This window comes from Oryctolagus cuniculus, chromosome 3, assembly GCF_051225735.1.
Source record: "Oryctolagus cuniculus isolate XC-2025 breed Fujian yellow rabbit chromosome 3, ASM5122573v1, whole genome shotgun sequence".
Lineage (NCBI taxonomy): Eukaryota > Metazoa > Chordata > Mammalia > Lagomorpha > Leporidae > Oryctolagus > Oryctolagus cuniculus.
This window is the reverse complement of record NC_142869.1, coordinates 115,518,439-116,095,154: the sequence shown is the minus strand read 5'-3', so window position 1 is coordinate 116,095,154 and position 576,716 is coordinate 115,518,439. Positions and strand designations below refer to the sequence as shown.

Genomic DNA, 576,716 nt, shown 5'->3' with positions numbered 1-576,716 from the left:
TCAACATATATTTTTAAGTCAGTTATTGCCCACTAAGCCAAGAGTTCAGTTCAAAGCCTACCATCATCATGAAAATATCACCACTGCAAACCATGACTGTTGCACTTTCCTTAAGTGGACACTGCTTTGTGAACTCGTATGTACACATGAGCTCATCCTGCATGTCTAAGGAAATGACCCCATCACTGTTGTGTATAACCCACAATTTCATGGTTATTGTGCCCTACTCTTGCAGCATTTCCTCCTAAGGCCTCACTGGAATCAGTGAGCACAGTGTAAGGGGAAGTCATTCCCGAAGTCAGTTGCTGGGGATGGAGTGAAAGGGAGAGGCAGACATCCAGGAGTGAATTCTTGAAACTGAGGCTAGACTGGATAGGTTGTTTCTCCTGCAAAAATGTCCAGAATTGGTGGGAGCAAAGGTTACCCAAGAAGTTGAAGCCACCAGGCTACCCATGCAGAGGGAGTGAAACTGGATACAAGCAAGAGACACAAAGGATCAGACATTGGCAGAAGGATAATGGAATTGAGCATTAGGATAAGAACATTGTTGGCATACAGTGTTGATTTCAGCTCTATAAGTCAAGCTGAAATAATTTCTTAGATCAAGTTTCTGAGAAACACTCTGAGAACACAATTTGCAGGCAGGAAATTTATTAGGGAGTGAGGGAAGCAGTGTTGGTCAAAGGAGGAGTGGAACTTCCATACAATCCCAACAGAGCTCTCATGGGGAGCTCTGAAGCTTAGACACCCCTTCAGACTTGATCCTCTTTAAGGCAAGGGACCCAAGTCTTTAGGACTTCTGCAGTACACCACTCACTGGATGCTGGCTGCCCCAAGGAAGACAATGACACTGGATGCTGCTTATGCTCCCAGCAGCTTAGAAAGAAGCACCATCATCCTAAATGGGAGCGTGGGTGGCCCACTACAGCATGAGGGCCATATCTGCAGTCCAATACAATTGGTCATAATTGGTCATGAGTATAAGCATACTTGAAAATCTTCATGGAAAATGTAATTAAAAGATAATCTTATTTTGGTGCAAAAAAAAATTGAAATGTACGCATCTGAGAGGTCTGTAAAAAGTTCATGGAAAATATATTATGAAATAACTATGCACAGATTTTAAGAATTTCACCACTTGTTTCAGGGCAGGTGGCTGTGGAACAGTGGGTTAATGCCCTGCCCTGAAGCACCGGCATCCATATGAGCACTGGTTCGAGACCCAGCTGCTCCACTTCTGATCCCACTCTCTGCTATGGCCTGGGAAAGCAGTAGAAAATGGCCCAAGTTCTTGATACTTCCCAAGCACCAAGAATACTGCCTGACACACAGTGGGCATTCATTTCCTATTTGTTAATGCACAAAGTAAACCCTGCATGTATTTGGCCATGCTTGGGATCTACCAAGCCTGGGTTTGCTCTCAGCCCCATCTCCTTGGCTCTGAAAGACACCGTTTATCTCATTTTCTCTAGCCATCTTCATGGCAGATGGCTCTGGATACCCCAGGCTTGCAGCCCACAACACATTGTTAAGACAGCCTAGTGCGGCTCTCAGGAGCCTGGGCCATCCAACAATGTCTTGTTCTCTCACTGCCATAGTCTCCCCATACCAAACTTAAAGTACACAACTCAACCACATTAAGGTTTGAAAGGGAGGCTGGTCCCCTTGTGGGTTGCAGCAGGGACACTGATGCCTTCCACATGTCTTGTCGTGATTACTTCTCTAGCATCCTCATTTTTGATCAGTTAAAGCTACCATACCTGCTTGTTCTTATCCGTGAAACAAGATGCTGCTCAGCTCCCTCTTGCTCAGGGATCAGTCTATCTTCTCAGATAGCCCAGGGGCAATATGAATCCCTTCTTCATTAAGTGTCTCCATATGGGACCATCCAGTCTGTACTTGAGGAAAAGAACATTCAACAGCATCCCATACCACCTGGTAAACTTTGGAAAGAAAACACCTGGTAGCAAACCAAGCCAGGTTGCAATAGGCGTCACATTGTGGACATGACAGCTAGCAGCAAGCCCCACTTCTCAGAAATCTATGTGGAAAACCGTTCAAATGGTGACACTCCAGTTGTCTCTGACCTAGGATGTTTTCATGTGTAATTTTTTTTTTAACTTTCCAGGGTGAAAAAGCTGTATGAATTAGGTAGAAGCCCTACTTAGAATTTTGATCTTTTCCCATGTTAGTGCTATTGATCTTGTGGACACTGGGCAGTGGCAGCCTGCCAGTCTCACAATTATGAGGGGAAACAACCAACTCCCTACAGCGTGCTGTGTTGTAAAGCCAAGATGTTGGTAAGTTGCGTGTATTCATGCATTTTCAATTTAAAATATTTTCAGCTTTAGGTGGATTTATTGGGATATAACCCATTGCAAGGATGGTAGTCCTTGTAGTTTAAACAATGAATATTTTCCTCTCCTTCCCTCCCTCCCTCCCCAATCCTTTCCTCTCTCCCTTCTTTCCTTCCTATCTACTTTCCTTCCTACTTCATCTGTGTCTCTGAAAGAAAAAATGTTCTACAGTTGCAATAAAGAATGGCTTGTTGAAGTCCATTGTACTTTGTATTTGTGTGTGTATATTCAGCTGTTTAAGAGTGAAAAATGTGTCCCTTTCATAAAAGGTTGCCCCTTCTTCTTTTCTTGACTCAGCAGACCAATCCAGTCCAAGTGGGAAGAGAATCTCTCCCACTCCCCAAGACCCGGCATTGCAGAGAGAATAATGTTTCAGCCATAATTTGAATCACAAGGTATTTCAAGGCATGGAAAAATTATTTGTGAATTTGCAATTACACTGGAGTTTACAATTTTACAACAAAAGACAAACATTTGTTTAAGTCAGCCTGTATGCTTAGGGTAGAGATATACATATGGGAAAATGTTGACAATACAAACAAGGCCAAGAGGTGTGAAATTTAAGCACATTATTACTCACTGTCAGATGCTAATGACTCTCATCAAGGTAGAAGAGATTGGTTTAAACACAAAAATGATTATCCTTGGCAATAGAAGCACAAGTGAGACCTTAGCCAATTATTTGGGCTCTTGTTTTTCCTGACAATACTCCTCATTAGTTTTTGGCTGTGATGGCCATACAAGAATGGAGATTCATGTGCCCCATAGGGATGAATGCAGCTCAAACAATATTGCTACCCAGAGCAGTCACATTTCCAAGAACACTTGAACACAAGCACCACGGGAAGAGGTACATTTTGTGAACGTCTGGGCTCTACACAAATGGAGAAGTCCAAACACTGACCAAGAGTTAGAAAGAGGAAGGATACATTTATGAAATATCTCCTGGAAATCTCTCATTTATAAAATCATATTCCATTTGAACAGCCAAAAGAACCAGATGGGAAGTGGGGACTTTAACTCTATTGCTTAAAGTCCACTCGTTTTCTTAAAAAAAAAAAAAAAAAGATAAAGAAGGTTTAACTAATTTACTCCTCATATTTATCACCTATGGAGTCCTTCTGATAATGAGTACAATGAAATTGAATGCACTGTCATCTTTATTGGGATGAAGGTTACATTCATAAGCTTTGCTTGTTTTAATGGGTTTATTGTACAGTTGTAGACATGTGCTATTGTACTGGGATGGATATGCTTTGAATATTTTTATAATTGTGGCTAGTATAAAAGTCATTTTCTGTTAGATTGCACAAATCCATTACATTAGGAGAAGGATACATTATTGTAACAGGATTAATGTGCAACACATAAACATAATCAGTAATATTCTGTTTGATAAATTATCTCATTTTAATCGGAATGTAAAGAGATTTCAGGATAGTTCTTCCTTTGATTTGCATAATTGTATTACAGACAGGCAAATTGCATTATATTCTTCATTAACAATAGATGGCTTGTATAACTATTGTATTTTTGAAGGCACTGCTCTTACATTCATCCTGCAATTTGTCATTTTCTGACATTGCTGGGAAGTTCACTTGGGAGAGAATAGAACCTAAAAAAGATTACTTGATTTTCGCTGAGTCCAGTAATATCTTGGCATCCAATTGCACTGTGGTTATGCTATTGTTTGTTTTAACAAATTGCAACCCAGTGGCAAAGAACTTCTTTTAAAAATCTTCTAATGTGAGGACAATTCAGCCCTTATAGATTTCCACAGCAAAATGCCAGTCCTTCTAACGAACTACATGTATAAAAACGTGAATTAAAATTAAATTAGAACCATACGATTGATTTTATGTTTTTCCTCTGGCAAACGCTCTGAGGGAGCTTCCCTTCGCCTCTCTCCAGCCCTGACAAAAGCTAACAAGTTCCCTGATTCTCCAGATACTCTTCTGGGACCCACCATGCTTACAGTCGCTCAGTGGTGATTATCGGAGCTCTTTTCCTAATGCTCAGCTAATGATGGCTGTCAGCAGCCCTTTCAAAGCCCTGTGCAGTCCTCTGCACATTCCATCGGGTTTGAAATTCTAGGCTTTGTGCCTGAACAGACTCCCTTTCTATGAATCCCATTTGGGCTGGGGGCCCTCTGTCCTCTGCAGTGCCCAGGAGACTTGTGCTGGCCCAGACACCTGGTATACCCCTCCTGCTGCCTGATCACACGTAGCCCAGGGCCTATGACTCAGCATGGGCAACACGCATGTGTTGCATCAATGAATGAATAAATGGATGGATGGATGGATGGAGATTTAGACCTCATAAAAATTTCTGAAAAAGGAAAAGCGTTCACCCTGAAGCAAATTGTACTCCCTACCACTTCCTCTTAATTAAATTGAAAATATGAGGATATATCAGAGCCCCTTCATAATATCCTTACCTGTGCTGGGCACTTGAAAGCTCCCAGAATGCCTTAATCTTTCTTCATTTGAATCTCAAAGCAGCTCCATGGCACAGGTGGAACCACAGAGCCCTCACTAAAAGGGCTGCTTCCAGAAGTCACAGGGAAGGGTTACCAAGGCTTCTTTCTCATTGCCTCTCTCTGGGGGCTGTGATCTGCCCTCAGTGCCTCTTCCACCCCAGGCTGCACCTGCCATCCCTCCCAGCTCCCACCCTGCCTGGGACCTACCCCTCCGCCTACCCCTTGGCAGGAGCAGGGCCTTTAGGCCATCCCTGTATTCCACACAATTAGTTTGGACTCCTCCCACATGCCTAATTGTTTGAGTCTCTTGATGCTCCACCTTTATTGGCTTATTTATTTTACTTCATAGACCTTTTGTTCCTGTGTATAACAACTTTCACCAAGTTCATGAGCCAGGCCTCCAGGGATCCAGGAACCAGTTCTCCCCTCTAGTCTTCAGACACTGAGGCTCAGGAACTTCTGAGTTAGACCCATCCTCGTCCTCCTCCATGGGGGCCTCTAATCTAAAACCCTGCAGTCGGCCCTGGAGTTTAGCACAGGTTGTGTTCTCATTTCCTCTCTTCTAACATGGACTGACTGTTCTAGTTACTTCCAGAGGGTTCCCAAGCCCGATGGAATTAATTCAGCAGGTGCAATGATGCTGGAAACTGGAGCTTGCTTTTTTACAAGCTCAGTGTTTGGTACTTGCTTCAACTTCGGCCCTTTCATTCCTCAAATCTCATTGTCAAATATTCAGTTTCTACAGAAACTTGCCTGGGAGCTTTTCCATGCCATCATTTCACTAAACTTGCTGATCCGAGAGCTCTCAGCTGCAGTGCAAGCTGGGTTTTACAGAGGAGACATCAATAGGCCTGCTTGGGGAGCTGGAAGGATGCTACAGAGAAACCAGTCTATGTGTAAAGGCACTCCTGGAAGGGATGGGGAAGGAGAGAGACTGCAACAGTGGTGCCCATTTCCTGACCAGTCATGTGGGTGGAAGAGTGAGAGAAGATGGTAACGATGTTCTTATCACAGCAAGACTTTGGACCCTGTTTGGTGCATAGCAAGGCATACAGCAGGATCCTTAACATTGACCACCGGAGCATTGCAGCACTGGGAACTGGAGAGACCAAAGAAAGCTTCTGGCACCTTTGGGGTTTCACAGCTTAGAAGCCCCAGGAAATAACAACAGCCTAGGCAGGAGATCAATGTTTTCATAAGGGCCTCCAATATCAGTACCAGAGGTAGGAATCCATCCTCGGGAAGATATTCAGGCACTGGGACCCTGGGGAGCTATGAGAGAGGTTCATCAGCAAATATTCATGGCTGCCTGGAGATACCCAAAAGCAGTGAAAGGGGAGGAGGTGTCGGCCTGCTTCATGCGAGAGCAGAGTTTGGACCGACAGTAATGCAGCACACTTGAGGAGCAGAGGGCCTGATCACGTCATCGAATTAGCACTGGTACATGCTTCATTCCGTACACTTGGACCTTCTTGGCCAGTTCTGGCCCTCCAAAGTCTCAAGCCTATGGAAATATTTTCTAGCAGGTTCTACTCAAAGAACAGCCTCCTCACAGGTAGGTGAAACTAAAAGCAAGGCCAAGAGCTCTGCCAGTACCCATGGAACGAATTTTTGACATGTCCATTTTTTTCCCCCAATGATTGCATAATTGACTTGAGCCCTCAAGTGGCTCAAGCAAACAGGGAAAAATGGCTCATGAGACCATCAGAGAATGGAGCAAAGGCAAATATATGCAAGTGTCAAATTACGTAGTGATCGCAGCTGAAACAGAGAAGATGTTTCTCTGATAGGCTGCACTCTCCACGTTGCCCATTTTACAGATGCGCAAACACAAGAATAGAGAAGCATGGAGACTTCAGCTGGGAGCTGGAAGAATTGAGATTTGGATCTAGTGAGTCTGCTCAGAGCCTTTGCTCTTAGGAAGGCTTCCAAGAGGCCTGGGGCTGGATAGCAAAAAGGAACAAACCAGGAAAGAAGCTACCCCCAGCCAAGCCCCTTCTCTGTTCCCAGCTGTCCTCTGTCATGGCACTTAATGGGCTGCACTCACACTGGAGTTACTATTCATCTGCCACATGTTCTAGGACCCCTTCTGGAACTCAAGTCCTGGTATAGGACCTAGAACTGAGCAGGAGCTAGACAACACATCCCAACAGAAGCAAGGAGGAAGAAATCAGCTCAGCATCTCCTCTCACATGGGGTGGGGAGAACAGAGGTAGAAAACCGTGCAATGGATTGTGGTGGGCTGAATACCACAAGGATACCCAGGTTCTGGTTCCTGAAACCTGTGAGGGTTATGCCCTATGGTGACAGAGACTTTGTAGATGTGATTTGGCAAACATTTCAAGATGTGGAGATGATCCTGGATTATCCAAGTAAATACAGAGAGACATTGGGACAGAACAGGAAGAAGGAGATACAATGATGGAAGCTATAAGGGAGATGGGGGAAGGCCAGGAGCCCCAGAATGAGAACAGCCACAAGAAGCTGGGAAGTCCAGGAAGTAGCTTGTCTCTTTGAGCCTCCGTGGGAAGCACAGCCCTGCTAACATCTTGACTTTGGCCCATAGAAATCCGCTTCAGACTTTTGGCCCCCAATATTGCAAGGGAACAACTGTGTTGCCATAAGCCACCAGTTTTGTGTTAATTTGCTACAGCAGCAATGAGAAGTGAATAGAATAATTTTAAATGTCACCTTCTGCATAATCAGCTCTGGGATCCCCTGCATTCATGCTGTTCTCACTCCTACACCTGGCATCCTACAACTGGGAACCAGATCTTGTCCTCTCCCTTGCACAGGCACCTTCTTGTGGTTCACTCTTGGGTGCCTCTGGCAGATTCAAATCCGGCCTTCCAACCTTGGCCTGTGAGTCCTTAAGGAGTGAATGCAGGAGCGGGGGTGTCACCTCCCAAGTGCAGGTCTGGCACCTGAGAAGCAGACGAAGGCTCTTTGAGCTTTCTGGGAGACATTTCTACATGGAGCACAAGCTGTAGTCAACAGCCAATGAAAAACGGAGAAGTTATTTCATCAGAGGACTAGCTCTATACAACACCCAGTAGGGGAGGTCATATTAAGGCCTACAGAAAACCTTACTGTGTCTATCTCTCTATCCTATCAACCTCTCACTGTGCCTGAAAGTACTCAGCAGAGTGCAAAGTAAGGAGAGGCTGATTTTGACCATAGTGCAGGGGACATTTAAGGGAGATTAAAGGGTGAATGAATGGAGCTTTCAAGGTAAAAGACAAAGATGCAAATTCCTGGAGGGGAAGAGACAAGAGGGCATGGTGTATTCTAGAGAGGCCCCGTGGTTTCACGTTGCAGCAATTACAAAGCTGAGGGGTGAAGAGGTGTGAGAGGAGAAAGTAAACCATACTGAAAGCCCTCGATGACATGGGTACAATTCCCAGCCCTGCTGCTTACTAGTGATCTATCTCTGGGCATTTTCTTAATCTTTCTGTGCTTCCATTTCCTCCTTTATTAATGACCCATGATAACACCATCCCCAACACATGGTATGGTGAGGCTAATGGGCTTAATACAAGTATAAGGGCTTAGAGTAGTAAACAGTCTTTAAGCATTGGTTAAAAGTCCTGTACATGACAAAAATGACTGTGTCTGATTCCTAACTTTGTGATGCACTCTGCTGGCTTCTCACAGATGATATCTCATTTCATCTTCATTACGATGCTAAGAGGTTGGTGTTGTAGGGGAGCAAATTAAAGATAAGAGAGATCAGAGGACTAGGCCAAGGTCACACAGAGCTTACCTGGAAAAAGTTCCTCTGGCCCCGTGAATATGCTTATGTTTGTGATGCACAAAGGACTTTGTACTGGACATGGGTGTTGGAGACCAAAAGGGACTTTGTATGCAGGAAAGCAAACTTTCAGACTTGCTTCTTTAGAGTACCATCAAGTAGCAAATACAAAAACTACTCAGATTCACTGATAATCAAAGGAACAAGATGCTATTTTAAAAATAAAAATACTTGGTGCTGGTAGCGGCACGTGACAATAGGCCATTTCATGACTAGCACATGGAAAAGAGAATCAGTACAAGCCATTTGCAGCATAGTTTGTGCTGTGTTCCAAAAGCCTTTAAAATACAGTTTAAACCTAAAATGTTATAGCTGAGACATAACCCTTGGTAAACAATACAGACTTTGGGAGAGCTTTACAGGAGGAAGTTGTATATAACAGTAATAGCCGAGTAAGATAGCTAAGTAAATTATAATACATTAATCACAGATGTTTTTGACATCCTCTTAAGGAAAAACATAATCCTGGGGGCAGATGTTCGGTGTAGAGGGCTAAGCTGCAGCCTGCGACACTGGCATCCCGTATCAGTCACTTCTGATCCAGCTCATTGCTAATCTGCCTGGGAAAACTATGGAAGGTGGCCCAACTATTTGGGCCCCTGCCACCTATGTTGAAGACCTGGATAGAGTTCTGGGCTTTTGGCTTCAGCCTGGCCCAGCCCCAGATGTTTAACCATTTGGGAAGTGAACCAGCAGATGAAGACCTCTCCATTCCTCTGTCACTCTGCCTTTCAAATAACTAAATAAATCTTTATTTTAAGCATCATGGAAAACAGCAAGTCACGCAAAGGCAGTATCAACTGAAGCACAGAAAAAATATGTACAGGGGAGTTCCTGGGCAGGAAAGTTTGCCCTACACATCTCTTCTATTTGATTGTTCCTGAGGTGTGTAATTTATAGTACACTGGTATATACAGGAGAATTCAAAAAGGTTGTAGAAAAATAGACTTAAAGGCCGGCGCCACAGCTCAATAGGCTAATCCTCCAGCTGTGGTGCCGGCACACCGGGTTCTAGTCCTGGTCGGGGTGCCAGATTCTTTCCCAGTTGCTCCTCTTCCAGTCCAGCTCTCTGCTGTGGCCAGGGAGTGCAGTGGAGGATGGCCCAAGTGCTTGGGCCCTGCACCCGCATAGGAAACCAGGAAAGGCACCTGCTCCTGGCTTCAGATCAGCACGGTGCATTGGAGGGTGAACCAACGGAAAAGGAAGACCTTTCTCTCTGTCTCTCTCTCTCTCTCTCACTGTCCACTCTGCCTGTCAAAAATAAATAAATAAATAAAATAAAAAAAGAAAAATAGACTTAAAATATTATTTTATTTTGGTGTGATAAATTTTGAAACCCATGCAAAGTTCTTTCTTTTTTTTTTTTAGGTTTCTTTTTTTTTTGCTTTTTTTGTTTTCTTTATTTATTTATTTAAATTTTTTTAACTTTTATTTAATGAATATAAATTTCCAAAGTACAGCTTATGGATTACAATGGCTTCCCCCCCATAACGTCCCTCCCACCCGCAACCCTCCCCTTTCCCACTCCCTCTCCCCTTCCATTCACATGAGGATTCATTTTCGATTCTCTTTATATACAGAAGATCAGTTTAGCATGCATTAAGTAAAGATTTCAACAGTGTGCTTTCATAATATACACTTTCAATAAAGTTTTTCAAGACTCTTCATACACATGGATTTCAATTTTTTGGCACCAAAATAAACTTATCTCTTAATTTCATCTTTTATGAACTTTCTGAAATACCCTTATGTGTGTAACAGAGAAAGGCCAAAAACAAATACCTAATAACATGAACAGCAGTAACCTTGAGTGATTGGATTCTTTTCTTCCTATTTTTGTGTTTTCAAAACGTCCACATCATACGTGTATTCTATTTGTAATCAGAAACAATAACTACTTTTCAAAATGGAGAGCACTTTCATTACAGACATTTACATATGTGGGCAAAAGAAATGACTTCAAAATATTTTAACAAAATCATCTGCAGGTTGGAAAGCAAATAAAAGGAAAGAAATTCTGGATCAATTAGGTGTTGGAATTCTCCAAAGTTTCGTTCCTGCACCCAGCCATGTCTGCAGAAGTCACAAGCATCCTAGGGCATAATAAAAAACCAGAGGTAGTCCAGCATTGTGGCAGAGCAGGTAAAGCTACTGCCTACAATGCCAGCATCCCTACGGGCACTGGTTCATGTCCCAGATGCTCCACTTCCAATCCAGCTCCCTGATAATGCGCTGGGAAAAGCAGTGGAAGATGATGACCCAATTGTTTGGGCCCCTGACTCCACATGGGAAACCTGGATGAAGCTACTTGCTCCTGGTTTCAGCCTGGCCCAGTGCTGGCTGTTGCTGTCATCTGGGGAATAAACCAGTGGGTACGAGATTCTCTCTCTCTCTGACTTTCAAATAAATAAATAAATCTTTTAAAAAATGAAAAAGCCAGGGGTGAAGGTAGGCACCCCATTTTGCAGCTGGCCCAAGTCCCCTCTGGGATGGCCCAGCTGTCTATTCCTACCTCTGGAGTCTTTGTCTGAAATGAATCAGTTCCTGGAGATGAGCAGCCTCTGGAGCTTTGGGCTTTCCCCAGAAAGAGCCACTTGGGAAGTCTGCAGAAATCACCCTGCCAGCCCCACCCACCATTGGGACCCTCAGAGTCAGACGCTGAACGTGCTTGTACAAGTAAGGACCCTAAACTCACTAGGTGCAACCCCAGGGAACTCAGTGCGCTGTCAACCACAAGACCGGACCCATAAATGCCATCTTCTACAAGCTTCTGACCCTTGAGAACTGGCTTTTGGTAATATCCCAAGATTCAGTTCAGCAGGGCTTTTGCGAAAACCTTAATTTTATCTAAATACAATTGTGCATTTGCTCAGTGATGTCAGGAACGGGTTGCACAAGAATCTCTTGCTTGATGACACCGTAGCCAGTTCAGTTCATGTCCCTATGCTCTACGATGTTCGCACAACCACGAAATTGCCTGAGGATGCCTTTGTCAGAACAGGTTCCCTGTTGAGCAAGGCGTGACTATAGCTGTTGGGAGAGCTTCCCTGCCCTTTCTTTTTCACTCCATTCTGTCACCAATTGATTCCTACTCTTTTTTTCTCTTTAAATGTGAGGGGAAGCTTTTTCACTATGGGATGCTACTTAGCTGGTAAGGGGCAAAATAAGATCATGGCTATTTAAACCACCACTTACCTCATTTTCCAGTAAATGCTTTTTGAAAGAGAATGAGTCAATATAACAGTCTCTTCAGCCGTGGTGTTTCCACAGCTAGCCACACACAGTGGGTGCTCAGCCTGGTGAATTGTCTATCAGTTCTGGGAGTTACATGTTTAAATCCAAGTAAACATATTTGACTCAGAATCAGATGAAAAAAGTCACTCTGAAGCTTTTTCTCTTCCTTTCTATTTTTCTGCAAGAACAAGTCCCCCCTCCCCATACACACACACAGGCACCCACTGAATGCAGAACTGCCAATTCCCTCATGGGTGGGGAACGTCCAACATAAGGCCCATAGAATAATTTGCTTTGGCCCTGCCGAGGCAACTGCAGGCGAGACTTGAAATTTCATATATCTATAGCAGGTTAATTTTTAAGTTGATAAATTTGCATGACCAATGAATGATGCTATAAATATCAAATGGCCTTTGGCAGAAAAAATGTTCCCCGCCATTGTGATATGAATTTCATTTCAAAGACCTGACATAAATAAACATAAATGGAAGTACCGACTTTGAGGCAAGTGGAGAGTTAGAAAACATTTGGCCAGTTTGGGGTTTGTAGATGCCTGCAGAGAGGGGCGTGATGACCCCCAAATCCACTAGCTTTGCTCTGACCCAAAGGGTTACCCTAAAGCCAGGCTGTCTTTTCCAGTTAACATTATGGTAGCTCCCTGGTACCAATGCACGCAGAGCAAACCCGTCCTCAGGACAAGAGTCAAAAATCACATCTTTCTTGGGAGGCCTGACTAACAAAAACAATGGTGTATTTGGAATAGAATACACATTTTCTTCCTGTCAACTACCAGATGGATGGTCTGAAGGATCACCTGCCTTCCTTAAATGTCGCCCGCCCCTCCCTCCTGACGCTCTTTCCTAAAGAGCCTTCAGGAATTTCCCATGACTTATACAAGGATACATGAAAAAGTTCATAGAAAAAGTAGAATTTAAAAATAGATTATTTGGAGGGACGATGCTGTGGCATAGTAGGTTCAGCTGCCGCCTGCAACGCCAGCATCCCATGTGTGTGTCTGTTCCCAGCTGCTCCTGCTTATGTGCCTGGGAAGGCAGTGGAAGATGGCTCAAGTGCTTGGGCCCGTGCACCCACATGGGAGACCAGGAAGAAGCACCTGGCTCCTAGATTCTGCCTGGCTCAGCCCCAGCCGTTGCGGCCATTTGGGGAGTAAACCAGCAGATGGAAGATTTCTCTCTCTGTCTCTGCCTCTCCTTCTCTGTAACTCTGACTTTCAAATAAAGAATTGATCTTTTTTAAAAATAGTTTATTCTGATGTCAGGTTTTTTTTGGAAATCCATGCATAGTTTTCCATTATACACATTATCCACAAACTTTTTGAAGACTCCACGTATGGTCAGTCTTAGCCTTTAATTTGAGCCTTTGGTTGATAATAAACTTTATTATTGTAATAAAAGTAGCTGATATTTACTGAAGTATAATTCATGCACCAGTATGAATGTCAGTTTATGGAATGCTATCCACATAGATCCCCAGATAGAAGGTTTTATGATATCAGTTTTATCCAGGAAGAACCAAGCTTACCATGGTAACTAACCTAACCTCTGGTGAGAGGTGGGACAGAGCTCAAGCCCACATAACTCTTCCTCCAGAATCTTCTCTCTTACCCTCCTGACTATTGAGCCTGAGCTTGCAGAGGGGGCCAGTTCAGGCAAAGGGAGCAAGAGTGAGAACCAGGATATGCCCTTCATCCCCATCAGTGCTGAGAGAGAACAATGCAAGTGAAATGTAGTCTTTCATTTTATCATGCAGTGAGCATAATTAGGAAACAATGAGGAATGACAACTAATAATGAACCTCTTTTCTTCCTAATTAAATTTTAACGACTGTATTTCTTCCATTATTGCCTAGAGCAGCAGTGTACAGTGCGTGTTAACAAGACCAGCTCTCAAACAACAGGGTCTGACTACACATGTGGCTCTGCCCAGCTCTTCCCAAGCTTGCCAAGAACCTGTTTGCTTTACAGTGGCTGCTGTGTTGTCCTTATCACACAGTAGCACCGAGCAAAATAAATGTGGATAAGTGGGATAGTTTTTCACAATATGCATTTTTCATGAGCTTTTAAATTTTTTTTACTATGAAAGGCAGAGTTACAGAAAGAGGAAAGACACAGAGAGATCTTCCATCTGCTAGTTCACTCCCCATAATGGTTGCAACAGTGGCAGTTGGACCAAATTGAAGCCAGGAGCCTGGAATTCAATCCAGGTCTCCCACATAGGTGGCAGAGGATCAAGCACTTGGACCATTTTCTATTGCTCTCCCAGACACATTAGCAGGGAGCTTACTCAGAAGTGGAGCAGTGGGGAGGCAAACTCACAAACTGGCGCCCATATTGGATACCAATGTTGCAGGTGATGGCTTAACCTGCTGTATGCCACGATGCTGGCCCCTCCATGAATTTTTTTGAAAACTGAACAAGTATCACTACATGTTTAAACTGGCTAGAGTGGGGGCCAGTGCTGTGGTGCAGTGAGTTAGTCATGGCCTGAAGTGTCAGCATCCCACACTGGTACCAGTTCAAGTCCCTGCTGCTCTATTTCCAATCCAGCTTCCAGCTAATAGTCTGAGAAAATGGTGGAGAATGGCCCAAGCCTCTGGGAGCCTGCACCCACACAGGAGACCTGGAAGAAGTTTCTGGCTCCTGGCTTTGATTTGGCCCAGCTCTGGTCATTGTGGCCATTTGGGGAATGACCTAGTGGACGGAAGTTCTCTTTCTCTCTGTCTCTCATCTCTCTGTGTAACTTGGCCTTTCAAATAAATAGATAAATCTTTAAACTGGCCAGAGTGGATTTTGTTATCTGCAACTTAGAGCCCTGACTCATAGAGGGAGGTTGCATCAAGTTTGTGGGCAGAGGTCGGAGAACATGCTGCCAAGAGGCTGGGTTGACCATCCACACAGGAGGCACAACACCAGGAAACTCCAACAAATATTGCTTCCTAGGGCATCTACTATGTATATGTCTCCTGAACTGCCCTTTTTTCTCCATCTGAATGTCTCATCTTGATCTGCAACCTTTTCCTGTCTCTCCTTCCTACCCATTTCTCCCCTAGACACAGAACCCTTAATCCACACTTCATTTCTGGAAGGTCTTCCTCTGCCCACACCCCTCAGCCTTGGAAGATGCCCAGCCAGTATCTGTGCCTTCCCACTCCACACCTTTTGTCTCTAATAAACTCCAGTGTGCTTCCTTGGGGAGCCCTTGCCTGTGGCCGGGGCTATATGGGCAGTGCTCGTGTTACATCTGCACACTGAGGGATGTGCTTATCTTTCAGCATGCATTGAGCTCTCAGCACCCCTGAGTTTAGAAGGAGACATTGACTCATGTGGTGGGTTCAGAGCTAAAATGGCTTAGACACAGATGGACCTTATTCATGCCCTTGCTTGGTCCATGGCCTGCTGAATACGCATGTTGAATTGATATGATTTAAGCCAAGAATAAACTCTGACTACATCATATATCATATTATATACTACAGTATTACATAATATGTACTATATTATATATAATAATATATAGTGTCTACTATCCTACAATATATTAAAATACAGAGACGGTGGGCAGCCAGCTTCACCCTAATACGCAGTCCGGCTAGGCCACTGCAGAGAACAAGCAGTGTGGCCTCTCCACTGCTGAATCCCTAGCACTCAGCTCTTTTTTCTGAGCTACTGTAAAAGGCCCCATAGCAGTTGTCATACAAATGGCAGAGAAAGACATTAACAGGCCAAGCAGACTGTCGTTGGGAGATCAGGTCCGGGCACAGCCAAACCAAGTTCAATACCAGGAGGGTTTAGGAACAGAATAGGGCATCCTTTAGTGGGGTCCACCAAACACTCTTAGAGGGCAGCCCTGTTGACGCATGGAAATACAGGACCAGAGAGAGAACGCATTATCTCGGTTTCTGTGAGGCACTACTCACATGTCAAAGTCTCATTTCTTTCTCCCAACATGAATTTCACATCCAAACAGAGTTCCTGGTGTGATCCTCCCGAGAGAGGAAAACAGTGCACATATTTTTCTCTCCATCATAAATACCTGAGTGACTTGATGGCTCAATTGGAAGCACTGAGGTGTAGGGACAATTTCCTCTTTCACTGCCTGTGTAGACCAATGTGTATGTGTATATTTATAGAATGCATACATGTGTGTAGAATGAAGCTCGGCTCAGTAAAGAAACCAATCTCAAATATACAATGTGGTCACATTTCCTGGTAGGGGCAAAAAAAAGTTTTTCTCAGGATTGTAAAATTTTAAATCTGGAAAGGAACTTGGGGGCTATCCTGTTTAAAATCCTCATTTTTCAGTGAGAGAAACTGAGACCAGAATAGCTAAGAGACTTACTCTGGGCCCAACAGTTAGTTGCTTGGCAACTGTTGGAAAAGATCTACGGCAAAGGCACTGGGAATAGCAGGGCAAACTGAGGGTTACCTCCAGACTCCCACTCCAGTGCCCTTCCTATTTTCTTGTAGCATAAATTGCATCTGTAGACCAGGAAATATTCATAAGATAACATCGGGGCCTATGCTGTGGCTAGTGGGCTAAGCATCCCCTATAGGCACTGGTTTTTGTCCCAGCTGCTCCTCTTCTAATCTAGCTCTCTGCTATGGCCTGAGAAAGCAGTGGAAATGGCCCAAATGCTTGGGCTTCTATGGCCCAAAAGCTCCTGGCTTCAAATCAGCTCAGCTCTGGCTGTTGCAGCCATCTGGGGAGTGAACCAGCAGACGAAAAACCTCTCTCTCTCTCTCTCTCCCCACACATACCCCTATAACTCTGCCCTTCTGATAAATAAATAGAATATTAAAAAAATAAAAAAAAATCAGGATTCTTTCACCTGATGCCCAGAACAGTAGACTTTAAAGGATAGCTTGTGAGTACTTCAGGACCTGGCTGAGTAAGGATATGTCCCTCAGCATTGGCAGGACATCCAGAATCACCTGGTTTTGACTTTAGTCCCACATTCCCAGTGCCTTTGGTGTAGATCTTTTTCAAGAGTCCACCTAAATCTAGCTCAGAAGCTGTGCTAAGGACTTTCCATGAGTTACTGCACACAGCCCAACTACAACACCATGAAGTGAGTGTGTGTTGCCTGATTCTAAAGGCAAGACTTCTGAGGCTCAGAGGGGCTAAGAAACTTATTCAGCATCACCCAGTCAAGGTGACAGAATTGGAATATGAACGCTGATCTGTCAGGGCCCAGGACCCATATAGCCACCTTGCCACACTGACAGCATCTTTCCAACAGAGGAATTAAAAAGAAAATGAGATAGTAAGGACAGACACAAAGGTCATTCAGGACATGCCAAATCTTGGGTGTGATCAACTCATATGGTATCACAGCACATTAGACACTTCCTCACTCCACTCCCATGGTCTCTGTCCTGCCTGCTTGCCCTTCCCCAAACCTGGTGAGATTGTACCATTTACAAATCCACTACTCGAGGCTAGCCACAAAGTCCATCGTGTTCCCATATGGGATGCAGAAACTGAGAATTTCACATGGAGTTTATGCTCGGGAAATTTCCCTGGAAACCACTTGAACATGTGTACCTTCTCCCAAATTCCCCCTTTGTATCCTTCATGCTACCTGAATGTGAAACAGGGCTGAACTCATTTTAACTTCTTGCTGCAGAACACATGGCGCAGTGCCTAGGGAAGGGAGAGGAATGGAATATACATAAACGACTGTCCCTTGGTGCCTATAAGGGAGAGGTTCCAGGACACCCGTAACACCAAAATACTTATATAAAATGGTGTAGTATTTGCATACAACATACACACATCCTCTCATCTCTGGATTACTTATAGTCCTCAATATCTACAAAAACTTTTCCTAAAATGTCCATGCTCTTTCCCATCATGATTTCTTGCCCCACCAGCAGCACATGCTTGAGTTAATTAACAGCTTTGTCTTCTCCAAACATCCTAAGTTTGTCATCCTGGAAGTGTTTGTCTCCTGGGTGAGATCCCTTCTGTGGGCTCTCAATATAGCTGATACCTTTGGGGTGGGCAATCTCTTCATTCAAGCTTCCACACTCCCAGCTGATTCAACATTTTAAATTTCCTACATTTTTTTTTATGAGTGATGTTTGCATCTTCCAGAACTAGAATTTTGGCAGGCATCCAAATAGCTTTCAGAGATCACAAGGTTGCAAAGCTATCATTTAACCAGTAAACTGTTCATAGAGCTAGCTATGTTTCCCGGAGCTCTCTCCACCCATTTGTCTTCCATCCTCTACCCATTCTTATCTCTTCTCTTGTCTACCTCACTAGACCCGATGACACTCAGGATTGGCCTGAAAATGACTGTTGTCCTGCATGAATATAAAGAGTACATACACATGTGAGCAAACATGCACACAAACATCCATACAAATACACAAGCGCACAAACATGCAAACACACCACATGCACACACACACACACACACACACACTGATTTCCAGGCTAACTCAGACAGGTGGACAAGAACCTTCACCACATTCATTTCTGTCCAGCTTCCAGTGGCCTTGCCCTTATTCTTTTTTCAGATGCAGTAAAAAAAGGCTGGTGAAGGACAGGAAGTTTTTGTGACAACAGTCAAGATTTTGCGAATTTCATAGTTGTGTTTTTCACTGTGAGGACATGTGTTAGGATTCTCCGAAGGTTGACTGGAGGAAGGAATTGAAAGATCAAGTAGAAATCAGCTGACATACACAGGTGGTACATAAATGCTGGCTGCTCTAACTATGTCACAGGAGCATCACAGGTGTAACTTGTCCAAAAGGACACAAACAGGGCAACCCAGAAGGAAATCAGGGCCTCAAGTGTGAAAATATGCTGTCAGTCACTCAGGGGGTTGAAGGCAGATTCCACACAAGATTAGGGAACCTGGCACTCTGTCCCTTGCTCTCTCCACCACAAAGATGTTAAGAAAGGCAGATACACAGGGCAAGGAGAGACAGAGAGCTCCCACCTGGTAGTTCACTCTCCAAATGCCCGCAACAGCCAGGGTTGGGCCAGGCCAGAGTCAGGAGCCAGAAAGCAATCCAGGTCTCCCACATGGGAAAAGGAGACCAGTCACAACTGCTTCCCAGAGTATGAATTACCAGGAATCAGAAGCCAGAGTTGAGTATCAAACCCGTATTGTAATATGAGATATGGACATCTCAACCAACATCTTAACCAACAGGCCAACATCCCATCCCTACCTCTGGTTTTAATATGGACTGAGGTCTTCTGGCAACCATGAGCTCAAATGAACTCTGAGGGCAGAGAGTGGACCTCTTGACTACAGCACAGCCCACTAGGGAAATCTCAGGGGAGTCCAGGGCAGGCTAGATACAGCTATGCTCAAGAAACAAACAAACAAAAAAAATCCAGACACTCTCCTCACATTGCAAATGTCATATCATGTTGGCGCCTAATCAACACTTTGAAGCATTAGCATTGTTTTAATCATTCTCCTATTGGAGAACAAATGTTGCATGTATAATTACACTGCTGTATTGTACTGTACAAATAACCATGTAATGACATCGTTGGAATTTCTTGGTTCTTCATGGTAATGCCAAGTATAATTACCATGTAATCTGCTGAGAGCAAACAAGGTTGTAATTATTCTGTAATCCAATCTAATTATGGGGCAACTGGATTGTTATTTGTGTTTAGGAAGAAAATATACATGCAAAGAGAAGAAAAAGAAGTGCCCTCTTCCTAACTAAGAGTATGACAAGTCAGGGGCTGTGGAGACAGTCCTCAGTAACTCTATCACCAGCTTAGATGTTGGAGCACACACTCACTGGATGGCCAAGGTTTAGGGCTATTCATTTTCACTGCTGATTCTAGTTTCCAAGGGTGAAAGACAGCGAGGACAAGTAAGAAGTGGGGACAGAGGAGACTAATGCGAGCAGAGCCTCTGGAGGCAGCTCCCTGTGCAATGAAACCCAGAGAACAGAGACACCAGCCTTCATAAAAGTATATATTCCATCAGCCTTCCCTGTGACTCTGAAACACACCTGGGACAGCAACACACAGATCACAATGAATGTGTTCCCACTCAGTTCAGCTGTACAAACCCACTACGCATTGTCTCCTAAACTGGGCCTTTTATGGAGGATGCAAGACAGGCTCAGGGCTTGCAGAAGAGCGAGGCCAAGAAGACAGAGAAATATGGGGTGAAGGAAAATGAGAGCAGGTATTGGCAGGAAGTGTGCTATGTGCAGTCTGGCAGGGAACTTTATGAGTCTCCTAAGCCAGCTGTGAAAAGAACCATACCTTAGGCGGCTTAGAACAGAAAGTTATCACACGCTTATGGAAGCTCAAGGTCCGAAATCAAGGTGTTCACAGAGCCACTCTCCCTCTGAAGGATCCAGTGAAGGACACTTTCTTGCCTCTCCAGCTTCTGGCAGTAGCTGCAGGCTTGCTGCTGCATAGCTCCCATCTCTCCCTCGTCTTCATGTATTGTTCTCCTTATGTGTCTGTCTCTTCGTGTGCAGTTCTTTTCTGAAGACATCAGTCATATTGGATTGAGGACCCTCCATAGTCTAGTAAGATCTCATTACCTAATTGCATCTGCAGCATTGCTAAGTACCAAGGATAAGAGTGTCAACAAATCTTTGGGGGTAACAAAATTCAACCCATAACAGGAATCATTTATTTATAGAAATACTTGGCATATGTTTGTTAAGCATGGTATGAGGTCATTGCCCGCTTAATATGTTATCACATACACTATCTCATTTAACTCTGTCATAATTGTAAACAGTATTATCATCATCTTTATTTTACATATGAGTAGACTGAGGCTTAGACAGGTCAATTGACTCAAGATTGAACTGGGTTCCAAGCCCAGGTAGTCAGAATCCAAGGCCTATGAGCTGAGCTTCACACAAAGCCTTGCCAAGTCCAGCATGATATTGGGACATAGAGGGACAGGAGCCAGAGGGCCTGAAAAAGTCCTTGCATCAGGGTCATAGGAAGGCCCCCATCCCAGATCAGCCCAAACAGGGGCTCGGGAGGAAGCACTGTACTGTGGACAAGGAAGTATCTAGAAATAGGCTCCTAGGAAGGGAGTTAGAATTGGAAGATGAAGAGTGTGGCTAAGTTTTAGGACAGAGGGACAAGGACAGGCATGGTTACACCATGAGGGAGTCCATCAGGCCCCATCAAATGCTTCCAGGATCAGCCAGGACACTTTGTTGCATCAGTCTGTGGATGATGGCTTTCCCCCAGTGCCATCTTGCCAGGACTCCTCTGTCAGTGGGCCTCACACTTCCGTTCTCTCCATGTGGTGTTCAACCAATGCCCCCTTCTTGTGGCACCAGGGAGAAGGCCTACCCATTGCCCTGCCTTCCCCTTCTCCCCTCAAGGCCCGCCTGTGAGCCATATGGTCCTCCAGCCTTGGAAACTGGCTTCCTTTCTCAAGGTACTGAAAGCTTTCGGGGGAAGTTACAGTTACACAGTCTTAAAACAGATTGTAAATTCTTTATTTAGGGACTAATCTTGTCAGGCTGGTCGACCCTGGTGTTGACTGCTTTCCTAACCTGACATCAGTTAATCCCCCCTGCTCAGAAGTTAATCCCTTGGAGAACAAGATGAAAAGTGGTTGTGTGAAGCAATATTTAAAGGCCTACAAACAATAACACATCCTCTGTCCCTGCTGCTGCAATTTCTATTTCTGGAAAGGGTTCAAAAAGCTGTTTGTGTGAATGGATGTGAAGAACTTTTTATGGCTGATCTTGCGAGATGATACTTTTGACGAATAATATAGCAGTGTTTACACTTAAAGGCAGGAGGCACGTGGCGTAAGGATGTGTGTTTATCAAATGCAGCACAGACAGAGGACAGACTGTAGTTAGTAGGGGAATTTCAAAGGCTTCAGAAATGTTGGAAGAGATCTTCCAATTGTGAAATGTCAAAGGCAGGAAGGGAAGCCTTCTTGAGAGTCTTCAAGAACAACTGATACTTGTTACCAGCTACTACACTCTGGGCACTGGACTCATTTGCACTACACTGAAGGATTCGAAGATAAATGTATGCCCTCATTGTCTTTATCCTCCTCATTGTCATCACCTTCCACCATGGAATTAATAGTGCTATCTTACAGAAAAGGAAACCAAGGATCAGGGAGGTGATATAACTTACTATAAGTCACACAGTTTCTAAACAGTAGAGGCAGAGATGCAAAACATCCTGTCATTCTCAAACCCAGGCTCTTTCACCACACTCTGGAAGCCACACACCTAAGAACAGAGACAAGCACTATATGCTCCATGTTGGAATGATGGTCTTCCTTTTTGTTGCTAAGGGGCCTGTGTCCTTTTTACACCTCCTGTTGGAGGTCATCTCAGAACTTTCCATTTGCAGGAAAGTTTACTGGACTAGGTTTGGAGAATTAAAATGTCACAGCTCAGGCAAATCCCATAGCTCATTTTGTTCACCAGTTTCAACTGTGATTTGAGGAGTCCTAGGGGATCAACTTTGTGTGCTCAGGAGCCAGGGGGAGAGAGAGTTGTAAGGGTGAAGATGTACCCAGGGAGTGGGGATTCAAAGCTAACACAATGCTATCTTCAGCACTTTATGTGGTAGTAGTTACATATTCACACTTCATGTTAGGCTTCTTTCTTAAAATTTAATTTGAAGAAGGGTTCTGTAGCTAAGCAGCAAATAATAATAATGAATATGTGTTGGCTTTTGAAATGTTCCATTACGTAATATTCTCTTTTAATAGATAGGGAAGTGGAAATGCAGAGGGAGTAAGTTCCATGTTCAGGCTCACAGAGGCAAATAGAGGTAGAACTAAAATTGGAAATTAGGTCTCTGAGTACCAATCCCATGTTCTTGCTAAGTCTTTCTTCCTCTCATGTCCCACTGGTTCCTGACTCTTCACAACATAACCAGATATATGCAGAACTATATAGAGAGATTACATGAAAAAGGCACACATAGGTCATGGAATTGCATATATTCAACTTGGTCCTGGAATGGGACCATGCGTCCATTGAGGACTTGAACCCCATCATTTCCAGAGCTTCCATCTCATGGCATGTAGTACCCTAGCTGTTCCAGAACAAGAACCTCTTGGGCAAATCTTTATATTCCTAATGCCTAGCTGAATGCCTAACATTTAATAAAGACTTAAAATAAACAACTCTGATGGCCAGTTGCTAACGCTCTGCTGAAGTACTTCCAGTGACAGCAATTCTATCACTGGTGAAATAATCCCTGATGTCCTTGGGTAGCTCCAGGTGGTGCACTAAAGTCAAAATTTGTCTCCTGTATTTTCAACACTGGTTGGGAATGGTCTACCTCTTTGGATCTAAGTTGAACCCCTTTACACTGAGAAAAATACCTTGTCATATATATATATATATATATATATATATTTTGAAATATATATCAGGAAACTTCCATGCTGAATATTTTCTCATATACACAAATGCACACACATACATACACATACATAGGAGATGTGTATGTGTGTGTGGTCTACATATCTCTTATTTGTTCTTCTTGGTTGTTCTTAGTGTGGCCATTAATGTAATAGCTAAGTATTTTGGCTGCAGAGTCAAAATGTCTGGACCCAAAGCCCAAATGTATTATACATGTGTACACACACACACACACACACCCTCTATTCCTATTCCCCTCCCCTGGTGAATTCTGCAATTTACCCAGCCCTAGGCTCTGTCTTTTTTAAATCTCCTGTTAAATCCCTCATTCATGAACATTCCAATAAGCCCTAAAAGAAACATCATTTCCCCTAATCAGTGACTACTTCAGAAATAAAATGTGGAAACATAGAGTTATAGCTTCAATTAAAAAGATATGAGAAAATTATCTACTAGTTTATGCCAATATGTTTGAAAAAAATAGATGAAATGTACATATTTCTAGCAAAATAGAATGCCCCAAATCTAACATATTTTAAGACTGTATATTGTCTGGTAATAAGTATAAAGATCAAAGTGATAGCCTACTGCTTCACACGCAATCTTTTAAATTTATTTTTTATTTATTCTCCCAAAGAAACCTTTTATTTAAGGAATACAGACTTCATGCATTTCATAAATACAACTTTAGGAATACAATGATTCTTCCCACCATACCTGCCCTCCCACCCACTCTCACATTCCCAGTCCCATTCTCCATTAAGATCCATTTTCAATTAACTTTACACACAGAAGACCAACTCTATACCAAGTAAAGAGTTCAACAATTTGCATGGTAAAAAAAGAACACAAAACACAAAAACCAAACCAAAGCAAAACAAAAAAACTGTTTCTCAACAGTTGAGACAAGGGCTGTTCAAAGTCATTGCATCTTAAAGTTAATTTCATTTCTTCTTGTTTTTATTTTTAGAAGCTTAATTAACTTTAACAAAGCACCCAAAAATGATACATCTTTTGGGAGCACTTAGACATAGTTACAATAAAACTCTTTGGGGTCAGAAGTCTTGCATGGGAAGTTAGTGCACAGTGACTCTTGTTAACTTAACAATTAACACTCTTATGTATGACATCAGTGATCACGCAAAGTTCTTGACATGAGTTGCCTAGGCTATGAAAGCCTTTTGAATTCACAAACTCTATCAGTATTTAGACAAGGCCATAAGCAAAGTTGAAGTTCTCTCCTCCCTTCCGAGAAAAGTACCGCTTTCTTTGATGACCTCTTCTTTCCACTGGGGTCTCACCCACCGAGATCCTTCATGTAGGACATTTTTGCCTCAGTGCCTTGGCTTTCCATGCCTGAAATGCTCTCATGGGCTTTTTAGCCAGAGCAGAATGCCATAAGGGCTGATTCTGAGGTCAGAGTGCAATTTAAAGCAATTGTCATTCTGAGTCTGCTGTTCACACACAATTTTTCACACATAAAATACCAAAATGTTTTACCACTAGTCACCACACAAATCCCAAGAAGCATGTTCATTACTATCATATGCAAGCTCTCCAAGACAACTTCCCAATTTTTTTTATTAGAACTTTGTGGCTTTGATATAAAAAGAGGATATTATCAGGAAGAAACGTTATAGGCTCAATTTATAATTATAGATACAAATATTTTAAACTATAAACATCAAATCAAATGCAGAATAAAGATGATAGTACACTATGATCAAATTGTATTTGTCCTTGAAATGCATTGTTGGTTTAATGTTTTTAAAATAAATAATATAATTCATTTCATTAATAGACTAACGGGAAAAGAAGCCATACTGTCAACCCCTGGTATAAAAATTTTAGGTGTCAGTTTTACTGGATTAAGGAACACCTAGAAGCCTGGTAAAGCATGACTTTGAGTGTGTCTAAGAAATATGTACAGAGATTAGCAAAGGAGTAGGTGGATTAGAGGAGAAAGATTGGCTCTCACTGTGCACAGGCAGCATACAATCAGCTGGGGGCCCAGAGAGGACAAATATGGAAGATGAATTGGTCCCTTCTCTGACAGGTGATGCAGAATTGTAGACCTTTTTTTTTCTGCTGCCTTAGACATCAGAACCCTCAGCTCATCCACCTTTGGCTCCAGGATTTAGACTAGCTGTCCTTGGGTTCTCAGGCTTTCAGTCATGCTGCTGGTGTTCCATGGCTCCAATTCCAGTAACAACTGGAATCCTCAGCCACCAGATTTGTGTGAGTCAACTCCCCTAACAAATCCTTTCCTTTGCACCTCTACACATACCTTGTTGGTCTGTCTCTCTGGAGATCACTGACTAATATACCCTAATATTCTAAAGCATCATCTAATGTGGGAAATCATTACAGATATCTACTCTAAAATCAGGAACAATATAAGGCACTCATAAATCTATCCAATTTTGTTGTAAGATAAAGACATAGAATATCATAGGACATGAAAACATTAAAATTGTAAAGAAAGCTGAAATACTGCCTTTACTTGAAGGCATAATTTTATAGAAAATCCTAAGGAATCTATGAAAAATCTAGAATTAACTAGTTAACAAAGTTATGGATTATAAAGCACAAAAAACAATTATATTTTTATACAAACAATAAAATTCAGAAAATAAAATTTTAAGAGCAATACCATTTAAATGGCATAAAACATACCCCCAAAAAATTGCAAAGTGTGTAAGTTTACTCCTCTAAAATTCATAAAGTATTGATGAGAAATAAAACAATATATATGTATATATGTGTGTATATATATGTATATACGTATGTTCATGAATTTAAGCTTCAGAGGGGATAATGAGTCAGTTCTCCCTCAGTTGATCTATAATTCACATCAAATCAGAATCTCAATAGACTTTAAAAAGAAAACAGTAAGCTAATTGTCTTCATTCATTTTCTGTTGCTATAACAAAATGCCTGAGACCAAGGAATTTATAAACACTAGCAGTTTATTGGCTCAAGGTTCTGGAAGCTGGGAAGTACAATAGCATGGTGCTGGCATGTGGTGAGAACCTTCACACTGGGTCATCATCACATGGAAAGGGCATCCCATAGTGAGATAGCAAGCTTGTATCAGCTCTGATCTCTCTTACAAAGCTACTGGTCCCATTATGGGGTTCCCACCCTACGACATTATCTACTGCTAAATTACCTCACAAAGGCCCTATACCCAAATACTCTCAACATATTGATCTTGGGGATTAAGTTTCTAACATGCACAATTTGAAGAAATATTCAAATCAAGCACTGATTCTAAAATTTGTGTAACAACACAAAGGATATAGATATACCTAAAATTTTGGACATTCTAATTTTTGAAAAATTATTAAGATATTTGAACAGCCATCCAAAAAAAGAATATATACAAATGGCCACTGAGTACATTAGAAGGTAGTCAGCAACATTGGTCATCCAGGAAATGAAGTAAAACCCTAATTAAATATCATTTCACATTCACCAGAATGTGAAAGAAGATAGAGGCAAAACTAATTGTAGTGATAGGAAGCAAATTAGTAACTGCTTAGGGTTAAGGTGGACAGGATTGACTGCAAAGGGGGCGTGTAACAACCTGGGGAATGATGAAAATGCTTCATGTATTGATTAATTATAGTGGTGATTTCACATTTGTGAAATTCAAACTATACACTGTCAGGAATAAGGCATCTTTTTTCTGCCAAGGGCCATTTGGATATTCATAATACCAATTTTGAGCCATAAAAAACTATCAGCTTAAATATTAGCCTGCTACAGATTTATTGAATTTTGAATCCTCACTGCAGTTGCCTTGGCATGGCCAGACCCAGTGATTTTGCAAGCTTTGTACAACCTATGGGTCAGATGTTCTCCACTCCTGTTAGCTGCATTTTACTATATGTAAACCACACTGCATTAAAGTTGATTTAAAAAACTGACCATACTAAGTGTTGAAGATGATGTAGAATAACTGAAACATTCATACACTACTGGTGGAGGTACAAAAGGCACGACAGCTTTGAAAAATTATTTTGTTTGTCTTCTATAAACCTAAACCAAAAACTTACTGTGATTCAGCAATGTAAAAAAATTCCCAAGTATTTTTCCACAAGAGTTGAAGATAGATATCCTCGAAAACTCTTGCTCCAAATTAGAAACAACCCAAAAGTTCACTAATAGATGAATAGGTAAGCAAATAGCGACATGACCAGTAATGCAATGGGACACCATTCTAAAATAAAATGCACAAACAGCAGATTTAATCTCATAGTATGATGATGTTAAGTTGAAAGAAGCCAAATCCAAACAAGTACATATTACACAATTCATTTCTATGAAGTTTTAGAACTGGCAAAAGATTTATGGTGACAGAAATCAGATTAGGGGCTGCTTGGAGCAAAAGCAATGCCTATCAAATGCAAATGAACATGAGACATTTTGGGGTGATAGAAATGTTCTATTTGGTGATTGGAGTGATGATTACACAGGTGTCTTCACTTGTAGAAACTAAATGCTTCAAACACTTTTTTATATTATGTGAATTATACCTCAAAGAAAGTTGAATAAAAAAATGTATTGGAAGAGGGTGTTTGGCACAATGGAAAAGATGCAAGTTGGACACTCAGATCCCATATCAGAGTGCCTGGGTTCAAGCTTTAGCTCTGACTCCTGACTCCAGCTTCCTGCTAATGCAGACAATGGGAGGCAGCAGGTGATGGCCCAAGTACTTGGGTCCCAGCCTCCCATGTAGGAGACCAAGAATGAGTTCCTAGCTCCTGGCTTTGGGCTGCCCTCGCCTGTGCTATTGTGGGCACTTAGGGAGTGAACCAGTGGATGGAAGGACTCTCTATCTCCCTGCTTGCCTCCCTCCTTCTCTCCCTCTCTCTCTCCTCCCCCTCTCTCTGTCATCCTGCCTTTCAGAGACAGAGAGAGATTTTCCTTCCCTGGTTCACTCACTGAATATTCACAAAAGCTGAGGCTGGGACAGGAACCTGGAATTCAATCCAGATCTTCCATGTGGGTAGCAGGGACCCAAGTAGCTGAATTATCACCAATTACCTCTCAGGTAATCAACAGGAAGCTGGAATTGAAAGTGGAGCCAGGACTCAAACCCAGCACTCCAACGTGGGATGCAGGCATCCAGAGAAGTGTCTTCATCACCATGCCAAACACTTCCCTAGAATATACAATTTTTTGGTTTTGATTTTTTAAAATATCTTTTATGACAGCAATAAGACCTTTGAAATATCTGGAAATGATCCTAAAAATGTTTAAAACTTGTACACAGAATTCTTAAAGTTTACAGCAAGGGGGCTGGCACAGCGGTGCAGTAGATTAATTCTCTGTCTGCAGCACTGGCATCCCATAGGGGGCCGGTTCAAGTCCCAGCTGTTCCTCTTCTGATCTAGCTCTCTGCTGTGGCCTGGGAAAGCAGTAGAAGATGGCCCAAGTGCCTGGGCCCCTGCACCCGCATGAGAGGCCCAGAAGAAGCTCTTGGCTTCCTGGCCTCAGATCAGCCAAGCTCCAGCTATTGCAGCCATTTGGGGAGTAAACCAGTGAATGGAAGATCTTTCTCTCTGTCTCTCCCTCTCACTGTCTGTAACTGTACCTCTCAAATAAATAAATAAAAATCTTAAAAAAAAGTGTACACAGGAGACTCATAGAATGGCAGATGTTCTAAACAGCACTCTGGCCTCAGAATCAGCCCTTAAGGCATTCAGATCTGGCTGAAGAACCCATGAGAGTATTTTAGGCATGGAAAACCAAGACACTCTAGCAAAAAAAAAGAGAGAGAGAGAGAGAGAGAGGACCTAAATGAAAGATCTCTGTGAGTGAGATCCCAGTGGAAAGAACGGGCCATCAAAGAAGGAGGTACCTTTCTCTGAAGGGAGGAGAGAACTTCCACTTTGACTATGACCTTGTCTAAATAAGATTGGAGGTGGTAAACTCAAAAGGCTTCCATAGCCTTGGCAGCTCATACCAAGAGTCTAGGGAGATTACTGATGCCATAAATAAGAGTGTCAAATTGTTAAGTCAACAACAGGAGTCACTGTGTACTTACTCCTCATGTAGGATCTCTGTCCTTAATGTGTTGTCCAATGTGAAGTAATGCTATAACTAGTACTGAAACAGTATTTTTACACTTTGTGTTTCTGTGTGGGTGCAAACTGATGAAATCTTTACTTAATATATACTAAATCAATCTTCTGTATATAAAGATAACTGAAAATGAATCTTGATGTGAATGGAAAGGGAGAGGGAACGGGAAATGGGAGGGTTGTGGGTAGGAGAGAAGTTATGGGGGGAAAAGCCATTGTAATCCATAAACTGTACTTTGGAAATTTGTATTTACTAAATAAAAGCTTAAAAAAAAAGTGTACAAAAGCTCAAGTTTCTAAACTAGAGGTAGATTACCTGGGATATGTTCTAACTCCAGGAAAGTATGCTCTTTCAGTCAAGGGAAGAAAAAACTATTCTATATTTAAAAGGCATCTAAGGATATTTCTGGGAATGGCAGAATTCTGTAGAATTTGGATTCTATGATTTGGATTCCAAGCTTTTGTATTTGCTTTAAAAAGGCCCTGATGCAGACACTCTACTGGACAGAGTAGCTACAAGAGTTGTTCCAAAGAATTAAGGAGCTTCTAACAGAAGCTCCAACATTGGGAATTGCTGATGACAGGATTTTATGGAACATGAATTCCAGAATTTGGATTCTAAGCCTTTGTATTTGCTTAAAAAGCCCCTGACACAAACACACTGAGCTGGACAGGGGAGCTACAGAAGGTGTTCCAAGCAATTACAGAGCTTTTAACAAAAGCTCCAGCATTAGGAATTCCTGAGTGAGCTATTCATAGAACGATCTTCAGATCAGTTGCAGTTTAAGTGGCAGGGACCTTACCAGGTGCTACTGAGCATGACTACCTCAATGAAATTAGGATTGAACTTCTACCTCTTCAGTCTTCACAGAACACAGAAGACACACCTGACTATTCCTGTAAGCCAATCAGAGACCTTAAGTACCTCTTCAAAGCCAAAAGGATAAGTGAAGCCTTTGCTTTCCTCACATCAAGACTGCTGCCCCTTAAGGAAGACATGCTGTACCTGCCTCTTTTGATTCTCTCTGGAAACTGTTATTGACAATAAAACTCCTAATGGGTTCTTCTAGTATAGTTCTCTATGCTCAAGCTAAATGGGTTTTATAATCTACATAAGGGTAACCTTTCATCTTAAGGGGCACTCCACTTGCAATTGGTTTTATTCTAATTTTGCTCATGTTGATTGACAAATCAACATGTTTCAGAACTCAACTTCTGAAAATAACTGACCATGCTGGGGACACAGATATTGGCAGTGACCAAGACTTCTCCAGCTCACAAAGTGAATTTGTTAGATGAGATAGACAGAGACTTCCAGACCCAGGACAGGCAGGGCCTGCACTATGCTCCTCATAAGCAGGAAGCAGCTATAGGAGATATGATGATTATATGCCCTTCAAAATCCCTTAGGATTAAGAAAATGGAATCTCTGAGGGGGGAATGTTGTAGGCAGCATATAGGATAAAATTGATCAGGTTTGTGAGCTGGAAGACCATGCCTTCACCACACCCCCTATGTGACCTCATCCCCCTACCTGACCACACCTGTGTGCCAACCTGCCAATCAGACTAATTAGCCCCTCCCCATTGGAAGTGGATTAAAGGCCTGGATCCCCTTGCTGCCCCTGTACCTTTGGGACAATGGCCTTTGGGCCACCCACCCCATGCATCCTGCCTGCATGCTCTTCCACATGGCTGGCTCCTGGTGCTCGGTATGAATCTAGATTTCCCTCTCTCTTTCAGATAGGGCCCTCACTCTCCTATGCATTTCTCTCATTGAATAAAAAGCTGAAAAACTTACAAAAAGTTTACAGCAAGGGAGAATTAAAGAAGGTATAAATAAACAGAGCACAGTCCCATGCTTCTCAATAGGAAGACTTAGCACTGTCATGGATAAATAAATTATATGTTCACACAATTGTATATGACACAATAAGAGAAATGAATGAACTATAGCTACATGCAACAATATGGATGAATATTTTTCATCAATGTTGAGTGATAAAATTATGAAAATACTAGACTAAGTATTCTACTCTTCTTACAAACTGCAAAAATAAGCATAATCAAGCAATTTTTTCTTGGCAAATATATACATATGAGGTACATATAGATACACATTTGCATGTGCATATGTATATATATGGATATATACTTATGCTTTTAGATGTATGTGGTAAAGCTACATAAAAAGAATGATAAAATATTCAGACCAACGGTTACTCTATTTGGAGACAGGATGTTGGCAAAGAGGATGAGCATATGTGCTATATTCTGAGGTCGAATGGTTGTGGTAGGCAGAAAACAAACCTTCGCGAAGATGCCCATGTGCTAACACCCAGAACCCATTACCTCAAATGGCCAAAAGGGGTTTCCAGATTGGTGAAGCTGAGGATGTCACAGGTGCCAGAGAGTGAGTCATGATTTGGGATACAATTTTCAGAGCTGTCTACAGGGCTATGATGAGGGTGGTCATCTGCCCCTGGGGCAGGGCTGATGCCCTTGGTAGTGTCCTCTCATCACTATTGTCTGGTAGCAGCTGTTGGAAATGTCAGAATCCATGGTGCCTGGGAAACTTGTCTCTGTGCTGTGTGCCCCCAAGCCCCAAATTTATTAAAACATGCTTTTCACCTCTTACAGAAACTGAGCTTCTTGCTGGCTATAGCACCTGCCACAACAAATGGCTTGCTGCCTGGATCATCCACTTTCTAAAGATAAGCATGGTTCTAGAGAATGTTTTCTGAGGCTCAGGCCCTCCTGTCTGGGGGTTGTTAGGGGCTGCAATGTGTCCCCCAAGAGGAGGGTATGCAGGCATACAAAGAAGCCCCAGGGTGGTGCTGCACAGAGGAAGGACAACATGAGGACAAAGCAAAAAAGGTGGCCACCGGAAAGGCAAGGAGAGAGGCCTCAAGGGAAACCTCACTTGCCCCATCTCCCAACCTCCAGAACTGTGAGAAAATCAGTATCTGTTTCTTGAGGTTCCAGTCTGTGATATTTGTTATGGCAATTTAGCAGGTAAACAGAGGAATCATGGTGAATTTGCAGAGGGTCCTCCTTGCCCCTCCCATCCCACCTGTAAGGTAGAATCAAATCAACATAATCACAGTCAGCCTGTGGTCAAGGCTAGGGCTTTAGCATGTGGCAGCATCTGAAGCCCCTCTGGCCCTTGATTTCCCTCTCATTCTGGTCTTTCGCCTCTGAGTCCCTGAGCATTTTCATCGCCTTGGTCTCCTTGCTCTCTTCCCTCCCCACCCTTCCTTCAAGGCATACAAAATTGAAATGTTAGACAAACCTACACTTCCTGTTTGGGACCGGGCAGTGTCCTGCTTCCAATATCAGCCTCAAGCACCAGCCTTGCTCAGCATGGCCATCTGAGCGGCTGAGCAGCCACTGTTGTGCTCAAATCATTGCCAACTTACAACCCTGAAGCCGTCCACAAAGAGGGATTGGAGGCTGCAAGACAGGAGGTGGCCAAGAGGAGGTCAGACAGACCCTCAACTGTCCCCTTGATGGGTAAGCACCCCCTGCTTTCCGAAAGCCAGAATCATGGCAGATGCTTGTTCTCCGCCTGCAGCCACATGCTTACCAAATAGCGGGCAGAAAGCACAGGGTGAGAATCAGAGCCTTGTTTTATACTCTGATGATAAGGACCTGTCCTCCCTCAGCTTGCCCTGCTCCCTGTGCCTGTTGGGTTTTGAGGTTAGAGGGTTCTGTTGCCTCTGACCTCTGAGCTAAACCCCCCACAACTGAAAACTGCAGCACAAAGAGAAAAGGCAGAGAGGAGAGGGAGGGCAGCCGGGGGTTGCCTCTTTCTCTTGATCTGAGTTGCTTTTCAGGCCCCCATGCTGCGATTACTCTTTTGTTTTTTGAGCCTTCAGGTTTGAATGGAGCTCTCTCCCACCTCTCACTAGGGACTGGAGAGGGAAGAATGAAGCAAACGTCAATGGTAGGGTTGATAATCCCACACCCATTGACTTGAGCCGACCAAGGGGACCACGTCTGCCTAATCTACTGTGTCAATGCATATTATTAGCAGCCCTTAATTGATGGATTATTGACAAAGTAGGGGTGCGTGCTGGGAGTCTGTGCTGTGACAGCCGATTTGAGATTTAATTGGCAAATGATGGACAGGTGAAATGCCATAGCTGCCCCAAGGCCCATATCTGGCACTGGATCAGGGCCAGAAGAACCAGCCCCAGATAGATGGCCCCAAGCCCCCCGCTTTCCCCTTGCCTGTTGAGCCTCTCCTTTCAAAGCTGGGCATGGTCATGCTTTTCCCAGAACCATCCTCAGCCAATGCCTCTTTCAAGCCTGCAGCCCAAACAGTGGCTCTCAACCTTTTATATCCTCAATTCTACCATAATTAGAAGAGGGAGGAGGAAGAGGTAGTACACAGGAAATCTAACCACTAGTATTATTGTTAATCTGCTGAGGACCAAAAATGGGTCCCCCAACAAGGGTGAGGGGGCAATGAACACGACATTTACATGGCTTGACTCTGGGAACCCAGGAAGAGCAAGGAAAAGGGGAGGACAGGCTCTGAAGGAAGACACTACCCAGGCCCTCGCTTAGCAAGGGGAAGGAGGATGTGCCTCAGACAACCTCAGGCTGCTGGTCTTGGATAGAATTTCCATTTGCCAGAGGATCTGGGCACTAAGGGAGAGTAAATTCTATGTAAGTTCTTGAACAGCACCCAGTTCAGGCTTTGTTCTGTCTGAACAATGTTGTTCTTCTCCATTGTTTAGACCTTCAAATATCCTGTCCCTACCTAAATGGCAAGTGACACTTCTGTGACCCTCTGATCAAAGCTTGTTAGGGTCTGAGCCCATAGAAGTGGTTCTGTTTCATGAAGGACTTAATAAGTCATAGGCATCAGCAAAGCAAAGCAATTTCCCTCTCCTCCAGCATGAAGAATCTTCACACAAAGAGGGATGGACCATAAATAAGCTGGGGAGCCAGCTGCCCAACATCATGAGACCAAGCCAGGAAAAAGTTAGAAGGGTTGGAGTCAAGAAAGGTAGCAAAGTTGTCAGAGCTGACAGTGGGACAGGAAGGACAGCGTTATCCCTATGGTACAGTTCTCAAGTGTCTTTTGCAGCCAATCAAGGAAGGAAGAGCCATCAGAAGGTCCCCTGCAGCTATAACCACAGAATGGTTAAGTGAGCCTGGGTCTCTTGGGCTGTCTTGGGCTTTCTCCCTGGATTTTTCACCTAACAGTCAGCAGGTCTTCATGTGTAGAGCAGAATGATGGGGTAGGCAAGAGTATCTCAGTCCCTAAATAAGAACAGGCCCTTTATTCAGTCTCTAGGCACCCCGGGAAGCTAGATCACAGTCAGAGATCAGACATCCCCTGCTGGGATTTCTGGGAATGAACTGAAGAGGCAGGGTTGGGATCTCCACAAGACACAGAGGTGATCATGCATTTAAGGAGTTAGGGCATCTCAGTGAGTAAATAACACATCAATCTTTTCAAAATGCATGGCTAAACCCACTTCCATTTCAAACAGCATTAGCACCTGAAGTTATTCTATTCTACTATCTGACTTTGTGTTAGGCAATGTAGGAATCACAAGCCTTAATTACCTTGAGATGATAATGTGGTGCAGTGGCCAGAGACGATGCTTACTTGGAAGGCCAGGGATGAGGGTTGCTCCAGCTATGTGCCCCTGGGGAGTGATAGTTTACTAGGAGATCTTCTTTGAGCCATGTGACTCTCTTGAGATCCACAGTGGGGCACCGCTTTGCCAGGCTTTGTTCTAGAACAAGCTAATTTTCCACTTCAAGAGAAAGTCCTCTGAGAGTTGGGGGCTGAGAACTAAGTACTGTATAATTTAGGTGACACTTAACTTCACTGGATTTCTCTACAATAAATCAGGCAGTAGACTGCTTTCATAGGGTTGTCAATAGGGCAGTTCATCTAGGCTGACAAGTTGCAAAGTGTTTTAGACATAGTAAAGACATTTCTCACAGTGAAACCTCGGAATTCTAATACATACACATAAGAAAAGGAAAGAACGGTGGAGGCTCTTTGAAGGCAGGTGCCACTTCTGATGTTCTCCAACTGTACATCTAGTATCTGTTACAGAGAAGGCATATGATAAAAAAATTTGTGGAATAATAAGTCCAACAGAGGAAGCAATGGGCCCCCAGGATGGTAGCCACCTCTCATTTTCTACTTTTAATATCAGATGTTTTGATTTCCTTCCCCTCAACCATTAAGGCTACTTTCAGTCCCTGTAGGTAGGCCTTCTGCAAGGATCCTTTGGAAATTTTTCATTCAAATAAATGGTTTCTTTTGATACCACTATTTTTCTGGAAAAGACAGGAGACAAGCTCAGAAGGTTGGTCTTTGTCAGGAACAAATGTACTTCTCCTCCATGAAAGGTAGTAGAGTTTGGTGACAACCACCTTGGCTGGGCCAGGGGTGCTAAAATCCCTGCTGTAGCCTTCCTCGCTGTCTGCTGTATGAACCCTGGGGGAACCCCCACCTCAATCTCACCACGTACCTTGACCATTTCATTGGAACCGTTTCACTGACCAATGAAATGGTCAAGGTACACGTACAAGGATGGATAGATCTGGCTTCTTCTGCTTACAGCCCAGAGTCAGGAATGTAAAATCTACCCCTTTAATTACTTTCCAAATAACCAAGTGACGCCTGGTCTCTATTCAGTCTTGACACCTGGCGATCAAAAGAAGGTTATGTTCCTACTACGGACATTCTCAAAGCAGATAGCAAGTTGCCAGTCTGTGGTACCTAGGGGCAAAAGTTCTAAGAAAAACCAGTAGATATTCTCAGAAAAGCCAAATGGAAGTTCTAAGGTTGAGGCAGAGAGAGTGTGGGACCCAAAGTGACAGTTTAAAAAATTAGGAATATTTGGGATTAAAGAAAGGTTTGAGAGGTAGGGGATCAAAGAAGAAAAGTGCTGCATTCAGTCACCTGGGAAAAGATGGACTGCGTACAAAAGGCTTCCCCCACAGCAAGAGTCCATCAATCAAAGTAAGCTACATGAAGTTATGAAAATAGCTCTAACTCAGGAGTCACAGTTATTGGTTCTGGCCAATTCTAAAATCAAATGATTACCTGACTTTAAGCCAATCTTGCTTCTCATGGGAAAAATTAAGGAAGAAAATTAGGTGACCTCAATAGTACCTTAAACATCTATTATTTACACAAAAGGCAATTAGATAATGGGATTAAGTTTCACATGATACAGAACAGGAAATTAATGTCCACCTTGTACCCATGTTTTTGCTAGGGCTGTGCTGGGGTTTCCATTACCCCACTGTCATACAGAGTTTAACTCTGTAAAAACTCTAATATATGGGCACCATTCTTCCCATTTCACAGATTAGATAACAGAGTTTTAAATAAGTCAAGCAATTTGTCCACTGCTACAGAGCTGGAGGATGATAGGAAAAAGATTCAGATTCCAGACTGCTTCCAAAATCACCCATGCCTCCGTGCCCCTGTGCTCCATCACAAGTCATGCAAAGTGCGTGCTGCAGTGTGGATAGTTGTTTGGTTGTTGAATGTCCCCAAAGTCCCCAGTGTTATAAGACTTCAATCCCACAGTGCTGCTTTTGGGAGGTGGTGAATCTTACGGAGGTGGAGTATAGAGGAGGTCCTTAGGTCATAGCAGGTATGGCTTTGCAAAGTGATTCTCACAAAAGGGCTGTTACAAAAACCCGAGTTCAGGCCCAACTAATCTCTGTTTCCTGGCTTGCCAGAGGATCTTTCCTCTCCCTGTGCTCTGCCATCCATCATGGGGCCTTTGCCAAAGCCTACCATGTGCTGTTTGGACTTTGGGCCTCCACAGCTGTGAGCTACATAACTCTCTTCTCTTGGTAAGTAGGCTGCCTCGGGGGTTTCATTGTAGTCATGAGGATGCTGTCTGATGGAGCACATGAGTGTCATTTGTATGCAGCCACACTGTGTCATTCCCCAGCAGAAAGCACTGGACTAAGCAACACTGCTTGCATACCAAGCACCGAGCACGACACACAAGGGAGGTCAAGAAGGGTAATGTGTGCCAGCTGGGGTGACGGGCCAGTCATATCATGGAAAATGGCACCTACTGACAGTGACGGTTGCAATACAAGTGATGGGTCACTCTGACATTTCCCATGTCCCATTTTCCCTTCTTAACAGGCCCATCTTCAGCCAGAACACTTCAGGGCTTTGTTTTACACCATTAAAATATGTGTGGCACTGTCCCAACCCTCTCATTTCATCATCCCTTCTCTTTCATCCCAGTAAATTCAATTCTGGCCAGGAGTTGGGGGTGGGGGTGGAATGAAAACCTTTCCATATTCCCATGTTGAAGGCCCAGGCAGAAATAATTAAATCTCCCAGGTATCTTCTATCTCCAATCCCAATCCATTGTTCTGAGAATGATTTGAATGGTGTGCCTTCCTCCACCTCCACTCTTGCCACTCCCCCACCCCCACACCTCCCGGCCACCATGTAATTTAAAATTGCGTTCACACTCAGCTAAGTTTTCACTATTAGGAATGTTTCTGGGGCATGCATTTCAGCCTCCTCACAGGCACAGTGGTAATTTGGAGCTCAGAGAGGGAGGTATTGCAGGAATGTCAGCTGAGTTGCTGGTTTAATGGCTGCATGGTGGCTGAGCAATTGCAGATGGAAGGGCTTCAGTACCAGAAACAGTGCTAAGACACCAAAGCCCCAAAGCCCTGGAGCTTCAAAGTGGGAAAATGTAAACACAATGGTGACATAGGATTTCTTTTTTGATGCCACTTTTGGGGGTCAAAACCACTCCTTGACGCACAATATGGGAGCTCTAATGAATCTACTCAATCTAATCTTCATAATCATGGCATCTCCAAGGTAGAAAATTAATTGGATGAAGTTAAATATCCCCTTTTCATGTCAACAAAATTGGTTTTTCCAGGGATTAAGGGATTAACGTGGTGTTAAGTCCCTAAAGAGGTTAAAATACTTTATTATTCATTACAAAACACAAAGATTGGGCTGTTATTTTTTTTCTTATGTCACTGCCACTCATTCCATGAAAGTGGAGGACCGGGAAGGACTGTTAATGGCAATTTCAGAGACTCTTAATGCTCTTCATATTGTGGGCTTTCCCTGCTTACCAACTCTGTCTGGATAAAATAGCCTGAAATAGATTGTACTGGAGGCTTTTTGCAGCCTCTTCTCAGAGCCAAAGGAACAGCATGCAGGGACGAGCTTCCAGATGGGTCATCAAAGCTTTAAAACATGGCATTTCATAGTGATGTTCTCCCAGACTTCCACCGAAAGAGCACAATTTCCAGGCAACAGCCGAGAAGATAGTTCCCATCTAAGTCAAAGGACAGAGAAAGCTGGGCTGTGCCATGGACACCACGGGGACAGCCTCCTTTCGAATTAGACTGGACAACCTCTTCCTACCCCACACAAAAATGAGGGACCACAGCTCTGTTTACATCACAATTTGTATGAGTTTGAGATGGAACAAAAATCCATTAATCTTTGATAGCTGGGGAAACCAAGGTCCAAGTCTCTGATGGGGCTCAACAGGAAATGACAGGGTGGCACAGGAGCCCCTGTTTTCCTAAGTCTGAGTTATCTTTTCTCCTTGTTTTGTGGCTCATCACACCACCCCCTCCTCTGCATTCTCCTACGGATGATGGCTTTGTGAATAAGGGCCCACACTTCAAAGCTGGGGTTTGGGAATAGGGACCTAGAGAGAGACCAGGCCAAGGTTGCTGGGTTGTACAACGACATTCATGACCTCACATTGAGTAGGTCCAGGTTCTGAACTAACTGCTCCCCCTTTTAATCAGGCTGGGCAAGCCTGGTTCTGCCTTTCATTCAAACCCACCCCAGGTGGCTCTTGGTCCTCTCTGGGGGCACATTAAGGCAAAGCAATGAGTTCAACACCATCAGGACAGTCTTCTGAAGCTCTCTGTACTGGGAAATGAATAATGAGTAAAATGCAGGGGTGAGGGTGTTGGGATAAAAATGTAGAGCAACAATAATCACAGCAGAGTGAGACAAGGCCTAGCACCACAAGAGGTAACATACAAAATACCATCAGGAGTCAGAAGAAGGCACTCTCTTCAGTTGTCAGAATCCAGAAATGAGTCATGGCTCAGGAGGCGGCATTTGAATGAATCTTGAAGGAAACATACGGGTAGTGGTCTATTTGGGAGGCAGTAAATGCTGATTTTCAAGACCAACAGATACGTCTTCCCCTCCAGGAAGCCTTCTCTGATTGCCCTGGGCTGGCTAATTACTCCCTATACCCCTACAACCCTAGGTGTACCCCACCATGACACTTGGCTCAGAATACTGCCATTACATACTCTATTCACTCCACTAGACTCCCAAACACTGGAAGGCACAAGATGAAGAAAATTTAGGCTATTTTTAAACTTGTTTTCTATGTGACCCTAGCACACGACCCTCTCTGTGGGGCTGGGAAGCTTAATTCCTGGCATGGAAGCTTGTACCTTATTTGGCGTGTCATGAGGAGTCAGGGAAGCTTCTGGAGCAAGAACAGACATACCAAAACCTGCAATTTAAGAGGAGTTGGCCAGGGGCCAGTGCTGTGGCGTATCGGGTTAAGCTGCCACCTGCAGTGCCAGCATCCCATGTGGGTGCCAGTTCAAGTCCCAGCTGCTCCACTTTCAATCCAGCTCTCTGCTATGGCCTGGGAAAGCAGTACAAGATGGCCCAAGCCCTTGGGCCCCTGTACCCACATGGGAGACCCAGAAGAAGCTCCTGGCTCCTGGCTTCAGAATGGCACAGCTCCGGCCATTGCAGCCAATTGGGGAGTGAACCAGCGGATGGAAGACCTTTATCTCTCTCTCTCTCTCTCTCTCTCTCTCTCTGTGTGTGTGTGTGTGTGTGTGTGTAATTCTGACTTTCAAGTAAAATAAATAAATCTTTAAAAAATAAAAAAGAAGAGTTGGCTGGGGAGGGAAGGGTGGCTGTGAACAGGGAGACTCAGAATCAGGGTAGTAAGTTAGGAGAGCCACAAGGACAGTAGTGTAGGCAGAAGCCATGGGACTTGGGCTAGAGCAGGAGAAGGGACCACGGCAGGGACCATTGAGCACAGGAGTTGCAAGGAAAGATGTTTTGTTTTATTTTAACCCATATCTCTTTGTTCTATAGTAGGCAAAGAATGGGAGTGCTGCTTTCTAATATTTATTTCTTATAAAGGTAGTATGTGACATACATCTACCTGTGGGAACTTATTGTTCAGGTGCACCGACTCTCAGAAGGGAAAGGTATGTCACTTCCTGATCCTTCAGAGATCAAGTGAAGACACATAAAGATGGGGGGTAGTCCCAGAGAGACTCAGGGAATCCAACTCACAGCAAAAATATTGAAGAATTTCTGTTAATACAAAAATCTCTTTGAGACATCACCCATCTTCATAAGCATGGATGTGTACACGTGCGTGCACACAGACACACACACCTCAATTCTCCTTTCTTGAACCAACATCCAATTCTTTTGTCACCAACTAGTAGCAGTACCACTGCCAAGCTATTGCTATGGAAAATCATAATCTGTTGTTACAGAGTTGGAAGAGTCAGTGGGAAAGCAGTAAAGAACATAGCTAAAAGAAAAAGATGGTGGCTTTACAACTAACCTGCTGAATGGCTTTGGCAAATTATGCAAACCACTCTGAACTTCTGTTTCCTCATCAGCAAAAAATGGAAGCAATAAACAGTGTCTACTTCAATGAGTTTTTATAAGAATCAAATAAGAAATTAGGTATTAATATATTTTAGTACTATGATATTTATTATGCATACTGATACATATATAGGAAAGGTAGTATGTATATATACAGCATAAAATACAGTGTAGAATATTACATGATATATATTTTATTTCATACTTTTATTTTAACCAATATGTGAGTATTTGAATACTAATGTTGAGTGTAAAAGGGAGTATCTTGTATACTGAACTGAAAAGGAGAGCTGAGTGGAGCTGAAATCAATAGACTTTCTCTGAAAGGCAGCTGCAGGGGGCTGGGCAATATTGGTGAGTCAAGGGAGTAGAAGGACAGAGCTGTGGCCTCCAAAATATACCAAAGCAGTAGGCACCCATCTGGAGAGAAGGTCAGGGGTCAGATGACCTGTCTGCTTCAGCTGAGGGGTCACAGACTGTGCACACAAGTCTGGAAAAGCACAAAATGAAGACAATGGAAGACAGAACTTGACTGATAGGACCTGTGGAGGAGGAAACAAAACAACCCTGGCTCCATTTGGAGTGAACTTCTACCATGTGCCTGATATTATTGATCCCGGGTAACTCTGGACACCAAAGCAGGTTAATTTTACAGGTCACATTGCAAAATCAGTAATAACTGTGGTAGCAATCATAGCAACTTGCATTTCTCTGTAGTCCTTTTTCACTTTCCCAAAGCATTTGCACACTGGGGCCTTTTCTTTTTCACTCTCCACAAGCCAGTAACATTGCAGATTTGTTACTTTTCTCACTTTGTAAAGAGAAGAAACCTGAGAGCAGAGGGTTCCATGATGTGTCCAAAACTACAAGTGCAGCCCCAGGCACACTCATGGCCCTGGTGGCCATGGTCCAGGTAGTCTTTTGGTGAGCTGAATCATTTATATGGTACCAGCCCTCCTGTAGGGCTTCTGTGTGATCTTTAATGTCCAGACCCGTCTCTTATTTTTTCTGCATCATTCATGTTCCTTCTCCTCCCAATTCTGTCTTCAAAAAACATCTGAGTACTTCGACATGCTTTAGTCAGCAGGTGCTCCTTAAATCATTATGGAATGATAGTCTGAAAAGCCTTCATGTCAAGGGCACTGGCAATGACCACTCACAATCTCATGTGGCCTTCAGGGTTGACCTCAAGTTCCCAGGGGTTTTCCCTGGGCATGTTGACAGTGGATCAGCTAACCAGAATGAGGCAGACACCAACTTCATAACTGGTCATCTCTGGACCAGTTCCATTGAGGATAAGCTGCCAGTGGTGGGAACACCAGCCAGTCCTGGAAACTAGAACTGTGCTGTTCAGTTCACCCAGGGGCTCACAAGTCATTCTGTAGCCAAGGGATGCAAGCACAAACCCAAGGCACTTTTTTGACATAGTGTTTCAGCTCCTTGCTTTTAGATAGGACAGAAGTCATGTGGCCAAGGGTGCATCTGTGACTCCGCAACAAAGCAAGTTCCGAGTTGATGAAAATGTGTTTTAGAGATGGAGGGGCCATCTTAGTCTGCAAAGTAAGGTTCTGAACCCAGGGCTCTCTGATAACACATGAAACATAAAGGGTAAAGGCCGAAAGCAGCTACCTCACCCTTCTTCCCAGTTCTCTGGGCTCGTGCCTTGTTCTGAGTCTGATCAGAATTTAATGTAGCTGAGTTTACCACAGAATATCCTGCCCTGAAACAAGATTTAATGTTATGCCCTTAGCCTTTATAGAAGGTCGACAGGAGAAACACTTGAGAAGCACTTCTCAGCCTTTGTAGAACCACAGGGAAAGGCCACGTCCATTATGTTGCCTAGTGTCCTCACATGGTCCTGACACAATAAATCTTCTTTTGCCCACAATAGCAGGGAAAGTCCATCTGTCCCAACTTGTATGACTTCTCTCATCAGATATTACAGGTTCCACGACCCACTATGAATTCTTTGTTTTTTTCTTAGTTTCTAATAAACTCAGCAATAAATACAATGCTCATCTGCAATAACTGGTTATTGCAATAATCAATAATGATTATTTAGTCCCTATCATTGCCAGGATGTTTCTCTCCACTTTTTTTTTAGCTGCTTTTATCTTTTAATTGGCATTGTATGCTTGGCTAGTTTTGTCCTCCTCCATTTAATGAAAGAAGAAACAATAGAGGGTTGATACATAAAAATAGATAAACAGTTTGTAAGTAGACAGAGGAAAGTATCTTTGCTGTTGGTGAATGAGTGGGTGGCTGAATAGGTTGGCCTGAGTTTCATTATTTCATCTATCTAATTAGCCCCACTTTGAATCAGGAGTCCAGAATCAGCCCTGTTGTTGACCCAAGATTTCTATTCAATCAAATTTATACTGGATTTAAATATATTGAATATCTATAACTTGAATATAAATTTATCCAGAATACAGTTCATGCTTTATTTCATATTTATATATAGTACAATGTTGCCATAAAGTAGGTGTTTATGAAATATTTTAAGCAAATTAATTTAGTCAAACTAAAAATGTACTTGCTATGTGCAAGACACAATGCTCAGACCCACTATCTCCATAGGGGAATATAATTCAGACCTGAGTAGGTAGCAATGACCGGAAATCAATCCACCCCCTAGACCATTCAGGCTGATCTTCTCAGACCATGCTCACTCTCACTACAAGCCTTTCTCATGCCATTTCCCCATTTACAATGTCCCTACCCCATCCTTTTAACCAGCTTCTACCAGCCTTTGACACGTAAATCAAGTCTCACCACCATAAAACTTGTTTCCAATTTCAGCCAGCCCACATTGATTTCCCCTTCCCTCATCATCCATGGCACATGAGGCTTCTTAGGTATCTCCAAATGCCTGTGACTCAACCACCCAAACATTCCACAGGCACCTCAATTACAGCCTGTCCAGAGACAACTGCCCCCTCCACACAGCCAGGTAATACGATTTGTAATGTGGGCAGGTTTTGTGATTAAACCCCTGAGGTCAGATCCTTGCTGTACCACTGTATGGGCATCAGAATCAGTCAGGATTCAATCAGAGAAGCAGAATGACTAGGGAAGATAGAAAGATGTTAGATGACATAGATAGATAATAGATAATAGATAATAGATAGGGATAAACATTTGGATACTTCAAAAGATTTGTGGAAAATGCAATTCAAAGGCATTTATTTTGGTGCAAAAAATTTTGCAATCAATGTATAGATCGTCATAATACAAATTTCCCATGAACTTTTTGAAGACCCCTTGTCTGTATGATTGATTTCACAAATTTTTATCCCAAAATAAACTTACCTTTTTATTGCCATTTTCCATGAACTTTTTAAAATGCCCTTATGTATATGTGTGCATATATATATATATATATATATGTAACTCACGGATGCAAGGATAAATGTAGATAAAGATTGGATTTTTTTTTCAAACAGGGATTTGACATTACAAAATTGTGGGAGCTGGTCTCTATAAGACATGTCTTTGCGTGTGATATTGGAGCTTGAAGTCTGCCAAGTGACCATTTGGGACGGGAAGATTGGGGAAAAGGACTAGTTAGGATCCCCCAAGTACAACTGAAAATCATGACCCTCATGAGGTGGGTGTCCTGCAACAGCTAGTCTTCATTACAGAGCTAAACACACATCTGGTCCAGGAGTCAAGGAGACTGAGGCAGTCTCTCCCCTTTACCCAAACAAGCCCAGGGAAGGGCTTGCAAGTCCAACTTCTGCCTCACACTGAGCCAACAGGCAGCTGGCCCAGCACAGCAGTGTCCACATGAGTGAGCCAATTTCCCTCTACCCTTTAAATCAACACAAGACTCTTGTGGCCCACCTTAATGGAAAACATACAAGAAAGGGAATTTTGAAAAATCCAGTTAGCCTGCTCAGGGTGACATATCTCAAAGCCACCAAAACCAAGTATAATTTTTATGATCTTGGACAACAGGCTTTACTTTTAGAGACTCAGTTTTCTCTTCTGTAAGATGGTAAGAAAAGCAATGCATTCTTATGAATTATGCCTGTTTGAGTTCTTAGCACTCAACTATATGCTTGGCATATGGTTAAAAGCTCAACAAATGTTAGCTATTATGATCAATCAGGCCTTTCCTCTTCTAGCTCATTGGGTGGCCTTAGAATCTACTCCTTTGTCCAAACTGGCAATCTTGGAGTTAACTTCTCATACTCCATCACTTACAAGGTTCTGCCAATAATCTTACTATTTATATCTGAAATCAGCCTCAGTGCTTAGATCTCTACTATCAATGTACTGGTTTAGAGCCTGCATCATCCCTTACAGCCTGCCACAAAAACTTCCAGCTTCAGGCTTGTTTCTTCAATGGCACCTAAATTTACATGAGATCACAATGATCTAGCTGAAAAAAAAAAAAAAAAAAAAAAAAGGAAAAGGCAAATTTAACATGTCACTCCTGAGATTACAATTGGCTTTTCAGCTTCTTTGAAGGTCATGTTCCTTCCTGATCAAGACTCTGTCCCGGGGCGGTGCTGTGGTGCAGTGGGTTAACGCCCTGGCCTGAAGTACCAGCATCCCATATGGGCTCCAGTTCTAGTCCCGGCTGCTCCTCTTCAAATCCAACTCTCTACTACGGCCTGGGAAAGCAGCAGAAGATGGCCCTAGTCCTTGGGCCCCTGAGCCCATGTAGGAAACCTGGAAGAAGCTCCTGGCTCCTGGCTGCTGATCAGCGCAGCTCCAGCCAGATGGATGGTTCTCTCTGCCTCTCTTCTCTTTGTATAACTCTGACTTTCAAATAAATAAATAAATCTAAAAAAAAAAAAAAAAAGACTCTGTCCCATGTCTGGTCTCAGTGCACAGAACTAGATTAATCATGATCCTTGGTTCATGTCACAGTCTCAGCACTAGTCTTTGTATGACTTCTTTCTAGTTTTTTTACTCATTTACTTACTTGAGAGACAAAAAGACAGGCAGACAGAGCTCCCGTCTATTGGCTCACTGCCCAAATGCCTACACTAGCTGGGTCTGGGCCAGAGTTAGAGCCTAGAGCAGGGAACTTAATCCAGTCTCTCCCATGGGTAGCAGGAACCCAAATACCTCAGCCTTCATACGCCTCCTGGGGATTGCATTAGCAGGAAGCTGGAGTCAGGAACTAGAGCCAGGGATTGAACCCAGACACTCTGGTATGGGTTACAGTTATCTTAACTGCTATGCTAAACATCCACTCTTATTTATTTATTTTTAGTTTTAAAAAATTATCTATATAAAGAAATAGATTTCAAATGTACAGTTTTAAAGAACATAATAAGGGGCCGGCAACATGGCGTAGTGGGCTAAGCCTCCACCTGAGGCACAAGCATCCCATGTGGGTGCTGGTTCATGTTCCAGCTGCTCCTCTTCTGATCCGTACTCTGCTCATGGCCTGGGAAAGTAGAGGAAGATGGCCCAAGTGGCTGGCCCCCTGTAACCATGTGGGAGACCTGGAAGAAGCTCCTGGCTCCTAGCTTTGGATCAGATCAGGCCATTGTGGCCATTCGAGGAGTGAACCAGCAGACAGAAGACCTTTCCTCTGTCTCTCCCTCTGTCTGTAACTCTACCTCTCAGATAAATAAATAAATATTTTTAAAAAAGAGTATGATAATAATTTATCTCCCTTGCAGGAATAAACACTGACAATACTGTCCCTTTATGCTCCTGGCCATTACATCCTCCTGCCTCCCCCAACAATGGGTGACCACCATAAAGCCACTTGGAAAACACGGCTCTGGACCTTTGCTCAACCTGTCTCTGACCTCCTGCTCATCCCATCGGATGAGAGCTTGGAACAGCAGAAGATGCACATACAGACACACACACGCACATGCGCACAAACACATCCACCTAGAACTGTTGCCTCAAACTACACAGAATGAAGAGAGAGGAAGCCAAACTTGTGTTGCTTCTAGCCTTTGAATACACAAGAAATGTAGATCAGTTAGTGTCCTCCTTAATCAAATAGCTCATTCCTATCCCATGGACTAGAGTGAGAGGCCAAGACCGTGACTTTAGTCTTTGCTCATGGGAGTAGTCATTGGAAACTGCTCTACTGTTGGATATTGGGTGGATAGACCCTCTATCATTTCATGCAAGCTTATGTGTAAATGTTCCTTTTTGGAGAAAAGATCCGAAGCTTTCATCAAATTCTCAAGAGGATTCATGATCCCAGCATATTTTAGAATTACCCCATCTAAAACTCTGAGGGGGTGGGAAAACAATGGGACCCTGACTTTTGCCCAAGAGTTTAGGGGAAGGGATGTTGAGAATGAAAAGCTAGAGAGCCCATCTCTACCTCTGGAACCTACAGATTAGACAAGCAGTGTGGCTGACAGCCAGGGTCACGTGAGCCCACGAAGCGTCTTTGGGCACCCCTGCTACTGTATACAACTCCGCAAAAGGGTCATGATTTAGTTTATAGCTTCTGATACACGTTCAGCAGACACTGTGTGCAATGAACTGCCTACTCCATTCTACACACCAGCCCTGGGAAGCTGCAGCTCGATTTCCAACCTCAACAGAGAACACATCTTCTCCTCTTCCAGATGTGCTCTCAGACATGCCAGCCTCTGCATTCCTCATTACTCATGCTCTGCCATGTGGCACATCATGTACTTCTGTCTTCTACGACAGACAAGTCTTCTAATGGATGTCACTATTTGTGTCTGTGTTCCTTTAGAGGGAAGGCATCTAGTATTTTTCTATCTTGTGCCCTAAAGTGGCTAACATACCAGGTGTGTTGAGTATATGTGTGTTAAGTGGTTATGTGGCTGGAGCTTCTGTACCTTCATGCAGAAACAACATACTTCTGAATATGCAAGACACACCTGGGTGGGACCCCCCAGTGTGTTCTTCCCAGCAGCAACCCTGTTAACTGGACAGAATCAGAGCGCCCATCTCTCTCTACCTCTCCCCTACCTCCCAACTCCTCTTCCCTGGCCTCATGCTTTTCTCGTTCACAAAACAATCAGACCTTCAGTGGAGAGTGTGGAGCTGAGAAAGTTAATAAGAAAGAGTGTTTTGAATAATGGGGTAAGAGGAAAGAGAGGAATTTATTGAGGAAAGGATGCAACACAAGTACTGGTGACTGCGGGTAAGTTCTATAAGGGGCTAATCACCTGAGCAGTGGACCAAGGACCCAAAATGCTGCTCTCTGGGGACTCTGGACATTCAATGTGCTGAATACTTTGCTCCTGACTATGGATAAAATTCAGTCCTGACCTTGTGAAGTTTATCATCTTGGCTCACAATGCCTAAGAGACTTGCTCTAGATTATGAGATTAAGATGACACAGGCCAGACGCAAGTTCTGGTCTCCATTTCTTTTCAGCAACAGCAACTGTAGAACATGTTCTAAAACTTAACCAGGGTGGGTGTTTGGCACAGTGGTTAAGATGCTGCTTGGGGTGCAGTATCTGAATTTGAATCCTGGCTCTGCTTTTGATTTCAGGCTCCTTCTATTATGCTTGGAGACTGAAGGTGATTGTTCAAGTACTTGGGTCTCTGCCACCCACATGGGAGACCCAGACGGAGTTCTAGGTTCCTATCCTTGGTCTGGCCCAGCCTCAGTTTCTGTGAGTACTTGGGGAGTGGAACAGCAATAGAAGATCTCTATCTCTGTTTCTGCATCCCTAATAAATAACAATAAACTTTTTTTAAGAAAAGAAAGATGTGTTCTTTTCAAACAAAAGCAAAGACTAAACCTAACCAACCTCTCCATGGCTGCAGGAACCACATCACCCTGGCCACTCATTACCTTCTTACAGTCCCACATAGCTGTCAGCTTCATTACTCTCTCAGATTCACTCCTCCACTTGAGTTCTCAGTCCAGTAGGATGTAGTATGGTACGTAAAAGACTTCTTTCTTGAGTTAGGTTGGATTCCTATGATGCCTACAGCTATTCTGATAAATGTCTGGTCCCCACAGGAAGGCAACCATTAAGCAATTTCATGAATATTTCTCCAGGAAGAAAATGTGCAGGATCATTTTCAATTTGACCTGTCAGGTTGAGGACACGGTGACTCCTGAGCACGTTTAGACCAGATGCCTTTCCCACCTTCACAAGCATCACATCTGTAGAGTGATGAATCTGGATCATTCTGGAATGGGACTGAGTCTGGACAGAGCTGCAGGCAGAGCTCTACCTGGGTGTAGGAGCTGGGGTCCAATCAGACTCCAGCAGACACTGAGTGTCCCTTTGCATGTGTGTACCCTAACCTAAAAGGGTTCAATAATATCAGCAGTGATGAAACTCTTCTTAGAGCCCTAGAACACTTTCTTCAAAAGAAAAACAATCTCAAGAGGGATAAACAGAAAAAACCAAATAGCAGGCAAGATCCTCTGGTTGCAAAAGCACTTGAGCTTTGAAAGAAGTCTAAAATTCTCCCCTGTTCAGCCAGATAATCCTGATGGACTCCCTAAGACTACACACAGCAGAGCTTAGACAAGGTTGGGCAAGGCCATCGAGGGTATTTCTTTCCTCCTTGACATTCTACATTCAGAATGCAAAGCCCTTATCTGTTATTAAGTCTTGTGGTTACTAATCGCTCTTACCACCTGTCAAAAACTCTTCCTTGAATTGAAATTTTTGCTGAAATTTGCCAAATATGACCCATTTTAGTAATGGGATGAGCTTGTTAAGATCATATTCTCTAAAAAATATCAAAATAAAATTTGGAACTCACTACTCATCTTGCAAACACAAATAATTACAAGAGCCAGGCAGATTCAAAACAAATGAACAAACAACAATGAAACTAAAACAGGTGACTGAGCCCTGTCCCTTTGAGCACACTCTGTGTCAATAGGTTGGGGTAGGCTCTGATAGCTGTACCTTTCATAAGCTCCCAGAGTGATTATAATATGTGCTGAGATATGGGAGTCACAATCCGTCAATATAAGAGCACCTTAGGAAACTCTTCCTTAAAGGGAGTCTCTTTGGCTAACCTCCACCCACCCTCACCTGAGTCCCCCTTCATGGGCTCTATCCATCATCTGTTTAACTCCATCTCAGGACAGATCACTGTGCTGTAATTATGGATCCACATGTCTCCTTGCTTTCCCTCCAGGAAAGCCAGAAGCTCCTGGAGGATAAAAATGTGCCATTCATTTCTGTATCTTCAATGCCATAGCCTCTGCATTTAAAGTGCTAAGATCCCCTCAAAGAGTTTGCAACATCGGAATTCAAACCTAAGGAGGTTTAAATAAGGGTACAAAACTGAGAATTAGGGGCCAGCACCACGGCACAGCAGGTTAACGCCCTGGCCTGAAGTACTGGCATCCCATATGGGCACCGATTCCAGACCCGGCAGCTCCACTTCCAATCCAGCTCTCTGCTATGGCCTGGTAAGGCAGTAAAAGATGGCCCAAGTCCTTGGGCCACTGTACCCACGTGGGAGACCCAGAAGGAGCTCCTGGCTCCTGGCTTCGGATCAGTGCAGCTCTAGCTGTTGCTGCCAATTGGGGAGTGAACCACCAGATGGAAGACCTCTCTCTTGCTCTTGCTCTTGCTCTCACTCTCTCTCTGCCTCTCCTCTCTCTCTCTATAACTCTGACTTTTAAATAAATCTTTAAAAAAAAAAAAAAACTCTGAGAATCAGGGGACCTACGCTGTGGCGCAGTAGGTTAATTCTCCGCCTGTGGTGCTTGCATCCCAAATGAGTGCCAGTTCTAGTCCAGGCTGCTCATGTTCCAATCCAGCTCTTCGCTGTGGCCTGGGAAAGCAATAAGATGGCCCAACTGCTTAGGACCCTGCACCCATGTGGGAGACCCGGAAGAAGCTCCTGGCTTTGGATCAGCACAGTTCTAGCCATTGCAGCCATCTAGGGAGTGAACCAGAGGATGGAAGACCTTTCTCTCTGTCTCTTCCTCTCACTATCTGTATCTTTACCTCTCAAATAATTAAATAAAATCTTTTTTAAAAAATTGAGAATCATCCTATCATAGGAGTACCATGTTGATAGTATGGGAGTAATAGCTAACATTTATTGAGCACATAAAGTTAAGTAAACTTGACCAAGGTCACACAGCTAATAGGTAACAGAGTATGGGGCCAGTGTTGTGGCTCCACAGATTAAGTTGCCACTTACAATGCTGGCATCCCATATCGGAGGGCTGGTTCAAGTACCAGCTGCTCAATTCTCATTCAGCTTCCTGCTAATGTGCCAGGGAAGACAGTGCAATGAACAATGATCCAACTAATTGGGCCCCTGCCACCCATGTGGGAGACCAGGATGGAGTTCCTGGCTCCCGGTTTCTGCCTGGCCCAGACCTGGCTGTCATGGCATTTGGGGAGTAAATCAGTGGGCGAGATCTCTCTCTCTCTCTCTCTCTTTCCCCCTACCCTTCAAATAAATAGATAAATCTTGTTTTTTTTTTTTTAAAAAAAATCAATGGAGTCTGAATATGAAACTAGGCATCTGTCCAAAAGCTAGGGCTCCTAATGCTGACTTTTCTCTATATTAAGAGATTAGAGGGTGAGGGGATGGTGCCATGGCTCACTTGGTTAATCTTGTGCCTGCGGCACTGGCATCCCATATGGGCACCGGGTTCTAGTCCCAGTTGCTCCTCTTCCAGTCCAGTTCTCTGCTGTGGCCTGGGAAGGCAGCAGAGGATGGCCCAAGTGCTTGGGCCTCTGCACCTGCATGGGAGACCAGGAAGAAACACCTGGCTCCTGGCTTCAGATCAGTGCAGCGCCGGCCATGGTGGCCATTTGAGGAGTGAACCAACAGAGAGAAGACCTTTCTCTATGTCTCTCTCTCTCTCTCACTGTCTATAACTCTACCTATCAAATAAAAAAAATTTAAAAAAAGAGATTAGAGGGTGAAGAGACCCCGAGGGGCTGACAAACTACTGAAAGGAAGAAGTGGAGTTGTGTCAGGAATGATGACTTAGAGAAAGTGGAGGTGTGGAAGAAAGAATGTGGTCTCGTGCAAAGAATATCTGGTCTTGTCCCCAGCTACTGGGTGGTACGCTCTAAACTCTTGGAATGTCCCAAGAAAGGAGCATCTTTGTTCTTCATCATGGATACCTGAGACCACACCTGGTCATTTACACTAATGAGGTGGCTTATGGTGGGCACCTCAAGCCACATGACATCAGCCCCAACTCTGGGGAAGGGAGGCTGAAGACTGAGCTCAAGCACATGGAAAAATAATCAATCATGCCTACATAATGACACCTCAACGAAAACTCTGAACCCTGAGGCTGCTGTTGTGGTGCAGTGGGTTAAGCTGCTGCTTGCTACACCAGCATCCCATATCCAAGTGCCAGTTGAAGTCCTGACTGCTCCACTTAAAAAAAAAAAAAGATTTATTTATTTGAAAGAGTTAAGAGAGAAGGAGAGACATAGCTAGAGATCTTCCATCTGCTAATTCACTCCTCAGATCGCTGCAATGGCCACGGCTGGGTCAGGCAGAAGCCAGAGGCAGGAACTTCTTCCAGATTGCCCATGTTGGTGCAGGAACCCAAGGCTTGAGGCATCTTCTGCTGCTTTTCCCAGGCCATTAGCAGGGAGCTGGATAGGAACTGGAGAAGCCAAGACATGAACCAGCACCCATATAGGATGCTAGCATTGCAGGTGGCGGCTTTACATTCTGTGCCACAAAGCTGGCTGGCTGCTCTACTTTCCATCCAACCTCTAACTAACATGCCCAGGAAAACAACAGAAGGTGGTCCAAGTACTTAGCTCCCTTTCACCCCCTTGGGAGATCTGAATTAAATTTCCAGTTTCTGACTTCAGCTGGGCTGGGACTCAGATGGCTTTTCCTTATGTCTCGTCTCCTACCTGGAGTTAGGCAGCCTGCAAAAACAAGGCACTGTTCTCCAAACCGTGAAGTGTGACCATGATTTCTGACCCTAACTTCAAGGATACAGTTTAAAATGTAGAGGGAAGATGCCATGGAAGAGCACTCATTTCTGACATCATCTGCAAGTTCAGGGTTTTTCCAAAGCCTCCTTAGGTTTGATTTTATACCCAGACTCACAGCACTTACTGAAAACGATCACACTTCCAGTTATAGTTTACTATAGATTAGAACTAGCCATGGGCCATGTAGGGCAGAGACCAGGAGGGGCTTGGAGGTGAAGCGGCTGTGTTTTCAGGATGTAAGACTCTCCTGGCATCTGTGTGTGGCCATGTGTGCATAGCATTATTTATTTGAAAGGCAAAGCAACAGAAAGAGAAAGAAATGGAGAGATAGAGAGAGAGCTCTTCCATTTGCTGGTTCACTCCACAAATGGCCACAACAGCCAGGACTGGGATAAGCTGTGGACAGAAGAGGCTGCCTCACCCACTAAGGTCTCCATTAGCTCCATCTGGGAGAGTTCTCCTGCTTGGACGCTGGGGCTCACAGTTGGTGTATATGATACACTATGAGACTGTTATTTGTATGTTTCCTTTCACAGCACAGTTGTCACATTATTGAAATAACACTTTGTGTTCATTCCATCCTTCCTAGTTCTCAGATATCCTCTCAACTGTGGCTCTTTTCCTCACAACATGACTAGGAAAGGAGAGACAGGCTTCTTAGGTGATTGATTGTTCAGATGAGAGGCATGCTGCAACTTGCTCAGGAGCCATAAAGTGACAGCCAGAACTGGACCCCAAACTCTCAACCCAGGATTCCTTTGAAGTCTTCTAGCAGCCAAGAAGAAAGCCTGAAATTCTTCATTCTCTTTCTCCATAGGCATGCTTAAGGCCTCCTATGACTCTCAGAACTGCTTCAAAGGAATGAAACATTGATAGAGTAAGAGCAAAACTGAGAGAATGTCAAACCAACTCCATGTTTGCAGTAACTATCATGTACGCTCTAATGACCCAAGAAGCTTCCTTCCCCCTCTGAAGTGGGCACTGTCAACACTCTTCTAAGATCCTTTGAGACCCCTTTCTCTGCAAGACCCTCCCTTGAGCTTCAGCATACTCCTCTAACAGCTTGTCGATAGGGCTCTTGCCCAGAGTATTATCCCGGTTTCAGAGCCGCGCCACCGGGCTGGAAGCGTCCCCCAGGTAGGGCAGCCCTGAGCCAGTGATAGATGGATACAGAGAATGAAAGCCCACCACCTTGGCCTCTGTTTGGGTGGACTCTGGGGTATAACATGCTACAGGGATCCCCCTGCAGGACCAGGCTGCAGCTGCACTTTACAGAACTTACTCTGGCTTAAATATCTTCCCCTTGCCCAACTCCCCTTCCTCAATAAACGACTCACACACAGATCTCAGCATCTGCCTACTGAAACACAACCCAAGACACTTCCTAATTCCTGCCTGATGCGTAGTTAGGGTCACAGGTTACTGGAGTCACAGAATGCTGAAGTCAGTCCCTCTGGGGAAAGGTCCCATGAAACACCAAAAGGTCTGATGGGAAAAAGACCTCTGAGCTGCGAGATCTGGGTATTTAGACCATTTAGGCCATCTCGACCGTCCCATCTACAATGAGTATGGGGCAAGAGAAGGACAGGGTGGAAACAGTCACGTCATCCTGGCACGTTCATTGTGAGCTCAGAGTAGGAACAGCATGGGAAAGGGCATGGCACACAGTCAGGGCTGATGCGCAATGGGAGCCTCACAAATGATAGTAGGTAAACACAACCTGCTCAAGTCAGTGCATTTCTCTTACACATGTGTGAGAGAATCACACGCCATATATTACTTTGTAATGCACGTGTGTGTGTGTGTGTGTTTCCTGTTTCCTGTAAGTCTCTTTTTTTAACTTTTATTTAATAAATATAAATTTCCAAAGTACACCTTATGGATTACAATGGCTTTTTCTCCCTACAACCTCCCCCCCGCCACCCGCACCTTTCCCATCTCCCACTCCCTCTCCCATTCCATTCACATCAAGATTCACTTTCAATTATCTTTATATACAGAGGATCAATTTAGTATAAATTAAGTAAAGATTTCAACAGATTGCACCCACACAGAAACACAAAGTGTAAAATACTGTTTGAGTACTAGTTATAGCATTAATTCACATTGTAAAACACATTAAGGACAGAGATCCTACATGAGGAGTAAGTGCACAGTGACTCCTGTTGTTGACTTAGCAAATTGACACTCTTGTTTATGGCATCAGTAATCACCCTAGGCTCTTGTCATGAGTTGCCAAGGCTATGGAAGCATTTTGAGTTTGCTGACTCCGATCTTATTTAGACAAGGTCATAGTCAAAGTGGAAGTTCTCTCCTCCCTTCAGAGAAATGTACCTCCTTCTTTGATGGCCTGTTCTTTCCACTGGGATCTCACAGAGATCTTTCATTTAGGTCATTTTTTTTTTTTTTTGCCAGAGTGTCTTGGTTCTCCATGCCTAAAATACTCTCATGTAAGTCTCTTAAGGGCAGCAAATTTACACTTCTTCATCTTCATATCCACAGTGCCTACCATAATACTCACCCCATGATAAATGTTTCTAGAATGAAGCATACCATTTGGGGGCCAGAGTTGTGGCACAGTAGGTAAAGCTGCTGCTTGCAACAACAGCAACCCATATCAGAGTGCTGGTTCAATTCAGTTTGCTGCTAATGTACCTGGGAACGTAGCAGATGATGGTCCAAGTGCTTGGGTCCCTACCATCCATGTAGGAGGCTAGGATGGAACTCAGAGATCCTGCCTTTGGCCTGGCCCACTCCCAGTTGTTGTGGTCATTTGAAGAATGAATAGAAGGACGATATCTCTATCTATCTATCTATCTATCTATCTATCTATCTATCTTCATCATAATCATCATCATCAATCTCTGTCTCTATCTCTCTGCCTCTCTACCCCTCAAATAAATAATTTTCTTTTTACTTCATAACCATGTAAAAAGCTAAACAAGGCAGGCCTGAGACAGCCATCCTTAGAAAGTCTGCTTTGAGGTTGGTCTTCAGCTGGTAAGAAGTTCCTTTCATAGATACAAAACCCTCTCTAATTGTTCATAGTGGTTCACATAGCCTACACAGTGAGAATAATATGGTATATGCTGGATACCTGCTTTCTCCAGGGAGAGTGGAATTTTAATACATGCCAGGCAGAATGTGCAACCTCCAGTAAATCTTGGGCAAGAAATCTCTACTGAATTTCCCTGGGCAGAAACATCACACACAGGTCTCTGTTTTATTTGCTCAGCAAAGAGGAGGCTCTAGCAATGGTCCTCAAAAAGTTCATGGAAAAAACTTATTATTTTAAAAACTATGCATGGATTTAAAAAATATTTTCTACCAAAATAGTTTAAGTTAATTTAATTTAATTGGTAGGCAGAGAAACAGACACACAGAGAGAAAGATGGAGGAATCTCACCTGCAGGTTAACTCCCCAAATGTCTACAACAGCCGAGGCTAGACCAGGCAAAAGCTGGGAGCCAGGAGCCCAATCCAGATCTCCCACATGGGTGACCATGGCACAAGTAACTGAGCCACTATCTTCTTCTCTTGCGATGTGTATTAGCAGGAAACTGGAATGAGCAGAGCTAGGACTCACTCTCAGGTACTCTGATATGGGATGTAGGCATCCCAACCAGCGTCTTCACCACTGTACCAAACACCCACCCCTAAATTTATCTTTTAATCTTAGTTTTTTCTCCTTTTTGAAGTGCCTTCATATGTGACCCCTCAGTGGCGGGAGAGAGAGAGAGCATTAGGAAGCCTGGGCAAAGATTCCCTCCCCGTCAAATCCACCTGTGCCTTTTCCCTTATGATTCTCCATGTATCCTGCCAATCTTATTGTGGTTAAACTCAGCCATGCCTATAACTATATGCCAAGTCCTATGAGTAGTTTTAGGAAATTTCCAAACATGGGGGGGAGGGTGGTCTTGTCAACCCCAACAGAGTTACCAACCTTTTAAAATAAGGAAATTTTACATAAAAATATGAATTTCTGATTTCTCATGGAAAAGCAAGAGTTCTGGCACACCCACATCTTTACTGTCATTGCACATGGCCTCTCCAGTTCCACAGCCCCCATTCAGGTTGCTCAACTCTCCATTATCTGCTTGGCTCCTACAAGCATCTGAGTTTTAGAGCCTTGAGCAGGAGGAGGGTCGTCTTGACAGGTACTTCAGAAATGCAGAAAATTCCTGAGGCTGTGTTCATTAACAGAAATCAATCCACAGTTCATTAAAAGTCTCCAGGGATGTCAAGTCCAACAGATTCAGCAAATATTTACCAAGAATGCAGGTTTATCAAGCCTTATACTAATGATATGAATAACCATACTACTACTTACAGCACACCTGCTCTTGCCAGGCTTTGTGTAATCTGAATCTCAATAACACCTATGAGGCAGACCTCATGATTGCTGGTCCCCAAGGGCTTTATCTGTGATGACTGGGTGCCTATAGCATGTGCATGAACAATGCTAGGTAGTAGAAACAGAAGGAAAAATAAAGCAAAGTCCCTGCTTGTGTAGCTTGACTTTTTTTAATCAAAGGCAACAAACCAATCAACAAATGCACAAACTTTATGTATGTAAGGCAATGATAAATACTGTGAAGTGTAATCAAGCCAGCAGGGGGTGCCAGAGAGGGAGGGAACCTTGGGCTGTGTGGCCAGGAAGGAACCTCACTGAGGAAGTGACATTTGAGCAGGGACGTGAATACGGTAAGAGTGGGAGCCAATCAAAAGTCTAAAGAAACAGCTTCCAGGTTAGAAAAGGCATGGGAAAATGTCCTGAGGTAGAAATGGGCTTGCTCAGCAAGAGGTCAGAGAGATCTGCAGGAGCCAGATCATGAGGGTCCTACAGACCATGGAAGGGACTTTTGGATCTTGTTCGGGGAGAGAAGGAAAAATGCCAGAGGGTTTTGAGCAGGATGTAAAAGCACAGGGGGAAACTGAGGATCAGAGGCAGTACTTAACCTTGTCCATAAGCACCAGCATCAGAATTCAGCCCCATGTCTACCTGACTCCAAGGGGAGTCCCCTGTCCATGCCACTAAGAATTTCCCAAATTCTTGGTCTCCCTTTACCCTGAGACCCACTCTCATAATATCACAAGGAGCTCCCTAGCCTGAAAATGGGACATCTATTACATTCAGCTCTTTGCTCAGACCTCAATGAGCATGAAAAATCAGTGTTGCAGGTAGGTGCCTGTACCACATAAACTCATTTGTGATAACTTGGACATAAATGCAGTTTTTGTCCAGTTAATCATTTGAAGACCACACATATGCCTGTGATTTAAAAGAATGCAAATGCTGGCACCGTGGCTCACTTGGCTAATCCTCCACCTGCGGTGCCAGCATCCCGAGTTCTAGTCCCAGTTGGGGCACCGGATTCTGTCCTGGTTGCTCCTCTTCCAGTCCAGCTTTCTGTTGCGGCCCGGGAAGACAGTGGAGGATGGCCCAAGTGCTTGGGCCCTGCACCCACATGGGAGACCAGGAGGAAGCGCCTGGCTCCTGGCTTCGGATCAGCGCAGTGCGCCGGCCGTAGCAGCCATTTAGGGGATGAACCAACGGAAAGGAAGACCTTTCTCTCTGTCTCTCTGTCTCTCTCTCCGTCTCTCTCTCTCTCTCTCACTGTCTAACTCTGACTGTCAAAAAAAAAATGTAAAAAGAAATCCTTATTTAAGGGAAAGAAAATCTTGTCATACAAAGAATTCCTTTTTTCCTCCAGAATTATGGTTTCTATACATCACGTTTTCTCAAAGCAGTGAGTTCCTGAATGACCACTGTCAACATCATTGCAATATTATCACCATCAAGATATATAATGTTAACTAGAGTCAAATGTTCCCTGAACCTACAACCATGAATGGAACTGGCCCGTGAAGTCTCAGAGTTAACGCAATCTCTTTAGAATTGCAATTCTCTCCATATTGCCGTATTACAACAGTCCCCTGAGACACTGAGACCCCGGGACACTGGATTTTTTTCATCCTCTATCTGAATTTTATTTGGCCAAACAGAGCCAGCCTCAAGTTCCCAGAGGACTCCCACAGGAAGCAAATGTAGGTGTGTTCTGAGCGAGCTGATGATCAAAGAGAGGAGCCAACTTTTGTGCCAGCAACTCTTGATTATTCAGGGGCCGATGATCCAATTTGTGGATTAGCTGGGCCTCTTGGCCTTTCCTGATTTCACTGATCATTAGCCCATGGCCCCCTCGGGCCAAGAAGATAAAAGGAACACCAGGCAATGCGGTCCAGTGACTTCTTGGCCGATCTGGTAAAAGGGGGCAGGGCTGGAGGCAGTCGTTTGCAATGGGGAAAATGAGGTTTGGGGATTATCCGGATTTCAATGAGCGGGCTTCTCCATAGCTTCCTCACTGCCCACCCCCCCCGCCCCCAGCCTGAGCCCCTAACACTGAGGAACAGACAGTTCACCTTGGATGGAGTGGGCCATAGAAACAGATCAGCAGATTTCAAATGGGAAATTTCAAGTACCTGCAGGGTCGAGGAATGAAGCCACAGAGTTGGAGATGCTCAGACATCAGGCCTGCAGCACTTCTGCAGGGAGCATCAGGCTGAGCATGAGAACAGGGGAGGCTGTGAGGTTTTATGCAGACCAGTTTTACACCCTCCAGTTGCAGCAACAATTCTCTCTCTCTCTCTCTCTTTTTTAAGATTTATTTATTTATTTGAAAGTCAGAGTTAGAGAGAGAGGAGAGGCAGGGGGGATGGGGGGGGGCCTTCTATCTGATGGTTCACTCCCCAATTGGCTGCAATAGCCAGAGCTGCACCGATCCAAAGCCAGGAGCCAGGAGCTTCCTCTAGGTCTCCCAAGCTGGTGCAGGAGCCCAAGGACTTGGGCTATCTTCTGCTGCTATCCCAGGCCATAGCAGAGAGCTGGATTGGAAGTGAGCAGCTGGATCTCGAACCGGCACCCATATGGGATGCTGGCGCTTGAGGCCAGTGCGTTACCCCACTGTGCCACAGTGCCGGCCCCAGCAACACTTCTAGCCCTAGGAAGGGCCCATCCTCTTGCACTGCACTTTCCAGGATTCCTAGTTGTGAAGGGGAAGAGGCTACAAGGAGAAGATAGGAAAGAGAGGGTGCAGGAGGAAGAGAAGAAAGATAAGACAAAGAAAGCAAGAGAGAGGGTGCACCTGCTTTCATTTCAAAAGACAAATCTAGAACAGTGCTTCCTGATGGCAGGATCAGACTGGTAAACCAGTGCCATGGCAATCAGAAACTCAGCTCCCCAGCAAGGTCAAGCCATCAGGAAAGCGAAGCAGAGAGGCGGGTCTGCCACTTGGCCACTGCAGCTTTGGGCGAGTTACTCTCCAGTCTTCCATTCCCTCACAGGAGCAGTCAGGATAACAAGTCTGAAAATTGCTTCTGACGGCCAAGGGAGAGAACAGAGACTCCCAACTCCAGGACCCAGCCCAGTACAGGCCCACAGAAAGCACTGGGCAGGGGGGATGGACAGAGTCTGGGACAGGCAGGCGAGCCTTAGCCACAGCCACCCGCTCCATCAGTCCTGGTGTTTTCAGTCCTTCTCAGCAGGAAGGCACAAGGACACCTCTGGACTCGCTGATGAACTTTCCTAGACCCACAGTCAAGTCACAGGAGTCTGGTTCTGGGGATTTTGTCACCCAGGTCCTGGACTACCCTGGCTCGTCCCTTAACCACGTTGCTTTTCTGTAAAGGGAGCAAGAGCTCCTCCTTCACCCACAGGGAGCTGAACATTGAAAAGTCCCATAAGGGAAAGTAGAAAGTGTAAGGGAGAAATTTTTTTTTTAGTTACTCAGAAAGACTTCCTAATTTTCAAAATTTTAGCAAATATTTCTCTCTGGGAGTTCTGTTTCTAGACACGATGCTAACAATGGAGTCAGATACCCAGAATAGGAGGGGGTACAGCCAGACAGGAACCCTTCCTTGTCCTCAAGTGTAAGGAAGGACAAGTAGTCCTTACTGGGCACTCACTGCCCATCACCCCGCATGCAGCTGTGGCAGGGCTGGAATCCGGGGTGCACAGGTGAAGTCCACATGTTCCCCACCCCAAGACACAAGGGTCTGGAGTTTCAATTCTGATATTTTGGTCTCGGAATCCCTGTACACTTTGGAATTATTAGATGGGTTATGTCTAGTTCTATTATCACATCAGAAATCCAAACAAAAATTGTAAACACAAGAACATGCAAACACAGGGCCATTCACCCATCAGAGGGATTTCATCTTCACAGGTCATGCAGCCTCCGGAAGATTCCCCCACATCCTCATGGGAGAATGAAAGTGAAAAAAGAAATATAATCTTGGCATCAGCATAGCCATAGTTCTGACCTCACAGACCCCCTGAAAAAGTCTTAGGGACCTCCAGAATTCCCCACAACTTCATTTTAAGAACAACTGCTCTGGAATTGTTGTGTGCCAACAACTGAATATGCCTACAACCCCAGGAACTGTGTTACATGCAGAGACTCTGAGTCAGCGAATCTGAGGAGGGGACCAAGACTGCCTTGATGACTGAGCTCCAGGTGAGACTGATGCACTTTGTGTAGCAGGGCCACAGAGATCAGAGGGAGAGAAACTCACTTTTGGCTACAGTGATTTATAAAAGAGAACTTTGCAAGGTGGGCAATTTAATGTCACATACTGGACATAGGCAGAACATTCCAAATGGAAGAGATGGCATAAGCAAAGGAAAACATAAGTTGGGCCAAAGTATAGGTCCATAAACTGCACCCCCACCCCCCGCAAGTGGCACCATGGCTCAACCTTAAGACTATAGGAATGTGTGTGGCTTCTGGACCAGACAGAGGAGGCAGTGGCTTAGCATCTCAGGCCAAGGGATAGTACATCCGTACTCACTCACCGCTGTCATCAAGAAGCATCTATCAAGCACCCGCAAGAAACAAAGGAATCCTGTTGATGTTGGCTAGCCTCGCATTCCCATCATTCATTCTCACTTCAGTTTTCCCTTGGGAATCAGTATTACTTTCCCACACTCAGTCTCAGCAATTTCCTTTGGGTGGGATTGACCCAGGGGAGTGTATGTTCCAGCTCTGGCTAATCACAGCACAACTTGCCTCTGGCCATAGTGATTGGTTCAAGACTGGTCACAAGTCCCAGCAAGCCAATGAGGGCTGTCCCAGGATTCCTCCTGGTTTTAGAGAGACAACATGGGGAGACCTCCTAGACAGAGAGGCCTGAGGAGTCCCAGATATTAGGTTCTTTCTAGCCTAGGCTCCAAAAACATGAAAGAAGCTTCCTAGAGAACCCCAGCCCAAAGCCCTCTGCCCACAATTGACTAAGGAATCCAAAGCAAAAATGTCTAGCCAAGCCCAGTTAAGTCTCCAAGTGAAAATCAGCACAAATGAGCATTGCTGTAAGCCACTGTTTGGGGGTGGCTTATTAAGCAGCAGTAGATAACCAGGACTGGGTGTGTTTGCCTCACCTACGAATACCAGGACTGAAATACCAGGAAATGAATAAAAATGCAAGACAAGGGAGTCATTGGACACAAATTTCCAAGTGTCTTTACCTGGAACCAACACATTATTTGTAGGTTTTGTCAACAGACTGTCACTGTGTGGCTGTCTCTGGTAACTGTCACGTTCCCGAGTGTCTGCCACAAGACCAGCCATCCTGTCAGACACATCAATGGCGTATCTTACATATGTACAGAAACACATCATTACCAGATGAGAAAACTGCATAGCTGGCAAATGAGGGAGCCAGGTCTTGTGTCACAGGGAGAAAGAACAGAGTGGTGAGGTCAGAAAACTTGATGAAAATTCTGGCTATGGGGCGGGCACTTTGCCTAGCGGTTAAGATACCTGTGTCCCACATCGGAGAGCCTGAATTTCATACCTGGCTCTACTCCTAACTACAGCTTCCTTCTTTTGTAGATCGTGGGAAGCAGAAGTGACAGCTCAAGTAATTGGGTCCCTGGCACTCACGTGGAAGACCTAGATTGAGCTCCTGGCTCTCAGCCGCCACCCCAGCCCAGCCAGGTTACTGCAGTCATTAGGGGAGTGAACTGGCAGATGGGAGCAGTAGCTCTTTCTGTCTGTCTTTTTAAAAATACTGACTGCCATTTGCCAGCTATGAACCTTGGAAAGGGCTTGAAACATGCTCAATGTTATCAATAGTCTCATCCCTGTAAGAGAATAAGAGACTCCTCCCTACTGCCCCCCAAGACAGTCAGGCCCTATGGGGCATGGTAGCCTACAGGGAGCACTGGGAGCATCCCCTGAAGTTTCATTAATGAACTCTCCACAACGATGCAGAAACACTCTGTCCCCCCCCCACCCCACCCCCAGTTCAGTTGCTTGTGAAATCCTTATGGAGAGAGACATTTCTAGAAGTTTCCTCAGGGTCCCACAGCCCATGATGGCAGAGTGTTACATCCACCTCAGGTGTTTGATAAACGTTAGTCAACAGCTTGTCCCATTTCAGTCGGGACCTGCTGTCTCCCAAGGGGAGCCTATGGAAGGTCACAAAGGCCAACAGTTTCCTTTGATGACACAGACAGTAAAAATACATGAGAATGATTGACAGGAAAGGGAGACTGTTGCCAACCTTGCATGATTTCCCTTGGCCTTCAAGAGCATGGGACTTGAGTTGATAGACCTGAATTCAAATTTTGAGCCAGACCTCTAGGAACTTGAGGCTTTCAACCTCTGTAAGTCTCAGCTTTCTTACCTGGAAAGTGGGGATAACAATACCTACAAGTTTGTGGTGATGGAATGAGACATTTTCTGCAAAGCATATTTGGGGCAGGCTCTCCACAAGTAGAAATTATCATTGTGATCATGAACTATGTATTTGGGCATAAAATTTCTGGCTTACTCACTTTCCATGGCCATTTTGTGGATTGAGTGAGGAGGGATGGAACGATGCTTTTGAAATATTGATAAAGTTCAATGCAAAGAAAGTTTTTGGAAACTAGAATAAAGTCTAAATCACATGCTGCAAGTATTCTTTTTGTTTGCTTATGCAAAACAGAAGGCAGAATATAAGAAGAAATCATTGGGACTTTTGAAAAAAGAGATACATCAATAATCCAACTCACCTGGAGGCAGAAAGAATCCTAGAGATTCTCTGATTCACTTCCTTTTTCAGGAGAGAAAAACCACAGCCTGGGTAAGGTCATAGAATCCAATGTGCAGAAACAGAAAGGGAACTCTGGACCTGAATGCCTGCTCTAGTGTCCTTTCTTCTACCTTCCAAAATTCTGGCCTACTCCTCAGTGCATGATGATCCAGGTATCTGCCTTCCAGAACATATTTTTTAAAAGGAATTTTATTTTATTTTATTTATTTATTTGAAAGGTAAAGTGACAGACAGGAGAGACAGAGAGAGAGATCTCCCATGTACTGTTTCATTCCCCAAATGACTACAATGGCCAAGTCAAAGTCCAAAGGCTAGAACTCCAAACTGGCCTCCCACATGGGTGGCAGGTCCCCAAGTACTTGGGCCATCTTCCTCTGCTTTCCCAGGCACATTAGCAGGAAGTTGGATTGAAAGTGGAGCATCTGGGACTCAAAATGGTGCTCACAAGGGATGCTGGCATTGCAGTTTGAAGCTTAATCTGCTGTGGCACAACACTTGCCCCTTCCAGAACATTCTTAAGCACACAATGGACTTAACTGAAAAGTAAATAAATGCCAGATTCATTTTAATTCTTAAGCATTTCTTCACTGCCTGGAGTAGCAGACAAAAATGCCTCTGGGATGTCTTCCTCTAAATTGAAATGAGTGCTCTGGATGAGTAATGTGTCTTGGGGACACTCTGGTTCCTGAATGCTGGCTCTCTGTCCACCCCAGTCCAGAAGCACTGAGCTCTGAGAGCCTGCCTTGGTGACTCCAGTTGAGGCTCAGCCATGAGGCGGAACATCCTGCTCGACAAAGAAAGTGCTTGGACATTGGGAGTAGGCTCATCAGAGTGGCTGGCTGCCACCTCTGTTATGAAGGCTTCGATGTTTTAAACACTCTGCATGTACTGCTAGACTTGAATGTTTTTTCATCTTTCCCAAATAACAAGGCTGTCTTTTAGTCCCTGGTTACCCAGTCACCTCTGACCTGCCTTTTGGCTTTGCACTCTCTGCCCCACTGCCATCAGTTCTTGCCAAATCATTCTTTGCCTCTGTTTCTCTGCCACTGGACTGCGTACCTCATGCCCACCACAGCCTCACTACTGGGATCTCAGAATCCAGCATTCTGCACAAACCTGAGCCCCACCTGGCCATCAGCCCAGATTCACCCTCCACGAATACCCCTCCAAGCTCTATTATTTTGGGGTGCTCCTTGTTCACAGCATGATGTCTTGGCTTGACATCAGTTGTCTCCTCCACCCTGCCTCATCTCCCTCCATCTTCCAAGAAGGGCATTTGCTGTTCCCTTATGATTACAAACTGTTCTTTGCATTTTCAGCACCCATATCCCACATCCACTTATCCAAATCCCAGCCAATTTTCAACTCCTAGGCAAAGGCTACCACTTCTTCCATGAAGTCTCCAGTCCTTACTCCGTGTGGCCCTGTGAGGCCTCCTTTTATTAACCTCAGCCCAAGCTACCTACCGCAGTATACATAGGCCTGCTTTCTGAGGTCTTTGCCCGTGCTTGTCCCCAATGCCCTTCCCAGATGATATGGGCAAGGATCATGTTTCTTTCCCTTCCCACAGCAACACAAAAATATTTTGTCATCTACATCCTAGACGCTCATTAATTATCTGTTGATTGAGCTTAAAAAATCTGTTGATTTTGAAGCAAGTGCCTTCCAAGGCACCCAGCAGAATTCAGTGGGCTGAGGATTGGATTCCTCAACTCTGAGTCTTCCCTAGATACCCATTTGAAAGTTCACTGACTGTCCCTGTGGCCTCAAAATCCCTGTCTGTGACCCTACAACAAGGCATCCGCCTAACCTGTTTTCATAGGCTCCTTGTGTCATCCTTGCATTGGGTGGTGTTTTAACTTGCTGAATACACAGAGACCTGGAGGGCCCTTCCTGTTTGGAAGAGAAAGACCCTGGGCCTGTTCCTCCGAGTTCACTGCCAGCCACAGGAGAGGGGCAGGTTCCCTCACCAACCAAAGAGGAAACAGCTGTGGTGACAGATGTTGGTAGTGTGATTATTCTAGGGCTGTTTGCATTCAGATTTCCCAGGCAGTCTTGGTGTTTTGAAGTCAGTCTTGTTTGACGGGTTTTCCCAGGTCTTGGGAGTGAAAAGAAACCATCCCTCTTGCCCCCTGCATTTCATTTATTCCCCTTCTGCACAGGGCAAACAGACCCAGAAAGGACACCCGCCCACCAGCACATGCTCAGCCCACACCCACGTGACCTCCCCTTCCCTTTTGCACATAGATGGGGGGCTTCCTCAAGTTGCTTTGTGCTTCTGTAGGTGTGTGTGTCTTGTTGGGGCTAGGGGCAGACCTGGCTAAATCACATCCAAGGTCAGCTTCCCCAAAAGATGGGCAAACTCTTGAATCCCACTGGGGACTTGCACTGAATACCAAAAAGGGGTGTCTTTGTTCCCTCTAAACGGAGTGTTTACTTTGAGCCAGGGAAAATGAATTAAGGAACGGAAATGACACCTTCCGCTTCTGGGGGAGAGGTGTGAAGTGAAATCAGAAGAAAAATGCCTCCTCCCCAACACCCCAAATAAAGGGAAGGGGGGCGGATGAGGATGGAGGATGGGGGAGGGGCGGGGAGGCTCCTGTAGGGTTTTCTAAAATAGACCCTGCTAAACACCAGGCTGCTCTTTCCTGGGATTAAACATTGCCTCATAATACTGTAAGGCCCATGTATATGCAAGCAGTTGGGAATTATTACGGGCCTAAAATAGGAAACCGTTCGCTTGATCTTTTGCTTCAATCCTATTAGGGGCCCCCTGGAGCTCGAGAGAGATACCAGCCTGTCATGTCCCTGTTGCTGTGACGACCCCGTCTTTATAGAACAAGAAAGAGAAGTGGTAGTGATTGGCAGACCTTGCTTGCCCCGGCCCGTAACACAAAGGGCGACAAAACGAAGAGGAAGTGGGGCCCTTCTGCAGGCCTGACGCTTCTTAACCCTACACCACCTTCCACCTGGTCCAGGTCGCCCCCGGCCCGGCCTCCTCCTGCGGGAAGGCCTGCGCCTCTGGCCCATGAGCGAGGCCCAAGGAGCCCTAATTACTTTCTTTTGTCAAATTGCGAGCCGGTTTTTTTTTTAAGTCCGCCCTCCATCAACTTCGTCTGGAGGAAGAAGAGTGTGGGAGGGGGTTGGGGGCGAGCGCGGCCCGCGGGCCGGGCCAGCGACCTTGTCCGCCCGGCCGCGCTTTGCCCGACGTTGCGGGGCCGGCGCGGCCTGATCACTCGCACCATATGGCGCCCGACTCCCGCTCGCTGGCCGTACATAACGGCCTCGCTTTCGCGTCTTCTCGCTGGCTTCTTCCGATGCCCGCGACAGCGGCGGAAAAAGTGCCAAACAGGCTGTGGGCGCGCAGATAAGGGCGGCCACACAGCGTCCCCGACAGAGGCCGTGCAACCCGGGCCCCTTGGCCTGCACCAGGACGCGCCCTCCACCGATCGCCCGCTCCCACCAGGGTCCGTTCGATGCAAAAAGATATCCAAGTGATCGCGGCAGCCGCGAAGGCACTTTGTCTCCGTCTGTTCCTTTTTAGAAGCCGGTGACCCGGCGGCCTCGAGCGCCCCAAGCGCACGAGTCTACCCGGGACGGTCGCCTCCCTTCGGCTTAGCGTGGACCGGGCCCAGCTCGGACGCCCACGGCAGCCGAAAAGCAGTGGCGCAGCCTTCCCAAGCCAAATTCTACCCGAACCCGGGCCAAGGCCCCGGACTGCCCAGCTGAGTCCACTCCTTGGGAGCTCAGCGCGCGTCCAGAGGTTTAGCGGGGGCCTCTTGGTACCAGCACTTTTCCGCCTAACTCTTTGCGAGGAGGGGAGAGGGGAGAGAAAAAGAAAAGTTTCTTTCGGAGGAGGCAGTGAGATAGGAAGTGCAGCTCCGCTCTGTAGTTCAGCTGAAAGAAGCCGCTCTCTGCTCCAGACACGTAGCGCATTCCAAATAAAACTCTTTTATCTTTCTGCGCGCCGAGCCCCCCAAACGCTGTCCCGGCGCCTACCGGGGAAAGGCATTGGAAAACGCGAGTTTGTTGCACTGTGGGTTTTAAAGCGAAGCCAGACAAAGCGGGTGCCGCGAGGGGACCTCCCAGGTGAGCGGGAGGCTACGCACGGCTCTCCTCGGGTCCCCGAAAGCGGACCGCACCCGGCCTCCGCGCCAGCCCCAGGGGCCCTTCCAAGACCCTGTCCCTCTCCCACAGGAAGGGCAGGCGGCCCTGTCCCTCCGCCCCGCGCCCTCGGCGGCCCTTGAAGCCCTGGAGATTTGCAAAAAGGATGGCGAGGTTTGGGTATGGGGCGAGCGAGGCGTGGGACGCGCGGCCGCCCTGCGCGCTGCGTGGCCGGCTCTCTCCCTGCCAGCCGTGATCAAGCAAAAATATTTTAACTGTAACCTACAAGCTTGTGCGCGCGTGTGTGTGTTTCTTCTTTTATTTTCTTTCCACATTTTTTTCCCTTCTAAGAAACAGATCTGGAAAAACTAATTACAAGGCATAGCACCGAAGTGAAATGAAAATGTAATCCAGCCGTACGGGAGCAAATTAATTTTTTAAAAGATAGATTTTAGTTAGAAACAAAAATAGATTGTTCTCCGTGGCAGCGTTTGTTAAAACGGTGCTTGATTTCTTGCTGGAAAACAGCGCTAACCCAGAACCCTAGGATCATTCTCTGGGTTTCTTTCTTTTTACTAATTTTTTTTTCCTTAAGAAATTCTAATTGGAAAATGTTTAAGCCTTCTTCCGGGTCTTTGTTTTGTTTTCCATATAGGAAATTTTAGTGGTTTTGTTTGTTTGTTTGTTTTGATTTTATTAAAACATTTCTTGTTACATCGAGTGATCTTCAAAACTGGAAGAATTCAAGGGAGGATTTTTGTTTGTTTTGGATAGTGTGTCCCAGTTGGTACTTTACTGAAATAATCAATTAGAAAAAAAAAAAAGACCTCCCTTCCAAGTGGTTGTCCCATTTCCAAAAGGGGTTTTGACTATTAGGAAAGTGGTCTGTAGGTAGAGGAGTTTTTCTAAACCAAGGCTTCCTTTTAAAGCTGCTCCTCTCCAACAAATCAGGAGGCTGGTGTTGTTTCGGTGGTTGTTAATGATGAGGTTTTGATTTGTTTTGTTTTTGTTTGTTTTCTAAGCACTTTTGTTGACCGTTCTACCTCCTATGTTGCTGTCCTGGGGAAAGGCTTAATTTCCATTTCGAAGATGTGTGGACTGCCCCACAGAAGGACAGTCTTTGGGCTTCATCCTACAGATATTTTTTAAATGCTCAAACATTAAAATGGGAAGATGAACAAACGTGAAATGTATGTATGATGAACCCCTACTTTATTTGTTAGAATCTCCAAAACAGACCATTTCCTTAATGTAGCATTTGGCCAAAGCCTGATGTACCCTGTCCTGTTCATTTGCTTACGTTAAGATATTCCACGTTATTTTCCTCTAATCTTCGTACTATGCTCTTTATCAGATTCTCAGCAACTGAGTCCTGAGAGAAGTTAACAAACGTGATACAACTTGAGGAGGAATTGTTTTTTAAAAGACGCAGTCTTCCTGTTAATTTATTTTCAAAGATAGGACGGATTTCTCTCTGTGTGTCTCTGCCTCCTCCGCCCCCCTCTGTCCCTGACTCTCTCTGTCTCTCTTTTCCTTTCTGTTTTACTGTACTTGACCAGGGCAGAGCTCCAGAAAAGAAAGCCATGTCCCCCTCCACTGTATCAGCAGTGAGTTTGCGCCACCTTCTGGTGATCCAGAGAATGACGAAAACACCGGCTACTTCCCTGAAAGATTCTTAGATTGACCCTGTTCCATTGTCCTAGCTCTGTCTGAACTCAGAGCACCACTTCACTTCTCTGAGAACCCAGCGGATCTCCCACAGCCGGAATTAATAAAGATCCTGTGAACCTGGAAACCTTTTTTTTTAATCACAGTCTTGAAAAGCACTCACAAATTCCAAACCAGCCCCTGCATGTTAACGCACAAACTGGCAGGATGGCTGTGGAACGTTCCTCTCCTATTCTGTTTTGGCTCTCCTCTGGTGAGAGCATGAGAACAAACCAGCGGCCAGGACCACAGCAGCAGAGGAACAAACGCTTCTCCTTGGGTTCCTGAGACCCTCATTACCCACAATTAATCATAATGACATGCTGTATTCAGGCTCCTTGCTGGGGTCTGTGAGGAGCACACAGATGTGGCTTTCTGTAGACTTCAATCCCTTCTGCAATATGGATTTCGGGATGCAAAGCTCATTAGCACACACTGCCAGCCCTTGGGTCTGCTGTTTCTCCCAAGGCATTGGTTAGCACTCTGGTGCTAAGGCGTCTTCCAGCCTGCAGGTGGGGAGTATTTCTTCCTGGCCTTCCTGCCAGGAGATAAAGCTCACTGGGCCCAAAGATGAGTACTTTTTCATCAAAGCCACACTGGATTTTTAAAATTAGAATATATCTACAATAAAATGCATGTACATTGTGTGTGTGTGTGTGTGTGTGTGTGTGTGAACACCCAACTTCTTATGCAAAGTTCTCTTCTTCAAGGAGCAAACTTGGTGATGTGCTTTGAAGAGGATGTGGAAAATTAAGACCATGAGCCAGTAAAGGAGGGCCCCAAATGCCTTGCCTGGAAAACTGATTCACAGAAAGCTACTCAATTGGGTTAAATTAGTGAAATCATTTGCTGAATTATTCATCTTATGTTAACCAACTGAGCCCCTGATAGGTGCCAGATCTGGGAAGCTGACACAGCCGTGCTGGCTGTCACGGGCCAGTTGCACAGCAGATAAAATTGTCTACACCTGAATTAGCAGGGGCTTTCCAGCTGAATGGTGTCAGAGGCATCTGTCCAGACACGGCGTCTGGTTCACTTGCATGACGTTACAACCATCCCAGCAAGAGAGACCGGCCATTAGTTTGTCATCAACATAATCTAAGATCTTTATTACAACCTGAAGAAGATCGTGAAGAATGTAGTTGGAGAAAATTACAAACTTTCTTGAAGAATATTCCAAAGTAAGACTCACTGATGGAGAAAAACGCGAGGTTCTGACATTCAAAGACTGATGTTAGGAGGCTTTAAATTCTCAAATTTGTGTATAAATGAAACCAGTAGCCTAGGGGGGAGTGGAGTAGATAGGTTAGAAGGGAAATTGACAGAGCAATTCTGAAGTGCGTTTGTGAGAATAACGCAATGATAACAGCCAAAACATTTTTGGGAGGGAAAAGAATAAAATTTGACCTAATGGCATGTTTCATAAAGCTATAATTTGGACAGGATAGTATGAATACAAAAATCAGACCAAACACTAAAACCAAATAAAGGACATGAGAAGGATTTCATGTATTTATCAAAATTCAATGGACGATAAAGCTGATAACAATGCTGTTGGGGAAAATGTACTAGCCATTGGTGGAAAGGAATATGCATCTTAAAATAAACTTTATATTGCTAAAGATTTACATGCAAAAATTAAATTTTAAAGAGAAAATGAGCAAGACACAACAGGCATCTCACAGCAGAGAAAACACATAAGCCAATAAATATAGGAACAAATTGGAGACTTCCTAACCAAACACATAGGGAAATACAATTTAAATCCAATACCTATATGCATACTAGTTGCCATAAAAACTGTCAATCGACAAAAAATTTAAAGAGTTCACCAACACCAACTGTTGGAAAAGATGTGGTCCCACAGGATCTCTTAAACTAAACTTTGGGAAGGGAGAAGTACGTAATCACCATGAGAAATAGTTTGTTCAGTACCATGTAACAATACCCCAGCAATTCTTCTCCCAGTGTATGTCCAACAGAAATTATGCACCTCTACACCAGAAAGGAATACATAAGTGCATTCAGAACAGCAGCAAGCATAAGAGTGGGTCAGTTGTCCACAAATGGGAAGTGGTAGATATGGACACAACTGTGTATATCCAGCAGTCAAAAATAAAGCAACATGAGGCACAGGGGTGCTGATTAATCTGAGCAGAACATTACATGTAAGTGGGAGGAGAAAGCTAGTTCTAGAAGATTACATGCAACATGTAATTCATAGGAATAAAAACAGTTTAAATAAGATATACACTTCTGAGGGATGAAAAGTTCTGTGTATATCTGTTAGATCCATTTGGGCTATAGTGTCGTTTAAATCTACTGTCTCCTTGTTGATCTTCTGTCCTGTTGATCTGTCTATTTCTGAGAGTGGAGTATTGAAGTCCCCCAGTACTATTGTATTGGGGTTTAAGTCTCCCTTTAAGTCCCTTAACAAATCTTTTAAATAAACCGGTGCCCTGTAATTAGGTGCATATACATTGATAATCGTTTTATCTTCCTGTTGAATTGATCCCTTAATCATTATATAGTGCCCCTCTTTGTCTCTCCTAACAGTTTTTGTGGTAAAGTTTATGTTGTCTGATATTAAGATGGCTACGCCTGCTCTTTCTTCGTTTCTGTTGGCATGGTATATCTTTTTCCAGCCTTTCACTTTCAGTCTGTATGTATCTTTGTTGGAAAGATGTGTTTCTTGTAAGCAGCAAATAGATGGGTTTTGTTCCTTAACCCAATCAGCCAATATGTGTCTTTTAACTGGACAGTTCAGGCCATTAACGTTCAATGTGACTAATGATAAGTGGTAACTTTGCCCTGCCATTTGCCAAAAATATTTTCTAATATATGTTTTGAGCTTCCTGTGATCTTTTGCTGTGAGTTTTCCTTCCTTTACCTTCTTTCATATTGATGACCGTGTTTCTGTGTTTCTGAGTGTAGCACATCTTTAAGCATCTTTTGCAGGGCTGGACGAGTGGCCACAAATTCTTTCAATTTCTGTTTGCTGTGAAAGGTCTTTATTTCACCTTCATTCACAAATGAGAGCTTTGAAGGATATAATATTCTGGGCTGGCAGTTTTTCTCTCTTAGTACCTGGGCTATCTTTCACCCTTCCCTCCTAGCTTGTAGGGTTTCTGATGAGAAGTCAGCTGTGAGTCTGATTGGAGATCCTCTGAGAGTAATCTGACGTTTCTCTCTTGCACATTTTAGGATCTTTTCTTTATGTTTCACTGTGTTGAGTTTAATTACAACGTGTCGTGGTGAGGATCTCTTTTGGTCATGTTTATTAGGGGTTCTATGAGCTTCCTGTACTAGGATTTCTCTGTCCTTCTCCAAACCTGGGAAATTTTCTGCTAGTATCTCACTAAAAAGGCCTTCTAATCCTTTCTCTCTCTCCATGCCTTCAGGAACTCCTAGAACCCGAATGTTGGGTTTTTTAATAGTATCCTGTAGATTCCCGACAATATTTTTTAGATTTCTAATTTCCTCTTCTTTTCTTTGGTTTAACTGTATACTTTCCTGTTCTCTGTCTTCTAAGTTCGATATTCTCTCTTCTGCTTCACCCATTCTGTTTTTAAGGCTCTCTAATGTGTTTGTCATTTGATCTATTGAATTCTTCATTTCATTATGATTTCTCATCACTATCACAGTTTCATGTTCTACTAGTTGTTTCATTTCATTTTGATTCCTCCTTAATATTTCAAAAGCATAGATATTTGATGAGATTGTCTAAAGGAAAAACAGCAACCCCAGAATTCTGAATGTCTTTCTCAAACAGAAGGAGGAAGAAGAGTAGACTCCATGCTGGTCACATGGAGGGATGTGAATCACTGCAAGACCCTGGCCATGTTGGGTGCTTACCATTGCTTAAAATCATAGGAACAGATGCCTATAAGAAGACCAGGCACGCACCAATGATGAGAGCACATGATGACCAAGCAGTTTCTGGCACCCCAAATTCAATTAAAATTAAATAAAATAAGACAGGGAAGAAAAGGTGTTCAATTTTCTGATGTGGAACATTCATATTTTCAGTTTTATTTATTTGCAAGGCAAAGAGAGAGGGAGACAGAGAGAAAGAGAGGTCTTCTATCCACTAGTTCACTCCCCAAAATGACCACATCAGCCAAAGTTGGGACAGGTCAAGGCCCTTCATATGGGTGTCAGGAACCCAAGTACTTGGGTCATCATCTGCTCATTATCAGGGAGCTAAATCAGAAACAGAGGAGCTTGGACTTGAAGCATGCATTGGCAGTGTTGCAAACAGCATCTTAACCTGCTATGCCACAATGCCCATCCAAAATGAGAAACATTCTTTTTTTAATTTTCTATTTTTTAAATTTTTTTAATTTGAAAGGTAGAGTTATAGACAGTGAGAGAGAGACATACAGAAAGGTCTTCCTTTTTCTGTTGGTTTACTCCCCAAATGGCTGCTATGGCCGGCACTGCCCTGATCCAAAGCCAGGAGCCAGGTGCTTCTTCCTGGTTTCCCATGCAGTGCAGGGGCCCAAGCACTTGCACCATCCTCCACTGCCTTCCCAGGCCACAGCAGAGAGCTGGACTGGAAGAGGAACAACCGGGACTAGAACCTGGCGCCCATATGGGATGCCGGCGCCGCAGGCAGAGGATTAACCAAGTAAGCCACGGCGCCGGCCCGAGAAACATTCTTAAAGAAAAAAACATCCATAACAAAAACTATAAATAAATGAGTGGCAAATATGTCTATCTAAAACTGTTTAAACTTTTTCTGTCAACAAACTTAATTTAAGGAGTTAAAATCTGAACATGGCTAATAAAATTTTTTCCTCTAAATAGGCAAAAGACTATGTATGTGTATGTACATATACTTATATGTACATGTACCATATGACTTCATTGTATAAAAGTTCCTTCAAGGCAATGAAGATACATTCTTGTCGCTCCCCATCTTCGTGGAGGAACGACACAGGACCCTGCGCTGTTCTTTTGTCTGCTCGGCCCTCCCCGGGTTTGCTGCTGGTTCTTCCCGGGTTGGCTACCGTCCCTTCCACCTCCATGGAAGGGGCGGTTCCCCCTGCCACTTTCCCCACTTCCGCGGGGGAGTGGCACACCGCCGGCCGGCTCTCTCGGGGGCTGCACAGGTGTTCCCTTAAGATAGATGTTCCTGGTGCATGTTGTCTCTCTCCTCCTTTATAGTCCTCTTCCACCAATCCCAACTCTGCTACCCACACGCCGAGTACGCTGCTCTCCTCCAATCAGGAGCAGGTCCTGCTGTTTATTGGTTGAACTGGAGGCAGCTGTGTAGAAGCTGTTTCCTCCTCTCCCAGCGCCATATTGTGGGAGAGCAGATGCATAGAATAAGTCTTAATTCCAGTAACAGTCTAGTCCGAGTTGCTCCCAGTTGCTCCCCACACATTCTAACTGAGAAATTAATAAGGAATATAAACAGGCAAGGAATGAAAGTATATATATTAGGGGCCAGTGTTGTGGCATAACAGGTTAAGCTGTAGCTTGGGACACTGGCATCCCATGTGGGTGCTAGTACAAATCCAACTCCCTGCTAATATGCCTGGGAAAAGCAGTGGAAGATGGCCCAAGGACTTGGGCCCCTACACCCATGTGGGACTCAGATGTAGCTCCTGGCTCTTGGCTTCAGCCTGGCCCAGCCTGGCCATTGCAGCCATTTGCAGTGAGTGAACCATGTCCCCATCTCTCTCTCTCTCTCTCTCTCTCTCTCTCCCCCTCTCTTTCCCTCTCCTCCCCTTCTCTCTGTAACTCTGCCTTTCAAAGAAATCAATCTTTTTAAAAAGAGAATATATGTATATAAATAGCCAATATATGAAAAATGTGTTCCAATTCATTAGTAATCTAAGAGACAAATTAGAATAACAGTGAAACAAGGAGAAGGATGGAAATGGTTGATAAAGCGTGGTGCTGACAAGAACGTGAGGCTATGGGGGCTTCTTCCTGCAAGCTGGTATCAATCGCTGCACTATTTCTGGATTCCAATAATAATCATAACCACAATGGGAGCTAACGTCTATTGAGCCTTTGCAATGTGCCAATCACTTTTCCAAGCCTTTTCCCTGTGTTTAATCCCCCACAATAACCCTAGAAGGTAGAGACAAATATTATCTACATCTTTCAAGTGAAAAAGCTTTGAAATGTGTATTAAAAGCCTTTAATACATGCTTAGTGTGCTACATTGGCAATCCCTTATGCCTAAATTGTTCAAGAAAAGTTCAGAGGGGGCTGACGTGTTTCAGAATTTTTCACCCTGTTCATATCTTGAGTGTTTCTGTCATCTCAGTGCTTCCACATTTTGAATCTTGGATTCCAGGGGCCCCAAAGCACTGAAAAATATGTAAACAGTTTCATTTCTTTGGATACATGAGTATAAAAAGAAAAGGAGGATGGGTGCCAGCATTTAGTGTAATGAGTATTCATTACTGTGCCTTATGCAATAAGAAAATTATAACAACCCAATGACCAAACAGTAAGAAATTTAATAAATGGCAGTATATTTATAAGATGCAATTTTCCGCAATTCTTTTACTTAGCCTATCAACTTTGCTTTTAAATTTTTTTTGTTTATTTAATTTGAGACGGGCAAGGTGTGTAGCAGCTGGAAGCTGGAATCAGAAGCAGAGTCGGGAATTGAACCCAGTCACCCCAATATGGGATGAGGGCATCTCAAACAGTGGCTTAACTCTTTGCCAAATGCCAGCCCCCAAATTGTTTTGTAATTAAACTTTTTATTTTCAAATGATTATCATAAATGGTTCTAAGAAATAATACCAAGAGAGCCCATGTACTCAACTAGGTTTTCTCAATGGTAACATCTTACAAAACTACAGAACAACAATGTCACAAGATACCGATTATTCCCAGCATCACAAAGGAGTTGCCTTTTTCAGGCACACCACTTCCTTCTCCTCTGTAACTGCTGGCAGCCACAAATCTCTTTCTCCATTTCTATAATTTTGTCATCTCAAGAATGTCCTTTAAGTGGACATACACAGCATGCAATCTTTGGAGACTGGTTTTTCTCACTCAGCATAATTCTCTGGAGACTCATCAAGGTAATGTGTATCCAGAGTTTGTTCCTTTTTATTGTTGAATAGTATCCAATGATATGGATGCACTGTAGTTTATTTAACCATTCACCAGTTGAAGTAACCAGTTGGGGGGGATGTTACAAATAAAATGACTATAATCATTCCTCTGCAAGATTTTGTCTACACATAGGTCTTAATTTTTCTGGGATAAAAGCCCAGGAGTGAATCACCAGATTATATGGTAGTTTCAAATTTGATTTTTTTGTTGTTGTTGTTAAGAAATGCCAGACTGTCTCCAGCGAGGCTGTACCATTTCACATTCCCACCAGCAATGTATAAATGACCCATTTTATCTGCATCCTCATCAGAATTCTGTGTTGTCAGTAATTCTTATTTTAGCCATTCTGATGGGTGACTGACACTACGTCATTGTGGTTTTAATTTGCATTCTCTAATGGCTACTGATGTTGAACATCTTTGATGTGCTTATTTGCCATCTGTATATCTTCTCATCTTCTCCTTATGTAAAATTTCTCTTTATGTCTTTTGTATTGTCCAGTCGGGTTGTTTGTCTTTTTACTGTTGAGTTTTGAGAGTTCTTTATGCATTCTACCTACTAGTCTTTTGTTGCATATGTGGTTCATTCACTAGGTGGCTTGTCTTTTCATCTTTAACAGAATTTTTCTCAGAATGACAGTTTTTAATTTTGATAAAGTACAAGGTTCATGGAAAATTGAATTAAAATATGAGTTTATTTTGGTGCAAAAAATGTTTTGAAATTCATACATATGAGGAATCTTCCAAAAAATTCACTGAAAATGCATACTATGGGAAAATTACACATGGATTTCAAAATATTTTTGCACTAAAATAAAGTTACCTTTTAATTATATTTCCCATGGACTTGTACAGTTTATTCTTTTATAAATCATGTTTTTGATGTCAAGTCTGAGAACGCTTTGCCTAGCCTAGACCCAGAAGGGTCAGTCCTGTTTTTCAAATGACAGTTTGATAGTATTGTTTTATATGTGAGTCTATGTTCAGTTTTGGCTTACTTTTTGTATCAGATGGGAGACACAGGTCAAGGATCATTTTGTGCTAGTTGTTTCAGCACCTTTTATTAAAGTAGTGATCTTTCCTTTATTGAAGCATCTTTGTGTCTTTCTCAAATTTTAGTTGAGCATATGGGTCTCTTTATGAGTTGTCTGCTAATACACACAGGCTTAATTTCTGCAGCTATATAATACCTGATAGACTGATTTCTCTCACTTTATTCTGCCTTTCCAAAATTATCTTAGCTATACTAGTTTCTTTGCCTTTCTTCATTCTCTTAAAAATGATAATTGGCTGCATCTTACAAAGAAATACCACTAGAATTTTTATAGGAATTGCATTAAAAATGCATATCAATTTCAGGAGAATTGACACTTTTCCCATGATGTGTCTTCTAGTCCATGAACTTGTATGTCTCTTCATTTATTTGTATCTTCTTTCTTTCCATATCACTGTAGCTTTCAGCATAAAAATTATATGCATGTTTTGTTAGATTTACATGTAAGTTTTAAACTTTTGAGTGATTTGTTTATTTGTTTCCACATTTTATTGCTAATTTATAGAAATGCAATTGATTTTCGTGTGCTGATCTTGAATCCTGTGCTGATCTTAATTCTGAACTCCCTAATTAGTTCTAAGAGATTTGATTTGTTTTGTTTGCATACTTCTTAGGATTTTCTGCAGAGAAAATTATGTCATCTGCAAACAGGAGCAGCTTTATTTCTTTCTTTCCAATATGTATGTCTTTATTTTCTTTTCTTACCTCATTGCAATGGTTACAAACTTCCAGCACTATCTTGATTAAGAGTAGTGAGAGTTGCCATCCTTATCCTACTCCCAATCTTAGGAGCCAAGCATTAAGTCTTTCAAAACTAAGCATAATGTTTACTATAGGGTTATTTAAATAAATGCTCATTATCATCAAGCTGAGAAGTTTCATTTATATATACTTTATTAAGAGCTTTGTCATGAATGGATGTTAAATTGGGTCAAATGATTTTCTGCAACAATTCATATGATTATATTATTTCCTTTTTTAGACTGTTAATGGTGGATGGCATTGACTAATTTTTGAATACTGAACCATCCCTGCACACTTGAAACAAAGCCCAGTTGACCATTGTGTATAATTCTTTTTATGTGTTGCTGAATTCTATTTCCTAATATTTTGCTGAGAATTTTTGCACCTATAATTAAGAGAGATATTAGTCTGCAATCTTCATTTTATTTTGGAAGTACTGTAATAGAAGCCAAATAAATTGGAAAGTGTTTCTTCCTCTTCTAATTTTTGAAAAGAATTATATAAAGTTTGTACTAAGTTTTCTTTAAATGTATGATAACATTCTTCAGTGACACTAAATGGGCCTGGAAATGTCTTTCATGGGGGTTTTAAAATTATGAGTTCAGTTTCCTTAATAGTTATAGAGCCATTGAAATTATCTATTTTATATTGGATATGCTGTGATAGTTTATATTTTAAAGGAAGTGTTTCACTTTATCTTATTTGGAAAATGTATGTGTGTAGGGCTATTCATAATATTCTCTTATTAGATTTGACTATCTACAAAGTTTGTGTGGTAGAACCTTTTTCATTCCTGATATTAGTAACATGTCTTTTTTTCTCTTTTTTTATTATAGGTTTATCAATTTTATTGATTGTTTCAAAGAGCCAACTCTATTTTTACTGACTTTTCCCTATTATTATGTTTTGTTTTGTTTTGTTTTGTTTTGTTGTTTTTGTTTGTTTGTTTGTTTTTTGTTTTTTTTTTTTTTGGACAGGCAGAGTTAGACAGTGAGAGAGAGAGACATAGAGAAAGGTCTTCCTTCCATTGGTTCACCCTCAAAATGGCCGCTACGGCAGGCGTGCTGCGCTGATCTGAAGCCAAGAGCCAGGTGCTTCCTTCTGGTCTTCCATGCAGGTGCAGGGTGCAAGCACTTGGGCCATCCTCCACTGCCTTCCTGGGCCACAGCAGAGAGCTGGACTGGAAGAGGAGCAACCGGGACAGAATCTGGCACCCCAACCAGGACTAGAACCCCGGGGTACCGTTGCCACAGGCAGAGGATTAGCCTAGTGAGCCCGGGCACCAGCCTGTTTTCTATTTTCTTATATTCTTATTATTAGTTCCTTTCTTTTGCTTGTTTTGTGTTTAAGTTTGTTCCTTTTTTATTTGTTTGTTTTAGCTTCTTAAGGTGAGAACTTGTACTGTTGATTGGAAACTTTTCTTCTTTTGTAATGAATGCATATATAAATTTCCCTTTCCACACTGGTTCATCTGTATCCCACAAATTTTGATATATTCTCACTTTTATTCAGCTCAATGTATTATTTATTACACTTGAGACTTTGCCTTTGATTTGTGGATTATTTAGAATTGTGAGATTTTCCTGTTATCTTCATACTATTGATTTCTGGTTTCATTTCATAATGGTTGGAGAACATATTTTGCAAGATTTCAATTATCTTAAAATTTTTATAGCCCAGAGTATGATTTTCTTGGTGTACATTCCATGTGTGTTTTCAAAAGGGTGCATATTCTGCTATCATTGAGTAGTGTGGATCAGTAATTTGATTTAATCACTTTTGATAATGGTGTTGTTCAGTCTTCTATATCCATGCTAATTTTCTAACTACTTGGTCCATCAACAGTTAAGAGAGAGGTGCTCAAGTCTCTACTTATTATTATTGATTTTTTTATTTCTCCTTTCTTTTATGTTTGACTCCATGTAGTTGCAGCATTTTTGTTGAATATAAATTTAAAAGTGTTATGTTTTCTTTTTGAGTCACCCGTCCATCTTTGTATTATATCTCTTCTGCCTCACAATTTTCTTTCTTCTGAAAATTCTTTATCTGATATTAATACAGGCTCTTCTGCTTTCCTTTGATTGATGTTTGCAAGATATATTTCTTTTACCTTTTTACTTCCAACTTGTCTATATAATATATATTTCAAATCAGTTTTTTAGAGATTTATTTATTTATTTGAAATGCAGAGTTACAGACAGAGAGAGGGAGAGACAGAAGGAGATCTTCCATCCTCTGGTTCACTCCCCAAATGGCTGAAATAGCTGGAGCTGGGCCAGTCCTAAACCAGGACTCGGCAGCTTCTTCTGGGTCTCCCACAGGGTGCAGAGGCCTAAGCATTTGAACCATCCTCTAATACTTTCCTAGGTACATCAGCAGGGAGCTGGATTAGAAATAGAAAGGCTGCAACTCAAACCATGCCCATAGTGGGCTTTACCCACTATGCCACAATACCAGCCCCTGAAGTTAATATATTTTAGATAGTAGATACATAGGCCATGATTCCTGAGCCACTATATCAATTTCTGCCTTTTAATTGATGTTGTAAAACCTTTTTCATTGAATTTATATATTAATATGTTAGGACTCAAGCCTACCATTTTTGTTTTTGTTTTTGTTTTTGCTTGTTCTATTTAGTTTTCATTTCTTTGGGTTTGTTTTTCTGTCTTCCTGCATTTTACTTGAATATTTAATAGAATTCCACTTTGATTTATGTGTTTTAGGCTGTATCACATTGTATAGACATTTTACTTAGGTATTACAGTATATATACATAACTTATCACAGCCTACTGCCTCCCAGATGCATTAACAGGAAGCTGGATTGGAGCAGAGTAGGTGGCACTCAAGTGTGGGATACAAGTTTCCCAAGTGGCAGCATAACTCATTGTGCCACAATGCCCACTCCTATTGTTAAAATTGGGGGGGGGGGCATGGGAAGCAGGATACACAACAGACTCATAGAATGGCAGATCCCAAACAGCACTCTGGCCTCAGAATCAGCCCTTAAGGCATTCAGATCTGGATGAAGAGCCCATGAGAATATTTTAGGCATGGAAAGCCAAGATACTCTGGCAAAAAAAAAAAAAAAAAAAAAAAAAAAAAAAAAAAAACACACACACCTAAATGAAAGATCTCTGTGAGTGAGATCCCAATGGAAAGAATGGGCCATCAAAGAAGGAGGTACCTTTCTCTGAAGGGAGGAGAGAACTTCCACTTTGATTATGGCCTTGTCTAAATAAGATTGGAGGTGGCGAACTCAAAAGGCTTCCATAGCCTTGGCAACTCATGACTAGAGCCTCAGGTGATTACTGACGCCATAAACAAGAGTGTCAATTGTTAAGTCAACAACAGGAGTCACTGTGACTTACTTCCCATGTAGGATCTCTGTCCTTAATGTGTTGTACAATGTGAATTAATGCTATAACTAGTACTGAAACAGTTTGTGTTTCTGTGTGGGTGCAAACTGGTGAAATCTTTACTTAATATATACTAAATTGATCTTCTGTAAATAAAGAGAATTGAAAATGAATCTTGATGTGAATGGAATGGGAGAGGGAGTGGGAGATGGGAGGGTTGCGGGTGGGAGGGAAGTTATGGGGGGGCACTTTAATCCAATAGCTGTACTTTGGAAATTTATATTTATTAAGTGAAAGTTAAAAAAATTGTTGGGGCTGATATTGTGTCACAGCTAGTTAGGCCGCTGCCTGTAATTCTGGCGTCCCATATGCATGCTGGATCAAGTCCCTTCGGCCATACCTTGAATCCAGCTCTCTGCTAATGTGTCTGGGAAAGCAGTAGAAAGTAGCCCAAGTGCTTGGACCTATACACCCATGTGGGAGAGATGGAATTCTAGCTTCTGGTTTGGGCCTGGCCCAGCCCCAACTATGGCAGAAATGTAGGGAGTGAATCAATAAGTGGAAGATCTGTCTCTCTCTGTCTCTCTGTCTCTTCCTCTCTCTGTAATTCTGCCTTTTAATAAATAAATAAGTCTTTTAAAAAATATGGCAGGATGCAAGGTCCTGATTCTGGTCCTGGTCCCCATGACGTCACTGTGTTGGGGCAGAAGGAGGATTTGTTACCGGCTGACCGGGATGAAAGTTCTTATGCCTGATCTGGCCTTCTGTGGCATCATACCACCATGTGGTTGCCGGAGAGCCTCATGATAGCCTGCTGAGAGTTGGTCTAGGCTCTGCATCTTGCCTTAGGCAGTGTACGTGGAGGCAGAACACGTTTTTCTGCGATGTTTGGTTGGACTGCAGTGGTTACTGCCTAAACATATACTGTCTTCCCAGGCTGGCTCTTTCCTGGCCCTTTATCTTGAGAGAGCAGTTTTAATGAGGTCTTTCATCTACACCCTCTGCTGTTTCCAGGCTGCCAGGGTATTCTGCCCCAATTCTAATATCTACAAGGTTAACAAGAACAGGAAAAGCATTACTGAGTCATTCTTTGGGTCCTGGTATATCTGTCTAGTTTGCCTTCTCCCTCCTCAGCTCAGAATCCCTTTACATAGGCAGACGCCTCTCTGTATCCACAAGCAATTGGCTCCATAATCCCACTCAGACAGCAAAATCCATGGATGCTCAAGTCATTTGTGTAGTATGTGATGGGGTTTACATATGACCCACACACATCTTCCCATGCACTTTAAGTCATCTCCATGTTACTCGTGTTACCTAATGCAACATAAAAACCAAGTAAATAGTTGTTCTTCCATGTTGTTGAAGGAATAACAGCAAGGAAAAAAAGTCTCTACATGTTCATCACAGAAACAAATTTTTTTAGGTTTTGGATCCACCATTGAATCCGCAGATGTAGAATCTGCAGATATGAAAGCGAACTTACAAGAATATGTTTTCCATATAATGTTGAGGATTTTTCAGCCATTCTTAGGGAAAGTAATAGGAAAAATTCACCTACTCTGACTTCTTAGGTACAAAAGAGCTCCACAGTGCTTTTACATGATGTAAAATTATAATTACTGATGTAGAAATTTTCTCATAATATGTTGCTGAGACAATTTAAAAATAAGTTGCAAAACCCTATAATTATATTTTTATAGGTAAGAAATATATATGAAAGTCTGGAAGAGTGTCTGGAATTTGTGCCACTGATTAACCTTCTAACTTGGGGCTCACAAATGATTTTATTTTATTTTTATTGATCAATAATTTCTGCGATCTTGACCTCAAAATTACTTGAATAATTTAATCAATCATTGGAAAATCTGAGAGTGAATTTTAGGATATTGTGATGTATTAGAAATACTAACTATAATATAGTTACCATCTATTGAGCAATAGCTATTTTGTCTCACATGAAACCTTGAATGCATTATATGCATTATCTCATTTAATATACTCTTCTTTTTTAAAGAGTTATTTATTTATTTGAAAGGCAAAGTTACAGAGAGAGGAAGAGACAGAGAGCAAGATCTTCCATCTGCTGGTTCACTCCCCAAATGGCCACAGTGGCTGGAGCTGGGCTAGGTTGACATCAGGAGCCAGGAACTCCATCTAGATCTCCCAAGTAGGTACAAGGGCTCATGCACTTGAGCCATCTTATGCTGCTTTCCCAGGAACATTAGCAGGGTGTTAGATTGGAAGTAGAACAGCTAGGACTTGAACCAGTGCCCATATGTGATGCCAGCTTCACAGGCAGAGACTTAACCCATTGCACCACAACATTGGCCCCATACTCACTTGTAAGAGTAGGCTTTATTTGTCTCTATTTTACAGGTGAAGTGACATGCCCAGAGATGTTAAGTTGCTTGACTCTGTTTACAGAGCTAGTAAGAGTTGAGATGCAACTCGGGCTTACTGGCTTCCTGCTGATTGCGAAAATGCTGATCTTTATTTGGGAGGACTAGGGTGGGACCTGGGATTCTGCATCTCTAGCAAGCTTCAGCATGGTGCTGATGCTGTTGGGCCTGGAATGCATTTTGAGTAACAGGGCTTAGAGAACCTGCTCTGACCTTGGGGCCACGACCTTGGGGCTCTGACCCAGAAGGAAGCCATGTTCCCTGCCTTGACTATGCTTTTGGTAGGACCCTGAGATTACCTCCTTAAATGACTGCAAGCTCCCACTTGGGACCTGCATGGGCTTCTTATGCGCATCATCCTCCCAAGGTTAGGACACTATTCAAGTGCTTGTCCTTAACTGAGCCTCAGCCAGGGTATATGGGAAGTACAGAAGCCTCCTTGTACTCTGGCTCCAGCCACCTGTTGACTAAGTCCTACAGTGATTCTCTTGTGGTGGACAACAATTGCTCCAGATAAAGCAGGAGCTGAGTTAAATACAAGTTGCTTGGAAATCCTCCCAAATCATCTGAGATCGATAACCCATGAACTGTGCCAACCCTCTTCCTCTGGCAACATGGTGAGGAAGCTTTCCCTTTCATTCCCTTTAGCTTTTGAGTTTGGACTAGACAGGTTGTGTTTTAGTCTGTTTCATGTTGCTATAACAAAATATCTGAGGCTGGAAAAATTATAAAGTGGAGAGGTTTTCTCTTTGTTTTTGGTTTGTGGTTCTGGTGCTGTGGAGGATATGACAAAGCAAGGGCTTAAAGCCCTTAAAGCAGGGGCTCCTGGCCTTATCACAACTTGGCAGAGGAGCAGAGAGGGACCTGGCTGTATGTAGAAGGGGCATGCATGCAAGCAGTGAAGCCGGAGACTGGGGAGGGGTTAGACTCAGTCGTCTCTGTAACAACCCTCTGTCATGCGAGCTGATCTACTAGACCTGACTCACTCTTGTGAGTCCTCATTAATCCATCCCTGACATGGACCCTCTCCCCACTCTTGGCCATGATCTAATCCCCTTCACTAGGTCCCACCTCCTAAAGTCCCACCACCTTAGCCCTGCCACAAATGGGGGCCAAGGTTCCAGTACACGAACCTAGGGGAGGAACCACAGCAGTTTCCATCCAAACCATTGCATCTTTCCTCTCTGGCTTCCTGAGGTTTTAGTTGCAAAATTGGAGTCAGACTGTCAATTGTGACATGATGGCCAAACTTCCTATGTATCTATAAGTGGGTAGATCTGAACACATCTCCCTCATAAGCCATAATATGTCTTCAGGTTCATTTATTTACATTGAAGTTTTGCTAATTCGAGTTATAAATTCTTCCCTTGCCTGATCCGACTCCTGCAGCAAATGAGAGCCACAGGGCTGTTTGTGGGTCACTCCACAGCAGTGTGTCATGCATCGGAATGGCTCCAGGGGTCTTGTCAAAATGCAGAATCTGAATCAGGAGCCCTGGGTTGGACCTCAGAATCTGCATTTAGAGCAAGCACCTGAGTTATGCTACATTGCTGATTTGGGGAACACACTTGGATAGCACGTCTCCACACCATGTTTGATCACATTGCTTTTTTCTGAAGATCTGGAATCAGTGTTAGAGGGAACTGGTGCTGTATGTGGGCAGGGAATTCAGGGAGAACCAATTGTTAGCAAGTTCCACAAAAGCACACCCTTTGTTCATGAGGTAATGTCATCGGGAACCCCTCCCCCCATCATAAGAGGCAACAGTGGGTACTGTGATCAAGTGAAGAAAACAGGCCTTATCAATAGAGGTAGGCCCTATCCAGCTCTAGCCTTAGGGTGCCACGCAGCAATGTAATCCAACAGTGCCAGCTTTTACAACTTTTCAAGAGAACACAGAAACTGGGTTGTCTGAAGTCTTTTGGTTTTTACATAAAACATATTGTAGATTAATTCACATTACACCCACTGACCAAAAGACCAATTGTCTAACTGCACCCATTAGGAGTCTAACAAAACACATATGATAAGCAAATGGGCTATGAGCGGACAAGGGCACAATGAGGAAAGAAGTCTCATGTGGGCCCTGGAAGTGGAGGTGAGAGACAGGGAGAAGACAATCAGCAGTCTGCATGAGTGTAGTCAGTACCCAGGATGAGACAAGAAGGCGAGTGAAAACAAGACATGGGAGGACTGGGAAGAGCATCATGGCTGCTTCCAAGGATGTGACTGCTTACTCTGTCTCTTCCTCTCAGGGATGATGAAGAATTTCTTACCCTGGAGTTTGAGATAGAAGGAAATGAAGAAGCAAGTCATGCTGAACTTGGATCATGGGTGATATGTTTTTGCTCAAGGGCAGGGAAGGGACCAAGGCTCCCTCTTCCTCCAAGTAGCACTTCTTCTGTCCACTGGCCTCTGGGGGGTTATTTTCTGCCACTACCTGCTAAATTGGCTCTTCTCCATCAGGGGAGGCTGAGTGGACACAGGATGAGCAGGTGCTTCTCCATAGCCTTTTGGCATCCTCTGAGGGACAAACTGGAATGGAGAGGGGCCAGTGCCATAGCTCACTTGGTTAATCCTCTGCCTGCAGCGCCAGCATCCCATATGGGTGCCAATTCTAGTCCCGGTTGCCCCTCTTCCAGTCTAGCTCTCTGCTGTGGCCTGGCAAGGCAGTGGAAGATGGCCCAAGTGCTTGGGCCCCTGCACCCGCATGGGAGACTAGGAGGAAGTTCTTGGCTCCTGGCTTCAGATTGGCGCAGCACTGTCCATAGCAGCCATTTGGGGAGTGAACCAACAAAAGGAAGACCTTTCTCTCTGTCTCTCTTACTGTCTATAACTCTACCTGTCAAATAAATAAATAAATAAGAATTTGCTGACTTAAAAAATTGAAAACTGGAAACAGAAAATTAACCAAACCAGAAATTCATTCTTTGAAGAGATTTTTTAAAAAATTGAAATGGAGAGACATCATCTAGTCCAAATTCTCACCTTGTGAAAATTAACATTTCATTAAAGGTACAAACTAACACCAAATTCTGACAGTGTCAATGCCCTTTCTAACATCACTTCCAGTCATTAGGAGAACTAAATGTGAACACATTTGAAAATGCTTTACAGGGCCAGCACTGTGACAGAGCAGGTGCCGTCATCCCCTTATGGGCGCCGGTTCAAGTCCCGGCTGCTCCACTTCTGATCCAGCTCTCTGCTATGGCCTAGGAAAGCAGTGGAAGCTGGCCCAAGCCCTTGGGCCCCTGTACCCACATGGAAGACCTGGAAGAAGCTCCTGGCTTCTGATTGGCGCAGCTCCGGCCATTGTGGCCAATTGGGGAGTGAACCAGCAGATGGAAGATTTCTCTCTCTGCCTCTCTTTCTCTCTCTGTGTAACTCTGACTTTTGAGTAAAATAAATAAATCTTTTTAAAAAAGAAAGAAAATGCTTTATAGACAACAAAGCACTGCAAATATGCCAGTGATTGTTGGTAGTGTAATCAGCTGTGGCCTCAGCCCAGGGCCAGGCAAAGGCCCTCTTACCTGTGTCTGAGGGCAGTACTGACTGTGCAGAACAAGCAGGATGCTTTAACTCATCTTTGGGCGCCATATAGGATCTGCTATCCAGTCAGCAAGTAATTAAGATCTGTCAAACTTGACCAAGTTAATTGCAGAGTACTTCAAAATGTTTCTTCTTTCATTTGAATTTATTCTCACAAATGATTATGTCACAAGAAAAAAGTCATGAATGTAGCATAACAGAAGGAAATTATTTGATATTATAACAGTCTTAGATCAAGATAGGGCTCTTGAAGGTGGAGAGGTAGACAATCAAACTGCTGTTGGCACAAGACCATTCCACTTACAGAACTGACCATGTGGTTCATCATACAGGAGCTCTAGACATGAAAATACTGAAGCGGACAACCTATGAATTCAATCCAGTCTAGTTTCACTAGTGTTAAAACTGGCAAGGTCCACATTCTCTTGAAAAGCTAGAATAATCCAGAACTTCTGAATCTGTGTTCCCAAACGTCCACAACTGGCTGGAACTCAGGATTATTCCCTGCTAGAATAAGTCAGATGAGCATACTCCAGCTCCTAGGGACCCACTCCTCCACCTTATCCACTGATGTGTTTTGCTATGCTGCTGGCACTTGTGGATAAGTATTTAGCCTTCTCTGCTACAGAAAACCCCAACATTACTGCAAAATCTAGAAAGAATATGCAAATCCAAACAAAAGCAGGTATTTGAGTACTTGCTTTAAGAACATGATAGGTTCTGCTATCAGTGGGGACTTAGCCTAGACATTTGAAGTCCTCTTCTGGGTGACTCATCAATGGGAGCCCCAGCTATAGGGAAACCCACAGTGCCAGGTGAGATGTCTGCCTTCCTATATAGACATTTGCCAAGAGATGCACCAACAGGTTGCATCTTCATCTCCTTCATCAAATGGATCTAAGAGTAAAAACAACAAAGGAGAATAAGGGCCATCCCTGTGTCCAGAGCACAGCAGTGGACTCTCACTGGAATGGACCCTTCCTGCTTGCACCACTGTATTTTGAGTCCTGGAAAGCCAGTATCATTAAATCCCACTTTATATGGTGATTAAACCCATGGAATACATTTTCTGAAAAGGTCATATAGGAAGACACATCCATGAGTAGATTCATATGTATAGCCATATGTGTATTTACATGTGTATTTACATATGTGTATATGTACAGATTTAGAGATGTGTGTGTATATAGAGTCTTATCTATCTATCCAAAGAAATTGGTGGAGCCAGCCATGTCAGTTTCCTAAATAAATTAATTGCAGCATGTCCAGAACCAGCATTGGGAAGGACACATTCCCTCCTGAAACATCCGGGGACACATCAGGCCACGTGTGCCTCAGGACACTGACTGACTTTTTTTTTTTTTTTCACAAGCAGAGTGGATAGTGAGAGAGAGAGACAGAGAGAAAGGTCTTCCTTTGCCGTTGGTTCACCCTCCAATGGCCGCCGCGATGGCAGGAGCCAGGTACTTATCCTGGTCTCCCATGGGGTGCAGGGCCCAAGTACTTGGGCCATCCTCCACTGCACTCCCTGGTCACAGCAGAGAGCTGGCCTGGAAGAGGGGCAACCGGGACAGAATCCGGTGCCCCGACCAGGACTGGAACCCGGTGTGCGGGTGCCACAAGGCAGAGGATTAGCCTAGTGAGCTGCGGCGCCGGCCCACTGACTGACTTTTCACATCTTCCCTGCTGTGTTGTTCTCAACCTAGTTAATAAATATGTTTTTTCAGATACTGGTTAAATGTATAAGTAAGAGCTTACACTTATGCAGAACTGAAAGGATCTGAACATAAGGATTATAACCTTCTTTGGATTTACTGAACTGCGTGATTACACCTGGTGCGGGATATCTATGGAGTACTTGAGAGGTAGTTTGAACAGAAAGTAAGACATGAATAATTAATGAGATTGAGAGTATTTTAAGGTGCCCCTGTTAACTCACTGAGCTTTATAAAAAAAAAAAACCTTAAGAACATAAGGATGCAATATCTCTATGAAAAGTAACACCAGATTTTCATGTATTAGTTCAACTCCAAAAGTTCCACAATAACTGACAGCACGCCTGAGTTCTAGGATGAAAAACACAAGTGCTGAGCTATTGGCTGGCATTTCAAGATTCTGCTGTTGAGGATGTGCTGCAGAAAAGCATACCAAAGCCTCAGACTACCTCAGAGAAGCAGCAGAGACCTAGAATGTGATCCTGGAACAGGACTCGCACTGGCAGGAGACCCGGGCAAGTCCTCTCCCCTCTGCAGTCTTGACTTTGCACCAGAGATGCAGGTTCCTCTGAGAACCAACCTTCCCTCCCACTCTGCTGAGTCATGGAAGGACTGTCTGCATGAGGATCCCTGAAGGAATCCCAGTCCTAATCCCAGAGCCTGTGAGTCTTACCTTACCCAGCACAGAGGATTTGAAGATATGAGTAAGGACATGGAGGTGGGAGATTATTTGGAGTCACCTGAGTGGTCCTGCTACAGTTTAAACATGGTTTGTCCCCTCTGAAACTCATCTTGAAATTTCATAACGGGTTATTTTGAGGGTGGGTCTGCCATAGAAACCAGTTCCGTGCACTCCCTGTCTCCTGCCAACCGATGCCCTGTGCCACCTCAGGACTCTGCCAGCAAAGAAAGCCATCTCCCGATGTGGGTCTGGAGTTGGGTCCAGAAGTGTGGGAGAAAATAAGTTCTTTCCCTATAACTTAGCCAGTCTCTGATATGAAATTACTAGGGGCAAAAAAATTAAAAAGACATTCATTGTAACCATGAGGATCTTTATGAGGACAGGACAGAGACATTTGACCCAAAGAGAAGAGGAAGGGTGACTGCAGCCACCGGAGGCTGAAAGAGCTTAAGAGGATCCCTTAGAAGAAACCAGCCCTGCTGACACCCTGGGGTTAGCCCTGGGAGACTCAGCTCACACCTGCGGTATCCAGATCCAATAAGAGAAGAAGCTTCTGTTGTTTTATGGCAGGAAGTGGGCAGGAACTTGTCACAGCTGCACCAGGAGAGACTCACAGAAAATGGCCTCCCAGAGTGTGCACTTCATGGACATTAAGCCCATGTCCCCTGCATTTGGTTCCCGAGAGCATCTGAGTTGCAGCTCCGGTAACTCCTTACAGCACAGGGCTCTGCTGCTACCCTCTCCCCTCATTTACCCACTCATTCATTTATTCGGCCAATGCTCATTGTATAACCTGCAAGCCAGGCACTCCCCAAGTACTGAGGATGTAACAATGGGAAACACACTTCCCTCCCCGCCTCACCGCCGTGGGTGGCAAGCCTATGTTAGTGGGAGGGGTGACCCGGGATGCGTGGAGAGGAGGGGCGGCGGCATGTTATTCACCACGAGGGGGCAGCAGGAAGGGCCCAGGTGCCTGACAGCCCTCCAGAGTGAGAGGCATGAATCTGCCAGGGTATTTCCACTGTTGTTAAGGCCGTGAGAGGGGCACGATCCTAACTCCAGGCCCAGCCACCTCCTCACTACTCCAGAGTCCATCCACTTCTTCCCACACCTATCCAATGATAGAACTCTGAGCTTAATTCCCTGACCAATACTTGTTCAAAATCCTGCCTCTTGGTGGTTCCATTAGTCTTTTTCAAACTGAAAGCTGTGATTCATGCATGGATCATGAAACCAGTTCATCAGGCCAAGATCAGCATTTTACAAACATTATGGAATTGAATAGAAAATATTAGTGTGATGCATGCTGTTAGTGGAGATACTGCTTTGGAGAAGTTTATTTTCAGAAACATATATATATATATATATATACATACACACACATGTATACACACACAGTATACAGAAATTTGATATAAAATGTATTAATCAACCCAGATGTCCATCAACTGTTGACTGGATAAAGAAATTATGGTATATATACACTATGGAATACTACTTGGCTGTAAAAAAAAATGGAATCCTGTCTTTTGCAACAAGATGGACACAACTGGAAACCATTATACTTAGTGAAATAAGCCAGTCACAAAAAGACAGATATCATGTTTCCACTGATGTAACTAATAGAGTACTAAAATGTATTGGAGTGAAATGGATGTTTTGAGATTTGATGATTGTTTACAGCTCTTGTCTCTTCTATTGAGGAACAGTGTTTTTTTTTTCTTCATACTATTTGTTGAACTCTTTTACTTAGCGTAGAGTTAACTGTAAACTGAAAATAGCTCTTTGTAAAAATTAAGAGTGAGAATGTCAGAGGGAGGAGGAAAAAGTTTGGAGCATTGGTGGAAGGGAGGGTGGGGAAGAAATATCATTGTTTCTAAATCTGTATATATTAAATACATGAAACTTGTATAACTTATATAAAATCTTAAAAAATAAAAAAAAAAAAAACGGGAACGGGAACCGGTGCTGTGGCATAGGAGGTAAAGCCACCAACTGCCGTGCCGGCATCTCATATGGATGCCAGTTCAAGTCCCCGCTGCTCCACTTCTGATCCAGCTCTCTGCTATGGCTTGGGAAAGCAGTGGAGAATGGCTCAAGTCCTCGGGCCCCTGCACCGACACTGGAGTCCCAGAAGAAGATCCTGGTTCCTGGTTTCAGATAGGCTCAGCTATGGACATTGTAGCCATTTTGAAGTGAACCAGCGAATGGAAGACTCTCTCTCTCTCTCTCTCCCCCCCCCTCCTCTTTCTCTCTCTGCCTCTGCCTCTATGTAACTCTACCTTTCAAATAAAATAAATAAATCTTTAAAAAATTTAAAAATGTATTATTTACCATAGGTCTTAAATGAAACAGTTTAAGAGCCACTGGTTTAACTGATTCAAAATGAGATAAGCTGCGTTAATTCCTTCTGAGAAAAGTTGAGTGCATGGTGGTGAACAAATACCTAAAATAACTAGACACAAGAATAACTGAGATTACAACAGCAATCTTCAACCCAGGAAGCAGGAGGTATATACCTTACCATGCATGAACCACTATCCCAGGCAGACAAGAAACACACACACAAACAAGTCCCTGTATTCATACTTTTAGCTCTCAGAAAAGCAAAGACATTCACACATTTAACACTGATTCCGGGCAAAATCCAGTACAAATGCTGAAAACCTCCAAGCTCAAAAGCTATCTATATCATCAAGGAGCATTTGATCCTGTCCTTAAACTCAGGCCCGTGTTTTTATTTGTTTCTGTGTGTGTGTGTGTGTGTGTGTGTGTGTGTGTGGAGAGAGAGAGAGAGAGAGAGAGAATCATCTATCCAATGGTTCATTCCTTAAGTGTCCACAACAGGAGAGGTGGGCTGGGTTGAAGACTGAAACCAGAACTCCACCTGGGTCTCCCACATAGATGGCAAGGAGCCAAGTACTTGAGCCATCACCTGTTGCCTTCCAGGGTGACATTAGCAGAAAGCTAGAATCAGCAATGCAGTGAGGCTCGAACCCAGATACTCGGCTATGGGATGTGAATGTCTTAACTGGTATCTTAATAATTAGCCTAAACACTTGCCCCTGAGTTAGGTTTTAATTAACTTGTGGAAAGGGGATTCAGGCAGCAGGTACAGCATGGGGAAAGGCTGGGGGACAGGACAGTTCAGAGGCTGAGAAGCAGGCATCATTTTATTTCACTGGAGCAAGTTATGAGGAAGGGCAGGCTTCCTGTAGAAGAGATCACTTCTAAGTCATCAGTGTCTTCTGCTACCCACTGACCTCTGTGGCCGTCAGATTCTTGTCTACCCAGTACTTGCTCTACTCAACTCTCTGGCTGGAGGTGATTAGGGAAAAAAGGAGAGGAAATGAGAAAGGGCATTGAAGACTGTTGCCCAATCCTCCAATTCACATGACAGACATTCCTGAGCCCCTGCTCGGAGGTCAGGCTGACCCCGAGTATCTCAGTGGAGGAGCAGCAGCCAGCCCGTGATGACCCAGGGACTCAGGGGACAGATGTTGTGCTCTGCCTTGGAAGGCCCAACATTGTCACATATGCAGGGCAAGTGGGCTGTCTGGAGACATGAGTTAGAATTTGCAAACAGAGAAGCAGGTCCTCAAGGTTGGGTCTCAGAGGCCTGGACAAGGCTGCCTGAATGACTGTGCAGATTATGCCCTACCCAAGGGTGCCCTGATGAATGACCCAGGCAGAACCCAAGTTCACTGAATTCCCAGGCTGACCTAGCCCTGCGCCCTGACTTTGCCAGTCACACAGAGGCGCCATCTGCTGGCCAGCTAGTGTGTACCTATCTATAGGACCAGGTCAGAGCAGATGGAGCACATTTTTCCAACTTGCACAATATTCTCTACATTAGAGTCTTCTTCCTACTCTCAAACTTGGCTCCCCATTGAGATTAGCTATAGCTCCCATACTTAACCTCATATCTTCTCAGACCTCTCCTTCAGCTGTGTTCTGTTCCCATGCTTCTTCCCAGATTTCTCCTTCAGTACTTATTGCTACCTTCCTTACACTGGTTCTGTTCCTGCCCCAGGTAGATCTGTGCTTATGAAAGTGTCCTGCATGCATCTCTGCTTTTCAATCCCTTGTGGTTCTCATGTCTGCCCAGCTCATGCCTCCCATGGACACATCTACAGATCAGGAACCACACAGTCTGCCCTTTTACAATTCCCAACAGCTGCCAGTGGCCCACATTGTTCAATAAGGAATTAAGTCTAGATTAGAAATCACAGGGCAGATGCCAAGGAGTTCTGTATAGAAAAGCTCTCGCCAGGGAGGATTTTCAGTTGCACAGGAGAATGTTGCATCCCCTCACTCGTATTCCAGTCTACCTTCATCAGATATTGTCATGGAGAAAACAGCCTTCCAGTGCCTAATCAGAGACCACACCAAGTAAGTGAAACCCTCTGACTTCTATTGACTTTGGGGATCAAAAAATATATGTCTTTGGGACCAGTGCTGTGGCATAGCCTGCAGTGCCGGCATCCCATATGGGCACCGGGTCAGGTCCCAGCTGCTCCACTTTTGATCCAGCTCCCCGCTAGTGTGCCTGGGAAAGTATAGAGGATAGCCCAAGTGCCTGGTCTCCTGAACCCACATGGGAGATTTGAAAGAAGCTCCTGGCATCTGGCTTCGGATTGGCCCAGCTCCAGCCATTGCGGCCATTTGGGGAGTGAACCAGCGGATGGAGGATCTCTCTGTCTCTCCCTGTCTCTCTCTGTGGCTCTGCCCTTCAAGTAAATATATATTAAATATATATATATGTATATATATATATATATATATATATGTCTTTTTTCCCAAGAGCACATTCAGATACAGGCCAGGGAGTATGAGGAGATGAAGTGCTTGAGAGGAGAAGGAGGCAGACACCAATGATGAAATCTAAAAAGACTACAAGGGCTAGAAGAGCTCTTCCCAGCCACTGTCCCTCCACCAGGGAGCCTCATCTTTTTTCCTAATATCAGTCACTCCTGCCAGCTAACCTCCTTGCTTTCCATAAACAGCTTTAGACTTTGGCTGGGTGAGAAGGAGTTTCTGGGAAAAGACAGAGTGGAAATGAGTTGCTTCAGGATTCAGAAAGAAGCCTGGGAGCAGAGGTTGACCTGCTGTGATGAAGCCTAACACACAGGTTGACTCGCTGAACCAAGGGCAGAGGTAGCCATAACAGAGGGAGCAAAGTCCTGTGGTGCAGCTGAAGTCTGACTTTCTACTTCATGTTGCTGTCATTTCTGGGGGAATGTCTAGGCAGAAAGACACACACACACACACACACACACACACACACACAGAGAGAGAAACAGTCAGCACTGCACAAAATTTCTTGGAAGCCTGGCATTGCTGTGAACACAGGAGCTACAAAAATGAATGAGAGCAGATCTACATTTGAGAATATATTAAATAAGCATAGCCCTTGCCCTAAAAAGCTCACAGAGAAGGTAGATAGAATGCACAGCCAATCACAGTTCAAAGCAGATGATAGGACAGAGCTATCAATAATGGAATGCGGGAATATGAAGAAGAGCTGGATGAATTTGGGCCAGAGTGTGTAGATGTTTGAATGGCAAAGTCAGCAAGGCTTGTGGTCTGAGCAGATAATGTGATCCATGTGTATTGAAGAAAGCTCTGTCATTTAAGCTACAATGTAGGACAGAGATCAGAGCTCCAGGACTAGAAGGGAGAAATTTCACTTAAAAAGTGATAGTCCCTAACTTTCAGTGAGCACTTTCTTTGTCTGACCTTCTTCTAAGTGCTTTATCTACAGACATTTCCTGTTTTGGAATGTTTTTATCTTATGATGGTACAAAAATGGTGCATATTCAGCAGAATCAGCAATGCATATTTAAAATGCTAATCTCTGACTGGGAAAGCTGTGCAGCAACAGCTCCCAATCAGCCGTGTGCTCATAAGAGAAACAATCAACACTCTACAGTGTGTTGTGTTCCCACATATTTGGGATATATGTTTTCAATAAGTTACATGAGATACTCAACTTTATTTAAAAATGGGATTTGTATCAGATGATTTTGCCCAAATTTTAGCTTATATAAGTGTTCTAAGCATGTTTAAGGTGGGTTAGTCTCAGCTATGATGGTCAGTAGCTTAGATGTGCTAAACACATTTCCAACTTGCAGAATTTTCAACTTACTCTGGATTTATCAAGATGTAGCCATAATGTAAGTATAGTAGCATCCCACACACAGCACATTTGTGTCCACAAGCATGTGCAGTGTTAGAAATGGCATTGAGAAATTCATACATTAAGTCCTAACAGGGCTGGTGCTGTGGCACAGTGGGTTAAAGCCCTGGCGTGAAGCACCGGCATCCCATATGGGTGCCGGTTTGAGACCCAGCTGCTCCGCTTCCGATACAGCTCTCTGCTATGGCCTGGGAAAGCAGTAGAAGATGGCCCAATTCCTTGGGCCCCTGCACCCATATGGGAGACCCGGAAGAAGCTCCTAGCTCCTGGCTTCGGATTGGCGCAGCTTCTGCTGTTGCGGCCATTTGGGGAGTGAACCATTGAATGGAACACTCTCTCTCTTTCTCTCTCTCTCTCTCTCTGCCTGTCTTCTCTGTGTAACTCTGACTTTCAAATAGATAAATAAATCTTTAAAAAAAAAGAAGTCTTAACCCCCAGTATCTTAGGATATGCACATATTTGGGGGCCAGTGCCATGGCATAGCTAGTAAAGCTACCGCCTGCAGTGTCGGCATCCCATACGGGTGCCAGTTCAAGTCCCGGCTGCTCCACTTCCAACCCAGCTCTTTGTTATGGCCTGGGAAAGCAGTAGAAGATGGCCCAATTCCTTGGGCCCCTGCACCTGTGTGGGAGACCCGGAAGAAGCTCCTGAATCCTGGCTTTGGGTGGGCGCAGCTCTGGCCATTGCGGCCATTTGGCGAATGAACCAGCAGATGGAAGACCTCTCTCTCTTTCTCTGTAACTCTGCCTTTCAATAAATAAATCAATCTTTTTTAAAAAAGTGTGCACTTATTCAAAATAGGGTCTCTGAAGATGTAATTAGTTAATGTAAGGTCATTCTTGAGTAGAGAAGACTTGTTTTCAATCTAACTGATGTGCTTACAGAAAAGGGAAATGAGAAAGACACACACACAATGAGAACTCTTGGTGAAGATAAAGGCAGAGATCAGGGCATTGTATCTAGAAGGCAAAGAACACCAAAGATCACTAGGGAACCGCCTCCTGCTTCCATCCTATTTGCCAGGACCAAGTCGCATTCAGCTACAAGGGAACCTGGGAAATGTAGTTTTACTTAATAAATAAAAATTTCCAAAGTACACCTTATGGATTACAATGGCTCCCCACCCCCCATAATTTCCCTCCCACCCGCAACCCTCCCCTCTTCCATTCCCTCTCCCATTCCATTCACATCAAGATTCATTTTCAATTCTCTTTATTTACAGAAGATCAATTTAGCATATATTAAGTAAAGATTTCAACAGTTTACACCCACACAGAAACACAAAGTGTAAAATACTGTTTGAGTACTAGTTATAGCATTAATTCACATTGAACAACACATTAAGGACAGACATCCTACATAAGGAGTAAGTGCACAGTGTCTCCTTTTGTTGACTTAACAAATTGACACTCCTGTTTATGGCGTCAGTAATCACCGAGGCTCTAGTCATGAGTTGCCAAAGCTATGGAAGCTTTTTGAGTTCACCAACTCCGATCTTATATAGACAAGGTCATAGTCAAAGTGGAAGTTCTCTCCTCCCTTCAGAGAAAGGTACCTCCTTCTTTGATGGCCCGTTCTTTCTACTGGGATCTTTGATCATGAACTTGTACCCTCTGGAACTTTGAGGTGATAAATGTCTATTGTTTTAGTCCCTTGGTTTGTGGTACTTTGTTTCTTTTTTTTAAAGATTTATTTTATTTATTAGAAAGACAGAGTTTCAGAGGTAGAGACAGAGAAGAAAGAAGCGTATTCCTGAGGACTTAACAAAGAGGAACTTCCAGACCTAGTCTTAGTTTCAGTCTTAAATTGCACACCTATGGATTTTGAAGCTGGAGAGAATAACTACTATCTAAGCACAAGTACTTAGGGTCTCAGTTACTCACAAAAAAACCAATACAACTGTCATATATAAATATATGTATATATATAATATATATGTTATTCATATGTTTGCTTATTTTCCCAACCATTCTTCTCTTTCTGCATCCTGGCCGACATTGCTAATCAATCATCATATGCTTTCCCACAAGGCCCCAGTGGAGCATCTGATCTCCCTATACAGCACTAAGGCTGTTACTGCCAACCAAGTGGAGTTTACTTCTTATACTAAAGTATCTTGTCCATTATTGTTTTTTGAGATCAGAGACTCTGTGTTTCCAACACTTAATATAAGACTTTGCAGGTCCTTTAGATGCATTTGAGAAGGAAACGAAGAGGATAGAGCAGGAGGAGCCATGAAAAGAGCTAGATTACAGGGAACCCAGTTGTTTATGGTAGAGGTCAGATTCCAGCCCTCATCAGACTCGGGATCTAGGGCTCATTTCCATTCCCCTTTCTTCAGTTAGCTTCATAATATAACTATCACCAAGAAGACTGAGGTTTTTTTTATAAGATTTTTATTTATTTATTTGACAGGTAGAGTTACAGACAGTGAGAGAGAGAGACAGAGAGAAAGGTCTTCCTTCCGTTGGTTCACTCTCCAAATGGCCACAATGGCAGGAGCTGCGTCGATCCAAAGCCAGGAGCCAGGAGCTTCCTCCCAGTCTCCCACGCGGGTGCAGGGGCCCAAGCACTTGGGCCATCCTCTACTGCTATCTCAGGCCATAGTAGAGAGCTGGACTGGAAGAGGAGCAACCAGGACTAGAACTGGCACCCATATGGGATGCTGGCACTGCAGGCAGAGGATTAACCTAGTGCATCATGGCACCAGCCCCGAGGACTGAGTTTTTTACATGCTTGATTTTATTTTTTACTGTCTTTATTTTTTAGAACAGTTTTAGGTTCATAGCGTCCAAAACATGCATAGTCTCTCCCACCATTAACATCCTGCACCAGAGTGGTACATTTGTTAGAATTAATGAGCCTGTGTTGACATATTAATATCACCTAGAGCCTACAGTTTGTACCAGTGTTCACTATTGATATTACACAATCTGGATAAATGTGTAATGCCAGGTATCCACCATTACAGTATCATACAATTTTCACTTCCCTGAAATTCTTCTCCTCTAACCATTGACAATCGCTGATCCTTCTACTATCTCTGTAGTTTTGCCTTAATGTAATACATTTGGAATTATACAATGTATAGCATTTTCAGATTGGTTTCTTTCATTTAGTAATATGCATTTCAGCTTCCAACATTTTTGTGGCTTGATATTCCATTCTCTTTAGCACTAATATCCCATTATCAGGATATAACCAGTTTATTTATCCATTCACCTACTTAAGGACATCTTAGTTACTTCCAAGTTTTTGGCAATTATGTATAAAGCTACTATAAACATCCACATGCAGATTTTCATGCTCCTTTGGGAAAATACCAAGGAGTCTGATTGCTGGATCACATGATAAGAATATGATTAGTTTTGTAAGAAACTACCAAACTTGTATACAAAGTGGCTATTCCTTTTGCATTCCCATTAATGATGAATGAGAGTTTCTGTTATTCCACATTCTTGCCAGGCTTCGGTGTTAGTGTTCTGAATTTTGGCTGCTCTGAAATGTGTGTAGTGGTAGCTAGCTCTTTCAGTTTACATTTCCTTGATGACATATGATGTTAAGCATATTTTCATATGCATATACGCCATCTTTCTACCTGGTAAGGATTATTGGCCCATCTTTTTTAATTGAGTTGACTGTGTTCTTATTATTGAGTTTGAAGAGTTATCTTTATATTTTGGATAATAAATGTAGTCCTTTATTATATATGTCTGCAAATATTTTCTCCCACTGTGTAGCTTGTCTTTTCATTCCCTTGATAGTGTCTTTTGCAAAACAGAATTTTTAATTGTAACAAAGTCCAGATTCTCAATTCTTTCTTGCAGCTTTTGTGTTGTAACTACAATATCATCACCAAGTCCAAGGTTGTCTAGATTTTCTGTTATGTAATCTCCCAGGAGTTATAGAATTTTGAAGTTTACATTTAGGTCTGTGATACCTTTTGAGTTAATGTTTGTGAAGGGCCTAAGGTCTGCTGTCATATTGTTGCATGTGGACACTACTGCTGAGGTAGAAAGAGCACTAGCTCATGAGCCAGAAGACCGAGGTTCTGTCCCAGCACAACTTATTAACCAGCTAGGTGACCTTGACCAAGGACATGGCCTTCTCACTATGTACAGAATTAAGTACCCTGTGCCAAAAGGCTATTGTTGATCATTCTTCCTCACATCTATAGGGTCCCCTATTTTTGTTCCAGTGTAACGGTAAGGCACTCCTGCCCTCACACTCATGTTCCTACCTTCACAGCATCTCTCCAGCAAAGCCTGTCATGGATCTCTCGGCCTGTGGAGGGCCCCTTCACAATGGTCTGCCCCGGAAAGAGCCTGAGCCTGCATTTAGCTTAAGTTGATGGTGATCTGTCTTCCATGGAATGTACTCTCTCCAACTAACTGGGACATTTTTGAGATCTGATGATGCTTTGTATTTCATCAGCGTATATCACAAGAATAAAAACAGCTCAGGATAACACAATAATAATAACAATACAATGATCATTGCACCCTTTCCTGAGCATCTCACATACATGGGCTCATCTAATTCAGAAGCCACTTGAGAAGTATGATCTCCCTTGTTTTGCTAATGTGGGAGCTGAGGCACAAATGGCTTATGGAACTTGCCCAAGGTACATCAGGAAGAAGAGTTTAGCTCAGAAACCCTGGACTGCAGCCATAACTACTAACTAGTACTACTACCTAACTACCATGACTGACTAACCACTACCACTGTAGATGTTTTGCAAGGTGCTGAGCACTGATCCCTGCTCACACACATGACATCTGTGTACTTGGCTATTCAAATAGCTTCAGTTGTGGCACATGTTTATTCTGTCTGGTTTACTTCTGATTTCCCAGCACATGGCATGATACTAAATATATGAATGCCTGAATGACTAGAGATGTTTTAAAAGGGAAGCCACACATCCCCAAATCCTAGGCCTTGCCAGTCATTCCCTGGCCCGATACCTTTTACTCTCTATGCCGCAGTGCCAGCCCCGGCCCAATACCTTTTATCCATCCATACCTCACCCACCCCCAGCACATTACATATCCCTAAGTTTATTAGAACAAGTCAAGGAAGATTCCACTCACTTCAAATTATCTCCTCAGCATCCTTTTGGAACACATCCCTGAATAAGTAATTCATCTTTCATATTCTCTTATAGTACATTTAGGACTACTTAATAAACTCTGAGCTGCTAACTAATTTACATATCTGATGGCCCAACATGCACATTTACACAGCAGCTTCTAGAGGGAACTTGCCAAAAAAAAAATCTTCCATTTCTCCCCATTTTCAGTGGATTCAGAGACTTAGACAGGATTCAGTCTTCCTCTTCTCTCTCCAATGCCACTGCCACATTTTTTCAGTCCTAAGCTTTTCAAGAATCTGCAGCACAGTATGGACACAAATTACCCAGCATCTTTATAAAAGGCAGATGCTGATTGGCTGGTCTAAAGTGGGAGCAGAGAGTTTGCATTTTTCAAAAGCTCCTTGGCAATGCAGATGCCAGTAGGCCCTGAGTCACATTTTAAGAATCAATTCTCTAACTACCTCCCAGCTTCAGCAGAACCCCTTAGTCTCACACATCCATCACTATATGCCCAGTGATGGAACAGGCACAACTAATCACACCACTCATCCTCTAGGAACTCCTGGGATCCTGTCCATGCTTCTAGGCCTGTCTCTGGCCACAGTGATCATCTAGCTCTGCTTTATCTCCCTCCACCCCCCACCATACCACTTCCTATTCACTGCCATGCTCCAGGTACTACTTCTTCCCCTGTGAACTTGATCACCTGTTTTTCTCTGTTGCTCCACAAAGTCTTCCCTGCCTCACTTTTCCTTCTCTGTTGTTCCTCAAGCCTACTGAGAAGCTGTCTCTCCTCTGCCTCTACAACACCTTCTGCCCACCTCTACCACGATGCAGGTGTAAAGACCCATGTTGGTCTCCCCACTACACTGAGATTTCTTGAGGGAGGGTATCAACCATGTCTTCATACCCTCTGTGAATACACAAAACTTGGGGAATGGACAGAGGAGAACCTCTTAAGTATTCTTGCACACAATGAAGGAAGACAGTTAAATGAATGTCAAAAGGAGCAATAGCTACTGTGTTCTTAAGAGTACAAATTGTGTAATCTAACTTTTTAAGGCTAAGTAGATATTTGCCTATATTAATGTATTTGACTATGTCATTTGCTTTGCAAAGCGCAAATGTTTAAATGTTGGCTGGCATTTACAAACTTCACCATCCAAGGGTGAAGTGAGCAAATTAAATGCATTTAGTCTGCAGTTTGCACAGGAGATAAAGCTCCTTCAAGTGCCTGCAGCACGACTGCTGCTCAGGGTTGAAGTCATTGTTTTGTGAATAATCTCTTATGAGATTATAGCGGAAACCACCAGGAATACTTGAAAGTATGGAGCTTGACAGAAGGGTGCAAGGACAGATGGATGGATGGATTGGTGGATGGATGGAAAAGAAAGGAAGGAAGGAAGGAGGAGAGAGAGAGAGAGAGAGCCTTCACACATTAAGAGCAAAAATGTCAGCCACATAATAGCTACAGCTTATTGGCAGTTACTCTATAACAGACACAGGGCTAATTCTTTATATCCATGATCTCATGTAACCCTCTAAGCAACTCTGGCAGATAGTCACCATTATCCCCACTGTATAAATGGAAATACTGATGCTCAGATTGGTTCAGGCCTCATAAATACCCACTAAGCGAAAGAGGCAGGGTTAAGGTTGGGTTTCACTGCTTATAATGACTAAGCAAATATTCATAGTGGCCATGTATAGTCAAAAGACAAGTGCATCAAGTGGCCACATGGCATGAAATTTTTTAAAAGTGTTTTCTGTTCTCTGTGAGTAGAAGCCACTTGAAGGTGACATCCTACAGACAGGTGCAACATGCAGGCAGTCACATTAATGGCAGAGGTACAAAGAAATACAAATTCTCTGTGGAACCCCACACCTCAGTATGAGTCAAACCACTCTACATTAAAGGTAATAATTAAGAATAGAATTACTCACAGTTGCATGGAGTTAAACCAACAAATGTTGCATAGGAGCAGCCTAAGTGAGGATCCAGATGGTAGAATCCTGGGAGGAAAAAAAAAAGTTCTAGGGAGAATTCAACATGGACCAAATATTGCTTCACTTGTTTGATTTCATTCATTCCTCAAATGTCCTTGTAAAGTTCTCATCGTTAACACCATTTTACAAATGCTAAAAACAAAACTCAGAGAGATCAGGAATTGGCTCAGATGTGCCAAGACAGTCTTAATGGGTGGGTCTGTTATGTGTTTCCTAGGTTGATTTGTAGAACATGGTCATGTCTTCCCCACATCCCTGAGTCCCCACAATGTTGCCGTTCTTAATGGGTTTTTTATGTAATCTAAGAAATCACTTGCCAGCAAACCAACAGCCTGGAGCTGTGGCAGACACCAGCTCTCAGCAGAGGAGTGAGCCTAAAATTTCAGGAAATCACTGAACAATTAGTAACTTGGATGCACTATGACTCATTGAAAGGTCAGGAGACAGAAAGTGAAACCAAAACACTTCATTTTAATATTAGAATCTTGAAGAGATGAAAATATGCCTTCTCACGTCTAAAAAGTGACAAAGGGTTTCACATTCCTACAAGTCATATTAGCAGAAGTATCTCCAAATGGGTGTGGCTCCCCAGGAGCTAAAAGTTTCAATTTCTCTGTTGTTGCTCTTCTTTGGCAGGGAGCAAAGTGATGCATTTCCAGCATGTGGTTTTGATATGGCTCAGGGTCTGACAAAACAAAGCTGTGCCAGCTCCCAAAGCTATCTCCCACCCAACTTAGAGATGTGCCTTCCCATCGAACTGCTGGGTCCTTCCAAGAGGCCTGGCAGCTCCTAACTAGAATCTTTAAGCGATCAGACTGTCCAAAGCTTGAGCTCAATCCTTGGGGAAAAGGAGACACATAGTGCTGGAGACCTCTCCCAGCTTTTCTTCCCTGCCTCAAGTTGCATTTCTGTGAAATGGAGAGACTTTCCCTACTTCATGGAGATTTATGGGGAACAAAAACCACCACACAGTGCCTCAGATGTAGTGAGCATCTGAGAAAAGAAGCCATGCAGATCAGCCTTTTTACCCATAATCATTTCAAGGGAAATAGAACAGCAGAAAGGTCAGACAAAGATGTTGCCCTGTCTTAGACGCTGCTTCAGAGTGTGGCATGTTGGGGGACGGTGGTGACCACTGTCAAAGGACTATGTGTCTTTTTTTTTAAAGATAGAAAAATTCATACACATACACAGAGATGTTCCCTCCACTTGTTTACTCCCCATATGACCATGACAGCCAGGGCTTGGACAGGCTGAACTCAGTCCAGGTTTCCCTCAGGGGTGGCAGGGACCCAAGGACTTGAACCATCATGTGCTACCTTCCAGGATGTACGTTAGCAGAAAGCTGGAATCAAAAGTAGGCCTGCAACTGAAACCCAGACACTCTGACATGGGATACAGGTGTCCCAGTGGCATCTTAACTCTGCACCAAATGCCTGTCCCAAAGGACTGCATGTCTATGGAGGTGCAGCAGTGCTCATGTATCGCTGAGGTGCTATGGGAAAGAGCTACAGGAGCACAGAGCAACTTGACAACAGGGGCCTCTTTAAAGCAGAAGCCTGGTCCACCTCAAAGGCAATGGGAGTCGGACCAGTGCCCAAGCAGCCCACATCTGCATTTGTGGCTAGTTTCAGTGTCTAACTCATACTGCTGTGCAGCGTGCCCTACATGAGGCACTAGGCCAAGGAGGCAAATGAGACCTGAAACCCAGCCCATGCTCCATTGGGAAAGTCAGGGCTGGAGGAAGGCACCTTTGCTGAATTCATATGAAGGTGTGTAGGTGCTAGTGGTTCCCACATGCCTCTCTGGAGTTCTTCAGACTGACCTTGAATCAAGTCCTTCCCTCCTTCCTTGCTTCCACCATCCTTTATTTGCTAGCTCACTAAGCTGTCCCAGCAAGGGGCCCAGAGCCTGAAGTGGGGGACAGACTTGGAAGTCAATGACCACAAAACAGGGCAACATAGCTGGGAGAAGTACTCCTGGAGAGAGAGGGAGGGAGGGACAGAGGGGCACTTGCCAGATCATACAACTAAGGGGCAGGGCCCAGATGCAGAACCTCCCTAAGAAGGACGAGGAAATGCAACCAAATGAACAGGGGGAATTCCAGACAGAGGAAAGAAATGCAGGAAGAATAGGAGGAGGAAGGGAATTAAAGGAATATTTTTAAAAGGCGAGATAAAAGTGAAAGAACAAAGAGGAGCCTGGGTGCTTACATCCAAGAGACACATAGGATTGGGTTCTCTCTAACTGTAGTGATGAGACAGTTACTTTATATATTTTATCTCACTGAATCGTGGCAATCTTGTAAAGTGATCTTCATTATTCCCATGTTATGGATAGGGAGCTTGGAGCACAGAGACAGAACCCCAAAAGACCCAGCTGATACATAATGGAGAACTTGCTGCCTCCAGTGCACCACAGGAGAGGCAGAGCTGTCCCACTCTGGCCACCAAATCAGGCCTCTACTGCCCCTCTTTGTCTTCCCCCTGTGGCAGGCTCAAGGCAGCAGCCCTCAGGGTCCAGAAGCCCTGGCCTCCCCAACACAGTGAGGATTTTCAGTGCCATCTCAGTGTTAGGGTGAGGCTGCTGGCGCGGAATCAGGGCTGCCACCAGCACAGTGCCCAGAGAACATCCGGGGGTTCCAGGTACTTGAGGCTTCCCAGTGATGTCAATCACCAAATCTAATCATGGAACTGAACTGACCCAGGTGATGGGCAAACTACTCAGCTCAAGTTATTGGTGATTGCCAAACAATTTGATTAAAACAGAGCTGAGCCTACCATGCTTCATAACTGGGGACAAGGGTAGGGGCTTAGGGGAAGCTAAGAAAGGAAATAATATTTTAATATCTTATTAGTTCAATCTCCCTCTGAATCAGTGCCAGGGAGGGTCTAGAACAAATCTAGAAAAAAATCAAATGGAAACCAGACATAAGCCTCTTCCTCATTTTTACGTCTTCCTAAGACTCTGGTTAGGGCGGGGAAACAGGGACATGCAGACAGATATGTGTGTCATTTACAGAGTCAGGGGCCAGGCCTCCTGCAGAGGCAAAAGGTCAGGTGTGGCCTGGGCTCATCAACAAGGAACAAATGGAATCTTAGAACCAAACCAAAGCCACTTGAGAGAATGGGAGACTCAGGAGGATAATGGAGACACACAAATTTGAGAAGGTAAATCTTCTATCAAGTTTGTTATAAGGAGCTTTTGTTTTAGCACAAAGAAACAGCACACAGAAAATGATGCAGTAAGGGGGAGGATTTACTTTTTATTTCATCCTTCTATTTTAAATCAATTGAGATGGGCATTGTGGCCCAGTGGGTTAAGCTGCCAGTTGGGACACCTCATCCCATATCAGACTGAGTGCCTGGATTCAAGTCCCACCTCCACTTTCAATCTAGTGTCCAGTAGATTCCAAAATGCACACCCTGGAGGGCAGCAGATGATGGCCCAAGTACTTGGGTTCCTGCCATGCACATGGGAGACCTGGATGGATTTCCAGGCTCCTGGGTTAGACCTGGTCCAGCCTTGGCTGTTTCAGGCATGTGGGGAGTGAACTATCAAATGGAAGATCCCTCTCCCATTCTGTCACTCTGCCTTTCGAACAAATAAAAATAAACTTTAAAAAAATCACTGAGCACCTGTATGTTCCAGGTTACATAAATGAATATAAAGATACTTCAAAAGACTCCTGCAGAATATGAATTACCATATGCATGAGCCTTCTACCTACAAGACCCCAGCAATAGGAGTTCAATAATTCTTAAAGCGACACATTTCATACTTACCATCAAATTAGTAAGGCTTGGGGCTGATGTTGTGACACAGCAGGTAAAGCCACCACCTAAGACACCTGCATCCCATACCAGCCCTGGTCTGTGTCCCAGCTGCTGCACTTCTGATCCGGCTCCTTGATAATGGCCTGGGAAAAGCAGCAGAAGATGGCTCAAGTATGTGGGTCCCTGCTACCTACGTGGGAGACCTGAGAGAAATTCCTGGCTCCTGGCTTCAATGGGGCTCAGTCCTGGTCATTGTGCATCTGGGGAGTGAACCAGCAGATGGAAGATCTGTCTCTCCGTCCCTCTCTCTCTGCAACTCTGGCTTTCAAGTAACGAAATAAATCTTTTTTAAAAATAGTAAGCCTTTATCTTTATGCACCAAAATAAACTCACTTGTTAGTTCAATGTTCCACAAACTTTTTGAAGTTCCCACAAATGCTAGGGTCTGACGCAGAGTGAATCTTACAGGCCCCGAGAGGTGGAGCAGTGTCAGTTTTCCCTCCTGTTATATCTCAATACTTAAGTTACTATTCAACGCAGGACATGCTTGATACATATACGTCCATAGTGAATGAGCTAGCCACAGCCATAAGTCTGAACAGGCGAGGAAGGCAGGCCAAAGCAGGTGCCATGGAATGGAGACCCACTCCACACTCCGGGGGCATGGCCCCAAGGGCAACCGCCTCAGGCTACCGGGCTCAGGGCCAGCAGGGCCTCAGCGTGCCCCACAGAGCCGCTCCGTGCCCAGGCCAGCCATGAGGGACGCAAGGCAGGCAGGACGCCGCAACGCTGGGGCTTGCTTCAAGACGGGAGAATGCGCTGCCCAGGCACCCGAATATTAAAGCCGCGAGCTCAAGAGTGCATGGCTAGGGCACAAGGGTCAGGCACCGAGAGTGACCGGCGGTGCCTGTGACAGGCGGGCAAGCGGACAGAGCCGTCGCGGAGGGTGAGTGGGCGCATGCGCAGGCGCGCCGACGCCGCCGACAAAGGCGAGCGCACGGAGCAGCTCCGGGCTGGCCGGACCCGGGGCTACTCGTGGGGCCGAATGCGACACAAACTCTGGCTGCCACGCCTCTGTGCGGTGACGTGAACGAAGGGGTAAAGTCGGGGCAGGCAAATCTCGAGTTTCTGGCCGCTGGACGTTTTATGAGAACGTCCTTAGCCCCTGCTCGCTCTCCCCGGAGGAAAATAAATCCTTGGCTCCTTGGCTGACGGACACTGGACGACCTGCCAGGAAGGTCTCCAGACGGTACGGTCGCCCCGGAAGTGCCCGCCGCCGCCTGCTTGGCCGCGGACGGTGCGGAGGCGGACCGCGGCGGGACGCCTGGGTGGTGCTCCTCAGCCTTTCATGCCTGCCCGCCCGCCCTGGGCGTAATTCGGGGTCCACCCGCAGCCTCCTCGCCACCCCCGGCTGAGCGTCACTTTGTCTCACCTTTCTTTAAATTACAGCACCACAGGCAAGGCCCTAGTGCAGTTAGCCTTAGAGGCGGCGGCCTCGGGCCGCTGAGACCTGTTTGGGAAGATGGCGTTTGAATTCGCGCACTCCAGCAGCCATGAACCTGGGATCTTGCCCCGCCTCGCTTCCCCCTCCTCGTGCCCTCTCCCAACCTGCCTGCCCACCCCCATCTATGTAAAAAAGCCATAAAGCCTCTCTCCAATCGCCTTCTCGGAGTTTATGCAACCCCCAGAACACAGGTTGATTGCAAAGGTCTCTCTCCTGGATAACAACAATTCAATGTGCCTTGACATTTTAATAGCCTGCCGTCCTGGCGAACACAATCGAGCAAGGCAGTGAAGCAAAAATCATTAGGTAAGCAAGATAATCTAAGCGGGATCTGCTGCCTGCACGCTCACATCTGGGGGCAGGTTGCGCAGCTGGGTGGCCCAGGAAGCCGGCCTCGGCCAGTCCTGCAGCGCCATTCCAGGTGAGGACCAACACCCCACCACCACCACCACCACCACACACACACACACACACACACACTTGTTTCGTTCGGTGCTCACGGCCTTGGGAAAACAAACACGCTCAGGTGAGGGCTGACCTGCTGGAGCCCCCATATGAAATCGAAAGCACACACGTTGATGATAAATCAGAATGTCTGCCACCCCACCCAAATAAACTGACCTTCAAAGTGCAGGAACAAGGCAAATATTTGTTAGGGCTCCTAATACATTATGTGTTCCTTGCATATATATGTATTTGTTTTTGTGGGGATTTTGAGTATCATGCCATAACTAATTTAAACACAAATATGTAATATAGAGCAGCTATACTTATCTATGCAAAGCAATGTTATAAATATTTCCCGTCTCCAAACCCACTGAACCCTCAAAACCTAGGAACTGTTATCATGCCCATTTCACAGGTGAGGTAAGTGAGGCACACAGAGTTGAAGCAACTTGGGCAAGGTCATCCTGTAATAAGTGGTGGGGCCAGGACTACAGTCTAAGCAGTCTGATCCTAGAGCCCCAACTGCTGCCCACTATGCTGTGCTGTCTTATAAAAAGTGAATCACACACACACAAATATAAAATGTGATGCATGTCTTTATGAGGCCAGTGCATTCCTTTATGGTGGTATGTATTTATACGGTATTATGCATACTCATGTGCATACTTATACTCACAGTAATCCTGTGAGTACTCAAAAGGTACAAAGCAGTATGACTGATTGCAACAAAACTCCTGCTTACACTTTCGCCTTCAGCCGTATTCCTGGCTTGAGGACTCTGTGAGTCCCTACACCATGTCCCTTCCTACTGGGAATACAATAACATATTGTATTCCCAGGCAGATGCTTGCCTTTGCAGATAGGAGGTCAGAGGCTGACCCAGAGCTGCAGAGGCTGGGAGGACTCCCACCCCCCTTCGCTGAACCCTCAACCCCACCTGCCTAGCACACCCTCCTCCCAGAGTTGTCTTAGGAAGCCACTTCCTTACTCCCATGAGCTTGCCATCACAGCAAACCTGGAGAGCTCCTTTGGGGACTGCCTTTCAGATCATTTTATAAGCAGCCCAAGAAAATGAGCTTTGTTCCTTGATAATTATAAGTACACACACACACACTCACACGCTCACACGCTTCTCTTAGGAGGGAGGCAGGAATGACATCACAGAAGCCAGGGACCAACGGATGACAGACAACTCCGCTGTTGGAGTGCAAGCCTCCCTCTCTCCCAGCACACGAGTCCCTGGGCACAGATCTGTTTCCCCGGATGCTGACTTGGCAAGCTCTTCACTTTATGAATATGACCCTCAGAGGGGAGAGCCCCTCTCACCAGCCCCCGAACTATGTTATCACCCTTATTAAGGAGCCTAAAGAGGAGCTGGGAGGACGAGACACCGCTGGAATTGCAGCCTGATTGTGATTGATGGGTTCCTATTAGCGCCCCAGTGTTATCTCTCTGGATGGCAAGAACAGCCAGTGGCTTGTAACACAACAGATTACCTGAGTCCTCAGCCTTAGAAGGATGTTTAAATAAAATATAGTCCCTCTTAGCAAGAGGCTCATTTTCTCCATGAGGCTCCCAGACTATTTCATGTCAGCTCTGATTCGCTGCGACTCTCCTCAGTAAACATGTCTTATCATTAATAATTCTTTACAAGCACAATCTCCGAGAGTCCTCTCTCTCTCTCTCTCTCTCTCTCTCTCTCTCTTTCTCTCTCTCTCTCTCTCTCTCTCTCTCTCTCTCCCCCTCTGCCTTTCTCTAGGTGGCTGGACTCAGACATATCACGCTCCAGTTTGGGTTCCAAGGTGCTTCTCCCTGGATTTTCACCTGCCTTGCCAAAAATGATTGATTACGCCGGGCCAACTGGGTGTCCAGCAATACCCAACAAATGACTTTGGCCCCTAACAGCAGGCCTTGGCCAGATAGAAATCAATATTTCACCATTAAAATCTATCAAAGAAGAGTTAAGGCACCATCTGTCCCTGCCGCCTCTCTATGGTGTGTGAACATTAAATCCGACACTTGTACTACATGGGTAATCAATATATAGTGGTTCACAGATCATTTGTGGTCCCCTTTTAGCAGTGATGGATGTCTGGAATCGTTGTGATTCATTTTGTCAGACCATTAAACAAGATTCTGTCCAGTTCCTTCCTGATTTCATTTAGAGGATCATTCTTCACAGTTCATAAGAGGGAAACGGTTTTACCAATCTGCTTCTATTTCAATAAGTCACTTTATAGAGATTTTGTGTCCTCCAGACTGTAAAAATTCTGGAGAGATAGTACAAACAGACCTCTAAAACTATTCACTGCATGACATATGCATAAAGTGTGAAGAGAGGAATGTAAATATGTTTACCTCTTTATCTGCAAATGTTGGTTTTAACCCCCTCCTGGCTGGAGAGCCAGCCTACAGGAATAGTGCCTGCTGCAGCAGGAGGAAGATGGAGTTTAGTGATTGGGGGCTCATCTACAGAGGAAGAGGGGGACCCCCCTGAGACTTCGGGGGGTTATGGTTATCAGAAAATGGGAATGGCTGCAACAGAGGCTGCATTTCAGAGATTTTCCTTTCTACAATCGAGGTGATCTGGCTCCTCTCCCAAGTGATGGGCGAATGCCTCTTTGTGCTCCAGTGCCAACCCAGGAGAAGACAGTGACCACGTCTTTGAGGGCAGGCATGAATGACCATGAAGGACCTGCCTGACGATGCAAGACCATTTGTAGAGCAGCAACCTGTGTCAGGCCCCGTGAATGTGTGATTCTTGTTCTTAACACCATCACAGGATAGGCACTTCAAGGGGACTTCAAAAAGTTTGTCGAGAATGTTATCATGAAAAAGATAGATGTGGAATTCAATTTTGTTTCTTGCACCCAAATAAATATATCTTTAAATTCCATTTTCTATGTACTTTCTGAAGCACCCTCATGATATCCCCACATTCCAGTGAAGGACTTGAAAGTCAGAGCAGTTAAATAACCTGCTAGTGGATGTGAGAGTCAGAAGCCACACCTGGGTGTGTCTGATGCCAGAGCCCATGTGAGTGGTGGCCAGCTCTTGGCTGGTGGCCATTACTCTACAGGTGATTGTATTTCGACCTAAGGGAATTTTCTTCAATGCTTCTTGACTTCTTACTAGGAAATAAAATTCATTTCATTATTATTTTAGGTACTTCTACTTCAAGACTATTAAATAATGCACTCCAAACCAATCAATGTATACTAAACTGTTTTCTGTCTTTGGATTATTGGACAATTAGATCACTGCCACTACTATTAATGTCAGTAAGTATCTATTAATTTAAATATTAGCACAAATATATATATACATATATATGCAGACATACATACATGTGTGATTTCCATAAACTTATTTTATACATTGCCTAATAAATATATATAACTTGCAAGACCTTAGAGATAATTTAGCTTTTCTTTCTTTGTCTAAACTAAGGCAACTGAGGTTCAGAAAGATTAAAAATTAATCCCAGGACAGGATTCTTGCTTTCTGACTTCCAGGTCAAAATACTGCACCAAAAAATTATAAATAATCAAGTGTTACTTTTTAGAGACATATGTTGAGGGGATGGTTGGGAAAGAGTTATATTCATTTTGCAGTTTATCAAAAGAAGAAAGTGGCAAACACCCTCTAACTTGCACTCCAACTCACAAACCATTATGCCATCCTGCCCAGGAGTGAGCATTGCTTTAGGTAACTACAAAACATATGGTAGGTCATGCCACTTCAGATCCAAGGGCAACAGATAAGAGCTGTGTTGGACAATGCACCCAGGAAAATCCAGGTTCAGGCACTCGGGAGCTGTGTGGCATGGCAGGACATCTGCCTGTGCTCTTACCTAACCATGTTGTTTCAGACAAGCCATTGCACCTCTCTGAGCATGCCTCTTCAGCTGTGAGATTTAATCTAATCACACCCACCTCACAGGGCGATGGCCAGGATTAAACTAGACAATCAAAGTTTCAGTCCAGGTCATCTCAGCACAGTGCAGCCTTCTTATTCCCTTCCTTCTTCCTTGACTTTGTCCCGCACATGTGTATTTCATCATATTTCACTCTCCAGTAACAACCTGTAATAGGATCTGCCACATCAGAATTTATCTAAGTCCTTCTTGATTTTAGAAACATAAAACCTAGGAATTAAGAATCAAGAATTGAAAGGTCTTTGGTTTAACTTTGACCCACTGCAGGAGTTATTTTCACCACCTGCCCAGCATGTCCTTTGCAATGTCCAGGAGCCCAGGATGTCTCATGGAGGGCTGCCTCATCCCTGGGCAATCTTTTAGTGATGAATTTCTTGCTACGTCTTCCTCCAGGTAAATGCCAGCCATTAGTCCCAGTAGTAATTCCAATCCATAACCACCTCATGTTCTGTGTAAAAATTTAATAGGATTAAAAGAAATGTTCCTTTTTATTGTGTTAAAACTACCTTCTTGGAGCTTTTAGATTGTTGGACTAGAATCCAAGAGGTTGTGACTGTGCCCAGGCTGGCAATATGCACATCTTTCTACGCTAGCTTTGAGCACATCCAAGCTCGTATTGAGTCACAAAGGGTTTTGGAGTTTGCTTCTTTTTTTTTTTTCTTTTTTTCAAATGAACCTCATCTTGGTCCATGTTGCTATCTAGGCTTTCTCTGTTTCTGCAGTTCTGCTTTTGAGTGTAAATCACACAGAATGCCTCCCCTTCAGTCATCCATCCATTTCTTCCTTTCCTTTTGCTTCTTTGTTACTGCTGCCCATTTATCCTCCAACTACCTTTCCATCCATTCTTCCATCTCAAATATGCCAAAAAGAGCAGAAACGCCAGTTTATAGCTCCAGTCTCTTCATTGCCCACTCATGATTAGAATAAAATATGTCCAACCCTTATAGCAATGGTAGTCACAGAAGCTGTTGAAGCAGCTGTTGCCACCTTCACTGATGATCTTCATATGGGCAGACAGGTATTCATTCCACAATCTCAGGGCATACTCTGGTCTCTCAACTGTTCCACTATTCACACACACTCCAAAATCATAGCTACATTCCACAACTGTACTAAGCACTTGTAAGAAAGCCATGCTGAGCTCCCCAAGTCTGTGCAGGTAGTTCAAGGCAGAACAGCCATCTACTCGAGCTTGTTCTGCCTGGTTCCCCAGTTCTGTAATTACCTATATGGGACTGAGGTTCATCTTAGGGGTACCACTAAGGTCCTATCCTGCAAATCCCACTCTTTGCTGATGGATCATGTCCCAAATGTTAACCTAGTTTTAGTATCTGTTATCTAAATGAAGATTACAGATTTCGTTTAATTTTAGAATATTGTCATATACATAATAAGATATCCTATGTTTGTCTTGGGTGTGTCTAAACATACCAAGTTCAGAGGCTGGCTTTGTGACATATCAGGTTAAGCTGCTATGTGGAAGCTGGCATCCTAAATGAGCACTGGTTCAAGACCTGGTTGCTCTACTTCCGATCCAGCTCCCTAGTACTGTGCCTTGGAAAGCAGCAGAAAATAGCCAAAGTGTATGGACCCTACTGCCCACATGAGAGACCTGGATAGAGTTTTAGGATCCTGGTTTTGACCCCATTTCAACCCTGGTCATTGCAAGCCATTTGGGGAGTGAACCAATAAATGGAAGATTTTTCTCTCTCTGTATGTGTCTCTCTCCCTCTCTGTTGCTCTGCCTCTCAAATAAATAAATGGTTAAAAACACACAACAAGTTTAATATATGTTGTGTAGCTTGGGCATAGCCTGAGTATGACTCTTCATGATATTTTTACCACATCTGGCTTTTGACTGTGACCTGTCACATGAGATCACTTGTGAGATTTTCCACTTTGAACATTGCGTCAACAGCCCCCCCCACCAAAAAAAACCTCTAGATTTTTTAAGATTTCAATTGTGAATTTTTTTTTTTGGACAGGCAGAGTGGACAGTGAGAGAGAGAGACAGAGAGAAAGGTCTTACTTTTCCATTGGTTCACCCCACAATGGCCGCTATGGCCAGTGCGCTGCGCTGATCCAAAGCCAGGAGCCAAGTGCTTCTCCTGGTCTCCCATGCGTGTGCAGGGCCCAAGGACTTGGCCCATCCTCCACTGCACTCCCAGGCCACAGCAGAGAGCTGGCCTGGAAGAGGAGCAACCGGGACAGAATCCGGCGCCCCAACCGGGACTAGAACCCGGTGTGCTGGCGCTGCAGGCAGAGGATTAGCCTATTGAGCCGCGGTGCCGGCCCAATTGTGAATCTTTTGATTAGGGATGCTGAACCCATATTTCAAAAGGCTGATTTTTGCTGCCAGTTTCCTTGTCTGTATGCTGGCTTCTGAATCTAGTGTCACTGGCCAAACCTGGACATATACAAGTTCCTTCCTGTAAGCATAGCCTCATGAGGAAGCATGACTTCAGCACTGGCCCTTTTCAAAACGCAAGGTCTGGGGGCTGGTGTCGTGGCTCACTTGGTTAATCCTCTGCCTGTGGCACCAGTATCCCATGTGGGCACTGGGTTCTAGTCCCGGTTGCTCCTCTTCCAGTCCAGTTCTCTGCTGTGGCCCAGGAAGGCAGTAGAGGATGGCCCAAGTGCTGGGGCCCTGCACCTGCATGGGAGACCAGGAGGAGGCACCTGGCTCCTGGCTTCGGATCAGCACAGGGCACTGGCCATAGCGGTCATCTGGGGGGTGAACCAACTGAAGGAAGACCTTTCTCTGTGTGTGTCTCACTCTCTCAATGTCTAACTCTATATGTCAAATAAAAAAAAAAAACACGCAAGGTCTATCCATGTCCACTCAGGTACACAAGCTCATCATCTCATCATCGTGCTGAGCCAACTCAATTTTATGCCAACCAAGACACAAGCCCACCTGCCAGGTACAGGGCTGCCCCATCAGACATGCCTCTGCAAGTGAATGTACAGCCATCACACCCCAGTAAAATAAATCACATCCAGTCTGAGTGCAGAAAGCCACTAACCTAACCTCTGTCTGCTCAGCCCTAAGCACAACTATCTCTGATGGAATAAGTCAAACATTCATGAAGATTTTCAGGAATTCTGGAAATTCATTCACCTTTGTCCTAGGGTAAAATAACATATGCCCTCAAGATGTCTTCAGGGCTAACTTTGGTCCATCCTACTGTAAGCAAAATATCTATAGATGTTTGACTCTTAAGAAATGGTTTTCCTTTCTAATAATAGTACTCTGAATTGCACACCTATCATGTACCAGAAATCATATTGGTTGTTTTGTTTTATTCTCACTGCATGCCTCTGCAAGGTAGGTTTTATTTCAGATGAGAAACTGAGCCTGTAAGAGGCTTAGCCATTTACATAATACCTAACAGCTAAATGATAGGAGAACTCAACCTCGGGCAGGATTCACAGGCAGCACTACTAAACAATCAGTTATATTCTTATCAGAAAAATATATATTTTATACGTTCATTCACCTTGCAATGGTAAGACTAACATCACTTACATATAGAGTTCTAAAAAGCAAGATCTAGAGCTGATTAGAAACTTCTGTAGTTATGAATTGTATCTACTTGACATATCACTACCCCTACCCCAAATCATGTCCTGTTACCCAAACATAAACAACATATTTTCTAAATTCACATGAGGCTTCTGCTTCTAGCTGGCTTATGGACATTGTGCAAAGGGGCAAAAGACTTAAATCTCTCCTTTCAACTCAGAGCCACATGAGAATAGAGGATCAGATGAGAGACTGGGGCATGGCCTGTATGTGCCAGGTGAGGATCAGGAAGACCTGCTCACATCCACCACCCCATGGGTGACTTGTCCTGTCTTCAAGGTTTGCACATGGGCAGGGGATGACTGCTATGCAGCAGGGCCTTGCTAACAAGAGACCTCCTTCTTAGACCTTCAAAAGAGAGGGAAGCCTGACTTATATCCCTCTCACACTCTTGGGAAATGGCTGCAAGGCATCAGTGAGGAATATTAGAACTGAGGAATTTGGCCAGTGGCAATCAATGAGGTGTGGGTGGGAGCGTGGGCTTTCCCTGGGGACACTCAGAAGTATGACAGTGAGTTGTTGCAATGACTGAGGGTGCTATGGCTAATTAGTGGGCAGGGCAAGTTTTGCTTAATGTGTGAGACAGTCCCACGCAATGACAAATTGGCCATTCGAAATGCCAGTGGTTCTCCAACGACTGAGTCCAATTTTATAATTTAACAGATGAAGAAGGATTTAAATGACTTCCCCAAAAGTGACTTAGAGAATTTTTTTTTCTGCCCAGTGCTATCAGTACAAATTCAGCTTCCCCAGGAAAAAATATGAAGATTTTTGCTTTCCCTTAAACCCATTGATAGTCCCCAAAAATGGAAAGGGAAATAATATCCACTGAAAGTGCAAAATCCTGTATTAAGCGCAATTTTTAACAGCTGGGGAGGAAGGAGAATACTGTGAATGAAGTGGCACTGGGGGAAAGGAAACTCAGACTCAAAGCAACTAAGTAATCTGACGGAGGTCACACAGCTCACCCATCACAGAGGCAAAAGCTTCAGCTCAGCTCTCTTGTGCAGCAAAGCACACAGTCTTCCATGGATTCATACTAGAGCACCCAACACCCACCAGGCACCCCAAAACACATCCAGGATCTTCTAAAGGCTCTGCCTACATGGAGCAAAATCAAGAGAGGCAAAGCTCATCCTACAGCCTTCTCTCCTTTGGTTCCTTCAACTTCATCATTCCTCACCAGACTTAACCAATAGAATCTGGTTATGTATTACTGTTACTAAAAGTGCTTTTTATGAGAGTAGCTATGTAGGCTGACCATTCCTAATCCCCAAATTAAAAATTCGTAATGTTCCAAAACTTCCTCAACACCAACATAACTCCACAAATAGAAAATTCCATGCTGATTTCATGTGATAGGTTAAAGTCTTATCACAAATACACTAAGAATTACCTTCAGAATATACGTATAAGGCTTATATAAAACATAAATAAATTTTTGCATCAACTTTGGCCTCACTCCCAAGATATCTCATTATGTAGGTGCAAATATTCTAAACGAAAAAAAAAAAAAACTCCAAAATCCAAAACACTCTGGTGTTAAGCATTTCAGATAAGGGGTACTCAACCCATGCTACATGAAAAAGAAAAATTATAAGAAAGCAAGCTCCCATCATAGAATTGGAATGGGGAAGAGTCTCACCATTGAGAAGAAGCAAAATGTCTATCCAGAGCTATTACTTTTCCACAGCTTTTTCTTACACAAACCAGTCCTTTGCACCTGTTGAGAAAATAAGCAAGCTTCTGCTTGGTGCTTCTGAACAACTCTGAATGCTTACGTTTTCTCTCTAATTGACCTTGAGCCATTTAATACATGGAGGAGGAGAAATAATGGTGAAGAGAGACCCAGGACAGAAAAGAGAGATGGTGCTTCAATCTAGGCTGTAACACCCACAGCAAAACCGGAGAATGGAAAAGAACAATGGTGCCCACCTTGGCAATTTTTGAAATCCTTATGTATTTATTCAGAATGTGGCCAGATAGGAATCCCCCCTCTACTGCTTCCTAACTTGTAGTGTTGGGACTCTGCCTTAATGTTGCTGAACCTTGGTTTAATCATTTTTAAAAACAGAGTAGTGATTTCCATCTCACAGTGTTTTCATGAAGAAGGAATGTAGGAAGTGTGCATTTGGCACAGCCATTAAGATGGCCCTTGGCATGGAAAGCCAAGACACTCAGGCAAAAAAAAAAAAAAAACCTAAATGAAAGATCTCTGTGAGTGAGATCCCAGTGGAAAGAACAGGTCTTCAAAGAAGGAGGTACCTTTCTCTGAAGGGAGGAGAGAACTTCCACTTTGACTATGACCTTGTCTAAACAAGATAAGAGTCGGAGAACTCAAGGGGCTTCCATAGCCTTGGAAACTCATGACTGGAGCATGGGGAGATTACTGAGGCCATAAACAAGAGTGTCAATTGGTAAAGTCAACAACAGGAGTCACTGTGCACTTACTCCTCATGTAGGATCTCTGTCCTTAGCGTGCTGTACATTGAGACTTAATGCTATAATGAGTACTCAAACAGTATATTTCACTTTGTGTTTCTATGGGGGTGCAAACTGTTGAAAGCTTTACTTAATGTATACTAAACTGATCTTCTGTAAAAAAAAAAAAAGAAGAAGAAGAAGAAGAAATTATCAATTATCAATTCCCAACTTGACTCTCACTGGGATTAAACATGACAATAGGTCTGATCTGATTTCATCATCATTTAAAAAATCATCTATTATTTTTCACTTTATGTTTCTGTGTGGGAGCAAACTGTTGAAATCTTTACTTAATGTATGCTAAACTGATCTTCTGTAGATAAAGAGAATCGAAAATGAATTTTGATGTGAATGGAAGGGGAGAGGGAGTGGGAAAGGGGAGGGTTGCGGGTGGGAGGGACGTTATGGGGGGGAAGCCATTGTAATCCATAAGCTGTACTTTGGAAATTTATATTCATTAAATAAAAGTTAAAAAAAAAAAAGATGGCCCTTGGGATGCCCACATCCCATATCTGAGTGCCTGGGTTCCAGTCCCAGCTCTAATTCTGATTCTAGCTTCCTGCAGATGCACACCTTAGGAGACAGCAGATGATGGTTTAAGTACTTGAGTCCCTACACTCACATGGGAGACCTGAATTGAGTCCTGAACTCCTAGTTTCAACTTGGTACAGCCCCTGCTGGGAAGTTAACCAGCAGATGGGAGGTTTCTGTCTGTCTCTCTCTGCCTTTCGAATACTATTTTTAAAAAGAAGGTACATGGAGATAAGGCACCTAACACATAGTCGGCACTATGGAAATAGAGTGCATGGTGTGGGTTTGGATGGGAGAGATGGGTACAGATGCCAAAGATTTCATCATCTCTAAAGCTCTGACCATCACTGCCAATCTCTTCTTCCCCTAAAGAGTGTGTGTGTTGGGAGGGAGGGGTGAGCAGAGGGAGAACACGGAGGGGAGTTTTCAGGGTAACAGGACTAATCAGGATTTCACCATCAAAGCAAATATATCCAATTAACAGCTATTAAAGAAGCATTTTCTGGCACTGTGCACAATGAAGGCCATTCTATCTGGTGGAAATTAATCTTAATTATTGGTACCTGCATACATACATGCAAAGGGAAGCAACTCACATTAATCTACATTAAACTTAATAGCAGTCCGTGTATTATCTATTCTGAGTCAAAATTGACTGCCGGCCCCTGCATAGATATCTGCAGTGCTAACTCAAGTAATTACAGTGCAGTGGGTCTCAAAGACACAATTTGTTCCCAATATAATAAATCAGCAGCTAGAAGCATTTTATAATTAAAAACCAAAAGAAAAAAATAGAACTGTATAGGTAAATGTCACTTTCTTCTAAGGGAAATTAGAGGAAAGTGTTGTCCTGTTCTTGACTCATTTAAAAGAATGAAACACTCATCTCCGAAGGATTCCTAAACACAGAGAGAAATGCAATGTTAGATTTTCGAAACTATGGGGAACTATGTTTGTAAAATTTCAGATTTAAGGTTTCAGGGATGATGTTGTAGCATGGCTGGTTAAACTGCCACCTGTGATGCTGGCATCCCATATGAGTGCCAGTTTTTGCTTGCTCCATTTCAATCCAGTTCCCGGATAATGTGCCTAGTAAAGCCATGGGAGATGGCCCGAATCTTTGAGCCTGTGCACCCATGTGGGAGATCTGGATGCAGTAACTGGCTTCTGGAGATGTGAATGGAATTCCTGGTTCCTGGTGTCAACCTGGCCCAGCCCCTGCCCTTGAAGCCTTTTGAGGAGTGAACCAGTGGGTGGGCACTATCTCTCTTCCTCTATCTCTAACTCTGCCTTCCAAATAAATAATCTTTAAAAATCAAGGTTTCCAAGAGGAATTTGATTTCATTTCTAAGGAGACTGATAATCTATCTAGGAGTAATACATTATATTAACTAGAATTTTAATAATACAGGTCAGGGTGGGAGGCCAAGTTGATTTTATTTGATTCTACTTAGTGGGATCCCATTCTGTGAACCATGAGAAAAGGGAAAAGGAAAATGATGACTGTGTTTACTTCCTCTCTGCCATCCACAGCCCATCCTATCATGTATATATTTAATAAATCAACTTTTAGAGGTCACCTTGTCTTCCAAGGATCTCTCATTTATGGCATCTCTATCTACAGAGACCACTTCAACCACTCCAGTGAGTTAGGGCTTTTCCCAGCTGCCCAGGATCACACTGGTATATCCAGGATCACACACCTACACCACACACCACACCACACCTCCATCTGAGGCTATCTAGTCCCACCTCCACTGACGCCAGTGTTTGCTAAGGCATGACCTACTTGCCATCCCTGGAGTGAAGGTGATTACACAGTGTGCGGATAACACACTGACTTCATTGCGGGTGCTGGCCATGCTCCCCATCAGGAAGACAGCCTGCACATCAGCTGCAGCTGGGAAATAGCATCACCCAAGTCAAATTTCCCAGGCAGCTATCTGTCCTCTGCTCCCCCATCTACTAGGCTCAGTCCACCCCCATTTCAGGGCCCTTCCTAGTTCCACCCTGCTCATCCTCAACTTTCTTCTCCAGATGCTTTCTAATGGAGCATGCCTGCCCTCAACCTACTCAACACCCGCCCCTGAGTCCCAGCCAGAGGCACTGAACACAGGGAACCAGTTTGTGCATATAATTTGAAGGTAGAGGGTGCCTCCTGGGATTGTGCAACTAGTGTGTCCCTGAAAACCCCTTGGCACTGGTCACCAACATCTTGCCTCAAGCTTGGGTCCCTGTCCTGTGGCTTCTCCAGCCACCCCAGCCCTTATGCTCAAGTACTACTCTACTCCCAGCTCCCAGAACTCCTCCAGCCAAAGCTCATGACTAGCCCACCCCTTACTGAGAAATCTAAGTCACTCTCTGATTCCCCTAGCATCCTTTCCTCCTGATCCCTGATCCTGCCTTTTTCCATCAGGCCCAAACTCCCTTCCAAATCATAAACCCCAGTGTCTTCCCTCCTCCCAGGCATGATAATTTCCCATCTCTCCTATGTGTGTAGCTCTGGAGCCTTCTTCTATCTCTTAGACCTGTAGGCTTTATTCTCCATCTCTGATAGGTCATTTAATTCAATTTTTAAGTTAAAGAAAAGCATATGTTCCCTATAGAAATTTTAGGAAACATAAAAACAAGGAAAGGCAAGAGTTTACTACTCAATTCTTTCTTTGGATATATGCTATACTATCTAATGTATAAGGTATGCATGCAATTGATACTGATTTTTTAAATTATTTTCAATCTTTTTTTTTTGGAATAAGTAACATGTGCCCCAGTCTGTCAGCAATTTGTCTCTGAGGCAATCAGGATTACAAGTTTATTTTATACTTTCTAGGGAAAAAGGTAGATCTGCACTAGCTTCCTGTTTTAAATCCATCTATTTAATGAAAACAGGGCATAGCAGTAACAAAGTTACGGTGAGGAAAGACTGAGACAGGAAGACAAGTTAGGAGTCTGTTGCAGGAACCCACATAAAGGAAAGATTATAGGGGACTGAGGAAGACAGAGATGTTGAGAGTGTTACTCACAGCACTCATGAAAAATGTGAGTACAAGTGAAGAGAGGAAGAAGTCAGGGGTAGTCCCCAGGCATCTGGCTCAGGCATAATGTAAGAGGTGGTACCTCTGTTTGATAGGAAGTTGTGAGGAAAAGTGCTGGATTTAGTTCTGGATATGTCAACACTGAGACTCCTGGGAGGTTTCCAAGTGGGGTTGTCCAAGAACAGATGAATATATGAACGTCATGTCAGGAAAATGCTAGAAGTTTGAGAGTACATGGGTGATGAATGGCCACAGAGCTATTGTGATTTCCTATGGATTAGGGTGAAGAGGAAGAGAGGGGGGCCCACAGATGACCCTCTAAGAGGGCAGAAAAAGGGGACTCAGTACAAGAGCTCAAAAGTCAGCTGGGAAGGTGGGAGGAAGTCCCACAGAGAGCTGTGCAACAGAGGCAAGAAAAGCAATGATGTCACCAGGGTGGAACAAGTCACTTGTGAGGAGGAGGCAACAGCAAGTACAGGCAGAGTTTCCCAACAACTTACAATGAAAGTGATGATAGATAGGGAAATACCTGGAAATAGATGAGTGTAATGAAGGATTGAGGAATGCTTTATTTTCAGATGGCAAGGATCTGAGTATGTATTACTGTTAAGCAGAAAAAGACCAATAGAAAGAAAAGATTAAAAAGTATAGGAGAGAAAAACAAAGAAACAATGGAGTGGAATCTTGGGGGTTAGGGCGATGGATGGAGAGATGATCTAGGAGTTGTTTCACTGGGACAAAAGGCAAGAAGATATTGTGTATGTTGGAAACTCTCCAGGTAATGGCTTTTTGACATAGCAGTTAAGTTGCTGCTTGGGGCATAGAAAGCCAAGACACTGTGGCAAAAAAAAAAAAAAAAAAAAATGACCTAAATGAAAGATCTCTGTGAGTGAGATCCCAGAGGAAAGAATGGGCCAACAAAGAAGGAGGTACCTTTTTCTGAAAGGAAGAGAGAACTTCCACTTGATTATGATCTTGTCTAAATAAGGTCAGAGTTTGTGAACTCAAGAGGCTTCCATTGCCTTGGCAGTTCATGACAAGAGCCTCAGGTGATTACTGACGTCATAAGTAAGAGTGTCAATTGTTAAATCAACAAGAGTCACTGTGGACTTGCTCCCCATGTAGGATCTCTGTCCTTAATGTGTTGTACTAGGTGAATTAATGGTAAAACTAGTACTCAAACAGTACTTTATACTTTGTGTTTCTGTGTGGGTGTAGTTTGTTGAAATCTTTACTTAGTATATACTAAGTTGATCTTCTGTATATAGAGATAATTAAAAATGAATCATGATGAAGAATGGGATGAGAGAGGGAGTAGGAGATGGGATGGTTTTCAGGTGGGAGGGAGCTTATGGGGGGAAAACCACTATAATCCAAAAGCTGTACTTTCAAAATTTATATTTATTAAATAAAAGTTTTAAAAAAAAAAGAGAACAAAGGGGGCCTGGGCAGGGTCTGGTGCCATCAGGGAGAGCTTGATAACAAAAATGGACTGAAGCCAAACTCCTGGCTGCCTACCATGGGTCAAGGCAAGAGTGTGAAACAATTTGATCCAAACTAAATCTTATAGGCTCTGCAAAAAAAAAAAAAAAAAGTTGCTGCTTGGGATGCCCCTGTTCCATACCAGAATGTCTGGGTTCAAGTCCCAGCTCTGCTCCCTATTCCACTTTCTTTCTAATTCATAGCCTGAGAGGCAGAAGGGATGCTCAACTAACTGAGTCCCTGCCACCATGTGGGAAATCGAGAGTTCCCAACTACCAGTTTCAGCCTGGCCCACTATTTTGGACATAGAAAAAATCTCTTTCTTCCTCTGTGTGTGTGTGTGTGTGTGTGTCTGCCTTTCAATAAATTCATAGAAAAATTTAAAGCAGAAACACAGTTCATGTAACAGTAAAGTAGGTTTTTTGCTGCCATTAGTTAAGCACTTTTTTTTTTCTGGAAAGGCTCAGAATTATCAATCCTGTGATTTGCCTCAACTTTGCCTTATGGTTGCAAGATGGCTGCTGTAGCTCTAAACACCACATTTTTACTTGGCTAACTCATAATCAGAAAGCATCTGTGGCATAAGGCAGTGTTTACCTTCATGCACTTCTCTGTTAGAAGAAAGAAAAGCACTTTCCAGAAGAACCCTACAAGACTTTTGGATATATCACATTACCTAAAATTGGGGTTTTGTCACCCCTAATCTGGGTTTGGACCTACTTTTCTTTTTAAAAATTTTTTAAAGATTTACTTATTTATTTGAAAAGTCACAGTTACACAGAGAGAAAAGGAGTGGCTTGGAGAGAGAGAGAGAGCGAGAGGTCTTCCATCCTCTGGTTCACTCCCCAGTTGGCCACAACGGCCAAAGCTGTGCCAATCCATAGCCAGGAGCCAGGAGCTTCTTTCGGGTCTCCCGCGTGGGTGCAGGGGCCCAAGGACTTGGGCCATCTTCTACTGTTTTCCTAAGCCATAGCAGAGAGCTGGATAGGAAGTGGGGCAGCCAAGATTTGAACCGGCGCCTATATGGGATGCTGCGCTGCAGGCAGCGGCTTTACCCGCTACGCCACAGCATTGGTCCCAGGCCTACTTCTCTAAGACAAAGATAGCTTTACCCGGCACCCAAACAAAATCAGAGCTTCAATGGCAAAGATTAAAGGGATGTCTTAGAGAGTTGGAACCAGCCTTGTCTGCCTTAGAGGTACACATGAGCTAAGTCAGTGGGTTTGGAGGTGGAAATGAAATGAATTCTCACCCGTTGTCTATTTTCTCTGTAATCTTGTTATCTGCTCGAGTTAAAGCAAAGGGGAGGTATGAAATGAGATTTGAATAAGTGAAGAAGTCTAAAACAAACACAGTGGAGAAGGGGAGAGTGAACTAACCCAGGAAATATAGAAAGCGCCAAGATCCTTGGTTGGGAAAATGTTTAAGAAAGAAATGGTAGATCAAAGGACAGAGGAGAGAGAAGGGCCAGGCTATGTCTCAAACAGTCATGTATACCAAGGGCTCCCAGCCTTGCACTATTGGCACTCGGGACTGATTAATTCTTCATATGGAACTGTCCCATGCATTATAGGATGTCAAGTAGTATCTCTCTTTCTACCTTCTAGGCCAGCAGCAAACTCCTCTCCCAGTCCTGACCATTGGTAATGCCTTCAGGCATTGTCCAAAGTTCCCTTGGGTTCAAAAGCACCCCAGTTAAGGACCACAGACACACACTACATTATTTGGTCCCACAGAGCAGGGGCTGGGGTTCCACATTCAGTGATAACATTGAATACCCAAGGACACAAACCTAAGAAGAGATGGAACCAGAATTCAAACTGACTCTGCTACAGACCTTCCTCTTAGCTCCACCATGGAGCTCACAGTCTAAAATGCACCACCAGCACCAGCAGCAAGGGGAAACTCAACACTGTTGGCCTTGACCTCCCCATTTTCTTGCTGGGTCTACACTCCACAGAAACTTTGTGGAGTGATCTGTTTTTCCAGAAAGAATTAGGTCTCATAAAAGTTAAATGTTTACAAGCACTCTGTATGCTCTTTTCAACGAAGTCAATTATTTGGTTTACAAAAAAATGTGGCTACATTTTCCCAAGGACTTGGAGGAGGAAACCACCATCCAAGAAAGGAAAATGTTTCAAATTGGAATGTGCTCTAGGCTGCCTGTCTGAATGAAAAAAAGTTATATGCCTGGGAAACATTATCTATGCCAGAGCAATATGAGGGTCTCGCTGTAATAATGATAGCATCAACTCCGTGCTGTCTTTCATCCCTGAAACTCCACGAAGAGCCTTAAAAATGAAATTTTATACAAGTGCTCACCAAAACACACAATATTTGGAAAATTCACACATATATCACTTTGTCCACCTCTCTAATGAAGGTGGAATGCAGTGGCAGATGTTTCCCAGCTGCCCAGCAGCCACCCCCCAACAGTTTGGGACAGGAAGCTGAGGACACCCGATCCAAGAGGAATTGCTGGGAGGTAAAGTCTAATCCTAAATATTGGGATTCAGCCAAATGCTTGAGGTACCCTCCCTCCACACAATAGCCTCATCCCTTAGTCTAAGAGATGGAATGAAGCAAAGTGACAGGGATCCATCCATATTACAGACAATGGCTTCCCCAGAGTTGGAGCTAGAAAGGATCCCTATCTCTTGAGATATGTGTGCTGTACATAGTCTGCTACCCAGCCCAGTACAGCCAAGGTTATAGCTTTGGTCCCTAAGTTATATAGCTTTACTCTGTATAATAGCCATAGACTGCATTACTATTGCAGAGATGGCTGCCAGACCCTTTACAGAATAAATACTTTCATAAATAATGCCTCCCTGATATATTGGTGGGGCAAGTAGCAGAGGGAAAAGGAACCAAGGGTAGTGTCCTAGCTAGATCAGGAAGTGCATTTATAACTACAAAGTGAGGCTAAAGAAACTAATGTAGATGTTTCTCTACTTCTGATAAATGGTACGATGGTACAGATGGTTCAACTTGGGATTTTTCAAGTTTAGGCTGTTGAAAAGTGAAACATATTCAATAGATGCTGTACTTTGAATTTTGAATTCTGACCTTTTCCCTGGCTATTGATATGTGTTCTGATGTTCTGTGATGCTGAGCAGTGAATACAGCAGCTGTAACTCCCAGCCAGCCCCATGATCATAAGGGAAAACAACACATACTCTATGCTGTCTTGTATTCAGTCAAATACAAAGATCTTCAACACTTCATTATAAATTAATATTTTCACTAGAAGATTTTGCACAACTTTGCTAATTTAAATGTTTTAGAAAAGTTTAAGGTAGGATAGGCTAAGTGATGATGATGCCATCTTATGCTTGTTAAATGTATTTTCAACTTATGATATTTTAGACTTAGCAATGATTTTATCAGAATGGAACCCCATCATAAGTTGGGGAACATCTGAATCTGTGGGACCTCTAGTTCATATAAAGTCCTAGCCCAGGAGTTTTACCTGTATCATCTCATTAATATTTACTAGGACTGATCTGAGCATTGCAAATAAAGAAATCAAGAGTTGCAGGGTTAAATATGTTAGGTTCCTGTCCCAGTGAGGCAGAATTCAAGCTCAGGTTTGTCAACTTCAAAGTGATCATATCCAAGTTACCACCACAACAGAACATGGACCGCTAGTGCCACAGTCATCTCCCTGTGCTCCCTCAGTCATTACCCTCCTCCAGGGAGCCACTATTGTTCCATCCATTGCTAAATATTAGATTCTGCCTGCTTTTGAACAACACACAAATAGAATCATACATCATGTATTCTTTGGTGTCCAACTTTTTGTACTCAATAATTTAAGAGATTCATTCATAATTTTGTGCATTACCGTTGCCCCCAGAATCTCCTTTTTTAAAAAAAGACTATGGCCGGTACCGCAGCTCAATAGGCTAATTCTCCACCTGCTGCGTTGGCACACCCGGTTCTAGTCCCGGTTGGGGCACCGGATTCTTTCCCGGTTGATCCTCTTCCAGGCCAGCTCTCTGCTGTGGCCAGGGAGTGCAGTGGAGGATGGCCCAAGTCCTTGGGCCCTGCACCCCATGGGAGACCAGGAGAAGCACCTGGCTCCTGCCTTCGGATCAGCACGGTGTGCCGGCCGCAGCGTGCCAGCCACAGCGGCCATTGGAGGGTGAACCAACGGAAAAGGAAGACCTTTCTCTCTGTCTCTCTCTCTCTCTCACTGTCCACTCTGCCTGTCAAAAAAAAAAAAAAGACTAAATATTACACTATATACACCACATTTTCTTTATCCATTCATCTGTTCATGATATTTATGTTATTTCTACATCTTGGCTATTATGAATTTTGTTGCAATGAACATGGAAAGGCTAACATCATTTAGAGACCCCGAGTCCAATTCTTTTGGAAAATGTCCAGAATTGGAATTGCTGGACCACATGGTAGTTCTAGTTTTAATGTTTTAAGGAATTTTCATACTGTTTTCAATAGTGGTTACACAATTTCACATTGCTACCAATCTTGTGGGCTTTGATTTTTTTGCTAATCTGAGATATATATATATATATGAGATATATATATTTATATTTTACCATCTGAGATATATATCTTCATATCATTTTGATTTGCATTTCACTGATGATTATTTACTTTCTTTTTTGCATATCTGTTGGCCACTTGTATGTCTTCCTTGGAGAAATGTCTATGCAATTCCTTGGTCTTTTTTTTTTTTTTTTTGACAGGTAGAGTTATAGACAGTGAGAGAGGCAGAGAGAAAGGTCTTCCTTCCATCGGTTCACTCCCCAAATGGCCACCACAGCCAGCATTGCGCCGATCCGAAGCCAGGAGCCAGGTGCTTCTTCTGGGTCTCCCATGCAGTGCAGGTGCCCAAGCACTTGGGCCATCCTCCACTGCCTTCCCAGGCCACAGCAGAGAGCTGGACTGGAAGAGGAGCAACTGGGACTAGAAACCAGTGCCCATATGGGATGCTGGCGCCGCAGGCAGAGAATTAACAAAGTGAGTCACGGCGCCAGCCTCTGGTCTATTATTTTTTTATCAGGTTATTCAGTTTTTACCATATATTTTGGATATTAACCCCTTGTCAGTTGTATGCTTTGCAAGTATTTTCTCTCATTCCAAATCTTACATTTTCACTCTTACTTATTTCCATTGCTATACATAAAGTTTTTAGTTGGATATAGCCTCACTTGTTTATTTTGTTGTCACACAATGAAACCATTGCCAAGACCAATGCCATGAATCTTTCCCCTTATGTGGTCTTCTAAGAGTTTTATAATTCTAGGTCTTATAATCAAGTCTTTAAATCATTCTGAGTTGTTTTTGTGCAAAGAGTAAGATAAAAGTCCAATTTTTATTTTTATATGTGGATATTGAGTTCCCACTACTACTGGTTGAAGAGATTAACTTTTCCCCAGTGTGTCTTCTTGCCACCCTTTTTGAAGCTCAGTTGACCATATATAGGTGTGTTAAGCAGGAAGTTAGAAATTAGCCTATGTGTGTAAGAAGAGCCTAAGGAAACTGACAGCTACAGCAATCCAACATCTGTATCCAGCATTGGCGTTTCAAAGTCCTGCCCCTTCTACCTGGCCTCATAAACATCTTTCCTCTAAGCAGGCACCCTAGAGAGAAGTGCCTTGGCTAACAGTAAGGCTTCCCCCTTCTGACAACCTCAGTGGTAAACTTGGAAAATAATTTTTCATATTTTCACCCAACAAACCCTTCTGCCAGGGCTCCCCATCCTTTGTCTCAGAGGAGAGGAAGGCAGTAAAGAGACTCCCTTAAAAACTGGGAATCTAAAGACTGCGTGCTCAGCCCTCTGCTCTCGGCTGAGCCACCCACCTGGCCTGCCCAGGTGTATTCTCTCCATTCAACCATGTAACCTCGCTCTCCACCAGTGTGAGTGACTGGGCACTATCTGTCCCTTCCATCCTGATGGATGCCCTATCCACCAGTGTGAGTGACTGGGCACTATCTGTCCCTTCCATTCTGATGGATGCCCTATCTCCAATAAAACCTTATCACTTCACTCTCTGTCTCATTCTTGAATTCTTTCTTGTGTGAAGACAAGAACTTCAGGGCTTCCACGACTCTTTTCTCCAGTGACAGGTGGATTTATTTCTAGGCTCTCTATTCTGTTCCATTGATCTATGCCTTTTTAAGCTAGTATCATATTGTTTTGATCACTATAGATTTGTAACATATCTTTTTTTATTATTATTATTATTTGACAGATAGAGTTAGACAGTGAGAGAGAGAGAGAGAGAGAGACAGAGAGAAAGGTCTTCCTTCCGTTGGTTCACCCCTCAAATGACTGCCATGGCCAGAGCTACGCCGATCCGAAGCCAGGAGCCAGGTACTTCTTCCTGGTCTCCGATGCGGGTGCAGGCGCCCAAGCACTTGAGCCATCCTCCACTGCCTTCCTGGGCCACAGCAGAGAGCTGGACTGGAAGAGGAGCAACCAGGACTAGAACCTGGCGCCCATATGGGATTCTGGCCCCGCAGGTGGAGGATTAACCAAGTGAGCCACGGCGCCAGCCCAGTGTAACATATCTTAAAATCAGGAAATATGATGCTTGCTTTGTCCTTTTTCAAGATTGATTTGGCTACTTATGGTCTTGTGGATCCATATTAATTTAAGAATGTTTTTCTATTTCAATAAAAATAATACTAGGATATTAACTGGAATTGCATTAAATCTGTACATTGTTTTGAGAAATATAGACATTTTAACAATATTAATTATTAAATATTGTCTTTCAATACATGAGCACAGATATGTCTCTTTATCTGTGTCTTATTTAATTTCTTTAATCTATATGTTACAGTTTTCAGTATACAAATGTTTCACTTTCTTAGTTAAGTTTATTCTTTTAGTTGATAATGTAAATACATTGTTTTGCTAACTTCCTTTTCAGATAGTTGACTGTTAGTGTTTAGAAGTATAAATGATTTTTGGTGTTGATTTTGTATCCTGTAGCTTTACTGTATATATTCATGGTTTTCAATAATTTTTATGAAGTCTTTGGGGTTTCCTGGAAATAAGATCACGTCATCTGCAAGCAGGGATAACTTTAGTTCTTCTTTCTGACTTACAAGTGCTTTGGTTCTTTTCCTTCTTCCCATCCCCTCTCCCTCTTCCTTCCTTTCTTTTTCTTTTCTGCCTGATTGCTCTGGCAGGGACTTCCAGTACTATGTTGAATACAAGCAGTGCTTTGTTCCTTATCATAAAGAAAAAGCTTTTAGTTTTTCACCTTTGAATATTATGTTGGCTATGAGTTTTTTATATATGGCCTTTATTATGTTGAGAAATTTTCCATCCATTCCTAGTTTGTTGAGAGTTTTTATCAGAAAGGGTATTGAATTTTGCCAACTGCTTTTTCTGCCTCTATTGAAATGATCATGTGATTCTTATCCTTTCTTCTATTAATGTAGTGTATCATATAAATTGATTTTTGTACACTTGCATCTAAGGATAAATCCCACTTGGTTATGGTGTGTGATCCTTTTAATGTGCTGTTGAAGTCAGTTTGCTAATATTTTGCAGAGATTTTTGCATCTACTTTCATCAGAGATATTGGCCTATCATTTTCTTTTCTTGTGATATCGTTCTGTGGCTTTGGTACCAGCATAATGCTGTCCTCATTAAAGGAGTTTGAAAGTGTTACTTCTTCAGTTTTTTGAAGGAATTTAAAAAGGATTGGCAGTAATTCTTTCTTAAAATTTTCATAGAGCCCATCATTGAAGACTTCTGGTCCTGGGCCTTTCTTTATTGGTAAGTTTTTGATGACTGATTCAAACATCCTAGTATGTATTGGCCTGTTTATACTTTATCTTTCTTCATTAGTCTTGGTAGGTTGTATGTAGAAATTTATTCATGTCTTCTAAGTTATACAGTTTGTTGATAAATAGGTGATCATAGTAGTTTCTTGTGATCCTTTTAATTCCTACAGTATCAAGTATAAGTCTATTATTTCATTTTTACTTATTTGAATTTTCTCTTTTTTCTTTTTAGTCAAACCAATTCTTAGTTTTACTGATTTTTTTTCATTTGTTTTTGCATTTTGTTTGTTTCTGCTCTGATCTTTCTTTAAATTTTGTATTTTTATTTATTTTTTCCCAAAAACCTTTTATTTGTTGTATACAAACTTCACGCATTTCTTTTTCTTTCTTTCTTTCTTTTTTTTTTTGACAGGCAGAGTGGACAGTGAGAGAGAGAGAGAAAGGTCTTCCTTTTGCCGTTGGTTCACCCTCCAATGGCCGCCACGGCCGGTGTGCTACGGCCAGCACACCGCGCTGATCCGATGGCAGGAGCCAGGTACTTATTCTGGTCTCCCATGGGGTGCAGGGCCCAAGCACTTGGGCCATCCTCCACTGCACTCCCTGGCCACAGCAGAGAGCTGGCCTGGAAGAGGGGCAACCGGGACAGAATCCGGCGCCCCAACCGGGACTAGAACCCGGTGTGCCGGCACCACAAGGCAGAGGATTAGCCTAGTGAGCCGCGGCGCCGGCCCAAACTTTAAGCATTTCATAAATACAACTTTAGGAACATCGTGCTTCTTCTCACCATACCCACCCTCCCATCCACATTCCCGCTCTTCTTCCTCCTCCTTCTCCTATTCCCATTCTTATTTTTTACTAAGATCTATTTTCAATTAACTTTATACATATATCATTAATTCTATACTAAGTAAAGAGTTCAGCAAATAGTATGAAAAAATAAACTCTTCCTCAACAATCAAGACAAGGACTGTTCAAAGTCATCTCATCTCAAAGTGTCAATTTCACTTCTATAATTACCTGTTAGGTGCTCTTAGTTACTATGGAATAGGGAGAACATATGGTTTTTGTCCTTTTGGGACTGGCTTATTTTACTAAGTATGATGTTTTACAGTTTCATCCATTCTGTTGCAAATGAAAAGATTTCATTTTTTATCACTGTGTAGTATTCCATGATGTACATATCCCATAGTTTCTTTCTTTAGTTTTCAGTTGATGGACATTTGGGTTGTCTTAGCTATTGTGAACTGAGCTACAATAAACATGGGGGTACAGATAACTCTTTCATATGCTAATTTCATTTCCCTCACGTTAATTCCCAGGAGTGGAATGGCTGGGTCATATGGTAGATCTGTATGCAGATTTCTGAATTATCTCTATACTGTCTTCCACAGTAGCTTTACCAGTTTACATTCCCACCAAAAGTGTATAAGGGTACCTTTTCCCTCCACATCCTCATCAGCATTTGTTGTTTGTTGATTTCTGTATGAGAGCCATTCTAACAGGAGTGAGATAAAACCTCATTGAGGTTCTGATTTGCATTTCCCTGAGGCTAGTGATCCTGAGCATTTTTTCATGTGTAAGTGTTGGTCATTTGGATTTCCTCTTTCAGAAAATGCCTACTTAAGCACTCTGTCCATTTCTTAAACGGGTTGTGTGTGTTTTGTTGTTGTTGAGTATCTTGTACTCTTTATATATTCTGATTATTAATCCATTATCAGTTGGGTGGTTTGCAAATAATTTCTTCCATTCTGTTGTTTGCTTCTTCCTTTGCTGAGTGTTTCTTTTGCAGTTCTGCGCTGATCTTCATTACCTCCTTCCTTTTGCTAACTTTAGGTTTAGCTTGTTCTTTTTATATTTTCTTGAAGTATAAAGTTTTTTATTTGAGTTTTTAAAAAGGATTTATTTATTTATTTAAAGGGCAGAGTTATAGAGAGAGGGGGAGAAGCAGGGGCAGAGACAGAAAGAGAGAGATAGAGCTCTTCTTTTTAAAAAAAAAAACTTTTACTTAATAAATATAAATTTCTAAAGTACAACTTTTACATTATAGAGGCTTTTCCCCCCATAACCTCCCTCCCACCTGAAACCATCCCATCTCCCACTCACTCTCCCATCCCATTCTTCATCAAGATTCATTTTCTTGGGCTGGCGCTGCGGCTTACTAGACTAATCCTCCGCCTTGCAGCGCCGGCACACCAGGTTCTAGTCCCGGTCGGGGCACCAGATTCTGTCCCGGTTGCCCCTCTTCCAGGCCAGCTCTCTGCTGTGGCCAGGGAGTGCAGTGGAGGATGGCCCAAGTCCTTGGGCCCTGCACCCCATGGGAGACCAGGATAAGTACCTGGCTCCTGCCATCGGATCAGTGCAGTGCGCTGGCCGCAGCGCGACGGCTGCGGTGGCCATTGGAGGGTGACACAATGGCAAAGGAAGACCTTTCTCTCTGTCTCTCTCACTGTCCACTCTGCCTGTCAAAAATAAAAAAGATTCATTTTCTTTTTTAAAAATTTTTTTATTTTTATTTTTTTTAGGCAGAGTTAGAGAGAGAGAGACAGAGAGAAAGATCCTCTTTTTCTGTTGGTTCACCCCCAAGATGGCCACTACAGCCGGCATGCTGTGGCCAGCGCGCTGCACCGATCTGAAGCCAGGAGCCAGGTACTTCCTCCTGGTCTCCCATGCAAGTGCGGGGCCCAAGCACCTGGGCCATCCTCCATTGCCTTCCTTGGCCACAGCAGAGAGCTGGACTGGAAGAGGAGCAACTGGGACAGAATCCAGTGCCCCAACCGGGACTAGAACCTGGGGTGCCAGCGCCACAGGCGGAGGATTAGCCAAGTGAGCCGCAGCGCTGGCCCAAGATTCATTTTTAATTATCTTTATATACGGAAGATCAACTTAGTATATACTAAGTAAAGATTTCAACACTTTGCACCCACACAGAAACACAAAGTAAAAAGTATTGTTTGAGTACTAGTTTTACCATTAATTCGCCTAGTACAACACATTAAGGACAGAGATCCTACATGGGGAGCAAGTCCACAGTGACTCTTGTTGATTTAACAATTGACACTCTTACTTATGACATCAGTAATCACCTGAGGCTCTTGTCCTGAGCTGCCAAGGCAATGGAAGCCTCTTGAGTTCACAAACTCTGACCTTATTTAGACAAGGTCATAATCAAAGTGGAAGTTCTCTCCTCTCTTCAGAGAAAGGTACCTCCTTCTTTGATGGCCCGTTCTTTCCACTGGTATCTCACTCACAGAGATCTTTGATTTAGGTCATTTTTTTTCCCACCACAATGTCTTGGCTTTCCATGCCTAAGAAACTCTATGGGCTTTTTAGCTGGATTCAAATGCCTTAAGGGCTGATTCTGAGGCCAGAGTGCTATTTAGGACATCTGCCATTCTATGGGTCTGCTGTGTATCCCGATTCCCATGTTGGATCATTCTCTCCTTCTTAATTCTATCAGATAGTATTAGCAGACACTAGTCTTAAGTGATCCCTTTGTCACTTAATCCTATCTTTATGATTAATTATGAACTTAAACTGATTATTTTGACTAATAAGATGGCATTGGTACATGCCACCTTGATGGGATTGATTTGGAATCCCCTGGCACGTTTCTAGCTCTACCATTAGGGGTAAGTCTGAGTGAGCATGTGCCGAATTGTACATCTCCTCCCTCTCTTATTCCCACTGTTATATTTAACAGGAATCATTTTTCAGTTAAATTTAAATACCTTTCGCCGGCGCCGCAGCTCACTAGGCTAATCCTTTGCCTTGCGGCACCGGCACACCGGGTTCTAGTCCTGGTCGGGGCACCAGATTCTGTCCTGGTTGCCCCTCTTCCAGGCCAGCTCTCTGCTGTGGCCAGGGAGTGCAGTGGAGGATGGCCCAAGTGCTTGGGCCCTGCACCCCATGGGAGACCAGGATAAGTACCTGGCTCCTGCCATCGGATCAGCGTGGTGCGCTGGCCGCAGCACGCCAGCCACGGCGGCCATTGGAGGGTGAACCAATGGCAAAAAGGAAGACCTTTCTCTCTCTCTCTCCCCCTCACTGTCCACTCTGCCTGTCATAAAAAAATTTAAAATACCTAAGAATACTTGTGTGTTAATTCAAGAGTTCGACCAATAGTATTAAGTAGAACAACAACAACAAAAAACAACACTAAAAGGAATAAAATAGTAAGTTGTTCCTCTACAGTCAGGTCAAGGGCTGATCAAGTCATTGGTTCTCATAGTGTCCATTTCACTTCAACAGGTTTCCTTTTAGGTGCTCAGTTAGTTGTCACAGATCACGGAGAACATGATATTTGTCCCTTTGGGACTGGCTTATTTCACTCAGCATAATGTTTTTCCATATTCCTCCAGTTTTTTGCCAGTGACCGGATTTCATTGTTTTTTACTGCTGTATAGTATTCTATAGAGAACATATTCCATAATTTCTTTATCCAGTCTACTTTGATGGCCATTTAGGTTGATTCCATGTCTTAGTTATTGTAAATTGAGCATTGAGCTCTTTTATTTGCCAATTTAATTTCCCTTGGGTGAATTTCAAGGAGTGGGATGGCTGGGTCACGTGGTAGGGCTATATTCCGGTTTCTGAGAAATCTCCAAACTGTCTTCTATAGTGGCTTTACCAATTTGCATTCCCACCAACAGTGAGTTTTTGTGCCTTTTTCCCCACATCCTCGCCAGCATCTGGTTTTAGTTGATTTCTGTATGTAAGCCATTCTAACCGGGGTGAGGTGAAACCTCATTGTGGTTTTGATTTGTGTTTCCCTGGTAGCTAGTGATCCTGAACATTTTTGCATGTATCTGTTGGCTGTTTGGATTTCCTCTTTTGAAAAATGTCTATTTAGGTCCTTGGCCCAGAGAGATAGAGATCTTCTATCAGCTGGTTCACTCAACAAATGGAAGAGACAGCCAGGGCTGAGCCAAGCCAAAGCCAGGAGCCAGGTGCTTCATCCCGGTCTCCCACAAGGATGGCAGAGACGCAAATACCTGGGACATTTCCCTCTGCTTTCCCAGGCATTAGCAGGGAGCTGTATTGAAAATGGAGTAGCCAGAACACAAGCCAGCACCCACATGGGATGTTGGCATCATAGGCAGCAGCTTAACCTACTATACTACACCATTGGCTGCCATTTGAGCCTTCTTTAAGGTTTATTTTATTTATTTGAAAAGCAGAGTTACAGAAAGAGAGACAAGAGAGAGATCTGCCATCTGCTGGCTCACTCCCCAGCCAGGACTGGGCCAAGCCTAAGCCAGGAGCCATGCGCCAGTAGCTACATCTGGGTCTCCCACATGGGTGCAAGGACCCAAGTGCTTGGGCCATCCTCTGCTGCTTTCCCAGGAGCATTAGCAGGGATCTGGATCAGAAATGGAGCAGCTTGGGGCCGGCGCCGTGGCTCAATAGGCTAATCCTCCACCTTGCGGCTCCGGCACACCGGGTTCTAGTCCCGGTCGGGGCGCCGGATTCTGTCCCGGTTGCCCCTCTTCCAGGCCAGCTCTCTGCTGTGGCCAGGGAGTGCAGTGGAGGATGGCCCAGGTGCTTGGGCCCTGCACCCCATGGGAGACCAGGAAAAGCACCTGGATCCTGGCTCCTGCCATCGGATCAGCGCGGTGCGCCGGCTGCAGCGGCAGCCATTGGAGGGTGAACCAACGGCAAAGGAAGACCTTTCTCTCTGTCTCTCTCTCTCACTGTCCACTCTGCCTGTCAAAAAAAAAAAAAAAAAAAAAAAAGAAATGGAGCAGCTTGGACTTAAACCAGAACCTACGTTGGATTTTGGCATTGTAGGTGGAGGCTTATCCCACAATACCACAACATCAGTCCCTGAGCTTTTTTAATGTAGGTATTTGAACTTCCTCTGTTTACTGATTTTACCACATTACACCAGTTTTGGTATGTTGTATTTTACTTCCATTTCTCTTGATGTATTTCCTAATTCTCTTTTTGATTTCTTCTTTTATCCATTGGATGTTAAAAAGTGTGCTGTTTAATTGCCACATATTAGTGAATGTTCGAGTTTTCCATATGCTTTTGATTTTCTAGTTTTATTCCACTTGGTAAGGAAATATACTTGGTATGATTGCCAAAATGCCTCAGTGGCCAGGGCTGTGAAGAGTCTGATGCTGGGAGCCTTGAATTCAATCCAGGTTTCCCATGTATATGGCAAGAACACAATTATTTGAGCCACTGTTGCTGCCTCCCAGAGTCTGCATTAGCAGAAAGCTGGGGTCAAGAGCCAGAGGCAATCACCAAACCCAGACACTCTGATAGGAGATGTAGGCATCTTAATTGTTGTTTCAACCATCAGATCAAATATCCACCCATCTCCATTTTTAATGCAGATTTTCTGGACATAGTATTCCTGTTCAGTGTTTATTTTTTTTTCTTTGATCCTTCTCCCTTCTGTCCTGCAGGGCTTCTGCTGAAAAATATGCCGATATACTTGAGGAGGCTCCCTTGTGTGTAAGAAGTGATTTATCTTATTGTTTTCAAAATCCTTTCTTTGCTTTTGCCTTTTGACAATTTGATTATAATGTGTCTCAGCATGGATTTCTTTGTATTCATTTTAATTTGTGTCGCTTGTGATGCTTACATCTGGTTATCTATTTCCCTACACAGATTTGGAAAACTTTCAACCATTACTTCCTTGAATGAGCTTTCCTACTATTCTCATGTTCTCTCTCTAGGACTCCTGTAAAGTGTATATTGGTCCAATTGATGATATTCCATGAGTTCCTGAAACTCTCTTCATTTTTTCATTTCTTTTTTGCTCTTCTAACATGATTATTTCTAATGACCTGTCTTTAGGTTCACTAACCCTTTCTTTTGTTGAATCTAGACTTTCTCAAACTCTTGTAGTGAGTTTTCAGTTCAGTTGTTTTATACTGTAGCTTCGTGATTTCCACTTGGTACTATTTTATATTTTCTTTTTTAAAAAAAAACTCTCACCTTGTTCATGCATAATTTTATTGACTTCAGTAAACAACATTATGACAGTCTTTTTAGTTCTTAATTATAATTACTTTAATGAAGTCAAATTTATCAATCTTTTATTATAATTTTGTATCCTATTTAAAAATTACTCCCCCCAAGGTATTAAAGATATTTTATTATTCTCTAGAATACTTACTGTTTATCTTCCACACTTGAGTCAATAATACACAAGAAAACGTTTTTTCATATGATGTAAGGTAGGAGTTCATTTTCTTCTCCAAATGCATGTTCTGTTCATCTACAGCCAGTTTGTGACAAGACAATTGCTTCTTTTCACAATTCAAGTTATTATACATATATCGGTTGTTATGAATTCTTCATTTTGTTTCATTGACTAACTTGTCAATCCTTGTACCAATACCACTTAACTTATTTATTATGATTTATAATGAGTACCACCATAGTACAAATCTTCCAGCTTTGTCCCTCCATATGTCTTAGCTATTCTTACCCCTAAATCGTATTATGTACATATTAGAATCAACCTGTCACTTTAATAAAACCATAGGATTTTTTTTAATAAAAGTACCAGGATAAGCACCTGGCTCCTGCCATCGGATCAGCGCGGTGCGCCAGCTGCAGCACGCCAGCCGCGGGGGCCATTGGAGGGTGAACCAACGGCAAAGGAAGACCTTTCTCTCTGTCTCTCTCTCACTGTCCACTCTGCCTGTCAAAAAAAAAAAAAGTACATTGACACCATCCTTGATTTATTAGGATCTACTGTAAATTGATATTTGATTTATTAGGACCTACTATAAAAAAGATACTTCTACTATTTCTTAGATATTGCAACAATCTTGCACTCAAACCTTATTAACTCTCATTTCTACCTTCATGATATAATTTTCAGTCATTTTAAAGTTCTACATCCTTTTAAACCCTAAAGACATTACTTTGTTATTGTTTTAATACACGATGAATATTAACTTAATTCATACATGCATTAACCATTTGCTCTGCTCTTTATTTCCTCTGGCACTTAGTTTATCTTAGTATTTACTTTAGTGTGCCATTTGGTAGCAAATTCTCTCAACTTTTGTTTGTCTAGATATATTGTCATTTTGCATTCATCTCCGCAGGATATTGTTACTGGCTATAGAATTCTAAAATGAGAAATATTTTCTTTCAACGTGTTAAACATGCCTTTCCATTGTACTTTCAGCTTGCAATATTTCTGTTGAGAATTTAATTGTCAGTCTTGTTGCTACTCCCTTGAGGTTTATGTGTCTTTTAATATGATCTGTTTAGAGATTGTTTTTCTTTGTCTTTAAGCAATTTAATTAAAATGTTGCTTGGTTTGGTTTTATTTAAATTTATTCTCTTGATGTTCACAATGTTTATTGAATTTGTGACTAGATGATTTTCAGCAGTACTAGAAAATTCTCATAGAATTTTTCTTCAAATATTGCTTGTAACATCATCCCCTTTCTATTTCTTAGTTTATCCTTACAGGTATGTTAGAACTTTTCACTATGTCCCATATATCTCTTATGCTGTTTTGTGTTTTCCAAAATTCTGTCTCTTTGTGCTTCATTGTGATATATCTAACTGGCCTTCATCCAAGTTATCCTATCATTTCTTCTGGTACATGTTAAGTTCATCTATTACTTATTCAGTTATTGTATTTTTTAGCTACAGAAATTCCATTTAATTTTTGTCTATAGATTACTGCTCTCTGGTGAAATTCTTTATCTTGTCATCACTTTTTGCACATACTAGTCATGGTTAAAGATTGTGTCAAATAATTTTAATATCTGAATTACTTATAGATCTGCTCTGTTGTCTGTTTCTTTTCTTCTTGGCATTCCTAATGGTTTTTAACTGAGTGATGGACTTACATGTAATAAATTGTAGAAACTTTGTATGAAGTTATCTGAGGAATTTTAACTTTCTATTGGCTGGTAGCTAAGAGAAAAGATCATTTTCTCCAAGGAATGACTGAGATTACTCAAGACTTAATGCTGGTTTTTGTGAAGGTTTGCCCTTAATCTCAGGGTATATAATTCAGAGGCTTAACTGAAAGTTTCAGTATTTTAATAGGATCCCTTTTATTTCTTGTATCCCTTATATTAATAATTAGCTTCCAGAACCATGAAACTGCAGAAAGTTCTGTATTGCTTTATAATCTCTTCATGTTTCTCTGTGCAACTTAGAAATTAATAAATGTCTCAAAATGAAGGCAAGACAGAATAGTGGACTTACCTCTCTGAGGTTTACTTTTCTATGAGATCTTCATCTTCCAAATTTCATCTGCTTTAGTAACCCTGAACTTGAAATTCTGTCATCTCGATTCCACAATATTAGTTCTTTCTCAGTCTCTCAGACTCATTTTGCCTCTGAATCAGCAAATGCATCAAGAATGAAAGCATCAGAAAATATTGAACTTGATTTTTCTCCAGGATCTTGGACCCTTGAATCCTGGCTGTTTTAGTTGTTCTCCAATGTTTTCAAGGAGCTATTTTCTTTCTTCCTTTTATATACCTTTTATAGATATCCTCTCTGGGAAATATATTCTCACAGTGTGGCCAGAAGTGGAAGTTTGTTGGCTGTTTTTAAATTCTCAGTTGACTCTCTAATATTTGGTCATGGTTAAGAACCACTACCCTAACTTATCACACTCTCTCACGCACATGCAATTTCTTCTGCCAGGAACATTGTTTCACATCCTTTGCCTGAATAACCTCTAGAGAAAGCCTCTTCTTACCTAAGGACAGATGAGGTTAGCGGCCATTCTATATCTGCCCATAAAACATTATGTCTGCACTCTTTTAGCACTGATCACACTGTATTTAAATCCGTGTGCTTTCTCATTTATCTCCCACATCAGACTGGGAGTTCCTTGTGGACAGGAGCCATCTCATTTATTGCTGCATCTTGTAAGTATTTGAATAAGTGATTTTGAATATCCTACTGCTCTTTAGCCAGCATTCTCAGCCCTACAATTGAGCTATCCTCACTGTTCCCAAGCAGCAGTGCTCTCTCCCTCTCCAATCCCATGAAATAGCTTTTGGATGCATCCCAACACATCTGGCCTTTTGATCCTCTGAGGCCAATTTAACTTCTCACCTTCCTTGGCATAATCAGTACAAAGCATTACTAATCTTGCTACCAACCTTGAATATCCTTCATGCTTTCCCTTCCATTTCCATATATGCATAGCATTCCCTTTCTGTTACGTAAACTTGTGTGCCTTTGGGGGAGAAATTAATTCAAAGAGTAAGTAAAAACAGATTGAGCTACTAATATCTTTAGAGATGGTGACGGAAGGTGTGGCTAATTTCATGATTCAAAATTTAGCCTCAAAGTCATCACCTTTAGAAAATTTCTTTCTAGGTGCACTATTCTTCTGTGCGCTGGTATTCCTCTTCCCCAGAGTTCATGACCTGGTAAGAAAAGCTAAATGACTTCATCCTTCCACTCATAAAAGTGATGGAAAATGTTTCCTGCATTACCCTAAGCTGTTTTGCTAATGCTGAAATAGTGATATCATGTTGGAATTTTTCTAGATATATGCTGGGAGAATGAAGGAAAAAATCAAAACTTGTTGACAGCCCAAAGAAAAATATCTTCCCACCAGAGCAGCTGTTGCTAAGTTTAGTGAATGTGTGTCCTGTCAGTGAGAAAATAGGAACCTTCTCTTAGATGTCTTCTTTTTGTTGTTTGATTGCTTACCTGTAGGAACAATGATTAGCTTGTTTTACAATTACATAGTTTGCAAGCTAGCTGTGTGCTTCTGTGTGTGCACTGAGGATGAGAGGGACCATGGAAGGAAACTCTTTCTCATGGTTGTGACTTCAACTACAACTTCCTTACTACATTTTATGCACTGGTATTGGAGTTACTCCATGGACAGTAATGAAATGGATTGTAGAGAGCATCTAGACACCTGTCTTCCTATCTTTCATGCAACATGTTTTTTATCATTCCCTAAAGAAGAAAATGTGAATCCTGAGACTACTCTATTACAGTCTCTCAAAGATCAGACTTAGGGGTGGGCATTTGGCCTAAAAGTTAAGATACTGCCTGAGAAATCTGCATCCCCTATCTGAGAGCCTGGGTTTAAGTCCCAGCTCCTCTCTCAGTTCTAGCTTTCTGCTAATGCATTCCCTGGGAAGTATGATGACCCAAGTAGTTAGGTCTCTGCTACCCATATGGGAGACACGGATTGTTTTCCCAGCTCCTGCCTTTGGACTGGCCCAGCTCCAGGTGTTATAGGTGTTTGGAGAGTGAATCAGCAATGGGGATTCTGTGTGTGTGTGTGTGTGTGTGTGTCCTTTCTCAGTGTTTCCATCTGGTTGTTTCTGTGTCTATTTCTCTGTATCTGCTTCTCAAATAAAAAAAAAAGATTTTTTAAAAAGACTAAACTGAGAGTCACATCTAAATAAAAATATATTATTTCAAAATTAAGGCTCCAAGTAAGTAGTTGTATAAGGGCCTGTCAGAATTTTTGTAGAATTAAAATTTTTGAGGTTCATGCATACAAGGAGTCTTCAAAAAAGTCATAGAAAATTTACGCTATGAGAAATCCATGCATGGATTTAAAAAATGTGTTTAACTGTGATAAACTTATTTTTAAATTCCATTTTCCATGAACTTTTTGAAGTACCCTCATATTTCTTTTTTGAGAGAACAAGGAACACATCTTATTTATCATTGTATTTCCTACAACAACTTCAGTGATTGTCCCTCAAAATAATTGGGAATTAATCCAAATAATCATAAAGAACAAGCTAGACTGTTTTCTGTCTCAGATGGATAAGGTTACACCCTGGACAGAAGTAGGAGAAAATATAACATGAACTCTCTGGGTAATTTCAGATCTTGGGGGCTGGCATGGTGGCATAGCAGGTAAAGCCGCCACCTGCAGTGCCGGCATCCCATATGGGCGCCAGTTCAAGTCCTGGCTGCTCCACTTCCGAACCAGCTCTCTGCTATGGCCTGGGAAAGCAGTAGAAGATGGCTCAAGTCCTTGGGCTCCTGCACCCACATGAGAGACCCATAGGAGGCTCCCGGCTCCTGGCTTCAGATCCGCACAGCTCTGGCCATTGTGGCCAACTGGGGAGTAAACCAGCGGATGGAAGACCTCTCTCTCTTTCTCTTTCTCTCTCTGCCTCTCCTACTCTTTCTGTGTAACTCTGGCCTTCAAGTAAATAAATAAATCTTTTAAAAAAATTTCATATCTGTGATTGACAAGTGAGTCACCCAGATTCTCTTGCAGAATTTGCCTATCTTTTCCCTTCCTAATTTTGTGTATAATTCTCTATAGATTGATACCAGCAATCATATTCCAGACTAATGGTTACCAGTGGTTACAAGTGTAAGACACCTTTTCAATGACAAAAAAATAATCTTGCCCATATATAAGTTGCACTTTTAGAAATCTACAGATAGAGAAAATCAACCAAGTAAATCATTAACATTCCTTTTAGAAGATATTAAATCAGAATGACATCTGCACAAATTTAGAAATTAGCATAAATGTGTGTATGACATTATATGTTAAATATATACACAATATTTGCATATGAGTTTGCAGACCTCTTGAAGTAATTTCCATCCTGCTTTCCCTACCCTATCCTCTCATCCTCTCTGCTCATGCCTTCTTTATCCTGGGACCTTCCTGCTCTTGAATTTGCACCAGATTCCCTCTTGCCTTTATAAAATATTGTGTCCCTTTTTTTCCTCTTGTCTGGCTTGCCTTCCTACCATTTACAAGAGTCCTCGGTTAGCCAGCCCTCCCTCTGAAGCCAAATTGTGTCCTGTTGAAGGCCTTTCAGACTCCACTGGCTTTGTGCAACATTGGCCACACACCTGGCCATCAACATCAATCCCTCACCGTGAGTCAAGTGAGCATTGTGAGAGGTCTCCCTACACTGTCTTCCTTGTTAGATGATTTGCCACGCTTAGGTCCATGTTACAAATGCCAGTGTTGAGAATTCATCAGTGATGGTGTGGAGACTTCCGGTTGTGACCATGTCTCTCCTTTATAAAGAACTCCAATATGGGTCCCACAGCCCAAAAGGGGCCCACAAGTATTTACTGGGAAGAATGACATTATGAATTAGGTGACATTTATATTCTCAAGCGTTCTCTGTTTACAGAATGTAACTCATCTATGCAAATTAGATGAGATCAGTGTGGCCTTTGAGGAACACTGCCCCAGCTTTATTGCCTGGGTCAACCCCGGGCTGAGGCAGACTGAAGGCTTGATGACAAAAGGCTGAACTTCACCACCCTCTGATCCCCATTCCTTTTGCATCATTAACCCCGTAGAATAAGCCTGTTTCCTCTTTTAGATGATGTCCCCCACAAATTAGATGATTATTTTCTGTTCCTTCATTGACTTCTCCCTGTAGGTTAAACAACTGGTTCTTCTCACTGTTCCTCTTCATAGCTTGGTCACTCCTCTCTGACTATACCCTCATTCATGACATCCTTCTTAAACTGCAGTACCCAGAAGGGAGCATACACTTCAAGACACAAAGAGGTGATGTTGAGCACAAGGAATGATTCTGTCCCTTGCTCTGATCACTGTGGCCTAAATCCACACCTCAGTTGAATAGGCAATGTTGATACAGGGTGTCACAGACCTGCCATTTAAAGTTACCTGCTAGGTGTGTGTTTGTAGGGAAATTTCAGCTTCTCTGAGGCACAGATTTCCAATCAATAAATATACCCAATGCCTTTTGTCATCAAGAAAGTACAAATTTAAATTTGTGGTGCAACACACTATACCCACCAGAAAGGTTATAATGACAGAGATGATGCCGAGCTATGGGGAAAAGCAGCCAGAATTCACACTTATGACTGGGGAGAGTGGATTTGTACAACTGCTTTTGGAAACTGTTTGACAGCATCTACTATAACTGACCCAATAATTTCATTCTTAGAGATATACTCAAGAGATCTGAGTGTGTAGGTTCAAAAGATGTGTCCAAGAATTTCTGAGAAGCATTATTCATAATACTTCTCAATTGGAAACAACCCAAATACCCATTAACAACAGAACCAATACAGTGTTAAAGTCATACAATGCAAAACTACATGTAGGGAGAATAAATGAACTCCAAATACAGGCCACAGTATGGTTGCTACACACACACACACACACACACACAATGCTAAATGAAAGGAACCAAACACAAAAGGTTATGTAGTATTTGGTTTTATTTACATTCAGTTCAAAATCAGACAAATCTGATTTCTGATATTACAATACAGTGGCTATTTATAAGATAGGAACAGGGAAAAGGACAGAGCAAAAGGGGACTCTTACGTTGCTGGAATTGTTCTGCTCTTAATTTGGGTGTTGATTACACAAGTATGTTCAAGTTGTGAACATTTGTTAAGCTTATGACTATGAATTTTGTATGCTGTATTTTGACAAAAAATTAAAATAAAGCACGATAATAACAATAGCAACATATCAGGACATCCAAAACCTTCAAACTTCCTGACATTGAAGCAGAAAAAATAGCAAGTTCAAGTCCTCTCCATTTTTTTCTCAAAGAGTTATGACCCAACCAGAGCTATATGCAAATAGATCATTTCCTTCTTGCCCTGTTGCACCAGCAGTCTGGCCACATTTGCCCCTGCCCTGTGGATTCAGGTCCTCTCAGACTTATGGATTCCCTGCCTTTGAAGGGAGTATATTAGAAGTTAGAAAACCCAATTTCTACATTCTACTAGCATTGACTGTGTACTACATACTGTGCCAAATGACTTATTTTGCACAATTTTATTGTACCATCCCAACAACTCCATAAAATATGTAATCATCACTTTACTAGTGAGGAAAGTAACATAAGGGGTCTTCAAAAAGCTCATAGATAGAGCCAGCCCTGTGGCACAGTGGGTTAAGCCAATGCCCGTGGCGCCAGCATCCCATATGGGTACAGGTTTGAGTCCCAGCTGCTCCTCTTCCTATCGAGCTCCCTGCTAATGTGCATGAGAAAGCAGTAGAGGATGGCCAAGTCCTTGGGCCCCTGCACTTATGTGGGAGGCCCAGAAGAAGCTCTTGGCTCCTGGCTCCAGATTGGTTCAGCTCTGGGCATTGTGGCTATTCGGAGAGTAAACCAGCAGATAGAAGACCTCTCTCTCACACACATACACTTTCTCTCTCTCTTTGTCTCTACCTCTCTCTGTAACTCTGTCTTTCAAATAAATAAATTTTAAAAATATTTTAAAAAAAGAACTATGCCTAGATTCCAAAATATTTTGGGTATCAAAATAAACACATCTTTGATTTCATTTCACTGTAGGAAGCTCCTCATATTTAGAAAGACTCAGCAATTTACCCAAATACACAGATACTGGATTCAAATCCAGATTAGAAACATGACTGAGGGGCAGGCATTTGGCAAAGTGGTTTAGATGCCTTGAGATTCCCACATCCCATATCAGAGTGCTTGAGTTCAAGTCCCAGCTCTACTTCCGATTCAAGTTACCTGCTAATCTGCACCTTGTGAGGCAGCAGCAGATACTTGGTTAGAATATTTCTCTGTGTTTGTGTCTGTATCTGTCTCTCCCCCTGCTGTGCCTTTCAAATAAAGTTAATTAATGAATTAAAAAAAAAAAAAAGAAATGAGAAGTAAAACTGACACCAGGCTCCTACTGGCTAAAAGATTTTGTCCCCAAGTCGTGTTCCAAGCATGGTTTGGATGGTGTTTGACCTAACTTGCATGCCTTCCAGGATCTCTGAACAATGACTTGCTTTTGTCCATTTGTCTGCTGACCACTGACAGACAAGTGCACTGCCCATCTAGTTCCTGATACCCTGCCTATTCCTGGCCTCCAGCAATGGCAAAGCTGCTGGCTGCATGACCAGGGTGACCACGCTGAGTCTGCTAGCACTCATCTGGTGGCTCCTGTTCACAGATCTGGCATCTATATCATGTCAGGAAAGAAACTGGATAAAAACAAAATGTCGTACTCCAAAAGAATGTCTTTGGATCCTACAGGAAATCTGCAATTCTCAGTGGGGTTCTCATCCTCCACGGCTGAGTCCGAAGAAGAAAGAATTGGCTAAGAACTGGAGACCACCCCTTGACAGAATATTTTTTCTAAAAAGTTCTCAAGTGTTTTTGGCTTTTAGCTGCATGGTATTTCAGAGATTTCTTGCTCTTCTTAAAATCTGTTAGCAATCCTCAAATCTACAAACAGGCTTTAGAAGATGGAAATGGGGAGGGCAGCGAGAAAGACTGTTTCAGGAGCAATCCCTCTGTAAGGAAAAGCCGAAACCTAAATTAGATACAGCTGAAAATATCTCAATCCTGTAAGATTAGTCTTGACACAAGCCCTGCAGCAGAAGCATTCTGTGTGCTAAAGGAATTACTCTAAAGGTTTTTCCTTTCTTATTGCCCACTTATTTCTCTGAAAAGCCTTCTTCTGAAACCTTGTGTTTTACACGAATGCAAAGCCTTTCTGGGTTATCATCCTAAAATAGATTCCAACAGGAGACATTTTTCCTGGGGGTTATGATTAAACAGACTGCATAGAATTTAGCCCGAGCTGAGCCAGAGTGAAGCATCAACAGTGTGAGAAGACCCAGCCTCAGCCAAGGGGCTCTGAGCAACAACAAGATGAAAACTCACCAAAATAAAATTGGACAAAACCATGCAAATCTCTGGTTTTCCTTCCAGGGAGTAGTCCTGATTTCCTGTTTCACCTCTTTGGGCCCATAATGATTTAATATTCAACCCCACACCGCTTCCTCTTTGAAGTTCTTCCAAATTTCAGAGTCTTGCAGACAGGGATGTTTGCTGGGTTCTGGTGCAAGACAGTGGAATGATTTGTCCGTTCACATTGCTCAGCAAGCTCTTTTCTCACCGCTGGGTGAATTTCAGTTTCCAATATTTGCAAAATAACAGAAGCAAGCTAAAATGGGTTCTACTGGAGAGAAATGGAACTTCAGTTGATCTGAAGGTTTGCTTATATTATAAGGAAGGCCTGGGTTATACCAGATGCCTTAAAGCCAAGTGGACCACAGGACATCAACAAACGAAGGGGTAGTGTTTAGGAATCTAGCAAAACTCCCATCCTTCCACAGGACTTGGTACCCCCAAATGCTTCCACATGCAAAAAAAATTCAATTTGCAAAATCAGCCATATCTAATCTGAGCTCTCCTGTTTGTTGCAGCTATCTATAGTGATTGTACCCTGCCAACAGCACTCTTCCTCAGGCACATTCTTCAGCAGAGTCATATAATCTATTGGCATAATGGTCCTTTTTCAGGAGAAGTATTTCATTTTAATGAAAATGTGTATCACCATATTTAATCAATCAGGCTGATTGACAACAGCAATAGTTGAGTCTTGCAGCAGATGCTCTGCTACCTCATTCTTATTCCAGTTTCATTTCTCAATCAAATCCATGTGTAAAAAACATAATGTGCTGCCAACACAATGTAATAAAACCTCAACTGAAACGCACACCAGCACGACAGAAACTGATAACTCCAAGTATGGAAAAAGTTAACTTCAGAAAAATCACTTATGACACCCACGTATTCAAGTTTTATGGACAAGGGATACATGTCTCACTGTAGCTAACATGAATGGGCCAAAGTTATAGATTTGTCCTGAAATAGAAAAAATAATAATCTCTAAACCAACATTTTCCAAAAGTTGGCAGAAGCAACCTTTTTAAACAGCACAGAAATCATCCTTAAAATTGGCTGAGTTTGTTTGAGATGCACCATTTGTGTCACAGAGCAATAAATTAGGACCTGAGCCCTGAGCAGTGTTTTTTTCCTTTCTTTTTTTTAATAGTGGCGCAGACTGGTTAAAGATGATATATCACTGGTTGTCACAGATAGAAACAGCAGTTTTCAAAGTTAATGATTCATACAGGAATAAAAGTAACGTAATTATAGCAGTACCAGGGACAGAACTCAGTTACTACACTCAAATTCTGAACGTCTCCAGATTTCAGATGGAGAGAATTGTGTGCATTTCTGCAAGACTCTATTTTTGCAAAATTCTGAGTTTGAGAACAGAGGCATACATTCCTATAAAAGGCAATAAGTCCATTTTCCAGAAATCTGTAAATGAACTTGATTGAGTAGCATAACCCCCCAAATTCATGTCCATGCAGACAGTGTGTGACCTTATTTGAAAATAGAATGTTCACAGATGTAATCAGTTAAGATGAGATCATACTGGAGTAGGATGGACCCCTACATCCAATGACTGCTGTCTTATAAGAAGGCCATTTGAAAACACAGACACACAAAGAGAAGACAGGCATGTGAACACAGGAAGAATTGGAAATGATGCAGTTACAAGCCAAGGAATGCCAAGGATTGCTGTCAACCATCAGAAGCCAGAAAAAGGCAAGCAAGGACCTTTTCCTAGCCTTCAGAGAGCATAGCCTTGAAGACACTTTTATTTTGTATTTATGGCCTCTGGAACTTGTCCTTGTAAGCCACCCAGTTGTGGTCCTGTGTTATAACAACTGTAGGAAACATAGAAGTTGCTTGAGTATGTCCCTCAAAGGTTTCTGTGCTGGTGGCTTGGTCCTCAGGGTGGTGATGTTGGGAGGTGGTGAGGCCTTTAAGAGGTGAGGCCTAGTGCAAGGTGATTAAGTCACTGGAGATACTGCCCTCAGAAGCCATTAAGGGACCCTGGTTAGTTCTCTTTTAAGTGTGTCCTTTTTTTATTTTTAAAGATTTATTTATTTATTTAAAGGCTGAGTTACAGAGAGGCAAAGGCAGAGAGAGGTCTTCCACCTGCTGATTCACTCCCCAGGTGGCCACAATGGCCAGAGCTACACCAATCAGAAGCCAGGAGCCAGGAACTTCTTCCTGGTCTCCCACGTAGGTGCAGAGGTCCAAGGACTTGGGCCATCTTCCACTGCTTTCCCAGGCCACACAGAGAACTGGATCAGAAGTGGAGCAGCAGGGACTTGAACAAGCACCCATATGGGATGCCAGCACTGCAGGCAGTAGCTTTACCTGTTATGCCACAGCACTGTTCTTATAAAACAAGGCCACCCCACATGCATTTGGCCCCATCTGCACAGGTCATTTCCCATTCACTTCAACACCATGTTGTGATGCAGCTGGTGTAGAGTTTCAGTGACTCATCTGTTTAGCTTCCTCCTCTGGTCTCAACAGATGGGACCCTCTGATTCTTCAGTCTCCAAAACCATGAGTTAAGTAAATCTCTTTCCCTTATAAAGTACCCAGCCTTGGGTATGTAATAATGGTAACACAATTGGACTAATACAGAAACTAATACAGTAAGCAAAGTCTCAGACCAAGAGAGAAGGCAAGAGACAGCCAAAGAGATAAGGTTGCCTGTCAAGAATAAGAAATGGAAGAAGTAGAGTTCCAGAGATGACTTTCATCATGTTGTTTCCTCACATAAAAACATTTCATGGTCCCACAAACTTTGTAATTCTCCACTTAAAATTCAAATCTAGGGGCAGGTATTTAGTCTAGTAATTACACACTTGGTTACAATGTCCACATCCCACATTGGAGTACCAAGGTTCAATAGCCAGCTCCAGCTGCAGCTCCTGACTCCAGCTCCCTGTTAAGGCAAATCCTAGATGGCAGCAGTGAAGCCCAAGTGATTGGATACCTGCCACCTATATAGCAGAGCTGGATTGAGTTCTTGGCTCAGTCCCCAGCCTGGTCCAGGGCTGTTGCATGCATTTGGGGGCTGAAGCAGCAGACAGAAGCATGGGGTACTCTCCTTTCCCTTCCTCTCCCCTCTCCCTCGTCTCCCTTTCCTTTCTCTGTGTCTCATTCATCTTTATCTCTATTTTCCCTCTGTCTCTCAAATAAAAAAACTGAAATCTTCCACAAAGCAAGATCTCAACTCTCATGCTTCAACATGATAATAGATCATAATAAAATATAATAATGTCAGTATTTGAACAACACATATAGCTCAGATAAGCCAACTTTTCTGGAAAAATGAAGAAAAACTGAGAATATTTGTAGAGCAAGGGAGTGGGGATTGAGTCTCTGGAAAAGAGGATGGATTCATTAGGGAAAACTATAAATCCACAACCTATCCTCATGTCCTTCATACACTATCTGATTGCACAGAAAGCCATAGATATATTTAAGCATATATATAGATTTATATTCTCCCACCTCCAAGAAAAGTTTATGGTGCAAGAAACCCCAGCTGAACACCTGGACAGGCAATGGATAGAATGTGCTCAGGTATTTGACAGTGCTAATTGGCTTCAGTCGCTTTCTATGCCAGCACTATTCCTGGTGTTCAGAAGAGGCATCTGGCAGCCAAAGACAGACTCATCTCTCTTCTGGAACCAGTGGTAAACAGCAGGATAAGTCTGCAAAGAGCCTAGAGTTCTCCAGGGATCTGAGATACATTTGGTTGTCCTGTGCCCAAAGTTGAGATGTCACACCCTCTGGTAATAATGTCAAGCAGTAGCCAGGGCATCCTGCTTCCATTTTCCAGGACTCTGGTTTCTTCTACATATAGGCATGAGTTTTACGAGGACCTTTGGTTAGCATTTATTTTCTAGTCTTGGTCACTGGGTTCTCTGACGATTACAGCTACCAGCATCCTGACATACATGCAGGTATATGCACGCATGCACACACACACACACACACACACACACAAACACACACACACACCCAATTCTGATATGCCTGGGCCTGAGATCATTTTTATGGACCTCTGATACTCTCTCTTTTCAGTTATATCCTCTTAGGTGTCATCTTATCCCCAACCTTTCAGGCACTGCTTTAGCCACCATCCTTGATTGTCAATGCATGTCTAGTTGGAGAATATTCTGCCTCCACACCCCACTTACCTAAAGTTTTGGCAACCCCCTAGGAAAGCCAGAATCTCCAGAAAGAGGAAAAATTCAAGAGATTTTGTCCCAACTGGCCTAACTCAGTAGCCAAAATGATAAAATCTAGTCAGAGGGTTAAAGAGCTCCAGCAAGAACAGAATCAAGGAACATAAGCACAAAATAAAGACCAAGACACTAGAAAACCAAGGGCTTCCTGAACAAACATGGCCTTGGAGCTCCACTCATCCCTGCTTCCTGCAGGGAAATAAGGCATAGGCACATAGACAATGGCAACTTCATCCAAGCCATGTGTGAGCATTGTACCCTGCCACAAGGCAGATGGACAGACCACACAATAACTATAAAAGCCTGCATTGACCTAGGATGATTTTGCTAAATGAGAAGGAAGCTGGCCAAGTGACTTAGGCTTGACAGGTCCTCATACATAACCTTGACAGGTTCCTCACATAGAAAAGTAACTCTTGTCCAGGAAGAACTATGAGATGGGAAGGGTTCACACTGGGGTTTGATAATCCTGATATTGCACTTTACTTCTGTCATGTCCTAGCTTAATATATGGGGCATTTATTTAATTTCTGAGCTAAAGTTTTCTCATCTGTGAAAATGGAGATAATCCCCAAACACAATAAACCCTATGAATAAATTTTCTGGCTTCACCTTGTAGGTAGTTATTGATAATGGCTATCATTATTATCTTTCTCACAATGATGATTATCATAAACAACAAAAACAATCAAGCGTGGTGGGAGACTACAAAGCAATGAGGCTCAGTTTGCTGGTCTACGTGAGTGCTGTCTGCTTTAGAGTGGACCCTGTGGGAAACTATACACTTACACGATGCTGGCTTTTCTTACCAAAAAAGGAGGGGGATCCCTTGTGGTTTTTATTCACAAACAGTTTAAAACCCCCTTTGAGACTTTCCTTATTGCATGCTTTTGACCACAAAAATAACATATCATTCGTTCTGATTATAATAAAGAATGTTTTCAAATGAGTGTTTGACTATTTTAAAAACTTGAACATCCATTATAAAGACTAAAGATTTGCCCCCTTCTGAGGAAACAAACAAACAAAAAAATACTGCACAGGGTCCAAAGAGAAAGTCAAAATGAAACTTCTCCCGAAATGTTCACTGTGCTGATAAGTGTGCTCATAACTATTTTAAAAAAAGTCAGGACTGGTGCTGTGGCATAGTGGGTAAAGCAGTGTTGACATCTCATATGGGTGCTGGTTCAAGTCCTGGCTGCTCCACTTCTGATCCAGCTCTCTTCTACGGTCTGAGAAAGCAACAGAATATGACCCAATTCCTTGGGCCCCTGCACCCACATGGGAGACCCTGAAGAAGCTCCTGGCTCCAGTCTTTGTGGTCAATTGGAGAGTGAACCAGAGAATGGAAGATCTCTCTCTCTCTCTCTCTACCTTTCCTTCTCTGTGTAACTCTGACTTTCAAATAAATAAATAATTTTTTTTTAAAAATTCAACATTGCTTAAACACACATTTATTTATATTCACATTTTCTTATTTTTTAAAGATTTATTTACTTTGACAGGCAAAGTGTTAGAGAGAAGAGACAAAAAAAAAAAAAAAGAGAGGGAGAGAGAAAGATCTTCTATCTGCTGGTTCAACCCCCAAATGACTGCAATAGTCAGATCTGGTTTAGGCTGAACTAGGAGCCTGGAACTTTGTCTGTGTCTCACATGTGGTTTGTGGTGGGGGCCCAGGCACATGGGCCATCTTCCACTATTTTATCAGGTATGGTAATAGGGAACTGTATTGGAAGCAGAGCAGCCGGGACTTGAACCAGGGCCCCAATATGGGATGCCAGTGCCACAAGAAGAGGCTTAAACCACTGTGACATAATGCTAGTCCCACATTCATTTTAAACATCAACTGTCTTACATTAATATGCACTTCCCTAAGAGAAATGTATAAAAAAATAGAATGTACAAATGTAAAAACCATCTCCCTTATTCTGACTGAACTGTATACATATTGTTTGCTTACTAATACTGTTTTTCTGGAATTGGTAGTTTAGCTATTCACTTTTGTTTCTTCTGTTTTCTGTTAAAAGATCTAGTTATTTGAAAGTCAGAGTTACACACACACTCACAGAGAGAGAGAGAGAGAGAGAAATATCTTCCATCCACTGGTTGACTCCTCAAATGGCTGCAACTGCCAGGGTTGGGCCAGGGTTGTGCCAGGCTGAAGCCAGGAGCCAAGAGCTTCATCCATGTCTCCCATGTGGGTGTCAGGGGCCCAAATATTTGGACCATTTTCTGCTGCTTTTCCCAGGCCATAAACAGGGAGCTGGATTGGAAGTAGAGCATACAAGACTAAAACTGGGGTTCATATGGGGTGCTGGGGTACTGCAGGCAGTGGCTTAACCCACTGTGCCATAGCACCAGTCCCTCACTTTTTAAATTAATTCATACCTTTATCCTTTCAACAGATAGTGTTAAGTATTAAAGTGATCATATAAATAGGATCAAGTGTCTGGTAATAATAATAAATAGATGGGAAACAGTCCACACAGCAGACTCATAGAATAACAATCACTTTGAGTAACACTCTGACCTTAGAATCAGCCCTTAAGTTTCCTGCTCTGTCTGAAAAGCCCATGAGAGCATTTCAGACATGAAAAGCCAAAACATTGTGGCAAAAAATGTTCTATATGAATGATCTCTGTGAGTGAGACCCCAGCAGAAAAAAAGTGGCCATCAAAGAAGGATGTACTTTTCTCTAAAGGGAGGAGAGAACTTCCACTTTGCTTATGGCCTTGTCTAACTACTGATAGAGTTTGTGGACTCAAAAGGCTTCTATAACCATGGCAGCTCATGTCAAGAGCCTCGGGTGGTCACTGATGTCATACATAAGAGTGTTAATTGTTAAATTAACCACAGGAGTCACTGCATACTAACTCACCATTCAGGACCTCTGTCCTCAATTACTTGTATTATGAGAATTAACTTTAAAACTAGTCCTGTTTTTTAGTGTGTGTGCATGTGTGTGAAAATTGTTTAAATCTTTACTTAGTATAGAGTTGGTCTTCTGTGTACAAAGTTAATTGAAAGTGAATCGTAATGGAGAATGGGACTGGAAATGGGAGAGGGACGAGGAGGAGGGGAGGGAGTATGGGTGGGAGGGAAAGTATGCTGAGAAGAATAGTTATGTTGCTGAAGTTGTACTTATGAAATTTGTATTCCTTAAAATATAAATTTTTTAAAACATTTTAAACAGTTTGAAAAAAATTAATTGGATTCTTTCTGCCACTTATGTGGGAGACCTGATTGAGCTCCCAGCTTCCAGCTGGCCAAGCCTGGGGACATTGTGAGCATTTGGGAAGTGAACCAGCAGGTGGGATCTCTCCATCTCTTTAGCTTGCTCTCTCTCTTGCAAATAAATAAATTTTGAAAGGCCAGGATAATGTTTTTGGGATTCTAGGGGAGAAAAAAGAGAAATTTTATTCAAATGGGATCACACTTATCATCAGCAATAAGGAATCTCAGAAGACACTGTATGGAGGTGACATTATTTTGGACATAGAATTCCATATCAGCTTAAGAATAAGAAAAAGGCATCATCATCTTCAGATGTTTTGCTCAAGGGTTTGAAATATTGGCCTCATTCAAACATTTTCTAAAGAATTTGGTTGAGGATTCATTTCCAGCAATGGGGTTAAGGAGGGGAAGAGTTAGACAAACCAGGAAAGAGAGAACTATGGGATGTAGAAAATTCTAAACCTAACCAGGATGCCAATGAAAAGAAGTCTCTGGGTAGTAAGAGTGCCACAGGTCTCAAAAGCAATGACAAAAAGTCTTTGAATTTCAAGGAAGATTGTCTGAAGAAGGAAAATGAAAAGAATTCTAAGAAATTAGTAAAATGACTATAGAGCTAGATAGTCAGAAAATACATTTTTCTCCATTCAAGCAAAAAAAATTCTAAACTTATTAAAATAAAATTTGAATAAGAGAGTTATGGTCTTTTAAAATATTTATTTTATTTATTTTTTGTAAAGGTTTATTTATTTATTTGAAAGGCAGAGTTACAGAGAGGCAGAGGCAGAGAGAGAGAGAGAGAGAGAGAGCTGTTCCATCTGCTGGTTCACTCCCAAGGTGGCCGCAATGGCTGGAGATGCACTGATCCAAAGCCAGGAGCCAGAAGCCAGGAGCTTCTTCTGGATCTCCCATGTGGGTGCAAGGGCCCAAGCACTTGGGCCATCTTCTACTGTTTTCCCAGGCCACAGCAAAGAGCTGGATCAGAAGCAGAGCAGCTGGGACTTGAACCGGCACCCATGTGAGTAGGATGCTGGCACTGTAGACTGCAGCTTTATCCACTAAATCACAGGACCATCCCCTATTTTATTTGAGAGAGAAAGAAAGGGAGAGAGAAGAGGGACAGACTAAGAAAGAGAGATCTTCCATCTGTTGATTCACTTCCCCAATGAGCACAACGGCCTGTCTGCTCTGGGTAAGGCCAAAGGCAGGAGCCAGGAACTCCCTCCAGGTCTCCCACATAGTCAGCAGGAGCCCAGGCACTTGGGCCATCTTCTGCTGTGTTCCCAGAACATTAGCAGGGAGCTGGATTGGAGGCACAGTAGCCAGAATTCAAACTAGCATTCATATGGGATGCCAGAGTCACAGGCAGTGAGTGGCCTCACCCACTGCACCACAATGTAAACCTGTAGTCAAGGTCTAAATAAAAAGCAAATCAGGCCTGCACCGCAGCTCACTAGGCTAATCCTCCACATGCAGCGCTGGTACCCCAGGTTCTAGTCCCGGTTGGGGCACCAGATTCTGTCCCGGTTGCTCCTCTTCCAGTCCAGCTCTCTGCTGTGGCCCTGGAGTGCAGTGGAGGATGGCCCAGGTCCTTGGGCCCTGCACCCGCATAGGAGACCAGGAGGAAGCACCTGGCTCCTGACTTTGGATTGGCACAGAGTGCCAGCCACAACGCGCCGGCCGTAGCGGTCACTTTGGGGGGTGAACCAACGGAAAAAGGAAGACCTTTCTCTCCCTCTCTCTCTCTCTCACTGTCTAACTCTGCCTCTCAAGAAAAAAAAAAAAAGGCAAACAAAAACATGGCCTAGTTTCAAGCAATTAGTGGAGTTGAGGGAGGGAGGAGTACATTTGACCCTAATGCTAGGAATGTTCCCTTTTGTGTAGCAAAGGTACTGTGGTGTTGGACCTGAAGAAAAAGGAAATGAAGGCTACTTATTTCTATACTAAACAATATCAACGCCATGCAATGCTGGTGGCTGGCTTTTCATTTTCAGAAACATTCACAGACAAAGTGAGGAAACCTAAACAGTTACAAAGCAGAGCATATATATTATCCATCATAACGTAAACCAGAAATGTTTAGAAACGGACAGAAACAGGAAAGTGAAAGAGAAAAAGAGGAAAGGGTTGAGAGAGTAGTATCTTCATTTTGCAAATTGGGAGGTTAATGCATGCATTTGAAAACAAAAGAACAAGAAGCAGCAACTGTTTTTTTTTTTTTTTTTTAATAGCTCTGGAGTAAGCAGCTGAGGAAGTTACAAATGTTAAAACAACTGTCAAAAACCAACAGGAGAGAGGAAGTGAGCCAAGTCCTCATCTAACCCATCAGGAGGAATAGGTGATGTCTCTGGTCAACCTAGTACAGATAATTCGCCTGTCATTTTAGAGGTACGGAGGTGACCATTAAAGCCCAGAAAGAGTTTAAAGGTACTTGCCTCTGGGTATTCACAAAGGGTGTTTGGGGAAGAGGAAGAGAGGTTGTTGATGCTTATAGTAAGTCATTCTGACTTTTTTTCACTCTTGCTACCTGAGATGTTTTCCAAATTAAAAACAACAAGCTGCATTTCAGTGCTTCAGGCAGGGTCTTGCCAGGAAAGAGATGCACACTCAACCTCAGTTTAGTTTCAAAAAGCCCTGAGTTTCAAAAAGGTAGACTGGTTGCCTCTACTTCTGGTCAGCCTGGGTGTGTTGGGGGGTCTGCTGACCATGATTGAAACTGGGTATGTGCCAAGAGCTGAGGTTTTGGATGGAAGACACGTCGGCCCTGATGATCACACAGGGGAATGAATAACCCTCTCTACTTTCCTTCTAATTTCTAATCTTCTGCCAGTGCCTATTGCCAATCCTAACATGAAGGCAGAACCACACTGTCCAGTAAGGGACTCACTAGCTAACGTTAACTATTTTAAGTTCATTATACTTTAGTAAGGGGTGGGAATTGTGGCACAGCGGCTAAGCCACTGCTTGGGACGCCTGCAACCCCTATCAGAGCACATGGTTCCAGTCCTAGTTAGTCTGCTTCCAATCCAGCTTCCTGCTAATGCATCCTGTGAGGCATCAGATGATGGCTCAAGTACTTTAGTTCCTGCCACCTATGCCTCCTGGCTTCCACTTGGCCCAACCCTGGCTATTGAAGGCATTTGGGGAGTGACTCAGCAGATGGAAGGTTCTCTCTCTCTCTCTCTCTCTCTCTCTCTTTCTCTCTCTCTCTCTTATCACTCTGCCTTTAAATAGATACTTTTTTTAAAGACTTATTTTATTTATTTGAAAGGCAGAGTTACAGAGGCAGAGGCAGAGAGACAGAGAAAGGTCTTCCATCTGCTGGTTCACTCCCCAGATGGCCACAACAGCCAGAGCTGGGCTGATCCAAAGCCAGGAGCCAGGAGCTTCTTCCAGGTCTCCCACATGGGTGCAGGGGCCCAAGGACTTGGGCCATCATCTACTGCTTTCCCAGGCCATAGCAGAAAGATGGATTGGAAGTGGAGCAGCTGGGACTTGAATCAACACCCAAATGGGATGCCTGCAATGCAGGTGGTGACTTTACCTGCTATGCCACAGTGCCAGCCCCAAGAATAGATATTTTTAAAAAATTAAATAGTATTAAAAATTTAGCTCCTTGGTTATATTCCCATTTCAAGTGCTCAATAGCCATATGGGGACTGTGGCTCCCACACCTGACAGTGCAGATTTAGAGAATTTCCTTCATCACCAAAAGTTCTATTGGACAAGGCTGATAAAGGATGAGAGAAGGCCATGACCTGTCTCATGAAGGTCATCCTATTGGGCACAAAGTAGACAGAGAAGCAGATCTGCAGATGTGTAAATGTTCAGCATTTCCAAATGTGTAAGATATGTCACAAAAATTTACAATAAGGGCCAGTGCTGTGGCACAGCAGGTTAAAGCCCTGGTCTTCAACGCTGGCATCCAATATGGGCATCGGTTAAAGTCCCGGCTGCTCTACTTCCTATCCAGCTTCCTGCTAATGTACCTAGAAAAGCAGAGGAGGATGGCCCAAGTCCTTGGGTCCCTGTACCCATGTAGGAGACTCAGAAGAAGCTCCTGGCTTTGGCCTGGCCCAGCCCCAGTTGTTGTAGCCATTTGGGGAGTAACCAGCGAATGGAAGACTGCTTTCTCTCTCTCTAACTCTGCCTTTCAAATGAAAAAAAAAATGCTTAAGTTAAAAATGAAATTCAAGGGGCCAGCGCCGTGGCTTACTTGGCTAATCCTCTGCCTGCAGCGCCGGCATCCCGTGTGGGTGCCGGGTTCTAGTCCTGGCTGCTCCTCTTCTAGTCCAGCTCTCTGCTGTGGCCCAGGAAGGCAGTAGAGGATGGCCCAAGTGCTTCGGCCCCTGCACCTCATGGGAGACCAGGAGGAAGGACCTGACTCCTGGCTTTGGATTGGCATAGTTCCGGCCGTAGCGGTCATTTTGGGGGGTAAAGCAATGGAAGGAAGACCTTTCTCTCTCTCTCTCTCTCTCTCTCTCACTGTCTAACTCTGTCTGTCAAATTAAAAAAAATGAAATTCAAGCATTCTCCCATCTGGGGTGGGGGATCCCAAGAGAGATACATGACTCCGGAGAGCCCTTCAGATTCCCCCAACCATGCTACAGCCAGGAAAAAGCACCACTCAGATCTCCTGTCTTGAGGCGCATAATTGACTGACAGCTCCAGCCATCACCCTTCTGATCCATGGTCAAGTTCGTGCCACCCTTCCCCCGGCTGCTCCCAGTTGAAGATTGAGCATGGCAGGGGCATCCATGGAAGCCCATTGCTGTAGATGTGGAACCCCTCTACAGACACCTTTGGCTTGAGGACCCTCATCTGCCTGGCTGAGGGCTTCTCAGTACTGCCCTGCACCCTAATGTTCTGCCTTCTCAGGCCCTACTCCTCCTGCTATCATTTCCCTGGGGTTAGACCTGGATTTTTGTTGAAGGCTCTCCCTGCCCCTTTGGTCCCTCCCCTTTCTCCTTCACAAGCATTCCCCCAGTAACTCTCTTGTATGTCTTGGAGTCTGCTTTTGGGAGGATTGTTAGCAACACAATTCAAGATCTGAATATTGCATAGTGTTACAAAGATGAGAAACACCTAGAAATAATTCAAGGCAGAGTCCAACCTCATGGAGGGCTCTTGGGTGTACTTTGTGTGGCAGAACCAATGTTTGTTGTGATTTGTTTCAACTGAATTTGAGTGCCTTTTAATATGTGTTTCTATCTCAATCCCCACCATTTTCTCTTATCTTATATCCAGATCAAATCAGTTGTTTACCTGACCTGCCTGGCTCACACAGGATTTTGAACTTGGAATCTCTAATATAATGTGTACCTTTGTGTAGGCAGTGAGAAAGCATGCCAGATTTCTCACAGCTTTCTAAATCCTAGTCCAGTGACCCACGACTCTTACCCTCTGCTCCACTATTTTATCATGATTTACTGGCCATTTTGTTCCAAGTGACTTAATACTCTCGTTCTCTTTTGTTGTCTTCACTGGAGCTAACTTTCAGCTATTTTACCATGTTGGAGATTCTCTTAAGATACCCCTAAGTGTTCCCCGCCTCTCAGAATCTGATTCTGCAGTATGTGATGTGACTCTCTGGTCTACAAACTCCAGATACATCAACCCTGTGCATCTTCCCTCTCCTCTTTCCAGCAAACCCCAACAGTGCCTCCAGGGCCACATTTGGTCAATGTTTGCCCCCTGCTGATGAGCCTTACCTCATCATGGCTGTCTCATATGCCTAAACCCTTAGCCTGAGTCCCAGCAGCCTGTCCATGTTTATTTTTTTTAAATATTTATTTATTATTTTTGAAAGTGAGAGAGACAGAGATCTTCCATCCACTCATTCACTCCCCAGATGGCTGCAAAGGCTGGCACAGGCCCAGGGCCAGGGTCAGGAGCCAGGAGCTTTATTTGGGTCTCCTACATAGGTGGCAGGAACCCAAGCACTTGGGCCATTTTCTGCTGCCCTCCCAGGTGCATCAGCAGGACACTGTAAGGGAAGTGGACCAGATGGGACTTGAACCTGCACTCTAATATGGAATGCCAGAGTCACAAATGGTGGCTTAACCCACTGAATCACAGTGCTGGCCCCTTTTACGACTTTTTAAGATGGCCTTTTACTAGTGGTATAACTGAGGTAGAGCTTGGTCATAACATTAAACAACATTGGATCCTATAGTGGGAAAAAATTATTTTTTCAACTCTGATTTTATCAATGAGATATACTTGGTTTGGTGTTTTATGGTTAGAACATTATCCAAAATATTTTTTTTTTTTTTGAGAGGCAGAGTGGACAGTGAGAGAGAGAGACAGAGAGAAAGGTCTTCCTTTTCCGTTGGTTCACCCCACAATGGCAACTGCAGCCGGCACACCGCGTTGATCCGAAGCCAGGAGCCAGGTGCTTCTCCTGGTCTCCCATGCGGGTGCAGGCCCCAAGGACTTGGGCCATCCTCCACTGTACTCCCAGGCCACAGCAGAGAGCTGGACTGGAAGAGGAGCAACCTGGACAGAATCTGATGCCGCAACCGGGACTAGAACCCAGGGTGCCGGTGCCGCAAGCAGAGGATTAGCCTATTGAGCCACGGCACCGGCCCCAAAATATTTTTAATTTCCTTTTTCAATACAAAACAAGCTAGCCTCAGACACAAAGGTTTGGATCAACAGCATAAATGAAATTTTGGTCACTTTTATTGTACTTATTTTTGGTATTATCTCCTTACGATTTTCCTTTATAGTAGTAATATAATATCTCCTTTGAGAAGGGAGCATTTGGCACAGGAGTGATACCACATTTGAGATGCCCGCATTCCATATCACAGTGCCTTGATGTGAGTCCGGGCTCTGCTCTCTATTTCAGTTTCCTGCTAATGGACAGCCTAGGAGATAGCAGATGATGGCTCAAGCGGTTGGGTCTCTGTGACCCAGATTGAGTTCCCAGCTCCTATATTTGGTATGGCCCAGTCTGGGCTGCTGCAGGCATTTGGGGAGTAAATCCATAGATGAAAGTTCTTTCTGTCTGTGTCTGTCTCTTTCTCTGTCTCCCTGCCTTTCAAATGAATAAATAAAAATTTAAAAATAAAATATCCTATTAAACTAGATTTATTTAAGGAAAACAATGACTCACTTCAAAGAAAGTATTAATAATACCACTAACGGTATTAAACTGTGGCAAAAATCCTGAAGAGGGTAGATAACTGGGAGAAATACTGCCTTAATCCACCTGTATATTCACAATCCTGTGCCTCATTGCATTCTGTCTGGTTGCACCAAGCTCTTAATTAATGACGCCTATTTGAGTTGGGTTTTCTGCAGCTTTCAATGAGTTCTCAGTGAGTTCCAAAAGAACATCAGTTAGAGTGTCTCTGCTCTCAGTGAGTGAACAGTCACGTTGGGAAGCCTGCACAGAGACGAGGCTTATTTTCTGCTGTAATCCCAATGCCTCTCATGATGCACCAGGCACAGGCGAGGTGTTCAATAATCATTAGTCAAAGCAATAAATGCAAATGCAAGGTGGAATGAACAACAGAGGACCTCAGACCTGCCACATGGTAAAATATGATTAACTGGGAGAGACCCTGTGTGCTGCGACTTCACAGGAGGGAAAGATGAGCTTGCACTAAGGAAGTAAAGGCAGGCCTGGGCAGGGAAGAAAGGCAAAGGGAAATAGCTCGAATAGCTCGTCGCTGTGACTATGTGCCATGCGCTGTGCTGGGGACCTGCTCGCACAGTTAGCAGTCAAGACAACTCAATGAGCTAAGTCCTTTTCACCCCTATGAAAAGAAGGTATTAGAGATTCAGAGAGTTTAAGTTATTTGATTAAGGTCACTCAGCAGCTGCCTGACCCAGACATATACTCAGGATAATTGATGACCAAGCTCATTGAATGAGGCAGCTAAAATTGAAATCAGTGGTAAAGCGGAATAAGAGCACTGAAGTGAATATGGTTTACAGATTTTTAAGAACAAAAGCAGCATTGTGCAAACAAAGGCTGGACCCAGGCAGGATTCCCCTCAAAACAATACTTCCCCCAAACTTCAAAGGAAGACAGTAGCTGCATCTGAATGATGAATCTAAAGCTGCACTTGCTAGAAACTAATAGTCAAGGAATTCCCAATGATTTCTCACAAATAAAAAGTGAGATATGTGACATGTGTCTGTTGTACAAGAGAAGTATTTGACCCCTAATTTTCACAGTTAACCTTGACATTTAACACTGATTATGTAATGGTCCTCCCAATACAAATAGCAAGGGGAGAAGGGGAAGAGGTGGCCAAAAATAACAGTCCTGATGAGCTGCCCAGAGAATTGATTGATACTCTTTCCCACATGCCTTCTTTTTATCACCACCTGTCACCTAGGGAAACCTCTGTAATCACAAAACTTATCCTCCAGTTGGACTCTATATTGGCAAGATCTCATACCAAAAGAAGCCAGACCTAGAAACACACTTATGGTGATCTGATCATAAGGCCCTGAGAGCTTTCTGGACCACTCACGCCTAACCAGCCTAACCAATCCACTCCCTTCATCCTCCCCTGGTATTGGCTTATCAGGCAGCTTTCATTGTGTAACAGATTATCATAAAACCTCAGAAGATCAAACAATTGAAGTCTGTTTCTCACATATCTGTAGGGCCCAGCTCTCCCTCACTGGGCCTGAATGGACAGCTCCACTGATCTCAGCTGGGAGCACTGAGACCTCCAGGGTTGACTAGGGGGCTGAGGGATTCAGGCTGGCCTTGGCTGAAGAGACTGGGCTCTGTTCCATGTGTCTCTCATCCTGTGCTAGAATCAGCAGGCTAGCTCAGGCATGTCACATCATAACGATGGAAGCAGAACAGTAGTCCTCCCTTCTGCAGTTTCAGTTACCCATGGCCGAGCATGGTCTGAAAATATTAAATGGAAAATTTCAGAAATAATTCACAAGTGTTAAATTGTGTGCACTTCTGAGTGATGAAATCTTGCATGGCCCTTCTCTGTCCATTTGAGATGTGAGTCATCCCTTTTCCCAATGTAGCCACCCAGTGGATATCCACCCAGTAGCCTCTTAATAGCCATTCCCTTATCAAATCAACTGTCATGATGTTGACACGTTTCTATCTAGAGTTCAACGTTATCCGCAGTTTTAAGCATCTCCTGGGGGTCTTGGAGTGTATCCTCCATGTGTCAGTGGGGACTACAATATGACAGGGAAAGTGAAACATGCAGGAGCTCTCAAGGCCTTATCTCAGAACTGACTCCTCACATCTTCCATCTTGTTCCATGAGCCAAAAGTAAGTCAGAAAGTAGAGGCCAGAGCCAGAGTGAGAAAGCACTACACAGATGGCACAGCAAGGGGCATGGACAGTGGCAGCACATAATGGGGACACAAGCTATCCCTGGTCCCAGTCACATCTCATTTGTCAAGAGTTGGCTCACTGGTTTGGCTAGAAAGAGGTCCCCTAAGGACAGTGGTCATAACCACTTATTTCATTTTATCTTTACAATGACTCTGGAAAATAATATTATGGCCTCTCTTGTATAAAAGAGGTTTCCAAGACTCAAAAAATGGTAACAGATAAATTTCAAATCAACTTAAAAATCATCTGTCCTATTACATTGAATTGCCCTTGAAATTGAATGCATCGCACCAGCATCAATTACTAAAGTCCCCTGACCATTTCAGGAAGAACCAGTATCTTGTTAGTGGTCCAGATCTTAGCCAGGCATTACCCTTGTGACTGTAGAGAATGGGCAGCTGTGGGGTGAGGCGGCTGAGACTTGTATTTGGTGGAGTGTTAGGCTCTAAGGAGGAGAAAGCAATATTTTGAATTTAAGATGTCGCTTTTGTCTTATGTCAACTGTGTGAAAGAAAATGAAGTAATGAACATGAAAAACTTTCTAAAGTGGATCTGAGATTGCGAAAGGATTGCATATGCACCTGTTAAAGGTGAACCACAAAATGTTCCAATGAACTTGGGTAAACAATCAACTGAAGTCAGTATCCAGCAGCCTGAGGGCACCCTTATTAACTACCCAGGCAGAATGGGTTTGTGATTTAGGATTTCTACCCAAAGAACTATCCTTGAAAACAACTCCTGTAGAAATCCCCTATAAAAGAAAAAAAATCTTCCTGTGCTTGTCTACATAGGAGGAAACTTCCAAACGTTTGTTAAAAATGCTTGTCTATGGGGACACTATTCAGGGCAGCTCTAACTCAGTGCACCTGAATTACAATTCTTGGTTTCCAAGATAAACGCTATTTGCCTTAATCTCTGTGTCCATGTTTTTGTTGGTGGTATTTTTTTTTTAGATCATAACAGTGGGACATATATATTCTGAGAAGGCTCAAAGAGGAGTCAGGAAAACAAGTTTTCCTTTTTCTTTTCCTCTCTTTTGGAAGCTTGGGGTTCAACAGCTGCATTGACAGCCACTTTTGCCTCCCTCCTGTGAAGCTGCCTCGGAGACTTGGTTGGTCTTTCTATATAGATGGAGGTCAGGATGGATTTTAGGAGGTGGGAGGAGAGGGTTGGGCCTACCACTCCAGCAGGCGTGTTGTTATGGCCTGCCTGGAGGAAGGAACCTCATAGTAGGACCAGACAGGAGGGAGGGGTCCAGGCAGCCTCACCTCTGTCTCTGACCCACATCGTGCTGAAGGAATCAGGTTTCAGTTCAGTTTGGCTTCCACACCATCACCTGCCAGCTAAGCATGGGAGATACTGAGCTGAATCATAAGTGGACCTTGCCTGTCAAGAACTTGTAGAGAGAGACCATCAGGAAAAGAGAGAAATGCTATTGTGTGGCACAAACAGAATTATCGAGGCAGTTCAGGGGTATTTCAAGCAGTTTGTGGAAAATGGAATTAAAAGATAAGTTTATTTTGGTGCAAAAGTATTTGAAATTCATGCAGTTTTCTTTTCCATAAAATGCACTTTCCACAAATATTTGGAAGTTTCTTCCTATGTCAGGCTCCCCTGGAACTGTGATGACTTTGAAGGTAGGGATTGATGAACAACGGGAACTTGTGAAAATCTGGAAATGACGCTTCCAGACAAAAGGAAAATTCTGACCCTTATCTTGGCAGTTAAAATCACCTAATTCCTAGAATTAAGAAGGAGAGAACGATCCAACATGGGAAGTGGGATACACAGCAGACTCATAAAATGGCAGATGTCCCAAACAGCACTCTGGCCTCAGAATCAGCCCTTAAGGCATTCAGATCTGGCTGAAGAACCCATGAGAGTATTTTAGGCATGGAAAGCCAAGACACTGTGGCAAAAAAAAAAAAGAGAGAGAGAGAGAGAGAGAGGACCTAAATGAAAGATCTCTGTGAGTGAGATTCCAGTGGGAAGAACGGGCCATCAAAGAAGGAGGTACCTTTCTCTGAAGGGAGGAGAGAACTTCCACTTTGACTAACACCTTGTCTAAATAAGGTCAGAGTTTGTGAACTCAAAAGGCTTCCATAGCCTTGGCAACTCATGACAAGAGCCTGGGGTGATTACTGATGCCTTAAACAAGAGTGTCAATTTGTTAAGTCAACAACAGGAGTCACTGTGCACTTACTCCTCCTGTAGGATCTCTGTCCTTAATGTATTGTATGATGTGAATTAATGGTATGACTAGTACTCAAAGAGTATTTTACACTTTGTGTTTCAGTGTGGGTGCAAACTGTTGAAATCTTTACTTAACATATACTAAATCGATCTTCTGTATATAAAGATAATTGAAAATGAATCTTGATGTGAATGGAATGGGAGAGGGAGCAGGAGATGGGAGGGGTGTGGGTGAGGGGAAGATATAGGGGGCGGGGAAGCCATTGTAATCCATAAGGTGTACTTTGGAAATTTATATTTATCAAATGAAAGTTTAAAAAATCACCTAATTCCAACAGCATGAGCACTGGAGTCAGAATGGTGGGCTTGAATCCTATTTCTGTTTACACCTCCAACAAATTGGACTAATCCAGTACTCTCTGAGCCTTAGTTTTATCACCTGTGAAATGGGAATAATCCTAGACACCCAAGAGCAGTATAAAGAAGACCAAGTGAGACACAGTATATGGAAACATTTTATAGGCTACCTCCACAGAAGTTCATTGATCTTAGCATCAGTGCTAGTGCCATTATCATTAATTGTAGAGGCAGGGGCTCAGTTGGAAACTGAGGACCTGGTTATGAATAAAACAGATCACCCTGCCTCAGGATGACCACTATCTAGTAACAGTCACACTCCTGCAAAGCTCAGTGCTCGCCTGATGGCGGCACTCTGCAGGTGTCAGCTCATTGCATCCACACAACCAACTAGGAAGGAGGTGCCATGATCTACCCTCCTTCTGAAACTCAAAGGAGTTAAGCCACTCATGCAGCCCCCACAGCTGGTGGGTAGCAGTGCCCAAATGTGCACCTGGGCAGGGTTACTGCAGAGTACTCGCTCCTCACCACCAGCCACCCTGACATGCTGTCATAAGTGCTGTGAGTGTGCTGTGACACAGTCAGTATCCTCCCTGTCCTGGGACAGTAATGGGGTCTGGCTGAAGAGGTGGGCAAGCCAGGTCTTGAATGGTTTGGGCACCATGTTAGGAGCCTTGACCGTCTGAGGGCAGCAGAGACAGGGGATTAGAAGGCTCACTCTGACTGCAGTGTGGATGACACATCGGGAGAGGGGAGGATGGGCAAGAACTGAAGGCAGGGACATAGCTGGGCATCTGCCACAAAAATCCCACTGCTGGTACTGGTAATTGAAAGGAGAGTGTGGCAGAGGGGATGAAAAAATTTGAGAATGACTAAGATTGAGGAAAGAGAAGGAAGAGAAATCGAGAGTGACTGCTGAGGCCCTGGCCTGGGTGATCAGGTGGGCTAGGGTGGGATGCACCAGGTATGAGGATGAAGACCTGGAAAGCACTGACATTTAAAGGAGGGTGGAGGAAACTGTCAGATAGTGAGTGGAAGGAAGGAGGAAAGCAAGCCTCTTCCCAAGAATCCAAAGGACATTAAAGGTGAAGGATTTAGGGACTAGTGGCCGTCACCCCTGACACCGGCAACCCAGGTGGGCACCATATTACACCCCAGCTGCTGTTCTTCCAATGCAGCTCCCTGCTAGTGGGCTGGGATAAGCAGTGAAAAAATGGTTATAGTGCTTGGGGCTGTGCATCCAAATAGGACACCTGGATGAAGCCCCTGGCTCCTGGCTCCTGGCTTTGGGCTGACTCAGCCCCAATATTTGTGGCCATTTGGAGAGTGAACCAGTGGATGAAGATCTGTGTGTGTGTGTGTGTGTGTCTTTGTAAGTCTTTCAAATAATAAACAATAAATATCTTTAAAAAGTGAAGGAATTAGGTTAGACACAAAGAATCTGCTGCCAACAAAGAGTTCTGAGCCTCTAAACGTAGGCTTAGCTCTACTGAAGAGAGCTCCTTGTGATTTAAAAGTCCTTGTTTTCCATCTTATTTTTTCTGTCTTCATTTTCTAAGCCTTCACATTTCATTGCCCCATTCATTTAGTGCTGTTTGTCTACTCATTACTGCTCTCTGCACACACAGACATAATGGGATGCCGGAGGAGGTTCTGTTGATTGGTATTTGCAATGTGCTAAGACTGATGAATGAACCTCTAAACACACCATCGCCATTACCAATAATTATAGCAACCAACTCAGCTCCCATTTATTGAGCATCTATTATGTAGCAGTGTCCTGAGTTTTTGAAAGCATGACCAACTAACATAGTAGATACCACATTTCTTTTTTACAAGGGGAGAAACTAAGCCTTGGGGAGCAGCTGAAGAACACACAGCAAATAATAAATATCAATGGGATATAGGTGAAGAGCTTTTTAACAACCCAGGGTGGAGCCTTCAGGAAGCTACCTAAAATTCTTGCCTAGGGGCCAGTATGGTGGCACAGAGAGTTAAACTGCCACTTGGGACACAGCATCCTATACTCCAGTGCTGGATAAAGTGCTTGGATGAATTGCTTTCAATCCAGCTCCATGCTAATGCACTTGGAAATGCAATGGAAGATGACACAAGTACTTGGGCCCCTGTCACCCACATGGGATACCCGGATGGAGTTCCTGGCTCCTAGAAACTACCTAGCCCAGTGCCAGCTGTTATAGCCATTTGGGGAGTGAAATGGTGGATGGAAGATCTCTTTTACTCTGCCTTTCAAAATAAATAAAATAAATCAGTGCTTAAAATTTTCACCTAAAGATTTCCTTGATAATATCGCTATAAATTGTGGGGAGAGGAGGAAGATTTATGACAATGGAAAGAGGGGTAAGAAAATCAGGTCAGGAACTACTGTTCCCAAGCCCAGTATTCTGGATCATTCGCTATGCCCTCACATATTCAGCCACACAGGCTGTTTTATCAGAAAAGGATGAGCACCTGAACAGCTTTCCATGATTGCTGTAGGACAAACTGAACACAGTGATGCTCCTGATCAGCTTTCCTTCAAGAACACAATACATGAATCATTCATCCATTCAACACACATTTCTCAAGCACCTTCTGTATTCTAAACATTGAGTTGGCTCCTGAGGACGCAATGGAAAGCAATAAACAATCAACCATCAGGTGAGAGAGAAAGAAAAGATGTGCTCTTTAGGAGGAATCACCTGGAGGGCAGCTGCCCTCACCCCAGGCTTCATCACTCTGATCTGCCTCTTTGTCTTCCCAACTCCAACTCATCCCTGAAAACCCTGGGAAGTCTCCTAAGACCTGAGCTGCCGTGGTTTCCTGTGGTGTTCTTCAGCACTCTGTTCACAGCTCCATAGTAGCAAGTGTCAGCAGGTGTCCCAGCCTATCTGCCTGCCCCTGTCATCTGAGCTCTTTGGAGAAGGGCCAGGTGTCATTTAACTTTGGGTCCACAGTGCTAACACAGAGTAGGTCCCTGATAAACATGGCAGAATTGCTGCAGTCCACTAGGCTAGATGTCTGAGGACACATCAGGACCTTTTAGGCAACAATGTCCACTCAACCACTTTGCAGTTCTTTTTGAGGAATGCAATGGAAAGACTGGCAGGCTGGGCTCTACCAGAAGGACATGAGGGGCTGGCGCTGTGGCATAGTGGGTAAAGCTGCTGCCTACAGTGTTGGCATCCCTTGTGGGCGCTGGTTCAAGTCCCAGTTGCTCCACTTCAGTTCCAGCTCTCTGCTATGGCCTGGGAAAGCAATAGAAGATGGCCCAAGTCCCTGGGCCCCTGCACCCCTTTGGGAGACCCAGAAGAAGCTCCTGGCTCCTGGCTTTGGTTTGGCGCAGCTCGCCATTGCAGCCATTTGGGGAGTGAACCAGTGTATGGAAGACTTCTCTCTCTCTCTCCCCGCCTCTGCTTCTCTGTAACTCTGCCTTTCAAATAAACAAATCAATCTTTAAAACAAAATAAAGGACATGAGCAAACTGCTTAAGATTTATTCAGTGACAGAGTTAGACTAGCATTGTGTGCCTGGTATAACAGGTGGGCATTTCAAAACATTTGTGAAAAATACAATTAAAAGATAAATTTATCTATCCTTCTTGAGTTTTTTAATGCAAATACCAGCATCTTCAGTATCTATCGAGACAATGAAGTAATTTTTTTCCTTTTAGGTCTATTCCAATTGAACTATCCTTGCATTCTTGGATGAGGCTACACTTGGTCATGATGCATTATGATCTAGGTATGCCAAAACATTCTATTACTAATATTTTATTTAGGATTGATGTATCCATATTCTTGGGTGTGGATCAATTTTCAAAGGCACAATCTTTGTTATAAATGTTATCCTAGCTTTACAAAAAGAATTAGGGAGATTTTCTTCTTTGTTATGCTTTGCAACAGTTTAAATACAACCGGAATTATCCATCTTTGAGGTTCTGGTTAAATTTGCCTGAGAAACTTCTGGCCCTAGTGCTTTCAAATGCTAGCTCCTTCATAATTTTCTCTCTGGCATTTTCTGTGGAAATCAGTCTAGTTAGATATTCTGAGGTTGGTTTCAGGAAACCATATTTTCCTAGAGAATTATTCATTTCCTTCAGATTTGCAAATTTATATACATAAATATATGCAAAATAGTTTTCAAAATTCCTTGGAATTTCCAGTTTCTTTTTATTATTTCTAATTTTTTGCAGTTATTCGTCCTTGCATTTACTCTTTTTGAAAAGACTTATCTATTTTACTGTTTTCCCCATGACCCAATAATTCACTTGTTATTTTAGTTTCCCTCTATTATATAATTACTTAGTGGCCTTTGTCTTTATTCTACCATTCTGCTTTCATTTGACTTATTTTATCCTTCTTCTAATTTTGGGATTGATTATTTTTTTAATTTATTTAAGAGACAGAGTGACACACAAAGAGAGAAACAGAAAGGGATCTTCCATCCACTAGTTCACTCCCTACATCACTGCAACAGCCAGGGCTGGGCCAGACAAAAGCCAGCAGAAGCCCAGAACTTTATGCTATTCTCCTGCACAGGTGCAGCAGGGGCTCAAGCTCTGGGGCCATCTCTGCTGCCTTCCCAAGAACATTAGCAGGAAGCTGGATTAGAACTGGACTTAGCCAAGACTCTAAAACTATGCTTCAATATGGGCTTTCAGCATTGTAGGTAGAACTTAACCACATGTGCTGCAATGCTGGCCTTTGGAGGGATTCTTAATTCCTTAAATTTCATTCCTTTTCGATTATTTTAGCTTATGATATTTCCTATAAGTACTGCTTTGGATCTATCCTCTAGATTCAGAATGCAATATGTAGCACATTCATTATCTTTGTTTTATAGAAATCTGCAACTGGGGTCTATACTTTTCCTTTGATTTTTTAAAAAATATATATTTATTTTTTAAGATTTAAGAATTTTGAGGGGCAGGCGCTGTGGCGCAGTGAGTTAACGCCATGGCCTGAAGCACTGGCATCCCATATGGGTGTCAGTTCAAGACCCAGCTGCTCCAAATCTAATCCAGCTCTCTGCTGTGGCCTGGGAAAGCATCAGAGGGTGGCCCCTGTACCCACATGGGAGACCCGGAGGAAGCTCCTGGCTCCTGGCTTCAGATTGGCACAGCTCTGGCTGTTGCGGCCAACTGGGGAGTGAACCATCAGATGGAAGACTTCTCTCTCTTTCTGCTTCTCCTCTCTCTGTGTAACTCTGACTTGCAAATAAATAAATCTTTTCTTTAAAAAAAACAATTTTTAACATTTTGCCATATTTATTTCATATGTAGATATTATTAACATATACATACATTTATGCAAAAGTTGTTTAAAACAGATTTCTTAAATTTCTCCCTTTTTGTATTCATTCTTAAATTTCATTACATTGTGAATAGACAGTGATCTACATTTTCTAAACTGGGATTTTTCTTTGTGGTGATCAATGATTTGGTCAATGATTATGGCTATTCCATGAGTACATGACATGAAAATATATTTCCTACCATCTGACCATATAGTTTGGTGTGTATCCATTATATCTGCATTTAGAATTATGTTGCTTAGGTATTTATATATTATTTTTTTTCTTTTTTAACTTTTATTTAATAAATATAAATTTCCAAAGTACACCTTATGGATTACAATGGCTTTTTTCCCCTGCATAACTTCCCTCCCACCCACAACCCTCCCATCTCCCACTTCCTCTTCCATTCCATTCGCATCAAGATTCATTTTCAATTATCTTTATATATAGAAGATCAACTTAGTAAACTGAAGTAAACTTAGTAAACTTAAGTAAAGATTTTTCAACAGTTTGCACCCACACTGAAACACAAAGTGTAAAATACTCTTTGAGTACTAGTTATACCATTAATTCACATGGTGCAACACATTAAGGACAGAGATCCTACATGGGGAATAAGTGCACAGTGACTCCTGTTGTTGACTTAACAATTGACACTCCTGTTTATGGTGTCAGTAATCACCCTAGGCTCTTGTCATGAGTTGCCAAGGCTATGGAAGCCTTTTGAGTTCGCCAACTCTGATCATATTCAGAAAGGTCATAGTCAAAGTAGAAGTTCTCCCTTTAGAGAAAGGTACCTCCTTCTTTGATGACCTGTTCTTTCCACTGGGATCTCACTCACAGAGATTTTTCATTTAGGTTTTTTTTTTTTTTTTTTTTTTTTTTTTTTTTTTTTTTTTTTTTTTTGCCAGAGTGTCTTGGCTTTCCATGCCTAAAATATTCTCATGGGCTTTTTAGCCAGATCTGAATGCCTTAAGGGCTGATTCTGAGGCCAGAGTGCTGTTTGGGATCTGCCATTCTATGAGTTTGCTGTGTATCCTGCTTCCCATGTTAGATCGTTCTCTCCCTTTTTTATTCTATCAGTCAGTATTTGCAGACACTAGTCTTGTTTATGTGATCCCTTTGACTCTTAATCCTATCATTATGATCAATTATGAACTGAAACTGATCACTTGGACTAGTGAGATGGCATTGGTACACGCCACCTTGATGGGATTGAATTGGAATGCCCTGGTGCGTTTTTAACTCTACCTTTTGGGGCAAGTCTGAGCATGTGCTGAACTGTACACCTTCTCCCTCTCTTATTCCCACTCTTATATTTAACAGGGATCACTTTTCAGTTAAATTTAAACACCTAAGAATAACTGTGTATTAGTTAAAGAGTTCAACCAATAGTTTTAAGTAGAACAAAAAAAAAAAAATACTAAAAGGGATAAAGTATTAAGTTGTTCCTCTACAGTCAGGACAAGGACTGATCAAGTCATTGTTTCTCATAGTGTCCATTTCACTTCAACAGGTTTCCTTTTTGGTGCTCAGTTAGTTATCACTGATCAGGAAGAACATATGATATTTGTCCCTTTGGAACTGGCTTAATTCACTCAGCATGATGTTTTCCAGATTCCTCCTTTTTGTTGCAAATGACCGGATTTCATTTTTTTTACTGCTGTATAGTATTCTATAGAGTACATATCCCATAATTTCTTTATCCAGTCCACTGTTGATGGGCATTTAGGTTGATTCCAGGTCTTAGCTATTGTAAATATTAATTTTATTTTTAATGTTTTTATTTACTTGAAAAGTAGAGTAACAGGGAAGGGAAGAGAGAATGAGAGAGAGAGAGAGAGAGATCTGCTGTTTCATTCCCCAAATGCTTGCAATGCTGGATCTGGGGCAGGTTGAAGCCAGCAGCCAGGAATTCCATCTGGGTCTTCCATGGTGGGGGCAGGAATCCAACTACTGGAGCCATTACCTGCCGCCTCCTAGGGTGAGCATTATCAGGAAGATGGATTAAAAGTGGAGGCAGGACTTGAACTCAGGCACTCTGATATGAGATGCAGGTGTTCTTAGTAGCAGCTTAACCACTGTGCTACAATGCCTTCCCTTATTTATTCTTTTTCAGTCTAAGTGATCTTAGAGGATTACTTATGATTTCCTGATATGTGGAAAGGCACAGACAAAGCCAGTTCCTTGGGGCAAGTGGAGTGCAAAAAACTCCAAGGTCTGTTGACGTATGCAGATTATCTCCAGCCAAAAATCACTATGGTCATAAAGAAAATATCCCACCACCAAATTCAGCAAGGTCTGTTTTTCTTTCATTGGGATTCTTTAAAGGAGAAAAAAAATCAATCTTTCACTTATTGGGTCTCGGAGAATGAATAAGCTCCAAATATGGCATATTTTGATACGATGAACAATTTGATCTAAAGGAAGTTTAAAAAGCCTTAAAAGAAGGCTCAAAATCCAGGAATCTCTAAACTTGTCTACGCCAACCCCAAGTGCAAGGAAAGCCTTCCTGCAAAGTTCCTTTTTTGCCTAAACTCTGGAGCTGCCAAAGAAGGAACAAGTGCCTCTGGCCCCTTCTTGAGCTTTCATTAACTACACTCAAATTACAGGAAGAAAGGCTGAAGTTTGTCAACACACCTGGGCACACTTTCGCCCACAACATTGTCTTCCATTTCTGTCTCACAGAGAATCACTTAGAATCCACTCTTTGTTCTGCAGGCACAACAGATTTTGCCCCCAGGTCACTACTTTAAAAATCTCATGGAAAATGGATTAAAAGATAAATTTATGTAATGCAAAAAAATCTGAAAGCTGTGCATAGCTTTTTCAAAGTAAGCCACTTTCATGTACTTTTTCAAGATCCCTAGTATGCAGGGATTTCAAAATTATTTTGTTCTCTGAAAACAAACACACACACACAAAAAGAATCAAGAGGAGAAACTTATGGGAATTTTGAGACAAAAGATGGGCAAATATCCAAGCTACTGAGGATCAAGAGGGACATAAAAAAATGACAAAGGGGTAGAAAATTATTCAAAGCGATGATAATAGAAAACTCCCCAAATCCAGAGGAAGATACAACTATCCAGCTACCTGAAGGTCAGAGGTCACTAGTCAAATTCAACTCAACTAAATCAATCCCAAGACATAGCTAAGATCTCCAAGGTTAAACATAAAGAATTCTCAAAGCTGAAAGAGCAAAGAAACACACAATACATGATAGTGTTGCAATTAGCCTGCTGTGGACTTGTTGGCAGAAACCTTGCAAGGCAGAAGGCAGTGGGAAGAGACTTAGCCAGTCCTAAAGAAAAGAAACTGCCAACCAAGAATACTCTGCCCAGCAAAGCTATCATTACGATATGAGAGAATCTCATGAAGTCATTCCCAGAGAAACAAAACCTGGGAGAATTGATCCCTTCAGACCTTTCTTAGAAGAAGTGCTAATGGAAATCCTTCAAAATAAAAGGGGATGCCACTGAGTGGGAAAAAATATCAGAAGGTAGAACTCATTGATATATGAATAACTGTACAGAAAAATTCAGAATGTTCTAGTGTTATAAACATGGTACATTAACTGTTCATTTATTTAGTAATGAAAACTAAAAAATAAAAGCCTTAAAATAATAAATATATTAATGTTAGGCAATATAGAAATATTTGTACAATGAGACATCAAAAATTCTATATATAAGGAAAGAATGGAATGCAAGTATACAGAGATCCTTATTATTATTTTCTAATCTTCCTTTTTTGTTTCTTTTTCTACATTTATAATCAATGTTAATTTGCTACCAAAATAGCTTGTTATAACTAAAAGATTTTTTTGTAAGCTTCATGGTAAACACAAAGCAAAAACCTTTAATATATTTATCAAAAATATTAGCAGAAAACACTTCTAGAGAAAATCATTTAACTGCAAAGAAATACTGTAAGAAAGGAAGAAAGAATGAAAAGAAATACAACTGGAAAATAAGTACCAAAGTGGCAGTAGTAAGCCCTTACATATTAATAATTACCTTAAGTGTAAATGGATTAAAATCTCCAGTTAAAAGACAGAGTGACTAAAAGGATGAAAAAACAAGACCCAGCTATATGCTGCTAACAAGAAATGCATTTCACTTCTAAGAATATACATAGACTGAAAGGGAAAAGTTGTAGTAAGATATTCCAGGCAAATGGAACCCAAAAGGAATCAGGAATAACCTTACTTATATTAGGTAGAGTAGATTTTAAATCAAAAGCAGAAAAAAGATACAAGAAAGATCACTACATAATGATAAAAGTTCCAATTCAGCAGGAGGAAATAGCAATTGTAAATATATGCACCCAATATTGGAGCTCCCAAATACATAGAGCAAATATGAATAGACCTAAAGGGAGAGACAGACTCCAATAAAACAATAGCAGGGGACTTTAACACCCCACTTTCATAAATGGGCAGACCATACAGACCAAAAATCAGCAAAGAAACACCAGAGTTAAAGAGTAGGTCTATTGGAGCTAACAAATACCTACAGAATATTCAAACCAACAGCTGCAGAATACACGTCCCAAACATCACAAGGGACATTCTCCAGGATAGATTATATAATAGGTCACAAAATAAATCTCAGCAAATTTTAATACAAGAAATCACATTCAGAGTCCTTTTTTGACTACAGTCCAATGAGACAAGAAATCAGTAGCAAGGATGTTCTGGTAACTACACAGATACATGGAAATTAAACAACTTACTCCTGGATAAAAGAAGAAATTAGGAAACTGAAAATTTTCTTGATGGAAGGGTGTTTGGTACAACAACTAAAGATGGTGCTTAGGATGTTGTATCCTATATTGGAGCACCTGGATTGAGCCCCAGCTCCACTTCTGATTCCAGCTTCCTGTTCATGTGCACTCAGGGGAACAGCAGGTGATGACTCAAACACTTGTATCCCTGTCATACACAGAGGAGAATTGTAATGAGCTCTAGTGTCCTGGCTTTGGCCTGGCCCAGACCAGCAGTTGGGAGCATTTGGGGGAGTGAATCAGAAAATGGAAGTTCTCTCTCCCTCTCTCTCTTTGTGTGTGTGCGTGTGTGTATCTGTCCTTTAAATAAGATAATCATAAATGCATTTTAAAAAATTATTGAAACAAATCAAAATGGAAACTCAATATATCAAAATCTATGGGATACAACGAAAGCTGTATCAAGAGGGAAGTTTGGGGAGACCATTTGGTGCTACAATTGTATTTCCACTTGAGATGCCCACATTCCATGTCTTAGTACTTGGTTTGAGTCCTGGCCACTCTGCATCCTTTTCAGCTAATGGACCCCTTGGGAGGTAGCAGATGTTCAAGCACTTGAGACTCTGCCACTTATGTGGAAGAACTGAATTGAGTTACAGGATCCTGGCTTTGGCCTGGGCCAGTTTTGGCTGTTGCAGGCACTTGGGAGAGTAAACCAGTAGGTGGAATGCCAGTCTCTCTCTCCCCCCCTCCAAATAAAATGAAAATAAATAAACAAATAGTTTTTTAAAAAGGCAAATGGGATTCATCCCAGGTATGATGGTTCGACAGACACAAATCAACAATATGACACACGACACACTACATCAGTGAAAAATAAAAATCATATAATCAACTTAATAAATGCAGAAGAGGCATTTGATAAAATTTAACATCCCTTTATCATAAAATTTCTGAACAAACTAGGAATAGATGTCATATTCTTCAATATAATAAAAGCCATGTATAACAAATAGCTATCATCATACTTAATAGGGAAAAGCTGAAAGTTCTAAGATGTAGAATAAGATAAAGATGCACAGTTTCACTTTTATTCAATATAGGATTGAAAGTTCTAGCCAAAGCAATTAAGGAAGAGAAAGAAATAAAGGGTATCCAAATTGAAAAGGAGAAAGTCAAATCATCACTGTTTGCCGGTGATATAATTCTATATGTAGAAAAGCTCAAAGACACCACCCAAAAAACTATATGAATTCAACCAAGTTGTAGGATACAATATCAATATATAAAAATTAGCAGATTACCAATAGTGAATTATTTGACAATCAAGAGAGCAGTCCCATTACCAATAGCTATTAAAAAATAAAATATCTAGGGATAAATTTAAACAGATGAAATATATCTTTAATGAAAACTATAAGATATTTATAAAATAAATTGAAGAACATACAAATAAATGAAAATATATACCATGTAAATGAAATAGAAGAATAAATATCATTAAAATGGCCATATTATTCAAAGCCATTTACAGATTCAGTGCAATCCCTATCAAAATACCAATGACATTTTTCACAGAGCTAGAAAAAACTACTAAAACTAATATGGAATTACAAAAGTTCCCCAGCAGTCAAAGCAATCCTGAGCAAAAAGGACAAAACAGAAGGCATTCATTACACCTTCTGACTTAAAAATATATTACAAAGCTACAATAATAAAAACAATATAATACTGACATTTAAAAAGTCATATGGACCAACTGAACAGAATAGAAAGCCTAGAAGGCAACCTGCACATCTATAATCAACTGATCTTTGATAAGGTGCTAAGAACACACATGGGAAAAAGAAAAATCTTTTCAATAAGTGATGCTGGCAAATCTATTCATATGTAGATATTACACCCCTAACTATCACCATGTAGAAAGATCAACTGAAAATGAGCTAAAGGCTTCCATGTAAGATATGAAACTATGAAACTGCTAAAAGAAATCATGGGGAAAATGTTTCAGGACATTGGAATGGGCAAGAATTTTTTTTTTACCAGACCCCAAAAGCTTATGAAACAAAATTTAAAAAAAAATAGACAAATGGAATTTAAGCAAACTAAAGAACCTCTGCACAGCAAAGAAAACAATCAACAGAACAAAGACACAAACTACAGTATGGGAGAAAATATTTACAATCTGTATCTCTGACAAGGGGTTAATAACCAGAATATACAAGGAACTCAAACAATTCACTTACAAAAGCAAACAAACCAAATAATCCAGTTAACCAATGGACAGCAGATCTAAACAGATACTTTCCAAAGGAAGACATACAAATGGCCAACAGGATACTCGAAAAAATTCTCAGCATCAGTTATCTTCAAAGAAATGCAAATCAAAACCACTATGACATATCAACTCACTCCAGTTAAACTGTCTATTATCCAAAACACAATCAATAACAAGTGTTGATGAGGATATGGAGAAAAGGGAACACTTGCAAAATGTTGGTAGTAATATAGATTAGTACAGTTGCTATAGAAAACAGAATGGAGATTCCTCAAAAAATAAATCCCATAACTACCATATGATACAGCAACTCCACTACTGGTTATATGTTCAAAAGAAATGATCTCTGAAAAAGAGTCATCTGCACTTCCATGTTTATTGCAGCACAATTCACAGCAGCCAAGAAATGGAAACAATCCAAGTGTCTACCCACTGATTTTCTTTATTTGAATAAAGAAAGTGTAGTACAAAGAGGTAACAAATACACTGGCAACAATGTGGATGGAACCGGAGGTCATTATGTTAAGGGAATTATACCAAGCACAGAAAGACAAGATCACATGATCTTACTCAAATGTAGGAATCTAAAACCATTGGTCTCCTAGAAGTTGAGAGTATAATAGTGGTTACCAGAGACCACTAGGGAGACTCAAGGGGAGGGATGAGAAAAGGTTATATAATAGGTATGAAGTTATAGTTAGGGGTTCAGAAGTTCTCACGTTCTATTGCATAGCAGGATGACTGTAGATAATTAGAATGTACTGCATATTTCTCTTTTAAAAAGCCAGAAGAAAAGATTTTGAATGCTTTTACTACAAAGAACTGTTTAATGTTTGAGGAAATAGATATATTTACCCTGACTGGGCATTACACAATGTATAAATATATCAAAACATCACAGACATTCATAGTGACAATTTTTATGTATCAATGAAAGTTTTTTCTAATTGCCTACCTTCTCCATTATACCTCTCCCTCATGGAAAAAGGGGTATATGTTTCTGAATCATGTTGGGTTAGTAGGTGGTCACACTTCTATGATTTTGCCCTTGCTGTGACTCTTTTTTCTTCTTTTGAATGTTAATAAAATCAAGTGCTTTTTCTCCTACTTAATCTACTTTCAGTACAATCCAGCAAACTTTTAGAGGGAAGATGGGAAATTTCCCTCCATCCCTTTATGTTTAATCAGGTAATTTTATATTATGCTCTAATTTTCTCATGCATAAGACTTGGCCTTCTAAATCAAGTTAGAAAATTCAGTTTTCTGGGGCCAGCATTGTAGCTCAGCTGGTTAAGCAGCTGGTCGCAACAGCAACATCCCATATGAGTGCCAGTTCAAGTCCCAGATGCTCTGCTTTTGATCCAGTTCCCTGCCAATGCTCTTGGGAAAGCAATGGAAGATGGACTGAGTGCCAGGGCCCCTGCCACCTGTGTGGGATACTCTTATGGAGCTCCAGGCTCCTCGTTTCGGCTTGGCCCAGCTCTAGCTATTGCAGCCATTTGGGGAGTGAAACAGCAGATGGAAGATTCTCCCTATACATGCCTTTCCAATAAATAAATAGATAATATTTAAAAAACAAAAATTGTTTTCTTTTATATCCATGTACCAGTAGGACAAGGTCCTATTGATAGCTTGGAGGGAATTTAGATGGTGCTGCTGTGAGTGCTAACATTTGAGCACTCACAATGAACCCAGCTCTCTTCTATGTACTGGTATGCTTTAGGTTATTTAATCTTCATATGAACTTACAATGTCCCCATTTTATTTAATTTTTAAAGATTTATTTATTTATTTATTTATTTGAAAGAGTTACACACAGAGAGGAGAGGCAGAGAGAGAGAGAGAGAGAGAGAGAGAGGTCGTCCATCTGATGGTTCATTCCCCAATTGGCCGCAATGGCCGGAGCTGCACCGAAGCCAGTAGCCAGGAGCTTTTTCCAGGTCTCCCACGCAGGTGCAGGGGCCCAAGGACTTGGGCCATCCTCTACTGCTCTCCCAGGCCATAGCAGAGAGCTGGATGGGAAGTGCAGCAGCCAGGGCTAGAATCAACACCCACATGGGATGCCAGCACTGCAGGAGGTGGCTTTACCTGCTACACCACAGTGCTGGACCCAGATTGGATAAGATTTTAACAAAATAGATTTACTTTGGCTCATAGTTCAGATCCACAGCCAATGGCCCACATCTGGTATGGTCTTGTTGCTGGCAGAGTTCTGAGGCAGTGCATGGAATCACATGGTGAGAGACAAGGATCTCACATGTATGAGTCTTCTATGCTCTCTCCCTCTTCACATAAAGCTATCAATCACTGTGGGTTTAATCCTGATGACTTTATCTGATCCCAATTACTGCACAAAGCTCACATTTCTAAACATCATATTCGGATTAAATTTATACCCTCTTAAAACCTAGCAATGGGGATTAATAGCAACACATGAACCCTGAGGGGACACACTGAAACCATAGCAAAACCAGAGCATGGACTAATCATATAGCAACCTCTGCCCATTTCACTTCACAGGGCTGCAGGACAAACATCATAGTAGACACAAAGATGAGTCAATCAAATGCTACCTAAATAATGCATACTTTTTGAATCCTTAAGAGATCATTCAGCTATAGAATACCTATTAACATTACTGGGACAAATAAAATAAATCAGGATTAAGATCTGTATGTAAAAAACCTGAAATTCTACTTGGATAAATCTTTATAGTAGGGGAGAATTGTTTATGGATTCTTTGTTTATGGATTGTGGGTGTCATCCCTGCAGAGACACTTTCCCAGGACAAGTAAGAAATAAAGTTAACCAATAGAAAAGAATGCTAGTTACTCTCAGGGGAGAGCATGGTCATTAAAAACCAGTACATAAAGGGGGTAAGCTTGTATTTATCTCCAAGTCCAGCTCCCAGAGCCTTTCTCTGTTGCCAAAAGTGATCTAACATCTCCCTGCATAGCTTGGCTTCAGATGGTGAGTTGATTTTTTTCCCTCCATTCCATACTCATTCCAGTAATTATGAAAAAAGAAAGGAGTTTATTACATTTGGGGGGTGACTGACCCAATATATCAACTTTACTAAGAAAGGACATAATGGTTTTGGCAAGATAAGAGAATTTCATTCTGAAATTCTAAAGACATACTGTCCCCGTGGAATTAAATGACTTGCCAAAAATCAGAGACTGAAATAGTTAGCTGTGGTTCAACTCAGATCCAGGAGAATTGTTTCAATGGTATCTCTAGCCCCACTGGCCTAAATATTCTCATTTGCAAAAGAAGATCCTGTTTAAAAGGAAGGGTGGCCAGTTCATGCTTAACCACATAGGAATCACCAAGTGAGAAAGTCAGGTTGAGTGGGAGAAGTATTGAAAAAAGTTAAGCTTTGCATGAAACTGAGTGTAAGACCTTGTCTGAAGAAAACAGAACCTCAAGTTCCATGGGCCTCCAGGATCATTCAGTTCAAGTACTGCAGCTAATCGCTCTGATAATCTTTGGGTGATCTGTTTAGCCGCTTTTCCTTCCATTCTGGGATACAAGCTATTTTTAGAGCATCTATAACTTACATGGATTGCTGGAATCCAGCCTTTTTGGTGAAGAGAACACTAGTGGATTATCTTACTTATGATCATTTGATTACAAAGAACAGAAAATCTCCCAGTTTATATTATTTGAAGGGTTTACTAGAAGGAAAGCATAGGTTTCTTGGGAAGTAGAAAGACATCAGATGATCTCTCCACCCTCACCACCACTTTTGGATTTTTGTCTACTGCTGTTTCTGTGTAGCTCCTTTTTCTTGTTTTTGCACCTTCCACTTCATTATGACTCCTTTGGCTCTGAGATAAGATAAGACACCTGTGTTATTTTTACACTTACCCTTATTTTTTTCTCATCTGTCTCCCAGTGAAGAACAAATCATGGGAACTGGCTTTCAAGAAGATGAGACTTTTGCTTAGGCTTCCAAGAAATGGGATGTGAATGAGAGACCACTAGCTAAGAAATGCCAAAGCCATCTGTAGGTGCTCGTGTCACGGTGCAGCAGGTGAAGCCTGTGATGTTGTCATCACATATGAGCACCGGTTCAAGTCCTGGCTACTCTACTTCTTATCCAACTAACTGCCAATGCACCTGGGAAAGCAGTGGAGGATGGCCCAAGTTCTTGAGCCCCTGCACCCATGTGGGAGACATGGATAGAGTTCTTGACTCCTGGCTTCAACTTGGCCCAATTCCAGCAGTTGTGGCCATTTAGGGAGTGAACCAGTGGTTAGAAGATCTTTGTCTGTCTCTGTGTCTCTCCCTGTAATTCTGTATTTCAAATAAATAATAAATAAATAAATCTTTTTCTAAAAAAGAGGATTTGGGTCTTGTTATAAAAAAAAGTCACCTGTTTTAAGCCAGCCTTTCATTACTACCAGAAAAAAAAAAAAAAGAGAGAGAGAGAGAAAAGAAAAAAAAAAAAAAAACTAAGGCTACTTACAGAGGAAGAAGGTTAATTTTGGCTCATGGTTTTGGAGATTTGCAGTTCATGATCAGGTGGCCCCAGGGTTCTGCATCTGGTGATGGTGTTCTTGCTGGCATAGTCCCAAAGCAGTTCAGTGTATCACTTGACAAGAGACGGTACACACCTGTCGATGGCTTTCTTTATAAAGCCACCATGATTTAATGAGGAGGGCTCCACCCTAATGACCTAGTCCAATCACTTCTCAAAGGCCCCACCACTAAACACTTTCCATTCTTAATATCATCAACATAAAACTCTGGAAACCAAACCATTAACACATGAGCCGTTGGTAGACACTCAAACTAATACCCAAACCATAGCAGCACCCTATCTCCGTGAAGCCCAACACAAACATAGGAGAGAGAGTAAAGGTATAGAAAGAAGTCCTGGCAACTTTTAAAACCTGCATCTCGATTATATGTGAAACAGTCTTGCTTTTAGTTTGACAAACCAGTAACTTTCTTGTTTAAGTCATTTTGAATTGAGTATTCTGTCACGCATGATCCTAACAGTCCCAAGTGATGCAGCTATCCGCACTGGATTACCACTGAGATGATCCCATTCCTTCAGATGACCTTGCAGCTCTAGTTTCCCAAGTGGCCTGGTTAGGAAGGGTGTGCTCAAGGGGAGTGGGGTTTAATGTGGTATGGAGGACTACCCTTTCCAGAGCTATCAGTGGTGCAGAGAGAGAACAGTTAACCTCTTTCATGCATATTCATTAGTTATCGTCCTTGATCTGACAATCAGCCTAATCATATTTTTTTTCTGTCCTTTCATTAAGGTCATGACTGTCAAAATAAAAGGGATCAAATACTCAGAAACACTTCAAACTTCATAAATTATGCTTGCAATGTTTCTTCACGTACAAGTCTGATTAAAATTTAGAAAATGAATCATCTGCTCCATAGTTATTCTTTTGAATAGTCACCAATTTAGATTTTTTTAGTATGCCAAACTTAAAATTGAAGACAATAGAGTGGCTTAGAGATTCAAACATAAGCCATAAATTAAAATGCAGTTGGTAGGGTATACTTTGTGTCCCATTTCTTCATTATGAAGTCATTTTGTCCAATTCCTTGACTTAAGAAATATTTCCACTTTAGTTTAAAATCATGATGAAAATAATCTTTCCCCACATCTCTTGTTTTAAGACATCCAACTTACTACAACACAGGACAGTAAATCTCAGGCCCAGAATTCATTTCTTTCACAAACATTATAGTAGTGAAGTTTTTCATTGCTCCAATTAAAGTTTAAGTTTTTATAAAAATGGCAAGGGAATGACTTCCTATATATGTTTAAGTTCTTTATCTAACATCTATAGGAATAAACAAATTCTAACAAATTCTGATGTTGACCCACGGTCAACATGAGTGTTTGGATTCCATCCCCAGCTGCATATTTCAGGTGTGTGACTGGCAGGTTACATATAACCTCTCTAATACTGTTTCCTTACGCATACAGTATTGACTTTATAGATATTTTTATCATAGCTTTATTGTATTAGTTAAATGAGGTGGTATATGTAAAGCGTATAATACACAATGTTATTTTCCAGCTATTACTTCAGGTAACAATTAATCACTCTTCCTAATAGAAACATTCATAATTCATGAATGTGCATTTCTATCGATTGTCAACATTCACGCTACATTGCCATGGATCTTACATAGTTAAAATTAAGTCTCCCTCTTTTATAAATGGAAATGTTAATGCCCTGTGAAAGGTACTGAATGGTCTGATTCTGCCATTTAGTGGGGGTGTGACTTGGCACAAGCACTTTACCAATGTGTGTCTTTGCTTCTATGTTTCTAAAATGACCAGATGGGACTGTCCTAGATGAATTTTCAGGTCCCTTTCAGCTTTCCTGTTCTTTACTGCGATTTGTATATGTCGGCTAAGTGGTTGTGTGATATATACGCATCATCATGAGATAATCACATCTTGTTTTTAAAGGAATCCATATTCCTCTCAGGAGAAAAGCTGCTGCCATCTAAAACCAGTTTCCCAAATAAATATCAGCTTCAGGAAAAAAAAGGAAAGAGGGAGAGTGAGCAGGAAGGGGAGTGTTGGAGTAACTCATATGCTCAGTTTGTGTACCTCTGGAATTCTCTAAAAATTATTTCTCAAGATTTTTAGATGAAATGGAATTTGGGAGCAGAGGGAGAAGATAGAGGGAAGGGTGTTACAGAGCATTTATTCATTAGATTTGTAGTCTAAAACTCCATATAAAGCTCCCAACCCAAGTTGCCTTAGTTATTGGAACCCTTAATGACCAATAGATGAGTACTTCTATTCTTCTGGAAATGCAAAGCAGACTTGTGTAATTAACCATTCCTTTGGTATTTATTTTGAAACCAACTGTGCATTTCTTGGCCTCTACATGTACAAATAATGCCAACTGCTAGGCAATTCCACAGAATTCTTACACAGTTCTCACTTGCTCTGCCCAATTTTTCTTGCCCTCCCCTCCATTACCTCATAAACAGTGAATATTTTAGAAATAACGATCCCATTAGAAGGAGGTCTCTACATGTTCATCTATTAGGCACTGGAGGAAACACTCAAAAGGTCCCTTCATCCAAAAGTGGAGGAAAGGAGCATAAATTACGTTCCTAATGGACATAGCAACATAAGAAAGTGCTGTGCATGATGAGCCCAGATTCGCTCTGCCAGATGGCACGCCGCATGGAGTTCTGGGCTTGCTCCATTGCAAATACAGAAACAATAAAAACGCTTATTGATTTTAAAGAGATTTGTAATTAAGTATGACATTGTAACTGATAGAGGTTTACCAAGGCAGAACAACCAATCTGAGGGGTCCTAAAGTGGGACACTTTGTTTAAATGTCATTCCTAGGATGGTAAAAGTCGAAAAATTCCAACTCGTGTGCACAATTGGACCTAAAGTTTTAGGTGGTACATGCCCATTTGAAACTTTCTTGGAGCTTAGAAAAGCAAAGGTTGCCTTGGGCAAGCAAGGAAATATCTGTCAAGACCCAGGTCTCACTGTTACGGCTAGAGTTGAGAAATGCCCTCCAAATGCCTTCAAGTCAACATTAGCTCTGACAGAAGCAAGACTATTATTTAACAGTAGCAGCAAATGTCAAAAACAAACTGTACCTGGCGTTTTGACAAGACGCTATTGAAAGAGAACCACTTTTTCAGCACTTGTGTAACCGTGGGGGAGAACTCGACAATTAATATCCTGAGGTCTGGTAATAGGATTTCCAGGCTGCTTGGTGGATTCCTTGATACACATGAAAGGAGTAGGCAAGTGGCAGACGGGCAAAAATAATCCGAAAACGATGAGGCCTGGCGAAAAGGACTGAATGTCAGAAACCAAGCACCTTGTGGCTAATTAAAATGTAACTCCTTCAGGAACCTGTACTCTCACAGTGGTGACACTATAAAGTATAAGGACAGCCATCATCCCTAGGCAAAAATGAGATGCTGACAGAACCTATCTCCTATCCCCACCTCCTCCTTCCTGCTGGTGGTCGAGTGCCCTGCTGCGTCCCACCTGAACTTCCCTCCAGGCACAGCAGGCCCAGTCTGACCTGGCCAAACCTCTAGCCTTGCTGTCCATTGATTAATCCATATAATAACAACTAGCCAGTTTTCTGCCCTACTTCCTTAGGAACCTGCTTCCTCCTAACTAACCAGACAGGAGAAGCAGTGGCAGGAAGGCCACTATGCATAGTCGATCTGTGCATTTTGTGTCCTTTTCTTTCGATGGAAGCATTAGAGAGGCATCCTAATCCAAGGGGAATGCTAATACGCTGGCTCAATACACCTGCTTTGCCCTGATTAAGGAGAGAGGAAAAGGAGAAAAACTAATATTTAATTGGAGGGCCCTTAAGAAATAAGCCTTTTAAATGATCATATTTAATGTTAACCCTCAAAGGAAGCTAACATTTTATCTACCTCCATCTTCTGGGAGAAAGTTGTGTGAGGCTTGCACAGCCGAGGCACTTGGCCTAGGGTTTCAGTCTGTGAGTAGGTCACCCAGAGTTCAAGTCTGGATTTGTCTGACTCCCACGGATGACTCTACCCTGGCTCTCTACCACATCTCAGCAACACAGCTTGATTAGCCTCAGACTGGTTTGCTTGTTTGTTTCCAGTCAAAGGTCTGACATGACACTGCTTAGTAATGGGAGCACTATGCATTGTGGTAAACAGGAAGTGTGACTTGCAGGTGTCCTAACCGGAACACCCAAGGGCACCTTTGGACCCTGATGGAGCAGAAGCAGGCCCTGCTTCTAGATTTTATGGGGGCCACTTAAATCCCCCAAGAGAAGCCAATCATTGTTTTAAATCCTTTGCCTGCTTCTCCTACCTGCAATCCCCACTACTACCAGACTTTCACTTCTTCAGAGAATTTTCCTGCATCTCTACACGGGCCCTCACCTCCCCTTCCTGCAAACCACATGAGTACCTGAATCCCCAGCTTGTGGGGCCCTTTCCTGGCCAGAAAATCCATGCTCTGTTCCCCTTTACAGGACATGCCATTTTCACAGCTCCCACATGGCTGGTATTTAGGTAGGTAAGAGTCACATCCAAAACCACCCCACCTAACCCAGCACAATCATTCACACACACCTCTCTTAGACAACCTTTCTAAAGGTTCAGAAGTATGAAGTTGTTTATAAATCTCTCAATTAGTCTGTCAGATTTCCACAAGGAGCCGGGCCTGTGGAGGCCACAGTGGAGCATCTGCTGTGGAAGGAGGCTTGCACATCGGGGGAAGTACACGAGGTTTTGCAGGAATGCATATATAAACTTGTAATGAAACCCAGACTCCAGAGCACAGGAAAACACAAGGCAAATGTCTACAAAGTCTTTCAGTTTGCTCTTAAAAAACTGAGATTGAAGGGGCTGGCGTTGTAGTGTACCATGTTAAGCTGTCGGTTGCAGTGCCAGCATCCCATATGGGTGCTGGTTTCAAGTCCCGACTGCTCCACTTCCTATTCAGCTCCTTGCTAATGCGCCTGGGAAAGCAGTGGAATATGGCGCAAGTTCTTGGGCCCCTGCACCCACGTGGGAGACCCAAAAGAAACTCCTGGCTTTGGATTGGCCCAGCTCCAGCCGTTGCAACCATCTGGAGAGTGTACCAGCAGATGGAAGACCTCTCTCTCTGTCTCTCTTCTCTCTGTAATTCTGCCTCTCAGATAAATAAATCTTTAAAAAACAAAAACAAAAAACTGAGATTGCATTTGTGTCAGCAGTATCTATGGTGCAGGGTCACTAATTCTAAGGGACATTATTAGAAATCTATTGGAGATGCACTTGTGACACAAGTCACAAGCAGCAAAAGGACCTGAAGGGACAGTAGTCCACATGATGACAAGGCGAGCCCTTGGTCACTGGAGTGAAATCAGACCAGGGTTTGAGGCTTTGTTCTACCCTTCAGAAAAACGTGGACCTTGACAGCCATAAAATGGGGTCACAACCCACAGGTCTGAGTTAGGACATTTACAGGGTACACAAAGAAAATGTAGGACTCCTTCCTTTTCCTCATTTCTCCATTTAGATGATAGACAAAAGTGAACCATTTACTTTTTTCCCTCACCATTCCAGGGCTAATATACAAAGTTTGTTTTAAAGACTATAATTTTATTGTTTCAAATTTTACCACTAAAAATATGTTCTTGTAATCATGTTCACTATGAACCATTAAGGGAAGAAAAATATTTTTTTAAGATTTATTTCCTATTTATTTGAAAGAAAGTCAAGGTCATAGGCTTGGTTCCGGTCAATGTGTTAAACACAAGTGCAGCACATTACTTTTGGGATCAAGTAGAGATGAATACATATGAGGGCCCTGTGTCTTCTCGGCCTGCCTTGATAACTTACAGGGCTGTATTTTCACAGTGGGACAACCAAATGCCATGGGGTCAAGCCTCCCATGAACCCAGGTCTTCATGTCTCATAAGTGAGAACCAAATCTGGTCATACAAATCCACTGAAATGTCAAGGGTTAATTTATTATTATTATAGATCATTTTTCTTATGTACACTAATGTTTTTAAATTTTTATTTATTTCCATTTTATTTGAAAGACAGAGACAGAGAGGGATCTTCCATTTACTGATCCATTCCCCGTATGTCTGCAACAGGCCAAAGTCAGAAGCCCAGAACTCAATCTGGGTCTTCCACAGGGTGGCAGGGACCCAAGTACTTGAGCCATCACCTGCTGCCTCCAAGGATATATATTAGCAGGAAGCTGGAATTAGAAGCAGAGCTGAGACTCAAAGTGAGGCATTCCAATAAAAGATGTGGGCATCTCAAGGGACGACTTAACTCCTATGACAAATAACTTCTCCTAAATATACTGTTCTAACACAGCAACCATGTTACACATCAATGAAAGCAGGCTGCCATTAGAAAGTGAGATAAAAACATCAAGCAACATTTTAAAATAACCATTTTTTCTGGGAGGGAAAAAAAAAAAACTGAACCTGACTCAATTTTAGTATGAATTTACATATATTCTGGAGAGATTTGCTTCAACATGCACTAACCTGCTTTCTTTTAGGCAGGCATAATCTTGACAGGCACTAGGTCTGGGGCACTGTAGATTCTGTCAGGAACTGTCTTTCTAAACATCTTTGAGCTTCAGCTTCAATATGTCAGCCTGCAGGCTTCCCAACCATGTGGAGAGGCTCTGCACACCAGGTGCATGCAGCTGACCCTACAATGATGGGCAGCACTTTGTCTTTCTGGTACGTCCTCCTGGAAAACCTCAAGCTTTTGTACAGGCAGAAAGAACCGTTTCAAAAACAAAACCACCAGTGTCATACTTTGGTTGAGCAGATGTTCCCAGAAGATCTGGGAGTGACATGTGATGACTAGAAAGGGAATAGAAATGAGCTTCAGTCAATGGCACAAATTCCCAGGAAATGCATTGTAGAAACTTTTCTTCTAAAACAGTCTCAGCACTTGGGTTCTTGCTTTTCCTTTGTCTACTCAACTGCTCATCACAATGAATTAGTCCATGATCACATTCCACACACGTTTCCTCAAAACGTGCTTCTAAAAGAGATGAATCTTGCAAATGGAACAATCACGTGGAATTAATTTGATGTTTTCAGAATAATAATGATGAAGGATTAGTTTTCAATGGCAATATGTTTTCCAAGTTCTCATTACTTCTAAATCTCACCTTCCAGGGAGGCCACAGAAAAGATTAGCAGTAGGGCTGTTGTAGCATAGCAGGGTAAGCCGTTGCCCACGAGGCCGGCATCCCATGTGAGCGCCGGTTTCAGTCCTGGTTACACCACTTCCAATCCAGCTCCCTGTTGATGTGTCTGAGAAAGCAGTGGAGGATGGCCCAAGTACTTGGGCTCCTGCCACCCATGAGAGACTCAGATGGAGTTTCAGGCTCTTGGCTTCGGCCATTGCAGCCATTTGGGGAATAAACCAGCAGATGGGAGATCTCTTTCTCTCTGTCACTCTGGCTTTCAAATAAACAAATAAATCTTTGTGTGTGTGTGTATATATATATATATATATAGTAGCTATATGTAGTATTTTTGTAGTTATATGTAGTAGTTACAAATCCTGCTGTGTGAAAGTAGAATGCTGATTTGGACGAACACTGGCCCTTATTCATGAAAATCCTCACAGAAACCGAAACCCGGGCAACAGTAAAAGGGAAATATCGTCCATACTTGGCAACTGGTTTTGACACAAGACTCATCAATAGCCTAGTGTCTCCCAGGCACATCATTATCTATCTGATCTGCCAAATCTGATACTTAACAACATTGTCTTCAGAATCGTCGACATACCCTGGAAAAGTCTATCTTGTAAATCACAAAGAAAGATGACAGGTTTCACAGATCTCATCAGAGACAAAAAGAAGGGAGGCATATGGGGTGGATACTAGTATGCTTGCTGGCACACTGAACTCAATGAACTACATGGATTTCAATGGATGAATAAAAAATTTCTATATCCTCCATTTTTACTGGGACCCAGTAAGAAACCACTGATAACCTATTTATCTCAGCTTCTGACTAAACTGCATTTTTTAAATGCACAGGCAAATGATCAGGGAGATCACGATTGTGTGATATCAGAAAGCAGTGAGGAAGCATGAATCAGGTCAGTAGATGAGGCAAGCTATAGGCTTCTTCCTAGCTCAAATTCATAGAAATCACAAAAACTAAAAGATTTTTTTAAAGAAATGTCATCAACAAAATAAGAAATATCCTCCATAGACCAGAAACTACAAGGAATCCCCAAAAGAAAGAAAAAGAAGGAGAGCAGATGGATGGAAGGAAATCATAGCTAGAAACACTCAAGGAGACAATTTGGTAAAAATGAAACCAACGGCATTCTAAGCTCAGAGGTAGCTGATGCCAAGAGCCAAAAATGCCAAGGGCATCTGACATGAGGGGTTCAATCAGGCTTCAGGAATGATAGCCAGGCTGCCAAACCCGCCACACTTCTCCCCACCAACCTGGACCTGGGCAGAGAAAATACAGCATCTATCCCTTGGCATGAGTGGTAAGTATGAGCACTAAGTCCTGAGAAACATGGCAGTGCCCAGGGCACGCTCACATCCAGAGACTGACTGGCAGCAGGTTCATCCTGCCCTTGCCCACAACAGCTCTTTAGATGCATGCAGAACATTAGAAGAAGAGTAAGAATATCCTCAGAAAATATAAGAATGGTAAGACATTTCCATAAAAGCAAGAGATCTAGGAAATTAAATTAAAAACTCAACTGACAGACAATACAGCTGTAATGTACCTAGCTCACTGAGCTGGGAGATCCCTTAAGTAATTCTTCTGGAATGGAACATAACAGAGAAAAGCTAAGGGATTTAGAGCAAACAAAAACAAAAAGCCAAAGATCTCTTGACTATAGAGGACTTTTGGAAGACAAAAGAACCAAAAAGGGGAACCAAAAAGCATTCCAAAACAAAGATAGAAGAAATTTTCCCAGAATAAAAAAATAAAATGTCTCTAATTGAAGAGGATTAACAGAAGTCCCACTCCTAAACATATTGTGGTGAAATTTCAGAATACCTAGAATGCTGATGAACACTCACAGATATAAATAAATGGGGCCAGCATTGTGGTGCAGCATGTTAAGCCACTGCCTGCAATGCAAGGAGTGCCAGTTTGAGTACTGGCTGTTCCACTTCTGATCCAGCTCCCTGACATTTCCCAGAAGGCAGCAGAAGATGGCCCAAGTCTTTGGACCTCTGCCAAGTGTGAGACCCGGATGGAGTTCCAGGCTCCTGGCTTTGGCCTGGCCTGGCCGGTCCCAACCGTAGCAGCTGTTTGTGGAGTGAACCAACATATGAAAGGATCTTTCTCTGTCTCTCCCTTCTTCTCTGTCACTCTGCCTTTCAAATAAAAAAAAAAAAAAAAAAAAAAAAACTCTCGTTTTTTAAGATTTATTTATTTGAAAGGCAGAATTACAGAGAGGTAGAGGCAGAGAGAGAGAGAGAGAGAGGTCCTCTATCCATGGTTCTCTCCTCAATTGGCTGCAACGGCCGGAGCTGCGCCGATTCAAAGCCAGGAGCCAGGAGCTTCTTCCGGGTCTCCATTGCAGGTGCAGGGGCCCAATGACTTAGGCCATCCTCTACTGCTTTCCCAGGCCTTAGAAGAGAGCTGGATGGGAAGTGGAGCAGCCAGAACGCGAACCAGCACCCATATGGGAATGCCAGCACTGCAAGGGACAGCTTTACCCACTATACCATAGAGAGCTGGCCCCAAGAAAATAAAACTTTAAACACATACACACATCTAACTTGTCTTTTATTTTAAAAACAAAAAACTTAAGTAAATGAAGAGGAGGAAAGGGATTGTAATTAAAATCCCATTTCAATCAATGACTCCAGATACTGTTTCACTCATATGACAGAGTGCACATGACTTCCTTTCCAGCTGACCTCTGAGATCATTCCAGGTAACATCACTTCAACAACATCAGGTCACCTAAGCCTTAGACCTCTATTCCATTGGTGTCTTCACCTCCACCTACTCTAGGGAACTATGTAAACACAGCTGTTTGTTTAGATCACTCCCTGGGTCTCATCGAGATCTAGAAGTGTTCCACTACATTCCTCTCTGCCTACAAGCCCCACACCTACCTCTCATCCTGTTGAACAAAGCTTTGAATCTCCTTCAGACTTGCAGTCCTTTTACTTCACTCTTTTCCCTCAAGCTGTGAGATCAGCTTCCTTCCCCAGTTTGCCTGGATCCCACCATACATCTCACCTTTTAGTAGCAGTCCCCATTAACTTTTCACACAGCCTTAATGCCATGTCTACAGTGAATCTCCAACTACAATCTGTCTGTTCCACATGCCTGGTCTAAGCTCCTGGGCTGTGGGATCACTTAGACACGGTGCCACCACACCTGCGAGTTCTACTGCAAATACCTGACATCTAGCCTCATGTGGGTCCTCAGTGGCATCAAGAATATTGGCAGTTCTTTCTTCATCTACAGTCAGCTCCTGTATTCATTCTTTATAGATATTGTTCAAACCTGTACCATTATTTCAAAGTTTCCTAGCTGCCCACAGCTTCCCTTACTCCCAGTAAAGGATCCAATACATGATTAGGCTTTTCTTAAAAACTATTTGTGAGGCAGGTGTTGCGGTGTAGTAGGCTAAGCCTCCATATGGGACGCCCATATTCCAGATTAGATAGAGTGCCTTGCTTGCATTGCAGTTACTACGTGCTCATGATCCAGCTTCTTGCTGCCACTCACGTAGGAGACCTGCATGGAGTTTCTGGCTCCTGGCTTTGGCATGGCCTAGCCCTGCTATCGCAGAATCATCTGGGGAATGAACCAGTGGATGAGAGACAGAACAACGATCTGTCCCTCACTGTTTGTCTCTGACTTTCAAATAAATGAATAAAGCTTTTAAAAATATTTTGTGATCTATTTTATTAGCATAGAGTGAAACATTTTAAATGTTAAGATATTCTAGGTTAGAAAAGTATTTTCTACCTACAAATATCAGCTTCCCCTTTACCTCCAAGATCAATGCATCCTTCCCAGTGCACTTCACAGTACCAGACCTCTGCCTGGAATTCTTCCTGTCTCCGCTTCAATCACATCACTCTTCTCTACTGGTTTTCCTCTTACTTCTGACTACAACCCCTTTACTTCCTTCACCAGCTCTCTGCCAAAATGCTGGTAAGCCTGACACCTTCTCTCTTCTCACAATTACACAAGTCCAAAGTGATCTCATCCACTCCCACAGCTTCTGCCATCTGCTGATGACTCTCTTACATATATCCAATCACCTACACTTAAACATCCAAAGGCTTTAGGTCTTTACCAGGTGCCCCTGCAAACCCCAGCCTCAACATGTCAAACAAAGCTCAGTAACTTCACAAGTTCATCTACTCTGCATTCCTCTTTTTGGCTTACAGAAATAACATCTACCCCATTTCCTAAGATAGAAAAATTGTCACTTTTGACTCTTCGTCTTCCTTAACCTTCACACCCAGGTTGTAAAGTTCAGATGATTTTATTACAAAACAGTTCTCCCCTTGTCCCTCACTCTCCATTTCCAATGTCACTAGCTACCTCATCTCTCCCATCTGGACTCTCTTATATCTTAACTACAATAGTGAGTAGCAACCTGGGCTGTGCATTACAGTCACCTGGGGAACACTGAAAAATCCTAATGCTCAGGACACACTCCAGGCCAATTACAACAGAGTCTCTGGGGGTAGGACCCGGCCACCAGGATACTTTTACAGGTCCCCATGAGATTCAAATATGCAGCCACACTTAATCACTTTCCAGAACTGAAGGCATGGGCACACAGAGGACTGAAAGTACAGACTTAATACTAAGCAAGAAAAATAAAAAACAAATGTACAAATAAGCAAATCAAAGTGAAACTGAAAAGTTTTGACAATAAAGAAACAAATCTGGGAAAGTACTCTGAGGTAAAATGACAGACACTTTATAAAGGAACTAAAGTTACACTAAAGGCTTACTTGTCATCTGCAACATGAGGTGACAGAAGACAATGAGTTAAAAATCTCTAAAACCCTAAGGATAAAAACGCATTGTGAACCTAGGATTCTATAGCTTGCTAAACTTTTCTTCAAGAAGGAAGCAGACTTTTTCAGAAACACGAAGCCAATAAATACTCTGTTACCCAGTCCATCACTGGAAGAATTAGCTTCCACAGAATACATTTTGTTGCAAAGATACGTGAACTGTGGCTTACGCCTTGACGCAGTAGGTTAATCCTCCGCCTGCAGTGCCAGCATCCTATATGGGCGCCAGTTCTAGTCCCCACTGCACCTCTTCCAATCCAGCTCTCTGCTGTGGCCTGGGAAAGCAGTAGGAGATGGCTCAAGTCCTTGGGCCCCTGCACCCGCATGGGACACTGGGAAGAAGCACCTGGCTCCTGGCTTTGGATCGGCACAGCTCCAGCCATTGCAGCTTTTTGGGGAGTGAACAAACAGAAGGAAGACCCTTCTCTCTGTCTCCCCCTCTTACTAACTTTACCTCTCAAATAAATAAATAAAATCTTAAAAAAAAAAGAGGTAAGTGAGCGAAAGGGAGTACAGAAGTAGTCAATGATATTGACCAAGTCCCAGTTCTGCCCAGGAAATACAATAGATGTGAAATGTATGCATCAGTGAAAGTTCTCAATCGTCTTAATAAAGCAAAACAGCTCAGTGCAAATAAAGTTTACGACAAAAGTATTTACTGGACTCTAGCTGATTAATTTTAGTTGTTTTCTTATGCATTTGTGGAATTCAGTCTGTTTTCAATTGTCCAAATTTATACAAGTTTAAATATTAACAGCAAAGAAGCACTGCTAATGTTAAAGAAATCTGTCATTCTCTTCCATTATAAAAAATAAAAGGTGCTACATAATTATCAGAATATCAAAATAATTATTTTGCCCTAATTTTTTCACTTTCTATATGATCTGAAAATAGTTTAGGACAATAACAATCATTCAAAGAAAATTATACTTTGTTCCCTTTCATCTTTTTTTGGTTAATTTTATTGGATTAATAAACACATGCTGATTTTATTAGATTAATTTATGGTATTAGATTCTAAGATTTACCACAGGAAAAAAAAACACTCTTAGCCAAGATGATAATTACATATTTAATACATCTTGCTTTTAACAGCAATTTTCAAACACATCATAGACCTTATAACTTATTAAAGATTTTATAATGCTTACAAAGTTTATTCTAAAAATATACCTTATTTGTTCTAAATGAATAACATTATCTAGAATATAGAATAATAAATTATAGTAGCATGTTTACCACCACTATAGTTAAGTTTGTGTACACATACTCAATATGAAATCCTCTTAGGATTTTCATACCATCAGCCTGAAATCATAAAAGCAGATTAAAGTTTGGCATGTGAGATCTCAGTCTGATAGCAATCGCTTTAAAACCAAAAACTTGAAGTATCTAGTCAACATTCTAGGAAAGCATGGGTACATGCACATCCATACAGACATACAAATTCTCTCATTCTAACACACATTGAGGCCCACGCTGTGTGCACAAGTGCACACACACACACACACACACATCAGAGTACTCAAGAGATTCTGCCCTTGTGTATCAGACAGTGTCATCAATTACAAAACTAAAAATAGGGAGAAAAAGCTAGCAAAGAATATGTCTAAACCATACTTAAAATGGTCTAGTTGTTGCAAAGATGTGCCCAAAATGGTTACCAAGATCTTTAACATGCACTGATTGCCATCTTAAACATTCATTCTTAAACAGACTTGAACTAGTCACTAATGGACTTGTGAATACATAAGAAATCATGTACCCATTCATTCCCCAGACTGCATATAGTAAGGCTGCAAATCCAGGCAAGCCACTGACAGAGCCCAGCTAAAGTGGTTTGTTTATAGAACCTAACAGATTATAAAATCCCACAGAATTAGAAACTTCATTTGATCTGTTTGAAGTTTCTTATTATACTCCATGTGCAAAAGTAGTGAGATTCTGTATTGCAAGGGACAGCTACAATCACTGTGTACTTTGTTGTACTATAGAAAGTCACTGTGTATTTCCAAAACACATATTTATTCTAGTTAAATTCTCTAATGGTGTCTATGTTTAATTATATATGCTCTTCCAAATTTAGTCTCAAAACCATTTAATATGCTGATAACCTCTCCTACTCACCACATAGAACTGCAGTAAAATCTGTTTAAACAGAAAATTAGTCTTCAGGCTCTCTCTAGCAATGCAGATTTGAAAACATTTGGTGGAAGTTCATCTTCATCTGGTATTAAAATACTCAAAAACTGTCTGAAACAACATTAAAATGAAAACTAACCACACGGTAGGGCACTTATAAGTCAGACTGCTGTGATTAGGAGAAGGAAAAGGCACAACAGTAAGTGAAAACGAAAATACCAGCTTCCCGTTTGTTCTTCTTGGTAAGTTGGTTTTTTTGTTGTTGTTGTTGTTTGGCTTTCTTCTTATTTTATTTCATTAAGTTTATAAACTGTTCAAAGTACTGTTATACTATGCATGACAGTAAGACAATATTTTGGCACATCAACATTGTGATACAATGTATGGCATGTTTAAAAAATTAATTTAAAAATTTTATCCATTAATCAACTTTTTAATGTAGTGCACATATATCTTACAGTTATTTAGGTCAAATACATAAAGGTTTATAACTGATTTACAGATGAAGCAATCACAGATTGCAATAATAATATATGTGTGTATATATACATACATACACCAATCAAAGGAAAAACTGCATCCTGGCAATTTCACAGTCCGAAGTTTTGGTGGTATATCTATCATTTACATGCCCTTTTCATCTTGTTTTTCTGTAGAAAAGATATATTTTGCCTTCTTCATTCCTGATGAGATTTTTCTGCAATAACTTTACATTCATACTGCAAAAAATTAAAAGGTAAAAAGGTTAATCTACAGATTAAGATTCCTTTCAAGTAGCAATTTCCAGATAAACTACAAAGCTTTACCATGAATACTTCATTAATATTTGCCCATTTTATTTCTCATAGAACTTGTGAATTACACCATTACCAAGATTAAATGACAAATGTGATAGGAAAAAAGCTAATTCACATTCTAGAAGTGAAAGGGCCATGGCCAAAAAAGCAAGAGAAAGATGAGGTTTCTGCCTTACAAGCAAATGACAGCAGCATATGATTTAGATCAATCCCATAATATGAAAGAAAACAAAGTAAGTCTCTGTGAGTGCTCAGTAAAGCAAATCAACAAAGGATAGATCACAATCTTAAGGACAGGGCTAGGTGGTCACTTTATGATTTTAAGGAAAAAAATCTATTATATTAGCAAAAGCTTCCAGTCAAAACAGTAATTTTCAAGCATAGCCATTAAAATGTATATTCACAATTCAAAATAAAGGAAACCAGGGCAGTCAGGATAACTGATTGGGTGGCTACATTATCAAAAAGCAACAAAGAAAACTACTCAGTTCTCCTAGCTGGCTAAAACTCCAAGTGGCAGCAGTTATTCATGAAACTACTGTGATGTCTGATCTTGCCACCCACAACTGGGGTTATCAACAATGTACTTCTCCTCAATAACTAAACTTACCAAACATTTCTATTTATGAGAGACAGTCAGAATTTGCACCTGTGGGACCATGGTTATTGGTAGTGCTTCATTTTACTTACCTTTAAAACTCTTCATTTTGATAGACTGGAAACTTATAGATCAATATACATCTATATCTGTATATCTCCACCCTCATATAGTTAATAAATCATGCAGCTCTATCCCCCACACTTTTTGGCTTTTCTCTCCAGCAACTCCTCAGTTTTTAATACACTTGTAATTAAATTCTTCCCAGAGATTTACTTTAATGGAAGTGCAAAAGAGAAATCAAAGGATATTGTCCTTACATATCCTGAAAGGAGAGCTGCCATTTAAAGAAAACTTGTCTCATATCTCATACAGAAAAGTGATTAAATAAACATCAGCTTACCATTGCCAGTTGTCGACCAATGTTTCCCATTGTTATGCCTCCAGCAAAAAATATACACGGTAGCCATGAACGAACATAGAGAAAATCTGGAGAAGTATATCTAAAATAACAGAAGTATTTTTTAACAACCCACAGAGGAAGAGCACTGACTTAATTACAACGAAAGTAAGTTACTCTATAGATTAAACTGGCTAACCCAATCCCCAATCTCAACTCTGAATGCAGTGACCATTTACTTAGCTAGCAAAAAGGGCCAAAAAAGAATACTTACTGATAAACACCATTATAAACTAGCAGCTGAGTGACCACGGTTGCCAAGAAAGCGATTCCTACTCCAAGGCCAAAACCACTTCTAGATCTATCAAAAGTCCACCACAGTCCAATAGATAGTGCAGCCAGTGTGAGAGACAACTGTATGTTGTTATCAAAATCCACTTTCTGAAATCAGTGTTAAAGAAATGTCTTACAACGTATAGCCAAATAATACCACTTGCTAATTTTCCAAAATGAGATGCCACTGATGTGATGAAAAGGAAATTAATTTCTTATTCTTGGGAACATTCAGTTTTTAAATATAATATGTAGGAAAACCAAGTGGGATTAAAACCATCTCTGGCATTCACTAAAGACCAGATATACAAAGAACATTAATTTACAGATAGTACTGACCCCCCAAAAAATACATCTATACAGAAATATAAGGTCAGGTCCATTAATTATGAAATTCTTTCTTTGCTAAAATTGTAAATGCAAGCCTCAGAACACAAGTATGGCTAAAGGAATACTCTTTTGTGAAAAAAGGAAGCCAATATTACTTCTCAAACAGGTTTAGAATTACCTCAGAAACATACAAGAACTTGAAAACAGAAGAGTTGACAGCTATTTAACAGGGCACCGCATTCTCTGTATGATTTACTGACAGACACATTTTATAATAATGCAGTTCAGAAACAAGAGTACCAAGGACACAGTATCCCTTTCTATTATGTCAACTGTTCTAGTTTTAATTTGTTGAGGATAAAGCCTTGAAGTGAACATTATCTTGCAACCTGCCAAGCTATTTTGGTGCCTGAGACTTTCTGGTTCAGGACAGTTTGCTCAAATGATATTTTATTTCCTTCACCTACTTAAACATCTACTCACAAATGTACAGCCCTTTCCTACTCCAGAAAAAAAAATCTCTAGGCAAAATGAAGCTTTACAAATTCAATTTTCTCATTTCTTTGCTAGAGGATTACACTAAAGGAATTAATTTCTAGTGTCATTAAAAGCACATTATCCATGTCCCAAAGGCCAAATCTTGGCTCTCTAACCAGCTCTCAGGGAGGGGGGTGACTATATATCTTGCCAGTTTAACCAGCCATGCTACAACTACAGTGAAGTCAAAAAAATGCATACAAGGGGTCTTCAAAGAGTGTATTACGAAAAAAAAAGCTGTGCATGTATTTAAAAATAATTTTAGCCAAAACTTATCTTTTAAATGCATTTTTCCACAAACTTCTTGAAATTCCCTCATACAAAGCCATTTCCCATTTCCTTTATCATCTCAATGTTTATCCCTACCCCTACCAAACAGGACCCTACACATTCAGCTTGCTTACTTCTTAGCATCTGAGGTTTGGGGCCACTCCTTTGAGGTCATTCCTTAGTTAAGCATGTCTTATGGAGAAATCCACAGTTCATATGAGTATGCTTTCTGGATAAGTTTTTCTTATTTTTAAGCTATCATTATAAGAGCACTTAAACTCTGAAGACAAAGTTTTGAGCTCTGATTTCTTTACACAATAAACATTTACGCAAAGAGTAGAATTTAGTAACTGAGTCCCATCTTTGCCAACTAAATTAACTTCAGTAAGAGTTAAAGCAAAACAAGGAGGCTTCCAGGGTAAACATGCAAAACACATCATTCTTGAAAGTAGTATAGGCTGTGCATGCCTAATCTGAAAATCCAAAATCTGAAACATTTTAAGAATAGACATGACATCACACGTGGAAATTTCCACACCTGACCTCATGTGACAGGTCAAAATCAAAATGCAGGTGCACTAAAAACATAAAGTCACCTCTAAACTATATGCACAAGGTATATATGAAACATAAGTGTATTTCTGATTAGATTTGAGTCCCATTCCCAAGATACCTCATTATATTATATACATGAAAATCTTTTAAAATATGAAAAAGTTCAAAATCTAAGTATTTCTAGTCCCAAGCACTTTGCATAAGGGAGACTCATCCTGTACCATGTGATTTTCTAAAGCATAAGTAATATTAAAAGTGTATGCCATAAATGTGAAAATGGCTTGGAGTTTGCTTAAAGAACAGGAGGGACAGCTAAGATCACTATATTTTACTATTTCACTGAGAAAGAGAAGAAAAAACAAAACAAAGAAATTAAATTTTAGATACAAGCTTTTTATAATTCCAGTAAAGGCCTTTTAAATTTCTCTACTGAAAAACAGAAATCACAGCTGAAATGTCTGAGACAGAAAGATCTAACCCAGCAGAAAGACAGCAAAGCGCACACCCAAGGGGCTCCCAGTCTGAGCCTGGAGTGTGTGCTCGGACAGCCACAGCCTGGCCTGGTAGTGGGACGGGCTTAGCTGCTCACGTCACCTCTCCAGTTCCTATTTGTCTTATTCTCTTCATAAAGATGACGTGGAATCAAGTGATTTCTACGTTCTCTTCTAGATAGTCTATGATTTTATCTCTTTAAACTGTCCAAATCACTTGATTTGTTTATAAAACCCTAAATCTCTTGGGCCGGCGCCGTGGCTCAATAGGCTAATCCTCCACCTAGCGGCGCCGGCACACCGGGTTCTAGTCCCGGTTGGGGCGCCGGATTCTGTCCCGGTTGCCCCTCTTCCAGGCCAGCTCTCTGCTATGGCCAGGGAGTGCAGTGGAGGATGGCCCAGGTGCTTGGGCCCTGCACCCCATGGGAGACCAGGAAAAGCACCTGGATCCTGGCTCCTGCCATCGGATCAGCGCAGTGCGCCGGCTGCAGCGGCGGCCATTGGAGGGTGAACCAACGGCAAAAGGAAGACCTTTCTCTCTCTGTCTCTCTATCTCACTGTCCACTCTGCCTGTCAAAAATAAAAAAAAATAAAATAAAAAAATAAAAAAAATAAAATAAATAAATAAAAAAACCCTAAATCTCAGAAAGTTCACCAAAGTAACCAGATTGGAAAATTCCGGAATACAAAAAGAAATACAACACCAAAATAACAACAGCCGCTGAGGGACCGCCAAATGCATAGACTGCAAAAGCCAGCACAACTGGACACAGGAAGGTGGATCGTTGGGACCCTAGCTCTTTCCATGGTTTCTGTTCCTAAGTGTTTGACACACCAAAATACTCTGGTGAAAGACACAGGAATCTATCTGTCACATGACCCGCCCTCTCTCCAGCTAACTCTGCCAGCCCTGAGCTCAGTGTAGTCACAATAGCAAAACTTTGACAAGCTGAGTAATACTTCCTGCTCTTTCCTGGGTCCAACGTTCCCACCGCCTTCACTGTGTGAATCACATCTTGCTGAGAAAAGATGACAACTAGCATTTCCCAGGTCCTCTTCCACAAAGGAGAGTCGGAGGGGGGAGGCAGAAGATGGGGAAGAGAATGTAGTGAGAATGGCAGGACAAAAACCTCATAAAGATAGAAAAAACAAACAACCGGGAATAAAAGGTAGAATAGACAGAATGAAGAATGGAGATAGAGGCTACTTTACCCCTCTGGATATGACACTAAAAATTCTCAGTCACAAAATATCAGTATTCTCAAACAACAAAACTTTAATAGGCACTGTAGTAAAAGGTTATTTTTGGTCACCATCTAAGGTGGATATTTCCACCTATGTCACCTTTAAGAATGTTTATGTGGTTTATTGGTATTGATTGAAATTAATAAATGACGGTCTGCCTTAAAACAAATAGCCTCTTCAAGCTAAGAAAAGTAACAAATAAAATGACAGCATCTGAAGCTACCACATGTCCTCAATGGCAAGTCTTAAATGAAGAAAGAAAAAGAGAAAAAACACTTTGAAAATGTTCCTTTACCTGTCATATAATTACCAAAAACTATATGAAAGTAATAAAGCAACTTAAGAAAAACATGGCCATTTTTTAAATGTGCAAAGTTTCTCAGAAATACTGGAAAGCAAAGATTTAAACGCAAAGCTGGGCCTCACACTAATTGCACAGCTGCTACCTTGGTGTTGCCACAATATGGTTAGAATGCTTCCTATGACTAAGTGGGCATATCACAATTTGACAACAGTGAAGTTGCAAGGGGCTGTTTAACCTTTGGTTTGTCGGAAGCTGCTTTTATTACGCATTTCATTACAGCATAAAGGATACAGCACTGGCATGATTTATACCAACAAAGACAGCTACACATCGCATTACACTGGACCACTCTCTTTTAAATTTATGTGGTTCTCCTAGGTGCCTGTCAATGCAGGGGTATAATAACCCAATCACAGCTGTGGAAAAAAGAGAAAAAAATTAAGTCATCTCCAATGTTGTACTAGCAACACTTAAGCTATAAGATTCATTACAATTACTATGAGCATCTTAAAGAGTCTTAAAAACTAAACAAACAAACAAACAAAAAACCTCAGGTTACTTAACATCAATCACTGATAAAACTTACCTCCCAAAAGGAAAAAAAAGGAGGATAACACCATTAAAGAAAATATTATAAATGACTACTACAGTGTTCTAAATTATAATAGGCAAAACACTCTTTATGTAGTGTGATTCACAATTTAACAGATTGGACAAAATGACTCATGCTACTTTTCTACTACTAATACATAGCCTTGAAAAGCATCAAACCAGTTAGCAGTTAAGCAATGTTCTCTCTAAGCTATATAACTGTGAAGTATGCTATTTAATGCCACAAATCCAATGAGAAGCTAGGAGCATAAACACGGACAAAGAGCTCATCAAATACACAAGGTTCCAAAGGCTCTGGCCATCCAGAGCCTCTCCCTCTTCTCCTGCAAGTCTTCTGCATCTCCCACCTTTTCCTTTCCACCCTGGCCCTCTAACAAGGCTATAGGGCATATTGTCAAAGCAGGAAATCTCACCACAGAAATATACATACAAAACTCATTCTGCACATAGGAAAAATGGAGAAAACCTGATCTACAAGAATTACAAATTTTCAGTTAAAATATAAGTTCACTGTTAAAAGATAAGAAGGAATCATCTTAATGCATCTCTTAGTTTTTGAAAGGACATCTTAAGTGCTAACTGTTGTGATTAATTATATACACAGTAACTGTACACAAAATATCTGTATTTGAGATTCAAAATACTTTCACCCAATTCCTAATTTAAATGCTTACTAAACCTCAATGTTTTATTCATTTAAAGGGAGAGGATTTTAAAAGCTTAGTCATGAAAAAAGACTAATCATTACATACTGTTTATATATATATATCAAATTATCATACTACATTCCATGAATATGCACAAATATTATGTGTCAATTTAGAGAAAAAATGATTTAATGAACCAAAACATTCTTCTACAAGGTATAAAGAAAATGTACTTCCATAGATTAAATTGAACAGGAACTAGGTAGGCAGCTTTGATTTGCTAATCTTCCTAAAAACAAAATGATTATGCCTGCCATTCTGGTAATAAAGACACAACTGTCACACAAGTTAAAAGCATGTTTAAAATGTCCAATATCACCTATGATGTACCATGAAGTTATTTCACTAAATCTAAGTGCCTGAGGGTCAGAAGCCCCTCCCCAGTTGGTATTGGCTAGCAATGTCTCATAAAGGATGCAGTCTTCAAAGAAAAAAGGAAAACAATTAATATGAAAGAAATCACCAATGCAGCAGCATTCATAAGAAGCTGCATGCCCACCCTTCCATCTGGAGACAAAACACTGTAATAACATATGCATTTCTGAGCCCACAATTGTTTCTGAGTTAGGCATTTGCTGAGGATAGAAGGCTCACAGACCATTGAGAGATTAACAACAAACAAATCTCAGCAATGCAGCGCTCCAGCAAATACTAGCAAATTTAAAAATTTCACATTACACTCCTGCTTAAAAGACTGTACTCTAAAATCCTGTGAGGTTAGCTGACAACATTTCCAAATTTCTACACAATTAAAATGGCAACAAGCATGCCTAACAGTTGAAATGTATCTAAATGAAGATTACCTCTTTTTTTCTCAAGGGGTCACAAAACTAACAGCTCATCTGTCATTCTTTCTACCACCCCTCCACCCCACCCCACCCCACTCTAGATTCTCCCTCTGCCTGTTGCTGAGTAAAATCAACCCGGAGCAAGCATTCCAAGTCAATTTCCCTCAGCAGCTGATGCCATAGGTAAAGAATTATCACATAGAGAACACTGACATGTGTGTGCAAGGATATAAATAAGTAAAACTGACTATATTTTTATGCGTGTGATGTCAGACTTTGCAAGTGAGAGACAACTGAGGAGAGAAAGCAAAAACACAAAAAGGAATTTAAACTGCCACGCTGCCAACCTTGGGATTTGCCAATAAAAATCAAATCCATTGAGTATGCATGGTTCTCGGCTGCTCACTGAGAGGGAGAATTCCAGGAAGCTTGTCACTTCCCATTAAATGTCTTCTTTCTTCCCTTTAAATAAAGGCATGGCAGAGTCTGATAGCAATATATACAGCAGTGTGAAGTCCCACTGTCGGAGGGCTCAGCAGAATGTGTCTGGGCTTCTTTCCCTCTTCCTGCACATCCTTTTTTTTTTTTTTTTTTAAACAACAGAGACTGTTAAAAGCACGCCCGTGTAAATTCATATGCAAACACAGTCCTGCTTAAACAGATGGTTCTGCAATACAACAATCACGTTTCCTGTTTCCTGTGCTATCTTTAAATTCTTTCCCAGTGCCTAGTTAGAATCTATGAAGACTAAAGACAAAAGAAGTTTGCAAAACAGCAGGAGTGAGGCATCACTTTCTCAGGGTAGTGGACTTGGTGCAAAAAGGCACTAAAAGGGATGCAGTTACATTAGACATTGTGCAAAAAGGGGGCTGAGAATACAAAACCACTCAAGGAGACTGAGTTTCACAGACAATGACAACAGCTAAGGTAATGTTTTCATTTAATAAATATTTCCTCCTCCCTCCCCCCACAATGGCCCCCCACAATTTATCTGGTTCTTGGTACTTGCTGAGGATTTAAAGAGGAAAAAAAAGGGTATGACTTGACTCCTGTGGCAAAAGTGACCAAATGCAATCTTCTCCTTACATGTGTGGAGGGCAGAGGGGCTGCTGTGCGGTCGGGACAGCTTCACAGAACACGTGACCCTCCAGGCCGGAGTGCTCTGCAGGTGAATGACGCAGAATGGCCTTCTCATCAAAGGGGGTCATTTGAGGAAAAGCAGGGAGGACTCAAGACAGCCAGGATTACCAGGCAATGTCAAGGTTTGGACATGAAAGGAGCTACAGGGTCCAGAAAGGAAGATAAAAGTAGGCAAGCTCCTTATCATAAAGACTTTTCCCAAGAAGGAAGGAGGTAGATTGAGGGAGGGAGATTTGGTGGGAGGGAAATATTATCTTCTTAGAATTGTACCTATGAAATACGTGAAATCTGTTCTCTTTATAGTAATATAGTTTAAAAAAAAAGAAATTAAAATAACTGGAAATGGAAAAAAAAACTTTTCCCTGAACACAATGAGGAATCAGGAAAATCATGCCATCACAGTTGTACTGGAATCAGAGAGACAATCACTCTTCCAGCCTTGAGTGCACAGCACTATGTAGTGGGTGTGAGGGTGGGGGCAAAAACAGAGGCAGAAAGACTGAAAACTCCAAGCACAGTGGTTGAAGGCCTGGGCCAGAGGCACGACAAATAAAAAACTTGGAAGCTGGATGTGGAAGGCTAGAGAAAGGGAAAGTCTCACAGGACTCTCCAGGAATGGGATAATAGACTACTTGGCCACACAGCAAAGCTGTTTCTCCCTTTTTAAAATGAGGTATTACTGTCACAGGCCTGACAACGTGGCGATTTGCGACTTTCCAGACTACTGCTCCACTTAATTTGCCACACAATGACAGTTGCCTTTTCCCCTACTACTGATTTTTCAGAAAGAGTCCTTTCAAGGCCCTCAATAACACTCAAGAGGTTTCTAATTCCAGCTCTAGTGTTCTGCGCACATAAAGAAACCAATCAACTTGCAACATCAGCATTCTTAAACAAAAAATAAGGAACTAAGAAGAAGAATATGAGACCAAAAGAAGTTTATCAGAGTTCTCTCTTGTCACTCCAGAAGCACCACTAGCAAATTTTCAAGGGCTACACTATAAGGAAAGGTGGCAAGAAACCAGGGCCCTTCCATTGATAGGCACAAAGCGGTGATTCTGGGGGCCCTTGCAAAGGCATCTGCTCAGTCTATGAAAGTTTGCTGGACAGGATATAAAAGAATCTAGGGCATTTGGCCTAGCAGTGCAGATACCAGTTGGGATGCCCACATCACACATTGGAGTGTTTAGGTTCAACTGCTCCCTCTACCTCCAATTCCAGCTTCCCACTAATACACACTGTAGGAGGCAGCAGGTGATGGTTCAAGTAATTGGGTCCCTGATACCTACAAGGGAGACCTGGATAGGGCTTCTGGGCCCAGCTTCGGCAAGGCCTAGTTCCAGTCATTGGGGGCATTTGGTGAGTGAGCCAAACGGGATCCAAGTCTCTCTCTCTCTCCCTTAAATAAATATTTTAAAGGAATAGAGGATGATTATCCATTTTTCTGACTTAAGATAGTAAGAACCTAGAGTTGTTTTTTATTTTTTCAGATTTTATTTACTGGGGTCAGCGCTGTGGCACAACAGGTTAAAGCCCTGGTACCCTATATTGAAGCCAGTTTGATTCCATCTGCTCTGCTTTTGATCCAGCTCCCTGCTGATGTGCCTGGGAAAGCATCTGAGGATGGCTTGAGTCCTTGGGCCCTTGCACCCACGTGGGAGACCTGGAAGAAACTCCTGGTTCCCCGCTTTGGATCAGCTCAGCTCCAGCCATTGTGGCCATTTGGGGAGTGAAGCAGTGGATGGAAGACTTCTCTGTCTCTATCTCTCTCTGTAACTCTTTCAGATGGGTAGAATAAATCTTTAAAAAACAATTATTTATTTGATACAAACCAGCTCCCACACAGGATGCTAGTGTCACAGGCAGCAGCTCAGCTTACGATGCCACAGTGCCAGCCCCAAAAACCTGGAGTTTTGAAAATGCATAACAACACACACACATACAAAGACATATACTACGTACACACACAACTCACACATACTGTGCTTCTAATGTCACTTATTTCTTTCTTCTCCATATTTTCCCTAAAATGGCAATGGTGGGGACTGAGATTATGCAAGAATCCATTTTCCACACTTGTCATTGTCCCCAAATCTCAGGTCTTCAGTCTCATCTACTGAACTGACCCAACAAAATCAGTAGCAAAGTTAAATGAAATCTAGATTTTCTAATGCCTCTCTATTTTCTTTTGTCCAGGCACCTTAGGGAACACACCACTTTCAGAAGATACTCTCAAAAGTGTAAATGCAAATTCCCCAAATGAAAAAGCATGAGGTTAAACTTTTAAGTATGACAGCCTTGGTGACTGGCAAAAGGAAGGAAAGTAAGGACCAGGTGACTTAACTGTAGTATTAACCTTTGGAATTTTCCTTCCTAAATGTGAGTTGTGACAAAAGTGCCCACATCACAGGGACTGTAGGTCCAGCCAGTAGATGCAGCCCTGGTCTTCTCTCTAAGGAGGTACACATGACCTCAGCCAAGTGTCTTAGGCACTGGCACTGTGGTGCAGTGGATTGGGCTGTGGTCTGCAGCACCTGTATCCTGTGTGGGTGCTGGTTTGAGTCCTGGCTGCTCACTTCAGATCCAGCTTTCTTCTGGTACACCTAGGAGGGCAATGGAGGATGGCTCAGGTCCTTGGGTCCCTGCACCCACATGGCAGACCTGGGTAGGGGTGGGGTCCTGGCTCCTGTCTTCAACCTGGCCCAGCCCCCATCATTGTGGCCTTTTGGGGAATGAGCCAGCTGATGGAGAATCTCTCTGTCTCTCCTTCTCTCTCTCTTTGTGGCTCTGCCTTTCAAATAAAGAAACAAATAAATCTAAAAAAAAGAAAAGAAAAAAGGAAAAGAGGTGTCTTGAGTAGTGGGAGTGTGGGTAGCTCCCTCTTTTCCTTTCTCCAGCCTGTGACACTTGAGTCGTCCCCAGCATCTGCTGGCTCTGGGTCCCTCAGCTCACTGATTTCTTCTCTTCACCTCAGTGTCCTTATTACCCCCTTCCCAAAGTGAAGGAATGCCAACCATCTCTCTCCCATAGTTGCCTACACAGCCCTGAGGCTAAGAGATGTACCTTAACAGCTTTAAAACAAGAGTTTCCCTACCCTGACCTTCCCTTCATCTATTCTGAAAAGACATGTTTTTCTAAGACCCAGAAAGCTTCTGTTGGCAGCCAGAGATGACATCATAGGAGGAAATAAAGAACTAGAAAAAGTAGTTGGGATAACTTTATTTTTCTCTTCTGAATTTAAATAAAAGAAAGGAAAATATATGAGGACAAGCAGATACAACACAAAGTGATAAAATATAGTTTATGCTTTCTTTTCTTTGTTGGTTTGGACTTTTTTTTCTGTTTTCTTGAAGAACAGTAACCTAGGAACTCTAAGAATCATTTATGACTTCTCTTTAATGTGAATATTGTAATAGTGAAACAGCAGTTTGTAAGCAGCTGAAACCTCACAACAATGCCTTCTCTCCATGCAGCAGGAGTACGTAATTGCCCAGCTAAGGTTTCATGAGGTCTTTCTAAAGATCTCACAACTGAAACCCATCCATGAAGTCACACTTCAACCTCTAGCTGTAAGAGGTAAGCCAAGAAGGACCCACATTATGTTGTAAGGCACTCATATATATTAAGTATGAGACACCAAACATTCAACAAAGCAATTTTTTCCTTCAATCAGAATTATCTTCTACTGCACAATTATGGCTTACTTACTCTTATATAAAGCAGAATTGTTCTATTGATCCCAGTCATTTTAAAAAAGCTAAAGAACTACCAATTATGGAAGCTTGCCATCAATAAAGTTCCAAATAGTCACAGAAATCTAATTGAATTAACCCTTGAATCAAACTCTACTGGGTTCTGAGCATTCTGGAATGCTCTATTTTATCCATTGAACATTATCATGAAAAAAAAAAAGACCCAAAGTAAATAACAGGATAATAATGATTTTAAGCAGAGTATCTACATTACTATCTCTTTAAAGATTTGTTATTCTAAGGCACACTTAAAAAACATACAAAGTACAAAAGCCTATACAAAAATCTAAAAAACATAACATGAGGCTTTAAACTTGAATAAAAATTATTCCACTTTCAAGTTTTTATCTAATTCAAAACCACAGCAAATACAAAAAACCTGTAAAACCAAACAATGATGATCATTATCAAAATAACTCCAAGTAAGACGTTTATGAGATGTGTTGAAGAACTAAACTAATGGGCTAAATGCTTTATCCCTAATGATATAACATTAGCTAGAAACCAGACACAAAAGAGGACAACCTCTATGATTCCACTTATATGATATTCTAGAACAGACAAAAATAATCTATGGCAAGAAAAGGCAGATTAGTGGCAGCCTCCAGCAGGAGTGGGAAAAGAACTATAGGAGGACATAAAGGAATTTGGGGGATGATGGAAATGTTCTGTCTGGATTGCGGTAGTGCTTAGGTGATGGTATGCATCTGTCTAATCATATTAACTCATTCACTTAAAATAGATCCATTTTAATTATTTAAATTAAATTATTTCTCAATAAGGTTGATCTTTTAAAAAGTTTACTTCTCAGACAACATCCACATTCATTGACCCTATTTTCTTTCTAATCACTACAGAAACATCCTGCACATACCTGAGGCTGTGCCACAGCATGGTGGTACCCACCATGCAGAAGAAAAGATGCTTGCAATCACGTCAGGTGGAAAGAGCGTCACATTTCTCTGAATCTGCAGTAAGTTTAATACTAATGCCAGAAATACTCCAATAAAAAACAGCACTACTCCTCGAATCATCAAGTTCACACTCTGGCTAGTGACAGATGAGATATATGGGCCACACTTTTTGGGCCCTGGTGATTCTGTCTCTCCTTCTGCCATGGTTTCATAAGTTCAGTAAGCCGTTAGGAGAACAAAAAAGGCTTCCCAAGTGAGCAGCTCAACTGTGACTCAATGCAGACAGAGGTTTGAACAGCATTACATTTCGTCCTCAAGTAGGACCTACCAGAAATCCTGCAAGGAGGAGGAAAAAAGAAATCAGTGAGTGTCTAATACATGATTGCATAATTTTTTTGATTTCAGAAACAGTTGACTTAAAAGGACAATAATGACATGACAATCTTATATAACTTATTTAAATTATTTACTGAGTAAGGAAAGGTTTACAAAGTAGCATTATATATATGATGTAACGAAAATAAAGTGCCACAACTACATTTACTTACAGAATAATGACCACAGAACAAGTAATCTGAGACTCTTCCACTAGAATCTGAAAGATGAAAAATCAGGTCTCTACTTTTACCTAAATCTTGAAGCCTATCAGTTTCAACAGAATGTTTTATACTTTGCAGAAACTCAATAGAGTCTGGCTGAAAAATGTTGAGCTTTTCACATTAAAATGTGACTTGCGAGGCAGGCAGTTAGAACAGCAGTTAAGACAATGCTTGAAATGCCCACATCACCTATCAGAGTGCCTAGGTTCAAATCCCCAGCTCCACTACCAATCCAACTTCCTATGATGCACACCCTGGGAAGCAGCAGAATATGGCTCAAGTTCTTGGGTCCCTATCAGCCACTTGAGAGACCTGGATTTATTTATTTATTTTTAAAGATTTATTTATTTATTTATTTGAAAGACAGAGTTAGAGAGAGAGGTAGAGACACAGAGAGAGGTCTTCCATCTGCTGGTTCACTCCCCAACTGGCCACATTGGCCAGAGCTGCACTGATCCAAAGCCAGGAGCCAGGAGCCTCCTCTGAGTCTTCCATGTGGGTGCAGGGGCCCAAGGACTTGGGCCATCTTCCACTGCTTTTCAGGCCATAGCAGAGAGATGGATTGGAAGAAGAGTGGCTGGGTCTCGAACCAGCACCCATATGGTATGCCAGCGCTTCAAGCTGGGGCTTTAACCTGATACGCCACAGTGCTGGCCCCAAGAGAAACCTGGATTTAGGGCTCCTTGCTCCTTGCTTCACCTTGGCTTAGTCCTGGTTGTTGTCTTGGCATTTGGGGAATGAATCAGCGTGTGGAAGATTTCTCTCTCTCTGCCTTTCAAACAGAATGAAAATGGATGGATAGATAGACAGATAGATAGTTTTACTCCTACAGAACAGAACGGCCTGCTTCAAAGTTTAATGCTACTATTCCTGAATTTCTGTGCAAAAGCATTCTATAATAACCAGTCCACCACACACTCACCTACAGACACAAAGCCAGACCTCACCTGCTCTGCTCGGGGCCACAGCTGTGTCCAGCCCCTGCCTCAACCCAGTATGCCCTTGTTGCCATCACAGGAGCGACTGTGTGAAAGCCAGGGAAGGAGGAAGAAGAGGAAAGGTAGCTATGAAAATGAAGCACCACCCAATGGCTAGATTGTAAGTACTTTAATCCATATGGCCCCTGACCCCTAAAACTCAGAATTTGCTACTAATGTCAGTCTTGGTATTCATTCATTCTTCTACCAAAGTGATCTTTCCTTCAAGTATGTTTAAAATAAACAGCACTGGAATTTTACTGTGTGCTGTTCTAAGCACCTGACATTTGATAAGCAACTCATTTAACGCTCACAATAACATCCATTTCACAGGTAAGGCACACCACTAGGAAGAAGCCCAGCTGAGATTCAGATGCATGCAGTCTGCTGGCAAAGTCATTGTACTTATGGGTGTTGAGTGTCCCAAGCTGCTGCATGATCTTCTACATGTTTTTTGTAAATACTAAGGGATTTTTAAATGGAAAAATGCTACACAGGCTACTTTTATAAATTACTTTCATTCTACCCAACAAAAGTAAATCCTTACTCTATAGCACCTATAAAAGCTACCTTATAATTACATATATAGTTGCTTAATAGATTATAAACTTTTAATGTAGATCTCACTCAGTATTGTATCTCCCACTGTGCCTCTGCACACAGAAAAGCCCCTGCTTAGTCTCCAGCAGGATCTCCACATATTCTTGATTATTTAATTGAATTTGGTGAACTCTTTTTGAATCGAACTACATTGGGTTAATCAAGCTTTTGGGGGTGGTTGGGAAGGCAAACCTAGTGACTAATCAGCATTTAAAAATACATTTCCTTTGAGTTAACAAGCTTCAAACTGTCTTACAAATAAATTTTAGAACAAAACTTTCATACAATCTACGGAGAGTTGGGCTGACATTAGAAATAACCCATATGAAATGAAAATATTTATAAGAACTAGTAGACAAGAGATTTTTTAAAAATAAGTGTCTGTTATAGCCAAAGCTCTGTGCCTAGTACTCAATGGCAGAGTACTGTCCGCAACTTAGTCCTCACAAACCTACTCAGTCTAAATGTAACTCAGCTCTTTGGCTTAACACATTAGATTAAGTAGTACATATTATAGTGGATTCATAGAAAAACATGCTAAATGCTAACTGAAAATGCTTGGAAAACATCTCCTGGCCTGGTGGTACAGACTATTCCTTGCTGTGATATCCAGGCATATTAGCATGTCATGTGTTCTGGCCATTTTCATCAGGATTCAGTAGCTACAGACTTCATCTTCCTCATCATTATCTCATCATCATCACTATTGATAGAGCACTCATTAATTGAAGGCCCACTTCAGGCCAGACATACATAGAAAATAGTAATTCTAGGGGCCGGCGCTGTGGTGTAGCGGGTTAAAGCCCTGGCCTAAAGCACAGGCAAGCATCCCATATGGGTGTTCTAGTCCCGGCTGTTCCTCTTCCGATCCAGCTCTCTGCTATGGTCTGGGAAAGCAGTAGAGGATGGCCCAGGTCCTTGGGCCCCTGCACCCACATGGGAGACCGGCAGAAGTTCTTGGCTCCGGATCGGTGCAGCTCTGGCGTTGCGGCCATCTAGGGAGTGAACCAGTGGATGGAAGACCTCTCTGTCTCTACCTCTTTGTGTAACTATGTCTTTTAAATAAATAAAATAAATCTTAAAATAAAATAAAATAAAAATAGAAAATAGTAACTCTAATCTTCAATATAATTCCAGAGGTAGTATTTCTATACATAAGGAAACTAAGAGATTTAGCCACTCACTTATGACTGCAGTATGAGAAATGGCATTTTACCTCAAATCTAATTAGTCCATATAAAGGTATCCAGTTAATTAAGACATGGGTAGGCACTGAAAAACCATCTCAACTATTAGATGACAAAAATAAATATACAAACACCTTGGAGCTTTGTTTAAAAAGTACTAGATAGAGACAGGCATTTGGGATGCCCACATCCCACATCAGAGTACCTGGATTCCATTCTGGATTCCCTCCTGATTCCAGCACCTGGGGAGGTAGCAGATGATGGGTTAAGTACTTCGATCCCTGCCACCCATGTTAGATACCAGAATGAATTCCTTGGTCCCACTTTTGGTATAGCCTAGCTCTGGTTGTTGTGGGCATTTGGCAAGTGAGCCAGCAGATGGAAGATGGATGGACTTTCTCTCTCTCTCTTTCTCTCCTCCCTCCCTTCCTCCCTCTCTGTGTCTGCCTTTCAAATTAAATAAATAAGTACATAAATAAATAAAAATCTTAAATAGAAGTACTACATAAAAGTGTAAAAAGATGTTTTAGGAGCCAGCATTGTAGTGGATAAAGCTGCAGCCGACATCCCGTAAGAGCACCAGGACACTTCCCATCCAGCTCCCTGTTAATGCACGTGGGAAGGCAGTAGAGAATGGTCCAAGTACTCGGGCCCCCGCACCCTCATGGGAGATGGGAAGAAGTTCCTGGCTCCTTTGGATTGGCATAGCTCCAGCCGTTGCAGCCATTGGAGGAGAGAACCAGCAGATGTAAGATCTCGCACTCCCTGTCTCTGCTTCTCTGTAACCCTGCCTTTCAAATAAATAAATCCTTTAAAAAAAGATGTTTTCATGTAAAATTTTAAAAATCAAATAGCTACCTTTGCACTGTAGGGGACCAACAGTTCACTTTTCCCTTGCCTGATTTTCAGCAGACACAGCTAACTGCCCAACTCTGATGTCGGGGCAGAAACTAGAGGACGAGTTCCCAATTCTGAGTAACCCAATATACTCCCTTAAATTATGTTTGTAATTTTTTCCAAAGGGGACTTAATGATGAGAGATACTACATCTGTTATAATTTTTAAGTGCAAAATAACTTCAGCTATAAAAGTCATCCAGTTGTGCTATCTCCCTTCTCACAAGCAGTCCCGAGCATTTGTCAAAGGGTATTGGCATTTTGGGCAGGATGGCTTCTTGTTGTGTGAAACTACTGGAGGCACTGCAAAACATTTAACATCCCTGGCTCCTGCCCATTAAATGCCAGCCTCCCCCATTTGTGATAACCCAAATAGTCACCACCACTTAACTTCCAAATGCCCCCAGGGAGGAACTCCTCCCACTGATTGCTAGACACTTCTTCCCTCATTCTACTTCAAGGCTGCTAGGGACTTTCTAAACTGTTTTCTGACAGTCTAAAAAAACATGCAATCTTTCCTGAGAGTATTTATCTACAGCTTCCTACTTCACCCAAAAATTTCCTTTAAAAATAAAACAACATTTGTTTGATGTTTACTTGAATGACAGCCAAAAGTCTCAAGTCTAATCTTGTGACTACATCATAATACAATGGTATATAATTACTGGAGACAAAAACAAAAGCTGCAAAGCTTTAGGGAAGTGGGAAAGCATCTCTTCCAGGGAGTATTTAAGTTCATGCAAAATGAAAATTAAAAAGCTGTGTACATGTGCTTTTTTTTTTAAAGAGAGTTCCACAATTTATATCAAGTACTCAGAAAAGTGCCCAATCCAAACGAAGAACCAGTGATGTAACATTTCTCTCTCACTTTACCTGGGAGGCCAATGAAATGCAAAGTAATCAAGTGAACTGACAAGATCAGGACTGTACCACTGCACCTTATATGACAAATGTGTATAGTGAATGCCTGGACATGACCAAACTTATCATCAAAGGAATCGGAGATGCACAAGACTATTCACCTCCCACTATGGGACAAAGAACCTCCTTAAAAAGCAAGTTTAGGAGTGAGTGTTTAGCACAGCTGCTAAGACCCACTTGGGATACCCACATCCCATACTGGAGTACTTGGGTTCAAGTCCCAGCTCTGCTTCCTAATTCCAGATTCCTGCAAATGTGTACCCTGGGAGGGATCAAGTGATGGCTCCAGTAAGTGAGTCCCTGCCGTCCACGTGGATGATCAGGATTGAGTCTGAAATTCCTGGCTTTGCCCTGGCCCTATCCCAGCTGTTATAGGTTCTGGAAATGAACCAGTAGATGGGAGATTTCAATCATTCATTCTCTCTCTCTCTCTCTGCCTTTCAAATAAATTTTAAAAATGTTTAGATTTTCTAAAAAGCGTGTTTATAATATCAGTCACCCGGTGGCAGAGAGGGTTACACTCAAGGGAAAGTTCTAGGGAATAAGTATCTTTTTATTTAAGTTTTTTAAGTGAATTGTGTTTTTTCCGATTATGTGTTGATACTATTTGCTTAAAAACAAATTATAGGAACCAGTGTTGTGGCACAGTAGGTAAAACCACCATCTACAGTGCCGGCACACTGCACACACAAACAGACCTGGTTTGTGTCCAGGTTGCTCCACTTCCAATTCAGCTCCCTGCTAATGACCTGGGAAGAGCATTGGAGGATGGCCCAAATGTTTGGGTCCCTGCCATCCAAGTATCCAGACATGGGTCCAGACAAAGCTCTAGGCTCTGAGATTCAGCCTGGCCCAGCCCTGGCCGTTGTGGCCCTCTGGAGAGTGAACCAGTAGATGGATGATAGGTCTTTCTGTCTCTCCCTCTCTCTTTGTAACTCTGATTTTAAAATAAATTGAGGGGTCAGTGCTGTGGTCAGTGGGTTATATGTTCTGGCCTGAAGTGTCGGCATCCCATATAGGCGCCGGTTTGAGGCCCGGCTGCTCCACTTCTGATCCAGCTCTCTGCTATGGCCTGGGAAAGCAGTAGAGGATGGCCCAGGTCCTTGGGCCCCTGCACCTGTGTGGGAGACCCAGAGGAAGCTCCTGGCTCCTGGCTTCAGATCAGTGCAACTCCAGCAGTTGGGGCCAACTGGGGAGTGAACCAGCGCACAGAGGACCTCTCTCTCTCTGCCTCTCCTCTCTCTATGTAACTCTTATTTTCAAATAAATCTTTAAAATAAAATAAAATATAATAAATTGATCTTTTAAAAAGATCAAAGTATACCTGTATGTTTATTTTTTAAAGAGGGTTAATTTTTTATAATTTTTCTTATTATTTCAAAAACAGAATGAGATAGTGATCTTCCATTCACTGGTTCAATCCCCAAATGACTGTACCTCCTGGGGCTGGACTAGGCACATGCCATGAACCAGGAACTCAATGTGGGTCTTATGTGTGTGGCAGGGACCCAACTACTTGAGTCATCACCTTCTACCTCCCAGGGTCTGCATTAACAGGAAGTTGGAATCAGGAGTGGAGCTGGGACTCAAACTCAGACATTCCAGTGAGGAATGTTGTGTTCTAAGCAGTGTCTTAAGTACTACACTTAAACACACAGCCATATACCTTTAACTATTGCTCTAACAGCAATGATAAATTTGATACTCCCAATTTTAAAAAAATACATGAAAAGTATAGATTATATGACCAGTAACTTGCCAACTAGAAAAGAAGTCTCTGGTATAGATATTGTTTAAGGGCAATTTTTAAATAGATACTCAGCAACAATCCTGATAAACAGGTAGGTGCTTTTAAGCACATTTTACAAAACAAAATAGATCAATTAACTTTTCAGAATCACAAAACTGTGACCAAATAACATCAGGGCTGAGCCCAACCGTTCTGCATGTCCAGAGTTCTTCCCACTTGACCACTTTGCCTCCATTTACAAATACTACATGTCAACCACTGAAGTGCCACACAGAAACAGCTTTCAAAATCATATTGACAAACTACTACTAATACCAAAATGATGTTTTCAAAAATTTACATAGATTACTGCACAGAAAGAAAAATAGTTTACATGATTTGGAGAACTCGATAATAAATCATCAATAACAGGAAAGCACTGTTCCAGGCACACGACCCCTGTCCATGGATTGATATTAAATTTATTTATTTATTTTTTTGACAGGCAGAGTGGACGGTGAGAGAGAGACAGACAGAGAGAAAGGTCTTCCTTTTGCCATTGGTTCACCCTCCAATGGCCGCCGCAGCTGTTGGCGCACCGCGCTGATCCGAAGCCAGGAGCCAGGTACTTATCCTGGTCTCCCATGGGGTGCAGGGCCCAAGCACTTGGGCCATCCTCCACTGCACTCCTGGGCCACAGCAGAGAGCTGGCCTGGAAGAGGGGCAACCGGGACAGAATCTGGCGCCCCAACCGGGACTAGAACCCGGTGTGCCAGTGCCGCTAGGCGGAGGATTAGCCTGTTAAGCCGCGGTGCCGGCCCTGATATTAGTCCTTTTAGATAAATGAAAGAGGGCTGTGATTGTGGACTTTGAGAATGGAAATCAAAGTTTATGCTGACCACTGAAACCGCTCACACACATCCAAAAAATCTCCTAGTAGCCCTGGGAGCAGGCTGGAACCCTAGTTAACAGGTTGTTAACAACTACAACACCCCCTTGACCCAAGCATCAGGATCATTCCCCCTCCAGTGATAAGGAGTCACAGAAGGACGGCTGCTGCTTCAGATTCCTGGCTTTCCAGGTGCTTAGGACAGGCAGACGACTAAATAATAAAGTTAAATTACTACCTCACATCTTTTTCAAGATATGCTCTCTCTCAAAATGACATTCTCAAAAACAAAATAAGCATTAGAAAAACACACTTAAATCAGGGAAACAGCTTACCCCTTCACACATACACACACAAACACACACATATATGAATCATATGCTAGGGACATTATAAACTTGCAGGAAGGAAAAAAAAAATGTTTGCCTGGAAGCCATGTCAACTCTTTTCTCTTAACTTTTAAACCCACACACAGAAACCACTAAGCAAGTAGCATTTGAGAACCCATTATGGCTTTTCAATGTCAAACCTTAGTCCTGAAAAAAAGCTAGGCTAAGATTTGGGGAGAATTTTCTGTTGACAGTAAAAGCAAGCTGTCCTTAAATTCCTGAACTGCATTTTATCCTTTCCTCTTTAATCTCTTTCCCAAAGGTACACAATTCACAGCGTGGTCACTTTATAACCAGACACGAACTGAGAACTAGGACAAAACACACTGCGCCAAAAGGCAATACTGAGCACAAAGTCTAGAGAAAAAAATTAAATGAAGGGGGGAGGGGGACGGGAATAGCGCAGGGCAAATTTTATTCCATGCAGCCCCAATAGGTAGGGGCATCCTCTTCCACTTGCACTCCGTGGTCTGCTATCACAGCCAAAAGTTGGACAGCACCAGCTAGCCACAGCGCGGCTGCTTCATTTCTCCTGCACCAGGGCTGGAGCGCGCCTTCCCCTGCATCACCCCTGCTCCACTGCAATACTGACGCCGGCCAGTTTCGGTGCACCCGCGGTCAAGCCTCCCCGTTCCTTCTTAATGCATTTCCTCACCAATTCTACAAAACAGCCAGTGCCTCACAGCATGATTTCCTAGGCCATCTGGCTAGTACCACTCTTTAACAACTTTTTCCAACATTCACCGGGCACGCGTCGTTATCACTTTAGGACCCTTAGACCCCCGCCCCCCGTCACTCCCACGACTTTCCTCCTCCACATCGCCAGTCCCCACCGAGTGACCCTCAAACTCCGGTCACCATCACCAACCGACTTCCAGGCCCTGGCAAGAGGCCCCACTGGCTTTAATCACACACCTACCCCCGAGGTATCCAAACCAACTTGCCAACGGCCTCAGCCCCGTGTCATCTCTCCGGATGGACCTTACGCTTACTAAGTCCCTACCTTGTGTAGCCACAGCCCGCTCTCTAGCCCGAGCTCCGTCTCGCCGGCCACAGGCCACGCGAGTCCTGACAGCGTTATGCTTGACAGCTCGCCGACCTCCCCTCATCAGACCTCCAGGGTCGTCCTTCCCGGCGTCCTCCAGGCTTTTCCCCACTCATTCACTCCCGCGCCGTCCCGGGAGCCTCGGCCTCTCCTAATACCCCTCCCAGACTCCACTGTCCCATTCAGGAACTAGCCGACCTCTCGCCAGGTGAGCGGAGCCCCTCGCCCTGCAGGCCCCATCTATGGTCCTAGCCACCCGCACCTGCCGCCAGTGTTCCCAGGCTGCAAAACCACAAGTAGTTCCTCTTCCGAGGGACCACCCTCTTCCTCGGGCCGCTTCCTCTCTGCACCTCTTCACTCGCGCTCCGCCAAGAGACCCCAACTCACCCCCGCCTCCGCCATCTTCTGGGACCGGCCCCCACCCCCCGCCTCCGCCTCTTCCTCCTCGCCTACAACTCCGCCCAAGCCCCACTGCGCCTGTGCGGCTGATACGCCGCGCGCCGGTGCTCGGGGCAAAAGAGCTTCCGGTTACCGCGGGCACTACCTGGCAGGTTAGCGAATCGGGGCAACGAGGTTTCCGGTCTGCGGGAAATTGGCGTCTGGCGGTGGGCGTGGACTGCCTATGTGATGGGAGGCATCCGGATCAGCTGTTGTTGACTGACCAGGCCTTCGTTGTGACGGTTGCCCAGACCCTGTGGGCGGAGTAAGGGGGATCGTGCACAGACACACGCACACCCCCCCGGAGGGGCGTGGCGCTCGGCGTGTTCCTTGTCTCCGAGCGCGGTCGCCGCCGAGGCTGGTGCGCAGGGGCCAAGTTCTTCTTGCTAAGAACGCTGTTATCTGTGCTTGTGCCCAGCTCTCCTCTGGGCCCCTTTGCCTTCCTTACCAAGTGCTAACTTATTTGGGAGAAACGTATGGTTTGCCCTCCATCCCGCAGCATCCTGTGCACTTTTCGCTCCTGATCGTTCGCCAAGGACGGCCAGGTAATGCGGTTTGGAGACCATAGTTCTCTGAAGGACGGTACTTAGAGGTTTACACCCAGGTCGAGAAAACCTTGTAACCTCTTGTCAGAAGCATTCGTTTCCCTTGGCTTGAAATGGTGCTTTTAGAACGTTGGACCAACCCTGAGAGATCTTGGGAGATTGTTGTGAATCCAGTGAGCCTATGAGTGCATATGCAAGCCGTATGGGCGCCAAGAAGTAGTTGGAGTTGTAGTATTCGTTATAAGGAATTGTCTTCCTGCTATGAAATGTAACTATATAAATCAAAGACAAAGCTCAAGTCTCTCTTGAGTATATTACACTACTGGGCTATCCCACGAATCACCTTTTGGGACGTGGCTTCACCTAAAATACATTATGATTGTGGTCAGGTTACTATGGTCTTCAGGAAGGTTTTAGGTGAAATTCAAGCCTAGAATAATTGCGTAATAGATTTTTGCAAAGAAGTGCCAGTTGGCGAAACTCATTTCCTTTACTTTGAGCTGGTAAATGATAAACTGAATTTTTATGTTTCCACTCTTTTACAGGCATGTTTGTTTCTGGAAAATGAAATAGAAATTAAATTTACAACAGAAGTTACTTGGCAAGTATTTATGTGACCCTTATTTTCTCTAGCTCTTAAATTTCACTCTTGCAGGTTTTTAAACCCTATGTGTGTGTGTGTATTTGAGCTAACTATACTGAAAAAACTAATGAATTAGGGAAAAAAAAGCAGACAGGAAAGAAACAATACCTTTAAAATGTGTGACATCAAGACTGTGTAAAACAATGTGGATCCTGTATGTTCATGCCTATTCCAATCCTACTGTTTTCAAACACTAAGGAATTGTCTTCTAGAAAATATTTATGGTGAATTTTAGCCTAAAAAGGCATTTGTTTTATTTTAAAATACACATTAATTGCAAAGAGGAACAGGACTTAAAGCACAAGAACCCTGGGACACCCTTTCCTGAGGTTCTTGCACCTAATGCAGTCATCACTACCACAGTCCAAGGCAGAGTATAAAATCCTTAGGAGACATACAAAGGGCCATTGTCTTAGATGAGGTTGAGGACCATTTTCACAGAAGATATGGTCCTTCCTTGGACGTTGAGGGTAGATATATAGCTATGGTGAGGCTGTGCTTTATGGTGGGTGCTTATGGTTGGAAAAACAAAAATCGCACCATAGAGCCTGGTATGTGAAAGGGTGGGTGATGAGACATGAGATCTGAACATCAGTCTCATGAATTTAGACTAAATTATGTTGTCATGAAAACATTACAACCCTAAATTAATTGATGCCAGAACATAAATCGGGAACTTTGAGAAATCAGAGTAAGTTTGGGGTATTCTGCAGTTGGTATAATGTTGTTGGTGGAATGCTGTCGAAGGAAACCTGGATGGTATCTTGGCCCTGAGACAGCATTTCTATGGTCATGTCCAATACATTCAGCTTTTTAGGCTTACTTTTCCTCATCTGTAAGATGAGAAATTGGTCTGAATGATTTCTAAGGCCCTTTTCATAGATAGAAATATCGATGACTTGATAATTCTGTGACTTTACAGAAAAATTTCTAGCATTGCCTTACTTGTTTGACCTCCTAATTGAATACACCAAAAGGTAAAGTTCAAAAACAAAACCAAAACAGAAAACCAGCCTCTTTAGTTAGCAAATGCAAGATCCACAAAAGTTTATTTGCCTTGTTGGAGTGAGGTAATGTTCGACTATCATTAATTATTGCCTAAGACTTGATGATGACTAAGCCTTACAAGTAAGAACCTTGAACCTGGAAAACTGATCCAGCTTGAAAACATCCAAAGGTTTTCTTTTAAAAAGGTGTTATAATTTTTCTGTTAGGTAGTTAGAATCCAAATCACTAAAGAGCACCTTAGTGTTTTGGTCTTTTGTTTGTTGCAGTGTTTTGATATGGTATACAGGTTTTTTGTTTAAAGATTTATTTATTTATTTGAGAGGCAGAGTTACAGACAGAAAGAGGGAGAAACAGAGAAGTCTTCCATCCACTGTTTCATACCACAATGGCTGCAACAGCTGAAGCTAGGCTGATCCAAAGCCAGGAGTCCCAAGTGCAGGGGCCCAAGCACTTGGGCCATCTCCCACTGCTTTCTCGGGTCATTATCAGGGAGCTGGGTAAGAAATGGAGCAACCAGGATTCAAACCGGCACCCGTATGTATTGTGGGCGCCACAGGCAGAGGCTTAACCCACTACCCCACAGTGCCAGCTGTGGTATACATATTTCTGAGAGTCATGGAATTTTGCTGTTTTGAATTTACATAATGGATCATTTATTAATCCGTTCATCCCCTCAACAACTGTTACCTGAGCACCTGGTAGGTACCAGGTACTTGACACTGGACTTTGGGAAAAATGCAAAACAGACAAGGATGCTTTCTTTGTGAAGCTTACAGTCTTACTGGGGAAACACAAAAAGTGGTTGCATTAATATATAATTACAGATTGAGAGAAGTGCTGTGAAGAATCTTGCCTCAACCTAGATCTGTTCAATTCTAATATCTGTGCACTTAGCCACTCACTAGTGCCCTGTCAACATTCAACAGCATACAGTAAGCACCGATTATATGCTAGAAACTCTGTTAAGCATTAAGACTCAAAGATGAATGACATAGAGCTTTTGTCTTTGATAAATTTACAGCCTAGTAATACAGAAGTTTCAGTAAATGAAGCTAGGCCAGCCCTGGAGACAGAAACAAGCCCACAGAGAATTCTCTGTGATATCAGCTATGTTCTTCCTATTTTAAGCTAAGCTGGCCTGAAACGTAACTGATGGCAGGGAATCTAGGTAAGCAGTTATTGAGTTGTCAGCTGAGAGATGGTGCAAGCCTGAACTAAAGGCAATAGTATTGGGCAGAAAGAATCAGCAGGACGGTTGATGAGAGGGTGGAGAAAAGAAAGAAATGAAAGATGACATCCAAGTTTTAAGTTTGAGAGACTGAGTGGAAGGTAACACCATAGATGTAGAACAAGAGTACAAGATTTGAATTTGGGGTTGAGTGAGTTTGAAGTAGCCATTGAGTATTCTGGTAGAAATATCTTGTAGAGGAATGGAAATGCACATCTGGAATTCAAGTGAGTAAATAGGTCTAGAAAAAAAGATTTGTAATTACTGACTTAATAGTTGAAACCATGCCTTGAGTTATGTGTATGCTGTGTAAGAAGTTTTTTTTAAAAAAGATAATAGAGATAGAAGAAAAAAATCCCTGACATTGCCATAGTTAAATATGTTCATAAAGCCATTTTTTAAAATCTGGGGTGATATTAAACACAGTCAACTGATGATTATCTATGATGAGTTTTTAATATTTTCCAGACTTTTCCTGGCCACATAGAAAATATAACAGATGATACATAACCTTGGAATGCAAACCAATTTTAAATATTGGCTAAATATTTGAGAAGAATGCTATAAGAGGCATTCAGAAATGTAATGGAAATGCACTAGAACAATATTTCCTCACAAATAATTTTTATGTACTACAGTTTTGACTTCAGTTATTTTGATCATAATGTTAATTAACCTACAAAAGTTACAATGTTCTAAACATAAAACTAGATAGAAAATTTCTTAGAAGTAAGCTCTAGTCTATAAAACCAAAATATTTGCAAAATAAATATGAGCAGAAGTACAAAATAGTGAAGCTTAAAGAAGATATTTTCTTAAAATTGATGCACAAATACATATTGCAATAATTGCCACAGAATAGATTGTTTTGAGCTAAAAAAAAAGGCTTTTAATGTTCTGTGTCATATGATGGCTATATTCTGTCTTATATGAAACCTTTGAACAGTTTGCTTTACCATTATTTGGGTTGCATTTGTCATACATGATATTTTAAGTCTACCACTGTTTTTTTAAAAACTCAATCTGAGACAATTACACGCCAATGTTAAAAGAAACCTTGTGGCAATATTCTGTAGTATTATGTTTACCTACATGATCTATAATGTGCTCATATTAATATGTAAGGTGATATAACTAAAATCATATCATTTGGAAGTTATCCAGAGAAATTGTGTACTATTGGAAACATATTCAAGCCCCCTAAAGATTCACAAACAGCACTTTGAGAAATGCTATCCTAGATGATCCAGTGTTTTTGATTATTTATGCCTTGTAAAATACCTTAACATTAATCTCCAGTTCCCCAAGTGTGTTCCATAGAATTAATGTTAACATGTGTTGTGGTGGGGGTGGGGAGAAGAAATGAAGTCCTCTGCTCATTATTCATAGGCATTATACTAGTGAAAGTTAAACAGGTTATTTTCAATATGGGAATTCCAAGACTGTTTAATATGTCAGCAAGCATACACTTTGGCCCATGGAACATTTATCTTTTTCTCACTTTGGAGACTTTCATAGGGCCAGTAGTTGACTATGTTTATATATAAATATACCCAGAGGCAGCTGTATTTTACAGTGAAAGCTATTTATAAAATTATCTACCATCTATCAGTCATCATCTACATACAAAGTAAAAGAATCATCAGGCCCATGATGCTATTTTCAGTGCCCCGTATAGTACCCAGTTCATAAAATGAGCTCAGTAAATATTTGTTGAATTAGTGTTGTGTTGCATTTATCTATTTGTTCATTTTATGTCAACAGTGGTTAATCCTACCTTGATTTCATGAACTATATTACAGTAAATAGCTTCTGCAGGAAAGACTACAGTCACAGAGTACATGTAACCTTCCTGCATAACCTATATTATCCTGAAGTATCATCAAGAAATCTTAGAATTTGCACTATGCATTGGCACTAGCCATGTGTGGCTATCTAAGTTACTTAAAACAGTTCAAGAATTCAATTCCTAAGTTGCACTAGCCACATATCAAGTAGGCGCTAGTCACAGGTGGCTGATTTACAGATCACTGAACATTTCTGATGCTCAAAGTTCTACTGGAAATTTTGTGTTAGAAGATTTGTATCAATTTAACCTTCTCAAAATACTGTAAGAAAAAAAATCAAGAAGTAGAAGCAATATACAATAATCAACTACCACCACTTTGTCCACCTAAAGCTTCTTTAGCATAATGATGACAATTATTCAGTGCAAAGGAGCTTAGCAGTTTTGATTTTGCTTTAGAAAAAAGTTTGAATGATGGCATTCATCGAACTGGCAGCAGCCTCTTCTGCAGGGCCAGGTCAGCCCTGGGCAAGTGGCCTGTGTAAGGCCTATAGCATGTAATGTGGGCAAAGTTATTATAGCAGAACCTACCACTGAAAACAAGTGAGTCTTTGTTGAAGAATATTTCAGAACCATTTTAAGAATTAAGGAAAAAAATAGAATTCACCTTGATCTAAATATCATGCTTTGAATCTTTTAGATATTGTAAGAGAATTTTTTCTACTGTGTTAGCTTAACAGATTCAGAAGCCAAGACAATTCTTTGTCCTGTTTGTAGATAAAGTTCTGACACATTTCTCTAATGTGCTCAGAGAACTCAATAGAACTTCCTCTTCAGTTATAACTCTGTATAAGGAATGCACTGAGGCCACCCTGTGTTCTGTAGTAGTCACAGAAGTGAGATGATTCCATAGCAAGGGCACTTAACTCCCTGGAATAGTCTGTAAACTCATTAGCTGTCTTCTGCAGTTACTGATGTTAGGATGATTTTAGGGGCCAGCGTTGTGGCATAGCAGGTTAAATCACCACCTGCAGTGCCAGCATCCCATATGGGCGCCAGTTTGAGTCCTGGCTGCTCCACTTCCGATCCGGCTCTCTGCTGTGGCCTGGGAAAGCAGTAGAAGATGGCCCAAATCATTGGTTGCTTTGGCAAGAGTTTGCCAGATGTGGCTGGATCAACTTATTTGCACCTCCATAATTTCCCTTAGTTGTCAATTTTTTTTCCAATTTGTTTGAATGTGGTATAGAGTTTGTCACTCACTAAAATCATTCCTTTTAAAAAAAAAGATTTATTTATTTATTTGAAAAGCAGAGTTAGAGAGAGAGAGAGAGAGAGAGAGAGAGGTCTTCCATCCTTTGGTTCACTCTCCAAATGGCTGCAATGGCCAGAGCTGGGCCAATCTGAAGCCAGGAGCCAGGAACTTCTTCTGGGTCTCCCACATGGGTTGGAGGACCTAGGTCATCTTCTACTACTTTCCCAGGCCATTAGGAAGGAGTTTTTGGATTGAAAGTAGAGCACCTGGCAATCAAATTGACGCCCATTAGGGATGCAAACACTGCATGTGACGGCTTAACCCACTATGTCACAGCACCAGCTCATCACCTGAATTCTGTGCTTGCATTGCCTCAATCTGGGATTTTTAGTAAGATCAATGCTAGATGCAGAAAAAAAAATACAGGAAAGCCAAGAATTAAGTTGATAGGTATGTGTTTGGGCTTCCAAACCCTGCAAGAAAGGACAGTGAGAAAAGCACTCACCTTTTAGCAATATTATCTTTTGGGGGTATTTTTGGATGGATCTGTTAAGAAGCAATAACAGCTAAAGTCAATAAATTGAACGTATTTAAATTCAAACAGTCCCTGTAAGACTGGATATGTGTCATCAGGCAACAAATAAGCTAAACAGAGCCCAAACGAGGTCACCATGGATGAGCAAGCAAATGCAAAACACAACTCTAAGACAAAGTCACTGGGGTATAAAACATCAGAGCGAGAAGACAACTAGGAAGATTATAGACTATAAACTATTTGTCACAGAAGCAATGATAGAGACCAAGAATATAGAAGCAACACTAGCTATTAATTATTACAAAGCCCCATACAATTTGAGGTCAAAAAACTTAACGAGGTGTTCACGAACACATTTCTCTCTTGCTGTTTCACTGCGCTGGTCTGTGCCTCCTTTAACCTGAACTCACACACACCGGGTTCATGTAACTTTCAGTGCTTCTTAAGGCAGTGTACATATCCTCATTCTCATCCCTAATTGAACTTAAGCTAGACTCATAGTTGTCTCACAATGTCTTTTTTTTTTTTTAAAGAAGCAGCAGATAATGGCCTCTGATTTGCCAATTATGCTTGTTTGTATATATGTACACATGTTGGTTCACAAAAGCAGAGGATTTTATTTTATAGCAGGTGAAAGACACAAGTGATCCATCATTTGAACTTCCCCAAAGAAATATGTATGAAGCTAGGTGATGTAATGGATATGCAACATACTATAGAAACTCTAAGACTGGAATTTAGATTTTTTTTTCTGAGATTCAGACGTGTCAAGAAACAAAAACTATCAATAGATTTTCTCATAAGAATAAAAAAATGAAATTTAAATTTAAATGTAATTCCCTTAGAATGTGAGAAAGTTTATCTTTTTTAAGATTTTATTTATTTATTTGAGAGGTAGGATTACAGAAAAAGAGGGAGAGACAAAGAGAAAGGTCTTCCATCCACTGGTTCACTCCCCAAATAGCTGCAACTGCTGGAGCTGGGCCAATATGAAGCCAGGAACAAGTAGCTTCCTTTGGGTCCCCCATGCAGGTGTAGGGGCCCAAGCACTTGGGCCATTTTCTATTGTTTTCACAGGCCATAGCAGAGAGCTGGATCAGAAGAGGAGCAACTAGGAGCCGCAGGTGGAAGTTTAGCCCACTAAGCCACAACGCTGGACCCAGTTTACTCTTTTAAAGGTTAGAAATTAGTGCTTTAGTAATGGTTAAAGAAAGTTAAAAGAATTTATACTTTCAGAAGCTAATCTTAGATTCATAAAGTTAATTTTAGTATTGAACTGTGATAGAATGATTGTCAGAAAAAATATTTCAGACTAACAAACCACTGGCTCTCATTTGGGATGCCGGCACTGCTGTACCACAGCACCGGCCCTGGAGAAAGCAAGTATACTGTTTAGAATGAAGAGGATCTGGTTTTGATTCACACACTCTATTATCAGCTGGGCATTCTAGTTTACTTGCTAGTTAACTTGCTTCTCTGATTCTCCATTTTTTTCATCATTCAAGTATTCCTGTTACAAGAAATAAGTGTGATAAAGTAGTGATAAAAGAACATAGCTTTGTGGGTATTGTTCTCAATCACTTTGATATCATTCTTGACAAGGACCTTTGTTTTCATGTTGACTAGCTCTAAGATTGGGGATTTCTTACCTCCTGAGAAAAATGTACAATGAATGAGAGTTTTGCTGAGTTCATTTGTATATGGCTTCTTTATGGCCCCTCCCATTCCCACCCCATTCTGTATGACAGCCTTTGAGTTGTTAAATCCTCGTCCTACTTCACACTCCCTGGCTGTAATACTGAATTTCTTTAGTCATTTTCCATATGACAGTTTCTCCATCCCTTTATGATGATAGTTTCTGTTCTGCACATGCTTCAGTCTGTCAATATTCCCTCCACAGAGTCACTTCCAGAACAAACACTAGAGCTCCATCATCACATCCTGTGTTCTGGGTGCTTCTTTTAACACAACGCCCCATCACAGTAGCATTTTTGGCAGTCACATCCCACTATTAAGTTGTATTGAGCTGTTAAATTTAGACAATCCTTAAATCCCTTCCATGTGTACAAACCACATTTTCTCTACTCTGTTCTTTTATCGTTAAGGTGGAATTTTTGGGTGTTTGGATATTTTTTTTTCCATTGGAGGTGAGGGTTAGGTGCCTAAATAAACTGGTTTATCATTTTCCTAGTAAATGTTTTCTTGTCCATAATTACTACTTACCAAGAAGGTTTTGGTACCAATTCTATCATTAAGTACACTTTGTTAGCCTGAAACCTGCATCTGCATGCCATCTTGCCATCAGAAACTTATGCAAGTCCTTAATAAATATTTTGGATAATACAGCACCAAGTTCAGAGACCTGTGGTGGACTCTAGAGGCCTGCCTTTTGGTTGACATAAATCCAGTCATCAGAAAAGACTCTTGGCTTAAGGCTATGCTAACCCTGGGCCCAGCTTCTATTCAGAGTGTTGTCATTAGAAATCAGCAAATACGTGTAGAAATCCAAGCTAACCACTTCATGTTCATTATCAACTCATGCTGACTCCCAAGAGCTTAAAATGAGTCTTTTTAATGATTTGTTTTAGAAGATATTCCAGATACGAAAACTATCTATCTAAAGTTCACAAGATTCACCTCTGTTTGAAAGACTTTGGCCCATTTCAAGACTTTCCTAATTCTCAAGATTAAATTATTTTCCCCAACATGAGTTCTTCTATTTTATTCCAAAGATTTTTTCTCATGGCTAAGAAATGTATCTCATCTATGTTAAGGCATTTATAGACATTTTGAAAACTCAGTGCTGTCTTATAGGCTCATAGCCTACCTTATTTTTAAAAAACCAATATAGTGCTGCCCTTCCGTATCTGGCAGTCTTTAGCTAGAGGGAGCATAGCAATTAAAGTAGTTAAGATTTCTACCCTCCTCCTCTTATCTTTTCACATTGTGAGTGTCTGGGACCACCAGGCTCCTTAAAACCTCAGCAAAATTTCTGTACCACCCTTGACAATGTGCCTTGCATGACTCAGCATATAACTCCTGAAGCAATTACATCATATTATTCATAGAGTGCAGATATGAATGCTTGCTCTTTGCAGTCCAGGCTGACCTGTTTCTAGTCCGACTTCATGACTTACTTTTATCTTTCACCCCAACTTCATTCCTTAGACCTAATACTTCTCAATGGGCCATCAAAGAAGGAGGTAACTTTCTCAGAAGGGAGGAGAGAACTTCCACTTTGACTATGACCTTGTCTAAATAATATCAGAGTCAGCGAACTCAAAAGGCTTCCATAGTCTTGGCAACTCATGACAAGAACCTAGGGTGATTACTGACGCCATAAACAGGAGTGTCAATTTGTTAAGTCAACAACAGGAGTCACTGTGCACTTACTCCCCATGTAGGATTTCTGTCCTTAATGTGTTGTACAATGTGAATTAATGCTCTAACTAGTACTCAAACAGTATTTTACACTTTGTGTTTTGGTGTGGGTGTAAACTGTTGAAATCTTTGTTTAATATATACTAAATTGATCTTCTGTATATATATAAAGAGAATTGAAAATGAATCTTGATGTGAATGGAATGGGAGAGGGAGCGGGAGATGGGAGGGTTGTGGGTAGGAGGGAAGTTATGGAGGGGAAAAAGCCATTGTAATCCATAAACTGTACTTTGGAAATTTGTATTTATTAAATAAAAGTTTAAAAAAAGACCTAATACTTCTCACAGTTTGACTTTATTCCTTGGTCTCCCACTAGCAAATACCCCAACTCAGCAAATGGGTCTTTCCCCTTGGGTGCATACTTCTAGGTCTGACATTCTTATCAAGTGGCAGCTGTGTTCCTTCTTTAGTCATGCAATATGGCCATTGCCATACTCTGTGCACCAATCACTCAAGTTGGCCCAGGTTTAAAGAGAGACATAGACTCCATCTCTCAATGAAAGGAAAGCCACAGTCCTGCCGTACTTTCTGTGCTGATGAAGTAAAAAACTGAAAACCACCGTAGTACAGACTTAAAGGACCACCATCAAATATCCATTGTTAAGTACTTTTTTTTTTTAAGTTTATTTACTTGTATTTGTTTGAAAGTCAGAAAGAGAGAGAGAGTGAAAGAGAAAGAAAGGAAGAGGAGGGAATGAATATCTTCCATGCACTGGTACAATCCCAATGCCTACACAGCCAGAAGCCTGGAACTCCGCTTGGGTCTCCTACATGGGTCTCAGGGGCCCAAGTACTTGAACCATCACCTGCTGCCTACCAGAGTATGCATTAGTAGGTAGCTGGATCAGAAGTGGAGGACCCGAGACTTGAACCAGGCACTCACACAGGATGCAGTTCCCAAGTGGCAGCATAGCGTGTTGCTTCACAACACCTGCCGCACTTTAGATGTTTTAGACACTACACCAGGCTTAGCAGGGCCCAGGCATCATGAAGTAAAGATCCTTGTTGCTTGTCACTCTTCTCCACCTAAGTGTGGATGTACTTTTCCTGATGTTTTTTCATTCAGTTCACTTCATTCTGGTTGTTAGCATCTAATTTTCTTACAGGTTCATATTGCTATTTTAATCTTTAAATAGGATTGCTTTCTCTTTTCTGTATGAGTCTATCGGAGGACATCCTTTGGACTCTGTCAGTTTATCAGGAGCTCCCCCATTGCTTCCACCCACTGGGATGCCAACATCCAAATGCTCACAAAAGTTTTTCCTTTGCTTAGCATTCCTACCAATGGAATGCTACCAATTCTTTTCTTCTTCTGTGTGCATAACCACTTTAACACACACACACACATGCACGTGTTTACTACATACCTCCATCTTGTTAATGCTTATCATCCCTTTTAGACTAAGGCAGGTATAATGGAGTAGTCAGAGAAACCTGCATTTTAATTCCTGCCTTCCCCACTATCTGTATAATCTTGAACACACCATTTTACCTCCTTGTTTCCTTTCTTTATTATTCGAAAATTGGAGAGACAGTTAGAGAGATACAGAGAGAGAGGAGAGATTTTTTCAGCTACTGGTTTACTCCTTAAATACCTGCAGCGGTCAAAACTGAGCCAGGCTGAAGCCAGTAGTCTGGAACTCAATCCAGGTCTCCCATGTGAGTAGCAGGGACCCAAGTACTTGGACCATCACCTACTATCTCTCAGGGTGCACATTAGAAGGAAGCTGGAATTGGAAGCTGAGCTAGGACTAGAATCTAGGCACTCAATATGGGATATGGGCATTCCAGGCAGCATCTTAACTGCTGCACCAAAGACCCACCACACCCTAATTTATCTTTTTGAACCTAGGTGAATTTTATGGGATAAATGGGAATGCCATGGGATTAAATGGCAGTGAGAATAATGAAAGAATATATGTAAATAATGTAGTAGATAGTAGACAGCCGTTAAGTGGTTGTTCTTTTCATGGAAACCTGCCAAGTCTCCTCCATTCTGTGCTTCAGTTCTGCATGTTGCACACTAGACAACATGACAGGTGACTTTATAATGCCAGGTATTTTTTATGACTTATGGTCCATGTTTTTGCCTGGTTTTTTTCCCAGCATATTTATTTTATTTTTTAAAAGATTTATTTTATTTACTTGAAAGAGTTACAGAGAGGCAGAGTCAGAGGCAGAACGAGAGAGAGAGAGGTCTTCCATTCGATGGTTCACTCCCCAGAAGGCTGCAATGGCCGGAACTGCATCAATCCGAAGCCAGGAGCTAGGAGCTTCTTCAGGGTCTCCTATGCAGGTGCAGGGGTCCAAGGACCTAGGCCATCTTCTACTGCTTTTCCAGGTGATAGCAGAGAGCTGGATTGGAAATGGAGCAGCTGGGACTTGAACTGATGCCCATATGGGATGCCGGCACTGCAGGCAGTGGCTTTACCCACTACGCCACAACGCCATCCCACCCCATCCCCCAGCATATTTAATAACATCCACTAGGATCTCTTTCTCCTTTGTAAACTTTGTAGCTCCTAGTTCAAGTTTGAGCTAGAATGTCCTAGATTACGTACACTGCTCCCACTTTGAACAATTGAATGTCAGAGCTAAGACCCACTGTTGCCCTGCATTTCTCTGTGCAAACAACTCTAAGACACCTTCCTACCAGCAAGATAATGGAGAGGAATGTTGCTTGTCCAGAATGATTGCAGTGCTTGCAGGTGTATAATTAGTCACTAGTCAGTGTGTAAATACTCTGTAAATTGCTTTATTTGTTAATGTGAAAAGCTCTGCAGAAGTACAAGGTATTATAGGAACCAGGGCTGAACATGGGAGATAAGGTATTGCAGAAACAGAACAAGTGAGTGAGGCATCAGTGTGTGTCATGTATCCCTCTGCTGGGACGAAGCTCATAGGTTCTCCCCACTAGCTTTCTAAGAACACCAGCTCCCCTGGGTGAATAATTTAAAGGACAAATTACCACTCTTCTGGGTACCAAAGCCAGCCATAAGCTCAAATTAAATTAAATCATAAAGCCTTACAAGAAACTGAGGGAAGAGTCAGAAGTATAAAACCAAGGGAATCCAGAGCTAAGCATGAAATATTAGAGTCAGAGAGATGTCCTTGCCTTTCTGTGCTGATGAAGTAAAAAACTGAAAACCATCGTAGTACAGACTTAAAGGACCACCATCAAATATCCATTGTTAAGTACTTGGCAGTGGCTATTGCAATGATTTCAATTCCAATGGGGTCTTGGAGAGGGTAGGAGAGAGAACACTAGATCAACTTCAAGTCCTTCCTCTTCAGCTAACTATCTAGGTGACCTTGAACCAGTCACTACCCAATCTGAGTCTTTGTTTCCTACATCACGGGATTGAAATAAATGAAATCAAAGTTCATGTGTCTAATTTTTTTCCTACATCAGTCCGAAGGTCATTGTAAGCAAATGAAAATATAGATAAGGTTTGCCAATTAAAGTACAGAAAGCTCATTATGTCTTTTCATAGCGCTAGTCCTCATTAATGCCACTGTGGCAAGTTTCCTTGTTTGCTATAGTAGGCCAAGAGCTACAGAGGCAACTCTGGAAACAGAAAACCATGAAGTTTTGCAGTAAAACATTGTGTCCCCACAGTGTCTCCTCCCAAGAGAGATAAGTGTTTACATTGTGGTTTAGAGGTTAGGTCCCACCCTGTGTCCAGGAGTCCAGCAGCACTTTAAATACTCAAGATTGGCTTCTGAGAAAGGAACTCAGCAAGAAGCAAAAACCCAGTGACCTAGTCATTCTGCCTCAAAGCAATGAGGAAGGATTGTGAAATTTTTCCTTTATCTAATCAGTCCCAAGCAGGGACTTTGGCAACACTTGGGCAGCAACGCTGCTGCCAGCGTGGCATGGAGCTCTTAACAAAGTAAAAGTTTACAAAGCAAATGTTATTGTTTTCTACGGTCTTAGATCATTGAAAGACCCGGCACATGACCTAGATCCTGAGTATTCAGCTTAACTCTACCAACATCAGGAATAGGAAGATGAAATACTAATAATCCTTGACCTCTTGACTAACATGAGTGAGAGATGCAATAGAGGCCACTATCAGAAATACTCATCTAACCAGGAGTACCCAGATCTTTGAATTTGTTTGGTGATTAAAATTTCAAAGGAGGGGCCAGCATTGTGTCATAGCAGGTGAAGCTGGTGAACATGGGAGATAAGGTAGGTAGTGCAGAAACATGTGATGCCAGCATCCCAAATGGGCACTAGTTCATGTTCTGGTTACTCCACTAACAATCCAGCTCCCTGTTAATTGCCTGGGAAAAGTAGGAGAAGATGGCCCAAGTGCTTGGGTCCCTGTTGCCCATGTGGGAGACCCGGATACAGCTCCTAGCTCTGAGCTTCGGCCTGGCTCAGCCCTGGCATTTGCAGCAGTTTGAGGAGTGAACCAACGGATGGAAGACCTCTCTCTCTCTGTAACTCTGACTTTCAAATAAATAAGTAAATCTTTGAAAAAAATTTCAAAGGAAAGGGAAAACAGAGAAAGAGAGAGTGAGAGACATTCCTATGAAGTGAAAATTTGATATCGTTACTTTATGAAATTTTTAAAAAGCATTATCATCTGCTACCACTATCATTTCATAAAAGGGAATTTTTCAAAAAAAAAAGATTCATTTGTTTATTTGAAAGGCAAAGTTACAAACACAGAGAAAGAAATAGAGAGAGAGAGCAAAGAGAAATCTTCCATATGCTGTTGATTACCCAAATGGCTGCAAAGACTAGGGTAGTCTGAAGCCAGGAGCTAGGAACTTCATCTGGGTCTCCCACGTGAGTACAGGGGCCCAAACATTTGGACCATCTTCCCCTGCCTTCCCAGGAACATTAGCAGGGAGGTAGATCAGAAGTGGAGAAGCTAATACCAATATGGGACTTTCCCAGGCACATTAGCAGGGAGGTGAATCAGGGTGGAGAACCAGTGCCAAATGGGATGCTGGCATCGCAGGTGGCAACTTAATCCACTAAGCCACAACACTACAATAAGGAAGGACACCATCTCAGAATGAAGGTCAACCCTTCAATTGCTTCTGCTTACTTCTTGGACATGTTTACTCCCTTGTCCTTTTCTTTTCTTTTTAAGATTTATTTATTTATGTGAAAGTCAGAGTTACACACAGAGAAAAGGAGAGGCAGAGAGAAAGAGGTCTTCTATCTGCTGGTTCACTCCCCAGTTAGCTGCAACGGCCGGAGCTGTGCCAATCAGGAGCCAGGAGCTTCTTCCAGGTCTCCCATGTGAGCACAAAGGCCCAAGGACTTGGGCCATCTTCCACTGCTTTCCCAGGCCATAGCAGAGAGCTGGATTGGAAGTGGAGCAGCTGGGTCTTGAACCGGCACCCATATGGGATGTAGGCACTGCAGGCGGCAGCCCCACCCTCTATGCCACAGTACCAGCCCCTTGCTTTTCTCAGAAATTATGCCTCAGCGAAACTTCATGTGAGCCAGAACAGTTTGCTTGCTGTGGTTTGAATATGATTTGGTCCATAATCTCGTGCACACATTTATAAGGCACTTGCTGTGGGTTGTGATGTACTTGCTGTGGTGCAGATGTGCTTTGGCTTCTGGACTCCTGCAGGCATTGAAACCCCAAAGTTATAAACTGATGGTATTAAGAGAAAGAAATTTAATCTAGTCGTGGTGTTTAGAAGATGGACCTAGTGGAAGGTCCTTGGGTCTAAGGGAGCATGCCCTTGGAAATTAGTTCTGGCAAGAGGGTGGATTCTAAGAGTTGAGAGGGCCCTATCCATACTCTCTGCTTCCTGGCTCACCACAAAATCTTCGTTGCAGGTGTGCTCATCATTGCCATTCACTGCCCCCACAAGGTGCCAAGGGAATGGGACCACAAATCTTGGACTTGAACCCTCAAAACTGAGAGATAAATAAACCTTTTCCTTTTCATAAAGGTAGTTTTTGGGTGTTTAGTCCTAATAAGAAAGAGCAAACTAACTCAGTACTCTTGGAACTCGAAAGCCCTCTGTCCAACAACTCCTGTCTTAGATTTGCTCAAGGCTCAACTTTAAACCTCATGTCTTCTTTGAAGCTTTTTCTGATTCTGTATAACTAACAGTCTCATTTCTGGAACGGATTTACCACATGACCTTTGCCAATTCTCTAAACTTGTCTGGTCACAAGGTTTCACATTTGTGAAATAGAAAAATTGATCTAATAGAGACAGAGGTATTGGACGGCTGGGACCACACCTTTTAATCTTCCATATGTTACCGTATAGAGCCTTGTCTCAGGCTCTGCCCACACAGATGCTCAGGAAATGCTTGCTAACTGGAGATTTTTATGATCACTGATGGAAAGACAGCATAAATGCAAAACACGATTTTCCCCTTGCCCCGAGCTACCCAGGAGCATCATTCTCATTCAGAGATGACCACATTTCAGAAAGTAGGTCTCATAAAACATACAGTTTAATGAAGCCATCTGGGAAGACGATCGTCATATAAATGCAAGATATTGATATTATCTGGCTACTTGGGGAAATCCCGTGTAAATGGAGGTGCAACCCAGCTCCATAACTCAAATCTAGTATTGATGCATAAGGTCTTTGGATAATGAACTTCGCAGATGGATATTTCTCACAAATCTAAGCCTTCATTTTTCCCCTCCTTTGCAATTTTGCTGTTTCTGCAGTAAGATTTTTATTTTACTTTTTGGAAACGTCTTTTTTTTTGTTCAGCTGGAAACTGTCACCATCAACAGAAGTCTTGAAACAATTTTTGTATTTGTCTTTTTAGTTGTGCCTAGCTTCTCTTCTTTTGAAGCAAGCAATGATGTAAACAATGTAGGTCTTTCTTTCCTGCTCCAATAATTATGCGGAATGTTGTTCAGTTGTTCAACATCTCAAGTGATTCTGCTGCTTGCTTTTGAGGTCTACCAGCAAGATAGAGTCCTACTCCTGATATTACTCTGAATACTGTTCTGAGAGAAACTCCCTCTGATCTGTACTCCTTATTAATAATGTCCCCTCCTTTCTCTGAAAGGCAGTAGCTAAAACTGTGGCCAGGGAGTGCAGTGGAGGATGGCCCAGGTGCTTGGGCCCTGCACCCCATGGGAGACCAGGAAAAGCACCTGGCTCCTGGCTCCTGCCATCGGATCAGCGTGGTGCGCCGGCCGCGGCGGCCATTGGAGGGTGAACCAACGGCAAAGGAAAACCTTTCTCTCTGTCTCTCTCTCTCACTGTCCACTCTGCCTGTCAAAAAAAAAAAAAAAGTTCCAAGTTGTCTCACCAGTGATCCTACAAGGATCACTGAGAGCAAAAGGGAGGAATAGAGAGGTGTTCCATCTGCTAGTTCACTCCCCAGGGGCCATAACGGCCAGGGCTGGGCCGGGCCGAAGTCAGGAGCTTCTTCCAAGTCTCCCACATGAGTTCAGGCGCCCAGGTACTTGGGCCATCCTCTGCTGCTTTTCCCAGACATGTTTGCAGGGGGCTGGATCAGAAGTGGAGCAGCTGGGGTTTGAACCAAAGCCCATATGGGATGCCGACACTGCAGGTGGTGGCTTAGCCTGTTATGCCACAACACTGGCCCCTGGCACTCTTCATCTTTTACTCAGTGTGGGAAAGGGATGCAGAATTTCCCATGCATTAACAGTTCATCTTACTACCTCTGCTGAAGAAATTTCCACTAGCAATGAAGCAGCAGTTGCCACCACTATGTAAATAAGAGTATTCTTCAGTCTCTTTAGGAAAGATGAGATGCAGTATTTTTGCCCCACTTCCTGAAACACTGAAGTCTTTTGCCCCTGACTATGGCTGCTTGACCCCTCACCACCTACTCACCAAATAATACATAAATGGCTGCATACTGCATAATAACACTTTGGTCAGTGATCAGCCACATATACAGCAGTGGTCTCAGAAGGTTATAATGGAGCTGAAAAATTCTTATTGCCCAGAGACATCATGGCCATTGTAATGTCTTGGCACAACACATTACTCAGGTGTGTATGGGAGGCTGGTGTAAACAAACCCACTAGGCTGCAGTCATATAAAATTAGAGCACATACAATTATGTATAATATGTAACACTTATTAAGGATAATAATGATGTTACTGGTTTGGGTATTTACTGTACTATTTTTAACATTATTTCAGAGTATACTCTTCTACCTATAAAAAAAAGTTTATGGTAAGATAGAGTGCCAGGTTATGCTGGCAGTGGCCTCCTCACGTATCTCGTGTTTACTGCATCTCCAGATTGCAGCTAGAAGCCACATCAAGTGATTGGCCCACACCTTCCAGGTTCGTATAACTACACATTGTGATGTTTGTACAAGGACAGAGTCACCTAATAACATTTCTCATAACATGTCCCGGTTGTTAAGTGACACATGACTGTACAGCCAGTCACAATACTCTTCCCAGAGGTTGGTGGAGCTCCTGGACCTGTGTGTAGCCAGCTTGTTGTTCCCAGAGGTGACACATAATGTTCATTTAGAGAGTATGTATGGCTGGGGGTAGAGGCATAGAAGCCACAGAAGTTTTTCCATCTGCTTTGCCTGGCTGATGACTGTGGTGGGTAGAATAGACACAGAGCTGGCAGTGTATCCTTGGCCTTAAGCCCTTTCAATATTCACCGAAGAAACTCTTTCTCCCATTGCTCATCATCTTGCATCCTTAAAGCATACCCTTAAAACAAGTGCACTGAGGGCTGAGACACTTGCAAGTCTTCTCTCAGTGGTGGAGAGGTGGCATTTGCACTTTTAGGAGCAGGGTAAGAAGAATCTTCCATTCCTCTTTCTTCTTGTGCTCTGTTAAGCACTTTCACTGCTCATCTCTGATAGGACAGCAGTATTCTGAGTTTCAGCCTAATGAAGCTGATGAGAGGTGTGGTATCTTTTTTTTTACTTTTATTTAGTAAATATAAATTTCCAAAGTACAGTTTATGGATTACAATGCCCCCCCCCATAATTTCCCTCCCACTCACACCCCTCCCATCTCCCTCTCCCTCTCCCATTCCATTCACATCAAGATTCACTTTTAATTCTCTTTATATACAGAAGATCAATTTAGTATGTATTAAGTAAAGATTTCATCAGTTTGCACCCACACAGAAACACAAAGTGTAAAATACTGTTTCAGTACTAGTTATAGCATCACTTCACATTGGACAACACATTAAGGACAGATCCCACAAGAGGTGTGGTATCTTAGAAGCCATATAAGGAAACACATTTAATCAAGGCTGTGGACCAGATTTGGTGCAAGGTCCCTAGTAGTGATGTCACCAAGAAGGTGGAGCAGGAGATACGAACCTCCATTATACAGACATACATACACACACACACACACACACACACAGAGAGAGAGAGAGAGAGAGAGAGAGAGCTCTCCACAAGCCAAAGCCAAAATACCTGTAGGAAGATTCAAGCACCCATTTAAGAATCTGTAGAAAAAAAAAGAGAGAGAGACTATCTACATAGAATGATACTAGCTACTAGGCACAAGAAGGAAGGAAACTCAGTTTATGCATTCAAAGAGTTCTCAGCTCAGTAAGGATCTCAGACTACTAGATGGTATGTATATATATCTGTTAATATTCTCATCATTATTCTGAATTTTAAGTTTCTGAAGTTTATTTCATGTTGCAAGACACAAAGCTAAATTTCAAAGGTCGTAATAAACAGTAGTCTGAGCACCCTGCACAACATTTGCAACACTTGATTACCTTTGCTGGTTTTTGTACCTAACTTCTCATCTTGATTCTTAGCCTCTGGATGGTAGGGGATTGGTGATACTTTTCACTGATTTCTAAGTGTATAGTTAGGTCCTAAATTTTTACCAAGTGAATAGGTAAATATAAATAAATAGCATACAGAACATAAAAATTAGGATGTCCTGGAAGTATACAAGCCAAAAAAAAAATGCTATGAGACAATCACTTGAACCTCCTCAACATATGATTATGTTTAATTAGATTGTAACGTGTGACTTGTTTGTGACAAATCTCACAGAATTTCCCACTGAATTCTCCAGATACTTCAATGGAATCCGTGGTTGCTTCGCTCCTCTGCACAGCTCTTCCTCTGCTCTGCAGAGGAGGGGAGTTAGCCCTGGTTTGGGATGTTTATGTACTTGCTAATCACACATTTGTTTTCCCTCTAAGCTCAGTCCTGCCTGCCAAGAATAGTTCAAGATGACAATCATTTTCATGTTCTCAAACAGAGATTCTGGAAGGATATGGAAGAAGGAAACAAAACCAGAAGGTTAGCAGTGACAATAACAAGGAAAGAGAAGAAAATGGGTATAAATATCCTACTTCCCTCCTTTTATAGCCTGTAAGTATTCTGTTACTCCTGTTCACCTGCAATTGCTTGGCACATTAGGCGTGGGGTAGAATAGGAAGACTTCAGTAGCTACAACAAATTAGAAAGCTTAGCTATCCCCTTCACTTATGTTAATCTTTTCACTTGCTCTCTCAGTTCCCCCACCCTCTGCCTGGATATGGTTGTGGATGTGGATGTGTTTGTCTTTCATGTTAACTTGAAGCTACGACTAGTGACTGTTAGCAATATTATTTCAAAATTTGTTTCCATAAATCATTGTTTCCCAAACTGAGTTACATGAGATGTCCATAGATACTCCATGGAAAAAAGGTTTCTGTTCAAACATTAGGGAAATTTGTGGTTACACAAATTTAAAAAGGTTTCTTTGTAGTAGGTCTTTACATGTCCTTTAATTTGCCAATATGCCTTTTCTTTTTTTTTTTAACTTTTATTTAATGAATATAAATTTCCAAAGTACAGCTTATGGATCACAATGGCTCCCCCCCATAACTTCCCTCCCACCCGCAACCCTCCCCTTTCCCTCTCCCTCCCCCCTTCCATTCACATCAAGATTCATCTTCAATTCTCTTTATATACAGAAGATCAGTTTAGCATATATTAAGTAAAGATTTCAACAGTTTGCACCCACATCGAAACACAAAGTGAAAAATACTGTTTGAGTACTAGTTATAGCATTAAATCACAATGTACAGCACATTAAGGACAGAGATCCTACATGAGGAGTAAGTGCACAGTGACTCCTGTTGTTGACTTACCAAATTGACACTCTTGTTTATGGCATCAGTAATCACCCTTTTCAGTCTCCAAGATTGCACCACAGAATCCTTTCTCTGATTTTATCTGGACAGACTAGTACTCTGACTAACACACTTTAAGAAATGCCACCCTTTTATCTTAAACTGGGAGTTCCTATCATCAGAGACACAGCCATTCTGAACTATTGTTGTCCCTTGGATTGGTGTGCATCTCTTGACAATCTGACATCACAAGGAAACTCTCCCAAATACTCATATGACTCGAATTTCACTCTTTCATGACCTCTGGGTTGATATCTCTGTACCCTAGAGCCTGAGATGCCCATCCTGCAGAAAAAGACAAGCTAGAAGAACATCCTGGAAGAAAGATGCTGAACTGGACACCATGGTTTCAGAAATATACCCAAACAGCTCAGAACCCGACTTAAAATGTCGTCTCTCAGTAGTTGCTTGAGAGAAGAAGAAATGTCCTTCCCTCCAGGAGCTCTTTCATGGAGAGGCCTATTTCTTCTATTTTTCACCTGCATCCACCCCAGAGATAGCCTTCCTATTATAGGTAGGTTTGTTTTATTCTATGTTCCCACCAACAATGTCCTCTCTCCACCTAACTCCTACATAATCTCCAATCTCTTGCTTCCACATGGAGCCTTCCCTTCCCACTGAATTTTCTGAAGATCCATGATATTTAATCACTACACCAGGGGTCAACACGGTATGGTCCTCTGGCCAAATCCAGCCTTCCACCTATTTGTGAAAACACTGTATTATTGAAACATAGCCAGTCCCTTTGTTTATATATAGTCCAGGGGCTGTTTTCCCACTACATTGACAAAATTCAGTAGTGGAGACAGAGAACATATAACATGCAAGTCTAAAATATAGACTATCTGTTACTTACAAAGAAAATTTGCTGAACTCTTTTCTGTATCATTTCTTTCATACTTATCAGATGCAACTTTGCTTCTCACTGGTACATGTGCTGTAATTTTTCCATATATCTTCTTAATGAATTTTAAACCCATAAAGATCAGGGTCTATTATTTTGTACTTTTCTTAGTGCTCTGTAACATCTAGCACAGAAGAGATTATCAATAAACTGGTTAACTGATTTTTTAAATTATTTATTTGAAAGGCAGAGTTAAAGAGAGAGACCAAGAGAAAGAGATTTTTCATCTGCTGGTTCACTCCCCAAATGGTCACAATGGTCAAGGCAGGGCCAAACCAAAGCCAGGATCCAGGAACACCATCTGGTCTCTCACATGGCTGCCAGTGGTTCAAGCATCTGGGGCATCTTCTGCTACTTTCCTAGGCACATTAGCAGGGTGCTGGATCAGAAGTGGGCAGTTAGAACTTGAACCAGCACACTCATATGGGACAGCAGTGTTGCAGACAGTGGCTTAACCTCTGCATCACAATGGTGGCCCCTGATTTTTTTTAAACTGATTTTCTTGAAAGAGTACAATTTAGCAAAAATTCTCCATAAGATGTTCCAGGTGCCAAAAGAAGAAGGTAAAAGCCTTGTTATTTTCATGCCTTTCAGTTTAGCAGTTTGAGATGGGACGTAGTCATAGGTGGTTTTCTTGAGTAGCTTCAAAATTCCTCTGAAAGTAAAATGAACTTCAAAGGGGAACAGCCACATATTTCTCCATGGTGTCTTGGAAAATATCCATTATTATACAAATTATAAAACCTTAATACTTTTCCCCTATACAGGGTACCTCAGAAAGTTTGTGGAAAACAGAATTAAAAAGTAAGGCTATTCTGGTGCAAAAAATAATTAAATCCATGCTTATGAGGCTTCTTCAGAAAGTTCATTTAATATGTAAATTATGAAAAAAACTATGCATGGATTTCAAAAATGTTTGCACCAACTGTTGAAATCTTTACTTAGTAAAGAGTTGATCTTCTGTATATAAAGATAATTAAAAATGAATCTTAATGAAGAATGGGATGGAAGAGAGAGTAGGAGATAGGATGGTTTGCAGGTGGGAGGGTAGTTATGGGGGAGGGGGAGAAACCACTATAATCCAAAAGCTGTACTGTTGTACTTTCGAAATTTATATTTCTTAAATAAAAGTTTTCTATAAAAAATAAAAAACAAAAATGTTTGCACCAAAATAAACTTATCTTTCCATTTCACTTTTTTCACAAACTTCCTGAAATACCCTGTACTAGACACTGATTCTAACTGCCCAAAGTGGCTGCTATCCCCATCCCAACCTTCCCCCATTCCCCTACACACAGTAGGGGAACTACTGAAGGTTTCTGTGTATACTAGCAGACAGAATGGGGACTGGGAAAATGGACTGATGGAAGTTCTTCAGTGGCCATCATGCCAATCTCCCTGATGGTCTCTTGGAACCCCAGTCCAGTTCTGCAGCTGGGTGGAAGGAGTAGCCTTGCGGAGACCTGTTGTCCCAGGCTGGACTGCCCTGCAGCAGCCTGTGATTTTGAGAATTTTATTTATTTTTATTTTTATTTTTATTTATTTATTTGAAAGGCAGAGTTACAGAGAGGGAGAGGCAGAGGCAGATAGAGAGGTCTTCTATTCACTGGTTCACTCCCCACTCTGCAATGGCCAGAGCTGCACCAATCCAAAGCCAGGAGCCAGGAGCATCTTCTGGACCTCCCACGCAGGTGCAGGGGCCCAAGGATTTGGGCCATCTTCTACTGCTTTCCTAGGCCATAGCAGGGAGCTGGATCAGAAGAGGAGCAGTCAGGTCTCAAACCTTTGCCCATATGGGATACCGGCACTGCAGGCGGCAGCTTTACCCACTGTGCCACAGAGCCGGCCCCAAGGCCTGTCGTTTTGATACTGGAAGCTGCTTACATAAGTAAGTCTCCAATGCATCAGACTGGAAGGGACAAGAAGCTCTTTGCAAGGTGACAGTATCTGTTCTGAAGACCTCTCCCGTGAATATTTGTCAGGGCAAATGAAAATCCTAAGCTGAAAGAAACCTCTTTTCCAAAAGCTAGCAGGAAAGCCTCCTCTTTATTAAGCAGCTTCATATACTCATGTGGGGTTAAGTCAGTCACTCAAAATAATTATTTAGTTTGTTCAATGCCAAGGAACAGGTCCTAATGTTGTGTGTGTGGTTGCTTTGTGCATGTCTGCATTTTTATGGCTCCAAGGGGTTGGATATCTGGGCTGAATCACTGGTTTGTGGATCCATCTACCATTTGTCCTACCCACAAACACAATTGCTTCAATGAAGTAAAGAATATTCTCAGAGCTCTCCTGCAGCAGGCCCTGGCTCTACAGCTCCTGACAGCTGACTCATCCTCACTTCCAAATAAATGTGAGCCTCAAATTGGAGTTAGATGTGATGTGACCCTCCCCTGGCCTGACCTTGGTTGGTGGCCTGAGCTGGAAGAGTCCAGTTTTTTTTTCCTACTGTGAAATAGCAGAAGTAGCTATGTCCAAAATCTATAAAAGTAGCCTTTTATAATTCTTGCAATTTTTTGTAGTTATAATTTTTAGTGTCTATGGTTGAGAGAGGATAAGACTTATTCATAGACTTTACACTCTAGTGGTTTGATAAATACATAACATGCTGAAAAGGAGTTTTATGGAAAAGTAAACGTTATTCATCAGGGCTTTAGTTTCTCTTGTGTTTGCTTTCAGTTGAGCAATACTGTGAGTTGTTTGTTTGATTTTTATTTATTTTTCACTTACTGGGCTTTCTTTCTAGATCCTTGACCTAATCTAATCCAAATAAGCATAGCACTTAAGCAAGTCTAAATATGGCATATGTGGCAATGTGTATATCTTTTTTTTTTTTTTGGTATTATCTTTTGTTCACATATAGGGATGCTAGGGAAGGCAAAATGTGGCAAGGTGCTATTTTATAGCATGTTTAATGCTTATCAGTAATTTTTTCCCTCTGACCCTCTGCCTCAGACAATTAATTTTCTTGAACTGTTCACGTAATGGAAGAACACGAAGTGGAGAATAATGTTAGTACTGGCGAATATAATCTTGGAAGAAAAGCTGTGCAATTATTCAAAGACCTAATCTTATCTCTTGTTTCATTTTTATATCACAAGTCTACATTGAAAAGTATTAGATAGACTGTGCTGCTGTCCCACACCTTCAAACCACAGTAAATAAATGCCGCCAAGTGCCACCAGGAGTGAAAGAGCTTGTAATGAGAAGTGTGAGGAGACGTGTGCTCCATTCATCATTCTGTTCAGTCCAATATTGAGGCTCTTGTTATCAGCAGGATTCGTGGCGATGTCATCACGGCTGGCATAAATCTTCTGTCACTGTAGGTCGGACTGATACCCTATTAAAACTCTGCTTTCACCTAATCACAGAATGACCTTTCAATGTCTTTAATTAACCTCTGACCTGAACCATGCCAATGTCTTGTTGGTAGGTAAATCTATGGCATGACATTTGCTTATGACACTACATTTGTCTTGGTTTAATCATCATACCTTTCAGATTATGGCCTGAATGAAATACAGTTGGGATCCTCGTTAATAGTTGGATTAATTTTTAAAAGGTTAGAACATAATATTTTCCTCTGAAATCCCAGTGATATCTTTGCAGACATTTTCCCTGGGGAGTTGGGGTCCCCACACTGAAATAAATTCAGGTGACCCTTCAATCTCACTACTAACATCATGTTTTTTACTTAAAGTTACTCTGAGTGGCCAGAGGAGCCGGAAGCATTCTAGGGCCTATGGATGACCAAAGGACAAAAGATTTAAATATGATCTGTCCTCCCTAGACCAAGGTAGTAGAATGCAACACTGAATGAGAAAGAATTAAAGGAAATAGAGAGAGGGAGGTAGCAAGAAAGAAGAGACAACGTTTTTTTCTCTCTTTGGGAATGTGATTTTCTGCTCTGGAATAGGCATACACCTCAGGTTCTGATATTTCTTGGCATCATAAAATTTCAGTTATACCTCATTCCTCCTCTAAGAAGGACCTTGTCGAGGAACTCCTTTCTGAATTAGTAATTATTACAAATGTAAACTCTTCATAGGGAAAATAACTTTCTTCCAAATGAAGTTACAAGTGAAAAAGTGGTTGTTTATTTAAATTAAGTTTTTGAAATGATAATTTGTGATTAGCCTATAAATTATAACATTATAAAAATTAAATAAAGGTTTTGAGCTATCTAAGATTAATCCAGTTTTATACCCAATCAGAAGCCCTATGAAGAGCTTATACTAGGTGATCTCTCAGGTCTTTTTAAGATATAAAAGTCTAAGAATTAAGAATCAGTGTCTCAATATTACAAAGTCTGGATTTATTGAGTCTGAATTCACAAAGTTTTCTCATCTTTAAAATACTTTTTAAAAGTTACACTTTTAAAAGTTTAGGAGATGGAAAGTTTTCAAAGGTCCCACCTGCCTCTGCCCTCTGTATGGTCTCTGCCTCCTACCTGTGCCTGTGCTGGCCCACCTGTAAAGTGAGGATTGTACCTATCAATAGAGACACTTTAAGGATTAGAGAGAGCATATAGGTAGCACTTTAAACAACATCTGGCCCAATTTATTACGGATGCTGCTGCATCCATTAGTATCTGTAGCATTCACCAATAGATATATTACCTCTTAGGCTGACACACCAGCCCAACTTAATCTCTTATCTTCTAAAATAATACATTATAATGGTTAATAACTTGCCTGTCATTCCTGTGTTTGAATAACTGCTATATAACCAACTTCCTGGATGTATGATCATCAGGAATTTGTTTAAGCTTCCAATATCACAATTTCTCCCCCATACAATGGGAAAATAATTGTACCAAATTAATAGAACTACAAAATAAGATAATACATGAATCAGATACCATGACTGATTTACTGAGTAGTTTACCTTAGATGCCTAGCATAAAATCTGACATACAGAAAGAGACTAATGTTCATGAACTCACTAAACAAATGAACAACTTCAAAACTTTGTTGAAGATACAAGAGAGAGATGCAGCTCAATGGGAAGGCTTTGATGTAGTCAGGTAGCTGTAGTTTGAGGGTGGAAACACCAAAGAGGGAAAGTCCTGACTGTCTGGGGGTTTGTAGCCATGTTCTGACATGTTTGTAATCCTAAATTTAATAGGAAGTAGGGGGTAATAGCATGATGAGAAATGGAGAGTGAATCAGAACAAAGCTTCTCTTTCTCTGCTTTTCTCTTAAATATTGGGGACCTCAGGGTTCAGTCCTGTGGACACTTACCTTTGTTCTCTACTAGTGTTCTCAAACACAGCCATTTGGCAATGTGCAGAGACTTTAAACTTTTTTTATTTATTTGAAAGGCAGAGAGAGAGAGAGAGAGAGAGAGAGAGAGAGAGAGAGAGATCCCATCCGCTGACTCACTTCCCAAATGCCTGCACCCTGCAGGACTGGGACAGGCCAAAGCCGGGAGTCCTGGAATTCAATCTGGACCTCACACATGGATGACAAGGACTCAAGTACTTAAGCCATCACCTACTGCCTACCAATGTGCACATAGGCAGGAAGCTGGAATCCAAAGTGGGACCAGGGCTTGAACCCATGCAACTCTGATATTGGATAAGAATGTCACAAGTGCCATATTAAATGCTGTGCCAAAAGTCTAAACCTGCAGAGACATTTTTGGTCATCACAACTGGAATACTAGTAGTGTCTAGAGGGTAGAAGTCTAAGATATTGCCAAATATCTCATAGACTTCTCTCATCTTCTGTTTCCTCACAGCCGCAACACAAGCTGTTCTTGCTAGCCTTCTTATGACTTCCAGCCTACCAACCTTCACACATTCATACACACACACCACACACACATACAAACACAAAGTCACTGGATAAGAATCTGCCTCTGAACCCCAGATTCCCTATGGAAAATGTGTCTATTAAAAGGTTGTTTTTTGAATGTCCTTTTAGTAGCCATGAACCTTTCAGTTCCAGTCTGTATGCCTTGTGAGTCACTCCTTTTGGAAACAACTAGAAGAAAAAGAGCTTGCTACTGGAAATAGAAAAGAAAAATAAAGTAGAAGGCAAAGGAGGAGGGGAAATTTTTGCAATGAAGAATTGGGATATTTAAGAAGGAAATATTTTTAAAAAGGTGATGCCTCATTCATTTTGCCAGCAAGCAAATGGCCAAGTTGTTTCCACAGAGGGCCATGAGCAGAGCCAAGGCCAGAGCGCAGGTGCTTTTGTTTGGATGTGGTTTGTCCCCCATGGGTTCCCTATGCTGGATGTTCAATCCCCAGTGGTGAGAAAAGTATTGAAAAGTGGTGAGACTTTTAAGAAGTGGGGCCTAAGGTTCCAAAGGGACAAATATCATATGTTCTCTGTGATCTGTGACAACTAGCTGAGCAACCTAAAAGGAAACCTGTAGAAGTGAAACTGACACTATGAGAAGCAATGACTTGATCAGCCCTTGTCCTGACTGTTGAGGAACAGCTTACTATTTTATTCTTTTTAGTATCTTCTTTTTCTACTTAACCACTGATTGTACTCTTTACTTAACACAGAATTATTCTTAGGTGTTTAAATCCAATTGAAAACTGATCCCTGTTAAAAATAAGAATGGGAACAACCACATCTCAAGCTGTTCTTGCTAGCCTCCTTATGACTTCCAACCTACAAACCTTCACACGTTCATACACACACACACACACACACACACACACACATGCACACACACACACATACACAAAATCACTGGACAAGAAACTGCCTCTGAACCCCAGATTCCTTGTGGAAAATGTGTCTATTAAAAGGTTGTTTTTTGAATGTCTTTTTAGTAGCCATGAACCTTTCAGTTCCAGTCTGTATGCCTTGTGAGTCACTCCTTTTGGAAACAACTAGAAGTAAAAGAAAGAGAGGGAGGAGATGTACAGTTTGGCACACGTTTCCTTGGACTTACCCCTAAAGGTAAAGCTAAAAACTTGCCTTGGGACTCCAAATCCCATTAAGTTGGCAGGTACCAATGTCATCTTACTGGTTAAAGTGATCAGTTTAAGTTCATAACTGATCATAAAGATAGGATTAAGTGTCAAAGGGATTACATGAATAAGACCAAGTATCTGCTAATAATAATTGATATAATTAAAAAGGAGAGAATGATCCAACATGGGAAGCAGGACACAAAGCAGACTCATAGAATGACAAATGCCCTAAATAGCACTCTGGCCTCAGAATCAGCCCTTAAGGCATTCTGATCTGGCTTAAAAGCCCATGAGAGCATTTCAGGCATGGGAAGCCAGACTGTGGCAAAAAATGACCTAAATGAAAGATCTCTGTGAGTGAGATCCTGCTGGAAAAAAGGGGCCATCAAAGAAGGAAGTACCTTTCTATGAAAGGAGAAGAGAACTTCCACTTTGGTTATGGACTTGTCTAAATAATGTCAGTGTTTGTGGACTCAAGAGGCTTTCATAGCCTTGGCATCTCATGACAAGAGCCTCGGATGATCACTGATGTAATAAATAAGAGTGTCAATTGTTAACAACAAGAGTCACTATGCACTTGCTCCCCATGTAGGATCTCTGTCCTTAATGTGTTGTACTATTAGAATTAACAGTAAAACTAGTCTTCAAACAGTACTTTACACTTTGTGTTTCTGTGTGGGTGCAAACTGTTGAAATCTTTACTAAGTATAGAGTTGATCTTCTGTATATAAAGATAGTTAAAAATGAACCTTAATGAGGAATGGGTTGGGAAAGGGAGTAGGAGGTGAATGGTTTGGGGGTGGGAGGGTGGGTATTGGGTGAAGAACCACTATAATCCAAAAGTTATACTTATGAAATTTGTATTTATTAAATAAAGGCTTTCTAATAAAAAATTTAACAAGCAAATAAACAAACAAAAAAAGAAGTGGGATCTAGCAGAAGGTGATCAGATCATGGAGTCCACAGTACCCCACCCCCTTCATGATGGATTAATGCTGTCTTGTGGGAGTGGATCAAGCCTGAGCGAAGTAAATGTGTTCCTGAGAGAGTAGGTTGTCATAAAAAGAGGGAGCCTGGCCCTCTCCACAGTCCTGGCTTCCTGTCCTGTGATCTCTTCTGCATATGCCGTCACTATTGTGATGCCATCTGTCATGAGTCCCTCCTAGACAGCACCATTTTCTTCAACCTCCAGAACTGTTAATTAAATAAACCACTTATCTTTATAAAGGACCCAGCTTCAAGTATTTTGCATAGCAACACAGAACCATCTAAAATACCTGGATACTAAACAGATAATTCAAATATATCAAATTAGCCATAAGGTAGCCCAAGGCCTTTTCCATCCCATGCATCCAAAACTACTCTGCATTTCTGGGCCCCCGGGAGTTGTAGGAGTTAATAATTCTAAGTCAGAACATTAGCAACCTTGAACATTTAGATAAAAGAAAGACACAGACAGAAGATGCCTCCTAGTCTGCATATTATCTGAAGAATCAGTTTACAAACATCTTGTTGATTTTCTCCAGGAGAGCATTTCAAAAAAGGTGTTAATAAACAATGAGTATTAGGATAAAATTAACTAAATAGCATCCATGATAATAAATAAAGTGGATGAGATGTCACCAAAAACTTACTTTGTTCTCTTTATTGTTTTACCTTCAAAAACAGAAAAATTCAAAGTGAGTGGCAATGGCTGGCTCTTATCTCCAGTTTTCATATTGTCAGACATCCCTGATCTTCCATTGGCTTTTGAGAAACAGCATTGAGGATTCATAGTAGTGTGTGCAGTGGTTGGGGAGGGGAGGATGGCTTAATAGAATGGTGTTCAAGTGCTCTATCAGAGTTCTTTTGATGCCATGGAGCAAATGGACTTTGTAGGAATGCCTTGACTGAATGAATGCCTTTTTAAGCCAAAGCTTTTAAGATGTATGTGCCTTGCTGAGAAGTATTCCCTGTGACCACAGAGCACAGAGCCATGGGCCAATGATGCATCATGTCTGCAGAGGTCCTCGGAGCATTAAAATGACTCCCCATGCAATCCCATTTAGACCTTTGTCCCCACAACCAGGGTTTATCTTGGCAAGGATTGAGTGAGGAAGAGGAGGGAGAGAAATCAGAGCCCACCCTCAGGAAGGGCCTGGCATTTAGACTTTTGACATTTTCTCCAAATGAAGCTGTAAAAACACTCTACTTTTTAAGTGTTAAAATGTTAATTTGAGGCCGGCGCCGCGGCTCACTAGGCTAATCCTCCGCCTAGCGGCGCCGGCACACCGGGTTCTAGTCCCGGTCGGGGCGCCGGATTCTGTCCCGGTTGCCCCTCTTCCAGGCCAGCCCTCTGCTGTGGCCCGGGAGTGCAGTGGAGGATGGCCCAGGTGCTTGGGCCCTGCACCCCATGGGAGACCAGGAAAAAGCACCTGGCTCCTGGCTCCTGCCACCGGATCGGCGCGGTGCGCCGGCCGCAGCGCCGGCCGCGGCGGCCATTGGAGGGTGAACCAACGGCAAAGGAAGACCTTTCTCTCTGTCTCTCTCTCTCACTGTCCACTCTGCCTGTCAAAAAAAAAAAAAAAAAATGTTAATTTGGGCCGGCGCCGCGGCTCACTAGGCTAATCCTCCGCCTTGCGGCGCCGGCACACCGAGTTCTAGACCCGGTCGGGGCGCCGGATTCTGTCCCGGTTGCCCCTCTTCCAGCCAGCTCTCTGCTGTGGCCAGGGAGTGCAGTGGAGGATGGCCCAAGTACTTGGGCCCTGCACCCTATGGGAGACCAGGATAAGTACCTGGCTCCTGCCATCGGATCAGCGCGTTGCGCTGGCCGCAGCGCGCCAGCCGCGGTGGCCATTGGAGGGTGAACCAACGGCAAAAAGGAAGACCTTTCTCTCTGTCTGTCTCTCTCACTGTCCACTCTGCCTGTCAAAAAAAATAATAAAAAAAAGAAAAAAAATAAATAAAATGTTAATTTGTTAAATGTAAATGTTTTAAAACTACCATATATTTGCATTCCTGTCTTGGCATCTCTTTTATTTTCAGTATCTCTGGAGCTCAAGAACAGAAGTAACATGGTTTCTTTCTATCTCTAGAAAGCCCTGCCCAGCCTTAGAATCACCTACGATTACTCCTCCAAAATACTGAAATTTTTTCAAGAAAGAGGAACTCGATAGATGAGAAGCTGAAAATGGAAATGATAAGTGAATATGCAGTGGGCATTTGCAGGTCCAGAGGAAGACACTAAAATTTATCCCATTCAGCCCCAGTTAAAGATACCATCCTCCCACCCCTGACAAGAGCTGGGACTCAATCTTTCATTTCCATAGCCCTAATTCTTTGTACAGTCCTAGAACACAGTAGGAGCTCAATGCCTGTGTGTTGAATGGATGAATGAATGAATGAATTAACAACATAGCCTGGACAGATGATTCTTTATGCAATATATGATACTGTCAAATTCAACTGCTTGCAAGGGAATCATTTGTCTATGGAGTAGGCAAATTTTCAATCTAAAATTGACTTCAAGCCATTGCTCAGACCAAGTGCCCAACTAAAGGAACATAAATGATTCTTAATATTCAACCAAGGAAAGCATAAGTCAGAGAGGAGATCTGCAGCTGGAAAAATCAGAGTATATTCCAAAAATCAAAGAGAAATTCCTCTTGGATTTTCTAATATTTGGGATTACCTGGGTCTGGGTCACAGACTGTTAGTGTGAACAATCAAGAATTGGCTGTTCATGTCGTTATTAAGCCTGCTTGGACTAAGACATATGCTTGATGCCTGATCTCAGTCTCTGCTACTCCCCACCATGCAGCATGTGGTGGGAATGGAGGCCCAGGTTAGGGGGCAGTGACCTTCTGTCAATATCTCCAACAATTAGAGTTTCCCCCAGAGCTATAGAAATTAGCTGGAATTTTTTATGAACTCTACAATCATAGTAAATGTTAACTGAGGTCAGCAGGGCAGGGGTGGGGATCACAGACAAGGGAACAAGCAGTTGTCTCTGCCAGCTGCATTTTCCTTTTACGACATCCTCAGGATTGTCTACACTAATACATTACGTGTATTAAAAGTACAGCCAACTATGAACAAAGTTGAAGAGTGGAAATTTCAGCTTTGGGCATTGCTGCCCCTTTTCCTCACCTCTTTGTCCCTGTCACTTGGCCTTCACACTTGAACCCATTAGCCACTCAAGGTCTTCCTCCAACAGCTTCCCTGGGATGATCTACCTTCCTGGACTCTCCTCCTGCCCCATGACCAATTTGCTGTCCACACACTCTGTTCTGCCAGAGGCCTACCCTCAGCTCTCAAAGGTCAAATCTAGGATTTGATAAATGAATATGGGCTTCCAGGTTAATGTATTAATTAGTACTCTTTCTTTTTTGTCATGGGGAGAGAGAGAGAGAGAGAGAGAGAGAGAGATCAAGCAAACTCCTATCCACTGGGTTCTCCCCCAAATTCCTACAATAGAAGCTGAGAGTCCCGCATGGGAGTCATATCTCCCACATGGGTACTAAGAACCCAGTCACTTGAGTAATTACTGCTGCCTCCCAGGGGCTGCATTAGTAGGAAGCTGGAGTCACTTGCCTGGGTTGAACTTAGGCACTTTGATGTGGGATGTGGGCCTCTTAATAATCAGGCCACTCCAATGGGTACTCCTTCTAACAAGTTTCCAAGACAACTGCCCCATTTATGTTGGCTTATCTAACACAATGGCTCATAGGGAAGGTATCATGAAACAAGATTGGGTAAGGTTAGCTACAGGGAGAACATTTTGGGATCTGTGAACTGAGCCTCTCCAGGTATTTGCTTTTTTCTTTTTCTTTTCTTTTCTTTTCTTTTCTTTTCTTTTCTTTTCTTTTCTTTTCTCTTCTCTTCTCTTCTCTTCTCTTCTCTTCTCTTCTCTTCTCTTCTCTTCTCTTCTCTTCTCTTCTCTTCTTCTCTTTCTCTCTTCCTCTCTCTCCCTTCCTTCCTTCCTTCAAGAAAACTTTTATTTAGTGAATACAGATTTCACAAGTACAGCTTTAGGAATATAGTGGTTCTTTCCCCCATACCTACCCTCCCCCCAACTCCCATCCCACCTCCTCTTCCCTCTCCCATCCCATTCTTCATTAAGATTTGTTTTGAATTAACTTTATATATAGGTACTTGGTTTTGTATGGCTGATTCTCCCCATTGAGGTGGATGAGGATTGAAATTTCTCACACTGAGGCAAACATCCAGGATGTCACTTGCCATATTTCTACCCCATTGGGTTCTTGAGAGCATTTTGTATGCTTTTCAGTTTATTAGAGTTTAGTGAGAGCATTTTTGCAAACACAAAAAGAATCACATTACAAAAATATATATGACTTCACAATAAATACAGAGAAAGGGATTCACCATGAAGGGGAGATTCTGTGGCCCAGTCTAGTGAGAGAAGGCATTGGATGCATATGAGGGCACTAAAAGAAGTTCATGGGAAAATGAGATGAAAAGAAATTTATTTTGGTGCAAAAAATTGAACTCTATGCATAGGTTTTTATAATTAATATTTTTGTGGACTTTTTAAGACTCCTTATGTGCATGTTTTTCAAGAATTTTGCACTAGAATTAATATCTTTTAATTCCCTTTTCCTCAAACATTTTGAAATACGCTGATATGAAGTGAAAATCTACCCTCGCAGCTGAGCTTTCCAAAGAAGTTCTTAGCCTCACCAGAAAGAGTGGGATAATTTATAGGTTAACATTTTCTTTTAATGTGGATAGCATTTTCCTCATTTATAGTTAATTAGGTTAAGCATGCATGGGGAGCGAGGGAGAAAGGCTTTTAGTGATGTTCTAAATGATTAGTAATTTGAATAAAGTAAAGAAGCTCTAAAAGATGGAGTGCTGGCCATGTTAAACTCGCTCCTCTTCTAAATGCTGGAATCAGCCCACTGGAGTTTGGAAGGAACTCTGGAGATTAAAACACTAGAGATAAAAAGATACAAATTGTGTTATATATTTTAAGCCGTGTTTAAGAATGTAAGTACATGTAATATAAGGGACATCAAAACAAACACTGAAGACCGAATATACTGAATTTTTGGTGTCCTGAGAGCCATGGTATTGAGTTTTGTTCTTTGAGTCACACCTGCTTGCTGGTGCCCAGGGATAAATTGTTGATAATGGGCAAGAAACATCTGTTTTAAGGGACAGGTGTTTGTCTTAGCGGTTAAGATGCGTGTATCTTATCTCACAATGCCTGGGTTTAATAAGCACCTCGGGTTGCTGATTCCAACCTCATGCTAATACAGACCCTCAGAAGTAGCAATGATGGCCCCAGCGATAGAGTCCCTGCCACCATGTGGGAGACCTGGATTGGATTCCTGGCTCCTGGATTCCATTGTGGGCATATAGGGAATGAACCAGGAGATGGAAGCACTTTCTCGCTTGCTCGCTCGCTCTCTCTCTCTCTCAAATAAATAAATAAAACATTTAGAAATAGTGTGGCTATATCAGCAGGTTGGTGGACCTTATAATCACATGGCCTCCAAGGAGTGAGAGCCCCTGGAAAAAAAATCCCAATGAGAATATTAGAGGAAGAGAGAGGCCCTCAGCTGCTGGGGAGCTCCTGTCGCCATTCAGTCCTCCAGTCTACAGAGAAGCTCCCTCCTTAGAGTTCCCTTCCCAGATGCCCCTGGAAAAGGAGGGATCTTAGAGCAACCCTACTTTGTTGTGTACCATCAACAAAGTCCACTGCACCCTAAAACAAATTAACAACACTAGTGGGGAGGCACTAGCAGGGAAGGGTCCTTACCTTCTAGATTCCTGGCCATCCCACCTGCTCTGAGTAACTGGCTTGATGAAGAGGTGACTCTTCCTCCCCCACCATTGTTTTAATTTCATTCTAATTGAACTTATGGCTGGAGATAGCTTCAATGGACTCTTTTTTTTTTCTTCTGGTTAAATTTCCTTGGGGAGTGTACCCCAAGACCTCGCTCTTAGTGATAACTTACTCTGGCCAGCAAAGCCAGGGTCTATTTATTACATCTCCCAGCGCCCCCCCTCCACTGCAGCAGGAGGGGCCCCACTGCTGTTGCTGATGACTGGAGAATTACTCAAGTGTGAACTGTTGCACTGTCTGTCACTTTGCTCATTAGGCAAGTGAGAAAACGTATCTATGGCTCTGTCTCATGGTCCTCATTAGCTTAGAGGCACATTTTTACTTCCCTTATTTGTTTTAAAGACGAATGCATAAGAAGCGGTATTAGGTTGGTGTTCCTCAGTATAATTTTAAGAAGCAAAAGCCTGGATAATCTTATTATCTTCCCAATAATTGTGTTGTTCAGACGAAAGAGAAAGGGTAATTGTCTCTACTACATTTCCAGCCAGGGTGGAGGGGGGGTAGCTGATTTAGTTCTGGTAAAAATTCCTGTCTGCAATGTTGGTGGAAGATCCTGGTGTTTTATGAAAGATAGTAAACAGATCCCCAATAAGGACAATGACATCAACTAATGAGCCTGCATCCTGGAAACACTGCTTCATTTCCTCCTAACGTTCTAGTCCCTGCTGGTAGAAAATACAATATTATCTCTGCCTTTGTGTCAAATGTAATTCCATTTCCTTTTGCAAATTTAGCAAAAGGTTAGGGTTGGAGTTTTTCGATTTTTGTGTTTTTTTTTTTTTTTTTCCAGTGGTGCATTGGATGGTGAATATGGGAGGGATATGTGGGGGAACATCTAGTGTTTGATTTTTATAGAGCACTCTTTACAAGTATTTATGGCTGTTTATCATCTCTAGATTTCTTTACTGAGATGATAAAATGGGGCTGAGATCAGCCAATATCATTCAAGAGTTTGACATTCCGGTTGCCTTCCTGATAGAAATGTGTCGGCCAATTTCTTCTTTGCTGCACTTAGCTTGGGGTGTTTGGGATCCATTTTTGTTCAGCCACATAAATGTTCCAAATTCATTAGCATCTGTGTGGCTTCCCAGCTGCAGATACCCTGTGGCTGTTGATTTCAGTGGAGAACATCTGCCCCACAGGGCTAAAGGAAGAAACCTGCTGTATTCTTTTCCTTTAGCTTAAAACTTCTAACTCACATGGATCATGTTAGGGTTGACATTAGCCACTTGCGTCGGTGCATATACAGGTTTGCAAAACAGAAAACTATAGATGACTAGACTGATAAATATACGGAATATGTTTCTGTTTAGTTGCATTCTCAGATCTGAGTCTTGGAATCTAAGAAGTGTGGAAAAAGGAGTATTCTTCTATTTTTTTAATGCTTGATTCTTTTAGTAACAATGCCAGCTAAAATGCCTGAATTTTCATCTGCCTCGACCATTTTCCCCATTCAGAGAAATGAGAATGCACATCACCCATTCAAGGGAAATATAATGCATTATTATAATATGACTTGGCCTAAGTAGCTAATCACTTTTTATTAACACTTTTTGGCCCAGGGAGTTGGGATTTCTCCAAGCTGCCTGTCAGAGCAGGGATTCTGGGAGTCTATATTAGTAATTAGCATTACAAGATCTCGACTCCTGGGGTGATTCAAATTAATACAAAATAAAAGTGCAAATTTCCAAATAGCTTTGAAAGCCATATCTATTATTAAATTTGTGTTATTAAAGCCCTTCCCAGCCAGTATGACAGGAGTCCAAAGCAGACGGTTTCCTTAAATATCTGCACGACTCGTCTTGGGTTCTTTAAAATTAAATAAAAGAGCATACAATGAGAGATCAAAAGAATTTTCTGTACAATTGAGTTACGCCTTGGCAGTAAAGTTTTCCACCAAACCAAATCCCTACAAAGCAATATTAGTTTCATGGTCACAGTTGCTTTTGGACTTTCCTTGATACATTTGGCAGCTATCTTGAGAGCATCCAAAGAACCGCTGGCAACATCAATCACTCATTTCATAAGCAGGCGCTAAGAGGCGACAGGAGGGCGCTTGGCACAATACCATCTCCCCACCATGGAACCCCTCCCAGGCAGGAAAAAAAGAAGAAACGGTGTAGCATAGAGACATTCTGGAGCACCCGTCTTGGAATAAGGTTCCACTAATGTGTAAATAACCTGCTTTCTCTAACCATGTCTTTAGCAGACTAAGTGGTTAATTGTTATTGATCAGCTCTGCCCACTGTTCCAATATCAGTCATTATTGAAAATAATCTCAGTATCCTTCATTAAGCATGCATCTGTTTCCATGGGAATGCATTTTAAACACAGAGAGCTACTTGAGTGTTATTGGTTTCACTGGTAGCGCCGGCAGTGAGGGCTGTGGTTGCCCAATCTGTCATAGTTAATCAACTCTCATCTCTTAACACTGGCTGCAGTTATCAATGAGGTAAGGATTAATATTCTGGGCGAAGCAGATGATAAATCATTTGTATATAATTAGTGTACAGCAAGGTTACAGCTGACATGAATTTTTATCTTAATTATGAGAGAAATTTGTTCCATTAATTTAATTTAGTTTGCATGAGTGGCTAGACACCTAACAAAGTTAATCTTACACCTGTCATTACAACATTAAGGAGAAAGCCTCTTGTTGAGGCGCCAGTCTCAGATCCTCCTGCAGATGAGGATAATGTTGTTCCTCCTGATGTGGAAATAGATGATCACAGACAGAAGATGTAAAGTCGACTCTTTTTAAAGTTGTCTCGGGGGATTTATGGGAGAATATTGAAGTAATTCAACCCAAGTTGCTGTGCTTTGGATGCCACACTCCCTTTTCAAAATTACCTCTCTCATGCCATGTAAATCAGGTGGAAGACACAAGAAATTTTTTTAATGCATATATGCTAACTTCAGAGCCTCTAGCCAGACACAGCTTTGCCTTGTGACAAGCTATTGCATTTATATAAAATGTAGTGAATTAAGAAACATGTGCTTGGTCAGGTTGTCTGTTCTAGGTGCTTCATGTTTATGTTATAATTGAACGGAAGAATTCATACAACTCAGTCTAGTGTACAATGGTAATTATGCAGGCATCCTAAAGCCTTCAGCATTCTGCACCAGCCGAAACCTTGAACTCATTATCTAAGTATCCACTGTGTCTGATCAATCATATTTGATTGATATATTGGGGGGTGGGGAGACTGTTTATGCTGCAGAATGTGCCGTTCTTTATTTTCCTAATGATTTCAGATAAAAAATAAAAATACTTGCTGAGTTGGCTTATTTCAAATGGTTTCCTTATAGTCTTGTCTTTGGGATTATTATTTTGCTCTGTTGTCTGACCTGGTGTAGGGGAAATCATTAAAGGAAAAAGGGCAGAAAGTCACAGAATTGCTGGACAAAATCCCGGTAAATAGGATGACCAAAGAACAATTTTAGAGATGTTGAAGTAGAGCTAAAACTGGCATGATGGAAGAGCCCATTTGTGAAACTGTGTATTTGTACTACAAACCCCAGCTTCCAAGGGAGAGGACCTTTGCATTTAGGAAACCCAAATCAGCCTGCAACAGAAATGTTAATTGCACAGTAACTCAGATTAATGTATTGTAATATTAGTCCACAATTATCAGTTGGAGATAGGGTCAAGAAGTGTGTAGTTGGTTATTCACGAGAAATGACTGATTTAAAAACAAAGAGCTCTAATGGAATTCAATAGTGCTTTTCAGTCATTCTGCTTGGCATCTCTATTACCTGAGATGATTCACAGTCCATTATGGGAGCTTCCATGCTAATAGAATGTCTATCTTCTGTAATACAGACACATCAGAGCACTAACTGGGAATCTGTCACAATGAATTTCATCTAGATTTCACTTCATCTCTTCATGGACTGTAAAATTTGCTCTTGTACAATGCCTAAATTTACTGTGGGTAATTGAGAGAGATCTATAGATGCAGCAGCACTCGGTAAAAAGCAGTTTTCCAAAGATCTATTGTAAATGGTGCAGCTTTGCCTCAGCTGGGAAAGATTATGAGGAGCTGAACCTTGCCTTTACTAATGAGATGTTTTGGTGGATTCAAAAGGGCGGGGTGGGGGGAGAGATGCTTTAGTGGATTCTGCCACGTGGAAAAAGGAAAACAGGACCCTATCTTTCATTCCGAGGAAACCTCTGCAAAAGGGACAAAAATAAGTTTGGACACAGGCTTCATTACCTTCCACGGGAAGTATAAATCAGGGCTACGATAGACATAATATTTTCCAAATCTGCCTGCATTTACTTGGCAGAAAAAGAATGTCTCATGCATGACCCAGCCTTCCAGTAGCTTGCATTCGCCTCCTCTTGCAGCTGCAGGTAGAACAAATTCCATCTCTCATTTGCTAAGCCTTCTGTTTCACAGATTGTTAATCCTAACTAAAATATTTGGTATTAAGCTATCTGCATGAATTGTTGATAAAGAATTAAGATAACATTTGAGCTATTAAATATAATGTGTGATCATATTTTTTCAATGGATACTTGGGTTACTGCTCATAAAGTATACATACCAACCTCCCCCCAACCCCCCTTCAAACCGTTTCCCCTTCTTTATTTTACTTATTCCCATCAAAAGCTAAACAGAATCACTGGGTGCCCTTAACAATCATAGGGCTTAATATTTGTTAGCCAATTAGAATTGTGATATATTCTATAGCTTTTTTCCTAAGCCAGGAACTGAATAATAGCATCATGCTTCACTGGCGGTGAAGTGAGCTGAGCCTTTACATTAGGAGAAAATCAGAATGGTATGACTGCAGTTCATTACTGAAATAGGTAACTGATGAACTGAAAAGACAAAGGGCATTGTTAAATGAAATGTCATTATTAGAGGTGCTCATGTTTAACAAATGTACTGTAAGTTAATTCAGTAGTGTTTTCTATAAAGTTCTCTCCTGAATGTTCGCTGTTCATTTTTACTGTCTCTGCATACCTAACATCTCCTTAAAAATGTATTCCAGGAACAATGTCAACTTCCAATCATGGGGAATAATTAAACCAAGGTCAGAGTCATCTTCGGATCTCAGGTATTTGTGTCACTTTCACTGGAAACCTTGGCCAGATGTAATTGTGTTTATGTTCCTGGATTTACATGCAATGTGCAAGGGTGTTAACAATGCTGGCGGGTAGGAGGAGGGAGGGAAGGCGCACAGTTTGCAAAAGACCTGAGAAAAATGTTTTCAGCTTAAAGACGAAAAAAAAAAAAAGCAATGAAACCCCTTTGGCATCTGTGCAAAACTGTTTGCTTGACTCTGGAGGTGATAAAAATAATTTATGAAGCTCTACATTTTTAGCAAGAGGAAATGACCTCAGCTTTTGGCAATCTGATGCAGTTAGTGAAGCCTCTCTCTACTACTTTTATGGATTTCCTTGAGCTACATATTCTGTGACCTGTATTTCAGATTTATTGGCAGATACATAAGCCACATTAAGTAATATAAAATGCGGTGAATGCATCAAACAACTCAGCAGGGACCGACTGACAGCAGGAGAGGAGAGGCTGCCTCTTCGAAGGAGTCCCTCTGAATTGGATATGTGTTTATGCATTTGTGTAACAAGGCTCTGCATTTTTGTTTTAAATAAAGACATTAGTTCAAAACAAAGGAGTCTCCAGCTAAACACACAATATATTGGGTGGCAGGACGAGAATCTACAGCAACTATAAAATCTAATCAAACCCTCAGGATTTCGAGTGCGAACATACTCTGCTTCCAATTTGCGGGGTAGTGGTTGGGGCTGGAGGGGGGTGGAGTCTGGCTTCTCAGTAGGAGCAACAGCATGTTGTGTTTAGTTCCAAGCAAGACAATAGAGTAGCATTTTGATGAGAAGGATGCAGGCCGACCAGAATGTCTTTTGGTATGTACTTACTGTCCTGATAAAGAAGAGTCTTATCAAGGAACTGAGTGAGTACTGAGCAGTGCCATACACCAAGCACTGAGGACAGAGCAGGCAGAGTTTTCATAAAACCTAGATCCCCATCCCTGATGCCATAAGAGGCAGGGGTCCCAGGTGGCCAAGAGGGAAAAGGACCAGTGTAGTAGTCAGGAGACCTGAGGTCTAGCTGGGCCAGCTGTGTCACCTCGGGCACCTCACCCCCTCTCTCTGGAACTTACTTTAGGAAGTTAGTACTGACGGGTGCAGTCCTGTTAAGGTGGAGAAAGAATGAAGCATAATAGTAACAGAATAGAAGTATGTGCACTCCTGTTGCTTCATGAGCAGCTCTAATGATGACGACTGTCATTGCGGGGCACTCGAGATGAGTTCTTTCTTATCACTGTTCTGCCACATGGGCAGCATCATCGCTGACGGGCAGAAACACAAATTGAAGTGCAAGGAAGGTTGGAAATATTTCTCATCACTGGAATGCAAGAATGAGATTCAAACCCAGATCCTTCAGCCACCAGCGTCATTTCTATCACATGACCCTTCAGCATGCTGTCCAGTCACACAGATGCTCAACCTCTGAACACGTAATATAGCTGTGTCCTGCTGGCGACGGGTGAGAAACTACAGATAAGGTAGTCAGAGGATCCTTCCATGCTGAGTCACATGGAGCAAGATGAGTTGCAGGCTGTGGCCAAAGCTGTGAGTTCAGAGTCAATCCTCAAGAATGTGTGATGGTAGCGGTCATCTTGGGCTCCCACCATGGCCATTACCGTCACCAGTGTTCTGCCAGAGACAGAAGGTGAGGAAGATTGAAAATGTTGAACAGGGATGTGAAATAACAACAATGGGATGGCTTACGACTTGGACATAAAAGCCACGCCTCACACTTGCAAAGCACCTCCAGCTGCCTAGAATGTTCATCAGTAGTGAGCCAAGGGTAATACAAAGGGAAATCCACATGGGCAGGATTGAGACCTGGTCTGGAAAGAAAGAAGTGCGTAGGAGAGGCACCAGGACCGGCAGTAAAATCCCACTTGGAAGTGCCAGTGCCGGTGGTGCCTGGCCTGGGGCCAGCAGAGAAACACGTGGTCCAGGCAGAGCATAGTGAGGGCTGCATTGTCAGGAAGGACATAGTATTATGAATGTCTTTGTCATATTGAAAACATCTAGTCGCTCTAAGCAGCCATTTCAGATCTGAATGTTGTCCCCTTTCCAGAAAGGTTTCATCCCAGACTTGAGTTATTCACATTGTTTCTCCAAATACCAGGTACCAAATACCTCCAAATCCTGAGGTTGATAAAATAGAAAGCACAGGAATGCATTTGCCTTGGCTACATGTTCTTCAAGTACATGGCTGTGAAAGAGCCCAGATCTCTGCTTACTAATTTAATAAGAGAGTAGAGACAAGAGCCACCTCTAATAATTCAAAACTAAAATTAGACCTTCACTTGAAAAATTCAGGTAACCGAAACAAAAACGAGGGGAACCTTGTTTATTTAAATTATGGAGATAATTGCCTCGATTCTCCAATTCCCCTCAGTAGGGTAGCCTTGGCTTGAGTGTATCAGTATCCATGGTGACTCATCTAATAAGTAAACTGCATTAGCTCTGCTACCAGCAGAAAGGGAAGGGAAAGGTCTTGAAATATATCTGTCGTGGCTTCCTTCCAGAGCAAGGGATTTCATTATATCCTGAAGACATGAGGCAGTTCAAAGGGATTTGAAATATGGAATGAGAAGGAGGAGGAGGAGAAGTTTGGGATTATACACTTGCTTTTTAGTTTTGTTTTTATAGATGAGAATCAGACGCTAGAGACAGAGACTCTACGGGGAGACTTTATCCTTCTGGTCCAGGGTTTTGTTTTGGTTTGTTTCATGGTTGATATCATTCCAAAAAGTTCCCCCACACGAGCAGCCTTTCACATTTACTCTTATGGACATAATTTCAAATAAGTATGACAGCAAATCCTTTTAAAAAATACACATACATGATTTTATATTCCATGGCTGGAATCAGACTTGATGGAACAAATGCATGGTGGTGCCTGTTTAGTAAACCCAGACAATGTGGAATGATAATAGAAATCATCCCAAAAGAGGCGCCGCAGTATTCCTGTAGCAGCAGAATAATAACTCGCTTCACATCCATCTACTTCGGAAAACCATTTTATGATTACAAGCATGTAAGCTCTTCTAATTATTACTGTAAATAATTAATCATTTCCTTTACAATCACTTATTAATTAGCTGTCATAACACTTCTGTAAGTTAGGTGGAAGACAAGGATTCAATATTCAGATATTAACACCTAATTAAAATATGCATTGTCTTCCATATGTTGTTTATAGCTTGGCTTCCTCTCTCTGGATGTCAGAATTTCTCCAACAAGAAAATGTTCTCAATTTGCTTAGCTACAGCGCCATCTGTTGTCAGGAACTAGAAAAAAAATCCTTTTTCTGCTTTTTCATAAAAAACAATAGCCTAAGTCTTATCTCTTAGCTTTTTTTTTGGAATTGAAAAAGTTCGATATACAGAGTTTTCCTCCTGAAATATTTTTCTTGACTTTACTTGTCCTACCAGTGACTACGTGGTCGGCTGACTCATTCCACTGACGATATCTAAGTGATAAGTCAAGTGAGTCTGTTAATAAAGCTACAGTGAAATCCAGCCATCTCTCAGTATCTTTGAGGGAATTGGTTCCAGGACTCTTTATGGATACAAAAATCCTTGGGTGCTCCTGTCTCTTATATAAAATGGGATACTATTTCCATATATGTGACCCTGCCTCCCATATACTTTAAATCATTTCTAGATTACTTGTGATTCCTAGTATAACATAAATGCTGTACAAATAGTTGTCATACAATATTGTTTGGAGAAAATTCTGCACATTAATTTTTTCAAATATTTCCCATCCAAGATTGTTTGAATCTCTGGATGCTGAATTCATGGACACATATGTCTGACTGTATTCAAACTACTCCAACACAGGAAAAGTATAGGAGGATCCCTAACAAGTTAGGTTTACAGAGAGTCATAATTGAGGGAGATTAAAATTGGATCATCCAAATTGCCTAAATATTTACTCTACACTAACTCATCTGTTTAACAAAAGCTCACATTTGTTGGATGCCCACTGAGCACCAGCACTGTTCATTCCTGCAATAATTCAATAATGGTGACACACTGTGATTGTGCCCATTTTACAACAAGAGAAAGAGAATCACTGAGAAGTAAAGCCATTTGCAGCTGCAGGGCAGGCTACATAATTTGCAAAATGCATTAGACAAAAGTTACATAATATGTTTAGGTGTAAAATGAAAATGTGGTGACTTTAAAGATACAAAATATTAAAATAAAAATTTATAAGAAAAATTTAATATGGATTTTTATTATATTTATGCTAATTTTATTTGCAAGGCAGAGAAACACAAAGACAGAGACAGACGCAGAGAAATCTTCCATCAGCTGGTTCACTCCACCAATAGCCACAACAGCCAAGACTGGGTCATACTGAAGCTAGGAGCCCAGAAATACATCTGGGTCTCCCACATGGGTGACTGGGCCCCAAGCCTCTGAGCCATCACCTGGTACCTCCCAAAGTACAGATTAGTAGGAAGCTGCCAAGGGAAGCAGAGGAACTGGGACTTGAACCACACACTCCAATATGAGATATGGGTGTCTCAAGCTAAGAGTTAACTACTGCACCAAATGCCTACCCCATTCATTTTTAAGTTGTAGGATCCCAGTTTTACATGCAAATATAAGAGCTTTTAACTAGTATGCAGAATAATCAAAATTACACAATTCATTATTTTGTAGCTTGTACATGTTTATGTATTTCACTCTCACTAGAACAATAGAAGTACTACACAAAACTAAGTCAGCGACTTTTATTTTACTTGATATGTGCACATTCTTCCAACACTGTTCAGCTTATTGAAATGGAATTACAATTTTCTTCCTTCATTGTCACCATTTACAGGATAAGTGGTTGACTTATACAGAAAAATAATATAATAAAGAACATGGTGAGGCTCCCTGTTACTCATGTTAGAATTCTGCTCATTTGTTTGTAGGATGCCATTGCCTTCTTCCTGTGTTCAAAGCAAGTTCTGGTGTAAGTGGAAAGCCATGGGGAGATATAACATGCTCACCTTGCACTCACTTTGGGTCTCACTGGACTCCCACGTCCTGTGAGTCCACCAGAATTCCAAATCAGGAATTGCAAACTCTATAAGGGAATGGTATGGCAGGAACAGTGAACACCAAGTTGTGCTTATCTTCTGCACTCACCTGCGTGCTTGGATATTCTGTCAAAATCCACTTGCAAAACACAAGTTCAAGATAAAAACTATCAAGAATTTCAAGGCAGTTTCAGCAGAACATTAGACCGAGTCTGAGGCTCTCTGAGCGTGGGGCCCAGGAGACAGCACATGTGACATGCCCAGGAAGCAGACCCCACCACAATGTATACAATGGCAATTCTGAACCCAGACAGTCTTAGTCCAGACCTCATGCTCTTCATCATCATGCTCTGTTGCCCCTCAGACTGTGCCCAGATGTTTTTCTGTACACATCTAGGGTGGGTGGAAGGCCTTAGATGTCCAGCTTTCTCATTTTACCAACAAGAGGCCCAAAGAGCCAGGATACAAAACCTTGATATACTGATTCCAGATCTCCTCAATCAAATTGAATGCATCAAAACGAAAGCTGCATCTTCTTGCCCTCGCTACACCCTCTTGCATCCATTCTTCCTTTCTTGAGCCCCTTGTCATTTGCCACTCACAGCAATCCTGTTCAGTTTCTGTGTGCGTAGTTATATGAACCCCCATCACCTCCACCATCACCCAGAGAAGAGCCCATGGACAAGCCTGGGAAAGCCATATCTTCCACAAGAATCTCCCTACAGCTGTGGGGTAACAGACACCCTCTTCCTCTGGGATGCTGGGACCTGAGGACTGTGAAACCATTGAGCATCCAACTTGTCACCAGGCAGAGAAGGACTGTCTGAGAACAACGTCTACAAGGAGGAAAGCAGAGCTGAGAGATGCACAGTAGAATCCCTGCCCGTGAGTTCAACTTCTTTTTTTTTTTTTTTTTTTTTTTTACAGGCAGAGTGGACAGTGAGAGAGAGAGAGAGAGAGAGAAAGGTCTTCCTTTGCCATTGGTTCACCCTCCAATGGCCGCCACGGCTGGCACGCTGCAGCCGGCGCACCGCACTGATCCGAAGGCAGGAGCCAGGTACTTATCCTGGTCTCCCATGGGGTGCAGGGCCCAAGCACTTGGGCCATCCTGGACTGCACTGCCGGGCCACAGCAGAAAGCTGGCCTGGAAGAGGGGCAACCGGGACAGAATCCAGCACCCTGACCGGGACTAGAACCTGGTGTGCTGGCACCGCTAGGCGGAGGATTAGCCTAGTGAGCCACGGCGCCGGCCGAAGTTCAACTTCTGAACATCTCCATCCTGTCTTCTGTAACATCAGTGAGTGTCAATAAGCTCCCCTGTGTTCCTTTAGCCAATTTGAATACCATTTGTTATTTGCCACAAAGGGTCTTGGTTAACAGAAGTGGAGATGCAGATTTTTAGAATCATCCTATAAACAGAGGTCTAAAGATAAAGCTCAAGGGGACTTCATTTGAGGAGAGAACAAGGGAAGAGAAGCCAGGGCAGACTAAGGGAGCCGTGATGGAGTCTGCAGATCCAACCCAGCGTAGTGTCTACCAGGCCAGAGGAGGAAACAGGTTGTCGACCAGGTAATATAGGAAGTCTTAGCAAGATGAGTCCTGAGATGAGTCTTCTGACCCAGAAATCAGGAGGTCAGAGGAGACTTGCACCAGGGGCTTGTTTACTACAGGAAACCAAGCCAGAGGACTGGGGGTTAAAGAATGAATGAAAAAAAAAATCTGTGCTGAAAATGGTAGGTGGGGGCAAGCATTTGGTGCTTGGGATGCCTGCATTCCACACCAGAGTGCCTAATTTCAAATCCTGCCTCCAGCTTCCTGCTAAGAACACCCTGGGGTGCAGCAGATGATGGTTCAAGTACTAGGGTTCCTGCTGCTATTCTCTCTTCCCCCACTCCCTGCCTCATCTCTCAAATAAAATGAAAAACAATGGTGTGTGGAGTACATATACTGGTCATGGTGACTGCTACTTCCTCCTGAGACATAAGTGGAGTAAGAGGAAAATGATTTTTAAAAAGTTTTGATCTACAAGGATGTTGAGAATGAGAGACAAGAGCTTAGTGGATAAAAATTGGCAATAGCAAATTAAAAATGCCAAAAAAAAAAATGTTCAGGAAAACTGTTGGCTTTGCAAAGTGGAGGAAGCAGAGACACCTGGGAGTCAATGTGTGGTCCTGGTGGGGAAACCCTGGCAACCCCAGAGCTAAGGCACAGGTAGCTTGGAGAGCAAGACTCAAGGTGGGAAACAGGGAGGCTGTATGCAAGCCTCTGTTAGAGCAATCAGACCCTTCCCTGATATGTCCAACCCTTTATAGTTCGATCACCAACCCCCTAATCTTCACAAGAAGATCCAGAGAATTATTCTAGAAACCAGAGAATTATTCTCTGGAGACCAAGAAAGGATCAGTATTCTGACCCTGGGATAGCTGCAGAGTCGGCATCATGGATGAAGTTCTCTGTCTTAACCTGAAGAATTAATGAAGGGCCACATACCAATGACCAGGGAACCAGGAGTCAGACATACGTTCTCTACGAAAGCCATTGAAAGAGTTCCTCTGCAGGAACAATTTCCCTGGGGTGGTTTGTACAATGGCAGTTTGGAAAAACAGGAATTACATTTAGCATAGTCCCTTCACTGTGTGCTTCTGGGTTAGGGTGAGGAGAGGAATCTGGGTGAAGCATAGAAAGCTGAAAAGAGAAGCAGCTTCCACTGTTCTCTAAAGAGCAACATAAAGCTCTTGGCCCACTGGAGCCCCCAAGCACTGTCACTGTAGTCTGGGTCACCCTAAGGGTGTAGGGCAATCTGCCAGGCCCACAGGTTCCCATCGACTCCCACATTCTGGGCCAGGCTCGTGTGCAGCTCTGCTGGAAAGGCCCCTGATTCTTTGGCAGGTCACCTGCAATCGATGAGCTTGAGTGGCAACAGCACCTTGAACTGAGTGTCTGAGTATCACAAACTAGGTGGCTGAAAACAATATGAATTTGTTGTCTCACAGGTATGGAGGTGAGAAGTCTAAAATCAAGGTATCAACAAGGCCACACACCTCTGGAATCTATAGAGGAACTCTTCCATGCATCTTTCTAATTTCCCAGTTGGCTGCAATCTGTGGCGTTTCCTGGAGTGTAGCTACTTAACCATACAACATGGTTGGATTTGAGGATTGACTTTAACATTAGTCTCATTTCTTTGTGTTTCTGGTCTTGATTTTTTTTATCCATAACATGAGGATTGTGTTAGCTTATTAAATGGGTTTATGCTGACAACAATAGAAAAAACCACTCCATTTTTCAATAAAAAGTCTGGTTCCTTCTCCACGCCTGGCACTGTACATGGACCCACAGAAATTCTAGTCTACAAGACAGGCACCATTTTCTGCAGCTTCATGAAGTTTGCAGTCTAGAAGGAATGAGTCACACATATTCAGAACAAATAAATTATAATGTATTCATACAGTGGAATACTACAGCAGTAAAAAAATAAATTCTGATACACACACCATCTGGATGCCTCTCACAGCCACAAGGGCAAATACCTATAAGAAGTTCAAGAATTGGAAAATTAGCCTGTGGTGATAAAAGTTAGAGAAGAGAATCACTTATGGGGCGAAGGTAGACTATCTTCAAGGGTGTTGGAAAGGTGCTATAGTTTGACCAGGGTGGGGTTCCTCAGATTTATTTATAAAAAGCCTTCAAGATTAGGCATTTTACTGGGGTAGGTTATACCTGAATGCAATCTTAACAAATATTCCCAGATAATTCATTATTTGCAGTAAGTATTACCAAGAAAAATTATGTATTCCAGAAGAGGACATTGTCTGAGATGAGAGTATATGAAAGAACTCCAGAGAGGGTGCAGCCAGAGGCAGTGGGGATAAGAAAGACCAGCATGAGGAGGTAAGCTTGGACCACAGCAGGCAGCCACTCTTACCCATGATAAGGGCATTGTGCTCATCTCTGGGACCTATGGCAGGGCTTTCAAGCATGTAGTACATCATCAATTAGTTTGCAAAGAGTAGATGTTCAGTCCAGTTACTTTCCCTACTGGTTGAGTTAGCGAAAGAGCATCTCTCTGTGGCAATACGTTATTTCCCAATTTGTATTTGGGGGTCTGCTCATTTAATATAGACCTCATTTTGTCAGCCTCTTGGGCATGAGACAAAAGTACCACTGAGCCAATGTCTGACATGTACACAGATCTGTGCAGGTATACTGCCCTGAGACGTAACTCTGAGGATGGACTATATCCTGATTGTACAAAAACAAGATCCTTTTCTGCAGAGCCAGTCAACATGTTCATCTAGAGCACCACTGCTCAGACAGTGCTCCCTGCAGCATCAATTGGTATCTATATCTGGCCATAGTTCCAGTTTTTATGTTGTAGGATTTGTTAGGGAGTTTATGATTGTTTAGGAGGGGGAACCACATACAACATTCCCCAATTTATTTGAACCAGGTAGCCTTTTTCTAGGGTGAACATCATTAGCAAGTTAAGGTATTATTCAACAAAACATGCTTTGGGAAATGTTGATCTGAAGTATGACAGCACTGCGCATGGGTACTTCCTAGTAGTGAGTGATTTGTGATACTACAGAGGGCGGTAGTCTGCTTTATCTTGATTCATTTTCAAGATAAATATAAATAGCTGACAGTGCAGTGGTTATTTTATTTTTGTGTCTCATGAAGTTTTATTTTCTCTTTTGCCACTGTCTTCTCACTTTCTCCATTTGTTCTTTGGAAGCTCTTTCATCTCTATTGGGCACAGATTAATCTCTTTTCTGGTAATTTTAAGTAGCTAAAATCTTCTCTGATTTTTTATATCATGTGAAAGAAATTTTACTTTTTTTAACCTCTTTCAGAAATTATAATAAAGCTAATTGGACTCAGGTCTCCATCCTAACCATCACCATTGACACATAAAATAGTGTTTTTCATATCTTAAGCCCAAAATCATGTTATCTCTTGTAGACAATTTTAGTGGAACAGACTGCAAAGAGCCCTAGAAATGTTAATTGTGCTACGTCTGACACATGGAGAACTTTAGGTATTCAATTCGAGCTGTGCATTTTCTTTGCAATTTTCAAAATGCACAGCCTCACACTCTCTTTCAAAGGCCCTGGTATCATCCAGAAGCAATTACGAAGAAAAACGAAATTACCTTTCGTCATTCTATCTATTCAGGGCCTTGGAAATGCAGACTGACAATGAGCTGACAATTATTTGCAATCCACTTTCAGTTAATTTCACCATAAATTGAGCCTGAGGACTGCTGACAAATAAAATATATTATTCATCTGAAAACATTCTCTTTGGACTCCGGTTCTCCAATCTATTTCATTAGTGATCACGATCAAACCAAGTTGGGAATTGATTTATGCAATAGTTATCCCTCTACCATAATTAATTAGGAAAATAATACTTTGGTAGAGCTTTGAAAAGGAGCCATTTCTAAGGCTCCTTGATAAAATAGAAAACTTTTAAAATAATTATGAAGCAGCATTCCTAAGGGAATAGGTATGCATTGCATTGACTTTCCTATTTCCACAAAACACTGGGCTTAACCCATAGTCAGGGATAGTTCCTTGAATCTCAAATGAGTTCTTTGAACAATTTTTGAGCATGTATTATGTGTCGGGCACTGTGGCTAGGTCTGTGAGGGTACTGAAATGGAGTAACTTCAATGAATGCACCTGCACAGAGAGCCATATGTTAACTGTTTTAAATGCTGCTATAGACATAGTCACAAAGTATGTTTGCAATTATAGAAGCTCCAGGGAATGCTTCATGGAAGAAAGTAGCATCAGAATTTGTCCTAAGACAATGGGTACAATTTCAATTGCCTGATATGAGAGGTGGTGGGTTAGAAGGAATAGAAGTGCAATTCTAGGCAGAGAAAATAATATCAATAATTGCAAAGAACTAGAAAAAATCCAAGTAGGTTTGAGAAGATGTGAAAAGACTAGAGTGGCTGTGAGAGGTGAGCAAAGGAAGGTACGCTGGACCAGATTGTGAAGAGGAGACTTAAAGTCCATTAACATCTGTGTTGTACAGATGACAAATCTGATGGGAGTATCATCGGGGGAAGGAAGAGATAACTGGAAAGTATTGTCATAGTCCCAGCAAGAGGCAACAAAAAATTGTGGAAGAGGAAAAAGTGATGCAATAATGAACATAATTGGCAACCATTTAGTTCATCCCTAGAGAAGTAAAGGCACATTGAGATCAAGGAGTTAGAAGAATTTTGTGGCTGTTGAAGCTTGGAGGCTGTGAGCAACGGATGGTGAGGAAAAGACTTATGAATCAAGGGCAGAAGCCTAGCTAGAAGGTGGGCTGTCCTGGAATGTGACAAGTGAGCATGATGCTTGTTCACTCTTGGTTCATGTATTCATTCAAGAACCTGTCATTGGGAACCTACTCCAGGGCACTGCGACACCAATAAGCTTTGATCAAAGGAGGAATTTATTTTCTTTGGTAGGGAAAAGTTTCTAGGTTAGAACTAGAAAGTAGAAAGTCATGGAATTTGAGATAAGGTTTCCAGGTCATCAAAAACTTGTAATGAAATGGAAAAAAAATGATGCCGTTCCAGCTTGTGCTTCCTATCACTTGCAAGGCAAGAAGAGGACTAGGAAAGAATGAACAACTTGTGTGCTGAATCTTACCCACCCACCTTGAAGGACTTTTCCTATAAATCATCCACTTAACTGTATTGTTTAGAAGTGGGTCATGGGGTCAGGACTGTGGCGTAATGGATAATTCCACTTCCTGCAGTACAGGCATCCCATGTGGGTGCCACTTTATGTCCTGGCTGCTCCACTTCTGATCCAACTCCCTGCTAATGTGCCTGGGAAAGCAGTAGAAGATGGCGCAAGTACTTGGGCCCTTACACCCATGTGAGACCCAGAAAAAGTTCCTGGCTCCTGGCTTTAGATGGGCCCAACTTTGGCTGTTGCAACCATTTGGGGAGTGAACCAGTGGATGGAAGATCCCTCTCTCTCCGTGTCTCTCCTTCTCTCTCTGTAACTCTGACTTTCAAGTAAATAAATAAATCTTGTGGGGAAAAAAAGAAATGGGTCACATATCTGCTCCTAATCTCAATGAAAGCATGGGATATGGGAAATGTAGAACCTGAGCACATTTCACACTCAACCAGTTTTTCTTTTAAAGACTTGTTTTGTTTACTTGAAAGGCAGAGTTACAGAGAGAGAGAGAGAGAGAGAGAGAGGGAGAAGCAGAGAAAAAGAGATCTTTCAACCACTGGTTCACTCCCCAAATGGCCACAATGGCCAGGGCTGGGCCAGGCCAAAGCCAGGAGTTCAGAGCTTCTTTCAGGTCTCCTATGTAGGGGCAAAGGCCTAAGCACTTGGGCTATCTTCTGCTGCTTTCCCAGGCACATTAGCAGGGGGCTGGATTGGAAGTGGAGCAGCCGGGACTCAAACCGGTGTCCATATAGGATGCCGGTGTCTCAGGCTGCAGCTTTTACTTGCTACACCACCACAATGGGCTCCCCTCAGCCAGTTTTGCTGGAAAGGAGGCAAGGAAAAATGGACACCACATAGACAACTGGTAGCTCCATTCTGCATATTTAAATGCATCTGTCATTCTATCTTCTTGGCTGATTCAAAGGTTACCAGAATGTAGGATTCTAGGTTAAAAGTGGTTTTTCTTTAGACTTTTGAACACATTTCCCCATGTGTTCCAGCATCCATCTCTTGAGAAATCATGCCATTCTGATTCTCATTTCTGTTAGGGGACCCGGTCTTTCTCTCATCTTCAGTGGAATTTGAGATAAGGTACTTCTCTTCATCTTCAGTGTTCAGAAATGTCATCGTAATTGTGACTTGGTATGGATCACGCTTCCATCCCTTAGCCATGATAATTGGAGGATCTTTCCAATTCTGATACTGCTTTAGTAGTTCTTTGAGAATCCCCTCCCCTAATATCTTCTATTAGATGTCTGACCTTCTGAACATTTCATTGGCTTTAGCTTCCAACTCTAATATTGAATTTTTAAATTTCAGCTATCTTTTTTAAAAATCTCAAAAGGCTCATTTTAAATTGTCTAATTATGCCGGCGCCGCGGCTCACTAGGCTAATCTTCCGCCTTGCGGCACCGGCACACCGGGTTCTAGTCCCGGTCGGGGCGCCGGATTCTGTCCCAGTTGCCCCTCTTCCAGGACAGCTCTCTGCTGTGGCCAGGGAGTGCAGTGGAGGATGGCCCAGGTGCTTGGGCCCTGCACCCCATGGGAGACCAGGAAAAGCACCTGGCTCCTGGCTCCTGCCATCGGATCAGCGCGGTGTGCCGGCCGCAGCGCGCCAGCCGCGGCGGCCATTGGAGGGTGAACCAACGGCAAAGGAAGACCTTTCTCTCTGTTTCTCTCTCTCTCACTGTCCACTCTGCCTGTCAATAAATAAATAAATAAATAAATTGTCTAATTATAATTAGTAATAATCTATAACTATATAATTCGTTTGTAAAAAGTAAGGTTTTTACAAATAAATTTGGAGTTTGGGCTGAGGCTCAGAGCCTAGAGTGGAAAGTACCCTCATGTTCCACAGGAAGGTGCTGGAGACTCATATAGACTTGTCACCAGGTAAAAAAACAAGCCCTGTGTCCTTAGCCCATCTTCCAACCCTAGCCCATACATATGAAGATACAAAAATAAATGCAGTCATGTGTTGCTTAATGAAGGGGATACACTCTATGAAATGCATCATTATGCAACTTCCTCATTGTTGCTTGAACATCATAGAGTGCACCATTGGGGATGTGATGACAAGCACACAAGATAAAATCAACAGAAAACGGTGCAAGGAAGAGAGTCCGTCAACTTGAGATGTAGGAAGCTGCTTGCTGGTATAACAGAGCATGGTGCTTTGTGGTAAACTTTAAAAAACAAGTAGAAAAAAAATAAAAAAGGAAAAAGGAAAAAAAGGTGCCGGTGCTGTGGCATAGTTGGTTGAGCTTCTGCCTGCGGTACTGACATCTTGTATGGATGTGGGTTTGAGTCCCACCTATTCCATTTCCTATCCAGCTCTCTGCTGATGTCCTGGGAAGGCAGCAGAGGATGGCCCAAGTGCTTGGGCCCCTGCACCTATGTGGGAGACCTGGAGGAAGCTCCTGGTTCCTGGCATCAGATAGGCCCAGCTCCAGCTGTTGAGACCATTTCGGGAGTGAACCAGTGGATGGAAGACCTCTCTCTCTCCCTCTATATCTCTGTAACTTTGCCTTTCAAATAAATAAAATAAATATATGATTAAAAAAAAACCACACACACAAAAGACCTGCAGCAGGAGTAGTCTAAACTTCCACCATTGAATTGAACAGATTTGTGAGTTTTCCCAAAAAATAAGTGAGAAACCAATAAAGTATGAGTGAGCCTGAAAAGATCCCACTCAGGAGTTCTGGCTCAACAGAGTGAAGAATTAGGGGAACATCATGAGACAGCAATTGCAAGGGGTTTCACGCAGTGAAGTGTGGGGAGAATAGCAATCATCAAAAGTCCCATGAGAGAGAGTAGGCAAAAAACCCTGCAAAAGAACTGCTATCAGAGGGGGTTAGCTGTGGGGAAGCTGCCACACAGACAGAAAGGCTGGGCACCACAGCCCAATCAAATGTGATTTTCCTCTTCTAATCTCTGCACCCCTCAGGCAGGACACTGGGGCTGGTGTGCAAGCATCAGGTGGTGATGAGAGGAAGAAGAGGGGTGATGGAGAGGAAACAGAGCAGGCCATGCAGCTCCACTTCCATTTGTCAGAATTCAGATGCAAGCCAGGAAGGAGAAGAAAGTGCAGATTGATGAGGATTGAAGATTAGATGAAACTAGACTTTTCAATAGCTGAAGATGAGGTCATTCTAATCTGCAGAAGTGCCCCAAAGAGCCCTAGAATCTGCACAACATATCAGCCAGGTGTGGGGGAAAGGAAATTTGACAGAGCAACTTTAAAGATGGATGGGAGGAAAACCAGGTTATCTCCTGCTTGTGCTTTGTCAAGTATAACCTGTTTCAGAAATTGTTTATAACAGCATTCATGTTTTCTCTTCCATTCTCTGTGTCTTTGTGGAATCCTACTTTTGTGTCAACATTTCAGAGGAATTTTAGAAGGAAGAAAAAATGGACACCTGTATTCATTCCCCTGTTTAAACCACAAGACAGTGCAGCTCCTTTTCCCCCCTTTTTATTGGCCATTAGCTCCTCCTGGAAAGTCTAAATTGACCTACATATATGAAATGGGAAATCATTAGAGAACAGCATAGTCACAAATTTCCACTTAGGTTTTGGGTGTATCCTACTGGCATGACCTCACTTAAGAGAAAGTTATAACTGTGGCCCTTATTTTGTAGCTGCCATCTGAACTCCTTTCTCTGACAGGATAGTCACTGACTGTCACATCTGCCACCTGGTGGCCACTCTGATGCATACATTATGCTAATAGTACTTAGGCTATGTCTTCTCCAAGTGTTTTCCCCTCCATCATCTAGCCATTCATCCACCCACCCTCCCATCAGTGGTCACTTGCTCAGGGAAGGCCTAAGCAAGCTGATAAACAGAACACCCAAAGCCCTTATCTTTCCTTAAGGAGCTGACAGTCTAATGAGAAAAAATTACATTGTGTTTGTTTTAAGGTAGATTTGTAAATGCTAATGATCTAAGGTCAAAATTTGTGTTTCAAAATCTCACTTGGCTTCTTCCTTGCAACTTAATAAGAGGCCATTAAGTCTTTGCCTTCTTAAAGGAAAAACAAAAGCCAAACAAGTAAACTCTCCATCAGTCATGCTATCTCTAACCATACTAACTCCTCCTTTCTGTTTGTTACCAAGTTCTCCAAAGAGGAATCTATATACCCTCTGTTCCATCTTGCCTCTAACTCATTTTTGTGTTTTTTTTCTTTATTTCACTGTTAGTATATTTTGTTATAAAAGAATTAAAATGTGCAAAAGCCAAGTACAATATGAGAGGTCTTCAAAAAGTTTATGGAAACTAAGCATGGATTTCAAATTTTTTTTCACCAAAATAAACTTAAGTTCTATTTCTCTACTAATTTTTTGAAATTTTATTTATTTGAAAGGCAGTAACAGAGAGAGTGGGAGGGAGAGACAGAGAGAGAAAGAGATTTTCCATCTGCTGGTTCACTCCGTAAATAGCCACAATGGCTTAGGCTGGGCAAGGCTGAAGCCAGGAGTCCAGAACTCCATCTGGGTCTCCCATGTGGGTGGCAGGAGCCCAAGTACTTGGGCCATATTCTGCTGCTTTCCCAGGCCCATTATCAGGGAGCTGGATTGGAAGCAGAGCAGCTAGAACTTGAACTGGCACTATAATATGGGATGTTGGTAAGGCAGGCAGTTTCACCTGCTATATCAAATGCCAGTCCCTCTCTACAAATTTTTAAGATACCTTCATACAATTAATTACTCATGTAATTCACCACCCCCACATTTTTATCAAATATTGATATTATGTCGAATTTTCCTTGGTTCCTCATGATCTAAGAAATAAAACATCTGGGGCCAGCATTGTTTTTTAGCTGGTTAAGCCTCTGCCTGTAATGCTGGCATCACATATGGGACCGGTTCAAGTCCTGGCTGCTCCACTTCCAATCCAGCTCCCTTCTAATTTTGCCTGGGAAAGCAGCTGAAGGTGGCCCAAGTCCATGGGCCCCTGCACCTATGTGGGAGACCCAAATGAAGCTCCTGGCTCCTGGCTTCAGCCTGGCCCAGCCCTGGCTGTTGTAGTCATTTGTGGATTGAACCAATGGATGGAAAATTCTCTCTCTTTCTCTCTTCCTCTCCCCCCCCCTTCTCTCTCTGTAACTCTGCCTTTCAAATAAAATAAATTTTTAAAAATATTTTTAAAAGAAATAAAATATCACAGATAAAGACATTCTTTGTTCCTCTTTCCTGCTCCCTTCCTGTTCCTTCTCTGTCTCTTTCCTCAGACAAAACCATGACATTGACAAATAACTTAAAACTGAAACATCATCCTAAAAATCGTAATCAAACAAGCTTCTATTTCAATCATTGTATCATGACTTAATAGCAATAAAACTCAGAGTAAGTAAAAGCAATAAGAACGACTCTGGTAGAGAGAAAAAATGTTGTCTTTCTGTGGTTCTGGAATCCATGATAGTTCAACTAGAAGTCTGTTAATTATAATATTTAGGATGATGTTTTACAATTTCAGATTATCTGTCAGTGTTATAACTAATGACATCCATGATGTTTTATTTGTAGATAATTAACTTTTGTTGTTAATAAATACAAGAAAGTAATCCAGAAACACTGCTGAAATTTTTGTCATTGCCTAGAAATGTGAAAATTCTTAGGATGATACTGCATAAATATAATGCTGTAACACTGTGAAATATATACTTGACTGACATACTTAAATTCCTTGATGTCTGGAGTGATGAGTGTTTTTGTGCTACTGAGATGACGAGTGACTAGGGGAACAGAGTTCCAGAAGTTTCCAGAGAGCTGAACACATGGAGGTTCCTGGAGAGTAGTGCATCCATCAGAGGGCATGGGAGCTCTGAGCCCCTCCCCTCATGTCTTGCCCTGTGCCTCAGTTCCATGTAGCTGTTCATCTGTATCCTTTTTAATATCTTTTATAATAATTTGGCATATGCAAGTGTTTCCCTGAATTCTATGAGTTGCTGTAGCAACTCTTAGGAGTCTCAATTTATAACTGGTCAGTCAGAAGTACAGCTCACAACTTGGGCTTTTTATTGGCCCCTCAGGTAGAGGTATTCTTGTGGGACTGAGTCCACAATCTGTGGGATCTGGTTATCCCTAGGTAGAAAGTGTCAGAATGGAACAAGAGTACATTCAGCTGGTATTTACTGCAGAATTGCCTGGTCAGTATGGGGGAAACAGCCCCAAATAATCTGATGTCAAAAGTATTGAGTGTCTAAGTAGAGTGGGAAAACACACATTGATTTTTACCCTTTATGTATCACACAAATATATAAATTTTTTCTATCTTAGTTGATTTTGTGATAGCAAAATGATATGGATATTATTGCTATTTAAGAAGGTCATCACATTAATAATGAAAACAAGAGTTTTTAGCTTCTCTTCTACAGTAATTTCGAATTTCCTCTCATTTAGTTTCATATTGATGGAAATGTAGTTACAAGGATACCATTATGTATAAGTGTTGTCTGTTTAGAAGTGAATTTCCTGGCCAGCAACGCGGCTCACTAGGCTAATCCTCCGCCTTGCGGCGCCAGCACACTGGGTTCTAGTCCCGGTCAGGGCGCCAGATTCTGTCCCGGTTGCCCCTCTTCTAGGCCAGCTCTCTGCTCTGGCCAGGGTGTGCAGTGGAGGATGGCCCAAGTGCTTGGGCCCTGCACCCCATGGGAGACCAGGAGAAATACCTGGCTCCTGCCATTGGATCAGCGCGGTGAGCCGGCTGCAGTGTGCCAGCCGCGGCAGCCATTGGAGGGTAAACCAACGGCAAAGGAAGACCTTTCTCTCTGTCTCTCTCTCTCACTGTCCACTCTGCCTGTCAAAAAAAAAAAAAAAAAAAAAAGAAGTGAATTTCCTGAGTCAAGTATGAGTATGGATGCATTTTAAATATTTTTACACCAAGATAACCTTATTTTCTAGTTTCATTTTCCATAAACTTTTTGAAGTGCCTCTGTACTTCAGTTATTGCTGTTAACTCAGTACCCATAACATGAACAGTAGTAGGAATTTTATATGAGTAATCTTGCCACCAGAGACATTTAGAACTTAAATTCCATTTCTATAGACCGGAAGTTGAATTACACTAATGATGAGACTAACATTTTTACAAAATAAATTTTTGCTTAAACAACCAACCAAAGATGTTTGATGAGTCTCATCGTGTTTAGGTAAAAAAAGCAAAACCCCTCTGGTTGCCCTCAAGGTCCCACAAGGGCATTGTGCCTATGCCCTGATCCTTGCCTCTTTTTTTTTTTTTTTTTTTTTTTTTTTGACAGGCAGAGTGGACAGTGAGAGAGAGACAGAAAGAAAGGTCTTCCTTTGCCATTGGTTCACCCTCCAATGGCCACCGCGGCTGGCACACTGTGGCCGGCACACCGCGCTGATCCGAAGGCAGGAGCCAGGTGCTTCTCCTGGTCTCCCATGGGGTGCAGGGCCCAAGCACTTGGGCCATCCTCCACTGCACACCCTGGCCACAGCAGAGAGCTGGCCTGGAAGAGGGGCAACCGGGACAGAATCTGGCGCCCTGACCGGGACTAGAACCCGGTGTGCCCGTGCCGCAAGGCGGAGGATTAGCCTAGTGAGCCATGGTGCCGGCCCTGATCCTTGCTTTATTCATGCACATATCCCCACCAGAAGTGCTTTCCCCACTCTAAGTCTCACTCATCCTCAGGTCCTAAATATTCTGTCCCAGCAGAAACTTTCACTGACTTCCCCAAATCATTCCTCCCATTTGTTTTTTATCCCACCTTTCAACTTTTCATTAATGGCACTTATTAATGGCACTTATTTGTTGAGTGCACATGTTCGTCCCACACCTCCCGTTTGCTCCTCATCTATGTTCCATGTTTTTCAGCACATGATTAGGGGGTGTTTATGGCAATTATGGCATTGAGGGGGCAGGTCTTCCTTTTTTTTTTTTTTTTTTTTTTTGACAGGCAGAGTTAGACAGTGAGAGAGAGAGACAGAGAGAAAGGTCTTCCTTTCCTGCTGGTTCACCCCCCAAAATGGCCGCCACGGCCAGTGCGCTGCAGCAGGCTTGCTGCGCCAATCCGAAGCCAGGAGCCAGGCGCCTCCTCCTGGTCTCCCATGCGGGTGCAGGGCCCAAGCACTTGGGCCTTCCTCCACTGCACTCCTGGGCCACAGCAGAGAGCTGGACTGGAAGAGGTGCAACCGGGACAGAATCTGGAGCCCCAACTGGGACTAGAACCCGGGGTGCCAGCCCCGCAGGTGGAGCATTAGCCTATTGAGCCGTGGCGCCAGCTGAGAGGGCAGTTCTTCTTTGATGTATGGGGGAGCTATAATAAAGATGTTTAACAAACAACCTCCAATTCTCAGTGCTCACAACCGTGATCTCCCAATCATACAGCTTGGGTCTCGTGTCAGCTCCCTTCCCTCCCACCTGTTTCTCATTCAAGGGCCTTGGTAAGCAGTGACTGCTGGGGTATTTTCGCTTGCTGGGATGTGTGAACATAAAAGAGTAGAGTAAATGGAATGGGTCTTTTTTTTTAAGATTTATTTATTCATTTATTTGAAAGTCAGAATTACACAGAGAGGAGAGGCAGAGAGAGAGAGAGAGGTCTTCCATCCGATGGTTCACTCCCTAGATGGCTGCAATGGCTGGAGCTGCGCTGATCCAAAGCCAGGAGCCAGGAGCTTCCTCTAAGTCTCCAATGCGGGTACAGGGGCCCAAGGACTTGGGCCATCTTCTACTGCTTTCCCAGGCCATAGTAGAGAGCTAGATTGTAAGAGGAGCAGCCAGGACCAGAACCAGTGCCCATATGGGATGCCGGCGCTTCAGGTCAAGGTGTTAACCCACTGCGCCACAGTGCCAGCCCCAGAATGGGTCTTATCACCTCACCTAGAGCTGACACAATTTCATGTAGATGCACACAGATTTCTAGTCAAAGAAATTTTTATGACTCAAAGTTAATGAAGGAAGTTTGACACCTACAACAGTTTTTTAGTGTAGTAATACCTCTGTTATGTTCTAAATGTTGAGCTCCCCACCACCAAATCCAGATGTTGAAATCCTAACCCCAAGGGGATGGTATTAGGTCGTGAGTCCTCTGGGAGTTGATTATGATTGTGACCTTGTGAATGGAATAGTGCCCTTGTTAAAGAGGCCCCCACCACTCTATCACGTGAGGTCATAGCAAATCCACAGTTCCTACAGAAGTGGGTCCTCATCAAACACTGAGTCTGCTGGTACCTTGACCTTGGATTTCTCAGTCTCCAGAATGGAGAGAGAAAAAAGTAGTCTGTAGTTTATAAACCTCCCACTATTTGGGATTTTGTTACCGCAGCCAGAACAGACTAAGAAAATTCCAAATGCCCTTTGGATACTGAATCATTTCCTCACCCCTATTGAGAACACTTTTCTATGCATACAGTGGGAACTGAAGGGATATTTGGTGAACAATTAATTTTGCCAAATTGCCCATCAGAACAGTTGTTAAGAACATATTCATGGGGCCAGCGCTGTGGCGTAGCAGGTAAAACTGCTGCCTGCAGTGCCAGCATCCCATATGGGCGCCGATTCGTGTCCTGGCTGCTCCGCTTCTGATTCAGCTCTCTGCTGGATGAGGGGCTCACTGCTGGGAGAGCAGTGGAAGATGGCCCAAGTCCTTGGGCCCCTGCACCCACATGGGAGACCTGGAAGAGGCTCTTGGCTCCTGGCTTCAGATTAGTGCAGCTCCGACCATTGTGGCCAACTGGGGAGTGAACCAGTGGTTGGAAGACCTCTTTCTGTCTCTCTGCCTCTCCTTCTCTCTCTTCTTTATTAATTTATTTTTTGACAGGCAGAGTTAGACAGTGAGAGAAAAAGAGAGAGAGAGAGACAGAGAGAGAGAGACAGAGAGAAAGGTCTTCCTTTTTCTGTTGGTTCACCCCCCAAGTGGCTGCCACGGCCGGCACTGCACTGATCCAAAGCCAGGAGCCAGGCACCTCCTCCCGGTTTCCCATGCGGGTGCAGGGCCCAAAGACCTGGGCCATCCTCCACTGCCTTCCCGGGCCACAGGAGAGAGCTGCACTGGAAGAGGAGCAACTGGGACAGAATCTGGCGCCCCAACCGGGACTAGAACCCGGGGTGCCGATGCCTCAGGTGGAGGATTAGCCAAGTGAGCTGTGGCGCTAGCCTCCTTTTCTCTCTAACTCCAACTTTCAAATAAATAAATAAATCTTTAAAAGAAAAAAGAAAATATTTATTTAAAAAACTTAGTCATCACTCTGGCAAAAGATCTCTGCGAGTGAGATCCCAGTGGAAAGAACAGGTCATCAAAGAAGGAGGTACCTTTCTCTGAAGGGAGGAGAGAACTTCCACTTTGACTATGACCTTGTCTAAACAAGATAAGAGTCGGAGAACTCAGAGGGCTTCCATAGCCTTGGAAACTCATGACTGGAGCATAGGGAGATTACTGATGCCATAGACAGGAGTGTCAATTGGTAAAGTCAACAACAGGAGTCACTGTGCACTTACTCCTCATGTAGGATCTCTATCCTTAATGTGCTGTACATTGAGATTTAATGCTATAACGAGTACTCAAACAATATATTTCACTTTGTGTTTCTATGGGGGTGCAAACTGTTGAAATCCTTACTTAATGCATACTAAACTGATCCTCTGTAAAAAAAAAAAAAAAAAAAAAGAAATTATCAATTCCCAACTTGACTCTCACTGGGATTAAACATGACAATAGGTCTGCTCTGATTTCATCATCATTTAAAAAAAATCATCTATTATTTTTCACTTTATGTTTCTGTGTGGGAGCAAACTGTTGAAATCCATACTTGATGTATACTAAGCTGATCTTCTGTATATTAAGATAATCAAAAACGAATCTTGATGTGAATGGAAGGGGAGAGGGAGTGGGAAAGGGGAGGGTTGTGGGTGGGAGGGACGGTATGGGGGGGAAGCCATTGTAATCCATAAGTCGTACTTTGGAAATTTATATGCATTAAATAAAAGTTTAAAAAAAAAAAACTTAGTCATGACTAAGGAGTGTTATTGGCACTAATATTCTTAGAACAGTAATTATTTCTTCCATCAAAAGGTACCTCGTTTTCATTTTTTAAAGTAAGGCTGAGCAATTTTTTTTGTATGTTTAGTGGCAATTTCTTTTAGGAATTCTCTACTCAAATTTTATGCTTATTTTTCTATTAAACATTCTTTCTCCAGTTGTGAGAAATCTTGTCACAAAATGAACATTGTTTGCAGTTTCCCTCTTAAATGTTTTAATGATTCCTTGTTTATATGGTCTCATTTTGCACCCTTTTCTTTCATGGCCTGCTGTAGCACATATTTTTACTGATGGCACAGTGTTGCACCAAATGAAACTTACTCTAATGTTATTTCACCACTTCCTTCTTATGGGCTACTTACATGGGTTTCCAGTTTTTCTCTCATAAAATTGTGAGGAAGTTCTTTGAACTTAAACCCTAAAAATGGAAAGTATCATGACCAAAGATATTTTTGAAGCTCTTGATGTATCAGAGTACTTTAAAAAGTTCATAAAAAATGGAATTAAAAAAGAAGTTTCTTTCAGTACGAAAGATTTTGAAATTCATGAGTAGTTTTTTTCATAACACACATTTTCCTTGAACTTTTTTACAAGCTCCTCTTGGGCATGGACTTGTAAATTTTTTTGTACTGAAATGAAATTCTCTTTTAATTCCATTTTCCATGAACATTTTGAAGTTATCTTCTATTTTTCTGAATTTTGACTGAAATTTTACTCCCTAGACCCCTCCACTCAGATCTTCAAATCCCAGGACCCAAACACCTATCACACTTTTGGCTCTGCAGATGAAGCCCTAATTAGTCAGCCTTACACAGTAGCACCCAAGGAGACCACGCTGACAGCAGGTCTGGAGGGCAAAGCGGAGCCGTCTGGAACACCTCAGATATGCCTTCTATTGGGCATGCTTTCCCCTGAGTCTTCCCAGGGAGCCTCCTGGGGATTTAGGTCTCTTCTCAAAGGGCACCAGAGTGAGAGATGAAGAATCTTTCAACTAGAACAAGATCATGCAGCTCTACAGAGGATGTGCATAGCAGGGACACAACCACCTATTCCTGATCCTCAAATATCCCACTACAGAGACAAGGATGCATGTATCTGAAAGAGTGAGCACAAATCTCCTTCACTGTCACTATTCAAGGGCTGCCTTGAACAAGGCTGGGTAGGCAATTCCCCTCTCCAATATGTGCTGCTCAAGCTTTCTTGACTGCTCTTATGGTTATTTACTGAGATCCTTTAACAACAACAACAACAACAACAACAAAATAAATAAATAAATAAATAAATAAATAAATAAATTGGGGCCGGCATTGTGGTGTAACAGGTTAAGCTGCTGCCTGCAATGCCAGCCTCCCATGTGGGCACCAGTTTGTGTCCTGGCTGTTCCACTGTTAACCTAGTTCCCTGTTAATGTGCCTAGGAAAGCATCAGAGGATGGCCCAAGTCCTTGGGACCCTACACCCATCTGGAAGACCCGGAAGAAGCCCCAGGGTCCTGGCTTCAGCCTGGTCCAGCCTTGGCCATGGTGGCCATTGGGGGTGAACCAACAGATAGAAGATCTCTCTCTCCTCCTCTCTGTAACTCTGCCTTTCAAATAAATCTTTAATAAATAAATAACAGCCAGCACTGTGGCACAGTGAGTTAACGCCCTGGCCTGAAGCACTAGCATCCCATATGGGCGCCGGTTTGAGACCCGGCTGCTCCACTTCTGATCCAGTTTTCTGCTATGGCCTGGGAAAGCAGTAGAAGATGGCCCAAGTCCTTGGGCCCCTGCACCCACGTAGGAGACCCAGAAGAGGCTCCTGGCTTCGGATCATCGCAGCTCCGGCCGTTGTGGACAACTGTGGAGTGAACCAGCGGATGGAAGATCTCGTTCGCGTTCTCTCTCTCTCTCTCTCTCTCTGCCTCTCCTCTCTCTGTGTAACTCTGACTTGCAGATGAATAAATAAATCCTTTTTAAAAAAAGTAACAAACAACAACAACAAAAAATGCTGTCAACCCAATGATATTGTCACTCTACCCAGACATAAAATAGGACAGCTTACTAGGAAAGTTGCCTGCTCCTGTTTATTTACAACAGGGGACCTGTAGGGTGTAACCTACTGAGAAGTCCTACTTCTCCAGGTCTTAATCTCTGGCTGCTTTATAGCAATTTAGACATGTTTTTTGATTTTGCTAGACATCAGCCAGCAAACAGAGGACACAAACGATTATTAGCCTCCGTGCCTTCTCAACCTACACCATTCCAGGGAAGGCTTACAACTACAAAAATAACACATGTGGGAAGTATGAGAATAAGTGCCTTACAAATTGAGTTTTGTTGGATTTACAATGCTTGAGAGCAAGATGTCAAGCAACAGGAAGAGGAGGGTTCCTATCACAACACCTTAAGTTGTATAATAATTTATCAAATTACTGGGGCCTGGGGCGGGAGAGGTGGAGTGGCACACAGCTTTTTGTAATACTTACTAGCTACATGTAAGAATGACATGGCATTCTTTGGGTCCTCTACCTACTTACCAAGATAAACTCCAGAAGGAGTACAAAAATTGCGAGGAATTTCTTGAAGGACAAAAATTTACCCAACACCTACTTTCTAAGATGTTAAGAGAATCAGCTTTCAAAAGGGAGGAAACTCAAAACAGAAAACCTTTTTGAGCCCAAGGAGCTCACACAGAGGAAAGAAGCTGTTTCTCCGCAAAAGTTTTCATGTCAATCACCTGTCTTTATCCCTTTAAGACAAAAATGGTGGAAGCCATTAGGCAGCAGGTGTAGGGGGTCATGTGGCCAAAGAGAATCTTTTGATACAGCTTTCACTCACAGTTGGGACCGGCTAGGGATACATCATGTAAGTAATGAGGCCGCTGAAATCCCGCAAACACCGGAGTTTGTGTTCTTGGAGATGTCCTTCCCCAGGGAAACTCAGAAACCCGGCATGCAGCGGGGTGCGCGGCATTATCCCAAGCCAGGTTCCCCGGAAACAGGATCACGCTGGGGAGGAGAGCAGTCCTGGAGAATCCCTTCGGAATTCTCCAGCCCGCACACCGAGGAGTGCCTGTGAGTCTGGGCTGCAGGCAGGCCTGCATTCCGAATTCCCGAGCTACTCGGGGATCGGACTCTGACCCGGGAGCAAGGGGCACTTCTGTGTTGCTTGCGAAGAAGCCTGGACCTGGAATGCAAAATGTCCCCAGGACGCAGAAATAGCCCCTTTCGTGAAGCGCCTGGGAGAACTACTCAGAGCCTTGGCGCGATACCCTGGCACAACGCCGGCCCGCGGCCTGGCTGGACAGGTATTCTCAGTCCCCGCCCGGCCCAGCTTCGCCCCCAGCTGCCCTCGCGCAGGCGCAGTGGCGCCGCGCTCCCTCCCCAGCGCGCATGCTCCGCCGGGCCGCGGCGCTCCCGGCCGGCTGTGGCGGCGGCGGCGGCGGCGACAGAGGAAGTTTCCGCTTTGCACTCCACCCCGGTAGCAGCTTCGCGGCAGAGACAGCTTCCTTCGGGCTCCTTGTGGGCCACGCTGCCGCCACACGACAGCCTGGCCGGATCATGGGGCTGCCCAAGGGGCCAGAGGGCCAGGGTCTTCCGGAGGTAAGGACCCCCCGGCTCCTTGACGTGTCGGGGTTTCTGAGGTTAACTGGGGAGCCCGCGAGGCTGCGGACACACAAGGACCAGGGTAGCGTTCGGGGCGCCCCGCCCCCTTCCTCTGGTGTGTCCACCGCGGGGCAGCACCGGCCCGGTCCGCCGAGCGGGGTGAGCTCGGCCCCGTGCGGGTGGGTGGGGGCAAACTTCAGCCGCTCCGGGGTCTCGTGAGGGGCGGAGGTGGCCTTCCCAGCCCGACACCTGCCCTGACACGGCCCTGCACTCCGCGGGGTGCCGGGTTCCCACCCCTCCGGCTGTCCCTGGCTGTCTTCCCCGGCCCTCGGCGCCGCGGGTTGAGTCCCGAGGGCCGAGGCTGCTGCGCGCCGGAGTCACGAGACGCGCGCGCCGGGACCGTCCTGGGTAGGCTTGGGCAGAGGGCGGTGACCTTGGGGGCTCTGCTACCTCCTCTGGAGTCCCGGCGCCAGCGCCGGCCGCCCTGCTGTGCCTGTTTGTTGCGGTGTGGGAGAGCGGGTGACCCGGTGCTCCCTGAATTGACTCCGACCGCGGTGGCGGGACCAAGTTTTGGGGCCGTGCGCGCACAGCGGCTGTGTCCAGCTGGGTCAGCGCGCTGCGGTGTGTGGGGTGGGGACGGCGCCCCGGGCGGAAACGCTGCTGCCTCCCCAGAAGATAGCGGGCGCCTTTCCAGAGGTGTGTGTGCTCTTAAGTGCTGTCTTGGTCCTAGGAACGGGATCTCAGTGGTTTCCGGATTTCCACGTTGGCTGGAGATAAAGGTTTTGAAAGTACACTTATTTTCCTTGGACTGCAAATATCACTCAGCTGGGGGGTTTGCATCTGCCTTCCCTTCTGGTTGATTTACTCAAAAGCTTTGTCTCGGTTACTTAGATTCTGGGGAGTATCGGAATCCACGCTGCACGTCTGTCCCCTCCCTAAGGTTCTGAAGCAGGCATTTGGCAGGGTGACTGATGGCTTGACGCGCTGAGTGGTCCCATCACACTTTTCTCTGCGCCCCTCCCAGATCCTAAGATCTGTCATCCCACGAGGAAAAGGGGACCCATTAATTGAGGAGTCACTGTTCTATGCCTAGAAGCATGGAAGGCTAGATCCAGCGGTGTGTGTTGCCAGAATGCAAGTCCGTTTTGTGATTGTCTTAGAAAACCTTTCAGTGTGATGCGTTAAGGAAACCTTCCATTGCACGTTGTTTGATGGGACTCTGAGTCGTGAAGCATAGAATCCATACTGGAGTATTTGCAGGTTTTTTTTTTTTTTTTTCTGCTACTTTATTCTAAGTTCTTCATCAGATTTTCACCTGGCCTTTTGCTGTAGTCTCCTTTCTGGTCTCTCCTAGGTCCTAGCTAAATCTTCCAACTCAATGTTCCACGGGACTAACAGTAGGAGAGTTCATAAAATAAAAAGCAGTCTGATCCTGTGTACCCTTGGTTTAACCCTTCACTGACTGCCAGAAGGCTGGGTCTGATTTGTTTTCCAAAAGTCTAAGACACACAGCTCCTGGCAATTAGGAGGAGGTGAAGGTTAATATAATTAAGTTGTCAGCACTAGTCCATTTAACTTAATTCAGTATTTTTGACCATTTACTGTATGTAGGAAGGAACCTTGAAAAAGTTTGTGGAAAGTTTATTTTGGTGCAAAAACGTTTGAAATCAATGCATAGTGTTCTTCCATAATGCACATTTTCCACGAAATTTGAAGATCTGTGCTGTAAGTAAGATAGCTAGACTTAGTCTAGCCTTTCAACTTTCATGAACTACGGTGCACAGCAGTTGAAAATTTATTGGGCCTGGTTTAAGAGTTCACAGTCATTCATCTTTATTAGAAATTTAGTTTTAACAGCAATGTGTTAATCAGCCTGGTGGTTTTTTATAGCTTCAAGAGAGTGTCTTCTCCCATTCCCTGTGTATTAGCCAGTGATGCTTTTCCATTTTTTTTTTCCAGTGTTGATCTGCAAAGTGAATTTGCAGTCAAACATCCCCGTTTACAATATTGTGCCAAAAAGTTGTTTCAAAAGTTGTATTGCAGAAGTACACTTCTCCATTGTGGTCATAGTGGAAAAGAAGCATGGGCTAATCATCTGCTGAGCTGGGCTGGGGCTGCTCATTAGATAGGTGTCAAGGCAGGGAGGGGCCTCCTGTGATGCATTGTCCTCTTCGTGGCAGTGTTTTCTAGATAAATGATGATTGAATAAATAAAGCATTCCTGTTTTACATCTCAGGAGTTTAAGATAGTTTTATCTTCTTTTTCTTCTCTGTCTTCACAAACTGTAACTGCCTTTTTTTTTTTTTTTTTTTTTTTTTTTTGACAGGCAGAGTGGACAGTGAGAGAGAGAGACAGAGAGAAAGGTCTTCCTTTGCCGTTGGTTCACCCTCCAATGGCCGCTGTGGCCAGCACGCTGCGGCCGGCGCACCACGCTGATCCGATGGCAGGAGCCAGGTACTTATCCTGGTCTCCCATGGGGTGCAGGGCCCAAGTACTTGGGCCATCCTCCACTGCACTCCCTGGCCACAGCAGAGAGCTGGCCTGGAAGAGGGGCAACTGGGACAGACTCCGGCACCCCGACCGGGACTAGAACCTGGTGTGCTGGCGCCGCAAGCACACGGCGCCGGCCTGCTTTTTATCTTTTTGAGTCTCCTCACTTGTAGATGTTTCTTAACCCAGATATTTTGCAGAAGGAAGAGAAGGTGTAAACAATTATTACCTTATTTTTGTATGTCTAGTAAGAACTAGAGAATGCTAGTCTTTACAGTTTTTGGTAGGCTAGACCAAGGTCATTTGAGAGAGAGAGAGAGACAGAGAGAGAGAGAGAAGAAAAATAAGCAGTTGTGTAAGGCTATCACCTGCTGCGCCTGCCCCCTACCCAGTCCATCCCAATCAGTTTAATGATTCCATGTTCAACTGAATTCATGTTAATATGTGTCCTCCCTTTCCTGGCAGTTTATACTGCAAAGTAAACTTGCATTTTCATCATCAGTGTCATGATTATGAGAACATTTTGTGAAGTCATGGACTAGGTTAGGTGGTGCACTTCACTTAATGATTGAATGTACCATTACATATTTAATAAGTGTATCCTTTGAGCCAAATGCTGTTTCGGTACAGAGGAACAAACACAGATGTATAATAAATAGAGTACCGCTCTTGGACCAGCTAATAATCCAGTTGGAAAGGCCATCAGGTACATAATAACAGACTTCACTCAGAAGAGGTGATACTTAACTGTATGAATGGCATGAACTATAAATAAAAGAGAGATGTAGAGGATTGACCAATTTAGCCAGGATTTGTAAGGGATGACGTCGAATTGGAACTAGAATTTGAAGGTGCTTTCTGGATGGTTAGAGAAAAGAAGGGAATGTATGAACAGTGAAGAAACAGGAATGAGTGCTGATTGTCTAGATTGGTCAAAACTATGTCTGGAATGCTTTGGGAAGAGATTAAAGGATAAAGCTGAAAAGATAGGTGTCAGTCAAAGATCGGAATTTCAAACAAATTTTAAAGATAGTGTGTGATGCAGTGATGATGAGGACTGGGCAGTGCACGAAAGAGGGATCACATGAAAACTTTAGGAGGGAGTGAAAAAGAGATTAATAGGGAAGAAAGACTGGGAGCAGTTGCGATAGTCATGACATGAAGTGTGAATAAAAGGAAGGGGAGGATAAATATGAGATGCATGGTAAAGGAAGGCATTGTTGAGTGAGGGAATAGTCAGGAAATTTGAAAATTTTTTTTTCAAGATTTTATTTATTTATTTGAGAGGAAAAGTTATAGATAGAGGGAGAGACAGAAAAGTCTTCCATCTGCTGGTTCACTTTCCAAAATGGCTGCAATGGCTGGAGCTGGGCCGATCTGAAGCCAGGAGCCAGGAGCTTCTTCCAGGTCTCCCACATGGGTGCAGGGGCCCAAGCACTGGACCATCTTCTGTTTTTCTAGGTCATTAACAGAGAGCTGGATCAGAAGAGGAGCCTACTATACCACAGTACCAGCTCCCATTCATAGTGTTTTAATGCTACACATTTTTCATGAATTATTTTGAAGACCCTTCATTTACTTAAATTTAATTTTTTTTGGTACCAAAATAAGCTTTTAATTTCATTTCCTACAAACCTTTTGAGGTACCCTTGGATTTGAATTCCCTCATTTGTTCTTAATCCACTTGTCAATAACTACTAGGACATGGATGAGTATAAAGTTAATAAAAAACAAAAACAAAAACACCTTGTTTCTGTCTGTAAATAGCTTAGCTATTTGAGAATCCTGGCAAGTAAACCATGTGTTTGAGGAGAGAGATGTAATGTATTCTTCTTTTTCCCAGGATTCCTTCAGCATATGATGAAGTGTTTTCTCCCCACTTGCTATGACGATTAATAGCTCATTGAGGGCTGGAGACTGTTCTTTGTGACTCCGGTAGCAATGTTTTTGTGCTTCTGAATGCTGCTTGCTGCATTTCAGAGAATCTGGTGCAGTGACTCAGTCAACATCACCTGCTCCCTGGCCATGTGATTGTGGCATCAAGGTATATACCTGATGTTCCTTTATTCAGGATAGCTTTTGTCAGCCTAACTTGTACCTTGTATTTTAGGTGGAAACAAGAGAAGATGAAGAACAAAATGTCAAATTGGCTGAAATTCTGGAACTCTTGGTTGCAGCTGGGTATTTCAGGGCAAGGATTAAAGGTTTGTCACCTTTTGACAAGGTAAGAGGAAGCCTTTCTAACCGCTAGGCTGTTTTTGATCAGGAGGACATGCTTAACCATGGCAGAGAAAGGAGAAAGAGATTGTGTTCTTACTTCTTTCATGTTTTCCTTTCTCCCTAATTCTGATTCATTATGCAGGTATTCAGATTTCCTGTTCAAAGATGATGATGTATTGGTGGATATGATAAGATTCCTTTTCTCAGTACAAAGTTTTACTTAATGTAAAAAAGCCAAAGAAGCAGTTCCTTCTGTCAAAGAATTTGGAGTTTGGATGGAGATTATAAAGTTTGTATAAAATAATCTGAGTTAATCATGAGTTATCCTAAGTCAGCATGCTCCCTGATAAATGATATTATGTGGATGGTAAATGCTCTGTTTGCAGGAGGGAGATATTACTATGGGATGGAGTCTTTCAATTTTGCAGAACCTTAAATAGTTATGTACAAGATATAAAAGGTTTTGAGGACAGAGATCTAAAAGAGTCACCCTGCCCTCAAAGACTACAACTTCTGTAGAGTGGGGAAGAGGGACAAGTAAACCAGCATGCACAGATCAATGACATGGTGCAGTAAGTCAGCAGTGTGGTGTGCACAGAAGGGAAGCATCCAAGTTTAACAGGGTGGGTCAGGAAAGCTTTGGGAAGACAGTGCTAAGTGCTCCTGGAAGTGCATCACAGAATCACTCTGGGTGGTTTTATGTTATAGATGTTCAGGCTTTTTCATCCATTGAAACTGTGGTTAGTTAGGTCTGGACTGGGGCCCTGGATTCTATATTTTATTGGACATCTCACATGAATCTTACAACACAGCAAGGATAACAGCCACTGATGTTTTTTTCTGATACCAAGCTGTATTTGAAAAACATTTTGTTTTAAAAATGGGTTTTTAGCCTTAGTCTCCTTTGCATTGCAGAGAAATCCTATAGATGAGAAAATAAAATGTATGGAAATTAAAGTGAGCACAAAATGTCTTTTTAAGAAAACATTTTATTTTATTTGAAAGACAGAGTGACAAAGGTTTGTTCCCCAAATGGCTACAACAACCAGACAACAGCCAGGCCTGGGCCAGGTAGAAGCAAGGAGCCTGGAACTCCATCTGTGTCTCCCACATGGATGGCGGGGGCCTAAATGTGCCCAAGAACTTGGACCATCCCCTGCTGACTTCCCAGACACATTTGTGAAGAGTTGGATCAGAAGCAGAATAGCTGGGACTTGAACAGGTGCATGATGCCAGCATTACATGTGGTGGCTTAACCTGCTGTGCCGTAATACCAGCCCCCAAATATCAGTCTTGCTGCCCATATGTACTTTGAGTAAAACACAGGATACCACTGGAATCTGGCACTTGCCTGAACTGGGTTAAGACTTCTTTGAACAGAAAATGAGTGCCTGCTCCCTTTACACTAAAGAAGACCTGTGTGTGATATGTCTGTTTAATAATTAAAGTCAGTTTCTCAGTCACACCAGCCACGCTTAGTACTCAATAGCCACATGTGGCTAGAAACCGCACGAACAGTGCAGATACAGAACATTTCTGTCTGCAGAAAGTTTTATTTAGCTGTGCTTTCCTACATGAGTTAAAGGTAAGGACTCACTCTCTTTATGTATAAAGGTATATAAATTTTGTAACACTTAAAAATTGTCTTCCTTCTATTTAACCTTTCCCTGACCCTGAGAGAGAAAGCAAGCATTTTCTTTGTGTTTTTCAGGTAGTAGGAGGAATGACTTGGTGTATTACCACATGCAACTTTGATGTAGATGTTGATTTGCTTTTTCAAGAAAACTCTACAATCGGTCAAAAAATGTAAGTTATTAGGGTTTGCTGTGGAAAACCTTTGTTGAGGGGGGAGAAGAAAACAGTCTTTAAATTTTTTTTTTGTTAATGACACATTTATATTCACATTGTTTTTCATTTTGTGTGTTATGGGTTTTATATTTATTCTTAACACAGACTCTAAATGTTTATATGAGGATTATTGCCAATATTTTTAGCCCTAAGTTGATTGATTATATTCCCTCCAGTATATCTCAGAGTATGTTTTGTTGTTTTTTTTCTTAATACAGACTAAATGTGATAAAGTAAGGGAAATATAACTGAATCCTAATATCCCATAGAAAATAATCTTAAATGTGTTCCAAAGCCATACACGAGTTTTTCAATACAAATTGGTCAGGCCAATGGCATCTTTGCAACAGTGCTATTAAAATAAAATTGATTTCTTCTGTCTCTCAGTGAACTGATTTTTTTTTTTTTTGGGTACTATTTCTTGGTCTGAGGTCTACTGTGTCTTTTATTAACATAGATACTTCAACTTTCTTTTAATTGGCATTTGATGGTATAATATTTCTGTTCTTTCATCTTTTTGTCTTCATTTTAAGAGTCTGTTTTTGATCAATGGATTCTTGCTCCTTTAAATACAATCTGATAATCTTGATTTTTTAAGCTGTTTTCATTTAATCTATGTATAATATGGCTAAGTTTAAAGCTAACTTCTTAGTTGTTTAATATTTGTTCTGTTTTTCCTTTGTTCTCTATTTTTTTTCCTTTTTCAGCTTTCTTCTGAATTGAAAATTTTTCTGAGTTTCCGTTCTATCTTCACTATTGGCTTATTATTTATACTCTTTTAATTTAGTTGTTGCTTTAGGATTTACAATGAACATTTTTAAATTTGTCAGCCAGTCTTTATTACTATACTTCATGTTAAGTGTAAGATTAGTGTTCTACACTGTACTACTCACTCCTCTTTCACATTCTTCCTGCTATTGTTTATCTTTACCTATGCTGTAGAGTCCATTACATGTTTTACTAATCTTACTTTAGACCAGGGTCAGCAGACTTTGTGTGAAGAGCTAGCTGTAAATATCTTAGATTTTTGTGACAGTATATATTGTCTGTGTCACAGCTATTCAACTCCGCTGTTACAGTTTGAAAGCAGCAATAGACAATACATAAATGAGTGAGCACAGCTGGGGGAACTAAGGCTTGAGTGTCTGCTGTGTGCCAGAAGCTGTGCTGGATGCTCTATATATTTCAATTTTCATTACAACAGGTATTACCTTTGTTTTAGCAATGAAATTTGGACTGACAGAAGCCAAGATCGCATAGTATGCTAGAGTCAAGTCCTTTGTATTCAGGCATTTCTAATCCTTTTTCTCTATCAAAATTCCTAGTGACTACTTTCCAAAGACAATGAAGTTTGAGTATACCTACCCCTGTTGTAGGGGTATCTTCTTTTTCCTTCTCTCTTCAGCTTCAGTCTACCATAACATTACTTTTATAATGACAAAGACATGATAGTTAAAGTTTTTTGTAAAATAACAAATTGTCTTCACTTTCTCTGTGGGTAGATTCTAAATCTATAAACAATATTTACAATGAAAACTAAGAATTGTTGGTGGAATCAGAGAAAAATGTAATCTTCAGAACCATAATGTATTTAAAGAAGAAAATTTAAAATATCACAGTCAAAGGGATTTCTTTTTATTTATTCCAGGAGAGGGAAATGTCCAAACTGCAGGCTTTTTAAGATGCACAAAATTCATTTGATCTGGCCTTGTCAAGGCAACCACATATGGGACTCAAAATTTATTGAATCTAGGGCAGGCTAATTTTTGAGATGATAATTTTGTATGGCCCCTGAATGGTATTATGAATGGTGCAAAGTGTGCTTGGCACATAAAAGGTTCTATACACCTGATACTCAACAAATGTTTATTGAGCTGGACTATGGTTAAGGCATTAATCTGGGTACTTTGGATACATTAATGAAAAATGTTTGACCCTCATTTGGCTTAATAGTCTTGTGGGGGCAGACAGACCATAAGGAAAATTTAATAAATAAATAAATTATACATAGAAGGAAAATACGTGTTAAAGAAAATATTAAAACTGAGGAGATGTATGGTGAGAGACATTTGGGTAGGAGACAGTTAATAGTTTTAAGTAGGACAGCCGTGTAGGTCTCCTTGAGATGATATGGAAGCTAAGACTTGCGGGAAGAGGGTTCCAGGCAAAGGGAACCCGTGTTCCAGCTCTGGCACTTGTGTTTTATTATTTAACCTTCACAAAAGTCTTTGAATAGGCAGGACAGGGACTGCCCTTCATTTTTGTTGACAGTATTGGATCAGAGGGACCAGATGCCTTGCCAGATGTCCTAGAGTGAGTGGTGGGGCTGGAATTTAGATACTGGTTTTGACTCATTCTCTTTCAAACTGCATTGGAGGAAGAAACAGTGCACTAAACACTCCTAAGAACTAAAAACTACAGGAGTCAATTTAATGACAAGGAGGCATGTTAAAATCTTAGGGGAATGGATAGGCATTTGGTATATCAGTTAAGATCCTGCTTGGAACGCCTATATCTCACATCTGAGTGCCTAGGTCCAAGTCTTGGCTCTGTTCCTAATTCTAGCTTCCTACTAACATGTACCCTGTGGGTCAGTAGGTGGTGGCTCCAGTACTTGGATTCTCCCCAAGCATGTGGGAAACCTGGATTGAGTTTCTGGCTCTTGACTTCAATGTGGACCAGCTCTGGCATTTGGCAAGTGAACAGATAGGAGCATTCCCTATCTCTCTTTCTCTGCTTTTCAAATAAAATGTAAAGATAAATAATTTAAAAATCTTAGACTAGGACATCTCCCTGGTGACCTTGGTGGTTACCACTTTTCCTGATTTTTAGAAAGACACAAGATCTACCCTGAGCTCTAGGAAAAACCAAACTGGACATGGTGAGTTTCAGTAAGAAGTCTTCCTGACTTTCTTCCCCTGCCTCCAGTCTGCCTGTGTTTCCTCCCATGTCCACACCTCCCGGCAGTGTTGATGTCTTCAGCTACTTCCGTGTGCTGCTAAGACTTGGCAGTAATTTCTGGGAAGCTGATTTAAGAGGGTTGTAAACCCTGATATGACCCACAGTGCCCTTCCCGAGGGGCCTTTATGAATTATCTGGATAGGCAGGCTCAGAGGAGTGGCTGGGGAGAACTGTGTCTGAGGGTAGGGGGTTGTGTTGGATGCTGTTGGGGGTCCCAGCCTCTTATTATCAGGCTACAGAATGGTTCTTGGTAATTGATAGTTATGCAAATATCAATAGATCTTTAGCCACTAGAGGGAGCTCTCCACCTGACAAACCAAAAATGTGCCCAAGGACCGATTGTATTCATTACATATATACTCCGAGTATTTAAGTAGCTAAGATCTACACAGAACAAAGATACAAAACCAAGGTTGTGGGGAGGGGGTAGCGAATGTTTGGTACATGGTTGAAGCACTGCTTAGGATGCCTCCATCCTGTTTTAGAATGCCCGATTCAGGTCTGAGCTCCTCTGCTTCTGATGATGTCATGATTCAAATTCTTGGGTCCTTGCCACTTAATGGGAGACCCAGGTGGAATTCTGGGTTCCTGGCTTGGGCCTGGCCCAGACCCAGCTCTCAGAGCATTTGTGGAGTGACAGATTGAAACATTGGATGGAGGATATTCCCTTCCCCAAGTAAAATGAAAATAAGTTAATTAAAAAATTTTTTTAAACCCTGGGTTTGGTACTTATCCTCATTTGCTGAGTTTGGACATCTCTTGCCATAATAGGATCAAAGAAATTATAAAAAACAAGGCATGGGAATTCGATGGAGAACAAAAGTAAAAGTAAAGCTGTTGCCAAAGGGTTTTTTGAAACTTCGCTACCTAACTAAGCCATTCTCACCCCCACAGACCTGGGCAACCCCAGTCTTCCCCACGAGGGCAGGCCACATCTCATGGCAGAGTAGACCCGTGTGTCCCAAATACAGGCTGCTCGGAAGGAAGGGGCCAGCAGTGACTGAGAACCACACGATGATTCCTTCTTGTCAGACCTTTTCAATAAATCACCCTACTTCCTCTTCTGTTGGGGAGAAGGCGGGGAGGCAGGGGAGAGGCAGATATTGTCCTATATGTTCTTGGATGTGAGGTGCTCAGCCTTTTACTTCTGAGAACGTGTGGCATCAGTCTTCCTCTGCCCATGTTTTGTTTTCCCTTAATGCCTTGGACTTGATGTTTAACCTGGCAGTGAGGTGTAACTGTCATCCTCAGCCTCACACCCTTAACCCCACATGGGAAGCTACTTTCTAGATACCAAACACTGTTTCTAAGTGTTGTCTAAGGACCATTCCCTGGGGGGCTGTTCAGCTCTTGCCTGTGGGTCATTTAGTTCCCACTAAAGGGATGAGACTGGCGCTGCAGGCGGAAGATTAACCAATTGAGCCATGGTGCCGGCCCCCTGATTGGTTTTAGAGTATCAAAATTTTTAAGGTTATTATTTCTTTTAAACTGTTTTAAACCAGTGTAGAGAACCCCAGGTTTCCTTCTTTTTTTATTTGTATTTATTTTGAAAGTCAGATACACAGAGAGAGGGAGAAACAGAAAATGATCTTTCATCTGCTGGTTCACTCCTCGGATGGCCATAATGGCAGGGCTGGGCCAGGCTAAGCCAGGAGCCAGGAGCTTCATCCAAGTCTCCCACATGAGTGGCAGGGGCTCATGCACTTTGACCATCTTCCAGTGCTTTTCTCAGGCCATTAGCAGGGAGCTGAATTGGAAGTGGAGCAACTGGGACATGAACCAGTGCCCACTTGTGATGCTGGCATCTCAGGCATTGACTTAACCTGCTCTGCCCCGATGCCAGCCCCCTGCAAGTTTCTTTTGAGAATGGGTTCCTGTGTGTGTCTTAACATTCTGAACACCTGACACAGGATCATGTAATTATTAGCTGCCTATATGAAATTAAGGAAAACATTGGATGGTAAAGTATATAAAAGACATATGGCAGTGATAACTTTATTTTGCCATACAAAGTTGTTAACAAAATGACTGTTACTTCTCACATTCCCATCATTTTGTAAAGAAGCAAAAATATTTTAATATCAAAAAAATAGGAAGAGCAACATCTAGGAATAAAGGATTTCTATGTTCTTACATGCACACGTGCAGACATCTAAGCTGTGTTTATTTTTCTCATTTTGTGGCTCACCAGAAGGATGTGGTCATGTCCTGGCACTGGCCTGGCTTTGAGAAGCCCGACATTTTTCTGAGAGTGGTTCTCAGACTTCTGAGGTATCTTTTAACCATTCAACCTGTTCTCACTCCTTTTTGCTGCCTTTTTTTTGTTTCCTCAGAGCTCTATCAGAAAAAATTGTCTCAGTCTTGCCAAGAATGAAGTGTCCTCACCAGCTGGAGCCCCACCAGATCCAGGGGATGGATTTTATCCACATATTTCCCGTGGTCCAGGTGAGAGCCTGGGACGTCTGCACTGGGTCCTGGACCAGTGGGTGTGAATCAGAACAACTGCAGCAGAGTGTGGTGGTGTTTGCTGTCATCCTCCTCAGAACAGCCGCCGGTGTTCCATATACCCCTGTTTGTGATATCCCTGGTTGTAAATCGTGAATGTTCCGCCTCAGTGGCTTTTCATTTCCTGTTGGTAAAGCTAAAGTTCCACAGCCCTGTATACTTTAGTCCCTTTAACATATTCAGCTTGATTTTGACCCTTGCTTGTCTTTGTCCTTTCTGTTCTAGTCCTTCTGATTCTCAGCTTCTCCCCATACTTGTTATAGTCCTCCTGTTGCAGAGATTTTGTATATGCTGGTTCCTTGGGCTAGAGATGTTCTTCCTCTGTCTTCTTACCTGTTAATTCACATTGATCCTTCAAATCTCAGTTCCACCAAATCTCTTGAAGAAAGCTTTCCCTGTTCGCCTAATCAAGAACAGATTCCTTTCTGTCCATACATAAGACCATAGACCCTTCCCAGGAATCTTCTTCCTTCCTACATTTTGTAGCCATATATATCAATGTGTGTAATCATTTGTCCATCTCCCATCAGATCATAAGATTCATAATGGTAGGCACAATGGCTATCTTGTTCACTGTTTTGTCTCTAATACGTGCAGGAATGTTTGTAGATGTTCTGCCTTTATTTATTGGCTAAATGACTTCCTGTCCACCTTGGCTTATTCTCAAGACTGATTAAGTGGCTTGTGCTGCACACCTCCCTGTATTCTGTACAGTGCATCTGTTTGGGCTCCTGTCTGCTATCTTGAAAAGACAGAGCAAAGGGAGTGACATTTGTTGCCTGCTGTGTAAACAGTACTTTGAATCCAATCCTAGTATAGTTCCTTGAAATGTCTATTATAATTCCAGACCTACTTTCGAGGACAGTGAGATTTAGATGGTCACCAGTTTGCTTATGGATGGAGCACTGGTGAATGGACAAGCAAAGATTCCAGTTTAAACTCCCTGTCTCCAAGCCTTGTGCCTTTGCCACATCACTAATCTACATAGCCACCTAGCAGGAGGCTGCATAGCCTTTGCCAGAAAGACTTGGTTAAGATTATGTAGCTTAGGAGTTAAGAGCAGGGACTGTGAAGACTTCCAGGTTCAAATCTTTGCTCTGCCATTTGCTGGCTATATTGGTTTTGGGCAGATGACTTGACTTTTCTTAAGTAGAAATAATAATAGTACCTACCTGATAGGGTGGGAATTAAGTTAATAGTGTGAATAACTTAGATGTTTTATTATGTACTTTATAGATATTATGTAGTTGTTTTTCTTGTTATTATTTATTGGATCTTCCCTGCACTTGACTTTAAATCAAATGCCATGAGATTAGTAAATTAGAGGCTAACAGTTTAACTTGGAATTTGATTTGTATGTTTTTTAGACATTCTGCCTGTCTGATACAGGGGCTGACAACCTGATCCTTTTTGTGAAAATGGGAAGTCAGTAGTGATTATTTTTGAAACCACCAACACCATCACACTGTTAAGTTGTTCCTTTCCCCTCTAAGGACTAGACCTGACTTAACCCTACTGTAACTTTGGGGACAAAGTACCTAATTCTGTTACGGGAAGAAGATTGGGAGGTGATCTTCTGTAGTCAGTTTGGACATTTGAGTGTCTGTGAATGCTGATGTTTGAGTGGAATTCTGGAGGACTTCCTGTTTGGAAAAGAGAATCTAGGCTGTGGATACCAGGTTTCTTAGTTTCATGGATCTATAAGTTTTAAGGCGAAAATGGAGATTGACTTAGAGTTAGCTCCTAGGATTTGCCTGTCAAGCACATTTTTTTTTTTTTTTTTTTTTGACAGGCAGAGTGGACAGTGTGAGAGAGACAGAGAGAAAGGTCTTCCTTTGCTGTTGGTTCACCCTCCAATGGCCGCCGCGGCCAGCGCGCTGCGGCCGGCGCACCACGCTGATCCGATGGCAGGAGCCGGGAGCCAGGTGCTTTTCCTGGTCTCCCATGGGGTGCAGGGCCCAAGCACTTGGGCCATCCTCTACTGCACTCCCTGGCCACAGCAGAGAGCTGGCCTGGAAGAGGGGCAACCGGGACAGAATGAGGCGCCCCGACCGGGACTAGAACCCAGTGTGCCGGCGCTGCTAGGCGGAGGATTAGCCTAGTGAGCTGCGGCGCCGGCCTGTCAAGCACATTTTTTAAAGTGACTGCTATCTTGCTTTCTCTGTCATTTCCTGAAAGAATAGCCATTTGATTCCTAATCAAGAAAAAAGGACAGTCCTTCCAATTGAATAAAGTTAGTACCATGAAAAACTCGCCACATGCCTGTAGTTTTTTCCTGTAAAAAACTGGTAGAAGAAAATAATGGAGCAGCAATTGGAACCGTTGACTTAGTCACATGGTATGATTCTAGAGGCTCACCACTCAGGTTCACACCATTTAGTAAAGCTGTAGTATCACTCAAATTGCCAGACAAGGGAAAAAAAAAATAGATCCAACTTCCAGCCACTGGTAATTCTAGGTCGCATCTTTTTTTCCCATGGCAAATGTGTGAATCCAGGAAGGGAGGTGGTATTCTCAAGTGCCAGAGGCCCTGTGGCATAACTTGGCTGTTCTAGAGGTTCCTTCCTCAGCTCTTCACTGTCAACTCCAAAACAGCTGTCATTTGTCTAAGGGAAGCTTGTGACTCAACAGGCTTTCCCTTATCTGATCACACTTTCCAGGAGCCAGCCAAGTAGTGTCTCAGAGTAGACTTCCGATTAATGATGCAGATCGGAAAAGGCAACAGACACGAAAGGGCAGAAACTGAGTCTGCCACGCTAAATTGAATTGAGCAATTAGCCAGCTGCCATAATGTCCTGGGCAGTAGTCCTGGGGTGGGAGTGAAGATGAGGGGCTATAATAGTTCTGAATACTCTGATTTTCTGCCTCTGCTTTGGGATTTTGGTTAGTGCCTGAGATCATTATTTGGAAATGGAGGGAGGTGATGGAAATAAAATATAAATTACTACATAAGTGGAAATTACTGACAAGGTATATTTCTCATAGTTATTTCTTTCCACCCCTGTACTAGGCAGTTGCTTCTGAAGCATGTCTTTTTCTTGAGCTGTCTGCCTCTGGGAAGAAGCCTCTCTCTTTCCTTAATGGCAGGAGCACCTGGTAATCTATATTACATATCATCTGTCAGCTTTCGTGTGTAGCTGACCCTGTTCAAGTGTGCAGTGCTCTTGGTAAAATACAAGCACTATCCAGAACTTGCTTTTGGACTGTAGTGGCTTTCTCTCTCTGGCAAGAGGATGACAAGCAGCATCTCCCCTCCAAAATCTCCAGGTAAAGGGCATGAGTGAAGAGCCAGGAGGAAGAGCGTGTGCTCTTTTTGCACTTTACTCTCCTACCCTCGGGGTACAGTGTTCGGATCTTCCAGAGCCTGGGTGTGCATGAATTCACTGGAGTTTTCAGTTGGAGAAAACAGAGCAGGTAGTTCTGGATGTCAGTCCAATAGAGCTGGGAAACATACGAAGAATGGAAGAGCCTCGGCTGTGACTCCCATGTTGTAGCTGGTCAGCTACAGGCCAGTGGGCAAATTATGTAGTCTCCCTGCACCTCAGTTTCTGTTAAATTCAGCCTACACCATCTACCTTATGTTTTCCTGAGGATTAGCAGAGAGAAGTTCCATCAAGTTAACCTGATGCCCTGAGCTATGTACTCAGTTATAGTGTTTTCAGATCTGAGTATTTGGGGCCTTTATTCATCTATCCAATAAGGGGTTGTAGTAGGTATTCTCTGTGATTCTGTCATCTTTCATTGATCTGTGGTGAAAGTCCAGAAAAGAGGGATTTATGTTAATATCTGTCCCTGGGTCCAGGTGGTTGGGGGAATAGATATATTTGTCTTGTGCTTCAGATTTTTTTTAAAGATTTATTTATTTACTTGAAAGAGTTATACAAAGAAGGAGAGGCAGAGAGAGAGAGAGAGAGAGAGAGGACTTCCATCTGCTGGTTCACTCCCGAATTGGCTGCAGTGGCTGGAGATGAGCCAATATGAAGGCAAGAGCCTTTTGGGTCTCCCATTTGGGTGCAGGGGCCCAAGGACTTGGGCCATCTTCCACTGCTTTCCCAGGCCATAGCAGAGAGCTGGATTGGAAGTGGAGCAGCTGGGTCTTGAACTGGCACCCATATGGGATGAAGGCACTGCAGGTGGTGGCTTAACCTGCTGCGCCGCCGCACCAGCCCCTGTACTTCTGAGCTTTACTGAGTGCAGTACCTGTGATTTCATTTGCTGCCACAGTAGCTCTGTGATAGCTAGGTAATCCAAGAACTGAGAAAGGCAAACTGAGGCCTGAGCTCCTACACTGCTACTCAGTACTGTGTTCCATTGAATCCTGCTATTTTACATGCCCAACCAGTTGCTTTTCTTGTAGCACAGCATGTATTGGTAGTTTTTTTTTCTTTTTTATCACCTGGTCAGTTCAGTTTTGCTGACTTGAGTTCATGAGTTGGGCCATCTCTGAACTGGACTTCACTGGAGTGGGATTTCGTCCCTGTCAACTCACATTCCTTCCCTTTCTTCTCCAGTGGCTGGTGAAGAGAGCTATAGAAACGAAAGAAGAGATGGGTGACTACATCCGCTCCTACTCCATATCCCAGTTTCAGAAAACCTATAGCCTCCCTGAGGTAGGTGTTGCCTGTTTTTTGTTTTTGTTTGGTTTTGTTTTGTTTGGTTTTCTCCTTTGTTTGAAGGAGGGAATGAATGCACACTTAGAGACTCCCCAAGAAGGACCAGGGTAATTTCAGTATCTTCTCGTGGCATCTCTGCTCCTCTTGCCCCAGCATTGAAACTGGGACTTCTGGTTGGTTAGAGCTTCCTCTAACATGGCTGCACAGTAGAAAACTCTAAATTTTGATACTTGGTCTAGAATTTTTATTAAATCTCAGGAAGAGTATATTTATATAAAACATTTTTGAGAAACCACTTGCCTTGTGCATTCCTGTTGCAGCAGTCTGTAATAATTGAAACAGCAATACCAATAAATGATAGCTGTAAAATACTTGCTATATGCCAGTTCCAGCATATCACATGCCTTTTCTTCTTTAAGCCCTGTGACTGTCTCCTGAGATAGATGTTGTGGTCCCTGCTTTACAGATGGAGACAGATATAATGGTTACGTGACTAAAATTTCAGAGCTCCTGAAGATTTGAAATAGAACATTTGTCTTAACCACTACACACTGAGCCCCCAAACCCCCTTTTTCTTAGTGGCTGTAAGGGTCTGTGCTGGAATGATCTGCAGAGGGAGAATACATTTCTACTTGTTAGAAAATTGAGACTTCTTCAGGCAAAGTAGTAATGAAAAGTCCATTTATAAGGCATTTTTCTGAGCAATCTAGTTAAGTTTTACTCTTTACAGGGGATTTATGTAAACCCTGCGTTTTGTTTTACAGGATGATGACTTCATAAAGAGAAAAGAAAAGGCCATCAAGACAGTTGTTGACCTCTCTGTAAGTTCCCTTGTTCATGTGTTTCTGTGTAAGCACTACATAGCCCTCTTTCGTGTGTTTGGTTTAAAGCACAAAAATGCTGCAATCTGAGCTTCCTCCTGCTGGGATTTCCTGGGAGCAGGCTTCAGATGGGTGAGCTAGGGAACTTACGCCATGTCAGAACCCTGTACTCACAGGTAATCTGCCACAACCACTGCCCTGTGTTCTCAGTCCCAGTTTTAAAGGTGAAATATCCAAATGCAAAGCTCTTCCTCATTTATCTCAATGACAGTTGTAAACTTAGAATAGCTACAAAGAGCAGATGATGAACTGGAGATGGGGAGATTGAGGTTACTGATTTTCTCTCATGGTGACTGGAGAGGCAGAATTGCTTCTGAGCTTTGTGCAGGAGACTGATATGTCCTTTGTCATCATATACAGCATCTTAATCACTGGCAGTCCACACAGATGTGCCTACTTCCCAACATGAGGGCCAAAAGAGAGCTTTGGTGCTCCTTTTCAAAACACTCTGAGCCAGAGCCAGTAGAACCTTGTTAGGGGCATCTGCACTCCACAGACTCCCTACCTGAGCTAATGGGAATAAAGCAGCAATGTCTGGAAGTATACACTCTGTCTCCTAAAGGAAATATTTAGTGTTCTTTTGCTTCTTTTCTACTTGGTCTGATTCATAACATACTAAACATTTGATCACCCTTGTTTGTGAATTGTAAGTAAGCTTATACTTGTAGCTTTAGTTGATTTTTACAGCTCTATTAACATGCCGCTAACATGGCACTCAGTTTAAATATCAGAGGTGTTTTTTATACAGATGCCTTGGTTTGCATTTTATAGTGATAAAGATTGAAGGTGTCTGGCTTGTATAGCTTTGTGAAGTGGTTATGGAGGTTTTCCAGAAATAGAATTCAAAACTCATTTAAGAAAAAAATGTGTTATCATCCAGTTATTACTCTGAAAAGAACAATTGTTGTTTGATGACGAAAGACATGCAGTGCTCATTTAGAACCAAAAGGATTGTTATTTTATAGTTGTTAGATATTTTTCTCAGTTCCATCTTAGAAATGGGAGAGATGGAAAAGCTTTTAAGATGATGATACACCAAAGACAAATACTATTTTAATATTTGGTGGCAGCATTAAATAATAAAAGAAAAAATGATATGACATAATAATGGTTTTCTTTTCTGATTATGGAATAGATGTTTGGCTTAGAGCATCCTTGAAGTTTGTTTTGTTTGTTTGTTTTAAGATTTATTTATTTTAAACAGAGTTAGAGAGTGGGACAGAGAGAGAGATCAGTCTTCCATTCACTGGTTCACTCCCCAAATGGCCATGGTGGCCAGTGCAGGGGCCAGGCTGAAGCCAGGAACCAGGAGTTTCAACCGAGTTTCTCATGTGGGTGACAGGGGCCCAAGCACTCAGGCCATCATCTGCTGCTTTTCCCAAGCAGGGAGCTGGATCAGAAGTGGAGCAGCCAAGACTCGAACTTGAGTCCATATGGGATGCTGCTGTGCCACAATGCTGACCCCTTGAAGTTTTTCTTAAAAAGATTGATAGATATAGGTAAAGAAAATTACTCTTAACCACACAGCACAGAATTAGCCACATTTAATTGTTGGACATATTTCTATTGTTACTAATGTGCATTTTTAAACTAAATTGGGGCCAGTGCCGTGGCTCAATAGGCTAATCCTCCGCCTTGCGGCGCCGGCATACCGGGTTCTAGTCCCAGTCGGGGTGCTGGATTCTGTCCCGGCTGCCCCTCTTCCAGGCCAGCTCTCTGCTATGGCCCGGGAGTGCAGTGGAGGATGGCCCAAGTCCTTGGGCCCTGCACCCGCATGGGAGACCAAGAGAAGCACCTGGCTCCTGGCTTCGGATCAGTGCGATGTGCCGGCCGCAGCGGTCATTGGAGGGTGAACCAACGGCAAAAGGAAGACCTTTCTCTCTGTCTCTCTCTCTCACTGTCCACTCTGCCTGTCCAAAAAAAAACAAAGAAAAAAAAACTAAATTGGAATCATAGTTTAAATGTAATTTTGTAATTTTTTACTTTTAAGTATAGAATCTGTTGTGTTGTTACTCTTTGCTCCTCACAACATTTCTCATGACAATATCCAATTGATTGGATGTGCTGTGCTTTCCCCTGTTTGAAATGATACTTCATTTCTTGAAAGATAAAAACCATGTGACGGCATTCCCTTGGAGGCAGGGAGTTGGGGGCTTGTAGCAGGAAAGGAAGGAAAATTTTCATTTCCCTATAGATTGTACTATTTGAATTTTATTCTAAGTCTGTGTATAATATATTCAAAAACAGTAAGTGTAAGATAACTTTTTTTTAATGCTTTAATGAATGGCTTCACATGTAAATCTCACTCTGAGCCCTAGATTAAAGTAAAATGATGAGGTTTTTGGCTGTGCAACACAGAATGAAAAAAAGAAGGCCAGCATAGCTGGTGATAGTCCTATCAGTGAAACTGGATGTGGCCTCATCTCTGTACCCATGGAATAGTTCAGGCCTTTGGTGACACACATATTATTTCATGTTCTCATTTATAATGAAGATTTTAAAAAAATCTACGCTTCATAATGTGACTGCATAGAATTTAAAGAGATAATAATATGTAGTGCCCAAACACTCTTCTGAGTGTTTATCTGTAACTCAGCTCAGCTTCACAACAACCCTTTGAAGTAGTAGTAGTTCTTTTATTTTCCAGTGAGAAACTGAAGCACAGATATGTTACCTAAGTTGCCTGGGGTCACACTGATGAAGATGGAGTCAGGCCTCAAACCCAGACTGTCACCACTGTGCTCTGAGCCTCTAGATAAAACCCTGCTTGGAGCTGATCAGAAAATAATAGCAAAATAAAGGAAAAAGAAAAACACTGTCTCTTTGCTGATAATTTGTATTGCTTAGTCTCTTTCCTTTTTTTAGGTATAGACTTAATCCTTAGATGACTGGCAATGCATTTTCAGCAGAAATGATCAAGAATTTTTATTGGTGACCAGACTTTGCCTTGGGTTTTGTTTTGTTTTTCTCCCAGCCTTGTCTGCTGAAAATACTTCCGACTTGCATCTCCTTAGTTGAGCCTCATCGCCATTAACTTTTCATGCCTCCTTCCTACCACTTCTGCAAGTACAAACTGGATATCCATTATACAAGATGCTTGGAACCAAAGCTATTTGACTTCAAATTTTTTGGGTTTTGGAATTTGTATAGATTATACCATTTAAACATCCCTAATCCAAAAATCCAAAATTCCCAGCATTTCAGATTTTCAGATTAGAAACATTTGACCTATGCTTCCTTTGCTAGCTTGAAATGAGTCACAGAAGCTCACAAGACTCCAACTCCAGGGCTAAAGTGCATATCCCTGGCTTATTCTAGTGAATTGGTATTAAAAATTGAACAACTTGCCATTTTTTATTTCTTGTAATTCTCTGCAGGGAAGCACTCTCTACCTCTTCAATAAAGGGAAAGAAAGCTCTTCTGTGTAGCTAGATGTTCTGGCTCTGGGTGCCTGGAGGGTGTTTCCTCTCCCTCTAGGTTTTCCCTAGTTAGGCCTTTCAGATGACTTTCCCTGCTCCATTGTGATGAGTCTGGAAAATGAGGTCACATCTACAGGTGCCTGGTTTCTAGACGCAGCCTTTTATAAAATGTGCAGCTCTTGCCTTGTGTTAATTATCTTGTATGTGTCAGGCCTGCCATTAGGCATTTTAGAAGCATTATCTCCTCTATCCCTCATTGACATGTAGGGAGTTATTTATTATCATTTCCATTTTGTGAATCAGGAAGTTAAAACTCAGAAAGGTTAATAAACTCTCTGTGTAGCTGTAGCGCTAACTACACATTTTAATTTTACATCACACACAACAGGTGTTGGTCTTTTCACGTTTTCTCACTCTTCCTGCTGATTTCCCACATATTCCTAGCATGAATTTTGCTGACTTGTTTCCATACTCTGGGATATTATTCACCAAATCACAGAAATGAATCCAGAGTGTTTGGGTGCTCCACTCTCCACCTGCCATCTCTTGAGTTTCTTATGGGGGTATTTTACTGTGACTTTTCCTATCAGTAGACCCTTTGTCCAGGGAAAATGGATGCCAATGGAAGCTCTCCTGTTTTCTTTCTTCATTGTCAGCATTATGCCATTGTGTATTGGCCAGTAGGCTGTACTTATCTTGCTCAGATAGAACCTCTTTTTAAAAAATAAGTACTATACATTTAAATATTAAATACCTACCTTCTTTGTTTCTTTAGCCATCCTTTGAAAACTGTTCTAATCTTTTTCATTTGTCCCTGACATATAGCTAGCCCAGTTGCCTGTTGATCTATTGATTGACTGGTTGGTTAATGCCTGATTTTTTCTTTTAAAAAAGTTTTTTTTTTTTTTTTCTTGTATACTAAAGCTGTAGTAATAAAAAAGGAAATGGAGAAACTGCATGAAGACTGAATCACCTCTGATGGCACCTGAAAGGTGTAATTATTGATATTCCAAGTACAAAATGTAGAGTTAATGAATATCAACATAGAAAATCACAAAAAAGATATTACATATATATATTCTGTGCTACTGTTTGCTCAATAACATATTAATGTTTTCTTTCCATGCCAATAAATATTTTTAGAGCTTGCTTTCAGATTATTCATTTTGTAGGACTAGCTAATATAAGTTTAGCTTATATCTTTTTTTTTTCCCCTTGGCCAATACATATTACATCTCTTTATAGCTATTTTTCTTTTGTCTCTAATTATTTACTTATAATACATTACTTGAAGTAGAATTGTACCAAGGTTGAACTTAAAGTTTTTAGTACCTCTTGTTGGATCTCCAGGCAAGGAGGTGGTTGTGAACCTCAGCGTCTGAGCTCATTAGTTTAACATGTTCTCTCTTTGTCTTGGTGTAAGTTTCTTCCTCCTGAGGGTTATTTGCAGTAGTTCTGCTTTTTTCTTTGAAATATGTTATTTTCTTATTTCTTCCTACTTCTGTTTTAGAGTAGCTAACTGCTTTGTAAAAGGCCTGCCCTAAAGGAGATTGGATTTTTCAAGGCAGAAGAAACAAACCGTTTGTACTCAAGGACAGGCCTCCCGTTACCACCTTCTACTCTTGCCTCCTTGTCATAATTAAGCTCATTGTCTCACTGAGTGTGCTGCTATACAGTTACTGTCTCCTCTTCTGAGCCATCTGCCCTCTATATCCTAGAGTATCTGTCCTCTGTAGTGAGGTCTTATATACTTCCTTTTGAACTTGAGTAAAGGGTGCCCACAAAGGGTCCTCAAAAGATGTATTTACTGTTTATGAGCATTTTTTGGTAGTGTTTAGAATTGTTTAGGAGAATAAAAGGAAGAGAAAAAAGACTTCTTAGAGCTACCAGTCTAGTGGAAAGGTGTTGTTTTGTTGAATTATTGGATCATCTAAGAGACCATTTAAAATTACTGCTCTGACACATTCTTCCATATATGAGGAAGGTGTTTTCATCCATTATATAAAACTTAAATGCAATGATGTAGCCAAACAATGTAGTAAATCTTACTAATAATAGTATACATCTGTATGTATTTAAAATAAATATATATATTTTAGTCCTTATTGTGTATCTGGTACTGTTAACTATATTGATTAAATTAAACCTCAAAGCAACTGTGCTTGTATCTATGTAGTAGTTGGCTTTTTATTACTCTAACTGAAATGCCTAAGACAAGTTACCTGTGAGGGAAGGAGGTTTATTTTAGCTCATGGTGTTGGAGATTCACAGTCTAAGATCAGGCAGCACCACTGGTCTGGCACCTGATGAGGGTGAAGGCTGACAATGACGAAGTGTGTGCGGAGAAGTGATTACCTGTGAGCAAGGAAGCAGATAGGGAGCATGCTCATGGTGTGATTTCTCCTTATAAAGCCTTCTTGACTCAACTAGGGGCTCCACCCCAGCAACCCCAATCCAATCCAGCCACCTCCCAGAGGTCCCACCTTCAAATCCCACCAGTGGATCACACTTCTATACTTTGAGCATCATTAGTTCATAACTTTGGGTTTTAAACATCTTGTGAGTAGGGAAACAATATCCTATTCAAACTGTTACAATCTGTTTTACAGATGGAAAACCACAGAGGTTAGTGTAACTTGCTCCAAATCTGAGAGGTAGTGTGGGGTGGAGCAAGTACTGAAATCCTGGTCTGACTCCATGTATTCATTCACTGATACTGATTGAACCCTGACTCCATGCCAGATCATATTGTAGGAGCTAAGAAAAGATCAGTGACATTGCAGCTTGTAAGGGGCTTGAGGGATTTGGGAGTTCATGGAGAAGACAGCTCTTGACTAGGGGGTGGCAGTGGTACATGCAGGCTTTGTTTGGGTGATACTTTGATAGGTTTGCTTGTGGAGTGGGGGCTTCCCTCACACCATGAGAGGCTTAAGCAGAGGAACCTCTATCCCTCACAAGGGAACTCCCCCAGAGGATCATGGAGGAGGTTCCCATGTCTAGACAGCATAGTTGCTCAGTGTGTTGGGGGGGTCGTCTCTGGATCAGGATCTCTGAAGGGCAGCAGTGGTTTGGGGTCTTAGGTTAGCAAATACTGATAGCTTCAAAGGCTGTGCTTTCGAAGGTGTACAAAGTAGGCAGGCTATAGATAGTTAAAAACCAAACCAAAACAAAAAGAATCTGCTCATTTGGGCTGTGTTGGAAACAGTTGGATCTGTTGGGGCCAGGGTTGTGACACAGAGGGTTAAACCTCTGCCTGTAATGCCAGCATCATGTAGGAGTGCTGATTCAAGTGCCAGCTGCTCTACTTACTTTAGAGCTCTCTGCTAATGTGCCTGGGAAGGCAGCAGAAGATGGCCCAAATGCTTTGGCCCCTAACTATCCATGTGGGAAACCTGGATGGAGTTTCAGGTTCCTGGCTGTGACCTGGCCCAGCCCTGGCTGTTGAAGCCATTTGGGAAGTGAACCAGGGAATGGAAGATCAGTCTCTCTCTCTCTTTCTCCCTCTTTCTTTCTTTCAAATAAATAAATAAAATTAAAAAAAAAACTGGATGTGTTAAAATTTAAATTTGAAACCAAAGAGCTTTTGAGAGAGCAACTTTCAGCCTGCTGTGGAGAAGTAAACAGCCTAGGGACTAAGACACAAAGGCCATGTTTAGCTCATCTGTACAACACAGCAACCATCTTCTTACCCACCAAGTCACACAATTTGAGACTGACTAAAGGAGAATGAAAGTGGGACTTGTGCTGGAACTCAGAGAGCACAAGATGCACTTGCATGGAAGAGCTCATGCAAAAGAATAGAAAAGAAGTATGACTTGGGGGTGAATCTGAGTCAAACTACAGAAATGATCGCCATCTGTCATCTCATCATTTCCTTCACTCAGACTTTCTTTAGTTTGTTTTATTAAAGTTCATTTTTTTAAAAAAACAAATTTCTCCAAGTTATTAAAAGTCTTAAAACATTTCATAGAAAATGTATATTTATTATGAAAAAACTACACACAGATTTCAAAATTGTTTTGCACCAAAAGTAAACTTACCTTCTAACTCCAGTTTTCCATGACCTTTTTGAGATAGCTCATATAATAACTGTTTCTTCTAGGGACTTTTCAGAACATTGGGCTTAGTGGTAGAAACACTTGTGGAGCCCCTTTTGATGGAAGGCGGAGGTTTTTCATGGGCTTGTAGATCAAGCTGTGTGTTAGAGTTGGGTTTGGACTGTGGGAACTGTGGGAATAAGCTATTAAGATCAGTGAGTTCCTGCTGAGTTGAGTATAGTCTGGCCCTAGTGGGGTTTTAGTGAGCCTTTAAGTATGAAATGCAAGATCAGTAGCAGCTGTGTCACTTCCTGCTCCATTATTTCAGTAAGGAAGTTGTCTACTCTAATTGTGAGTGCAGCAGTCAGGGATTTGCTGCAGACCCTGTCGTGGCTGTGCTGTCCTGTTTCCCTCCCCTGGCACTTGGAATGTAGGTTCAGAGGCATCATTTTGACAGGTGAGTCTGACTTGTCCTACGTAGAAGAGATCTGACTCTCGCAATGCTGGAGTTCTCCATTTTACACAAGGATTGCCTTAATATTTTAATTCTGCTCATGTGTCCTTTAATATCTACAAAAACAAAATATCAGAACCCACAATGAAGGGTGATCTGAGTTGAGATATAAAACATTTTGTGCAATTCTTCCGAGTCTCTGTTCTGGAATCATCCTGTCTCTATCACTTATGGCTTTGGTAACCAGGGGTGAACTATTTAATCTCTGTGCCCATGTCTCATCATCTGTAGACAGAAGACAAAGATAGCTTCCCTAAGATGTGTGAGTGTCTAGTGGGCAGCCCATACACTATAAGCAGGTGCCTGGCACATACCTACCATCCAACAAATGATAGCTATTACTCTTGTCACTGCTATTAGGGTGAAAGAAGTTGGTTTTGTATACCTTTTTGAAAGCATAATCAAGTATAGTATGGTGGGTTTTTTTTTTATTAATCTCAAGCTTCAAATTTTTGACAGAATTATGTTACCAAGTAGTTATCTTTATAGGATCAAAAAAAGTATGAGAGGCTAAATATCCTTTAAGATCTGTTAGTCCAACCCCATGCTACAGATAAAGAAATGGAGGGAAACTGCCTTGCTGTTTATTGGCAAGGATAGGACTAGACATCAGTGTTCCTGACTCCTGTGCCTTAAAGGGTGACTTAGCAATCATTCTTTGTAGTTGACCTGTTTAGGTCCTTATTACTTAAGCAAAACATTGTAACAGGCTGCATAGCAGCTTTTAGAATGTGTAATAAGCCTTGTGAGATGGCTAGCAGAAGTGGCTGGTGGGCAAGTTAGTATATTGGAAAAGCCTTGGAACTGAAGCTGGGGTACTTAGGGCTAAAAAGTCAGTGTTGTTATTAGTTGGCAAATTAAAGTTCCTTTTAAGTTAGTTTCAGAATGTTGGTATGTTGTTTTGGAGTCAGTCCTTTTTATTTTTTTAATCTGATTTCTTGCCTTGAGTCATTGACTCTTTCAGTAGTATCTAGGGAAAACTGAATTAAGCTCAATTATGTAGTGCTGCGGGAATAGTAGAGTTCAGTGGAAATTAAATCATATGCAATAACTGACGTCATGTGACTCATTGTATTTTTCATTTCACCGTAACTGTTTTATTTATAGATTCCTATTCATGTCGACACTAGCAACAAATAAGGGAATGTTTGTGGCAGCAGTTTGTAAAAGCTACCTATTAGCTCAGACCCTATCTCACTCCCTTTTCCACAAAATAGTTGAAATTATGTAGTATAAATTACACAAGAAATATTTTCTATTTGAAACTTTTCATAATAAAATGTAAAGAAATAAGAATTTATTAGAATTATCAAGAGGGAATAATTCTGATTGGAATAGGATACCCCTACCTGGGGAAACCTGATAGTAATGCTTGTCACAGGGCTGTCCAGGCAGAGGTTTTTATGTGGGGAATTCTGGTAGGACAGAATTATTCATATATATAAATATATATACAAATTTATATATGTCTATCTCCTAAAGAAAGTACATGGCGTATAGCAGGTGCTCAATAACTGTAGGTCTCCACCTGTAGATGATCTGGTTTGAGATTCTAACCCAAATGAATGACCTTGATGGCTAAGCTGACAGTCAAAGTCACATTACCTTATAATATGGGTTCAGGGCTCTGGAGTACAAAAAGGCAGCTGGTGTGCCAGCAAGGTACTAGTGTATTTTATGTTTTTATAAATTATGTTGAGGATAAACCTCAATACACTTTAGTTTAAAAATCATGTGTCTCTGACAAATTTGTATCTGTGATTGATGAAGTCCTTTGTGGCCCTGGGTGTTAGATAGTTCTGCTTATGTAGTGACTATCTACTTGAAAGCTTGTATTCAAGAATAAAAAAAGACTTCAGTAGATAGACAAACCTTGCTTCTTGAGGTAGGAGTACATTATTATAGGGGTTGACATTGTACAACAACAGATTAAGGTCCCAGTTCTGATATCAGCACTGGGGTACTGATCCAAGTCCTGGCTACTCTATTCCTATCTGGCTTCCTGCTACTGCATCTGAGAAGGCAACAGATGATGGCCCAAGTGCTTGGGTTCCTGCCAGCCATGTGAGAGACTTGGATGGAATTCTTGGCTCTTGGCATTTTGTTGTGATCCTAATAAAAACCAAATAGAGTATTTCACAGTGAACTTGAAAAGCTGATAGTAAAATTCATTTGAAGGACAAAATGTGTAAGAATAGCCAGGAAAGTAGGAAAATAACAGTAGAGGCAAGATGGAGAATCATAAAGCAAAAAGAATTGAGGAAGAGGTAATACTTGTTTCTTTTTAAACTTTTATTTAATGAATATAAATTTCCAAAGTACAGCTTATGGATTACAATGGCTTCCCCCCCCCCATAACTTCCCTCCCCTCTCCCGTACCCTCTCCCCTTCTATTCACATCAAGATTCATTTTCAATTCTCTTTATATATATACAGAAGATCAATTTAGCATATATTAAGCAAAGATTTCAACAGTTTGCACCCACACAGAAACACAAAGTGTAAAATACTGTTTGAATACTAGTTATAGCATTAAATCACAATGTACAGCACATTAAGGACAGAGATCCTACATGAGGAGTAAGTGCACAGTGACTCCTGTTGTTGACTTAACAAATTGACACTCTTGTTTATGGCATCAGTAATCTCCCTAGGCTCTTGTCATGAGTTGCCAAGGCTATGGAGGCCTTTGAGTTCGCCGACTCTGATCATATATTTAGACAAGGTCATAGTCAAAGTGGAAGTTCTCTCCTCCCTTCAGAGCAAGGTACCTCCTTCTTTAATGACCTGTTTTTTCCACTAGGATCTCATTTGCAGAGATCTTTCGTTTAGGTCATTTTTTCTTTTTCCCAGAGTGTCTTGGCTTTCCATGCCTAAAATACTCTCATGGGCTCTTCAGCCTTCAGCTCTTCAGAATGCCTTGAGGGCTGATTCTGAGGCCAGAGTGCTGTTTAGGACATCGGCCATTCTATGGGTCTGCTGTGTATCTCACTTCCCATGTTGGATTGTTCTCTCCCTTTTTTATTCTGTCAGTTTAGATTATGTCTGAGTGGGTTAGTGGAGTGTCTGCTTTCAGGAAATATCTAGAGGAGTATGGTAGGTGTGGCCAGGGAGCTGTGTTTGGTGCTCCAGGGTGAAGGAGATGTCTGAAGTGACACAGGTTTGTCATGGTAAATCTCTCTCTCTCTCTCGTTTTTTTTTTTTTTAATCAGTAGGGAGGTTTGTTCTTGTCTGCTGGTGTAGACTCAGCTGAGCTTCTCTCTTCAAAGGAAACCTGTGCCTGGGTGCTAGCCTCAGTGGGTATACTATTCGTCCGCTCCTCCACAAGGACCCCACAGAGGATCTGGGCAGCCCTCAATGCAAGCTCAGAATCTCCAGCAATGTCCCTTGCCAGGTAACCAGGGAGCCATGATGATGTGGAGCCTCCCACAGTTACTGCCCAAAGTCCCAGCTATACCCTGGGACTCCCACACAGCCTCAGTGTTTTCACAGTCCTGGCACACAAGCCTCCCACAGTCATGAGCACTCAGCCTCCTGTCTGTTTTCCCCACTGGACTCAGCAGGCTCCAGTTGGTTGATTGCTGGGTATGTCCAAAATGGTGCCTGCTCTCTATTGGCTGGTTGTAGGACTCTGTTGCAGGGTGATCAGGGAGAGAGAATGTGCCACCCTGTTTCTTTTTTCTCCTTTACTTTGGCAGGTACACTGCACCCCTCCCCCCCGACCAGGGCTCCAAGCTGGATTCCCTCTAGGCTCTTCCTGAAGCTTTCACCAGTGGCTTGAGCTGCTGCAATCTGGTCTCACCTCAGTCTCCAACACTGATGCAGAGACTCTTGGCTCCTGGGGTTCTGAGTTGTGTGTGTCCTTGCCCTCCATGTAGGTCCACTGTGTCCCTCCAATTTGCGTAGAGTTTCCTCTGCTGCTTTCTCCCTAACTCTTCCCAGAGACTGCGCTCTTCTCACTTTTTTAAAACTATCTTCCCCTAGACTGAAGCAGCAAACTCCCTCCCTTCTCCATCATCTTAGTACCCCCTTGTTATTTACTGTTGCCGGAGGAGTGAATAACAAGTTGCTGGACACATAAATCAGCAAAGTTTTTTTGTTTGTTTTGGTTCAGGTTGGTATCATAAACACCCTTCAGTCTTGTGATTTCACTTCTAAGTTATATGCTATCCACATTTATGCATTATTTATAATAAGAACTTGGAAATAATTTATGTGTATCTTGGTTGAAGGCTAAATAAAATAGGAAGCATTTGTATTAAGGATTATTACATTTAGTTAAAGAGAATATATTTTTGTGAAACTTTATTTCATGGAAATAGCTGTGCTTTACTGTTTTTTTTTTTTTTTTTTTTTTTTTTTTTTGACAGGCAGAGTGGACAGTGAGAGAGAGAGACAGAGAGAAAGGTCTTCCTTTGCCGTTGGTTCACCCTCCAATGGCCGCCGCGGCCGGCGCGCTGCGGCCGGCGCACCGCGCTGATCCGATGGCAGGAGCCAGGAGCCAGGTGCTTTTCCTGGTCTCTCATGGGGTGCAGGGCCCAAGCACCTGGGCCATCCTCCACTGCACTCCCTGGCCACAGCAGAGAGCTGGCCTGGAAGAGGGGCAACCGGGACAGAATCCGGCGCCCCGACCGGGACTAGAACCCGGTGTGCCGGCGCCGCTAGGCGGAGGATTAGCCTAGTGAGCCGCGGCGCCGGCCTTGTGCTTTACTGTTAAAGAAAAAAGAAAGCTGTCAGACAATGTTTAGAATATACTCTTTCATGTAATAAAAACCCCGTACACTATTTGTTTTTAAATGTATGCGTATTGCATACCTGTAGCATATATATACACCAGGCAAAGGTTTGGAAGAATGTACACTCATCAAACTGACAGAGACACCTCTGGAGAAAGATGGGGTGAGGACAGACTTCTTCTTTTTTTTTTTTTTTTTTCTTGACAGAGTTAGACAGTGAGAGACAGAAAGGTCTTCCTTCCATTGGTTCACTACCCAAACGGCTGCCATGGCCGGCGCACAGCACTGATCCAATGCCAGGAGCAAGGTGCTTCCTCCTGGTATCCCATGCGGGTGCAGGGCCCAAACACTTGGGCCATCCTCCACTGCATTCCCAGGCCACAGTAGAGAGCTGGCCTGAAAGAGGGGCAACCGGGACAGAAACAGTGCCCCAACTGGGACTAGAACCCAGAGTACTGGTGCTGCAGGCGGAGGATTAGCATAGTGAGCCGCGGCGCCTGCCGAGGACAGACTTCTTAAAATTCTGCCTCTCTCATAACATTTGAAACTGTTAACAGAAATATTTTCATGTATTATTTGTATTATTAAATTATAAAATTTAAAGCAAATTAATATGTAGAGAGCTAAATGAGAAGCTGAGAGTACCATATTACTCTGAAGTTGTTGTTAGACATTGATTACTTTTACTGGCCAGAAAGACAGTGGCTGTCCTCACCTGTGAAAATAACAGAGAAGGGACCACAGCCAACACTAACAGCACTGTCTTTTTGCAAGGTGGATACTCTGAACATTTACAAATTAATTGAACTTTTCAGTGAATGCCTATCATTTAATTTTAAAAAATTAAAAGCAAAGGAACCTTGACCTGTTGTTACTGAGCCCCCTTTCCACCATGTCAGGGCCTTTTCTTTTTCTATTTCTCAGCAAAGGCAGGTGTGCAGGTTTAAAGTCATCTCAGAAGCCCAGAGATTCAGGTCATGATCTCTCACCCTTAGCATTCAGACATCGGCTTCTGTGTCTTCAGTCCATGAAGGCAGCCACCCTGGCTGCCCTCTGTGCTCCTCCAGCATGTCCTGGCCACGTGGGCAGTTGATGGGGAGAAGGCGCACTCCCCCTCACCAGCTGGCAGCATTTAGCTGCTGGTTAAGGACAAGAATCTTCTCACACTCAGTAACCTGGTTGTCTTTTTCACTCAGGATGTTTACAAGCCCCGTCGGAAATACAAACGCCAACAGGGAGCAGAGGAGTTACTTGATGAAGAATCTCGAATCCATGCTACACTGTTGGAATATGGCAGGTAATAAGTTGGGCCCAAACTAGGTGTCTGTTTTATAAAAACACTTAAACGCTAATTTAAATTGCTTCTGTGGGATTGACTTGATTGGCTTCTACCTGATTGAGTTTACAGTTTTCAGCCATGAAATTTCCAACATCAGATTTCCTGTCTGGTGTGGAATCAGCTGTTGTCATATGACGTTGCAGTTCCTCTTTGGAAATGTATGTGTAGCTGTGCACCTGGCCCTGTCCTCCTTGGGCTATTTGGGTGGTTGGGACATTAGCAGAAGCTGGGGCCGATCTGCCTCTCATGACCCTTCTAACAAAAGTTAAAATCTTCAGGTAAACAAAAGAATGAAATCAGTTTCAACAGTTTTACTTTGTTAGAATTATAATTTTAGTTTCTTGTGAACATTAAGTCTTGATTAGAAAAATGAAGAATTTATAAGTAATTTTTGTCACATCTTAAAAACATACTTAGCTTAAAAGCATGTCTAGTTTAAACAAAACCAAAAATCTTATTTTATATCAAGCTTTTACATTAAAAAAATCACAAGAATGTGCTTCTCTCCATGGAATGTTTCAGTTGACAGCAGATATTAACTTTGGCTTTTGTGCATTTTCTACTTTAGGGTAACTGATCCCTTCATGTGAGTACCCCTTGTGCTTCCTTCCTTTGTGCTGGGGAAGGCTCTTGTGTGCTGCTCTATCTCACAGCCCCACCCTTGGTGGCTGGAACTAACTGCTCTGTTGTTAGCATCTCCCTGAGTGAGCATCTGATGTCTTCTCCTTCTACAGTACTGGGGAGAATCAGAAGGAAATTAGATTTTCATTATTGTAGCTTTCAAAGGAAAGGCAATTGCATTTTTCTTTTGGTGATAGAGTGGGGTCAAGTCTTTCCTTCCTAAGAATAAAAACTAGTCTGTTTCAAAGGAAATTGAATTAGTTCTGGCCCCTAGTTTGTGATGGCTGCCACTACAACTTACCAACTGCTGCCATGAATTGAATATCTCCTCTGAGTCACATACCACCAGGACAAGCTACCTAATTTACTGGGCCCAGTATAAATGAAAATACAAGGCCCCTTCTTAAGAATTATTAGTGACAGTTAATTACTAAGAATGTCAAGACATCAACAACAATCAAATGCAGAACTCTACTGAGTGTAGGACCCTGTGCAGCTGAACAGGTCACATGATCATGAAGCCAGCCTCAGGTACCATGGTGGTGTTGGGGGGTGGGGTCTTTTCCAAGCCCCATCCTCAAGTGGGCAGGGGAAGCTGGATAGCTCTGAATGTCAAATGTCCCATAGCCAGAGAGTACTTAGGGGAATGTTACAGGTTTTAATTTGTACTGTTCATGCCTCCATTTTTTCCATTTTCATGGAAAATCAAATGTTTCTGGAGATGAAAAGAGTTAGAGATGCAGTAAATTGCTAGCCTCACTGAGATCATGTTCATGGTATCTCAGGACTTTTTTTCGATCATTCTCAGTTTCAGTTGTATTGTTAAGTGATCATCACTTTCATCACATGAAGGCTGAGCAGCTTCAGAACATACCTGCCCCTCCTCGGGTGTGCCTGTTGCAGGTGGAGGCCACAATATAAAAAGACAGGTTTTGTTTGAAACTGTTTTCAAATTCTGCCTGTGAGAGAGGGCAGAGGGTCATAATACCAGTCTTTCTTCCAGCTTGTGGGGGTCATGCTAGTAGATATGACTGATGGTTTTAGCTTTTTGTTTGTTTTTGTTTTGTTTTGTCTTAGGAGAAGGGTTATTTTGTTCTCTTTGTGGCTTTTCTGACCAGGAGAGGGTGAGTTTGTGAGAGGTGGGACAGTGAATATTTAGGGTTTTCTGCTGGTTTATTTAGTTCATTCTCCTCTTTAAGAATAGTAATGATAGTGTTGAGTTGCCCAAGATCATAGAACTAATAAGAGGCTCAAACTGGGACTTGAATTCAGGTCTCATGAAGCATGTCATTATACTGTCTGCATTGTTTGAGTTTCTGGAGAGAGTGGATTTTTAGGCTCTTAGTTTTAGAAAGAAAGTCCTTGTCTTTGTTGTTTGATCTGAGATTAAATAAGAAGACAGTGGTTATTAAAACTGACAGAGCAAATTAGGTAAAACCTAAAGTCTCAACCAGTGTGTGTTTTGGGCCCTTCCCCTCCTTTCTGGCTGTCTGGCTCTTTCCTTTGTGCTCTGTTCAGTGTTCTCCACTGCATGGAGGTCTTTCCCACTAAATGAGGATTATGTAGTGATACATATGTAAAGAATTTTGAACAGTTTGTCCCAGGTAGAAAGCATTCGGGAAATGTTAACTATCAGCTGTTATTGTGGTTGTCTTTACTGTCATTATCATCAGCAATAGCAGCAGAATTTTCAGCTCTCAAATGCCTTTGAATATGACTTTAAGGTTCTAATTGGGGTTCCATCCTGAGCCTCCCCTTCCAGTTCTCCTTGTCCCTGTGTACACATGCAGGAGCACATGCATGAGAAGGCTCACCCCGTCTTCCTTCCCTCCTGAGTTCAGCAAGGCTGGCCCTCTGCCAGTTCTCTGTCCCCTCTCTCTCCTCATCGTGGTAGTTATTTATTCTGGAAGACTTTTGCTTCCCACCCCCATGGCATCACAGCTTTAGGAGTCTGCATTCCCCCATCTATTGTCAGCATCTGTTTTCCACTTCGTCTCACCTCTTGATGGGAAAGAGGGTTGTATTTTGACTTCTAGAGCAATAAAGTCTAAAAAATTTGTTTCTTTGAAGTCAGAGATCACTAACCAGGGTTAATGCCCTCTGCTGTGAGGTCAGCTTATTGATTCTCAGTTGCTTAATTAGAGCTGGATTTTTGAGTCCAGACAGCTGAAGGCCTTAAAGGCTAGCTATCTGCTAAAAACATGTTTGGATATATTTTTCTAAGTATTACGATTTGGAAAAACATGACTCATAGTTTTGAATTAACACTTAAACAGAATTGCAACCCTGTATCATTTTAATTTGGGTCCAATCTACTTTTAAAGGCTAACTTTAACACTTACCTATGCTATAAAACTGCTACTGTGGGTAAATGCATTTTATATGCTGTGTATATTACTTCAAATGGAATTTTGGAGCACATCCACTAGAATGCTGCTATTGGCCTATTCCACAGTAAATAGAGACTTAATTTTGAGTTGCCTTGAAGTTGTTCTGTAGTTTGGAAGGCGTATATTGTGTGTCTCTCAATCTGGTTGTGTCCCATGTGATGAAAAGCCTATGACATGTTCTTGGAGGTATTTAGTAAATTTGAGTGTAATGAACAGAGTTCACAGTCCTTGGTATTTAAATCTTTATGCCTCTGTTTTGTTCTGGATTCCACATAGTTAGATAATTGAATTTTTCCTGGGGCACTTGTTCTTAAAGGTTAGTTTTCTAGAACTGTGATTTCCAGTATGATAGACACTAGGTATACGTAGCTATTGAGCAATTGAAATGTGGCTGCTGTGGCCCTGAAACCAAGTTTTAATTGTTAAATTTAAATTTAAAAACGTGTACTTGATTTAGTTATTGTAAAATGTTTAAGTATGTTTGGAATAACTTGGGTATGTGAATCTTTTAATTAAAATATTATGTGCAGTTCTCATTGTATTTTGGAGTGTCCTCTTGTTGGAGATGTATATTCTTGATTTAAAGACTGAGTGCCTGGCCTAGGGTATGAGAAAGTGAACTGAATGAAGAGGGGGCTAGAGTGCTGTTGGTGCTGGCAGTACAGAGTTGGTGAGTCAGGCTACAAAAGGGGAAAGCAGAACACATCAGGGCATGGGGCATTGCATGTCAGAGCAGTATTGATACAGAAGTGAATGAAACTGGACGTAAAGGTTCATAGCAGCATTAAGCATAATAGCCAAAAAGTAGAAAGAGCCCTCAATTCAACTGATGAATTGATAAAACATGATTTTTCCGAAGCAGTAGGATAATTTTTTAGCTATAAAAAGGAATGCAGTCCTGATTTATGTCACAATATGGATGAACCTGGAAAATACGCTCAATAAAAGAAGCAGACACAAAAGACTGCATGGTGAACAATTTCACTTACATAAAATAGGCAAGCCCATAGAGCCAGAAAGTACATTAGTGGTAGCAAGGGGCTATGGAAAGGAGAGGGGAATTGGAACTAACTGCTAACTGCTAATAGCTCTGAAATTTCTCTCTTGAGGTGGTGGAGCTATTTTGGATTTAGATACTGGTGATGATTACACAACACACGTAATGAATACCTAAAAGCCACTAAAGCTTACACTTATGTTATAGCTCAGTTTTTAAAAATGTTAGAACCTAAAGTGTTCATCCTCCCTCCAGGAGCTCAACAGACGGGCTTGGAGGTTTGTGCATGACAAGTAATTAGTGTATACCAACCAATGAGTGCACTGGTCATATAAACACAGAAGCACAGAGTTGGAGGGCTTAACTTAGTTTTGCATGATCAGAAAGAGTCTCCCTGGGGCTGGCATTATGGCATAGAAAGTAAAGCTGCCACCTACGATGCTGGAATCCTGTAAGGGTACCAGTTTAAGTCTCAGATGCTCCGCCTCCAATCCAGCTCCTTGCTAATGCACTTAGGAAAGCAGAAGAAGATGGTCCAAGTGCTTGGGATGCTGCTATCTATGTGGGAGATTAGGATGAAGCTCCTGGCTCCTGGCTCCTGGCTTTGGCCTGGCTTAGCCCTTGCCATTGTGGCCATTTGGGGAGTGAACCGGCAGATGAAAGATCTCTCTGTGTCTCTGCCTCTTTTTCTATAACTCTGACTTTCAAATAAATAAGTTAATTAAAAAAAAAAAAGTCTTCACAGAGCCTGTATCTTTAAGGAGTAGATGGGATCTGGGATTGATTCACTCAAATTTAGTTGCTTACTTTCTGTCAAGGTCTCTGGGCCTTAGATAAGGGCAGTCTGCCCAAGGGTATGTCTTTTGCTAAGGGTCTGTACAGATAAAGGCATAGAAAAGGAAAGAATACTCCAGAAGCAGGGATGCTCTGGGAGTGGGAAACTTTGACAAGACCATGCATTGTTCCCTGGTTGAGAACACAGTGTCCTCCCACTAGTTTCAGCAGAAGGCATCGATTACAGGGATCGATAGAAACTGGAAACAGAGTTGGCTTCTGAACCCTACATTAGAACTGGGCCAAGGATGATGGCTTTGCTGCCACAATCAGGAAGCTAGCTAGCAGCTTAGGGAATTGGAAAGCTGATGGCTATAGCTGCTGATGAGGGAACCACACTGCTTCTGCCAAAATTGGGAAGCCCTTTCTGTAAAGCCAGGAAGCCACTGTGACAGCTGGTTGCCCTAGAGCCAGGCTGTTCCTACTTTGATTCCCCACAAACACAATGGATCCTTTGTGTCCTCCTTCTCTCCTCCCTTAACTGTTTCACATTCAAAACTGCAGCAAATGTATCTGATTGGTAGAAAGTAGCCCTCAGGAGCCTAGGTGCAAAGGAGTGTGAGGAATAGGGTCTTAATTTTCTACCCTCTGCAATATAGGTGGATGAATAGTGATTAAATAAATACACAGAATCTGCCATAAGGTCCTTTGTAAAATTTGTGTGGAGACCCAGAATTTAACCTTGAACTAAGTCTGCCACACTTTTAGGCCAGTGGATGTATGCCTAAGGGATGGGCACACTGCCCAGCAGTGACTTCTCGGTTTCTCCAGTTTCATGACAAGCTTTTACAAAGCCAGGCAATATTTCTTTTTTTTCTTCTTTTTTTATTTTATTTTATTTTATTTGAAAGTCAGAGTTACAGAGAGAGAGGAAGAAGTCTTCCATCTGCTGGTTCTCTCCCCAGATGTCTGCAATGGCTGGGGCTGGGCCAGGTTAAAGCCAAGAGACCAGAGCTTCTTCTGGATCTCCCAAAAGGTGGTACAGTCCCAAGCACTTTGGGCAGTCATCCATTGCTTACTCAGGTGCATTAGCAGGGAGTTGTATCAGAAGTGGAGCAGCCAGGACTCGAATTGGTGCCCATATGGGATGCCAGTCTGTAGGCGGTGCTTAACCATCTATGCCACAACACCATCCCCCAGGCAATACTTTTGAGTCATTGAGTTTTGCAGTTTTTCACTTATGTGTAGTGTATCACTCAGCGAACATTGGAAATACAAAATGGACACTATGAGAAACAGTGACTTGATCAGCTCTTGTCCTGACGGTTGATGTACAATGTAATACTTTATCCATTTTAGTATTTTTTTTTTGTTCTAGTACCATTGGTTGAACTCTGTCATTAATATACAATTATTCTTAGGTGTTTAAATTTTAACTGAAAAGTGATCCCTGTTAGGAATTTGGAAAACATTATGCTGAGTGAAATAAGCCAATCCCAAAGGGACAAATACCACTTGTTCTCCCTGATAGGTGACAACTAACTGAACACCAAAAAGGAAACCTGTTAAAGTGAAATGAACACTAGGAGAAACGGTGACTTGATCAGCCCACACCCTGACTGTTGATGAGCAACTTAATATGTTATCCCTCTTAGTATTTTTTTGTTTGTTCTACTTAATACTTTTGGTTGAATACTGTAATCAATACACAATTCTTCTTAAGTGCTGAAACTTAACTGAAAAGTGATTGCTGTTAAATGCAAGAGTGGGAATAAGAGAGGGAAGAGATGTGCAATTCGGTACATGCTCAAGCTGACTTACCTCAAACGGTAGAGTTAGAAACATACCAGGGGATTCCAATTCAATCCCATCAAGGTGGCATGTACCAATGCCATCTCACTAGTCCCAGTGATCAATTTCTGTTCACAATTGATCATAATGATAGGACTAAGAACCAAAGGGATCACATAAACAAGAATAGTGTCTGCAAATACTAGCTGGTAGAATAAAAAAGGGAGAGAATGATCCAACATGGGAAGTGAGATACACAGCAGACCCATAGAATGGCCGATGTCCTAAACAGCACTGTGGCCTCAGAATCAGCCCTTAAGGCATGCGGATCCAGCTGAAAAGCCCATGAGAGTATTTTAGGCATGGAAAGCCAAGACACTCTGGCAAAAAAAAAAAAAAAAAAAAAAAACAACAAAACAAAACCTAAACGAAAGATCTCTGTGAGTGAGATCCCAGTGGAAAGAACAGGTCATCAAAGAAGGAGGTACTTTCTCTGAAGGGAGGAGAGAACTTCCACTTTGACCATGGCCTTGTCTAAATATACGATCAGAGTCGGTGAACTCAGGGGGCTTTTATAGCCTTGGCAGCTCATGACAAGAGCCTAGGGTGATTACTGATGCCATAAACAAGAGTGTCAATTTGTTAAGTCAACAACAGGAGTCACTGTGCATGTAGTATCCTCATGTAGGATCTTTGTCCTTAATGTGCTGTACATTGAGATTTAATGCTATAACTAGTACTCAAACAGTATTTTTCACTTTATCTTTCTGTGTGGGAGCAAACTGTTGAAATCTTTACTTAATGTATGCTAAACTGATCTTCTGTATATAAAGAGAATCGAAAATGAATCTTGATGTGAATGGAAGGGGAGAGGGAGTGGGAAAGGGGAGGGTTGGGGGTGGGAGAGACGTTATGGGGGGGGGGAAGCCATTGTAACCCATAAGCTGTACTTTGGAAATTTATATTCATTAAATAAAAGTAAAAAATAAAAAGAATTATTGCCCTCACGGGCACCGCGGCTCACTAGGCTAATCCTCCGCCTTGTGGCGCCGGCACACCGGGTTCTAGTCCCGGTCGGGGCGCCGGATTCTGTCCTGGTTGCCCCTCTTCCAGGCCAGCTCTCTGCTGTGACCAGGGAGTGCAGTGGAGGATGGTCCAAGTGCTTGGGCCCTGCACCCCATGGGAGACCAGGAGAAGCACCTGGCTCCTGCCATCGGATCAGCGCGGTGCGCCGGCCACAGCACACCGGCCGCGGTGGCCATTGGAGGTGAACCAACGGCAAAGGAAGACCTTTCTCTCTGTCTCTCTCTCTCACTGTCCACTCTGCCTGTAAAAAAAAAAAAAAAACAAGGATTTATTGCCCTCAAGGAGAAGGATACTGACCAACAACCAGACAGTTGAACCTAATTACCATCTGGTAAACAAGAGGAACAAGATGCAGAGATGGACAGCCCAGGGCCACACATGTGTGCTTCAGAGAGGAGGCAGCTTTAGAGCTGGGAGGCAGGGGGTGTGGGGGTGGGCTGCTCAGTGTGTGCAAAGTGCTCTATTCATTCAGGGAAGTAAGTCTGTAAGTTGAGCTGCTATAGATGAGGCTAAATAGCTGCTGAGCAAGACCATAGTAGAGAAGTCTTAACGAAGCTGCTGTGGAAGAAGTCCTGCCTTCTTTGGAGGGAGAGGCTATATTGATAAATGCAGATCAGGCCAGTGAGAAGTTGGATAAGGAATGAACAAGAAGAGTGGGAGGGGAGTGAGGCCAGAGGCCCCAGAGCCGTGGAGGCAGCACACTGCCCCAGCAGTAAGGCACTGTGTGAGCTGGAACACAGCGAAGCCCTTCATTTGTTTTTCTTAAAGGGTTGCATATAATATTATTTCCTTACAAACCACTTGAAGGTATGTGAAGCTGCATGTATTGCATTATGCTTTTTGTTTTAGGCTGAATGGTTTTTGTATTGTTTACTTACTTTTTATTAAAGCATAAATTAATTTGAGCCAGAAAATAAGCTAATTTAAACTTAAGTGTGTTTGTGTGTTTCTTTGAAGTTCAGGTTGCTTGTAATAAGTGTGCAAAATTATTGACATCATGCTTGGGTTGTGTTTGAGAATAAAAATTGTGCTGGACTCAAAATTATTAAAATGGCCACTAGAGAGCATGTTCTGCTTGAGCAAACATTTTCACATTTGTTTATGCCAGTATTTTTAAGGCTCTTAACTGTGGCTTTAGAATACAGTTCCTGGTTCAAAGAAGTAATGATTACACTTAAGGAAAATGTTCTACTCTATACTATCTGAGGTTCATATAGCAAATGGAATGGCTAGCCATTTAGTTGGAAAAACAATGGATTATGTGTGTGGTTAGGCACTTGTAACATTTTCTCTAATCACCAGGTAGCCTAAATTGTCTTTGGTAACTTTTGTAGAAAAATCCAACCAAAATTCATTGATTGAATTTATTGTGGTTTTTGAAGATGATTGAATTTTCCTTTTTTTTGTGTCCTGCAGGAGATATGGATTTAGCCGCCAAAGCAAAACAGAGAAGGTAAGAAAAGCATAGATAATGGGAGAGAATACTTGAAAGATGGGAGCAAACTTTCCCCATGTCTACATTGTTGGACCTTGACAAGCTGGGCAGCAACTCCCTTGGAAGCCCAGGGGGAGTGGGATGTCAGGCTTGACGCTGACCAGGCCCTGGTCGCTGGGCAAGCCTGTGTGAGAGGGATGCGTGCCAGGTCCCTGCATCTCCATCCAGCTGCCTCTGCAGACTGGGAGCCAAAGTGGCAACTCATTTTGGGGCAAGACGTAAATGGTCACTCAAAGTCATGCCACCAGGATCTGCTGAGGCCACCTCGTAGTTCAGAAAGTGTGAAGGTTAAGTCCACTCTTAGGGCTCACAGAGCATGCCTAATCTGGTGGAAGAGACTGTAGACAGTGTGTGCCCAGGTTGCTAGGCAACAAGATAGAACACAGTTGTTTCTTACAGGCCTGTGTGCTGAGTGTGGAAGAACCAGGTGAGTCAGGATGAGGTTCTCTAACATCACAAAGGAGTTTGAGTTCTGTTAATTTTTGTGTTTGTTGATCTTAATTGTTGGCAGTAGGGTAGACACATAAATCTTAGAGTGCCAGACCTTTACTATGTTCCAGGACTTTGATTAAGGGTTCTACATATATTTTTCACTTATTCCCCTAACAGTTCTATGTGAAGTGTACTTATTCCTGCTTTTCAGGTCAGAAAACTGATGATCGAAGAGTCTCAGTGATTTGTCTAAGGTCACATAGCCCTAAAGAGTCATAATAAGAATCTGAATCCACTTCGTCCTGACTGCAAAGTCTGTGCTCATAACCCCTCATTCTAAACAGTCCAGTTCCAGCTACAGTGGTCATTGGTCTCTTAAGAAATAGAGTCTTGCAGCTTAAGATCTGTTCATAATTGCTTCTCTCACTCCCACCCGACCCCCAGATTTCCTTAAACAGGACACCTTCCTGCTGTTCTCTGCTCCCTTCTGCTTTTCCTGCTACACAGCCTTCCTCTGCTTCCTGTGGTGATTGTCTCCATCTTTGGTGGCCAACCAGGGTGACCACAGTCATGTTCTAAAGCTGAACTGACTAGTTTTAGATCCTCATTCCTCTCCTTGATTTAATTGTTGTATTCTGCTTCACAGCATCTATTAAATAGGGGCATTCATTGTACCTACTTCACAGCATTTTTATGAAAACCAAAATGTAAATGATTTAGAATTAGCAAACACAATGTAAACATTTAATAAGAGTTACTATCATTACTAGTTCATTGGCAATTAGTCACACACTGATTATGATATCTTCTTTTTTGGTTTGCTCATTTTTTTCAGATTTGTATTATCATTCAACTACATAATCATTTCCTCTGGAGCAGGGTATTTTCTAGATTTGAGTATGTCACGTGTCATCTGGTTTATAGTAAGAGTTTGATATATACATTTAATTTGATACGTAATTTGTCTGAAGATAATGTGTATGTGACTGCATTCTGAAATAAGGTATTTGGATTATGGCTGGAAAATCATGAGATGTTCATGAGATAGTATTCCAGTTGGGTTTGTCTTGTCATTCTCATGTCCGATGGCACATTTGAATTGAAAGGCTTATCCCCTGTAGCCATGTCTAGGCAGTTAAGGACTGAGGATGTTCTCATGGGCAATGGGAGACTGGTTATAAAAAAGTATCCTAGAGTTGGGATGATTCAAAAAGGGCACCTGAGAGTAAAGACAGAGTTTGGAATGCCCACATCCCATGTCAGAGTACCTGAATTTAAATCCCAGTTCTGCTTCTGATTCCAACTTCCTGCTAATTCATATCCTGGGAAGCCTCAGATGATGGCTCAAGTACTTGGGTCCCTGCCTCCTATGTAAGAGACCCAGGTTGGGTTCACAGCTCTTGACTTTAGTCTGATCCAGTCTTGACTGTTGCAGGCATTTGGGGAGTGAATCAGTGGATGAGGAGTTATCTCTCCCTTTTCCCCATGGCTGCATGCATGTGTCTGTCTGTTGTTGTGTCTTTAGATGCATGTTTGTCTCTCTGCCTTTCAGTTAAACAAAAATTATTTTTAAAAACTCTAGACTTTCAACCTGTGTTTGAGGAAGACTAATCTGCATGAATGGTGTGGTACATTTAGAACCTGAAGTTGGTTCCAGGCATGCATCTTGATCACCAGATGAAGCAGTTTACATTTTTATTCTTCAGACCTGTGGTTTTCAAGCTTTTTTCCTTATCACTCTCAGCAGTAAAAATTTTGTTTTCCATGATGATTCAGTATATACATCCCGAAAACAAAGATTTCACTAAGCAGTAACTAACCTTTTACTACCTACAAAGCACTTTGTCATGTTCTGTTCTTTTATTTATATAGACACTAGTCATACTTGCTAAAATGCTTTTATGCCCCACTAATGCGTCTTGGCTGGCAGTTTGAAGAAATACTCCCCTAGCAGTGATCTGCTCTTGAAAGTGTTAAAGCAGAGGAAAGGCCCTCTTAGAACATGAGGATAAGTTTGGCAAACGATACTGTTGATTTAATCGGTGAGCAGTTTGGAAATGGATGCAGGCATTCACCAGTGAGAGGATGGACCAGCTCGAGGCTCAGGCCTCCAAATGGTCCAATCTCTTTTGGGCTGGTGCAACTCCAGCTGTGTGTTTGTGTGTTTTCATTCACAATTGTGCCTCATTGTATGTGGTTCTTTCTGTCCTGAGGCTCTTACTTCAATGCTAAGCTGTTTTCACATCTTCCTTTCCAGGCAGAGGACAAGAAACCCACACTTCCTGCAAGTCTGTCAGCTACAGAGAAAGCAGATGCCCATGAGGAGGATGAGCTTCGAGCAGCTGAAGAGGTGCATGGTCGATAGAGGCTATCTGAGGTTTCCGTTTAAGTCATTTGGTGGTTGAGGGGGAAGAGGGGATTTGACTCTCATCCACAGAACCAGCGCCTCCCATAGCTGGCTGCTTTGAGCTGGCCTTTCACACCTTCCAATTTCTTTTCATAACCTATGGTAAAATGACATCAAGGGAAATTAACCCTTGGATTTCACCCCTGAGGTCCTTGTATGCACACTGCTCCAGTGCTGTGGTCAGAATGCTCACTGCTGCCTCTCCCTATTCCTCTTTCAGCAGCGTATCCAGTCACTGATGACCACAATGACTGCCATGGCAAATGAAGAGGTGAGAGAGCAGCCCCTGGGGAGGGGAAGGGGAGGGTCTTGACACCAGCACCACCTGGCTCTGCTCTCAGGGAGCCTCCTACCAGAAGGCCCACATTCTGCAGCCTGCTCTGTGCTCAGCACTTGGTGCTCCTGCTCCTCAGGGTCTTCCTCCAGGAAGCTTTTGAAAGTATATGGTATTGCTGTCCATGGGGACTTCTAGGAGCAAGGCCTTCCTTTTGAGATGGCTTCTAGTCCTTCTGCGGAAGAGCCAGGATCAGTCCTGCCTCTAGAACCACGTTATACTCTATGCCAAAGGAGCCTGTGTCTCCTGCTTCCTTTCCACACCATCTAGGTGGAAAGTGGAATACTGTGTTTGTGGTTGCTCATTCCACAGCTCAAGGCCTGTACAGTGGTTTAGCCACCTGTGGTGAAGGGATTGTTCCTTTTGAAGCTAGCAAAGGCCCAGGCAATCAAGAGATATGTTAGAGGTTCCTGGATTCCTGACTGTCTCTCTTTTGCTCTTTTATCCCTCTGTGGGCTCTCCTTAGTGACACTTAAGAGGAGAGTCCTAGAGGTGGGGCCCTGACAATGAAGAATGGTTTGCCAGGAACTGGCAGGCTTTGGGAGCATCTAGCACAGTCAGGGGAGTGACTTGGAAGGGAGCAGGTTAAGGCATTTGTCCTAAGGCTTGTTTCTCCCTTGTCAGTGAAAATGTGGGCAGAGGCCAAATACTGTTTTTCCCTGAGAATGTTGTCCATTTTGTGATAAAGCTCAGCGTGTTCAGCTTTTCTAGTTCTGTGAAAGACAAGGCCTTAAGAAGGTACTTTCCATGTCACTGCAGAGCCGTCTCACCGCAAGCTCCGTGGGCCAGATTGTGGGCCTCTGCTCTGCCGAGATCAAGCAGATTGTGTCTGAGTATGCGGAGAAGGTAGGTACCCCCTTACACCAGTCTGTGCCTCAAGGAATGCCCTGAGGCTTTGTTCTCTTACTGCTTACCCTCTTCCTCTAGTAGTGATGGGACTGCTTATAATTCATCAGCCATGTAAGTCAACAGCATATGCACTGGCTACCACACAGAGACAGAAGCAGTTATCACATTTGATACTTTGATGCCTGAGGTGTTGCACAGGCATTTTTCCTTCTCTCAGGCTTATAACTCAGGCTGTCTTCCGCAATTGGACTGAGGAATGGAGTTCTTTGCCACTTAGGCAGTAAACCCCATAACTCAGCCAAGCCTAACGCAGAATTTTTTATTCTACTTTATTAAAAGAGTGTAGAAGGAACAAAAGTCTGAAAATCATATTTCAGCATTAGATTTTTTTCCCCGTCCATCCTAAGATAGGCAAGAGGACCTTGAATATTTCCAGGAGGCAGTGATTAATCATTTTGTATGTAACGGATTCCAGTCTGGCTGAGATGTACTACCAGTTAAATCAGATTTACAGGGCATTGTTTCACATCCCTCTTTCCCCAGCTGTACTCAGTCTGCTCCCTTAAAATGTGATGTCTGTGGAAGCTTCCAGCTTTACTGTTCTCAGAAGCCTTGATGACAGATTAGTTCTGCCCTGACTGTCTGTGCAGTATTGTGAAATGATTGCAGGAGTGCCACAGTCAGGGAGAGAATGACACCTGGAATCCGGAGGGGGTGATCTGCAAACACAGCAGGTTGCCACCCCCCACTACTCCAGGGTCTCCTGTCCTCATACATATCTAGGGGTTCCTTTATCTCCCCTCCATCACCACCACTTCCCTGGGAAATATTTCTCAGCATGCAGCATGGGCTCTCAAATTCACACATCTCACGGAATCCAAAGGGCCCACTCTTCCCATTTACCACCTGAGAATGGTGACACTAATCAAAATAGCATTTGAGGGTTGAGCAGAAAAGAAATTGAGTTATTCTAAAAGTGCAAGTAAACTGGAAAGACTTGAAAATGCAGTTGTGGGAAGACAGATTAATTTACTGCTTGGAAAAGACAGAGTCTTGGTTCTCTACAGCGCACACACCTGAATGGCAAAGCATGTGCATCTGTCCCAGCCCTTACGTTGCCACACAGTGCTGCTGAATCCACTTGTTCGAAAAAAGATGACCCTGGGTATGCACTGCCGTTTTTACAGGGTCTCTGTGTTTTGTTTTGTTTTGTTTTGTTTTGTTTTTCCAGGCTTGCCCATTGTAAACAGATAGAAACTTAGATTATTCAACAAAGAGGTACCCTGAATAAGAGGGCAAACCAGCCCCCACCCAGCCTGGGAGTCCTGATACTGCATTCTGCATGTCCCCCTTCGATGGCTTTGTCTCTTTAGCTCATGAGCTTTCCCTTTATCATCCCTTCATACTGACCTCCACCCAATTCTGATGGCTACAGTGTGGAGCCTAATCTGGACTAGTATCCACCCCCATTCCATTCTTCCAGAAAAGAGTGAAATTAGAATCTTAACAGGAAGTAAGGCCAAGCCTCTTTCCAAAGACATGTATAGTTTAACTTCTCATGGAGAATTTCAGGTCTGTCATTCAGTGCTTGATTGTCTGGGTTGTTTTCATTGAGTAAATTATGTAGTGTTAAAGTTGGTGGCTTAAAATTAAACTATCTTTAAATTCATTTCTACATAACAGTTATAGTATACTCACATATTATCTTAAAGTCTATCCCCAGATATTTATAGTTGCAAACCTAATAGTTGCCTAAAAGAAGTAGGCCAGTGCAAGGGTTAGACCCACAACTTTTGGAGTTGTCTCTTAGTTGACATCTATCTCCTCTGCTCCCTAGCTCTGTGATCATGCTGGTTATTTAATCTGTCTTTGCTCTGGTATCCTTATTACAAAGTGGGGATAATATTACTTTACTGGCAGGGCGTTAAAAAAACTAAGATATGGCCAAAATGCCTCAAAAAGTGCCTGGCACATTATAGCTCTTTAGCCTTTATTTGTATTTTGATAGTTGGCATTTTTTAGTTGGCTTTTTTGGGTCACATCACATCCTAAACTTTTTCCATATTTCAGGCCTTCATATTTATATTAATATCTTTGTGTTAAACAGTGTGATTCATTAAACATTTCCATAGTAAACTTTTAAGCCATTTCTAACTATTTGCCATTGTAGATAATATTATAAAATCTTAGCAGATAATTTCTGGTGGAAGGTTTCCTAGGAGTGTGATATCTGGACTATAACTTCTCTGTATTGCTTTCCAGATAAGTTATAATTATATAAAATACTATCAGTGAGGTGGTCATTTGCACAGTAGCTAAAGTGCCACTTGGGTTGCCTGCATCCCATATTGGAGTGCTTAGGTTTGCTTCTGAGCCCCACTCGTGTTTCCAATTTCCTACTAATGCATGTCCTGGGAGGCAGCAGGTGATGGCTCAAGTAATTGGGTCCCTGCCATCCACATGGGAGACTCGGATTGAGTTCTCAGTTCTGGCTTCACCCTGGCACAACTATGGGCTCTGCTGTTGTGGGCTTCTGGGGAGTAAACTAGCGTGTGGGAGGTCTCCATGTGTGTGTGTGTGCATGTGTACACATACACACACACATGTGCATCTTTCAAATAAAATAATGCTATTAGTGGTGAAAGAGCTTCTAGCATGGCCCAAAATTTCAAGCTTTGATTGTTATCTAATTTACTGCTGTAGTGACTATACCTGTTTGGACTGTACCTCTTTAGACCACTGAGAGGATTAAAGATAATTCCATTTTTCTGTTTACTCCATTTTCTCCTGGGATTTCTCTGTTACAGACTTTACTCTTATACTTCAGACATGTGATTATTTTTTCTTGTAAATCAAGCCAACATTCTGTATTTAGATATTTTCCACTGAGATGCCAGGATTTCTTGGGTAGTTCATTTTTTTTTTCATTACATGTAAAAGATTTGTATCTAAGTTGGTCCATCTTTTTTTCTTTCTTATTGTTTTCATATGAGAATTTCATTGTTTTTCCATGGTCTGATCAAGTAGTCCATTATATTTCAGCTATTTTTTATTAATATTTAATTATTTAGCCTATATAGAGTTCATTTTTATTCAGTCTGAAGTGTGAGTCTTATCAGTTTTCAGTTTTCTCATTCCTGTTGCCACTTATCAAATAACTTATACTCATTTTGAGATGCTTTCTTATGATTTAAACTGCATATGGACTCATTGTTTATTGGTTTATGCTTCCATTTCTGTGTAAAACTTTCATGATAAAATCATTTTACTGTTTTTGTTATTTTCTTGATTTTGTTTGCTTGTTCCTGTTTTCTATGTGCCCTCCAGCCGAAAACCTAGTTGTGTACCCTGGGGAATGCACCTGTAGTTGAACAGCTTGGCTTTGTTGCTGGTTGTGGTGAGGGTGAGCACAAAGCCAGAGGAATTGGCAGACCCTCTCAGGAAAAGGTTCCTAGGAAGGACTTGGATTTGGATTTGGATTTGGTGACACTGAGGAGGGTTCAAGAAAGTGGGGCTCTGCTCTGTATTGGATGTGTGAGGAGGGTTGAGTCTGTGAATGGATACCTTAATCTTATCTATAAGACATGGCAGGGAGGGGACAGTGGGAATGAATCAGGGCTAAAGTTTGTGTGTATAATAGTGAGTATAGGGAATGTTTGGTGTTTTCTATGATTTGGACAATGTGGTTTTGTCCATGTTTAGACATGATTACAGAGTGGTCATATTTTTACCTTGATCCTTGGTCACAGTCAGATACAGGTAAACTTACCTGGCATTGATATTTTTTGAAATCTCTTTAGACTTAACACCAAGGCCTAATTATGGATGCAGGCCAGCTCCCAGCTCATTAGGGCCTTCTACCAGGTGAGCTCTCAGATAACAGGGGCTATTTTTCTCATCTTCAGTTTGCTTGTCTGGTTGTCTATTGCTTTGTAGCAATATTACTGCAAATGTAGTGGCTCAAATGATGCCTATGTATTATCTGATAGTTTCTTTGGGTAAGCAGTTGTGCACAATTTGGCAGGGTCTTTTCAGACTCTCACAGGCTGAAATCAAGTACTAGCTGAAGGGCTGGCATTGTGGCACACAGCAGGTTAAGCAGTAGCCTGCAGTATCTCATATGGGCTCTGGTTCAAGTCCCATCTGCTCCATTTCCAATCCAGCTCCCAGTTAATGTGCCTGGGAAAGCAGTGGAAGATGGCCCAAATGCTTGGGCCCCTACCACCCACATGGGAGACCTAAATGGAGTTCCAGTCTCCTGGCTTCTGCTTTGCCCAGCCCTCACCATTGGGGCCATCTGGGGAGTGAACCAGTGTTTGGAAGATCTCTGTCTTTCTTTTCTAACTTTCAAATATAGAAATAAATCTTTATAGAACAATGATACTTGCAGGGCCAGCGCTGTGGCGGAGTAGGTTAATCTTCTGCATGCCGCACCAGCATCCCACATGGGCATAGATTCTAGTGCTGGCTGCTGCTCTTCCAATGAAGCTCTCCTATGGCCTGGGAAAGCAGCAGAAGATGGCCCAAACTCTTGAGCCCCTGCACCCACGTGGGAGACACGGAGGAGGCTTCTGGCTCCTGGCTTTGGGTTGGCTCAGCTCTGGTCATTGTGGCCATTTGGGGAGTTAACCAGTTCTCTGTAACTCTACCTCTTAAATAATTAAATCTTAAAAAAAAAAAAAAAAAAAGATACTGGCTAAAGCTGCAACCTCATTATTCTAAGACTATACTGGGAAAGAATCCATTTGCAGGCTTCCATGGTTGTTGACAACATATTCCTTGTGACCTATTGACTGAACTCACCAGTCCTTGCTGGCTACCAGCTGGATCTTGCTTTGAGTTCCTTGCCACATAGGCCTCTCTGCTATTGCCAGTTATTTCATCAGAGCTAGCAAGGGAAAGTGTCCCTTGCAGGGCAGACATTCTGGTCTTACATAATTACCTACATGTAATCACATACATCCCATCACTTTTGCTGTTTTCTTTTGGTTAGAATGAACTCACAGGTCCTGTCTACACTAGGGAAAGGAGTTCTCCAAGGCAGATGTGAACAACAGGAAGCAGGGATCATGGTGCCATTGTAGGGTTGTCTACCACATTTTTCTTTTGTCTAAAATTGATGGTGTTAGTAATAAAATCCTTAGAAGTTTAGGTGGAGTTGAGGGGATGCCTCAAAGGGAAGCTGTTGGTGGTATTAGAGAAGAGCCCAAGTTAGACTGAGATCAGGACCTATTTCTGCTTAGTGAAGAAAAAGGACAAGATAATTTTTGTAGCATCAAGTGTGAAAATGATTTTGTGACCAAAGAATAAATTGTACAGCCTTCCTGGTGCAAGTATTTGGAAAGTCAACAGGCCTTTGGATATAAAAATGAGGTAAAAAACATGTGCAGCCTTCTCTTTCATTTGTAAATTTCACAAGTCCTTCTAACAGTATAACATGATAAATAATCCATGTGTCTCAAAGCAAGCCTTTGAGATACGTAACTCAATTTAATATGGTTCCTGTGAAGCAGCAGGGAAGAGGAATGTGAAGAAGATTCCCGATGCATAATTCATGAGTGTCCATAGGCTCTGGGCCAAGTAGCTCCATCTCCCTTTGTTTCCGAAGGGTAGCACCCTTCCCAGAATGTGCCAGATGAGGCACCGGTGTGCTTTTTGTTGTTGATGTCTAGTATTCTCACTGCATCATTGCTTTCATTTTTATAGGGATGAAGAATCTATTACTGTGATTTGCAGAAAACTAAAAAGCCTGAATGCATGAAAAATACTTCCATCCTTTTGTCACCTAAGCCTCTTTAGGAGCCAGAGGGACGCTGAGCCAGGGAAGGTACAAGGTCCCTAGAAGGGGAGGGAGGGTCTGCCCCAAGTGTCGTATACGAGCATTTTGGACACTTTAATACTTAGTCTGTTGGTTAAATCGCTTGGCTGACATCTCCTTCAGAAAGGATCTTAGGACATTTTGTAGATCTGGAGGCACAGATCTGTCTTGAGGAATCGGAGTGCCTTCTCTGTGCAGGTACTGTGTAAAGCGGGATGATCTCATTCAGTTCTCAGAACAGTGTGCTGCCCCCTTGCTTGTGGTCTTCTGCTTCCCTCTGTCATTATCGACTTACTGATGTGCATTTGCAGTTTTCTGTTTATGTGGATGTGGCCAACATTTTCCTGTACTCTGTAACCTTAGAGCTTCACTGAGCACCTGCCAGTGTCAGTGCTCTATAAATAAATGTGTATTTTTTTCCACTTTGCACATCAGGAAATTAAAGGTTAAAGAGGTTCTGTAACTTGTCCAATACCATGGAGGCAGGTAAGCTCCAGGTCTAGGTCCAGGACTGTTTTTTTGAAAGCCGTTTCTTTGGCCAGGTAGAACTTCCTCAGGGATAATCAGGAATGCCCTTCTTTGCCCATGCTTCCTTTAGACTCTGACACCATCTGACTGCCCACCCTGGGCCACGTGGATGGCATAGGCCAGGGGTCCTGGGAATTGACCATAGAAACAAGTAAAAGTGAAAATGGTACAGCTCTAGCACTCACACGCTGTCACACCTTCATTCCTGGGAGCTGTGCAAGTTTCTGTCTGGGTGTCTGGGTGACTCTTCCTGTTCCCATATTCTCATCTGGGTCTTTATAACATCCTAGTTGGAAGATTGTCAACATCATCATCTTATTTCCATAGTGACATGTATTTTAGATGATTGAGGAACTTACTTATGGAAGGAATTTTGTTTTTCCTAATAGATTTTGGAAAATTGCCTGTCCAACAATTAAGAAATACTTACATTTCTGCTTCTGGCTTTTTCATTCTGACAGCCCTAACAAAATGCTTCTCTCCCTTTAGCATGTTTTGGGTCACATGATCCTCCCCAGGCCAACTGTGGCCAGAAGTTGTGATTGGTGGCCCCATTGAACTAGAGACAGAGGGAGATGGTGGTTTCCCCAAAGGAAGGGATTGCTCTTACTAAATATAAGGATGCTGGGCTCAAAGGAAGGGATTGCTCTTACTAAATATAAGGATGCTGGGCACACAGTAGTGAGCAGCTCCTTTGTTCTGGCCTTCAGGAAATTCATTGAAGTACATTGGATAGAACTGACCTAAAATAATATTTTGTTAATATATCATCTTTCCTCTTAGGGTAGCTGCCATCATGTTGTTATTTTTCTCTTATGATTAAAAAAAAGTATTTACAAAAAGATGAGAGAGAGAACTCTCCCACCTGCTGGTTCATTCCCTGAATTCCTGAGAACTGGGAACTCAGTCCAGGTCTCTCCTCTGAGTGTAGGATCTCAACTATAACCAGCACTTGTTGCCACCAAAGATCTACATTAACAATAAGCTGGAATCAGGAATGGAACTTAAAACACAAACTCAGGAATTCCAATATGGATGTGGCCATTCCAACCTATGTCTTAACCAGTAATCCAGATGCTCACCACCCCTTCTATGATTTTGTTAACCCTTTCATTCTTATCACTTATCATATAAAGATTTCTTAAAATAATTTTGGAGATATTTTAAATTTTAAGAGTGGTTTCCTTTCTATCAGAGAACTTGCAGAATTGATTCCTTAGATGGGTTTGATTTTATTTTCCAGCAGAGACCTATGGAGTACATACTGTGTCCAGGCAGTGTAGGTATAGGGGACTATCTAAGAAAGTCCCAGCCAGGAATCAGTCAACCTGTAAACATAAGCTACAGAATAACAATTAGAATGCTTTTAAAGTGGATGCCAGTAGGTACCTGGTTTGTATTGTCATTTGAAATGTCACTATCTGCCCAAAGAAAAGTAGTCAACATAAGTAATCCTGAACTTTTTTCCCTGGTAATAATTAGATAGAATGTATAACTTTTTAAATTGTACCTAGTTGAGGTAGGATTGGGAAAGTGGAGGACTGGGGCCTGAGTGAAGAAAACCACATCTTAGAGACCTTGCCCAGGTCAGAGGGTCACAGGAAGCTGACTCTCCAGGAGCTTCTTGGAGAATTTGGCCCGAGTTGGAACCCATGTGACTTCTGCTGAGCTTAGATAGGAATGTTTCCAATGCTGTCAACCTGTTCTACTTCAGAAAACACTTTTACCACTTGTTAGCAGAATTGGCATGTGGAGCTGGGAAAGAGTAGGGAGGGTTTGCCCGCTTAGAAACCTTCTGCTTGTGGCCAGAGAGAAAACCCTGGGTTGACATTAGGTCAGGTGTGGATGTGGGATAGATTTTAAACTCCCTCATTCTGTGCTGCATTTCACATACTATCACAGGTATGACACAAGTCACATTCTGACTCTCTAAGCTCCCAAAGTGCTAAGATTTCATCTTTAGTCTCTGCATCCCTATTTCCAGATGCATAATAAATTCTCAGTAGTTGCTAACAGATGTATGTCAGACTCAGTAGCCAGTTAGGGTGACTCCCCTACCTAAAGTAAGGTCTTCTGTGACGTTGTGGAGGGTAACTACTTGGAGTCTCCTTCATAGCACTAACGGTGCACTATATATTTGTTTCTTTACTTAACTCCAAGATCTAGAATAGTTGCCCTTCCCCAGATCCAGGATCATTGTATATCCCTAGAGTTTAATGTGATGGGATTTTCACAGACATTTGTTGAAGGAAGGAGGAAAGAGAAAGTGAAGAAGGAACAAGAAGAGCTTTCAAAACTCTTCCTTTGTGGTGCAATTTAGGCATTGGAGAGAATGTGGTAGAACTAATACGCTAACAGCCAGTGGATTTTGCCTGATGAGACTCTGTGCAAGCCTAGAGATAAGATCTTTGGCTTTTCCCCTTCTCCTGAAGAAGCCTATCAATCTTCTGCTGCTTTTGCTGGGTTTTGTCCGTGATAATTTGACTTCTGCGTGCATCTGGTTTTATACCTGAATACCATGTTCCTTGTAAATTTACTTGTAGAAATCCTTTGAGGCTTAGAATCAAAACTCTCCTTTGAGAATGCCTTTATTTCTGCCAAGCACCTGGAGACATATCTGCCCAGGTTCATTTCACATGAAAACTTGCAGCGTTTTGGACCCTCTGGGTGTGTGAATTTAGATACAGAACTCGCTTCTTGGCCTTTTGACTAAGATTAAGTGTAGATGTAGAACTACACGGGGGCTAGTCTGTTCTCACCAAGTCTCATTGCATGTGTTTTTCCTCTTACTCCTGAGTCAAAGTTCATACAGTTTACTTGTTCCTGAATTCTAAACATCAGAGATTGAGATGCCCTGGTTTGGGCAGATACCCCTAGGAACAAAAGCCAAATTCTTTGAGTAATTGTCCCTTCCTCTGTTTCCACTTTGACTGACTTTTTGGTCTTCTATAATTTCTTAATTTTCTTGCTAGCTGTTGGATTTTTTTAAAAAAAGTAAAGAGCATTTTGCATAGTTCATATGCTGTTTTCAACTGAAAAGTCTGTTTGTTCAGTGTGGAGAACCTCTGGCACCCTCATGAGGTAGGGATTCTTTGTAATTGTCAGCTTAGCATAGTGACCACATATTGGTGGGGGAAGAGAAGGGTATAGGAGAGATCCATGTATTAGTAAGAAAGTTGATATGTAAATAGCCTTTTGGGTTTCTTTCAATTATAAAAATATAAAGTTTTAGCTAAAGCAATCATTTTTTGCTTCTCTCGAGACTACCATGTTGAACTGGACTAATATTATCAAGTGACATTTAAATGTTTCTCTTAAGAATAGGAGTTGTAAATATCTGTCAGTTATTGAAAAAACACTGAATCTGCACTAAAAGTCATCTTAATCCACACTGTGGTTTTGAAAGCACATTCTTAATCTGAAATTGTTGATCAAAATTATATTAACACTTTAGCTGTCACTCCAATGTAAACACAAATACAGTATTTGAGATGGTTGGCATTGTTTGACAGATGTTGCATTTTGCAAGTAGAAATCAGTTAGGATGTCCCAGGATTAAATTTTTCCTGCCAAGTATTTTAGATAAAGCAATATACTCTTTTTCTTCATCTGTCCACCTTGGTATCATTGTTTAAGATCTAACTTCAGCATCATCAGCTTTCTTTCCAATTGTAACTCCCAGTGAACAAATGGTTACTGAGTCCTACTGCTCTGAGGACTTGTTTCTGTCTTCATCAGTCTGAGTTCTCTTGACTTTAAAGAGAGTACCTGAAAAAAAATTTAGATTGCTTAATAAAAAATGTGTTTGAAATGGGATGGTCAACTTTTCTTTGACTAGATTAAGAAAACTCCTCAGTTCAGCCCTGGAATAAACTGTGTATCCAAAAATGACTTCTTGTTAAAGCTTTAATCTCCTGTTACAGAATGATGTCTAGACTCACAGGCAAATTGAGGAACTCACAAATTGAATATATACTCTGGGCTTGTATGTGTGCATCCTATTCATTTTAATGAATTCATTTAATGAACTACAGAAATGGTCGGCGCCACGGCTCACTAGGCTGATCCTCCGCCTGCGGCGCCGGCACCTCAGGTTCTAGTCCTGGTTGGGGTGCCAGATTCTGTCCCGGTTGCCCTTCTTCCAGGCCAGCTCTCTGCTGTGGCCTGGGAGTGCAGTGGAGGGTGGCCCAAGTCTTTGGGCCCTGCACCCCCATGGGAGACCTGGAGAAGCACCTGGCTCCTGGCTTCAGATCGGCGCAGTGTGCCGGCCACAAGGCGCTGGCTATAGCGGCCACTTGTGGGGGGGGTGAACCAATGGAAAAGAGAAGACCTTTCTCTCTATCTCTTTCTCTCTCACTAACTCTGCCTGTCAAAAAAAAAAAAAAAGAACTACAGAAGTGTCAAATAGGGAAATAATGTGTCATATCCTGACATTAGTGTGCATTGATGCTGTATTTGTAGGTGCAAATTTAAGAGACACCATAGAACATTGAGAATTGTTAGCAGTGAGAGAGAGGATTTTGAAAGTCCTATTTGCTTGGAAGGTATATTTGGGTTTTTCTTTTTCTTTTTTTTTAATTTATTTTTTATTTAGTAAATATAAATTTCCAAAGTATAGTTAATGGATTACAATGGCTTCCCCCCCCATAATTTCCCTCCCACTCACACCCCTCCCATCTCCTGCTCCCTCTCCCATTCCATTCACATCAAGATTCATTTTCAATTCTCTTTATATACAAAAGATCGATTTAGTATATATTAAGTAAAGATTTCATCAGTTTGCACCCACACAGAAACACAAAGTGTAAAATACTGTTTCAGTACTAGTTATAGCATTACTTCACATTGGACAACACACTAAAGACAGATCCCACATGAGAAGTAAGTACACAGTGACTCCTGTTGTTGACTTAACAATTTGACATTCTTGTTTATGGCATCAGTAATCTCCCTAGGCTCTAGTCTTGAGTTGCCAAGGCTATGGAAGCCTTTTGAGTTTGCCAACTTCGATCTTACTCCGACAGGGTCATAGTCAAAGTGGAAGTTCTCTCCTCCCTTCAGAGAAAGGTACCTCCTTTTTTGATGGCCCCGTTCTTTCCACTGGGATCTCACTCGCGGAGATCTTTCATTTAGGGTTTTTTTTTTTTTTTTTTTTTTTTTTTTTTGCCAGAGTGTCTTGGCTTTCCATGCCTAAAATACTCTCATGGGCTCTTCAGCCATATCCGAATGCCTTGAGGGCTGATTCTGAGGCCAGAGTGCTGTTTAGGACATCCGCCATTCTATGAGTCTGCTGTGTATCCCACTTCCTATGATGGATTGTTCTCTCCTTTTTTGATTCTATCATTTAGTATTAGCAGACACTAGTCTTGTTTGTGTGATCCCTTTGACTCTTAGAACTATCAGTGTGATCAATTGTGAACTGAAATTGATCACTTGGACTAGTGAGATGGCATTGGTATATGCCACCTTGATGGAATTGTATTGGGATCCCCTGGCATGATTCTAACTCCACCATTTGGGGCAAGTCCAATTAAGCATGTCCCAAATTGTACATCTCCTCCCTCTCTTATTCCCACTGTTATATTTAGCAGGGATCACTTTTCCGTTAAAATTTAAACACCTAAGAATAATTGTGTGTTAATTACAGAGTTCAACCAATAGTGCTAGAACAAAACAAAGAAATAATACTAAAATGGATAAAGTATTACATTGTACATCAACAGTCAGGACAAGAGCTGATCAAGTCGATCAAGTCACTGTTTCTCATAGTGTCCATTTCACTTCAACAGGTTTCCCCTTTGGTGCTCAGTTAGTTGTCGCTGATCAGGGAGAACATATGATATTTGTCCTTTTGGGACTGGCTTAATTCACTCAGCATGATATTTTCCAGATTCCTCCATCTTGTTGCAAATGACCGGATTTCGTTGTTTTTGACTGCTGTATAGTATTCTATAGAGTACTTGCCCCATAATTTCTTTAGCCAGTCTACTGTTGATGGGCATTTGGGTTGGTTCCAGGTCTTAGCTATTGTGAACTGAGCTGCAATAAACATTAATGTGCAGACAGTTTTTTTGTTTGCCAATTTCATTTCCTTTGGGTAAATTCCAAGGAGTGGGATGGCTGGGTTGTATGGTAGGGTTATTTTCAGGTTTCTGAGGAATCTTCAGACTGACTTCCATAGTGGCTTAACCAGTTTGCATTCCCACCAACAGTGGGTTAGTGTCCCTTTTTCCCCACATCCTCTCCAGCATCTGTTGTTGGTAGATTTCTGAATGTGAGCCATTCTAACCGCGGTGAGGTGAAACCTCATTGTTTTGCAAAAAGTTCAAGGAAAATTGAATTAAAAGGTGAGTATATTTTGTTGCAAAAAAGTTTTGAAATCTGTGTATATGAAGGCATCTATTAAAATTTCATGGTAGGCCGGCGCTGTGGCTCACTAGGTTAATCCTCCGCCTGCGGTGCCGGCATCCCATATGGGTGCCGGGTTCTAGTCCCGCTTGCTCCTCTTCCAGTCCAGCTCTCTGCTGTGGCCTGGGAGGGCAGTGGAGGATGGCCCAAGTGCTTGGGCCCCTTACCCGCATGGGAGACCAGGAAGAAGCACCTGGTTCCTGGCTTTGGATTGGCACAGCACCGGCCTTAGCGGCCATTTTGGAGTGAATCAACAGAACAAAGACCTTTCTCTCTGTCCCTCTCTCACTGTCTGTAACTCTATCAAAAAAAAAAAAAAAAAAAAAAAAGAAAAATCATGATAAATGTGTATAATGAAAAAAAAACTACATGGATTTCAAAAACTTTGTATCAAATAAAAGAAATCTTTTAATTTTCTTTTTTAGTGAACTTTTTGAAGTACCGTCATACTGTCATATAGATATGACAGAGGTTTGTATAGAGATTTCAAGATTATTTTTGGGTACTGCGAGCATTTTCTGTTTGGTTCTCACCTGTCTAGTAAAAAAAAAGCAGAATCAGGAGAAGCTTTCCCCTCTTATGAGGTGAAAGAAGGCTGGCCTTTGGGTGAGCCCAGTCTGTTGATAGATTCCTGAGTTCTAGTCAAGAAGTAGATTCCCAAGCAAGTTAGACAGCTTAGATTAAAGTAGTACTTTTCAATACTTCTAGTTACCAGGGCCTGTTAAGGACTATTAAAAATTACCGAGGACCCAATAGCTTATGTATTCATTTATAAGTAATAATAATAAATACATATTAACATCAGAACAATAATATCATGAGAGCATGAGAATAGAAAAGGCATATAATACTATTGTATTTTTATGAAAGGAGTGTGACCTCATAGAGCCTGTGAAGGGGTCTTAAAGGACCATGCTGCTCAAAATCCAATTGTAGCTAGATAGGCAACCAGCCTGGAAATTTCCACTCCAAGAGTCAAGCTAGCTATTGGTTTTTCTGCAATAAGAATTCTTATAAGGGAAATTTGGAGGTTATGGTTTTTTTTTTTTTTTTCATTTTTTTTTAAACTTTTATTTAATGCATATAATTTTCCAAAGTACGACTTATGGATTACAATGGCTTCCCCCCCATACCGTCCCTCCCACCCACAACCCTCCCCTTTCCCACTCCCTCTCCCCTTCCATTCACATCAAGATTCATTTTCGATTATCTTATTATACAGAAGATCAGCTTAGTATACATTAAGTATGGATTTCAACAGTTTGCTCCCACACAGAAACATAAAGTGAAAAATAATAGATGATTTTTTAAATGATGATGAAATCAGAGCAGACCTATTGTCATGTTTAATCCCAGTGAGAGTCAAGTTGGGAATTGATAATTTCTTTTTTTTTTTTTTTTTTTTTTTTTTTTTTTTTACAGAGGATCAGTTTAGTATGCATTAAGTAAGGATTTCAACAGTTTGCACCCCCATAGAAACACAAGGTGAAATATATTGTTTGAGTACTCGTTATAGCATTAAATCTCAATGTACAGCACATTAAGGATAGAGATCCTACATGAGGAGTAAGTGCACAGTGACTCCTGTTGTTGACTTTACCAATTGACACTCCTGTCTATGGCATCAGTAATCTCCCTATGCTCCAGTCATGAGTTTCCAAGGCTATGGAAGCCCTCTGAGTTCTCCGACTCTTATCTTGTTTAGACAAGGTCATAGTCAAAGTGGAGGTTCTCTCCTCCCTTCAGAGAAAGGTACCTCCTTCTTTGATGACCTGTTCTTTCCACTGGGATCTCACTCGCAGAGATCTTTTGCCAGAGTGTCTTGGCTTTCCATGCCTGAAATACTCTCATGGGCTTTTCAGCCAGCTCCGAATGCCTTTAGGGCTGATTCTGAGGTCAGAGTGCTATTTAGGACATCTGCCATTCTATGAGTCTGCTGAGTATCTCACTTCCCATGTTGGATCACTCTCCCATTTATTTACTCCATCAGTTAGCGTTAGCAGGTACTAGACTTGTCTATGTGCTCCCTTTGACTCCCAGTCCCTCCACCATGACCAACTGTGAACTGAAATTGATCACCTGGAACAGTGAGATGGCATTGGTACATGCCACCTCGATGGGATTGAATTGGAATCCCCTGGTATGCTTCCAACTCCACCACTTGGGGCAAGTCAGCCTGAGCATGTCCCAAATTATACATCTCTTCCCTCTCCCATTCCCACCACCATGTTCAACAGGGATCACATTTCAGTTAATTTTCAACACTTAAGAAGAACTGTGCATCAATTACAGATCTAAACCAGTCATATTAAGTAGAACAGATAAAAAAACTACTAAGAGGAATAATGTATTAAGTTGTCCATTAGCAGTCAGGGCTATGCTGATCAAGTCACCGTTTCCCATAGTGTCCCTTTCACTTCAACAGGTTTCCTTTTTGGTGTTCAGTCAGTTGTCACCGATCAGGGAGAACATATGGTATTTGTCCCTTTGGGACTGGCTTATTTCACTCAGCATGATGTGTTCCAGATTCCTCCATTTTGTTGCAAATGACTGGATTTCGTTGTTTCTTACTGCGGTATAGTATTCTAAAGAGTACATATCCCATAATTTCTTTATCCAGTCTATCGTAGATGGGCATTTAGGTTGGTTCCAGGTCTTAGCTATTGTGAATTGAGCTGCAATAAACATTAGGGTGCAGACCTCTTTTTTATTTGCCAATTTAAATTCCTTTGGGTAAATTCCAAGGAGTGGGATGGCTGGGTCGAATGGTAGGGTTATCTTCAGGTTTCTGAGGAACCTCCAGACTGACTTCCATAGTGGCTTGACCAGTTTGCATTCCCACCAACAGTGGGTTAGTGTCCCTTTTTCCCCACATCCTCGCCAGCATCTGTTGTTGGTAGATTTCTGCATGTGAGCCATTCTAACCGGGGTGAGGTGAAACCTCATTGTGGTTTTGATTTGCATTTCCCTGATTGCTAGTGACCTTGAACATTTTTTCATGTGCCTGTTGGCCATTTGGATTTCCTCTTTTGAAAAATGTCTATTGAGGTCCTTGGCCCATCTCTTAAGTGGGTTGTTGGTTTTGTTTTTGTGGAGTTTCTTGATCTCTTTGTAGATTCTGGTTATTAACCCTTTATCTGTTGCATAGTTTGCAAATATTTTTTCCCATTCTGTCGGTTGTCTATTCACTCTCCTGACTGTTTCTTTTGCAGTACAGAAACTTCTCAATTTGATGCAATCCCAATAGTTGATTTTGGCTTTGACTGCCTGTGCCTCCCGGGTCTTTCCCAGAAATTCTTTGCCTGTGCCAATATCTTGAAGGGTTTCTCCAATGTTCTCTAGTAACTTGAGGTTATGGTTTTAAAATAAGGCTGTATATGTGCCACATTCACTCATAAATGTTTGAATTTGGGTAGGGAATTCATTTTTTGTTCTCTTGGAACTTTGTAGATAAGAGCAGTCCATCAGCTAATTCAGCTCAGAATTTCAGAACAGAAGTGAATCTGTGTGCTCAGCTGCTGCAGACCAGAGGAAGTCTAGGGGTTGGTGATACCTGGACCACTTAAGCCTACCTACTTCAGTGGATCTTAGTCTGGAAACCAAATTGGCAGCTGGAGGAGTTCAGGGTACTCCGAGTAGTCAGTCAATTTCCTTCTCCCTGCCATTCCCACCTTCTTTCTTCCTCCCCTGCCCTCCTTTTGCTCCCTGTATCTCTCTCTCTAACTCTGCCTTTCAAATAAATCTTGAAAAACAAACAAGTCTGGCATTGTGGTATAGCACATTAAGCTACCTCCCAAGATGCCAGCATTGCTTGTGAGTGCTGGTTCGAGTTCCAGCTGCTCCACTTCCAATCTAGCTCACTGCTAATGTGCCTTGGAAAGCAGCCAAAGGTGGTCCAAGTGATTGGGCCCCTGCCACCCATGTAGGAGATCTGGTTGGAGTTCTAGGCTCCTGGATTCAGCATGGCCCAACCCCAGCTGTTGTGCCATTTTGGGAGTGAACCAGTGGATGGAAGATATCTCTCAGTCTTCCCTTGCCTCTCATAACTCTGTAATTCTTCCTTTCAAATCAATCTTTTTTTTTTTAAAGATTTATTTATTTATTTGAAAGTCAGAGTTAACACAGCGAGAGAAGGAGAGACAGAGAGAGGGAGGTCTTCTATCTGCTGGTTCACTCCCCAGATGGCCACAGTGACTGGAGCTGTGCCGATCCAAAGCCAGGAGCTTCTTCCTGGTCTCCCATATGGGTGCAGGGACCCAAGGATAAGGGCCATCTTCTACTGCTTTCCCAGGCCATAGCAGAGAACTACATCAGAATTGGAGCAACAGAGACTCCAGCCTGTGCCCATATGGGATGCCAGCACTGCAGGCGATGGCTTTATCTGCTACGCCACAGTGCAAGCCCCTAAGATAAATCTTCAAAACAAAACAAAACAAACAAACATAAAAACCAATCGTAGCATCAAACATAGAAACCTACTATATGGGGTAGTTCCAGTGAATGGGAAATGAATCCAGTTTCAGATGTCAATAAGTCATGAAACAGAGGGCTTATATAATTCTGCTAGTAAAGTAAAATTCTCTTAGGGTGTGCTGTTGACACTTTGGGAATCAGTGTCAGGGAATCTAAGTTGGATATTAAAACTCAAAGCTGAAGTAGACTTTAAGAAACAAGCTGTTAACTATATAGCAAGCAAAAGTTGCCAAATCAAAAGTGTAGCTCAGGGTGATCCAAAATGGAGGAGATGTTATTTGATAATTATAATTGTTTCTGATGAGTGATTTGGAAATAAGGGATGGTCTTTCCTCTTCCCCATTTAATACTCTTGAAATAATTTTCAGAAACAGTTTCTCCTTCCACAGACTACAGATTAATATCTTAATGTGTCCAAATTAATTTCAAAAAGTTAACTCTAATTCCCAGAAAACCTGACAAGCTAAGTACAGTAATGGGCATTTTCTTTTATTTATTTATTTATTTTTAGTATTTTTTATTTATTTATTTGACGTACAGAGTTAGTGAGAGAGACAGAGAGAAAGGTCTTCCTTCCGTTGGTTAACTCCCCAAATGGCCGCTACAGTTGGCGCTGTGCTGATCTGAAGCCAGGAGTCAGGTGCTTCCTCCTGATCTTCCATGCGGGTGCAGGAGCCCAAGCACTTGGGCCATCCTCCACTGCCCTTCAGGGCCACAGCAGAGGGCTGGACTGGAAGAGGAACAAGCGGGACTAGAACCCGGCACCCATATGGGATACCGGTGCCACAGGCAGAGGATTAACCAAATGAGCCATGGCGCTGGCCCCCAATAGTTGGCATTTTCAAAGTTCCAAGTTTAAAGCTAGATATGCTGTGATACCTAATGCTTAATTTTTTTTATTTCTTTTATGGCCTAACAGCCCACGAGTTAGGAGATAATAATCCTTGACATTTTATTCAGCCATACCCTGCTGGCAGTTTCCCATTTCTGGAGTTGTTAAGCAGCAGAAGCTCATCATCCATTAATAATGCTGCTGAATTATTCAGAAAAATCCTTAACTAAAACAAATGTTGGTTATGACCATCTCATTTGTCCTCCTCCTCATTTCCCATCTCTTTTCCCCAAGGTGACTCTACCAGACTTCCAAACCCATCATCACTGATCATCTGCCAAGAACACAGATTCTTTCACTGGGGATTTTGGTCACTGTGTCAGAGTTTCCTTTGGAGCAGTCTTCAGAGCAGGGCCCTGTGGATACCCTGGCATGGTGTGACTGCTGCCCAGTAGAGCTTTGCCCACACTGGGTGGGGATGGATTACAGGAGTCCTGGTGAACTGATTAAATCCTCTGTGTTTGCCCTCCCTTTTCCCCACAGCAGTCTGAGCTATCAGCTGAAGAAAGTCCTGAAAAATTAGGAACTTCCCAGCTACATCATCGAAAAGTTATTTCCTTGAACAAGCAGATTCTACAGAAGACCAAACACCTGGAAGAGGTTAGTTTTTTGTTGTTGTTTTTTTTCAACTTTTATTTAATAAATATAAATTTCCAAAGTACAACTTTTGAATTATAGCAGCTTTTCCACCCCATAACCTCCCTCCCACCCACAACCATCCCATCTCCCATTCCCTCTCCCATCCCATTCTTCATCAAGATTCATTTTCAATTATCTTTATATACAGAAGATCAACTTAGTATATACTAAGTAAAGATTTCAACAGACTGCACCCACACAGACACACAAAGTATAGCGTACTGTTTGAGTAGTAGTTTTACCAGTAATTCGCATAGTACAACACATCAGGACAGGGGTCCACATGGGGAGAGGTGCACAGTGACTCCCATTGCTGATTTAACAGTTGACACTCTTATTTATGACTTCAGTAATCACCCGAGGCTCTTGTCATGAGCTGCCAAGGCTATGGAAGCCTCTTGAATTCACCAGCTCTGATCTTATTTAGACAAGGCCATATTCAAAGTGTTTTTGTTTTTGTTTCTTTAGTCATTTCATTGACATGAATGAAACCATTCTTCAAAAAGGGGATAAATTAGGAACCAAATTAAGATCTCCATAGTGGATTTATCAAAGGAGATTGTAGAAAAGGGACTGACATAAGCCAGCCTTCAGAGCATACCAACTACCACCTGTTTTTTTTTTTTTATTTTTTTATTTTTTTTATTTTTTGACAGGCAGAGTGGACAGTGAGAGAGAGAGACAGAGAGAAAGGTCTTCCTTTTGCCATTGGTTCACCCTCCAATGCGCTGCAGCCACGCATCATGCTGATCTGAAGCCAAGAGCCAGGTGCTTCTCCTGGTCTCCCGTGCGGGTGCAGGGCCCAAGGACTTGGGCCATCCTCCACTGCACTCTCGGGCCATAGCAGAGAGCTGGACTGGAAGAGGGGCAACCGGGGACAGAATCCGGCACCCCGACCGGGACTAGAACCTGGTGTGCCAGCACCGCAAGGCGGAGGATTAGGATTAGCCTATTGAGCCACGGCGCCAGCTCTACCACCTGTTTTTGTAAAGGTTTTTTTGTTTTTTTTTTTTTCTTTTTTTCGGAAAATGTGCATACCATTTGTTAACATTTTCTGTGACTGCTTTCAAGAAGCAATGGCAGTTGGTGGGTTGCAGCAGAGCCCATATGAGCTACGAAGCCCAAAGATTTACTGTGTGTCCCATTCCAGAAAAAGTCCTTCAGCCTCTGTTATAGAAGAATATCACAGGGCAAGAGTGGCATTAGTGCAGTTGTATACTGAGCACAGCTGCGTCCTAGGCACTGAGGTAAGTCATGGAATGAATGATGAACAAGCTGTGATCCTTGCTGTCAAGGATCTTAAGGTCTAGTGGAAAACATCGACTAAACAAGTATATTGCACTCAACTTCATTTAATGATAATTGTGGTAAATACTTGAGAAGACACATGGGGAACTGAGAGGGTGACTAATAGACCTGACCTAGCCTGGGGTCACAGAGGACTGTACTAGACGCTTGAGTGGGCATTGACTGGGAGGAAATACGCACATGAAATGTGGAGGTACTAGATCGGGAACTTGGTGAACAAGATGAACAAGGACCAAGGAGAGGAATAGTCGTAGCCAGTTTCTGTTTTGTGACTGAAGACTGCTGAGTGAGGCAATTGACTGGCAGAGTCTGATCAAACAAGACCTTCCAGGAAGCCCACAGAGGGGTTAAGTGGCATGATCAGATATGTAAGTTGTACACTGTTTGCTGTAGGACTAAGGTGAGAAAAGGGTTTAGGGAGAATTAGCCCGATGCAGCAGTGCTGACATGAGCTATTGATGGCAGGGGCAATAGAAGAAACTTGATCATTTTTGAGGGATTTTTAGAAGATGACATTCTGTAGTAATTGGTGATGGATGGGACTGTTTTGGAAACACCTTCATATGTTTGCCTTGTAGGATAGATGTAGGTGGGAGGAGGAGTTTGATTCAGGAATGGTCATTAGGCAGTAAAAAGTTGTTGTATACTTCACTTGCATTGGCAATAAGTTTTTTAATGAGAAAAATACACATAATAGATTATGGAATGAATATGACTTTCTGAAGAATAAGTTTTCCAGAAATGGATGCCAGTTAGCATTTTGAACTTGTACACTTCTCATTCTTTCACATCTCACATTCAAAACATAATATATGAAAATTTCCTGCCCAATCATTTCTTTGAATTTATTCTGTGAGAAATTGTTCTACCACAGCTGAACAAACAACAACAGGTTGGTTTTACCAAAGTGCCGTGGTCATAAGCAAAAAGGGATGCAGAGATTACGTAATGATTTGGTTTCTGTCCAGAAATTTGTTGAGACATTTTAGTAAGTTCTCAGCTTAGACAGTGCCATCTCTGTTCATGACCCTTGCCAGTAATAAGCACATGAGAGTGATTAATTCAAAAGTAACTCATTGTGGGAGTGTATTCGGCCTAAATAAGACGCTACTTGAGATGCCTGCATCCCATATTGGAGTATCTGGGGTACAAGTCCTGACCCCCCTGCCCATTACTGTTTCCTGTTCAGGTACACCCTGGGGGACAGCAGATGGTGGTTCAGTAGTTGAGTTCCTGCCACCCACAAGGGATTGCATTCCCAGTTCCTGGCTTTAACCTGTCCCAGCCCCAGCTCTTGGGCATTTGGGTAGTAAACCAGCACACGGAGGTGAGTTTGAGTCCTTTTCTCCCTCCCTCCATCTCAAATAAATAAAATAAACAATTTTTTAAAGAAAGAATTTATCACAGAATCAATATAAACAATAACCAAGAAAGAGAATTATTTACCCTAACGTCTTTATTGTCTGCAGTTGTTGCAGACCGTATGCAGGAGCCAAGGACCTCAACACAAGTGGCTGTTTGCTTCTACCTCCTGTCCAAACTTGACAGAGAATGCCAAGTCTTCTTCTAAATGGCCGTCCTGGCACACTCTATTTTTGTCCAGCTAGTAGACAATCCTTCTGACTCTTAGAATTGGTTCAGAACCTGTATTTACCAACAGCCTATTCAAGAATTGGTTCAGAACCTGTATTTACCAATAGCCTATTCTTTCTCAGGAATACAGCATAACACATAGCATTTCTTAGTAAAGGACACCAATTATTATTGCCTTGGTTAATGTCACTGAAGATGACAAGCTTGTGCAGTAATCTCTGGTCATGTAGCTAGGTCAATTGGATAAGGACAATGAGGTAGCAGGGAGATACTTGCCTGGGAACACATAAGAGTTAAGTGACACAGATGAGAATGTGCCTGCAAATATGTTCTAGTGTTCTCCAGTACAGTGGGTGATTATGTGTCACAATAACTCATTATATATTTTATGAAGAGCTAAAAGAAAGAGGTGTGAAGGCTCCAGACATAAAGAAATGACAAAAAGAAATGCAAATCACTGTGATTGACTCAGTACATGCTGTATGAATGTCTTGAAATACCACACTGTACACAACAAATATGTGTAGTTATTATGTTATTCAAAAATGTATAAAAAAGCCCATGACTAAGCCAGTTGATGAAAAGAAGCACTTTCTTTTATATTCTACAGAAAATAACCACTTTATTAGTTGTCTGTTGTCATACAACCCCAAATTTTAGTGGCTTAAAATGACAGCAAATATCGTATGCAGTTCCTGTGAGTCAGGGGTTGGGGGTATGTGCCTGGAGAGGCTGCTTCAAGGATGGCGAGAGAATACAAACATTTTCTGTGGAATAAAGCTTTATGCAAGTGTAAGGAATAAAAGATTAGCATATTTCTCAGATCAACCTAGATAAGAATGTTTTCTGAAGGTTAGAAAACAGCATCAACATTTTCATGAACATTTTTTCTCAAGAAAGAATGATTTAGGACCACCGCTATGGCATGGAAGGTAAAAGCCGCGCCTGTGATTCTGGCATCCCATATGGGTGCCAGTTTGAGTCCTGGCTATTTCACTTCTGGTTCAGCTCCCTGTTAATGTGCCTAGGAAAGCAGGCCCCTGCACCCACATGGGAGATCCAGAAGAAATTCCTGGCCCCTGGCTTCACATTGGCTCAACTTTGACCATTGTACCCATTTGAGGAGTGAACTATTGGATGGAAGATCCTCCCTCCTTCTTCCTCCGCCCCCCCCCCCCCGCTTCTAACTCTGCCTTGCAAATAAATACATAAATCTTAAAAATGACTTGAGCTATAAAAATGTGTGTTCCCCCTACTTCCTAATTTACTCAGCCAATTTCAATTTAGAATAGCCTATCAGAAAAAAAATATAGCCACTAAACTTTGTAACTGTTTCTTAATTTGCCCTTCTATTGCTCACCTTTTAGGCTAGCTGGTCTTCAGAATTCTTTCTTCTTTACCTTTGCTTCTGTCTGTCAGAAGACACAGGGGTGGTGAGTAGCAAACCTTTGTGTGAGAATCCAGGTCTCTGAAACCCAAGTCCCAGCTCTCTGCTGGACTGCTTCTATGGCCATAGCATCCCAGCCCTGTGTTCACCCTCATTATCAAGTGAACTCGATCAAGAAGGGGTTCTAATGAGTGAGTTTATACTCTGCGTGTATGTAGACATGGATGTGCTAAGAATATTTTTTTTTCTTTATCAGTTTTCAAATGCTTTAAATAGGTTTTTTACATTATAGGGATAATACAAACTCAATATTAATAAAAAATAGTTTATGGAACTATATGAGGATAAAAATGAATAAAGCAAGCCACTCTGTGTTTCTGCTGTATTTCCTGGTTACCCTTTCCTAGGCTTTGGCAAACGTGTGTCCTTTCACCTGTGGAGAGTAAGGAGTCAGGTTACAATATTGAGTCTGTTTTTCACTTAATTTGCCATAGAGATCTATTAGAAATAATAATGCTAAGTGCTTTTCAAAAATAACTCAGTTTGAGTAACACCCTTTTGAAAGAGGTGCTGTTATTATCCATCCTCATTGTACAAATATGGAAACTAAGAGAAGGTAAGTAGTTTGCCTGTAATTACCAAGCTTGTTAGTGATAGAGCCAACATTTAAGCATATAAATCTGTCTCATTCTTTTCAATAGCTGGATCATGCGATGTGATATATCTACTGTAATTTTTTTAACTTCTCTATACATGGCTACCTAGGTTTCTTCTGGAGACTTTTTTTTTCCAGTTGCAAATTTACGCTAGTATGAATACTTAGTGCAAACATCTTTGTACAAATGTATTTCTGTTAGACTTCAAGAATTGCCAAATCTAAATATAACCATTTTCAATTTTGCTAAAAACTATCAAGTTGTCACCAATCATTTAACTAGTTTACACTTCCATAAGTAGTAAATGAGAGAATTGAAACTGTTTAAATTCTGGAACCTCTCCTTCAAGGTCATGCAAGCAGAACGTGACTCAGATGTACCTGTGATGTTGGTGACAAGAACCATGCAGTGGGACTTGGGCCAGCAGAGAAAGAGAAGGTAGGGTGGTCAGTAAGAGAAGAAGCGTGACCATTGCACAGTGCAATAGAGGAATGTGCTTCAAAGGAGGAGAATTAGAGTGTAGCTAGGAGATAGCTGAGAAGAACTCTGAGATTGAGGCAAGAAAGTGAAATCCAGAAAGAAGGTGTTAACCAGTGACTGAATTTTTAGAAAAACTCTAGAGGCTAATGATGAAGAAGAATTAAGCTAAGCTACTGAGATTCCACATTTAAGAAAAGGTGATCACACGAGGAGATGGAGAGCTCTTTTTAGTTGAATTAATTAAAGAGAATAGAGAGATGAACCTTTCTTTCTTAGCAAGCTCCTACTACCCTGCCAGATCCAACTGGTTGAGTCTCTTGGTGAAGTCTTCCTGAGTTCCCAGATAAGCTAGTTGATTCCTTGGGCCTCCCCTGGGCTTGCCTCTGGGTAGCTCTTCTCATGCATTAACCCATGTTACCCCCATCTCCTGGTCCAGCCCCTTGAGGGCAAGGACTGTTGTCATGTTGGGGCTCTTTCAGCAATTCACAGGTTCCAATTTAGGAATGTTGGAGAGACACCAACATTACACCTTAGAAAACTTCAAGGGTTCAGTGACTAGGATTCAAGAGAAAACCAGCCTTCCTGCAGAAGTACTCTCATCCACAGTTACTCAAACCAGTTAATAAAACATCTCATTGCATAGATGGCTCCATTGAAGAGAGACATGCCAGGGCCCACCTGCTTCCTCTCCCTTATCACTTCCATTTGAGTTGGCTGCTTGATAGGCCTTCACTCGTGAATACTTGTGACTGGAAGCACAACTTAAGAACAATTTCTGAAAGTGACACAACTCTTAATAGGTTACTTACAGGCTCAAGGATGACACAAGTCATTTTGAAATAGTCTTAAAAGGGAGGTTAAAATTTCACATTGCTAATGTGGACCCAGGTGAAAATTGAAGAATCTAATAGTAGCTTTCTGCCATTTCTCCTTTCCATTATTAGAAATGCATAAATGCTTTGAGCATTTAGCACAATGTTTTCAGATTTCTAGAAGTTCATAGACAATACAAGGATATGCATTTTTAGCGAGGAAAAGAGAATTGACATTTTCAAGATGTGAGTTTAGAGTAAAAGTAATTCATGTTCTTTCTCTTAGTGTTGAAGTCCTCAGTCCTTTCTTCTCTCTGGTATTATTTGCAAACTAGTCATACACCATGCTACCATCCTGAGTACTGAAATGCAGTTTATATTCTGTGCATGCAAAGGCAATCTGTTTACCTGTAACTGTTCAAAAAAGTCAGGTAGACCTGAGTGTGAATCCTGGCTTCATCTATTGTCAGTATCTCTACCTCTTTCTGGCTTTATTTCCTCATCCATAGAATAAGAATAACATCCTCTCCACTGAATGTAGGATTCAGTGATAGGTTTTATGCAGATTACCTAGTACATGGTCTGAAATGTACTTAGTGCTAATCAAATATAAGAATTTTTTTTCTAGTTCAATAGTATTAAGTAGAACAAAAAAACTACTAAAAGGGATAAAGTATTAAGTTGTACATCAACAGTCAGGACAAGGGCCGATCAAGTCACTATTTCTCATAGTGTCCATTTCACTTCAACAAGTTTCCTTTCTGGTGCTTGGTTAGTTGTCACCGATCAGGGAGAACATATGATATTTGTCCTTTTGGGACTGGCTTAATTCACTCAGCATAATGTTTTCCAGATTCCTCCATTTTGTTGCAAATGACCAGATTTCATTGTTTTTTACTGCTGTAGAGAATTCTATAGAGTACATGTCCCATAATTTCTTTATCCAGTCCACTGTTGATGGGCATTTGGGTTGATTCCAGGTCTTCACTATTGTGAATTGAGCTGCAATAAACATTAATGTGCAGACAGCTTTTTTGTTTGCCAATTTAATTTTCTTTGGGTAAATTCCAAGGAGTAGGATGGATGGGTTGTATGGTAGGGTAGTACTCAAACAGTATTTTATACTTTATGTTCTGTGTGGGTGCAAACTGTTGAAATCTTTACTTAATATATACTAAGTTGATCTTCTGTATATAAAGATAATTGAAAATGAATCTTGATGTGAATGGAATGGGAGAGGGAGTGGGAGTTGGAAGGGTTGCAAGTAGGAGGGAAGTTATGGGGGGGAAAAAGCCATAAACTGTACTTTGGAAATTTATATTTACTAAATGAAAGTTAAAAAAAAAGTGTAAAACAAAAAAAGAGGTTTTTTTTCTTCTGTTGCTGGCAGCCCTTCTAAAATTCCCACATAATTTACTCAGTTTAAATCTTAGCTTCCATTTTCTTATCTGTGAAATGGGGTTACCATCCATATCCTTGTTGTTATAAGGAGTAAATGAGAGCATATGTCTTTATCTTTCATTTACAGCTGCGAGAAAATCATAGCAACCTACAATCCAGATACAATGACACGAAGAAAACACTAACAGAGGTGAGTAGATCTGCCCTTCTTTGTGGGGCTTTGACAAGGATTGGTTTTGACAGGTCTTCTAGCAGAACACCACATGTCATCAGGCTGTGTGGAGGAGACACAGTCGTGTCCTCAGAGGCTCCAGTCCCTTTGAGGACATGGGATAGTCATAGGTGCTGTGTGACCCACGCCCTCAGATTATCCACTCTGCCATGTTCTCAGCCATCAGCCATTGAGGGAGGAGGGGCATGTGTGGGCTGAGGAAGGTGAGCCTGATAGATAGGGTTTGGGGGCAAGCCAAAGAACCTCAAGGTCACTCACAGCAGATAGCCCCTGCTCCCCGGAAAGCCATCTATAACAGCTCCAAAATACTGGATTCCTTGAAAGAATGTTTTCTTTTGAAAGAGAACCTGAGTGACCTCATTTGTTGTTTAGGAACGCCATCTCCTGGGTAGGATGAGGGAGGTGAGGAAGGAGGGGACTATAGGAGGGTGCAGTGGGTTAGGGTACGTTTGAACATGCAGTTTGGTTTCCAGGACAGGTTGCAAATGTGCCAACACATCAGCATCCTGGGGAGGCCCACCTCCCACTTATTGTTGCCAGGGGAACAGGGTGTGGAGCACAGCTGCCCCCTCTGTCATGAGGAGCATTTGGATGGTTCTGTCCCTTGCGTTTCCACAGAAAGCTGTCCTCATCTGGATCTGGAAGACTCTCTGTGTTGGGATTTTGCTGCTTCAGCTGCAGCTGCACTCTGAAAGTGCCTCACTGTGAAGTCTTTCTGGACCATTTGGAAGCCAGGATCTTCAAAGATGTCTCTGAAATCAATCCAGTCCATTTTTTCAATTTGTTCCTATAGCAGTATACAGCACTTATTCACTGCCTTGATATAAACCTGACAAAACCTTTCAATTTTGAGCTGATTTCTTCAGTTATTGTCAGAATGTTTAAAAAGGGCAGGCATCAAAATGGCTATTAGAATAATTTTGTTTTCACTTTCTCTAAAGATACCTGCATTGAATTTAGACAAGTCAGCTTCCTTAACACAGATCAGCTCTGTGACTGCATTCCTTAGGGATTAAATGACAGGTTCCTGGGGATGAATCCCTGCTGATTTTAATGCTGCAGGACCCCTGGCATGAAGTTTGCCAAGCCAGCAACCAGTTTTTATGTAATAACCTGGAATAAATTAAGTGAAAAACATCTTCATGTCAATTTCCTAAGACATTTATATGCTTTAGAATATAAATTCCAGTGGAAATAAAGTGGGGTTTTTTGGTACTAAACACTAAATCAGGTGTTTTTTTTTTTTTTTTTTTTTTTTTTTAGTTCTTTTCATGCACTAGAAAGGTAGACAGTGGTTTAAGCCAATCATCTAGTCTTCCTGTCCTCAAATAATAATAAAAGCAGCAGCCAGCCTCTCTCTCTCTGCTGGATATGCTTTGGGCTCTTCACTTGTATTAGCCCATTAAATCTTCACAAGCACCTCAGCAATGTGCTATTATCAGCCCTGTTCTGCAGTTGGGGAAACCAAGGCAGGGAGGCTGATTGACTTGTGAAAGGCCAGCCAATGGGATTCAAATGCAAGCAGCCTGGCATCAAAGCTCTCTGTGAGCAACTACATGTATGTTCTTTTATTATTCTATTAAAACCAATTTCCATCAAGGAAAATGGGAAACTGTACAAAACCTAGTGCTGTGTAACTTACATGTAGAGAAACTGACTTGGTTGGCCTGTGAATAAGTGAGTCTCTGGATCTGGCTCTCCTTCTCAAGACCAGGGTTGGGGAAAATGAGCATGGCCCTTTCATGCCAGGGTTCCTGGTTACAGCAAAATCTGCCCTTCCAGGATAACCTAGTGACCCTGGAAAACAGGGAAAACTTGCCTTTCAGATACATTTAGGAAAAGTAAAGCAAAACATGGAAGAGCACTGTCATTGTGTGAAAAGGGAGTCAGGCTCCATTGCTTAGCCAGCTTGGTGGTTGGAACCTTACAAACCAATCCTTCCTGCATCTGCCAACTCCACCCATGATCTTCCTCAGTCCTTTCCTGTCTGCTGGCTGCCTTTATTGTGTCCTGAGGTTACCTGTTCTAATGTTCCAACATAATAACAGTCTGGGTTACTTTGGGACTTGGAGCAAGAAGCCAGTGCTGCCTCTTGTGGTTAGTTTGCCATTTACAACTAGAACTCTTAGAACTTTGTTTCTACTTTTTTTATTATTATTTTAATTAATTTATTTATTTTTTTGACAGGCAGAGTGGACAGTGAGAGAGAGAGACAGAGAGAAAGGTCTTCCTTTTTGCCGTTGGTTCACCCTCCAATGGCCGCCGCGGCTGGTGCACCGCGCTGATCCGATGGCAGGAGTCAGGTGCTTCTCCTGGTCTCCCATGCGGGTGCAGGGCCCAAGGACTTGGGCCATCCTCCGCTGCACTCCTGGGCCATAGCAGAGAGCTGGCCTGGAAGAGGGGCAACCGGGACAGAATCCGGCGCCCTGACCGGGACTAGAACTTGGTGTGCCGGCGCCGCAAGGCAGAGGATTAACCTAGTGAGCTGCGGCGCCGGCTTTATTATTATTATTATTATTATTTTAGTAGGTAACACATTAACATTGTTCAGAATTCAAAAACTAAAAAGGATGAACCCATGAGGCCGGCACTGTGGCTTAGTAGGTTATGCTTCCATCTGCAGTGCCAGCCTCCTATTCTTATGCTCATATTTCAGCTGTTCCACTTCTGATCCAGCTCCCTATTATGGCCAAGGAAAGCATTTGGGCCATCTGCACCTGTTTGGAGACTTGGAAGAAGCTCTTGGCTTCTGTACGGCCCATCTCTGGCTATTGGTGGCCTTTTGGGAAGTGAACCAGCAGATGGAAGACCTCTCTCTGTCACTCCCTCTCTTTCTGTAACCCTCTCAAATAAATTAATAAATCATTTAAAAAAAAGATGTACCCCTGTAACCCAGCCATTCATTTACCCTCTCCAGAGGCAACCAGTGTAACCAGCTGCTTGAATCTTTTAAGAAATATTTTATTAGTATATAAGCAGGTAAATATAAATTGTTTCATAGGTGTATATATGTACCATTCCTTTATATAGACATTGAAAGCATGCCATGCTCATGGTTTTGTGCCTCCCCCCCACCTAACAGTAGATATTAAAAATCATTAAAAGAGCTGCTTTAATCATGTATTTTTTTTTAAAGATTTATTTATTTATTTGAAAGTCCAAGTTACACAGAGGAGAGGCAGAGAGAGAGAGGTCTTCCATTGATGGTTCACTCCCCAGTTGGTCGCAACAGCCAGAACTGTGCCGATCTGAAGCCAGGAGCCAGGAGCTTCTTCTGGGTCTCCCACACGTGTACAGGGGCCCAAGGACTTGGGCCATTTTCTACTGCTTTCCCAGGCCATAGCAGGGAGCTGGATCAGAAGTGGAGCAGCCGGGTCTCGAACCGGCACCTATATGGGATGCCGGTGCTTCAGGCCAGGGTGTTAACCCACTGTGCCACAGCACTGGCCCCAAATCATGTATTTTCAAAACAACAATTTAGTATTCTGTTATGCAGCTTCACCTACTTTAGATGTTAAAATGTGAGTTTATTTATTAAAGAGAGAGAAAGAGGGAGAGACAGAGAAGTCTTTCATCTGTAGGTTCACTCCAAAAATGGCTGCAGCAAGCTGGAGCTGGCTCGATCCAAAGACAGGAGCCAGGAGTTTCTTGCAGGTCTTTCATGGGGGTAAGGGGGCCCAAGCACTTGGGCCATCCACCACTGCTTTCCCAGGCCATAGCAGAGCGCTGGCTAAGAAGACAAGCAGCCAGGACATGAACTGGCACCCATATGGGATGCTGGTGCCACAGGCGGAGACTTAGCCTGCTGTGCCACAGTGCTGGCCCCAAAATGTGTTTCTTTAAAGTTTCTTATAAAAGAAGATTCTCATTATCTGCTTCAGAAAAAGGTTTATTCAAGAAGTTAAGACATTTTAACTCTGTCCCTGTTAATAGCCACAATAGGTATCTCATAGCAACTCTGTTTATATTGCCTTGCTAGCAAAAGGCACTCACTGTCAGCATTACTCTTGGGTTTCCAAATACTTGCTGCTGTGATTTTTTTTAAGTATTTAATTTTTTTCCTTTAATTTAATGAATGCATTTTTTCATAGTTACAACTTTAGGAATATAGTGGTTCTTTCCCCCTTAACCCCCACCCCTCAGCTCCCTTCCCACCTGCCTTTCCCTCTCCCATCTCCTTTTTCATTATGGTTCATTTTTAGTATGACTTTAAATACAGAGGACCAACTCCATGCTAAGCATATACTTCAACAATTTGTACCCATGCACACACACAACATATGGAGTACAGTTTGGGAGAAAATTTGCAGTCAGTTTTCATATTACAGTTCATTAGGGACAGAGGTCCTAAATGGGGAGCAAGTGCACAGTGACTTCTGTTGTTCCTTTAACAATTAACACTCTTTTTTATGACATCAATCATCATCCGAGGCTTTTGCCATGAGCTGCCAAGGCTATGGAAGCCTTTTGTGACCATAGATTGTCGGTATTTGGACATGGTCAGAAGCAAAGTGGATGTTCTCTCCTCCTTTCAGAGAGAGTGTATCCTTCTTTGATGACCCTTTCTTTCCTCTGAGGTCTCACACTTTCTATGCCTGAGATGCTCCCACAGGCCTTTCAGCCCGACCAGGGAGCTGCTGTGATTTAAAAAACCCTTGCCAGCAGAGGGTGTCCACAGAGTCTGGCTTTGACCTTTCCATGCTATTGGCCACTACCACCTCATTTTCCTACTTCCATTTCTTTCTTAGTTTACAACCAAATCCAATAGGCTTGGCCGCCTATAAGAGGGGTACAGGTGTGAGGCTGAGGGAAGGAAAATTTAAGAGCTCCCTGTTCTGTACTGCTGAGCCCTTGGCAATGATGCCTCCAATCTCTTGCAGCTAAAAAGTCACAGTGAGAAGCTGGACAAAGAGCAAGAAGCCCTCGAGAAGGTAGAATCCAAAGCTGATCCAAGGTAAGAAAGTCATTTTGTCAGGGTCTAGTGGTCTAATTTATTTGAACAACCAAAACTCATGGGTTCTTCAGCACCATGCAAGTCCTCTGAATTCAGGTGCCTGTCCAGAAAGCCTGTTGTTGCTCAGGCTCCTGTCTGGACTGTGCTGGGTGGGCCATCTTTCTTCCAGCTCCTCTTATGATCTTATTTTGATCCAAGACAGTTGCTGTGGTTTGTTTGGTTTGGTTTTTTCCCAAGTAAGGTTTTCTGTCATTACAGGAGAAGAAGCACGTGATGCCTTTTTCAGCTCCACACTGTTTGGGTGGTAGAATTTCTTAGGTTTTATTCATTTGAATGCGATTATGGCATCACAAAGAGTATCAGATGGGGCCAGCACTGTGGCACAGGGGGTTAAACCACTGTCTGCAGTGCTGGTGTCCCTAATGGGCATCAGTTGTAGTCCCAGGTGCTCCACTTTCAATCCAGCTCCCTGCTAATGAGCCTGGAAAAGCAGCGAAAGATGGCCCAAGTCCTTGGGCCCATGTAAGCATATGGGAGACCTGAAAGAAGCTCCTGGCTCCTGACTTCTGCCTGTTCCAATCCTGGCCATTGCAGCTATCTGGGGAGTGAACCAGCAAATGAAGATTCATATTCATTCATTCATTCTCTCTCTCTCTCTTTGCCTGCCTCTGCCTCTCTGTAACTCTACAGTTCAAATAAATAAGTAAATCATTTTAGTGATTTATTTTATTTATTTGAAAGGCAGAGTTACAGAGAGAGGTAGAGTCAGAGAGAGAGGTCTTCCATCTGCTGGTTCACTCCCCAGATGGCTGCAAGGGCCGGAGCTGCGTCGATATGAAGCCAGGAGCCAGGAGCTTCCTCTGGGTCTCCAACATGGGTGCAGGGGCCCAAGGACTTGGGCCATCTTCCACTACATTCCCAGGCCATAGCAGAGAGCTGGATCGAAAGAGGAGCAGCTGGGACTAGAACCAGTGCCCACATGGAATGCTGGCACTGTAGGCCAGGGCGTTAACCCCACTGCACCACAGCACCAGCTCCAGGTCACAGGATGAGAAGTTCTAGTTTAATGGCATTCTTAGCCAAAAAGTTCTCACAGATCACTTGCCTGTATAATTAGAAGAAACTGATTTTTCTTGGCATGGAGCAAAGTGCTATTGGATATTCGACATTTTTGTTTTCAGATGAGTGCTTTTAATGGTTTTAAGCAGTTTGTTTCTTTTTTAGAATGGATATAAGAAACAATGTCAGTACTGTATATTTGCAGCATAAAGTTGAATCATTGCTATTGTTAAATACATCCAGTACCACTGAACTCACTGTTTCTACTGTTGGTGTTTTAATTCTGGGATCCATATGTGTGTTTGGATCCAGTCTGATAATTTTGGGCTTATAAGTGAATAATGATGTCAGTTAAATGAGAGACAGTTTGTGGAGAACCCATTAGATTGTCTTGGGGAAGACAGAGGAAATGAAAAAGGGAGTCCTTTGTTAGCTTTGGACCTGGCTTTAGCTGTGATTCATAAAATCATCGTGGCCTGCCCTATGTCATTTTTTTTTTGGTCTTTTCAGTATTCTGCAGAACTTGAGAGCACTTGTGGCCATGAATGAAAACCTGAAAATTCAGGAACAGGAGTTTAAGGCGCATTGTCGAGTAAGTGTTGTTTGGTGTTGGCTGACAAACCAGGACTCTTGTAAAATCTTCTGGTGCCCCTCTCTCGTCCTCATGTGGCATCCTGTCCAAGAATAGTTTACAAAATAGATTCTCAAGCAAGTTAGGGATCCATCAACTGATAGGTTATGTGTATAGGTCATTTAAGGTTAACAGAACACTAGGTTAGCACCCTCCAAGGATACAAGAGTGAGTTAGATTAGTAACTGTGCCTAAGCCTGAAATTGAGAGCACAGTCTGTAATACACAGTGTTATCTAACTTACAAATGTGTTTGACAGAAACAAAGTGTGTGTTTTTTTTTTTAAATACATCATATTTGGTTGATAGGTGGCCTTTATGAAAAAAATAACATCTTACAAAGCCAAGGTTGTTCTGCAAACCTAGGATGTCTGTGTATAAGCCCTGGCTCACCTGGCAGCTTGTAGTGATGCAGGCATGTGTCACTCCACAGAAAGCAGGAAATGAGGCCTGTGGAGTTCTTTGAGAGCTTTGGGGAGGGAAGGCCACACCCACCCAGGAGCCATCAGAAAGCTGGATCTTAAGGGTAAGGCAGGAGGACAAGTAGAGAAAGGACCAGGTGAGGCAGGGCTACAGGTAAGGTGGACAGGTGGATGAGGCTGAGGCCTACTGAAAAGAAGAAGCAGGCAGGGCTGATTGGCAGCAGGCTTTAAACACCTGGGGCATTTTCCTAGCCCGTTGATTGTGTCCAGTTCATCAGCCCTTTAGAGTGGCAAATTCTGATTTAGCTATAGCTGCTTGGGTATTGCTGGAAAGAATTTTCCTAAGCGGAAGATCAGAGTTCTGGACAGTAGTTCCTAATGGGAATTTTGTGCTAGCATTAAACTCATGAAATATGAAAATAAGACTTCTGGATCAAATAATACTTAAATAATTGCATTCACATTGCTTGTCCAAGTTGTGTAAATGCTCCTATTGCTTTTAAAGGAGGAGATGACACGGCTGCAGCAAGAAATTGAAAAACTGAAAGCTGAGAGAGCACCTGGTAGTGACGAAAAGGTAAAGGCCCTGAGCTAATTCTTCAGACTGTCCACTGCTGTTATGACCCAGACTGTGGGTGCCAGTATGGTGCCTGCAAGGACTGGTTGGTTTACCGAACCTGATCCTGTAATTACAAGTATTTCTCTCTCAGCTGCTTTCCTCCTGTGATTTGCTTAGTTTCCACTCATGTCTTTTTGGTTCTTATGAGGGGTAAGAGGCAGCAGTGCTGTGTAAGGAGCAGCCTGAGACAATTAACTGCCAGATTATACAACCCTGTCCTATTCTTCCTCCCTTTAGGGAAGAGTTGTTTCCAGGAGACACCTGACCTCTGTTTCCCAATTATTTCCTTTTTCTTTATATAAATATTTATTTATTTATTTGGAAGAGTAACAGAGAGAGGTCTTCCATCCACTGGTTCACTCCCCAAATTGTTGCGATGGCCAGCCCTTGGCCAATCTGAAGCCAGGAGCTAAGAGCTTCTTCTGGGTCTCCTACGTGGGTACAGGGGCCCAAGGACTTGGGCCATCTTCTACCGCTTTCCTGGGCTATAGTAGGAAGCTGGATCAGAAGTGGAGTAGCTAGTACTCAAACTGGCATCAATAAATATAGGATGCGGCCAGCGCCGCGGCTCAATAGGCTAATCCTCCGCCTGAGGCACTGGCACACTGGGTTCTAGTCCCGGTCAGGGTGCCGGATTCTGTCCCGGTTGCCCCTCTTCCAGGCCAGCTCTCTGCTGTGGCCAGGGAGTGCAGTGGAGGATGGCCCAAGTCCTTGGGCCCTGCACCCCATGGGAGACCAGGAGAAGCACCTGGCTCCTGGCTTCGGATCAGTGTGGTGCGCCGGCCGCGGCAGCCATTGGGGGGTGAACCTGTGGCAAAAGGAAGACCTTTCTGTCTCTCTCTCACTGTCCACTCTGCCTGTCTAAATAAATAAATAAATAAATAAATAAATGAATGAATAAATGAATGAATGAATGTAGGATGCCTGCACTGTAGGCAGCAGCTCTAACTGATACACCACAGCACTGACCCTACCACTTAGCTACTCTTGGATTTTTTTCTGTTCGCCCATTTCAGCCTCTTTCATGCCAACTTGGGGGCATACCCCACTCCCAAAAGGCAGCAACAAACATGAAAAAGGAAAGCAGTGCGGGCTTTAAAGTCAGAGCTCTGGGACTGCAGGAGCATTCTGGGTTTAAGGCTCTGACCAGCTGGTTGTCTCAACAAAAGACTTTACTTCCAGGGAGCTAGCACAGATTTCCACTAAGCCTTGAGTTTAAAAAAAAAAAAAAAAAACAGGAAAATAGTTTCTTTAGCTTAACAAGATTGTAGGTGTCCCTTTGTTTTTCCCTGCTCACACTTCATCCATTTCCTGAGGGTTCCTATGCTTAGGATATGAGAGCTGCAGGTGTCCTCATAGCCAGCTCGTTGATTGTGTCTTCTCTCTTGTGAAAATGGGGACGTAAGGCTCAGGGAGGGGAAGAGACTTGTGCACAGCTAGCCAGCACCAGAGGCTGTGTGCCCCGCACTCTTCACTGGACTGTGCTCTTGGCTGCCAGCAGGAAGATACAGACCTTGAGGGTCCTCCTCACTCTCACAACTGGTGATGTCATTTGAGCCAGGTCACACAGCTCCACATGCATGAGGGGCCTGGCATGGGTAAACTGCAGAGTCCAGGAATGCAGCATTGTCTTGGGATCATCGGCACATGCCTGCCTTTTCATTTGTTTCTACAGCTTTGAGGCTCAAATCCTCAGCTCTGGCAGCCTTAGTTTACGTAAATCTCAGAACTTCTTGATCACATTTCTCAGCACATCTTTTAGAGGGAATCTTACTATCAAAATGAGTTACAGTTTTGTTTGTCAGTGTACAACTGACAGATGTTTAAGAACATATTAAAACCTAGGGCTCAGGAATGGGTGTTAACGGCACAACAGTTAAAGCTTCCGCTTGGGATACCTGTATCCCATGTTTGAGAGCTGAGGTTTGAGTCCTGCCTCTGCTTGCCATCCAGCGGCTGTGCACCCTGGGAGGCAGAAGGTGATTGTTCAAGTACTTGAGTCCCTGCCAGCCGTTTGGGAGACCCAGATGGGGTTTTTGGGTCTTGGCTTTGGCCTGGCCTCTGCCCAATTGTTACAAGCATTTGAGAAGTGAATCAGTAGGTCGAAGAGCTGTATCTGTGTCAGTCTCTCTTTATTATTTCAAATAAAGGAAAATACATAATTTAAAAATAAATGTAATCTGGTGGTCATATAATGGTCATTTCCTTTCTATCCTCTCTTCAGACATGCATGAGCATTGAGGCATATCTTAGCTCCACTGCTATGCCCGCCCGTCCCTGCCCACTTCTTACACATAGACTCTCAGCTTTGTCGCATGCCCCTAAGACAGGAAAAGAGTTTATTCTTTCTCCATCATTTCAGAACCCCTCCAGTGGAGAGCCACCTGGTGCCTTGACCCACGTGATGACTCACAACGTAAGTACCTAACCATTCCCAGGTCTGGCATCTTCTGAGAGTGTGGCAGCAAACTTTGCACTCTCCTATGTAGTGGTCTCTTGCACCTGCGTTAAGGTTCTAGGTGACTACCTCTATATCTGCTGGGCTCAGGGCCACTGTCCCTCTTTACTCAGCCCCTCAGATGGAGGCAGAGTCTCACCAGGTAGATCCCTGAAGATCACCATCCTAGTAGGTATTTTGTCCTCTTGGCAGAATCTCAGGTGAGAAGGGGAGAAAGGGGATGGGCCTGTGTTGGCAGCACATGCTGCTCATGACCCATAGGCTCTAAGGGGTTAGGTGGTGTCTGCTGTACAATAGGGTCAGCAAGCTATTTCAGCAAAGTGGCCAGGCAGCAAATATGTTCAGCTTTGTGCTCCAACTCTGCAGCTGTCACCATAGTCAGTTTGGAAATGACTGGGGCTTGCTGTGTTCCATTAAAACTTTATGTAGAAAAAGAAGCAGAGATGGAACTCACAGGTCACAGGCTGCGGTTCACTGGCCACTGCTCTGAGTTAAATCAGTGTTCCTGGCACTCCAGCAAACCTCTAGGAGAAGTAGGAAAGGAAGAGGATATAGAGAAGAAAGGCAAGGAAACTTTGTACATTGCCTTTTTTTCTTTAAGAATTCTGCTTCCCTATAACCTATGAAAATGAGCTCTGAGACTGCTCCAGTGGAATCCATTGGAGTTTGCCTAAAGCTTAGCTCTGGGGAGGGGAAGAGAGAAATAGAGAAAGTGTGTGTGTACACGCATGTACCTCTGGCCTCTTGTCATGTCTGTTACTTCATGAGGTTCAAGCTGGGGCTAGTTTCTTTCTGTTCTCCATAGCAGTATGGTGGAAGTGTTCTGTATCTGCACTGTCCAGTTGCACTAGCCACTAGCTGCTACCAAATATTTGAAATTTGGCTATTGCAACTGAGAAATTTTTTGTTTGGATTTTAAGTAAATTTAATTAGGCACATGTGGCTAGTGTCTGTTAGACTGAATGGTTTAGCTTTAAATAGGAACATTGAAAAGAACAACATCCTCTCCAAATAGGCTGAGAACGTCTGTTTTTGGTGGTGGTGGTGTGTGTGTGTGTAAGTGGCGAATGGCACATAGATCTGGGCATGTGCATCCAGAAGAATGGAGAGTTGTTGAATGATGTGAATGGGTGTCAAGGGTTTCATGTGAAATAGGACCCAGACCCTGAATTTTGGAAAAAGAAATTTGAGTGCTCAGACTTGGGGAGTTATGATAAAAATACATTCAACTTCCAAAGACTGCATCAAAGGAGGAAAGCTTTCTATTCCTAGATAATTGTGGCCTCTTCCTATTTTTAGGAGGACCTAGACAGACGGTACAACATGGAGAAAGAGAAGCTGTACAAGATCCGATTACTACAGGTGAGCAGTACCCTGCAACAGAACCAGAACATCTCAGTGTATAAGAACTAAAGACTAGCAAACCTACTATTTGCTAGTCTTCTCCCTGGCTGTAACTCAGTGATTTAAGATGTTAGTAATAATGGGCCACATTCAACCCCCATCACCCATGTAAGTTGATCCTCACCCAAGATGGAGAGTATGCATTATTGGCTGCATTTTCTATAAGAGGCAATTGGCACAAATTGGTTGGTTAAGTACCTACCTTAATGTCAAGCATCTGCTAAATGCTAGAATTCAAGGTCTAGTGTTCTTGTCTAGTACTTGACCTCTGAAATCAACTGTCCATGTATACAGCTCTTGCATTTGGTAACCAGAGTGAGAGCAGCATCAAAAATGGGGGAGATAGGCTTTAAAGTCAGCTCTAAAACTAAATTCATGTAGAGTCAAAATCAGATTTTGAAATCTCTTGAATTGCAAGGATCTGGCTTGTGGAAGCTCAAAAGCCCAGAGTTACTGTGCACTGCACCCTGGCTTAGCCCTCTGTGTTCCTGGGGAGGCGAAGACCAGGGCTGCAGGGGCCCATGAAAGCCTGTTATCCTCTCTGCGGCTCTTACTTACTTTGATGAAATATGTGGTTAAATTCATAATGAGTCACGCTTATCCTTGATACAAGGACACTGTACTGATTTTTAAGGAGGCACAGAAATACGAGACAAATTAGGACAATGCAGCTGTATATTTGCTAATGTTTTGACTGTTCAGCTAGCATTAGGTGCTCGAAATAGTAATGGGAGAACCCAAGCCCTGGGAGTTGGCTGGCTATTTGAGAACCAGGATATGTATATATATGTCAAACTACTCAGAAGGCATATACAAATCACCTAATACAGGCAGCTTCAGACTTGATAAGGGAAGTCTGTAGTAAAACCAGTAGCTTGCTGAGGGTTTGCTTTAGGTACTGCCTGACAGGGCAGACACGGAAAGAAATGAATTGGCTGTACCAAATGATATTTAGTGTCAGGTATGTGGAAAAGGAATCACAGATAATGGTCAAATTTGACACAAAGGTGAGTATTTGTGGTTTTTATTAAGAAAGAAGAGACAAGGTTAAAGGCAAAAACAGAAGTATGAGTAGGAGTATTGATGATACATTTATTTTTTAAAGATCTATTAAGTTATTTGAAAGAGTTACACACGGGGGCGGGGGGAGGAGAGAGAGGTCTTCCACCCACTGGTTCCCTTCCCACTTGGCTGCAATGGCTGGAGCTGAGCCGATCCAAAGCCGGGAGCCTCCTTCAGTTTCCCACGTGGGTACAGGGGCCCAAGGATTTGTTCCATCCTCCACTGCTTTCCCCAGCCATTGCAGAGAGCTGGATTAGAAGTGGAGCAGGTGGGACTCGAATCGGCACCCACATGGGATGCTAGCACTGCAGGTGGCAGCCTTACCTGCTCCGCCACAGTGCCAACCGCAGTATTTTGGAGCTTTTAAAACTTTGTCCAATGAGTGATTGGCTGTCGAATCTGACTCTGACTAGAGAGGGTGCTGATAAGGAGCCAGTAGATATCGAAGGTTAAAAATACAGTGAATGAGTATATCTTAAGATTCCTGGAAAGAAAAGGAATTAAAGTGTGAGTATCTGTGGGGACACAGTCTTGACTTAAAGTAGAAATACATCCTTTCCTCTAACCAGTTGCAGAGGCCCTTGTATTTCCCCAGTGAGGTAGGCATCCACTTCTGTTGCTGTGGATTAAGCAGCTGGGAGAGCCCGAGGGCACACAGGAAAGGCAGCAGAGAGGCCCTCAGCCCTGAGACCATGACCGTGTGGTGGGAGCAGTATGAGCGCTGAGCTGCTCGATTCTGTGGTGGCTGCCCCTGTGCCACAGCATATCACACCGCCACCCACGCACTGTCAGTAGGGCAGTATCTCCAGCCCATGGAGAAAATGACTATGAAATTATTGTGTGAAGCCAGCAGAAAGGCCTAAGTTCTTGTCATCTAAGAAGCATTCCACTTATTGGCAGTCCCTAGGAAGCTGGCTACTCTAGAGTTCTTTGGGGCATGGTAGCCTGGTTCTGGCCTTAACCATAGAAGCCCTTCCCATCCAGGATTTTCTGTCCTGATCCATTCACCTGATGCCTTCTGTGGTTCAGTTCACAGCCATACCTCTTCCTATTTATTGGAAACTGTGAAAGTCAATCAGAAACTGAGATGAGGACCTCAAGCCAATGACAGAATACTCTGCCTGCATTCCAGGATATGTGGTTGGGGGCTCTTCAGAAATACATAAGGCCTTTTACCAAATAGTGTTGTCCTTTTGCATTTAGGCTCGAAGAAATCGAGAAATAGCCATATTGCATCGGAAGATCGATGAAGTGCCCAGCCGAGCCGAGCTAATACAGTATCAGAAGAGATTTATTGAACTCTACCGCCAGAGTAGGTGCATCACCAACACACAAGCTCTCAAGGCTGGGGAGGGGTTCTGTCCCACTTCAGCATGGTAGAGCTTGCAGCAGAGCACGTTTCATAAATGCCACCCCCAGCGAGGGCTCTGCTTCATCACCAGGCCTGCCCAGCAGTTCTGCTTGCACCACTGTGCTGCTCTCACCACCCTCTGTGTGGAAAGCCAGTTGAGTTCTTATTAAGAGGAGTGCCTTGAGGCAGCCGCTTCTTGTGTGGATCATCATGAATTCATCTTTTCTACAAACTCTGGTCCTTACTACATCATATTCACCCAGTAATCCAGGGCCCAGGAAGTTTCCAAGCCTAAATTGAGGCCATTACTGCATCATAGTTCCACCAAATGGGAGCAGTGCTGCAGGTCTGCTGTGGTCAAGTCCCTCACTTATTCATCTGATTCTATCACTTGTCTCTCAGCTTACAACTCTTCAGGTCTACTGAATCTATGCCTAAGACCCTCCCCAACTGAGTGGCCTGCCTGGGAGCCCTTATTCAACCTGCATCCACCATGAGCTTTGGCATCTTAGCCTTGACTCCTGTTACATGTGCCTGGATCCCCTTCTCTCTTGTTAGGCAAAATCCTTTAATCTTAAGGCCCAACTTAGATTCTGTAAACCCACACTGGGCCCCTACCCTAGGCAAGAACTAATCCTCCTCCTCAAGGCTCCCTCTCGTGTTTTCCCATAATTCTTCAAATTCAACAGGTCCAAAACTATGTTCATCCTCCCTATCTTGTTTCCTGTAGTGAATCCTGAACCATGCTGTTCACCAATCCTCTTGGTAACTTGCAGGTCCATTTCTCTGTATTGCTGTTGTAACCTCCTCTCATCATTGCCTTCTCTTCACTCTTGCCTGAGAGATCTTTCTCAAACATAAGTTTGATCATTTTACATCTTTGCTCTAAAAGCTTTAAATAAAAGTTAAAAAAAAAAACTATTGAATTAATGAATATAAATTTCCAAAGTACGGCTTATGGATTACAATGGCATCCCTCCCCTTTCCCACTCCCTCTCCCCTTCCATTCACATCAAGATTCATTTTCGATTCTCTTAATATACAGAAGATCAGTTTAGTATACATCAAGTAAAGATTTCAACAGTTTGCTCCCACACAGAAACATAAAGTGAAAAATAGATGATTTTTTTTTAAATAATGATGAAATCAGAGCAGACCTTCAATAGTTTCTTGTTAGGTAATCTTTGGAATCCCAGTTATACTGTACAGAGTTTAGGGGACTGGCAGTGCCATTTCACCTTCCAGCTTCCCTCCTCCCATCACTCAGTGGCCCACTTCTTTGGTGCAGCAGCATCTCAGCATCCTCCTCGGTTGTGACCTTAGGCCTTGGCCTCTCAGGCATCCTTCCTGGTTCAGGCTCACGCACTGTGCCTCGTTTAGTGAGGAGTCCAGGTCCTCCTCTTCTCATGTCCTGTCTCACTAACCTAAGATTTCAGTCAGTCCTCGTGTTGGACTCAGGTGACTGCAAGTCTCAGCAGTGACAGTTTTCAGCCAAAAGTAGTTTCTGCCTTAAGCTAAATCTTTCCCTTTAATTTTCTACTCCTGCCTGCTCAAAAGCTTTTAGCAATGATAGTATCTTGCGTCAATATATTTCACAGGAAGAATTTCCCACATGCTGAAGTCATTTGGGTTTTACACCAAACACTTTGAACAGTCTCACCAAAATGCATACATCAAACATCTGCAATCCTCACCCATTTCTCAAGCCAGACAGGAACAGGTGACTGATTCTTTTATGATGGTGATGTTCAACTTTGACCACACATTGTCATCACCTGGGTCCCAACTACAGACATGCTCTTAATTGGTCCTGAGACATTCAGAAGCATCCCACGTGATTGTGCACTGTGGGGCTTCCACAGCAAGGCAGCAGTATGCCCGGAGAAAGGGTGCCTAGGTCCTTTGTTACCTCCTCTTAGTCATGTGCTTGTTTCTTTGCATTTACAGTTTCAGCAGTGCACAAAGAAACCAAGCAGTTCTTCACTTTGTATAATACCCTGGATGACAAAAAGGTTTATTTGGAAAAAGAGGTAAGAACATTATAAGAAAGTAACTTAATCAAACGAGCAGTTAGCAGTGCACTGGCTCCAGGAAGCTCAGATACTTAATGTCTGGGATGGATGCCTTTGGCTTAAATGGAAAGCATGCTTTTGATTGTATGCCGGGTGCTAGGATACAAAGTCAGACAGCACAAGATGCCTTGGAGCACTTGCTCTCTGGGGTTAACGCACATTTGTACCCTGAGAAAAATGCCATGATAAAAAAACAGAAAAGGGAGCTGGGGTTTAAAAGAAGGGAAATGGTGTTGTTTACATGGAGAAAATAACAATTTAATTGTCAATGGCAGACATAGACATGAATTGAAAGGATTATTAAATTCAGGGTGGGGTGAAAAAGACTTAATATGGATACTGGAACCACCCATTCATGATACAGGGCACAGTGTGCAGTGAAGGAGAAAGAGCTCAGGTTTTGGAGCCAACAGGTTTGGGATTTAGCTTGCTTCATTTTTGTCACCTGCAAAGTAGGGATACCTGATCATGTTGATGATGAAGACAGAATGAGAAAATGTAGAGTTCCTCGCACATGGGGGATTTGCAATATGTAGGCATTCTACTTATTCCCTCACCTGAGGTTGATAGAATTTTTCATTTTCTCATCACCTGTGGCCTGCACTAATTACCACTTTAATGAGAATGGTACAGATGTATCATCTACCTGAACCCAAATCAAAACTTCTATTGCTGCTTCTATTAAATCAGAAAAATCTCTGTACTCCTAGAGGAAGGATTGAGTTTTGTGTTCCTGGGTATCCAGGGACTTAGGCACATACCGGGAACTTGATAAATGGTTGACTAGACAACTGCATTTGCTGGGGTTTGCATCATACCTGGGAATAGTTCTGCCCCACACGCTAGCCTTGAGGCCTCCCTACCTGACAAGGGGAAGACTTGCCAGCCCTGGCTTGGAAATGGACCAGTCTCTTCTCAGAAGGCCTTAAACCCATTGGCTTTCCTTGCTCAATGCTGATTAGAGTAGGTTGAGGGAAGACTGGGCTTTTTAATTCCAAGTCATGGTAGCACAATTACAGCTTCACATTTGAATAAATTATATATTCCTAATGATTCATGCTTGTGACATTTTAGCTTTAAAGCCCAGCTTTGGAGTGTGAATGACTAAAATGTCATTTCCATGCTGCAGACATGATAATTGCTTAGTGCCGAACCCCAGGTTGAACGACTAGTTCACAGCCAGAAACAAGACTCAGGTTTCTAGACTGTCACTCAGAGCCCTTTGCAGGACTGCCTTGTTTGGACAGATAGAGTGTCCTGCTGTGGGTCTAAGGCAGTTTCCATGGAAATGGGGCCTTGAGTGATGCATATCCTGGGAGACTGTCAGAGCCACCCAGAGCTGGCTGCATGGGGAAGGAGTAGCATGAGCACTGCAGTCTCACTCCCCACTCTGACTCCCCCTGAGCTGATGGTCCTGAAGCAAGATAGAAAGGTGATGCAGGGGCAGCTTCCTCATAGCCCTGAGTTAGCATAGCATCTTCTCAGCTCAGACTGTGGTCCCTCCGAGAGCCCTTTTCCTACATGTTCCTGGGGTAACATGCTGTAGGAAGAGGATTCTATGAGCAATGGGTTCTGTTACTCTTTGTATTTTTTCATCTGTTATAAGCAAGGTATGTGTTCTTTGCGAAGCAGTGTCCAGGGACCAGGCCAGCTTTTAGTACTTGGGGCAGTGTGGTATCTTTGTCTTTTCCTTACAGTTTTTGTGTTGTTTTTTCCCCTTCCCCAGATTAGCCTGCTAAACTCAATTCATGAGAACTTCTCACAGTAAGTACTATTTATCTGACCTGCCTCCTGTAAATACCCTGTCGCCCTGAACTTCATATTCGGCCCACCTCTTACATCCACAGCACTGTTGAGAAAGGTGTATGCAAGACTAATGGCTGGGTGTTGATGCTTGCTGTTTCACTTTTTCTGTTCAGTGGACGTGGATCTTGGTTTGCACTGTTCCCTGAGTTCCTGCAAAAATAGAGATATCACAGTGAATTTTTGGTATAAAAACACCAAGACAGGCCGGCGCCGCGGCTCACTAGGCTAATCCTCCGCCTAGCGGCGCCAGCACACCGGTTTCTAGTCCCGGTCGGGGCGCCGGATTCTGTCCCGGTTGCTCCTCTTCCAGGCCAGCTCTCTGCTGTGGCCAGGGAGTGCAGTGGAGGATGGCCCAAGTGCTTGGGCCCTGCACCCCATGGGAGACCAGGAGAAGCACCTGGCTCCTGCCATCAGATCAGCGTGGTGCGCTGGCCGCAGCGGCCATTGGAGGGTGAACCAACGGCAAAGGAAGACCTTTCTCTCTCTCTCTCTCACTGTCCACTCTGTCAAAAAAAAAAAAAAAAACCACCAAGACAGAGCTTAGGAAAAAAGTTAACTTTCAAATTATTCAGCCGTGCCTACCTATTGTAATCTCTTTATATATTTTTTCTCAGTAAAGTCATAGTAATACTGGTTAGCTTTAAGTATATAGATATGCTTTAAATTTTAGATAATCTACATAATCTTTTAAAGTATTTTTAAAAAATCTTATGGCAGATTTTTTTTTTTTTTTTTTTTTTTTTTTTTGACAGGCAGAGTGGACAGTGAGAGAGAGAGACAGAGAGAAAGGTCTTCCTTTGCCGTTGGTTCACCCTCCAATAGCCGGCGCACCGCGCTGATCCAATGGCAGGAGCCAGGATCCAGGTGCTTTTTCCTGGTCTCCCATGGGGTGCAGGGCCCAAGCACCTGGGCCATCCTCCACTGCACTCCCTGGCCATAGCAGAGAGCTGGCCTGGAACAGGGGCAACCGGGACAGAATCCGGCGCCCCAACCGGGACTAGAACCTGGTGTGCCGGCGCCGCAAGGTGGAGGATTAGCCTATTGAGCCACGGCGCCGGCTCTTATGGCAGATTTTTAATGTGCATCTTCTAAACTACCTTGTTCAGATAGGTATTTTTTTTCCCAAATATTGGATGGCAAGACACACCTGTACCCAGACATACCAGCCCAGTAACCCCTCACCATCAAGGCTCATTCCCTGCGTGGTAGACTTCATGTATCCTCTACCACCTGCCAGGGTTCATTAGGGATCTGTGCTAGACAGGAAGACTGAGATCTTAATTACAGACTCTAGATTTTAAGCTGCTTTTGTAATACAAGCCAGGGATGGGGAGGAACCACAGCTCCCTATTAAGATTGATTCAATTGACTTACAGCCTTGTGACATTTCTGAAAATGAGAGATCCCATGGTTGGAGCATTTCAGTGAGGATCTGTGCTATCAGCCGTTCCCTTGGGAGAGGTTCCAGCCCTTGTGTATGAGTCTTATCTGGTCCTCCTGGCACCCTTTGCCCCATGGGGATGGAGAAGAGGACTGTGAGGACATTGCAGGAAATATCAGAGTATGTCTAGACATATTGAGCAGCATCTCCCTGTCTTGTAGATTCTTAAAAACCAAATTGAATCCATTTCTTAATACACATTGTAATTCAAAGTCAGTAATGTTTGTTACTTTTAGTCACTTTTATATTACTTCAAGGAAATATACATTAGTTAAGAAAATTGTAGGGGGAGTATGAGGCTAATTTGATGTCTTCCATGGGAGTTGTCTGGGATCCTCCAGGGCCACATGAGACCCTGGGCCTTGCAGAGGTCCATTTGCTTCTTGAGCATAATCTGGGTACAAAGTCACCTCCTTGTTGTCTCCCCCTTCCTCAGAGTGGGTGTGCTAGTTGTACCTCTGCTGATTTTTCTTTCAGAGCCATGGCCTCACCTGCTGCCCGGGACCAGTTTTTACGTCAGATGGAACAGATTGTAGAAGGAATTAAGCAAAGCAGAATGAAGGTCAGATGGCTTCTCTTCTGTGGTGTGGCATGGGCTTTTCTGGTGGAAATGGGGAAGGTGTCTTCCTGTAATTGTGGGAGCGTACCCTGCATCAGTAGTTGAGAGGCCGAGCACTGTGCTAGTCCTCGTAGAGGGCCTCTTGAGTGCTGCTACCAGGAACTGCCTCTGCCCAGAGGGCACCTCTCTTGCCCAGTATTACCTTGACTCCTTTACAGTACCAAGTATTCCTGTGCCTGAGGCCAGAATATAAACACAGGAAAGGATGAATTGCTTATAGGTCCCATGATAAAAAAACAACCTTCAAGCTAGCCATAACCTCATCTCACAGGATGAACTATGGGTAAAGAAACTTCAGATTCCCTCCCCTATAGAAAAATAGCAGTCTCTCTAGTTAGAGGTTCAAAAATATTTACAAGTATCACTAGTGACAAGTGATTTCTCAGACTTTTCAGCCTCAAAAATGAGAGCAAATATAAGCCAACACTTAACTGCATGTTCACTCACCTAAGGCAGGAGAAAACAGAGTCCCTTTATGATGTGAGACAGAGAATGTGGCTGAACAGCTCAGGTCTTGGTGTGGAGGCAGTGTTTCCCTACCAGTGCTCCTCCTCAGGGAGTTGTTTTTGCCTACAGAACTATAGGAATTGTTGGGAAGTTTTCCCCTTTGGCTTCCTTTTCCTGTTTTCCAGAAGCTCCATTCCTAGCAGAAGAAATGGACCTAACTCCTTTGTTCTTTCCAGCCTGTCCCAGACTTCATGCTGTCAGCACTGCAGTGCTAGCAGGGGAAGGAAGCTGCTACTGTTTCCTTCTGCCCATGGGACTCAGGGCAGTGCAGGCTTTCTCGGGATTGCCCCACTGGTTACCGTAGCACCTGACCCACGATGCACACTCAGTAACTATTTGTCGAATGAGTGAATTTATTCAGTGGACTCTCAGCAGTTCTCAAAGAAGATTCCAGATAGGGTTGATTGGCACTCTGAATGGAATTCGTCTCCTGCTCTCATAATCAGCAGATTCAGAATGTCACGGAACAGAATAGCATTGGGCACGGTGGTAGGATATGTGTTTATGTCTCATGTAGGTATATGAGTAAACTGTGAGTCACATATTGGCAGGCACTGTGACCTTACTCAGAGGAGCTAACGCCTCTGAAATTCTGTGAGTGCTTGGCAAAAGCTTTCAGTAGTTACTGTCCCAGTGTGTGAAGAGGTGATAAGAAGGAGCAGGAATGGTGTAAACAGGGAAAGGACACTGAGAAGGGAGTGAAAATGAAACAGACCTGAGAGTAAGCTCTGGCTTGTAAGAGTGGGTGCCACTGCCTCATTTGTTTAGGATGTTGTTACTGAGTAGCTCATGTAAGCCAAATGACACTTCTTCCACTTAAACGTTTAACATCACATTTCTCAGGTTGAAACCTGGGATATAGGTGATGCAATCCCTTTTATACAGCCAAGGGCCCTATAGTTGAACAACCTTGAGTAACCTGTTCATGATCTGCAGTGATGGCAGAGCAAGGATTAGAACTCAAGCTCCTACCATTTCTAGATCACCACTCTACCTCCCATGGTGAGACCTGGATAAATCCATAATTAAATTGCAACCCATTGTCTCATCACTAGGACATAATCAGTCATGACCCACGATGGAGTTGCCTGCTGTGGTAAGGGGGGTGGGTGGTGGTCCCTAGCTGTGAGGTACTACGTAGCACAGCAGAAAAAGTGGTGGCTTTGGGAAGTGGGACCTGAAGAGGGAAAAGCAGTGGGAGTTGTGGTGGGTTGGTGCTAGATCCAGACAGGCAGCATCAGGGGGTTCTATCTACAGCAGGCAGGACTGACTACCAACCCAGCCAGTGCCCTCCTATTCTCAGAGGGGATACTCACGTGTGGAAGACCTAGGTACAGGCAAGTTAACCACACTCAAGACCCAGCACAGTCTGTGTGCAGACCTGTGGAAAGAGGAGGCACAGCCTAGGGACTCAGAAACTAAATACAAGGTCAGGATTGAACTAGGCAAATAAACCCCCATGCACAATGGGCCTTCCCCTGAAGAACAGCAGGGTAAGACTTGGGGATTCCAGCTTATATTTAACCTACAAAGTACACAAAGGTCCATGGTGTGCAGAGAATAAAGTGCAGCCAGTTCATCTGTAACTTACTAAATTTAAAATCCCCTCCAAGTGTGACTGGAAATTCATGTTCAGACTTTTGTGAAGCCAGCACAAAGCATCACTCAAGGTGTCAGTCAACTAGCACTGGGTTTGTACTGTAACTCTTTCTTGTCCTCACTTCCTGAGTGGCCTGTGCTATAGATTTATCTTGTAAAAACACACTGCATACCTCTGGCAGCTCTGCTCGGGTGTCACCTCCTCAGGGAACCCTCCTTGACCTTTATTCTGAAGAAGCTGTGCAGTCCTCTCAATCACTTAATCTTGTTTCACTTTGCAAAGGGAATGTTAGTGTTGTATCTATTTCTTGGGGAGCTTGTTTAGGGGCAGTCTCTGTAGAATGCACACTCAGAGCAAGGACTTTGCCTGATTTCCCTACCACATTTGAGTACTCATTAGGTATTCAGCCAGTATCTGTTGAATGAAGAAACTTTTAGGTACCTTAATAAAATCTCTTTATAGCAAAGTCTAGCCTCTATTTATGAGCTCATAAAACTGGAAGCACCCTAGAAAGATGAGTAAGTAGTAAGTGATATTGTATAGTTTTAACATAATTGTAGAAAGTTCATAAAGAGATCCAAGATGTTGGAACAGGGAAGGAGCTTACTGCTAAAAAAAGTGGAGAGAGTGCAGTCTCAGGGAAGAGTTAGGGAGAAAACAGCAGAGAAAACTCCACACAAATTAGAGGGACACCGTGTACATACGTGGAGGATGTGGATGCACACAACTCAGGACCCCAGCAGCCAAGAGCCGCAGCATCAGCTCTGGAGAGTGAGGTAAGACCAGTGTGGAGCACCACAAGCTACTGGCGATAAAGCTGCGGAAAAAGCCTGGCAAGAGTCCATCTTGGAGCCCTGTGGGGAACAGTGCCAAACTAGAGGTGGAAACAAAAGGGGCATGTTTCTCCCCAGTCGCCCAGCACTGGCGTCCTGTAACAAGCAGAGAGAGGGCAGGTTCCATTTTGGACATACATAACAGCTGTTCCAGCAACCATCTGAGCTGAGATGCCCGAGTCTGGCTGAGATAACTCATGACTGCGCAACACTGTGGTGAGGGCTTAGGGTATGCCTGGGTCATTAAGCAGTCACTGTGGGCCTCCCTATGTGCTCGGGGCTCCCTGATTTCCCTGGTGAGGGTCATTGCTGCGATTCATACTTACATTGAGGACTGCACAGATCCTTTGTATGGTTCTTGTGGTAGCGCAGATGAATATTGTACACACTGGAGCTACTGCCCAGGCACTAGTCTCCTGAGAGACTACACCAATAGAACAGAACAAACCTCCTCGCTGATAAAACAAAATAGGTGCCATCTTGGACACTCCCTTTACCCTGGAGCAGTGAACAGAGTTCTCTGGCCATACCCACCGCGTGCTTCTGCGTATTCAGTGAAAAGGCAGACACTCCACTAAGCCACAGAAGCTAATCCAAAGATAGGGCAAAAATAAAGAAACCAACAAGTATCTTCATAAATGCTGAATAATAAAAGAAAAAAGACAGCATGATGCCCCTAAAATAATACAACACTTGAATACTGAATGTGAAGATGAAGAGACTTAAGAAATGCCAGAAATGGAATTCTAGAAATTGATCATAGGATTACTTAAATTAAAAAAAAATCCATACATGACATGAAAGAAAATTACTCCTATGAAAATGATATCTTGGAAATGAATTCAATAGAACAAATAAAAACTGCAGTGGAAAGTCTTAAAAACTCAGTGAGGCAGAGAAAGAATATCCAAGTTAGAAGACTAATTGCTAGAAATTTTACAGTCAGATAAAAAGTTAGAAAACTAAAAAACAGTATTGGAGATCTATGGGATACTATCAAACAATCCAACATATGGGTCTTAGGAGTTCCTGAATGCATGGAAAGAGAAAATGGATTAGAAAGCCTTTTTAGTGAAATAATTAAAACTTCACTAATTTGGAGAAAGAAAGGGATGTCAAAGTACAGGAAGCCCTTAGAAGATCTCCTAATAGACATGACCAGTAAAGATCTTCACCACAACACATTGTAGTCAAACTCTCCAAGTAAAAGAAAAGATTCTAAAATGTGCACGAGCATCCTATTGAATGAGAAAAGTTGGAAGCATTCCCACTGAGATCTGGTACAAGACAGGGATGCCCATTCTCACCATTGCTATTCAATATAGTACTGGAAGTTTTAGCCAGAGCCGTTAGGCAAATAAATAAAGGAATACAAATTGGGAAGGAGGAAGCCAAACTATCCCTATTTGCAAATGACATGATTGTATATAGAACAGATCCATAAGACTCCACTAAGAAACTATTGGCCCTAATAGAAGAGGATGGTAAAGTGGCAGGATATAAAATCAACACACAAAAACCAACAGCAATATACACAGACAATGCCATGGCTGAGAAAGAACTTCTAAGGTAAATCCCATTCACAATAGCTACCAAAAAAAAATATCAAATACCTTGGAATAAATTTAACCAAGGATGTCAAAGATATCTATGATGAGAATTACCAAACATTAAATAGAAAAAGATACAAAAAAAGGAAAAATATTCCATGTCCGTGTATTCATATTATCAAACATCCATACTGCTGAAAGCACTTTATAGATCAATGCAATACCAATGAAAATACCAAGGATATTCTTCTCAGACATAGAAAAAAATGATGCTGAAATTTATATCGAAACACAGGAGACCTGGAATAGCTAAAGCAATCTTATACAACAAAAATAAAGGTGGAGGCATCACAATACTAGATTTCAAGACATAACATGGGTCAGTTATAATCAAAATAGCCTGGTACTGGTACAAAAACAGATGTATAGACCAATAGAACAGAATAGAAATTCCAGAAATGAATCCAAGTATCTACAAGCAACTTGTCTTTGTCAAAGGCGCTAAAGTCAACCCATGTAACAAGGAAAGTCTCTTCAACCAGTGGTGCTGGGAAAACTGGATCTCCACATACAGAAGTATGAAGCAAGACCCTTACCTTAAACAAAAATCCACTCAAAGTGGATTAAAGGCCTAAATCTATGACCCAATACCATCAAATTATTGGAGAACATTGGGAAAGCCCGGCAAGACATTGGTATGAGCAAAGAATTCTTGGAAAAGACCCCAGAGGCTCATGCAGTCAAAGCCACAATTGATAAATGGAATTACATCAAATTACGAAGCTTCTGTACTACAAAAGAAACTCAGCTAAATGAAGAGGCAACTGACAGAATGGGAAAAATTATTTGCAAACTTGCAACTGATAAAAGAGATCAAGAAACTCAACAACAAAACAAACAACCCAGTTAAGAAACGGGCTAAAGACTTGAAAAATGCCTGTTTAAGAGGAAGTCCAAATGGCCGACAGGTGAAAAAATTCTTAGGATCATTAGCCATTAGAAAAATGCAAATCAAAACCACAATGAAGTTTCGCTCACCCGTTACAATTGCTTTCATTCAGAAATCAATAAACAATCAATGCTGACAATGATGTGGAGAAAAAGATACCCTAATCTATTGTTGGTTGGAATGTAAACTTGTAACAACCGCTGTGGATGACAGTATGGAGATACCTCAGAAATCTGAATATAGACATACCATATCACCCAGCCAACCCACTGCTGGGAATTTATCCAAGGGAAGTGAAATCAGCATATGAAAGAGTTATCTGTACCTGTGTTTATTGCAGCTCAATTCACAATTACGGAATTAACCCAAATGCCCATCAACTGAAGACAGGATAAGGAAATTATGGGGATATGTATACCATGTAATACTACACTATTGTGAAAAAAAACACGTTTTTGTTGCAATAAAATGAATAAAACTGGAAATCATACTGAAATAAGCCAGTCCCAAAAGGACAAATACCGTGTTCTCCCTGACCAGTGATAATAAAGTACCTAAAAAGCAATCTATAAAGTGACACTTTGAGAAGCAATTACCTTGAACAGCCATTGTCTCAACTGTTGAGGAACAGTTTTTCTTTTTTCTATACTATTTTTTGAATTCTTTACTCAACAGAGTTAATCATGTGTGTATAAAGTTAATTGAAAATAGATCTTAGTAAAAAAAGAATGGGAATAGGTGAGAGGAGGAAGAGGGGTGGAGAGTGGGTAGGAGGGCATGTGGGAAGAATCACCACACATTTCATAATGACATCTTTAGGAACATGAAGTTTGTATTCCTTAAATAAAAGGTTTTTTTGGGGGAAAAAGCCAGAGTGCGCATTCATCATTATTTAGGTCTATGATGCAAATTACAATAGTAGTAAAACTCAGATAAGCACACTATTATATCAAAGAAAGACCAGATCGTATGGGTAATTAGAAACTTTTTCAAGTAAGAGTCTACTAATTCATCATTTTTCTTATTCATGATTACCCAAATCAGTTTAGTTAGGAAATAAATCTGCATAAAAAGTCATTCTTATACCTCAAAAAAATTTCATAACATAGAAATACTTCCAAGAAGTGAAAAGAGAATACACAACACAATCCTGCTGTATGATCAGTTATTTAAATCAAGGTTTCCTAACCTCAACAAAGTTAACATTCTGAACCAGATAGTTATTTTGTGGTGACCATCCTGTGTGTGCATTGTGTGTGTGCTATCCCCCGTGATAGCAGTAGCACCTTGTCACCACATGTTCTCTCAGAACAGAATAGCCTCAGCTGAGATTCACCATCCTGTTATTGTAAAACTAGTGACAAAGAAAATGGAACCTGTTTATGCCCAATGATAGAATTGCTGAATAAATTATAGACCCTCCATGTAATATGCAAATAAATGAACCAATTGCCAAAACTGTATAGGGAGTAGATGTTCACCCTAGCAGTTAAGACACCGTATCTCACATCAAAGTCTGTGGTTTCGATTCCCAACTCCAGCTCCTGGTTGCACCTTCTAACCAATGCAGACACTGAGAAAGAGGAGGTATTGGCTCAGCTAATTGAGTTATTTCCTCCCATAAAGGAGACCTGGGTTGAGTACCCAGTTCCACCCCTGCCCTAGCCATTGTACATATTTAGGGAGCCCACCACCCTGTATGTATGTGTGTGTGTGTGTGTATTTCTCTGTCCTTTTTCTCTGCCTCTCAAATGAGTTTAATTTTTAAATTTTGTATAGAAGGAAAATACTGAAAGGAATCCATGAAAATTTTAGTAATGTTATCTGTAGGATATTGCTAGCAGCCCTTGGTCAGAACATGCTTTTTCATCACCATTTCCCAAAATTTTTCAACAGATGGAAAAGAAGAAGCAAGAAAACAAAATGCGAAGAGACCAGTTGAACGACCAGTACTTAGAACTGTTAGAAAAACAGAGGCTTTACTTTAAGACTGTGAAAGAGTTTAAAGAGGTAAGAGGAAGGTTGGTCAGAGCATCTTAAGGCTAAAGGCAGATGCAGATGCATCCCAAAATGAGCCTTTAAAATATGGGTAATTGTTTTTTCCCTCTGGTCTGCGATGGGAATTTCCAGGTTGTTAGTATGGTATCCAGGTGGGTGAAGATTGCCTTGTTCCATAGCCTATCATGATGCTGTGGTTCAGTGTTCTATGAGATGTCACAGCTTTGTGTTCATTTTCCTAATAGATAGTAAGCACATTAAACTCTCAGAGTAGTTCCATTAATCCATGTGAAGAGCCACCTGGAAACAGCACTTGTTACAGATTCAGGTATAGAATCTTCCTTCTTTTAGTCTTAGGATGAGGAGGGACCTTGTAAAACTGGTGGAAACAGAACTTAGGATTTAAAGCCAAGCCTGCAACACAATCCAAACTTTACCACTTGGCAGTTGTGTACTTCATAGAGTCACTTAAACCCTCCAAGTCTTAGATTTTTCTACTGATGGCTTCTTTGGAGTCAGATGAGAGAAATCATTCATTTAGCACCGTGTCTGGCACCTGTTAAAATCCAGCACTCCACTGAATGTTTTGTCCCTGTTTGTTCTCTGGATTTGGGCTGGGTTAGTATCTGCCCTTTTCTGAAGAGATTTTCCAGAAAAGAGATTTTATTTTGTCCCTTTCCAGGGTCTCTGCAGCTTTATAAATTCTTTCCCCATCCTAATCTAAGTTCGTGTGGTTTTCATTGATTTAGAAACTACTTAACATTCAGAGGAGTTAAATGTGATAGTTTTCAGGTATTTGTTTTACAGAATAGAAAATTTAGTCCTTCTATGCCAATAATTATTTATTTTTAGGCTTTTCTTTCCCTCTTTCCCTTCTCTGCTTCTCCGCCTTGTGATTTAGTTTTTGGGAGGCACATCCCCGAATCCCTCATCCTTACAAAATGTTCTACCAGCTGCTCCTGTGCCCTAGGCATACACCAGGTTGTAAGACAGACCTGGCCCTTCTCTTCAAGGGGCTTGCATTGTGGTAGGAGGAGGCACACAATAAGCTGAGAAAACAAACTTCAGTGAACAAGTCATAAAAAATAAGAAATGGCGATTTTAAACTTTTCTGTGTGATGGAACGTGTCTAGATGGTGTGGTCAGGGAAGTTGTCCATGGGGTGAGCAGGATTTAGTCATGGAGACTCACAGTTGAAGGCACTGAGGCTGGGCAGTCCTGGGAGGGGCAAGGGAGGTGCTCTGTCTGGAAACCCTTTTGTGAGGAGCAGAGATATGTGAAGTTTCAGAAGAGCCAGCAAGTGAGTGAGCAGGCAACAAAAAGATCCCACTGCTCCCCTCCTTGGCTCTTTATGCCCCTTTAATCTAAATAACAAAGAGCAGTCCCCAAGGAGAAGAATCAACTTTTTAAATGCTGCTTGGACTTTCCATGACTGACCTTTTGACAATAAGGAAACAAACTGATTAAGTTGAGGAGGGAAAGTCTAAGCTGTCAAAATCAAAGCAAATAAAAGTGAAGTGGCAAAACTTCCTGTGCTGCAGGCACTCAAGGCTGAGAGCTCAGGAGGACCCCTGGAGGAAACGGTTCCTTCCCATGTATTCACTGTCACGCTCCCTCTGTTCCTGCTTTCTGCTAGCACAGTTAATCTATGTCCTCTTGACGAGACCATGCTCCTAGACCAGATACTTGCCTGTGCCCAAGTTTTCTTTAGTAAAGCAAGGTTAGGAAAAAAGGGGGTTATCACATTCTTAAGTATTTCATTCAAATATATATCATCTTTTTCAAAAATAGCATTTCTTGTGTTTAAATGGCCTTTCTCTTATAACAGTGGTGGTAGCCTTTAAGTAAATACACACACAGAATCTTACACCTTTTTCCCACAAGTTTCAGCTTCTTTTATGGGTTGAGGGGGTGGCCAGGGTAGTTTGCCTACCACTCCCCAATCTCTACCCCATACCACCAGCCAGAGTAACTTTCGTCTGTTTTACATATTGCAGTTCCAGGTGAGACATCATTTATGGTAGAAAGAAGGTGGAGTGTTCTCCCAGAATCCTCTGTTTGCCTTCCCTACCTGTTTCTTCCCCACTTAAATTGTCTCCATATTTGTGCTGAGCAGTAATCATTCGTCATGCAAAGCACAACATTGTTGTCCAGAACACGGCCTTTTTGCTCCTTGGCGTTGCTTTTATTGGGTTTGGTCTACCCCACATTAATTGAACACTAATGATGGCTCCATGGGCACCATTTAAGTACCCAGCTGTGCCCTTATCCTCAGACTCCAGCCTCTTACTGTCAGAGCCTTTTTGCTTAGTGCGATTGGGATTTCTGTAAAATCCTATTGGCTTAAAATTCTTCCTGTGCAGTCACCTTAATAACAGTACTACCCTGTCTCTAAACCACAGTTTCTCACAAACTCAAAAAAAAGACTTAAATTCTAGCCTAGCACTGCTGAATGCAAGCCCTTCATTTTTGTGAAGCTGGCTTTGCATATGTAAACTTGAGTGAACAGCTTGCTCTAAGTACTGTATCAGGCATGTAGTGGACTGGATATAGTCCAAAGCAGGAAGAGCAGAGACGATGAGACATTTTTCCTTTTCTTCTAGAAAAACATACCTAAAAGGCCCTACTTGAATTTACTTTGAAGAGACAGACAGTGCTATCCTGTAGGTTCCCATAAGGCTTCAGGAAGATTGCATGAAATGTAATCAGTGCTCACACACGCCAGATGACAGGGCAGGATTTCTGTACTGAAACATTCAGACATCATTCCTGTATGCTGTGGTATCCAGTTACCCACTATGGGGGCACTGCACTGCAGGAATGTTTTGATGCTTCCGAGCTATTTTTGCCTCCTTTAAAAGGTGAGGTAAGGTGACAGTTGAAATGTTTTTCGCATTTTTACTGTGGTAATCTTAAAAATACCAAGTAAATCTCAAAATTTTATTTTAAAAGAAAACTTTAAATTTTTCATTAAAGCAAATGTAACCCAACTTCACCTTCTTTCTGTGCCCAGAAAGTGACTGCCTTCCCCTCCACAAAAATATGCTCAAAAAGTGTCAGAGCACCTCACATCTGAAAGAACCTGTCCTTACCCCAGCCTAGTAGCCCAGCTCTTCCCCAGCTCCCCAAGTGCAAGATAGTACTGAAGCCTATAGGTGAACAACACTCATCTTAGTAAATTAGCCAAGGCCATTGCATCCTACCACCACAACACTGCCAAAACAAGCAGGCAGCGGGTCCCTGAGAGCTGGGAACACCATAGCCCAGCCCAGGCAGGTGAAAAATTGACTTGGGAGGTCTTGGATGCAGAAGGCTCAAGGGTGAAAGGAAATTTTAGTCTCACAATGAATAGGTCTCCAGGAAGGCATGGCCACCAGAGTCCTGACGCTGCCCATCCTGTGCTCTGTGACTTAGCTCAGGGAAAGGGATGGAGGGATTTGTTGGAGTTTTGCAAGCAGACAAGTGTCATGTGCTATCGAAGCCCATAAGAATGAGAGGACAGGAAGGTGCACAGCGAGGAGCTTTTGAAGCTGTCCACAGAAAGGAAGGGTGACTTGTGCCTGGAATGCTGTATTCTGGAGGCAGCAGCTGGGGCCAGTGATCGCCCTCGATGAGAACCCTCCTAGATTCCATTTTTAAGGAGGTAGGGAGCATCTCAATGACTATCTCATCCCATTTTTTTAAAATTTGCTTCTTAAAACTAAGAATAATCAGCCTTCTCTCTTGTTAGAACTTCTTCACATGTTCTGCCTGCTGTGTAAACTAGGTCTGCCTTTTCTCACTCCTTTTTTACTCATGTCTCCCAGCCCCTCCCGCCTTGTCACTGCACTAGGCTTGCACTGGCAGATGAGTGTCTTCTCTGTGCATTTGTCCTCTGGAAGACTTTGGAAACTTCAGGAAATCTGTAGGAATGACAAGGACTGATTTTCTTATCCTGGTCTAAGTCTGACAACCCAGAAGCAGCAGTATTATGGTTGTTGTTGGGGTATTGAAGGTCAGTAGGTCAGCAGGAAGTGTGCCATTGCTGGTGGCACTATGCTAGGAGATGGCATTTGTTGATCAGAATGTATTTCCCTGAGGCCTTGGGGTAGGGCAAAGAGACTGGGGCTCAAGTAGGTTCTTATGTAACTCCCCCTTCTCTCTACTCTTTCTGTTTCCCCTCTAGGAGGGCCGAAAGAATGAGGTGTTGCTGTCCAAGGTGAAAGGCAAGGCCTCCTGAACATTTCCAGCTGTCATCATGTCATTGAATTTTTTCTTTAATGCCAAATGCCAACCACAAATTCATGGTTCTGAATGCAACAGCAGAGAGATGCAGGTGTAACGATTTCAATCCCTGGATGTTTTTTTTCCTCTATTTGCTCCCATTTGGTCTGTCAGTTGTTTGATGGAATCAGACAGTGCAAACACTGTATGGCTTGGATAACAACCTTGGATTTCATCCTGTGAAGAAATGTGAACAGTACTTATTCTCTGTGTTGATTCAACTTTTGTTCTCCAGTAACATTACACTTAATGAAGGTACCTGTATATGTATGGACTCTTTGAATAAAGAAGAATTCTATTAACTGAACAGCCACTGAGAGAGACCCAGAGAAGTGTGAGACACAGTCCTTTTCCTTCAGACATCCCTCATGTAGCCAGGGAGTAGATGTAGCTCAGTTGAACCCAGAACTTGAGTTTTTGTTTGTTTTTCCAGTAAATAGAAGGTTGTTTGCCAAATGATCAGCCCATGTGAGTGCCCATCACTGGGAGCCTCCACCTGCCCATGGTGCCTTTTGTTCCTGACTCCTGAAGGTGCCATCCAGGTGACTAGCATGGAAGCTTTGGTTTAATGTTTATACACTACCCAAGTTGACTTCACCAGAAAAATTGAAACTGGGCCTTGTATTGAGAATGCTTCAATGAAAACTGTAACTTCCCATGCCCTGGTAGTCATTGAGTCACAGTCAACACATGGATGGGCTTTTGCATCTCCCTCATTGAATGTACACCCCTTGCTGCAGAACTGGTCATGGTGAGAGTGAGACATGCACTCTTCACTGCAGTAAGGGTGGCCAGTAAAAGAAAATGAGCAGGTATATGGAGCATCAGGAAAAAGAGCTGTGGGGTTTGTAGAAGATACAGGAAGACTTCATGGAGGAGGCAACATTTGGGAAAGATCTGAAGGAGATTGGAAAATGAATAGGCAGGAAGGCTGTTTTATCTAAAGATGTACTACGGTTAAACCTGAGAGTATATGACAGTTCAGGCACACTTGTTGGGAGATGAACCAGTCTCTGCAGGAGGCCTCAGAGGACAGATGAGAGGTTGACTTTATCCCCTAGAATTGACTTTATCCCCTAGAAATGAGTCTGAAGCAAACATGGAACTCCTCCTCTGCTGGCCCTCAGGAGGCTGGCAAGTCAGTCATACTCAATGAATGGTGGCACAAGGTTTGTGCCGTGTCCTGCGTAACAGTCAGTAGGTTTGGACCATCAGATACAAAAGCTTCAGTGTGTCAGGCAGGTGGCATGCTGCATAGTCAGAGAAACATTGTGCTTGCTTTTATTTCCCTCATATATGTGATCAAGCAGGACTAATGTGTACGAACTTTCTAAAGCTCCCACACTGGGTTAACGCCCACCACTTGTTTCTGTGCCAGGCCTACAAGGACAGCCTGATGTACTGGGCAGAGCAGCAGGGTCTGAAAGAGTGCTCCCTGTGCACAGAACAATACAGTGAGAAGCCTAGTGGGATGGGTGCTGCGGTCTGTCCCTGTGGCTGGAACTACCTTGTTGGATACATCTTCAGAATCCTCTGTGCCCTCTCTTGGTCCTTTTCAGAAGTCATGCAGCACATGGTGATAGGCTGAAAATGGGACAAAAAGAGTAATGTTCTAACAGCCTCCCCTCTTCTGACGACAAACACTGTATGTAGGAAAACACTAGGGGGGATTTAGTGCCTGATCTGCAGCATTTGCCATACAGCAAATACTTTGGTTTTCTTTATCAGCTTTATGTCAATTCCTGAGCCTCGCAACGCCAACAGTCCTCATGGCCATTGCCCTGGTATTCCTTCTGCCTAGAGCGTTGTCCCTTCCATCTTGGGAGTGGCTTTCCCTGAACCTAACACACATGCAACCACTGTTAGCGTCAGCCTCCAGCTCTTGCCCTGCTGTCTGTCTTGATGGCCCATGTTGCTATCTGAATCTCAGTCCTTTGCGAAGGCTGCTGCTGCCCTCCCTCTGGAATGTAAGGGCAACAACAGCAGGAGCCTTTTCAGTCTTAGCACTGTGTCCTCAGCACCTGTCTCCAGGGGGACACCAAAATTCTGGGTGGCTCAAAGGGCTTCTCCAAATTGCCACTTCTCATCCCTATCTTAGCAAAATTTCCATTTAACCTTTCCTATAATTTATGCTTAGTTTGAGAACAGGTAGACAGTTCTTTTCAGCAGCTTCAGAGGATCTCAGAATTTTTTATTCTCTAATCTGAAAGGTTAGCATGAGAAAAGGTGTCAGAGGTTTCAAACCTTTCAAAGGACTTCCTTTTAGAGATTTTTTTTTTCCCATGTCGGGAGAAAAAAAGAAAGGGAGCACATGAATGTCAGAGACAAGATCATGAATATGTTTTGGCCCAAAATGTGTCATGAATGTAACAGTAACATGACGCAGAGATGGTGCTGCCTCTTACACCCAAGAAGTGAGAGGATGATCCGAGGCTGTGGGAATCAGCATGCAGACACAGTGTTGGCAGAAGTACGAACTGCACAACCTGCATGCAGGGCAGCTGGACCCTATCAAAAGTACAAATCACCTCTTAAAACAGCAATGCTGTATGTAAACATTTTTTCCTATGTACGATTTTTATTGAAGCCTTGTTTGTAGTAGCAAAAAGTTGGAAACTAACACCAATATAGTGCAGTGGTTAAATCAGTTATGGCCATTCCACACAATGGAATATTTTTCAGAAATTGAAAAGAACAGGACTGTGCTGTACATGTACAGCCATCCATGGAGTGATTTCTAAGATGCACGGTTAAGTTGGGTGGGGAAGAGTCTTGCAGCACTAGTGTTTGCAATGAAATGAACTGTGTTTGTAGATGTGTATGTTTGTGTGTATACATGTATGCACATACACACACACACACACACACACATCTGTATGTCTGTAACACATCTGCTTACATATGCCTCAAACATCTCTGGGAGGGTACACAGCAGCCTTGGTTGCCCCTGGGGAGAGGGGCGGGAATGATTTTTCACTGTATACCTTTTGTACCTTCTGAATTTTGTACCATGTACATGTATTATCTATTCAAAAAAATAAATAGTTTTTAAATTTTAATCTGATTCATTTTTCTTAAAAAAATGGAAGATTTTGGTTCAGTAAGTAAACTTTCTTAGGGGAGATAAAGATAAAACCCTTGCTGGCACCGCAGCTCACTAGGCTAATCCTCCACCTTGCGGTGCCGGCACACCGGGTTCTAGTCCCGGTTGGGGCGCTGGATACTGTCCTGGTTGCCCCTCTTCCAAGCCAGCTCTCTGCTGTGGCCAGGGAGTGCAGTGGAGGATGGGCCAAGTGCTTGGGCCCTGCACCCCATGGGAGACCAGGATAAGTACCTGGCTCCTGCCATCCCAGCGGCCATTGGAGGGTGAACCAACAGCAAAGGAAGATCTTTCTCTCTGTCTCTCTCTCTCACTGTCCACTCTGCCTGTTAAAAAAGATAAAACCCTTGAGTCAAAAGCAGTTAAGCTGTCCTTTTCTTGGGCCTGGGAGACAGTGGGCCAGTGTGAAAGGAGCTGTCTTCTGGTGGAACAGCTTTGGGCAGATGAAGCACTGAGGGGCTGATTCTGGTTCCACTCTGTGAGTCTACTTGGCTGTTAGGAACAAGAGAAGATGCCATGAAATGGCTATGCCCTGTTTTGACAAGTTGTCAAGGAAGGACAAGATTGAACAATTTCAGCCATCTTGAGACCAGGAGAAGGCAGATCCTGACACATTGAGCTTGGCAGAGTGTAAAGATGGAAAGAGCCTGGTTCTCTGAAGGGCATGATGCACTTCAGAGCCAACCTTGGGGATCACTTGCCTACATATTCTTATTCCATGAGAAAAATGGATCCTTGTTTGCATTTAAACACAAATAATGAGTTTCTAGCATGTGTCAGACCCTGAGAATACAGCAGTGAACAAAGCAAACAAGATGAATATGTAAATTGTACAGTGCTTCAACATACTTAAGGCAAGGAAGAAGTTTCAGGTGTTTGTAGTTTGGTGCTGGTGGTAGCTGCAGTTTCATAGTGAGAAGGCCCCACTGGTGAGGAAGAGTCATAGATACCTGCATGAGGGAAATTCTAGGCAGAAAGAAAACAGGATAAAGGCCCCAAGGCAAGGGCATACCCAGTAGATGAGTTTCAGGAACATCCAGGAAGCAGTGTAGGAAGCCATTGGAGGGTTTTGAGAAGAAAAATGAAATGATTCAACTTGACTCCAGTAGAGAGACTGCTGGAGGCTGTGCTGACAACAGACTGCAGGGAGGCAAAGGCAGGGAACCTGGTTGGGACTACTGTAATAATCTTGATGAAAATATAACAAGCAAGTTTTCCTGTCAATACCACACTAATAACCCCCCCACCCACACACACCCTGTTCTTTCTGCAAATGCTGAGCACTGAATTAGTGATTTTCATTTGCCATTCCTCAGAGCAGACAAGTTTGTTGTGCCTGGTGAATGTAATTTCCCACCCATTGACTGTGGGCTTTTGCTTGGCCTATGGGTTGGCATGAGTTTGAAACTATTTGTGTGGTTGGGCGTACCTATTTAAGAACATACCCTGCTGACCCAAAGAACAGATGAAGGACACATGGAGACGTCCCAGACCTCACCTGCATCTTGAAGCCAAGCCTGTGGGAGTCAGCCTACATCAGTGAAATCCTAGCCACCTCGTTGGCATATGAGCAAGAAATAAAGGATTCTTGCTATATACCATGGGGAATTTATAGTAGTTGCATAGGATTATTAATAATGAGGCTAAAATAAATAAATATAAATAAATAAATAGGGGCCAGCGCAGTGGCTCACTTAGTTAGTCCTCCACCTGCAGTGCCGGCATCCCAAATGGGCACCGGTTCTAGTCCCGCTTGCTCCTCTTCCAGTCCAGCTCTCTGCTGTGGCCCGGGAGGGCAGTGGAGGATGGCCCAGGTGCTTGGGCCCCTGCACCCAGATGGGAGACCAGGAGAAGCACCTGGCTCCTGGCTTTGGATCGGCGCAGCACTGGCCATAGCAGCCATTTAGGGGGGTGAACCAACGGAAGGAAGACCTTTCTGTCTCTCTCTCTCACTGTCTAACTCTGCCTGTCTAAATAAATAAATAAATAAGAATAAGGCTGACTAAGATGATCATCAAATTGATTTTATGATAGGTTCTAACCTGGAGTTTAAAAGACATCTCTGTATACCACCCAGCATTCATGTGGAAGTACCAGGTGAAGAGCCAGAACAAGCTTCTGGGGATGGTACTCACATGTGGGAAAGATGCTCACAGAGGACAGGAGTCATGATAAGAATCAAAATTGCCTTCAGACATTCCTGAGCAAACTCAGAGTCCATGTTACAGGGAAGAGATTGGGCTGGCATTATGGCACATTAAGCTGCTTCCGACAATACCAGCACCCCATGTGGACACTAATTTGAGTCATGGCTGCTCCATTTCTGATCCAGCTCCAGCTAATGTGTTTAAGTAATGGAAGATACCCCAAATACTTGGGCCCCTGTCACCCATATGGGAGACCCAGATGGTGTCCAGGCTCCTGATTGAAGCTTGGCCCAGCCCCGGCCACTGTGGCCATTTGGAGAGCAAACCAGCAGGTGAAACCTGTCTCTCCCCACCCTATTTCTCTCTGTATCTCTGCATTTAAAATAAATAAAATATTTAACAAATAAAGGGGAGACTTTATATGGCAAGACTTATGAAATGAAACTATTAGTTTAGCCGTGTCCATCCTATGGGCCTGAACTTTGTGGAATTGGATTTCGATACAAAGACCCCTTTGTGACTCCTTAATAAATAAATCCAGTTAGAGGTCAAAGGAATCTTTATAACCTCTCAATTCTGCCTTAGTCGTTTTTTGTAGGTGAAGGAATCTGAGGCAGAACACAGAAACTACACGTATCAATGGTGTTCCTGGAATATTAATTTTCAATCAAATATTTTTGTCAAAACTTTTACTTCCTTTTTTTAACTTACTTATTTGAAAGAGTTAGAGAGAGGGAGAGACAGAGACCTTCCATCTACTGGTTCAATTCCCAGATGGCCTCAATGGCCAGGACTGGGCCAGGCCAAAGCCAGGAGATCCTTCCTGATCTCCCAAGTGGGTAGCAGGGGCTCAAGTAGTTGAGTCATCCCTCCACTGCTTTTTCCAGGACATTAGCAGGGAGCTGGATTGAAAGTGGGGCAGCCAGGACTTGAAGCAGCGTGCATATAGGATGCCAGCATTTAAGGAGGCAGCTTTACCTGCTACACCACAATGCTAGCCCCAACTTTCACTTCTTACCGTGTGAACTAAAAGGAATCTCAGTGCTTTCTTGTATAAAGTCAAATCATTAACAGATTTGTTTTGGAAACTCAGCATCTCATAGTGATAGTGAGAGCTCTGGGAAGGACTTACTAACTAAAGGAAAGGTTCAAGTTTGAAAAGTCCAACACAAGTTGCCACAAAATTAGCTTCAAGAAGGACTCTTAAATACATAAGTGATTTCGCTGCCTGGGGTGCTTCCATACTGATACCACATTAACTCAAAGCCCAGGCCAAATAAACACAATGACAAAAGTATCCAATTACAAAAATAAATAGACCACAGAATTCCATAGATGTCCATACAATCATACCTGGACTCTTCCCAGATTTCCTCTTAGAATCCAGCCAGAATGATGCAAGAGGATCCACTCCATCAGTGCCATCTGCAAAGATACATATAGGTCTTAATGCTGTAGAATGCAAACCAAAGTTGAAACATGGAGTCTAGCCAGAATTGTTGGGCTCTATCCTCTTTTTCCAAGTTTGGATATAGGCAGACTTGAGTCCAAATAACTGTTCTGCTATAAATTCACTATGTGACCATGGGTGAACTACTTAACTAACCCCTTTGGAAGAAAGTAAAATGGGAGCCAGCGCTGTGGCATAGCAGATAAAGCCGCCGCCTACATGGCTGGCCTCCCATATGGGCACCAGTTCAAAGTCTCAGCTGCTTTACTTCCAATCCAGCTCTCTGCTATGGCCTGGGAAAGCAGCAGAAGATAGCCCAAGTACTTGGGCCCCTGCACCCGTGTAGGAAACCCAGAAGAAGCTTCTGGCTCCTGGCTTCAGATCAGCACAGCTCCGGCCATTGCAGCCAATTGGGGAGTGAACCAGCACATGGAAGATCTCTCTCTGCCTCACCTTCTCTCTCTGTATAACTGACTTTCAAATAAATAAATCTTTCAAAAAAGAATAAAAGGACAATACCTACCTTGTAAGGTAGATACAGGATTGAGCATTTGTATGTAAAACCTAGGACAACAGCTGCAAATGATGGGTGGTTGCTCACTGAATAGTAGTCTTGGGGAGCCAAGACTACAAACTTACTGTGGCATAGTAGGTTAAGCCTCTGCCTGCAGCACCAGCATCCCATATGAGTGCTGGTGCAAGTCCTAGATGCTCCATTCTCTACTAATGTGCCTGGGAAAGCAACAGAAGATGGCCCAGGTTCTTGGGCCCCTGCACCCACATGGGAGACCCCCGAGGGGGAGTCCTGGCTCCTGGCCTCAGCCATTGTGGCCCTTTGGGAAATGAACCAGTAGATGGAGGACCTCTCTGTGTCTCTCTCTGTATCTCTGCCTCTCAAATAAATAAATCTTTAATAAATAAATAGGACTCAATTTATTCATAAATGTGAGTTTCATAAAGGGATGGGCAGGAGAAAAGAATTAAACACAACCTATTATTATGCAGCCAAGAAGGGGAAACTCCTAATAGACCCACACTGGAGCTGTAGTCCTTTAGTAAACAACAATGATGAATGACTGGGAACATCATTTGATTCATAACTACATACCATCTGCTCCACTTTTTCCAGATTTCAATCATCTATTTAGTACTCTCTTCCTTGCCGTAGTTCACAGAGGATTTGAGGTAGCTTGCAGGACATAAGCAGAATGAGGTAATAAAATAGAAAATAAAAATACTAGAATAGGGAAAACTCAAGTAGAAATGAGAATTACTGGCTAGCTGGAAACACTATACCAAATAAGGAGATTACCAGGTCCTACATAGATTCCAAAGTGAAGCCAAAAATTGGGTTTTTATTCTTCTTCCTAATCAAAATGAAAATAGTCAATTAAATCCTCAGGATCATAAGAAAACATGCCTTCACAGAGTATAATGAAATGATGACTACATTAGCATGTGAAATACATTGATAGGTTTCTTCAGTTGGTTTATTGTAGTACTTTCAATGAAAAACAAAATTCCAAAACACAACCCCAAGAAAGAAAACTGTCCAGTGGACCATACCAATAACAGCATAATGTCCCAAACTCTAGCAACAAAGGAAAGGTTGGACTGCATATTCTTCACAGATTCTCCTCAGAACCCCTCTTCTTAATAGGGCTGGAATCTATCAATATGGGGACTGTGGGTTGTTGGAAGTCATACTGGTCCCTCAATCCCTTACCCACAACTGTAAAAAAAAAAAAAAACATTCAGGAAACAAACACTGGTTGTAACTCATTTGACAAAAAAATGGATTTGATCCAATGACTGAGTGATATGAAGCTATTTAGTCTTTTTCCCAGAGTAAATACTGGTACATTCTACTGCAGGTGTTCATTCACTACAGGCTGCTGCCAAAGACCTAACCAGGTTGTTTTACATAATCTATAGAACACACATCATACTGTCTTTCTAAAATCAAGAACAAATTCTGGATTCTGAAACCCATCTGGTCTCAAAAGTTTTGTTAAAGCACTGTGGACCTATGCTTTTGGATAATCCCAAAAGCATGGGTACTCTGTTGTACCAACAGTGGAGTGGACCCTTTTGTGTGAATTAAAAAGTCTAATCAATGGGAAGTTAGCTCAGCTCCAAAATCAGGTAGACTATAGCCAAAATGATTTACTATAATTTCTTCTAGTCCATGTTCTGGATTTGTATATACCTAGGCCACATTTTACATTTTTGGAAGACCAAGAATCACTGTAGCAATTTGGGGGGATGGGATTGTTAATAGTTCGGAGTTCTACAACAGGCATCATCTTCCCCATCTCAGTGTCATACATATATGTGTGAGCACCATAAACAAGAATGATTCTGAGCCTAGACATGAATGCCTCAAAAGTATTTTTATTAAACATACAAGTCAGTATGGAGAAGTAAATTGGAAAATTTCTCAACACCTACTTATTCTTTGTGGTAAGAAAGCGGAGAAAAGACCCTGTTGGGGGTGCCCTAGCCACACATTGCAATCACCTGGAAAGCTCTGGAGAGATCTGCTGCCTCAGTCTCATCCTCCAGGAATGGCAGTTTAATTGCCCTAAGGAGAAATACAAGCATTCAGCAGTATCTCTCACTGACAAATCACCTAGATATTATAATATGGAATTACCAAACCACTTCTTAGAATGATTCAACAGGTATGGGTTACACTGAATTAAAAAAAAAATCTTCAGGTAATCCTCTTCTTCTCATTAACTAGGATACACTGCCTTATTGGGAAGACAGAAGTGGCTGGGGAAGAAAAGCTGAGTTGGGTGAATAAAGGATGGGGGAAGGCTCTTTCACAGAGGAGACAGTTTCTTGAATGGGTCACCAAACAGAGCACCAGGACCCTGTTCTGTAGGACCTACTCTGAACATTATGGTAGACAAAGGAAAGGCAAAACAACTTTGACTCTTGTGTCAGTTCTAACCTATTAGCAGTAATGACCTAAAGTACTGACCTGAAAAGGAGTCTAAGGCACAGTTCCTGTGCCATGAGCAATTAGAAGTGTCCACATGAATATGGGAAGATGACATAGTTACAAGCTACCCACATACGTGCTGTCCTTGAGAGCCTCTGACACTGACGCTTCTAGAGTCCCAGTCCAATGGCATGATTCTCAAGACACCATTAATAGCAACGGAGGGAAGGTCCTGATGACTAGTGAAGACAAGAAACAAGTTCCCTCCCTCTTCCTAACTGTACCCTTTTGTCTCTCCAACCCTTGTATTTACTTCTGCTTGGTAAAGAAGCTCCTGAAGGCATCGTTGTAGTTCTTGTTAAAAGCCGTGTAAATCAGGGGGTTGAAGAAAGAATTGGAGTAGCCAAGCCACAGAAATATGCTTTTCCAGATGGGAGGCAGGCTGCAGGCACAGAGGGGACTGATGAGCTCTGCCAAGAAGAAGGGGATCCAGCACAGCACAAACACACCAATGAGAATCCCCACCATCATGGCTGCTCGCTTCTCCTTCTGCTCCCGCCACGAGTCTCCACTCGCCTGAAAGGCCACGGTTGGGCGGCAACGCGCTGTAAACACCATCTCAGCCTCCTGAGGTGCCTCCTTCACCTTGGAACAATGACAACAAGAATGGAATTTAAAAATAGACAATAGGGAAAAGGCTAAACAAGCTGAAAAATCAACATTTCCTTTTATATCTCTCAAAGAAGTGAGCTCACAGGACTAAATGCTGCTCACAAAAAAAAGGGGGGGGGGTATGAATACAGAGAATCACAGCATACTGGAGCAAAAACCCACAAGTAGAAATCAGTGCTGGGGTAAGAACACTGAAATTGTATTTGACAAATTTTTGGAGGCTCAGTGTGGACCAGTCAGGATTAAACTCCAGGAGGACCCAGTCACTGTTGCGGTTAATTGTGAGTGTGTCAGTTTTTCATTATTGCAATGAAACATTTTAGCCAACTAATTTTATAAAGAAAATGTTTACTTGGATCACAGTTTTGGCAGTTCAGGTCCAGGATCAGGCAAGCCCATTGATCTGGCACCTGGCAGAGCACATATAGGACGCAGAGAGAGTGGCTGGACCCAAATCAGGCTTTTATGACCAAGCTCATAAGAGCTAACTTCTGAAGGGCACACCGCCAATGACCTAAGGACTTCCCACAAGGCTCAACTCCCAGGCCTCATAACTGCATTAGGTTTTGACTTTAGTACCATTAGCTTATGACCTTGGAATTTAAGCTAATATGCATGAGTTCCGGAACCAAATAATGTTCAAACTACAGTTGTGAGGGTACACACCTTTGTGTGTTTCATTACCTCCAGGAGCCCTACCAGCTCCTCAGAGTGAACACAGCAGAGAAACAACCTTGTGGCATAGTGCATAAAGAGAGAAGCTGAGGAGGATCCACTTCGAAATACATCACAACATTCTATTCTTTTTAACAAGACTTCATGAGAAGTTAATTTACCATAGTCTAACATGCTATGGTTTTATCAGAAGCTGTTGTACCCAGGAGAAGGGACATACCCAAATCCATTACTCTAGCCTTCCTAGTGAAAGGACGATGGGACTGAGAAGCATTGAAGTTCACAGCCCAGGATTAAAGGCCCATAAGAGACTAACACCTAACCCTAGGACTAAAGAATACTTTTCCTCCACACCTAAACCACTACATATTATTTACCACAGTTCCTGTTACCCAGTACCTCATGTTCATCTTTAAGTAAAAAAAAAAATGGCAAGGCACACTAAAAGCAAAATCAGTATAAAGAGACTATACAAGCTTTAGAGCAAGAGTCATACATGACCATAATGTTGGAAATATTGGATTGGGAATTTTTAAAGATTTTATTTGAGGCAAAATTAGAGACAAAGTGAGAGGTTGTCCATCTGCTAGTTCACTCCCCAGATGGCTGCAATGGACGGAGCTGGGCCAGTCCAAAGCCAGAAGCCTCCTCTGGGTCTCCCACATGGGTACAGGGGCCCACGGACTTGAGCCATCTTGCACTGTTTTCCCAGGCCATAATCAAAGCCTGGATCAGAAGAGGAGCAACCAGGATACAAACCAGCACCTATATGGGATGCTGGGGCCACTTATTCTCTATGCCACAGCATAGACCCCAGATCAGGAATTTATAAAAACTAATTAATATGCTAAGGGCTAGGGCTGGTGCTGTGGCATAGCAGGTAAATCTGGTGCCTGCAAAGCCATCATCCCATATGGGCACAGATTTGAGTCCTGGATGCTCCACTTCTGATCCAGCTCCTTGATAATGCACCTGGGAAAGCAGCAGAGGATGGCCCAAGTGCTTGGGCCCCTGCACTCATGTAGGAGACTAAGAGGAAGCCCCTGGCTACTGGCTTCTAATTGGCTGAGCTATAACAGTTGTGGCCATTTGGACTCCTCTCCTCTCTGTCTCTTTCACTCTGGCTTTCAAATAAAATAAATATTTTAAAAATATGCTAAGGGTATTAGTAGAAAAAGCAGACAACATGCAAAACAGTTAAGACTAGCATAGAAATGGATATTCTAAGAACCAAAAAGAAAAGCTAGGAATCAAAACCACTTTGATGGGTTCCCTAATAGACTGAACAGAGTTGAGGAAAGAATCTGTGAGCCAGAAGATACAACAATAGAAACCTATAAAACTAAAAAGTAGAGAAAAAAGACTGGGGTTAAAAAAAAAAAAACTACAAGAGTTATATCTACATGTAATGAGAATCCCAGAAGAAAAAAAAAAAACCCAGAAGCAATACTTGAAGCCATAATTGCTGAGATCTTCTCCCAATTAATGTCAGATACCAAGCCACAGAGCCAGTAACTCAAAGAACACCAAGCACGATAAAAGCTGAAAATGAACAAAAAGTTATACCTTGGACAGCCAAGATGGCTGAGTAGGGAAAAGACGTGCTGATTTTGACCACAGGAAAATAACAGAAGAAAAGTGGAAGGACTGCATTCCCAGGAGACAGTTGGAGGGAGTATGCAGTGGAAATTCTACAGGGTATTCCAAGATGGTGGAATAGTGACAGGGCAGTCTGCTTTAGGCTAGGCAAAAATCGTAGAAAAAAAAATCAAGCTGGAGGAAAAACTTCAGTAGAGGTTCTGTGGAAGGATGAGAGATGCTGTGGATATGTGCAGAAGGTGTGTACATACACAATAATGAGCGTGGACACAACATACAACCCCAGCAGCCCTGAGCCAGAGAAAGTGCCAGCTTTGAAGAGATCAAGGCAAGATCAGCCTACAGCAGCTCATGCCAATGGTGATACAACCAGGAGGAGAGCCTAGAAGACTATGGTGTCTTTGAGTCCAGGCTCAGAGTCCCAAGAACAGAATGCCCACTCAACCAGAGAAAATAAAGGAGGCACATCTCTTTCTCTCCATCCCATCCCCATAATGGCACCTGGCAGCCAGCTGAGAGACAGCAGGCACCATTTTGGATGTAAGTACGTAGCATCTGCTGTAGGTCTTGCGAGTGCACTCAGCAACTTGTGGAGACAGTTGCCATCTTGTCAGCAGAGGCAACCACAGCAGCTCAGGTGCATGAACCCAGAAATGGGCAGGGTAAAGGAGCCATTCTCACATTAGTACCAGCTGGAATGATTCTTATACATGTCCAGCATGACTGTGAAATGAGTAGGGCTGCAGCTGGCAGGTACTATGCACACAGTTGATCCAGGGGTTTTACCAGAGGGAAAAATTCATGCTCCCAACTGACTTTGAGTCTGCCTGGAAGGATTTCCAGGGGGTTGGGCACCCATATATGATTGCGAGATTCCCCTAGCCTCTCACATAACAAAGGCTCTGGGGCTCAAATCACCTAGGTGGAGCACACACAGGCAGCTGGCTCTGGGAACATCTTGGCCTCTCTGTGTATGGGATGGGCTAGCAAAGCAGAATGGATCCTCTACACCCCATGACTGTGGGAGTCTTTGAGTATTGAGAATATTGGAATTCTGTGACTGCATGAGAGGGAGCAGGGTGTAGCTGGGACTCTGGGAAATCACTGTGTACAGCTCCGCACACTCAGAACCTCCCTGATTGCCTGGGGTGTGTCACTGCAGTGGGATCTGTGCTCACACAGAGGACTGAACAGGTCCTTTGTGCATTTCATGTGGAAGCACGGATCAGTGTTGTACCCACTGAGGGCTAACACCTGAGCATTGAGCACCTTGGAAGGGAGGTGAGGGTGTCATTACAACAGAAATGACCATACCCACCTTCTGATAACAAGAGAAGATCTACCATTCAACTTGGGTGTCATCCTGGACACTCACCCCACCCAGGATCATTGACCAGACACCCCAGGACGCACCCAGCACACACCTCGGTATTTACTGAAAGAGTAGACATACTACTAAGAAAGTAGATTAAGGAAGACAACACTATCCCCTGAACACAGCAACACTTCACTTCAATATTATAATGTGAAGATGAAGAGATTGATGAAATGCCTGAAACAGAGTTCAAAAGATTAATCATAGGATTGCTCAGAAGCAAACAAAATCCACAAATTAAAGAAATTCATACATGACATGAATGAAAATATTTCCCATGAAATTGAGATTTTAAAGAGAAATCAAAATGAAGTATTAGAAATGAAGAATTCAAAAGATCAAATAAAAAAATGTGATAGAAAGCCTTAACATACTTGGTAAGGCAGAAGAATATCTGAGCTAGAAGACAAATCTATAGAAATTTTTCATTAGACCACACACAAAAAAAGAGGAAATTAGAAAAATTAAACCAGTATTGGAATTTTTTGAGATACTAATAAACAACCCAAAGTATGGGTCTTAGGAGTTCCTGAAGGTTTAGAAAGAGAATGGATTAGAAGGTCTATTCAGTGAAATAATTATGGAAAACTTCCCCAATTTGGAGAAAGCAACATCCAAGTAAGGGAAACAAATAGAACTCCTAATAGACATGGCCAGAAAAGACCTTCATCCTGATACACTATAGTCAAACTTTCCACAGTAAAACAAAGATTCTAAAATGTGCACAAAAGAAATACCAGATTACTTTTAGAGGATCTCCAATTAGACTCTCAGCTGACTTCTCAGAAATACTACAGGCTAGGACAGAATAGAGAAACATAGTCAAAGTTTTAAGAGAAAAAAAGCTGTCAAGCCAGGATACTCTAACTTGCAAAGCTATCATTTATGAATGAAGATGAAGTAAAGACCTTCCATAACAAACAGAAATTGAAAGAATTTGTCATCACTCATCCAGCCTTACAAAACATGCTTAACAATGTGCTACACACAGAAGCACAGAAAGATAGTCACCATTATGAAATAATGTAAAGGCAGGAAATCTTCCAGAAAAAGTACAAAAAAATCCAAAGTAAACAACAGGAATATTAAGGAAAAATGGTGGGGCTGGCTTTGTCACACAGCGGGTAAAGCTGCCACCTGCCGGTCCAACATCCCATATGGGCAGCAGTTCGAGTGCCGGCTGCTCCACTTCTGATCCAGCTCTCTGCTATGGCCTGGGGAATTAGTGGAAGATGGCCCAAGTCCTTGGGCCCCTGAACCCACATGGGAAACCTAGAAGAAGCTCCCAGCTCCTGGCGTTGGAATGGCACAATTCTAGCTATTGCAGGCAATTGGGGATTGAACCAGTGGATGGAAGACTTCTCTCTCTCCCCGCCTCTCTCTGAGTAACTCTGACTTTAAGATAAAATCAAACAATCTTAAAAAAAAAATAAAGAAAAAATGGCAAGGCCAAGTCCTTACTTATCAATAGTCACCTTGAATAACATGGCCTCAACTCTCCAGGTTAAAGGTACACACTGGCCAAATGGATTAAAAAACAAGATCCATCTATATTTGTTGCCTGTGAGAAACACACCTCATTAACACAGAAACACATATTCTGAAAGTGAAAGAATGGAAAAAGATATTCCATGCTAACAAAAAGCATAAATGAGCAGGTGTAGATATCCTAATATCAGGCAAAATAGGCTTTAAACAAAAACTTTAAAGAGAGACAAAGAAGGGCACTATGTAATGATTAAGAGATCAATCCAAGAGGAAGATGTCATTATAATAAATGTATATATATCCAATTCCAGGGTGCTTGACTTTTTAAAGAGAAATATTAATGGATCTAAAAGGAGACAAAGAATACAATGTATTAATAGAGGACTTCAACACCTCACTCTTATCAGTGCACAAATAAACTAGACAGAAAATAAAACAGAGCTAATCAACACAAGGACCAAATGAAACTAACATCTTTACAGAACTTTTTAATCTGACATCGCAGAATACACATTCTTTTCATCAGTGCATGGAACTTTCTCGAGGATACACCATATGCTAGGCTGTAAAGCACGTCTCAGCAAATTCAAAAAATCAAAATCATACAATGTATCTTCTCTGACCACAATAGAATGAAGCTAGAAATCAAAAACTCAAGAATCTCTAGATCAAAATTGAAAAAAAATTACAAATGATCAGTGAAACAAAGAGCTTGTTTTATGAAAAAAAAAAAACTGATACACCATTGGCCAAACTAACCTAAATAAACAAACAAATAACCAAATATGGGCCAGCATGTGGCATAGTGGGTTAATGCCCTGGCCTGAAGCATTGGCATCTCACATGGGCGCTGATTCGCATCCCAGCTACTCCACTTCCAATCCAGCTCTCTACTATGGCCTGGGAAAACAGTACAAGATGACCCAAGATCTTGGGCTCCTGCACCCATGTGGGAGACTGGGAAGAAGCACCTTGCTCCTGGCTTTGGATCAGCGCAGCTTCAGCCATTGTAGCCATTTGGGGAGTGAACCAATGGACAGAAGACCTTTCTTTCTGTCTCTCCCTCTTATTGTCCGTAACTATCTCTCAAATAAATAAGTAAAAAAGCAAATCCTCAGAAATATCTAAATAAGACACAAAGGAGAAGAGAGAGGAAGGAAGAAAGGGAGGGGGGAGGAGGAAAAGAGAAATAAAAGAGGAGGAGGAAACATACCAGGGGATTCCAATTCAATCCCATCAAGGTGCATGTACCAATGCCATCTCACTATTCCAAGTGATCAATTTCAGTTCACAATTGATCATAATGAAAGGACTAAGTGTCAAAGGGAGCACATAAACAAGTCTAGTACCTGCTAACACTAACCGATAGAATAAATAAAGGGGAGAGTGATCCAACATGGGAAGTGAGATACTCAGCAGACTCATAGAATGGCAGATGTCCTAAATAGCACTCTGGCCTCAGAATCAGCCCTAAAGGCATTCGGAGCTGGCTGAAAAGCCCATGAGAGTATTTCAGGCATGGAAAGCCAAGACACTCTGGCAAAAGAGCTCTGTGAGTGAGATCCCAGTGGAAAGAACAGGTCATCAAAGAAGGAGGTACCTTTCTCTGAAGGGAGGAGAGAACCTCCACTTTAACTATGACCTTGTCTAAACAAGATAAGAGTCGGAGAACTTAGAGGGCTTCCATAGCCTTGGAAACTCATGACTGGAGCATAGGGAGATTACTGATGCCATAGACAGGAGTGTCAATTGGTAAAGTCAACAACAGGAGTCACTGTGCACTTACTCCTCATGTAGGATCTCTGTCCTTAATGTGCTGTGCACTGAGATTTAATGCTATAACGAGTACTCAAATAATATATTTCACTTTGTGTTTCTATGGGGGTGCAAACTGTTGAAATCTTTACTTAATGCATACTAAACTGATCCTCTGTAAAAAAAAAAAAAGAAATTATCAACTCCCAACTTGACTCTCACTGGGATTAAACATGACAATAGGTCTGATCTGATTTCATCATCATTTAAAAAAAATCATCTATTATTTTTCACTTTATGTTTCTGTGTGGGAGCAAACTGTTGTAATCCTTACTTAATGTATACTAAGCTGATCTTCTGTATATTAAGATAATCAAAAATGAATCTTGATGTGAATGGAAGGGGAGAGGGAGTGGGAAAGGGGAGGGTTGTGGGTGGGAGGGACGGTATGGGGGGGAAGCCATTGTAATCCATAAATCGTACTTTGGAAATTTATATTCATTAAATAAAAGTTAAAAAAAAGAGGAGGAGGAAGAGGAGAAGGAAGGAACAAAGAGGATAAGTAGGAAGAAATTAGAAAAACTGAAAATAGTGTATGAGAGTTATGGAATAGCATCAAATGACAAAACATATGTGTGTTAGGAGTTCCTGAAGGTGTGAAAAAAGAGAATGGATTAGAAGTCCTATTCAGTGAAATAGTTGTAGAAAACTTCCATAACTGGAGATAGGAACATCCAAGTAAAGGAAACATACAGAACTCCTAATAGACATGATCAGAAAGTATCTTCAACATGATACATTATAGTCAAGCTTTAAACGTAAAATATAAAGAAAATCTTCTAAAATGTACATGAGAAACTTTCCAGATTACCTTCAGAGGATCACCGATTAGACTAACTGCTGATTTCACATCAGGAATCCTACAGGCTAAGAGAGATAGAAAGACATTGTCCAAGTCTTAAAAGAAAAAAAATCTGTCCACACAGACTACTGTTCCCTGCAAAGCTCTCACTTATAAAATAAGATGAAATGAAGAACTTCCAAAACAAAAAAATTGAAAGAATTAATCACCACTTGTCTAGTCTTACAAATGATACCTAAGGATGCTCTATACATAGAAACACAAAGTCATCATTATGAAAGAATGCAAAGGTAGAAAATCTATTAATGAAAATATCTGAGCACCAAAGGGGAAACCTGTTGAAGTGAAATGGACACTATGAGAAACAGTGATCTGAACAGCTCTTATCCTGACTGTTGATGTACAATGTAATACTTTATCCATTTTAGTATTTTCTTTGTTCTAGCACTATTCGTTGAACTCTGTAATTAACACACAATTATTCTTAGGTGTTTAAATTTTAACTGAAAAGTGATCCCTGTTAAATATAAGAGTGGGAATAAGAGAGGGAGGAGATGTACAATTTGGGACATGCTCAATCGGACTTGCCCCAAATGGTGGAGTTAGAAAGGTGTCAGGGGATCCCAATACAATCCCATCAAGGTGGCATGTACCAATGCCATCTCACTAGTCCAAGTGATCAACTTCAGTTCACAATGGATCACACTGATAGGTCTAAGAGTCAAAGCGGGATACACAGCAGACTCATAGAATGGCAGATGTCCCAAATAGCACTCTGGCCCCAGAATCAGCCCTTAAGGCATTCAGATCTGGCTGAAGAGCCCATGAGAGTATTTTAGGCATGGAAAGGCAAGACACTCTGGGGGGAAAAAAAACCTAAATGGAAGATCTCTGCAAGTGAGATTCCAGTGGAAAGAATGGGGCCATCAAAGAAGGAGGTACCTTTCTCTGAAGGGAGGAGAGAACTTCCACTTTGACTATGACCCTGTCGGAATAAGATTGAAGTCGGTGAACCCAAAAGGCTGCCATAGCCTTGGCAACTCATGACTAGAGCCTAGGGAGATGCCATAAACAAGAGTGTCAATTTGTAAAGTCAATAACACGAGTCACTGTGTACTTCTCATGTGGGATCTGTCCTTAATGTGTTGTCCAATGTGAAATAATGCTATAACTAGTACTGAGACAGTATTTTTACACTTTGTGTTTCTGTGTGGGTGCAAACTGATGAAATCTTTATATACAGAAGATCAATTCAGTATATATTAAGAGAATTGAAAATGAATCTTGATGTGAATGGAATGGGAGAGGGAGCAGGAGATGGGAGGGGTGTGAGTGGGAGGGAAATTGGGGGGGGAGCTAATGTAATCCATAAACTGTACTTTGGAAATTTATATTTACTAAATAAAAAAATTCAAAAACAGAAAATATAAAGGAAAAGCATAGAAAACAAAAGAAATATTTATGGAATACTTGCAGGACCACATCATTACTTATCAATAATAACCTCTAATGTAAATGGCCTAATTCTCCAGCTAAAAGATACAGGCTGGCTGAATGGGTTAAAAAACAAGATCATCTATTTGCTGCCTACAGAAAACACACCTCACACACAAAGGTACATGCACTGAAAGTGAAAGGATGGGAAAAATTATTCTATATGAACAGAAAGCAGAAATGAGCAGGTGTAGCCAATATAATTCAAACAAAAATAGACTGACACAAAAACTGTTAAAATAGACAAAGAAGGGTAATATGTATTATTAACTGATCAGTTCATCAGGAAAATGTGACTATAGTACATGTACATGCACCCAATGCCAGAATGCTTGGCTATTTAAAAGAACTGTTGACTTTTTTCCCAAGATGGCAGAGTATGGAGGGAGCTTACTGCACTAGTCTAGGTACAGATAGTCTAAAAAAAGGTGGAGAGAGAGTAGTCTCAGGGAAGAGTTAGGGAGAAAACGGCAGAGGAAACTCCACATAAATTAGAGGGAACCTGCAGATTTACGAGGAGTCTGCGTACAACCACAACTCAGGACCCCAGCAGCTGAGAGCTTCTGCATCAGCATTGTAAGTGAGGTGAGATTAGACTAAAGCAGCCCAAGCCGCTGGCAATAAAGCCTCAGGAAGAGCCTAGAGGAACCTGGACTGGGGCCCCATAGGGGATAGTGTACCTGCCAAACTAAAGGAGAAGTAAAGTAAAAAGAAGGGGCACATTTCTCTCTCCCCGATCACCCTGCAGTGCCATACTGTAACAAGCTGATAGTGCAGGCATCATTTTGGACATATATAACAGCTGCAACAGCTCCTATCTGTGCCCAGAAACTAGCTGAGTAGAGACTCCTGACTCTGGTGGGGAGAACTAACATAGGGTTGGGTGCTTGTGACTGTGGGAGGATTGTGTGCCAGAACTGTGAAAAGCTGAGGCTGTGTGGGAGGGCTCATGGTGTGGCTAGGACTTTGGGCAGTCACTGTGGGAGACTCCACATGCTCAGGGCTCCCTGGTTACCAGGTGAGGGACATTGCTGGGGAATATGAACTAATACTGAGAACTGCATAGATCCTCTATGTGGTCCTTGTGGCAGAGTGGATGAATATTCTACCTTCTGGGCCTAGTGCTCAGGCACTTATTTCCTTTGAGGAAAGAAGCTCAGCTAAGTAGAATAAACCTCCCCTCTGACAAAAACAAAAAGGAGATTTACCATGCCAAACCTGTATGTATCACCTTAGACACACCCTTCACCCTGGAGAACGGAACGGCGCTCCCTGGACACACCTACTACAAACCTCTAGATATTCACTGAAAGCAGGCATTCCACTAATCTACAGAAACTTAGTACAAAGATAAAAGCTGTCGGGGCTGGCGCTGTGGCATAGCACGTAAAGCTGCTTCCTGCAGGGTAGGCATCATATATGGGTACTGGTTTGAGTCCTGATGGCTCCACTTCTGATCCAGATCTCTGCTATGACCTGGGAAAGCAGAAGATGGCCCAAGTCCTTGGGCCCCTGCACCCACATGGGAGACCAGGAAGAAGCTCCTGGCTTCTGCCTTTGGTTCAGCTCACCTCTGGCTGTTGTGGCCAATTGGGAGTGAACCAGTGGATCAAAGACCTCTCTCTCTCTCTCTCTCTCTCTCTCTCTCTGCCTCTTCTTCTGTGTGTAACTCTGACTTTCAAATAAATAAATAGATCTTTAAAAACAAAGCCCACAAAAATAAAAGCTGCCACAGTGAAAAAACAAAGACACCAATGAGTATCTCCACAATATACGAATAACAAATACACCAATTCAAGAAACAAGACTAAAGAAGACAACATGATGCCCCCAAAAGAATACAACATTTCAATACAAGATTGTAAGGATGATGAGATGGAAGAAATGCAAGAAATGGAACTCAAAAGTTGTTCATAAGATTACATAGAAGTAATCAGAAGCAAATGCACAAACTACTGAAATCTATATAGGACATGAAGGAACTTTCTCCCATAAAATTAAGATCTTAAAGAGAAATCAAAATGAAATGAAGCATTCAAGAGAATAAAAAATGCAGTGGAAAGCCTTAACAGAATCAGTGAAGCAGAAGAAATACTATCCAACTTAGAAGACAAAAAGACTATCCAATTATATGATCAACTGTATAATCCAAATTATAAACAGAAAGAGCAAATTATATACAGAAAGTGGAAATTAGAAAACTAAGAAACACTGTTGGTGATCTACAGGATACTATCAAATGACCCAACATCTGGGTTCTAGGAGTTCTTGAAGCTGTAGAAAGAGAATTAGAAGGCTCTTTTAGTGCAATAACAGAAATTTGCTCTAATTTGAGAAAGAAAGGGACATCCAAGCACAGGAAGCACATATAACTCCTAATAAACATGACCAGAAAAGATCTTCTCCAGGAAACATTGTAATCAAACTCACCACAGTAAAACACAAAAGAAAAGATTCTAAAATGTGCACAAGAAAAACATCATTTACTTTCAGAGGATCTTCAATTAGACTCACAGTGGACTTCTAATCAGAAACCCTTCAGGTTAGGAGAGAATAGCAAAAAATAGTCCAAGACTTAGGAGAACAAAACTGTGAACCCAGAATACTATGCCCTGCAAAACTCTCATTTATGAATGAAGGTGAAAATAAAGACATTTCATAACAAACATAAATTGAGAGAATTTGTCACCACACGTCCAGCCTTGCAAACAATGCTTAAGGATGTGCTGCACACAGAAACACAGAAACATGGTCATCACTGCAAAAGAAAGTAAAGGAAGAATATCTCCCAGTAAAAGTACAAAGAAAATCCAAAGTAAATATAGGATTATTTTTGGAAAAATGGCAGGAAAAATTTTTTATCAACAGTACCTTGAATATAAATGGCCTCAACTCTCCAGTAAAAAGACAGACATGCTGAATGGATGAAAAAAAACAAAAACAGGCTGGCGCTGTGGTGCAATGGGTTAACGCCCTGGCCTGAAGTGCTGGCATCCCATATGGGCACTGGTTCGAGATCCAGCTGCTCCACTCCCTATCCAGCTCTCTGCTATGGCCTGGGAAAGCAGAAGAAGATGGCCCAAGTCTTTGGGCCCCTGCACTTGTGTGGGAGACCTGGAAGAAGCTCCTGCCTCTGATTGGCACAGCTCTGGCCATTACGGCCGATTGGGGAGTGAACCAGCAGATGGAAGTTCCCTCCCTTTCTCCTTCCCTCCCTCCCTGTGCATGTAACTCTGACTTTCAAATAAATATTAAAAAAAAAATCTATTGGCTACCTACAATAAACACATCTCACCAACAAAGACACACGCAGACTGAAAGTAAAAGGATGGAAAAAGATATTCCATGCTAACAGAAACAAAAAAGGAGCCAGTGTAGCCAACCTAAAAGACAAAATAGACTTTAACACAAAAATTGTTAAGAACAAAGAAGGACACTATGTAATGATTTTTATAAATGTGTATGCACCTAATTACAGGGAACCTGGCTATTTAAAAGAAATGTTAATGCATCTAAAGGGAGACTCAGACTCCAATACAATAGTAATGGACTTCAATACTCCACTTTCAGCAATGGACAGATCAACCAGACAGAAAATCAACAAGGAGACAGCAGAGTTAATCAACACTGTAGAGCAAATGGACTTAATAGATATCTACAAAACTTTTCATCCTACAGTTGCAGAATACACATTCTTGGGCATAGAAGATGGTGGTATAGCAGCAAGATATGCTGAGTCGTGCAGAGAGAGATTGATTAATAGAGGGGACAGTCAGGCAATGGAACCATGGAAGGTTGGTGCGGAGTGGCATGGAAGCATGCCAGACAGTGCCAGAAACCACACCAGGGAAAGTAGAGGTGCCTGAACTGCAGAAAGAGAACACAACAAAGAACCAGTGGTAGGATGGTGGTTGCTGCTGCTGCAGCCACCCTGCTACATCCGCTGAAGCCGTCCCACTATACCCACTGCACTCTGGGAATGCAGGTGAGACAGGTGAGACACAAGCACAGATGAATGGGTAAGCAAAGCAAAGCAAAGTGAATAGTGCTTATGGCTGTAAGGGGGAAGAGGGTACAATTCTGGGGGACAAACAGAGATTGAACATGCCACAATCCCTCAGTGTCTTTTCCCCACCCACCCACAACTGGAGCTGCAGTGGGTGGAGAGCAGCCATCTTGTTTGTTTGCATTCAGGAATTAAAGTGGTGGGCTGTGCTTTTGCCTCCTGAATGCAAACTTCAGTGGCAGGGACCTCCCCACCCGGGGATCAAGGATCACAGCAATTCAGAGTGACTTCCTCCCTTGTCATGCAGCGGGCACAGTGATGGGGTTGCTGAGCAACGGAGGCACAGGCACTCTCAGGTGAACAAAGGAACAGGGAGACTGGCCCCAGAGACTTAGTACCTCAAAGCCCAGGTACCAGCCTACTCAAGTACCCACCTCCCTCAGTTACCAGAAATAAACAAGCTCTAGAAGGTGGAGCTGCCTGCTTACACTGGCAATCAGCACAGACCCATTGCAGCCCATAGCAGAGGGAAATCAACTTAAAAATTAAACCAAACAGAAACCAAACATAAATGCTGAAGAACAAAGGAAAAATCCTGAATAAGAAAACGGAAGAATGTATGAACTCGCCAACAGAGCAGGCTAAACCATCCATTAATAGAGGCTGAAGAAGAAATTGAAGTCATGCCAGAAAAAGAATACAGGAAATTAATAATCAGATTACTTAGAAGCAATACAAAACAGATTCAAGATCTGAACGAAAACCACACCCAAGGAATAGAGATCCTACAAAGAAGCCAGAATGAAACACTGGAAATTAAAAACTCAATTGACCAAATAAAAAATACAGTGGAATCCCTCAGAAATCAAAGAGATGAAATAGAAGAGCGATTCTAAGACAAACTTCTAAAAATAATACAGTCAGATCAAACACAGGAAGAAGAAATTAGAAAATTAAAAATCACAGTTGGAGACTTACAAGATACAATCAAGTGTTTTAACATCCAGATAATAGGAGTCCCTGAGGGTACAGAAAGAGAATGGATTAGAAAGCAATTTCAATGAAATAATATCAGAAAACTTCCAACATAGGCAGATTAAAAGAAACAACCAAATTCAACAAATACACAGGAGTCCTAACAAATGTGACCAGAAAAGGAATTCACCATGACACATTGTGGCAACACTCAGCTCAGTGAAACACAAAGAAATCCTAAAATGTGCCAGAGAGAAACAATAAATCACATTAATAGGTAATTCAATCAGAATCACTCCAGACTTCTCATTGCAAGCCTTATAGGAAAGGGTACAATGGTGTAATATAATCCAAGTTTAAAAGATAAAGGCTGCCAACTGAGAATAATGTACACTGCAAAGCTATCATTTATGAATGAAGGGGAAATAAAGATTTTCCATGACAAACAGAAACTGAAAGAATTTGTATCTTTGCATCCAGCCCTCCAACACTGGCTGAAGGATGTGCTGCACACAGAAATACAAAAACAAGAACTTCACTACAAAAGACGACGAATGTTGAAAATGACACAACTAAACTACAAATACCAAAATACATAAACAGCTCTTCTTATGGAAACATGACAGGAAAAAGACAGTATTTAATAATAGTCACACTGAATGTAAATAGTCTCAACTCTAAAGTCAAAAAACAGACTAGCTGAATGGATTAAAAAAGAAAACCATCTATCTGTTGCCTTCAGGAATCACACCTCACCAGCAAAGATGCACACAGACTGAAAGTGAAAGGATGGAAAAAGATATTCCAAGCTAACAGAAACCAAAAATGAGCCAGTGTGGCCATCCTAACATCAGACAAAATATACTTTAACACAAAAGCTATTAAAAGAGACAAAGAAGGACACTATATAATGATTAAAGGATCAATCCAACATGAAGACATTACTATTATAAATGTATATGCACCTAATTACAGGGTGCTGGCTATTTGAAAGAATTACTAAAGGATTTAAAGGGAGCTATAGACTCAAATACAAGAGTAACAGGGGACTTCAATACCCCACTTTCACCAATGGACAGATCAACCAGACAGAAAACCAACAAGGAAACAACAGAGGTAACTGACACTACAGACCAAATAGACCTAGTGGATATCTACAGAGCCTTCCACCCCACAGCCACAGAGTACACATACTTCTCCCTGGTATATGGAACTTACTCTAGGATTGACCATATGCTAGGCCATAAAGGGAGCCTCAGCAAATTCAAAAAAAATGAAATTTCAGGCATGGAAAGCCAAGACACACTGGAAAAAAAAAAGACCTAAATGAAAGATCTCTGTGAGTGAGATCCCAGTGGAAAGAACAGGTCATCAAAGAAAGAGGTACCTTTCTCTGAAGGGAGGAGAGAACCTCCACTTTGACTATGACCTTGTCTAAACAAGATAAGAGTCAGAGAACTCAGAGGGCTTCCATAGCCTTGGAAACTCATGACTGGAGCATAGGGAGATTACTGATGCCATAGACAGGAGTGTCAATTGGTAAAGTCAACAACAGGAGTCACTGTGCACTTACTCCTCATGTAGGATCTCTATCCTTAATGTGCTGTGCACTGAGATTTAATGCTATAACGAGTACTCAAACAGTATATTTCACTTTGTGTTTCTATGGGGGTGCAAACTGTTGAAATCTTTACTTAATGCATACTAAACTGATCCTCTGGAAAAGAAAAAAAAGAAATTATCAACTCCCAACTTGACTCTCACTGGGATTAAACATGACAATAGGTCTGATCTGATTTCATCATCATTTAAAAAAATCATCTATTATTTTTCACTTTATGTTTCTGTGTGGGAGCAAACTGTTGTAATCCTTACTTAATGTATACTAAGCTGATCTTCTGTATATTAAGATAATCAAAAATGAATCTTGATGTGAATAGAAGGGGAGAGGGAGTGGGAAAGGGGAGGGTTGTGGGTGGGAGGGACGGTATGGGGGGGAAGCCATTGTAATCCATAAATCGTACTTTGGAAATTTATATTCATTAAATAAAAGTTAAAAAAATTGAAATTATACCATGCATCTTCTCAGACCACAGTGTAATGAAACTCGAAATCAACAACTCAAGAATCTCTGCATCATATGCAAACACATGGAGAATGAGCAACATGATTCTGAATGAGCAGTGGGTCATAGAAGAAATCAAAAAAGAAATAAAATATTTCTATAAACAAAGGAAAATGACAATACAACTTATCAAAACTTGTGGGACACAGCAGTGCTAAGAGGAAAGCTTATAGCAATTGGTACCTACATCAAGAAACTGGAAAGGTACCAAATATATGACCTCTCTATGCACCTCAAGGATCTAGAAAAACAGCAACAAACCAAACCCAAATCCTGCAGAAGAAAAGAAATACTAAAGATTAGAGAAGAAATCAACAGAATTGAAACAAAAAAAAATACAAAAGATCAGCAAAACCAAGAGCTGGTTCTTTAAAAAAATAAACAATAGACACAACATTGGCCCAACTAACCAAAAAAGGAGAGAGAAGACTCAAATCAGTAAAATTAAGGTGGTAATGGAAATGTAACAGACAACAGAAATAAAAAGAATCATCAGAAACCACTACAAAGAGGCAGTCCTCAGCTTCCTCCTGCCCGGCGCTGGGGTCAGCGTTTCCTGGGAGCATGGCCCCCAAGCGCCCGTCTTCGCTCCTTCCTCACGCGAAGAAGCCAAGAGCAGCTCCTGGCCCGAGGCCGGCGGACACATCGGCCTCTCGGGGTTTGTTGACCGGAGAAAAAGAACAACAAGAAGCAATTGAACATATTGATGAAGTACAAAATGAAATAGACAGACTTAATGAACAAGCCAGTGAGGAGATTTTGAAAGTAGAACAGAAATATAACAAACTCCGCCAACCATTTTTTCAGAAGAGGTCAGAACTGATCGCCAAAATCCCAAATTTTTGGGTAACAACATTTGTCAACCATCCACAAGTGTCTGCACTGCTTGGGGAGGAGGATGAAGAGGCGCTGCATTATCTGACCAGAGTGGAAGTGACAGAATTTGAAGATATTAAATCAGGTTACAGAATAGATTTTTATTTTGATGAAAATCCTTACTTTGAAAATAAAGTTCTCTCCAAAGAATTCCATCTGAATGAGAGTGGTGACCCGTCTTCGAAGTCCACCGAAATCAAGTGGAAATCTGGGAAGGATTTGACGAAACGTTCAAGTCAAACGCAGAACAAAGCCAGCAGGAAGAGGCAGCACGAGGAGCCAGAGAGCTTCTTCACCTGGTTCACTGACCATTCTGACGCGGGTGCGGATGAGTTAGGAGAGGTCATCAAGGATGATATCTGGCCGAATCCATTACAGTACTACCTGGTTCCTGATATGGATGATGAAGAAGGGGAAGGAGAAGAAGATGATGATGATGATGAAGAAGAAGAAGGGTTGGAAGACATTGATGAGGAAGGCGACGAGGATGAAGGGGAGGAAGACGAGGATGAGGATGAAGGGGAAGAAGGGGAGGAGGATGAAGGAGAAGATGACTAATAGAAAACACTGATGGATTCCAACTTTTTTTTTTTTTTTTAATTTTCTCCAGTCCCTGGGAGCAAATTGCCGTCTTCTTTTTATTTTTTTCCCTCTTGTGCTCAGTCTCCCTGTTTTTGAGGTCTCTTTTCTCTACACCATGGTTCTCACCTTATTGTGGGGAAAATACCTGAAGCAGAATACAATGGGAAAAGAATCTCTACCCCTTTCTGTTCCAAATTCATTTTATCCCTCTCATCTCGACAAAAACTGTATGGAATCAACACCACCGTGCTCTGCGGGAAAAAGAAACCCCCCTGCTCCCGGCTCTGCTGGAAGCTGGAGGGTGCCAGGCCCCTGTGTAGTAGTGCATAGAATTCTAGCTTTTCTCCTCCTTTCTCTGTATATTGGGCTCAGAGATTACACTGTGTCTCTATGTGAATACGGACAGTTAGCATTTACCAACATGTATCTGTCTACTTTCTCTTGTTTAAAAAAAAGAAAAAAAAACCTTAAAAAAAAAATGGGGTTATAGAAGGTCAGCAAAGGGTGGGTTTGAGATGTTTGGGTGGGTTAAGTGGGCATTTTGACAACATGGCTTCTCCTTTGGCATGTTTAATTGTGATGTTTAACGGACATCCTTGCAGTTGAAGATGACACTTTTAAATAAAATTCTCTCCTAATGAAAAAAAAAAAAAAAAAAAAAAAAAAGAAACCACTACAAAGAGCTGTATGGCAACAAATTGGAAAAGCTAGAAGAAATGGATAGATTTCTGGACACATACAACCTTCCAAAAACTGAGCCATGAAGACATAGAAAACTTAAACAGACCCATAACCATGAAAGAAATTTAATCAGTAATAAACGTTCTACCGAAAAAGAAGAGCCCAGTACAGGACAGCTTCATTGCTGAATTCTACCAGACATTTAAAGAACAACTAATCCCAGTTCTCAAATTATTCAAAACAATTCAAAGGGAGGGAATCCTCCCAAATTCTTTCTATGAAGCCAATATCACCTTAATTCCTAAACCAGGAAAAGACGCAACAGAGAAAGAAAACTAGTGACCTATCTCCCTGATGAGCATAGATGCAAAAATACTCAACAAAATCCTGGCCACCTGAATCCAACTACACATGAGAAAGATAATTCACCCAGACCAAGTGGGATTTATCCCTGGTATACAGGGATAGCTCAACATTTGAAAAATCAATGTGACATCACATTAACAAATTGAGGAACATAAATCATACGATTATCTCAATAGATGCAGAGAAAGCATTTGGCAAAATATACCACCCTTTCATGATAAAAATTCCAAGCAGATTGGGTTTAGAAGAAGCAGTCCTCAACACAATTAAGGCAATTTATGACAAACCCATGGCCAGCATTATATTGAATGGGGAAAAGCTGGAGGCATTTCCATTGAAAACTGGCACCAGACAGGGATGCCCACTCACCACTGCTATTAAATATATTCCTAGAAGTTTTAGCCAGATCCATTAGGCAAGAAAAATAAATTAAAGGGATATAAATAGGAAATGAGGAAGCCAAACTATCCCTATTTGCAGATAACATAATTCTATATATAGGGGATCCAAAATATTCTTCTAAGAAACTATTGGAACTCATAGAAGAGTTTGGTAAGGTAGCAGGATACAATGTCAATGCACAAAAATCAATAGCCTTTGTATATACAGACAATGCTGTGGCCGAGAAAGAACTTCTAAGATCAATCCCATTCACTACAGCCACAAAAACAAATACTTAGGAATAAACTTAACCAAAGGTGTCAAAGATCTCTATGAAGAAAATTACAAAATATTAAACAAATAGAAGACACAAAAAATGGGAAAATCTGCCATGTTCATGGATTGGAAGAATTAATATCAAAATGTCCATTCTTCCAAAAGCAATAAACAGGTTCAACGCCAAACCAATCAAAATACCAAAGACATTATTCACAGACCTAGAAAAAATGATGCTGAAATTCATATGGAGGAACAGGAGACCACTAATAGCTAAAACAATCCTATACAATAAAAACAAACCTGGAGGCATCACAATTCCAGACTAAGACATACTACAGGGCAGTTATCAAAACAGCCTGGTACTGGTACAAAAACAGATGGATAGACCAATGGAACAGAATAGAAACACCAGAAATCAATCCAAACATCTATACCCAACTCATATTTGACAAAGGAGCTAAAACCAACCCCTGGAACAGGGACAGCCTCTTCAACAAATGGTGCTGGGAAAACTGGATGTCCACATTTCAAAGTATGAAACAAGACCCATCTTACACCATATACAAAAATCCACTCAACATGGATTAAAGATCTAAATCTATACCACAACACCAAATTAATTGAGAGCATAGGGGGAAACCCTTCAAGACATTGGAACAGGCAAAGAATTCCTGGAAAAGACCCCAGAGGCACAGGTAGTCAAAGCCAAAATGAACAATTGGGATTACCTCAAATTGAGAAGTTTCTTTACATCAAAAGAAACAGGAAAGTGAAGATCCAACTGACAGAATGGGAGAAATTATTTGCAAACTACACAACTGATAAAGGATTAACAACCAGAATCTATAAAATGATCAAGAAACTCCACAGCAGCAAAACAACCCAATAAAAAGATGGGCCAAGGACCTTAACAGACATTTTTTAAAAGAGGAAATCCAAATGGCAAACAGACACATGAAAAAATGCTCAGGATCTCTAGCCATCAGGGAAATGCAAATCAAAAACGCAATGAGGTTTCACCTCATCCCAGTTAGAGTGAACCTCACACAGAAATCAACAAACAAATGCTGGAGAGGATGTGGGGGAAAAGGGCACCCTAACTCACTGTTGGTGGGAATGTTAACTGGTAAAGCCACTGTGGAAAACAGTATGGAGATACCCTAAAAACCTGAATATAGACCTACCACATGACCCAGCCATTTCACTACCGGGAATTTACCCAAGGGAAATAAAATCAGTAAAAAAAAAAAAACTATCTGCAACTCCATGTTTATTATAGCTCAATTCACAATAGCTAAGACATGGAAGCAACCTAAATGTCCATCAACTGAAGACTGGATAAAGAAACTGTGGGATATGTACACTATGGAATACTACACAGCAGTAAAAAAAAGGATGAAATCTGGCCCTTTGCAACAAAATGGAGCAAGCTGGAAAACCTCATACTCAGTGAAATAACCCAGTCCCAAAGAGACAAACACCATATATTCTCCCTGATGTGGGAGAATTAATAGCACAGCTAAAATGAAAGCTAAAGAAGCGAAATAGTCACTTTTAGAACTAATGTCCTCAAGAATCCTTGACCTGACTTTCAAGAGACAGTTAACTATTGTTACTTTCTACTGTGTATATCCTTTTTGTTTTGTTTTGTTGGTTGTTTTTTTCCTCTGTTCTCTCTCTCTCTCTCTCTTTCTCACACATCTCTCTACTTCATACTATATGCTGAATTCTCTATGTAACCAAGTTAATTATATGTATTTTAAAGCAACTGGAAAAAGATCCCAGTTGAAAACAAGGGAGGGAGTAAGAGATGGAGGAGGTAGTCTAAAACTGTAAAACAGTACAGTTCTGCATACAGGCATATAGACTTACCTCTCAGTGTGAGCCTAAGAACTAATCATGGGGCTCTAAACTCTTAAGAATCAGTGGTATAAACACCATCTTCACTGTTACAATGATCATATTAAATGTTAAAGGCAACAGATACACCGGTTTATGTTTAAAAGGGACAACATAAATAACATCAAGTACCCGGTAAAAATAATAGAATTAAAAAGGGAAGGAAGAGGCCAGCTCTCTGCTGTGGCCAGAGAGTGCAGTGGAGGATGGCCCAAGTGCTTGGGCCGTGCACCCCATGGGAGACCAGGATAAGTACCTGGCTCCAGCCATCGGATCAGCGCAGTGTGCCGGCCGCAGTGCACCGGCCACGGGGGCCATTGGAGGGTGAACCAACGGCAAAGGAAGACCTTTCTCTCTCTCTCACTGTCCACTCTGCCTGTCAAAAAAAAAGGGGGGGTGGGGGAGGACCAACATGGAAGCAGTCCACACAGCAGACTCCTAGAATGACTTTCGCAGTAAATAACACTGACCTCAGAATCAACCCATAAGGCTTCCTGGTCAGGCTGAAAGGCCTGCAAGAGCATCTCAGGCATGGAAAGACAAAACTCTGTGGAAAAAAAAATCCTACATGGAGGATCTCTTTGAGACCTCAGAGGAAAGGAAGGGTCATCAAAGAAGGAGACACTCTTCTCTGAAGGGAGAGAACATCCTCTTTGTTTATGGCCGTGTCCAAACACTGACAGAGTCTATGCTCACAAAAGGCCTCCATAGCCCTGGCAGCCCATGATAAGATCCTTGGATGATCATTGACATCATAAAAAGTGTTCATTGTTGTTAAATGAACAACAGTAGTCACTGTGCACTTGCTCCCTAGGTGGGACCTCTGCCCCTATTGAATTGTAATTTGAGAATCAACTGCAAATTCTCTCCCCAAACTGTACTCTATATGTTGTGTGTGGGTGTGGGGGCAAATTGTTGAAATCTATGATTGGCATAGAGTTGGTCCTTTGTATATAAAGTCATACTAAAAATGATCCATAATGAAGGAGATGGGGAAAGAACCACTGATTTCCTAAAGTTGTATCTATGTAAAAATGCATTCATTAAAAAATACACATTCTTCTCAGAAGTACATGGAACTTTCTCTAGGATTGTCCACATACTAGCCCATAAAGCAAGTCTCAGCAAATTAAAAATACAATGAAATCATACTATGAATCTTCTTGGACCACAATGGAAAGAGACTGGAAATCAGCAACTCGGGAATCTCTACAGCATATGCAAACACATGGAGACTGAACAACATGCTCCTGAATAAACAATGGTCACAGAAGAAAAAAAAATTCTGGAAACAAATGAAGATGACAAAATAATATATCAAAATTTCTGTGAGGCCTGGTTCTGTGGCATAGCAGGTAAAGCCACTGCCTGCAATGCCAGCAACCCATATGGGTGCTGATTCGAGTCCCGGCAGCTCCACTTCCCATCCAGCTCTCTGCTATGGCCTGGGAAAGCAGTAGAAGATGGCCCAAGTCCTTGGGCCCCTGTACCCGCATTGGAGACTTAGAGGAAGCTCCTGGCTCCTGGCTTTGGATCGGCGCAGCTCCAGCTGTTGTGGCCAACTGGGGAGTGAGCCAGCAAATGGAAGACCTCTCTCTCCATCTCTGGCTCTCCTCTCTGTGTAACTCTGACTTTCAAATAAATAAATCTTTAAAAAATAAAATGAGATACAGCAAAATCAGTGTTAAGAGGAATGTTTATAGCAATTGATACCTACATCAAGACATTGGAAGGGTACCAAATAAATGAGCTTACAATGAATCTCAGGGATCTAGAAAAACAGCAGCAAACAAAATCCAAAATTAGTACGAGAAAAGAAATAATTAAAATTAGGGAAGAAATCAACAAAATCGAGTCCAAAAAAAAGAATACAAATGATCAGCAAAACAGAATTGGTTTTTTGAAAAAAATAGACAACACATACCATTGGCCCAACTAACAAAAAAAAAAAAAAAAAAAAGGAAAAAAAGAAAGAAAAAGGAGAAAGAAAACCCAAATAAAATTAGAGATGAAAAAGAAATGAAACAAAAGACACCACAGAAATAAAAAGAAATATTAGAAATCACTATAAAGAGCTGTATGCCAGCAATCTGGGAAACCTAGAAGAAATTGATAGATTTCTGGTCACATACAACATAAAAGAAATAGAAGAAGATACAAAAAATGGAAAAATCTTCCATGTTCATGGATTGGATAAGTCAATATCATCAAAATGTCCATCCTTCAAAAAGCAATTTACATATAAAGGATCCAAACGAATCCACTAAGAGGCTAATTGAACTCATAGAAGAGTTTGGTAAAGTGGCAGGTTATAAAACCAATGCATAAAAATTAATAGCCTTTGTATACACAGACAATGCCAGGGCCGAGAAAGAGCTTTTAAGATCAATCCCATTCACAACAGCTACCCAAAAAATAATGTAAAATTTAACTGATGTCAAAGAGCTCTATGACAAGAACTACAAAAAACTAAAGAAAATAAAAGACAAAAAAAATGAAAATATCTTCCATGCTCATTGATTGGATCAATCAATATCACCAAAATGTTCATAGTACCAAAAACAATTTACAGATTCAATGTTATACCAATCAAAATACCAAAGATATTTTTTTTTTGACAGGCAGAGTGGACAGTGAGAGAGACAGAGAGAAAGGTCTTCCTTTGCCGTTGGTTCACCCTCCAATGGCCGCCACAGCTGGTGCGCTGCGGCCAGCTCACTGCACTGATCCGAAGGCAGGAGCCAGGTGTTTTTCCTGGTCTCCCATGGAGTGCAGGGCCCAAGCACTTGGGCCATCCTCCACTGCACTCCCAGCTCTCTGCTGGCCTGGAAGAGGGGCAACAGGGACAGAATCCAGTGCCCCGACTGGGACTAGAACCTGGTTTGCTGGCACTGCAGGTGGAGGATTAGCCTATTGAGCTGTGGCACCAGCCCAAAGATATTCTTCTAAGATGTAGAAAAAATGATGCTGAAGTTCATATGGAGGCACAGGAGAAATCACATAGCTGAAGCAATCTTGTATAACAAAAACAAAACTGGAGACATCACAATGCCAGATTTCAAGACATACTACAGGACATTTATGATCAAAACAGTCTGGTACTGGTACAAAAGCAGATGGATAGACCAATGGAACATAATAGAAACACCAGAAATAAATCCATGCATCTACAGCCAACTGTTCTTTGACAAAAGAGCTAAAATCAATAACTGGAACAAGGAAAGTCTTCAACAAATGATGAGACCTAGAAGAAGCTCTAGGCTCTTGGCTTCAGATCATTACAGTTCTGGCTGTTGCACTCATTTGGGAGGTGAACCAGTGGATGGAAGACCTTTCTCTCTCCCCTCCTTGTAACTCTGCCATTCAAATAAAATAAATCTTTTTTATAAAAGCAAGCATTAGAAAAGTTTACAGAAGCAGACATTTGGCCTAGCAGTTAAGCAAACTAGGATACCTGCATCCTGTCTTGCAGTACCAGGATTCAATTCCTGGTTCCAACTCCCAATTTCAGCTTTCTACTAATACAGACACTGGGAGGCAGCATGATTCCTGAAGTAGCTGGAAAATCGTCACCCATGTGGGAAGCATAGATTGAGCGCGCAGCTTCCAATTTCAGCTTTCCACATGTTGTAGCCTTTTGGGGAATGAATGGGACTCATTCATATTCTCCCCTCTTCCTTCCCTCTTTCTCCTTCTCTCTGCCACCCCTATAAATATTATTTTAATTAAGGGAGTATATCTGGCAGACTAAGGAAACAGAAAATCTAATCATATAAAATTATCAGAAAAAGACTGTAAGGTAATGAAAAGGACAATAAACAGAAAATAGTAAATATGGTTGATGTTAACCCAGTTATTTAAGTAATCACACTGAATGTCAGTGATCTCAGTGCACTAATTAAAAGGAGTTGTCAGAGAGGACCAAAAACAAGACCAAGGTACATGTTATTTACAAGAAAACCACTTCAAATACAAAGACACATACAGATTAAAATCAAGGGATGAAGGTTAATATACCAGACTAACATTAATAAAAAATGGGAGCAGCTATATTAATTTCAGAAATACAGACTTCAAAGCAAGGAAAGCTATTAGATAATGAAAGACATTGAATAATGATAAATGGGTCAATTTTCAAGAAAACACAACAATCCTTAATGTATATGTGATGGACAACAGAGCATCAAAATATGAGTCAAAAACTGATAGAGTTATTGTGAGAAATAAGTTGATCCATTATAGTTAAGACTTTGATATTCATCAGAAATGGACAGATCCAGCAGGCAGGAATCAGTGAGGATAGAGTTGAACTCAATAGAACCATCAATCAAGTTGATATAATTGACATCTATGGACTACTGCTTCCCACAAAAGCAAATTACACATTCTTTTCAAGTTCCCATGGACCATGTGGGCCATAAGACACCTTTATTATTGTTTTAGTTATACAAAATATTGGATATGGTGAGATAATCCACTTAATGTATATAATGATCAAATCATGCTAGCTATTTCATCTCCAAACATTTTAAAACAATTTTATATTAACATTTAAATGTAAAAATACAAATTTAAACATGAGAAATCATACAATCTGATTTCCAGCAATAATGGTATTAAACTAGAAGTCAACAGAAGAAAGGTAGCTTGAAATTTCTGCCAAACACTAAGTAACACAAGTAAAAGAAAAAATCTTTTAAAAAGTTTAAAATATTTTGAACTAAATGAAAATGAAAGCAAAACATCAGAATTTGTGTGATTTCATGAAAGCGGTGTTTAGAAATTTATAGCACTTAATGCCAATATTAGAAAACAAAAAATATATAAAATAATTAATTCTACTTTAGGAAAATAAAATGGATATAAATTAAACTCAAATTATAAAATTTAGAAATTCAGAAAATTATAAAAATTAGAACATAAATCAGTGACTGAAAAAGGAAACCAACAGAAAAAAGCATAAAACAAAAAGCTGATTCTCTGAAAAGAGATAATAAGCTTCTAGCCAGGATAACTTAGCAAAAAAAGAGGACACAGATTCCTAATAGCAGTCATTAAACATGGAGTATCAGCACAGATCCTTTGGACATTAAAAAGGATATAAACACAATCTTATGAAAGTTCTTCCCACAAATTTGTTAACCTAGATGAAATGGGCCAATCCCTTGAAAGATACAAGATGCCAAAATTCACATGGGAAGAAATAATCTGAATACAGTTATATCTATTAAAGAATTCAAATAATAACTTTCTAAAACAGAAAGATCAGGCCCAGGCTAATTCTACCAAACATATCAGGAAGAAATTATCTCAATTATCTACAGCCTCTTTCAGAAGGTAGAAGCAGAGGGAATACTTCCTACTATATTATGTGAGATCAGCATTATCCCGATATCAAAGCCAGAGATATTATCAGAAATTGCAAATATCTCTTATGATAAAGCAAAAAACCCTCAATAAATAGTAAACTTAATACAACAATATAAAAAATTATATATGACAACCCAGTGGGATTTATCCATGTATGCAAGGTTGCTTATACATTGTAAGTCACCCAAATAAACTAATCAAGAAAAATCATATTAATGGAATAATAATGTAATAAAATAGTGATTGACAAAATAAAACATCATCAAGAAAAGCTTCTTGCAAAAGCCTCAGATGATCACTGATGTCATAAAAAAAGTGTTAATTGTTAGAGGAACAACAGTAGTCACTGTGCACTTGTTTCCCATGTAGGACCTCTGCCCCTAATGAATTGTAATATGAGGATCAACTGCAAATTTTTTCCCCAAACTGTACTCTATATGTTGTGTGCATAGGTACAAACTGTTGAAGTCTATAATTAGCATGGAGTTGGTCCTCTGTATATAAAGTCATACTAAAAATGAACCATAGTGAAGGAGATGATGGGAGAGGGAGAGGGAGGTGGGATGGGAGCTGGATGTGGGGTATAGGGGAAAGAACCACTATATTCTTAAAGTTGTATCTATGTAAAAAATGCATTCATTAAATAAAAATTTAAAAAAATGAAAAACTTCTTTCAGCAAACTGGGAACACAGGGGAACTTCTTCAACTTGATAAAAAGTGTCAACAAGAAACCTACAAGGTAACTTCATACTTAATGATTACAAACTTGAAACTTTACCATTGGGAACAGAATAATACAAAGATGGCCTGATTCACCACTGCTTTTCAACATTCTACACAGGATTCTAAGTAATTCATAAGAAAAGGTAATGAAAGATAGATTGGTGTGGAAGAAATAAAACGATTTTTCTTAACAGATGATATGATCACATATTTAGAAAATCTGAAAGATTCAACAAAAACTCTTAGAACTGAATTGCACCATATAAGGCTACTACAGACAGTTGTATTTATATATACCAACAATGAACACCTCAAATTTGAAATTAAAAATGAAATTCATTACATTATATCTGAATACTTAGGTATAAATACAATAAGATAAGATTTTTATGACTGTAAGACTGTAATGAAAAACATCAAGGAAATAAATAAGTAGACATTCTGTGTTCATGGATAGGAACAATTTTCAAAATGTCAGTTCTGTTCAGAATGACGATACATAGACTCAATGCAATCTTTACCAAAATCCCAGGATGTTACTTTGTGAATATCAATTTATATGGAAAAGTGAAAGACTTAGAATAGCCAACATAATAGTGAACAACACTGGAGGACATTACCCAACCTTAAGATATGCAATAAAACTATAGTAATCGACAGAGTGATATTGGTGAACAAATGAGTGAATACAGCAGAACCAATGGAACAGAATAGAGACCAGAAATAGACCAACATAAATATAATGAACTGTTCAATGACAAAGTAGCAAAGGAAATAAAAATGGATAGAGGACAATCTTTTCCACAAATGATACTGGAAAAAGACATCTAAAATATAGAGCTAGATACTGCACCCTTCACTAAAATTGAAAACAAATCAAGCTGTGAAACACAAGATTATAAAACTCCTAGAATATAATATAGGAAAAAATCTAGATGGTCTGGGATTTGAGGATGACATTGGATGCAACACCAAAGGCATAATTCATTTAAGAAAGAGTTGATAGACTTGAATTCATTAAAACTAAAAATTTCTCAGAGTTTAGGAGGGTTCCAAGATGGTGGAGTAGGGAGGGAATCTACTGCTCTGGTTCTAGGAGAAGATACTTTTAAAAAAGTGCAGAGAGTGTAGTTTCATGAAAGCTTTATGGATAAAAAATGGCAGAGGAAACTCTACCAAAATTAGAGGGACATGGTGAACCTACATGGAGGGCATGGGGGCCCACAACTTGGGACTACAGCAGCCGAGAGCCTATGCACAAGCATGGGAAGTGAGGTGAGAACAGACCATAGCAGACCAAACCACTGGTGATAAAGCTGCAGGAAGAGCCTAGAGGGAACCCGGCTTGGAGTCCAATGGGGGATAGTGTACCTGCCAAACTAGAGAAGAAAAAAAAAGGAGGAGGAACATGTTTCTATCTCCCTGATCACTTTACAACAGCATTGTGTAACAAGCCTATAGAGTGGGTGTCATTTTGGACATACATAATAGCTATGCCAGCTTGTGTCCATGTCCAGCTGAATGGAGATGCCTGACTCTGGTGGGCAGAACTAACAAGGGGCTAGGAGCTTGTGACTACGTGAGGTACTGTACCAGTACTGTGAAAAAAGCTGAGGGTGAGTGGGAGCACTAACAGTGTGGCTGGGATTTTGGGCAGTCACAGTGGGAAACTTCATACAATCAGGGCTTCCTGCTTACCTGGTGAGACAATGCTTGGGAATCTGAACTTAGACTGAATACTGCACAAATACTTTATATGGTCCTTGGGACATAGTGGATGCGTATTATACCCACTAGGGCCAGTGCTCAGGCACTGGTCTCCTTTGAGGAGAGCAGCTCAGCTGAGCAGAATAAATTTCCCTTCTGATTAAAAAAAGAGAAGATTTACCACACCAAATCTGGGTGTGTCACCTCAGGCATGCCCTTAACCCTGGAGAACTGAACAGAACTGCCTGGCCACAGCTATAACAAGCCTCTAGATATTCACTGAAAGAAGACATTCTGCCTATCTAAAGATCCACAGAACAAAGATAAAAGCCACCACAACAAAAAAAGAAAACAATAAGTATCTCCACAAATGCTGAAAAACAAATGCACCAATTCAAGAAACAAGAATAACAAAGACAACATCATCCCCCAAAAGAACACAAATTTCAAATCTAGATTGTGAAGATAAGATGGAAGAAATGCAAGAAATGGGATTCAAAAAACTAATCACAAGATTACATAGAAGCAAATGCACAAACTACTGAAATCCATAGAGGACATGAAAAAAAAATCTCATGAAATTGAGATCTTAAAGAGAAAATAAAAGGATATGAAGAATTCAATAGAACAAATAAAAAATGCAGTGCAGAGTCTTAACAGAATCAGTGAAGCAGAAGAAAGATTATTGGTCTTAGAAGACAACGCATAGGAAATTATAGTCAAACCAAAGTCAAGAAGAAATTAGAAAACTAAAACACATTGTTTGGAATCTACAGGATACTATAAAAAGACTCAAAATACAGGTTCTAGGAGTTATTGAAGGCATGGTTCAAGACCCGGCTGCTCCACTTCCCATCCAGCCTGGGACAGCAGTAGAGGATGGCCCAAGTCCTTGGGCCCCTGCACCCATGTGGGAGACTCCTGGCTCTTGGCTTAGGATTGGCGCAGCTCCAGCCATTGTGGCCAATTGGGGAGTAAACCATCAGATGGAAGACCTCTCTCTCTCTCTCTCTCTCTCTCTGCCTCTCCTCTAACTGCGTAACTCTTTCAAATAAATAAATCAATCTTAAAAAAAATGAATGAAGGTGAAACAAAGACTTTCCATAACAAACAGAAACTGAAAGAATTTGTCACCACCTGTCCAGCCCTTTCCGTTGGTTCACTCCCCAAATGGCCGCTACGACCGGCGCTGCACCTGTTCAAGTCCCGGTTGCTCCTCTTTTGATCCAGCTCTCTGCTATGGCCTGGGAAAGCTACCTGAAAAGCAGGAAAGGAGGAGAAAATGTATTGAAACATTTTTGCATAGTTTCTGCAATTTAGCAGGGGAAACAGAATTATCATCATCATTATTATTATTTAAAAGTCAGAGGGACTGGTGCTATGGTGTAGTAAGTTAAGCCCCCACTTGCAGCACTGGTGTCCCAAAAAAAAGATTTCTGACCTCCAAAAACTGTCTAGTAGAGGATTCAAAAGGCATTTAAGGATGTGTTGCACACAGAAACTCAGAGGATCATCACTATGAAAGAAGGTAAAGGAAGTAAAAGTTCAAAGGAAATAGAAATTAAAAAATTGGAATGAATTTGGAAAAATGGCAGGGCAAAGTCGATACATATCAATAGTCACTTTGAATGTAAATGACACCAACTCTCCAGTTAACAGATACAGACTGGCTGAACAGAAAAAATCTATTTGCTGCCTACAAGAAACACATCTCACCAGCAAAGATGCACACAGACTGAAAGTGAAAGGAAGGGAAAAGATATTCCTTACTAACAGAAACCAAAAAGGAGCTGGTGTAGCCATCCTAATCAGACAAAATAGACTTTAACACAAAAACTGTTAAGAGTCAAAGAAGGACACTATGTAAAAATTAAGTGGTCAATTCAACAGGATGATGTAACTATTATAAATGTATATACACCTAATTACAGGACATCTGGCTATTTAAAAGAAATGTTAAGGGATTTAAAGGGAAACTTAGACTCCAATACAGTAGTAACCGAGGAATTCAATACTCCACTATTGGCAATGAACAGATCAGACAGAAAATCTGCAAGGAAACAAGTTAAATGACACTATAGACCAAATGGACCCAAGAGATATCTACAGAACTTTTCATCCTACAGTTAAAGAATACACATTCTTTTTAGCAGTGCATAGAACATTCTCTGGGATTGACGACATACAAGGACATAAAAGCAAGTCTCAGCGAATTAAAATAAATCAAATACATAACATGCATTTTCCATTCTCAGATGGAATGCAGCTGGAAATCAGCAACTTAGGAATCTCTAGAACATATACAAACACATGGAAACTGAATATGCTTCTGAATGAACAGTGAGTCATAAAAGAAATCAAAAGAAATAAAATGTCTGGAAACAAATGAAGACAATAACACAACATAGCAAAACTTACAGCATACAGCAGAAAGCATTGCTGAGAGACAAGTTTATAGCAATAGGTGTCTACAGAAAGAAAGTTCAAAAACACCAAATAAATGAGCTATCAATGCATCTCAAGGATCTAGAAAAACTGCAGCAAATGAGACCCAAAACTAGTAGGAGAAGAGAATTAAAATTAGAGAAGAAATCAACAGAATTGAATCAAAAACAAATTACAAAAGATCAGCAAAATGAAGAGCTTTTTTTTGAAAAAATAAACAAAATTGACACACAATTACCCCAACTTACCAAAAAAAGGAGAGAAGACCCAAATCAATAAAGTCAGAGATGAAAAAGGAAATGAAACAGACACCACAGAAATAAAAAGAATTATCAGAAGTTACTACAAAGAACTGTATGCCAACAAACTTGGAAATCTAGAATAAATGGATAGATTCCTGGACACATACAACCTACCTAAATTGAGCCAGAAAGATACAGAAAAAGAAGATGAATAACCAAGATGGAAATTAAATCAGTAATTAAAACCCTCCCAATAAATAAAAGCCCAGGACTGTATGGCTTCACTACTGAATTCTACCAGGCATTTAAAGAAGAACTAACTCCAATTCTTCAAGTTATTCAAAACAATTGAAAGAGAGGGAATCCTCCCAATTTCTTTCTATGAAGCCAGCATCATTTTATTTCCTCAACCTGAAAAAGATGCAACAGAGAAAATAATTACAGACCAATTCCTCTGATGAATATGGACACAAAAATCTTAAACGAAATTCTATCCCATGGAATTGAGCAATACATCAGAATGATCATCCATGCAGACCTAGTGGGATTTATCCCTGATATGCAGGGATGGTTCAATGTTTGCAAATCAATGTGATACACCACATTAACAAACTGAAGGACAAAAACCATATGATTATCTCAGTAGATGCAGAGAAAGCATAAAATACAATACCCTTTCATGATGAAAACTCTAAGCAAATTGGGTATAAAAGGAACATTCCTAAACACAATCAAGGCAATTTATGAGAAACCCATGACCAGCATCATATTGAATGGGGAAAAGTTGGAAGCATTTCCACTGAGATCTAGTATCAGTTAGAGATGCCCACTCTCACCATTGCTATTCAATACACTCTTGGAAGTTTTAGCTAGAGCCATTAGGCAAGAAAAAGAAATCAAGGGGATACAAATTGAGAAGGAGGAAGTCAAAATATCCCTATTTGCAGATGGCATGATTCTACACACAGGGGATCCAAAAGACTCCACCAAGACACTATTGGAACTCATAGAAGAGTTTCTTAAAGTAGGGACACTTTTATTTTTATTTCCTGTTTTTCCTTTTTTTTTCTTTTCTTCATACTAAATGTTGAACTCTTTACATAATATAGTTAATCACATGTATATAAAGAAAATAGATCCCAGTAAAAAATAAGAGTGGGAATAAGAGAGGGAGGAGGTAGTTTATAACTATAAAGCTGTATAGTTCTGCATATAGTCCTATGGACTTACTTCTTCTTTTTTTTTTTTTTTGACAGGCAGAGTGGACAGTGAGAGAGAGAGACAGAGAAAGGTCTTCCTTTGCCATTGGTTCACCCTCCAATGGCCGCCGCGGCCGGCGCACTGCGGCCGGCGCACCGCGCTGATCCGATGGCAGGAGCCAGGAGCCAGGTGCTTTTCCTGGTCTCCCATGGGGTGCAGGGCCCAAGCACTTGGGCCATCCTCCACTGCACTCCCTGGCCACAGCAGAGAGCTGGCCTGGAAGAGGGGCAACCGGGACAGAATCCGGCGCCCTGACCGGGACTAGAACCCAGTGTGCCGGCGCCGCTAGGCGGAGGATTAGCCTAGTGAGCCGCGGCGCCGGCCCCTATGGACTTACTTCTAAGAGTACAGTTTAAAAACTTGTCATGGGATTCTAATCCCATTAAAATTGGTGGTAAAAATTCCACTTTAATTGTTAAAGTGATCATATTAAGTGTTAAAGTCAACATATAGATAGGCTTAAGCATAAAAGATATCATATAAATAACATCAAGTGCCTGGCAATAATAATAGAATTAAAAAGGAGAGAATGTCCAATATGGGAAGCAGTCCACATAGCAGACTCCCAGAATGATATTTGCTTTAAATAGCACTCTGACCTTAGAATCAACCCTTAAGGCTTCCTGGTCCGGCTAAAAGGCCTGTGAGAGCATTTCAGGTATGGAAAGCCAAGACTTTGTGGCAAAAAAAATATCTGACAAAAAGGATCTCTATGATACCCCAGTGGAAAGAAGGGGCCATCACAGAAGGATGTACTTTTATGATAAACCCACAGTAAGCATCCTATGGAATGGGAGAAAAGCTGGCAGTATTCCCCCTAAGATCTGGAAACGGACAAGGACGCCCACTCCCACCACTGCTATTTAATGCAGTCCCGGAAATTTTAGCTAGAACCATTAGGCAAGAAAAAGAAATAAATGGGTACAAATTAAAAAAGAGGAGGTCAAACAATCCTTATTGGCAGATGATATGATTCTATATATAAGGGATCCAGAAGACTCCACTGAGAGACTATTGGAACTCATAAAGGAATTTGGTAAAGTGGCAGGACGTAAAATCAACACTGAAAAGTCAATAGCCTCTGTATGCATGATGTTTCAGCTGAGAAAGAACTTTTAAGATCAGTACCATTCACGATGCCCCTAAAAGAACCAAATACTTTGGAATAAATTTAACCAGGAATGTCAAAGATCTCTATGATGAAAATTACAAAATACTTAAATAGAAGACAAGAAATGGAAAAACCTTCCATGTTCATGGGTTGAAAGATCAACATCATCAAAATGTCCATACTACCAAAGGTAATTTACAGATTCAATGCAATACCAATCAAAATACCAATGACATTCTTTGCTGATCTAGAGAAAACCATGCTGAATTTCATATGGAAACACAACAGATCCAGAATAGCTAAAGTGATCTTTTTTTTTAACTTTTATTTAATGAATATAAATTTCCAAAGTACAGAATATTGATTACAATGGCTTCCCCCGATAACGTCCCTCCAACCCGCAACCCTCCCCTTATCCACTCCCTCTCCCCTTCCATTCACATCAAGATTCATTTTCGATTCTCTTTATATACAGAAGATCAGTTTAGCATACATTAAGTAAAGATTTCAACAGTTTGCTCCCACACAGAAACATAAAGTGAAAAATACTGTTTGAGTACTAGTTATAGCATTAAATCTCAATGTACAGCACACTAAGGACAAAGATCCTGCATGAGGAGTAAGTGCACAGTGACTCCTGTTGTTGACTTAGCAAATTGACACTCTTGTTTATGGCATCAGTAATCACTCTAGGCTCTTATCATGAGCTGCCAAGGCTATGGAAGCCTTCTGAGTTCACCGACTCTGATCATATTTAGACAAGGCCATGGTCAAAGTAGAAGTTCTCTCCTCCCTTCAGAGAAAGGTACCTCCTTCTTTGATGACCCATTCTTTCCACTGGGATCTCACTTGTGGAGATCTTTCATTTAGGTTTTTTTTCCCCCAGAGTGTCTTGGCTTTCCATGCCTGAAATACTCTCATGGGCATTTCAGCCGGATCCGCATGCCTTAAGGGCTGATTCTGAGGCCAGAGTGCTGTTTAGGACATCTGCCATTCTATGGGTCTGCTGTGTATCTCACTTCCAATGTTGGATCATTCTCTCCCTTTTTGATCTTAAATAACAAAAACAAAGCAGAAGGCATCATAACTGCCGATTTCAAGAAATACTACAGAGCAGTGATAATTGAAACAGTCTGATACTGACACAAAAACAGACTTAAAGACAAATGGATCAGGATGGCAACTCCAGAAATCAATCCATGCACCTACAGCCAACTTATCTTTGATAAAGGAGCTAAAGTTATTCCAGGGAGCAGGTACAGTCTCTTCCACAAATGGTGCTGGAAAAACTGAATCTCCACATGCAGAACTGTGAAACAAGATCCTCACCCTATGCCTTACACAAAAATCCACTCAAACTGGATTAAAGACCTAAATCTATGACCCTATACCATCAAATTATTAGAGAACATTGGGGGGAAACCTGAAAGACATTGGTATAGGCAAAGAGTTCTTGGAAAAGACCCCTGAGGCACAGGCAATCAAAGCCAAATTGACAAATGGGATTACATCAAATTGAGAAGCTTCTGTATTACAAAAGAAACAATTGGGAAAGTGGAGACAACTAATAGAATGTGAGAAATTATTTTCAAACTATACAACTGATAAAGGATTAATAACTATAATATATAAAGATCAAGATACTCCACAACAAAACAAACAACCCAGTTAAGAAATGGACTAAGGTCTCAGACAGACACTTTTTAAGAGAGGAAACTAAAATGGCCAACATACATTTGAGAAAATGCTCAGGATGATTAGCCATAGGGAAATGCAAATCAAAACCACAATGTTTTACTTCACTCCAGTTAGAATGGCTCGCATACAAAAATCAACAAACCACAAATGCTGGTGAGGATGTTGGGAAAAAAGTACCCTGATCCACTGCTGGTGGGAATACAGACTTGGTGCAATCACTGTAGAAGATAGTATGGAAATACCTCAGAAATCTGAATATAGTCCTACCATAGGATCCAGCCATCCCACTCTGATAAGTGACCCAAACCAAAAGAAATCAGTATATGAAAGAATTTTCTGTACTCCATGTTCACTGCACAAAATTCACAATAGCTAAGATATGGAATCAAACCAGATGTCCGTCAATTATTTACTGGATAAAGAAATTATGGTATATATACACAATAGAGTACTACCCAGCTGTAAAAAAAAATTCAGTCTTCTGTAACAAGATGGAACTGGAAACCATTATACTTAGTGAAATAAACCAATCCAAAAAAGACAAATATCATATGCTTTCCTTGATCTGATGCAACTAATAGACTACCAGAAATTTAATGTATTGGAGCAAAATAGACATTTTAAGAATAGATGACTGTCTATAGCCCTTGTCTCCTCCATTGAAAACAACTTTATGTTTAGCTTTGTTTTCTCTTTATACTATTTGCTGAACTCCTTTACTTAGAGTAGTGTTAACTATATTATAACTAGTTATACTGGCGATAGGTCATTGTAAAAATTAAGAATGGGAATCCAAGTGGGGGCAGGTTGGGTTGGAATTGAGTGGAAGGGAGGGGAAGTCTCACTATGTTCCTAAATCTGTATATATGAAATATATGAAACCTGTAATTAAAAAAAAGAAAATATGTGGAGGAAACAAATTCATATTGCTAAGTGAAAAGACAATCTGAAAATATTACATACTGTATAAATTTAACAATGTGGCATTCCATCAATATGAAAAGGTAAAACTCGAGATAGTAACAATGATCATTGATTACCAGAGCTTATGCTGACAGAGCTTAAGGGATTTTTAGAGAATTCAACTATTCTGGTGATACTACAAATTTAGATACATGTCATTATACATTTATCCAAAGCCACAGAAGGTACAACATACAGTGTGAGCCCTAATGTAAACTAGAATAAACTGTGATAATCATTGTCAATGTAGCATCAACAATTGTAACCAACGTGTTATTGTGATGTGGAGGCTATACATTTGTAAAGGCAGGGAGTGAATATGGCAAATGTCTGTACTTCCCACTCAATTTTGTTTGTGAATCTAAGACTCAAAAATAAAGTTTGTTCATTTAAATAAATATAATGATTAAAATAACACGAGGCCACTCCAGTGCTGCTCAACAACTTTCTTCCAATTTCATTTGAGAAGAATTTATACCATAATCTACAAAAAATTAGATAAAAAGTTCTAGAGACTATAATTCAATGGGGCAGGCACTGTGGCTTGGTGGACTAAGCTGCTGCCTGCAGTACTGGGATCCCATATGGGTACCAGTTCTAGTCCCCGCTGTTCCTCTTTGAATCCAGCTCTCTGCTATGGCCTGGCAAAGCAGTAGAGGATGGCCCAAGTGCTTGGGATGCTGTACCTTCATGGGAGGCCTGAAAGAAGCTCCTGAATCCTGGCTTCAGATTGGCTCAGCTCTGGCCATTGTGGCTATTTGGGAAGGGAAAGAGTGGATGGAAGACCTTTTTCTCCATCTCTCCCTCCTTCTGTCTCTAACTCTACCTCTCAAGTAAATAAAATCTTTTTTTAAAAAAGAAACTATGTCAAAATAAGGTCTTGTGATTCTTCAGGGAGAGAGGATAATGGTCCACAAATGTTGAATTTAATAAGAGCAGGAGCCTGGTGTCAGATCAAGTCTTAAGTCCAAGCCCCACAGAGCAAGCTCCTCTGCTTCTCCAAATCTGATTCTCCAGCTATGATGCTGAATGATGAAATTTCCTGCTTCTCTCACCTTGGGCATAGAGATTACATGTTCAGTACCTAGCACAATCCCTGACACATGCATTTCCCATGTCTTACACATGCAGTGGGCTCAGAAATAGGAATAGGTCTACAAATAAAGTGAACCTAGTCACACTCCTCACAATGTTTACAGCCGCAGAGACCATCTGTAAGCACTAATATTGCAAGAATTCATGCAATTGCTATGGGTAATATATTCAGTTGAAATTCGGTGATCATTCTGCATCACCTAGCAGCAGAAAAGGAAAATAAACTGTAATACTCTGATAGTGTTTAGGAGCCCTCAGCACACTCTCCACACCTCTTATTCCCATTCTTTGGTTAACTCCTGTTTACTTCTTGAGTCTCAGCTAATTTCACCAACCCTGTCAGAGTGGTCCGCCCAGATCCTCCAAACTCAATCACAGCTCCCTGGTGTGGCCCCATGTTTTCTTTTGTGCATTGATTTCTGTATTTATGTGTGTGATGTCTGGCTCCCCACAAGCCAAGCTGAGGAAAGGCAATGAATGTATCTTCTGGCACCAACCACCTGACAACAGTACTGGTTGCCTTGTGGGTACCCAGGAAACATTTGCTTAATTAGTATCTCATCTCGTAACACAGTGGTCTGCATCTGCATCTCTTCTTTCACATAATGCTATCAGTCATGGCCACAGATGTCATTGAGAATACAAAGGCAAAAGACTCCCAGGCAACAGCCTTGTCTGTCTCCTCTAGAAGATACAACCCAGAAGCAGCTTTCAGGACAACCACAGGAATATACAGCACTTGACCTTGTTCATGAAACATTCCCTTGCTTCTCTTATCTGGATCAGGACAGCCAAAGTTGAGTGAGTGCCAGTTTTCGGGTGATCTGACTCATGCAATCTCTGGACTCTTCATTCAGCACTCCCTTGAAATTCTGAGTCTTCTGCTTCCTCCACTAACTACCTCCTAGGTCTGTTTACTTGGAAAATTGCTTAAATCAGTCAATAAACAGATCATTGAGACAGGGGAAAACAAGAGTCCTTTCCTCTGCCAGTTTATACCTGTATACCTATTGGAAAGCGAGAATGAAAGGCAATTAATTCCTGCAGTAGAACATACAGCATCTCCTATCCCCGGAATTGACAGCTGAGAACTGACCTACTAGACAGAAATCCCTCATTAATGAGCCACCCCAAGTTTCTCCGCAGGCAGTGGGAAGTGCAGGTTATCTTTTCTTTTTAGGACATAAAATTACCCATTCCACAATAAAAAGTCTGAATGATAAAACATGGTATCCTGAAATCTCTACAGACTATTTAGCAGTCTCTTGCGGAGAGGGGAAAATATTGTCAGCATGAGAGGAATTAAGTGTTAATTTTTCCCCCAGATTTTTCTTCTTGCTAAGCTCATTAATGGGCACTATTCCAGGCATTTTCTGCTGACCAAAAGCACCTCCTAAGCACTGGAGTTCCTCACATTTGCAGCCTTTTTTAGCAAAACTTCAGCCTCTGATTAAGAGGAGAATGCCAAGGATGCTGAAGAGATGGGAAAACAGAAATGGGGAACAAGAGTGAAGTGAATGCCAAAAATCCCATTGGTGACCTGCAAGAGGAAGAGAAGCATGAAGAGGTGACTTAGGAGATGTGAAAAAGACACAGATCCATTTTGATCCAGAAGTCATTCAAATAAAGGCTGCAAAAGCAGAAATTAACAGTGATCTCTGACAAGTCAATAAATGCAGATATTTGTCTGTCAATTTCAAAGTTAAGAACCATGACAGAAAAAAAAAAAGAAAGAAACCAAAGTGTCTCCACAAATGCTGAATATAGCAATTCAAGAAACAATAAGGAACACAAAATGACATGAACTAATGAAATCCATATATATATATATAAAAGAATTTCTCCCACAAAATTGAGATCTTAGAGAAAGCAAAATGAAATCCCAGAATGAAGAATTCAATAGAAAAAATAAAAAATGTTGTGAAAGCCTTAACAACAGAATCAGTAAAGCAGAAGAAAGAATATCAGAATTAGAAGACAAATTGCAGGAAATTCTACAGATAGACAAAAAAATAAGAAATCAGAAATCTAAAAAGCACTTTTGGGAATATACAGCATACTATCAAATGACCCAGCATACTTGTTCTAGGAGTTCCTTAAGGTTTGAAAAGAGAAAAAGGATTAGAAGGCCTTTTGAGTGAGATAATAACAGAAAACTTCCCTAATTTGGAGAAAGAAAGGGACATCCAAGTAAAGGAAGCACATAGAACTCCTAATAGACATGACCAGAAAAGATATTTACCATGACACATTGTACTCAAACTTACCACAGAAAAACAAATATTCTAAAATGTGCACAAAAGAAACACCAGATTACTTTCAGAGGATCTCCAACTAGACTCACAGTGGATTTCTCATCAGAAACCCTACAGGCTAGAAAAGAATGGCTAGAAAAGCACAAGTCCTATGAGAAAGAAACTGTCAACCCAGAATACCATATTCTTTAAAGCTTTCATTTACTAATGAAGGTGAAATAAAGATCTTCCATAACAAATAGAAATTGAAATAATTTGTCACCATACATCCAGCCCTGCAAATGATCTGAAAAGATGTGCTACACACAGAAACAGAGACAGGCTCATCACTATGAAAGAAGATAAAAGAAAATCTTCCAGTAAAAGTACAAAGGAAATCAAAAGTAAAAAATATGAATATAGATGGAAAATGGCAGGGCAAAGTTGTTACTTATCAATAGTCACCTTGAATGTAAATGGCCCCAACTCTCCAGTTAAAAGACACAGATTGGCTGAATGGATTAAAAAACAAAATCCACCTATTTGCTGCCTACAAGAAACTATCTCACCAACAAAGATGCATGCAGACTTAAAGTAAAAGGATGGAAAAAAAATTCCATGCTAACAGAAACCAAAAAAGAGCTGGTGTAGCCATCCTAATATCAGACAAAACAGACTGACAGAAAAACTGTTAAAAGAGGAAAAAGACGGACACTATGTAATGATTAAGGGATCAATTCAACAGGAAGATATAACTATTATAAATGTATATGCATCTGATTACAGGGCACCTAGCTATTTAAAAGAAATATTAGTGGATCATTATGAATCACATAGCTATTCTAGTTAAAATACTCTTAGTGTCTTTTTTGTTAATATTTTATCCACTAATGATATTTTAGAAGGTTCAATCATTTTAATAAGGTACCTATAAAAACTTTTAAACATTACATATTGTATTTGAACTAGTTAGTGAAGAGTAAGACAAAAAACTAGCTTATTTGTTGGAGAGACAGAAAGGCAAGTAATTCCAGCAGTAGAACATACAGTGTCTCGCACCTCTGAGAATGACAGTTGAGAACTGACCTACCAGACAGTAACCCCTCATTAATGAGCCATTCTGAGGGTCCCCAAGATGCTGGCTTAGCAATGACAGGAAACCCAGGAGGCCAACACAGATTGGGTAAGTCTATGCTGAAAGTGTAAATGAGGAGGAGAAACGGAGGGGATGCAAGAGGCATGGATTGTTGGGGTGCTGGAGTGCCAGCCCCCACTGGACCAGGTTAGACAGGGAATTGGGGGTCCACAGACCTGCAAGTAGCAGCAGGAGGGGGAAATAGGTGAACTGCTTTTGAAGATCCATGCAGGGAAAAAAAGAGAAGTACAGAATAGCAAACAGAAATGTCATGCACTCCCTGGTCCACCTCCCTTCCCCGCTCCCCGTCAGGACCTGCAGCTGGCCCAAAGAAGCCATCTTGAATGTTTATTTTCTTGAACACAGGCCTTGACATCCCAAGCACACACCCATCAACTGTGGGAGCCACCCCACCACAATCCCCACTCAGGAGAGAGGTCCACAACATCTCAGAGGAATTTCTTCTCCACCACACAAGCTGTGCAACAAGGAAATTTGAGCCCATTCCATCAATCATTCAGAAGCAAGCTGGATCTGAGTAGGCAAGGCTAAGTACACCAAAGTTCATAACCACCCCCACCATGATTGACAAATGAGCAGGGTTCCAGTAGATGGCACTCTATGCTTCCGCTAGAAATACACAAGCACATGGGCCCTGCACCCCATGGGAGACCAGGAAAAGCACCTGGCTCCGGGCTCCTGCCATCAGATCAGCGCGGTGTGCCGGCCGCAGCGCGCCGGCCGCGGCGGCCATTGGAGGGTGAACCAACGGCAAAAGGAAGACTTTTCTCTCTGTCTGTCTCTCTCTCACTGTCCACTCTGCCTGTCAAAAATAAAAAAGTTAAAAAAAAAAGAAATACACAAGCACAGCACTTCATAACAGAGAAATCTCACAAGAGAAATTCTCCAGGCAAATTTACACATACACACACACACACCCCAAAAAAACAAAGCATAAACTCAAAACAAGAATAAGGAAGACATTATGAGCCCCCCAAAAGAACATTTAACTCTTCAATAATAGAAGGTGGAGATGAAGAGATTGAGGATATGCCAGAAACAGAATTCAGAAAATTAATCATTAGTTTACTTAGAAGAAATCAGAAGCAAACTCACAATCTAAATGAAATATGCTCCCAAGAAATTGAGATATTAAAGGGAAGTCAGAATGAAATACTAGAAATCAAGAATTCAATAGACCAAATAAAAATTGCAGTGGAAAGCCTTAAGCAGAATAAGTCAGGCAGAAAAAGGATGTCAGAACTACAACACAAATTTCTGGAAAAGTTACAGTCAGACCATAAAAAAGAAGAAATCAGGAAACTTAAAAACATGGTTGGAGATTGACAAGATATTATCAAGCGACCCAACATATGGATCCTAGGAGTTGTAGAAGGCATGGAAAGAGAAAGGATTAGAAGGACTTCTTAATGAAATAAAAACAGAAAATTTCCCCAAACTGAAGAGAGATACATCCAAGTTCAGGAGGTACATAGAACTTCAAATAGACATGACCATAAAAGATCTTCACCAGAACACATTGTGATAAAACTCTCCACAGTGAGACATAAAGAGAAGATCTTACAATGTGCACGAGAGAAATGACAAACCACATTCAGGGGAAATGCAATTAGACTCACTCCGAATTTCTCATTAGAAACCCTACAGGCAAGGAGAGAATGGTGAGATATATTACAAGTCTTAAGAGAAAAAAAAAACTGTCAACCCAGAGTTGTAACCTACAAAGCTCTCATTGATGAATGAAAGGGAAATAAAGATCTTTCAGAACAAATAGAAACTGAAATAATTCATAACTACTTGCCCAGCCCTACAAAAGATGCACAAGGATGTGCTACACACAGAAACACAAAAATAGAAGCATCACTTTGAAAGAGATGAATGAAGAAATGACCCCAAAAGTCACAAAGGAAACACAAAAAGCAAAATTATGACTATCCACCAAGACATGGCAGGGCAAAATTGGTACTTAAAATAGTCACCCTTGGGCCAGTGCTGTGACATAGTAGGTAAAGCCACTGCCTGCAGTGCTGACATCCCATATGGGTGCCAGTTCAGTTCAAGTCCCAGCTGCTCCACTTCGGATCCAGCTCTCTGCAATGGCCTGGGAAAGCAGTAGAAGATGGCCCAAGTCCTTGGGCCTCTGCATCCACGTGGGAGACCCGGAGGAAGATCCCAGCTCCTGGCTTTGGATTGGCACAGCTCCAGCTGTTGCAGCCAACTGGGGATTAAAACAGTGGATGGAAGAAGTCTCTCTCTCTCTCTCTCTCTCTCTCTCTGCCTCTCTTTCTCTCTCTGTGTAACTCTACTTTCAAGTAAATAAAACTATAAAAAAGTCACCATAAATATAAATGTTCTCAAATCTCCAGATAAAAGAAACAGACTGGCTGAATAGATTAAAAAAGAAAACCCATCTATCTGCTGCCTACAAGAAACACATTTTACCAACAAAGATGCATACAAACTGAAAGTGAAAGGATGGAAAAGATAACCCATGCCAATGGAAACCAAAAAAGAGCTGGTATAACCATCCCAATATCAGAAAAAAATAGATTTTAACACAAAAACTGCTAAAAAGACAAAGAAGGGCACTGTATAATAATTAAAGGATCAATTCAACAGGAAGATTTGACCATTATAAATGAATATGCACCTAATTACAGGGCACCTGGCTATTTAAGAAATATGTTAATGGATTTAAAGTGAGAGATAGATTCAAATAAAATAGTAATGGGAGTTCAATACCCCAGTACCATCATTAGACAGATCAACCAGACAGAAAATCAACAAGGAATCTACAGAGTTAATCGACACTATAGGCTAAATAATCCTAGCAAATATCTACAGAACCTTCTATCCAACAACCATGGAATACACATTTTTCTCCCTAGTGCATGGAACTTTTTCTAGGATAGAACACAGTCTAGGCCATAAAGCAAGTCTCAGCAAATTAAAAAAAAATAGAAATCATACGATGATCTTCACAGATCACAATGCAACGAAACTGGAAATCAGCAACTCATGAATCTTAAGAACATATATGAACACATGGAGACTGAACAGCATGCTCCTTAATGAACAGTGGGTCATAGAAGAAATCAAAAGAGATCAAAAACTTTCTGGAAACAAATGAAGTCGACAATGCAACATATCAAAACTTCTGGGATACAGCAAAAGCAGTGTTAAGAGGAAAGTTTATAGCAATTGGTGCCTACATCAAGAAATTGGAAAGGCATCAAATAAATGAGCTATCTATGCACCTCAAGGGTATAGAAGAACAACAAACCAAAACCAGTAGGAGAAAAGAAATAATTAGAGAAGAAATCAACAAAATTGAAACAGATAGAAAAAAAAATCAGCAAAACAAAGAGCTGGTTTTTTGAAAAAATAAACAAAATTGACACACAATTACCCCAACTAAGCCAAAAAATGAGAAGACCCACATCGCTAAAATTAGAGATGAAAAATGAAATATGACACCACAGAAATAAAAGAATCATCAGAAATTACTACTGAGAGCTGTATTCCAACAAACTGGGAATCCTAGAAGAAATGGATAGATTGCTAGATGTGGGGAGCAACTGAGACTAGACTAAGTTACTGGAATTAAGACTTATTCTATGCATCTGCTCTCCCACAATATGGCGCTGGGAGAGGAGGAAACAGTTTCTGCACAGCTGCCTCCAGTTCGACCAATAAACTGCAGGAGCTGATCCTGCTCCTGATTGGAGGAGAGCAGCGTGCTTGGCGTGTGGGTAGCAGAGTTGGGATTGGTGGAAGAGGACTATAAAGGAGGAGAGAGACAACATGCACCAGGAACATCCGGATAACATCTGAGCAGCCCCCGAGAGAGCCAGCCGGCAGTGTGCCGCTTCTCTGTGGAAGCGGGGAAAGTGGCAGGGGGAGCCGCCCCTCCACGGAGGTGGAGGGGTCGGCAGCCAACCCGGGAAGAACCAGCAGCAAACCCGGGAAGGGCCGAGCAGACAAAAGAACAGCGCAGGGTCCTGTGTCGTTCCTCCGCGAATGGGGGAGTGACAGCTATACACATACAACTTACCTAAATTGAGCCATGAAGACATAGAAACAGATCTCTTAACCAAGACAGAAATCGAATCAGTAACAAAGGCCCTCCCAACAAAAAAGGCCCAGGACCAGATGGCTTCACCACTGAATTCTCCCATGAATTTAAAGAAAACTAACTCCACTTCTTAAGTTATTGAAAACAATTCCAAGAGATGGAATCCTCCCAATTCTTTCTATGAAGCCATCATCACCTTAATTCCTAAGCGTGGAAAAGATGCAGCAGAGAAAGAGAACTACAAATTTTCCTGATTAACATAGATGCAAAAATCCTCAACAAAATTCTGGCCAATAGAATCCAACACATCAGAAAGATTATCCACCGAGACCAGGTGGGATTTAACCCTGATATGCAGAGATGGTTCAACATTTGCACTTCCATGTTTATTGAAGCTCAACTCACAATAGCTAAAACATGGAATCAACCTAAATGCCCATTGAATGAAACTTGGATAAAGAAATTATGGGAAATGTACTGCGTGGAATACTACACAGCTATAAAAAATTAAATCTGATCATTTGCAACAAAATGGATGATTCTAGAAAAAAATCATACTTAGTGAAATAAGCCAGTCTCCAAGGGATAAATACCATATGTTTTCACTGATCAATGAGAACAGAGCACCTAAACGGAAACCTGAAAAAATGAACCTGACACTAGGAACACTTTGAAAAGCAATGACCTTAATGGCCCTTTTGACTGTGGATGAACAGTTCTATTTATTTTTCCTTTCTGAATATCATTGGTTCAGCTCTTTACTAACATAGAACTAATCATATATGTATAAAATCAATTGAAAAATAGATCTCAGGAAAAAGAGTGGGAATAAGAGGGAGGAGGAAGTTTTAACTGTAAAGCTCTATAGTTCTGCATACATGCCTACAGACCTACTTCTTAATGAACAGTTTATAAACTTCCCATGGGACCCCAAATTCCATTAAGCTGAGTGGTAAAGATACCATCTCAGTTTTTATATTTAGTGTGTGTTTGTGTGTGCATGCGTGCAAATAGTTGAAATCTTTTCTAAGTATAGAGTTGGTCTCCTGTGTATAAAGTTAATTAAAAACGAATCTTAATGGAGAATGGGACTGGAAATAGGAGAGGAAAGAGGAAGTTGGGGAGAGAGTGGGGATAAAGAGTGGGGGTTGGAGGGCGGGTATGGTGGGTAGAATCACTGTATTCCTAAAGATGTTACTCATGAAATTTATACTCATTAAATAAAAGGTTCCTAAAAAGAGAGGAAGAAAAAGAACAGAAAAGAAACAATAGAAAAGAAAGAGAAAGAGAGAGAAGGGAGGAAGGGAGGAAGGGAGGGCGGAAGGACGGACCACTCCAAGGTTTCTCAGTCTGCAGGTAGTGGGAAGTGCAGGTTACCTTTTCTTTTTAGGAGAGAAAATTACTCATTTCACAATAAAAAAGAGTAATACAACATGATATCCTGAAATTTCTTCATGACTATTTAGCAATTTATTATGGAGAGGGAAAAATACTGTCAGTGTGAGAAGAATTAAGTGTTGAATTTTCCCCATCCTTTCCCTCCTGCTAACCTCATTAATGAACACTTTTCCAGCCATTTTTCTGCTGACCTAAAAGACCCCCTAAACACTGGAGTTCCTTCACTATATAATGCAAATTCCAAACTTGTTAATCCATTGAAGTAAAGGAATGGATGAAGGTGGGTCCAGGTGTTGTGGCAGGGAGTGTTGAGTCACTGTCTATGATACTAGCATCTCATATGGGAGCCAATTCAGGTCCCAGCTGCTCCACTTCTGATCCAGCTCCATGATAATGCACCTGGGAAAGGAGAGGAGAATGGCCCAAGTGCTTGGGCCCCTGCCACCCATGCAGGAGACCCATATGAAGCTCCTAGCTTCCACTTAGCCTAACCCTGGCTGTATCAGCCATTTGGGGAGTGAACTGGCACATGGAAGAGATATGTATCTCCTTCTCTCCATAATTCAGCCTTGCAAATAAATATTTTTAAAAATGGATGGGGGAAAATTCAATTCAAAAAGTAGAGAGACAGAAAAGAGAAGTCTACTGATTAAACAGGTTCAACAATTAGAACATAGGAATACAATACAGAGCTCTATTGCCACTAGGGTGATTATGGTTAACAATATTGTATTTAATATTTGAAAACAGCTAGGAGAGAGGATTTGAAAGTTTTCAGCCCACAAAATTATAAAGGTTTGAGGTGACAGGTAAGCCAAGTACCTTGATATGATGATAAACGTATACATGTACTGAAACATAAGACTGTCAAATTCTTTTAAAGTTTCACTTAGAAACACACTTGTCTCCCCCACTGAAGCATTGAGCAGAGGCCACCCTAGCACCACTGATGTTTGCTATAAGCCCCCTGCTCACAACTTTTCAGCTTGAATATTGTACAACCTATACAGAATGATCCTGGAAGGCAACTTTCCCAGGAATAGTATCAAAGAAAACGAGTCATCTATGGATAATCTTGGTCTAGGGTTGATTTTTTCAGTCCAAATGCAGTATCTACTAGGAAACCAAAAGACAACATGAAACAGCACATCTCCCAAGGAGCTGTAACAGACATTGTGCTAAACACTTGTGATTGATGGCATTAATTCGCCCACTTGCTAAACCCTTGAGATATTATTCTTGTTTCACAGTTGAAAAAAAACACCAAGGTGTTAAATACTCTTGTCTCAAGTGTCATAGATGCTTATTGGAGCTGGATGTAAAACTTGTGTAATTTGAACCAGAGTCCACAATTTTAAGCCTCAAATATTATTCTGCATTTTTAAAGTAACTGTGACTGTTCTGAATAGGCTCCTACAGAACCTCTGGGGCTTTACCATTTTTATTTATTTATTTGAAAGGCATAAAGGAAGACAGAGAAACAGCTCCCTTGAATGCTTTCCACATCTGTAGTCAAAGCTAGAAACCCAGAACTCAACTCAGGTCTCCCATATGGGTGGTAAGAACCCAACTTGAGCCAACACTGTTGCCTCCCAGAGTCTGCACTGTTGTTAAATGAGTTAGGAGCCAGAGCCAGGTATCAAACACATGTATACAGTGTGGGATATGGGCAACTTAACTGGCAGGTTAGCCTCTAGGCCAAATGCCCATTCCCAGAAACTCTTAGCAATCATATTTATGCATGGGGTACGTTCAGAATGGACATTGTCTGTCTTAAAAGGCAATTTTTGCTCTAGCAACCAGCTGTGGGGTCATCCCTGAGTATTCTCTTTTCCTCTTTTGTCTTCTCTTTCCTCAGTTTCTCTGCCTTTGACTACTGTGTGCCTGTCTGAGGAACCACTTGAGCTTGAGAGTCTCTGTCCCTGGTTTGGAATTCGCTAATCTGGAAGGCAAGAGTATGGAAAGCTGAACGCACACAATCTCTTGAACAATCACAGAACTTCCAGGTTCTAAGGAAAGGTGTTTTGAATATAGAGTCTGGTGAGATACAATGCCATGGCCAAGACCACATACACAGGAAAAAGCAGAACCAAAGTACCTGCCCACTTTCTCTGGATGTAGTCCAGGAGGTTTTATCTCTGCTGTGCTGAGACATGACTTCAAAGATGAGACTAACTAAATATCTCCATAGATACTTGACCTTTTCATCCAAAATTAGTTAAGGATGAAATCTGCCAGACAGTGAATATTCAGAAATGCATTGATTGCCTATTCTGTACTGGAATTTCCTATCAAGGCCCAATTTTAAATGGTCAGTCCTACTATTCCCAGAAATACTCTGATATCAGAGCATGCAGTCAGAGTTGACATTCAGAATATTGTAATGAGGAATGAGGGGATTAAGATGGCAGAGTAGGGAGGGAGCTTGCTTCTCTAGTCTAGAAGATAGTTTTTAAAAAGTGGAAAGAGTGCATTCTCAGGGAAGAGTTAGAAAACAGCAGAGGAAACTTCACAAATTGTAGGGACACAATGGACCTATGTGGAGGGCATGGACATGCACAACTCAGGACCCCAGCAGAGAAAGAATATCTGACTCAGAAGACAAAGCACAGAAAATTATTCAGTCAGACCAAACACAAGAAGAAATTAGGAAACTAAAAAACAATGCTGGTAATCTAAATGACAATATCAAATGACCCAACATATGGGTTCTAGGAGTTCCCAAAGGTGTGGAAAGAGAAATAACAGAAGGGGGCGGAGCCAAGATGGCAGAATAGTGAGGGCGCACACCGATAGTCTGGGAAAATTTAGTTTAATAAAAGGGGAGTTACGGTAGCCTCAGAAAAAAGAACCAGGAAAATATTGCAGAGGAAACTCTTCTGGATCGAGTGGCTGTGAATCGGAGGACCTACTGGGAGAACAAGGTCACCCACCGTGCGGAAGCCAAGCCGCAGGAGCCGCGGGAGCCGCAGGGTCTGCGCGCCAGTGCAGGAAGGGGAGTGCATGTCACACAGACAACAGCGGGGAGAGTTGGGACGTCCAGGGCTCCGAGTCCACACATCGGTGCTGGAAGGGGAGGTGAGCTCAATAACCCGAGACATTGGCGGGGAAACGGGGGTCAGAATCTAGAGGGGGGCCGGAAAGTGCAGCAGACTCACTACTGGAAAGAAGGAAGAAAAAAAGCTTGGGGGTTTCTCTCTCCCCTAACCTTGCAAAGGTTGCAAGGCTGCAAGGCTTGAAGAATTCGCAAGAGACAAAGAGCAGGCCCCCTCTCTGGATTTACATATCAAGAGAGAGCTAAGGAACTGAGTCACTACAATTCAGTAGCCTAGGCAACCCAGTGGGAGTCCAGAGGAGCCTACACAGACTCTTTGGGTAGAAGCCAGAGACTGGAAGCTAAATACCATCAATTCTGCACAGCCGTGCCGTGCGGTATTACTTACCCCCTGAATAAAAAAATAAATAAATAAATAGAGATTTACCACGCATAACCTGAGGGTGTCACCTTTGCACACCCGTAACCAGGAAGAACCAAGCAGAGCTCTCAGGCCACACCCATCTCAAGCCTCCAAGGCTCCTCTAACAGCAGGCAGTCCACTTAACACGGACATAGTATAAAATAAAAAAAAAATTAAAAAAAAAAAAACGCACAGTGACGAAAGAATTAACTATGCCAAGCAACAAACAGAAATCGAGGGAACAAGATCAACGATGACACTATGATGCCTCCAAATAAACAAAACACCCCAAACCAAGATTATGAAGATGATCATAGAAGAAATGCAAGATACGGATTTCAAAAAATTTATGATAGAACATTTAGAAGTTTTCAAAAGCAAATCCTTGAACTACAGAAATACTTATTGGACAGGATTGAAAATCTTTCTCGTGAAAATGAAATTTTCAGGAAGAATCAAAATGAAACTCAGAAACTAGAAGAACAGGAAAGTGTGATAGTGAAGAGAAATCAAAATGAAATGAAGAGCTCAATAGATCAAATGACAAACACATTAGAAAGCCTTAAAAACAGAATGGGTGAAGCAGAAGAGAGAATATCGGACTTAGAAGATAGAGCACAGGAAAACATACAGTCAAACCAAAGAAAAGAAGAGGAAATTAGAAATCTAAAACATATTGTTGGGAATCTACAGGATACTATTAAAAAAACCAGCATTCGAGTTCTAGGAGTTCCTGAAGGCATGGAGAGAGAGAAAGGATTAGAAGGCCTTTTTAGTGAGATACTAGCAGAGAACTTTCCAGGTTTGGAGAAGGACAGAGACATCCTAGTACAGGAAGCTCATAGAACCCCCAGTAAACATGACCAAAAGAGATCCTCACCACGACACGTGGTAATTAAACTTACCACAGTGAAACATAAAGAAAAGATCCTAAAATGTGCAAGAGAGAAACGTCAGATTACTCTCAGAGGATCTCCAATCAGACTCACAGCTGACTTCTCATCAGAAACCCTACAGGCTAGGAGGGAATGGCGAGACATAGCACAGGTGCTAAGAGAGAAAAATTGCCAGCCCAGAATATTATATCCTGCCAAGCTCTCATTTGTGAATGAAGGTGAAATAAAGACCTTTCATAGCAAAAAGAAATTGAAAGAATTTGTGGCCACTCGTCCGGCCCTGCATAAGATACTTAAAGATGTGCTACACTCAGAAACACAGAAACATGGCCATCAATATGAAAGAAGGGAAAGGAAGAACACCTACCAGTAAAATAGCATGGGAAGCTCAAAGCATATACTAGAAAATACCTCCGGGAAAATGGCAGGGCAAAGTCACTACGTATCAATAGTCACATTAAACATTAATGGTCTGAATTCTTCAGTTAAAAGACACCATTTGGCTGATTGGCTCAAAGAACACAACCCAACTATTTGTTGCCTACAAGAAACACATCTCTCTAACAAAAAGGCATGCAGACTGAAAGTGAAAGGTTGGAAAAAGATATTCCATGCCAACAGAAACCAAAAAAAAAGCAGGTGTAGCCATATTAATATCAGACAAAATAAACTTTAATACAAAAACTGTTAAGAGAGACAAAGAGGGACACTATATAATGATTAAGGGTTCAATTCAACAGGAAGATGTAACTATTATAAATGTATATGCACCTAATTACAGGGCACCGGTCTATTTAAAAGATATGTTAAGGGACTTAAAGGGAGATTTAGATTCCAATACAATAGTACTGGGGGACTTCAATACTCCACTCTCAGAAATAGATCATCCGGACAGAAGATCAACAAGGAAACAGCAGATTTAAATGACACTATTGCCCAAATGGATCTAACAGATATCTACAGAACTTTCAATCCTACATCTACAGACTTCACATTCTTCTCAGCAGTGCATGGAACCTTTTCTAGGATTGATCACATACTAGGCCATAAAGCAAGTCTCAGCAAATTTAAAAGAATTAGAATCATACCATGCAGCTTCTCAGACCACAGCAGAATGAAGCTGGAAATTAGCAACTCAGGAAACCCCAGAAAGTATGCAAACACATGGAGACTGAACAACATGCTCCTGAATGAACAATGGGTCATTCAAGAAATCAAAAGAGAAATAAAAAACTTTCTGGAAGTAAATGAAGACAACAACACAACATACCAAAACTTATGGGATACAGCAAAAGCAGTATTGAGAGGCAAATTTATAGCAATAGGTGCCTATATCAAGAAATTCGAAAGGTACCAAATAAATGAGCTTTCAGCGCATCTCAAGGACCTAGAAAAACTGCAGCAAACCAAACCCAAATCTAGTAGGAGAAGAGAAATAATTAAAACCAGAGAAGAAATTAACAGGATTGAATCAAGAAAAACATTACAAAAAATCAGCCAAGCGAGAAGCTGGTTTTTTGAAAAAATAAACAAAATTGACACCCCATTGGCCCAACTAACTAAAAAAAGAAGAGAAAAGACCCAAATCAATAAAATCAGAGATGAAAAAGGAAATGTAATGACAGACACCACAGAAATAAAAAGAATCATCAGAAATTACTACAAGGACCTGTATGCCAGCAAACAGGAAAACCTATCAGAAATGGATAGATTCCTGGACACATGCAATCTACCAAAATTGAACCAGGAAGACATAGAAAACCTAAATAGACCCATAACTGAAAAAGAAATTGAAACAGTAATAAAGGCCCTCCCAACAAAGAAAAGCCCAGGACCAGATGGATTCACTGCTGAATTCTACCAGACATTTAAAGAAGAACTAATCCCATTTCTTCTCAAACTATTCAGAACAATCGAAAAAGAGGGAATCCTCCCAAATTCTATGAAGCCAGCATCACCTTAATCCCTAAGCCAGAGAAAGATGCAGCACTGAAAGAAAATTACAGACCAATATCCCTGATGAACATAGACGCAAAAATCCTCAATAAAATTCTGGCCAATAGAGTACAACAACACATCAGAGAAATAACAGAAGGCCATTTTAGTGAAATAACAAAATTTCCCTAATTTGGAGAAAGAGACATCCAAGTTCAAGAAGTGCATAGAACTCCTAATAGACATGACCAGAAAAGATCTTCACCACAACACATTGTAATAAAACTCTCTAGAGAAAAACGAAGATTCCAAAATGTGCATGAGAGAATTGCCAAATTACTTTCAGAGGATTTCCAATTAGACTCACAGCAGATTTCTCATCAGAAACCCTACAAGCTAGGAGAGAACGGTGAGATAAACTTTCAACCCATAATATTATACCTTGCAAAGCTCACATTTATATAAAAAAAAAAGACTTTCCATGACAAACAGAAATTGAAAAATTTGTCACTACCCGCCAGCCCTGCAGAACATGCTTAAGGATGTGCTGCATAGAGAAACACAGAAATATGATCATCACTATGAAATAAGGTAAGAGAATGAAATCTCCCAGTAAAAGTACAAAGGAAATACAGAGTAAAATAGGAATATTTATGGGAAAATGGCAGGCAAAACTCGTTCTTTATCAATAGTCACATTGAATGTAAATAGTCTTAACTCTCCAGTTAAAAACCACAAAGTGGCTGAATGGATTAAAAAACAAAACTCATCTATTTGCTGCCTTCAAGAATCAAATCTCATCAATAAAATGCATGCAAACTGAAAGTGAAAGGATGAAAAGAGATATCCATGCCAAAAGGAACCAAAAAAAGAGGTTGTGTAGCCATCCTAATATTAGAAAAAATAGATTTTAAGCAACTCTAAGCAAATGGAGTATAGAAGGAAAATTACTCAACACAATCAAGGCAATTTATGACAAACCCATGGCCAGCATCATATTGAATGGAGAAAAGTTGAAAGCATTCCCATTGAGATCTGGAACCAGACAAGGATTCACACTTTCACAATTGATATTCAATATAGTCCTGAAGGTTTTTCTTGCCTAATGGTTCTGGCTAAAAGAAATCAAAGGGATACAAATTGGGAAAGAGGAAGTCAACCTATCCCTTTTTGGAGATGACATGATTCTATATATAGGGAATCCAAATGACTCCACCAAGAGACTATTGGAACTCAAAAAAGACTTTGGCAAAGTAACAAGATATAAAATAACTACACAAAAATCAACAGCCTTTGTATACACAAACAATGCCATAGCTGAGAAAGAACTTCTAAGATTAGTACCATTCACAATAGCTACCAAAAAAATACAACTTGGAATAAATTTAACCAAGGATTTCAAATATCTCTACGATGAGAATTATAGAACATTAAAGAAAGAAATAGATGATATAAAAAATGGAAAATTCTTCCAGGTTCAAGGATTGGAAGAATCAGTATCAAAGCGCCCATTCTTTTTTTTTTTATCTTTTATTTAATGAATATAAATTTCCAAAGTACGACTCATGGGTTACAATGGCTTCCCCCCCCCATACCGTCCCTCCCACCCACAACCCTCCCCTTTCCCACTCCCTCTCCCCTTCCATTCACATCAAGATTCATTTTCGATTATCTTAATATACAGAAGATCAGCTTAGTATACCTTAAGCAAGTATTTCAACAGTTTGCTCCCACACAGAAACATAAAGTGAAAAATAATAGATGATTTTTTTTAAATGATGATGAAATCAGATCAGACCTATTGTCATGTTTAATCCCAGTGAGAGTCAAGTTGGGAATTGATAATTTCTTTTCTTTTTTTTTTTTTACAGAAGATCAGTTTAGTGTACATTAAGTAAAGATTTCAATCGTTTGCACCCCCATAGAAACACAAAGTGAAATATACTGTTTGAGTACTCGTTATAGCATTAAGCCTCAATGTACAGCACATTAAGGACAGAGATCCTACATGAGGAGTAAGTGCACAGTGACTCCTGTTGTTGACTTTACAAATTGACACTCCTGTTTATGGCATCAGTAATCTCCCTATGCACCAGTCATGAGTTTCCAAGGCTATGGAAGCCCCTTGAGTTCTCTGACTCTTATCTTGTTTAGACAAGGTCATAGTCAAAGTGGAGGTTCTCTCCTCCCTTCAGAGAAAGAAAGTGCCCATTCTTTCAAAAGCAATTTACAGGTTCAGTGGAATCCCAATCAAAATATCAAATTTTAGATATAGAAAAAATGATACTGAAATTCATATGGAGGCACAGGAGACCTCGAATAGCTAAAGCAATCTTATACCACAAAAACAAACCCGAAGGCATCACAATACCGGATTTCAAAACATAGTACAAGGCAGTCATACTCAAAACAGCCTGGTAGTGGTACAAAAACAGATGGAGACACAAATGAAACAGAATATAAATGCCAGAAATCAATCTAAGCATCTAAAACCAACTTACATTTTACCAAGGAGCTAAAACCAATCCCTGGAGCAAGGAGAGTCTCTCCAACAAATGGTGTGGGGAAAACTGGATCTCCACATGCAAAGTATAAAGCAGGATCCCTACCTTACACCTTACACAAAAATCCATTCAAAATGGATTAAAGACCTAAATCTATGACCTGATACAAACAAATTATTAGAGAACATCGGGGGAACCCTGCAAGATATTGGCACAGGCAAAGAGTTTTTGGAAAAGATCCCAGTGGCACAGGCAGTCAAAACCAAAAATCACAAATGGGATTACATCAAATTGAGGAGCTTCTGTACTGCAAAATAAACACTCAGGAAAGATAAGAGGCAACCGACATACTGGTAGAAATTATTTTTAAACTATGAAACTGATAAAGGATTAATGACTAGAATATATAAATAGATCACAAAACTCAAGAACAACAAAATAAACAACCCAGATAAGAAATGGGAAAAGCACTTAAACAGACATTTTTCAAAAGCGGAAATCCAAATGGCCAACAGACATGTGAAAAAGATGTTCAGGATCACTAGCCTTCAGGGAAATGCAAATCAAAACCACAATGAGGTTGCACCTCACTCTTGTTAGAATGGCTTTCACACAGAAATCAACAGCAAATGCTGGTGAGGATGTAGGGGGAAAGGTACCTTACTCCACTGTTGGTGGGACTGTAAATTGGTACAGCCATTATGGAAGACACTATGGAAATACCTCCGAAATCTGAATATAACCCTACCATATAACCCATCCATCTCAATCCTGGGAATTTACCCAAGAGAAATGAAATTAGTAAATAAAAGAGTTATATGCACACCAATGTTTATTGCAGCTCAATTTGCAATAGCTAAGACATGGAATCAACCTAAATTCTCGTTAACCAAAGACTGGTTAAAAAATTATGGGGTATGTATTCTATGGAATACTACACAGTAGTAAAAAATGAAATCCGATCATTTGCAACAAAATGAATGAATCTGGAAAACATGCTTAATGAAATAACCAGTCCCAAAGGGACAAATACCGTATGTTATCCCTGATCTGTGAGAATAGAAACCTAAAAGGAAATCTGTAGATGTGAAATTGACACTTTGAGAAGCAATGACTTGAACAGTCCTTGTCTTCACTGCAACAGTTTTTCTCTCTCCTCTTCATACTATTTGTTGAGCTGTTAACATAGGGTTAATCATATGTGTATGAAGTCAATTGAAAATAAATCTCAGTGAAAAATAAGAGTAGGAATAAGAGAGGGAAGAGGAAGTTTGTAACTGTAAAGCTGTATTGTTCTGCATACATTCCTATGGACTTACTTCTAAGGGTACAGCTTAGAAACTTGCCATGGGACCCCAAATTCATTGCTGGATGGTAAAATTGCAATCTTAAGTGTTAATGTCTGGCCAGCGTCGTGGTTCACTAGGCTAATCCTCCACTTGTGTCGCAGGCACCCCGGGATCTAGTCCCGGTGAGGGTGCGGGATTCTGTCCCAGCTGCCCCTCTTCCAGGCCAGCTCTCTGCTGTGGTCTGGGAGTGCAGTGGAGGATGGCCCAAGTTCTTGGGCCCTGCACCCGCATGGGAGACAATGAGAAGCACCTTGCTCCTGGATTCAGATCGGCTCAGTGCACTGGCTGCAGCCTGCCGCCGGAGCAGCCACTGGAGGGTGAACCAATGGAAAAGGAAGACCTTTCTGTCTCTCTCACTGTTCACTCTGCCTGTCAAAAAAAAAATAAAAAAGAAAGTGTTAATATGACCATATTGTTAAAGTGATCATATTGATAGGATTAAGTGTTAAAGGAACCATATAAATAATTTTTTTGACAGGCAGAATGGACAGTGAGAGAGAGAGACAGTGAGAGAGAGAGAGACAGAGAAAGATCTTTCCTTGCCATTGGTTCACCCTCCAATGGCCACCGCGGCCAGTGCTCTGTGGCCGGCACACCGCACTGATCCCAAGGCAGGTGCCAGGCGCCTCTTCCTGGTCTCCCATGCAGGTGCAGGGCCTAAGCACTTGGGCCATCCTCCACCGCACTCCTGGGCCACAGCAGAGAGCTGGCCTGGAAGAGGGACAACTGTGACAGAATTCCACACCCCGACTGGGACTAGAACCCGGGGTGCCAGCGCCGCAGGCAGAGGATTAGTCTATTGAGCCACAGTGCCGGCCTAAATAATATCAAATGTCTGCTAATAATAGATTTAAAAAGGAGCAAATGTTCCAACATGAGAAGCAGTCCACACAGCAGACTCATAGAATGATAAACACTTAAAATAGCACTCTGATCTCAGAATCAGCCTTATGGCATTCTGGTCTGGCTGAAGAGCCCACGAGAGCTTTTAGGTATTAAAAGTCAAGTCACTGTGGCAAAAAAGTTGTCCTACATTAAAGATCTCTGTGAGAGAGACCCTAGTGGATAGAAGTGGCCATCAAAGAAGGATATACTTTTCTCTGAAGGGAGAAGAGAACTTCCACTTTTCTTATGGCCTTTTCTATATACTGACAGCAATTGTGGATTCAAAAGGTTTCCATAGCCTTGGCAGTTTATGTCAAGAGCCTCAGGTGATTCTGAGGTCATACATAAGAGTGTTAATTTGTTAAATTAACAAGAATCACTGTGCACTTACTTCCCATGCAGGACTTCTGTCCTCAATGAGTAGTATTATGAGAAATAACTTTAAAACTTGTTCTGTGTGTGTGTGTGTGTGTGTGTATATATATATATATGCATGAAATTGTTAAAATCCTTACTTAGTATAGAGTTGGTCTCTGTTAACTCAAAATGAATCTTAATGGAGAATAGGACTGGGAATTGTAGAGGGAGGAGGAGGTGGGTGGGAGGGCGTGTGGGAGGGCAAGTATGCTGGGAAGAATCACTGTATTCTTAAAGTTTAATTATGAAATTTATACTCATTAAAAGGTTTCTTGTCAAAAAATTTTAAAAATAGAATCCTGTAATGACCAACACTCTAGGAAGACAAGGACCTTAAGTGTCCTATCCACTAAAGAATCCTTAGCACCTAATGTAATACAGGGTATACAAATATTTACTGGATAAACAAATGTTTGGAGATTATTCTCTTATATTCCAGCACATTTTGCTGACAATGACAGCCTTTGTTCTAAATTAGCTTTACAAGGATGCTTGTATAGCCTGGTATGATAGAGACAGCGTCTTACAGTGCAAAAGATAACTCCTTTACTTTCACCCAATGTACAAGATTCAGGCTTCTTTCATAATATGTAACATGTTATAAAACAGCAAAATAAGTCTAGAGGTTTATTTACTGTGTAACATTAGAAAAAAATATTTTCATTCTTTATTTTAAAAATGATTTTTTATTGATTTTCTGCTTTCTCTTTAAAAGATTCATTTTTATTTGAAAAGCAGAGACAAAGAGGAAAGGATAGGGAGGGAGGGAAGGAGAGAGGGTAGGCAGTGGGAGTGAGAGTGGGAAGGGAAGGAGAAGGAGAGGGGGATGTGGAGAGGGAGGGAGAGAGAGAATATCTTTCATTGACTGGTTCACTCCCTTAATGACCAGGAGATTTCCCAGGTACATCCTCAGGGAGTTGGATTGGAAGTAGGGCACCTGGGACTCAAACTGACATCCACATGGGATGCTTTCATTGTACAAAGCAATATAACTTGCTGTGCCACAATGTCAACTCCATTACTCTTTAATCTTATTTTTTTTGACAGGCAGAGTGGACAGTGAGAGAGAGAGAGAAAGGTCTTCCTTTGCCGTTGGTTCATCCTCCAATGGCTGTCGCGGCCGGCGTGCTATGGCCGGCGCACCGCGCTGATCCGAAGGCAGGAGCCAGGTGCTTCTCCTGGTCTCCCATGGGGTGCAGGGCCCAAGCACTTGGGCCATCCTCCACTGCACTCCCTGGCCACAGCAGAGAGCTGGCCTGGAAGAGGGGCAACCGGGACAGAATGCGGTGCCCCGACCGGGACTAGAATCCGGTGTGCCAGCGCTGCAAGGCAGAGGATTAGCCTATTGAGCTGCAGCGCTGTCCCTACTCTTTAATCTTGAGGTTTCTTTGCTGTGATGCCAATCCATCAATCATTCCATACTACACCCACTGGGGGAAAGGAAACCAAGGCAAAGGGGAACTGATGCAAATATGAAGCTGACTCTGTAATAACATCCTTGGACTCCAATCCAAGAGTCTTGGGTCTTCTGCCAACATCCAGAAAACTGTGGCAGGGTGCCTTGTTAGGTTGCAAACAGTATAAAGTCTCAGGCCCTTTCTATATCTTGACCTAGACACTTGTCTAGTTCTTGGCTACATGGAATTGTTAGGTAGGCAGAGAGAAGTTATCCTATCTGTGTTAAAGGGGCCTAAGGAAAACAAAACACCTGTAAAAAGAAATGAAGCATGAATTGGAAGCAGCCCAGTATTTTACATTTAAAAAGTCCTATCCATACTCCAATAACTTTATAGGTGGTCCCAGCATTTCCTTCAAGGAAAGCACCCCCAGGAGAATCCTCTCTGCCCAGTCTGATAACACTGGGTAATAAAAATCTTGGTGGCCAGCACTTTGGCATAGCAGGTAAAGCCGTCGCCTGCAAGTGCCATATGGGCACTAGTTCTAGACCCAGCTGCTCCACTTCTGATCCAGCTCTCTGCTATGCCCTGAGAAAGTAATATAAGGTGGGTCAAGTCTTTGGGCCCCTGCACCAGCATGAGACACCCCAAAGAAGGTCCTGGCTTCAGATCAGCATAGCTCTGGCCATTGCAGCTATTTGGGGAGTGAACCAGAGGATGGAAGGTTCTCTCTCTCTCTGCCTCTGCCTATCTGTAACTCCATCTTTCAAATAAATAATCTTTTTTAAAAAATAAAAATCTTGGGGAGAATCTCACCTGTTTCACAGCTAGCAAACCTTTTGTCCAGGTGGAGAGAGTTGGGATGGAAAGGAAGTAGAAATGACAAGAAGACCTAGACCCCAAATCCTTATAAACCACTTCCCAAATGCAAACTACACTGTTATTTGTTGAGATGCCAGAAGTATTCTCTCAATTAAACTTTGTTACCTTGCTTATCCCGGACTGAATAACTGGGCATTCTCTCATATCTGTCTAGAGAGGTGCCCATCCATTTTGACAGAAGCCCTACCCCATTAAAGCTTGCTACCTTGCGTATCACTACTGCTTCATGTTTGAAAGTCTGTGGGAACAAGAACCTCTCCTTCCAGCCATCTCCACTAACAGATCTATACATTATCATATTCATTTATACTACAAAAAAAACGGGGGGAATGACAAAACCAAGTTTCAAAGAAAATTAAGGATTAACTGCTATTCCAGTATGAGTTCCCATTTTGTTCCTGAACACTGCAAAACTGAGTGGAGTTGCTACAGAACCCAAAACTGGGTCTGCTTACCTGACATGCAGCAAGCCCATCACTGATACTGGGGTGGTGGAAAAAATTAATTTATTTATGCAAAGCATAGGGCAGCTAATGCTAAATTCCCAGACTTCCAAGATATTAGATGCAGTGAGTATTGTAATTCAAGGTTGGAGATGGGCAGTGAGAAGTGCATGATCAGCTCATGTGGGGCCTCGGGTTGGTCCACTGTGCACATGGGTTTCTTTTGATTGCTTCCAGATAGGGGCCAGTATGCTTCCTTTAGAATGGCAAGGATGTGGTACAGTCTTTGTGTCTAAGTGCAGACTGAGTATTACTTTCTTCCATCACTGCATGAGTTCCTTCACAGCTCACTGAATAGGGGCCAGCATTCATATGTTAAACATGGGACAATCTGAGTGTTTAAGATTCAGGGTTTCTAGGGCCAGATCCGCGGTTCACTTGGCTAATCCTCCGCCTGCGGCACCAGCACCCTGGATTCTAGTCCCGGTTGGGTTGCCGGAATCTGTCCCAGTTGCTCCTCTTCCAGGCCAGCTCTCTGCTGTGGCCCGGGAAGGCAGTGGACGATGGCCCAAGTGCTTGGGCCCTGCACCCACATGGGAGACCAGGAGGAAGCACCTGGCTCCTGGCTTCGGATTGGCGCAGAGCGCCAGCCATAGCAGCCATTTGGGGGGTGAACCAATGGAAGGAAGACCTTTCTCTCTGTCTCTCATTGTCTAACTCTGCCTGTTAAAAAAAAAAAAAAAGATTCAGGGTTTCTTAACCTGTGTCACTCCCCCAAATTAATAATTAGATCTTTACAGAAGAACTGCAAGCGAAGGAATAGACATTGGTACTTGACAAAGTAAACATCAAAGATAATGGGGCGAGGGGCTCAGCATCAATTTCTACCCCTCTAGGAAAATTATTAACCATATTGTAATACTGTGGGTATTATAGTGAGACAGTATTACAGAGTAGGACCTGCATAAATCACAGCTTCATGGTCTCCAACTCTTCTGTCCTCTAAAAATAAAATTAAAGGGCTGATGTTGTGGCGCAGCAGGTTAATGCCCTGGCCTGAAACGCCAGCATCCTATATGGGTGCTGGTTCTAGTCCCGGCTGCTCCTCTTCAGATCCAGCTCTCTGCTATGGCCTTGGATAGCAGAAGAAAATGGCACAAGTCCTTGGGCCCCTGCACCCACATGGGAGACTTGTAGGAAGCTCCTGGCTCCTGGCTTCGGATCAGCGCAGCTCCAGCCATTGCGGCCAATTGAGGAGTGAACCATCAGATGGAAGACTTCTCTGTCTCTTCTAATTCTGACTTTCAAATAAATAAATAAATCTTTAAAAAAAACAAATAAAATTTAAAAACACTCCATATTCTATAGAATCTACAAATGTTTATAATCATGTAATTCTGCCAGATAACTGGCTTAATAAGAAGAAATTGAAAAGAAATCATAAAGAAGGAAGATGGCTCTAATCACTTGTGGAGCCTACCAGCTGACATGGTGATCTCCCAACATCAGACCTCTAGGATGTAGCGATTCCTTACAAGGCTGATATCAAGCCCCTACAATACCAGTGGTTGTTCAAAACCTGCAAGTTCTTTGCAAGCATGGAGAACACTGACAGCTTCCCAAGAACAGCTGAAGTAATCTGGATTATGAATGGAATGTCCAGGTTAGGACTTGGAACCCAGGGCTCTCATTCTCTCTGCCCAGTTTATTGAGATAACTAAGATCTGTATGTTATTTCTTGAAGGCATTGTGAAGAGAAAGCAAAAACACAAGTCTAGCTCGTCTGACAACCTAGAGCAGAGAATTTTCACAGCTGCTTCTCTTGCACAAAAGAAACCCAGCAAATAACATCAGGAAATTTTCCCGTGAAAAATCAATGCAGAGAACTGCTAGACATGAAGAAAATATACTTTTCCCTTCAGTGTAACAAAATACAGTTAAACAGTATGATTTTTCTAAGTTCTTATGTACTACCATGACATAAATCACAACTGAAGGGCCGGCGCTGTGGCATAGCAGATAAAGCCACTGCCTGCACTGCTGGCATCCCATGTGGCTGCTGGTTCATGTCCTGGTTGCTCCACTTCCAATCCAGCTCTCTGCTATGGCCTGGGAAAGCAATGGAAGATGGCCCAAGTCTTTGGACCCCTGGGCCCACGTGGGAGACCCTGAGGAAGCTCCTGGCTCCTGACTTCAGATCAGCTTAGCTCCAGCCATTGCAGCCATTTGGGGGAGTGAACCAGCAGTTGAATGATCTCTGTCTCTACCTTTCTCTGTAACTTTTTCAAGTAAATAGATAAATCTTTAAAAAAATAAACACGTGGAGAGTACACTCTCAGGGAAAAGTTAGGGAGATTGTGGCAGAGGAAAGACCCCAAAAATCAGAGGGCATAGTCCAAAGAAAAAAGCTATCATAGGGAAAATAAAAACAAACCAACCAGTATCTCAAAAAAAAAAAAAAACTAAAAATACATGCAGCAATTCAAGAAACAAGAGTAAGGAAGACAACATGATGCCCCCAAAGGAACACAATACTTCAATACTAGAATGTGAAAATGAAAAGACTAAATAAATGCTAGAAACAGAAAATATTGAGCATCAGATTACTTAGAAGTAATCAGAAGCAAATCCACAAACAAAAGAAATCTGTATGACATGCATGTCAACCCAGCTTACTGTACCCTGCAGAGTTCTCATTTATGAAGTAAGGCAAAAGAAAGATTCTCCATTACAAACAGAAAAAATAAGATTTTGTCCAGCCTTAGAAAAGACGGTTAAGGATATTCTACACACAGAAACACAGAACATGGTCATCACTATGAAAGAAGGCAAATGCAGAAAATCTCGGAGAACAAAGGAAATCCAAAATAAAAAAAAGGAATATTTATGGGGAAATGGCAGGGCCAAGTCACAACTTATCAATAGTCACCTTGAAGGTAAATGGCCTCAGCTCTCCAGTTAACAGATACAGATTGGCTGAATGGAAAAAAAATCTATTTGCTGCCTATAAGAAACATATCTCACAAACAAAGATACACACAGACCAAAAGTGAAAGGATGGTAAAAGATATTCCATGCCACAGAAATGAAAAAAGAGCTGATGTAGCCATCCTAATATCAGAAAAAATAGACTTTAACACAAAAACTGTTAAATGAGACAAAGAAGGGCATTATGGAATGATTAAAGGACAAATTCAAGAGGAAGATGTGACTGTAATAACTAAAAGAAATGTTAAGGGGCCAGTGCTGTGGCACAGCAAGTTAACACACTGGCCTGCAGTGCTGCATCCCATATGGGTGCCAGTTCAAGTTCTGGCTTCTCCACTTCCAATCCATCTCTCTGGTTTGGCCTGGGGAAGCAGTAGAAAATGGCCCAAGTCGTTGGGCCCCGGCACCCACATGGGAGACCCGGAAGAAGCTCCTGACTTCTGGCTTCAGATCAGTGCAGCTCCGGCCGTTGTGGCCATCTGGGGGGTGAACCAGTAGATGGAAGACCTTTCTCTCTCTGCCTCTCCTCTCTCTGTGTAACTCTTTCAAATAAATAAATAAATCTTTAAATTAAATTAAAAAATGTTAAGGGATCTAAAGGGAGAAATAGAATTAAATACAATAGTCATGGGAGACTTCACTACTCCACTTTCAGCCAAGGACAGATCAATCAGATAGAAAATCAGCAAGGTAACAACAGTTAATAAACTCTATAGACCAAAAGGACTTAACAGTTATCCCCAGAACTTTTCATTCTATAATTGCAGAATAGACATTTCTCTCACCAGTGCATGGACATTTCTCTAGGGTTGTCCACATGCTAGTCCATAAAGCAAGTCCCATAAAATTCAAAAAAAACAAAATCATATCATGCATCTTCCCTGAACACAATGGAATGTAGCTGGAAATCAACAACTATAGAATCTCTAGAACATATGCAAACACATGGAGACTGAACCAAATACTCTTGAATGTAAAGTGGGTCATAGAAGAAATCAAAAGATAAATCAAAAAATTTCTGGAAACAAATGAATATGACAATAAAAAATGTCAAGAACTTGCAGGATATAGCAAACAGTGTTAAGAGGAAAGATTACAGCAATTGGTGCCTACATCAAGAAATTGTAAAAGCACCAAATAAATGAGTTATCAATGCATCAGGAACCTAAAAAAGCAACAGTAAACCAAACCCAACATTAGCAGTAGAAATGAAATGATTAAAATTAGAAAAGAAATAAATAAAACAAAAAAAGTACAGGGACAGTTCCAAGATGGTAGAATAGGGAGGAGCTTACTGACCTAGTCCAGGAGAAAATAGTGAAAAAAAAAAAAGTGGAGATAGTGTAGTCTCAGGGAAGTTAGGGAAAAAATGGCAGAGGAAATTCTTCCAAAATTAGAGGACACGGTGGACCTACATGGAGGGCACGGGTGCCCAAGGCTCTGGACTCAAATAGCTGAGAGCCTATGCACCAGCACTGGAAAGTGAGGTGAGACGAGACAAGACTGCAGCAGCCCAAGACACCAGGGAAAAAGCAGCAGGAGGAGTCTAGAGGGAACAAGGCTTGAAGCCCCGTGGGGGAAAATGCACCAGCCTAACTAGAGAAAAGAAAAAGTGCGGACACGTATCTCTTTCTGATCACCTTACAAGCTGATAGAGCAGGCACCATTTTGGACATATGTAACAGCTGCGCCAGCTCGTGTCTGCACCCTGCAACCAGCCAAGCAGAGAATCCTGACTCCAGTGGGAGAACCAACAGGGGGCTAGGAGCTTGTGAATGTGTGAAGCTTCTGACCCAAGACTGTGAAAAAAATTAGAACTGAGGGTGTGTGGGAGAATGCACAGTGTGGCTGAGACTTTGAGTAGTCTCAGTAGGAGATGCCACAAGCTCCAGCAGTCCTGGTTACTCGGTGAGAGACATTGCAGGGAATGTGAACTTACACTGAGGACTGCACAGATCCTTTGTGTGGTTCTTGGGACAGAGCAGACAAATATTATACCCACAGGGGCTAGCGCTCAGGCACTGGTCTCCATTGAGGAGAAGAACTCAGCTGAGCAGAATTACTTCCCTTTGGATTAAAAAGAGAGAGAGAGATGATTTACCATGCCAAACCTTAGGCAGGTTTAGATGTGTCACCTTAGGCACACCCTTAACACTAGAGAACTGAACAGAGCTCTCTGGCCACACCCACTACAAGCCTCTAGAGATTCACTGAAAACAGTCCACTTATCTACAGAGTCATAGTACAATGATAAAAGCCGCCACAGCAGAAAAACGAAAGAAATCAACAAGAATCTCCACAAATGCCGAACAACAAATGCAACAATCCAAACAAACAAGAATAAGGAAGACAAAATGACACTCCCAAAAGAACACAACATTCAATACAAGAATATGAAAACAATGATATAGAAGAAATGCAAGCAATGGAACTCAAAAAACTGATAAGATTACAGAGAAGTAATCAAAAGAAAATGCATGAACTACTGAAATCAGTGCAGGACATGAAAGAAAATCTCTCATGAAATTGAAATCTTAAGGAGGAATCAAAATGAATTCAATAGAACATGAAATTGAGATATTGAAGATAAATAAAAATGAAATGAATTCATTAGAATAAAAATGTAGTTGAGAGTATTAAAAACAGAATCAGTGAGGCAGAAGAGAGAATATCAGACTTAGAAGACAGAGTGGCCAGTGCCGTGGCTCACTTGGCTAATCCTCCACCTGCGGCACCGGCACCATGGGTTCTAGTCCCAGTTGGGACACCAGATTCTGTCCCAGTTGCTCCTCTTCCAGTCCAGCTCTCCGCTGTGGCCTGGGAAGGCAGTGGAGGATGGCCCAAGTGCTTGGGCCCTGCACCTGCATGGGAAATCAGGAGGAAGTGTCTGGCTCCTGACTTCAGATCGGCGCAGTACGCCGGCCATAGTGGCCATTTGGGGGGTAAACCAATGGAAAGGAAGACCTTTGTCTCTCTCTCTCTCTCACTGTCCAACTCTGTCTGCTATAAATAAATAAATAAAAGACAGATCATAGGAGAGTACACAGTCAAACCAAAGACAAGAAGAAATTAGAAATCTAAAAAAATAGAGAATCTACATGATACTATTAAAAAAAAAACAACATTTAGGTTCTAGATTTTCTTGAAGGCATGGAGAGGGAAGAAGGATTAGAAGATATTTTTAGTGAAATACTAGCAGAAAACTTCCTAGGTTTGGAGAAAGAGAAACATCCAAGCACAGGAAGCACACAGAACTCCCAATAGACATGACCAGAAAAGATCCTCACCATGACACATTGTAATCAAACTCACCACAGTGAAACAAAGATTCTAAAATGTGCAAGAGGGAAAGGCCAGATTACTCTCAGAGTATCTCCAATTAGACTCACAGCTGACTTCTCATCAGAAACCCTGCAGGCTAGCAGGGAATGGTGAGACATGGCCCAAGTACTAAGAGAAAAAAAAACTGCCATCCCAAAATAATATCCTGCAAAGCTCTCATTTGTGAATGAAGGTGAAATAAAGACCTTTCATAGCAACAAAAATTGAATTTGTCATCACTTGTCCATCTCTGCAAGAGATACTTCAATATGTGTTATACACAGAAACAGTCATAAATACAAAAGAAGGTAAAGGAAGAAAATCTCTCAGTGAAAGATCACATGAAGCTCAAAGTATAAATTAGAAATATCTTTGGAAAAATGGCAGGGCAAAGTCACTACTTATCAATAGTTACATTGATTGTAAATGGCCTCAACTCTCCACTTAAAAGACATAGAATGGCTGAATGGATTAAAACACAAAAGCCATCTATTTGCTGCTCACATCTTTCCAACAAAGTTGCATGCAGACTGAAAGTGAAAAGTTGTATAAACATATTCCGTGCTAACAGAAATCAAAAAAGAGCTGGCATAGCCATCTTATATTCAAAGTAGACTTTAACACAAAAACTGTTAAAAGAGGCAAAGAGAGGCACTATGTAATGAAAAAGGGATCAACTCAACAGGAAGATGTAACTATTATAAATGTATATGCACCTGGATGGTGCCGCAGCTCACTTAGCTAATCCTCTGCCTGTGGAGCTGGCACCACAGGTTCTAATTCCGGTTGGGGCACAGGATTCTGTCCCAGTTGCTCCTCTTCCAGTCCAGCTCTCTGCTGTGGCCCGGGAAGGCAATGGAGGATGGCCCAAGTGCTTGGGCCCTGCACCCGCATGGGAGACCAGGAGGAAGCACCTGGCTCCTGGCTTCAGATTGGTGCAGCATGCCGGCCATAGCAGCCATTTGGGGGGTGAACCAATGGAAGGAAGACCTTTCTCTCTCTCTCGCTGCCTAACTCTGCCTGTCAAAAAAAAATGTATATGCACCTAATTACAGGGCACCGGGCTATTCAAAAGATATGTTAAGGGATTTAAAGGGATACTTACTCCAGTACAATAGAACTGGGGGACTTCAATACTCCACTTTCAGGAATAGACAAATCAACCGGACAGAAAATCAACAAGGAAACAGATTTAATTGACACTATAGACCAAATGGACCTAACAGATACCTACAGAACTTTTCATCATACAGTTGCAGAATACACATTCTTCTCAGCAATGAATGAACTTTCTCTAGGGTTGACCACATACTAGGCCATAAAGCAAGTCTCAGAAAATTCAAAAGAATTGGAATCATACCATGCATCTTCTCAGACCACAATGGAAAGAAGCTGAATACTAGCAACTCAGGAATCCCTAGAGCATATGCAAACACTTGTAGACTAAACAACATGCTCCTGAATGAACAGTGGGTCATAGAAGAAACCAAAAGAGAAATCAAAAACTTTCTGGAAGCAAATGATAACAACACAACATATCAAACTTATGGGATACAGCAAAAGCAGTATTAAGAGGAAAGTTTATAGCAATAGATGCCTCCATCAAGAAATTGAAAAGGCATCAAATAAGTGAGTGATCAATGAATTGTAAGGATCTAGAAAAACTACAGAAAACCAAACCGAAAGCTAGTGGGAATTACGGAGTGCAGTGGAGGACGGCCCAAGTACTTGGGCCCTGCACCCGCATGGGAGACCAGGATAAGTACCTGGCTCCTGCCATCGGATCAGCATGCTGCGCCAGCCGCAGCGCGCCGGCTGCGGCGGCCATTGGAGGGTGAACCAATGGCAAAAGGAAGACCTTTCTCTCTGTCTCTCTCACTGTCCACTCTGCCTGTCAAAAAATAAAAAAAAAAATAACTAAAATTAGAGAAGAAATAAAATTGAATCGAAAAAAATCATGAAAGATCAGCAAAACGAAGAGCTGGTTTTTAAAAATTGACATACCACTGGCCCAACTGATCAAAAAAAGAAAAGACCCAAATCAAAAAAATTAGAGATGAAAAAGGGAATGTAACAACAGACGCCACAGAAATAAAAAGAATCATCAGAAATTACTACAAGGACTTTTATGCCAGCAAATTGGGAAATCTATCAGAAATGGATAGATTCCTGAACACATAAAACCTACCTAAATTGAACCAGGAAGACATAGAAAATCTAAACAGACCCATAACCAAGTCAGAAATTGAATCAGTAATAAAGGCCTCCCAAAAAAGAAAAGCCCAGGGCCAGATGGATTCACTGATGAATTCTACCAGATATTTAAAAAACTAACTCCGATTCTTCTTAAACTATTCAGAACAGTTGCAAGAGAGGGAGTCCTCCCAAATTCTTTCTATGAGGCCAGCATGACCTTATTTGCTAAACCTGAAAAAGATATAGAAGAGAAAGAGAATTACAGACCAATTTCCCTGATGAACATAGATGCAAAAATTCAATAAAATTCTGGCCAATAGAATCAAACAACACATCAGAAAGATCATCCACCCAGACCAAGTGGGATTTATCCCTGGTATGCAGGGATGGTTCAACGTTCACAAATCAATCAATGTGATACACCACATTAACAAACTGCAGAAGAAAAACCATCTGATTATCTCAATAGATGCCGAGAAAGCATTTGATAAAATACAACACCCTTTCATGATGAAAACTCTTAGCAAATTGGGTATAGAAGGAACATTCCTCAACACAATCAAGGCAATTTATGAAAAACCCATGGCCTGAGAATCCTATTGAATGGGGAAGGACTGGAAGCATCTCCATTGAGATCTGGTACCAGACAGGAATGCCAACTCACACCACTGCTATTCAATATAGTTTTGGAAGTTTTAGCCAGAGCCATTAGGCAAAGAAAAAGAAATTAAAGGGATACAAAGTAGAAAGGAAGAACTCAAACTATCTCCCTTTGCAGATGATATGATTATTTAGGGGATCCATAGAACTCTACTAAGAGATTATTGGAACTCATAGAAGAGTTTGGCAAAGTAGCAGGATATAAAATCAATGCACAAAAATCAATAGCCTTTGTTTTTGTAGCTATGGTGAATGGGATTGATATTAGCAGTTCTTTCTCAGCCATGGCATTGTCTGTGTATACAATCAAATACCTTGGAATAAACTTAACCAAGGACGTTAAAGATCTCTACGATGAGAATTACAAAACCTTAAAGAAAGAAATAGAAGAGGATACCAAAAAATGGAGAAATCTTCCATGTTCATTGGTTGGAAGAATCAATATCAAAATGTCCATTCTCCCAAAAGCAATTTATAGATTCAACCTGATATCCAAATACCAAAGACATTCTTCTCAGATCTGAAAAAAATGATGCTGAAATTCATATGGAGGCATAGGAGACCTCGAATAGCTAAAGCAATCTTATACAACAAAAACAAAGCTGGAGGCATCACAATACCAGATTTCAGGACATACTACAGGGCAGTTATAATCAAAACAGCATGGTACTGGTACAGAAACAGATGGATAGACCAATGGAACAGAATAGAAACACCAGAAATCAACCCAAACATCTACAGCCAACTTATATTTGATCAAGGATCTAAAACCAATTCCTGGAGTAAGGACAGTCTATTCAACACATGGTGCTGGGAAAACTGGATTTCCACATGCAGAAGCATGAAGCAAGACCCTTACCTTACACCTTACACAAAAATCCACTCAACATGGATTAAAGACCTAAATCTACAACCTGACACCATCAAATTATTGGAGGACATTGGAGAAACCCTGCAAAATATAGGCACAGGCAAGGACTTCTTGGAAAAGACCCCAGAAGCATAGGTAGTCAAAGCCAGAATTAACAATTGGTATAACATCAAATTGAGAAGCTTCTGCACAGTAAATCAGTCAGGAAAGTGAAGAGGAAACCGACAGAATGGAAGAAAAGATTTGCTAATTATGAAACTGATAAAGGATTAATAACTAGAATCTAGAAAAGAGATCAAGAAACTCCACAACATAAAAACAAACAACCCACTTAAGAGATGGGCCAAGGACCTCAATAGACATTTTTCAAAAGAGGAAATCCAAATGGCCAACAGACACATGAAAAAATGTTCAGGATCACTAGCTATTAGGGAAATGCAAATCAAAACCATAATGAAGTTTCACTTTACCCCGGTTAGAATGACTTACATACAGAAATCAACTAACAACATATTCCATAATTTCTTTATCCAGTCTACTGTTGATGGGCATTTAGGTTGATTCCATGTCTCAGCTATTGTGAATTGAGCTGCAATAAAACATTGAGGTGCAGACAACTCTTATTTGCCAGTTTAATTTCCTTTGGCAAATTCCAAGGAGTGGGATGGCTGGGTCATGTTGTAGGGTTATATGCAGGTTTCTGAGAAATTTCCAAACTGACTTCCATAGCGGCTTTACCAGTTTGCATTCCCACCAACAGTGGGTTAGTGTGCCTTTTTCCCCACATCCTCGCCAGCATCTGTTGTTGGTAGACTTCTATATGTAAGAAATCCTGTCATTTGTAACAACATGAATGAACCTGGAAGACATCATGTTAAGTGAAATAAGCCAGGCATAGAAAGACAAATACAGTGTGATCTCATATGTGGAATTTTAAGAAGTTAAATTTTTTGAAGTAAGGAGTAGAATGGTGATTACTAGAGGTGGCTGATAGGGAGGGGTTGGTCACGAGGGCAAAATTCCAGTTAGACAGCAGAAATAACTTCTAAAGACCCGCTACACATCAAGGTGACCACAGTCACAATGTCGTGTATCTTTTAATTGCTGATCAGACAGATTTTAAATGTTCTCACCATAAAAAAGATAATATATAAAATGATGGCCATGTTAGCAAGTCTGATAAAAGCCATTCCACAAAGTATACACACAATGAGAGGGTTTCAAAAATAAATGTGCACAAATTTTATTTAAGATTTATTTATTTAATAGGCAGAATTACAGATAGAGAGAGGTCTTCCACCTCCTGGTTCACACTCCAAATTGCCACAACAATCTGGAGCTGGGCTGACCCAAAGCCAAGAGCTTCCTCTGGGTCTCCTACATGTGTGTAGGGGCCCAAGCACATGGACCACCTTCCATTGCCTTCCCAGGCACATCAGCAGGGAGCTGGATCAGAAGTACAACAGCCAGGACTCAAACCAGTGCCCATATGGGATGCTGCCACTGCAGGTGAAGGATTAACCTATTTATACCACAGCACCAGCCCTTGCCTAAACTTGTAACTCTATTTTAACATGAACTTTTTGAAGCCCTCTTGTCTATATCAAAACATCAAATCGTATCTACCATGGTTTGGATGTGCTTTGCCACAGAGGCTCATGTGTTGTAAGCTTGGTCCTTGGTGTTGCGATATTGAGACACAGAGGGACACCCTTAGTGGAAGGTCGTTAAGTCATTGGAGACATGCGCAAGAAGGGTTTGATTAGTTCCCATGGGACCCCAGTTAGTTCTCCAGAGGTGGCTGTTATAAAAGAGCCCGCCCTTCCTTGAACCACTCTCTGGCTTTCTGTCTTGTGATGTGACCATTCTTCCTCCACATGCTCCCTCCATGATGTCTTTTGCCATGAGATATTCTTACAACATAGATCTGAGGTCCCCTGCAATAGCTAACTGGATGGCTCCAGTGAGCCATCTTGGAAGCAGGTTCCTCAGCCCCAGGCAAGCCTTTGAATACCTGAAGTCCCACCCAACATCTTGACTATACCACTGGAGACCTGAAGCCCAATCTATGAAGTTAGCCTGTTACCAATGTGTGATACACACACAATCTGTGAGTTAAGTTTTTGCTGCTTTAAGCCACAAAACTTTGGAGTAATTTGTTACACAAACACTACATAACCATTTCACCTATGATGGCAAATAAGAGCAGTGAGATGAATAAGACAATTTTCTTATTTATAATTTATAAGAGGAACAGAAAATAAATCAAAATAATATAGCAGCTATCATTTACAGTTTATTATTTTCAGTACTTCAAGCACCTTATTGCCTCATTTACTTTTCACAAGAACATTATGTGACAGATGGCAATATTTCCATTTTGCATACAGAAAAATGCAGGCTTAAATAAAGGCCTTTGATTAAAGTGCTTGTAAATGACAAAAAAAAATTAAAACTCAAGTCTTATTTCCAGATCTCATGCTCTTAACTGCTATGCTCACTACCTCCAAGGACCCAGTTATTGAATGAGTAAATAAGCCAAGAGTATCAACCAAGCCTACATCCTGAATTTCATGGGCCCCCTTTCTCCATTAAAAATATTTAAAATTAGGGAGTGGGCATTGTGGCATTGCAGGTAAAGCCACTGCTTATGAGGCTGGCATCCCACATAGCCTAGTGGTTCATGTCCCAGCTGCTCCACTTCTAATGCAGCTCCCTGCTAATATTCTTGGAAAAGCAGCAGAGGACAGTCCCAGTGCTTGGGCACCTGGCCCCAGGTGGGAGACCTGGAAGAAGCTCCTGGCTTTGGCCTGGCCATTACAGCCATTTGGGGAGTGAACTAGTGGGTGGAAGACCTCTTTCTCTGTGTCTTTCCCTCTCTTTCTGGAACTCTTTCAAATAAATAAGATTTATTTATCTATTTGAAAGGTGGAATTACAGACAGGCAGAAGGGGAGGAAGGGGGGGGAGGGGGAGGGGGAGGGAGGGAGAATGAGAATGAATCTTTCATCCACTGGTTCACTCCCCAGATGGCTGCAATGGTCAGAGCTGCACCAATCCAAAGCCAAGATTTCTTCCAGGTCTCCCATGTGGGTACAGGGACCCAAGAACTTGGGCCATCCTCTACTGCTTTCCAAGGATATAGCAGAGAGTTAGATCAGAAGTGGAGCAGCTGGGACTAGAGCTGCCACCCATATGGGATGCCAGCATCACTATGGCACAGCATTGGCCCCTAAAATAAATCTTTAGAAGATATTTAAAGTTATATTAATATAAAAGCTAACATAATCAAGGCTAAATTTGTTCTATTAATTTTGCTGTAATTTTAACAAATTGAAACATTTCCATCAGTCTCTAGAAGAATCATAGCTCTATGTAGTACACCTACTGAGCCTGATGGAATCAATTGTACACAGAAATCAAACAAGTAATGAGAAGGGGGTGGGAATTGGTGGTGTATTTTAAAAGGTGAGTAAATAATCTGATTCTGCTTTCTCCTTTGCTAACTAATAAGGTGTACAGAGCAGTAGGAAATAATCATAGCCCATGGGGTAGCTTAGGTGTGGGAAGCACATTATACTGTGTATGTGGTATTCAGTGTCTTGATATATAAGTATATATGATTGGATTAACTTGTCTTGTGCAAGAAGCTAGCAGTGCCTTTGTGTTCAGCTGTGTTTAGATCTCCTAGAAAGGAGGGCTCATTTTTTTTTAATTATTTATTTCAAAGGCAGAGTGATAGAGCGATCTTGCTTCCATTGATTTACTCCCCAAACTGCTGCAACAGCCAGGAGCCAAGAACTCCATCCTGCTCTCCCACATGGGTGGCAGGAACTCAAGAACTTGGGCCATCTTCCACTGCCTTCCCAAGCATATTAGCAGGGAGCTGGATTGGAAGTAGAACAGCTGGGACTCAAAACACTGATATCCAGTGTCGCAGGTGGAGGCTTACCCACTATACCACATGTGAAGAGTTTGAGATTAGGATCCTTTGAACCCACTTTGACTGGGATCTGAACACATCATTCTTCTGTAGATGAAACATTTGTGAGCAGGACAGCCCTAAAATCGGATTCTTGAAGGTAGTTTGGAGTGATGACAAGTAATGAAAAAACCAATAAGTTTAGATCTGGGATAAATTTCAGCTGCTCCACCCAGTGAGTGTGGTTTGTGGATGAACTAACTTTATGGTGCCTTGGTTTTCTCATCCGTAATATGAGGACTGCATGGCAAAGACCATGCTCATCAGGTAGTCACCTGGTCCCCTTCAATCCCCAGCCAACAGCTGACCAATGGACTATGAGAAGAATGGCACATGCCCCATCAGGGTAAGACTGCTAAAAGCTAGTTTATCTCCACACATGTCTTGTGTTCCCATTGCAACTCTTTTTTTTTTTTTTATTTTTTTTTTATTTTTTTGACAGGCAGAGTGGACAGTGAGAGAGAGAGACAGAGAGAAAGGTCTTCCTTTGCCGTTGGTTCACCCTCCAATGGCCGCCGCGGCCGGCGCGCTGCGGCCGGCGCACCGCGCTGATCCGATGGCAGGAGCCAGGAGTCAGGTGCTTTTCCTGGTCTCCCATGGGGTGCAGGGCCCAAGCACCTGGGCCATCCTCCACTGCACTCCCTGGCCACAGCAGAGGGCTGGCCTGGAAGAGGGGCAACCGGGACAGAATCCGGCGCCCCGACCGGGACTAGAACCCGGTGTGCCGGCGCCGCTAGGCGGAGGATTAGCCTAGTGAGCCGCGGCGCCGGCCCCCATTGCAACTCTTTAAGCCACATGTTCAAGATGGCATAGTCAAAAGACAACAAGTAGCCTCAATCTATGAGTTATTGCCTTGGAGGGGAGCTATCCAGGGGGGATTCAAGACCCACACTGAACTTGAGAGAATGAAACACTTTTATTGGTTTGTGGCTGTACATTGCTGTAGCACCCCTTTGTTTATCCTAATAGAGACTATAAATGCCAACTTTTCTGGATAATGAGGATTCAATAGATGAGTGAAAACCATCGAGAATGGGGGAGGGGATGGGCAGAAGACAATTTACTAAGCATTGTTTTTCCTTCTCTAGTTTCAAAAGGACTAATCACTGTCCAAGAGTTATTGCAGGCCCCTTTTAGGACATATTTTAGCATCAGGACCTTGACAGAAATCTGAAAAAGATGGCTGTATGCTGCCTTGCCAAGAGCAGCCCTCTGGCTTTGTAAAGATGCTCATCTCCCATGGAAAGCAGCACACTTTGCAGGACCTAAATTCATCCCATCTTGTGTCCCCTGGAGCACTGACAAAAAGCAGGTGGGAGGAAAGTAGCCCATGATTTTAAATTTCTGTTTAGTGTGCTGTGGCCAGCGGGCTTGCCAGGAATAGCAGTCAGGTTTTGAGTGAGGGTTTGCAAAGGTCAAAGAAACAGGATGCTGTGAAACAAATTCCCCAGCTGCAGTTTCAACATTCTGCGATCCAAGGCTCTTAGACATGATTTAGACCAACACTGCATTAGAGACAGAACTTGAGACCCAAAGTGGAGAAGGGCTTGTCCTGGATCCCACCACCAGCAACTGGGTAAATCACAGCACTGCCCTGCCTTCCAGAACCTTCTCCTCACCAGTGGCCACCCCAAATGGGCCAGGCTCCTGTCAAGTCACACCTTCCCTACCTGAATGGGCTCTGTCAAAAATGAAGACTACAAGCAGGCTTGACAAATCTTTCTGGTGTCCATTTCACTACAACTGCTCTGGGTGCACATAGGATTGATGTAGATAATAGTCAGTCCAATCTTAGCAATCAGAAAAGCTATAATCACCGCAGGCATTTCCAAGGGACCTTTCAAAGAACATCATTAATTGTGAATCAAGCTCTCCCATACCAACACTTTCCAATTATAGTCTTGACATTCCTACTCTAGGTACCAAATGTCACTGCCATGTAATGGAAGAGACAACTTTTTAAAGCACATGTATTTATCATAGTCTAGGTGTCTGAGATAATTTTCCAAAATTAAAACTAGCAACAAAGCAACACCCTGTCTCTTCTTCCCCCTTTATGCACCCTCCTTTCCTGGTCCATGTTTCATATTTGGGAAGGGGTCATAAATCTTACTTCTGAGACTAGAAGCTTCTGACTTGAAGCACCTGAGACTCCCAAAAGGGAAAATTTGTACTGCTGGGGTGAGAAGAAAGCTTCACCAAGAATAACAAAACAGTCTGTCAAATGCTGTTTCTCAGTACATTTCAGTGGCAACTTCCCCTGGTCTAGACTGCCAGGAAACACCCTTTCTCTGGTTTGTTCTGCCACCCACCACATGCCAGGCTAGATGCCAGGTGCTTCATTCATCTCATGAAGCCCTCACCCAGGGCCCATCAAGTAGGAATCAAAGACGAGGAAAGGGAGCTCACAGAGATTAAGCATCTGCTCTTATGTCCTCAGCTGGGATTTGAACCTGTGGTTCTGTCTCCAAAATGACTAGAGGATAGTGCTGGATTGGGGATAATCAACAGAAAAGGAAGTGACCCTGGGGTTGTTATCGTTTATCCTCACTTCCCCTTCACATAGAGTCAGCCAGTTGAAGCAGGGAATGCAATTTCCCTGTGGTGGTCTCCAGTGCATACAGAAAATAGGGGCAAAGAGCCACTGGAATTTCTGCTCAGCCCACAGCAGTCCTGTGAGGTCTCACTGAGCGCTCAGGACTCACGCGGAGACAATTATAAGAAAAACAGCAAAGAACGCAGCTGATCAGAGGCGCCCTCACCACCACCGGTAAACCCGCTGCACCTGCTGCCATAGCCCAGCTGGGTCAGCTCAGACCCCAGCCTTAGTGCGCAGGGGGTGAAACTCTTCCCAGCAGCGATTGGGTTTGCAGGTGGAGAACCCTGCGCTGGTGCGCCACAGGTGCGGATGAGGAGCCTCTGAGCGCGCCTTCAGGAACGCAGACAGCTGAGTCCTCTTGCATTCCAGGTGTGCTGGCTCTCAACCTTTCTGCTCAAACCCCAAGTGTGCAAGCTTGCTCCTCCTCACAGCGGCCCGGTACCCGAAAACCCCATTCTGCAGCCGGCCCCTCACCTGTCTGGTGGTCGGCAACGGCAGCACCGTCGGCCGGCGGCGGTGTCCGAAGCGAAACTTGGCTGCCTTGTAGATCTTCCAGTAGACAAATAACACCACGCCGAGCGGCAGGTAGAAGGCGCCGCAAGTGGAGAAGACGGCGTAAGAGGGTTCTTGGCTCACCTGGCAGCGTTGGAGCTGAGCGTCGTATACCTCGCCCCAGCCAAACAGAAGCGGCGCCAGGGCGATGAGCGCCGAAAGCGCCCAGGTGAGCGCGATCATGAGCGCCGAGGCGCGGCGGCGGGTGCGCAGCGTGTACTGCAGGTGGCGCGTGATGGTCCAGTAGCGGTCCAGGGCGATGGCCGCCACGTTCCAGATGCTGGCAGTGCAGCACAGCACGTCGAAGGAGATCCACACGTGGCACAGACTCCGGCCCAGGCGCCACCGTCGCCCGGCTGACAGCTCGCTCACCAGGCTCAGAGGCATCACCAGCGCCGCCACCAGTGCGTCCGATACGGCCGTCGAGGCCACCAAGTTGTGTGGCACGCGATGGAAGGCGCGGACACGCAGGATGGTGACCAGCACCAGCAGGTTCCACAGGAAAGTGGCCGCGATCAGCAGCACCAACAGAGTCACCACCAGGACAGTGAAGACTGAGAGGGATGCCTCTCGGCCAGGAGGCATGGCGCCACCGGGGGTCAACTCGACGACCCCGCTCGGGCTTGGACTACCGCTGCAGGTCCCGGCTCCCGAGGGAAGGGCCACGCTGGGGGCGGCCGCCGAGAGGTTAGCGGCTTCCATGGCGCGCGGGATAGGGGCCGAGGACGCCAGCGAAGTCCTGGAGCTCGGTGTAGACCAGGAAAGTGGAGAGCTGCGTGCCCGGGGAGGGAGTCCAGCCGGTCTTACCCTGGCGCTTTCTTCGAGCCGCAGCCCCTCTTTGGCACTTTTGCTGGGAGCCTTTCTGGGACTCCTCCAATCTGCTCCGCGGGCACCACGCGGTCCGAGGGCTGCAAGCCAGCGAGCTTCTGCGCGCAGGGGCGGGCTCCGAGGGTTGCCCCCGCCCCATCGCGGCGGCTGCGGGCGCTGAGCCGCACCTGGAGTGCGCCGAGGTGGGCGGGGGCCGTTTGGAGAAGCCACCAATAGGGAGCGGACCTGCAACGTGGTCCGCGCCCGTCTCCCAGCCTCTGCCCAGCCGACAGCACCCCAGCTGCGGGTAGTCTGGTGGGAAGGTCTACAGCTGGGTCGGAATCCCGCAGCCTCGCGGCTCGGCACGACCCTGGCAAACGCCGGGTTCCGTCCGGACCAGAGGCGTTTCGCTTTCCCTGCATCTTGATGGTGTTGTTGAAAGCGGGGCAGCGAGTACTGTGATCTGTGAGATAAAAAGCTCCTAACGCCGGCCCCGTGCTGCGTCGCTTTCGCAACGCTCCTGCCCCGCCAGGGTTCCGTGGTGCCGGGCGAACTTAGCTGCCTGCCTGCTTGCAGGGGAACGCGGCTTCTGAACAGCTTAGCCGCCCTGGAAGAGGGACCTCTCTAACCTCCGCGCAGGCTTGGATCTGCCCCGTCACACCCACCCTCCCCACCTACCTTCGGTTTCCTACGTCCCCGATTCTTCATATCGAGATTAAATCGGGATCATTTATTGATTCTTGAGCCAAGGTAGAAAACGATTAGAAAAGTGACATTCAGTTAGGGCCCCAGCCCAAACCCCACTGCGGTCTCGTGATTTTTTTTTTTTTTTAATCGATTTGAGAAGTGGCGGGAGAAGGGTATGTAGAGTCCTCATGAGCTGGTTCACGCCCCTAAATGCCTGCAAAGGTCAGGTGAAGCCAGGCTGAACCTCAGAGCCCGGTAATTCAATCCATGTGTCCTAGGTGGGTAGCATGGACCCAACTACTTGAGCCATCACCTGCTGCCTCCCAGGGTCTGCATTAGCAGGAAGCTGCAACCAGATGCAGATGATTGGAACCAAACCCAGGCACTCCATGTGAGATGCTAGAGTCTCAGCATTTTTTTTTAATTTATTTCTTTTATTTGAAAGGCGGAAAAGCAGAGATCTTTCCTCTGCTGGTTCATTCTGTAAGTGTGTGCAACAGCCAGGGCTGGGCCAGGCCAAAGCCAGGAGACTAGAACTCAATATAGGTCTCCTTTATGGGAAATACAGACCCAAGTACTTGAGCCATCATCTGCTGCCTCCCGTGGTGCACATTAGCAGGAAGCTGCATCAGAAGTGGAGGGGCCAGGGCTCAAGCCGGGCTGTAATGTTAAATGCCAGCCCCACTCAGGCTTCAAAACAAACAAAAAAAAAGTACTTCAACCATAATTAAATGAATATAATGCTGCACTTCTTTCGTTCCTGAGGCTAGAACAGAAATAGATGGAGCTGCAGTCTACCCTTCTATTGTTGTGGCAGCATAATGGGCTTGCTACTAACACTCTGAGAACTGCGCCGGCTATGCAGGGAGCTCAGTGGAGCCTCATCGGCACTGCGCCTTCAGAGGGAGCTCAGAGATTGAACTCTTTCTGGAAAGGCCACTGAGGCTGCAGCCTGGAGGGGTTCTGTTCCCTCATTCTTGGAGCAGTCCCTCCCTGGGCACCAGGGCTATCTTGTCCTCTCCAAGGGCCACTCCCAGAAACCCATTTTCTTTTACCTTCCCTTTCTCATCTGCTCACATGTAGGCTGTTCCTGTTCTCTCTGTATCATGTATGCTTCAATGGCTGCATAGCACATGCAGGGTCCGTAAAGAAAATTGTGCAAAGGTGTCATGGTGACAACACATACTTACAGACTAAGTGGTTGACAGTAATGTCATACAGCGTGGTCAGGAAAGATCTCCTGGAGGATGCTGTTGCTGTTCTAATGACGTGTAAGGATGGAACTGAGATTTTGGACAAGATGAATAGATGGTTGGGCCTTAAGGTAGACTGGTCTGGCTGGAGTGTGATGGCTGGAGTCAAAAGCCACAGGAGATGAACATACAGGGTATAAATGCCCAAGGAGTTGGGGTTTAGTTTTGATCACATAGGAAGCTGGATTTTAGAAGATTTTAAGAAAATTAATCTAATGAGAATGCTTCGGGAAAATGGAGATTAGTCTGAAATATTTTCATAATAGCATTCTCCCCATTTTGTTACACAAAAACTTAAACAAGAGCAAAGGAGATTTTTAAAAAAGATTATTTGAAAGGAAGAGGCAGAGAGAGAAAGAGACAAAGCTATTCCATCTGGTTCGTTCTCCAAATGGTCACAATGGCTGGAGCTGAGCCGACCCAAAGGTAGGAGCCAGAAGCTTCTTCCAGTTCTCCCATGTGGGTACAGGGGCCCTAGGACTTGAGCCATCTTCTGCTGCTTTCCCACACACATTAGCAGGGAGCTGTATCAGAAGTAGAGCATCCGTATGGGATGCTAGTGCCACAGGCGGAGGCTTAAACCACTAGACCACAGTGCCAGCCTGGAACAAAGAATATCAAAAATGTAAAAATATTTGTATTATACCAGTTGGATATATGACACATTTTATTTTCTGTCTGTTCCTCTCCTAATATATTTTCATGTCTAAAATCAACTTTTTATTTTGCACATTTTTTTCTTACTATATATTCTCATCATCATCACACTTTCTATATTGTTCCATTTATCAGTTGGGAGACTTTGAGCAACTTAGGCTTCTAAGTTTAAACCTCAGTTTCTTCATTTTAAAAAAGGGGATAATTCTACTTGTCATAAGACTGTTCTGCTCTTGTTAACTTTGAGTATAAACCTTAGATCCAGTTCTCTTCTGATTTTTGACATGGAACTTATTTTTGCAGTTTTAATCTCTCAAATATAACAATAAAATTACTAGGTTCAGTTGATCTTACCAACTTTAAAGGAATCTTCCCCATCTGCAAATGAGGAAATGGAAGGAAATTGTCAACCTGCTGCTGTGGACTGAATGCTATCATCTCTGAAATTCAAAAGGCGAAGTGTCAATCTCCAACATAACTGCATTGGATCTTACAAAGAGGTTAATAAGGGGGCCGGCGCCTGCAGTGCTGGCATCCCATATGGGCACTGGTTCAAGTCTTGGGTGCTCTACTTCTGATCCAGCTCCCTATTAAAGAAATAATAAGGTTAGGTAAGCTCCATCCAGGTGGGGCCCTGAGCCATAGGGTTAGCGTCCTCTAAGAAGAGATAGCATGAGTCAGGTGTTTGAAACAGGGCTTTAAGTAACTGCTTGGGTTGCCTGCATCCGATGTCAGAGTGCTTGGTTAGAATCCTGACTCCTCTGCTTCAGATCCAGCGTCCTGCTAACGTGCATTGGAAGCAGCAGGTGATGGTTCAAGTACTTGTGTTTCTGCCAGCCTTGTGGAAGACCTGGATTGAGTTCCAATCTCCTGACTTAGAGTGGGCCCAGGTCTGGCTGTTGCAGGCATTTGGGATGTGAACCAGTGGGTGAAAGATCTCTCTCTTTCCCCCTCCCTCTCCCACCCACTTTTCAAATAAAAAAAAGTGAAAATAAATGAATGAGGGGCCAGCATTGTGGCATTGTGGTAAAGCCTGGGTAAATCTGCCACCTGCAGTGCCAGTATCCCATATGGGCACTGGTTTGAGTCCTGGCTGCTCCACTTCCGATCCAGCTCACTACTATGGCCTGGGAAAGCAGTAGAAGATGACCCAAGTCTTTGGGTCCCTGCACCTGCATAGAGACTCAGAATAAGCTCCTGGCTTTGGATCTGCACAGCTCCAGCCATTGCAGCCAGTACGGGAGTGAACCAGCGGATGGAAGACCTCTCTTTCTGCCTCTCCTTCTCTCTCTCTCTAACTCTTTCAAATAAATAAATAAATATTTTTAAAAAAGAAAATAAATGAATGAAACAAATCTTGATATTCTTCAATCTCATCTCTGTCCTGGCTGGCTGCCCTCCAGCCCCACAGGCTGCCTGGTGCCCCGAACTTGACATGCACCTTCTTTTCTCAGGACTGTTGAGTATGCTGCTGTTCCCTTTGCTTAGGATGCTCTTCCCTCAGACAGGTGTGGCTCACTTGCTGGCTTCCTTCAGGTCTCTGCTCTGTTGTCACCACTCCAGGCAGCCTTCTGTGAACATAGGATCTAGGATCAATCACTCAATCCAAAGGATTCTATCCCACTACTCTTTTTTCCTTTCAAGGCACTTTGCAGAAATAACGTCGTATTGCTTCTTTTATTCCCTTTACATGATCTGCCTATGCTACAAAAAATGTAAGCTCTTCTTGGGCAAGGAATTTGGCCACTACAGTATTCAGTTCTGTGCCAAGCACATAGTACATCACTTGATAAATTTGCATGGGTTCACTGAGGGAAGAAGGAAATATTGTTGGAAGAGGTAATCTCCAAGCACTGAGCATCCCTTGTACCTTCTCTTGGGTGTGCCAAGAATGCAAAGCCCAGACTGCTCATTACCCAGGCCATTTCTCAGAATTGTGCTTGTAGCAAGCAACCTTAAAGGATGGGAAAAGGGCAAGGTTGCTTCCACTTACTATCAAAGTGGTGAATCTCAAGTTTAGTGTTTCCCTCCTGTATCAGAGCCCACTGCCTGTGCAGATGCCCAGCATGAGTGCTTTCTGTGACCCCTGTGGGACTTGGGAAATATAGGGAACCAGCACTAACAAACATGAAGCTCTGGCTACAGCTTTGGCCCAGTGTAATAAAATTCTTAGTCTCTGATCCAGGAGTTTTATGTCTAGCACAAGTATCTATGAATCAGTAGCAGGGTAGCTTCTTAGCTTGCATGTAGGGTGGCATTTCAGAGCCTGCACAGTGCTTGGCAAATGCTCAGTTTATTGATTTTTCAAATTACAGTTAGTCCAAGTTTTTTCCCTCTTGAGATTATTTCTTTGATATGTTTTCTCTTAAATTTCATAGCCAAGTTAAAACATGGGAACAATATGACTGTTCTTTTTACATATTTCCAAGTTGTGCATTAGATTTAATGGCTTCACAGTTCTCCTAGCACTGGCTTTGGAAAAATGAGAGATTGACAGCCTTGCCCAAATGAATTTTTTTATCATTCCAAAAAGTGTTTAACTGGTATTTAATGATGCATTTTAATTTGCATTTCTTCAGTGGCTACAAAGGCTGTACTTTCCTCACATGATTAATTACATTTACCTATATATCCTTTTGTAGATGCTTTTCATCTGCTGTTTAAGGAATCTGCATACTGACTTTGTGGGTATTTATCAACTATAATGTATCTAGAGGGCATATTTTCATCAGTTTATTGTTATATAATTTTTCTGTTACTCTTTTCTCATTTTTTCTGTTAAATTTTGTTAAGTATTTTTTATATAATAGAGCACATTGATTTGGCCTCCATAGATGTCCTAAATTTACTCAGTAATCACAAATTGTTTTTCTGTCTCCTGTTTCCCTAAGTTTATGAATGGATTTAATATGTAACTCTTAGGTTCCCCCAGAGTCACTGTGGCATGTCATAGGTGATGGTGGCCAGTCTTCTCACCCACGTGCTGTGTGTAATCCTGCACATTGCAGCTCCACCCTGGTTCCTGGGTGCAAGACCAGTGGTGGTACACAGATGGGTAGACAGCTGTCCTGATCCTGGAGGATCATTTGTCTACCACAGTACACACATGGGTCTCTAACAACCATGATGCAGTGCACTATCCTGGCAGCTAACTGGGAGTACCAACAAGGGTTGTTGACCTTTCTAAGGGAGAGAAATCTTCCTTCTCCGGGGAGGCAGCTTTTGAGCTGGAACTTAAACATGGGAAAGACTTTCATCAATAAGTGGAGAGAGAGAAGGAAGAGAGTGAGGGGTGAGCAAAGCCTTGGAGGTAAAAGAAGATGAACAAAGCAGAACAAAAATGCCAGCAGAGAATGACCAGGAAGTACTCAACCTTGACTAGACAGTAATCCATTCTCTCTGGCTTGCCAATTTTTTATTTTAAAGACAACATAAATTGGCTGGTCCTTTTGTTTCTCTCTGAAATTTGTATGTATCTCCCATTATTATTTTTGTGCTGTTATTAAAAAGCCTTCATAATTTTCTATTTTTTCTTTTGTGTTCTTCCAGGTGGTTTTAATATCATTTTATCAGATTCTTTTCCCATTTGTCCATCAAGTCTCAGGCTGAACGTTGCCTCCTCTATTAACACTGGTACTGAGCCCCACATCTGGCCCACCTCCATAAGCTGCCCCTGCTCGGGTCCCTGAAGCCAGGGCTGGGATGGCAATGTGTTTCTGCCTCTCCACTAGAGGGCAGGCTCCCTGGGGATCTGATGAGGCCATCCACCCAGGGCCTGGTGTATGCTCAATAACCATGAATGAATGAATGCTGAATAAATGAATGAAGGAGAGAGGGAGAGAGGGAGAGAAGGAGGGAAGGATGATGTGAAAAGAACCAAGAACCAGTTCACTGAAGATGGAGAACAGTTGAAGGGGTTCAAGGATATGAAAGACAACCCCTGCTCACAGAGGTGGGTGGGAGGCATCTGTTGAGCATAAAGACGGATAAAAGAAACAACAAAAGAGAAGAGAGGAAATATAAAGAGGTGGGGTTTTTTAGATTGATTTATTTACTTGAAAGTAAGAGTTACACAGAGAAGGAGAGCTAGAGACAGAGAGAGAGGTCTTCCATCCCCTGGTTCACTCCCCAGATGGCCACAATGGCCGGAGCTGCACTGATCTGAAGCTGGGAGCTAGGAGCATCTTCTAGGTCTCCCATGTGGGTACAGGAGCCCAAAGAGTTGGGCCGTCTTCTAGTGCTTTACCAGGCCATAACAGAGAGCTGGATTGGAAGTGGAGCAGCCTGCACTCGAACCAGTGCCCATATGGAATGCCGACACTGCAGGCGGTGGCTTTACCTGCTACTCTGCAGTGCTGTTTGTTTCTTTTTGGAGAGGCAGAGAGAGAGGGAGAGGAGAGAGAGTTCTCCTATGCCTGTAATGGCTGGAGCTGGACTGAGGCCAGAGCCTGGAACTCAACCCAGGTCTCCCAAGTGGGCAGCAGAAACATGAGTACTTGAGCCATCACCATTGTCTCCCAGGGTCTGGATTACTAGGAAGCTGGAACTGGGAGCCAGAGCTGTAATCCAAACCCAGCACTCTGATGTGGGATGTGGATCTCCTACCCACCATGTCAAATGTCCATTCCCAAGAGGGTTTTTGTTGTTATTGTTTATGATCAGGGAAGATGTTAGGACAAGATCAAGAACTCCTGTATCACAGCTCAAACAGCTCCTTAGAGGGATTGGTTTTCCTTGGTTCTCAGATTTTGGCGTACATTGGAGTCACATGGAGAGCTTGTGGGAACATATGCTGAGCCCCCTGCCTAGAATTAGACCTAAGCTGGTGCCGAGAGTTCATATTTCAAATTCCCAGGAACTGCTGCTGCTGCTGCTGCTGTCCCAGGGACCAAGCTTTGAGGCACACTGGTCTAAAGCAAGATTCTGTCATTCTCTACCTGCTGTCTACCTTCCCTGTATGTCAAATACCGATGTAAGCACTCAGTATAAATTAATACATTTCATTTTCCCAATGACCTCATGAGATACATTTATTACCTCCATTCTACACATGATGTAGCAAGAAAAATGAGAAATTAAATCACCTTACTCAAATCGTGAAGCTAGTTAAACTCTGAAGTCTGACTATAAGACAAACTTCAAATGCTGTAGAGAAGCTAGACTGGGTCTGTCAGCTGTGGGACCCTGGGCAAGCTTCTTATTGATCTGTCTCAATGTCAGATAGGTGGAGATTATAATAGCAAGTGTCTCAGAGTTGTTGGGAGGCTGAAATAAACTCATTCACAGTGGCTCTTATTTTAACGATCATCTGAACTCCATAATGTTCTACTCTTCTGGCAGGAACCTAAATCCCATGAAGGACAAGAAGCTTGTCCTGTTGATTGTCCCAGGAACTAGAACAAAACCTGTCACACACTAGACACTCAAAAACTGCATCTTAGGGTATTCCTGTCTTGGAGCCCCCCTCCTGGCTGCTGCAGGAAGGGGTTTCTGACTTAAATAAATTTTACTTTGCTCACTGCATTGTCTGCGTAGAAATTCTTCTACATGAGACAAGAACCAAGGTCTCCTTGCCTCATCGCCAATTTCCCTGTAACAGCTTGGCACCAAGACTTTGGATCCAACTCCAGCGTGACTCAGATCCAGTTCAAATTCAACTCCAGCCAGTGTCGGATTGCCTTGCTGAATAGGTAAGCAAGTGGACTGCTCTTGCTTCTGTTTTTCAGAGAGCCTTGCTCTCCTCCCTCAAGCATACTAGATCCCTGTCAGCCAGTTAAAAGAGGGTAGCATGGCTGCTGGTCTTAAGACTCAGGGGGTCAAGATTGCTGACTAGGCTGGAGCATTCCCCCAGAGCTGAGACTCTATGCTTCTCATCTCAGCTCCTGGAATGTAGGTCCTGTCTGACTCAGTTTCTTTTTGTGGGGATTGGCTCATCATGTGAGACTGGGAGAAGGTGTTGGAGTAATTTTGAAATTTAGGCCAGTGTCACACTCTGGTGTTTTTCAAAGTCTCCTTGACTAGACACCAGACTGACAACTCATTAGGGTGTTGAGCTGAAAACTGTATTCTGATCTGAAAATAAATCTACCATATGACCCAGCAATCCCACTCCTGGGAATTTACCCAAAGGAAATGAAGTCAGTGTATGAAAGAGTCATCTGTCCCCTATGTTTATTGAAGCTCAATTCACAATAGCTAAGATATGGAATCAACCCAGATGTCCATCAACTGATGACTGGATAAAGAAATTGTGGTGTATGTGTGTGTGTGTGTTATATATATGTATATATATATATAATATATGCACATATATTATATAAATATATAATACATATATATAAATGTATATATAATAATATATGTACATATATATAATGGAATTCTATTTGATTGTAAAGAGGAATGAAATCCTATCTTTTAAAAAAAATGGATGCAACTAGAAATCATTATACTTAGTGAAATAAGCCAGTGCCCAAAAGACAAATACCGTATGCTTTCCTTGATCTGTGGTAACAGAGTGCCAAAAAAATAATATATGGGAGTGAAATTGACATTTTAAGATTCGATGATTGTTTACAGTCCTTGTCTCAACTGCTGAGGAATAGTGTTTTTTTCTTCTTCTTACTATTTGTTAAACTCTCTACTTAGTGTAGGGTTAATTTTATGAGTATAAAGTAAACTGAAAGTAGATATTTGTGAAAAATAAGAATGGGAATAAGAGAGGAAGGAGGAGGAAGGTTAGGAGGCAAGGTAGGGTGGAAAATATTCCTACGTTCCTAAATCTGTCTATATATGAAATACATGAAATTTGTTTACCTTAAATTTAAAAAAAAAAAAAAAGAAAAAAGCCCTGGATTTTGTTCTTCTTTCCTTGGAGATTGATTTATCAGTAAGACTTGGCACAGTTTGGAGTGAGGCCATGGACTGTGTGCTCCATGCCCCAATGAATCTTTTTCTTTACCCCAGACCCTGACAAGATCTCCATCTCTTTTTCTGCTTGTCACTGTCCTCTAAATGCTCTCCCTACCTCGCCAAATCTCCTCAGTTCTTACAAATTTGGATTCCTGGTCCCATTAGCCAGTATTTCCTTAAACATCTGGTTAGTTCTGGATCAGAGTTTAAGCATCCTTTTTACAGACAGGTGGCTTTTCATCTATATTCCACATTAAGTGTAGATCCCTGTGTGATCTGAACCTGTAGAGATAGGTCCTCCAACATGTTCTCTGGTACCTGTACTTTCCCTCTCAGGCATCCCTCATTTGGGGTCCCCTTTATCAGGTCCTTCCTATGTAGTCCACACCTCAAAGGAAGATTACTGGGGAGAATTTTTTGATAGAAAGAGGTACTGGGGTCCTGTGCTATGGCACAGTGGGTTAAAGTCCCAGCTTGCAGTGCCAACATCCCCTAGAGGCACCTGCTTGAGTTCTGGCTACTCCACTTCCAATACAGCTCCCTGCTAATTCTCCTGGAAAAGCAGCAGAAAATGATCCAAGTCCTTGGGCCCTGCACCCACGTAGGAGACCTGGAAGAAGCTCCTGGCTTCAGATTGGCTCAGCTCTGGCCATTGTGGTCACTCGGGGAGTGAACCAGTGGATGGAAGCACTCTCTCTAACTCTTTCAAATAAATAAAATAAATATTTTTTTTTAAATGAAAGAGGCACTGAAGGGGTAAGCATGCTGCAGAATGTTAGTGGAAGTTGAAGGCTGATAAGATTAGTCTGGATGAGATTAGAAGGAAATTATCTTAAAAGTTAGCTCTTCTAAAAGACAGGAGGATTGCCTGATTCTCTATCTCTTTGTAACGTGATGTACTCAACTGTCCTGGGTGATGGCTCATATGCTGGTATCACACGCTAATTCTTTTCAAAGTTCTTCTGTGTTGGGGCTGGCACTGTGGTGCAGTGGGTTAAAGCCCTGGCCTGAAGCGTCGGCATCCCATATGGGCACCAGTTCTAGTCCTGGCTGCTCCTCTTCTGATCCAGCTCTCTGCTATGGCCTGGGGAAGCAGTAAAAGATGGCCCAAGTCCTTGGGCCCCTACACCCACATGGGAGACCCGGAAGAAGCTCCTGGCTCCTGGCTTTGGATCTGCACAGCTCTGGCTATTACAGCCATCTGTGGAGTGAACCAGTGGATGGAAGACCTCTCTCTCTGTCTCTCTCTCTCTCCCCCTTACTCTATAACTCTGTCTTTCAAATAAACAAAATAAATGTTTTTAAAAAAAGTTCTTCTGTGTTTTGTAATTGACCTAGGTAACAAAGTTTATATATCATAGGTAAATTTCAAGTGTTTCTGTTGCCTTTTATTGAGTTTAATTGCTTTAAAAATTTGAAACTGAAAGGAGTTAGCTTTATCTGATTAGATCTGATTCACAGCTTTGGTTAAGATACTCAGGTTTAACTTTGAACAAATGGCTTAAACCTGAGAATTATTTTATATCTAAAGCTCTAAAATGGTGTCTTGTACCTTGAGACTTCCAACTGGATCCCTGGAACTCTCAAAAGATGAGGCTCTCAATCAGGAGAGAAAATAACTGCCTTATGCTTTGTATTATTCAGGACTACACAACTAGAAGTCATCAAATTCCAGGCATTAGTCAAGACACTCCTGAGGAAATCTGCATTCTACCATAAACCTTTAGATCAACCCTCCAAAGAATCCCTGCTTCTGTCCCCTAACAATGCCCCCTTTCAGCCTCAGGCAGCTGGAGCAGCATGAAGCAGCCCCATATCCCTGAAAGCAGTTAGGGTCCCTTCTTCTGGGTGTGGGAGGGATGTGATGAGTTAGATGGGCTAACAGGTAGTTAGGTCAGGTCCCTGTTGAAATGAGAAAAAGGGAAGTCTCTTTAAGAGTGTACAAAATGCATGCTTCTCCCCAGAAGTTGCCTTTAGCAAGACAAAAATGTGAATCCCACCCCTCTGAGTTTCTAGTTTTATCATGACAATAGAAAGAAGTTACCTATCCCATGCTTGTTTCTGATGGCTTTTTGTTTCATTAGGAGCAGGCTAGACAGGATTACAGTTCCAGCCTTCTGATTGATTGTTCCCAACATTGGGCTTAAAAGACTCCACTTCCTCTCTTGGAGCCCCTCTCCTGGCTGCTGTGGCAGGAGGTTTCTGACTTAAATAAATCTTGCTTTGCTCAAAACAAATAAAACACAAAACTTCTGTCTTGTTGTCTTTTGCCAGGTCACCCTTTCCTTTCTAGATCAATGTTATTGATATGTCTGAGATTCAGCTTATATTAACATTTGAACAACTAAATAGAGAGAGATATCTTCAATCTACTGGTTATTTCCCAAATGGCTGCAACAACTGAGGCTGGTCTAGGCCAAAGTCAGGAGCCCAGAACTCCATCCTGGTCTCCCATATGTGTGGCAGGGACCCAAGTATTTGGGCCATCTTCTGCTGCTTTCCCAGGTCCATTAGCAGGGAGCTGGATAGAAAGCAAAGCATCCAGGACTCAAACCAGCACACTGATGGGATCCTGATGTCCCAGGCAGTGGCTTAACCCACTGTGCCACAATGTTGGCCTCATCATGGTTTTTCAACCTGAGTGCTATTGATTTTTTTGGTTACACACGTCTTTGTTGTGGGGGGCTGTCCTGTGTACTGTAGAAGAGTTAGCAGCATTTTTGGCTTCTATGTACTGGATATCAGTGGCAAACCTCGAGTTCGAACAAAAAGAAATAACTCCAGGCAGGCCAGATGTTCCTGGGGGAACAGAATCTTCAATGTTGAGGACAACTGATCTAGGTAACTCAGATGTCTCCAGCTGGGATGTCTGCTCTGAACTGTCTTGACCACAGCAAGTTTGAGTCCTACTAGCTTCCCCTTTTGTGGCCTGCCAGAGAGAAATCCACAGCACAGGCATGGTCCCTTGGCTTTGCTTTTCAGGTGAGAACTGGACTTTACAAGGAATCACACAGAGAAAAGTTACTGGGTGCTGCATATGGCTGTTTCAAATCACCATCTTGCAAAGGGTAACCACCTCCAGCTCCTGACTGGCTTCCTGCTAATGCAGACCCTGGCCGGCAGGGGTGACAGTGCAAGTAATTAAGTTCCTGCTATTCATGTGGGAAACTTAGAGTGCATTCCTAGCTTCCAGTTTTGTCCCAGCCCAGCTCTAGCCATGTGGGCATTTGGGGCATGAACCAGCTGGTGAGAGTTGCCGCTCTGTCTCTCTGAAATTATGTAAAGAGACTGAGGTGAGGAAGTCTCACTGCATCTCTCCTGCCCCATCCTTGCTGCATCCTGATCCTCCCAAGATGGCTAAATTGAACAAGAATTCTTGTGCAAGCACCGACATGTACACATATGTTAAGGAATAAAAGATAACATTTTAAGGGGAGTATAGTCTAAATTTAGAGGCATTTGTTCCCTGACATGTTCAGCAGAGAAGGATGCTACACCTTACGTGGTGAAATGTTCTTTCCTGGGGCCCAAAAGCCAGCTTCTCTTCTTCTTCTCCCTGAGCTTCTCTGGTCCAGAAAGAATTGCTGCTTTACCCTGGCATAGCTAGACAGCTCAGGCAAAGGACTACCTGCTGTCCAAGGTGAAGTCCAAACCTCCACCTCCCAAAATAGCTGCCTTTTTACCTACTGCTTGTCTCCACTGAAGCTTGAAAAAGTCATAAGAAGAATAAGGAAAACTTACAATCACACAAATAACTGCACACAATTGTTTGTAACAGCTTTACACATAATTGCCCAAACTTGGGAGCAACCAAGAAAATAATATGTATGCTATAATCTCACCTAGGTACCCATTATAAAACTAAGTTTTTTTTTAAAGATTTGTTTTACTTATTTGAAGGGCAGAGTTGAGAGAGAGAGAGAGAGAGAGAGAGAGAGAATAAGAATACATCTCCCATCTTCTGATTCAATCTCCAAATGGCTGCAATGGCTGGGGGTGAGCCAGGCTGAAGCTAGAAGCCTGGAACTTCATCTAGGTCTTACTCATGGGTGGCAGGTGCCCAGATATTTGGGCCATCATCTACTGCCTTCCCAAGAGTATCCTCAGGGAGCTGGATTGGAAGCAGAACAGCCAAGACTAGACTCCACATCCTGATGGGGATGCCTGTTGCAGATGGCTGTTTCACCTGCTGCTCTCAATGTCAGCTGCTATAAAAGTACTTCAACCATATTCCTTCAATTGTGTTTTACACTGAAATTCGATCATTCAGAACATTCTCTCCTATGCTACTACTGTTGGTTCTCGACTATCCAGAGATTTTTGCTTCCTCTGAGGTGACTGATCTGGGCTTGGTGTTGGTCCAGCCTCCTCACAGTTGTGGATTTGCTTTAAATAAAAGTGGGTGGCAATAATTTCTTCACGAAAGCAATGGGCTTACCTCCAGCCCACTATCAAATTCGTGTTAATGATCAGCTGGAGATTGGAAGAGGCAATATAATTGGCATTTGTTTTTCCTACTGTGTGGGTGGAGAAGCTAATTTGTTAGCAGGAATGTGGGAAGGGATGGTGCCTTAGAGTAACTGTTCCTCCTACAGCTCTTGGAGTTTTAATTACCAGATGGGTTCCTTCCCTGTCCCTCACCCCAGTGGCTTTCTTTCCAAAGGTAATTTTGCTTTAATTTCCATGCACTCAAACATCAGCTCTCCATGCCCCTTTCTCATGAAAAGACCTCTAACAAAGATTCTTGGCCAAGAACCAAAAGCTGTACTGAGTCAATGGTGATAATAAAGTCTGCCAGTGGCTTCCAGGACCCTACACAATCAGGTCACATCCCAGGCAAAGGACTTCCTGCTGTCAAAGGTGAAGTTCAAACCTCCACCTCCTAAAATAGCTGTTGGCTAAGGGCCCTGGCTTGTTTAAGCTGAGGTTTGAGGTTCAAGGTTATTCACTCTGGCTCATCCTTGCATCTGTTGTGCATCCCCGTCTGTTTGGAGCTGGAAAGAATAGAAGCGGAATAAAGGAGGGAGAGAGAGGGAATGTATGGAAGAGAGTGTGTCTCAACTGGCTTTTTCTGCGTTATATTTTTTAAAAATTTTAATTTTAAAGGCAGAGAGACAGAGTGGGAGCTCCCATCTGCTGTTCACTCTCCAAATGCTCACAGTGGCCAGGGCTGTGTTGAGTCAAAGCTAGGAGCTGGAAATGCAGTTCATGTGGGTGGCAGGAACCCAAACACTTAAGCATCACTCTTGCCTCCCAGGGTCTACATTATCAGGAAGCTGGGGTCAGAGGCTGGGGCTGAAAATTGAACCCAGGCACTCTAATATTAGATGCATGTGTCTTACCTAACATCTTATCCAGTAGGCTAGAAGTCTGCTCTCTTGGGAAGGAAGATTGGAATGAGTTCTGAGAATCACCCACATTCTCTGAGCAGACTAAATTACATCCTACTCCCTGCTCCAAGTTGTGTGGAGCTCACAGTAATGAGGGAATATTGTCCCAGATCCTATAACTGAGCCATCAGGCCTAGAACCACCAATAGCTGCAAATTGTACCTCCAGAGAAGCCAAAGAAAAAACACATTTAAAAACCAAAGTGGATCAAAGAACCGCAAAGCTTCCCCAGCACTGTGGGAAGTAGAGATTAGAAAAATACATCAAGATGATGCTTGGTAAACTGCATGAGCAGATGTATAGCATGCATATAGACAACTAAAAAGATGTGTCACTGTGTTGCTTTGGTGAATCATCACTGTAGGGTTTTAGAGAAAAGTATGAAAAATTTTGAAAAAGGCATGGAGTTATGTACAGATTCTAACAAAAATTCCCCATTCACTCTCCTGCTTCACACACTGAGATGAAAACTCCAATTATGCCCAACATCCTGGGGGAGAGCAAGTGTTCTGATATCTGGGAGCCCTGGGCTTTCATTTCTGTCCAGTGTGGCCTGAAACGAATTCAAGCTCTGGAGCAGTGGAGAAACGCCTTAGTGGGGGGCAAGGGGTATCCCCCTTCCCTGTGTGCTGACTGGCAGCTCTAATGGAACTTCAGAAGTGGGAAGGAGGGAATAACGCTTTCAAGTAGTCCAGTGCCCCAGCTGGCTCACTTCCATCTCTGCCCCGCCTCTGTCATTCTCCTCCCAGCCTCTCCCTCTCTCCCCTGGATTTCTATTTCCTGTGGGTTGTAGAAGAGAACCCTTACCAAACCTGCCTCCTCAGGATTTCTATGTTTATCATTTCTGATTCCAACACAGCCCAGACACAACCCTTTTATCTGGTACAGCCTGAAAATTCTTTCTGGTCTCTGGATAATCTTTCTTTAGGCAAACTTAACTTTTACCTTAAAAATATGATTGGTGCACTGGCTTATTTCCTACTCTGAAATTTGTCTTTTGGTCTCTAGAGGTTATTATAGAGACAGCAGAGGAGATTTTCAAGGTTCCTTTTCTTTGTTTTGTTCCCGCTTTTCCTTCAGCATCTCCATATACATGTATGTTTGTATTCAAAACCTTTGTGGAGGAGTGGGCTTTTACTGGTTAGTGGAGCTGGTGTTGTGGTGCAGCAGGTTAAGCTACTGCCTGCAATGCCAGCATCCCATATGAGTCTCATTTGGAGTACCAGCTGCTCTACTTCTGATCCAGCTCCATGCTAATAAACCTAGGAAGGCAAAGGAAGATGACCCAAGTCCTTGGGCCCCGATGCTCTCCTGGGAGACCCAGATGAAGCTCCTGGCTCCTGTCTCCTGGCTTTGGTATGGCCTATCCCCAGATGTGTGGCCATTTGGGTAGTGAACCAGCAGATGGAAGGTATCCCTCTTTGTATCTTTCTCCCTGTACCTCTGCTTTTCAAATAAATAAATATGTAAATAAATAAATAAATAAATAAATAAATCTTTAGGAGGAAAACAAAACAAAAACAAGAAAGAAAGGAACGTTAGGATGCTCACCCCATGTTGCACATAGGAATACGTGGGTTTGAGTCAAGGCTCTGGCTTCTGACTCTAGCTTCCTGCCACTTCAGACCCTGAGAGGCAGCAGTGACAGCTTAGGTAGCTGGGTCCCAGCTAACCACATGAGGCAACTGAAATCCATGCATATGAAGGGTCTTCAAACAGTTCATGGAGGAGTGGGCCTTAAAACACAGCTTGGGACTCTCCCATCCCATATCAGAGTGCCTGGTTCTGGTTCTACGCCATTCCAACTTCCACTGATGTGCACCCTGGGAAAGCTGTGGTGATGACCTGGGTCTTTGCCACCAATGCAAGAAATTTGGGTTGAGTTCTGGGCTCCTGGCTTTGGCTTGGCTTAACCCTGGTTGTTGGGGAGTGAACCAGGGATTGGGAGATCTCATTCTATTTATCTATTGCTGTCTGTCTCCTTCTTTCTGCTATTCAAATAAAAAAATAGCTCAAGGAAAATGTGTATTATAAAAAACTGTGCATGTATTTGAAAAATGTATTGCCTCAAAATCAATTTATCTTTAAACTTCTTTTTCCATGCATTTTTAAGCACCCTTGTGCTTACTAGAAATGATGTGACCCAGGGCTCGGTTTGCCAGCTCTGAGTGGAGAAAGAAGGGGTGCTCTGGAGCCACACAGACTTGTGTACAAATACCAGCTCAGCCACCAGGCAGGCAGAAGGCTCCCTGCCCTGCATGCAGCTCTCTGGCTTCCAGTGCTCCGAATGAGACCAGCGAGCAAATATAATGATGACCTTCCCTCTTCTTCTTCTCTCCCCTCCACCTCTCCTCCTCTTTCTTCTCCTTCTCCTTCTTCTTCTCTCTCTCTCTCTCTCTCCCCCGCCCTTGCTCACATTTTATAGGCTTATTTATTTATTTGAAAGGCAGGAGAGAGAGAGAGAGAGAGAGCATGAGTACAAGAGATCTTCCATCCACTGATTCATTCCCCAAATGGATGCAACAATCAGGGCTGGGCCAGGCCAAAGCCAGAAGCCAGGAATTCCATCCAGGTCTACCATGTGGGTTGCAGAAGCCCATGTACTTGGGCCATCACCCATTGACTTGCCAATCAAATTGGCAGGTGGCTGAATGGAAAATGGAGCAGCCTGCACAAGAACTGGTGCTTGTATAAGGAAAAATGATGGTGCAAGCAGAGGCTTAACCTGCTGTGTGACAACACGGGCCCCTTCTCCTCTCTTTTATAAGTCATCAGAGTTGATGTGATGATGCACTGCCAAGATCCCCCTTCTTCCGGAATCACCTCGCCCAAGCGTACAGCCACTGTCTCAAGAGCAACCTTCAGACACCACCAACACTGAGTATAAAGGACGAGCTGAGACAGAAGTCCAGAGAGCCATCTCAGCTTCATGAGGCTCCAGTGGGGTTAGCTGGGACTTTTGTGGAAACTGTACCATGGCTCAGCGTCTCCCTCAACCCAAACATTTCTTTTGTTTGTTTGTTTTGTTTTTTTGGCTCTTTGTAGGTGGGTGATTTTTCCCTATAAGGACATTCCTCATTAAATGTCTTACACACAAATTTTCCTCCCAGTATCTTTGTCTTAGGAAAACTGACCTATAACTTCTATCATGAAGCAGGTGTAGGTGGACAAACAGTTGCACATGAAACAGGTTCACAACGAGTCAACATAGTGGCTTATAAAGAGCCATAATTTACCATTTGGACAACACATTTACAGGGAAAAAGAAAATCAGTGGGGTGAGAGTAGACAGGAGAGACTTCCTGCAGGTGGCTTAAGAAAAGCTGGGATTTGTCAATGGATAGAATTTGAAAAGTTAGAGGAATAATCCAGGGCACTTTAGGTAAATGTAATTGCTTAAGTGACTGGAGAATGAACATCTCTAGTTTGTAAAACAGTGAGCTTTAAGTGGGAAAAGCAGAAGGCAATGTGGTTTGGAAGAGCAATGGATTTGGGCTGGGGTGACTGAACACCCACATGTGGTAAGGAACCATTAGGGTTTTGGAATGGGAGAAGGACACACTGAATCTTATTTAGGTATAGGTGACATGGAATAATGGGGCTGGGTGGTCAGAAATTTCATAATATTTTATACTGGCAGTTAATTTTAATTACTTTAACAAAAAACTATTATTTTTTGCTTTGTAGTGAAATAGAACAGTGACCCAAGTTTCACAGGGTGCAAAGTGGTTTTATGAATATTTGACGGTTTCATTGGAGTTACACTTTGCCCCTTGTGGAATGCTAGCACACTGTCCTGGGAGTTGGAGAGGGTGCTGAGGCTGGGCACTCTGCTTTCCCTGCTCTGGGTTCATGTGCTTAGTTAGGGGTAATATTTTACCTGCAGTTTACAGGATGGACTGGTGGTGGAAGGAAACCTGAGGGCGTGACGGGAGCTTGGGCTCATGCAGAGACAATGGGGAAGGAGAAGACACCTTATGAAAGAACTGGCCAGATTCATTGGAATGGTCCAAAGAATTGCAATTCTGCCTGATTCTGAACTAGGAAATAGGAACTTCTGGGGCAAGGGTGGGAGAGTTGGAACCTGAGGCTCTGAGACTCCCAGACCCCAACCCCTGAACTCATCCAAAGTGACAAAACATGTCTGTCATCTCACTTCCCAGACATCATATTTGGGAGGAAATGAATTAACTTTCATAAAGAGACCACACTCCCTCCTCTCTGAGATTCCTCTTCACTAAGGCAATGGTTTCCTCTCAGCCATTCACAGATCTGTAACTGTTGTAACCAAAGGGAGTAAATGGAGTGGGGATCTGGTATGTGACTAGGACGTGAATGGCATCAGAGCTGCCCTCGTGGCTAACGTTGTAGAGTGGTGAGCATTGCTGGCATCCCATATAGGAGTGCCAGTTGAAGTCCCGGTTGCTCCCTTCCAATTCAGCTAATGCACCTGGGACCACAGTGGAAGATGGCCCAAGGACTTGGATCCTGGCCACCCATGTAGGAGACCCAGACGGAGCTCCCAGCTTAGGCTTCAGCACGACCCCCCAGAACTGGCCATTGCAGTCACTTAGGGGAGTGAACCAGATAATGGAAGATCTCATTCTCTCTCTCTCTCTCTCCTTCTCCTCTTAACTTTTTCAAATTAAAAAGAAGAAGAAGAAGAAGAAGAAGAAGAAGAACAACAACAACAACAACAACAACAACTGCCCTTGGTGTGAGAGAATCCATTTTTTTTTTTTTTGACAGTGAGAGAGAGAGACAGAGAGAAAGGTCTTCCTTTGCCGTTGGTTCACCCTCCAATGGCCCCCGCGGCTGGTGCACCGCGCTGATCCGATGGCAGGAGCCAGGCACTTATCCTGGTCTCCCATGGGGTGCAGGGCCCAAGTACTTGGGCCATCCTCCACTGCACTCCCTGGCCACAGCAGAGAGCTGGCCTGGAAGAGGGACAACCGGGACAGAATCCGGCGCCCCGACCGGGACTAGAACCCCGTGTGCCGGCGCCGCAAGGCAGAGGATTAGCCTAGTGAGCCGCGGCGCCAGCCAGAGAATCCATTCTTACAAAAAAGCCTTAAATTTGCTGGTATATTGGTCTAATTTCCTCTCTTGCCTTGAGCATCAGGGAGTTTACACCCATATTTAATTTTTGTTCGTTTTCTAATTGTGGCAAAATCTCTATCATGAAATTTTCCATTTTAAGCATTTATACCTGTACAATTCAGTGACATTAATTACATTCACAATGTGTGCAATGATCACCACTATTTCCAAACTTTTTCATTACTGAAAACAGAAACTCTATAACCATCGGGAAGTAACTCTCCATTTTCCCATTCCCCACCTCCTGGCAACCTCTACCCTACCTTGCTTCTGAGTTTGCCTATTCTAGGTATTTCATATTAATGGGATAGTACAATATTTGTTCCTTTGTGTCTGTTTTCACCTAGCATAATATTTTTTTTACCTAGAAATTTTTTTTTAACTTTTATTTAATGAATATAAATTTCCAAAGTACAATTTATGGATTACAATGGCTTCCCCCCCATACCGTCCATCCCACCCACAACCCTCCCCTTTCCCACTCCCTCTCCCCTTCCATTCACATCAAGATTCATTTTCGATTATCTTAATATACAGAAGATCAGCTTAGTATACATTAAGTAAGGATTTCAGCAGTTTGCTCCCACACAGAAACATAAAGTGAAAAATAATAGATGATTTTTTTAAATGATGATGAAATCAGATCAGACCTATTGTCATGTTTAATCCCAGTGAGAGTCAAGTTGGGAGTTGATAATTTCTTTCTTTTTTTTTCTTTTTTTTTTTTTTTTACAGAGGATCAGTTTAGTATACATTAAGTAGAGATTTCAACAGTTTGCACCCCCATAGAAACACAAAGTGAAATATTTTGTTTGAGTACTCGTTATAGCATTAAATCTCAATGCACAGCACATTAAGGACAGAGATCCTACATGAGGGGTAAGTGCACAGTGACTCCTGTTGTTGACTTTACAAATTGACACTCCTGTCTATGGCATCAGTAATCTCCCTATGCTCCAGTCATGAGTTTCCAAGGCTATGGAAGCCCTCTGAGTTCTCCAATTCTTATCTTGTTTAGACAAGGTCATAGTCAAAGTGGAGGTTCTCTCCTCCCTTCAGAGAAAGGTACCTCCTTCTTTGAAGACCTGTTCTTTCCACTGGGATCTCACTCACAGAGATCTTTTGCCAGAGTGTCTTGGCTTTCCATGCCTGAAATACTCTCATGGGCTTTTCAGCCAGATCTGAATGCCTTTAGGGCTGATTCTGAGGCCAGAGTGCTATTTAGGACATCTGCCCTTCTATGAGTCTGCTGAGTATCTCACTTCCCATGTTGGATCACTCTCCCCCTTATTTATTCTATCAGTTAGTGTTAGCAGGTACTAGACTTGTTTATGTGCTCCCTTTGACTCTTAGTCCTTTCATTATGATTAATTGTGAACTGAAATTGATCATTTGGAATAGTGAGCTGGCATTGGTACATGCCACCTTGATGGGATTGAATTGGAATCCCCTGGTATGTTTCTAACTCTACCATTTGGGGCAAGTCAGCTTGAGCATGTCCCAAATTATATTCCCTCTCTTATTCCCACTCTTATGTTTAACAGGGATCACATTTCAGTTAAATTTCAACACTTAAGAATAACTGTGTATTAATTACAGAATTAAACCAGTCATATTAAGTAGAACAGACAAAAAAACTACTAAGAGGGATAATGTATTAAGTTGTTCATTAACAGTCGGGGCTATGCTGATCAAGTCACCGTTTCCCATAGTGTCCATTTCACTTCAGGAGGTTTCCTTTTTGGTGTTCAGTCAGTTGTCACCGATCAGGGAGAACATATGGTATTTGTCCCTTTGGGACTGGCTTATTTCACTCAGCATGATGTGTTCCAGATTCCTCCATTTTGTTGCAAATGACTGGATTTCGTTGTTTCTTACTGCGGTATAGTATTCTAAAGAGTACATATCCCATAATTTCTTTATCCAGTCTATTGTTGATGGGCATTTAGGTTGGTTCCAGGTCTTAGCTATTGTGAATTGAGCTGCAATAAACATTAGGGTGCAGACCGCTTTTTTGTTTGCCAATTTAAATTCCTTTGGGTAAATTCCAAGGAGTGGGATGGCTGGGTCGAACGGTAGGGTTATCTTCAGGTTTCTGAGGAATCTCCAGACTGACTTCCATAGTGGCTTGACCAGTTTGCATTCCCACCAACAGTGGGTTAGTGTCCCTTTTTCCCCACATCCTCGCCAGCATCTGTTGTTGGTAGATTTCTGAATGTGAGCCATTCTAACCGGGGTGAGGTGAAACCTCATTGTGCTTTTGATTTGCATTTCCCTGATTGCTAATGACCTTGAACATTTTTTCATGTGCCTGTTGGCCATTTGGATTTCCTCTTTTGAAAAATGTCTATTGAGGTCCTTGGCCCATCTCTTAATTGGGTTGTTGGTTTTGTTTTTGTGGAGTTTCTTGATCTCTTTGTAGATTCTGGTTATTAACCCTTTATCTGTTGCATAGTTTGCAAATATATTTTCCCATTCTGTCGGTTGTCTCTTCACTCTCCTGACTGTTTCTTTTGCAGTACAGAAACTTCTCAATTTGATGCAATCCCAATAGTTGATTTTGGCTTTGACTGCCTGTGCCTCCCGGGTCTTTTCCAGAAATTTTTTGCCTGTGCCAATGTCTTGAAGGGTTTCTCCAATGTTCTCTAATAACTTGATGGTGTCAGGTTGTAGATTTAAGTCTTTAATCCATGTTGAGTGGATTTTTGTGTAAGGTGTAAGGTAGGGGTCTTGCTTCATGATTCTGCACGTGGAAATCCAATTTTCCCAGCACCATTTATTGAATAGACTGTCCTTGCTCCAGGAATTAGTTTTAGATCCTTGATCAAATATAAGTTGGCTGTAGATGTTTGGGTTGATTTCTGGTATTTCAATTCTGTTCCATTGGTCTATCCATCTGTTTCTGTACCAGTACCATGCTGTTTTGATTACAACTGCCCTGTAGTATGTCCTGAAATCTGGTATTGTGATGCCTCCGGCTTTGTTTTTGTTGTACAAGATTGCTTTAGCTATTCGAGGTCTCTTGTGCCTCCATATAAATTTCAGCACCAATTTTTCCAGATCTGAGAAGAAGGTCTTCGGTATCTTGATTGGTATTGCATTGAATCTATAAATTGCTTTTGGGAGAATGGACATTTTGATGATATTGATTCTTCCAATCCATGAGCATGGAAGATTTTTCCATTTCTTGGTATCCTCTTCTATTTCTTTCTTTAAGGTTTTGTAATTTTCTTTTTTTTTTTTTTTTTTTTTTTTTTTTTTTTTTTTTTTGACAGGCAGAGTGGACAGTGAGAGAGAGAGACAGAGAGAGAAAGGTCTTCCTTTGCCGTTGGTTCACCCTCCAATGGCCGCCGCTGCAGCCGGCGCACCGCGCTGATCCTGGCAGGAGCCAGGAGCCAGGTGCTTTTCCTGGTCTCCCATGGGGTGCAGGGCCCAAGCACCTGGGCCATCCTCCACTGCACTCCCTGGCCATAGCAGAGAGCTGGCCTGGAAGAGGGGCAACCGGGACAGAATCCGGCGCCCCAACCGGGACTAGAACCCGGTGTGCCGGCGCCGCAAGGTGGAGGATTAGCCTATTGAGCCACGGCGCCGGCTAAGGTTTTGTAATTTTCATCGTAGAGATCTTTAACGTCCTTGGTTAAGTTTATTCCAAGGTATTTGATTGTTTTTGTAGCTATTGTGAATGGGATTGATCTTAGAAGTTCTTCCTCAGCCATGGCATTGTCTGTGTATACAAAGGCTGTTGATTTTTGTGCATTGATTTTATACCCTGCTACTTTGCCAAACTCTTCTATGAGTTCCAATAGTCTCTTAGTAGAGTTCTTTGGGTCCCCTAAATAAAGAATCATGTCATCTGCAAAGAGGGATAGTTTGAGTTCTTCCTTCCCAATTTGTATCCCTTTAATTTCTTTTTCTTGCCTAATAGCTCTGGCTAGAACCTCCCGAACTATATTGAATAGCAGTGGTGAGAGTGGACATCCCTGTCTGGTACCAGATCTCAGTGGAAATGCTTCCAACTTTTCCCCATTCAATAGGATGTTGGCCGTGGGTTTTTCATAGATTGCTTTGATTGTATTGAGGAATGTTCCTTCCATACCCAGTTTGCTTAGAGTTTTCATCATGAACGGGTGTTGTATTTTATCAAATGCTTTCTCGGCATCTATTGAGATAATCATATGGTTTTTCTTCTGCAGTCTGTTAATGTGGTGTATCACATTGATTGTCTTGTGCACATTAAACCATCCCTGCATACCAGGGATAAATCCCACTTGGTCTGGGTGGATGATCTTTCTGATGTGTTGTTGCATTCTATTGGCGAGAATTTTATTGAGGATTTTTGCATCTATGTTCATCAGGGATATTGGTCTGTAATTCTCTTTCAGTGCTGCATCTTTTTCCGGCTTAGGAATTAAGGTGATGCTGGCTTCATAGAAAGAATTTGGGAGGATTCCCTCTTCTTCGATTGTTCTGAATAGTTTGAGAAGAATTGGAGTTAGTTCTTCTTTAAATGTCTGGTAGAATTCAGCAGTGAATCCATCTGGTCCTGGGCTTTTCTTTGTTGGGAGGGCCTTTATTACTGTTTCAATTTCTGTCTCAGTTATGGGTCTGTTTAGGTTTTCTATGTCTTCCTGGTTCAATTTAGGTAGGTTGCATGTGTCCAGGAATCTATCCATTTCTGATAGGTTTCCCTGTTTACCTAGCATAATATTTTCAAGGTCCACCTATGTTAAACCAAGTATCAGGATTTCATTCCTTTTTATGGCTGAACAATCTTCAGTTGAGATGTATAAACCACATTTCTTTTATCCATTCATCTGTTGATGGACACTTGGGTTGCTTACACTTCCGCTGTTGTGAATAATGCTACAATGAACTCAGACATACAAGTACCTATCTGAGCCCCTGCATTTATTGGAGCAGAGTTGCTTGGTGAAGTAGAAATTCAACTTTTAACCTGTTGAGGAGCCACCAGCAACTGCACCATTTTACATCCCAGCAGCAATGGATGAAACTTAGTATTTCTTCACATTCTGGCCAATACTTCTCATTTTGGTTTTTTAAAATTACAGACATCTTAGTAGGTATAAAGTGGTGTGTTGTGGTTCATATTTATTTAATTCTTAGCTGCAGAAATCAATTTTGCATATACATGTCCCTTTCTTTGCTGTAATTTTATGAACCATCTCCATTTTTTTTATTTTTTATTTTTATTTATTTATTTGACAGATAGAGTTAGTGAGAGAGAGAGACAGAGAGAAAGGTCTTCCTTCCGTTGGTTCACCCCACAAATGGCCACCATGGTTGGAGCTACGCCTATCTGAAGCCAGGAGCCAGGTGCTTCTTCCTGATCTCCCATGCGGGTACAGGTGCCCAAGCACTTGGGTCATCCTCCACTGTCTTCTCAGGCCACAGCAGAGAGCTGGACTGGAAGAGGAGCAACCAGGACTAGAACCCGGTGCCCATATGGGATGCTGGCGCCACAGGCAGAGGATTAACCAAGTGAGCCACAGCATCAGCCCCATAACCGTCTCCATTTTAAAAAATTTGTTGTCTGCGTTGTCTGCTTTTTTTCACTTTTTTTTTTTTTTGGAAGCAGGCGAATTTTAAATTACACATGAAGGAATGAAGAAAAAAATAACAGAAAGCCTTACAACTTAAGCTGCTTTGCAAGGCTCACATTTTCTGTTATGTAGCTGTTTCCAAATTGCTTTTCAGCTCCCAGATGATCTTGTCATGGAGAATTTACTTGTTTTCTCTGTTTTTATTTTTCAAGTTTTTTGTGTTATGCCTGTATGGTCCACTCTGTTTCCTGAGCCGTTTGACAGTTGAACACATCTACTCAAAATAGATGCTAGTCCTAGTCTTTTTTGAATAACATTTGTATTCTGTTGGCAAAATCTGAAACTCCTAGCATCCTGCCATTCTTAACTGAGGGTGAAATGGTACAATCACAAGTGTCCAGTCTTTACCATGCCATGACTGACTCCATGAAAGATTCTGGAAATTCTTTGCCTTTCTTTAAAAACTTCTTCAGCCAAATGATAGTCATTCTTTCCATTAAGGACTTAAAGAATGGCTAGTGGCAGTCAATTACAGTGGAAAATAACTGGATTCTTCTTCCTGTGTGGTCTAAATATGAAATAGGAGAAAGGGTACAATCATCTCTGGGGATTATTTACAAATAGTTAAGAAACTGTGCTTCCATATGGGACAATAGTGTGACAAGTTCAATAACTTTTCAAGTCATTCATTACACTAGAATTAGAAGATAACTGTCTTGGGGCCGGTGCTGTGGTATAGCAGGTAAAACCACTGCTAGCAATGCCGGCATCCCATATGGGTGCCAGTTCGAGTCCTGGCTGCTCCACTTCTAAACCAGCTCTCTGTTATGGCCTGGGAAAGCAGTAGAAGATGATCCAAGTCCTTGGGCCTCGGAACCCATGTGGTTGATCCCAAAGAAGCTCCTGGCTGCTGGCTTCGGATCTGCTTAACTTCAGCCATTGCGGCCACCTGGGGAGTGAACCAGTAGATGGAAGACCTCTCTCTCTCTCTCTTTCTCTCTTTCTCTCCCCATCTCTGCTTCTCTGTAATTCTTCCTTTCAAATAAATAAATATTTTTTAAAAAGAAGATAACTCTCTCAACATGGGCGAGTAGGCATATGAAAAACCCACACATAACATTATACTCAATAGTGAAAGACTGAAAGCTTTTCACCCTAACAAGACAAGGATGTCCACTTTCACCACTTTAACAGAGTTGTCTCCAGTGCAATTAGGCAAGAAAAAGAAATAAGAGGCATCTACATTGAAAAGGAATAAGCGAAACTATTTCTATTTGCAGATGACATGATCTGATTTATAGAAAACTCTGAAGAATCCACAAAAAGCATTTGAGCTAATTAGTGATTTAAGCAATATTTCAAGATATAAGATCAAAATGCAAAAATGAGCTAAAGTTCTTTATACAAGCAATGAGCCATCCAAAATGTAAACTAAGAAACAATTCCATTTACAAAAACATCATAAAGAGTAGAATAGGTAGGAATAAACCTAACCAAAGAGGTATAAGGCTTATGAGTAAAGACTCTAAGACATTGCTGAAAGGAATTTAAAGAGATCCAAGTAAATGGAATTACATCTGGAATTCAGGCAATAGGAAGAGATTATCAAGACAGTAACACTCCTCAATATGATCTATAGTCAACCTAATTCCTGCCACAATCACAGTGTCCTGAAATGGAAAACCCAACACTAAAATACGTATGGCATTTCCAAGGGACTGAATAGCCAGTAAGTTTTTGAAAAAGAAGAGCAAAGTTGGAGAATGCATGATGTTTAGGCATAAACTAGTATATGAAAATAAATGGATATTTAAAAATAGTAATTAAGACAGTATGATACTACCCTTGAGATAGATATATAGACTAATGAAACAAAATTGAATGTCCACAAAATAAACTCATGTAATTATTGTTATTTGATTTTTGATAATGGTGCCAAGACCATTCAAAGAGGAAGTATATCCTCTTCAACAAATGGTCTGGGGACAACTGATTTTCTACATGTAAAAGGAAGTTGAACTCTTATTTCACACTATAGGACAATAAAAAGTTCATGGAAAAGTAGAGTTGAAAGATAAGTTTACTTTGGTGGAAGAAGTTTTGATAAGAAATTTTGAAAATGCTAGTTTTTCATAATATGCATTTCCATTAACTTTATGAAGACTCCTGATATGTTAAAATTAACTCAATACAAATCAAAGACAAGTACGAGTCTTAGACAAGTAAGAGTTTTAGAAACTTAGAAGAAAATGTAAAGTCTTTATGACCTTGTCTTTGGCAGTAGTTTCTTAAATATGATACCAAAGGTGCAAGAAAAAAACAGATAATTTGGACTTGATAAAATCATAAAGTTTTGTCCATCAGAGATCACTATTAAAAGAATGAAAAGACACCTACAGGAGAAAATATTTGAAAATCATATATGTGATTAGCGTCTAGTATTCAAAATACATAAATAAGTTTTTAAACTCAATAACAAAATATTCAAATTTTTAATATGGCAAAGTGTCCAAATAGACATTTCTCCAGAAAAAGTATTTGGTGGCCAATAAGCACCTAAAAAATGCTAGATGGTATCACCATTGAGGAAATCGAAATCAAGATGTAATTCCATTTTGTATCTATTAGGGTGGCTATATTAAACACAAATGAAAAATAACAAGCATGGGCAAGATGCAGAGAATCAAGAAACTTCATGTAATGTAACGCAAAACTGGTACAGCTGCCATGGAAAACAGTTTGACAGTTCCTCAATAAACTTACAATAGAATTACCATATGACTCAGTAATTCTACTTCTTGTTACATACCTCAAAGATTTGAAAACAGGTTTTCAAACAAAAACTTGTATATAAATATTTATTTAGGTACTCTATTAACAATAACCAAAAGGTGGAAACAATCTAAATATCAATAGATGGGTAAATAAAGTATTGTATATTTATACAATAGAATATTATTCAGCTCCAAAAAGGAATGAGGCACTAATTTATATGAACAAAGTTTGAAAACATTATGATAACTGAAAGAAGCCAGACATAAAGGGGCACATATTGTATGATTAAATTTATAGTACAGTCAAGTGCCACATTTCAGTGGATGACAGGCTGTATACTGTTTAGGTGTGTAACAGACTATATAATCTAGGTTTGTGTAAGTACCTTCTATAATGTTCACATAATGATAAGTCTACCCAATGATATATTTCTCAAAATGTATCTCATCATTAAGTACATGACTGCAGTGAAATGTCCAGAATAGGCAAATGTCTAAGGACAGAAGGTAGATTAGTGGTTGTCAGTGGCTGGGAGCAGAAAGGAAATGGGGAGTGAATGTGAATGATTATGCAGTTTCTTTTTGAAGCAGTGAAAATGTTCTAAAATGGTGGTGATAGCTGCATAACTCTGTATGTGAAAAAATCACTGAAGATATGCTTCAAAATGGGTGAATTATGTGATACGTGAATTTTATCTTAATAAAAGTATCCAAAAAGTTTACCTCCCCTTCAAAAAAAGGGAAAAGTTCATAGGGGCTTCCATTAATCCATTTTTGTTGCTATAACAAAACATCTGAGGCTGGGTACTCAAGAAAGAAAAGAGATCTATTTGGCTCATGATTCTGCTGGCTGTGGTAGTCATACAGCATAGCACAGGCATTATAGTGAGGGCTCCTTGGTTGCATCACGTAGAGAAACAGAAATGGCCTTGTGCAGAAGTGGGCAAGTGCACAGGGAGTGTTCACTTGCCAAAAACCCACTCAGAGCCGGCACCGCGGCTCAAAAGGCTAATCCTCCGCCTTGCGGCGCCGGCACCCCGGGTTCTATTCCTGGTCGAGGCGCCGGATTCTGTCCCGGTTGCCCCTCTTCCAGGCCAGCTCTCTGCTGTGGCCAGGGAGTGCAGTGGAGGATGGCCCAAGTCCTTGGGCCCTGCACCCCAGGATAAGTACCTGGCTCCTGCCATCGGATCAGCGTGGTGCGCCGGCTACAGCGTGCCGGCCGCGGTGGCCATTGGAGGGTGAACCAACGGCAAAAGGAAGACCTTTCTCTCTGTCTCTCTCTCTCACTGTCCACTCTGCCTGTCAAAAAAAAAAAAAAAAAACCCACTCAGTGAGAACTAACCTGGTCCTGTGAGAACTATTGCCAAAAACCCACTTAATAAGAACTAAACTGGTTCTGTGATAACTACATCAATCCCTTCTGAGCGTAGTACCCCCATGACCCCACTACACCCCACCTCCTAAAGGTTCCCCAACCTTGATGCTGCCAGACTGATGCCCAAGCTTCCAGCACATGAATCTTTGGAGGCAGGGGCAGAGACTATACTCAAACCACATCCAAACCATAGCAAGGCTGAACTCCAGCCCCTTGAGACATATGGCAGGACCCTTGCCCTCACTGTGTAGTGTAGAAAACCTCCTAGTCTCAGCTGCTGTTCTTAAATGGTTGCCCTGTTGGTTATTTTTAGGTTCTCTTGTTCCCAGGCCTAACCAGCTGCTGTGTTAACCTCTCCCAGCTTCTTACCTCACCTTGCCCACCACAAGGATATCTTCTGGCTGTTTGGCCCATTGTCTTACTCACTTGTATGTGGGGATTAAAGGTAGTATTTAATATTTTGTCATACTTTTTTTTTTAAGATTTATTTATTTATTTGAGAGGCAGAGGCAGAGGGAGAGAGAGAGATGAGAGAGAGAGAGATAGAAATGAGAGAGAGAGTCAGTCTTCCATCTGCTGGTTCACTCTCCAGATGGCTGCAATGGACAGAGCTGAGCTGATCTGAAACCAGGAGCCAGGAGCTTCTTCCAGGTCTCCCATGTGGGTGCAGGGACCTAAGGATTTGGGCCATCTTCTACTGCTTTCCCAGGCTATAGCAGAGAGCTGGATCAGAAGTGGAGCGGGGGCCGGCACTATGGTGTAGTGGGTAAGGCCACAGCCTGCAGTGCCGGGATCCCATATGGGCACAGGTTCGTGTCCCAGATCCAGCTCTCTGCTATGGCCTGGGAAAGCAGTAGAAGATGGACCAAGTCCTTGGGCCTCTGCAGCCGCGTGGGGGACCTGGAAGAAACTCCTGGCTCCTGGCTTTGGATCGGCGCAGCTCTGGCCATTGCAGCCATCTGAGGAGTGAACTAGCAGATGGAAGGATGGAAGACTCTCTCTCTCTCTGTCTCTGCCTCTCTGTAACTCTGCCTTCCAAATAAATAAATAAATCTAAAAAAAAAAAAAAAAAAAACAAGTAGAGCAGATGGGACTCAAACCAGCGTCCATGTGGGATGCTGACACTACAGGCAGTGGTTATGCCACTATGTGCTATCCCACAGCGCCGGCCCCTGTCACCTACTTTTGCTGAAAATACCCATGGATTTTTGGTTTTGCTGTCCAGGTGCCCTGTTTTTATGTGGGGATTCAGAAAGATCCAAAAGAAAGTCTGGCATCCCTGCCACCATATTCCCAGAATGCCAGAATGCATCAGAATGCCAGCCTGGCCCATAGGGTGGCTTGTGGGAAACAAACTCTTCTTAAGCATGATTTAGGGTGGGAAAGAGGTACAGTGGCAGTGTCATATTCTGATTCCCTTAGTCACCTTCTACAACTACCCTCATTTTCTATTTTTTTTTTTGTCTTTCTCTCCCCTTTGAATTCTTCTTCCCCTTTGCCCAAGGAGTGTCTAAGTCTCTTTCAATCTAAAACAAGCAAATAATATTGTAACCTTCCCAGGATACTCCAGCACTGTTTGCCTTAGACAAGTTTTAGTTAAGTGATTTTTAAAAAAAATGATTTTATTTTTAATTTGAGAGAGAGTACATCCACTGGTTCAGTCTTCAAATGCCCATGTGCCTGGGATGGGGCCAGATGGAAGCCAGGAGCTGGGAACTCTATCCAGGATAACTACCACCCTAATTACTTGAGCCAGCACTCCCATCTCCCAGGGTCTACATTAAGCAGGAAGTTAGAATTGGAGGTAGAGACAGGACTTGAACACAGGCATTCTGATGAGATACCAGCATCTTAAACCAGTATTTTGAATGCTAAGCCAACTGCTCACCCCCAAAACAACACTTTTAATAAGAAAAGCGGCCACTAAATTCATGTTCATGTCATAGGACACTACTGTTGAGATACCTGCTATGGCTGCTGTGCAGGAATCTGCTGCTGTCTTTGCGTCAATTTCTGCACATCAAGTGGGAGAATCTGTATGGCAGAGGCTGGATCCCAGGCCTATAGCCTGGCATCCAAGGAACAGGGAGAAGATAATCTTCCCAACTGGGGTTCTGAATGGGAGCAAGAGCACAGCCATCCCATCAGTATTATATATTACAGGGGGGACTGCTACTCCCGTCTCATCTCTGTATCATTTAGGATAACATCTGGCTAATTAGGCAGATGTACACACATGTGTGCTTAAAACTGGATTTCATTTTTGTTACACAAAGTATGGATGTAGGGAATGCCATGTTGACATGGTGGTTCCATGATTACCAGGCACTCTATCTGATGTGTCACTGTGTTTAACATGCAACCTCTTAGTTCAAAAATGGCTGCTCACACTCAGACATCATTTCTACCTTCCAGACAGAAAAACTGGATGTGATCCAAAGGAGCGAACAACAGAAAGGGCTATGACCCCATCTTTCTAGACTGCTTTTCACAAGTTGCACATCTGGGGCTGGGGCTTCAGTGTAGAGGGTAAAAGCTGCTGCCTGCCACGTTGGCATCTCATAGGGGAGCCAGTTCGAGTCCTGACTGCTCCACTTCTGATTCAGCTCTCTGCTATGGCCTAAGAAGGCAGGGGAAGATGGCCCAAGGGCTTGGGCCCCTGAATCCACGTGGGAAGACCTAGAGGAAGCTCCTGGCTTCTGGCTTTGGATCGACACAGCTCCGGACATTGCAGCCAATTGGGGAGTGAATCAGCAGAAGGAAGACCTCTCTCTCTCTCTATGCCTCTCCTTCTCTCTTTGTGTAACTCTGCCTTTCAAATAAAATAAATAAATTTTTAAAAAAGAAGTTGCACATCATACTTCTGACATCTTGTTGCTAGAACTTAGGTTGACTACTAAACCTATTTGGGAGAAAAGGTTGACTTTTTCTAAGCAGTCACGTGCCTGATTAAAGTCAGGGGCTCTGTAACTGGGAACACATGGATGTTGGAGGACAACTAGCATTTTTTGTAAGATCCCCACATGAAAGGGGGAGGGGATTGCACACCTGCTATTTGTTACCTTTCCTAAAATATTGATAAAAGTCCATTGTCTTTTTTTCTAATATCTGATTTTCTTAAAAAGATTTACTTAGTTATTTGAGAGGCAGGGCTACAGACAGAGAGAGGTCTTCCATCTTCAGGTTCACTCCCCAAATGGCTGCAATAGCAGAGCTGGGCTGATCAGAAGCCAAGAGCCAGGAGCTTCCTCCAGGTCTCCCATGTTGGTACAGGAGACCAAGCATTTGAGTCTTCTTCCACTGTTTTCCCAGGCAATAAGCAGTGAGTTGGATCAGAAGAGGAGCTGCCAGGACTTGAACCAGTGCCCATATGGGATGCCAGTGCCACAGGTAGAGGCTAGTATGTCACCATGCCAGCGTGCCAGCCCTTCACTATGTCTTCTATGTCAGTTCATTGCCTTGGTTCTTTTCCTCTTCCTAGGCCACCTGTCTTCCTCTCCTCTCTCTCATTCCTCCATGACTGTATCAATTAAAGCACCTTGGTTGCAAGTAATAGAAAGTGACTACATAACTTAAAGGGAGAGCTATTAGAAAATATGCCATTGTGGTGCAGTTAAGCTGCTGCCTGTGATGCTGGGGGCATCCCATATCAGAGTGCTGGTTTGAAATCTGTCTGCTCCACTTCCAATCCAGCTTCCTGCTAGTTTGCCTGGGAAGTCAGTGGAAGATGGGCCAAGCATTTGGATCCCAGCCACCCACGTGGGAGACTCAGATTGAGTTACAGCTTTAGCCATTGCAGCCATTTGGGAGTGAACAAGGAAATGGAAGGTCTCTTTCTCTGACATTCTACTTTTCAAATAAATAAAACAATTCTTTAAAAAAGAATGTTGTTAGAAAGGGCTCATAGAACCAAAGGCAAGGCATCAGAACCTGCTTGGAGAAGTCAGAACCAAGAAGTCCTGGGGGTTTGGGAAGCAGGAATTGTTTGACAATCTCACTGGGAAGCAGATGCCAAAGTTAATGAACTTTGATTGTTTTTAAAATTTAAAAGTAATGACATTATGACTTCCGAAATTTTAAATTCCATTTAAGAAAATCTTATTGAAGCTACAATCAGAGAGAGGAAGGAGAGAATATTTTCTAAGGAAAATTGATGCTATTACCCAAAACAGAGGTGTAGAAAAGGACAAAAGGACTCTGAGTAGGGGGGAGAAAAAAGCTTGCCTGTTTCCTACCATTCTGCAAGCGTGGAGCAATGATTGATTATTTTTCCTACCCTGGTCTCACTTGCAATTTCCTCCTATGCACCTCCCTCCTCTGCCACATACTCCTCCCAGTGTGTCTGAGTGGCATTTTTGTCATTCTCTCCACGAGCTGTTCCTACTGCTTGGAATACCCTTCCTTGCCCTTTCCTCAAGAGATCATCACTGCCTCCTGAGCCCTCCTGCTTCCAGCCAGTGCTCAGTTCATTGGTTCCTCAAGCAGTGCTAGCTGCCCGTTTCCTGGGTTCCCACAAAGCTGTACTCCCATCAGATTGACTTCTGTGTATCTCCCTCTCCCTGTAGACCATAAGTCCACAGGCAGGGATGTGTCACTAATCTCTGCTGCCACACCATCTGGCACAGGGCCTCATACAAAGCAGTACAAAGATTACAGGTCAGTGAATGGCCCCAAATGTCTTGATTCAAACTCTTCACCAGTTTCCAGTCTCCATGCCAGAGCTATTCCTGGATATTTAAGCTGATTTATCAAAATTCAAGCTGACTTATCAAAATTGACATATTCAGGGGTGGGTCATGTGAAGCAATGGGTTAAGCTGCTTCTTGGGATGCTCACATCCCATATCAGAGTATTTGGATTATAATTTCACATCCACACACGATCCAGCTTCCTACCAATTTACCTGGGAGCCAGCAGATGATGGCCCAAGAATTTGAGTCTTTGTTACCCACGTGGAAGACCTGGATGAAGTTCCTGGCTCTGGCTTCAGCCTGGCCCAGCCCTGGATGTTGCCGGCATTTGGGGGAGTGAACCAGTGCATTAAAACACTCTCTATCTGCCTTTCAAATAAATAAAAAATGAATAATCACTAAGAAAACAAATTGACATACTGAAAATGAAGTGTCCTTCTTACCCATAAAGCACCACTTCCTTTGATTCTGTTCAATTCCTACTAATCAAACACACTCTGCTTGCTATGTGTGAGGGGTACAGAAAGATTCAGTCCATGCCCTCCACGATGGTCATAATCAGGGCTTCTCAACCTTGGCACTGCTGACAGTTGGCCTGGATTGTTCTTTGTGGTAGGGCTGTGCTATGCACTGCAACATATTGAGCAGCAGCCCTGGACTCTACACACTGGGTGCCAGCAGTCTCTTCTGCCACTCAACAACTACAAATGTCTCCAGACACGCTGCTGTGCCCTGTGGGGCCAACCACTGGTCTAGATGCAAAGACATAAAGCAACAGAAAGATAATTTCAGTATGAGGAGATGCAAGTGCAATGTACAGAAATTGTCGGTAAGGAAATTAAATTGGAGACTCAAAAAATACTTGTCTCTCCACTGATTAGCCAGTAAGCAAAAGCTTAGCCACATGAAATAATGAAAACCAGAGCACTTTTTTTTTTTATTAAACATGTTTTCAATTAGGGCCTGGTGCTGTGGTGCAAGTGGTTAAGCCACTGTCTGCAGTGCTGGCATCCCATAGGGGCACTGGTTCGAGTCTTGGCTATTCCACTTCTGATCCAGCTCCCTGCTAAAGCACCTGGGGAAGCAGTAGAAGATAGCCCAAGCCCTTGGGCCCCTGCCATCTACTTGGAAGACTCAGAAGAAGCTCCTGGCATCAGCCTGGCCCATCCCTGGCCATTGCAGCCTTTGGGGATTGAACCAGTACATGAAACGTTGTTCTCTCTTTCTCTCTGTAACTCTGCCTTCAAATAAATAAAACTTCAATAAATGTTTTGAATTAACAATCATACACATTCATTGGTTACAGTGATATCTCAACACACATACAACGTATACCAACCAAAACCTGAATGAGCACCTTCCCTTCTTTGACATGACTTTATGAAGCTTAGAAACTTAGAGTTTCTTTCTTCAGTTTATACTAGGTTACTGTCAACTCTAGTCTCCCCACTATGCTGTGTAACTTCAGGAACCTATTCCTTCCATCTAACTGATTTGGTACCCATTATCCAAAATCCCTCTACCCCACTACCCTTCCAGCCTCTAGGAATCACCATTCTGTGTTCAGTTTGAGGTTTTTGTTTTTTTGTTCTTTTTTTTTTTTTTTTTTTTTTTTTTGCTTCCAAATACGAGGGAGATCATGTGGTATTCATGGCTTATTTCATTTAACATGGTGTCCTTCCAATTACATTTATCTTGCTACAAACAGCAGGATTTCATTCTTTTTTTTTTTTTTTAAATTTATTTGACAGATAGAGTTAGACAGTGAGAGAGACAGAGAGAAAGGTCTTCCTTCCGTTGTTTCACCCCCAAATGGCCACCACAGCTGGAGCTACGCCTATCTGAAGCCAGGAGCCAGGTGCTTCTTCCTGGTCTCCGACGCAGGTGCAGGCACCCAAGCACTTGAGCCATCCTCCATTGCCTTCCCGGGCCACAGCAGAGAGCTGGATTGGAAGAGGAGCAACCGGGACTAGAACCGGTACCCAGATGGGATGCTGGCACCACAGGCGGAGGATTAACCAAGTGAGCCACAGCACCAGCCCCAGGATTTCATTCTTTTTAACAGATGAATAATATTTTATTGTGTACATACACCACTACATTTTTTTTTTTCCTTTTTGACAGCAGTTTTATTTGACTTAGAAGTGAAATTGAGATCCTGGCCCATACCCACATCTGGGATCACGGCTGAAGCAGACTCGTCCCTGGGGGTTATCAGCCTCTCGGTAGCACACAGAAAGAGGAACACATGGGTCATATCTACGTGGCAGGGCAAGGACAGGCCCAGCTGCTGCTGGCCAAGCAGGGCGTGGCCATAAGGCAGGCAAGGGGCGATTGATGTTGCCCCCGAGACACACGCAGGGGAGGGGAGATCGATTCAGGGCTGGCATTGGGGTGTGGGCTGACAGCAGGCCTAGGGCAGAGGCAGGGAGCTCCAACTGAGTGGTTCAGTAGGTGTGAGTGGAAGGCTTGTCCAGCTCACTGTGCTGCTCCTTCTGGGACTGTCACCACCTGCTCAACTATCCTGGGTCTCAGTGCTTCTGATTAGAACCATCTTGCTGCCGTGGCTCCACTGGGGAGGCTCACCTCAGGCACAGATGTCTTTATATCTAAGGAGGAAACGGAACGGATGGCATGGAGATCCGACTCTGCACCCCCCAATAGTTTCGAGTAGGTAGTAACTTCGATATCCAGGGCCCTCTTGAGGCTGAGGAGCTGCTGGTACTTGTGCAAGTGTGGTGCCAGCTCAGCCTGCTACCTGCTCCCCATCTCCTGCTACTGTCTGAGCAGTGCCTCTTCAGTGCCACACATCCCATCCACCTTTAATGTTGAGCTCTGGATGGGTCTGGCATGGGGATTCATTTGTCTCCTGCTTGGCCTAGTGAAGTGCCTCGGAATCCCACCACATTGTCGTCATCCACTCATCTGAGAATGGATGTTTGCGGACTTCATTAACTTGGCTATTGTGAACAGTGCTGCTATAAACATGGTGCAGCAGGTATCTCTTTGTTACAAAGCACTTTGGATACATACCCAGTTGTGGGATTACTGGAACATATGGCATTCTTCTATTTCTTGTTAAAAAAAAAAAAAAAAGCAAAAACAAAACTCCACGGGGCTGGTGCTGTGGTGCAGAGGGTTAAGCCTTAACCCGCAGTGCCAGTATCCTATATGGTTGTCAGCTGGAGTCCCAGCTACTCCTCCTCCAACCTGGCTTCCTAATGTGCCTGGAAAGCAGTGGAAGATGGCCCAAATACTTGGGCTGCTGCATCCATGTGGGAGACATGAAAGAAGTTCCTGGCTCCTGGCTTCGGCTTGGCCCCACTTTGGTTATTGCAGTCTTTCAGGGAGTGAACCAGTGAATGGAAGATCTCTGTCTCTCCTTCCCTCTCTCTTTCAAATAAATAAATCTTTAAAATATTTTGATTCTGTTTTTCCTGGTGGCTGTACTAATTTGCATTCCCCTTGCTCTATATCCTTCCTGGTCATTTTCTTTTTGATAATGGTCCTTTTAATAAGAGTGAGGTGATATCTGACTGTGGTTTTGATTTGCAGTTCTCTCCCTCTGGCCTCCTGGGTGTGTGTGCTAGGGGCAGGTAGGCCTTCTGGTAGCAACAGGGCTTCCTGTCAGCCCCCAAGACAGGATGGAGTTTAGTACTGACTGTGCGTTAGCAGCTCAGGTCTGAGGCTTTGAAGGAGGGAGAGGCAATTTGGGTTCCTTTACTGTTTTGTTTTTCAAAATTTATTTGAAAGGCAGTTACAGAACAGAGGGAGAGATTTCCCATCCACTGGTTTACTCCCTAAATGGCCTCAACAGCTGGGGCTTAGCCAGGCCAAAGCCAGGAGACTGGATTCCATCCAGGTCTCCCACATGGGCAGCAGGGGTCCAAATACTTGGGCCATCTTCCACTGGTTTCCTATGTACATTAGCAGGGAGCTGGATCAGAAGTGGAGCAGCTGGGACTCAAACAGATGATGCTGGTGTCTCAGGCAGTTTACCCACTGTCACCCCTGGTTTCCCTGTTTGGAGCAAAGCCGACACTCTAACCCTACTCAGTTTTCTAGACAGGATTTAGAGGCAGTGAAGACAGTGAAATTCTCCTGCAGTTAGAATCTCTGGGCTGTTGCCATGTTAGGGGTCATGGAGCTTCGGCTTACCTTTTCCAAGCAACATGGAGTCCTCCTGGCTGGGGAGCTGGGGTAGGAGCTGTGCTGTTTACAGTTCCCACCATGTCTTTACTGAAGTTTTCCCTCAGTCAATCTCCTGGAAACATGGTCCTTTCTCTGTTGCTCTGGTTCTCTGTCCAGCCATCTTGGATCTGGATCAGACAGCATTTTCATAGCAGGAGGAAAAGGGACTCCTGCTTGTTTAGTCTTTTTTTTTTTTTTTCAAAGATTTATTTATTTGTTTGAAAGTCAGAGTTATAGAGAGGACAGGCAGAGAAAGAGAGCGAGAGAGGGAGGGAGGGAGAGAGGGAGAGACAGAGAGGTCTTCTATCTGCTGGTTCATTCTCCAGATGGCTGCAATGGACAGAGCTGAGCTGATCCAAAGCCAGGAGCCTCTTTTGGGTCTCCCAAACAGGTGCAGGGCCCAAGTACTTGGGCCATCTTCTACTGTTTTCCCAGGCCATAGTAGAGAGCTGGATCAGAAGTGGAGCAGCTGGGACTCAAACCGGTGCCCATATGGGATGCCAGCACTGCAGGTGGTGTCTTTATCTGCTACACCACAGCGCTGGCCCCTTGTTTAGTCTTGTACGCAAAAGCTGCACTTGTGGATGTTTCGTTCTTGCAATAATCCTGCAGGGCAGGGCTTAGCTCCCATTAGTTAGGTGAAGAAAGTGAGCCAAGAAGGTAAAGTTACTTGCTCAAGGCCACTCATCAGTTTCTCTATATCTGCTATCCTTTTGTGGCAGTCATACCCTCTTGCAGCTTTGAACCACCCTGGCTCCCCCCAGCACCTCAGGTAATAGCTGGAAGTTGCAGTGCCAACAATGTAATGTCTTTTTTTTCTTTTTTTCTCTTTTGGTTCCATTTTCACACTTCCAGTTTCACCCTGGTCCTTTCCACCCTGAACATTAGCCAACAGGAATCCTAATTCACAGCAGGATACTGCCTCTCCTTCCTCTCCATTACAAGCCAACTTCAAGTTCAAACTTTCTAGCCTCCTTGGTATGATTTCCAGTGAGGCTCCTGGCCCCTTCCCTCCCTGCCTCCATGAAGTATGTTATGTAAGAGCAGCGGCTATTCCTGATGTGCTTACTGCGCTGGTTCCTGCAGTCCTTACAGCAGCCCAGTGAGGATCCCAGTGGTTGTTACAGAAGGCAGCTGGAAGGCACACACAGGGGCATTCCTTGCTAGTGACAGCATCAGGACTCCACCACATGCCGACTCCAGAGCCCAGGCTGCCTACTTGCTCTCCACTACCTCATGCTACCTTTTTGCCTTTCCTCATGCCACTCCTGTGCCTGAACACCTCATCTTCTCCCTTCCTCTGCCCCTGTTACTGTTAGAACATGCTTCTCAAAGGTCACCACACCTTCCCAAAGCTCTTCCTTCCCAAAGCATGCAGCCCTTGCAATGGTTTTTCCTGCCCTGGATTTATTCTCTCTACAAGGGAGTTTATAGAGTGGAACTGGAATCAGCCCTGCACCCACAGCCTTTTGCTCTTAGCAGATGCTCAAATGTCTTATCAAAGTCAAGGATGCTGTTCCCATGGTATGTGACCCATCATAGCCTCTCTACTGCAGCATCTGGGCTAGAAGCTAGTTTGTGTCCCTGCCCCAGCAGGGACAGGTTCACAGCAGGTTCTTGGGTTCAGGTTCTCAGGAACTTGCTGGTTTCTCTTATTTGCAATTGAGGACACCAGCAACATTGGGATGCTCATTGGGTAATTGGGATGATTACTGTCTTCAGCACTGTCAGGAGGCTTAAAGTACTGGGGACTTTAAAAAGTTTGTGGACAAATGGAATTAAAAAGTGAGTTTCACAGCAGGCTTTTGGCCTAGTGGTTAGGATGCTAATGTGATACCTACATCCTGTATCAGAATACTTCTGTCCAAGTCTTGGCTCCACTCCTAATTCCAGCTTCCAGCTAACGTGCACCCTGAGAGGCAGCAGGTGATGGCCCAATTAAATAGGTCCCAGCCACCCATGTGGGAGACCTGGATTGAGTTCCTGATTCCCTGCTATGGCCTGGCTCAGTCCTATTAAAGGTATTTCCAGAGTGAACCATATGGGAACTCTCCCTCTGCCTCTCCAACAAATACATTCATCATCATTACTATTTTTTTAAAAAAGTTCCTGAAAACCACATGTATTTTTGATAATCTTCATATAAAAGGATTTGAAGTTGTTTTGCATGCAAATAAACATCTTTTAATTCCACTTTCAATGACTTTTAAAGAGATTTATTTGAAAGGTAGGGGGTGGGGTGGGGGCTATCTTCCTTCTTCTGGTTCACCCCCAAAATTAACAGCCAGGTCTGGGCCAGGTTGAAGCCAGGAGCCAGGGACTCCATCCAGGTCTCCCACATGGATGGCAGGGTCCTACAACCAGGACTGGAACTGCCACTCTGATATGGGATGCTGGCATCGCAAGAGGCAGCTCAATCTACTGCACTACTACATAGGCCCCATCATAGAACTTTTTGAAGCTCCCTTGTATACAAAGTGCTTAGCTCCTGATGGAACAAGGACATAAGCCTCAGCCATTCTTGCTCATTGCCCAAAAGAGACCCTTGAATCTCAATTGGGCCTCATACTTTATTGCCTTGATATCCCACCTTGCATTCTTTTCCAGGTTCCCAAGGCCCCACCCAGTTCCAGGAATTCCCCTAGGCCTGCTGCCCCCTACCCCCACCCCTCCTTAAAAAGGCCTGACCCCTTCTAAGTGCTCCATCAATGTGCACACAGGCAGTTGGTCACTCACCTCTATGGATTTATTTTCTCTGAATAAATTCGGTCTGGCTGTAAATTCGTACACTGCCTCTCTATTCTGAGCTTCTTTTTCTAACATTTTGGTGCTCTATGTGAGGAGGCACCAATCTGCAACTCTTCCTAACAGCTTCAAGCCTGACCCACTCAGGGTCAGACTCATTTCTCCATGTCCTCTCAAGTACATGCTCTGAGCAGGAGAGCCTGACAAGTGCATGTCTCTGCTCTTCCCGTTCTTTCCCCTAGTCTGGAGAAAACGAGCCCACCACAGTGCCTCTCCATCGTCAACTAAAGATGAGTCAAGAACAAACACCGCTCTGGGTGAAGCTACTGCTTCTCATATGGTAGCAGGTTCCATCACAGCTTGCCTTTGGCCCATCTGGGAGGCCCTCTGCTGGGGATATTAGGAACAATGGAAAGGTGAAACTTCTTTTCCTAGTTTATAACCTAAAGCATCCGAAGCTGACTTTAGAGAGTGTCAAGTCCTATAAAATGTCCTTTTCTCATTTCTAATCTCCTTTTCTGATGTTCCTGGCTGTGGTGTCAATAGCTCTCATTTCTAAGAGCTGACTGCCCAACTCTGTGCTCATAATCCTTGTGGGTATCATTCCTTCCTCTTTCTAGGGATGAGGCACAGTCACTGGCTCAAAACCCTAACCATACTCTGCCAGACTCTGAAAGTTGCTGCCCTGTGAGGTGTGATGAGCCCTGGGCCTGAACTTTTCCAGCTGCAAAGTCCCCTTGATGCTCAGAGCAATGCGGACGGTCCCATTTATTTCCTGCCCAGGTCCCGAGCAAGCTTGTCCATGATGTGCTCCTAAAGGTGCAGAGGTAGCAACCTGTTCTTCCTCGGATGCACCTTTGTCCTGTAAGTTTCAAGTCCTGGCCTTGCTCAAAATCAACCACTTCCCCCGTGCATGGAGGGCAGGAATGGCAGTGGGCAACCTGCAGATTTTACAGTAAAACCAAAGGAGAGACAGAAACTGTCTCATGGGTTCTACCTTTGCATCTTAGTTATGAAAACCAAAAAGCCAAAGAAATTGCTTGAAAACTAGGCAGGAAAAAGGGTAGGACCATAGCTCATGCCCCATTTCCTGGTCTAAGTTCGGCTGTGGCCTGGATACGTCTGGAAACATCTGTTCCTTCTACACCTGCCTCAGGAATGGCGGTAAGGAAGTGACCACTCCAACTGTTCTGCTTTGTTTTGCTAACCAGCTTCTGACTCAGACTCCTGGCAGTGTCTCTGAAGGGTCAACCCCAGACCCCAGCCCTGCTCTGGCTACAGGGAAGGAGCTTCTGCATTTCTGATGGGCCAGGACTTGAATGGCATGGTTCCATGGGCACCCTTCAAAAAAGGCTTACTCCTGGGGCCAGTGCTGTGGCGCAGCGGGTTAAAGCCCTAGCCCGAAGCACTGGCATCCCACATGGGCACCAATTCTAGTCCCGGTTGCTCTTCTTCTGACCCAGCTCTCTGCTGTGGCCTGGGAAAGCAGAAGATGGCCCAAGTCCTCGGGCCCCTGTACTGACGTGGGAGACCCGGAAGAAGCTCCTGGCTCCTGCCTTCGGATAGGTACAACTCCAGCAGTTGTGGCCATCTGGGGAGTGAACCAACGGATGGAAGACCTCTGTAACTCTTTCAAATAAATAAAATAAATCTTTATAAACAAAACAAAAAATGGTGGTACAATTAGTTTTCCCCATCCCTCTTCAAATTGTGGATGCAGATTCAAGGAGCACCCAGGACTGCTGCAAAGTGGACTCCAACCTGAGGACTCATGGCCAAGGGTAAGAGGTTTCATCTCCTGCGCCAACACCAACGGGCGGTAGTTGAGTGGAGCAAAGCCGAGTAATCTCCAGGCATTTTCTAGCTCAGGGATGTGTGGGTACCACAGGTACGAGGTTGTTCTGTAACACACTCCTTCCTAAGGCAGGCAAACAAGAGCACAGCTTCTACCCTCTGGAAAGCCAGAGCCTGAGTGCCTGCTGGTCACCTTACATGTAAGGATTTCAGATGGACTATTACTGAACCCAACTGTAGTACAGGAGAGATCACCTAGATTCTTCTGCCCCACCAAAGGCCACCAGATCTAAAATCTACGGGGAAAGAGCCTACTAGAATCTGAGAATGTCAGGTTTCCAGGCTTAGAAATAGGGAGGATACTTCTATCTGTACTTACCACAATACTGGAGGACAACACTGGAATTGTTTATGACAGCCTCTGCAGGTGAGATTCAAAACTTAACCTATGTACAGCAAACTAATTTTTAAACCGGCAATTCTGTATGGCCCACAGATTTTTTTTTAATTTTTTTTTTTTTACAGGCAGAGACAGACAGTGAGAGAGAGACAGAGAGACAGAGAAAGGTCTTCCTTTTCCATTGGTTCACCCCCCCAAATGGCCACTACGGTTGGTGTGTTGCAGCCAGCACACTGCGCCAATCCGAAGCCAAGAGCCAGGTACTTCCTCCTGGTCTCCCATGCGGGTGCAGGGGCCCAAGCACTTGGGCCATCCTCCACTGCCCTCCTGGGCCACAGCAGAGAGCTGGACTGGAAGAGGAGCAACTGGGACAGAATCCGGTGCCCCAACTGGGACTAGAACCCGATGTGCCGGTGCCACAGGCGCAGGATTAGCTAAGTGAGCTGCGGCGCCAGCCCACCCACAGATATTTTAAACATCCAAATGATCCTTAGCAGAAAAATGATTCCCCAACCCTGCTACACTGTAACCCCATCCCCTCTCCAAAGACCTGGGCACATCCATCCAGGTCTTCTGCACTTCCTGGCACCTGACAAGTGTTTATTGATGACTTAGGGTTATCCAAGGCACACTGCTCTGCCTCCACCTAAAACAGCTCTAATCAGAGGAGCCTTGGAAACAGCATCAACCTACATGACAGCCACTTACTGGACCGCTTTCCAAAGCCCAGAGCTGCTCTTCACACTTCCAGAGGAGAGGTCTAGCAAACTTGTCAGAAATCCTTGGTCAGCACTCTAGTATGTTTTCAATACAACCTCTTACAATTGCCTCACACTGTGGACAACCAGAGAAGGTTAACAGAAGGGACTGGATGTACTGACACAGTGAGAGCCAAACTGGGACTGCAGGCACCACCAAACCCCAATTCTGGCAGATGTAGTAAGGGTTAGCACAGCAGTCAGTCATACATGGAATACAAGATGGACAGGATTATTTAATGACATAGCAAAATAATATGCTTTGAAACAAGATGGTCACAATAGGGAAAGGATGAATTCATTTTGACAAAAAAATTAAAAAACTATGAACACACATACATAAATCTGGAAGGTCACACACCAAAATCTCAAGAGTGCTTATGCTCACTCTTGTTTAGTGATTAAATCTTCCCTTTGCTTTTGTGTATTTTTTGAAACATGATTATTTACGAAGCAAGAAAAACAATGTCCTGTTGAAATAGTTATTAAGCGTCAGGAGTTAAGAAACCAGGAGCCCTGCAGCCAAGGTGTAACATCCCGGACAGGTCCAGCCAGGGAGACAGTAAGTAGTCAAGTGCAAAGGTGGAACACTGAGCTGTCCTTTCATCCTGGAATGCTACTTATCAATCTGTTTCCTCTGCAGCTCCTGGTCTCAGTGGACTTAATGTGACTTTAAATATTAGCTGGCCAAACAGCAAAACTATGCAGCTATTCTGGTTTTGAACCACAAAATATACTTATTTTGTATGTACATATTACACAAAACTGAAAGCAAGTGTTCCTGCCACAAAAAACCTCACTACAACACTGATTGCTATTTTATGACTTTGTTCATTTCCAGTTTTCACTGCCAACCTATTTTTTGTTTCAGACCTGGAAGAGGTGCTCTTTCTCACTAACAGTAATGCAGGCCGAGCCCTGTATACAGGCAGGTGGGTTTTCAGTCTCTAGATAGCTGTCTGGTCTTCCAAGTACTGGGCCAAGTTGGAAACCCTAACCAAAATCCAGTCCACTGCATGAGTGACACTGGAATGAGAATAACCAGTTTCTCAGAAAGGTCTTTTTTGCTGAGTTACCACAATGTGAATAGTACAATATACCTGTACTTATGCAAATGAGGTCAGTCCTCTCAACCCTACACCTCCCACTCCCCTCCATATTTAAATACTCTAATACTGAGAGAGGTTCAAAGGTTCATAGTTTTAAAATCAGGACTATGTAAAAGTTATACCACCTTTATCCTAAGGTGCTTCCTAGGTACTTCCCAGAGCTCGCTCTTTGCTTTCATACTGCAGCATTCAGGAGGGACCAGAAACTACGGGAAGGTCCAGCAAACAACTACCGCCAAAACAGTGAATTGAGACTATCTGTGCATCATCACCAGCTGTCAGGACCCGAGGTCACTTTAAAAGCACATTGGTATCTAGCAACTCATGCCACAAAAAACCTCACTTCTCAGGAGGGCAAGGTATAAAAAGTTACATTAAAACAATGACATAAAGAGGGAAATATATTTAAAATCAATACACCGTATCATCAGAAAACAGAAAGATTCCTTGCTTTGCCCTTGGGCAACCAAGGAATTAAAGTCTGCTTTATATGCCCCCAAATCTCAAAAATACAAGAGACTTGCTGGAAATCACAGTGTCCATTGTTTGCAACCTGAGCCAATGAACACTCATTAGTTGAGTTCAAATTTAAAGGCTACAAAAATTCCTTTGTTAGAAAAGGAAAAAAATTGATTCCAGGACAAGTTACTCAAGATCAAAGGAAGACGTGTCTTCAGTGAGAGAACTGCCGGCGGTCGGTCGGTTTCTTGCTAATGTGCTTGAAGATTATGGACTTCTCAACTTTCTTGGTTTTCTGATAGCCGAAGCCACCGCCGCCTCCTCTTTTTCTTTGCTTGCCTTCGTTGCTGTTCACATCTAGAGGGGACTGTTAAGGAAAATCTAGCCACTTAGAAAAGCTCCAGCATGCACACTAAACACAGCCTTGCTGTCACAACCATGGTCTTTCTCTTCTATCTGAGCACACCCAAAAGTGCTGAAGCGTTTCCCTTCTCAGGACCCAACAGATGGATTTTGGCTGCTATTCAGGACCTGTGATGGGGATGGCAACCCAAAATGTCCCTGCTGCTGAAAATGCATTAACGAGGCACATGTCATGCACCACAATTGAAGCAACTGGAGGTACTTCCTTGTCTTTTATCTTGGGCAACACTGAGGTTTTATTTCCTTCTGCAGAACTTTCTTCCCTGCATAAAGCCCTTCAAGTCTGAAACAATTAAAATTAAAACTTGCTCAAAGGTTCTACCCTTTCTTCAGGTCCACAGGATCCTGCTCCTAAAGTTAACACGCACAGCATGGCCTCAGCAACCACCTCTCTGCTATTTTGCCTTTGTGTGGAAGACACAACTATCCCCACCTTTACTGACACCTAAATCCCCTTGTTCCTGTGACCTCCACCCTGATCACCCATCCTTGCTCACACCACCTTACCTCTGTGGGCCATGCCAGCACACTGACCACGAGCCAGAACATGCAGCGACCCACTGCTAAGCCTCAAACACCCCTGCCAAACTTCTCTCCCTTAGTTTCAGGATGATATCGTAACAGACAAAAGGATACTCAGATCAACAAAGGGAGGCACCTTGAAACCAAAAGACAGTGCAACCTGAGGCAAATTTAAGCTATTAACATTAAAGATCTGTTTCAGAGAATGGGAATCATAAGCTCGGATGTACGACTTGTATGCTTCCTGGGCTGACTTATGAAGAAAGTAATTCTTCTCAATCAACTTCTCAAGCTGAAAGAAAAGAAAGATTGGTTTTAATAAATTAAAACCAGCAGATGTCAGATATATTAAAACAGTCATCTTGCATAAAACATCTGTTCTAATACACTTGCTCCAGGCTCTGGATTATCTTTAAGACCACACTGCAGCAAAAACAATGCTGAAGTTCTTGCGGGGTATAGACTGAAAGAAGGACAAGAGCACAGGCATGTGGTCATCAGCTGCTATGACTGGCATTACTTGGAGGCTGAATGTCCCCCAAAGGTCACTATGTTAAAGGCATGGCCCCCAAGATCTTCCATTAATGGTGCTAAAAGGGCAGAGACTTAATCCAATCACGGTGAATGGATGTGGGTCTTTACCCCATGATTAAATTCTGATGGCTTTGTACAGACCATACAGGCAGTCACGCACACTGTGTCCCTTGCTATGTGATGCCACCTTGGGATCCTACAAACAAGAGCAACATCATCACGGGTTGACAAGGGGGCCACCCAATCTTGTACTATAATCTCAACATTTTATAAAGTAGCCAATCTCTGGTATTTTGTTATAGTGACAAAAATTTAACTAATGCATGAGCACAGTAAAAAACCCTAGTTGGTCACACAGTCTAAGTACCCCATTTTATGAGGGGATGGATTCAGAAGACAGTCATCACCTACTGAAGAACATTAAAGGAAGTGTTATGTCAAGTTCAGCTCCTGGCCATAAATGTAATTTAATAATCAAGTTCAGCTCCTGGTCATGATGTAATTTAATAGAACAAAACAAAAAGAAAAAAGTATACCTGAGACTGAATGTCAGAAATTTTAGACCAAGAAAAGTCAAATTCACTTAATGGAACCTAGAAAACAAAAGGTATAAAAGATCAGTGAACCAGGATGATCACTCTGAAGATTTTCAGGTGAAAAATGTCCCATAAACAGCAGGGAAGTGAAGCCAGGCCGTAGTGGACTCCACGGGCTCATGAGGCTTTGAAGACAGCTGAGGAGGAACCTGGCCTGTGGAATTCCCTAAGAACAGAGAACTCTGTCTCCCAAGGTGAACAAAAAAGCTTTATCTTTGCTCTGCTGACTCCACACATCATCCATGTCTTTCTTTCTGAAAGGCTAAGGTGAGGAACTGGACAGGGATGATCAACTGTCAAAGTACTTTTTTGCGACAATCTTGATAACCATGATTAGTTTCTCCACATCAGAGCTGTCCTAATGCACACTGCCCTGCAATGGGGCTTATGACACCATAGGCCAGAGTGATCACAAACTCCTAAAGGGAGTTTTCAGTCATTGCTTAATAAAATAAAAAAAAGCATCAGACTTGTGCTAGGTATTAGGAAAAAAGAATAGGCGCCCAAATTCTGGAGCCTGCAGTCTTAGAACAGAGGATGAAGGGATCTGTGAAGGCTTCCCACTGGACAGTGCAGCTATTGAAACCACAGCATCCTAGCAGCCTAAAGACCCAGGAAAATAGTATTTTATAGAAATTGAGTGAAGGCCACAGGACAATTTCAGGGCACTGCATCCAGCTGCTGGGTGCAGATGGCAAGTGTGGAAAGACGGCCTGACACGTATCCTAACAACAAAGAAGCCACTTCCAGCTTGACAGCCAAAGTCAGAACAGAGTGTGGGAACTGAGCAGCAGGTAACTGGTAAGTGTATAAAACAATTCCAAGACGTCAGCTGAGGAAACACCACATGCAGTAGCCATTGTGGACACGGTGGCAGGAGAATGGGTTTTCGGGATGAAGTTATTATTTTCTACAGTGACAGAATTGCCATACGGAACAGGAGAACAGAGCCTGGCACCACTGGGCAACACAGAACTAGAGTCTGCCCATGCTTCCTAGCCAGAAGCATGCAAATGCTAACTTACTGAACTGCTGCAGCAACTATTTTATAAGCTCTATCTAACTCAAGACCTCCACCACTCCCTCCCCGAAGATCTACAAATGGTGCTAGCTTGCAATCCCTACCAATGGCACTTTCTTCTCAACAAGATTTTCTAACCAGTGTTACCTTAGACTGCTTCAAGTAACGAAGGAAACCCAGTTCTTCTGGGCGCAAAATGAGCAAGGCATGCCCTCGTCCATTTAGGCCCCTGGCTGTTCTACCTACGCGGTGAATATATTCCTGTGGTGGAGAAAGAAAACCTGAGTTAATATGCTGACTTCCACTGAGCCCACTGATAGAGCACCTCTCACACCTTCACCATGTCCCCCACAAAGGGACAACAGGTCGACAGCCAACATTTAAATCAATTTTCACAAAAAGCCAGACACAACGTTCATGTTAACATTGAGAACTACGCATGAATTTTAACTGTACTTCATTTTCAAAATGGCTTTTAAGGAAACATTTACATGCGAGCTGTTAACTGTTTGCTGAAGTCTATTCTACCACTAATACTACAGAATGTGTTCTACCTCTCTGAACACATTTTCTCTCTTCCAGACACCTGCTGTTAGAAGATAATTCCAGGGATCAAACACTGCTAACTTAAGTCCCATTGATGTGCTCAAATTTCCCTGCATACACCTTTAGGCCCTTAAAATAATTAGCATCAGCAGAGAAACACTACACAATGACTGCACAGTAGGGACAAACCCGATGTGTATGAAATGAGCATTTCTCATAGAATCTGGAGATTCACATACCCCTTACTGCAGAGCCATTTAGAAGACACCCCAGGGACTCTACTTACCTTAGGGTCATCTGGAGGGTCATACTGAACAATCCAGTCAACTTCAGGAATATCCAGCCCTCTTGCTGCCACATCTGTACATAGCAATATCCCGGAGTCTGCGTTACAGAACTGGAAGAATGTGGTTGTACGTTTATTTTGCTTCTGCTTTCCCTAGAAGCAAACAAAAAGATCAATTAGAGCTGGAGCCTTGAGGCTGTTTCTGGGCAGTCCAGATGTATAACCTTTACACTGTGCAGAAATTACGCTATTTCAACCAATGCCATAGACTTGGTCCCGTTTTCCCAACTGGACAGCAGCTAGCCCCTCCAGAATGGCACCTCTTACTCCTTTGTAGTTTTCGCCTGTCAAACCCAGCAGAACGCCCTCCACACAGCATTCATCACCCGGTGTTGATCAAGCCACTCAGGAGGGAGCAACACGTACAAGTCCATGATCTATAGAACTTCACATCATGATCACTTACGTGGATAGCTAAGACAGGCAAATCAATGTAGTTCAGCAGCTCATAGTGGTATTTCACGGACATACAAGATGAAAAGAAGACCATCAGTTTCTTCTTTCGGTTCTTCTTAAGGAATGTAAAGAGCAGAAGGAATCTCTTTTCTGAGGGACAAACCACATATCCCTAGAAATGGTTCAAGACAGCAGTCACAAATCAAATAGACATTTTCAGTTTTATCAAAGAATATAATTTGGCTGAGAGAACTGATAAACACACAACGTGCACACTATCCACTATGCCTATCCTATAGCATTTTTTTTTTTTTTAAATTTATTTATATTTGAAAGGCAGAGTTACAGAGAGGCAGAGGCAGAGACAGAGGTCTTCCATCCACTGGTTCACTCCCCAAGTGGCTGCAACAGTCAGAGCTGGGCTGATCCGAAGACAGGAGCTCCTTCTGGGTCTCCCACATGGGTGCAGGGTCCCAAGGACTTGGGCCATCTTCTATTGCTTTCCCAAGCCATAGCAGAAAGCTGGATCAGAAATAGAGCAGCCGGGACTTGAACCAGCGCCCATATGGGATGCTAGCATCCAGGCTGCAATTTTACCTGCTCCGCTACAGTGCCAGCCCCTCTGTAGCATTTTAAAAACTGAACAATCATTAAAGGTTTTACAGCTACATTAAGCTCTATGGAATATTTTACTCATTGAAAGATTAAATCTTAAAGATCTCATCTTAATTACATTGGTTTGAATCAGCCCTCTCATTTCTACCATTCACAAGTTTGTGCCCGCAATGCCAGCATATCACCCAAGTTATCCTGCACCTTAGGGAAAGAAATGATTAAAACTCACACTCTTAAACAAAAGGAAGACAACCTGCATTTAGAATTGGTAGTGATTAGCAAAGCCTCTCATGAGAAAGTGGTATCCAGACGACAGAACAGATGCAATTACTCAAGGTTCAGGGTATTTTATTTCTAAAGGGACCCAATATCCACATTTACTACATTTTAAATAAAAGATTCATTAACTCATCTGCTTTCTGAATGATCCTCCAAGCAACTACAAGGAAACACCAAATGTGATCTTTAAAGTTTTAAGTTATTGATAAAATATACCTGCTCAAGACCATCCACTGTTGCATTAGCTTTATCGTCATCAACACCAACATACAAAGGCTCCTTTTTCAGAGAAATCCTTGCCAGATCTTCAACTTTTCGAGTTTGTGTGGCAGAAAAGAGCATGGTCTGTCTGCGTGCTGCAACAGATAAGCACACAAATAAGCCTCATCCTATAGGCAATCTTCACACATGTAAAGGAAAAACATTTCATCATCATTTCACTAGGCACAAACCATCTGATAAAATTTAGCATCTGGTTCTGATCAAAAACCCTCAGCAAACCAGGAACAGAAGGGATCTCCTTGGTCTCATAAAGGAAATCTACATAAAACCTATAGCTAACATCACACATACATAATGGTCAAGACCGAATGCTTTCCCTCCTAAGATCGGGAACAAGACAAGGATGTCTGCTCTCATCATCACTGATACTTGGTATTGTTCTCACACTAGATGTTCAGTTCAGTGTAGTCAGGCAAGAAGAAACATTAAATTAAGTAAAACTGTTATTATTTGTACCTGACATGATTGCCCATGCAGGAAACTCAAAAAGGACAGCCATTTGGAGGGTCACACTGTGCAATCACAGAACAGAAAGCAGATCAAAGCTACCTGGGAAGTTGTGTGTATGTGTAAAGAGCCATGGAAATGAGGGAATGCAGAAGAGCATGGGGGGTGATGCACATGTTCACTCTTAAATATAGTGGTTTCAGAGCTAAAGCCATCACAGAATATCACACTATACATTTAAGTGTGCAGTTCAATTATATTTCAATAAGCATTACAAAACAAATCATAATGAATGGAAGCAGGGCCTTGTTACATAGACAGTTTATAAGACTAAATCAAGAAATATACAAGTCAAACATAACACAAGATTATAGCTACCTGGGAGACCTTAGATGAGGTTAAGAAAAATAAACAGGTGGGGCCAGTGCTGTGGCCTAGCAGGCATAGCCACTATCTGCAGTGCTGGCATCACATAGGGTGCCGGTTTGGGTCCCGGCTGCTCCACTTCCCATCTAGCTCTCTGCTATGGCCTGGGAAAGCAGTGGAAGATGGCTAAAGTCCTTGGGCCCCTGCACCCGTGTGGGAGACCTGGATGGAAAAAGCCCCCAGCTCCTGGCTTCGGATCGGCACAGCTCCCACTGTTGCAGTCATCTGAGGAGTGAACCAGCGGATGGAAGACATCTCTGTCTATACCTCTCTGTCTTTCAAATAAATAAATCTTTAGAAAAAAAAATAACAGGTAGGATGGGAAGAGAATGAGATGTTAAAACTATATTCAACTTGCATTATAACCTCTGAAATGGCCAAACTACTATTTTAAACTACTAGCCAGTCTGATCTTTATTTCAACTACCTCTAAGGCTGTTTGACACAACTACTTCATCTGGTTATGGTAAAATTCTGGTACTAGTACAATTTTTTTCCTATAGGACTCTCTTGGGGTGGATATTTGGCACAGTGGCACTGAAGACACCACTTGGAAGACCCATATTCCACTGTGGAGAGCCTGGGTTCAAGTCCCGGTTCTATTCCTAATTCCAGCTTTCTGCTAATGTTCTTGGAGGTAGCAGTGATGGCTCAAGTTCCTGGGTTCCTGCCACCCAAGAGGGAGATCCAGAGCCAGCACAGGGAGAACTCTGTCTCCCTTTCAAACAAAAAAAAAATTGGCAACAGGTACTTTGCAGGTACTACCTACTTACTTGGCAAAAGTTTAATAATTTGTTTCAATTCCTCTTCAAATCCAACATCCAAGATGCGATCAGCCTCATCAATAACCAGACACTGTAGGTTTTTGTACATAAACCCTGGAGTATTCTAACAAAACAAAGGGTAAAACAAAAAACAACCTGTTAGCTGTCGTGTTTCTGCTATAAAACGATGAGACAGGCACTATATAATAGCACTCTTACCTGCATATGGTCCAGGAGCCGGCCAGGCGTAGCCACAATGATGTTGATCCCATTGGCAAGCTTCTGTGCTTCAGCAGATCTGTTACTGCCACCCATTATCAAGCCATATGTGTGAACGTGGTGAGTCATCAGCTCCTTGAGAACACCAAACGTCTGCATGGCCAGTTCTCTAGTAGGTGAGAGAATAAGGACTCCTGTCCCTAAGCAGCAAAGAATGACACATTGCAAAAGTCAGACTGTGGTCTTTTGAGTTCATAAAAAGGGCAACAAACTTCTAGGGATACAATGGCAGAACAAACAGATCAAAAGCTTACCATTCCTGGGCATAAACTTTAACTTAACAATAAGTTCAACTGCAGGGATGAGAAACGCCAGGGTTTTGCCACTGCCTGTTTTTGCAGCTGCTAGAAGATCTCTACATATTAAATGGGAAAGAAAAATAAAGATGGTTAATCTACTTATTCAACACGTATTTAACAAGAAAGACAAGGCTCTGATCTTCACTACTGCAGAAATCAATCACCTGCACAATATACCTAACGCAGAAATAAGAACTCTGCTGAACAGAAGCAAACCTTTTCCTTCAAACACCAGGGGGTAACACAAAAACCTTTAATGCAGGCAGGATACAGAATTTATCACACTGTATACAAAATAACAGAACACCCGAGTATTTCCTTTATAATCTACCAGCCCTAAAAATAGATAATCAATGTCCAAGTATCAGCATTAATCCTACCTGCCTTCCAGAAGTGGTCTGACGCTTTTATGTTGAATTTCAGTCATGTTTGTAAAGCCCATTTCTTTTATTGCCTTCAGAGTGTTTTCATTGACAAGATTAGTTAGAGAATCAAATGAAGTATCTTCAAAAGCTCCTGAGCAAGATAATCATTAGCAAACATGTTACAAGTTATACCTGCGACAGTTACCTAAATTAGTTTTGCTTAAAAGAGCCTCATATGGCAAAATAAAAAATCTCAATCATTTCGATGATTTTTCCTATAATATTAAGAAACCATGTAATTTTATCTTTAAAGTCCAGAGACTGCCAATGTTGTGGTACAACGAGTTAAGCCATTGCTTGAGATGTTAGCACTCCATATTAGAAAGCTGGTTTGAGCCCTGGCGGCTCAGTTTCCAATCCAGTTCCCTGCTAATGCACCTAAGAAAGCAATGAAAGATGGCCCAAGTACCCGGGCCCCTGCATTTTGGGCTCCTGGCCTTGGCCTGGCACAGCCCTTGCTGTTGCAGTCATTTGGGGAATGAACCAGCAAACTGATGATCTCTGTCACTCTGCCAGTCAAATAAATGAGGCAGGGAGTAGGTGTAACTGAGTTACTTACATGAAAAAAATGCCAAGGCAAGAGGAAAAAGAGTAGAGAGAGAAATGTTTAAGAAATTTAATATAAAAAGTTAAAACACGGGCAGGCATTTCACCTAGTGGTTAAGATGCTTGTGTTTCACATCAGAGTGCCTTGGTTCAATTTCCCAGCTCTGGTTCCTGATTCTAGCTTTCTAATAAAGATGACTCTGGGAGGCAGTGGGGATGGCCCAAGCCACTGGGTTCCTGCCACTCATGTGGGAGCCCTGGACTGAGTTTCAGGATCCTGGTTCTTGAATTTGGCAGGCAGCTGGGGTGTGAACCTCAAGATGTGTCTTTCTTTATCTGCCTCTCAAATAAATGAAAATCAAAAACCATTACGTGTAATTAAAAACTGAGTATGAAGTCACTCAAAAAATTAATCTCACTCCAAAAACAACTGAGCAGTCAGATGTGGCTACCAAATGTTACACAGAACCTCCATATCAAGTAGTGTACTCTTTTTTACTTCAAAGGAGACAGACAAATGGAGAGAAAACTTCCACCTGCTGGTTCACTCCTCAAATGCCCACCATAGCTGAAGTGAGGAGTCCAGAACTCCACCTGGGTCTCCAATAAGGGCGGCAGGAACCCAAGTATTTGAAGCCATCATCTGTTCCCAACCAGCATGTGCACTAGCAGGAAGCTGGAATGGAGAACGGAGCTGGGACTTGAATGAGGCACTTTGATATGGGATGTGGGTCCCCTAAGTGGTGACTCAACTGCTGCACCAAATGCCTGCCCCAAGTGGTGCACTGTTTAGGAGAGAAAGACATCAAAACAGCCTGGAGAGCTCCCCTCCTCACTCCCCGTTCTCAGGTCTTAAATCAGCAGTTATTTAACCTACCATCAGGCACTACTGATGGTTCCTGACACAGCAAACCACCACTTTTGAATTTCACTATAGTATTCGATAAACTACATGAAACAGGACTTCATACCTTATTATAAAATAGGCTTTCTGTTAAGATGCTTTTGGCCAGCTGTTGGCTTATGTAGTATTCTGAGGTCATTTAAGGTAAGCTAAAGCCAAACTTTGATGTTCAGTAGGTTAAGTGCATTAAATGCATTTTCAACTTACAATGGTTTTATTGAAACAGCCCCTTTTAAGTCAAGGAACAACTGCACTGACACCTTGGGCTAAACAATTTGTTGCTGTGGGAGGCCATCCTATGTTAGGTTATGCAGCATCTCTGATCTCTCCTCAATGGGTGCTGGGACACTACCCTCAGTTCTGACAACCATTTAAGTGTCTCCTAGGGGCACAGGGACCAATCTTCCCTGAATACCCAGGAAAGGGGGTTGCTGGACTTTCACTGTTAGAAGTGGACAAGTTCTAGGGGCTGGTGCTGGCATCCTATATGGGTGCCCGTTTGAGTCCTGGATGCTCCACTTCCGATCCACTCTGCTGTGGCCTAGAAAACCAGTGGAAAATGGCCCAAGTGCTAGGGCCCCTGCACCCACATGGGAGACCCAGAAGCTCCTGGCTTCAGTTTGGCACAGCTCCAACTGTTGCAGCTGTATGGGGAGTGAACCAGTGGATGAAAGACCGACCTCTCTTCCCCTCTCTGTAACTCTGCCTCTCAAATAAATAAATAAATCTTTTTAAAAAATAAGTTGGGTAAGTTCTAGGCAAAGCAGGACAAGTCAGTCACCCTAACTGAGAGGCGAAACTGCTCTGGTTGAGGACCCCGGCACAGCCTTTGCAATTTTGATAGAGCATGTCTGGGGTTGGACCTCAGTATTTTATTTTATTTTTTTAACTTTGGCTCTCAGTTCTGGAGGTATAAGACCTGGGGGCCACATTTGATGATGGTCTTTTTGTTGGCAGAATTCTGAGGCAGCACAGACTTACATGGCAAGAGGCAGGAGCACATGTGTCTGTTATCCGGGCCACCAGAATTCAACCACGGGAGTTCCACCCTAAACACCACAGCTTTCATTCTCTTAATACCAATGTATGACCTTGGAGTTAAATTCCTGCAATTGATGCAAACTATATTCAAACCACAGGAGCAGCATCCAAGTTCTGAGTCTTATATTGGTGTTAGGGTGAGACCTTCAGTGGGCCTGACATGAGAGCCTCAGTATTTTTAACAAATAAAAATCCCCAAACATAAAATTCAAGTAACTCCTAGATATTTCTAGTCAGGCACAGCTAATTGTAAACTCTTGACTTTTATAAAGAAATAAAAACCAAAGGACGCTAACCTGGCAAAAGTCCCTGCATAATAGTAATCTCCCCTCCCTCCCCTAGCAGTTTCTGAGCCTGCACTAAACCTCTGATCTCCAGCGTTCCTGGCCAATGATCTTCCTATCATAGTACAAAAGGACAAACCAAAGAGATGAAGGGTCCTAGAAGCTGTGTGCAAAAACACTTAGGGTCAGGAATAGAACAGCAGAAAGATATGAAGAATATCTCCTGTCGATATTTTTCACTGAAGGCTCACAACTGAATGCTACCCTCCAGAGAGGATATTTTAAGGAAATATAGATAGAAAACACCCTGGAAGTTACCTGTCAGTCCAAGGGGCAGGCTGGGAGCCTCACTGTCATCCTCCTCATTGTCTGCTGCTTCCACACTGTCTTCTGTTTCTGTAGGAGCCTTGGTGCCTTCTTCTTGAATTTTTGCTTTTTTGGTATCTTTGGTTTTAAAGGACAAAACACATTTTTTTAAATGAAAATATCAAATGAGGTATAGTTCAACGAATTTAAGATATTTAGTACTAACTTTATTTTTTTAAGATACCCCAATGTATACTATCTCATTCAGAAAGTTTTTATAGGTACTATTAAACATAAAGAACTCCAAGTTCCACATATTTCATGGAGGGAAAAAAAAACCCACATCTCATTTTTTCAAACTCATTACCCACCCCCCCATGCCATTTACCACTAATTTTCTATGAAAGCTGTTTTTCTTTTAAAGGTGAACACAAATTATGAGGGTTCTTCACATCTCTAAACTATAAAGCCAGGTCAATCACCTGCTTGGCTGGACAATGATACTGGGCTGTTTTTTGTCTATCACTAGTGAGACAGAAGTTCCTAGCTCCTCACTGCTGCAGTCACAGTCTTTACAATGTGGCCACATATCACCTCTCCATCTCACCTTCCAGGACTCTCAATGGTCCACTCTAGGTCAAATGGCTTTACTACCATGCTGGGCTTTTATAGAAATTTATTGCAGTTAGTGATGCTAGTTTTAACAGAAGTGACCCAGACTGGAACTGAGGACTCTGGGTAGCCAGGACTGGCCTCTTCCAGTTCCTTGAATGTCAACCCTCTGGGAAATGGTGAACTCTTTTTAAAGATTTATTTATTCAATTATTTACTAGGTAGAGTTAGAGAGAAAGTAGAGTGAGAGATCTTCCGTCCACTTGTTCCACTCCCCAAATGGCTACACTGGCTGGGGCTGGGACAGCCCAAAGCCAGTAGCTTCATTTAAGTTATAGGAGCAGCTGGGACATGAACCAGTGCCCATATGGGATGCTGGTGTTGCAGGCAACAGCTTAACCTGCTGCACCACAACACCAACTCCAGAAATGGTGAATTCTTAAAATTCTTATGTTCAAAAGCCATGGAGAAATCCTCAGTTGCTTTCCATGGCTTGTCATTTTCATTTTCCTTAACTCAGTTCTTAAGGTAGGTTTGTCCAGAAGGTTAAAATTCCCAGCCCTGGGACTCGGTGCTTGAGAGTAAAAGTAATGCTACTTCCCTGGGAAGACTCATAACAGAATCCTAAAGGATGGAAACCTTAGCATCTGACACGTTAATAGCAGGCCCTAACTAAGGAATACACAAACTGTCTATAAAGGGCTAATAGTAAATATTTTAGGCTTTGCCGGCCATGTTTTTTTTTTTTTTGCTGCAATAAAGACCAAATAAACAAATGGGCATTACTGTGATCCAACAAAGCTTTATTCAAACAACTGGAAAGGCCAAAGTTGGCTAACCCATCCTTTCTTACCTGACATCTCTACCTATCCACATCTCAATTAAAATCTCCAATTCTAGGGTTGGCACTCTCGTGCAGCATGTAATGACACTGCCTGCAATGCTGCCTCCCATATGGGCGCAGGTCTGTGTCCTAGCTGCTCCACTTCTGATCCAGCTCCTTGCTAATGGCCTAGGAAAAGCAGTGGAAGATGGCCCAAGTGTCTGGGCCCCTGCATCCCGTGGGAGATCTGGATCAAGGCCACTGTGGCCACCTGGGGGTGAGCCAGTGGATGGAAGATCTCTCTCCCTTCTTTCAAATAAATAAATATAGACAGACAGACAGACCTGGGAAGACAGATTCCACTACCAGCCCAGATTTCTTTACTGTTGGATTCTGTAATGGTGCTGGCAAACAAGAAAGCCTAAAATATTACATTCTTACCTAAGACTGAGATTTTCTTCAAGGTTACAGAATGTAAAAACATAGCATATTATTCAGTATTTTGAGAAAACTTATATACACCCGCCTCATGAAGCAACAAAATGTTTCTTTCAGCTACCAGGCTAGTATCTGGTACACATGCGAGTAAAGGGGATTTCTACAAGTGCACACACACAGGAAAAACAGTGGGAAGTTAGAACTGTGAGAAACTGAATGGCTGAATTCAAAGTCCATGAAGAACCTACCAGGGCCAGCACCATTCACCAGTTTTCTCTTTTTCTTCTTCTTCTTCTTTTTAGATTCTGGATCGGGCGACTCTGTTGCTGCTTCTCCATTGGTTAACACAGCAGATTTCTGGGGGGATTTTTTAACTTTTACTTTCTTCACTGTTTCTTTAGTCAAGGCTCTATTCTGTGTTTCTGACAGGCCCACACTCATGGTGTGTTTCAGGGACTTCTTAGCTTTCCCACCTGCCACTGCTGCTTCAGGCACGTCTCCATTCTGGGGTTCTGACAGGCCCACACTCGTGGCACGTTTCAGGGACTTCTTCGCTTTCCCACCTGCCACTGCTGTGTCAGGCACGTCTCCATTCTGGGTTTCTGACAGGCCCACACTCGTGGCACGTTTCAGGGACTTCTTCGCTTTCCCACCTGCCACTGCTGCGTCAGGCACGTCTCCATTCTGGGGTTCTGACAGGCTCACACTCGTGGCGTGTTTCAGGGACTTCTTCACTTTCCCACCTGCCACTGCTGCGTCAGGCACGTCTCCATTCTGGGGTTCTGACAGGCTCACATCTGAGACCCTTGCTTTAGACAAAACACAATTTGTGATGCCAAAGGGGCTTACTTGGGAACACTGGGATCCCACCCAAGAAAGTCTATGACTTCAATGACTCAAATTACTTAGTGTTGTCTCCCTTCATATTTTTGTTAGAGCCAACAGCAATTGTTTCGGTATTCTACTGGAGGAAAAATTCCCTTTAAGGAAAAATGCCGTAAAAGGGAAAGTTACATTAGCTTCTTCAATTATCCTATCCCTATCTTTAAGTAAAGTCTGGGGCAAGAAATCTCCTGTGAGGTCAAAGCTTTAAACAGATGGAGTCAGACGATGACAGTTACTTTAATAGGAAGTATTTGATAAATAGGAAGTATTTGAGTAATGGAAAAATCAAAGACACTCACATCTTATTCACATAACTAATTCTCACATAACTTTAAAACATTCAACCCCACGCCTCTAGATAGCAGTGAAAACTCAGCTGATGAAATCACTTATTTGTCAACATTTATCACACACACATACACAAAAGTTGTCTTCGGAACTCGTAACCTAAAATCGGGAGCGACAGGAATACAGAGAGGGCGTCAGAGGTTTTGCGAGAGGGAAGAGTTTTCAAGCTGAAGAACGAGGACGTGGCTGGCAGAGAAAGACACTGCGAGACCCGACAAGGGCTTCTGCGGAGGTGGCCGGTGTCCCACGCGTCTGACTGGGCCAAGTGGAGAGGCGGGCAAAACCGGAGGGAAAAACAAAATCGGGCGGAAGCTCCGCGGGACGCCTGGCAGGGAACCCCGAGGCCCTGGACAGAGAAGCTGATGCTCAGAAAAAGTGGTGGTCCTGAGGCCGGGAGCGACTCGCGGGCAGCAGCCCCAGACTCGGGCGCACGTGCCCCGGGGGGAGGCAGCCCGCGCCCACGGGAGGCGGTGGGACTCCCGAACAGCGCCGCTGCACGGCCTCCGAAGCACTCAGCGCATCTCACCCTGGAGTTTGAGGTTTCGCTGCCGCAACTTGAGGTTCCGCTTCTCGATCTTCTTGCGCAGCAGTTTCATCGGCAGGTGAGACATGTTGCCGGAGACGCGCCTCCACAGCAGCGCCGCCGCGCAGCTCCCCAGTTGGCCTTACTTCCTTCCTGGCCGCACGTGCGCAGTTCGGCTCACCGGATGTGCGTCACAGGAAGACTCGAGCCGGAGGAGCGGAAATGCTTCCGGGGAGGAAACGGACCCGGGAGCGTGCACTGTGCTAACCTTGGCGACCGGATCCTGCGTTGCGCCCCCTGGGGGAGTGGAGGCTCATCAAACGGGCTGCTTATTAGAACAACGTTGAAGAAATGAGATAAAGCTGGCTTTAAGGAGTCTCCGTTTTTCCGATCCCGTTTGATTCCTGGACTATTTGAGAAATTGAATAAAAGCTAAATGTAATACATGGAGGTTGTTTGACCATGCGTCTTAGAAACACGGTGCCATGTCACTTAGTATATTCACACATAACATTTCTTTTTTTTTTTTTTTCAAGATTGATTACTTGAAAGGCAGAGCTACCCAGAGTATTGTGAGGCGTACAGATTAAAAACACAGTGAGACTTTTGAGGTCAAATGAGGAGTCCTTATTAGCCAGCTGGCAACTGCCTTCTCACAGAGCAAGTCTGGAGAAGACAGCCCTGTGTTCCAATGGCAGGAGGTTATTAAAGGCAAAATCTCTTCTTATCAGTAATTTTTTAAAGATTTATTTATTATTTGAAAGTCAGAATTACACAGAGAGAGGAGAGGCAGAGAGAGAGAGAGAGAGAGAGAGAGAGAGGTCTTCCATCTGCTGGTTCACTCCCCAATTGGCCGCAACCTCCAGAGCTGTGCCGATCTGAAGGCAGGAGCCAGGAGCTTCTTTCTGGTCTCCCACATGGGTGCAGGGGCCCAAGGACTTGAGCCATCTTCTACTGCTTTCCCAGGCCATAGCAGAGAGCTGGATGGGAAGTGGAGTAGCCGGCACCCATATGGGATGCCAGTGCTTCAGGTCAGGGTGTTAACCTGTCATGCCACAGCGCTGGTCCCCTTATCAGTCATTTAATCATGTGTGCTGGCTTGTACAAGCAGAAAACAGGCATACAGAAATGAGAAGCAGTTAGCCAATCAGCTGCTTTAAAAAAAATGGTTTATTTATTTATTTGAAAGAGTTACACATAGAAGGAGAGAGAGAGATATATATCTTGCATCTGCTGGTTCACTTCCCAAATGGCCTTAACAGCTGGAGCTTTGCAGATCCAAAGCCAGGAGCCAGGTGCTTCCTCCAGGTCTCCCCCATGGGTGCAGGGCCCAAGTAATTGGGCCATCCTCTACTGCCATCCCAGGCCATAGCAGAGAGCTGGATTGGAAGTGGAGCAGCCAGGTCTTGAACCAGTGCCCATATAGGATGCCGGCACCGCAGGCAGCAGCTTCACCTGTTACACTACAGCACCATCCCCCAATTAGCCACTTTCTTTCTAACTTTGTTCCTTGAAAAATGTAACGATTCAATGGTCCCTGCTTGGGGTCAGGCATGGCATCATTGACCTGAGCGCCACCTGTGTTATCCTGTGGCTGCAGCTGGGAGAAGGCAGGAAGAACCATAGTCTGGTGGCCTTGGCTGTTATCAAACAAGCAGAGATACAGAAGCCAGAAAAAGGTCAGTTACAAACCAACATTTATTTTTATGAAGAACAGGTCCTGCTTTTAAAACAACCAAGCAAAATAACCTATGTTCTGTAAGCACCCAGGCATGCTATATTTTGTAGACAATTTAAACTTTTGAGTCTCCTGTCACAAGAGGAAGGAGGACAGAGAGAGAGAGAGCGAGAGAGAGAATCTTGCATCCACTGGTTCACTCCTCAGTGGCCACAAGGGCTGGAGCAGGGCACATCTGAAGCCAGGAGCCAGAAGCTTCTGTTTCTTCCACACAGGTGCAGGAGCCCAAGTACTTGGGCCGGGGCCATCTTCTACTGCTTTTCCAGGCACATTAGCAGGGAGCTAATTGGAGCGGAGCAGCTGGGAGTAGAACTGGCACCCATATGGGATACCAGCACTGCAGGTGATGGCTTTACCCACTAAGCCACAGCGCAGGCCCCCATATAAGATTTCTCAAAAAAATACTTACTCTGCATTTAATTCCTATGTTTCCCTTCAATTACATCCATTCCATCCTAAATCAGTCTATTCTTCATCTGTTAAAAATGCTAGTTACAAGGCCAGTGCCATGGTGCACTAGGTTAATCCTCCGCCTGCAGGCCGGCATCCCATATGGACACTGGTTCTAGGAGATACATTTTCTCTAAATAATTTGATATTACATTCTATTCATCTTTTTAAAAGATATTTCTTAATTGCTGTTCATGAAAAAATATAAACTGGGATATCCTGAAAAAAAAAAAAAACTGCTGTACAATGGTTCAGTGACAGATCTGGTCCAGGATTCAGGCACAAATCAAGGTGTGAGTTATTGTTTTCTTTGAAGTCATGATATTTATTTCTGATTTCACCTGTCATAGGGACACTAAGTGCTAATCTTTGTCCCATATACACTGGGTACATTTTGTAACATATTTATTAGGTGTTGCTGTGGATTCGTTCTGAGAGGAGGAGCGTGGTGGGGGCAAGAGGCGTGGAGTCACCACACAGACACCGGGAATCAGGTGAAAGTGGGCCAGAGGCAAGCAGCCCACAGACTCGTTTATTTCAGTTGGTACAGCAGCTTATATAGCTGAGGCAGCCAATCTGGTCAAGGGGCGGTTTATGCTCTAACCACTCACAGCCTGTTGCCTATTGCCAACCACAGGCTCTGTTACCAAGTGGTTTCCCAGGTTGTTTCTGAAGCCATTCCTCAGTAAGTGATGCTCACTTACCAGTGGCCATCTTGGCATAGCCTTCTCATTCTGCCACATTTCCCACTTTTCATTTATTTTTGAGCAATGGGAGGCATGATTCTTGGCCATACCCTTGTTGACTCCATTTCCATGTGGTCTCTGTTTGCAGCTGTGCCTGTCTTAGGTTGTCTCCCAGGGGATCTTACCTGTCATTGGCTAACCAGCCTTCAAAATGGGAAACCACAGGAGTGCTTGCTCAGATGGGGGTAGGAATGAGGAACAATGGTAATCAGGAATGGCATGACTGCACGCAGGCTGTGGGCTGTTTGAGTGGCTGACCAGAGCTAATGGGGTATAAAGCAGTAGCAGATGTAGCTATGGGCAGTTCCACAGGGTAGGATGATACGGCAGCAGCTTGACAATTGGTAACAGGTGCATTCGCTAACAAGGCAGACTCTCAACTTGTTCAGCTGGTTCTGGTTGACTGTCAGTTGCAGGCTTGATGTTTCTGGCTGGTATCCAAATGGGCTGTCCCGCATTTTCTGGAAAGACACAAGCATATCCTCAGCCCTTGGTTAGCAGAAGCCTTTTTATGGGCGTTGGAATCCAGGGCCTGAATTCTGTGTCCACTTCAATATTAATGGAAAACATACAGGTGGGATGGGGTCTAGTGGCTGTCCTGAGAGCCTGGGGTGCCCGGGGACTGCCACAAACATGGGGATCCTCGCTGGGTGTAGATGGGATGACCTCGCATGGGTTATCACCTCGAGATCGTCTAAGTTCATCCCATGGATATTTGGGGGGGTGGCTGACTAGGCATTGCTGCGTTGTCTGCTGTCATGTCATTTTCACTGTCAGAGCTCTCCCCAAGTCATCAACTGTTGCCTGTGAGGCAGAGACCTGGAGTGACAGGCTCTTATCACTCACAGATTCATTATGTTTGGTAATCTGTGTGAGTTTCTGAGAGGGGGTATCTTTCCCATGTTTGAGTGTTTAAGAGCAGTGTGCCACACCAAGTCTAGCCAAAGGAAAGACACCAATAGCACTGCTGACATAACAAAACAAATTCCTAACACCTCAGCGGCTGATGGCCTTATGCAGGGGGTTCCCTACGTTAGATGAACAGAGTGGTGTATCAGATTGTAAGTATGTCCTGTGCTTTGTGGGGGACTTCCGTGATTTGTTAGGTCAAGGCCATAGCATGTATGCCCACACAGTGTCTCCAGAGCATCACCTTTCTCGAGTGAGGGAAGATGACTTGGTTCTGAATTCTGGGGTGATCAGTCCCTTATGTGAATTTGCCAGGCGAACTAAAGTAAAAGGAGGGGCCAAGAAGCGGTGTTATGCTTTTAGGCGGTGTGTGCTTAACCTGGGGTCACTTAGACCGAGGACAAGGACAAGGAAAGGGGTGTAGGAGAGGATTCTGTGTTCACCCTCAAAGAACCGAACAGCACTGAGGGGCCTACTTGCCAAAATCAAGGGGGGACTTCACCAAGTCCGACACTCTGTCTTTCTCTCAGTCATGTTAGGTACCAGATGTTGCTGTGGATTTGTTCTGAGAGGAGGAGCATGGTGGGGGCAAGAGGCGTGGAGTCACCACACAGACACCAGGAATCAGGTGAAAGTGGGCCAGAGGCAAGCAGCCCACAGACTCGTTTATTTCAGTTGGTACAGCAGCTTATATAGCTGAGGCAGCCAATCTGGTCAAGGGGCAGTTTATGCCCTAACCAATCACAGCCTGTTGCCAGGCAGGCTCCATTGCCAGGTGGTTTCTCAGGTTGTTTCTAAAGCCATTCCTGAGTAAGTGATGCTAGCTTGCCAGCGGCCATCTTGGCATGGCCTTCTCATTCCACCACAATTAGGGTAGAATAAATTGCATGTATTATGTCAGGTATTTATTAGTGGTATAAGGACATTCATAATTAGATGTTGGGTTAGTCTCAAACTGGAATAATTTATAATTTGGCCTATGGTTTTTACAAAAGTGTCATATATTTTTTAAGATTTATTTTTGCCGGCGCCGTGGCTCACTAGGCTCCACCTGCAGCGCCAGCACCCTGGGTTCTAGTCCCAGTTGGGGGCGCCGGATTCTGTCCCAGTTGCTCCTCTTCCAGTCCAGCTCTCTGCTGTGGCCTGGAAAGGCAGTGGAGGATGGCCCAAGTGCTTGGGCCCTGCACCTGCTTGGGAGACCAGGATGAAGCACCTGGCTCCTGGCTTCGGATCAGTGCATCGCAACGCGCCGGCCATAGTGGCCACTTGCGGGGGTGAACCAATGGAAAAAGGAAGACCTTTCTCTCTGTCTCTCTTTCTCTCTCACTGTCTAACTCTGCCTGTCAAAAAAAAAAAAGAATACAAAAAGATTTATTTTCTTTATTTGAAAGGCAGAGAGAGAGAGAGGAAGGGAGAGACAGAAATTTTTCACCTACTGGTTCACTCCCCAAATGGCTGCAATGGCGAGGGCTGGGCCAGATGGAAGACAGAAACCAGGAGCTTTTCCTAGATCTACCACATGGGTAGCAAGGGCACAAGCACTTGGGTCATCTTCTGCTGCTTTCCCAGGCATTTAATGGAGCAGCAAGTACATGAACCGGTGCCCATATGGGATGCCAGTGTCACAGGTGGTAGCTTTACCGACTACACCACAACACCAGCCCCAAAAGTGTCTCATACCTTTGACTAGGGTAGCTTATCACATACCTTGAGATTATTTCTATAATAGTTGATGTTTTTATATCTCCTAAAGCAAAGCAAGTTGTAATGGCTTTGTTGATTGACCTTAGTCCAGCTCATTGGTATGCAAACATCGCAGAGTTTGACTCTTGAAACAATTATTTATTTATGTATTGAGGGAGGGGTAAACACACACACACACACACACACACACACACACACACAGAGAGAGAGAGAGAGAGAGAGAGAGAGAGAACACTACCATCTGTTGGTTTTACTTTCCAAATGCTTGCAATAGCTAGAGTTGAGCTATGCCATAGGTGGGAGCCAGGAACTCAGTCGGGGTCTCCCATGTGGTTAGCAGGGACCCAAGTACTTTGGCCATCACCCACTGCTTCCCAGAGTTCTCATTAACAGGAAATTGGAACTGGAAGGAGAGCCAGGACCAAACCCAAGCACTCTGACAGAGCATGTGGGCATCCCAAATGGTGTCTTAACCATTGCATCAAATGCATACCCTTCATCTTCATTTTCTAATTGATCCCCTCACTGGCAGCCCCAATGAATCTTCCTGTCATGCCACTGCATACTCTCCTACACTGTGGAGGGCTCGAGCAAGCCTACAGCATCAATCTTATCCATACTTTGTAAGCCCCCTTGACTCCTATAATTGTTCATTTTCCTTTAAGTTACACCCATAAGGTATTGTAAAGAAGCAAAAGGTAATGGAAAAGTGTACATGGTTATTTTATCCTCATCTCTTTCACAAAGTCCTCTCTGCCAGGCTAATATTAAAAGTCTAATACTTAGGGCTTCATTACCATGAGCTTATTTTTTTTGTAAATAGCTTTCTTTCCAATCACAAGTATAAGACTTTCTGGAGTTAGGGTACAGGTATTGGCAAAGGAAGTCCTGAACCATGCACATGGCTATGTCAGCTCAGAGCACATGCAGGTAGCTGTTCTTGAATTCTTTATTCTCACAGACTCATATCTATGGCTATGAAAGAAGAATGCCTCTTTATTCTCCTCTACTTGGCATTTGGGTTACCTATGATTGTGTGAAAGGGATAATCAACCAGGAACCCCCAATACCTACAATGACTAGAGTAAGCTGTAGAAGCTTGGGACTAGTTACTCAAAAATTTGTGCCTCACTTCCTTATTCCTAAAATGGGAATGCATTAGTAATCACTTTAAAGGGTCATTGGTAAATGAAATGAATAAGTACATATATGTTAAGTTCTTAGAACAGAAAAAACTTGACAAATGTTGGCTAGAGTCCTTAAGGTTTTCCTCTGGTTTACTGTTTTGTGTTTGTAAAGAAAGCCTTATACAGGCTGAAAGTAGTAGGAGAGATAATCAAAAATGTGCTTTTTGAGCTCTGAGCTGTTGGTGCCACAGAGAAAGTGTATTTTTATATTTCTCTTTCCAGCATGCAGTGTGGTGCCTGGTACACAGTCCTCAAGAGGAAGTGAATAAATGAATGAGCATGCTCTCAGTCCTGCATTCATCTTTGGCTATTGGCAAGTCCTCTTGGGTACGCACCTGAGAGTTACATATAGCTCAAATCTCTTAACTTGAAGTTCTCCAAAGAAGAGGAATGAAGCCTCTTGAAAGGAAAGATCACTTTTGCAGAAGTTTTACCATCTACTTAGAAAGCTTCACAGAGTCTTGTAGTTGAGAAGGAAATTCCATGTTTTTCTACTTGAAGTAACATTAGCACTGCAGATCTCTACTTGCTGTCAAGGGTAGCAAGTAGGGTCAACTGAATAATGAGCAGATTAATCAAAACTTCAGATGCTGCCTCTAGCTCATAACTTACAGAATGACAGGTTCATAATCCTTAAAATCATAATTTTCCCTAGGGTAGAGGGTTGTTCTATAATAAGCTATTCTTTTTTTAAACATGAAGATTCTCAATAAAGAGAATATTTTTTCTTTTCTTCAATAGAATGCATCTGAATCCTTAATTCCAATGCAGCTACAAAAGATCGATTCACACACACACACACGAAATATATACTAAACCAGTAAATTTAGCTCACCCTTTTTAGTTCATAAAATAACTAATGGATTAGAGTTCACCTAGAAATGTACAGTTTACCATTAAGTCATTGTGCCTCTGGGTTTAAAGTTTCCAGTCTACAGTCTATTCCTAAACCAATGTCTGAGAAAATATTTCCCTAATTGTGGGGAGCAGCCCGGACTGGACTGAGTTACTGGAATTAAGACTTATTCTATGCATCTGCTCTCCCACAATATGGCGCTGGGAGAGAAGTAAACAGCTTCCGCACAGCTGCCTCCAGTTCAACCAATAAACTGTAGGACTTGCTACTGATTGGAGGAGAGCAGCGTACTCGGCGTGTGGGCAGCCGAGTTGGGATTGGCGGAGGAGGACTATAAAGGAGGAGAGAGACGGCATGCACCAGGAACATCTAAGGGGAACATCTAAGGGAACACCTGTGCAGCCCCCGAGAAGAGCCGGCCGGCGGTGTGCCGCTCCCCTGCGGAAGTGGGGAAAGCGGCCAGGGGGAACTGCCCTTCCACGGAGGTGGAAGGGATAGTAGCCAACTCGGGAAGAACCAGCAGCAAACCCGGGGAGGGCCGAGCAGATGAAAGAACAGCGCAGGGTCCTGTGTCGTTCCTCCACGAAGAGGGGGAGCGACACCTAATTACTCAAGTTTTTCTCTAAAGTTGCAGTCTTGAGAATTGGGGATTTCTTTTTGTGACTGAAACAATATATTACATGATATGTTTTTTTTTCTTTTTTGAGAAGTGGAGAGAGAGAGGGAGGGTTCACCCATCTGTTGGCTCACTCCCCCAAACACCTGCAATGTGCAGGGCTGGGTTGCAGCTGAAGCCCTGAGCCAGGAACTCAATGCAGGTCTCCCATGCTGGTGACAGGGACTCAACTACATCTGCTGCTACTGCCAGGGTCTGTATTTGAGAGAGAAAGGGAGGGAGGAGGTTTTAGAGGGTGCATGCAGGCACAAGACAGAGAGAGAGAGAGAGAGAGAGAGAGAGGGCGAGGGCGAGGGCGAGGGCGAGGGCGAGAGCGAGAGCGAGAGAGAGAGAGAGAGAAAGGGGGATTGGAGCAGTTTCCTGTTTTCTGGTTCACTCCCCGAATGTTCACAATGGCCAGGATCAGGCTAGGTAGAAAGCAGGAGCTGGGAACTCAATCAAGGTCTCTCACATGGGAGGCAGGGATCCAACTATTTGGATCCAGGTGTGTATGTTAGCAGAAAGTTACAGTCTGGAGTGGAGCTAAGACTTGGAACTAGACACTTCATTATGGGATATGGGTGTTTGAAATGGCATTTTAGGGGGGACAGCGCTCTGGTACAGCAGGTTAAAGCCCCGATCTACAGCACTGACATCCTAAATGGATGCCTGTTCAGGTCCCGGCTGCTCCACTTCTGATCCAGCTCTTTGCTGTGGCCTGGGAAAGCAGTAGAAGATGGCCCAAGTCCTTGGGCCCCTGCACCTGCATGGGAAACCTGGAAGAAGCTCCTGGCTCCTAGCTTCGGATCAGCACAGCTCCGGCTGTTGCAGCCATTTGGGGAGTGAACCAGTGGATGGAAGATCTCTCTCTCTCTCTCTCTCTCTCTTTGCCTATCTGTAACTCTGTCTTTCAAATAAATAAATAAATCCTAAAAAAATCCCAAAAAAACAAAATGGCATTTTAACCACTGTGCCAAATGCCCACTTTTCTTTAGCTTTCTAAGTCCTTTCTTATGACAAATATCATTACATTTCTAGGTAATTCATACATTAGATTTTGATTTTAGTTCTAAAATAGATGGAAAACCATAAAGGGCAGAGAATAATAGAATCAGAATTTTATTTTGAAAAGTAACTGCCTGTGGTTTGAAAAAAATTAGGGAGGGCATAGGATACAGGGTGAATATGAGGGAGTATAGGTCTAGCAAGCGTTGATTATAACCTGGACCTGGAAGGAGTGGGGGGCAGTTATGAAAAAACTGAACATTTGTCATGGACAGGAGTGACAGGATGGTGCTATGATAAGTCACAGGATTTTGGTCATGCAGTCGGGTGTTGTAGCCATTGACTGTGTTAGGGAATGACAGAAGAGGAAAAGAACCGGGTTTGAGTAGAATCGAGATCACAAGTCTGACCTTGGAGTGTCAGTATGGTTGATGCTGTTGAGATCACAAAGTGGAGGTGTCGACTGAACAATTGGGGCTTGAGAGAAGCTTACAAAGTAAGTCTGACCATAAAGAGAAATATGGAGTCACATATACAATTTAAGGAGCAGTCTTGATGTACAGAGTCCAGGATTAAGTCTGAAGGAACTGAATCAGATCTTGTGGGATGGTAGTTCTTAAAGTGTAGCAGCAAGAGGTGGGAACTTGTTAGAAAGAGAATTCTTGGGCTCCACCCTAGATTCACTGAATCTGTGCCACTGGGCTGTGGCCCAGCTGTTTTTAACAAGACTTGCAGGTGATCCTGGTGCTCCTTGAATTGTGAGGATAACAGATGTTATGAATGGGAAGGTGTAGCCTGAGAGAATGTGGTAGGCATTGTGTTGCATGGATTAAGCTGAAGTGATTTAAACTGTTGATTGGGATGCCAGTATATCACATTGGAGTGCTGATGTGAGTCCTAGGCCCTCTGCTTCCAATTCAGTTTCCTGTTGATATGTGCTGTAGGAGGCAGCAGGTGATGGCACAAGTGAGAGCTTACCTACATATGAGAGACCTGGATGAAATTCTTGATTCCTGGGTTCAGCCTGAGCCAGTCCTGGTTATTATGGGGAGTAAATCAACAGATGGAAGACTGTGTTCTTTCTCTGTCTCTCCCTCTACCAATGTCACTCTGCCAAAAAAGAAAGAAAAAAAGAAAGAAATGTTTGAGGAAGGGTGAAAAGAAAAAGTGTAGTGTCACAATAGCCAAGAATAAAAAAATGTTTCAAGAAGGTAGTAGTTCACAGCAAAACCCTGTTGAGAAGTCTCTCAGTGAAGTTTGGCATTTAATGATTGGGCAACATAAGAAACCATAACGCATCAACTTTAAAACTCCAAAATTTCTCAGCTTTTATAAAGTCTCTGAACAAAGAGATTTCAAAATTTGTAACTGCTGTTATTCTGCCATATTATAAAATATGCCAGTTTAGGGGTAGGGTAGAGCATATTGTTAGCTACATCAAAGTCTTGCATGTAATTACAAAGGGGGAGAAATGGCAGGAATGGGTCAAGGTAGGTGGAGAAAGTCACACTTTTTTTTTTAAAAGATTTTATTTATTTATTTGAGAGGCAGAGTTACAGACAGTGGGAGGGAGAAACAGAGAAAAATGCATTCCCTCCGTCGGTTCACTCCCCAAACGGCCGCAATGGCTGGAGCTGCACCTATCCAAAGCCAGGAGCCAGGTGCTTCCTCCTGGTCTCCCATGCGGGTGCAGGGCCCAAGGACTTGGACCATCTTCTACTGCCCTCCCAGTCCACAGCAGAGAGCTGGATTAGAAGCGGAGCAGCCAGGTCTCAAACCGGTGCCCATATGGGATGCCAGTGCCGCAGGCAGAGGGTTAACCTACTGTGCCATAGTGCGGGCCCCGAAAGCCACGCTTCATAGTCTGGACTCAGCCACAGGCAGTCAGGGAACAGCTCTGGCTGCTTTGCTGGAGGGCACTGGAGAAGAGCATCCTTGTGTAGTAGTTCTCTACCTTGGCTGTCCTGAAGAATTGGGCAGCTCGGCAAAGGACTGATGTTCTGGCTCAATTTCAAGGCCAACTAAATTAGAATGTCTGGAATTAGGCTGGCTTCCTCATTTGTAAAATACTTCCCAATAGATTATAATGTTTAGCCAAGGGCTGGCACCTTGCAGAAGGTTCTTTGGTGAATCAGGTTTCACTTGTAGACCCATCCATGGTTCAGGTAGATTGAGTGGTAGCTTATGCGGCTGGCATTGTTGTTCAGTGGGGATAAGCCAGTGCTTGCATTGCCAGTACAACATATCAGAGCTTTAATTCGAGTTCTGGATATTCTGCTTCTGATCCAGATCCTAACTCATGAGCCCACGGAAGCAGCAGCAGATCGATGAAGTGCTTGACTCCATGCCATCAACATGGGAGACTTGGATATAGTTCCGGACTTTTGGCTTTAGCCAGGATCAGCCTTGGCTGTTGAACTAGCAGATGGAAGATCTCTCTCTCTCTCTAACTCTGCCTTTATAAATCAATCAATAAATATATAAATTAAAAAAATATCTTTTTATTCAATTTCCATAAACTTAAAAAAGAGGTTTATTTATTTGAAAGACGGGGCAGAGAGAGAGAGAGAGAGAGAGATCTTCCTTCCGCTGGTTCACTCCCCAAACAGCTGCAATGAGCTTCTTCTGGGTTTCCCATGCAGGTGCAGTGGCCCAAGCACTTGGGCCATCTTCTACTGTTTTCCCAGGCCACAGCAGAGAGCTGGATTGGAAGTGGAGCAGCTGGGACTCGAACTAGTGCCCATATGGGATCCCGGCACTGCAGGCATCTCAGCTTGCTGGGTAGGGAATCTTAACTTTAAGAGGCCACTGAGTAGCTCCTATTTGTTTGCATTTCCTGGTGAAAATCAGTTAAAAACTATTTATCCAGTTAAAACCATGCCTTTATTAACATATTGGCACTTGAAAGATTTTCATCAACAGAAATTCATTTGCCAGTGCTTATGAATAAATAAATTCCACCAAGATTTGTGAGTTTTTATTGTGAAACACTAAACAGGGTATTGCACAGGATCTATGCTTTTGATTAAAATTATCTGATGAGAGAAACAGGATTGATTTTCTGTCAGGGTACTAAATATTTTTTTTAGGTTGCAGCAAATTGAGAGGTAAGAAAAAACATTTCCCTTTTTTAGGAGACTGCATTTACAGGCATAGGACAAATTTTGGTTGAGATATACAAACTACATCCACTGAAAATGTTAAGAGCCATGCAGATACTAAGTTTGTAGAATCTGATCTGATCCCAGGTTCCTTGGCTTATTTCATTCATGATCATTTTTCTCTTGCTGCTGAAGTTGACGAATCACCACTAGGGGGCCCCAGAAGCGTTTCTGTCTGATTTCAAAGACCAGGGCCTCTTTTCACGGAGTTTAGTTGATAAAATATCCCCAGTGCAAATAGCAGGGGAGCCCTGGTCCCTTTTTCTAGTCTGCCTTTCTCCACGGACATTTTTCACTCAGAGTGGAGCAGCAGCTGCTGAGATGGCTTTGATGTACTCTGGTTTTATATATACATATATATTTATATATTTCTGTATTACTGTAATGTTGAATAATCTTTTCTGCTTGGCTGCTTTTAGATGGACTAGGGCTTTGTATAAATCTGACATTTGTTATGGTAAGAAAAATAAAATACTTTCTTCTTAAATTAAAGGCAAAAAGAAAATGTTAACGTTAGTTCTCCACCTCATTACTGAGCCAGAATAGCTGGCACTTTGCTATGTGGTGGCTTTTCTTAAAAACCTGTTCTCCATGCCAAACCTCACCCGATGTTTCCTTTGGATCTTCTATTTCAGGATCCCTGGGTTATTTTCAAATGAGTATTTAATTGTAGCACCTCCAAAGCAATGGTTAATTCCTTGAGCCGGGTGACTTGTGTCTGCCTGGGCTTTAACAAAAAAGCACAGACTGTGTGGCTGAGAAACAATTTGCTGCACGCAGTTCTAGAGGCTGTGAAGTCCAGGACCAAGGCACTGGCGGGCTCAGTGTCCAGAGAGGGCCCATTTCCCGATTCATGGTTGATGGTACTTTCTTGCTGTATCTCCGGGGTGGGGGAAGGGCAAACAAATTCCCTCAGGTCTCTCTCTCTCTCTCTTTCTCTCTCTCTCAAGATTTATTTATTTATTCAAGGGCAGAGTTACTGGGGAGGGGGAGGGAATCTTCTATCAGCTGATTTACTCTCCAAATGACCATAATGACCCGGGGCTGGGCTGATCTGAAACCAGAAGCCAGGAGCTTCCTCTGGGTGTCCCATGTGGGTGGTGCAGGGACCCAAGTACCTGGGCCATCCTCCGCTGCTTTCCCAGGTGCATTAGTAGGGGGCTGGATCAGAAGTGGAGCAGCTGGGGCTCAAACCCATGGCCATTTGGCATGCCAACGTTACAAGTGGCAGCTTCACCCTCTATGTGACAACATTGGTCCTCAGGTATCTTTTAAGGGCACTAGTCTTATTCCTGAGGGCTCCATCCATATCCTAACCAGCTAGCTCTCAAAGGCTCCAACTCTTAATATAATCATTTGAAGATTAGGTTTCAATATATGACTTTTAAAGGCACATAAACTTTCAGACAATAGCAGTATCTTTACTAACCTGGGCAATTCATTGAATTATCATATTCTAATAGTTAGTAACAGATTATGAATTAGTTTAAACTATTGCTACTTTTCTTGAAATGAATCCTTTTTGTAAAAAAATATTTATTTATTTGAAAGATAGAGTTACAGCAAGGCAGAGGCAGAGAGAGAGGTCTTCCATCCACTGGTTCACTCGCCAAATGCCTGCAATGGCCAGAGCTGGATCAACCTGAAGCCAGGAGCCAGGAATTTTTTCCAGGTCTCCCATATGGGTGCAAGGGTTCAGGGGCTTAGGCCCTCTTCTACTGCTTTCCCAGGCCATAGCAGACAGCTGGATCGGAAGTGGAACAGCCAGGACTCGAACCAGCATGCTTATGGGATGCTTGCACTGCAGATGGTGGCTCTACTCACTAAGCCACAGTGCGTGCCCCTGAAATGAAGTTTATCTACAGCATGATCTTTCAAGTTCACAGAAAAATGAATTAAAAGGTTAGCTTATTTTGGTGCAAAAATGTTGAAATCCATGCATAGGAAGACTCTCAAAAATTCATGGAAAATGAACTATGCATTAATTTCCACAGTTTTTGGCACAGAAATAAGGTATCTTTTCATTCTATTCTCTATGAACTTGCAAAGTATCCTTATATTAGGAAGGCTTTCTTAGTTTTGTGCCAAATGTAAATAGAATATACTGTAGTAGAGTATGGCCATACTACCCGGAACCTTCCCAATCTTGACTGATCTCAGAAGCTAAGCAAGTACTGGTTAGTACTTGGATGGGAGAATATACTTTAGTAAGAAGAAGACAAACTAATCTAAAACTTTTCTGACCTTGTACTCAAGGGCAAAGAGAATGCTCACTTGGAGAGAAGTGGCAGGAGAGATCAAAGTATCACAAATCTGATGGGTAGAGATGTCCTTAAAACATTTTCAGTTTAGACTTTACACACTGTGAAATCACGTGCTTTATTCAGTTTTTTTTCTTTTTTTCTTTCTTTCTTTTTTTTTTTTTTTTTTTTTGACAGGCAGAGTGGACAGTGAGAGAGAGAGACAGAGAGAAAGGTCTTCCTTTGCCGTTGGTTCACCCTCCAATGGCCGCAGTGGCTGGTGCGCTGCGGCCGGCGCACCGCGCTGATCCAATGGCAGGAGCCAGGTACTTTTCCTGGTCTCCCATGGGGTGCAGGGCCCAAGTACTTGGGCCATCCTCCACTGCACTCCCTGGCCACAGCAGAGAGCTGGCCTGGAAGAGGGGCAACCGGGACAGAATCCGGCACCCCGACTGGGACTAGAACCCGGTGTGCCAGCGCCGCAAGGCGGAGGATTAGCCTAGTGAGCTGTGGTGCAGGCCAGTTTTTTTTTTTTTTTCTTTTTTAAGACTTATTTTTAAAAATTTATTTGAAAGGCAGGGTTACAGAGAAAAGGGAAGAGACTGAGGGAGAGAGAGAGAGAGAGAGAGAGAGAGAGAGAGAAGACTTTCATCTGCTGGTTCACTACCCAAATGGCCCCAATGGCTCAGGCTGGACCAGGCTGAAGCCAGAAGCTCAGAGCTTCTATGTCTCCCACATGAGTGCAGGGCCCCAGGACTTGGGGCCATTTTCTACTGCTTTCCCAGGTGCATTAGCAGGGAGCTGGATCAAAGTGGAGAAGCCGGATCTTGAACTGGTGGGATGCTGGCATCACTGGAGAAAGCTTAACCTGCTTATCACAATGCTAACGCCTACATTCAGTTTCATTTGTTTGATGCAATGGTTCAGACAGGACTTGCGATACCCATATCCCGTATCAGAGTGTCTGGGCTCAAGTTTTAGATTTACTCCTGATTCCTGTTTTCTGGGAAGCAGAGGTGATGGCTCAAATACTTCCATCTCTGTGACCCACACTGGAGACCTGGATTGAGTTACCAACTCCTGCCTTTAGCTTGAACCAGCCCTGGCTGTTCTGGGCACTCAGATTTAACCAGCATTAGGAGTTCTCTCTTTCTGTGTCTCTGCCTTTCAAACAAAATTAATAAACATTTTAAAAAATGTGGTTCCTAAAATCCTGTGATTTCCTTATAGACAAAATGTTTCTGTGATGTGACACAAACTGGAAGGGACACTTAAGGCACTTCGAGAATTAAGGTCAGGATTAAGTTATTGTACTGACTTTATTGCTGTAACAGATCACAGGATGTAACAGAGTCAGTTGCCTTTGTGATTTACTTGCTCTAAGTTTATATTCATGCATCTTTTAGGTTTCAATCTTATAAATGCATATAATACATTCTTTTACCCAGTACTCTTGTGATACCTCAAATGATGTAAATTTGCTAATATGGCTGCCATTAGTAGGGCTCAGAAATGCACAGGAGACTAGATTTTCTTAGAATGGATTTAATCATTTATTTCTGGAAAGAAATTTTTTACATTTGGTGAATTCCAAGACTGTTAGGTTAAGTGAAGAGCAAAGATTTCCTGTGTGTGTAAGTGTGGAGGGATTGGGGATTAGTAGAGAGAGGTAATCTTGTTTTTTACTAGTATCATTAATATATATTTTATATAAATAAAGTTCATTAGACTCGATCTAACTATTTGCATTGGAAAATCACGAGTAGATAGAATTCTTAGCCTGAGATATTCCAGAAGCGTTTCCTCACCTGAGAAAATGGAATCTCCATTCGCAATGAAATTGCATTCTCCACTTGGTAGCAGGGAATTTTCTTGCTTACCTAGAGATCATTTAGTTTCTACTGTACATTTGGTAATCTGGAATTAAGCATAAAAGTAGATGCTTGATTGTCAAAATAAATCACTCAAAGTCCAAAACGTAAACCCCATGTCTTTTATTCTCTATTCTTCTAGTCTTGGGATTCTTAATTTACCCACACTTCTATGAAGCCTGGTGACTTTGACTTCCCTATCTACAGAAATCACAATGTTAGAGGTGGGTGGGGAGGAGGAGAGCTCAGATACCAAGAGATACAGCAGGAGATGATTGCTGACATTGAAAAGGACATTGTAAAACACACTCAAATTTTAAAACTATGCCAGTTTTGGATCATAATTTAGGAATATTGAGTATAGAACCAATATTCTATCTCTCAATGGTTCTTTTTTAAAGTATTTTCTTAAAAAAGTTGTTAAATTTATTTGAAAGACTGAATTACAGAGAAAAGGGGAGATATAGAAAGATCTTCCATCTGTTGGTTCACTCCCTAATGGCCATAACAGTCAAGCCTGGACAAGGCTGATGCCAGTGCCTAGAACACCATCCAGGTTTCCTACATAGGTGGGGGCTCAAGTACTTGAGCCGTCTTCTGATGCTTTTCCTAGGCACATTGACAGAGAACTGCATCTGAAGTGGAGCTGAAATCCTAGCTGGCAGTTTATCCCGCTGTGCCACAATGTTGGCCACACTCAATAGTTCTTGTAAGTTCTTGAGCAGGTGGCTATATGGCATCGGTGGTTTCCAATGATGATTCCTGGAATCCAGTGAACCTCTGTTTCCTTAGGGAGAACAAGTGGTGGGCTTGGCCACACCTTCGTATCTCCAACTCTTTATATTCTTCTTTGTAACTCATTTCCTGTGTTAGATTTTATAAATGGGCTTCTAAGCTAAAACATACAATTGAAAATCAGCATTTTAGCCTGTAGCTTGGTTTCATAACAAGACTGAGTCATAAAGAAAAGATTAAATTATTCACAACACTCTATATAAAAGGCAGGGAAAGATAAAATATTTCAGAAATATTTGCATTAAAATGGGGAAAATAAAAGTTTTGGCACAGTAGACTCTAAGTGAATATTTGTTGAATGTTGCTAAGTAAATATTTGTTACTAAACGCAAAGAGAGAAAATCAAGCTGTCTACAAAGTTGCCTTCCCCCACATCACTGAATAAATAAGGCATCACTGAATATGGCTCCTTTGTTGAGTTTTGGAGTGTTTATATATACCTGGGTTCAATCTTTTAAGAACAACTCAAATAGAGATGTGACAACGTTTGGCAAGGCACTTGTCACAAGTGCCTTCAAGTATCCTTCTGCAATCTTTAACACATCTTTAAGGAATATATCATCAAAGTATTTGGAGTGAACATTGATGATTCATTCTCTTGCGGATGTGAAAATTGAGAATGAAAGCAGTTCTAGAGGCAAGTACAGTTTATTTTGTTCATATAAGTAATCTATTTAATTAAAGAACAGGGTATTTTCTTGAAGGTAATTGATTTGATTCTTATCTTATGCTATGTCTATTGTCAAATATAATTAATCTTCAAGAAGTTCATGGAAATGTGTGTTATGAGAAAATTATACATGGGTTTCATTTTTTTCACCAAAATAAACTTAACATTTAATTTCATTTTTCATGAACATTTTGATGTACTTTCACATGAGGTAGAACTAAACATGGAAGAATCTAGTTGTTTATATACATATTGTTAAAACTGTAAATTATGAACATTTACAGAAAAGTATACAAAGTAGAAATATATAACTCAAGGATTTATTGCAAGGGTTGAAAAACTTTTTATGTAAAAGACCATATGGTACATATTTTAGGTTCCATGGGCCATACGATATTTGTTTTAACTATTTCATTTATTATTAGGGCTGGCGCCGTGGCTCACTTGGTTAATCCTCCGCCTGTGGCATTGGCATCCCATATGGGCACCAGGTTCTAGTCCCGGTTGCTCCTCCAGTCCAGTTCTCTGCTTTGGCCTGGGAAGGCAGTGGAGGATGACCCAAGTGCTTGGGCCCCTGCATCTACATGGGAGACCAGGAGAAGCACCTGGCTCCTGGCTTCAGATCAGCATAGCTCCAGCCTTAGCAGCCATTTGGGGAGTGAACTAACGGAAGGAAGACCTTTCTCTCTCTCTCTCTGTGTAACTCTGTCAAATAAATTTTAAAAAATTATTATTAGTGTAAAGCCAGATAATGTGTAAACTAACATGTGACTGTGTTTCAATAAAGCTTTATTTACAAAAATAGGCAATACACTGGGTTTGAGTCACAGGTGAGGGTTGCCATTCTCTAATTTATTATGACACAAACTTAAGTGTTACTACCACCCAGGGCCAGAAACTTAGTATTGCCAATGTTTCAGAAACATCCTAGCCTCTCCACTAGTCACCATTGCTATCCCTTGATCCTTTCTTGATTTTGATGGTAGTATAGCCCTTGCTTTTCAGTATGGTTTTATCAAACACACAAAGTCATAGAATATGTGTTTTTCTTTGTTCAACATTATCTCTACCAGATTCATCTCTGTCCCAAGAAGAAATAATGTGTCCATTTTTATTACTTCAAAAATTGTCAATATGTAAATATGTAAGTGTTTATTTTCTCATTTTAATTCTGACACACAGCTGATGGCTGTTTTCATGTTTTAGCTCTTATGAACAATAATCCTATGAGCTTTTTTTTACATATCTCCGAGTGTACATGTATACACATTTCTATTGGGCAAATACTTAGGAGCAGTACTGCTGAGTATGCTTTGACTTGTATTTTAGTAGACAAAACGAGTGATTTTCCAAAGCCATGTATTCCTATCTGCAGTGTAAAAGAGTTCCCTTTATTCTTTATCTGGGTCAGCAAACTGTGGCCCATGCCCAGATATGTAGGAGAATCAGTGTCCTCATCCTGCACATGAGCTATGGAGACAGAGTGGGAGTATCCCTCTCAGCCACTGTTCCTCCTCTGCTGGCAGCCACACCTCCCTGCTGCTAGCTGGTCACTATCTACACCTTGGAGACTCTGCTGCTAGCTGCTGCCGTAGAACCAATTGTTGGAACCTCAGACAGCATCTCTTTTGGCCAGTGGCGCAAATAGACAACCAGGCTTTCCAGGAGAGAAGGGAAGGCAGGGATCTGAATGTCCTTGGGGCAGAGAGGGAACTGATAGTGGAGGCTTTCCTTCATCAAGCCTTTCTTCTTTGGACCTGTTGTTCTTCCTCTAGCTTGTCTTCAGCCAGCCCCAAATGGGTAGACCAAGAATTCTCTCTTGTTATGGGAAGACTTGCATTCACGTTTTCCTTCTTTTGTCTCTTGGCTGAAAGGTCTAAAAAAATTAACTATCTGGCCCTTTACAGGAAACATTTGTCAATCCTTGACTTATGATCTCATTAACACTTGGATGTTGACAATCTTTCTTTTCTTTCTTTTTTTTGATTTATTTTATTTATTTGAAAGAATTATAGACAGAGGTAGAGTCAGAGAGAGAGAGAGAGAGAGAGGAGAGAGAGAGAGAGAGAGAGAGAGAGAGAGAGAGAGAAAGGTCTGCCATCTGCTGGTTCACTCCCCAAGTGACCTCAATGGCCAGAGCTGTGCTGATCCAAAGCCAGGGGACAGGAGCTTCTTCTAGGTCTCTCATGCAGGTACATGGGCTCAAGGACTTGAGCCATCTTCCACTGCTTTCCCAGGCCATAGCAGAGAGCTGTATTGGAAGTGGAGCAGCCGGGAATCAAACCAGCACCCATATGGAATGCTGGCACTGCAGGCTGGGGCTTTAACCCCTTGTGCCACAGTGCCAGCCTCGACAATCTTTCTAATTTTAGATATTCTGGTGGGTCTCTAATTATATAGCATTTTAATTTAAATTATTATTTCTCTGACTTCTAGGGATATTGGACACCTCATCATGTTTACCACTTGGATATCTTTTGAGAAGTATCTGTTCAGGCCTCTTGTTCATTTTTATTTTGGTTGTTTTTTTTTACTGATATGTCAAAGTTTTTTTTATGTATTCTGGATATGAGCCTTTGTTAGCTATATGTTACATGTTTCCACTTTCACTGTTTGGTTTGCTTTTTTACTTTTATTTGATAAACAGAAGTCTTGCATTTTTATTTACCCATCTCTTCCTTTGTAGTTGTAGTTTGTTAAAGAAGACTTTTTTTTTTTTTTTTAACCTCCATGTTACAAAGATCCCGCTAAATGAGCTTGCAAGTCTCTGGCTGCCAAACCTGAGCACACAGCATTGCCCAGATGGCTGTTGAAACACAACCTGCTGGTCTCACTGCCACTTCTGAGTCAGTAGGTCTGGAAGAGGCTGCAGAATACACATTCCTAACAAGTCCCCAGAGGATGCTGACGCTGCTGGTCTGGTGATCACCACCTTTCACTCCCATCGGAAATTCTGATGGGTCTTATCTGGAAATCCAAGGTCTATTTGCTGAAAGACTTCTCTCTTCACTGTTCTGTAAATCCAGTGCCCAAATGTGTGAGGATTTGTATCTGGGATGTCTAGTTTATTCTAGTTTATTCTATCAATCCCTTGGCCTACCTTTGTCCCTGAACCACACAGGTAATCACTCTGGCTTCATTAAAAGTCTTGGTTTATGGTCTGCAACCTTCTACCAATCCCTTTTCTTCAGTATACATTTTTGACTATCTTGCCTACTCACACACACATACATACATACTCACACATGGAGCATGCACCCATGCACACATGTATATTCACTCCATGAAAGTTTTATTAGAAGTGCATTCAATCTTTTTTTTTTCACTTAATCTTCCTTTTATGGAGTCTTTTAAAAAGGCCCCTCCCCCTGCCAATACGTCCTTTCCACTGTGAAATTCTAATACCATAGATATGCTGTGTATTTATACTTTGCATGAAGGAAGAGTTAGGTTTTTCACCCATGTTGTGACTATGTGTCCCAATTCCTAGTATAGCCTTCTAGTTACTCAGATATTCTTTGATTTCTCTTAATAATGTTTCTATCATTTTCTGTGTAGCTGTCAAAAGTATCTATTTTTAGTTTGATTTCTAGATATTCCATGTTTTGGAATGTAGGGTTCATGCCCTTCGAGGTTGGCTGTGTAGCTCCCAAGTGGGCTTAGGTGAACTTTGTGGTCACTGCTGTGCAGGGCACCTTGGCGTCTTGGCTGTGCACCTATGAGCTGCTGTCTGGCTGCCCCACCTTCTGATTTGTAGTCTCCATTTTTCAAGGACTACACTTGAAAGTCTTAGTCTAATTCCAAACTCATTTGTCATTTGTGGCTGTAAAAGAAAATAATATATATGGTTTTAAGTGCAGAACAGATATTTGGAAAAGAGGGCCATGTCTTGGAAAGCCTTCATAATCAAGGCATAAACAACAGTAAGCAATGAATATTTTTCCCACTGGTTTATAAGAATCAGTGTGAAAAGGGATCAGTAGATGGCACTGTTTCTTAATGGATAGAGAAAGCTCTATCCTGGTGGAGTAGGGTGAAGAGAAAACATTTTTGTTAAAGTGGAATTAAGAATAATATAAATAAAACTAAAAAAAGGTTCGGCACAATCCCTTGTGATCTACTTCTCTGGTGAGCTTAATTAAAGTCAATGAAGAGGCTTAAGCTTCTTCCCTCTTCTCTTACTTTTGGTGGGTCCTTGCTCTACTTGTGTCTTTTCTCAGACAGGGCTAAACTAAGTGACAGTGTAATGTACAGGTGGCAGGTCCAGAGTAAAACCATCCAGTGGGAAGACCCTTTGCCTCCTGAGTGTGGCCCTGTGCTCTGCCAGAGGCAGGGCTGGCTTCCCGGACAGAGCCATCTCAGTGGAAGGCAGCTCAGGGCAGGAGAGGAGTAAAATCAAAAGCTTCCCCTCAGTGTGTTTTCTACGAGGTTGCCAATCCTGCCACCGCACGTCCTAGCTATCTGACCTTGGCAAGCCATTTAATTTCTCTGACCTTGATTTTGCTACCGGTAAAACAGAGATAATGCTATGACACAGGATACAGTGAAGATGAGTTGAGGCTGCACAAGCAGCGCACTTAGCCTGATACCGGCCAGCGTTGACGTGCTCCTGAGCTTCTTCCATGTTCTTTGGTGCTTTGCAAGTGTCATAGGAAGTAGACTTCATGGGTTGCAAGTGGTAATTGCTGTGTGTTCAGATGAAAAAACATCCTTGAACCTGGCTACTTGCATTACTCTCCAGTGTGAATACTGCAACCCAGGCATATGGCTGTACACAGAGGAATCTTTGCTTCCTGGGTGCTCTCAGGAGCTTTCACGACATACCAGTGCTCCTAGCCCTAGGGAATTGGTGACTGTAGCTGGCAGCTATGTTGAGATGCTCAGTCTATGGTGGGTCCCTCACATGGCATCAGCTGCTGAAGTGAGAACAGGTCTCAGCCTTGTGGTACTCTTGCAGGTTGGAACCTGAACATCTGTGAGATGTCAGAGATGCTTCTTTCTTGCAGGTCATTGCAGTGGGTTCAGGTAAGTTGCTGACAGATGTCTTTGACAGCAGCTTCCACCTGGGCAGAGGAGTGGTTAAAATATAAAGGGCATGTCTTCTCCCACGTGCTTCCTGAAACACAAAAGTAAAGCTCCATGAGCAAATCATAGACCTCGTCATGAAATATTGTATTTCCCCGTCTGTGTTTTGCCTTGTGTGCATATCTCGTGTCTGTCTGCTCCCTTAGTGTCATGTCTGTTTCTGTCTTTGTTTCTGACAGTCTTATTTCTTTCTAGCTGCCTCTGTCTGTGTGTTTCTCTGCTCTGTGCCTGTCTGCATCTGTTTCTATCTGCTCTGCTTCTGTATGCCTACTTTGTTTCTGTCTGTCAGTCTCTGTGTTTGCCTCTCTTGACTCCTGTGTTCTAGAGGGGCCTGACACTTAACCTCAGGGTCACCATGTGTATGAAGGGCTTCAAAAAGACATTCATGAATAAATGGAATTGAAAGATACTAAACTTTCGCCCAAATATCTGGGAATTCTGTTGCCCAGTCAAATTGATGCCTAAAAATAACCATCACACCATGGAAATTGGTATGTTCACCGTCCTAGAACTTCTGGATTACAAAGATATTAAACTGGCTGACTGATGGTCAAATTTGTCTCTCACATATGTGCTATTGGTCTTCCATTTTCCTGTCTATATGAAAGCATGCCAAAAATTCATTGAACTGCATCAAAAATTTAAATTGCTGCTTAGGATTCTCACAACCCACCCTAGAGTGCCTGGTCTGAGTTCCAGCTCTTTTGCTTTTGATCCAGTTCGCTGCTAATGCACATCCTGAGAAGGCAACAGATGATGGTTCAGGTACTTGAGTCCCTGCCACCCACATGGGAGATCTGGATGGAATTCTGGGCTCCTGGCTTCAGTCTGGCCCACCTTTGGCTGTTGTGAGCATTTGGGGAGTGTTACCAGTGGATCTCTGTCTCTTGTCTTTCATGTAAAAAGCAAATAAATGAAAGTTTTAAGAAGTTCATGAAAAAATGGAATTAAAAGATAAATTTGGGGCCGGTGCTGTGGCTCACATGGTTAATCCTCCGCCTGTGGCGCTGGCGTCCCATGTGGGTGCTGGGTTCTAGTCCCAGCTGCTCCTCTTCCAGTCCAGGTCTCTGCTGTGGCCAGGGAGAGCAGTGGAGGATGGCCCAAGTGCTTGGGCCCCTGCACCCGCATGGGAGACTGGGGAGGAAGTGGCTGATTCCTGGCTGCGGACTGGCGCAGAGCCGGCTGTGGTGGCCATTTGGGGAGTGTACCAATGGAAGGAAGACCTTTCTCTCTGTCTCTCTCCCTCACTGTCTAACTCTGTCAAATAAATTATATATATATATATATATAAATAAAAGATAAATTTGTGGGGTGGGTGTTTGGACTGATGATTATGTTACTGATTCAGACCCCTGTATCCCAAACTGGAGTGCCTACCCCAGATTCTAGTATCTTGCTAATGTGAACCCTGGGAGGCAGTAATTGCTCAGCAATTGAGTTTTGGGCTCTGGCTTCAGCCTGGCCCGGCCCCAGGTGTTGTGGTTATTTTGGGAGTGAACTAGAAGATGGGGACCATTCCTCTTTCTCTCTCTTAAAGAAAAAAATTTAAGATTTATTTATTTATTTGAAAGGCAGAGTTACAGAAAGGCAGAGGCAGAGAGGAAGAGGAGGAGGAGGAGGAGGAGGAGAGAGAGAGAGAGAGAGAGAGGTCCTCCATCCGCTGGTTTACTCCCCAGATGGCCTCAAAGGTCAGATCTGAATCCAGGAGCCAGGAGCTTCTTCTGAGTCTCCCACATGGGTGCAGGAGCCTATGGATTTGGGCCATCTTCCTGCCTTCCTAGGCCATAGCAGAGAGCTGGATCAGAAGTGAAGCAGACAGGACTCAAACTGATGCCCATATGGAATGCTGGTACTGCAGGTGGCGGCTTTACCCATGACACTACATTGCTGGCCCCTTAAATAAAATTTTAAAAAATCAAATTAAAGAAACTAAGTAAAACACAAGTTAATTTTGATGTAATAAAATTAAATTCCATATATTTTGTTCATAACACATTTTTCCTGAACTTTTTGAAGACCCCTAATTTGCATGGATTTAAATTTTTTTCATGAAAATAAACTTATCTTTCAATTCTATTTTCTATGAGCTTTTTAAAGTTCCTTCTTATGGCATCTAATGAGTTCCATTCTGTGCATTATCTCTCTGTGCGTTTTTCTAGGTCGTGACCAGGTACAAGGTCATTGCATTTGTGATCCCCTTTCTATGTGTTCTAATGTTACTAACAGAGATAGACTAAATATGGCTTATTTATATCACTGAGAAAATAAAAATGTGTTTTATCATCCACAGACCATATTATTGAGCTAGGGGACAACATTGTGGCACAGTGGATTAACCACCACTTTCAATCCTGGCATCCTATATCAGAGTGCTGGTTTGAACCTTGCCTGCTTAGCCTCCAACCCAGCTCCCTGCTGATGGGCCTGGGAAAGTAGCAGAAGATGGGTAAGTGTTTGGGCACTCCACCCATGTGGGACATCTGGATAGAGTTTCTGGATTTTGGCTTAGCTCTAGCTGTTGCTGCTATCTGGGGAATAGACCAGCATATGGAAGATTGATCTCTCTCTCCCTCTGTCTCTCTTCTCTCTCTCTCTTCTTCTGTTACTCTACCTTTCAAATGAATAAAACAAAATCTTTAAAGAAACAAAACATTACTCAGCTAAGAGAATTCAGCAATTTGACTATGTAATTACCCAGATTCTTCTCAGCCCTCTATTTTAGGAGGGAAATCTCACCTTCTGATTCATGGTAAGGAGAGGATTTCCGTCATTTGTACCCTGTTTGCCAGGGTGAATTCCAGAGTGCTTTCTTGGAGGTGTTATCAGGAAAGAGGATACCCCCTACCACTGACTGTCTCCTTATCCTAATTCTGTTAAAAAATTTATTTGAGAAACCGAAGGAAAGATACAGGGAGACAGACAGAAAGAGCTCCTATCCGCTAGTTTGCTCCTCAGATGCTCCCAGTGGATGGGCTCAGGTTGGAAGCCTGGAACCCAGGTTTCCCACTTGAGTGACAAGAGCACAGTTACTTGAGCTGTCATCATTGCCTCCCTGGATCTGCATTGGAGGGAAGCTAGATTCAGGAGCTGGAACTGGGAATTAAACCAAGCACTCTGATGTGAAACATTTTTTTTTTTTTTAAAGAAGGCCACTGAGAAATGTAGCCTTTTTTTTTTTTTTTTTTTTTGACAGGCAGAGTTAGGCAGTGAGCAAGATCCGTTGGTTCATCCCCAGATGGCTGCTGCAGCCGGCGTGCTGCGCCGATCCGAAGCTAGGAGCCAGGTGCTTCCTCCTGGTCTCCCATGCGGGTGCAGGGCCCAAGGACCTGGGCCATCCTCCACTGCACTCCCGGGCCACAGCAAAGAGCTGGACTAGAAGAGGAGCAACCAGGACAGAATCCAGCGCCCCAACTGGGACTAGAACCCGGTGTGCCGGCGCCGCAGGCGGAGGATTAGCCTAGTGAGCTGCAGTGCCGGCCGATGTGAAACATCTTAATCACTAGGCTCAACGCCTGCTCCCTGGTCCTTTTTTTTTTTTTTTTTAAGGTTATTCATGTTTTCTCTTATTGGAGCTTATTTAAATTTGTTTTTTATTTCTCTGGAAGGTAGAGTGTCATAGAGTCAGAAAAGGAAGGAGGGAGGGAGGAGGGAGGGAAGGAGAGAGAGAGAGATAGAGAGAGACAGAGAGAGATCTTCCATTCTCTGGCTCACTCTCCAAATGGCTGTGATAGGGTGATTGCAGGAACTCTATGCTGGTCTCCCACATGGATGGCAGGGGCCCAGGCACTTGGGATATCTTCTGCTGCCTTCCCAGACACATTATCAGGGAGCTGGCTCAAAGGTGAAATAGTCAGCACTCCAATATGGGATGCTGGCATCGCAAGTAGGGGCTTAATCCACTGTGCCAGGACACTGGCCCCTCTTGCTGGAGCTTTGCCTAGCATTCTCAGATAGTTAAATCCATTGTCAACCAGAACATACACCATTGTGCTGCTCTGGATGTAAACTGTCTTCTGGAAACAGCTTGGTGTTTGACAATACAAGTTTGTCAGAACAAAGATTCTATGATGTTTAAACAGAACTTACAAGGTTTTAAAACAAACTGTTCTAATGAACAGGAATAAAAGAAAAGGCAGGTCCACCACTTTGTAATAGAAATATAACACCCTGAGATAAAGACTATGTAATTATGCCAGTGTTTTACATTCTTTCCTGAAAGTCTTTGTGACAAATTATTGCAATTTTATTTTGTTTTTTAAAAAAAACACAGTACATTGAAATGTTTCCAACAGTGATATGTTTTGGAAAGTATAAGGAGAAAAGTATAAGGTAAAAGATATATAAAATAGTTTCCATGTCATTGCTGCCTGGAGCCAGGTTGGAAGGAGTGTTAAGGACTCTGGGCTGCCTGAGACTGCAGAGCTGGGCAGATATAGAATTGGACAAAAAGGAAGAGAAAAAAGGTGCATCAGGAGGTGTAACTAGGTACAACAAGAGCCTAGGGTTCCCTTCCTCAGGGTGGCATAACCTCCTCATGACAACAAGAGGGTATTTTATTTCTATTATACAGCTGTACATGTGTCTTGTCTTTTATTCCTGTTGGATAGGGCACTTTGTTTAAAAGTTCTGTTTAAACAGGACGGTACTTAAACCATTCCAGAAATTTTGCTTTTCTCTGTTTTGTAGGAGCAATTTCTGAATCAATGGAGGTCATTTCCCATAAACATGACTGAATCTCTAGGTCTGCAATGGGAAGCGGGATAAACTGAGGCCATCAATTCTGCTTGAGTGCTTGTATTTCCCAATCAATTTAGTGATAAATCTATCACTTCCGAAGAATGCAGATTTTAGAATAAAAATGGCAGCAAAAAGCAAGGGTGGTCCAGTAACTGTATATTTTAGGGCTGGCTGAGCACAATCTGGAATTTTAGTGGCACTAAAGAACTAGATGAGAAGAAAATGCAAGCATTCTCATGAAGAAATGACTGACTTGCTGTGAGAAACGCTTGCAGGAGGCCTCCAGGGAGAACCTACTCCCTTAGGGGTGGGCCAGGATGTATCTGCTTTTTTGAAGTTACTGAGTGACACAAGGAGGCGGAGTCCAACACACTGGGATCATGGCCAAGCATTCCCAGGATTCTGAAATGCTGCCTCCCTACCACAGCACCCCTGGCTTGGTTTCAACAATGACACCAACACTCAAAACTCCAGCACTTTTTTTCTATTATTTTCAAACTCAGAGGGAATTTCAAATGTTCACAGAAAATGAAATTAAAAGACTAATTTACTTTGGTGCAAAAAAAAAAAAAACCTTTGAAATGTATTTTTCAAACATTTTCCACAAACTTTTGGAAGACCTTTCATGTGCTTGGATTTCAAAATTTTGCCCAAAATATATTCTTTTAAAAAAGATTTATTTGAAATATAAAGTTAGAGAGAGAGAGAGAGAGAGAGAGAACGAGATCTTCCATCTAGTTGTTCACTCCAATGATTGCAATTGCAACAGCTGGGTCTGGGCCAGACCAAGGCCAGGAGCCCAGAACTCTATCTGGGTTTCCCATGTGGTTATCAGGGGCCCAAGTAATTAGGCAATCTTCTACTCATTTCCTAGGCACATTATTAGCAGGGAGTTGGATAGGAAGTGGAACTTGAACTGGTCCTCATATGGGAAATAGGTGTCATAGGCAGCAACTTAACCTGCTGAACCACAACACTGGCTCCTAAACTTATCTTTAATTTCATATTACACACCATTTTGAAGTATCTTCCCATATGCACAAAGTCTTCTATTTGGAAACTAGAGGTGGCCTAGTTATTCGCATGGCAAGAAATCCACACTTAGTCCTCTACCCTACATTGCCAACTGGCATCTCTCTTTTTGCTGAATGGTGGGCTTTTTGCAAGCTGGTTGACACAGGCTATCTCTTTGACCACACTTGAGTTAAGTTCCTCTGAGTCTTCTTTTTGACCAGGCTCAAGCTGGGGCTCTGGCCTTGGCCCACTTAGCTCAGTTTTAACAAGAATCTTGCTGGTCCAGCTTGGTAAAAATCTCTCACCTGCAACATCTGATCAAATTCCACATTTTCCGCCTTTATATCTTACCTTGGCCTGTCTTCAGCAAGGGTCTTGTTGAATTGGCTTAGCAAGCAGCCTCTAGTCTTTTTTTTTTTTTTAAGATTTATTTATTTATTTGAAAGTCAGAGTTACACACAGAGAGAAAGAGAGGCAGAGAAAGAGATAGAGGTCTTCCATCTGCTGGTTCACTCCCCAGTTGGCCACAACAGCTGGAGTTGTGCCAATCTGAAGCTAGGAGCCAGGAGCTTCTTCCAGATCTGCCACATGAGTACAGGGGCCCAAGGACTTGGTCCATCTTCTACTGCCTTCACAGGCCATACCAGAGAGCTGGATCAGAAGTGGAGCAGCTGGGACTTGAACCATTGCACATATGGGATGCCGGCACTGCAGGCAGCGGCTTTACCCACTATGCCACAGTGCCAGCCCAGCAGCCTCTAGTCTTGATCTCACCTCTTAATAATTTTCTACCTAATAATTCCCTTCATGCTCCTTTAGTGTACATCCTCACTGTCCCTTGTTGTATTTGGAGTTGAGTCTGATCTCTCTCACCTACTGCAAAACTCATTGCAGTGACCACTTAAATAGCCTTCCTTAAAGTTTTTTTTTCTCTTTATATACAGAAGATCAGTTTAGTATATATTAAGTAAAGATTTCAACAGTCTGCACCCACACAGAAACACAAAGTGAGTACTAGTTATAGCATTAAATCACAATGTACAGCACATTAAGGACAGAGATCCTACATGAGGAGTAAGTGCACAGTGACTCCTGTTGTTGACTTAACAAATTGACACTCTTGTTTATGGCGTCAGTAATCACCCTAGGCTCTTGTCATGAGTTTCCAAGGCTATGGAAGCCTTTTGAGTTCGCCAACTCTGATCATATTTAGACAAGGTCATAGTCAAAGTGGAAGTTCTCTCCTCCCTTCAGAGAAAGGTACCTCCTTCTTTGATGACCTGTTCTTTCCACTGGGATCTCACTCACAGAGATCTTTCATTTAGGTCCTCTTTTTTTTTTTTTTTTTTTGCCAGAGTGTCTTGGCTTTTCATGCCTAAAATACTCTCATGGGCTTTTCAGCCAGCTTGAATGCCTTAAGGGCTGATTCTGAGGCCAGAGTGCTGTTTAGGACATCTGCCATTCTATGGGTCTGCTGTGTATCTCACTTCCCATGTTGGATCATTATCTCCCTTTTTTATTCTATCAGTTAGTATTTGCAGACATTAGTCTTGTTTATGTGCTCCCTTTGGCTCTTAGTCCTATCATTATAATCAATTGTAAACAGAAATTGATCACTGGGACTAGTGAGATGGCATTGGTACATGCCACCTCGATGGGATTGAATTGGAATCCCCTGGTATGTTTCTAACTCTACCATTTGGGGCAAGTCTGATTGAGCATGTTACAATTGTACATCTCTTCCCTCTCTTATTCCTGCTCTTATATTTAACAGGGATCACTTTTCATTTAAGTTTCAACACTTAAGAATTATTGTGTATTAATTACAGAATTCAACCAATAATATTAAGTAGAACAAACAAAAAATATACTAAAAAGGAGCCTTCCTCAAAGTTTTTAACAAGTGTTAAAATAAGAGATAATTTTTCTTTGACAAGAGAAGCTTGAAATTACATCCTGAGGATCTAACACTAGGCAACTGTCAATGTAGTGGCTGCTCAATCAAAAAGTTTTGGAAGGATGAAGGAATGGAAGAAAGAAATAGGTTGGTTTAGCATTGCCAACATGTCTTTGAAACTCACAGATCTCTGTTAAGATTCCTGGTCTGATTTATTAGCTGTGAAATCATGGATTACTGAACTTTCACGTGCTCAGTTGTAAAGAATAAAGATAACATAAGGTGTTTTATGGAAATTTTGTGGGGAATAAGTTCAATAATGTGAGCTACTAGGCACTTAGTATTTGGTCAACAGATGGTTATGCTTGTGATTTCCATTAGTAACAACAATGGCAAGGTGGCCACCAGGCTGGGCACATAGGGAAGATGTGATTCATCTGGATCTTCTTTACTGTTCTAAAGCTTTCCTATCTCTTATGGACTGCACTGCATTCCTCTAAAATTCATGTGTTGAAGTCTTAGACCCTAAAGTTGCTGCATTTGGAGACAGGGCCTTTAAGGAAATAATTAAGGTTAAAAAAGGTCAAAAGAGTAGGGGCCTGATTGAATAGGACTTCTTGATAAGAAGAGGAAAGGTTACCGGAGAGCTCTCATCTTTGCTTCTTTTTCTGCTGCTCTCTTTCTCTCTGTCAGTCTATCTTCCTCATAAACAGAAGAAAGGCCACATGAGGATACAGTTAGAAGGTGACTGGCTTGAATAAGAAACCTCTCTGGAAATTCTATTACAGCAGCCTGATCATACCAGCACACATTGTTAGTACCATTGGTGACACCAGCTCCCCATAATGCATAACCTTTCTCCAGCTACTCTCACACTCTAATTTCTTCATCAACCATTGTCCTCTTATTTTTCACTCATTCAATCTGATTTTTATCAATTCCATCCAAACCTTTATACCCTTTTCCAGGATTTGGCACTTCAAAGACTAGGATTATCTTCTCATCAGACTTCCAAATGAAAATTGGTAATTAATATTTTGAGTTTATAATTTTATTTGCCAAGGGGCTAATTAATTTTGTAAATAGGCTTGGTCTAATTAGAAAAATTACAGATAATTGACATAGACTGGGAAGGCTTCAAATTTCATTATTTTGGTCAAATGTTGTAATCCAGTATTTATTTATTTGTTTGAAAGAAAGGGTGGGGGAGACATGGAGGAAGGGGGGGGTAAAGGGAAAGAGAGAGAGAGAGAGAAAGAGAGAGAGGGAAGAGAAGGAGGAGGAAGAGGAGGAGGAGAGAGATATTTCATCTAGTGGCTCATTCTCCAAATGCCTGAAACAGCAGGGGCTGGGTGGGCTGGGCCAAACTGGGAGCCAAGAAATTGAGCCATTGCCTGCTGCCTCCTAGGGGATTTGCATTAGCAGGAAGCTGGAATTGGGATTGGAACTGGAATGTGAATTTAGGCATTCAGATATGAGATGTTAGATCCTAAGTGATGTCTCAACTGTAAGGCCAAATATATGCCCTGTAACTCAGCTTTTAAAAGAATAAATACCTTTCTGTGAAATGATTAGTATGAACAGATGTTCTAGCTATTTATTGTCTAACAATCTCTGCCCCCCCCCCCATGACTTAATAGCTTAAAATAATGAAGATTATTTTGCCCATGAATCTGAAGTCTGGTCAGAGCTTATCAGAGACATCACATTTCTGTTTTATGTGATATCAGCTGGGTGCATTTTTTCTGGGGCTGAAGGATCTGATCTCCAGATGCAAGTCTGGGAGCTTAGCCAGACTGTGGGACAGGGTCTTAGTTTCTCTCCATATGGGCTTCCCCATAGGCTGCTTGGTCTTCCTCACTGCATGGTAGCTAGGTTCCAGTAGTGAGGTATCAAGGAACAGAAAAGAATTAGAAGTTGTCAATTGTTAAGGTCTAAACCAGGAAACTGGCACAGTGTCACTTGTATCTCAATCTATTGGTCAATTCATAATAGAGCCAATTCATTATAGAGTCTAGGGAAGGGGCCCTAGACCTTATCTCCCAATGGGAGGCGAGGGCCATGAAAATATTTTTGGATGATATTTTATATCTGGCACGACAGATGAGATAAATTAGAGTTTTCAACCCTTACTATATTTCAGAAATCTTCTGGAATTAAAAATAAACACCAATACCTTAAAAGCACCTCAAGAGATTCTGATTTAATTGGGCTACAGGAATCTGCTTGTAAAATTTTCTTGGTGACTCTGACATGTGATCAATCTCTGAGCCAAAGTTCCAGTGTCCAAGAATTGATAAAAATGGTACATGTGTCCGAGGCTGTGACTGAGGCTCCTCTTGCCACCCGGAGCAGGCTAGAAGGGAAAACAGGCCAAGAAGTCGACCCAGGAGTTTCCCAATACCACTGTCTACAAGACAAATTGCTTCCAAATGACTGTAGAGGAAAAACTTTCAAGTAAATGGACCTGCCATAATCACACATGCTTTTTCTCATATTACATTTTACCTGCAGTTTGTAAATATTACCAAAAAATCAATAATGTTGCCATATTACTATAATCTAATTTGTCTTTTCTGATTGTGTGAAGCATGAGTGGGCGTCTGGCATCA

The 576,716-nt window shown here is 42.4% G+C and overlaps 5 protein-coding genes and 1 long non-coding RNA gene across 36 annotated transcripts; 3 read left to right on the top strand and 3 right to left on the bottom strand.

Moving 5' to 3' along the window:
* Positions 1–198,125: 198,125 nt before the first annotated feature.
* On the bottom strand, positions 198,126–216,582 carry INSIG2 (insulin induced gene 2). The gene is given in 8 exon segments (XM_070071016.2): positions 198,126–199,903; positions 199,905–199,928; positions 201,008–201,107; positions 201,279–201,445; positions 205,361–205,485; positions 212,943–213,318; positions 214,529–214,604; positions 216,551–216,582. Coding segments are annotated over 6 exon segments (717 nt in total). The 5' UTR covers positions 213,187–213,318; positions 214,529–214,604; positions 216,551–216,582; the 3' UTR covers positions 198,126–199,846.
* Positions 216,583–222,869: 6,287 nt separating this feature from the next.
* On the top strand, positions 222,870–288,334 carry LOC103348741 (uncharacterized). 6 transcript variants are annotated; one of them, XR_011387322.2, is made up of 6 exons: positions 222,966–223,197; positions 223,743–223,798; positions 230,727–230,827; positions 243,293–243,405; positions 263,907–263,972; positions 264,348–264,548. It is a non-coding gene; the product is annotated as an uncharacterized LOC103348741 (long non-coding RNA). The 6 variants fall into 6 exon arrangements; XR_011387323.2 differs by lacking the exon at positions 230,727–230,827 and having other exon boundaries at positions 222,870–223,197; XR_016231627.1 differs by lacking the exons at positions 230,727–230,827; positions 264,348–264,548 and adding an exon at positions 288,132–288,334 and having other exon boundaries at positions 222,965–223,197.
* A 1,726-nt stretch (positions 288,335–290,060) lies between these two features.
* Positions 290,061–396,321, top strand: CCDC93 (CCC complex scaffolding subunit CCDC93). 2 transcript variants are annotated; one of them, XM_089327985.1, is made up of 25 exons: positions 290,061–290,296; positions 294,900–295,013; positions 296,721–296,815; positions 302,152–302,263; positions 306,835–306,933; positions 307,701–307,757; positions 321,720–321,820; positions 322,431–322,448; positions 330,938–330,974; positions 333,706–333,798; positions 334,076–334,126; positions 334,949–335,035; positions 353,641–353,757; positions 361,561–361,623; positions 366,546–366,619; positions 368,189–368,270; positions 369,236–369,307; positions 371,712–371,765; positions 373,107–373,169; positions 375,477–375,585; positions 377,572–377,654; positions 379,423–379,460; positions 381,421–381,505; positions 388,898–389,011; positions 393,165–396,321. In XM_089327985.1, exons 1-25 carry the CDS (start codon positions 290,087–290,089, stop codon positions 393,216–393,218), a joined length of 2,082 nt encoding a protein of 693 aa, XP_089184111.1. In that variant the 5' UTR covers positions 290,061–290,086; the 3' UTR covers positions 393,219–396,321.
* On the bottom strand, positions 372,498–483,271 carry HTR5BP (5-hydroxytryptamine (serotonin) receptor 5B). Of its 24 annotated transcripts, none has more exons than XR_016230719.1 (6): positions 481,734–483,230; positions 399,863–399,934; positions 394,770–394,846; positions 383,386–383,450; positions 379,529–379,652; positions 372,498–374,757 (listed from the first exon to the last, which is right to left on the bottom strand). XR_016230719.1 is itself a non-coding variant. In XM_089327998.1 (5 exons), the coding sequence occupies exons 1-4, from the start codon at positions 482,511–482,513 to the stop codon at positions 379,532–379,534; spliced, it is 1,050 nt and encodes a 349-aa protein (XP_089184124.1). In that variant the 5' UTR covers positions 482,514–483,230; the 3' UTR covers positions 372,498–374,757; positions 379,529–379,531.
* On the top strand, positions 420,445–422,063 carry LOC100344545 (protein SET). Its single transcript, XM_002708991.5, has one exon. It carries the CDS (start codon positions 420,500–420,502, stop codon positions 421,367–421,369), a length of 870 nt encoding a protein of 289 aa, XP_002709037.2. The 5' UTR covers positions 420,445–420,499; the 3' UTR covers positions 421,370–422,063.
* A 43,851-nt stretch (positions 483,272–527,122) lies between the features above and the next one.
* DDX18 (DEAD-box helicase 18) lies at positions 527,123–543,596 on the bottom strand. Of its 2 annotated transcripts, XM_008258488.5 has the most exons (14): positions 543,388–543,596; positions 541,877–542,437; positions 539,768–539,893; positions 536,630–536,765; positions 536,205–536,305; positions 535,891–536,090; positions 535,681–535,795; positions 533,969–534,108; positions 532,869–533,030; positions 532,403–532,555; positions 531,718–531,831; positions 530,490–530,546; positions 529,534–529,711; positions 527,123–528,831 (listed from the first exon to the last, which is right to left on the bottom strand). In XM_008258488.5, exons 1-14 carry the CDS (start codon positions 543,470–543,472, stop codon positions 528,689–528,691), a joined length of 2,271 nt encoding a protein of 756 aa, XP_008256710.3. In that variant the 5' UTR covers positions 543,473–543,596; the 3' UTR covers positions 527,123–528,688. The 2 variants fall into 2 exon arrangements, with proteins under 2 accessions (XP_008256710.3, XP_069927659.2); XM_070071558.2 differs by lacking the exon at positions 530,490–530,546.
* Between the last annotated feature and the right edge of the window lie 33,120 nt (positions 543,597–576,716).

Bases quoted from the DNA above. Each gene is read 5' to 3' on its own strand.
- LOC100344545 (XM_002708991.5), top strand. From the start codon at position 420,500: ATGGCCCCCAAGCGCCCGTCTTCGCTCCTTCCTCACGCGAAGAAGCCA.
- CCDC93 (XM_089327985.1), top strand. From the start codon at position 290,087: ATGCTCCGCCGGGCCGCGGCGCTCCCGGCCGGCTGTGGCGGCGGCGGC. The intron at 296,816-302,151 runs GTAAGTTATTAG...TTGTTTCCTCAG, and splicing joins TCTACAATCGGTCAAAAAAT to AGCTCTATCAGAAAAAATTG. The intron at 302,264-306,834 runs GTGAGAGCCTGG...TTTCTTCTCCAG, and splicing joins ACATATTTCCCGTGGTCCAG to TGGCTGGTGAAGAGAGCTAT.
- HTR5BP (XM_089327996.1), bottom strand. From the start codon at position 482,513: ATGGAAGCCGCTAACCTCTCGGCGGCCGCCCCCAGCGTGGCCCTTCCC. The intron at 434,058-481,733 runs GTGAGGGGCCGG...CCTGCTTTTCAG, and splicing joins CGTTGCCGACCACCAGACAG to GTAGCTTTCCCAGGCCATAG. The intron at 403,555-433,937 runs GTGGTGACAAAT...CATTGTTCCAAG, and splicing joins CAACGGAAAGGGCTGGACAG to GTGAAGGAGGCACCTCAGGA.
- DDX18 (XM_008258488.5), bottom strand. From the start codon at position 543,472: ATGTCTCACCTGCCGATGAAACTGCTGCGCAAGAAGATCGAGAAGCGG. The intron at 536,306-536,629 runs GTAGGATTAATG...TTTAATATGTAG, and splicing joins AGACCACTTCTGGAAGGCAG to AGATCTTCTAGCAGCTGCAA. The intron at 535,796-535,890 runs GTAAGAGTGCTA...TTGTTTTGTTAG, and splicing joins GGCTCCTGGACCATATGCAG to AATACTCCAGGGTTTATGTA.